Source organism: Schistocerca nitens, chromosome 7, assembly GCF_023898315.1.
Source record: "Schistocerca nitens isolate TAMUIC-IGC-003100 chromosome 7, iqSchNite1.1, whole genome shotgun sequence".
Taxonomy (NCBI): domain Eukaryota; kingdom Metazoa; phylum Arthropoda; class Insecta; order Orthoptera; family Acrididae; genus Schistocerca; species Schistocerca nitens.
Genome location: NC_064620.1, coordinates 358,221,534 through 358,697,643, shown reverse-complemented (window position 1 = coordinate 358,697,643; position 476,110 = coordinate 358,221,534). Strand labels below are relative to the sequence as shown.

Sequence of the window (476,110 nt, the reverse complement as noted above, 5' to 3'; positions counted from 1 at the left end):
TAGTATTTCACTATGCCAAATAGTAGAAATTACACACTGAGGTGACAAAAGTCACGGGATATCTCTTAACATCGTGTCAGATCTCTTCTTACCCGGTGTAGTGCAGCAGCATGGACTCAACAAGATGTTGGATGTCCCCTGCACAAATAGTGAGCCGTGCTGCCTCTATAGCCGTTCTTAATTGAAAAAGTGTTGCCGGTGCAGGATTTTGTTCACGAATTGACCTCTCTATTATGTCGATTGGATTCATGTCGGGCTATGTGGATGGCCAGATCATTCCCTCCAATCGTCCACAATGTTCTTCAGAGCAGTCGCGAACCGTTGTGGCCTGGTGACATGGCCCATTGTCGTCCATAAAAATTCCATCATTGTTTGGGAACTGAAGTCCATGAATGGCTGCAAATGATCTTCAAGCAGCCCTTTCCAGTCAATGATCGGTTAGTTGGGCCAGAAGACTCATTCCATTCCATGTTATGGAGTCACCACCCCGTTATGGAGTCACCACCAGCTTGTAATGTGCCTTGTTGATAGCTGGGGTGCGTGGCTTCGTGGAGTCTGCACCACGCACGAACCCTACCGTCAGCTCTTACCAACTGATATCGGGGCTCGTCTGAACAGGACACAGTTTTCCAGTTGTCTGGCGTCCAGCCGATATGGTCAGGAGCCCAGAAGAGGCACTGAATGTGGTGCTGCTCGCAAAGGCACACGCGCCGGTCGTCTGCTGCCATAGCCCATTAACGCCAGATTTCGCCGTACTGTCTTAAAAGATGCGTTCGTCGCACGTCAAACTTAGATTTCTGCAGTTATTTCACGCAGTGTTGCTTGTTTGTTAGCACTGACAACTCTAAGCAAACGCCCCTGCTCTCGGCCGTTAAGTGAAGGCCGTCGGCCTCTGCGTTGTACATGGTGAGAAGTGATGCCTGAAATTTGGTATTCTCGACACTCTCTTGTTACTGTGGAGCTCGGAATACTGAATTCCCTAACGATTTCCGAAATGATATGTCCCTTGTGTCTAGCTTCAGCTTTCATTCCGCGTTCAAAGTCTGCTACAGCCTGTAGTGCGGCCATGATCAGGTCGGAATCGTTTTCACATGAATTCCTGAGTACAAATGACAGCTCCACCAATTCACTGCTCTTTTATGCATTGTGCACGTGATACTACCGCCATGTGTATATGTGCATATCGCTATCCCACGACTTCTGTCACCTCAGATGGTTCAAATGGCTCTGAGCATTAAGGGACTTAACAGCTGAGGTCATCAGTCCCCTAGAACTTAGAACTACTTAAACCTAACTAACCTAAGGACAGCACACGCATCCATGCCCGAGGCAGGATTCGAACCTGCGACCGTAGCGGTCGCGCGGTTCCAGACTGAATCGCCTAGAACCGCTCGGTCACACCGGCCGGCCTGTCACCTCAGTGTAAGCTTCCAATTTTGTCTAGATAACCTATTAATCATACACGAAGAAGTGCTTATTAAAAATACCACTTTTAATAGTGCAATAAAATTTTCGTTCAGTCTACTTTTAGAATTAACTTTATGAAGCTACTTAGATAATTGTACGTCATATTAGGTCACGATCCCCACTGTATATGAAACACTGATAACCTCTGAAGCATCATTAAATGCAAGGTTCTGTAAATGTTGCCCATTCCTGCGTCGCCTGCGTCCCAATATACGCCTGGCCTATCGTTCTTCAAGGGGAGACCATGACCATATTTTAGCTGAAATCATTCAGGAATATCTGGAGGTCACAGTGTTGTGAGGAGTCGTGAGGTTTCAGTGTTGTGCGAGACAATAGTGTCTACTGTTGTTCACTCCATTTCCTCATACAGACGACTGACAAAAGATACATGAAAATGCTGTAATATCATGTGAGCTGGAAATCGCTTAATGGGACAACACTGCATAAACTGGCGAGCCAGCACTTTATGACTGCTGCCCACCAGGAGATTAAACGTCGTCTGATGGCGTTGCGGGCTGATGAGGCAGTGATGAAAACTTACAAGCAGAGTAGAAACCAATTCGGAATCATTAAAGCGACGATACAGGTTGAAAATGAGGAAATTCACTGACAAAAGCACATTGTTGTGGCCCAGCTTCTGGGAGTGAGCATCTCGCACTCCGCGAAGTTGATCAGCTGTTTGCGTGCTGCTGTCGTGAGCATCTATGGAAAAAGAAGTGGATGAAGGACAGCGAAACGATGAGAGCCGACAAGGTTTTGCACGTCCACACCTCATTGCAAAGCGCGGAGGTTGGAGGCTTGGACGCTGTGTAAAACAAATCATGTCGACAGTCGTGTCCGGATAAGCCGTCATCTAGGCGAACGGCTAGTAATCGAAGGTACCATGACACCTGTGAACACTTTTGCCAGCCAACTACATCCCTTCGTGCTTCATGCCTTCCCCGGTGACAATGGCATCTTTCAACAAGATAACTGTTTGTATCACAAGGCGGGAATCTGCAACAGTGGTTTGAGAAACACTATAGAGCACTCTTGTTGATGTCTAGACTACCAAATTCGTTTGATTTGGACTTGAACACATCTGGGAAGCTATCGGGTACCAGCTTCATGCCCAGAAAGCAACATCTACTTTATGGGAGTTAGCCTATTCTACTTCATGTTCACTTCGTGCGCAAAGTTTAGTGGTTGACAGCTAAGTAGATTTTTGGTTCGCAGGATATTTCTCTATGGAACACTATTGACCAGATTTTTCAGTGTGATACTGAACGACTTCCGTTATGGAAGTGTCTTTGTGGCTTTGGTCCGTGCCTTTGTCACAGTGCTCCCAGTATTTTCCTGCCCACAGATCATATGACGACTATTCTAAACTTCTCATGATTAAAACTGCAACACCATGAAGGCGGTGTGCAACAAACGTCAAAGTCGCGTATAATGTATGACCTGCCCGAAAATGCACCTGCACCAACTAGGCACGAGTAACGACACATGGTTTCTGTATACAAGGAAAGATTACGTGGCCGTTTCGTCTTTCAGTAAATGCATTGGATAGTTGGTTATTTGTGAGAGTCGTGTTATACTTGGTGTAAGAAGGAGGAACAGCAACCAGCACTTGTCCGAATTCGACAGTGGCAGTGTCAGGGCTCATTGACACTGCAGTTTATCGTTCCGCAGTATTGCTACGTAGGCAGGATATCAACGGGCACAAGTGAGTAGCGCCCGAGAGGACAAACATAAACCTCAGTCAGGCAATATTTGTACAGCTCGTCACGTCGTGTACCTCGGCTCAGGAAATGGAATTGTATCCAGCAAGACGAGTATCTACATGAAGAGTGACAATGCCTGGATCACCACAGACAGTCAGAACAGAGACCACTGCTGCAGATTCCCTTGATGCGGCAGCAGAAAGAGACGTGCAGACAGTGGTACGCCGAACAACTACACTGGACACAGCAGCGACATCACGTTGCCTTTTGAAATGAGTCCCAGTTGTATGTATCCATGCGTCGATGCACCAAATAGAACGAACGTTGCCACATTCCATTTGTCATCGTCATACGATTCCAGCACCTGCTGTGATGGTATGGGTTGCCATTGCGTACACAACACGGTCATCTCCGGTTCGCGTAGCCGGTAATTTTTACAGCAACCGTTATTACCTCTGACATGATAAAACCCTATGATCTATCTTCGAGGTCTCAGCTGTGTTATTTTTTAACAAGATTAAGCAAGACTGCATGTTGCTCATGGCGTCCAGACCCACTTCGATACAGACGGCGTTTCACTGTTGCCCTGACCATCACATTCTTCAGATCCCTCTCCTGTAGAGAACATGGTACCCAGACCAGCAGCAGGTTGTCGCCGGGCACTACGATTGATGGACTCCGGCATAGAATTAAAGCAGCATGAAATCATGTATTCATAACTGTCATCGAAGATCAGATCGACTCGATGCCGAGCCGAATTAAAACCATTGTTGCTGCCAGAAGTGGCACTCTGTGTATTACGTTTCGTACCCCCAAATTACCAACAAATTTAATCATGTATTGTTCCTATTATACTGCGCAACACAATTACAAGATCACTTTTTGGTAACCCCTTAACTGTCTCCCCTTTGGAGGCAGAACTTTAAAATTCGGCTCAAACTTACTAACAGCTTTCCTCTGTAACGAGCTCAAACTTACTTACAGCTTTCCTCTGTAATGATGCTTGGCGCCCTGCGACGTCACCCTCGTGCTCAGCGACGCTGAAAACAGCAAGGTGTCGATGTATTTGGGAAAAAGGCCAAAGCTCAGATGTTCACGTGAGGTGTAAGGTGGGTTAATGATGTCATGTTAGCAACAAATTTCACCACGATTCTGCCCAGTGCCACAGTGGACATGTCACACGAAGGGAATATTATACACCCCCTCTCACTCACATTTCTCCACTTCTTCTATCACCCCTGCCGTCGTGGCTAGAACCACGACGCCCAGCATTGAAATCACGTATTCTAATGGATGGTGGAGGGAAACATTTCAGACACACCTCCACTCAGCATCGCACGAAAAGGCCTCAGAGGGTGACATAAAGGACGCAAATGAAGCGATTCGTTCTCTATGGGAGTTGATTCCCACAAATTTTGCGATCGAAAACGACGGTTCACAGTGAGATGAGTAATAAGACAACCTTATTGACAACCTTTCACACTGCTTGCAACCTCCGGACGACTCATCCCTTCTCTAATGACATTCGTGCTGTTGCAACCCTATTGAATGTGATCTCATCCCTTTGGAATGCAATTGGGACCGTTCAAAACCAATTTCGAGCCCTCCTGTGTCGTGCTCACGAGAGATGTGACATTGACATATGTGTGAATAAAACGGCAAAAAGTCTCTCTGAGACCCTCCCCCCCCCCCCTCCAGCTTCTAAGACACCCTCAGTGCCACCCACGTACCTTTGTTGAAGAGTTTAAAAAGGTATTGTACAGAGACAGCCAGTCACTTGCTTACTAGGCGCCGGTGCCGGTGTGTCAGGCAACCATTTCAACACCCCTGAGTTCTGAGCTGAATGGCGCTATGTCGCTGAAGTAGCGCCTGCTGTCTGCATATGAAATGGAGGGGGTGTCTAATGGAATGCACTTCAGGCTGGTGCACAGCAATCAGTGAGCGGCTGTCTCTGTACGGGTACATTTTTAAGCGCTCAACAAAGGTGCGCAGGTGGCATCGAGGGTGTTGCCAAATTGGGAGTCTTACAGGAACCCTTTGCCATTTTATTCACGCATGTGTCAATGTCGCAACCCCCACCCCTCGACCTCTCTGCAATCACAACACAGGAGGACGCAAAACAGGACGGCACAACCTTTGCTGCTTCGGACCATGTGAGCCAAGATACCAAATTTCAGAGATTACCTCTCACCACGGACAAGGCAGTGGCCGGCGACAACAGTGGTGTTTGCGTAGGCCTGTCAGAGCTAACAGACAAGAAACACTAGGTGAAATAACCACAGACATCAATGTGGGCCGCGAGGAGTAGCCGCGAGGATAGAAGCGTCATGTCATGGATTGCGCGACCCCTCCCGCCGAAGGCTCGAGTCCTCCCTCGGGCATGGGTGTGTATTATTCTTTGCTTAAGTTAGTTTAAGTAGTGTGTAAGTCTAGGGACCAATGACCTCAGCAGTTTGGTCTCTTAGGAATTCACACACATTTGAACATTTTTTAAATCAATGTGGGAAGTACGACGAAAGCATCCTTTTCGGCAGTGCGGCGGAATTTAGCGTTAATGGGCTATGGCAGCAGACGAGCGACGCGAATGCTTTTGCTACCAGCACGATATCGCATGCAGCCCTGTCCTGGGCTCGTGACCGTATCGGCTGGACGCTTGACGACTGGAAAGCCATGGCCTGGTGAGATGAGTTCGCTATTAGTTGGTAAGAACTGACGGTAGGGTTCGTGTGTGGTGCAACCCCCCCCCCCCCTCCCCCACCCAAGTTATCAACAACGCATAGATCAAGGTAGTGTAGATCCATAATGGTGTGGGCTGTGTTTACAATGGATATACTGGGTCCTCTGATCCAACTGAACCGACCATTGACTGGAAATGGTTGTGTTCGGTCACTTCGACACCGTTTGCAGCCACTGATGGACTTCCCAAACAACGATGGAATTTTTATGGATATCAAAGTGCCATGTCACCATGCCACAATTGTTCGCGATTGGTTAGAAGAAAATTTTGAACAGTTGGAGGGAATGATCTGGCCATACAGATAGCCCGACATGAATCCCATCGAACACTTGTGGAACGTAATCGTGAGGTCAGTTCGTGCACAAAATCCTGCACCGCCAACACTTTCGCAGTGTCCTTTGCTGCTTCGGACCACGTTCACATTTCCTCGAACAGTTTAGAACGGTCCCTGGTGGTACCAGCGCGTGCCAGAACACAGGGGTGTAACCACGCTCAGCGGGGTTGCTGAACCACGATGTCCGTAGAGAAGAGTTGTAGCGTCCGGAAGCGTGTCAGCACAGTCAGAAGTTGTAAAAAACGTCATCTTGTCGCTCGTCATCCTGCGAACCGTCGTTTTCAGCCACGAAATGTTTTCAGCCTGTAGAAAAGGGGTTGAGCCTTTATGCCTTTTATGCGGTCCGCTGAGGCCTTTCCATGGCGATTCTAAGCGGTGTTGTCTCCTAAATGTGTTCTTAGGCCACCATTAGGAGAAAATCGCTTGATTTGCAACGCTGGGAGTCGCGGTTATTATCTCCATTGCTCCATCGTATGACACGTCCACGGTCGCATTGGGTAGAACTGTGGTGAAACGTAATGCCAAGGTGATATCATCAAAACACCTTACACACCGCATGAACTTCTGAGGTCTAGCCTTCCTATCGCATGTGTGAACACCTTGCTGCTTGAAGTGTCGCAGAGCCCGAGAGTGACATCGCAGGGCGCAGGACGCCACGCTTTTGCACCGTTACAGAGAAAGGTTGTAAGCAGTTTTGAGCCAAATTTCAAAATTTTGCGTCGCAATGGGAGACAATTACGGGATTACGAAAAAGAGACCCTTTGATTGTGTTGTCTAGCGTATTTGACTTGCTGACACTGAATATGTCCGACCTCTCTGAGAACATATACACTCCTGGAAATGGAAAAAAGAACACATTGACACCGGTGTGTCAGACCCACCATACTTGCTCCGGACACTGCGAGAGGGCTGTACAAGCAATGATCACACGCACGGCACAGCGGACACACCAGGAACCGCGGTGTTGGCCGTCGAATGGCGCTAGCTGCGCAGCATTTGTGCACCGCCGCCGTCAGTGTCAGCCAGTTTGCCGTGGCATACGGAGCTCCATCGCAGTCTTTAACACTGGTAGCATGCCGCGACAGCGTGGACGTGAACCGTATGTGCAGTTGACGGACTTTGAGCGAGGGCGTATAGTGGGCATGCGGGAGGCCGGGTGGACGTACCGCCGAATTGCTCAACACGTGGGGCGTGAGGTCTCTACAGTACATCGATGTTGTCGCCAGTGGTCGGCGGAAGGTGCACGTGCCCGTCGACCTGGGACCGGACCGCAGCGACGCACGGATGCACGCCAAGACCGTAGGATCCTACGCAGTACCGTAGGGGACCGCACCGCCACTTCCCAGCAAATTAGGGACACTGTTGCTCCTGGGGTATCGGCGAGGACCATTCGCAACCGTCTCCATGAAGCTGGGCTACGGTCCCGCACACCGTTAGGCCGTCTTCCGCTCACGCCCCAACATCGTGCAGCCCGCCTCCAGTGGTGTCGCGACAGGCGTGAATGGAGGGACGAATGGAGACGTGTCGTCTTCAGCGATGAGAGTCGCTTCTGCTTTGGTGCCAATGATGGTCGTATGCGTGTTTGGCACCGTGCAGGTGAGCGCCACAATCAGGACTGCATACGACCGAGGCACACAGGGCCAACACCCGGCATCATGGTGTGGGGAGCGATCTCCTACATTGGCCGTACACCACTGGTGATCGTCGAGGGGACACTGAATAGTGCACGGTACATCCAAACCGTCATCGAACCCATCGTTTTACCATTCCTAGACCGGCAAGGGAACTTGCTGTTCCAACAGGACAATGCACGTCCGCATGTATCCCGTGCCACCCAACGTGCTCTAGAAGGTGTAAGTCGACTACCCTGGCCAGCAAGATCTCCGGATCTGTCCCCGATTGAGCATGTTTGGGACTGGATGAAGCGTCGTCTCACGCGGTCTGCACGTCCAGCACGAACGCTGGTCCAACTGAGGCGCCAGGTGGAAATGGCATGGCAAGCCGTTCCACAGGACTACATCCAGCATCTCTACGATCGTCTCCATGGGAGAATAGCAGCCTGCATTGCTGCGAAAGGTGGATATACACTGTACTAGTGCCGACATTGTGCATGCTCTGTTGCCTGTGTCTATGTGCCTGTGGTTCTGTCAGTGTGATCATGTGATGTATCTGACCCCAGGAATGTGTCAATAAAGTTTCCCCTTCCTGGGACAATGAATTCACGGTGTTCTTATTTCAATTTCCAGGAGTGTATAAACTTGAATCGATGATCAGGACGCGTTTTTAGCGTCTGACCATATTGCAGCTGTAGCGAATGTTGTCACTTAGGTGAGAATGGTTGCAAAGTAAGAAGAAAAGTCTTCATATTAAAGTAAATGTCCTTTCTCGAACATGAGATAAAATCATTTTATTCTAGCAGGAAAATGTAAAGGAATTGTGACTCGAGATAAGGGTGTATTAGATCAAATTATAGAAAGTATTATTTTACAGTTATCAGAATGATGTTGTAAGTGTCATACACCCGATTTGTTACAAACATTACAATGCGAACATTCTTAAGAATCTTCACCTTCTGCATATCAGGTGGATTGCAAATATTCAAACCCGAAAATAACAGCAAGAACCAAAATCTTAATAAAACTGAAACTGAAACCTTCCAATAGAACTTCACAAGGGAAATCGTAAGAATTTTGTCACCATTCAGTTGCCATGTCGCTGCAAGATGATTGGCGTAGTAAAAAGTACTAGTAGTGTTCCAAAACAGCGTTAAATGCACTAAACCATTTGCGTCTAAACTCTAATGCAATCTAAGGGTCACGTCCACCTTTGTCAGTAGTCCACTACGGATTCCTTGAGCACAAAACTGTTCTCAGTGACTGAACAAAAGTGCAAACCACTGTTACCAATTAAAAAGACAACATAACTGTTCCACTGAAAAACCTCCCTGTATCCTTTAACTTGAATATTCAGCAGAATTCTCAGCAGAAATATTTTACAGTAAAACAATGAACTAGCGGGATGCAAAATATTCTTCTGACATGGATTCGCTGAAACATCGATCATGCAGGACCCACTTCGCGCTTTTCAAACACAATATTCTAAGTGCCATAGATGGAGGTAATTGATTGGATTTGGTGTTTCTAGACAAGCCAAAACAAGTGTTTCAGTGCCACACGACGCCTACTAGCGATAATGCGTTGTATAGGATATATAGATTTGTGACTAGATTGAAAAATCTTGACTGATGTAATGCACCATTTTGACATGGACGAAAAGTCATGTGCATATATAGAAGTAATTAGTACAAGAAGGTGATCAAATGTCTTGCAACGATTGCATGGCGGCTGACGACTGTTGTTTAAAATTTGAAAAACAAAATGTTGCCCATGATGTACTGTACGTCTTTCACTTCAACGACCTGTTTATGGAATTGAACAGAATCTTACTATGCTCTGCTAAGGAATCAAGCAGCTTATTTATTTGGCTAAATAGACCCCGTTTCAAACAATGCAAATAAAATGCAGCTTTTACAAAGAAAAATTGAAGAAATACTTATTCCCCTTTTCTGTTAAACTTGTTTAATCCTTACGACTCCGTAATCTCGTTCTTGTTTTGCGTTCCGCCAGACCCACTTCCGACCATGGCTGTCAATGATAGTTGAACATATACGATGTGGCAGGGATTCCTCAAGGCACAAATCATTTCTTCAAGGCTCTATTATGGGAGAAACTTATGACAGCCAGCTTCGAAGAACGTCGGCGTACATTGCGGAAAGAGTGTCAGAGGTCAAACGGGAGAGGCATGAGCGACCCATCCCACGCCGTTTCGATGTGTGAGACTGCTGTATTTCTCATTCCGGTCGCTCTTCAGACCATTTCAGTTTTAAGGGACGTTTTCCATACCAATTAGTTTCCTCTGCTGTTATTTATCTATGGCGCTGTTAAAATGAATGGTTCAGTTAAGTGAGGGAAGTCCGAGGAATTCGCCATTTTTTGCAGTGTTCTATTTTGGTATATGAATGCTTTCCGAATATTGTTTTTTCCATTTTTGGTTCATGTACTATGCAGGTTTTTGCATTTCGTCTTACTTGTTACATAAAAACAAGTATCAGGTACACACACAGCATGCTAGAGAATTTATTAAATTAAAGTCCTGTCGACCACGCAGTAAACCCTTTACAGCTTTGTCCACTCTTTAGTGGAAACATCCGTTTCTTGGCACTTGTCTTTTTTAAATTTCTCCTGTCTGTTTACTGACAGGAAGTTAAAGAGATGACGCAACCTTTCTTTCTTCGTTTGAAATATCTCATATTAAGAGCCAAGATTCCATTAATTTTTATTTGTAACGACAGGTTTCAACAGTTGAAACTATCAAACTTTGATCTGTGAAAAAAATTTGTTTTCATTTGTGTTCCATTGTGAGTTTATCACTCTTGCCATGTCGTCATTATGGCGGAGAATATACAGCACATTACACATAGGTATGACAAAATTAAAAACATATACACATGAAAATCACCTTGCGCAATGGGCATGCTCACACACATAGCTCTCCACAGATGCTTGTTAGTCCTTAAAATGCACGCTATACAGCAAAAATGAAAATTTGTACAATTGTGAACCTATATGAACACGGCACAAGGTGCTTTCAGTATGTTAATGGTTTTACTTTTGACAAATCTGTTTGTAATTGGTTGTATAGTCTCCACCAGTATGACGACATTACATGGGTGACTCACAAGAATTTTTTCAAGCTCAGAAGATGACAGATTCAACTATCGAAATCGGTCGACAATAATGCGATCTTGGCTACAAAAAGGTTTTTTCAACTTTCTTTCTTTATCATACACTAGCATAAAAGTTCGTGAACCAAAAATCAGTTATTTAGTTTCTAATAATAACATGATTAGTAACTGAAGAATATTGCTATGTGTCTGTGTGTGTTGTGGTGGTCTTCAGTCCTGAGACTGGTTTGATGCAGCTCTCCATGCTACTCTATCCTGTGCAAGCTTCTTCATCTCCCAGTACTTACTGCAACCTACGTCCTTCTGAATCTGCTTAGTGTGTTCATCTCTTGGTCTCCCCCTACGATTTTTACCCTCCACACTGCCCTACAATGCTAAATTTGCGATCCCTTGATGCCTCAGAACATGTCCTACCAACCAGTCTCTTCTTCTTGTCAAGTTGTGCCACAAACTCCTCTACTCCCCAATTCTTTTCAATACCTCCCCATTAGTTATGTGATCTAATCTTCAGCATTCTTCTGTAGCACCACATTTCGAAAGTTTCTATTCTCTTCTTGTCTAAACTAGTTATCGTCCACGTTTCACTTCCATACATGGCTACACTCCATACAAATACTTTCATAAACGACTCCCTGACACTTACATCTATACTCGATGTTAACAAATTTCTCTTCTTCAGAAACGCTTTCCTTGAGAATGCCAGTCTACATCCTCTCTACTTGTACCATCATCAGTTATTTTGCTCCCCAAATAGCAAAACTCCTTTACTACTTTAAGTGTCTCATTTCCTAATCTAATTCTCTCAGCATCACTCGATTTAATTCGACTACATTCCATTATCCTCGTTTTGCTTTTGTTGATGTTCATCTTATATCCTCCTTTCAAGACACTGTCCATTCCATTCAACTGCTCTTCCAAGTCCTTTGCTGTCTCTGTCAGAATTACAATGTCATCGGCGAACCTCAAAGTTTTTATTTCCTCTCCATGGATTTTAATACCTACTCCGAATTTTTCTTTTGTTTCCTTTACTGCTGGCTCAATATACAGATTGAATAACATCGGAGAGAGGCTACAACCCTGTCTCACTCCCTTTCCAAGCGCTGCTTCCCTTTCATGTCCCTCGACTCTTATAACTGCCATCTGTTTTCTGTACAATTGTAAATAGCCTTTCGCCCCCTGTATTTTACCCCTGCCACCTTTAGAATTTGAAAGAGAGTATTGCAGTCAACATTGTCAAAAGCTTTCTCTAAGTCTACATATGCTAGAAACGTAGGTTTGCCTTTCCTTAATCTTTCTTCTAAGATAAGTCGTAAGGTCAGTTTTGCCTCACGTGTTCCAATATTTCTACGGAATCCAAACTGATCTTCCCCAAGGTTGGCTTCTACTAGTTTTTCCATTCGTCTGTAAAGAATTCGCGTTAGTATCTTGCAGCTGTGGCTTATTAAACTGATTGTTCGGTAATTTTCACACCTGTCAACACCTGCTTACTTTGGGATTGGAATTATTATATTCTTTTTGAAGTCTGAGGGTATTTCGCCTGTCTCATACATCTTGCTCGCCAGATGGTAGGGTTTTGTCAGGACTGGCTATACTGCTATTAAAATGCAATAGCATTATAGTTAATTAACAACTTTATGTAGTTTATTAAGAATTGGCATATTGTCTAATGGAAGATCCGACCTTATAAAAGTTTCCTAATAAATTATTACGACCAGCAAGCCTAATTGCTACGATATATGCATTAGCTTATTCGGAAATTCAATATGCGTAGGAAGCAGGACGCTCGCCCTGTATGTACTTCAGAGAGCGAGTCGCGACTGCAACATTCTGCACGTCTCAAGCTGAGAATTTACGGTGAGCGCTAGTAGCTGTACCGGCATCTTAAGGACATCCCTTAGTCAGAATTTAGTCAAAACATTGCACATCCACCAGTGTATTGGCAGACGCATTCGTTTCTCAGTCTAACAGTCAGGCAAACAGTCGCTATATTCGTTTCGTTAAAAACTCGCGTGTCATTTCAGAACATCGGTTGCGTCTATAGGGCACGTTCTTAAATCTTTCAAGTAGCTGTGGAAAGATTTGTAATATTAACTTAATATTGTCAGATACATGCGTTTCATGTTTGTGTGTTAGTCTAATAAATTAATGTCTTCATTTAAAACTTGTTTCTGTTGACACCTTCAATCTCATTTTCAATATTATACAGTTCCCCACTCTAGTATCCACAGCTATGGGTTTAATATTTCATCGTGTTAGTTAATTTGTTTGTGCACAGTAATTCAGCCTCGGTCTTAACGGTGCGTCCGTCTCCTAACTAATTTCTTGAGTCAGTTTAACAATTCGAAACACGTAAGGCGTATTGCAATTGGTCATCATTTTGTCAGAGAAATGTGTGCATAGAACTGATAGGATCTCTCCATTTTTGTCACGACTCAAAACTGTTACGGCTAGGAAGCTTAGAGCTCTACACATTTCTATGTACTAGGGCTGATAAAAAAACTGAGATTGATTTTTTTCGCAGGTGTTTGTTACTCCATTTCAATTTTTACATGACCTTTTTCAACGTTTCTGCCAGTCCTTCAACACGTGGTACAGGCCATTCTTTGTCGCGTCCTTGAGAACAGCATCACAGCTACAGAGTTCTCAAATCGAATGCCCTGAAGCTTTGCCTTTAGTGACGGGAACAAAATATCACAGGGTAGAAGATAAGGGTTTTAAGGTGGATGCGGTACGCAGGTAATGTTGAACCGACCAAAACTACATGATTTGATTAGCAACCTGAAGCCTCGCTTTGCCATGATGACGTGGCCATCCAGTCACGTTCTGGTCTTTTCTTGCTACGTGCCTCCTCAATTTAGCCAATATTGACGTGTAGTATGCTGCTGTAACAGTAACTTGAGGGGAAAATACTTGCTGGTAAATCATTCCATGACTGTCAGAAAGTGTGATCACCATTACCTTTCCTGCGGATGGAACAGCCGTCGCTGTTTTTGGTGTTGGGAAACCTGTCGATTTTCACACTATGCTGGCTCGTTTTCCTTCAGAATCATAATGATGCAGAAATAATTGCTCATCGGTGATAATCGATTCTAGAAACGCATTCCCTCCATCAGCAAAGAGACGCAGCGTCTCACAGTTGTCTCCATTCACGCAGCCTTTTGTTCGGTAGTCAACATACGGGCCACCCTACGGGCAAGAACAAGCGTCATATGAAGATTATCATGCATAATCGTAAAGACACTACCATAGGAAATTCTCAGCACTTCACTGATCTTACAGTTACCAATTCTCATGGCTGATCACAACACCTGTGTTGGTGTATACTTCAATCACAACAGAAACCACCTTGCTTAACCCAGACAAATCGGTCTTCTTTGAAGTCCTTGAACCATCTAAACATTGTTGCAAGAGGTAGTTCACCTTCACCGTATTCCTGCGGCAGTTTTTCTTAAGTTCCAATGGCTGTATGAATTTTATTATACTGTGCTGCTCCTCTGCTCCTCTTGCGCCACCTTCATTGTTTGGTAAGCAAAACCCAAAGACATCTACAAAATAGAGCATTACAACCAACATGCCAATACGAGAGTGCTGCCGCCTATGGATATGACACATAAAAATCTGCTCTTTTTGATTATTCATGGCGCAGAGAAAACTATCACGGAAGCTACAGAAACAAATCAGTCACAGTCTTTGTTGATCAGCTCTCGTAGGTTTGGTAAAGTAATACGTGATATGAAAAACATTATGTAAGTATCTCTTCTCTGAAGAATAATTTCCGATTATCTGTTGGAAGTTGCTTGTCACATATGTCACCTCTCAGCTTTTATTATTTTCCTCCTTGGCTAGCTAACATATTTTGTGTCCAGTAGTCGATGTCTGATATGAAGGCAATCTGTGCTCAGTCAAGATGGGTGCTCTGATCGGTGTTGCCGGCCGCGGTTGTCTCGCGGTTCTAGGCGCGCAGTCCGGAACCGTGCGACTGTTACGGTCGCAGGTTCGAATCCTGCCTCGGGCATGGATGTGTGTGATGTCCTTAGGTTAGTTAGTTTTAAGTAGTTCTAAGTTCTAGGGGACTGATGACCACAGCTGTTAAGTCCCATAGTGCTCAGAGCCATTTGAACCATTTTTTGATCGGTGTTCTTTGGTGAGTAGTGTCTCAGCCAACAGGAGCTCAACATGGCATCAGCTGGTATGACGTGGTCTGTGTTCGAATGAGGAGAAAATAGTCTTTATTTAATCTGGTCAGAATAAAGTAGCTGTAGTGTGTTAGTAAAAAAGAAGGCTCACTTATGATTGCTGCTTGGGACTGTATGTACAAGCTTTGTGCTGGCACACTTGTAGAAAAAGCTGATGTGAAAACTTGCAATGAGATTTCCTTCCTTTCTTTTCTTACGAGTTGCTAGATGTAATGAGATAACACATTGCACAGTTCAGTTTTGGGTAACGAATTCACATCTGTCCACATGCTCTCTCATGTACAAATCCAAAATGGCGAACTTGCGTGTCCCCACCGCCACTCCAACCCACCAGTAGATGAGTGTACTGTATATAAGAACAGCAGTCCGTTCGTCTAGCTACCTCATTTCAGAATTCTGCTGTCCAAAACTAGTTACCAAATGACCACCACTGGATTGTAACGTCATAATGTCAATATAGCATCTGAATGTACTTCGAAGCTGCAGTAGAAGTAGAGAATACCCAGTGGAACATGACGGTGCATTTCACTGAGAAGGAGCGTGATAACCTGTGCAGCAAGCTGAAATACAGTACTGATCGGATAACAACCATATGCAAGACATCGATGTCTAAATCAGCAGCAGCAGCAGTGAATTCATCATCAAAATGTATGGGATGATACAGTGAAGTTAAAATCTCAAGATCTTCCTCAACAAGACATATATTTAAAGTGTCAAAGTGTCACGAACCTGTGCGTGGTGCAGTATAGGTAGTTATGGACAAATTCAATCTGTGGTGAGAAGATGTCACAGCACTGTTCAATGATATTGTTGAATATGGGTTGGGACATAGACTTCATGAGGAGGAAAAGTTGGACAAGTGTATAAATGCATGTATACATGTTATACCTAAGTCGGCTAGTATTACTTCTATAAAAAGAAATTCCTTATAACTGGAGTTTACAGATGGCATACCTGCATCTATTAGTAATTCAGTTGACTGAATGCAATACATACTGAATTTAAAGCACATAAAAACAATTGTTTTAAAAATATTGTAGAATGATAATTAGGGTTGATGTAGAAAAAAAAGAATAGCATTGTTTTATAAATACGAGTTTTACAAGCTGCAATATATTTTATTCCTTGATACATATTTCCTGGTAGTCTTAATAGTTCAGTCTTTGGAGAGAGAGTTTTAGCAATTAATACATTTACAGTGTCAGAGCTGAGAGACTTTATAGTCCAGTTGTAGCTATGTGAAGAGACTCAGCACATTTTACATAAGATGAAATGTAACATTTCAATGAGTGCAGTGTCTGAGACAGATCTGTACAGTTCCTGCTTGTTCAGTTGTTGATGGAGTTAGCAGTTCATCATTAAAACATACAAAATGTATATGGTCATTACAGGGAATAGCAATCCATTTTTATTATGAATCCATTTGAATCAGTTGCCATCAGTTGGGTGGATTTTAATGGAGGTAACTTATTTTTTGTTTAATAATCTGTCACCTTACTGGATGAGTTGTAACCCCCACACACCTCTGTGCCCCTTTATGGGCTCGTTTTCTCTCTAAATGTAGATAGTGATGTAAGAGGAAAGCAATTACTGTACAATTACCAGCTTCAAGTCTCATTTTTGCTCATTCAGTTTGCTACATTAGTAAGTGCTCATTCACCGAAGTAATTTCCTCCGCCATACATAAAATTCTTATAGAATATGCAGAAGAAGAGTGAAAACATCGTTTGTATCATGGAGAGGAAAGGTCTTGCTCAAAAATTACAGCCTGTTGCTTTGAACCATACAAGGTGTCTGTGGAAGGCTGCCCATCGAGTAGCAATCCTGAGTCTGTGAATAAAATGGAGAGATTCTGTCAGTGCTATATACACATTTGTCTAGCTACTTGCTCGCCACTTATTGTGAGAAATCAGGAGGAACAAATCTCCTGCTCTTGTTAGTAGAATATCTGCAACATACCACTAAGTTCAGATCTCAGGAGAATATGCACAGTGTGCATCTATCTCTCACAAGAAGCTAGCTTTCATCGCATCAGCCATAGGAGTACTATGAGGTACTGAACTCACTTCTACATCCACGCATCACTATGACATGCCGTGGTCAACACAGAGATCTGCTCTGTCTGTCCCTTGGCGGCTGGTCTGCAGGTATTAGCACTTGTTTAAATAAAAAAATAAAAAAAAACATTCCTATGCTCCTACAAATACACAGGGTGTACCAAATATTGAATGATGATTCATGTAACAAAGTGTCATCACCTTACGTTTTTATAAGTGGCAACTATTGCTTTTAATTTACAAATGATTGAGACCTACTCGGGGCTATGCACAAAAACAACTGCTGAAGAAGGCTGCAATATTTACCAATAGGAACTATGGTGCCAAGGCTCTCAAAAACTTTTACGGACTGTATTTCCTGTAAGTAGCTACTAAATAATAATCAAAAATCTGATCAAAATATGAAATATAAAATCACACAACATACCCACAAAAAAAGCGAACTGAGCTAACACAATTTCAGGGAGAAATAAGGAATTTTTTTGATGAGATAATTTTTTTGATTTGGTACTTTAATTATATGTTTTTCTAACACACAAGAAAATTTTCGTAATGGGAAATGTTTACATACTACACAACATGACCAAATAAGGAGTGTAATAGGATAAAGATGAAATATCTGTATCTCTAAAATACGGTCTTTGACACCAAAATAAAATTATCTATCAAAATAACTAGTTATTTCGAGTAGAACTCACAATATGAAAAGTATAATAAGAGAACTCTGATCGCTATAGAAAATTAGAAATTTCCACCAAAATACAATTGTGTTAGTTTTCCAAATATGTAAGACGTCGAGCACAAATCATACATAGCACTACTATCATGCCTTAGCTCTACTAGTATATTAAAAAAATGTGCTTGGCTTGCATATTAGAACTACTAATGAAACCTATATATTTATTATGTTTTAATTTACACAAAAAAGAACTTACCTAAAGTAAAACGCAGGGCAAATATACATTGTTACAGCACTAGGACAAACAGCTCTATCTATACGCCCTACCACAGACTGTCAAAATCATTTAACAGTTATGAACTTATGGGCCACAAATTATTTAACAAACTTCCACAAGCTATACAAAATTTACCAGAGCAACAATACAAACAAACACTTTATGACTGGTTAGTTGTAAACCCATTCTACAACATAAAGAATTTCATGACCTGTGATATTAAACTGTAACGTTCTTAACAATTCTGTTCTTTTATAGCATGTACTGTACTGTATTGTATTATGTGTATGACTTTGTCTATTGCTGTAATGGCTTAAAGGCAATAAAATTATTATTATTATTATTATTACTATAGGTTGAGCAGCATTTGGTGTTGACCAAAATTTGATTGCAAGCACAAAGGACCTTCAAATTAAATATTTCAACATCTAAATTCTCTTTATTATTTATTAAAGCATATACAGGTTGCTGACTGGCACAACGGAAACGGGTAGGGTAGTAGATGTACCAAATATTGAATTCATCAGATTACGTAAAAATTGGTACTATAGCACGGTAAATCACAAACTGGCACTAATGCTGATGTAACTTAACACCTTAAAGTTCACTTTCTGACAAGAACAGTACAGATTCAAAAACATACAAATCGAATATACATTAAATTTACATAACAAATAAATGGCAAATAGCACATGGGATTCCAACCATGACAGAGAAATCAGGACAGACAACTGAGCTGCTTTGACCTACAAGTACTTCATGTTAACACAATAAAATTTTCGTAAAAAAATGTATTACGACATGCACAGGGGGATTTATTCCTGGCTGAGGAACCCACAGCAAATAATTGAGCCTATTTGACCCACAAGTACTTCAAATTAATTGATAATGACCAATATTAAACGTACTTAAACCTAGGAAATACATGCAGTAGTAATGCAGATAAAAGCAAATGTTCCTAGATGAGTTATTCACAAAACTTAGCTAGGTAAAATGCAAGTCCTTTCACAATTGAACCAATGGTTAACTCAGTCATCCTGACCATGGTCAAGGGGTAGCGTCTTTGACTCATAATCATTTTCGGTCCAGGGTTCGATTCCTGCTGGTGCTTAAGTTTTGATTAATAAACAGCATTGGCAGCTGAAGACTACCAGAAAAAGAAGTAACCCTGGTTCTGCCGACGGCCTTGTCAAAGAAGGCGGAGGAGCGAACAGAGGTGCAGGGCACTCTCTTGTCCTAGGGGTGGGAAATTTTCCCTTAAGGCGGAAGAAACAACAATGATCAACAGCATCAGGATGCAGAAGGAAATGGAAACCACTGCATTAAAACACATAATGTGTATCCACAGGACATGTGGCCTGTAATTGAAGAAGTGTCATCATGATCTCTCCATTGGCAAAATATTTTGGAATAGTCCCCATTTGGATCTCCAGTAGGGGACTGCCAAGGGGGAGGTTAGCATCAGAAAAAGACTGAATAATCAATGAAAGGATAACGTTCTACAAGTCGGGGCGTGGAATGTCAGAAACTTGAATGTGGTAGTGAAACTAGAAAAGCTGAAAAGGAACAACAAAGGCTCAATCTAGATATAGTACGGGTCAGTGAAGTGAAGTGGAAAGAAGACAAGGATTTCTGGTCAGATGAGTATAGAGTAATATCAACAGCAGCAACAAGTGGTATAAGGGGAGTAGGATTCATTATGAATAGGAATGTAGGGCAGAGAGTGTGTTACTGTGAACAGTTCAGCGACAAGGTTGTTCTTATCAGAATCGACAGCAAACCAACACCGACAACGATAGTTCAGGTATACATGCGGACATCGCAAACTAAAGATGAAGAGACAGAGAAAGTGTATGATGATATTGAAAAAAATGGTTCAAATGGCTCTGAGCACTATGAGATTTAACTTCTGAGGTCATCAGTCCCCTAGAATTTAGAACTACTTAAACCTAACTAACCTAAGGACATCACACACACCCATGCCCAAGGCAGGATTCGAACCTGCGACCGTAGTGGTTGTGCAGTTCCAGACTGTAGTGCCTAGAACTGCTCGGCCACCCCGGCCAGCGATGATATTGAAAGAGTAATACAGTATGTAAAGGGGCATGAAAATCTAATAGTCAACGTGGACTGGAATGCAGTTGTAGGGAAAGGTGCAGAAGAAAAAGTTACAGGAGAATATGGGCTTGGGACAAGGAATGAGAGAGGAGAAAGACTAATTGAGTTCTGTAACAAATTTCAGCTAGTAATAGCGAATACTCTGTTCAGGAATCACAAGAGGATGAGGTAACTTGGAAAAGGCCGGGTGATATAGGAAGATTTCAGTTAGATTACATCATGGTCAGACAGAGATTCCGAAATCAGATACTGGATTGTAAGGTGTACCCAGGAGCAGATATAGACTCAGGTCACAATATAGTAGTGATGAAGAGTAGGCTGAACTTTAAGACATTACTCAGGAAGAATCAATTCACAAAGAAGTGGGATATGGAAGTACTAAGGAATGACAAGATAGGGTTGAAGTTCTCTAAGGCCATAGATACATCAATAAGGAATAGCTCGGTAGGCAGTATAGTAGAAGAGGAATGGACATCTATAAAAAGGACCATCACAGAAGTTGGGAAGGAAAACATAGATACAAAGAAGGTAACAGTGAAGAAACCATGGGTAACAGATGAAATACTTCAATTGATCGATGAAAGGAGGAAGTACAAAAATGTTCTGGGAAAGCCACGAATACAGAAATACAACACGCTGAGGAATGAAATAAATAGAAAGTGCAGGGAAGCTAAGACGAAATGGCTTCAGGGAAAATGTGAAGACATCAAAAAAGAAATAAAAAAATGATTGTCGGAACAACAGACTCAGAATACAAGAATACAGGGAACTCAAAACAACCCTTGGTGACATTAAAATCAAGGGTGATAACTTTAAGAGTGTAACAGGAATTCCACTGCTAAATGCAGAGGAGAGAGGGGATAGGTGGAAAGAATACATTGAAACCCTCTATGAGGAGGAAGATTTGTCTGATGGGATAGAAGAAACAGGAGTCGATTTAGAAGAGATAGGGGATCCAGAATTAGAATCAGAATTTAAAAGAATTTGGAGGACTTAAGATCAAATGAGGCAGAAGGGATAGATAACATTCCATCAGAATTTCTAAAATCACTGGGGGAAGTGGCAACAAAACGAGGTCAAGGTCTGGGTGTACTAACAATGAGATTGGCACTACATGGTTTTTAAGTTTTAAGAATTCTGCACTACAGTCTAATGTCCATTTCCAAGTCGTTTCGTTTTTGAATAGGGCCATCATATGTGTTGCATTTAATACATTACTAGATAAAACTTTCCTGTAAAATCCTATTGTTCTAAGGAATGACTTGAGTTGCTTCTTACTTGTCAGTTTGGGGCAATGAGTTATTGCCTCTAAATGTTGAGGATCTCATTTAAACCTTTCCATACTCACTATATGACCCAAAAACTTGTGTTTGCTCCAACCAAACTGTAATTTTGAAAGTTTTATCTTTATTCCTTGTGACTGCAATCTATTGAAAAGCTGATCTGACACCTGACAATGGTAAATTCCAGTTTTCAGACATGGCTACCATATTGTCAACACCCTCCAGGGCATGTGTGTGGTGCACACAGTCCCCCAACCTATTGCCACCTTTCTTCTCTCCCAGGCTGCATTCCCTTCACATATCCACTCGTTCCCATCCTAACTCCCCTAGCCCTCCTGCCACACCCCTGCCTCTATTGATTCTGCTATTTGCTTTTGCTCTTCATGTCATGTTTGCTGTCTCCCTTTTTTTCCACTTTTCTAGTTGCCTTCAGGAATTGACCTCCCTTCCTAAACAGTTTCCGTAGTGTGAGCCACTTTGGAGAAGAACTCCCTCCCTAGTGCCACCTGCATGGGTTCCTCTTTGCCCCTTCCTTCCCCACCATAGACCCCACCCTCCCTGCTAGGGCACCAGCATGGTGGCCAGCCTGTAAGGGGGGCTGTTATGTACCCATCTGGATGAGCCTTCTGACAACACAGGGATCACACTTCTGGTACCTGAGCTGTCAGCACTTTGTGGAAGCCAAGTCGTGGTTGCTCATCTTTTTAGGACATCGGACTTCCAGCAACGACTGCCCTTGCTGCACCTGGCTGGCGCCCACAGGGTAAGCCCCTGATTGGAGCAGATGGTACCAAGTGGACACTGCACTCAAAGCTTGCTAAGCTCCACACTTCTGGCCATCTCATTAGATGGGAATGGTCCCCTGTCTCTCTCCTACTTTTGCTTCTTCAGGCTTCCCTTCCCTGGCATCACCTGGAAGGAGGGCCAAGTCTGCTCTGTTTCTCATTTGGCAAAACCTTTTCCCTGTTTCTTGGTTTGTTCCATGTCAGATGGGGAGATTTTTGCCGCTGCCAGACCACCCTTTTTTGTCAAACACATAGAAGATAAGTTTGATGAAACAGATTCCTTCAGTAAGATGCGATCTGGTTTTCTATTGATTAAAATGTCTTCTGCCAGTCAACTGGGATTTCTTTGTGCTTGCAAGCACTTATGAGTCATCACAGTGAGCATCACTCTTCACCAGTCCTTAAATATGACCAAGGACATTATATTCCATTGGATCTCCTCCTTCAGTCTCATGAGGAAATAAGAACTAATCTGCCACAGCATGGCATTCATCTTACCTGGCGAGCCCAGAGAGGCTCTGAGGACAGTCAAATTGATACCAACGCTTTCATTCTGGCTTTTTAGGGGGATACACTCCCACAAAAAGTCAAAGTTAAGGTTTACCATTGTGACACGAAGCACTATATCCCACCTCTTATAAGCTCTTACAAGCTCCATTTTGGTCACATGTCTTCCCGATGTGATGCAACTCCTATTTGTGGCACCTGTGGTGAGTCCTTGCACCCCACCACCAAAGTGCATGGACTATTCTGGCTCACACTCCCCATGCACACCAGATTGACTAATTTACAAAAAGGAAAGGAACATTCAGGAATCCAAAACTCCTGACCAGCACAAATACAACCATCACTCCCAGTATTTCTAACCACTCCTTCTCCTTGACCAGAGAAGAAACCCTTTTCTCTTGCACTCTCTGGAAATGAGGCTCCCTCCTGGAGCCCCCTCTTTACTTTCAGCCATATGTGGGACCCACACACTGTGGGCCTTGAGGCCTCTCATTGTCTCTCATATCTGGAGATTGCTACAACTTGCTCTCTTCCTGACCACATCTCCTCTCACCTCCAAAGGAGAAGAAGAAGATGCATAAGTCACAGGATGAGGTCCTCCTGACATCCCAGCAGGTGCCACCACCTCCTCCTCAATCAGGGTCCAATCTTACGTCGATGCATGTCACTCCATCCTCACCAGTGACAGACACTGACTCAGCACAATAATTGATTCTGGTCCATTCGACATCCATCCATATTCTTGTACTACTCTCCTTCAATGGAACTGTAATTGTTACTACTGTCTCCTTCTGGAATTGAAGTCTATTCCTTCTTTTTACTCTGTAGCTTGCATTGTATATCAGGAATCTGATTTCAAGCATACTCATTCACTGACTCTTCATGGTTTTCAAGCCTTTTGCTGGAACCAGGTTGGCTCTTTGCAATCCTCTGGTGGTGTCAGTACATTACTTCACAGACATCATTAGTTTCTGGTTTCTTCTTCAAACTGCACTGGAAGCAGTGGTAGTTCAAATCCATTTAGGCTCTGAGGTAACAATATACAATCTTTATTTCCCTCCAGACTGGCCTCCTACACTTCCTGCTGTTCCTTGCCCTCCTATGACCACTTTCTCCTCCCTTCCTTCTCCCTGGGGTTTTAATGCACATAATCCTCTGTGGGCTGGTACTGTGATCATTGATTGGTTGTTGGTTGGTTGGTTGTTTTTGGGGAAGGAGACCAGACAGCGAGGTCATCGGTCTCATCGGATTAGTGAAGGACAGGGAAAGAAGTCGGCCATGCCCTTTGAAAGGAACCATCCCGGCATTTGCCTGGAGCGATTTAGGGAAATCACGGAAAACCTAAATCAGGATGGCCGGACGCGGGATTGAACCGTCGTCCTCCTGAATGCGAGTCCAGTGTCTAACCACTGCGCCACCTCACTCGGTGGTTGTGATCATTGACCAAGACAGGATTGTTGAAGACATGATGACAGGGTTTGATCTCTGCCTCCTCAACACTGAACTCCCACACACTTTAGTGTGGCACATGACACTTTCTCAGCCATTGATCTCTTCATTTGTAGCCTTTATTCCTCCACTCTCTTCAATGGGGAGATCATGACGATCTGTGTAATAGTGATCATTTTCTGATTGTCTTATCTTTTATTCAGTATCACTCACGTGGATGCCCTTCCAGGTGTACCTTTATTAATGTGGACTGGAATGCCTTTTCCTTGACTGCCATCACAACCACTCCATCAAATGACAGCACTGATGAATCCATACAGAGTTTGACTGACGCCATCCTTTCAGCAGCTGCATCAGCAATTCCCTCTTAATCAGAGTGTCCCTGATGGATGACTGTCTCTTGGTGGAGCCCTGAAATTGCTGCAGCTATTAAATACAGCCATCATGCCCTCCAACACTACAAATAGCATCTGTCTCTTGACCACAATATGGCCTTCAAATGGCTTTGTGCTCAGGTCCATTATCTAATTAAAGGCCAGAAACGAATTTGTTGGGATCAATATTTTGCAGTCATAGTGCCACATACTACCCCTTCACAGCTATGGTCAAAGATCAGGCACATTTTTGGCCGATTTTTCCCTGAAAGATGTTTTCCTCACCAGCCTGAACTTAATCGCGAGCATTTTGCCCAGCCCTCATCATCTGTCCACTATCCACCTGCATTCCATCTTCTCAAACACCACATGTAAATGCCTCCCTTTATCTTTCATCCCCCATCACCTGGAGCCTTATAATGCACCATTTAGCGAGTGGGACTTCGCCAGTGCCCTTGTCATCTGTCCCAAGATAGCTTGTGATCTGGGCTGGGTGCACACCCAAGTGCTTCAACACTTATAAATGGCTAGCCAACATCATGTATTTGTCCTTTTCAACCTTCTCTGGAGCAAGGGGGAATTGCTTTCTGAATGGCGAGAAATTGTCGTTATTCCAGTTTTTAAATTGGTTAAACCACCTCTGCAGATGGACGTTTATCATCCAGTCAGTTTCACCAAAGCCCTCTGCAAGTTTCTTAAACATATGGTGAGTTGAAGACTGTATTGGATCATTAAATCCCAGGACCTTTTGACTTCAACACAGAGCAGTTTTCACCAAGGCCACTCTACTGCAGATAATTTTGTCCATCTGGAGTCTGCTGTCCAAATTCCTTTTTCCCAGCATCAACACCTTGTTGCAGTATTCTTTGACCTGCATAAAGCTTATGATATCATGTTGCTCCACCACATATGTGTCACATACGGGAATGGGACCACTATGACCTGCTCCCAACTTTTATTCAGAACTTTCTTTCATATCGCACTTTTCAGGTACAGGTCAGCACTTCCTGTAGCATCACCCACATGAAGGAGAATAGTTCTGATGAATAATACATATGAGACAAGTTAATGTTATCTGGGTTCTGTACAATCATTTTATAATGTTTCAAACTTCCTTATAACTATCAAGAACAAGTAAAACAAATAAGGAAATTTGAGATTCCCTAAGAGGCATAAGAAACAAGTCAGCAATTTGCACATTCATTACAACTTCTGTAAGGAAAGAGATCTCCCCAGTGAAACTAAAATTAGGTGAACAGAAGTAAAAAATTATTCTTTATTCATATTTGATGTCATTTGAGGTGCAGAAGTGGACAAAAGCTATCACTGTGAATCAGGACACACTGTCGCACATGGACATTTGGGGAAGTCCTTTGATGACGAGAATCTGGACAATAGAATTAACTGTGGTGTCAGTTGTGGTGGACACCACACTGACCACATATGGATAGTGTGCATCTTGGATGAGCCATGCAGAGCTGAGAAATGAGCCTAAGTCCAAATGAATGTGGTCCCTGGGGTGATGGGGGTGGGTCAGGAGGAAAAAGCCTGGGCTGAAGCAGCCTGATGTCAGTTGCAAGCAGAGCAGTTGTACGCCACAGCTTCCACATCCTTGTTCAGTCATTTTCAGGAAGTGTGTTACCTTTTGAGGACTTCATTGCGTACCATACCCCAATGCCTACAATGGTTGTTGTTGCGGTCTTCAGTCCTGAGAATGGTTTGATGCAGCTCTCCATGTTACTCTATACTGTGCAAGCTTCTTCATCTCCCAGTACCGCAGGGCTCTGATTTGAGTGTCCCTCTCTTTTTAGTGGCTATCAATGGTCTGGTGGAAACTGTGGTGTCCCCCTGTTTGTATGTTGATGGTTTTAGCCTATATTTTTGTTTGTCCATGATGGGCTGTTGAAAGCAGACTGCAGGGAGCAATATGCAGAGTGCAATCTTGGGCTGTCACTCATGGGTTCCAATTTTGGGCTGCCAAGACCTTTATCATGCATTTCTGCCATCACCGTACAATCCATCACTATCCGGATCTGTGCCTTTAAGGCCTGCCCCATAGTATGGTGAAATCTCATTGTTTTTCGCGACTGGTCATTGATGCCTGGTTGACATGGTGTCCCCATCTTTGTCAACTAAAGCAGACATATTGGTTGCAACTCAGCACTCTTCAGTGCTTCAGCAATACCAACTGGGAGGGGGAGGGGAGGCAGGCCATTCTACTCTGCTACGGCTCTAAAAAGCATTGTTCCAGTCCTGTTTAGATTACAGTAGTCTCGCATACAGCTTGGCAGCACCTACAACATTACAGATGCCACACCCCATAAACCATTGTGGAGTACAACTGATAGCTGGCGCATTTCAGGCTAGCCCTGTGATCAGCCTCCTAGCAAAGGCAGGGGTCCCACCACTGCGTGTTCTGCACCAACAATAGTTGATCACTTATGCATTACACATCTGCTACTCCCCAGAGCATGTGAATTACCATCTCCTCTTTCCAGATCAGAGACCTACCTCTCCCAATGGTGGCCCAGGTCTGGGGCTCCAATCATCACCCACATATGGTCCCTTTTCTCAGAACTCCAGTTTTCCCCTCTACCACCTCTTCTCCAAACCTGTTGACATACTCCTCTAAGGTTCATGCCCCATCCACAGCTCTGTCTTGACCTATCACAAGATCTGAAAGATTCGGCTCCACCTGAGTCCCTTCATCACCAATTCTTCTCAACTCTTCGCATATTTCAGGATTTGGAAGTAGTCTATACTGATGGTTCAATGGTTGTAGGTCACATTGGCTTTGCTTACACCCAAGTGGGATGTAATGAACTTTGCTCTTTGCTGGAAGGCTGCAGTGTTTTCAATGTGGAGATGGTAGCCATCTCTCATGCTCTTGAGCATACCTGACCCTGCACTGGTGAGTCCTTCCTTATCTGTAGCAACTGCTTGAGTGGTTTACAAGCTCTTGACCAGTGTTACCTTCTATCCAGGATTTCCTTTTTGCCCTCAAACAATGTGGATCCTTGGTGGTCTTTGTGTGGACTCCAGGTCATGTTGAGATACTGGTGAATAAACTTGCTGACAGGCTGACCAATTGGCTACCGGCAAGTTACCTCTTGAGATTGGTATTCCAGCATTGGACCTTTGAATGGTATAATGCTGCCAAGTTCTAAGGAGTTGGAATACAGAAGCGCATTTCTCTTATCAAACTACAAGTGATAAAGGAGACCAAAAATTTGTGGAGGTCCTCCATGCAGGAATTTCGTAAGGATTAAATTGTCCTTTGCCAACTCCACATCTGCCATACTTGGCTCATTCATGGTCATCTCCTCCATCACGAGGACCCACCCCACTGTTGTTGTGGTGCCCTTTTGACAGTGGTCCACATTTTGATGGACTATCCTACCTTGCCTCCCTACTATGGACTCTCTATCTTCCTGACCAGTTACCCCTGCCATTAGCAAACAATGCCTCAGGGACTGACTTGGTTTTATGGTTTATTTGTGAAGGGGGCTTTTATCACACTTTCTAAGGGAGAGTCCCTCAGCCTTGTCAGCCCATTTAGGGGTTGGCAGGATGCATTTTTGCCTCCTCCGCAATGACTGGGCAATGGCTACCCTGGCTTGATGGTTTGCCCCAGCCTTGCTCTAACCATTCTTTTGCATTTCTTCCCTTTCTCATAGGCTCTGACTGATTTGGTGTTCTTCCTCTGTTTTCCTGTGTTGCTCTCACCCTGTCCATGTCACTAGTCTTTACTCTGTATTGTTGGGTTGGATGCCTCTGTTAAGTGGCAGGGGGTACGTTGCCCATCACAGTTTTTGCCTTTGAGGGCATCTGGCTGCTCCCTGGACAGATCACCTCACCCGTCTTCCTTCCTTTCCCCCGTTTATTCTTTCTTGTTCCTTTATCTAGGCTTTGTTGAGCTTCAGTAGACCTTTGGATTTTCTTTCATCACGTTTTGTGCACTACATTTTCTTTGGCATGTAGTTTTGTTGCCTTGCCTGCTCCAGGTAAGAGGGACTTGTGTTTACTTAGTAGGGCTGTCATATATGCTTTCTCTTTTATGCCATGTCTTGAGGATTTGCCTCTCCAGTTACCTGTTTAATATAATCATATATATGGCCTTAGTCATAATTATCTAAAGTCATTTCTGATGTGTTATTTTACACTCATGTGATGTAACTGTTTCAAAAGTGAGTACCAATAATTTTGCATATTACCCTTAAGTGAATGTTATAAACCCTTCCCTGTAATCTAATACAACTCCTTCCTCAGGCAACCAGTCCATACTTAGAATTATAGGGATGTTTAATTCTAAAATAAGTAACATGGTGTATCCAAATGTATATTTATCAAGAATAAATCTCGTTGACAGTTATGATTGTATTTGTTTGCCTTTGTTTCCTGTGAATTTTATGTTCTTGACTTTTTCACATACTCAAAATGCTGGAAAATACTGCAGCACATTATTCTATTCCAGAAAGTTCTGGTCTATTATGCGCCTGTCACTACTTGAATCTAAAATATATTTACTGGTTCATTTTCTATTGTCCTTTTAGTTTTGGTTGAATATATTCCCTAATTTGTTGTTCAGTTTCCTCTAGCAAGTCTTCTGCTTTACTAACCCTATTGTGATACCATAATAGATGTGTGTTTATCTGATGTGCTCATTTGCTTCTGGGGACCTCTCTGTAGTATTGGTATTATTGTCATAAACACTATTGAATTTGTCTCTGTTGTTGCAGTCATCCCTCCACCTTTGTTGTACCCTATTACCTTGCTGTTCACTGTTATCAGTTCTGGTATTCCATGTCTGTGGTCCTGTGATTCCATTTTTGTTGTTTCTGTTCATTTTGTTGTTATGCATCACATTTAGTTTCTTTTCCACAAACCCAACTGTTAGTCTATTCTATCCACCATACCAGGGTATTTTGGTTGGTTATTTGTCTTTCCTCAGTTCTTTCCTACTAGTTTATCCCATATTTTCCATGGTAGGCTCCTTGTAATTACCTCTAACAGATGTTTCTTTCGAACTTAGCTTTGTTCAGCTTGTACTCGACAAAACCCCATTAGTCTTTTCAGTTGTTGCTGTTGTTAAGGTCTTGCTCCCAGTAACTCCAAACAAAAGTTTTTTGGACTCCCTTGCTCCAGTATGTTTATTTAAATGTGACCTCAGACTCATGGTACATTTTAAAGTTGTCCAAATTTAACATACCCCATTGTGCTGTGACTACTGTTACATGATTTATTACAAATCTAATTTTATGATGGTCAGCTCAGTTGTCTGGTAGCATACCATTAAATCCTTTTGAGAAGAAAGAGGGTGTAAATCAGCATACAGTGTTAATTTAGCAAAGTTATTATTACATCTTTGCTCAATATAGCTGTAAAGTGATTGTTTGAATTATAATGTTAATTGATTTTAGTTGACTCTTCCTCATGTCTGTCTCTTTCATTATCACGTCTGTAGTCTACATTTAGTGCAGTGTTGTTTATAGGGTTTCCCATCTATTGTTAATAAAAGAGTGCTCCATACTATTTGACATTGGCAGTCACTGCTAATGGTACTGTAGTGATGATGAAATGGGGTTAATTTCAATAAGGACTTATTATGAGATGTACCTCATTCTCCCTTAATCCTTTTTGTTTTCTAATGTATGTATTCTTGGCTCTAGATCACTGATCAGCACTGTTATTGTATTTGTATTTGAAAAATTTTGCACATGGCTGGAGCAGCAACTGTAAGATAAAATCTTCTTGTAGAAATAGTAAACAGCCAATCAGTTTAAAATGAAAGGTTCATTAAAACCCTTTTACCATGGTTTCAAAGTTTATAAAAAGGTCTTCTTCATAAGGAAATATGGACAACTGGATAACATGTTGTGGCAGAGGTACGTTAAAATATAGCCTAGCTGATGTATACTGACTGGCACCTATGGCTATATTTTAACATACTTCTTCCATAACATGCACTCCAGCTGTCAATATTTCCTTCTGAAAAAGACATTTTTGTAAATGTTGAAACCATGGCAAAGGATTTTAAAAAACTTTCCATTTTGTAACTGATTGGCTGTTTATTATTTCTACAGTGTCTACAACTTTCTCTAAACTACTTTTTTGTTTCTAATAACTCCCTTTCTAAAAATGTTAATTCTTTTAAGCAACTCATCCTGTGTTGATTTAAGAGCATGCTTATGTTCCAGTTTTCCATATAGTTTGTCTCCTACTATTCCTGGTTGAGTATCCATTCTTTACCATGCTTGAATCCCATGTCTAATCTGTATTCTAATCTATCCACCTTTCCCATGATTTGAGACATTCTTTCATCTGTCTGGTTGAATGTAGTAGCTAACTGATTGAATCTGGTTTCCATATTAGATTTTAATTGATGAAATTGTTGCACCATGTTTTCCATGAACACTTAGAATGTTAATTGATTATCCATTAGAGCCATGTTCACTGTAGATACTGTTGCTAATTAATAAACATCAAAATATCCATTTAATTTTTTATAATATCTCAAAATATGTGTATATTATTTCTCTTGTTAGTAAAGCCTGCACCAAATACAGTGAAATGTGTTACAAAGTTTGCATATCACACATCATTAATTACCGTGAAAACCTAAACATTTGTGCAACACTCTTTAAAGTGGCTAAGCTGATAAATATATATTTCATGACTGGTTTGTGCACAAGTTATATTGAACTGACTGATAGGAAATTTAATTAGTGTTCACAGCTGTTCATAGTATAACTCTCATGTAACCCACCAGATAATTGACTACGTTTGGTGGTGGCTGCTGCTACTGTGTATGGCTGCACCCTGGTTGTTGGAATAATGTGTTGTGGTGTAATGCCACGCTACAGACAGATGGCTCTTGGTGAATGCTGCCAAACATTGCTTAGGTAATTACTTGTGGTGGCAGCAGTCGGATGTAGCTGCAGTCACCTGCTCTTCTCGATAGAAGTCAATGTTGACTTGAAAATATATATTGTACTTTATAAATGATCTTGTGAAAGATATCTTGGTCTCATCAAGATAGTTATTCATAATGAAATCTTCTCAATATATCATAGTAAAGGCTTGATGTGACTCACCAAATGAAAGTGCTGGCAGGTCGACAGACACACAAACAAACACAAACATACACACAAAATTCAAGCTTTTGCAACAAACTGTTGCCTCATCAGGAAAGAGGGAAGGAGAGGGAAAGACGAAAGGATGTGGGTTTTAAGGGAGAGGGTAAGGAGTCATTCCAATCCCGGGAGTGGAAAGACTTACCTTAGGGGGAAAAAAGGACGGGTATACACTCGCACGCACACACATATCCATCCACACATGTTTCCCTCTATTATAACCATATAGTAAAGGCTTGTTTATACTTGTTTATTTGCCTGACAACCTCATGTTTATTACTGTTACCAAGCCCAATTTTTCATATTTTGTGTTATATCAATTTCAACTCATTGTTTTTGTTAATGAAGCACACTGCTATCTATTACATAGGGCTGTCTTAATTTTGAGGGTATATGTTGCACAGCTGTTAATACTGTACCACAGTTAGTGTATTTGTCCATATATCCAGATCTCCTGCTCATAGTTTCGCTTATTTTTGTCATTGCTACATGTACTGTTTCCTCACTAATATGATCGCCTTTTCAATGGCTGTCACTGTATGATTCTCTTGTGTGTTTTTCTCATATTGTTTTCATCTTGGCTTGGAACTTCATTTCTGTATTTGAAGTTTTTTCATACTTTATTTTGCAGTTTCCAAAAACATGGTCACCACTTGTGAAGATTTCTGTCTTCTTGAAGGTGCTTTTACTTTATACCAATCAGAACATCCACTTCTTAAAACTGTTCTTCCCGTAGAGCTACATTCACTATGAAGGAGAATATGCTACATATTCTGGACAGAATATGGTGTATTGGATAGACTACAGCTCAGATTCAGTTTACAACACAGATTATAACTAAGTCATTTCACAAGAACATCTCGTACGACAAATTTCTGTTGTGAGATTCTTCTCTTTTCTTCATTCTGCATTCTAAGCTCTATACTGACAAAATCCATGGAATTTCACTAGGGAGGAGCTCCAAGGTACAACACATGCCACTGCACAACACCCTGAACAACTGCTTGTGACGATTGAAACTCATAAAAAAAGGAGACCCTCATATGTAAAAATCCAACCCCAGCAAACCTTAATTGTCTCCTAACTTCAACGAACAATAAATAATGCTGCTTAAACTTAACTGAATGCCAATTATGAATGATTACTCAATTGTACTAACTGTTTGGGGTACAGGTGTTTCACAAAACCTCTGAAATATTAATCATCATTTCACAAAACCTCTGAAATATTAATCATCATATCTGTACCTTTATAATACACACCTTGTCATCGTCCTGATTGCCTTTACCCTGCAATCTCAAGTTTTGTAATTCTTCTATTGCAGGAGGTATTGAATAGAATTGGGGAGAAGAGGAGTTTGTGGCACAACTTGACTAGAAGAAGGGATCGGTTGGTAGGACATGTTCTGAGGCATCAAGGGATCACCAATTTAATATTGGAGGGCAGCATGGAGGGTAAAAATCGTAGAGGAAGACCAAGAGATGAATGAACTAAGCAGATTCAGAAAGATGTAGGTTGTAGTAGGTACTGGGAGATGAAGAAGCTTGCACAGTATAGAGTAGCATGGAGAGCTGCATCAAACCATTCTCAGGACTGAAGACCGCAACAACAACCATTGTAGGCATTGGGGTATGGTACGCAATGAAGTCCTCAAAAGGTAACACACTTCCTGAAAATGACTGAACAAGGATGTGGAAGCTGTGGCGTACAACTGCTCTGCTTGCAACTGACATCAGGCTGCTTCAGCCCAGGCTTTTTCCTCCTGACCCACCCCCATCACCCCAGGGACCACATTCATTTGGACTTAGGCTCATTTCTCAGCTCTGCATGGCTCATCCAAGATGCACACTATCCATATGTGGTCAGTGTGGTGTCCACCACAACTGACACCACAGTTAATTCTATTGTCCAGATTCTCGTCATCAAAGGACTTCCCCAAATGTCCATGTGCGACAGTGTGTCCTGATTCACAGTGATAGCTTTTGTCCACTTCTGCACCTCAAATGACATCAAATATGAATAAAGAATAATTTTTTACTTGTGTTCACCTAATTTTAGTTTCACTGGGGAGATCTCTTTCCTTACAGAAGTTGTAATGAATGTGCAAATTGCTGACTTGTTTCTTATGCCTCTTAGGGAATCTCAAATTTCCTTATTTGTTTTACTTGTTCTTGATAGTTATAAGGAAGTTTGAAACATTATAAAATGATTGTACAGAACCCAGATAACATTAACTTATCTCATATGTATTATTCATCAGAACTTTATATGATCAATTTGCTTGTCATGAACTGTTTCAATTTAACATTGCAGGTAAGTATGCAACATAGGCTATTACAAGCCTAGCAAGCATTTACAAATGGAATCACAAATAAGATATTGTCTTTAATAAAACCTCACATATTTACTCATAGATGTAGACTGAAATTACGTTATGATTATCAAATAGACCTACCAACTGACTAATATTGTGACTGTGCTAGTTGAAGATGACTGATTTACTAGGTCACCTGTTAACTAAGTGATGCAGGCTGACTGCTGCTTTGTGCATGACACCTATTTATAGATGCACTTTTTACAGAAGTTACAAAATATTAAAACATAAAGCTATTACATTTAGAATATTAACATAAGACAGAAAAACCGAAAGACATAATAGGCAGTTAAGTAAATTTGTTTAACCAAAAGCTGTATTTTTTAAGCTGGTACAAATGGTAGGTATTATTTTACGAGAGGGAAGTTATAATGTATGTTGGGATTTTGAAGCCTGCCAAGGATGTGCCAGAATGTTATAATTTCTTATTAGCATACTTTGTTACCTAACATTCTACTTTTAAAAAAGATATACACATTTTTTGAATCATAAAATTTGGGGATACAAAACTGAAAAGGTAGATTTTTGACAGGATTGCATTTTAAAACTGAAACATTATAGAGAATGAAAATTTTGAATACAAATAGCTTTTGAAATATATGGTTTTCAGAAAAATAGGAGACTGAGGGCTTTGAAATAAGCTATGTCAATTGAAAAGTAAACAGTTTTTAGCAGGATTGAATTCTGATGTACACATGGCTTATAGCTATTGTAAATTCAGAATATTTCTTCAAATAAAACATTTGTATATAAATAAGGCTATTTATGCCAATATTGGCATTACTCTGAAAATTATACTGTGAATAAATGAGTTTATTCAAATACTGCATGAATAAGAATTTAGCAATTTGAAATATTTATGATATATGCCTCATGTTTATGATATGGAGCTTTTCCACCTTGCTATGTCTCAGAGGATAAGATATGGATCAAAAAGAAAAGTCAATATAAGTAATTCTTTTAGTACAGATAGAATCTGGAACAGTACATGCTGAAAAAAATTACTGCAAGGCAACTGATGACTCTATTGTTATCCACTCCCCAAATACACAAAGAAAAGAAACTTATGAGTGTATGCATTGAGTATTGTGTATTGAACTGGGGACCTAGAAATGATGGTTGGCTTCGTGCCACCGAAGCCGTCAGTGGTTCACAACCCCACAACAGGCCACAGCAGTCCACCCACCCCACCACCACTCTATGTCAAACCCTGCGGTTCAGCCCACAGTGGATCCCCCAGGAATGTCTCATATCAGATGAGTGTTTGCATGGTAGAGTAATTATGGTGTACCTGTACGTGGAGCAGAGTTTGTACAGCAATCATTGACGTAGTGTAACTGAGGCAGAATAAAGGGAACCAGCCCACATTCACTGAGGCAGACGGAAAACTGCCTTAAAACAATCCACAGGCCAGCTGGCATACCAGATCTTCACACTAATCCGCCGGGTGGATTCGTACCGGGGACCAGCACACCTTCCTGCTTGAGAAGCAGCGCGTTAGACCGTACGGCTAGCTGGATGGGCTGTGTAAGCATACATGCACATGGTTTATTTTGCTCATGAATCCTGAGGTTGGCTTGATTCAGTTGCCAAGTCTTGTCACTTGAAAGCTATCCTCTAAATTTCTAGCACTGCAGTTATGGTTATTCCCTTCCATCATCTCTTAACTACCAGTACTGTTTGCAACAAAGACTTCAGCTAAATCCACAGTTTTCATGTTGATGCTATTTAATTAGGAATCCATTTGAAAACAAGCAACAAATCAATTATGAAGAATAGATTTTTATTTCAATTCAAAATTGTGCAAAATACATCACAGTCTCCATTAGCATTCATACAGACATTCCAAACACTAATTACTTAAAAATATTCCATGAGCATTCATTAAAAATAATAAATATGGAAGCTATTTGAAGACATTTATCAATTTTCTTAAAACAGATATCACAGGTTATTTAAGAACATTTGTGTGTTCTTTAATATCTATTCTTTTTTCAGTATCCAGTCTCATGCAGATCTGGAACATCATTATTATTACAACACCACATTCCATGGAGTGTATGTTCCTTTGTCAGGTTCCTGGAACTATAAAATAAGTTACATTAGCTAATAAGCACACAACTTTGCTCATTTGAGTTACAAAATTGTTTTTTGCATGGAATTTAACAATTTAAATACAAAGTAATAAGAAACAAAGGTGCATAATTCTGCTCAAAACTGTTTTTGTTCATAAGAACTAAAGCTGTGAAACATAATTTACTGAGATTTGTAAATTAAAAAAATAAACTTTGAGTGATACTTTTAAAGGCATTAATATAATACAAACCTTGTTCACTATTTTATCACCACAAGCCATGCGAATGCGGGCAGCTGTGGCTGGCGCATCTAACTGGAACCATTTATCCAGTCCATTGTCAGCACGAGCAGCTTGGATAGCTGTTCTTATGGCGAAAAATACTGAAGAAGCCAAGAAGAGAGGAGGTTCTCCTACTGCCTGAAATGTGCAAACAAAATACTGAATTACTCAGTTGTGTAACAACCTTGTTTATGAGTCAGTTTTATATAATGTACCCAAAATCTAAAATACTGTCGATGCATTGGAAACAGTCCCAGCTGTGCACTTTTTAAGAAATTACTCTGGTGCATAAAATCATGTTTTGTTTTGTCTTTACTGTTTTTTTTGAAATGTTACAGATTTCAAGTGTAAAGTTTTATTGAAACCAGTAATTTTAATACTTCCATAAAGGCTGCCACATCAAAGCATATAAGAGTGCTGAAATGTGTACCTTTGAGGAGTAAACAGCCCTTGGGTTTGGTGCATCCTTGAGTAATGACACATTGAAAACCGTTGGTATATCAGCAAAACCAGGTATCTTGTATGCTCCAGGTCCTCGAGAATACATTGTGCCTGTTGGAGACACTACCACTTCTTCTAGCACAAACAGACCATAACCTTGCACAAAACCTCCTTCAATTTGTCCAATGTCTATGGCTGGATTGAGACTGGAACCTAGATCCATCACAATATCTGTCCTGAGAACCTGCACAGGAAAAAGAGGAAACAGAATTTTAAATTTTTTGCATGAGCACATGCAAATTTTGCCCTTTCTGTTTAACATACTGTTTACATTTCTCCTAATGCAGGGATATTAGAGAAATCTATATAGTAAATTCTGTTTTCCTAATTGTGTACTTTGGCTTTATTTCTATTATGAATAATGGCAAATATATTTTTTTCTTCTGCCTCAAATATTGCTGCATTTCATAGTGGTAGTTTACTTAATGTACCCATAATTTTATAATTTGAAGATGTTTGGGCAACATCAGAGCAAATGTCAAAGTAGGTAATGTCTTACATTTAGGTAACTCGGCAGTTCATTGTTACCTTAGACAGCTTTAAATAATGAACAATAAAAAGATGAGAGAGAGAGAGAAAGACACATGTAACAGTTAGCTACGTTAAACAGTATATGAGACGTTCATTCTTGTCTCTGTACCTATTCAACTACGCTACAATTTTATTGCCGGCTGGAGTGGCCACGTGGTTTTAGGCACTGCAGTCTGGAAACGAGTGACCGCTACGGTCGCAGGTTCGAATCCTGCCTCAGGCATGGATGTGTGTGATGTCCTTATGTTAGTTAGGTTTAATTAGTTCTAAGTTCTAGGCGACTGATGACCTCAGAAGTTAAGTCGCATAGTGCTCAGAGCCATTTGAACCATTTTGAACAATTTTATTGTTATTACAGTGGGCATTAACAGGACAGTACTTACAAATAATGCCATTATTACTTTCTGTTCATATTAGTGCCAACTAATTTCTCTTACTCTATGCTGCAATCTTTCACTTTAATTTTTATTTCCTATCTGAGAATGTATTACTTTACTGTATCTCACCTTGTGATCTCCTGTTAGACAATCAATTTCCACTTCTGAACAGGCAGCACCAAAGGAGAAATAATTGAATGGGTTTCCAGTATTTTTGCTGAAGTCGTAGGTGATATCTGGAGTTCTTGCAAGAAAGAAGGGAAAAAATATTAGTCAATATTTTTTATTTATTGCATTGACTTTGATTATGAACATGCAGCCAAAGAATATTATCGGTATATCATCTTACTTGTAGAATCCAGTAGCAGAAAGGCTTACTCTTTCTTGATAAGCTTTTTGAATCCAATCTTCCCATGTTCCTTTAGGATTTTCATCTATTATTGGCTTCAAGCGATCCTTTATTTTCTGGCATGCGTCCTGCAGAGAAATAAATGAAAATGGTGCATCTTAACAATAATAACAAGAAGAAGAACAATAACAGTCTATCATATGATTAACTGATAGCAATTAAACTGACAAATAAAAATAACAACTGTTTTTAATTGTAAATAATTTAACTGCCAAACAAAATGCACTTGGCTGTAAACTCTTCTGAATTATACTGTATTTACTTTCTCGGCCCCTATGTGTCCCAGAGGAGAAGAAAAAGTGTGCTGATGTTCAAAGTTTCTCCCACGAAACATTAGATGTCCTGCTTGAGACTCAAGAAAAAACATTATTCTATGGCACTTACAACATTTAATGAATAATTAGGTCCTGTGAGTAGCTTAGGGTTTATTATTCTTTTGTACTACAAGCTTGTTTCAGCATAATTGCTATTTTATAGTACAACCTGCAATTGTATAATGATTGCAGGTTGTATTATAAAATGGCAATAATTCATAAGCATAGATTTTGTCAATTGGATGGTAATTTACACAGAATATGTACATAGGTACACTTGCATCAAGTTGTTCTTGCACATGTACATACTGCATCTGTGTCTGGTCACTATTTTGTTGCTGTCTTATATTATGAACAATTGTCTATTTTGCAAAGGATTTGACAGTTGGTTCAATTTTGACAGCTTATTAAGTTCATTCAGGTTTACTTACAGTAAGTTGTTATAACAGGAACTAACTATTCATTAAAATGTCATGCTATGACCTATATTACACTTTAGTCCCTACAGTGCCAAAAGCACTCACAACACATGAACATCATTTTATGTAATGGATGCACAAAAGCATGGCTTTAATGCATTTATTTTGGTGACATTCTGTTGTGAGCTAGTTAGGTAGCTTCCAGAGAAGACTTTTTGAGGAATCTGATGTCACTTAATGCCAGTGAAAAACTGGCATTTCATATTAAGGACAGTCAGGTTAGGAACAATGTCCATCACCTGTAATAGGCAGCTTCATACACTGGAAATGTCACCATTAAAATGATCCAAGTTACAGGTTTTGCAACCTGCACCATGCAAGTAACGAGCAGCCCTTAGTGGCTCACCATCACAGTTTTCTTTATCTTAAATATCTTTGTGACTAATACCCTTTTGGCATATTTATTATTTTATAAATGACATATAAGTACTGCCAGTCTTTTACGATGATTCCGTACTTACACCCTATCAAACATCTTTAGTCATAATTCTGTGACCATGTTATAGAATATAGACCATTCTTTGATTTAAATTCTGAGGAAGACACTCCTAGCAGTGTTGAAACCAGGTTAATTTGTTAAAAATAGTGACTGAGGGCTGTTTTTCTTTCAATTGTAACCACTGGAAACATTGCATAATAGTTAAGACAATATTAACAGACACCATCTGACATAACAGAATCTCTTTAAGGGATTGAGTGACAATGCTGCTGGTAGTTTGTGGGAACACTGTTTGTCCTATGCTTCTTGTGTTGATGCCTGATATTTTGTACGTGTTCTAAACATTCTTCTCCTTGATGGTACACCTACAACTGTATTCCAAAAGACCTCAAATAGCATGTTGAGGGAGGTTCACGGTGTATCAGTATCATTTTTCTTGCCTCCCATTCCTTTTGTGGATATTGCCCAGGAAGGTATGTATCCAAATTTCTCTAGTTTTTTCTCTTGTGTTCATTACGCAAAATATACAGTAGTTGAAGGAAGTAAAATTTTTTTTCAATCACATTGGGGTGTGAGCTCTCAGAGTTGTAAGAATAAAGCACTTCGTAAAGCACAACATTTTTGCTGTAGCATCCCACTTTGGATTTTGTTGAGTATTTCTGTGACTGGTTAAATGAAGGTTTTGTAAACAACCTCCTTCATGAGTGAATTAAATTTCTAAACATTTTGTCCAGTATTTCCCTATCTAGTGCCTGCCTTCCACACAGTTAGGTACATATGGTAACTCTTAGATCACTCTTGATATAAACTTCTAGAATTTGAAACACTCCAGTGATTGACCACCAAGCATGCAATCAAACTATAGCAAATGAGCATCTACACACGACTTTTGGTAGAACTAAAATTTTAAGACATGATCTATCTGATTTCCACAACACTTCACAGCCACTCTGCTGCAATGCTCACCTAACCCTCAAGCAGGCACACCAATATATAAAGTGCACCAGTCACAAATAACATTGCTTTATACAATTTCATTATTGTTTTACAGTTGGAAGCCAGTTCCTATTCCTTTATTATTGCTTCAGCTAACACCTTAATAAGTTGTGTCATCATACCTCCAAGTGAGCAGCAACAATATAAAATAAACAGCATGCCAGGTGAGAAAAAATTTATGATTCTTGCTAGAAAATGATACAGATTCTAAGCTAGCAGTATTGTGCCACAATGAGACTATTATTTACACGATAATTAGTAGTCAAATAAATAGTTGGCAGGGATATGATGCAACTATGCTGTTTAATGCTTCAAGTGGGTCATTATTGTGGGGTAACACACAGTGTGGAATGTCAGATCCCTTAATCGAGCAGGTAGGTTAGAAAATTTAAAAAGGGAAGTGGATAGGTTAAAGTTAGATATAGTGGGAATTAGTGAAGTTCAGTGGCAGAAGGAACAAGACTTCTGGTCAGGTGAATACAGGGTTATAAATACAAAACCAAATAGGAGTAATGCAGGAGTAGGTTTAATAATGAATAAAAAAATAGGAGTGCGGGTAAGCTACTACAAACAGCATAGTGAACGCGTTATTGTGGCCAAGATAGACATGAAGCCCACGCCTACTACAGTAGTACAAGTTCATATGCCAACTAGCTCTGCAGATGATGATGAAATTGATGAAATGTATGATGAGATAAAAGTAATTATTCAGATAGTGGAGGGAGATGAAAATTTAATAGTCATGGGTGACTGGAATTCGAGTGTAGGAAAAGGGAGAGAACGAAACATTGTAGGTGAATATGGATTGGGGGTAAGAAATGAAAGAGGAAGCCGTCTGTTAGAATTTTGCACAGAGCATAACTTAATCATAGCTAACACTTGGTTCAAGAATCATAAAAGAAGGTTATATACATGGAAGAACCCTGGAGATACTAAAAGGTATCAGATAGATTATATAATGGTAAGACAGAGATTTAGGAACCAGGTTTTAAATTGTAAGACATTTCCAGGGGCAGATGTGGACTCTGACCACAATCTATTGGTTATGAACTGCAGATTAAAATTGAAGAAACTGCAAAAAGGTGGGAATTTAAGGAGATGGGACCTGGATAAACTTACTAAACCAGAGGTTGTGCAGAGTTTCAGGGAGAGCATAAGGCAACAATTGACAGGAATGGGGGAAAGAAATACAGTAGAAGAAGAATGGGCAGCTTTGAGGAATGAAATAGTGAAGGCAGCAGAGGATCAAGTAGGTAAAAAGACGAGGGCTAGTAGAAATCCTTGGGTAACAGAAGAAATATTGAATTTAATTGATGAAAGGAAAAATACAAAAATGCAGTAAGTGAAGCAGACAAAAAGGAATACAAACATCTCAAAAATGAGATCAACAGGAAGTGCAAAATGGCTAAGCAGGGATGGCTAGAGGACAAATGTAAGGATGTAGAGGCTTATCTCACTAGGGGTAAGATAGATACTGCCTACAGGAAAATTAAAGAGACCTTTGGAGAGAAGAGAACCACTTGTATGAATATCAAGAGCTCAGATGGAAACCCAGTCCTAACCAAAGAAGGGAAAGCAGAAAGGTGGAAGGAGTATATAGAGGTTCCATACAAGGGCGATGTACTTGAGGACAATATTATGGAAATGGAAGAGGATGTAGATGAAGATGAAATTGGAGGTACGATACTGGGTGAAGAGTTTGACAGAGCACTGAAAGACCTGAACTGAAACAAGGCCCCGGGAGTAGACAACATTCCATTAGAACTATTGACGGCCTTGGGAGAGCCAGTCCTGACAAAACACTACCATCTGGTGAGCAAGATGTATGAGACAGGCGAAGTACCCTCAGACTTCAAGAAGAATATAATAATTCCAATCCCAAAGAAAGCAGGTGTTGACAGATGTGAAAATTACCGAACTATCAGTTTAATAAGTCACAGCTGCAAAATACTAATGCGAATTCTTTACAGACGAATGGAAAAACTGGTAGAAGCAGACCTCGGGGAAGATCAATTTGGATTCCGTAAAAATATTGGAACACATGATGCAATACTGACCTTACGACTTATCTTAGAAGAAAGGTTAAGGAAAGGCAAACCTACGTTTCTAGCATTTGTAGACTTAGAGAAAGCTTTTGGCAATGTTGACTGGAATACTCCCTTTCAAATTCTAAAGGTGGCAGGGGTAAAATACAGGGAGCGAAAGGCAATTTACAATTTGTACAGAAACCAGATGGCAGTTATAAGAGTCGAGGGGCATGAAAGGGAAGCAGTGGTTGGGAAGGGAGTGAGACAGGGTTGTAGCCTCTCCCCGATGTTATTTAATCTGTATAGTGAGCAAGCAGTAAAGGAAACAAAAGAAAAATTTGGAGTAGGTATTAAAATCTATGGAGAAGAAATAAAAACTTTGAGGTTCGCCGATGACATTGTAATTCTGTCAGAGACAGCAAAGGACTTGGAAGAGCAGTTGAATGGAATGGACAGTGTCTTGAAAGGAGGATATAAGATGAACATCAACAAAAGCAAGACAAAGGATAATGGAATGTAGTCAAATTAAGTCGGGTGATGCTGAGGGAATTAGATTAGTAAATGAGACACTTAAAGTAGTAAAGGAGTTTTGCTATTTGGGGAGCAAAATAACTGATGATGGTCAAAGTAGAGAAGATATAAAATGTAGACTGGCAATGGCAAGGAAATCGTTTCTGAAGAAGAGAAATATGTTAACATTGAGTATAGATTTAAGTGTCAGGAAGTCATTTCTGAAAGTATTTGTAGGGAGTGTAGCCATGTATGGAAGTGAAACATGGAGAATAAATAGTCTGGACAGGAAGAGAATAGAAGCTTTCAAAATGTGGTGCTACAGAAGAATGCTGAAGATTAGATGGGTAGATCACATAACTAATGAGGAGGTATTGAATAGAATTGGGGAGAAGAGGAGTTTGTGGCAGAACTTGACGAGAAGAGGAGACCGGTTGGTAGGACATATTCTGAGGCATCAAGGGATCACAAATTTAGCATTGGAGGGCAGCGTGGAGGGTAAAATTCGTAGAGGGACACCAAGAGATGAATACACTAAGCAGATTCAGAAGGATGTAGGTTGCAGTAGGTACTGGGAGATGAAGAAACTTGCACAGGATAGGGTAGCATGGAGAGCTGCATCAAACCAGTCTCAGGACTGAAGACAACAACAACAACACCACTTGTGTGCAGCAACAGAAAGATACAATGAAAGTTTTGTTCTATCGTTGTTTAATTAAATAGTGATTTTGGTCATATAATGTTAGTATATTTTTCATTGGTTAGCAAAACTAAGATTAACCTGCATTTTTGTTCATGAATGTTTACCTTGGTAACATAAAGGCAGCTATTCTTTACATCTGTGCTAAGTTTGCCACGTGCCCACTTGTGGTATGAAAAATGGCGTGCCTGCTCAGGGGTAACTAGTCTTTCCAGAAAGAAGTATATCATAGAGCAGTAGGTTAGATACAGTCTAGGTGTTACTTCCAGAATAAATCTTTCACTTATAAGTGGAGTGTGTACAGTTACGAAGTCTCCAAGCTGATTAAAACTGTGTGGTAGACTGGGGCTTGAACATGGATCCTTACTTTTCACAAGCAAAGTTCTTTATTATTGAACTATCTAGGCACAACTTGTCAACCTCTCCTCACAGCTTCAGTGCATCATGACCTCTATTCTGCTTTCCAAGCTTTACAGAAGCTCTCTAGCATACAACCTGCACTCCTTGAAGGAAGGATATAACAGAAAAACGGCTTAGTATAGTCTAAGAGTTGTTTCTAGAATTAATTGCAATAGAGTGGGTACTGTTTTGAAACTTTGGTAACATCATTGACCACAACAAAAAAAAACAAGATTTCAGGTTTCTGATTGGCACATAGGAATGTTTCCAGCTGTCACTGGTAAGAAAAGCACACACAAATGTATTATTTTATGCTGGATTATTATTTACTTTTAAATAATTTGATGATGTGTAATTCAAACATTGCACTTTTTTCTCAGTTATTATACCTTGTGGTTCCTAAGCCTTGGAATTCAAGCTGATTTGTAATAAACACATATTTCCATAGTACTTATTGTCAGCTATTCTATCCCTTCCTCAGTTTTATATCATAAAACTCCATGTTGCTGTTGTTTGCTTATAAAATGTATTAAACTTACCATCACTGCCATGCCGTTCAGGTCTGAGCTTGCGCTGGCAGCTGTAGCTGAGGTATTTGGCACTTTGTCTGTTGATGTTTCAGAAATGTGAATATATTTATCAGGAATCCCAAGAACTCTGCTTGCCACCTGCAGCAGACAAATTGATAAGAACATCAGAAAAACATAAACTTTTTAGAGAAAACTTTCAAACATATTAACTGTTTTTACAAACACATACGGTATGTATCATAAAAGTGAATGTATGCAAGTTCCACATCTCCCTCTATGCCACAGCATTGATTTCAACCAAACTTGGTACTTATATCACTTACTGTCTGGAAGCAACAGTTTAGGGTAAGAATCACCTCCTTCTCAAAGTGGTGTGTGTGGGGGTGGAAATGTATCAGAGCTCATGACGCACAAGTAGCTAAACTACATTTATCCAGTATTTGAGAATGAAACCATTTAGTTACTTGCAACAGACTTCACACATAATGTTAAACCTTTAAGAGACACTTTCTTGGTGACTGACATCCCCTCCATCAGCAAATGTGCTAGCACACTCTCACGCACAAGTGCCGCATGCACACACACACACACACACACATATATATATATATATATATATATATATATATATATATATATATATATAAAGAAGGCAACAGTTTGTTGCGAAAGCTTGAATTTTGTGTGTATATTTGTGTTTGTTTGTGTGCCTATCGACCTGCCAGCGCTTTTGTTTGGTAAGTCTCATCATCTTTCTTTTTAGATATATATTTTTTCCACGTGGAATGTTTCCCTCTGTTATATATATATATATATATATATATATATATATATATATATATATATATATATATATATATATATATATATATGACCAGCACAAGTCAGTTGTCCATTCCATTACGTACTTGGTGTTTAACTATGTGAGTACTGAAAATTTGTTTTGGTTAGATGCTTTTGCTACTTTTGGTTTTTCTGTTGCAGATGCTGTGCATCTAGTGTCAGATCAAGTGTCTTATCACAAATTACATTCTTTGTGTTCTGAGTTTTCAGATGTGTTTGCCCCAGAGTTAGGTTGTGCAAACAATTTTACTGCACCCATCATCTTCAAACCTTATGCCTACCCTTGCTTTTTCCAGGCACAGGCAGTGCCAGTAGCTTTATATGACCAGGTTAGGGCAGAGCTAGGTTGCTTAATTTCATTGGAATTGAGTAGCCCAATTTCCTCAAGTGAATGGGCTATGTCGTTGGTGATCATATCATAAAGAAGCCATCCAGCCAGCTTTAGCTCTATGGTTAATGCACAGGCAGTCATACATACTTACTCCCATCTTGTCTGGAGGAATTGCTCACAAAGTTGGCTGTGGGTCAATTTTTTTTAAAGTTGTCTTGCCCAAAGCCTGCCTTTGGATGAGACATCAAAACAGTTGCTTGTGATTTATATGCCTTTCGGCCTCTATCAGTATCAATAGCTAATGTTTGGGGTTGCTAGTGTGCCTGCCATCTGTCAATGTTTTTTAGAATAGGTTACAGTGGTTGCCCCTTATTGTGTTAACTACCTTTATATCATCATGACAGGTGCTACCATGGAAGAACATCTATGTAACCTTGTTTCTTTGTTTATTGTTCTACAGGCTGAGCCTGAAATACAATCTCACCAAGTTTCACTGTTTTCAGCCTTTCGTTGTTTATATGGGTCATGAAATTTTCTGGCAGGGTGTGTGCACTGCGAAACAACATGTCACTGCCATTACAGCTCTTCCCTGTCCTAATCTGAACACTGCAGGCATTCCTTGGTAAGGGATGTACTATAACAAGTTTATACCCAGAGCAACTACCATCACACACCCCTTGCATCTGATGCTTCAGAAAAGTGGCTCTTTTGTTTGGTCTGTAAAGTGTGAGCATGCTTTTGTGCAACACATTCTGCACTGTGTCTTGTCACGTTTCAACCCAGCAAGCATTTTTCCTGGCCACAGACATGTCCCAGTATGAAGTGGGGGCAGTACTGGCCCATTGCCATTCAGATGTCTCCAAAGAGCCTATTGCCTTTACTCTGAAAATACTCAACTCAGCTCAGCAACATATTCTCAGATGGTAAAAGAAGCTTTTGCTATTGTCTATGCCTTTAAAAATTTCATTTGTTCATGTATGGTACAAATTTCATTTAATTACCAAACATAGGCCCCTGGTTTCCCTTTTTAGCCCATCTGTGTCCTTACAAGACAAAGCTGCTCGTTGCCTTCAGTGTTGGACTCTATTCTTGTCCCCATACAATTATGAGATCCAGTTTTGTCCCATCTCACAACATGAAAATGCGGATGCTCTGTCCCAGCTCCCCACAGACACTGAACCCTTGTTCGGCCAGGAGGAAATACTTAGTTTTCAACAGGAAATGGAGGTGAGTCACACAGTGGATGGCTTCACCATCACCTGTTTCTGAATTGCCTCTGCTGTGGCAACTGATCCAGTGCACGGACAGATCATACACATGATACAACGTGGGTGGCCCTACCGTCTGCCAGGCTGGGCATCAGACCTGCTTCAGAATTTTTATGTGTTGTGGAATTGTGTTTCCCTCTTGTATAGTGTTATTCTCCTGTCGACAGAATGGTGTACTCCCCACAATGTGGTTCCAGTGGTTCTGCGGCAGGAGTTCTCCATCCTCTGTTTACTGCAACAGGGTCAATGGAGGGACCTCTCACACAAAACTTTTGGTGTGCCGCCATGTATTTTGGCTGGGCATCAATCGAGAGATGAAACACCTTATTGCGGTCTGCCACAAGCATTTGGGTCAGCAGGTGGTGGCACATATTCTTTTTTTTCCCCATGGCCTTCCCATAAATAGCCTTGGGGAAGAGTTCACATTGATTTCACTGATCCTTTCTTAGGCACTTTCTGATTATTGGCAAATGACGCATTTTCTCATTTTCCTTATGTTGTTCATTGTCTGTCTGTGACAGCAGATGTGACTTTCAAGGCCATGTTGAAGATGTTCGCCATAGAAGGCTTGCCTTGCACCCTGGTTTTGGACAATGGTCCTCAGTTCTTGGTGCAGTTTTTCAAGGACTTTCATATATACAATGGCATTTGCCACATCATGGTGCCTCACTTCCATTTGCAGTCAAAAAACCTTGTCCAAACATTTAAGATGCACACATACGTAGAAGATTTTGTGTTGTATAAAAGTGTGTTTAATAAATTCCACTGCTTCCTCTATGAGGAAGTTTGTGCATAAATTAGTGACATCTAGTGGTCACATCTGAACATCTGCCACCTATTAGGAACATGAATCTTTCATAACTCAAGTGCTATGGTGTAGCTGTTTTCTGTAGAATAGTTTTCTTCAAATATTTAGTAGCTCTTCAGAATCTCATTTATTGGGTCTTTTTTGTGTGACATCTTAAGATGGAAATGTATACTTATGAAGAACCTCAGGGTTCTTTCTTCTAGAACATACTGTAAGTAGGTTATTATTGTTTTAAAATATGTTATCCTATGCCATATTACATTAACGAGTGCCCATTATACCCTGTTTGTAGCCATTTTGGTTTCTGTATTATACAGCCAATGTATGCCAAATTCACATGACTCAGACTTTCAAACATTTTAAAATGAACTAATGAAGGATGGCTTAATTTATTTAGTGTTACAGAAACAACCTATGCCTATGTCATCAGTATTTTTGCACAAATATTTGAAAAATGCTTGCTAATAGTGTATGTGATTATTAACATACTAAATTACAAACACTAGAAAGACTTGTCTTTGGCCAAAAATCGCAGAGTTACACCTAACTCATTAATGCATTTGTTTTTCTGTTCTTTCTTGTGTTAACAATAGTAAATAACTTTTGCTCTTTGTGGACATAATAGAACATTGCAACTGATGAAACTGAAAAGATCAATAATGAATTAGCTGCAACCAGTTGCTTTTATAGTTTCATTTGTTCATGGTGACATTTCAAGAGGCCCTGCATCCCATCTTCAGATGTTTACATTTATTTATGTATTGTGAACACTGTTTCTTTTCTAACAGTTTTGCAGAATTTTTCAATGGAAGTTTTTAAGGCAGCTACTGTAAAATGCTGTAAGTAAAGAAACAACATTCATGATGTGTAAATAAATGGAAACATCTGAAGATGGGTGAACATAAAATGAACACACTCTCAAAAATGCGTGTTTTGAAGCATAATTTGTTGGTGTGGCATGTTGGGAAAGGGATGTCATTCATATCAGTGCATTACCCCATAAATATTAACATCACGGACATTGTAGTTTTGATTTCATGCTTAAGGAGCACTGGTATTGTATCATGTAACATGATGGCTTGTGAGCTTAAGTAGGTATGTGAATCAGGCAAGTGAGTCACCAAAGATAGCCCATGCATGACATACATAAACAAAGCAAGCTCAGTCTGGCATGTTACATGAAGACGGAAGTGCTAGCTTATGTTTAATTCGTTGTTCCTTATGGTATTATTTTAGGATTCAATGCAGCTGAAGAAAATACAATATTGATTCAGAATAGATCAGCAATATGAATGTTGTGTAAAGTATAAATATATAACTGCACATGCTGCAGGCACATGCTGCAGAGAGCTGTCTACAAATTTTGCAGTTCTGATCCTTTCTTTACAATATATTTACGTGCTAATAGCAGTCATCATTAATAATACAATCAATTTCAGATTAACTACAACAAACTCAACCATAATATGACAGAAAAAAGTTATTTCAATGTACACCTCAGCGTATTTCCTAAGATTCTGCATTCTAGTTCAAATATCTTTAAAAGCAACCACAACAAATTTACAGCAAGAAATATGGAAGCTCAACAGGTAAAGTAAACACCACTCATGGATTAGATCTGATACATTTTAAAAAAGTTCAAAAGAAAATTAAAACTGTACCCTATCACCCTCTTCTTAATTATCTGGTCACCCAGATTTATTCTAGTTCTCCCATGTTCATTTCAACCAATGAAGGTTTAAAAGCATCTAGAAATTTAGTAATAGTTAATTTATTAAAAATGTATATAATTTATTTCCAAAAGTGTCTATCTTTTGTAGCTCATATTGGATTCGTTCAGTCTCCCTGAAGATTTGGGACAAGATCTTTGGAACACACTTAATTAATAAATAATAAATCATGACAGAAGGAAGTCATGATAGGACTTTATGAAAGAAAAATCAAGAATACGAAGTGAGCAAGAGATGAGATTTGAAAATGTGGCAGATTTTATATCAGTAGTAGCAGTTACTGATTTGGTGGCAGCTGTAGCCTAAAGGTAGCCAACGGTCTTGCAACATTGGTAACACCAGTTCCCATCAATCACCAACGTTAAGTGCTGTTGGGCTGGGCTAGCACTTGGATGGCTGACCATCTAGTCTGCCAAGTGTTGTTGGCAAGCAGGATGCACTCAGCTCTTGTGAGGCAAACTGAGAAGCTACTTGATTGAGATGTAGCAGCTGTGGTCTTGGAAATTGACATACAGCCAGGAGAGCAGTGTGATGACCACATGCCCCTCCATATCCGCATCCAGTGATGCCTTTGGGATGATGATGACATGGCGGCAGGTTGGTACCATTGGGCCTTCACAGCCTGTTCAGAAAGAGTTAAGTTTTTTTTAGTACTCAAAAGGTAATTTGGAATTTTTTGTCTCCAGTACCAGTATCAGAACTGCACAATAAGGAAATTGTTCTATGCTCTGTGCTCACCAACCTCGCTGTATCCTGCTACTCGTAAGTGTGAGTGTGCTGAGTGTGGGACACTGCATGTATGCGCTTGAATCGGCTGCCAACTGTATCAATATGGGCCAGCCGCTGAAGGCCATCTGTGGGAGGTGTGCACATGGCACAGTCTCTGCCAAGCCATCTGCTGGCGACTCATTCATGTATATGTGTGGGGTAGCATTGACTGATGCTCTATGTTATTCTAGTTTGTATCATGCACATCAGTTGTTCTGCATCTTGTGGAGTCCTGAGAGGCTACTTCCATATTATTCAGAGCTTATGAATAAAGTAATATTTGTGTGACGTGGATCGGGTTTGTGTATTGTCTGGTGACTCATGACCTTAAACCTCAGCCATTTGCATCTCCCCTTCCGTCACCATCTCCCTATCCCCACACACTCTTTACTTTGTTTCAGCATTATTTATGTGTAAATTGTTCTCTCACTCTCTCACTTTTCCATTCTTCAGTATTCATTTTCAACTCTACTGTCATTAGACAATAAATCACAGACTACTGGCGTATTGCAATGAAACAAATGTGCACATAAGGTATAATACATTTCTTAATGAATTTATGTCTATCTTTGAAGCCACATTTCCCAAAAAAAAATAATTAGAAAACAGTCATGTAAGCACTGTCAATACGTCATGGATCACTGCAGGAATAAAAACACCTTTCAGAACAAATAGGATGCTATATGATTCCCTCAGAACTTGTAATGATCCAAAGAAATGTCAGCACTAAAAATAGGATGCTACATGTATCCTAAAGAAGGTAATAAATAAATCAAAAAATATGTGCATTAAGACTGAAATTGATAGGTCTGACAACAAAATAAAAACAATTTGAATGTAATAAAGTGGAAAACTGGCAAAAAATGGGGAACAGGACACCCATTGAAATCAAACAAGGTACCAGTATTGCAAAGAAACCTGAAATAGTTGCAGAAATCTTTAACAAGCACTTTGTGGCAGCAGCAGAGAAGATAGGCTGTAAAGGTTCTGTGGACAAATCATTGGGTTTTCTACAGAAAGCTATCAGTAATAGACCCCCACAATTATCCTTACCTCAAGTTACAGTAAAAAAGATTGAAATAATTATTACCTCATTAAAAAAAAAAAAAACGTCCGTTGGTGTGGACAATATTTCCTGTAAAATAGTGAAATATTGCTACAGATATATAAGTCCAGTCTTACGCAACATATTCAATACATCCCTGCAAGAAAGCATAGTCCTCAACTGGCTAAAACTAGCTGTAGTGATACCACTCTTTAAAAAAGGTGAGCTACAGTCGCAGGTTCGAATCCTGCCTCGAGCATGGATGTGTGTGATGTCCTTAGGTTAGTTAGGTTTAAGTAGTTCTAAGTTCTAGGGGACTGATAACCTCAGCAGTTAAGTCCCATAGTGCTCAGAGCCATTTGAAAAAAGGTGAGAAAAACGATGTTACTATCACCCAATCTCCCTCTTAACCCTCTTTTCAAAAATTCTTGAAAAATGCATGCACAGGTTGATTATTAATCATCTTAGCTTCCACAATATCCTAAACAAGAGTTAGTTTGGATTTCGTGCTGGTCTTTCTACAGAACAAGCAGTATTCTGTTTCACCAACCAAGTTCTGGAAGCCATGAACAAAAAAATGTCTCCAGTAGGTATTTTTTGTGACCTCGACTGTGTAAACTATCTAATCCTTTTGGTAAAGGCAGAATATTATGGTTTCCATAGTGAAAGGACCAAAAGCAGACTGTAATGCTGAATGGCTCATCCAGAGAACCTGCCTCATCTGAGTGGGGCTCAGTAAGTTGTGGTGTGCCACAATGCTCTGTTTTGTGTCCACTGCTATTTCTCATCTTCATTAATGATCTCTCACTTTGTTCTGATAAAAACAGTAAATTTACTCTTTTTGCAGATGACACTACAATTCTAGACAACAGTCATGAACAAACTACAAATAAAGTTTTCAATTATATTGTAAACTGGCTTTCTTCAAATGGTCTCTCACTCAATACAGATAAAACCCTTTATATGAGATTCCATACTCCACAAAGAAATCTGGAACAAATTAATATTAAGTGCAGAGATCAATAAATACAAAAATCTGAGGTTACAAAATGCCTGGGTGCTTATATAGACACCAAATGTAACTGGTCAGCACACATTCTTCATTTATAAAACACTTGGCTCAGCAATATTTACACTATTGCTTCAGTGGCTGAAGTAGACACCATTAAGGTTTCATACTTTTGGTATTTTCATTCATTAATGTCATATGCTAATATATTCTGGGGGAACTAATCTCTCACAAAGAAAATTTTCACTGCACAAAAAAAAAGTCATTAGAATAATGAGTGGTGTCCATCACAGGCACTCTTGTAGGCGTTTGTTTCAAAAGGTGGGTGTCTTTACCACCTCCTCACAATATATCTTTTCCTTGTTGACCTTTGTCTGTAAATACCCTTCTATCTACAAAGATAACAGCCAATTTCATGACTATAACACAAGAACCAGTAACAGTCTGCACATTGAACTGAAAAGCCTCACTATGGTTCAAACAGGAGCTTATTACTCCAGCATTAAGCTGTTTGATGCTCTCCCACCACACATCAAATGCCTTCACAAAAGATTGCTTGCAGTCAGACAAACTCTCAAGGAGTACCAGATAGAAAAATCTTTTTATACAGTTGATGAATATGTGAAAGAAAATTTATATAATCACTTAATTTGTAAGTGGCGTAAACTTAGTATAATTAATTTTATTTTGAGTTCTATCATAGGCATATGACAATTATTTATTGGTATTCCTGTATTTCCTTTGGAATATTTAGTTTATCTTGACTCTTGTATATATTACACATCCTTAACATGTGAAACAAAAATGTTCTGTTAACTGAATGTGCTGTTTAGCTGATATCTTATTTACATTGCATCTTTTATTTATGTAAGATATATTTCAACTGTGTACAATCTGACACATTCCATATCATAAATATATTACTCATCCTTAACATGTAAAAAACAATTTTCTGTTAATTCATTGTGCTGTTGTTTAGTTGATTTTTATTTACACTGTATTTTTTATTGTATTTATACAAGTTACATTTGAACTATGCAGAATCTGACACATTCCATATCCTTGCGATTCACTCACTACGAGGATCTACGGAACATGAAATGAAATAAATAAATAAATAAAAATAAATTGGATGATTTATCAAAGCCATCTCACATAAAGCACAGTATCTTTCAAAGTAAATTAGAATATTACAGTGTAATAGAAAATACTGCACGATAGGTTAAAACGTATCTCTCCAGCAGGAAACAAGGTATTCATTAGGAAATAGTCCTCTGAACTTTGAAGGGACACATGATTTGCACCTCCAGCTTTGTGAGAGGTGTCTCACCACCATACCACCATACGTATAAAATGTAATGACATGTACATATAAGAGGTTGACAGTGATAAATTATTGGTATTACAACTTGATAATAAATTCAGTAGGGAGCTGCACATCACAGAGTTGCTGAAATGCCTAAGGAAATCTTTACTTCCAATGCAGATATTGTCAGACATATATGATACCAAAAAAGGTAGCATACTTCACTTACTGTCATGCAATAATGTCATCTGAGATCTTTTCTGGTGTAGTTCATAAAGCCACGCTAAAGAATTTCAATTTCAAAAGTGGGTGTTAAGAATTATTTATAGTGTGATCTCAAGAATGTCTTGCAGAGGCCTGTTCAAGAATCAGGTGAGACTAACTACTGCTTCTCAGTATATTTATTCCCCAAATTTGTTGTAAATACCTCTTTTTTCCAAACCAACAGCTCAGTTTGTGGAATCAATACTAGAAATAAGAATAATCTTCATAACGATTGAATTCTACATCTACATCTACATACATACTCCGCAATTCACCATACGGTGCATGGTGGAGGGTACCTCGTACCACAATTACATCTTCTCTCCCTGTTCCACTCCCAAACAGAACGAGGGAAAAATGACTGCCTACATGTCTCTGTACGAGCCCTAATCTCTCGTATCTTTGTGGCCTTTCCGCGAAATGTAAGTTGGCGGCAGTAAAATTGTACTGCAGTCAGCCTCAAATGCTGGTTCTCTAAATTTCCTCAGTAGCGATTCACGAAAAGAACGCCTCCTTTCCTCTAGAGACTCCCACCCGAGTTCCTGAAGCATTTCCATAACACTCGTGTGATGAACAAACCTACCAGTAACAAATCTAGCAGCCCACCTCTGAATTGCTTCCTCCCTCAATCCGACCTGATAGGGATCCCAAACGCTTCAGCAGTACTCAAGAATAGGTCTTATTAGTGTTTTATAAGCGGTCCCCTTTACAGATGAACCACATCTTCCCAAAATTATACCAATGAACCAAAGACGACTATCCACCTTCCCCACAACTGCCATTACATGCTTGTCCCACTTCATATCGCTCTGCAATGTTACGCCCAAATATTTAATCGACGTGACTGTGTCAAGTGCTACACTACTAATGGAGTATTCAAACATTACAGGATTCTTTTTCCTATTCATCTGCATTAATTTACATTTATCCATATTTAGAGTTAGCTGCCATTCTTTACACCAATCACAAATCCTGTCCAAGTCACCTTGTATCCTCCTACAGTCACTCAACGACGACATCTTCCCATACACCACAGCATCATCAGCAAACATTCGCACATTGCTATCCACCCTATCCAAAAGATCATTTATGTAGATAGAAAACAACAGCGGACCTACCACATTTCCCTGGGGCAATCCAGATGATACCCTCAACTCCGATGAACACTCTCCATCGAGAACAACGTACTGGGTTCTATTACTTAAGAAGTCTTCGAGCCACTCACATACTTGGGAACCAATCCCATATGCTCGTACCTTAGTTAGGAGTCTGCAGTGGGGCACCGAGGCAAATGCTTTCCGGAAGTCAAGGAAAACGGTATCCGTCTGATACCCTTCATCCATGGTTAGCAAGATATCATGTGAAAAAAAGGGCAAGTTGCGTTTCGCAGGAGTGATGTTTTCTAAAGCCGTGCTGATGCATGGGCAGCAACTTCTCTGTCTCAAGGAAATTCATTATATTCAAACTGAGAATATGTTCAAGAATCCTGCAACAAACCGATGTTAAGGATATTGGTCTGTAATTTTGAGGATCCATCATTCTACCCTTCTTATATACAGGGGTCACCTCCGCTTTTTTCCAGTCACTTGGGACTTTACGTTGGGCAAGAGATTTGCGATAAATGCAAGCTATGTAAGGAGCCAATGCAGTAGAGTACTCTCTGTAAAACCGAATTGGAATCCCATCAGGACCTGGCGATTTATTTATTTTCAACCCATTCAGCTGCTTCACACCCCCAGGGATGTCTATCACTATGTCCTCCATATGGGAATCTGTACAAGACTCAAACAGCGGTATGTTTGTACGATCCTCCTGCGTGAAAGATTTCTCAAATGCTAAATTTAAAATTTCAGCTTCTGTTTTGCTGTCTTACATTGCCAGGCCAGACTGATCAGTGAGTGACTGGATGGAAGCCTTCGACCCATTTACCGATTTTATGTAAGACTAGAGTTTCCTTGGGTTTTCAACAAGATCTTTTGCTAAGGTATGACGGTGGTAGTGGTTGAATGCTTCGCGCATCGCTCTTTTTACAGCAGCACGAATCTCTAATAACTATTGCCTGTCCTCATTCTCCCGATCTTTCTTGTACCGCGAGTGCAACTGCCTTTGCTTCCTGAGCATTCTCCGAATTGCGCTGTTCAACCACGGTAAGTCTTTTCTGTCTGTAACCCACTTTTTCAGCACATACTTGTCCAACACGTGATTTACAATGTGTTTCAAATTTGCCCATAATTCTTCCACGTCCATCATACCGGAAGTAAATGAAGTCGATTCATTTACTATGTGGGATGCTAACAACTGCTTATCTGCTCTTTCTAGCAAGAATACTCTCCTAGCCTTCTTGACCGACTTTTTAACTTTCGTAACCATAGTTTTAATGACAACATCATGATCACTAATCCCTGTCTCAACACTGACACCGTCAATGAGGTCTGCTCTGTTCGTGGCTACCAGATCTAAAATATTTCCATTAAGCATTGGCTGTCGATTTAGCTGCTCAAGACAGTTTTCGGATGATGTGTTCAAAAGTAATTCACACGACGGCTTGTCTGTACCACCTGTAATGAATCCATAGACTAGGTAGGTTAAAGTCACCTCCGACTAATATAGCATGATCTGGGTACTTTTGCGATACAGAATGTAGACTCCCTTTGAATGATTCTAGAACTGTCACGGTGGAACCTGGTGGCCAGTAATAACACCCCACAATTAACTTTATTCCCCCTAGGTCTGTTAAACGTGTCCAGATAACTTCACAATCACACTCTACTTCGACCTCAGTAGACACAATATTTTTGTCAACTGCAATGAAGACACCACCTCCTATGGTGTCTAATCTGTCTTTCTGATACACGTTCCAACCCTCACTAAATATTTCAGAACTTCCTATCTCAGGGTTCAGCCAGGTCTCAGTCCCGAGAATAATTTGTGCACCACACACTTCCTGGAGGGCAGTAAATTCAGGAACTTTATTCTGAACACTCTGAAAACTTAGTGCTAATATCTTGATAGCTGGAGTGTCTTTACTCTGAGTGCGTCCTGATTTCCCTGCCAGCACGTTGACTGGTGAGTGTTCATCAGGACACCTCGCACTACTGCCTAGCCTAAAAAACCCCCATGTGCACACCACAAGTACTCTGTTACCTGAGTAGCCACTTCCTTTGTGTAGTGCACCCCTGACCTATGTAGGGGCATCCTACAATTCCCCACCCAATAGCGCAAGTCTAGAAATTTGCAGCCAAGGCCATCACAGAGACGACAAAGCCTCTGGTTGAGACCCTCCACTCGGCTCCAAACCAAAGGACCCCAATCCACCCTGGGAGCGATGCTGCAAATGGAGAGCTCTACTTGCACCCCGCGTGCGAGGCCAGCGGTCTTCACCAAATCCGCCAGCTGCCTGTATGAACTGAGGATCGCCTCAGAACCCAAGCAACAGGCATCATTGGTGCCAACGTGAGCAACCACTTGCAGATGACTGGACCCTGTATGCTCGATAGCCGCAGGCAAGGCTGCCTCCACATCTTGGATGAGGCCCCCCGGCAGACAAACAGAGTGCACGTTGGATTTCTTTCCAGCCCTGTACGCTATTTCCCTAAGGGGCTCCATCACCCGCCTAACGTTGGAACTCCCAATAACCAGCAAGCCTTTGCCCCCGTGTGCCTGCTCGGGCCCTGCTGAAGGAGCGGCCACCTGCCCACTGACAGGACAAATGGGCGAGGCCAGCCGGACAGCCTCCACATTGACCCTCCGCCTCAAGTGACGCGAACGCGTTGCAGTCTGCCACTCACCCTGAGGTGAGGGCGGCCCCAATGTGCCGGGTACACTAGAAGGTGTCCCGGCATCTGAATCAGCAGACGCATCAAGCAACACTTAGGGTGTCTCAAGCGACGTACCAGACCCTCCGCCATTGCTGCACCTTGAGGCAGCAGCCTGAAGGCAGCTGACCATGGCCAAAAGCACGCTCAGCTGCTCGCGAACCACGGCCAGTTCCTCCTGCGCCCGCACACAGCACGAACACACCCAATCCATCTTACTGCTAATATCTAATGACTCCACAAATTTATACTCTACGGCTATCAATAAGCAATATTACTCCTCTCAAATACAAGAATACGCAAGGATTTTATGTAATTAAATATGCAAGCGCACAAACACTCGGAAAGAAATTAAGAATCAAACAACAAAACAAATGTTGTTGTTGTTGTGGTCCTCAGTCCTGAAACTGGTTTGATGCAGCTCTCCATGCTACTCTATCCTGTGCAAGCTTCTTCATCTCCCAGTACCTACTGCAACCTACATCCTTCTGAATCTGCTTAGTGTATTGATCTCTTGGTCTCCCTCTACGATTTTTACCCTCCACGCTGCCCTCCAATGCTAAATTTGTGATCCCTTGATGCCTCAAAACATGTCCTACCAACCGATCCCTTCTTCTAGTCAAGTTGTGCCACAAACTTCTCTTCTCCCCAATCCTATTCAATACCTCCTCATTAGTTACGTGATCTACCCATCACATCTTTGGTGTGACGTCATAAGCGAGTGACTGCGTGTGAGATCGCTCTCTAAGTTTTCATATATTTTTAGGTTCCAGATACATATTTTAACGGTTTTTGTGATAATATTTACTATATAAGTGACGTATTAGTGGTTTCTTCATTCAGCTCTGCCTTTCTTCTGTTGTGACGTGATATTTGTGAGTGTTTCGTATCGAGCAACTTAACCTCTTGCCTGTGTTTACATTCCGCGCTGACCAGTTGCAGCTGTAGCGGCGCATCGAAAGCTAAGTACTAATTAATTGTTTGTGCATAGTGATTTATTTAGGAACTTTAGTAGTCTTCAACCGGTGTTCGTGGTGTTTTCTGGTGAAATAATTTCAGAAGAACCTTTTGGGAACTGTTTACAGCTCGTTACTGTGTGATTAGACGTTTGATTCTCTTTCTGTATTAGTCTTTTGTTATATTCACATTTGTTGTTTATTAATACTGTTAATAATAGTAGTTACTTCCCTTGTAGAGTAAGTTTGTGATTATTGTAGTCAGGTTTTTAGCATCTTCTTATTGTAGTAGCGGAACTTAGAAAAAGTAAAATTTTACCATGAGTGAGAAGTGTGGGCTTTGCCGTAGGTTCGTGAGTAGTGGATTGCGGTGTGACACTTGTTCGAAGTATTTTCACTGGGGGGAATGCAGTGGGGAAGCCAGTGGGCATTCTGGTGAGATCCTCTCCTGGAACTGCAGGTTATGTAGCAAGAGTAAACTGATAGAGGAGCAGGAGCGTAAGATCTGTGCCCTTCAGGTGCAGTTGAAAAACGCACAGGAGGAGCTAGATAGGATGAGGAGGGAGAAGGGGGTTGGGGAATGGGAGCTGGCTGTTGGCAAGAGATCTGCTAGGAGAAGAAGATTTTCAGATAGTTTTACTATTGGTGTTTACAATAGATATGACCAACTGTCAGAGTCTAGTGGAGAGGAATCTCTAGTAGCTGTAGATGTAGGAAGTATGCAGCAGACCTCAGTAGTTACTGTGCCTAGAACAGTTGCAAAGTCGAAGAGGAAGAAGAAGGTTCTGCTGTTAGGTAGTTCACATGGCAGAGGTGTAGGCCAGCAGTTGCAGGAAGTGCTGGGAAGTGAGTACCAGGTCACCAGCATTGTGAAGCCTAATGCAGGGTTGGCTCAGGTGACTGTTAACATAGGGGGGTTATGTAGGGATTTTACTAAAGAGGATCAGGTAGTGATTGTGGGTGGGGCTGGTAATAGTATTGGTAGGGATGGGGAGTATAACATAGATGGTGACCTGGAAAAGATAGCCACTCAGACTGGCAACACGAATGTGCATTTCGTGGAACTGTTTCAGCGTCACGATCGGCCTCATCTTAATACAGCCGTCAGGCGTAATAACATGAGACTTGGGGGTGCGCTGATGACAGAAAGCATGGGTCACATTTCAGTGGTGTCGGTGGAGTCTATCAGCAGGACGGGTTTCACTAGACATGGCCTGCACCTCAACAGGTATGGGAAGGGGAGGTTGGCAAAGCTTATAGGTGACAGCATAGGTGGGGTTGGTGGGATCACTCATGGGAAAATTCCTGCAGTAGTGTGTGTTAGAGCTGCACCTTTTTTAGATTAAAGTCAGCTGATAGGTATTCCTGCTTAAGGGAAGTCTCTCTAACAAGGGAATCACTTTTGACAAAGCTTAGGTATCCGAGTAATGAGGGAATTAGTATATTTCATCAAAATATACAAGGTATTAGGGATAAAGTTAGTGAACTGCTTATAGATGTTGACTCTGAAATTATTGGTATATCTGAACACTTCTTAAATAAGGAGATAATTCAGAGGCTTCCTTTACCAGGATACAGGTTGGCTGGCTGCTTTTCGAGGAGCTCTTTGCGGTGTGGGGGAGTAGCCATGTATGTGAAAAACGGCATCGCATTTGAGTCAATTGATGTTTCAAAGTACTGCACTGAAAAGGTGTTTGAATGTTGTGCAGGTGTGGTTAAATTTAACGGAGTTAAACTTGTAACTGTTGTTATTTATAGATCCCCAGACTCCGATTTCACAGCATTTTTGCTAAAGCTAGAGGAGGTTCTTGGTTCACTTTATAGGAAATACAAAAAGTTAGTTATATGTGGTGACTTCAATATTAATTGTATAAGTGATTGTGCAAGGAAGAGGATGCTGGTAGACCTCTTTAATTCATATAATCTTATGCAAACCGTATTCTTTCCAACGAGAGTGCAAGGGAACAGTAGAACAACCATAGACAACATTTTTGTTCATTCCTCATTACTAGAAGGGCATTCTGTTAGAAAAAAGGTGAATGGCCTTTCAGATCATGATGCGCAAATTTTAACTTTAAAAGATTTTTATGCTGCAACTCGTGTTAAATATAGTCATCAGCTTTTCAGGAAAGCTGATCCGGTTGCTGTAGAGACCTTTGTAAACCTTATAAAGGAACAAGAGTGGCAAGATGTTTATAGCGCTGAGACAGTAAACGATAAATATAATGCTTTTCTAAAGACCTTTCTCATGCTCTTTGAAAGTTGCTTTCCGTTACAACGTTTAAGACAGGGTACTAGCACAAACAGGCAGCCTGGGTGGCTGACTAGAGGGATAAGAATATCTTGTAGAACAAAGTGGCAATTATATCAAAACGTTAGAAACAGTCAAAATCTAAATGCAGCAGCCCATTACAAACAGTATTGTAAGGTGCTTAAAAATGTTATTAGGAAGGCAAAAAGTATGTGGTATGCAGATAGAATAGCTAAGTCTCAGGATAAAATTAAAACCATATGGTCAGTCGTAAAGGAAGTTGCTGGTCTGCAGAGACAGGTCGAGGATATAGAATCAGTGCGTAGTGGGAATGTCCGTGTTACTGATAAGTCGCATATATGTACAGTATTTAATAATCACTTTCTGAATATAGCAGGTGAACTAAATAGAAACCTAATTCCAACAGGGAATCATATAGCGCTCTTAGAAAAAAGTGTTCCGAGACGGTTACCTGAAATGCTCCTCCATGATACTGACAAGAGGGAGATTGAGTTAATAATTAAATCACTAAAGACCAAGAACTCTCATGGATATGACGGGGTATCTAGCAGAATACTGAAGTATTGTTCTATGTATGTTAGCCCAGTACTTAGCCATATCTGTAACTTTTCCTTTAGGAGTGGTCGGTTTCCTGATCGATTAAAATACTCGGTAGTGAAGCCACTTTATAAAAAGGGAGACATTGATAATGTTGACAATTTTAGACCTATTTCTATGCCATCGGTGTTTGCTAAAGTTATCGAGAAGGTTGTATATACAAGGTTACTGGAGCATTTAAATTCACATAATTTGCTGTCAAATGTTCAGTTTGGTTTTAGAAATGGTTTAACAACTGAAAATGCTATATTCTCTTTTCTCTGTGAGGTTTTCGACGGATTAAATAAAAGGTTGCGAACGCTAGGTGTTTTCTTTGATTTAACGAAGGCTTTTGACTGTGTTGACCACAAAATATTACTGCAGAAGTTGGACCCTTATGGAGTAAGGGGAGTAGCTTACAATTGGTTCGCCTCTTACTTTAAGAACAGAAAGCAGAGGGTAATTCTCCGCAATATTGAGAGTGGTAGTGATGTTCAGTCCCAATGGGGCACTGTTAAGTGGGGCGTTCCCCAAGGGTCGGTGCTGGGGCCACTGCTGTTTCTTATTTATATAAATGATATGCCTTCTAGTATTACAGGTGATTCAAAAATATTTCTGTTTGCTGATGACACCAGCTTGATAGTGAAGGATCTTGTGTGTAATATTGAAACAGTAACAAATAATTTAGTTCATGAAATAAGTTCGTGGCTTGTGGAAAATAATTTGATGCTAAATCACAGTAAGACTCAGTTTTTACAGTTTCTAACTCACAATTCAACAAGAACTGACATTTTAATCAGACAGAATGGGCATGTTATAAGCGAGACGGAACAGTTCAAGTTCCTAGGCGTACGGATAGATAGTAAGCTGTTGTGGAAAGCCCATGTTCAAGATCTTGTTCAGAAACTAAATGCTGCTTTATTTACCATTAGAACAGTATCTGAAATAAGTGACACTTCAACACGAAAAGTAGTCTACTTCGCATATTTTCATACGCTTATGTCGTATGGTATTATTTTTTGGGGTAATTCTTCTGATTCAAAAAGGGTATTTTTGGCTCAAAAACGGGCTGTTCGAGCTATATGTGGTGTAAGTTCGAGAACCTCTTGTCGACCCCTATTCAAAAATCTGGGAATTCTGACATTGCCCTCACAGTATATATTTTCTTTAATGTCGTTTGTTGTTAGCAATATTAGCCTATTCCCAAGAGTTAGCAGCTTTCACTCAGTTAATACTAGGCAGAAATCAAATCTGCATGTAGAATGCAGTTCCTTGACTCTTGTGCAGAAAGGAGTGCAGTATTCTGCTGCATCCATTTTCAATAAGCTACCACAAGAACTCAAAAATCTTAGCAGTAGCCCAAACTCTTTTAAGTCTAAACTGAAGAGTTTCCTCATGGCTCACTCCTTCTATTCTGTCGAGGAGCTCCTGGAAGAGCTAAAAAATTAAGCAAATTCCAGTGTTACATTGTTGATTGTTTTCATTTAAACTTATGACTTGTCACCTGAATATGTTTTTTTTCTATATTTCATTTTATCTGTTTCTAATATCGTGTTATAATTTCATGTATTGACTCGTTCCATGACCATGGAGATTTCTCCTTAATTTGGTCCCACGGAACAATAAATAAATAAATAAATAATCTTCAGCATTCTTCTGTAGCACCACATTTCGAAAGCTTCTATTCTCTTCCTGTCCAAACTGGTTATCGTCCATGATTCACTTCCATACATGGCTACACTCCATACAAATACTTTCAGAAATATGAAAGCTAAATATGCGACTCGCTACTGCACTGCTGCTGCACTGATACTTCACCAGCAGCTGCCCAAGGCTCACTGAGCTGTGTCAAAAGCGCACTGGCTGTCCAAAACAAACAACTGACTAACGACTCTGCGAATTTATACTCTACAGCTATCAATAAGCAATATTACTCCTCTCAAATATGAGAATACGCAAGGATTTTATGTGATTGAATATGCAAGCGCACAAACACTCGGAAAGAAATTAAGAATCAAACTACAAATTCATTTACTTTGGCCCAGTTAGGTGTCTGCTGGAATGTACATCTTCAATAATTTGCCAGCTGTGTGTCTCTTCATGCATCACTGACCTGAATCATCTTGGTATGCAGTCCTTGCCCCATCTCTGTTCCTCCATGTGTAAGTAATACAGAGCCATCTGTGTACACAATTACAAAGGCACCAGCTTGATTGAGAACTCGGATAGTGAACGATATTCCAAACATTGTAGGAACCACAGCAAGGCCTCTCTTTTTCCATCTGTTTTGCCTGAAATATAAAAGAAAATTTTTAGAGCAAATGTAACAGAAGAATGGAAATGAGTGTACGGCATTGTGGGCCAGGAGTCCCCCATTCGGGGAAGTTCGGCTGCTGAGGGCAAATACTTATTGCATTTGACGTCACATTGGGCGACTTGTGCATCAGAGATGGGGATGAAATTATGATGAGGACAACACAACACCCACTCCCTGAGTGGAGAAAATCTGCCCCAGCAGGGAATCGAACCCAGGTCCCTTGGCGTGGCATTCCGCCATGCTGACCACTCAGCTAACAGGGGTGGACGTAACAGAAAATAGTTTCATATGATATATGCAGTATCTCTGATGAATTTTGTAAAGACTTTTTGAAAGTTTAAATTAATGAAATATATATAATTAATTTTTCTCCTAAACATCTTATTCATACAATAACAAAGCTTACAACAGCGTAGTTTGCAGTGAGAGTCTCTGTAATTAAATGAAGCCTTATACTTATTTTTAACTTGCAATGTAATTTTGATGAGTCCTTTACTAGCATAATATTTCACAGTTGTAAATTGTTCTGCTGTACTACACTCAACAAAAATGTATGCCCCTGACTGTGTTCCGTATCCAACAGACTCCTCTTGGTGAGTGAGGCTTTTAGAATTTCTTTCATATAATGTAATATACTGTTTTGCATAACTATGTATTTCTACACACAGGTAGCTTCAGAAACTAGGTTAGGAGGTATAGATTTGAACTTACTTTTTGTAATTACACATACTTGATGCAATTAAAAATGCTAGCTGCATTACAATATTACATAACATCATTATAGAATTCAATCAATTGTTGAAACAAAATCTGCAGCTAAATAATGAAAAAGACTATAAAAACCCTTCCTCGAAGTGCACACATTGCACCTATGCAGTCCATCCACCAAACTTGTCTTACAAACCAGCCTTTAACAATATTCATAGAAACCAATAAGATATCACTCAGTGCTAGTGACTCTTTGCATTTACTCATGAGCTACACTGGAAAAAATTGTAACAGAAGCAGTTTTATTAAAATACAATACTATGTTAAAACACTATGCAGTAGCATTGTACAATGCATCTGAATCATTAAAACAACAGATGTGCAGCTCATCAATTAAACAGAACTAAGATTTCTTAATTAGTCAAATTGTGTCCACACAATCTATCCACCATTGGGGAGCACGTAAGCCAGTTCAATTATGTGCAACACAATGTAAAAATAATTGAATTTAATCAGCATATTAAGTGACCCATGTGTTGTCATAGTTAGACTAGATTAGATTAGATTAATACTAGTTCCATGGATCATGAATACGATATTTCGTAATGATGTGGAACGAGTCAAATTTTCCAATACATGACATAATTAAGTTAATTTAACAACATACTTAAGTTAATATAACAACTTTTTTATTTTTTGTGTTTTTTTAAATATTTTTTGTTTTTTTTTTCTTTTTTTCTTCATTTATATCTAAAAATTCCTCTATGGAGTAGAAGGAGTTGTCATTCAGAAATTCTTTTAATTTCTTCTTAAATACTTGTTGTTTATCTGTCAGACTTTTGATACTATTTGGTAAGTGACCAAAGACTTTAGTGCCAATATAATTCACCCCTAGTATTGTAGTTATGCACACTGCTATTACTTTTGAATTGGGTTTGGTTGTTAATAATAAATTTCATAAGAGAGTATATATACTGAGAAGCTACTGTGAATATCCCTAGATCCTTAAATAAATGTCTGCAGGATGATCTTGGGTGGACTCCAGCTATTATTCTGATTATTTTGTGCAATAAATACTTTATTCCTCAGTGATGAATTACCCCGAAATATGATGCAATATGAAAGCAATGAGTGAAAATAGGCGTAGTAAGCTAATTTACTAACATGTTTATCACCAAAATTTGCAATGACCCTTATTGCATAAGTAGCTGAAATCAAATGTTTCAGCAGATCATCAATGTGTTTCTTCCAATTTAATCTCTCACCAATGGACACACCTAAAAATTTGGAATATTCTACCTTAGCTATATGCTTCTGATGAAGGTCTATATTTATTGATGGCGTCATACCATTCACTGTACGGAACTGTATGTACTGTGTCTTATCAAAATTCAGTGAGAGTCCGTTTACAAGGAACCACTTAGTAATTTTCTGAAAGACAGTATTGACAATTTCATCAGTTAATTCTTGTTTGTCAGGTGTGATTACTATACTTGTATCATCAGAAAAGAGAACTAACTTTGCCTCTTCATGAATATAGAATGGCAAGTCATTAATATATATTAAGAACAACAAAGGACCCAAGATTGACCCTTGTGGAACCCCATTCTTGATAGTTCCCCAGTTTGAGGAATGTGCTGATCTTTGCATATTATGAGAACTACTTATTTCAACTTTCTGCACTCTTCCAGTTAGGTATGAATTAAACCATTTGTGCACTGTCCCACTCATGCCACAATACTTGAGCTTGTCTAGCAGAATTTCATGATTTACACAATCAAAAGCCTTTGAGAGATCACAAAAAATCCCAATGGGTGGTGTTCGGTTATTCAGATCATTCAAAATTTGATTGGTGAAAGCATATATGGCATTTTCTGTTGAAAAACCTTTCTGGAAACCAAACTGACATTTTGTTAGTACTTCATTTTTACAGATATGTGAAGCTACTCTTGAATACATTACTTTCTCAAAAATTTTGGATAAAGCTGTTAGAAGGGAGATTGGACGGTAATTGTTGAGATCAGATCTATCCCCCTTTTTATGCAAAGGTATAACAATAGCATATTTCAGTCTATCAGGGAAAATGCCCTGTTCCAGAGAGCTATTACACAGGTGGCTGAGAATCTTACTTATCTGTTGAAAACAAGCTTTTAGTATTTTGCTGGAAATGCCATCAATTCCATGTGAGTTTTTGCTTTTAAGCAAGTTTATTATTTTCCTAATTTCAGAGGGAGAAGTGGGTGAGATTTCAATTGTATCAAATTGCATAGGTATGGTCTCTTCCATTAACAGCCTAGCATCTTCTAATGAACACCTGGATCCTACTATATCCACAACATTTAGAAAATGATTATTAAAAATATTTTCAACTTCTTACTTTTTGTTCGTAAACTTTTCATTCAATTTGATGGTAATACTGTCTTCCTGTGCTCTTGGTTGACCTGTTTCTCTTTTAATAATATTCCAAATTGTTTTAATTTTATTATCAAAGTTGCTGATTTCAGACATGATACACATACTTCTGGATTTTTAATAACTTTTCTTAATATAACACAGTAGTTTTTATAATGTTTGATAGTTTCTGGGTCACTACTCTTTCTTACTGTCAGATACATTTCCCTTTTCCGGTTACAAGATATTTTTATACCCTTAGTAAGCCATGGTTTGTTACAAGGTTTCTTACGAGTATATTTAACTATTTTCTTGGGGAAGCAGTTTTCAAATGCATTTACAAAAATGTCATGAAATAAATTATATTTTAAATTGGCATCAGGTTCACGGTACACCTCATCCCAGTCTTTCCCTGAAATTTGCAATTGTTAAATCATTGACTGAACGTACTACTTTGGAGGGCTGTTTAGTATTGCTGAATGGAGCTATGTCATATATTGTAACTAGCTGTGCACCATGATCAGAAAGACCATTCTCAACAGGCTGAGCATTTATCTGGTTAAACTTATCTTGGTCTATAAAGAAGTTATCTATCAGTGAGCTGCTATCCTTTAACACCCAAGTAGGAAAATCAATAACGGGTGTCAAATTGAAAGAACCGAGTAATACTTCAAGGTCATTTTTCCTAATACCCTCTTTCAGAGAATCTACATTGAAGTCCCCACAACTAATAATTTGCTTCCCCCTGTCTGACAGATAGCACAACAAGGAGTCCAAATTTTTCAGAAATAGATGAAAATTTCCTGATGGGGACCTATATACAGTTACAATTATAAATGTGCCTTTATTTAATTTAAGCTCACAGGCACATGCTTCTATATGTTTCTCTACACAAAACTTTTTTGTTTCTATACTTTTTGCACAATGATAACTTTTGACATATATGGCAACTCCTCCTTTCTCCATATTTTCTCTCATTACATGTGCAAAGAGCTTATATCCACTTACATTTACCTTATCCATATCAGTAACAATGTGATGCTCAGACAGGCATAGTATATCTATTTCATCCTCAGATTCTAAATCTTCTAAACAAACCAGAAGCTCATTTATTTTATTCTTTAAACTCCCAATATTTTGATGAAATATACTTACATTATTATTAATTATACTTTTATGAGAACCTTTCCTTATTCTAATGTTTGCAGTACTCTCCTGTCTGAGTTTCTCATTGTCCTTAGGCCTAGTTCCTATACCAGTGGTCACATGGTGTTCTGAGAGGCAGATTATGTCAACTGGGTTGGGTGACTTTAATTCATCAATGCAATTACCTAGGACTGAGATACAACTTGGTGGAGATAAAATTTCTGGTGATTGGTGAAAATTTATAATTGACAGCTGTGATTGGTGATCCAATGCGCTAGAATTGTGCTGTTTAATTTCTTTCCTAAACTGAAGATTTGTTTCAATCCTGACCTCTCGTAGAACTTGACATCTTTCTGTCTTACCTATCCTAAAAAAGGTGCTGCTCCAACACCTGTAACCACTGGTATTTTACCATTCATGGCAGTGCCTCCCCCCCTTAAATTTCCTGCTATTACCCCAGCCAGTTTCCCCTTCCCTTTCCTGTTGAGATGTAGGCCGTGCCTGGTATAGTCCCACCTACTGAGAGAATCAACAGGAACCACACCAATATGAGCCCCCGCACCCGACGCAAGCAGCCGTTCCAACTCCAAATTAACTCTCCCAACAGAAGAGTTCAAATGAGGCCGGTCATGGCGTACATCTTACTAGGTTTTGACTGTTGACTTCGCATGACGCTGCACTCAATTGCACAATGTACAGACTGTACACATATTAAAATTTCACATATGGTTGGTTAGGCACAGTTTGCAACTTATATCAGACAATTTCATAGCCTCAATTTCAATTACTCATTTGTATCTGTGGCTCATACGGTTAGATGATACATAGGACATTAATACAGCCTATGTCAAGTGACATTTATTTTTGTATTGCATTGTATATTATTGTAGCCTCTCCAGGATCTTTTCATACATTTTCTCTCAAACCTCTACTCTTACTTTTGACCATTCTATGTAGTAAAAATATAGAGGGTCTATACAAGGGCGATGTACTTGAGGACAATATTATGGAAATGGAAGAGGATGTAGATGAAGATGACATGGCAGATACAATACTGTGTGAAGAGTTTGACAGAGCACTGAAAGACCTAAGTCGAAACAAGGCCCCGGGAGTAGACAACATTCCATTAGAACTACTGATGGCCTTGGGAGAGCCAGTCCTGACAAAACTCTACCATCTGGTGAGCAAGATGTATGAGACAGGCGAAATACCCACAGACTTCAAGAAGAATATAATAATTCCAATCCCAAAGAAAGCAGGTGTTGACAGATGTGAAAATTACCGAACTGTCAGTTTAATAAGTCACAGCTGCAAAATACTAACAGGAATTCTTTACAGACGAATGGAAAAACTGGTAGAAGCGGACCTTGGGGAAGATACGTTTGGATTCCGTAGAAATGTTGGAACACGTGAGGCAATACTAACCTTACGACTTATCTTAGAAGAAAGATTAAGAAAAGGCAAACCTACGTTTCTAGCATTTGTAGACTTAGAGAAAGCTTTTGACAACATTAACTGGAATACTCTCTTTCAAATTCTGAAGGTGGCAGGGGTAAAATACAAGGAGCGAAAGGCTATTTACAATTTGTACAGAAACCAGATGGCAGTTATAATAGTCGAGGGGCATGAAAGGGAAGCAGTGGTTGGGAAAGGAGTGAGACAGGGTTGTAGCCTCTCCCCGATGTTACTCAATCTGTATATTGAGCAAGCAGTAAAGGAAACAAAAGAAAAATTCGGAGTAGGTATTAAAATTCATGGAGAAGTAGTAAAAACTTTGAGGTTCGCCGATGACATTTTAATTCTGTCAGAGACAGCAAAGGACTTGGAAGGGCAGTTGAACGGAATGGACAGTGTCTTGAAAGGAGGATATAAGATGAACATCAACAAAAGCAAAACGAGGATAATGAAATGTAGTCGAATTAAATCGGGTGATGCTGAGGGAATTAGATTAGGAAATGAGACACTTAAAGTAGTAAAGGAGTTTTGCTATTTGGGGAGCAAAATAACTGATGATGGTCGAAGTAGAGAAGATATAAAATGTAGACTGGCAATGGCAAGGAAAGCGTTTCTGAAGAAGAGAAATTTGTTAACATCGAGTATAGATTTAAGTGTCAGGAAGTCGTTTCTGAAAGTATTTGTATGGAGTGTAGCCATGTACGGAAGTGAAACATGGACGATAAATAGTTTGGACAAGAAGAGAATAGAAGCTTTCGAAATGTGGTGCTTCAGAAGAATGCTGAAGATTAGATGGGTAGATCACATAACTAATGAGGAGGTATTGAATAGAATTGGGGAGAAGAGGAGTTTGTGGCACAACTTGACAAGAAGAAGGGACCGGTTGGTAGGACATGTTCTGAGGCATCAAGGAATCACAAATTTAGCATTGGAGGACAGTGTGGAGAGTAAAAATCATAGAGGGAGACCAAGAGATGAATACACTAAGCAGATTCAGAAGGATGTAGGTTGCAGTAAGTACTGGGAGATGAAGAAGCTTGCACAGGATAGAGTAGCATGGAGAGCTGCATCAAACCAGTCTCAGAACTGAAGACAACAACAACAACTACAACAACAACAACATGTAGTAATTTATTACTTCCTCTGCTATCACCCTCCACCATTCTATCCATTCTTCACTCCAGTTTCTTCTCTCCTCAACCACTGTCTTATTTGCCTCTTTCCTCTTCTTTTTATATTCTGCTCTTGCTAATCTGGTCCTTTCTTGGAATCACAGTCTGAAGGCCCTGTTCTTCCCTCCTATTACCTCATTGATTCTTTCATTCCACAATGGTGTCTTCTTCAACCATTTTCTGCCGGTTGTCCTTCTGCATACAGCTACTGCAGCTTCTACTACAGCACTTTTAAATTGTCTGCATTCCTCTTCTCCTGTTTTTGGTTCATCCTTTGGTAACCTTTCCCTTAGCCTGATCTTCTTCCTTGGTTTCTGTTTCCTTCAGTTTCTGTATTTTAATTATCCTTTAATATTTCTATGTCTTCTTCAATTCCTTCATGATTCTCATACTCATCACCAGTGGCTGGTGGCCAATATCCAATACCTCAGGTGGTAGTACTTTTATATTCACTACAGCCCTCTTCCTTTTTCAATCATAGAGCATGCAATCCACCAAAGATTTGCTGTACTACTACACTGGTTTGTGGCTCTTTCTCTTCCAAAAGCAGGAGTCACCTATCACTAAACCATTTCTCTTGTAGAATTCTAGCAATCTTTTTCGTCCTCCATTTCTACTTCCCCATCCTTCTGTTCCCAGTACATTTCCATACCCTTGTCTTTCACTCACCTGTGCATTCAAGTCTCGTACGACTATTATCCTTTGTCCATTTAACTGCTTTTGTAGTTCCTCTTGAGTTATAAAGCCCACCTAAGTGGCATACACCTGGACAACCCCCATACTTCTTCCCTTTGTCATTATCCTGTCACTTATCCTCTTTACCTGCTATTTTAAACCATCTCTAACAACAACTCCCATTTCCTTTTGTCTCCCTTCTACATTTCCACTCCAGTGCAATGTCTAACATTTCCTCAGTTTTCTACTGCCTTCTATTTTCGATCTTGGCTCTCCAATGCCTAAGACGTCCTTTCCATCAAATTCACTATCCTTTCCATCATACTCACTACCTCCTGTATCATGTTTGCTAATTATGATTTCTGATTCTGTATTTTATGTAATTTAGAGACATTGTACATCTCTGTATGTTGGTCTGCAGTTGGTCATAACTGACCAAGTTTAATTACCTGTTTAATAAACATTTTTTTGATACATTGATGGATTTATAACAAAACAATTGTATCCAGGATCACTGTGAAATCTTGTTATGTATTTGTCACAACTTGTGAAGCAAGAAAAACATTTCTGAAAAAGAGAGATTTGTTTTCACTGAATGTAAATATAAGTGATCAAAAGTCTCCTGTGAAAGTATTTGTCTGGATTGTACCATCATATGGAAATGCAATGTGGGCAGTAAACACTACAGAGAAGGGGAGAATAGAAACTTTTAAAATGTGGTGTCACAACAGAATTCTGATATTGTATAACGAACCATGAACCATGAACCATGAACCATGGACCTTGCCGTTGGTGGGGAGGCTTGCGTGCCTCAGCAATACAGATGGCCGTACCGTAGGTGCAACCACAATGGAGGGGTATCTGTTGAGAGGCCAGACAAACATGTGGTTCCTGAAGAGGGGCAGCAGCCTTTTCAGTAGTTGCAGGGGCAACAGTCTGGATGATTGACTGATCCGGCCTTGTAACATTAACCAAAATGGCCTTGCTGTGCTGGTACTGCGAACGGCTGAAAGCAAGGGGAAACTATGGCCGTAATTTTTCCCGAGGACATGCAGCTTTACTGTATGATTAAATGATGATGGCGTCCTCTTGGGTAAAATATTCCGGAGGTAAAATAGTCCCCCATTCGGATCTCCGGGCGGGGACTACTCAAGAGGACGTCGTTATCAGGAGAAAGAAAACTGGCATTCTACGGATCGGAGTGTGGTATGTCAGATCCCTTAATCAGGCAGGTAGGTTAGAAAATTTAAAAAGGGAAATGGATAGGTTAAAGTTAGATATAGTGGGAATTAGTGAAGTTCAGTGGCAGAAGGAACAAGACTTCTGGTCAGGTGAATACAGGGTTATAAATACAAAACCAAATAGGAGTAATGCAGGAGTAGGTTTAATAATGAATAAAAAAATAGGAGTGCGGGTTAGCTACTACAAACAGCATAGTGAACGCATTATTGTGGCCAAGATAGACACAAAGCCCATGCCTACTACAGTAGTACAAGTTTATATGCCAACTAGCTCTGCAAATGATGAAGAAATTGATGAAATGTATGACGAGGCAAAAGAAATTATTCAGGTAGTGAAGGGAGACGAAAATTTAATAGTCATGGGTGACTGGAATTCGTCAGTAGGAAAAGGGAGAGAAGGAAACATAGTAGGTGAATATGGATTGGGGGGGGAAGAAATGAAAGAGGAAGCCGCCTTGTAGAATTTTGCACAGAGCATAACTTAATCATAGCTAACACTTGGTTCAAGAATCATAAAAGAAGGTTGTATACCTGGAAGAATCCTGGAGATACTAAAAGGTATCAGATAGATTATACAATGGTAAGACAGAGATTTAGGAACCAGGTTTTAAATTGTAAGACATTTCCAGGGGCAGATGTGGATTCTGACCACAATCTATTGGTTATGAACTGCAGATTGAAACTAAAGAAACTGCAAAAAGGTGGGAATTTAAGGAGATGGGACCTGGATAAACTGAAAGAACCAGAGGTTGTAGAGAGTTTCAGGGAGAGCATAAGGGAACAACTGACAGGAATGGGGGAAGGAAATACAGTAGAAGAAGAATGGGTAGCTCTGAGGGATGAAGTAGTGAAGGCAGCAGACGATCAAGTAGGTAAAAAGATGAGGCCTAATAGAAATCCTTGGGTAACAGAAGAAATATTGAATTTAATTGATGAAAGGAGAAAATATAAAATTGCAGTAAATGAAGCAGGCAAAAAGGAATACAAACGTCTCAAAAATGAGATCGACAGGAAGTGCAAAATGGGTAAGCAGGGATGGCTAGAGGACAAATGTAAGGATGTAGAGGCTTGTCTCACTAGGGGTAAGATAGATACTGCCTACAGGAAAATTAAAGAGACCTTTGGAGAGAAGAGAACCACTTGTATGAATATCAAGAGCTCAGATGGCAACCCAGTTCTAAGCAAAGAAGGGAAAGCAGAAAGGTGGAAGGAGTATATAGAGGGTTTATACAAGGGCGATGTACTTGAGGACAATATTATGGAAATGGAAGAGGATGTAGATGAAGATGAAATGGGAGATAAGATACTGCGTGAAGAGTTTGACAGAGCACTGAAAGACCAGAGTCGAAACAAGGCCCCGGGAGTAGACAACATTCCATTAGAACTACTGATGGCCTTGGGAGAGCCAGTCATGACAAAACTCTACCATCTGGTGAGCAACATGTATGAGACAGGCGAAATACCCACAGACTTCAAGAAGAATATAATAATTCCAATCCCAAAGAAAGCAGGTGTTGACAGATGTGAAAATTACCGAACTGTCAGTTTAATAAGTCACAGCTGCAAAATACTAACAGGAATTCTTTACAGACGAATGGAAAAACTGGTAGAAGCGGACCTTGGGGAAGATACGTTTGGATTCCGTAGAAATGTTGGAACACGTGAGGCAATACTAACCTTACAACTTATCTTAGAAGAAAGATTAAGAAAAGGCAAACCTACGTTTCTAGCATTTGTAGACTTAGAGAAAGCTTTTGACAACATTAACTGGAATACTCTCTTTCAAATTCTGAAGGTGGCAGGGGTAAAATACAAGGAGCGAAAGGCTATTTACAATTTGTACAGAAACCAGATGGCAGTTATAATAGTCGAGGGGCATGAAAGGGAAGCAGTGGTTGGGAAAGGAGTGAGACAGGGTTGTAGCCTCTCCCCGATGTTACTCAACCTGTATATTGAGCAAGCAGTAAAGGAAACAAAAGAAAAATTCGGAGTAGGTATTAAAATTCATGGAGAAGTAGTAAAAACTTTGAGGTTCGCCGATGACATTGTAATTCTGTCAGAGACAGCAAAGGACTTGGAAGAGCAGTTGAACGGAATGGACAGTGTCTTGAAAGGAGGATATAAGATGAACATCAACAAAAGCAAAACGAGGATAATGGAATGTAGTGAAATTAAATCGGGTGATGCTGAGGGGATTAGATTAGGAAATGAGACACTTAAAGTAGTAAAGGAGTTTTGCTATTTAGGGAGTAAAATAACTGATGATGGTCAAAGTAGAGAGGATATAAAATGTAGACTGGCAATGGCAAGGAAATCGTTTCTGAAGAAGAGAAATTTGTTAACATCGTGTATAGATTTAAGTGTCAGGAAGTCCTTTCTGAAAGTATTTGTATGGAGTGTAGCCATGTATGGAAGTGAAACATGGACGATTACCAGTTTGGACAAGAAGGGAATAGAAGCTTTCAAAATGTGGTGCTACAGAAGAATGCTGAAGATAAGGTGGGTAGATCACGTAACTAATGAGGAGGTATTGAATAGGATTGGGGAGAAGAGAAGTTTGTGGCACAACTTGACTAGAAGAAGGGATCGGTTGGTAGGACATGTTTTGAGGCATCAAGGGATCACAAATTTAGCATTGGAGGGCAGCATGGATGGTAAAAATCGTAGAGGAAGACCAAGAGATCAATACACTAAGCAGATTCAGAAGGGTGTAGGTTGCAGTAGGTACTGGGAGATGAAGAAGCTTGTACAGGATAGAGTAGCATGGAGAGCTGCATCAAACCAGTCTCAGGACTGAAGACCACAACAACATAACGAATGAAGGAGCACTGCATTTTATTAGAGAGAAAAAAAGCTTTATATCATCAGTAGTTAATTTTGTAATCATGAGAGATGAAGAGCAGTAAAAACTGTAGAGGAAGACCAAGGCCAGAAAACATCAAGCAGCTTCAAGTAGACATAGTCTGTAACAGTTATGTAGAGATAAAAAGGCTTTACAGGATAGACTAGCATAGAGAGATGCATCAGATCAGTCTTCAGAGTGAGGATCACAGCAACATCATTGTATTTAATTGGTGCCTTCAGTCAAGATGTATTTTGATGCTGTATTAAACAGGTAATTAAGTTTGGTCAGCTATGATCAACTTCAGACCTAAAAAATAACATACAAAGGTAGCTTCATCTACAATGTCTCTAAATTATGCAGAATCAGAAATCATAATGAAGCTGACTAAACATTTTGAAATTTAAAGATATAAACATTTACTTTTCTCAGAGTAAATGTAAGCTTTCAGCCCACTACTGAAGTTTCTGGAAGAAAAGTCTTTTATAAATTGCAAAGGGTAGCTAATGGAACATCTGGAATGGAAGTTGGATCAGTGGCATTGTGTTTCTTCACTGATGAGTGCAGGATTTATCTGATGCCAAATGATCACTGCAGGAGGGTGTGAGGCATGCAACCATGCAAGTTGATCAGGGAGAGGCATATGCCATGTTTAGAGGCTGATATCATGTACAGATGCAGGTGCTTCTCATCAATATTGACAGTAATTTGTGGGATTTTTCAACCTAATTTTATCACCTTCAGCCACCATTTCAGTGATGGATTCATCTTTCAAAATGATAAATGTGAACTTAACTTATAAATGTTCAACAATGAGCCATATTTACAAATTAATTTGTGATGTGAGTAAAATATTCTCATTTTCAAAACATGTCAGTTTGAATAAAAGAGTTGAGCTTCTGATGGCTATCTCTGCCATTTTTGTCAGGAGTAAAAGCCTCTGACTGCCAGAGCTGTCACAGTTTTCTGCTTATACAGGGTGGAGAAAAAATTGTGTCATGAAATATTAAGTCTGGATAGTTGATGCCAGTAGGAACCAAAATTACTAATGTTGTGTAGGTTGACAACATGCCATTTTTAAACTATGGAAACTTGGTGCCACACACTCTGTTTGTTCGTAGGATTGCCCTGTTGCTGTTTGTCATTTGACGGGCAGTGCTATGGCTGTCAGTTCACACATACAAACATCCCGTGCCCCGTCACTGCCCCAACATGATACACATATGTGTCGAATAGGTCTTGCTATTTGTTTACACCTCACACCAGAGGCATTCACACGTAAGCTTTGCTTTGGAGCACACACACATCACCTGCGATTTAGTCCTACAGGAAGCATGGTGGCTCAGTACTCGTTTGAAAAAAACGAAATACAGTTTTTGTTTATGGACTAGCTGATGCTAACACGCATGAAGCTCAACAGTTGTATAAGGAATGGTACCCAGCAAGACCCCACCCACAGCTGCAAACATTTACAGTAATTCACCAGCAACTTGGCACAATAGGCTTGTTAGTGGGATATCATAGTGATGCTGGAAGACCTCAAACACGATGGGATGCTGCATTTGAAGGGACTGTTCTCAAGTGCCTTGAGGAAGCTCCTGCAACAAGTACTCAAGCAGTTGCACACACCATGGGAGTCACTCATCAGTTAGTCTGGGAGGTTTTGAGGGATGATGGCCAGCATCCATTTAGTTTCCACGCTGTCCAAGACCTAAATCCTGTGGCAGACTATGAACACAGGCTAGGGTTTTGCAGTGGTTTCTGTGACATGCTGCACAAGATCCCCACTTCCTCGCCATTGTGTTGTTTACTGATGAGGGCACCTCCCAGTGGGATGGCCTTTACAGCATTCGAAATGTTCATTACTGGGAAAGGAGAATCCTCACATCACATACATCCATGGACACCAGGAACAATTTTCGCTCAATATCTGGGCAGGCATTGTGGGTGACCATCTGATTGGGCCAGACCATCTACCTCCTCAGCTTAGCAGGACAAATTACCTTCACTTTCTGCAAGAAATTCTACCCGGCCTGCTGGAAGATGTTCCCCTGGACATATATCTATGCATGTGGTTGCAGTATGATGGGGTGCCCGCACATAACAGTTGTGCTGTGCACGGATATTTAAATGAACTCTTCAATGGCTGGGCAATTGGCAGAGGTGCTCATAGGACATGCCCCCCACAGTCACCAGACCTTATGCCACTGGCATTATTGTGAGGATTCTTCAAGGTTCTATTCACCCACCCAGATGTGAACCACCCAGAAATGAAGAGGAATTAATGGACCACATTCAACATGCAGCCAATCACATCAGGGCAATGCCAGGAATCTTTGAAAGAGTTTCGGAAAACACTGTTTGACATTGCCAAACTTGTGTCACATCAGAGGGTTGCCAGTTCGACCACCTGCTTTTAGTAAACAATGTCCTAACTACAAAAAAGGCCCTTTTCAGTGTCAACACAATTTGTAAAAGACTGTCTGTATGTGAACTAACAGCTGTTGATGAGTTTGTTCCCGGTAAGTCTTATCATGAAACTACAATGGATGTGTCGGGACCCCGGCAGATTTGCCCCCAGGGTGGAAGGCTGGCACGCTACCATCAAGCGTGCAGGCCACCTCGGATAAATCAAGATCGCCAGCAGGCAAAGCATTTGCAGTCATGCATTGTCCAGAGAATCTGGTAACAGGACAATCCCACAGCCAACTGGAGCATGTGATGCGAAGTTTCCATAGTTTAAAAATTATGCATTGTTGACCTACACAACATTAGTAATTTCGGTTCTTATTGGCATCAGCTATCCAGGGTTAAAATTTCATGACACAATTTTTCTCCACCCTGTATATGATTGCAGTCTGTGGCACCAATCAGAAAAGGCGAAAATGATGCAGCTGAGTTGGGCAGCCCATTGCAGCTCCAGCCTGCTATGGGCCTGAGTGATGTAAGGTGGCATAAGGGCTGGTGCCACATTTGAAAACTGCTGCTCCTGTCTCCCTACAAGTGTCAAGCATCCATATTTGTTTTGCAGTTTGTGCTGCAAATGAAAGAGGACTTGTTCAACCTAACTGCGATTTATTGTGAAAAATAACCCATGGAACGTGAAGCTAACCAATTAACCAAATGGAAAGATTACAGTACCTACTGGTAAGAACCAAACTGAGCATGCTTGGGCCACTCAGAATGTTACCCCGCTGCAGATTTTCATTTCACATGTGTACTCTTTCTAAAAGATTGCTTTTATTTTGGTTATTGTTTTGTTTTTATTTCAATATGGTGTTCTTTCCCCATAAGACTTATTCATTCACTGTTCCCTTCAATCTGAGCATATAGGTCCATAGATCTGTAGGTGGTGCAAAACATTTTTTGATCAACTTACTTTCTTCACTGTAAGTTAACATGTGGATGCAACAACACAATCACACCCTGGATAGCAGAAAAGTAATGGAACACAACAAGTTTTGCAAAGCTATTTAGATGAAACCAGAGAAGTTGCTTGCATGGAATATTGTTTGTTTAGTTTTGTTTAGACCATTTTATGATACAGATAATGGGTACATAAAATACATTTAAATTATGTAAACAATTTGACGATATTTATGCAAATAGAATGATCAAATCACAACTATTTTTTGCATCATCCTGTATCTAAATGCACCCACATCCATTTTAAATCCCAGATTTGTTCATATAATGACATTATGAAAAGGATAATTGCTACTCACCGTTCTGAGTTGCAGATAGGCACAAGAAAAAGACTGTCACAAAATAAGCTTTTGGCCAACAAGGCCTTTGTCAAAAATAGGTAACAGATGCATACACACACACAGACACACACACGCACACAACACACACGAGACCACAGTCACTGGCAGCTAAGGTGTATGTCACTGTTGTCTATTTCTGACAAAAGCCTTTAGCTGCCAGAGACTGCAGTCATATGTGTGTGTGTGTGTGTGTGTGTGTGTGTGTGTGTGTGTGTGCATCTGTTACCTATTTTTGACAAAGGCCTTGTTGGCCAAAAGCTTATTTTGTGACTTTTTTTAATTTTTTTATATCTGTGACTCAGCATCTCCACTACATGGTGAGTGCAACTACCATTTTCATAATATTGTTATACTCCATCCTGGATTTTCCATTTTTAGCTTTGGTCATATGTGATTTGTTTCTTTACCTAAAGTGAGAGAAACTACCTGTGTTTATGATACTGTGCACCAGAAAATATCCTGTGAACCAGTCATGATGCCTTGTCAGAGAGATCCATAGAAGCTTCACCAAGAATTTGGGGGAAGATGTGAAGGCAATTTTTTAAAAAGCAGTCTTTAACATTTTTCTAAGCTTTCAGAGGGACTCTCATATCACTCACAGAGATTCACATAAAGCTGGACAAGTAAGCTGTATTTCTTATTTTGAACTTATTATAACTATTTCAATAAACTAATGTTAAATATACCTATTAAACATCTCCACCTGTCTCTTTCTATTTGCATAATCAGCTCTCTGTACACACTCATCCCAACATCTCCTTATGGTGCAGTTCTCAATTTTCATAGAGAAGTGTGTTCGTTCTCCTTCATTATACAAATTCATGGCACATACCTGAAATTTTAAAATTGCTCAGTTATTTCCTTAATTTATACCTCAAAATAAATTGCCACATTAAATTTTCTCACACTCAAGAAGTTTCAAATAAATGTCATCAAAGTGAAAGATGACACAACATTAAAATTTTAATTTTAATTCTGGCCTTCATTTTTACCTCAAGAGGATCCTTCTTCAGAAAGTGTGCCACATGTCTAATCATAGTTTCTCCAAAAAACATTGCTTGTGGTCCTCCAAAGCCACGGAATGCTGTATTGGATGGAAGATTTGTCCTACAAACTGTGCCAGAGACACGGAGATTTGGTATCTTATAGGAATTTTCTATATGTAGCATAGCTCTTTCCATTACCTGAAACAGTGCACATTAATGCTTCATTTTTTCCCCCAATGCTGGACATCTGACATATACAAAGAAAAAAACAGAACATAAACAAAATGTTTTTTGTTTCAAATGTGTTTAATTTCCTCATGAGTAGTATGACATAAGTATATAAATGAAATGAGATATCAAAATCCTTGCTGATGTTTTCCTCCTGTCACTTTTACACTAAATTTGCTTCAAGTTCCAACAGAGACCACTGTAATGGTACTTTGACTACCACGCCTCCGCCAATACAAAGACATAATTTACGATCGCGCATGCGGAAGAGCGCTGCACCAGCAACCGATTTTTATAAATAATTTTGTTCATCTTTACTTTTGCGTAGGTGTTTGTTTTTAACAACTAATTGATTACTCTGTCTCTCTCTTGTCTTCATACGAAAGACGTGTATTTTTCGGCACTGTGTTAAATATGCTTTTAAGTGGAAATTAAAACTATATTACGAAACGAAGTTATTTCAATAGTGATTCGAGATGGTTATTGTAAATTGATCATGACAGTGACAACTTGAAGAAGTTTTCAACAGACGGAGAAAAGTGAAAGACGGGTCGTCCTACAAGAGAAATTAGGACAGCCATGAAGACTATATTGTAATTAGTACTGCATTTCTAAAAAGATTATAAGGTAAATTTCAATTAGTTTCTGATGCTATTTCCATACAGTCGCTTTTTCTAGTGTTGCCGACCCGGTCTGCCATGCACGGTCAAATTACAGCACGATCTCAATCAGTAATACGAAGTCCGCCTTATCCGTAACTTATTCCATCAAAATTCAAAACGTAATCAGATTTTCTATTTTATATTTTTTCACGGCAGAACCCCGAGGAAAGGAAACACTACACCGCCCATGAGGAAACTGACAGGTATATATAAATTTTAGAGTTCTGTTGCAGTATTATGATTTTGCTTTCATTAAAAATGCACTAGGGATCATTTTAATTCATCTTGGCTGCCAGTCTTCTACTTCATCATAATTCACAGATCCAGAGTTCTGAAAGTAGGCCCACTTGCTATTGTTGATTTTTTTCCTAGTAACTGATAAATGACAAATTTTAACTCAATTGGTAAAGAGGTAGTTTTGTTCCATGTGGAGAATTACCACTTGTTTTCCATACACACTGATAAAAATTAATGCATTTCAGGCAAAAAATTTCACAATAATGGTTAAAATACATACATACTTTAAGAGTATGATTATTTGATTTTAGTATGTGGAGAGGGCAACTTAGATAAAATATTTCTAACATATAGGTAAAACTGTCTGCAAAATTACAGCAAATAAATCAGGACATTCCTGTTGAAACATAGGTAGTGGTGATGATATAGTGATATAGTTAGAGCAAAAAAGTCTTCTTAAAGAACAAAAGTGAAAAAAGTAATAACTATAAAAAAGTGACAAAGTTGCAAAAACAACAATAGGTTACTCCAGTAATCAGTAATAGATATACAAAGAATGACCAAATAAGATTTCAATTGCAGACCAGTTTATAAGTGTTAATGAAAAAAAAACAGTTTAAAAGCTAAGCAAAATGGGACACTGCAGTAAAAAAAGAGGAGGAGAGGTAGGGAGAGGGGGGGATGGGGGGGGGGGGGGAGGTAGTGAATATCAAAAATAAAAATTCATAGAGAATCTGATAGTAATGTATTAGTATGACTACAAGGAATATACCATATGTGATCATAAAAGCAGTTTATGATACTTAGGAGCAGCACGTTCAAGTATTTAACTTGCAGATAAAAGCTCTTATCGCTGTTACTTGTGATTAAAGCAAGTCAAGTATTTATATACTATTGATTTCCTATTACTTACAGGTCCTGATAAATCTATTGTACAGCCTGCATTGCTGAATAGCTGTACATCAAGAGCTGTTATTTTCCCTTCCTTTGTAAAACCAGCTTTGTATTTTGCATAGAAAGGATGTCTCTGCCCTGAAGTAATCATGTCTTCATCTCGATCCAGCATGCATCTCACTGGTCTGTTTAATCTGTACAGATAACAATACTATATTTTATTTAGCTCATTTGTCATTAATCTACTTCTTATTTTAATTTATTCTTTTGTCACTATAATATTTCAAGAATAATGTTAATAAAATTTCTTCATCAGAAGAGGAGGTGGAGGGGGCCAGGTTGGGGGGGGGGGGGGGGTGAGATGGAATAGGAATGGCTTGATACTTGTGAGACACAATGTCTCTAAAATTTAAACAGGAACACAATCATGGTAAGCAGTGGTGTGTTTAATCCATTTCACAACCCATATTTTAGAAGTATCAACAAGTCGATACAATAATTTTCATTTACAGATTCAGAATTTTAGGATTACTGACTACTGCAAAGTTTGTGTGTTTGGAGGGGAGCAGGGGAAGGGGGGGGGGGGGGCAAGCTGCATGCACATTATTGGCACTTGCATACATTTAGATGGATGTGTCAAAATTTATGTGCTTCTAAGGACATAAGCTCAAAAGCTGAGTCATAGTGTTCAGTTTCTCATGTGTGTGTGTCTGCGCAGTAGTCAATCCTTTCCTAATTTTTTTTGGAGACTATATGCAGTTGTTAGTAATTGAATTAGACACAGTTGTGTGTTAGACAGTAAGCACTCCCATCACAACACTGAATGTAATAGATCAGCATGTCATGAGAGTGGGAGAGGGGATCCACATCTACAGATACATGATACATACATGTTCCACAGCCCATTGTACAGAGCTTTGCACAGGGTACCTTGTACCACTATTAGTAATTTCCTTTTCTGTTCCACCTTAAATGGATTGAGGGAAGAAAATCAGTCAGTTTGCCTCCATACAAGCCCCAATCCCTCTTATCATATCTTCATAGCCTTAACACGAAATGTACAGTGACAGTAGATGAATTGTTCTGCTGTCAGCTACAGTTGCCAGTTCTCTAAATTCTCTCAATATTATTTCAGAAAAAGAAGATTGTCATCCCTCCAGGGATTCCCATTTGAGATTCACAAAGCATCTCTGTAATACCTGCATGTTGACCAAACTTGCCAGTAACAAACCTGGCTGCATGCCTCTGAATTGCCTCAATATCTTCCTTTAATTCAGTCTGGTGGGTATCACAAACACTCAAACAGTACTCAAGAATGAGTTGCCCTAGAGTTCTACATGCAGTCTCCACTATAGATGAGGTACACTTTCTGAAAACTCTCTCATTTAAGCAATGTCAACCAATAGCCTTTCCTATAGTCGTCCTCATGAGCTTGTTTCAACTTCATATCACTTTGCAATGTTATGCCCAGATATTTAATCACCTCGACTAATCATGGATTTGAACATTCTCAACCGCAATAAAATATTTATTTCAATGGTTACTGGTTTTGGTCAGTATGTGACTATACTCAGATGCTTATATCATGATGGCATGATGGTAGGTGGCAGCAGTGAACAGAACAGGTGTTATGACTCCACGAATGCCAATTGTTCGCAAGATGCTCTATTCACCACCAAACCTACCATTATTGTATAAAGGTCTGAGGATGGTCATGCACTGACCAAAACTGGTTAACTACTGAAATGAATGTTTTATTGCAGCTGAGACTGTTTGTAAACCATTTTTAAAGCACTTTCAGCAAGACCACTATTTCTCCATGAGAATTGTTCTCAACAATTAACATTGCCTTTCCCTGTCTCATGGAGTTCATGCCATAATGTATTGCCACTGACACCAGAGAAATTAAATGCTACACACCATTAAATAGGTGTCTATTTCAATTACTATTGAGTAGATGAGAACCGTATTGTAATTTCCTGTGTTGAATGTGTTAAAAAAAAGTATATTATTACTCCACAACTGAGCATACGGTTTGTAGCAGAAGGTAAGTGGTGTGCTAGAAACATTACCCCCCCCCCCCTCCCCCTCACTGCTCTGTATGGGGTAGGTATGTTGAAAATATAATAGCTGGTACACACAAATCTCTCTTATTTTTACCTCATGATCATCATGTGACACATGATTTGGAGGAAGTAACAAGTTCCTTGACTTATATTAGACTATGGGGCCTCAGAATTTAGATAGCACGGCTCTCTGTAATACATTATGTCTTTCTTGTAGTACTCTCCCATTTATATGATGCTGACACCTTGGTTAAACAAACCTGTGATGAAGTATGCAACTCTACTTTGAACCACTTCTCTCTTTTCTATTAAGGCAACATGGAACAGGTCTCAGATGAAAGAACTGATTTGAATAGAGTTTGTAATTAGCCTTCTTTGAGTGTAATTACACTTCCTTAGCTTTCTACTGATAAATCCTAGTCTGACATCTGCCTTACATATTTATGTGATCAGTCAACATTAAATCACTCCAGCTAGATAATCCAAAATACTTTATTGTTTTGACTGATTCCAGTCACAGACAATAATTGACTGTATAATCATACATTTCATCCTTTACGTATATAGAACTATATTTATTTATATCAAAGATAAGCTGCCTATCTTTGCACCAAGTGCAGATGATCCAACACCAAGTCTCCCTACATTTTGTAACAATTTTCTAACAATGTGACCTAACGATGTGTGTGTCTATATTATCTGCAAAGACTTACAGAATGCTAAAAAGTTTGTCTGCTCTGGTATTTCCTATTCCAGTATTCCATAAGGACATACTGAGTCTAACCTCTGCCCAGAGACAGTGGTCATGTGTGTGTGAGTTGCATTTGGGTGAATATGTGTGTATTTTCTACTTCAGAAGGCCATTTGGCCAAAAGCTTACTTTCTTAGCCATCTTGCTGTTGCACCTGTCTGCGACTCTACATCTGCACTACATGGTGAGTAGCAATTTATTATTTCAATAATATTGTCATAAGAATGTATTTGGTTAACTAGATGACGGTGTAGAATTCTAAAAGTAAAGAAACCTGGCAACAGTTGAACTATGCTAGCTACCACCTTCACAATGGAGGGTAAGAAGAATCCAATACCAGATTTATTGCACTGCACATTTGGAATATCTAAATGATATGCACTGACATCATTTCATGTCTTTGCAACTTCACCAATTTTATTACCACTGACCCATTTGTTTCATTTCAGTACATTTAATTCATTTTGTAAGCAATGATGTTCCACCTACTCCTTCTCCCAGTGGTGTTATTTGCACATAACCTGTGAAAGAACCTTTGGTAGTAGTGTTTGGAATTCCAAGCTGGTATCATCCACAGCAATAATAATTTGAGCCAGACCTGGAGACATGCTCATATTGTTGATGTGACAGTTCACTATAAGCAGGAAATCTAAGTCTGAGTCCTATCTGGCACAAACACTCATTTGTCACTACATTTTCATTACAGCTTTCTACTTCTCCCATTCAAGTGTAAGCTGGGCACTGCATTCAGATGAGATTTCAATTCAGTCAGCAGAAGCCATCTGCACTCAGTGTTCATATGGCTCAAGCAGTGTTAACACAGGAATGGTTGTGGCACTGTAAGACCTTCACAAAATTTACATTTGTATGTGTGGTTGCTACTTCCATTTCTTCCAGGTCACCCCTAATGCGATAATTACTGTCCTTAGCCAGACTGTTTCCTGCTCCACCTACTATAATAATCTTATCCTCTATGCCAAATCTTTGAACAAATTCCCCATGTCGTCTGTCACCTGGCTAGGGCTGCCACCTGGCTTCACAATAATGCACTCAGCAGAAAAGTTAGTCTATTGATAAAGTCATTTACATGATCACTCATCAAATTTTACAAGCATTAAATAATAAAATAGTGCTGGATGTTATTTTCTCCAACCTATCTAAGGAATTTGGCTGGAAATCAAAGTTTCTGCTAGATAAATTGGAGTTTTATGGGATTTGTGGTCTGGCCAGCCAATGGTTAATGTCCTATCTAACCAAAAGAATTCAGACATACAGAAACAGAAGGAATGGTAAATAATGTTCTTAAAGGTTCCTCTGACTGGTTTCCTGCAAATGGTCCCATTATCAATTTTAAAGACAAAACATGTTCAGTTCTGCATATCTTGGGATTACACCAATGACAAGGGCAACACATGGTGAGTAAATGATAAAGAGGGTGAAAACTTCAAAAATTTTAGATGACCATATTGATAAGAAATTAAATTGGAAAAATTAACATTCTGTAACTCCAAAGTCAACTTACTTTGGCCACTTTTGCATTTAGAAACATTGCAAACCTTGGGCAGAGACAAATCAGTAAGTTGACATATTTTGCATATTTTCATTCAAAGTCATATGGAATAATGTTCTGGGGTAACTCATCTTCAAGTAAAAAAGTCTTCATAGTGCTGAAAGAATAATATGTGATGCTCATCCATGATCATCTTGTAGACATCTGTTTAATGACTTGGGATTCTGACAATCACTTCACAGTACATTTATTCCCTCATGAAGTTTGTTGTAAATAACCCACTGCAGTTCAAGAGGAATAATAATGTATGTAATTATGATACCAGAAGAAAAAATGACGTTTATTACCCCACATTAATCTTGTCTTCAGCACAATAAGGAGTGCACACTGCTGCACCTAATATCTTTGGTCGCTTCCCCTGGAGATATAAAATGTCTAACAGAGAGCAAAGTAAAATTGGAAAACAAATAGAAAAAGTTTCTCCTTGGCAACTCTTTCTGTTCCCTAGAAGGATTTTTGTTATTGTAATGTGTAAAAGGTGATGGGTAGGAAATGCTATCTCACATCTGTATAGTATTAAAAAAGAATAACTCTTTATAAATGTTCAGCATATAGACATATTTACAAATTAATTTGTGACATGAATGTCACATGACTCATACCACATCAATATAATTTATCATGAAAAATAATCCATGGAACGTGAATCTAACTAACTAACTTTCTTGGAGGAAAGAATTTGTTTTTATAAATCCTTGAATTTAGTCAAGAAGCTACATAAAATAATGAACAATGAATACAGAACAAAAATTAATTAGTCATTAGATTTAGGGCTACGAAGTCTTTCGCGACGTATTTCTTGAGTAAAAATCTCTCGGTGTACATGCCGCATCAAATCAGGATAAAACTCCAAGCTTTCGACCACTACCTCCATGGTCGTCGTCAGGCCCTGACGACGACCATGGAGGTAGTGGTCGAAAGCTTGGAGTTTTATCCTGATTTGACGCGGCATGTACACCGAGAGATTTTTACTCAGTCATTAGATTTAGTTTGTAAAACACATGTGAAAATCTACAATGTAATTGGAAGAGAAATACAAAAGAAGGACAGCTATAAAAATATGAAAAGCTATTTGTGCTCATTACTGCAAGTAGCTTAATAATCAAGGAATCTTTTGTGCACATGTTTACAAGTTCTTATTCCAAAATATTGGCAGCTTTATATTATTCCCAAACATGCGATGAAAAAAGAATTTTTGAAAATTTCTCAAGATGCTTCTACACACTTAATTCCTATGATGAGAAATATCTTTCCAATTTTGTCAAGAAGCCAGATCAGATTATTTGTGGGAACACATTTCATATCAATTAGAAGATCTATATCTATGTTCATACTAACCCCCTCCCCCCACCCCCCACAAAGAAAAGGTTGAGGTGCATAGCAGAGGATACTTTCTGTTGTACCAAATATTGGTGTTTCTTCACATTTCATTTGCATATCCTCTATGTACAGTGTCATTAGCCAAATCTTATCTTTGCTACGCTTATGGGAGTGCTGCATAGGGAGCTGTTGTATTCCTTGATTCCTCACTTATTAGTATTTCCTGAAATTTTGTTAGTTGACACCATCCTTGCAGAATCTGCAAGTCTAAGTTTTTTTTCATAGTCATTACTCCCAAGAGTCAAACAAACCTGTGGAATTCTGTGTTGTCCTTCTCTGTTTACCTTCAGTGTCTCCTGTTAGTTGGGTCTAGTATGGGCCCCACACACTTGGGTAGTAGTTTAAGATGGGTTGCACAAGTGTTTTGTAACCAACAGCAATCCACCATTGTGGACAGACTACCTTTCCCTCGGGGGAGGAAATTACAAACACTAACTTACGAAACAGTACAAATTTTCACCAAAATCATTCCCAGTCAAAGATTAAAATGAATTTCGTTATATTTAGAGGACCTAAATCACAGTATTTATACTGAAGTTGTTTGACAACACATTAATGAAAAAGTACCACCGCCAACTAGCTTTTGAATTTTAAAAAAATCAGAGGCTAAACACCTAAAATCCAGCACATAGCTAGTGTTTCAGTCATAATAGCAAAGAAGTAGAACCCTTTAATACTTACTTGTAAGCTGCAAATGCAACTGGGAGAGCTACAAGTGATGATCGGGATTCTTTTCCTCCAAAGCCTCCACCAATCCTTTTGACGCGGCACACTACACGGTTAAATGGTATGCCAAGCATCTCAGCAACCAGTTTCTAAAATTATATAAGAGAATATTTGCCATTAACACTATGTGACATAAAATGCTTCATGTTTCCTTACACTGGATAAATCAGGAATGGCATAGAACAGGACTATAAAATACTAACAAAAAATTGTGTATCTTGAGCTTTAAGTGCTTTAATACCACTTCCTTTATCAGAAGCTGGAGATAGATATAAAGTAGTAAGATGCAAAAGAAAGATATCAAGTGCTCAAAACAGGAAATGGTGACTTCAACACTCCAGTTCATGCAAGAGAAAATTGTTACACACGTCTTTCATTTGATTTTGGTACTACATGTCCTCTCATTTCTGAAAGTTTGTCTAGGTCGTTTTTCCAGTAGCTCCCTTTCAGTGCTACAATAGTTTGCCAAAGGTTGGCACCAATGTGCAATAGCATCACTGAAGCAGAGAGTTTGAACAGTCGTGTAATGTGAAAAGGCTTGTCTATGGTGAGGAGAGAAGAGTTAGTTACTTGTTGACAGAGATCGGTCTCTCTCTCTACTATGGAGGCTGAGTAGTGCTGTATGAGTTGCTGTGTTCAGTGTTCTTAAAATTAAGTTGCCCAAAGGGTACAGCCATTGTCTGAAGCATGGATTGTTGCCACTTCCTTCTGAAACACATATCCAAAATTTATTAAAGGGTCTCAGATACTCATATGGAATCAATATGCTTGCTGTGGAAGCAATTAAGAATTATTTTTGGGAAGAACAGGATGAAAACAAACACAAGATGTGCTGATTTTTGATGAAGTTAAACACCAAGGGTAGCTGCATTTCAATTACACATTGCTGAAAGTTGATGCTTTGGTCAATTTAGGAGAATTTACTCCAGTTGATTGTAAAAATAAACTTGCAAATCACACTCTGGTGTCTATGTTTGTTCCTCTGCTTAGGGACATCATCTCTCAGATATTGATTCAGGAAATTATCCATCTTGAGACAGTGAGTACAAGAATTATTGCATTCACTTCTGATGGCAGTCAACTGAATAAAAAGGTCCAACGATGTCTAAGAATTAGTGGCATACTTTGAGATGCTGTTGATATAATAAAATGTGTAAGAAATAATTTTTGTGATGAAGCTGAGGTGTTTATCAATGATGAGATCGTCAACTACAATTTTCATATAATAGCTTATGAACAAGATAATTCCCCAGAATTCGACAGATTAAAAGTTTGTCAGAAGTTAACTTTGACCTACTTGGATATGATATCATTTCAACAAATGAACATAGGATTAGCTCTGCAGTTATTCAGTAACTCAGTAGCCAATGGAATTAAATGCTTCAGGGAAATGATAGTGGCAGGATTTGAAGGCAGTTAATGAATTGAATCATTCACTAGATGTATGAACAACATAGTGTCTCTAAGAGTAACGACTGAAAGTACCTTAGGAATATATGAATACTTTTAGAAAAGAGATTTCAGCTATGAACTGACAGCAAAATTTCATCAGGGTCCACTTGAACATCATTTCAGTATCAAAAGGTCCCTGAATTGCAATGGTTATCTGTCAGTAATACACCTTCTGAGCTTGCACATGTTACAGCATATTTACATCCCTGTTAAACTTTCATTGTCTTCTGGTGGAAACTGCAAACATAGATGTGAATTTCCTTTGACCTCATATATAAGTCAGATGTGGATGTTAGCTAGAGATTTACAGCAAAAGAACAGAGATAGAATTCTGGAACCGGAAGACATAGTTCAAAATGCTGTGTGTTCCACATAACTTCACAGAGGCTCAAACTAATGCAGGACTTTTGCCAGAGTGTCTTTGAAGCTCCTCAGAAAAAGAATGTTTAGTTTATCATCTGGCAGGTTACATGGCACATCAAGCAAGAACAACCACAAAATCCCTAATGCGTTTGTGCCTTCCAAATGGGAATTCATCTGACATGCCATTCTGTTTATTGGTGTCTATTAGAGATTACAGTTCTTCTGGAGGAAAGACATTGCTCATGCACCCATCAAAAGGCATCTTCAACGTTCTTCTCCAGATGAAAAACATCATCACAGTGAAATTCTGTGAAGACAGTTTCTGGGGCAACACTTTTTATGAATATTTAAAAAAGTTCGAATCACATTAGTGTTGTAATACTGAAATCTGAATGCTGCAAAGATCATGTAATGGACATAATTCCTTATCTGATTCTTCACTGTATGAAATGCCAGTTTTTTGTGAGTGTTAACCAAATTTGTAAGGAGCTGAAGTCTTTAAAAACATACAAGGCTAGCTGGAAACTGTATAAACTAGCTGACAACTGATGTCCGTCAAGGTAAGTTAATTATATCCACATAATGTTCATTGCCTGAGATAAATTTCATGAATGAATCAGTTCATGTGTGGTTCCAGTTTTCCAGTGAACTAGGGGTATCAGCACACTTTCTCTTCTACTGGCTATGCTTTTATTTAACTATTTTGATGACTCCATGGTGGGTGGATAATTGTGGGTCTTTAAAACTAGACTGACAATCTGATATAATTCATTTAGAAGGGGATAGAGGGTGAAGTTAAAATCAGTACGTAGTTGTAAGATCTGTGCTTTGTCCATACCCACACAAAACACCAAGGTGGGGTGGTTGGAGCCTACACAAATTGATCATCATTTCCAAAAATTTTTCATTGATTATGTGGAACCTTTGCCAATATCTAAAATGAGACACCAATACATATTAATCCATATTGATGTGTTCACCAGTTTCACTTGGCACTATCCCACCAAAACAGTAACAACACAAGCTGCTGCCCATAATAAAGAAACAGTTTTTAGCATTTCTCTGCCACATAAATACATTGTAAGTGATGACGCAATATGTTTTACTTTAGATGGATTTTAAAATTTTCGCACAGACATGGGCATTAGGCACAGAACCACAATGCCTTACTATCCCAAATGTTCATATGCGGAAAGGGTTGAACCAGAATTTGAGCACAGCACTGTCAGCCTACAATAGTAAGGATCAGGAAAACTGGCATTGTATACTCTCCTGGTTGATGATTGCATTTAACATGCCAAAACATGAGAGTCATAAGTCTGCTCCTGTGCAGTTACTGCTGAGCCTTAGGATTCTCACCCCAGTGAGAAACCTCTCGTCTATTATTGACCTATTGCAAGAAAAAAATCAGTCCACAGCATCTGGCTGTTCAGTTGAAAAGGGCAAAAAGGGATGTTTGAGACCCACCACTACAACTGGGGCAATGGACGAACCCATACCAGATAGAAGATTAGGTTTTTGTAAGGAAATTTCAACATCTAATAAAAATGTTGATAAAGTTACAAATAGGTATTGCTCAGATTTGGCAAGCACATTGAGTCTCATAAATTTATAACACCAGTGATGGCACTTGTGTTGTACCTGGAAAATGGTCAGCTCACCCCTCAGGTTACACCAAGTTCCAGCCTGTATGCTTAAATTTTGATCAAAGGTCATTCATTGGCAACTGAGGATGGGAGTACATCTAAAGGGTTGGTGCCATTGTGCAATAGCATCACTGAAGCAGAGAGGTCCATCAATCATGTGATGGAAAAAGGCATGTATCTGGTGAGGAGAGAAGAGTCTGTGTAGTCAGTAGTGGCATATGAGTTGCCTATGTTCAAAAGTGTTGGTGAAAGGACAGAGCGATAATTCATCATTCAGAAAATGCATTACAGCTACACAGTCAGATAGTATGGAGGGCATGCTCGACTGTGATGGCCAGGCAGTCATTTACAGGAATCGCCAATGTTCCATAAGTGACTGTGACATGGAGTGCAAGTTCTCCTTGTGGAAGGAATGTGACAGTCACACACAATAGTGGAAGTGTTAGGCATGTTTGCCTTTGAGTAGAGCCTAGACAACATGCATCAAACATATAATCAGTGTTCAGCATTGAGTAACCAATGTGGCTCACACCAGAGAGATGCATGTCATAAGTGGACTCAATGTGACTCTGTATTTCCATGGTACATTACACATTTTAAGTATTGGTGGCATTTAATATGTGTATGTACAGCAACTGGACTGTGGATTCTCCCAGCATGGATGCTGCCTTGTTAGACTGCAATTATGATCTTTAAATGTTATTGTTTCATTGCTGTTCTGGTTCTGTTCTTGCAATGGAAGTAGTTAGTGGGCTATGATACTTGTAGAAGTAAGAAAAAATTTTTGTCTGTGGACCCCATTTCCTGTTGGTGGATACACAAGAGTAGCATATATCAACTGGTTCATCTGCCAAATCAAAGTATGAAGTTATTTGCGGCAAAAGGCAGCTATAGTGAATTGGATACTGACATGGTTTAAGTCTTTATGTAAGGTGTTTTAAAATTTTGTGATTTTTAAATTTCCTGTGGAGGGTTACTATTTAATTAAGAGGTTTAATTTAAATACTGTTGGTCAACATAATATTCTTGATCATAAATTGTACATGGCTAAGTTGACTTGTTTTGTTAGAAAGGTAATCTTGACTGCTCTGTATAAAGGTATTCTTGCTTAATGGATTAGAGTAAAGTTCAACTAAGTTTTTTTATTAATCTCTATTTTAGTGAACTGATTTTAGTAAAAGCTACTGTTAATGTTTCATGGTACATGAAAAATAGTAATTTCTCGAAGTGTTGTTGTACTCCAAGGAAAGAGCAGAAATTTTTATAGTTTTTTAAAAATAAATTGTTGGAACCTTGGTTGTGTGTGTGTGGGCATGTCACTGCGAATAGAGTTTGGTCCCAGTACCTGCACATGTACATTAGCGCACACTCTGTAACACTGCATTATATTTTCCTGTGGTTTCTGTTGTGTCTGTGTGTATGTAACCAACAAGTTTTGTATGTATCTGGTACAAAGTAAATGCTTGTTTGCATGTTGATGCTCGCATATGTTGTAGTTTTCTGGAAAGTAAGGAAGCTTCTGTTTTCATTCAAATGTTTGCCTTTTGTTCTTATTTGATGTGATTATTTTGTATGATTTTCAAAGGAATGATTGATGAAATTTAATTGTAAAAGTGTTTATCTAGTAATGGCACGCAAAAACATTGACACCAGACAGAAACATTGATTTTGTTTACATTTTTCCTAATTTGTCTTTATAATTCCTAGATCATATATAACTATGATATTAGAAGCCACAAACCTTGTGCAACTTGGCCATGCCACATACCTGAATTTCAGTTGGATGCTGGCAGCTAGTAAATATCTCCATTTCACTGTCTTCACCTTTAGGTCTGGCAAGAGTAACATGTGTTTCCAGATAAAAATGCTCTTGAGCTCCTGTTCTGGCTTCTCCTGACACCACATGATCTGCAGCAGCCATCGCAGCATCCACATCTCCATCAGTAATGGATACAGGGAATCCAGGAAAAAATGATTTCTCTCTTATTGCATCCTGAAAGGTTTCCAACAAAAGCTGCATCAGTAAATCTACCATTAATATTATGTAACTAAAAGCTCTTTTTCACAAATGGTACTGGTTACACATAGAGATCATTTTCTCCATACTATCTATGACACTCGCAGTTATCATGGAGTAATTAAACCCTCAACTTTTGAATAAAATCTTGAATACAGAGGCTCTATGAAATTGACATACTAATATATCATTCTGAATAGACTTTCATGGTGCACCCAAAAGAAAACTGTCTGAGTAAGTAGGTACGCTCCTATAAATCATTTGATAAATCTACTGAACAGTGAGTCCAGTGGTGTTTGTTGACACTTATACTGTATGACTGTTGAGGGAGTGTGGTCTGTAGATACACATCAGTATAAAAGATTGTCAAACATTCACTAAAATATCTGCATACATATTGTTTGTTAGTATGTTTAATTCAACACTATACAGATTCTACAATAAAATTTCATTGTGTGCTAATGGTCCTGATGGGACACATTGATCATTGAAGTTACACGGACTGTACATAATACTTCCACCCTCCACTTCTTCCCTCCACAGTTCACTTATTGATTCCAATAATGGTGAGCTCTCAAGATAAATGAGGTAAGCTATGAATGGAAAAATTTAAGTTTTCCTTTCTTCTATAAGTCTTCAGTATTTTCTTTGTTACTACTCCAACCAGAATGCATGTGACTGATATTGGCAATATGAGTGCACTTCTCCATTAGTTACACATTATGTAGACATTATAACTCTGTGCTCAGATTGTCATCCAGGCAACCATAAATCCGGTTCCAATGATAACTACTTGATGAAAAACAAAAATATGGTTCATAGAATTAACAAGGTTTTCCTATCATTTGTTTGTGAGTATGTGGGTGTGTGCATGGATACCGGTGGAAAGAAGGTGGATATCACACATATGTATGCATGCTTGTGCAATGCTACATGGTTTACGGTGCATGTAATATTATAAGGCTATAGAAATGAGTTAGTTTTACTTACATCTATAGTGACAACGACTGGCTTCAGATCTTCATATTCAACCTTGACCAGTTTTGCTGCTCGCTGAGCTGTCAGTTGATCATCTGCAACAATGGCCCCTATTGTCTGCCCTTGACAAACAACCTGAAAAAATCAGAAATGTACTTTTACGTCTTTTCAGTCTGATAAAACGTCTGCTAAATCTATTTTTAACTTAAAAAATTAACAGTTAAGCAAATACTGCTGTGATACAAATGATTACTTTTTTATTAAATTAAGTGATGCATTTAATACATAATTTTTATGCCTGTTGCTACACTAAATTAGTGAATACTGAATAAAACTACATTCCAGTATGAGAGATTCCAGTTCTTGTATTTGTAACTGAGTGTTTTATGCATACTGCTTTATTTCAGGTATTACATGATGATGGTCATGGATAAAAGAAAAACTTGATGGTGTGGGTCTGTGTACCATCATTAATGACTGGCATATTGGCTACAAATATTTCATTCTCTCTCTCTCTCTCTCTCTCTCTCTCTCTCTCTCTCTCTCTCTCTCTCTTCTCTCTGGCAAAAGAAACATGTGTAAGCCTCATTAATTCAAAATTTCTTGTTTGCACACACCTAGCTCAATCGTTCATGTAGTTTCAGTTATTTTTACTGTAATAATTATTACTTAAATAGATTAAAAAAAAACAAATTGAAAAAATAATTAGATTAAAAGTAATACTTAAAAGATAGTGAGTAATTATGATTATTCAAAATGAAATTTCTATTCTGCATAGCATGTGCAACACAGCCCTATGGGATTTATTACACACTCCTGTGAGATCATTTATGTAGGTTGCGAACAAAAATGGACCCAGTACAGATTCTTGTGAGACTCCATGTTATCTTCCCTTATACTGTGGTTAGTTTCATGCCTATGATGCAGTCTATCAATGAAAACTTCTATTATGAAGATGAGACTCCATGATGCAAGAGGGATGCCATTAATGCCATAACACTTTAGTTTGCCAAGAAGTACTTTGTTGTCGATACAATCAAAGGTTTTGGCAAGTTCACAAAATGCAAAAAAAAAGGAGAATTTTTCTTGTTAGCTCTGTTAAGATTTCATTCGAGAGCTCTAGTACTGTGTGTGTGGAGAGTCCCAAGTGAAAGCCATGGTGAGAGACAATTTCCTCAGTTAAATGAGTCAGTATTCTGTCATAGACAATTTCCTCAAACATTTTTAAAGGAAGCTTCCTGGAAGTTTCAAGCCTGAAAGGCAAAAGCTTCAGGTTCAAGTTGGTCGGGCACATATTTTTAATCTGCCTGGTAGTTATAAATCTGCACACTCTTCACTGCAGAATGAAAATTCATTCTGGATACAATCTGACAGGCTCTGACTAAGCCATATTTCCACAATATCCTTCCCCCCATAAGTGCTAGTCCCACAAGATATGAAGATCACAAGATAGGAGATGTGGTGCTGGCAGAAGTAAAATTGTGAGGGTGGGTTGTGAATCATGCTCGGACAGTTCCACTGGTGGAGTACTTGCTCATGAAAGGCAAAGGTCTGTGGATTGAGCCCCAGTGCAGCACACAGTTTTAATGTGCCAAGAAGTTTCAAATCAGTACACACACTGCTACAGAGTGAAAATTCATTCTGGAGACTTTTGAAAAGACTGGAGGGAATGAAACAGATCTGTAATTATAGTTGGTTTGTTTATCTCCAGCTGTATAGAGAGTTAGTGACTGATTACAAAGACTGCTAGTAATTGCAGAAATATATTATTATTTCCATGTCAACTAAAACTTGTTCGTCTTTCCCTCTCCTTCCCTCTTTCCTGATGAAGCAACCATGGGTTGAGAAAGCTTGAATTTTGTGTGTGTGTTTGTGTTTGTTAGTGTCCCTATCAACGTACCAACACTTTCGTTTGGTAAGTTACATCATATTTGTTTTTAGATATAAAACTTATAGTAGCTTTGATGAACTGAATTTTTGTGATATATTTCTTCACTGTAATAAATTATCTCCTAGATACAGAGATGATAAATAGCTACAGCAGTAAACACACTACAATTAAACTTTTATAACTATGAAATTGTTGGTGGCAGTGGCTAAACTACTAATTTCGATAATACAAGCAGCAATTCAACAACAAGATGTTCCTTAAACACAACAATTGTCCTAGAAGAACAGAAGTTGGGGAAGGATGAGAGCAGGTAGAGATTATAAGATGACAAATTAAAGAGTGCCTCATTTTAAATTTGGAGTCATAACCATAATGTTTCCTCCTCCGCCATGAAATGTGAAAATGTTATCTTTCAACAGTATTCTGGTTTTCATTCCAGAGGAACTAATAATGTGAGAGACAACAAGTCAAGTGACAATGAAATATGATTATATAGAGAAGCAAAGCTAAAGAACCGTTGGGCAATAGGAATGAATCAGGAGGAAACTAATAAAGAAATGAATACAAAATCATACAATGTCCAGTCATATTATTGTGACTACCTGTCAAGAGCCTGAATAACCAACTTTTGCAGCATGAGATGTGCATGACAAAAGTCAGTCTGGTTCTGAAAAGTATCAAGGGTGATATGGAAACATGCCAACTCTAGTGCTGTGGCCAGCTATGCTACATTTATCAGCTGAGTATCCATTGTGTGAACAGCTCGATTCTTGATTAGGTTTAAATATGGGGAGTTTGGCGGCCAGGGGCGTACAATAAACTTATCCTGGTGCTCTTCAAACTAAGCATATACACTACAAACTGTGTGATATGTTGCATTGTCCTGCTGGTAGATGCCATTGTACAGAAGGAAACAAACTGCATATTGGGGTGGATATGGTCCCCAAGGATAGATGTATGCTTATGTTGATTCACTGTGCCTTCCCCAAACCATAATGTTTCCTCCTCCACCATGGACCATTTGCTTCCAGACGTTTCACGCCGCACATTCCAATGGCCATCTGTCCACTGGAGCATAAAACATGGTTCATCTGAAAAAGCCACCTATCGCCACTCAGTGGATACCCAGTTGTGGTATTGACATGCAACTTCAAACCTTCATCACCGATGGAAGGCAGTCATCATGGCTGCATGTACCAGGTGCCTGCTGCAGAGACCCACATGCAGTAACATTTGCTAAATGGCATTGAGTAGACACTGATAGTAGGCACTTGGTTCATCTGAGTGGTCCATTCACACCTGTCATCTATGGCCCATAGCACACCACAGTGGCCTCAGTGCCGATTTTGGATAGCACCATTTTTCCATGCATGGTACACTTTAGCCATGACATCATGTGAAGTTTCACAAACTGAGCCATTTTGGAAATGCTTCCACCATTGGCTTGAAAGCCAATGATCATACTCTTTTGGATATCACATAAATTGCTCCATTGCCCCATTATGACAATGACTGCACTGTTTCTCCCTCCACTTCAAATGCTGCCGTATGCCATCTGGGAGTGGTTATTGCTTATTGAGACCAAATATAGTCAGTGATCACATCAATGTGACTGGACCATATTGTGACTGGACCATATATGTTGGAGGAAACAAAAAATATGTTAATGGAATGGAGAGTCATGACAGAACACTGAAGGGAAGTGTTGCAACAAAAGAAATTCGTCTATTTTGTGTTTGGATAATCATTTATTTGGCATATGGACAGTTTCCAGCCATGGTTGAAGGACACTGTCCAACTCTTACCCATCCCCTGTTTCAATAGGAATAACAATTTTTCATATCTATTAATAATGTGGGACTACCATTTTTATTATACTTGTAAATACAGATAAGCTAACTATAGGTAACAGAAACTATACCTTTCCTGCTGCAAATATATTTTCATCATGCACTTGAGGGCCCCACATGTTATGGTGAGATGACAGATCTTTGGCTGAGAAAAATGCATGAACTCCTTTAATTTCAAGAGCTTTACTTTCATCGATGGAAACTATTCGTGCATGAGGTCTAGTACTTAATACGAGTGCCAAGTACAGCTCTCCTTCAAGATGTGGCATATCATCACAATATACAGCCTCACCTGCAAAGTATTAAAATTATGCTTCAGTACATCTAAAGATTTGAAATGAGTTACTTATTCCTTACTGATGTAAACCTCAAAAACTTACAAATAAATAACACTTAGAAAATACTGCTTAATGAAGTTGGTGTATGGATTATTGTACTGGCACTTAGTGGTAGTTCATAAAATATTTAATAAAAATGTATGAAAAAAACAAGTCAGTAATAACTGTAATGGAACAGGAGCATTCACCTAAAAGAAAACATGATCTGCTGAATGACAGACACAAAAATTCAGAAAAACACCTAAACTAACATCAAGAATATTTGAAAATTTATTATTCAGAAGGGGAACAACAATGGAGACAAAGGGTAAAACATATGGACATCAAGAGACACACAATGTGTCTGATTCCTTTCCCATATAGTGTGCCTTCTCAATCAGTTTGAAGTAGCACTTCCTTCCTTCGTGCATGTACATCTTATCAACCTCTTTTTCTTTACTGTAATCCATTTTCTCCTGACAAAATGATTTTTAAGCATCCATTTAGATGTTTCACACTTTAGCACCATCTATTAAGAATAACAGTTCAAACAAAAGCACAACCTTCACTAAAGGAATTTGAAGAAATTCTATGTCAAATTCAGACTAGTAACAACTCAAATATGGGGACACAGTTTATGGTTTTAAATATCCTTGTTGTAGAGATATGAAGAAAGAGAACAGAAGGGGTGATGGGAAGCTGAAAAACATTGGGGAAAGTGAAATAAGTCTTGTGTAAGCTGATTCCTAGGAACACACCAGGGGCAGAATACAAAAGACATGCTGCTTGTAAAGAAATGTATTGAGACAGACTCAGTGTATTGCTTAAAGGGAACACAGTGACAACTGTGTAATGAAATTCTCTTATTATATTTATTAGCCTTGGTTCACAGAAATAGTATCATATCTGGTTGTACCTCCTAGTAAGTCATCATTAGGTCTCTGTCTGAAAAGAAAGAAAAAGTGGATATTCAAATACTATGAAACTGTATTACAAATCAAACTTACATTTATATGCACTTTAATCTGTTACATAGTAAATTGTCAACTGAACCAGCGAAGAGAGGTGTTCACAATGCAACCATATCCGCAGCCTGCTTGTTGGTACTGAAGGTTGCAGTTAATTGTGTACATTGGTGACTTTTAAAACACAAGTATAAGATTAAAAATATTCACAATATAAAAACAATTTTGAGAGAAAGCCTTCTCAAAGTTAAAACTAGTGATGCAGAAGTTAACCTCTTCAGGTGGGCATCATCTATCCTGTTTCCATTGTACATCTAGCTAATCTACACCAGTAGTTATGTAATTCTTTTCTAATTTTCACTTTGAGAACATTTTCTCTCACAATCAGTTTTACATAGCGAATATGTTTAATCTCATATTTGTGGGTTATGAGTTACCATCTTTATAGTGCTACATAGTTATCTGTAGATTTCAGTTGCAACAATCATAATGTGGATATGTTCTCACTGTGAGTGTCTCCTTTAGCATTCTGCCACAAAGGTTATGGATGGCATTGAAATAAGAAACTAACCATGTGCAACACTTGCTTACAAAAACTGATTGTAATGTGCCTGCATAATATGTACAAAATTTTTGAGATCTTATTTGTTCAAGAGATGACTGAGGAACACAAATAGCTATGCAGAAAATAATGACAGTCCAGAAGTAATTGTAGATTAGGTCTATAAAGAAATTATTAAAGCTGCCGAAAATGTTACACAAAAGGAACATGTAAAATTATATTCTGAATGTCTGCAAACAAAGGCTATTCCATAAAACTAGATCAATGCTGTAATTATTGTACTTCACAAAAAATGGGACAGAGAAGAAATGCAAAATACAGACTCCTCTGCGTAAAGCACAAGTTATTCATTAAAATTATCTATCATCTTTAACCAGGCAAATGAATATGCTGGCTTTAGAAATTGATGCAGCACCCCAAATAATTTGCAACTCTTGAAGAAATTTATGGAATGCCACTTTTATAAGGGTTCTGACTCAGTTTCAACCAAGTCTATACTAGCAGTCTTTAAGGAACAAGGTGTTGGTTCAATAAATGTTAATATGTTGGAGAATTTACATGTCACTGTTTCAGTTCCCATTATACTTCATCAGGATACTGACAAAATGCAAAATTGAAAAAGAGTTTTCATATCACCAAAACTGTTCTTAACAGTCATAGAGGACGTTTTTAGACCCTTAAATGGGCAAAACTATGGAGGATGTGTAGTAATGGAACATATCTGGGAAAAAATGTCAATTTGCTGTTGGTACTGGATTGTTTCTCTTTACAGCAGGCAAACTCCAACAAATGGAAGAGCTTAATATAGTAAGTTAGGAAGTTGGTCACAAAACCAGTTGTAATAAAATTAAAATAGTGTGTAACAAACATGTTGAAAAGAAAATACTGTACTACAAATTAACAGTAAAGACATAGAATCACATGTTGACTTTAGTATTTAGGGCAGTCGAGGATAACAGAAGGGAAGAAATGGGCTTGACTGCTTTTAACAAACTGCGTAGGTGTTTCAAAACTAACCTTCTAAGTCCGTCAAAAAGAGAGTTTACAGTTAGTGTATATTAACAGCTTTGTTAATGGCAATGGGCTATTTGCTTTTAATTTGAGGGGTGGGGGCAGGAGAACCATTTAAAAACTGATGGTTGAACAGCAAACAATGGACAATACATGTAGGGAATTATTAGAAGAAAGACAAAAACAAACAAGAAGTCAAGGAACAGACCAGGCTTACTAAACAATTTTACGACCATAATAAAAGTGAAATGGGTATGGATTGGACATAATATAGTTAACTGTATATGGATAGACAGATCAAGGAAATACTCTCTGGATTCCAAAAGATAGTAAAAGATACAGATCATGATGTAATGGAAAATGGGTAGATCACTTTTGAAAACATGCAAGAGCATCATGAATAGATGCAGCTAAATATGTAATGCATGAAAATATCATGCAGCATATGTTGAATGGCAGATGATTGTTATTTTCTTAATTTTCTATGTTATTTATTAACAGATTACTAGGAGCTACTAATGCATTTTATTATCTTCTGTATAGCCATCTTCCTGCAAATAAACTACATAGTAACAATTGTTGAGGCACATTTTTGTTCCATTTGAATTGAAAAATTGGAGCAATAAAAAGAGATGATATATAGATCACGTCATCTGCCCTAAATAGGTAAAATAAGGTGAATATCACCTCTCTGTTCTGTGCAAATCTGTACAGAGTGAAAAATGATCAGCTTTGCCCCTCAATAAGTTTTCATGCAGAAATTTATATCTCTTGACAATTGAAATTTATCTTCAAATAATTATCTCACCAGTAGCCTGTTTAAATGCAGATTTATGTGGAAGGGGCCTTCCAACAGCATCTGATGCACTCTGATCCGGTGGTACCTGAAAATGTTGAATCCAAGCGATTACTTTTTTTAGAATAGTTTTTAATTTGGCAAAATATCTATATCTGCTTGAACTTACCACTTGAAAATATTGTGAACTTCTTGGGATTTCCATTTCAAGTCCCATAATTCCACTTTTATAATTTTCTGGAACAGGTTGCGTGCAATTTTTTTTAGCAAGTTCATTGCGAATTGCCAGATATGCTTTGAAGAACAGGCTAAAATAAGAAAGCAGTGGGATAAATTTGTCACAAAACATGATGAAGGTATTGTAGTAAGACAAATCCTCAGCAAAAGCTAATTATTATTTCATTCCATTCTTGTTACAGTGTCACTGTTTTTCAAATAATTTCAAGAACATTTCTTCCTTACCTTAATGTTAAGGATCTACGATACTGAATCATTCCTCCAGGAGCGTTTGGTGACAAAGGAAGATCATTTATTAGCATTTCATAAGCATCTTCCAACATTTCATCATTCCATTCTCTGAAAAGAAAATAAACATACCTTAATTATTTGTTAGATCCCTATACAAGGTCAATATGGCATGCAAATCCTAACTATAATACAAAGTATGTAATGAGTAAAGACAAACATAAATGCACATCATTGGTTGACCTGTAGATCTGGAAGAAGATAGTACTCTCTGCATATGCATGTAACCTGTGTATTCTGAAGATAAATGCAAATTCAAGAGCTGAGTTACAACGTTCATCATTGAGTACATGAACTCCCAAATATATCTGACTTCCTCTGCATTCATGAGCAACTGAATTACAGATAGCTACCTAGTACTAAGTAAAATTTCCTTTCAGCCTGTTGATGGCAGTGATGTGTTGTGGCATTGATTCCAAAAGAGATGAATGTACTGAGGATCTATCCTGAGCCATGACCAATCAACAGGAACTCACAATTCATTAAGAGTGGTCAGAGTTGGGTCTGAGGCACACGCCTCATCCTAAATTATCCCGGGAATGCACAATACAATTAAGGTCATGTGGGTCTGAGAGCCACCGAAGTACCTAAATGTCCATTTTGACGTGATTTGGGGCTTTATCCAATAAATATGCGAGTGTAAGCAAACCATTGAGTGCACATGAGCAAACAATAAGTACCTGTATTGTTTGCTGGTGAGAGACAATGTCAGATATGTCTGGGTCCTCACTTGATTCCACATTAATATCCCCCACAAAAGAATATCTCCACCACCTGCCTTAATGGTAAACTGTCAGCAGGTGGGACACTACCTCACATAGTTGTTTATATATGTGTACTCCACCATCAATGTGTACAAAAAAAAAACACCACAATTCATCAGTCCAAGCAACCTTTCTGCTTTGAGCATCCACTGGCTGTGCTTATCTCTGTGCCCTGCAATAGTGAGCAGAAGTATGGAGATGGAGTTGTAGCTTTTGTATCCCATAGCAAGGAGGTGTTTAGAAGAGTATGTATGCTCACCATATGTCCAGCATTCAACTGGTTAGTGCTCCATTTATCTGCTGTTACAATCTGCTATAGGCAATAGTACCTTGTCATGAACACATTGTTGCCCTTAGGTAGCTGACACTGGAGGCAGTGAGTTTCTTTGAATCTAGGTACAAAGGCGCACCCTTAAAATAGTGTCACATACAAAGTCAAGAACCTGCACATGCAAAATTGTCAGTCACTCATGAGCTGAACGCATTAAAATTTTTTGCCCTGTCCATTCTGTGCTTTACGGCCACATTGATTGCTGTTACAAGTACTGACACTGTCCCACTCATATGAGACACCATTGTGACAGGTGCATTCTTCCTCCAATAAAGCATCTATCATTAATTCAGTTGCTGTTGATAGTGTATGGTGAGTAATTATATTTATCATTCCATTTTCCTAATCCTTCAAACTGTATAATGTTTCCCAAGAGATGATCACTGCCTCAGTAACACAATGAACATTACAGAACAAAAACAACAAACATGACCAAAGACAAAAATTTACAACTAGAATTGCCATGTGATAATTGGGACTCTATAAGAATTTAGTGTAACAACCTATAGAAAAGAGAAGTTTGACACTAATACCTTGGCGGTAAGAATTCACATGGGAGTGATAACAGTATCATCTAAATACTTATGGCTACAAAAAATGCAAATATGCTTCCCAGCACACATGTTTGTACATTCTACATCAGTGGTCATCAACCTGTGGGCCATGAGCCACACACAGTCCAAATCTAGTTTTCATGCAATCTGCAGTTCTCAGGCATCTTTCATAACAATATACATCTAGCAACTAATAGCAGAATCCTAAAAGTCCACTAAAGTTTATAGCTTCTAAAAAGTGTATTTTTCTCACTCATGAATGAGAAAAAATACTTATAAAAACAATGATATTTTGAGATATGCTTAATTTTAATTGATGTTGGGGAATTCGACCATGAGCTAAGCAAATTTCGTTGCTTAACTCATGGGCAGAGTTGTACATAATGGGGCCACTGCAGGATTGATTGAATCTCATGAGCATGCGCAACTAGTGCTGATTAATTGCTATGGTATAAATGTCAAACAGAAGTAACATGGATTCATGAATGTGCATTGTAGAGATGGTCGTCTTCAAATGTTGTTCATGTTTGTAGTAAGTAATACGAAATCAAATTAAGGCTGTTGTAATACAATGCAACACTTAAAAGAAAATTATATTAAAAACATTTAGTAAATATTTGCAATTATGTCTCATATTGCAGCTACTGTTATTAGTTAAAATAAGATATTAATTTATGTTTGTTACCAATTAATTATGTCTCATATTGCAGCTACTGTTATTAGTTAAAATAAGATATTAATTTATGTTTGTTACCAATTAATTGTAAGGTCAGTGAAGGAAGGCGGCAAAATGACCAGGACTGAAAAAGTGGCCATTGCATATTTTCTGACCTGAACAGCATTGTGCCTTCCAAGAAGTGGTCAAATTAGTTCTAACATATTTAGCCATTATTGTCAGGGAGATTCACAGAGGAAGCTTGTTCTGTTACATTTTAGTAAAGACATAAGGTTAGTCATTTATACAGAGTGACACAGAATAACGGGAATGTTTGAAATGAGTAGTGGCAGCCATGGGCAGGTGGCAACACTGCGGGTTTGTGACAGTTAGTGAGTAAAGAGCCCGCCATTTCAGTAATCATGGATTAGTGGAACAGACAACAGCATGCGTTAGCCATAAAAATGTTTTATAAAAACAATGATAGTTTGGAAGCGGCACAGAGGGAGTTTCAATGTTTTTATAATTTAGGACATTATGATGCCATTCGATCAAAGCATGTGATAAAATGTTGGATTAATAACTTTGAAGAGACTGGATCTGCCCTCAAGAAGAAACCAACAGAATGACCAAGAAGTGTGCATTATCCAGCGAACATTGATGTTGTACGTGAGTCTGTCTTATGGAGCACCAATGGTTGGAATGTCATGTGAGAGTGTTCGCAGAATTCTTCATCTTGATTTAAAATTTCGTCCATACAAACCACAGATGGTGCAACAATTGAAGGACAATGATTACTGGTTATGATTAGGATTCTGTCAACAAATGACAACAAAAATAAACAATGATGATGAATTTCTAAACAAATTGTGGGTGTCAGGTGAGGCACATTTTCATCTCACAGGTAATCTGTACAAACAGAACTACCATTACTGAGTAAACACAAATCCTAATGACATCCATGAGCTCCCTTTACATACTAGTAAAGTGACAGTATGGTGTGGTGTTTTATCACATGGGATTATTGGACTGTATTTTTTCACAAAGGAACAGGGAAACACAATAACTGTCAATGTCAATTGTTATGTGGAGATGTTATGAACTTGTGTTACACCTGCATTGAACAACTTTCAAAATGTTCAAGAAGTCTGGTTTCAACAGGATGGAGCAACATCACACACTGCATTGCAATCAATGGCGTAAGTGCGAGAATTGTTTGGCAACTGAGTGATCTCATGATTCGGTATCATTCCCTGGCCCCCAAGATTGACAGATTTATCCGTTTGTGATTTTTTCTTGTGGGGCTACCTCAAGAGCAAAGTCTTCATGACTCAACCAAGAACTCTGGATTAGTTAAAATAGAGAATTTGGGATGCAATTCATAGTATTTCAGCTGAGATGTTGCAGCGGTCAATGAGGAATCTCAACAGCAGATTTCACAAACATTTTCAAAAAATGATAAATGCCATCACTGTTTTGTAAATGACAAAGTTGTAAGGTTTCAATTACTATGAATGCAATTTCTTTCCTTCATCATTTCTAGTTTTATTGGATTGTGGAAATGTTTCTGTTTTTCTGTGTCCCCTTGTATTATTCTTGTTACCTCACATGTAGAATAATAACTTTTTACAACATCAATGTTTAAACATCTTTTGGCCTACAAGTGTAATTCCTCATTATTTATTTCAATTTGATAATCTCTTCTATGTACCACTGATGTAGACTTCATGTCAGGTTGGGAAAAGTGGCCAAGGTGTTCATCCCAATAAGAGTGAGTTAGTTCCAAAAAACAGGCAAAACACAACAGATAAAATTGACTTCTAGATCCTTTTACATGCAAAGCCATCATTTGCCATTCTATCCCTCTGTGAAAATTTTGAGTTAATTATGTTATTTAGTTCCAACCATCTCTGTTCTATGTTGGCTAATACAAAGGCTCAACTGAAAACGGCCAGCTGCAGCCACTTCGCATAATTTCAGATACTAGGGCATCAAGGTGCTTAGACAATATGTCCATAAATCAGAATAATCATGGAAACCTGTTGTGATGGCACTGGCCACACTACCCACTTAGATACAGAAAATTGGTCACCATTGAAGCCTACAGAAAAATGTATATAGTTCCAATATATTATTTTCTTTTTCAATTAAAAGTATCTGGCATGTTACCTTATAAAACACAGAATCCAACCCCCACACCCTGCCTCCTTCCTATGTGGCCTCAGGTGTCACCCCACAATGTGGTTCTCAAGCAGAACAGATTGGTGATCACTGTGTTTTTTTTTTTTTTTTTTTTTTTTTTTTTTTTTTTTTTTTTTTTTTTTTTGGTACTATAAGATAAACATATAATCATACATCTCTACTCAGTACCACCAACAACTCCCATAAAATGGTGGAACAACACTTATCAAATACACTGCGCAACACAGGTGCAAGGACATGATTATGGATGGGAAGTTGAGATATGGCATCTCAACTGTCAAGTTCTCAATGCAGCTCTTAAACCTATTGGGACAACATTGACATCACTTGGAGCTATCTGTTGTCATCACAGTTATGCAGTATAAATGTATAACTGAGCTGCTGTGGATTGGATAGCTTTCACCACTTAACTGAAATTGGATTTTAGGACAATTCAGGTTTTATATATATATATATATATATATATATATATATATATATATATATATATATATATATATATATAACAGAGGGAAACATTCCACGTGGAAAAATATATCTAATATATCTTTCTTTATATATATATATATATATATATAAGGAGCATACCTTTTGAGAAGACCTTTTGTTGAGATAGTATGTCTCCCTTTCTGGAATGAAGCAGCTGGCAGCTAGGCAGAATAGTGTCCACAATAAAGATCTTATTTGAATCCTTAAACAATATTTGAAATTTAAGAAACTAAAATCAACAACAGGTATATATTTCCAGAATGAAGCTGAGAGTGGGCTGTTGTGAAACCTGCTGGTAGATCAAAATTGTATGCTAGACCAGGTTCAAATCTGGGACCTTTGTCTTCTGAGAGCAAGTGCTCCACCAACTGAGCTGGTCAAGTTTGATATTTATCATGTGTATAAATAAATCCCCCTCATGAAAAGAGGACCTTGCCAAGGAGGCAGCTTCCATGCATGCCTCAGTGATAAAGGTAGTCATACTGCAGATGCAACAACAACAGGGTTATTTGTGGAGAGACAAGACAAACTTATGGAGGGGCAGCAGCTTTTTTTAGAAACAGCAGGAGCAATAGTCTGGATGATTGAATGGTACAGTCTTGTTACAGTAGCCAACAGGGCCTTACTCTGCTGGTACAGCAAATAGCTGAAAGCAAGGGCCAACTAGAGTCGTCGTGTTTCAGGAGGACATACAGTGCTACTGTATGGTTAAATAATTGTGGCATCCTCTTGCACAAAACACTCCAGAAGTAAAATAGTCCCCATTCGGATCTCTGGATGGAGGCTATTCAGGACAGTACCATCATCAAGAAAAACAAGACCGCAATTCTACAAATTTGAACATGATACATTAGATTCTTAATCTGGTAGGTACATTAGAGAATTTATGAAGGATGTGGATAGATTTAGTGGGAATTTTTGAAGTGTGATGGCAGGAAGGACAGGACTTCAGCTCAGGTGAGTACAGGATTACAAATACTAAATGAAATAAGGGTAATGCCGGAGTAGGTATATAATGAAAGAAAACAGGAATGCAGGTAAGCTACTATGAACAGTGCAGTGGACATATTATCATAACCAAAATAGACCGAAGCCAACATCCACCACAGGAGTACGAGTTGCCAACTACCTCCTTAGACGATGAATATATTGAAAGAATGAACAATGAGTTATATAAAATTATTCAGGTAATTAAGAGAGACAAAAATTTAATTGTGATGGAGGCCTGAATTTGATAGTAGAAAATGGAAGAGAAGGAAAAGTAGTTGGAGAACATGGAGTGGTTCAATTCTGCACAGAGCATAATTTAATCAACACCAACATATTGTTGAAAAATCATGTAAGAAGGAGGCATACATGGAAGAGGCAGACATCAGATAGTTGCAGATTGATTATATAATGATAAGAAAGAGGTTTCAGAATTAGATTTTAAACCATATTACATTTCCAGCAGCAGATGTGGATTCTGACCATAATTTATTGGTTATGAGCTGCAGATTAAAACTGAAGAAATTGCAAAAATGTGGGAAATGAAGGAGATGGGATGAGGATTAGGAAATAATGGAGATGAAATGTGGTTACATTGAAAGAACCATAGATTACTGAGAGTTTCAGAGGGAGTATTAGTCAGAGGGGTGGGGAGAGAGAATACAATAGAAGATGAATGGGTGGCTTTGGGAGAAATAGTGTGGGTAGCAGAGTATCACATAGTTAAAAAGACAAAGCCTAGTGGCAATCCTTGGATGACATAGGAGATATTAAATTTAATTGATGAAATGAGAAAATATAAAGTGAAGCAGATCAAAGGGAATAAAGGCATGTAAAAAAGTAGATTGACAGAAAGTACAAAAGGGCTAAATTGCAATGGCTATAGGACAAATGCAACATACATAAATAGGGGAAAGATAGATGCTGCCTGTAGGAAAATTTAAGAGAACATTGAGAAAAGAGAATCACCTTTATGTTCATCAATAGTACAGATGGCAAGACTATCACCTTTATGTTCATCAATAGTACAGATGGAAAGACCATAATAGGCCTAGAAAGCTTTTCAGGGGAAGTGAACTTGAGGACAGTATTGTAGAAAGAGAAGAGAATGTAGATGAAGATGAGATGGGAGATATGATTCCATGAGAAGAATCTGACAGAGCACCAAAAAATTCTTGAGGGAGACCAAGGGATGAATACAATAAGAAGGTTCAAATGGATGTTGGTTGCAGGTGTTATTCAAAGATGAAGAGGCTTGCATAGCAGAGTTACATTAAAGACCATAATAACAACAATATAGATTAAATAGGTAATGCATGTCAAACTAATGTGCCACAGTTGTAACTTTGCCTGTAAAGCTTATTAATTAACAAAATATAATTTAATATTGACATAAATGTGGGGCTGTTGCCTTTGAACACCCTTCAGTGAGTTCCTGCATTTAAATCAATACCATTAAAAGGATATTTGTCAATCCAAAATTTGTTTTATCACAAGCTGGTTTGTATTGAGGTGGGCTTGCTTATGTGAATGAATATATGTGTGTGTTTCAATTTACTTTTCTGACAAAGGCTGTGGCTGAAAGCATTTTTTCCTTACATTGTTGATTTCCCACCCTGGAGTTTCCATTGTTTGATTTTGTGGTTATTTCAGATGGATATTCAGAGGTTCCTTTTGCTCAATAAATTTCAAGTGAGTACATATCCTTCTCCAAGATATGATTATTTTCCACAATCTGAAGTCATGTTTTTGTAAAAAGGAATTGAGTAAATAAAGAAATACTACCAGGAAAGGAAAAAAATAGGATTTTGTATATGAAGGCTCGGTCCAGGATGATGGCAGGATGTGAGGATATTTTGGAGGTGAAGTTCTCATCTTTGGAGTCGAGAAAAACTAGTAATGTGAGTGAGGATCCAAATAGCCCATGTGGTATAGCACGCTCACAGCTCCCCTGAGTTGTTTAGCAGAGTATGATCAATAAAACAAGTACTGGGTTCCCCCAAGGTAAACTTTTCTTTTATACCCATTCATGTGCTCAGCCAGTTTAGTGATAGTCATTCTTATACAAAAAGCAATGCAGCACACACATCTCTGTTGGTAAACAACACATATTTCTTTGCCTTTGATACAGGTTTTGCTAGTGGTGGGGGGGCTGAAGTAAATGGTAGTGGGTAGATTGGGCAGGTTCTATAGTGGGAACTTTGAGCCTTGAGATAGGGATCATTGACTGAGAAACCATACCAGTGGTGTTGAACAGCCACATCTACATCAAAAAATTCAATTTTAAAGGAAAGTGAGAGAACATTATTATTATCTTGTTATGAAACAAATGTAAAATTACCATCATTATAATACATCTTTTTAATAAAATATTAGATGAAAAAAGATTGGAAAATAACCTTCAAGCCATGCTTTAAATAAAAACTTATATATGAGGTTGCTTTTAAGTGTTTCATTACCAAAGACAATAAGATATTACTATGTCAGTGGTTTCAAAAGTCTTGAAATAGTACAGCTTCACAGAAGAAGAAATTATTTGTTAAACGAATAAGGATCAGAATGCAAATATAGTGCAGAAGCACAACTTAGATTGCAAAATTTCTGAAAAAAAAGAAAAATTTAATCAAATACTGAATGCCTCAAATTTTGCTTGTTAGTATTATGTAGGAGTAATTGAATTGAATATTAATTCCTTTGCAGAAAACAAAATTTATTAGTTTCATTGCAGACAATGAAATTAATCTGCTGCCAACTTAAAATTTCTCTGCACCACTTTCTTTCTTATTCAACTTTTTATCAGAAAGCACTTAACCATTATGCCCAACATAAGCTAATATGCTGGGCAGTACAAGAAATAAAATCCTATCTCTCAAAAATGCTAGTGCTGAAGTACCATAAGGGGGCTTACTAGCTGATTTCAGTACTAGGCGAGAGATTGTTGCGTAATACTCCTAGCAAAAGTGAAAGATTTTGCTCCAAGTTTTAAGCTGTGTTAAAGGTTCAATACACCAACTTTTAGTTCACAATGTTAATTTAAAACAATATTTGGTACTACAAAATACTCTGTGTTAATGGTGCTACAAACAAAGTTTTTTTTTTGTTTCCACTGATAAAAGTTTAAAAATTACACAGTCCTTCCATGTAGGCCCTAACATAAGTAATAGTTATTTGTTTTTCAAAGACAGTCAGTTTCATTGCATCTGGAAATTACTGTTCAGGTCTCCATGCTCAGTAAAATTTGTATGACTATGTGTAGAGTGCACATACCGTCCAATAAGTTGTTGTTGTGTCTTCACAGCCATTACTGTTGTTGGGGCCATGCCACCATATGCCATTTGTAAGGATTTAATTTTGGAAGAGCCATGTTCAAATAAAACACTGAATGCAGAATTAACAATAGCGATGTCATCATCTCTTCGTCTAGCCTGTTTATAGGCTAGAAAATACTGATCCTGTGAAGAAAATATTCTTATGACAACATCATAATACATAGTCAAGTGTCCAATCATTATCTAAATTTTACCTTTTCGAAAGTTACATACACACAATACAAAACAATTAAAAGGCTTTGTATGATGCATAGATAGTGTGATGAGGCATCTACTTATAAATATTGAGCCATGCTGCATCCATACCCATCCATAATTGCAAAAGTATTGCTGTGCAGGGTTTTGCGCATGAACTGGTCAGGATTATGTTATGCAAATAACTGATGGGATTTGTGTAGGATGATCTGGATGGCCAAAACATTCACTCAAATTGTCCAAAATATTGTTCAAACTAATTGCAAAAGAATTGTGGCTCAGTGACAAGGCTCATTCTCATCTGTAAAAATTCCATTGTTGTTTGGAAACCTGAAGTCCATGAATGGCCTCAGAAGATCTAAAAGTAGCCGAATGTAACCATTTCCAGTCAATGACCAGTTCAGTTGTATCAGAGGACCCAGTCCATTCCTTGAAAACACAACACACACCATTATGGAGCCACCACCAGCTTGCACAGGGCTTAATTGACAACTCAGGTCCATGGCTTCATGAGATCTGCACCACACTCAAACCCTACCATCAGCTCTTACCAACTGAAATCAGGACTCATCTGACCAAGTCATGGTTTTCCAGTCATCTAGTGTCCTTCCAATACGGTCATGAGCACAGCACTGTCATGCTGTTAGTAAAGGCACTCGCATCAGTTGTCTGCTGCTATAGCCTTTTAATGCCAAATTTTGCCACACTGTCCTAACAGATACACTATGTGATCAAAAGTATCTGGACACATGGCTGAAAATGACATAAATTCGTGGCACTCTCCATCGGTAATGCTGGAATTCAATATGGTGTTGGCCCACCCTTGGCATTGATGACAGCTTCCACTCTCGTAGGTATATGTTCAATCAGGTGCTATAAGGTTTCTTGGGGAATGGCAGCCCATTCTTCATGGAGTGCTGCACTCAGGAGAGGTATCAATGTCAGCGGGTGAGGGCTGGCACGAAGTCAAGTTTCCACTTCACTATCACACTGGAAACACTGGACCTAAGTTATGTTTAGGAGTGAGGAAATCTCACGTAAAGACATATGACACAAGAGACACCCAATCACCTGACCACGTTGGAAGCCCTTGAGTTCCACAGAGTGCCCCATTCTGCTCTCTCATGATATCTAATGACTACTGAGGTCACTGATATGGAGTACCTGGCAGTAAGTGGCAGCACAATGCACCTAATATGAAAAATGTATGTTTTTGGGGATGTCAGGATACTTTTGAACACGTAGTATATGCTCATCATATGTCCAATTGATTTCTGCAGTTATTTTATACAGCGTTGCTTGTCTGTTGGCACTGACAACTCTACATAAATGCCGCTGCTCTTGGTCATTATGTGAAGACCATCAGTCACTGCATTTTCCATAGTGAGAGGTAATTCCTGAGATTTGATATAGGCAGTACAGTCTTGACACTGGGGATCTCAGAATACTAAATTCCCTCACAATTTCCAAAATGGAATGTCCCATGTGTCTAGCTCCAATAACCATTCTGCATTCAAAGTCTGTTAATTCCCATCGTGCAGCCACAATCATATCTGAAACTTTTCCACATGAATCACCTGAGTACAAATGACAGCTCCGACAATGCACTGGCCTTTTATACCTTGTGTATGTGATACTACTGCCATCTGTATATTATTCTTATTTTTCTAATCAAAATGTATACAGAATGGACCAGTTATTGTTTCTGATCTGTCACATCCTTTATATTGGAAAGAAACATGAAAAATAATAATTAATAAAGAAGAACAATAATATATGAAGATTTGTTTTTACATCACTTAACATCCACAGCCACAAATTACCATTAACTGTAGTAAAAAGTACTGTAAAAGGAAAAACTGGTGATAACACATCATGTATGGCTCAAGTAGACTGAGCCAGTGGCCACTATCATAGTTTGATATTGCAAAGAATGGCAGCTAACTCTACATATAGATTAATGTAAATTAATGCAGATGAATAGGAAAAAGAATCCTGTAATGTTTGAATACTCCACTAGTAGTGTAGCGCTTGACACAGTCACGTTGATTAAATATTTGGGCATAACATTGCAGAGCGATATGAAGTGGGATAAGCATGTAATGGCAGTTGTGGGGAAGGTGGATAGTCGTCTTCGGTTCATGGTAGAATTTTGGGAAGATGTGGTTCATCTGTAAAGGAAACTGCTTATAAAACACTAATACGACCTATTCTTGAGTACTGCTCGAGCATTTTGGATCACTATCAGGTCAGATTGAGGGAGGACATGGAAGCAATTCAGAGGCGGGCTGCTAGATTTGTTACTGGTATGTCTGATCATCATGCGAGTGTTACGGAAATGCTTCAGGAACTCGGGTGGGAGTCTCAGAGGAAAGGAGCCGTTTTTTTTCGTGAATCACTACTGAGGAAATTTAGAGAACCAGCATTTGAGGCTGACTGCAGTACAATTTTACTGCCGCCAACTTATATTTCACGGAAAGACCACAAAGATAAGATAAGAGAGATTAGGGCTCGTACAGAGGCATATAGGCAGTCATTTTTCCCTCATTCTGTTTGAGAGTGGAACAGGAATAGAAGATGCTAGTTGTGGTACAAGGTACCGTACCCTCCGCCACGCACCTTATGGTGGATTATTGTGGAGTATGTATGTAGATGTAGATGTAGATCTGTTGATGAAAGTAATGACCATATCAGAATTATACGTTCTTGAATATTCTGAGTCCATTTGCAGATTTTCACAGGCAGTACTAGCCTGTTTGACTTGGAAGTTCAATTTTGTTTCTAGTTCTTTCTTTTTCTGACCATTTTTCTCACATGAAATTTGCATCTTAAGGTGATAACAAATATGACAGGTGCCACAACTTGGTTTTGCAAAGCAAATATTGAAAAACTGATGCAATATTTTACAATATATGCCAAGGGTAAGAGGTTCCTTGTTGCAGTCTTTGCACTTATCTTGATAAAGACTGTACATCTTTCTAATGTTTAGATCTGCACACAGATACATCATGTTGGGATTCTTTTTCCTAGAGTAGTGATTTGACTGCGTAGAAAAACTGTTTACTCATACATGAGCCCACGCAAATTCCTGGTCCTCCTCGTTGAATTTATTTGAGCACCCCACTTATCCATCTTAAATAATATATTTAGCTTTTAATGTCATGTTACACAAATATATTATTGTGAACATATGTCTTGTTGCAGTGACCTTATAAATGTTGGTTGTCTGCCAACTACTCCTCTCTGGATCATCATTATACCTCTGCTTGACAGGTTCAGATTCACACATCCAAATACATAAGAATTTCAAATATCTTTGTTACTTAGATTTTGTAAATGTGATTTTGCCTTTTTCACTACATCTTTATAATTAATGTACCTTTACCATTGTTTCGTTTCTTCTTCTCATCTTCTTTGCACCAATTCTGTGGATTATGCTTCCTGTTTCAATAATTTCCACTGATTTTTCACACTTTCATCAACGTTTCCCATTTCTACATACTCCTTGTCCACTATTGGCATTCTGTACTGAACGTGCCAACTGAACACTTCAGATACTCTAAACTAGGTTCATAAAGTGATTAATATTACATATTACATAGGAATTACATTTCATGTTTACACTTTTATTAAATCGAATGTAATCTACCTCAGCCTCCAAACCTTTTCAAATTACAGTTAATTATCTGTTGTCTGTTTATCATATGGCACAGTATCTGCTATCCTACTACTCATTTTCTTTCTGTTGGAGGGAAGCCAGAGTGTAGTAGAACGTTAGCCTGTTTTTGACATTACATAAATCATATCCACCAAATGTAAGAAATTCTCTGCATTGTATTACATCCTAATACGATATTTAGGGGTGAGACCAATGTAATTTTGACAGTTTCTGTACCTAGTAACAGATGGCAGCACTTATCTCTAAGTTTTTATATTTGAGGGTTAGCCTAACTTTCCACACACCTCCAGATGTGCATATCACTACCCTATGACTTTTGTCACCTCAGTGCATATATATTCATATGTGTCCAGCATCTCCTACCCCATTGGATCAATTTTAACCAAATTTGGTGCACATGCTGCTTGCTACATGAGAATCAACACTGGTGACATTAGAACCTCCTAACTCCCACAGTAGATACAAGTGAAAGGTGTTTAGTAACACTGATATATAAAGTGCCCAGCATGGCAGGCATGTCATAGAGGAAACGGAAAGAGAGAGGGGGTGGAGGAGACAGACACAGAGAGGGCAGAGGTGGACAGAGAGAGGTGGAACAGGAGATGGACAGACAGAGAGGGATGAGACAATGGATAGGGAGAGAGGGTAGAGGAGATCGATAAGAGAGACGGGAGGAGATGGCCAGGGGAAAGGAGGGAAGAAGATTGACAGAGACAAGGAATGGATAGAGAGGGAGGAGGAGGAGGTAGATAGAGAGAGGGTAATGCTGACACAGAGATGGAGGAGTTAGGTGATGGACAGAGGGGTGAGGTGATGGACTAATAGAAGTTTGGAGTAAATAAATACCTGGACAATGCCGGGTTTGTCAGCTAGTATATTACAAAAGTGGATGTAAGCATGTACTACATCTCCTCCTAAGCTACCACAATGTTTTCAAACAAACATCCAACATGTATCACTTATCATCTGGAAAGAAGCACTATGGAATTAGGACTATGTATCTCCCACTGGTGTGGGGCTGAGCATGAAGACAGGATGACATAGGAGATAGACAGAGCAAGGGGGAGGATGAGATGGACAAAAAGAGAGGAAAGAGGAGGAGATGGGCAGAAAGAGAGGGGTGGAGGAGATTAACACCAAGGGGGAGGGGGAGATGGATAGCGAGAGGGAGAGTAGAAGGCTACCAAAGTGTGCAGGAGGACACAAACAGAGATATGCAGTAGGTGGAGATGGACAGATAGAGGAGGGAGAAGAAGATGGACAGAGAGGGGGGAGGAGGTCATGGACAGATGGAGGGGGGGGGGGGAAGGGGAGACGTAAGAGGTAGCTGGAGGAGAGGGGTAATGGAATAGGAAGAGAATGTGGGAAGGCAGGTGGAAGAGGGAGAAGGTGTGAGGTGGAAGAGTGAGAGGTTGTGAGGAGGCTGGTGAAAGAGGGAGAAGGTGTGTGGAAAGAGATGGAAGTGGGACACCTTGTGATGAAGCTAGTGTAAGACAGGAGACTTAAATAGAAGGAGGAAGGAAGAGTGGAGTTGAAAATTAAATCTTTCCTAATTGTTCTGATGAGACTATGTCAAAAAATTTATTATGTACAATGATTCATTTGTCACTTTGTTTCAGGAGCAAAGATCAAGCCCACAGCTGTCTACCACAGATAAATTTAACATCCTCCCTGGAGTAATATGGTGTAAAACAGCAGAGATTCAGACATTTATGTGTGCAATACATGTGACGTAGGTGTCCACAGCCAAAACTGCGGGTAAATAGCTAGTGTATTATAAAAGTGGATGTATGTATGATCCGTATTTCCTACTAAACTACTGGACTTATTTCAACCACACTTGGTTCACACACCATTTACTCTCTGAAAAGAAGCACTGTATGGGTAAGACCTACTTAACTCCTACAGGGGTGGGGGTGAGGACATAAAAGTGGTGCCATAGAAGCATAACTCTCAGGAACTATTTCAGCCAATTTTTGTATACACATGGCTCATTATTTGTATAAAAATACTGTGAGGATAATATGTCCCTATCACTCCTAGGAGTAGGGGTAAGAGCCATGATATGAAAAAAAATTACGTAACGACCCATCTTAGTATTGAATCCATAGTTTTCAGGGTCACTATAGTCATTGATGACAGTCCTGTTGACATTTGACACTTATGGATTGGAAGAGGGGGGGAGGGGGGGGGGAGGTCATAGGCAGTTACGTATCAGCATATCTACATCTACATTTACAAGTACATCTACACTCTCCAAACAATCATGAGATGCATGGCAGAGGGTATGTCCTATTATACCAGTTATTAGGGTTCCTTCCAATTCCATTCACATATGGAGTCCGGGAAGAATGAGTGTTTGAATGCCTCTGTGCGTGCAATAATTGTTCTAATCTTATCGTCATGATCCCTATGTGATTGATACACAAGCAGTTGAAGTACATACCTAGAGTAATCATCTAAAGCCAGTTCTCAAAACTTTGTTAATAGGCTTTCTCAGGACAGCTTACATCTATCTTCAGCAGTCAACCACTTTAGTTTCTTCAATATCCCTATGACACACTCCCTTGGATTAAACAAACCTGTGACTGTTCATGCTGCACATCTCTGTATACATTCAATATCCCCTGCTAGTCCTATCTGGTTCACTTGAGAAATATTCTAAAACTCGTCACATGAGTGATTTGTATGCAATTCCCTTTGTGGACTGACTGCACTTCTCCAGTATTTGATCAATAAACTGAAGCCTACCACCTACTTTACCCATAACTGAACCTACGTTATCATTCCATTTCATATCCCTACAAAGTGTAACACCCAGGTATTTGTACGAGCTGGTCAATTCCAGCACTGATTCATTGATATTATAGTCATAGGATACTACGTTTTTTCAATTTGTGAAGTGCAAAATGTTACATTTCTGAACATTCAGAGCAAGTTGTCAATCTCTGCACCATCTTATCAAGATCTGACTGAATATTTACACAGTTTCCCTCAGATAGTACTACATTACAGATAACTGCATCACCTGCAAAATGTCAGATTTTACTATTAATACTGACTGCAAGATCATTACTATACAACATGAACCGCAAGGTCCCAACATGCTTCCCTGAGGCACACCCAAAGTTACTCCTACATCTGACAAAGACTCTCCAGCCAAGTTAACATGCTGTCTCCTCCCTGCCATAAAGTCCACAATCCAGTCTCAAATTTCACATGATACCCCATATGATCATACTTTTGACAATAAACAAAGGTGCAGTACTGAGTCAAATGCTTTTCTGAAACCAAGACACATTGCATCTATCTGGTTGCCTTGATCCAAAGCAAGAAAAAGTGAGAAAAGTGTGAGGTCGGACTCACATGATCAATGTTTTCAAAATCCATGCTGTCTGACATTGAGGAGATCATTATCTTCAAGATACCTCATTATATTTGAGTTCATATGTTCTAAGATTCTACAACAAATTATCTCAAGGATACTGAATGGTAGTTTTGTGGATCAATTATACTACCCTTCTTGTAAACAGCTGTGACCTGTGCCTTTTCCCAACAACTGAGCATGGCTTTTTGTTCAAGAGATCTATGATAGATTATAGTTATAAGAGGGGCTAACTCAGCTGCAAATTCAGTATAGAATCTGACAGGAATTCCATCAGTGCCTGAAGCTTTGTTCAGTTTTAACGATTTCAGCCATTTCTCGCTGACACTTATACTTATTTCATTCCTCTTTTCAGTGGTATGAGGATTAAATTGGGGTGATTCTTCTCTTTTTTCCTTTGTAAAGGAACATTTGAAAACAGAGATAAGCATTTCAGTTTTTGCTTTGCTACCCTCAATTTCATTTCCAATCTCATTTGCTATGGACTAGACACTGACTTTGGTTCCACTAACAGCCTTTGCATATGACTAGAATTTCTTTTGGTTTTGTGAAAGATTACTAGACAATATTCTGCTGCAGTAATCATTAGAAGCATCATTCATTCTTCTCTTGACAGACATTCAGCATCTCTCTATCTACAGCCCTATGCTTTGTTTTATACCTGTTATGGAGTAATCTCCATTTCTTTAGAAGTTACTTTACAGTGACAGTATACCATGGAGGTTCCCTCCCATTATGAACTGTTCTACCAGGTACATATCTATCCAGTGCATAGTAAACTATTCTTTTAGACTTGAGACAGAGTTCCTCTAATGCTCCAGGCCTGTGCTGAAAGTTTCGAGTTCCTCATTGAGATATGACACTACTGACTTTTTTACCCATTTAACTAGAGATATACATCTTTTTGCTTGTTTCAGTTGTTCTTTGAAGTTTGGTAAACATTATTGCTACAACCACATCATGGTCACTGGTACCATTTTCGATGTGGACATCCTCAAAGTGGTCATGTCTATTTGTTGCCATTAGATCCAACATATTTCCATCATAAGTGAGGTTGCTAACTACCTGTTCTAGGTAACTTTCAGAGAATTTCACATGATGGCTTATCATGCCCACCACTAACAAAACTGTAATTTTCACAATTGATTGTTGGATGATTAAAGTCTCCACCTATGATTACAGTATTATTGGGATATGTACATACAAGCAAATTGAGGTTTTCTCTAAAATTTTTGGTTATGTCAGGAGATGAGTCTGGTGGGTGATAGAAGGATCCGATTATCATCTTATCCCCACCTCTGATTCTGAGTCTTGCACAAACAATGTCACATGCTGCTTTAATTTCTGTCTCGGTGGATTTGAGTGTATTGTCTACTGCAACAAATACACCACCTCCATTTCTCATTTGTCTATCCTTTTGATATACACTTACATTTTCCCCAAAAATCTCACTGTTATTAATGTCAGGTTTCAACCAGCTTCCTGGATCTAGTATTATGTGAGCTGCACTGCTTCCCTTGAGCGCTTCAAACTCTGGCACTTTGTTGTGAATGCTTTGGCAGTTTACCATTAGGATTTTAATATTCTCACCTGTGGGAGGCATATCTTTTGATCTTACACTGTTACTTCTGGGTTTCCTACAGCTATCATTATCTGGATTGTATGGAGAGTCACCTAATCTAAAAAAAAAAAAAAGCACCCCACATGCAGTCAGCTACCTGAGTAGCAGCCTCTGATGTGTAGTGCACACCTGACCTATTTGGGGGGACCCTACAATTCTCAACCCTATGGTGCAAGTCCAGGAAGTCACAGCCTAGATTGACACAGAACCTTTGAAGTCTTGGGTGCAGTCTTTTCACACAACTCAGAACCAAAGGGCCACAATCAGTTCTGGTGACAATGTTGCAAACTGAAAGCATTGTTGAAACTCCATGCACAAGGCTGGTCTTCTCAACCTTCTCTGCCAGTCGCTGGAATGACCCAAGAATGGCCTCTGTGCCCAGATGACAGGCATCATTGGCTCCAGTGTGCACCACAATCTACAGTTGGTTGCGGCCTGTTCTGTCAATGTCTGCCAGAATAGCCTCTTCAACATGTTGAATGAGGCCCCAGGTATACACTCTGAGTGCACCTGGTGTGCTTTCCTGTCCATTGCTGCCATTTCCCTGAGGGCTACTATCATGTGCCATACATTCCAACTGCCAATGATTAGTTGACCCCTACCCTGTTGCACTTGTCTCCTCCTCACACCAGACAAAACAGGTTTCCCCAAAATGGGTGAAGTGAGTACAACTGACTCAGTTTCAGTTTCAGTGAAAGACAGCACCTCAAATATGTTGTTCAGGGGGATCGGTACAACATCCCGAGTCCTCCCTGGTCCCCATCCTCTCTGTACAGGACACCTAGAGCTACAATTGACAAGCTGCTTGCAGTCAAGTGGACATGTAATGACAGGTCCTGTACTTTCTGCACAGGAGACAGGATCCACGAGAGAGGACAGTTAGTACTTTATGGTACTTGAAGTATGTCTGGTACAGGTATCACGAGCTCTTCCTATATACCTATTCGCAGCAGCTGCCACTCATTTGATAGTAGTCAGGGTGATTTCCAGCTGCTTATGAACATCAACCAACTCATCCTATGTTTGAGAACAGCATTTGCAGTGGGCCTGCATTTTGGCTGGTGCTATGTATTACAAGCCAGTGAGCATATTACTTCAAATTAAGCCTGCGGATTATCTTTTAATCTATTTTGCTAAAAAGTTGCTAATTCCTTATAAGAATTGAAGTAAATACACAAAACAAGATTCCTATTAAGGCAACACAAAAATCTGTGGTAAAGATTACTAGTTTCCTAAAACGTTTTTATGTTAATTATAGTTGTTAGCAAACTCACAAACAGAGTTAATTTGTGATAAATGTAGATATTATATAGGGCCACTTCTCTTTAATGGAAAACTAAATGTTAATTAAAAAATCTGCTACAGTAACTAAATCACAAAAACTGATTTGCTACAAATTGCTCATAGATTGTGCAAAGGACAATGATAACTTGTGAAAATTCTCAAAAATGCACATTTATGTGCAGTGATGTACAATGAAATTCAGTAGTGATGTATTCTTTGGCTGAACTGTGAACCACAAAAGCTAATTTGCTACAAAATATGAGACCTTAACTTTTCCCGGCGAATCGAATGTTCAAATAACTTACGGGTTTGCTGCTGGGTGGCGTAGTCGGACACCGCCAATATTTTGACAGGAGCACACCCTGCCATTCTCAAGGCACAAATTCAAGGAAGAAAAAATGTGCAAGCAAATTTAATACCTCGGTTCATAGAGGAGAAACAAGGAAGATACCACACACAGAACAAGTGTCAACACAACCAAAGATAACCAACATCAGAAATATCGATGGTTACTATTAATCAACAGGTGAGGTAGCACTAATTTTGTCCCTCTGTTTTCTGAGGAGAGACAGAGCCAGATTCCAAGCAGCTTGTAATTGTACAATCAAATTAGAGAATGATTGTTTTGAGTGAGGATAGGCTAACTGATCTCAAAAATTTTAAAAGAGCACAATTTAGTTTAAGTCCACAATGACAGTAACCGCACGAGTTTATTGTGGCACAGCTCCATCACGCCTGAAGCAATTTCTAACGAACTGGTACACATACTGATTGCTGTCTGGATAAAATTACTGTGACAGCAATACACCACTAGAGGTGTATGTAGGGGTGAAAATGGCTGACATAAAACACAATTCAAAAACACAGGGAGCAATTTTAATCATGTTTGGTATAACATGACTCATTATTTGTACAAAAATACTGTGGGAGTAAGATATTCCAACTAGCCCTAGATTTGAAGGTCGAGATAGAATGGAGTGACATGTAAAAATGTTTGAAAATGACCTGCTTGTATTTCTTTCATGAACTTTGTTGACTTGAAATAATTTAAAAGTACGAATCACTGTCTGTCTTCAGTGTATCAACCACATTGCAACAATCAGCACTGAGGAAAGGTAATAATTTTGTCACGGTATGCAGGGCCAAAACCATGTGGCTAAATTCATTAGATACATTTAACATCCTTTCTGGAGTCACAGTGTATAAAACATCATAGAATCAGATAGTCACCAGAATGAAATATATGTAATGTATGTGTATGCAGGCAAGAAGCTAGTTATTTCATGAAGATGGTTCCCAAGTTCTTGATGCAGCATTTCTCTCACATTTTGATTGGAAATCTTGTTTGTAGGTGTGTTTCCTTGCCAAACGTTTAGGGTTTTTATGTTTTCACAATGTGAACATTTTTAGACATTTTATTATAATATTGATAAGTAGCTTTCATTATCAGAATCAACAGTGAGCACATGTTTTAATCAGAAATGGGAGCATGTCAGAAAAGTCTGAAGTGTCTTCAGAACATGACTCAATGGAGTTATTGTGTTGTTCTCTATGGCTCATATGAAAAGAAGACCTTTTGAAGTTCAAAACAGTCTTGTCAGAGACAAAAGTCCAGCCAGATCTAACATTGCATCACTCAACAAAATATTGTTCTCATTCATAATGGTGGTGGTGGTGATGTTCTTGGTGGCGTCATGAACATGACTATTTCTATTCTAACAAGAGGAATAAATGTTTCACGATCAATGAAACTGTCAACTGACTGTATCAGCAGTCTTCTGATACACTGAATGATTTTGAAAACTTGATAAATAATAAATAATCCAGAACTGTCATTGGATGGAGAGAAATGCGTTTCCTTCATTTGCAGAAGTTATCCAAAAAATTTTCTTTAATTGGAATACTTATAACCGTGCATGCTTGCTGATCTATCCTTTTAATAATGTCATTGCTGTTATCAGTTTCAACAACAGTGGAAAACAGAGCAGATTACATAACCTAAACAAGAAAGGAACTGATATGCTGATGGTAAAGGAATGATCATTCACAAGAGTTGACTGACCAGTTAAGTACTCAGGAAGACTGCTAGTCCTGAGCAACTGCCTTTTTCAAGCATCCAGCACTGTTATAAAGATTTTCAAATGCCATATGTCAATTAGTATGTGAATATATGTTTGTTTGTTGTGCTACAACAATCAGCCATTTGAGCCTCCGAGGGCCTTGAGAAAGGAGAGGCATTCATTTTCAGTACTGAAGAAGCACTGGGAGCATTCATCAAATGATTAACAACAATACAGCTCAAGTCAGTTTCAAGTTGTTCATAGCATGTTGCATGGTGTTTTGAACATGTCTCTGAGTTGAAGGAAGCTTGAGTATCTCTGGCAAGTATTGTCTCAGCAGTGTCACATGCAAGCACCTTTTTGAAACTGTTGTGATTAGTGATTAAACGTCAATTTCCTTGTATGCTAGAGACAAAATGTTGGTTATCTGAGTGGAAGGAAAGTCATTTCCAAGGAAATAAAGGAGAAAATAATGTTAAACATGGTCTTTTTTATCACGAGCATTATCATTCACTGGAATTAACCCCAAAAGTTCAATCCCAGATAGTTAAATTTTGGCTAAATAACTTTCATGAATGTATCCACCATTTATGAGACAGACTCAGATGGAAATGTACATGAACAAATTGGATTTTCATGTATTACAATTCTCTTGCACACAATGAGTTACTGAGCAAAATTTACCTTGCCAAGTGTAATATCACTACACTGGAACATCTTCCACATTTGCTCAGCCTTGCACTCACTCAAATCACATTTTTATAGCAACAAAAAATGACCTTGTAGGTACTGTTTCACAGATTGTGGAGAAATAATGGAATGTGTGGTACAGTATCTGAAGGAACTTCCTGCTAACTGATTCCAACAATACTTCAGACAATTGGACAATGCCACAAAAGTATGACTGCTGGGAAGGATTTTGAAATAAATGTAGTTTAAAATGGTGTAAGAACAATCAATAACTTACAAGCAAAAGAGGCCACTCCCTGAATAGCAGAAGCATTGAGTTGTCAACAGGTACACATAAAAAAGAAATAATACTTGCTGGCTTACGGAACAACTCCTTTGTTGGGCTAGAGTGAAACACACACACACACACACACCACTGAGCTGGCTGAACACACAGTTATGTGACTGGCCAGCATAATGTAGAGGTGTGTGTGTGTGCGTGTGTGTGTGTGTTTTCGCTCGAGCTCGACACAGGATTTATTCTGAAAACTAGCAAGTTTATTAAACTGATTGTGCAAACTTTTTGATTCTACTTCACATTTATAGTTATGATTCAGATCTATTACCTCATTTGTATATGGTATTTTTATGCTGACCAAAACTTCATCCTGTTGAATGACATTTCTTCTGTATCCAGTGAAGAACTTTTCATCCATTTTTATAAATCTCTGTCCTCGTTCTAGAACAGAAAGAAATCTTAAAGTGCATCACAAAATAGCTACAAAGTGAAAAGAGTTTCTATGGATATAAAATATTCATTACAGCCAATTTTCTCTCCTTTCTTAAAATGCTAGATGGAAATCCTCAAAAAGTCATTATTCATTGACTACCATGATGTCATAGTTAAGGATATTTCTTATTGTTCCACAATACCGATACTTCTCAACTATGTAATGGCAATTCAAACATATACATTTCTGTTATTGACCTACAGAACATTTACACTGTTATCTCAATGTCTTTCCAATTTAGGCACTCTTGTTGTGATAACACACACACACACACACACACACACACACACACACACACGGAGAGAGAGAGAGAGGGAGGGAGAGAGAGAGAGAGAGAGAGAGAGAGGAGGGGGGGGGGGGGATTCACTATTTAAAGTGTACCATTCTCTTTTCCTAGTAATAGAGTGAAACTGTTTCCGTTATATTTTTAGTGATAATCATTTGCTAACACATTTGTAATAGCTACCTGCACTTTGAACTTGAAGTTCGCATCCTGCTGCCATAAATACTGGGTTCAAGTCTGATATAGGTGACCCAGTCATTATATTACCACCAACTGCCTGGAAAAAATACATCAGTTGGAAGATGTGTGAAAAACAATAAATTGATATTTTCATCTCTTAGTGAAATATACACATAGTAGAATGTCTTTATTTGTCATTAGTAAAGTCTTGTTGAACCTGTCATCTTATAATGATCATTACAAGTCAAATTTAGGACATACATACACTAACAGAATATATACACATGGCTTAATAAAAACACAGATAACAGTTAGCATGTTGTGCAAGACTGCAAATTGATCATTTTTCAAAAGTGAATGCCTGTCCAGAAATGCATAGTCTGGACACTATGGAATGTTGAAGTCTGAGAACAGTGGTTTCATACATTGTGTCTAGTAACTTCATTGACTGGGTGTAGAACACATTAGTTGTCAGTCTAATTTACACATATGGACTACATTAATAGTATTCCTCTGGAAGCAATACATCTTACCTTAGTCTTATGTACCAGTACACAAGTAATAAACTGACCAATACACTGCCTGCAAATGGATAAGTTGATGGCAATGTTAGAGTTGGTGGAAGAGTGTATGAAGATAGGTTTTCCAACAGAAATACTACACATAATTCAACATTTCAAACAATTTAGAGAAATTATGGGAGACTGGAAAGTTATAAGTAAGTACCACAGATTGGACTTGGTGTTTTCCAAACTTGTAGTATGTGCATATAGCAAGTAATATTTTCTGTTTGATACATTTTCTTGTTATATAGAGCAAAACCCCATTTTTATATTCCTGTTTCTTACTTTTTCCCCACTTTCTACATTCATTTTTATCAGTCCCAACAGAAGTCCTGCTCTCTCGATGCAGTGTTTTCTATCATTAATTATTCTGTGTTTCAACATTCCCTGCATTTTAAGTTTTCTTTGAAGTTAGATTTATGCAAAAAGTGCATCATATTCCTGCTCAATATCAGGCTTGGAACAAAGCAGAAAACACAGACTATATGCAAAGTTGTTGATCATGTAGTACAGTGTTAGCATGGTAAGCAAGATTTTCATTGTTGGCATGTTGGATTGTGGCCGCCTGTATTATTGGTTTGCAGTATTTGGAAGGGTGGGAAAGTATGCTGAGTCACTGCTTTAATGATAATCAAGATCTGACAATAGAGACTCCAGAAGCAACCTTCCTTCTGCTCACCGTGTTGTATTACAACACCATTGATTTAATTTCACAGCCATTTACACCAATAACCACCAAATTTGAAGATGGACATTTCTATAATGGGCTTATACAAATCATTGTTACTTGCACATTAATCCGTACTAGGCACACAGTCTTAGGTTGGTAAAATCTGATGACAGATGTAAACATTCCTCCTAAGATGCTCTCTAACATGACAACAACTTCTGTCATCTTCCTCACCCAGCACATCCCTGAACCAAGTGACGTCATTGTCGGCAACAAGCTGTAGATTTTGTGCCTATTTTTCTCTGTTTGCAAAGGCTGCCAACCTTAGTGTTTTAACCAACATTGTTTAACAAGTTTTATTTACCATAATTTTATAATGATTAGCAATAAAAAGTCTGACATTAGAACATGAATATCTTTTTAATGTAGTTACATAAGGGACATTAACTTCCATGTTTTATTTACACCAGTGGATATGACTGTACACGTTTCTGTGTGTCAGTACTCAGATACTGCCTTTGTGACTGATGCTTTGTATGCTGTGGAGAAACAAGTAGAGGTAATTGCTGTTAGGAGGGGGGAAAAAAAACATTATTTCAGATTTTTGTAAATAGGCAACATTTAAATGGTTTAATTTCATATTTTGAACAACATAAAGCTAATGATGGTAAGAGTAATCTACTCATTTTGGCTTTTTGTGTTTCTTATGCTTTCCTGCATTTTACACATTTGTGAGCCAGTCTGCCGAAAAGTGTAAAAATGGGGCTTTATTGTAGTTCTAATGTGTGGTTTGAGTGTTCTGAGTATTGCTTAGTTCAGAATGCTGCCTTTGAAGGAGATACACTGGAGAAATTTGAAAAGAAATCATCCACCAGTACTAAGTATCATAAGCATTTGGTACGTCTAATGTGTGAAAAGGCTTCTGTGAATAAGACCTACATCCATACCACTTGTGAAGTCCATGCAACATTACTGAAGACCACCCTGGCAAGCAGTTTGCCCAAGTTATTCGCAGCTTTGCATATATCAGTCATAATTAACAACTTTAATACTACCTATTGATGAATCCAAATTCATTTGAGGTGATACTGTAAACTTTCACAGCACCGACAGTTGGCAAAACAATAATCCATGTGTGCGAGTGTTTACAGATAAACAATACAGGATCAATGTGATCATATGGGTTGGGATAATTGGTTGGGCCATATCAAATGTCAAACAGAATGCCATGACCTAACTACCTCATTTCTCCCAGAGATATTCTTTTCACCCTACAGGATAATGAGTCATGATGATTTCATCAGGTAATATCATTACAAAATAATAGTACTCTACACACTCAAATCACTGGGTTGGCAGAGGAGGACCTGTCCCATAGTCATTGTAGTCACCAGATCTTTCACCACTTGACTACTTCTTGACTATTTTCTCTGGGGTACTATGAAAACCACGATGTATGCTTGTGTAATACACTGAAGCGCCAAAGAAATTGGCATACGAACATGTATTGAAATACAGAGATAGGTAAATAGGCAGAATATGGCATTGCAGTCGGTAGCGCCTATATAAGACAACAGTTGTTAGATCAGTTACTGCTGCTACAATGGCAGGTTATCAAGATTTAAGTGAGTTTGAACGTGCCATTATAGACAGCAAAGGACTGATGGGGCACAGCATCTTCAAGGTAGCAATGAAGTGGGGATTTTTCTGTAGGACCATTTTATGAGTGTACCATGAATATCACGAATCCAGTAACACATCAAATCTACAACATCGCTGCGGCTAGAAAATGATCCTGCAAGAATGGGATGAATGGCAACTGAGGAGAACCATTCAACAAGACAGAAGTGCAACACTTCTGGAGATTGCTACAGTATTCAATGCTGGGCCATTCAATAAAATATCATTGATATGGGCTTTTGGAGCCAAAGGTCCACTCCTGTACCCTTGATGACTGCAGAACACAAAGATTTATGCCTCGCCTGCACCCAAACACAGACATTGGACTGTTGATGACTGGAAAGATGTTGCCTGGTTGGATGAGTCTCATTTCAAATTTTATCGAGTGGATGGATATGTACAGATATGGAGACAACCTCAATGAATCCATGGACCCTGGGTGTCGGCAGGGAACTTTTCAAGCTGGTGGAGGGCTGTAATAGTGTGGGATGTGTGCAGTTGGAGTGGTATGTGACCCCTGATAAGTCTAGATACGACTCTGATAGGTGACACATATGTAAGCATCCTGTCTGATGAATCGAACCCAGGCCCCCCAGCATGACAAGCTGGTATGTTGCCCACTCAGCTATGGCGGAGGACATCCTGTCTGGTCACCTGCATCCATTCATGTCCATTGTGCATTCCGATGGACTTGAGCAATTTCTGCAGGACAATGCGACACCCCGCACATCCAAAATTGCTACAGAGTGACTCCAGGAACACTCTTCTGGGTTTAAAGACTTTTGCTGGCCACCAAACTCTCCAGACATGAAAATTATTGAGCATATCTGGGATGTCTTGCAATGTGCTGTTCAGAAGAGATCTCCACCCCCTCATACTCTTACAGATTTATGGACAGCCCTGCAGGATTCATGATGTCAGTTCCCTCCAGCACTACTTCAGACATTAGACGAATCCATGCCATGTCATGTTGTGGCATTTCTAAATGCTCGGGGGGGGGGGGGTGTCAGTGGGTGAGGGGGGGGGGGGACTACACTATATTAGGCAGATGTACCAGTTTCTTTGGCTCTTCAGTGTTTAAGAGGTGGACCTTTTTGCATGATCCATGCTGCAATAAAATACTGAGTGTATTGCCACATCTGTTTCATCTTCAGTCTCTACACTGCTAATTTACACTCTGCAATTGAGCTGGAATGCAAAATTTTGACCCCCTTTTGTAATATACAGCACATTTGACAATCTTGTTGATTTTGATAATTAAATGTGAAACATCAACCAGTCGACATAGCGACATATCCACATCATTCTTTAACTGCAACACCCTACAACACACAGATCATAAATTTGTGGACATGAGTTCTATCTTAAAAAGTGATCAGTCTGCCAATCCTGCTCAACGTATTAAGTATTCTACAGGTGCAGTATATGTGTCCTCTTTCTGCAATAGCTAATGAGTTGCAAATTAATTAGAATACCAAACACAATCTAAAGAAGCTTTGCCATCACTGTTACACTTCACTCTTACACCTCACAGAGCCAAAAGCTATGCATTCTAGACAAGGGTTCCTCTTGAGAAATGTTTGTTTCTATCCTGCACAACTAATAAACATGATTTGTGTTTTTGTGATACATCCTGCATATATGTGATAGGCACAACAATAAATAATATTTTCTGGATACTTACAGCAACATTTCTGATCTGCTTTCCAGCAAACCAATGCAGCATTTCAGTTATAGCCACGAACACTCTTGTTTTATAACCTGAGAAAGGATTGAAAAATGGAAAGAGGGTTAATCACAGCTGCTTTCTCAGTTTTCATTTGCATATTATACAGCCCACAAAACACACACAAGACATCGTAACTTAAGCATCATAACAAAACAATCACCACTCACCAAACAGTTGATAGTATTAGCACAAAAAATGAGATTGTCCACAAAATAATAATAAAGACATACACAATGCCAGAAAGTTTTAAAAAAAGATATCATATGGTGCAAAGACATGTGCAATACAACATTTATGTTCACTATTTAATGCTGTAAGAATTAGTACTTCTGAAAATCATGATACAACAAAATTAAGTCCAGTTTGTGTGAAGCATAAACTTAGTAAACAAAAGTGTGTATTAGGACAAAGGAAAGTTGCCAGTTATAACAATTCTGAATTTCAAAATACGAACACATCATCAGTTCTGATTTTCTGACACTTATCTAATTGTATGGATAGTAACATGCTGTAAGATAATTTTTTTAATATTTATGAATAAACATTTGACTGGCCTGCCATTCATTTGAGGAAAAATAATAATAACACATGCTTGAAAGTACGATAAGCCACTCAACAATCTACTGAGGAAAGCCAATTCACTACAAGGGATGAAAATATGGATAATGTTCCATGACGTTCACTTGTGAGTTATAGGCTCTTGTTGTTGATTGTTGATGAACCCTCAATTTGTTTGAAACAGAAGATGGTATTCATTATTTTTGCCAATGGAGGCCATTATTTTTAGACACAATTAAGAAGCAATGACACAAAAACAATTATAATGAATTTGTGAAAAAAACTGTAATTCTGAAATGAAACTGCACTACTCTTCAAAAACTGACAGTATGGTCAATTTAGTTCTTACAAAATATTGCATTATCAGTAAATGTTGCACACTAACAAGAAAAAATTAACACAAATTACTGTTCAAAATTTTTGGTTGTAGATTATGATGATCAAACCGAAAAATTATATTTTATTTCTTCAAAAATGACTAGGTTACTCAAATTGTAAAGAGTACAGCAATCAGTCCCACATAATGTTTATTGCATGCCCAGAGTTTGGTCACTGTATGACCATCTTCAGTGCTAGAGGACATATAAAGAATCAGTTACCATAATGTAACATTCATGCCTTATTAAATGTACAGTCAGGGCTTTGATTACCCATCATCATGCCCTCAAATGAAGGTCATCCTAGCCAAGATCTTTCCCACCCCTCCTAAAGTGGTGTTCTGTCACCCACCCAATCTTCACAACATCCTACTCCATCCCTATGCCACTGCCAATCCCAACCCCTCGCCAGAGGGATCATATCCCTGTGGAAGACCGAGGTGCAGGACCTGTCCAATCCACCCACTGGCCTTCCTACTACAATCATGTTAAAGGCTTATCCTACTCCGTCAGATGCCAGGCCACCTGTGACAGCAGCAAAGTCATATACCAGCTCTGCTACAGTCATTGCATGACTTTATATTGTTGTGAAAACCAACCACCCATCCACTAGGATGAACTGCCAAACTGTGGCCAGGGGTGAAGCAGACAATCCTCAGACACAACGTGCAGTGGAACATAACACACTTGATTTCAGTGACTGTTGCACTACCTGAGCCATCTGGATACTCCCCTCCACCACGAGCTTTTCTGAACTGCGCAGATGGGAATTATCCTTACAACACATTCTCCGCTTGTGAAATTATCCTGGCCTCAACTTAAGGTAACCCACTCTCCCCACACCTACCATCCAACAGTTTCCACCCCATCTGTCCTATCACTTTCCCCCTATTCTTGTCCACCACTGTCTTTGTGTGCTGCTCTCTACCAACACACCCACCCATCTTTTCCCTTACCCATTCCTCTGTTTTTCACTGCCCCTTCAGTCCTCCTCCTCCCAACCTTCCTGCCCAACAGCTTCCTAACACTGTGCCTGGTAGCAGTCTCGTCCCTGCACACTCCACCAGACAGTGCTCTTCTCTCCCAACCTCCTCACCCCCACCCATACCCTGCTATTCCTTCCCCTTCCCTGCCCCCTCCAGATTGCTGCTTCCATTCTACATGATAGTTGCATTCCTGTCTGAGATTCTGGAGATGGCGGTCATGTGTGCGTGAGGTGTGCTTGCTTGCATGAAGGAATATGTGCATGTGTGTGTTTTTCCTTTTCTGAAGAAGACTTTGGCCAAAAGAAAATGTGTAACTGTCTTTTCATTGTGTCTGTCTGCAACTCAACATGTTATCTTTACAGTGAGTAGCAATGTATCTTTTCCTTACATTGTTGATATTCCAAACTGGAGATCCATTGTTTAAATGTACAGCTGCATAAGCTATAAAAGCAAGTTAATCATAAATACGCACCAGAAAATTTAAGCTAAAAACATTAAAACCACTTATTTATGCATAACTTGTCTATTAATGTCAAAGGTTGAGTTCAGACAGAGGTTGCTGTTTACAGTTACAATGCAGCTGACTTCAGTGGACATTATGTCACTCTGCAATACCCTGTTTACATGCGTGATGCACTGATAGCATGTATTAACTTTATTTTACAGTTCATATGTTTTATCATTTCATTTATTATTTCATACTTTTTGAAAAGTTATTTACGAAAAACAAATAAGGTGGCTGCAACAAAAAACAGTGACCAACATTTTACTCTTATATGTGGTGGTAATTGTGTGAACTAACTGGTGGCATCAGTTATTGGTGGACACTTTGCATTTGAACATAGTTTAAAAAGTGCAAAACATCTTGTTCAAAATACCTAAGTTAATAACTTTTTTTTATGAAGACCATGTTACATACTAAGCACAGTTGAAGGAATTGGAACAGACAAGACTGATGTTATAAGTTATTGTACCCACAGTAGTATGTAAAAGAGGACCAGAAATCTTACTGCTTTAAAATTTCCCTCTCTCATAAGTTTCACATAAAAAATATGTTATAATTTACAAAGTTTAGTGTTAAAACTAATAAACTTTCAACTACAATAATGTGGAAAATGAGTGATTCAATTTAAACCTTATACAACTGTACATTTAATAAGACATGCATGTTACCTTATTGTAATTGGTTCTTGATTGGTCTGGCACTGAATTTGGCCACACAGTGACCAAGTAATGAATACGCTCTAAATATTATTTATGACTGATTGCTGTACCCTTTACTACTTGAAATAAATATAGTCACTGCTTCTCCATGGAATCAAACCTGATAAGATGAGATTGCTTCCATGTATTATAATAATAATTCCCACCTTTGGAAACATTAGTAAATTCAGATATTTTGGAGTCTTTGTTACCCTCACAAGTTTTCCTCTCTACAGTACAAATTTAGCTATTCCTAAACATGTGTGGTTCCATAGCTATAATAATAATGAAAATTCTTAAATGTAACAATGAATAAAATAATGAAAAGACGACCACTGACCCATAGGTGACAGACATATGGTGCATAGACATACATAACAGAATACAGCATTCACCACCTTTTGAGGGCTATAGCGCGCGCGCCCACACGCGCACACGCACACGCACACGCACACACACACACACACACACACACACACACACACACATACACACACACAGGCACAGGCACAGGCACGGGTACCTGTATGGACCATGCTGCAGTGACATTAATTATTGAATACTGAGAACAGTTGCCTGAGCTGATGGCTGTGGGGAGGGTTCAGGGAAGGATGCACAAGACAAGGAGGTGATAGTTAGAGAATTCAAGTCAGGAGTAGGAAAGACAGATGACTTAGCAGCTGCGCAATACAACAGAAGGAGTTCTGAGGGTGTAGAGCATATAAAAGATATGGGGATGGGAAAAAGAGAGAAGGGTAAAGACAGAGAGGACGAGAAATGGATAGATAGATGGAAAGGAGAGAGGGGGAAGAAAGAAAAAGAAAGAGAGAGAGAGAGAGAGAGAATGCCTGAATTTGGGGAGGGGAAGGATAGTGGTCAGAGAAGGCAGTACGCATCTGAATGGGGAAAGAGTGGTGTGGTCAATGACAGAAGAGAAAATATAAACTGAGGTAGTGGGGGAAAAGGTCAGTGAAGGTATAACCAGGAGGATTCAAGAATACAGGAATTGCTGGAGAGACAATTCCCATCTGTGTAGTTCAGAGAAACTTGTGCTGGATGGGAGTATCCAAATGGCACACAAAATGAAGCCACTATTTAAGTCATTTGTGTTGTGGTGCACAGCATGATTGGCAACTAGATGATCAACTTCGGGGGTTTCAACAGTTTGATGCTGTCCATTCATGTGAGTAGATAGTTGGTTAGCCATCATGGGAACATAAAATGCTGCACAGTAGCTGCAACATAGCTCTTACATAACAAGTCAGGTTTCACACACAGCTCTGTCTTTTATATGTTAGGGAATGTTAGTGACTGGACTTTTGTAGGAGGTGGTAGATGAGGGTAAGGGATGCATCTTGCACCTGCTTCCTCTACAAGGGAATGACCCATTGAGTGCCTCTACAAGGGAATGACCCATTGAGTGTAGGATTTGGAGCAGGTTTGGAACAGGAATGGACAAGGATATTCTGTACATTGGGTCTGTTTATGGATGAGCTGGGTTGGCTGTTGTCTGTCAGTAAAGGCTTTGGCAATGTTATAAGTAATTTTGGAAACTCCTGCTTTCCATTGCAGATAAGGCATCCACGGGTAGTGAGGCTGTAAGGAAGAGGCTTTTTGATATGCAATGTGTGACAGCTATCAAAGTGAAGATACTGTTGGTGGTTGATGTGCTTGATGTGAACAGACATATTTATGGAGCCTTTTGAGAGATGATCAACATCTATGAAGGTGGCTCATTGAGTTGAAAATGACCTAGTGAAACAAATTTGGGAGTAAGTGTTAGGCTATGGAGGAAAGAGCAAAGGTTGTCCTTTCCTCACTTGTTCTCTGCAGTGGAAACATTCCTTCACCACACACCCCACTGACAATGATCAACAAAAACTCCACATAGAACTTTGTTTAAAACAGTTCAAATCTCCCTCTAATTGTGATCCTCCTCCCCTTCCACCCAGTCATCTCCTGCTAATCTTTCAAGAATTCTTCACCTCTAACTTAGCCTTATCTTCCTTTCCAAAATCCCTCCCTCCAATGGAACACCTCAATGTCTGTAATCTGAAAACCAGTCCAGATCTTATCATCCTTCCTGCAGACAAATGCTACAACATTGTCATTGTGGATCACAGTAGGGTCTCTACCAACTTCCTAACACATCTGCATACAAACCTTATGACTGTGATACCATCCCAGAAATCCAGTATGAGCTCCAGCAGTTCCTCATGGCCTTAGATCTACACCAAATCATGATCTAATGAATCCATCTCCCTCCTCTCATACCCTCAACTACACTACTCCCCAAACTCTAAAAATCCAACAACACAGGTCTCCCTATTTGTCATCCCATTGTGACTGGTAACAACATTCCCATAGTATAAAATACTGCCTCTGTTGACCAACATTTCCAAATCATTGTCCATAACCTTCCATCCTGTGTCCAAGACACTGCTCACTTCCATCATTGGCTTTTCACAGTTCCTGTCCCATTACCACCAGACTCCTTCACAGACACAGTGGATGCAATGTCCTTGTATACCTTGCAGCCATGGAGCATTACCTTTCCCATTGTCCCCCCATATGAGATCCACCAGGTCCTTCCTAATTCTCCTGGCTAGCCACATCCTAATCCACAATTATTTCACTTTTAAAGGGCAAATATATAAAACAAATACATGGTCCTACCACAGGTATTCACATGGCACCATCCTACACCTATACTTATGGGCCTCCTGGAGGAACCCTTCCAATCCAGCCAAAAACTCTTTGTCTAGCTCAGATTCATTTGTGACATTTTCATGACGTTTCCTCCATAACCTCAAGTACTTACTCTCAAATCAGCTTAGCCTGGTTCTTCTCAACTCAATGGGTCACCTTCCTAGATGTCAATCTCCATGTTTCGGATAGCTCCTTAAATATGTCTGTCCATAACAAGCCCACCAACCACCAACAGCATTTCCACATTGACAGTTGTCACCTCTTCCACACTGACAAGTTTCTTTCTTACAATCTCACCACTTGCAGATGCCACATCTGGAGCGGAAAGCAGGAGTTGTCAAAATATGCTAATAACCTTAACAGAGCCTTTATTAACTGACAATATCCTATCGAGCTCGTCCACAAGCAAATCTCCCATGCCATCTCCTCCTCAACACCAGTAAACCTGCTAACCAGCAACTGATCAGCACTCCTCTGATCACCCGGTATCACCCTGGCCTTGAAAAGCTCAATCACATCCTTCCTCAGGGCTTATAGTACTTCTTGTCATGCCACAAGAGGAGGTACATCGTACCCACAATCCTACCTTCACAACCCAAGGTAGTGTTCTGCTAATCTCTCCACCTACATGTTATCCTTGTCCATCCCCATCCAAAACTGCTGCCAGTTCTGCACCCAATGGGTCATTCCCTTGAGGAAGACTCAGATGCAAGACTTGTCCCATTCGTCACCCACCACCTCCTACCAAAGTGCAGTCACAAATGTTTCTTAGCTTATAACAGGCAGAGGTATGCATCAAAGCAGCCATGTTATATATTAGCTATGCTGCAATTAGTGTGCAGCATTCTATGTGGGCATGATGGGTAACCAACTGTCTATTCACATGAACTATCACTGCTAAACTGCAGAAAATTGCAAACTTGATCATCTAGTTGCCCAACATGCTGCTCTCCTCAACACAAATTACTTAAACAGCTGCTTCACTATGCATGCTATTTAGACACTCCCTTCTGGAAAAAGTTCCTCTGAACTACACGTGAGGGAATTATCTCTCCAGCATATTCTGTATTTTCGCAGTCCCCCTTGCCTAAACCTCTGCTAACCTGCTAACCTGTTTTCTGCTGCTGTACTATATCTTTTCTATTCAGTCAATATCCACACCACTCCTTCCCCATCCAGGCTGTGTACTGCCTTCCCACACTCCCACACCACTCTTCCTCCCCATTCCCCTAGTGGCCAATCCAACACACTCTCTCTCTCTCTCTCTCTCTCTCTCTCTCTCTCTCTCTCACACACACACACACACACACACACACACACTCTCACCCACTCACCCCCCCACCCCCACCCCCACCCCCGCCTGTGTGCTGACTGAGACTTGAACTTGGGATCTTTGCCTTTTGCAGGCAAGTGCTCTACTGATTTATCTACCCAAGCATGACTCACAACCTGTCCTCACAGTTCTAATTCTGCCAGTACCTTGTCTCCTACCTTCCAAACTTCACAGAAGCTCTCCTGTGCAGGAAGTTTGGAATGTAGGAGACAAGGTACTGGCAGAATTAGAGCTGTGAAGATGGGTTGTGAGTCATGCTTGAGTAGCTCAGTAGGTAGAGCACTTGCTAGAAAAAGGCTGAGGTCCCGAGTTCAAGTCTTGATCTAGCACACAGTTTTAATTGGCCAGGAAGTTTCATACAAGTGCACACTTTGCTGCAGAATGAAAATTTCATTCTGGAAAGACCCCCTGGTTGTGGCTAAGCCATGTCTCTACAATATCCTTTCTTCCATGAGTGCTCGTTCTGCAAGGTTCATAGGAGAGCTTATGCAAAGTGTGAAAGGTAGGAGGTGAGGTGCTGGCAAAATTAGAGCTGCCAGGTTGGAACTGCCAGTACGTTTCATATCAGAGCACACTCCGCTGCATAGTGAAAATTTCATTCTGGATTCAGTCTCCTGTTTTGTATGGGCCTCACAAATTTGTGAAATATTCTAATAAGGGGTGCATAAGTGGTTGTAAGCAGTGTCCTTTGTAGACTGATTGCATTTTCCTAATATCCTGCCAAAGAATTATTGCTTGCCACCTGCCTCAGCTAATACTGCAACTATGAGATTACTCCATCTCATACACCAACAAACTGTTACACCTGGGTCTTTGTATGAGCTGACTAAGTCCAGTTGTGACTCAACTGTCCACCCCCTTTAGCTGAGTGGTCAGCACGGTGCAGTGCCACGCTAAGGGGCTCGGGTTCGATTCCCGGCTGGGGTGGGAGATTTTCTCTGCTCAAGGACTGGGTGTTGTGTTGTCCTCATCATCATTTCATCCCCATCTCCGACGCACAAGTCAGCAGACAGGAATGCAATAAGTACTTGCCCTCAGCAGCTGAACTTCCCCGAACAGGGAACTCCTGGCCCACAATGCCAAACGCTCATTTCCATTTTTTTGTGACTCTATTATACTTTAGTCATTGGATACTACTTTCCTATATATTGTGAGGTGCACACTTTACATTTCTGAATATTCAAAACAAGTTGCCGATCTTTGCACCACTTTTGTATCTTATCAAGAGCTGACTGTATATTTGTTTACTGTGGCAAACAGGCATCCATCTACTCCTTACTGTGCGATTATTGGCAGATGCATTTCCATGTTATTGTCTTGATGGTTTGTTATCCAATGACGTCAAGACTGCCTGGCAATGTTGCTCTCCTGACTTCACTGCATTCGGTGGTCCCTGACACAGCACCTGACCCAGTGACCAGTGCCGTTGTGACTCCATGACTACTTGGCCGCTGCCCTCAGTGCACTGCTTGGACCAACCACCTCCAACGACCACCACCTTTGTCGCTGCATCTTGTTTTTGGTGGCACAGCCATGGACCCCAGTGATGCCATCTTGATACCAGCTGCTTCCTGATACCAATCCTTCTGCTCCACCAGAGTCTGCCACCATCAGACTGCACCATTGCTGCCTCTTCTTTTGCATGCAGCTTGCCATATTTTTCTGGTTCTACACTGCCTAGAGATCTACTGCTACTTGTTCCTGACTTGTGCACATGGCCCAGGCTCTTCTTATTATATGCACATACTTTTTGTTTCTTTCAGTGCCTTTCAATGCCTTCTAAGTGCTTCTGCACAAGAATGTTTTATCTCACTGCTTCCACATCACAAATTTCCCTCCCTGGTGCTTTTGCACTGCACTTTTCCCTCCAAGTGGTTCCAAACATCATTTACTTCAGATGCTCATACACCACACTTTTCCCTCCCATATGCTTCAGCACTGCTCTTTTCCCTCTGATGTGGTGCAGCATGTCATGATTTTATCCTGTATGCCTGGGCATGGTAATAGTCATCCCTCATGATTTTGAATCCTTTGCATATATTTTATTCCCTTTTTCACATTGCTATGCCCTCTGTGTCAAGTTGTCACTTATGTAATATGGTTTCCTTACAGATTGGTTTTTGGCAGCTCACACATTTGCCACTATCAGTATTACAAGCCACCCCAGAGGTGCATTCCTGTCTGCTGAGTCGCAGTGCCACACATCCTGACCACTGCTGCCACAAGTGCAGGAGCCTGCCTGCCATAAAGTACTTGGCTCATCACATGCCATGTGGATGGTGGGTGCCAGTTGTCACCTGCGGACTTCACCCAGGACTCCAATTTCTTGCCCCAAATGAGGGGAGGGGGGAGGGGCGGGGGAGAACAGGGTACAGGAGGAATGCTATGATGCCATAGACATCTGGCACTGACAGCACCATGCACAACTTATTCATTTTATGGGTTGCAGCGAGCTCAGCCCCTACGGTGCAGATGACATGGAACTTTATAGCTCTGGAACTCCACAGCCAGAGTAGCAGAGGATGTCAACAGCATTCCAGCCAGGTCATGAGGTGGTGTACATTGTGATGGTAGAATTCGTTGGCAAACTGCACCTCTTCAAGCATCCACCTTGATATGTGCCTAAAACAGGCTCACGCATATCCGTTTACAAGGTAGCTATTTAGCACATCTTGCACAAGGGCTGCAGAGAGCAGTTCCATTGCAGCCACCAACCTGAAGAGCTCCACTACACCGTGCCAAGGACGGGGCCATCAACTTTTTTGAACAGCATACCATCTCCACAGTTAGGACTCTTAAGTGATCAGTGACAGTCTCATTGAGACTTGGTACAATTATACTGTTGTTCTTCTAACCAATGAGATAGTGTCAGACTGGAGATTTCTATCCTTATCAGGCTTAGATATCTCATTACAGTTGACTCTCAATACTTCTTCAGCAGAGTACCTCTTTAGCGTTGTTAAGTGTTTATTCTTCTTGACAGGAGCTAGGATTTGCATTTTGGCTTTAAACCCGACATCAGAAATTTATCTTTCCTTTTAAACCTAGAGTTATTAGGACTTCAAGACTGCTCATTAAAGAGGTATGACTACAGAAACTTAATTCATTGTTTTTAATGTTAAACTCTTAATACTTAATACTTAAACATTGTGTTCATTGAAGTGTGTGTATCTCTTTCATGTACTGTGGAACTTATTGATTTACTTTGTGATTCTGGAAGTCTAACTGGCTCCATTAATTATAAACCATCATTTATTTTGTTTCACTTCATGAAGGGGGATTAGCATCCATTTTGTTTCACTTATTGAAGAATCATCCTTTGTTTTGTTTCATTGTGAAGAATATTTTTGTGAAAATTATGTTCAATGAACTTTTGTTTGTTCCCTATACCTGGGCTGTTTATTTGTGCCTGCCAGTGATAGACACATCACAGAATACAATATGTCCCAGCCAAGATTTTTCCCTACTTCTGTTCAGTTCCAATAATCTTCTTTCTTTTCCTATTTCCTTCATTACTTCTCCATTCTGTCAGTCCACTTCACATTAAGCATTCTTCTTCATACCCACATTTCAAAACTTTCTAATTATCATTCTTCTTTCTTTTTGACAATCCACTATTCACTGCTGTACAGCACTACACTCCAGACATAATAGTAGTAAGCAATCATTAATCTGAAGATTGTTTTGAACACTGCAGTGCTTTGCTAGGCATGGTCCTGTTGGACATGGTATGCCATTGACTTCTTCTGTCCTTTGAGAGCTAACTTAACCAGTCAGTTATAGGGAACCAAAAGTTTAACAGATTCTGAACCTCAGTGTGACTTGGTATTTTTCACATCAACAAACATTGCAAGAGGTGAAGGAAGTGATAAGCAACTGATAAAAATCCCAGAACTGACCAGAGTTCAAACCTGAGAGCTTTGAATTTGTAGTGTGGCACTTTGTCGTACAGCCATTGAGACACACACTCCAGACAAAACATTTAGCAGATCTTTTCCTCAGTTCCATTTGAATTCTTATAGATGTTAGTAACTACTTCATCTTTTCAAATGCTCTCTTTCCCATAGATATCCTCTTCCTTGTTTCTTCTGCAAGCTTCCATTCTATGTCATTAAACTTCCCAGGTACAAAAAGTGTTTTACTTATTCTATCATCTTTCCACAAAAGGATATGTTAACTGGAGCTTCCTTTTTGCTTATTCTCATCACTTTTGTCTTTCCTACAACGATCTTCAGTCCATACTCCTTGTCTCTTCTTGAAACACTCTTAAACATCTGTTGTAGCTCCTCTTCCAATTCCACCAGCACTGCTTGATCTATGGCCCTTAGTCTTTCTCCTCCAATTACAATGCCTCTTGTGTCCTCTATGACCTTATCTATCAGTTGTTTTTCATACATGTTGAATACATTTGGTGACAGTGAGCATCTTCGAGACACATCCCTTCCAGTGTTCACCTCTTCCATCTCCTCATTCCCTGCTCTAACCATCACTTTCAGCTTTGTGTACATCTCCTTTATCAACTTTGTAACTTTCCAGCCTAAACCAACATCTTTTACAATTTTCAGCAGTATACTCCAGATTACTAAAGCAAATGTCTTCTCCCAGTCAATATAGCACCTCCTTATTTATTTCTAACATTCTTTCTGCAATCATCCTCAGAGAATCTGTAGCATCTCTTGCTCCTTGGCACTTTCTGGACTCAAACTGGTCTTTCCCCATATATAACACCTCCTTACTTATTTCTAACATTCTTTCTGCAATCGTCCTCAGAGAATCTGTAGCATCTCTTGTTCCTTGACACTTTCTGAACTCAAACTGGTCTTTCCCCATATTTTTTTTTTTTTCAGTTTTCTTCTCAGTTCTCCTTAGTATGATTCCCATTACAGCCTTTGTAACATGGCTGATAAAACAAATTAAGTAATAGCCTTTACTCTCTTTTGCATTGCACTTTTTAGGTAAAGGTAGTTGAACGATCTTAAGTAGATCTTGAGGCCAAATTCCTATGTCATAAATCCTGCTTACAACCTCAGTCAAGCTGGCTACCGAATTTGGACCTAAGACTTTCAATAGCCCAATGCTTCTTTTTCCTTGAGCTTCTGAATTGGCTTCTCCAATTCCCATTTCAGTATCTTAGGACATCAGTCTTCTTCATTGCATTCCCCTTCATCTTCCAAAAATGGTCTACTGTTATCGGCCTGTGTACCAACTGTTCCGTATAACCCATCCCATTTTCTTGTCCTCTTCTAAGTATACTGTCTTCTTCTCATGTTCATTTAACATTTCTTGTTTGCATATTTTCCTTACTTTTTTTCTTGTTAAGGATTTCACCATTTATGCATCCTAATTTTCCTTTCTTTTCCAATTCTTCTATTTCCTCACATTGTTTCCTCGTTCAGTCTTCTCTAGCCTGTTCAGTAGTTCCTTAGTACATTATTCAGTTTTCTGTACTATCCACTGCCTTCTACTGAATTGTTGTTTTCCATTTCCTGTGTTCATCCATTTCATCTGACATTCTTCTTGTTATCCACTCTTTCATATTTTGTATTATTTTTGCTTTTCCAAATTCTAGCTCTAATCCTTCCAACATCTGTATTTTCGATGGTATTCCATTCTTCAGTGATTTCTCCCATTTTCCTCGCATGCTTAAATTTGTCATGTTAAACAATCAGGATTCTGCCAGTTATTCATATCTTTCTTGCTCAATATTTCAACTGTGTGACTCACAGGCTCCTTCAAGTGCTGTCTGACACTGATTCTAGTGTGAGATGAGTCCAGAATTTATGCATATGTTGCGCCAGGCACTTTGTCTGGAGTCTGCATCGCATCGCGTTGCATCAGCCACTCTGTTCGTGGTACGCGTCAACCAATGATGTGACTGTAGTGCTTTCTTCAAGCTGTGGCTGTTCCAAATGATCTGAACATACTTTGTGGTTATTATCCATTGTCAGTCTTGCTGTATGAAGTTCTGAATGATGTCCAAGTCGTGCTAGAAATTTTATCTTTCAACTGTCGTCATTTAAGCCCTCCTGTGATCTAGGATGTTCTGTTACCATGGCATGCCATAACATGCATTCTGTCTGAGGTCCATGCCCACCAGGAGTGGTTGCAGCATTATTTTCAGGTCACTGGTGTTCAAATTGCTGCTCAAGATTCAGTAGAACATCCTCAGGTATTGGGTCTCTTGTCTGAGGTGCCATTTCACGTGTGTCCTTTGTTACATGTATTGATCTGTTTTCCCTTACTCTATCTTCATACTTGTGGTGTCCCCTGGGGTCTTGATGTTGCCTCCGTTGCATCTTCAGAAGATCGAGTGCTGAGTGCCAGGCAGAGCTCAGCTGGAAACTGGTGTCACAGTTAATGAGATTCTCCATGACCTTAATCTCAACAGATACTTTGATGATATTGTCCCAGTATCTCAATGTTTGTGTTACAATTTTGGCAATATTATAGCTCATAGAATGACTAAGTTCTAAGCAATGCTCAGCAATCACTGACTTGGTTGGCTGTTTCAGTCTGGTGGCCTTTGGTGTTGTTTGCATTTTGTTCAACATCCAACTGATGTATTCCAAACTTCATTTGCATGGTATGTTGTAAACATACAGTTTCTGTAAACCCGGGTCATCCTTCACGCTACCTAGCACAGCCGTATCTTGGTGGGTGAATGGAACATGCTCTTGACGTTACATTTAAGGAGAATTCTGCTACCAAAATCAGCAGAATCCTCACACATACCATCAAGAGCACATTTCACCCACCCAAGATTAAGGCTCTGATAGGAGTGTGAAGGGTGACTTGGGTCTACAGAAACTGGGCATTTACCATGTACCATGTGAATGTAGTATGGAGTACATCAGCCAGACGTCTAGGACCGTTGATATCTGGTGCAAAGAACACCAAAAGCACACCAGACTGAGACAGGCTACCAAGTCAGTGATCGCTGAGCACAATTTTAGTCATTCTATGAACTTTAATGATACCAAGATTCTAACACAAACATTGAGTTACTGGGAGACTGTCATTAAAGAATCTTTTGAGATTAAGATCACAGAGAATCTCATTAACCATGACACCTGTTTCCATCTGAGTTCTGCCTGGAAACTGGCACCCAGTCTTCTGAAGACACAAAGGAGGCAAAACCAAGAGCACAGGGGATACAAGTATGAAGACGGAATTAGAGAAAACAGCACAGTACATGTAACAAAGGACGCACATGGAATGGTATCTCAGACAACACAGCCAATACCTGAGGACATTCTACTGAGTCTCAAGCAGTAATTTGAACACAAGTGGCCTGAAAATAACACTGCAGCTGCTCCCGATGGGCACAGGTCTTGGTCAAAATGCATGACATGCCATGCCACAGTAACAGAACGTCCTAGATCACAGGAGATAAATGACGACAATCGGAAGATAAAATTTCTAGCATGACTTGGATGTCATTCAGAGCTTCACACAGCACAATTGACAATGGATCATAACCACAAAGTATGTGCACAGTGTTAGGAACAGCTGTGGCTAGCAGAAAACACTACAGTTGCTGCTATTGGTAGGCACATACCCTGGATAGCGCACCTGATGTGCCGCGGACCACAGACAAAGTGCCTAGCACAACATACGCATAAATGCCGGACTCATTCCACACTGGAATCAGTATCAGACAGCACCTGAAGAAGACTGCGAGTTACACAGTTGAAATATTGAGCAAGAAAGATGTGAATAACCAGAACAAGCCTGATTGTTTAACATGACAATGCATTGCTGGGAAAGCCTGAAGAATTACATTCTTAAAATTATTTTCGATACAATTGTTAATATTAATATGCAATATGAAAAAGTCCTCCCTGCCAAGATATCTGGAATCCATTCTTAAATTCTGTTTGATACCCAATAAGTTAATTAATTTTGGTACTGTGTCAAGTCAAATGCTTGTCAGAAGTCAAAAAAATACTACATCTAACTGTTTTATTGATCCACAGCTTTTGGGATATCATGCTAGTAAAGCTTAAGTTGGGTTTCACATGACTGATTTTTTTGGAATCCAACCTGACTGACATGTACGAGGTCATTATGTTTCAGATATCTCATTACTTTTTACCTAGCTAGTGTCAAGACACTCATGCATGACACCAGAACTGAACTTGAGGATAGCAAAGCAAATGCATAAATTCTGAACTCCATTTTCAGATGTTACTTTACAAAGGAATAAAGAAGTACTGACCTAGTTTAATTCTCAAACTGCTGAAAAGATGAGTAAAATAGGTATTAGTGTTAGCAGTGTTGATAAGCAGCTGAAGTCAATAATACTGAACAATGCCCCTATTAATTTGTTCCAAATCATAGAGATTTTTTGCAAATTTGATCCACAAAGTATGCAACAAATTGAACTAAACAGAATGGCTAGCTGACCAGCTACTTGAACATATTATGAAATGCCCCGATAATTTTTCCTGCCATGTGAAGTCTGTTTTTGTTGCACTCTATGTAACAGCCCCTCTAATTATTGTTTGCTTCACATTATCAATACTAACATAGCTATAACTGTATACCCAACTAATAAAAGCAATCAACACACACAAGTGTACAAGTTAGTGTTGTCTAACCTGGCTTGGTTTTTATTTGGTTCCTGAGGGCTTCTTCCATCTCATTCAGTGTAACAGAGGCTCCCAATCGAAGACCTTCTACTTCTTCTCTAATGGCTGTGAGCTCACTGATTTGTATAGGTTGAATAAGAACAGGATAAGAGCAGTTTTTAAACTTCACTTCAACACCTGTGAACCGAAAAGAAGAAAAGAGGCAATAATAATCACATTCTTGGATTGTACATGTCACTAAGAGCTTACCATGAGCAGTCTAGTCTATGTGAAAGAGGTAAGTATTGACCATTGCATCCACCATTGCACTCATACTGTAAGAGCTTTGTTATTTACAGATGTAACAATTAGCCATTACTCACCAACTTCTGTATTTCCAACAATAATCCTTGCTGTTGGGAATTTAGCTTTCAGCTCCAATAGTGTCTGAAGAGCAGTTGGCCGATACCATGTTGTTCTTTCCCCTCTGAACACAATATTCTGCTTCTGCAGTTCTGTATTTACCTGAAATGACAAGTCATAACAATTTTAGTACCAAACTGAATCTCATTTGCAGTGCTGTCAACAACATTTTGATATTTCTAAATAATTTAGGAATAAAGGAGACCACTCACTGAATAGCAGAAGTGTTGAGTCATTGACAGGCTCACACAAAAGAGAAAGAAAACTTGCTAGCTTTTGGAATAAATCATTTCTTGAGTACAGACACACAAAAACACACACAAACTCAGACAAGCCTGAGCCTCTCCTTGTGAGTGGTCTCCTTTACTTCTAAATTATCTACATTCTATCATAACTTTCCTACTACATTTTGATATTTTGTATATTAAATGGAATCACGAAATTGAAAACTGCCTCTGAACATGACAGTGATATAGACAGATGTCTGCGTTGATGCGAAAAATGCTACCCGCACCATGCCTGCAAGACCCTTATCAGCAACCGCAAGTTCCATATCTGATTCTGCAGACATTTGAAGGCATTCGTGACAAAAATCTCACCAGTCTTGTCAGTAAAGTCACTTTACCTTGCAAAGTTGTGTATGGGAATGGGTTTCTCGAGATGGCACAGTTCTTCATTGATGGTGGGGGCCACATACGGTGCAGTGAGTATCATAAAGCAATATTTCTCCGGAGCACTCACTGCAGCAGCTTGGAGATGATCTGGTGTGGTTGCTATGAATATAAGGTTGGCAATCATGTAAGAGGCATGGTTGACAGAGCACAAGGCTCCACTGCACTGGCCCATTTGTTCATAGTAAGCAACAATGCTCCCCAGTGTGCCTGCCCATTTAACTGTTCACAGCAACAATGCTCCATGATCTGGAACAGTCTGTTCTAGAATACTGTTACTGTTATGCATGTTACAAATTGAAGCAAGCACTTTATAGTTCATCATTATTTAGTTACATAATATTTTAGAAATCTCCTTTTGAAGTTAAATGTTCTTGTTGCAAATAATAAACATACTAAAAATGTCTTGAGAGAAGCATTTTTAAATGGTATAAGAAAGATTATTAGATTTTCCAACTTCTTTTGTCAACAAAGTCAATTAAAAAGCCTTTATATGTCTCAGATCAAATTGCTAGAACTTTGAACCACTGCTATTTACCTGGCTCAAAAATGTCTAGTTTTCCATCCCGTTAACTGTCCACATATCCTTTCAATGATTTCTGCAGGCTGTTCTTAAGGCCAGATCTTTTTTTTAAAAAAAAAGTTGTGACAGCTCAACAAGAATTGATTAACTGATGTACATCACTTTTCTTATCATTCAAATCTCCTTAAGTCATGTGCTCTAGCACAATATTGAGGATGTGCACTTTATCACTTCATGTTTAATACTTCATACAGTTCCTTTTTTTTTTTTTCTTTTTTTGAAAAAAAAAAATCTCACTCTAAAAATCTGTGGTACAGAACACTTGATCCTCAAGTTTTCCTTCTTCACTGATAATATAATGTTCAGTCACTTCCAAGGAGTTTATTTAACAATATAAGTCACTCCCTAGAGTGACTATTAGTGGCCCACCTACATATCTGAAAAAATTCCTCAACTCTCTAGAAACAGCTGCAGGCAGACAATCAGCACTTTCCTTTAAATTTCTCAGGATCTGGTAGTGGGATGAAATAGCATTTCCCTGCCATTCACTTGCACCATGCTTGGCCTCACAACAATAAGAAACTGTGCCATCTTGAGAAATCCATTTCCACACACAACTTTGAAAGGCAAAACATCTTTGCTGACAAGACTGATGAGTTTTTAATTGAAGCTACATTCAAATTTGGTGGGATTTCTGGAACTTTCATGTTTCTCAATCTTGGCAACTCACACCCCTCAGATAGCAAGTGGCCAGGGTTGTCATCCTGAACATGCTTCACAGACTGCATGAAAGATAAGGTCCTGGCAATGCATATTCACTAGGTGCAGGTCCCTTGGGTGCAGCTAAAGTGGACATAGCCAGATGGTATGGATGAAACAAATTTATGCTTTATATGGACCCAAAGACTTCAAGATTTCAGCAAACATTACAACAGATGTGTGATGCACATTCACACAATCTTGTTCACTGACCACAGGTGACATAATTTGATGTCCTTTAATTTTTAACTATAAAGGAGTTATTGTTGCAGATATTTGCAAATAACCCATGGATATCAGCAATAGCACATGCTTTTATACACAAGGTAACAATTACTGCAGATGTCTGCACCTGCTTTGACCTCTAGCTATAGACATATTTCATTAACACTTGAGAGGCTCAGCATTGTCTGTCTTAATAAATGTTTAGGTGTAACTCAATTTGTAGTTTTTAATTCGCAAGGAATAAATATGTGGGGAGCTACAATGATAACCCAGGCTGAGCTCACTCCTCAGTTTTATGATGCATCGATAAAAGCATGACCAGCAAGAATAATTTGTGTTTGCAAGAATAATTCACACAATTTTTACTAAACAAATTTCCAGGTATGTCTCTAAATTAAATTCATTTAAAATATAACAAACCTTCAGTTCTGGAGGAAAAATGGGTTCCTGTGATGGATCATATGGCACGAACTCACTTTTTGAGAACAGTACCTCCTCATCTTCTGTACTGCAATCGTTAACTCCATTTTCCATACCCTTGAACTTACAACATTTATCTCCCATGCTGCAAGTTCCATTTGAGACACCATTTGTCAGTCCATTGCTTATTCCATTGATATGTCCCTGCTCCCAGCTTTCAGTGAATGAGCGGAAACCCTCAATAATTGGACGATATCCAGTGCAGCGGCAAAGATTTCCTTTAAAGAAAAAAATATTCTGATTGAACAATCGCCCTTCAGTGAATCTTCAGCCTCCAATTAACTTCTTTCATACTATCAACAGTGTGTACAATTGATTTAGCAGCGTAAGCTTACGAGTCCACAGCTCATGGTCTAGTTGCTAGCGTTGCTGCCTCTAGATCGCAGTGTCCCAGGTTCAATTCCCAGCTGAGTCTAGAATATTCTCAGCCCGGGGACTGGATGTTTGTGTTGTCCTCAACATTTCATCTTCATTCAGGAAAGTGGCAAGACTGGACAGTGGAAAGATTGGGATTATGTATGGGCACTGCTAACCATGCAGTTGAGTGCCCCACAAACCAAGTACCATCATCATCATCATCATGTTTAGGAAGCATTCTTACATTAGTAAAGGGTTAACTTAGTCATATATATTAAAATATCTTAATATTTCTTCTGTATACTAGTAATTAAGGTATGTTATCGTGAGCTACTATATTTCCTTTCCATTGTAATAGCGCAACTGAGCCAGGTATCGTGAGATATTATTTTCAAAAAGCAGAAACAGAAAATCTGAGTATTGGGTACTTTGATCTTGTGTCTCCTGTTCTCAATTTCTTTTTTTTACAATCTTAAAATGTATAGCACAGAAATACTGCACCTTCTTTCACATACATTTCTTAATAAAATGATAGTTATCTCCGATTTCTTTGCCAAAGATGTTTACAGTCAACTGTGAATTAAATACATCATTATAGCCAAAATTTTTTTCTCAAGTATGAAGTGTGATCAAAAAGTAATTTTTTAATTTCATGGGCTTCATATGTTTGCATTTTTAGGTGTTTTAAATATTAATTTTATTGTTGACAGTCGAAAATGTTATATGTGTTTCCAAGTGCTCAGTGAATTTTGCTTTTGAAAAAGATGGATCAAAGAATTTGCATTAAATTTTGCATAAAAAATGGAAGAAAATCTGCAACACTACATTCAAAATGTTGACTGTGGCCTTTGGAGAATGCGCTATGAATAAGACAAGAGTTAGCAAGTGGTATACACATTTCACATATCTCAAACAGTGTTGAGAAAATGAGGATGGTGAGTGCCCTGGATGCCATAGCACATCAATTACTGATGACGTTGTGGAAGAAATAAAGAAAATGGAACTGGAAAATCACCGAATCACCATCAGAGAGGCTGCTGGTGATTTCAGCATATCTTTGCCTCTTGCTAAGCAATTTATTTGGGAGTTTTGGGTGTGAAACGTGTGGTGGCAAAGTTCATTCTAATATTGTTGAATTTCAACCAGAAACGTCAGATAGACATCTCTCAGGGATTCCTGAATGATATCAGCAACAATCCAGAATTGTAAAGAATGTTATAGCAGGTCACAAAACATGATTATAGGGGTATGATGTTGAAACCAAGGTCCAATTGGCCCAATGGAAACTGCCTGTAGAGGCAAGACAGAAAAATAATTGACAAGTTTAATCACATGTGAAGGTTCCTCTTACTGTTTTCTTTGATTACAATGGGATAGTGTATCTTGAATTCCTGCCTTATGGTCTTACAGTTAATAGGAGATACTATCTCCAACTTATTTGTCATTTGTGTGAAGCAATACCAAGAAACTGGTGAGAATCATGGTAGAACCACTTGTGGAAATTACATCACCATAATGCTCTTGCTCACACCTTAATGTTTGTTCACAATTTTTTTTTTATTTTTTTTTTTTTTTTTGGAAAAAACAAATCCTTAATGTTCCCTAAAATGCCATATTCACTGGACATGCCCCCTGCAAGCACTTTTTATTCCTGAGGCTGAAGAGAACAGTGAATGGATGTCATTTTGCCACCATTGATGAGATAAAAATAGAATCAATCAAGGACCTAAACATCATAACTAAAAATGAGTACCAGAAGTGCTTCCAAGATTGGAAAAAACACTGGTCCAAGTTTATTATATCTGAGGGGGATTACTATGAAGGGGACAAAGTTGATCGTGATGAATAAATAAATATTAATAAAAAAAATTCTCATTGTTTTTTGACCACACTCGCATTTCTCTGTGAGTTTAAAGATATGTAAATAACACAACAATAGAAGCAGTCTGTCACAGACAGAGTGACCTGAGTGGGGATGAGAATGAATACATGTTTGTGAAATTTTGGCTCTGAGCACTATGGGACTCAACTGCTGTGGTCATCAGTCCCCTAGAACTTAGAACTACTTAAACCTAACCAACCTAAGGACATCACACACATCCATGCCCAAGGCAGGATTTGAACCTGTGACCGTAGCAGTCGCACGGTTCCTGACTGCGCGCCTAGAACCGCGAGACCACCGCGGCCGGCCTTGTGAAATGTTTTTGCCATAAACACTGTTGCATCCTTCTTTACAGCAGAAGCTCAGACAGATGGTATTGTCACTTGGAAACAACTGCACAAAACAGGCTCTTGAGGTAAATTGCCTACATAAAAAGATGCCCCTTCCCCATTGCCTCTCTGGTGAGTAAAATGCCATTAGTGGGGTGACAACTGATGACGTACAGACAAAGTCTTCACATTATGTACCTATTCAAACAATGTATTAATGTAACAATTTCCTTCACTCACTGTTATCTTTCAGGTAATATATTGATCACTGTTTTCTGCTGATTTTTACAATTGTGTGTATACTGGAATGTCTCTCTCTATTGGATTACTGTTGGGTGACATACAGAAATTCATTCAGAAGTGTTTATTTCAGAACACACTTAAAAGTGAAAGTTACATTCTAGAACCAAGCCTCAGGTTGGACCTACACTAATTCCCATGATATCCTTCCTCTCACGTGTACTCACTCAGGAGAATGTGTGAGAGTTTCTGTGGAATTTGTACAAACAAAGGAAAGATATTAGCAGATTGAAACTTTCAGTGAGACAATAATGCATGCTCAGGTAGTTCATTTACTTGAACACTACCTACTGAACAGGAAGATCTTGACCAACTTCTAGTACAGTTCACCATTTTAATTTGTCAGTTGATTCGTTTCAATGTACACTCAGCACACAATGACAGTATTATTCCTTAAAAAGAATATTTAAAATAGTCTGAAAGCAAGTTGCAGCAGGGTTTGTAATGTGGCACTGAGTACGCTCTCATCATCAACCAGTAATGATTTCTTAAATCTCTGTGACTTTATCAGTAGGCCAGTAAAATTAGCTCCAAAAAGAGGGTTGCCGTCCAGATATTAGTGGAATTCTGGAAACTGTTTAATCTTCCAAGTAGGCCTCTGATATGAATGATCTGAGTTTACCCCAGTTTCTCAGTGGTGCTTCACACGTGATGAAACAAAAACCACCAAAAATTTGAATTTTTTTCTCTTTTTTCTTCAAAATTCTCCAAAACTAAGCACCTATTCACAAAAGTCAAGGCTATCAGAAACATTGAAGATTAAATTCTGCATCAATTGAGTACCAAAACTTTGCTATCTGATTAAATTTTCCTATAGAAAAGCTACATCATAAAATGGTAATGTTTCACACTTCTTGAAAAACACTCGTTTCATCATTTGGCAATTTATTACAAAATTTTGTAAGAGAAAAGATGTAGAGTATCTAATCATGTTTTTAAAATGTCAAAGAAAGTGACAAGAAACCTAGGCAATAAGTGAACAATGACAGTATTTTAATTATATGTAAATCATATGGTTAACAACCACCATCAGCTTTTTACTTTCCATTCAGTGAAGTTTTCAATGCTCACTTTTTTTTATTTTTATTATTGCTACATAATCCCTAGCCTATGCATTATTGAGATAATGGTTCCGAAACAAGGAAAAGCAAAATGCTATTACATAAAGGACAAAAAAAATTTTTACAGTGGTATTAGTGAAAGGAAATACGAAAAGTTTATTATTGTTGTATCAGAAATAAAGAAACTTAATTCAGTTAACAATAAATTGAGTTAAATGTTGTTATATAAAACTGAGTTAAAGTTATACAATGTAAGACATGATTTAATTTGAAATGACACCTGCTCAACATGAATATGAATTTCTCATAACTAAGGAATGGTTTACAAATCGAAGGTCAGAAAAATTTTGGGCAGGAATTTGGTCTGACATGACAACTGAACAAACTTTAATACGTAAAATGAAGAGTAGTGTTGCTTTAACACATAGTAGAGGATTAGCAGATAGTACTCTGGCCAGATGGATTGCTTCAATGCCTACAGCAGTTGACATCATTGACCAATTTCAGCATTTAGTGGTGTTTCATTTGTAATTACTGAGCAACTTGCAAGAGTACAAAAAAATTAAGAATGAAGCAGATGCCAAAAAGTTGTATGACTGGTTTTTTGTCACATGATGCTTTTCTTGTTCATGAGCATGTAATGTCTACATCTACACTCCTGGAAATTGAAATAAGAACACCGTGAATTCATTGTCCCAGGAAGGGGAAACTTTATTGACACATTCCTGGGGTCAGATACATCACATGATCACACTGACAGAACCACAGGCACATAGACACAGGCAACAGAGCATGCACAATGTTGGCACTAGTACAGTGTATATCCACCATTCGCAGCAATGCAGGCTGCTATTCTCCCATGGAGACGATCGTAGAGATGCTGGATGTAGTCCTGTGGAATGGCTTGCCATGCCATTTCCACCTGGCGCCTCAGTTGGACCAGCGTTCGTGCTGGGCGTGCAGACCGCGTGAGACGACGCTTCATCCAGTCCCAAACATGCTCAATGGGGGACAGATCCGGAGATCTTGCTGGCCAGGGTAGTTGACTTACACCTTCTAGAGCACGTTGGGTGGCACGGGATACATGCGGACGTGCATTGTCCTGTTGGAACAGCAAGTTCCCTTACCGGTCTAGGAATGGTAGAACGATGGGTTCAATGACGGTTTGGATGTACCGTGCACTACTCAGTGTCCCCTCGACGATCACCAGTGGTCTACGGCCAGTGTAGGAGATCACTCCCCACACCATGATGCCGGGTGTTGGCCCTGTGTGCCTCGGTCGTATGCAGTCCTGATTGTGGCGCTCACCTGCATGGCGCCAAACACGCATACGACCATCATTGGCACCAAGGCAGAAGCGACTCTCATCGCTGAAGATGACACATCTCCATTCGTCCCTCCATTCATGCCTGTCGTGACACCACTGGAGGCGGACTGCACGATGTTGGGGCGTGAGCGGAAGACGGCCTAACGGTGTGCGGGACCGTAGCCCAGCTTCATGGAGACGGTTGCGAATGGTCCTCGCCGATACCCCAGGAGCAACAGTGTCCCTAATTTGCTGGGAAGTGGCGGTGCGGTCCCCTACGGCACTGCGTAGGATCCTACGGTCTTGGCGTGCATCCGTGCGTCGCTGCGGTCCGGTCCCAGGTCGACGGGCACGTGCTCCTTCCGCCGACCACTGGCGACAACATCGATGTACTGTGGAGACCTCACGCCCCACGTGTTGAGCAATTCGGCGGTACGTCCACCCGGCCTCCCGCATGCCCACTATACGCCCTTGCTCAAAGTCCGTAAACTGCACATACGGTTCACGTCCACGCTGTCACGGCATGCTACCAGTGTTAAAGACTGCGATGGAGCTCCGTATGCCACGGCAAACTGGCTGACACTGACGGCGGCGGTGCACAAATGCTGCGCAGCTAGCGCCATTCAACGGCCAACACCGCGGTTCCTGGTGTGTCCGCTGTGCCGTGCGTGTGATCATTGCTTGTACAGCCCTCTCGCAGTGTCCGGAGCAAGTATGGTGTGTCTGACACACCGTTGTCAATGTGTTCTTTTTTCCATTTCCAGGAGTTTACATCTATATCTATACTCTGAAAACCACCATGAGATGCATGACAGATGGTACACCCCATTGTACCAGTTATTAGGGTTTCTTCCCGTTCCATCAAGCGTAGGAAGAATAATTGTTTGAATGCCTCTACGCATGCGTAATTATTCTAATCTTATCCTCACTATCCATAGGTGAGTGATATGTAGGAAGTTGTAGTATATTCCTAGAGTTATTATTTAAAGCCACTTCTTGAAACTTTATTAATAAACTTTCCCAGGATAGTTTACATCTATCTTCGAGTCTTCCAGTTCAGTTCCTTCAGTATTTCTATGACACTCTTTCACTGATTAAACAAACCTGTGATTATTTGTACTGCCCTTCTCTATATATGTTCAGTATCCCCTGTTAGTCCTATCTGGTATGTAAGTAATCTCCTTTGTAGGCTGATTGTACTTCCCTTGTGTTCCACCAATAAACCAAAGTCTACTACCTGCTTTATCCATGACTGTACCTATGTGATCATTCTATTTCACATCCATACAAAGTATTACACCCAGGTATTTGTATGAGCTGACTGATTCCAACAGTGACTCATTGATATTATAGTCATAGGATATTACATTTTTTCGTTTTCTAAGTGCAAAATTTTACATGTCTGAATGTTTCGGGCAAGTTGCCAATATCTGCACCATGTTGAAATCTTATCAAGAATTGACTGAATATTTATGCAGCTACTTTCAGATAGTATTTCATTATAGTTAACTGCAAAATCTGCAAAAAGCCTGATTTTATTATTAATATTGTCGGCAAGGTCATTAATATACAACATGAACAGCAAGGATCCCAACACATTTCCCTGTGGCGTTAGCATGTCCATTAGCATTGGGGTTGTAGATGATGAAAAGATCAGTTGCCACAATGCTGATAAAGTCAGTAATTTAAGCATTTCATAGAGTATTTGCAGCAACTCTGACAGCATAAAACTTCAGAAAATAAATTGAGTTCTACCTCTGAAGTGTATGATATCTAAAACCACAATGCATGACAACGTCATTCCTATCAGTGCTGAAACGATTTTTCACACCATAGTATTCTACAAAACTTAAAGAGCTTCAGCATGTTTTTGAGTACCAGCTGGCCCCATATTCTCTATCTATGTTTGACAATGTCGGTATGTGGAAAACATAAAAAGTTGTGTTTTACAAGTTGTTTAATGCCTTGAGTGACCCAACTGACTTTGAAAAACCAGAGTTCACTGGAGGATTTCTATTGCATGGAGTGTCATGGGAGGCAAAATAACTATTTTCTCACATAATTAGAAACTGTGTAGATTACATTAAGCTTTGATATGGTAGAAAGGTCACAATTGTGTTTAAAGTATACCATGATGGCAGGCCAGTGTGGCTGTGCGGTTCTAGGCGCTTAAGTCTGGAACCATGTGACCGCTACGGTCGCAGGTGCGAATCCTGCCTCAGGCATGGATGTGTGTGATGTCCTTAGGTTAGTTAGGTTTAAGTAGTTCTAAGAAACTGATGACCACAGATGTTAAGTTCCATAGTGCTCAGAGCCATTTGAACCATATACCCTGATGTTACAACTAATGTTGTTGTTGTGGTCTTCAGTCCTGAGACTGGTTTGATGCAGCTCTCCATGCTACTCTATCCTGTGCAAGCTTCTTCATCTCCCAGTACCTACTGCAACCTACATCCTTCTGAATCTGTTTAGTGTATTCATCTCTTGGTCTCCCTCTACGATTTTTACCCTCCACGCTGCCCTCCAATGCTAAATTTGTGATCCCTTGATGCCTCAAAACATGTCCTACCAACCGATCCCTTCTTCTAGTCAAGTTGTGCCACAAACTTCTCTTCTCCCCAATCCTATTCAGTACCTCCTCATTAGTTATGTGATCTACCCACCTTATCTTCAGCATTCTTCTGTAGCACCACATTTCGAAAGCTTCTATTCTCTTCTTGTCCAAACTAGTTATCGTCCATGTTTCACTTCCATACATGGCTACACTCCATACAAATACTTTCAGAAACGACTTCCTGACACTTAAATCTATACTTGATGTTAACAAATTTCTCTTCTTGAGAAACGCTTTCCTTGCCATTGCCAGTCTACATTTTATATCCTCTCTACTTTGACCATCATCGGTTATTTTACTCCCTAAATAGCAAAACTCCTTTACTACTTTAAGTGTCTCATTTCCTAACCTAATTCCCTCAGCATCACCCGACTTAATTTGACTACATTCCATTATCCTCGTCTTGCTTTTGTTGATGTTCATCTTATATCCTCCTTTCAAGACACTGTCCATTCCGTTCAACTGCTCTTCCAAGTCCTTTGCTGTCTCTGACAGAATTACAATGTCATCGGCGAACCTCAAAGTTTTTACTTCTTCTCCATGGATTTTAATACCTACTCCGAATTTTTCTTTTGTTTCCTTTACTGCTTGCTCAATATACAGATTGAATAACATCGGGGAGAGGCTACAACCCTGTCTCACACCTTTCCCAACCACTGCTTCCCTTTCATGCCCCTCGACTCTTATAACTGCCATTTGGTTTCTGTACAAATTGTAAATAGCCTTTCGCTCCCTGTATTTTACCCCTGCCACCTTCAGAATTTGAAAGAGAGTATTCCAGTTAACATTGTCAAAAGCTTTCTCTAAGTCAACAAATGCTAGAAACGTAGGTTTGCCTTTTCTTAATCTAGCTTCTAAGATAAGTCGTAAGGTCAGTATTGCCTCACGTGTTCCAACATTTCTACGGAATCCAAACTGATCTTCCCCGAGGTCGGCTTCTACCAGTTTTTCCATTCGTCTGTAAAGAATTCGCGTTAGTATTTTGCAGCTGTGACTTATTAAACTGATAGTCCGGTAATTTTCACATCTGTCAACACCTGCTTTTTTTGGGATTGGAATTATTATATTCTTCTTGAAGTCTGAGGGTATTTCGCCTGTCTCATACATCGTGCTCACCAGATGGTAAAGTTTTGTCATGACTGGCTCTCCCGAGGCCATCAGTAGTTCTAATGGAATGTTGTCTACTCCCGGGGCCTTGTTTCGACTCAGGTCTTTCAGTGCTCTGTCAAACTCCTCACGCAGTATGTTATCTCCCATTTCGTCTTCATCTACATCCTCTTCCATTTCCATAATATTGTCCTCAAGTACATCGCCCTTGTATAAACCCTCTATATACTCCTTCCACCTTTCTGCCTTCCCTTCTTTGCTTAGAACTGGGTTGCCATCTGAGCTCTTGATATTCATACAAGTGGTTCTCTTCTCTCCAAAGGTCTCTTTAATTTTCCTGTAGGCAGTATCTATCTTACCCCTAGTGAGACAAGTCTCTACATCCTTACATTTGTCCTCTAGCCATCCCTGCTTAGCCATTTTGCACTTCCTGTCGATCTCATTTTTGAGACGCTTGTATTCCTTTTTGCCTGCTTCATTTACTGCATTTTTATATTTTCTCCTTTCATCAATTAAATTCAATATTTCTTCTGTTACCCAAGGATTTCTATTAGCCCTCGTCTTTTTACCTACTTGATCGTCTGCTGCCTTCACTACTTCATCCCTCAGAGCTACCCATTCTTCTTCTACTGTATTTCTTTCCCCCATTCCTGTCAATTGTTCCCTTATGCTCTCCCTCAAACTCTCTACAACCTCTGGTTCTTTCAGTTTATCCAGGTCCCATCTCCTTAAATTACCACCTTTATGCAGTTTCTTCAGTTTCAATCTGCAGTTCATAACCAATAGATTGTGGTCAGAATCCACATCTGCCCCAGGAAATGTCTTACAATTTAAAACCTGGTTCCTAAATCTCTGTCTTACCATTATATAATCTATCTGATACCTTTTAGTATCTCCAGGATTCTTCCAGGTATACAACCTTCTTTTATGATTCTTGAACCAAGTGTTAGCTATGATTAAGTTGTGCTCTGTGCAAAATTCTACAAGGCGGCTTCCTCTTTCATTCCTTCCCCCCAATCCATATTCACCTACTATGTTTCCTTCTCTCCCTTTTCCTACTGACGAATTCCAGTCACCCATGACTATTAAATTTTCGTCTCCCTTCACTACCTGAATAATTTCTTTTATCTCGTCATACATTTCATCAATTTCTTCATCATCTGCAGAGCTAGTTGGCATATAAACTTGAACTACTGTAGTAGGCATGGGCTTTGTGTCTATCTTGGCCACAATAATGCGTTCACTATGCTGTTTGTAGTAGCTAACCCACACTCCTATTTTTTTATTCATTATTAAACCTACTCCTGCATTACCCCTATTTGATTTTGTATTTATAACCCTGTAATCACCTGACCAAAAGTCTTGTTCCTCCTGCCACCGAACTTCACTAATTCCCACTATATCTAATTTTAACCTATCCATTTCCCTTTTTAAATTTTCTAACCTACCTGCCCGATTAAGGGATCTGACATTCCACGCTCCGATCCGTAGAACGCCAGTTTTCTTTCTCCTGATAACGACGTCCTCCTGAGTAGTCCCCGCCCGGAGATCCGAATGGGGGACTGTTTTACCTCCGGAATATTTTACCCAAGAGGACGCCATCATCATTTAATCATACAGTAGAGCTGCATGTCCTCGGGAAAAATTACGGCTGTAGTTTCCCCTTGCTTTCAACCGTTCGCAGTACCAGCACAGCAAGGCCGTTTTGGTTAATGTTACAAGGCCAGATCAGTCAGTCATCCAGACTGTTGCCCTTGCAACTACTGAAAAGGCTGCTGCCCCTCTTCAGGAACCACATGTTTGTCTGGCCTCTCAACAGATACCCCTCCGTTGTGGTTGCACCTACGGTACGGCCATCTGTATCGCTGAGGCACGCAAGCCTCCCCACCAACGGCAAGGTCCATGGTTCATGGGGGGGGTTACAACTAACAGGAGCACAAATTAGCTGAGCAGCTGTGCAGGGTCACTAAAGGAACTGCACCAACTATAACATTCAATGAAACAACTTCAGTATCTCTGGCAAAATATTTGTTTCTGTCAAACAAACAAAATAAACAACACCTCTGTTCTTTACTGACTGCACAACTTGAGGGTGAGAACTTCAGTAATAAGTGAGCTGCTGAGGATGCCGATATGATAATTGTGGCTACTGCTCTTGATGTTGCTCAGCACTCTGACTGTATTGTTGTCACTGGGGAGGGCACAAACCTTTATGTGATTCTGACTGCTTCAGTTCCATTGCCCCCAACATCTTTTTGCTGAGCTAAGCTAAAACAGACAATGTGACATAGTCTACAGCCCCTAAATTTTAAGTTGTCTCAAGTACTAAAAGACAACATTCTGTTCTTACATGCCTTCAGTGGCTGTGACACAACTTCTTCATTTTGCAGCAAAGGAAAATTGAAATTCCTCAAGGCACGGGAGACAAAAACAACCTACAGAAAGCAGCAGAGATATCCAGCAACTCATATGCTACTACTGATGAGATTTGTGAGGTTGGAGAGAAGTTCATGGCAGCCCAGTACTGTGAAGGTGAAACAAAGCCATTAATTGGGTTTCACTATCAATTATTTGAAAAATATGTACCAAAGGCTTCATTCAACATCACGTGTTTGCCTCCTACAGAAGCAGCTGCTCAACAAAATTGCCTGAGGACATATTTGCAGGTTAACACACTTTTATATAATCATATGTAACTCAGTCTATTGTCAACTGAATTTAGTTTCTTTATTCCTAAAGAAACAATAACAGACCTGTCATATTTCATTGCCCTAACGCCAGTGTACAAAATTTGTTGTCCTTTGCATATTATTGTTTGCTAATTTCATAGTTTTCAGAAAATGTTATCTTAATAATGGTTTGATTAGGGATTACATACCAGTAACAAAAATAAAAAAGTGAAAAGTGAAAACTTCACTGAATGGAAAGTAGAAAGCAGACTTTGGTGGTTAACCATATGATTTACATATAGTTGAAATAATTGTGATATATACTTACCATCTAGGTTTCTTGTCACTTTCTTTGATTTTCTGAAGACACAGTTTGATGTCCTACAACTTTTCTTCTATAAATTTTTGGTCAAATTGCCCAGTTCTCAGATGCTGCATGCCTTATAGCAATGAAACAAGTGTTTTTCAAAAAGTGTGAAAAATTAATGTTTTATGACATAACTTATCTACAGGAAACTGTATGCAAATAGCAAAGTTTTGGTACTCAGTTGAGACAGAATTTAATGCCCACATTTCTAGTAACCTTTGTTTTTTTAATTAACATTCAGTTTCACAGGTATCTGGGGAAAAAATACAGAAGAAAGAGGCCTACTTGAGTGAGTAAAACAGTTTCCAGAATTCTACTACTTTTTGGAAGGCAGAATTCTAATTTCCTTGGCCTATAGAGCATTCAGTCTATTATTGGAATATCACAGCAACAAAAAGCAAAACAGTTCTTTTTTCAAAAAGAAAATCAATGGCTATCATAGCCCAAAATTCCCTCAGTCAGCAACACTGAAATCTACCAATTACAATATTTCCCTCGTTTCTAATGGACTCCACCACCAGCATTTAAAACTAGCACAGGCTGAATGGAGAAAAAGTCCGTACACAAGGAAGAATCCTGCCATCAATTGGAACAATTTGCGATAATACTGGTAAGTGTACATTATGAGACCAAAAGTCTTCAGACAACCATTCCTAGTGTTTCAAAGGTTTCAGAAATGTCAGTGTCCTTTTCCTATTACTACAACATTTAATCTCTGATTCTGAGAAACTACTGAGTGAGGTAGCGCAATGACTAACACACTGGTCTTGCATTCAGGAGGGCAATGGTTTGAATTCTCATTTGGCCCTCTTGTTTTAGGTTTTTCTGTGATGTCCTAAACCACTTAAGGCAAATGCCAGGGTAGTCCCTATGAAAGGGCAGTGGCCAATTCCCTTCACCATCGTGCCTTAATCAGAGCTTGTGCTCCGCCTCTCATGAATTGATGCCAGTGGCACATTAGACACTAATCTTGTTTCCTTTTTTTTTTTCCTGGGAAACTGAAGGTGCAATTTAATTCCCCCTTTTTTATGAATAATTTTCACCAGGTTCAGAAAAGGAAGGAGCTCATTTCAAAAGTGTTTGATCATGGTTTTAGGAGTACATGGGTGTAAATGCTGCAGATACAACAAATGTTATTGATCAGAATACAAACCGCCTCAAACATGAACTAGCCCAGGAGGAATGGAAAAGTGATTATAAGGTAAAAGGCTCAAAAAATAAATGGGATGAATTCCAAGAAACAATTTTGAGACATTGTAATCATTGTTGACAAGTTAAAGACATTAAAAGGACTGTAATACATAGAAAGAATCCAAAGCTGAAATTACCCTGTAGTCTGATAAAACTCTAACAGAATGTTCATGACCTCTTCTTAGTTTATAAATTAAAAAAGGCTATCATTCTCATAGAAAAGTATTGCAAAGCCACGAAAATGTTTGAGACTGAGCTTTCAAATTTCAAGAAAAAGGTTCATAGTAATTCAACCATTAAATCTACCAGTGTGGGCAAAGCAATTTGAAAGCTAATTAATCAATAACAGAAAGTACCATCAAACATGAATACAGAAGAAATAAGCATGCTGAATGGAGGGAAAATTAATAGAAGATCCAAGAACAATCGGTGACATTTTTAGTAAATATTTCATCATTCCATGTGGCATCCCAGCTCAAACTGTTGACCACAACAGTCAGATATAAATTTGCTTGCCCCAAGGTATAAATTTTGAATTCAGAACTTCAAGTGAACATGAATTAAGTCAAATAATCAACACATTAGAAACCAAGAACTTAGCTGGCTGGACTGAGATATCTGGTGCCCTAGCTAAGAAATGTCACAAAGAATTAGTTAAATCTGTTACCTACCTCATTAATTGCTGTATTGGGGAAAAACCTATCCAGATTCATTAAAAATGTGCTTAATTAAACCAGTATATAAGACAAAATACAAAAAAAAAAAAATAGGTTGAAAACTTTAGGCCAATTCCATTAACCCCAATATTTATTAAAATCATTAAATACGTTTTGCTTTCACAACTCAGGGCCTATTACACAAAAATAATCTACTCACTGAAACACAACAATCTCTGTATTTTTACATATTGTAAATAGTGTACAAGCTGAAGGGTATTTGGCAATAAGGACATTCCTTGATCTTACTAAAGCATTTGATTCAGTTAAACATTACCTACTAATAATGAAACTTCAGGCCTATAGCTTAAGAGATTCAGCAATACTACTAATAACCAACTACCTGTTTAACTGGAAGGAGTGCACAAAGTGCTAACCTATCAAATTAATGACCAAGTTGTAATTTCCCAGTCTTCTAGTGAAACAATGAAACAAAGAGTCTCCCAGTGGTCAATTCTTAGCCCTTTCTCTTCTTAGTCTATGTCAATGATGTCACCCAGCCACAAAACTCCAAAATAGCAAGTTATGCAGAGGACACATCTCTCTCTCTCTCTCTCTCTCTCTTTTTTTTTTTTTTTTTTTTTTTTTTTTTTTTTTTTTTTTTTTTTTTTTTTTTTTTTGCAGAAATACCTGTAAACTTACATCTTCCTAAACAGATGGAGTAATAAATATGTTTAAGTATTTTCATGAACAATACCTAAATGTAGATGTTAACAAGTCTCAATTATTATCATTTAAGATTGTTAACTCTAGCTATAACTCTATAAATAATATATGTTGAATTGAAGCAATGGGCAATAAAAGTGGCAAATTCTTAGCCCTACACATAGATGAAATCTTGTGATGGTCAAATCACATTAACTTTGTATCCAGGAAGATTAGTAGTGGATTATATCTACTCAGTCACCTAGCAAAAATAGTTGCGAACAGTACTATCAAAACTGTTTACTATGGAAAAATATATCCTTTGCTAAATTGTAGTATTGAGTCTGCCTTGATAGCTGAGTGGACAGTGCGGCCAAATGTTGTGCAAAGGGCCCGGGTTCAATTCCCAGCTGGGTTGGAGATTTTCTCTGCTCAGGGACTGGTTGTTGTGTTGTCTTCATCATCATATCATCCCCAAGTCATCAAAGTGGCATCAACTCACAAGACTTGCACCAGGCAACCAGTCTACCTGACGGGAGGCCCTAGGCACATGACATTTCATTTCATTTGTGGTATTGAATTATGGAGCTGTGCTGCAGATACACACATCAATAGATTAATGTTGGTGCAGAAGAAGGTAATTAAAGTAAAGAATGGTTTAGATCATCACGATTCTTGTGGAGACGTTTTTGTGCAACATAAGTACCTTACATTATAGTCCTTGTATTTGTATAAGGTAATTTTATTTTTTGTATGTCATCAAAAAGATTCTAGAAAACGCAATGACGTACATGACCACAATAATAGAAATAAAAATAACTACTTTAGACAAAGTACTAATCTACAAATAACACACCACAGTCCATACATCAGTGCTCAAAGCTGGTTTAACAAATTTCCAAAAGACTTATGTGTGCATGATGGAAATATCTTCAAAAGGAAGCTTAAACTATTCCTGACAAAGAAATGTTTACACTCATTTACTGAATTTTCAGTTGAAAACATGTGATCTCACAGTTTTTATTAGAAATAAGACATATTTTAATAGTATACCTACTTTTGTGGCTTGACACTCTCTTTTGTGTGATTGAAACTTCCTGGCAGATTAAAACTGTGCACGCCGACCGAGACTCGAACTCGGGACCTTTGCCTTTCGCGGGCAAGTGCTCTACCATCTGAGCTACCAAAGCACGACTCACGTCCAGCCGTCACAGCTTTACTTCTGCCAGTATCTCGTCTCCTTGTGTGATTGTATTGCAGTTTTCTTAAATTATATCACTTATCTGTTTTGTTTGTATTTTACAATAAATAATAAAAATGTTGGAAAACAATACTGACATTTGCAAAAGTCATCATCTTTGTTAACTCTATGCAAAAAGAGAAATTAATTAATTAATAAAAGAAAACAGTTCAGCAAAACATACACTTAATTTTGTTTGAGCCTTGAACCATTGTGCTTGCTTCCCAGATTGAATAATTATCATGATGATATAAAAAGGTCATTGCAAATATGTAACTGCCTTGGAAGTTTTCATATACACTTACAGACAACCCTCTTATCAATAACCAAAATTAATAGTCCAATCACTAACCAAGAAAACAAGTCCAGACCACCCAACCAACTCACAGAATTTCACTGTGGCCATAACACTCAGGTAAATATTGCAATAATAGTTTTACCAAGTTAGCTTACTCCCAGTCTGGCTGAGTGGCACCTCATGCACCATGACTCATAACTCCATAAAATTACGTCCCACTACCCCAAAAACTGATGAAATTATGATTGTACCACTCGGAACAGTGTCATGCAGTCTTTCTTGTGATTGTAACTTTTGTGCAATAGCACAGTGCCAATGAATTTTGTATCTGAACAATCTGTACACCAACATATTACTGTAGTTATTAATCTCTGGGTGTAAATTTTTCAATACATTATATTCCCAGACATTTCATATCTCACTAAAAGTTTTTAAAAGTAAAACACAAAAATAGCTAAATGAAAAGCCTTTCAGCACACTTGAAGAATTGGAAAACTGTCCAAAAGACAATCTAAATTAATAAATGATTGGTAAAACCATTTGCACCCTCATTCAAGGTATGATGTATATGTTATCGCAGAGTATTCTTTTACATATAGACACTTGTTATTTGACCATGTATATATTAGTAAATAATGTGTACTGCTATGGAATGTCAATCTCCATTGTAAAAGATGTTCTTAAATTATTCATGACAACATTAATTACATGTAAATGCTTCATGATGGATGGACAAATAAATAAAACAAAAAATTTGCTGCTACAGAAATTGTCTCAAGTAGTTCAAAACAATGTTTGATGATTAAGCATACTGGTAAGTTATGGGTTCTTATTGGTTAATTTCCTAGATCTGCTAGAGTGGTGATTCGGTTTATTGCCTCCATCTACATCTCCAAATAATAATCCTAAAATATCTTTGCTCATGCATCACATATCAGAATGGCTGCCATGAAAATGGACCCACATCTAATTCCATTAATTTGTTTGAATTACAAGTCCAAAACAAATGTACAGATGGAAAGTGTTCTTGTAGAGTAAAAAACTGGATGGAAACAAACTTCTCTTTATATTATAATCACTACATCACTGATAGCCTCTGTTTCTCATGGTGTTCAAAATGGATATTGTAAAATGTAGCACATTTTTAACAGCAGTTCAAAATATGCCCCGTACATGTGTAGTCCCCTCACTGAAAATATATGTAATTCATTTACATATTTTTAAATATGATTTAAAAGAGATTGCTGTTGCCATTCTCTCTCACAGGCACAATAACATTACTCTTCATCAGTACATAAATCAATTATAATAAGGAAAGTTGTGCCAGAACATAAGTAAGTTAGGAACAAAGGAGACAACACACCAAACTGCAGAAATGTTGAGTTGTTGAAAGGCACACAAAAAGAGACTTAAAAATTTGCTAGCTTTCAGACTTAATCCTTTGACACACACACACACGCACTGGTGTGCCTACATTGTGCCAGCATTGTGTGTCCAGCTAGCACTATATAGGGGCACAGGCAGACTGGAAATGGTCAACAGCTGTAAAGTTTTATAACTATTTACAAGTACCAGCCATTAACTATGGCAAACTAGTAGAATATCACCCAGATCACTTTTGCCAAAAGAACATGACATACATACCAAGGAGTAAAATTACATGGTAAAGTTTTCTCTAACACTCGCAGTCTGACCAGAGAGAGTGCTCATGTGTGTGCGTAAGCTGTAATTGTGTGGATGTGTGTGTGTTTTCTGCTTTGAAAGGAGACCTTCTGGCTGAAAGCTTAAATGTGTAGCAATCTTCTGGTTGTGCCTGCCTGTGACTCAATGTTTCCTCTATACGGTAGCAGCAATCTAGCCTTTTCATATAATTGTTGTAATTCCATCTTGGACTTTCCATTGTCAGAGATCCAGTAAGTTATTTACGTGGTATTGTTTGTCATTAGATTCACACTAGGTGTGAAATTTTATTACAATTCAAAGAATTATGGCAGCACTCTTTGTCAAGGAACTGGCAGAGAGAGTTTTAAAGAAACTGATCTTTCATGTGTTAAACATTCCCACCACATATGTACTTACAATAGTAATTATGATTTTATTATTAAAGGAATTGGTGAGAATGCTGAAATGTGATTCTAACGTAAGTGGGAGAACAAGTCCCACAGAGCTACTTCAAGACAACTGTGAAGTCAGATGCTTGTGAACCAGAATATGGATTCAGAATTTTCTGCATTCACCATAAAAACATACTGGTTGGTCTCCATTATCCACCTAAAACATATTGTTCTGGGGAAAAGAATTAGTCATTACTAATGACTTAACATGACTTGTAGAAACATGACAGTATGTTCTTCCCCGTTTTCATGTGTAGTAAGTTAGTGGATGTCAGGCTAACAATAATGACATAGCAAGCAGTTATATTTGTGGTGGTTTGTGCTAGAAATTAAAATCTGTTAACTTAAGAAGATGGAAACTCATCAGCTACTTCAGTGACATTGTATTTCTCTTAACTCCAATCATCACGATTAATGCTGAGTACAAAATATTGAAATACATAAAATCTTGTAACAGTATTATGTGTCTTAAATAATATAGCTATTTTTAAAAGTATTGAAAGAAAGGAGTTTGTGTCACTGAACCATACCTTGGAATGCTACTTCAAGGTCGTCCATTGTGGGACAACTTTTGTTCCGAACCAATGTGTACATTGACATAACGATTCCTGGAGTACAGAAGCCACACTGTGAACCATGTGCTTTTGCAATCCTTTCTTGCACTGGGTGTAAACGAGTCTTTGTGCTTCCAATGCCTTCCACTGTTGTGACTGCTAGACCATGCATTGCACATACTGGTGCTAGGCAGGCATTTGCTGCTAAATGACTTATTCATAGTAAAGGAATTATCTGTGAATAAAGCTATGGGAATAAAATGTGTTTTGACATACAGTGATTCTATATGCAGGAATGACTTAACAAAATTCTTTTTACTCTGTCCACAGCAGCGTTCTTCACCTCTTCTATGAAATATCCACATAGCACTCCTGCTCCAAGTCACTTGATACTTGGGAAGATCCAGGTGAAACATTTAACTCTTTTATTAACACATAACTTACTTTTCCAGCCCTTGATCAACATCTCATATAAGGCAGGGCCACTTGCGAAAGTGGCCACATCATACAACTATACCACATATGCTGCAACTACTGCACAACTATCTATACTAGAATGAACACATCCCAAATGTCCATATGACTGAATGGCCACTGTAACCAAGGATAAGATTAAAAGCCACTTACAAATCACACAGATTAGCTCAGTATGGTCAACTCCTTCTGGATCTCTTTTCTTCCTGTTTTTCATTTTTAATGTAGCATATTTTAATGTTATGGAGTGTAGCCATGTATGGAAGTGAAACATGGACGATAACCAGTTTGGACAAGAAGAGAATAGAAGCTTTTGAAACGTGGTGCTACAGAAGAATGCTGAAGATAAGGTGGGTAGATCACGTAACTAATGAGGAGGTATTGAATAGGATTGGGGAGAAGAGAAGTTTGTGGCACAACTTGACTAGAAGAAGGGATCGGTTGGTAGGACATGTTTTGAGGCATCAAGGGATCACAAATTTAGCATTGGAGGGCAGTGTGGAGGGTAAAAATCGTAGAGGGAGACCAAGAGATCAATACACTAAGCAGATTCAGAAGGATGTAGGTTGCAGTAGGTACTGGGAGATGAAGAAACTTGCACAGGATAGAGTAGCATGGAGAGCTGCATCAAACCAGTCTCAGGACTGAAGACCACAACAACAACAACATATTTTAATGTATTCTTCAGTTTCAGAGACATACACTGATTAGCCATAACATTATGATCACCAACCTACTATTGATATAAACCCATCCAGGTGATAATAGCATCACTGATGAGGAATGAGAGCTAGTCAGACACACGCACAATGTACATAGTATCAATGAGTGTGCTGTCTGTGTGCAGAACAGGGAAGGCATGCAATATATCTGTGTTTGACCAGTGGCAGAACGTGATAGGCTGGAGGCTCACCATGAGCATTTCAGAAACTGCATGACTTTTCAGGTATTTGTGAAGAACTGCAGTGAGTCTCTTCATCACATGGTGTAACCATGTCCAGATGTCATGTGATTGGGCAGCCACCCCTCGTTACAGGTGTTGGCCTTTGTAGGCTGGGCTGACTGGTAAAACAGGCCAGGTGGTGAACCATGGCAGAACTGACATCAGACTTTAATGCTGGGCATAGTACAAGTGTGTCTGAATACACACTGCATCGAACACTCCTAATGATGGGCCTCTGCAGCCGATGACTTGTGGATGTGCCAATGTTACAAACATGATGTCAGCAACTACTACTGAAATGGGCATATGACCATTGGCACTGGCCATTGGTGCAGTGGGAGAGTGTTACATGGTCTGTGGGCCCCAATACCTTCTTCATCATGCTAATGGGAGGGTGCAAATTTGTCATCTTCCACGGAAACAGCTGCTTGACTCCTGTACTGTGGAATGGAGACAAGCTAGCAGTGACTCCATTGTGCTCTGGGAAACATTCACATGGGGATCCACAGGTCCAGTGGAGCTCATGCAAGGCACCATGACAGCCAAGGAGTATTGTACACTGGTTGCAGACCACATACACCCTTTCAGGATGATCATGTTTCCCGATGGCAGTGGCATTTTTCAGCTAGATAATGCACCATCTCACAAGACCGGTAGTGTGATGGAATGGTTTGTGGAACACAGTGGTGAGTTTCAACTGATGTGCTGGCACCCCAGCTTGCCAGATCTGAACGCGATCAAACACGTCTGGGATGTGGTTGAATATGACATCAGAATTCATCTCCCACTCTCTAGAATTTACAAGACTTAAGTGACTTGCGTGAGCGGATGTGGTGCCAGCTCCCTCCAGTGACCTACCAAGGCCTCACAGCTTTCATTCCACACTGTGTCACCACTGTTATCTGAGTGAAAGGTGGACATACCAGCTATTAGGTAAGTAGTCATAATTTTCTGGCTGATCAGTGTATATTGTTTCATCAGCATACCTTAAGTTTCGTTTATTATTTGACTTCTCATTCAAATACTAGTTTCATACTGTTAGGCCTGCAGATTTCATTTTTTATCCACAAACTAAGTTAAGGAGAAATGTAGATTTAATAGAGCATTGTTGACTCCCCTCCTATTTCACAATTTTCTGTGCATCATTGTTACAGTTTACTACAGCTTCTTCACTTTTATATAGCTTTCTCATTAACTGCATCAAATGCTCTCCTATCTCCATAATTTCTAGTACTTCCAGCAAATTTTAGTAGTTTATACAGTCAAAGGTTTTGATGTAGTCCATGAAGCGTACATTCAGATCCTACAGATAATCTCCGTTCTTTTTTCCTTTAACAAACTAATTGTAGCAATTTCATTTCTGGTGCCTCTTGCCTTTCTAAAACCTGATCATTCCCTTGTGGCTCTCTATTCATGTTCACTTACCAAACGATTTTTTAATGTTACACTTCATTAAAATGGTACTTGTTCACATCTGCACTTTGTAAGCGGACTTCTCCGGTCTTCCTAAATGTATGAGCAGGAAATTCTTTGGAGTAGCAGCACTTCTACTTTACATTCTGGAAATGATAAAAAAACTTCAGCAGGGTTATGATTTTTAAATGAAGCTCACTCTATAAAATATTCTCCCCACCCTCCATCTCCCTAGAATTGCTTTTCCTATTTTCCCAACACTTTTTGATAACCTATTATCCTTTTGAACCCATTTGCTTGCACTGTGATTCTTTTCCCTATTAATACTTGTGCTGTAAGATTTTAGACTTATCTATCATTACATAAACCAGCCCTGTTACTGGCAAAATCTATGCCACCAAAGGAAGCATCACCAGTAAACTTTTCATATACCAACTTGAGTGCAGCCTTGAGCCCAGCCTTTTATAAACACAGAAAACTACAATAAAGTTGTCTATAATAATGAATGTACATGAAGTGTATATACTGACAACACACGTAGCCCACTGCAGAACACATTGTGCAACATGATACTCATGACTTTTTTTCTGTTTTACCACTTATGTTATGTACATTCTCTCTCTTTGTGTCAGTTCCTCAGAACTTTACAGATGGACTCTTATTACAAATATTCTTGGTCTTACCTGGCATACACTTGTCATAATTTTCTAGGCTTGCTCTTTTTTCTTCTTTTGGTGTCTCTTTTCAGGATCTTTACATTTCACTTAAATTATTTTTTCATCTTCTGTACCATTTATCACATACTTAATTTCTCCTTCTTTTTGGAATATTTACAAGGTTTTTCCACTCATCACTGACTTTTCTACTATCTTTTTCACCAGTTTTCAGATATTTTCTGCTAATAAGTCTACCCTGACCTGCCCAGGGTCCTGGATGACTTTGCTTTTTGCTTAAATCCTTCCACTCTCTTGTTCTCCTTTTCTTTCTTCTGCCAGAAGAAGGAGCCCACAGTTTTAAACCTAGCAGTTTTACTTGTTTCTACATGTTAGCAGATGATTGCCATTTCCTAAGTGGATTACTTCTAGTTGTCTTATAAATACATTGCATACTGAATCACATGTCCTTTCACATGAAATAATCATGCATAATCCCACAGCAGAGATTTAATTGTACTGTGTTGGTTGAATGCTCTATATATATGAGATATGCTTTAAATCCATTATGCAAACTTATGATGAACTCTGTGTGTTATGAATCTGTTGCAGATCAATATACTAGATGCATATTATTTCCTACTGATATTTTGCATGCAACATGAAGCTACTATCTACCCTAGGTGTCATTTACTCTCAAAGCTTTGTGGATCGACACGGGAAAGACTGCACTACAAACAGTTATAGCACTCAGTGGCACAGAATAGTAGTGAATGACATCAGTTACCACATTTGCAGTTACTCTTTAGATTTGGAAAAAAAAAAAAAACAACCAAAACATTATTCAGAGTGCCTCGTATCATGTCAGCTTTGCTCCTGTTATGTTGGCACTCTAAAAGGATACATTACTTTGTTGAGTTTATGATCATACTTTGAAATCATGACAGTGCATGCTCCACAGCCGCCTTCGGCACAACCAAGCTTTGTGCCACATAGCCGAACTGTTGAAGAGTTAAGGAAAACAGAAGGAAAATATAAACTGAAATAGAAGTGCATTTTACAGCTAAGATATTTGAGATTACTCTTTTCTTGCAAAAAACAGTACAATTGTAGCACAAAGAAGTGACACTATAAAAGAACATGATTTAATGAGTCTTATTTACATGACATACTGTACTGTAAGTCATTCCTTACAAATGGCCCTTGTTTAAGCCACCTAAAAGGAAAATGAGCTCCAAATCCCTCTTGTCCCTGGGTTAATTTCCAATTTAATGTTTAATTTGTCCCATTTCTGAAAGTATTTTTGTTTCCTGTTACAGACAGAGGAATTTATTTAAATCTAATAAATGTCTGTGTTCAAAAAATCAGGATCAATTATTTTGTGTGATTTATTTGTACTTAATTGGGGTTCAATGGAAGAGGCACACATGCAACAGATACATATCACAAAGTGGTGGAATTGTATGTTTGGTAACTGCTAAACTAAGTGAATCAGTGGCTGTAGACTTTCCCAGTGTATACCATTGATGAAAGGGCCTATGTTTCCAGCTGGGAGTTATGCTACCATGAAGCTTTGACAAGTTTTGAGCACGATGAGTATGACACTCCTCAAAACTTCACAGTTTATCAACATCACCAACTAACTGAAAACTTAAGAGCTTTTCATCACTGTGAATCAATAGTTTTGAGCTTTTTGAGTAAGAAATTGTGCTTTAAAAACTCCATCTCTTCCCCCTCCATAGAATTAAAATTACTTGCACAGCTCCCCCCATTCCTTGTTTGGATACTGGGTGTACTCTTGATGACTGTATCATTTATCACACATGAACATTTTCAGATTTGTGAAATTCACTCAAAAACATTTCCTAATCAATAAATTTACACCAGATTATATGAAGATGACAACAGGAAGTTTTCAATATTTAGCTACATTTTCATATGTTTGCTATGCTTTCACCTCTTCAAACTGCATGTAGTGTTACAGAAGAAGAAAACATGGAAGAGGAATATATAATTGCATATACCCATACAACATAGATACCACTGCTTCATATTACTTAGGAGACTCAACAGAGGCAAGATTCAAAGTATATAATAGTGGCTCATGCTGTGGCAGTGCCTAGGACCTATCCAGCCAGCAACCAAAAATATATCCAAGGGAAGCAGTCACATAATTGTTAGGGTCAGCCTTCCCACAGAGAGACACAATATGACCATGGACCACACAGTCACCAGACAGCATCTGTGCTGAAGCCACTCAGAGTGACCTTCCTGGGTGAGGCACCAAATGCAGTCACAGTCCACCAATCAGAAACTCATTTTGGAGCCACCACAGTGATGACACCATGTTTTGTGTCAGTGATCAGCTATTGGACTTGTCAGATTTCTTGTTTTGGTTCTACCACAGGCCTTGTGCCTACCCAGCCAACACCCAAAAATATATTCAAAGGAAGCAGTCATATAACTGCAAGGGCCAAGCCTTCCCACAGATAGACACAAAATGACCATGGTCCACATTGTCACCAGACAGTATCCCAGGTGCCAAAGAGGGCATTGTTCCCAAGGACCTATCCTCCTCCATGGGCCACGTGACTAAATGTAAAGCTTAGGGTATCCTGGTGCCTGAGCTATATTTAGGCTGCTGTTTAAGCCACTCCAAGTGGACTTCCTGGACCAGGCACCAAATGCAGTCACATTTCATCAATCAGAAACTCACTTTGGAGCCACTACAGTGATGACACCAAGTTGCACAAAAGGATACGTTTGTTACGCAGGTAATACAGCAGTGTCCATTCCGGGTCCACATTTTCATCAACCACCTGCAAAAAATGTTAACATTAATATTTTCAGTACTTACGACTCCACAAACTACATAAGCCATACTGAATCTAAAATCAAAGAAAGTGTTAACACAAAGTATGCAGAAAGCCATGTAATTAAAAAACCATAATTGCAACAAATGTGCAAGGAGATGCAGAGTAAAATAAATCAATAATTATTCCAGACCTATGCGAATAGAAGCATATGTTGGATTATGAATATCATATGGCTTGAAAATTATTATTATTTTTCACATGAACAGAATATAAGAACCTGCCAGGTTAGCCGAGGGCGCTAATGCACTGCTTCCTGGACTTGGGTAGGTGCACAAGCCTTGGATCGAATCCGCCTAGCAGATTAATGACAAGGGCCGGTGTGCTGGCCAGCCTGGATGTGGTTTTTAGGTGGTTTCCCACATCCCACCAGGTGAATACATCGGACTGGTTCCCACGCCCCACCTCAGTTACACGACTCACAGACATTTGAAAACGTTCGTACTATTTCATGACTTACACTAGATGCAGACAGCTAGGGTACACTAATTCCATCCCGGAGGGGTCGGGGGTGGCAACAGGAAGGGCATCCGGCCACCCTCTGCCACTAACATCACTACCCCACATTGACATGGGACAAAGGCCCAAAGAAAATGATGATGATGATGACACAAACAGGATATAGTAGCTTTTAATATTGTCTGAAGTGAATTTATTGAAATATTGTTTGAATTGGAATTACTGGATATATTTGCAAGTTGCTTTCAAGGACCCCTACCTACTATGGGTATTGAGAGAGCAGTGGCTTCATGCAAGCACTTAGCAGTAAGGTCACCACAACCACCCTTAAATTGCAAGATTAGCATGTCACACATGCTATGCCGCTATCTTAGATATAAACCAGCCAGCAAAGAGAGTCAGCACTTGTTCCATGCTGTATAAAGTGTTTAGTCTATCATTATTTTGCTACACCTACAACAACCTTGCTTTGTTTCTGGACTGTCTGGCTTTCATCAGTGGTATGTTTTCAGTGTGCAGCTGACAAAAACTCTTGCTCTGTCCATGGTTTACATTTTTGTGTCAGGAGTGGACAGAAAATGACATACTCACACAAGGGACATGAAGTAATTGAATCAGAAAAAGGTTCATCTTTCTTTATTGGAAAAAAAAATTGATTCGACTGGTAGGGTGTCATTCACTTACACAGACACATTTAAATAACTGTTTCAAATGTAGAATAGTTTTTGTCATAATTTGTGTATGTACTATACTCTGTTGTTACAGACATTACATTACCATGAGTTTTTAAATAAAATGTTCCGTGGACTTTTAAAAGCAAATGCTGATCTTAATAGTGTGCATACGTTTCATTCATGTAACACAACACTGAAGCATCTGTAAATTTGTAGCTGTAATTCTATATTGTTGTTGTTGTTGTTGTTGTTGTGGTCTTCAATCCTGAGACTGGTTTGATGCAGCTCTCAGTGCTACTCTATCCTGTGCAAGCTTCTTCATCTCCCAGTACTTACTGCAACCTACATCCTTCTGAATCTGCTTAGTGTATTCATCTCTTGGTCTCCCTCTACAACTTTTACCCTCCACACTGCCCTCCAATGCTAAATTTGTGATCCCTTGATGCCTCAGAACATGTCCTACCAACCGGTCCCTTCTTCTTGTCAAGTTTTGCCACAAACTCCTCTTCTCCCCAATTCTATTCCATACCTCCTCATTGGTTATGTGATCTACCATCTAATCATGAGCATTCTTCTGTAGCAACACATTTCGAAAGCTTCTATTCTCTTCTTGTCCAAACTATTTATTGTCCATATTTCACCTCCATACATGGCTACACTCCATACAAATACTTTCAGAAACAACTTCCTGACACTTAAATCTATACTCGATGTTAACAAATTTCTCTTCTTCAGAAATGCTTTCCTTGCCATTCCCAGTCAACATTTTATATCCTCTCTAATTTAACGATCATCAGTTATTTTGCTCCCCAAATAGCAAAACTCATTTACTACTTTAAGTGTCTCATTTCCTAATCTAATTCCCTTAGCATCACCTGACTTAATTCAACTACATTCCATTATCCTTGTTTTGCTTTTGTTGATGTTCATCTTATATCTTCCTTTCAAGACACTGTTCATTCTGTTCAACTGCTCTTCCAAGTCCTTTGCTGTCTCGGACAGAATTACAATGTCATCAGCGAACCTCATTTATTTCTTCTCAATGGATTTTAATACCTACTCTGAATTTTTCTTTTGTTTCCTTTACTGCTTGCTCAATATACAGATTGAATAACATTGGGGAGAGGCTACAACCCTGTCTCACTCCCTTCCCAACCACTGCTTCCCTTTCTATATTACATTGTATAAAATAGTAAGACAAAAATATGAGACAATGTAACTGATTTTGGACATAATGACATTCTTATCTTCAATATGTGGAAAATAATAATATTTTGACAAAGCTGACATGGTGTCAGTCAATTATGTAGACACATTTAAATAAGTGCTTCAAACATAGAATTGTTTTTATCATAAGGTGTGTATGTACTAACCCATGTATCTTACAAAATGTAATTTGCCTCAAGTGATAAAGGAGTGAGTGCCTAATTGGTGAAAATCTTTCTGTAGTTATGAGTGGCCTTATGATTACTTATTTGCTGGAGGATGAGGGATTCATCTTTTCTGTTATTTTTCAAACTAACTCAAAAAGATTCATGCCTTATGGTATAATAAATTTTGCAAGTGAGTGATGAAAATTCAGCACAGTTTCTTAATGATAAGGATTATCTTTTATGCAGACAATGCCACAGGCATACATATATGCAACTATCAAGGACAAAGTTCTCAAACTGTCCTAAAATCACATCCACACTATTCCAATACTTATCACAATGAAAACAGTAATAGCTCATTACTTGTTGAGATTGTAGCATAGAGAATAAAATGAAATGAATCCCTGATTGACTTGCTTGGCTATTTAAACATAGACTTGGAGATCACCATGAGAGATATGCCTTAGTCCTGGGGAGCAGCCCAGTTACATCATCTCGGCTGGAGAGCACTGTTATCTTCAAACCAGGGGTCAAGCTTAAAGTCAGCTGCTAGTCACTATTTGCACAAAAAAGTCCCCGACTTTCTGCTTGTGTGCGCTAAGAAAGAGGGTCATGCATACTGTTGCTAAGTATCTCATTAGAAAGGTTTTTGCATCTGAATTATTTAAAGAGTAATCTGAAGTGTGAGTTGTTCGAATTGTTTGGGAAGTTGCTCCGAACAACAAATTATGAGTAAGTTTAAAAAGGAAAACACTCCTCAATGTTGTGCAAAATTATATTTATTTTGGTCACACACCAGCTTTCAGCTTCTCATGCCATCTTCAAGCATAGATAAACATGATGTATGACTTACACAGATATTATTTGCACAGAAGATATAAAAATGACAGAGTGTTTAATAGGTAAACATTCTGTTTTTTGTTACATAGAAATAATTACATTAACTAAAAAGTTGGTTTTATGTGGAGATACATTTAATAACGTATGAGAAATAAGACGAATTTACAGTTTGAATCTAGTATTCGTAACAAAAACTTAATTTAACAAAGGGGAAAAAGGAAATTGAGTGTGATCATTTAATACTAGGCCGGTGTTCTGTGTCACGTGTTTGTGGATTTTCTGTAGGGTCATCTTTCTACTTATCTTAACAGAATGTAAAACTTCACATTCTGCATCATATGAATGGTTTTTGGTTTAAATATGAAAACAAGAGAAGCTGGCTATTAAGAAAGTAAGTTTCAACTTCTGCTGATCATCTTTCGGCAGAAAACCATTACTAAGATGTGGAATGTGAAGTCTTACGTTCTATGAAAAAAAGTAGAATGATGACCCTACTGAAAATCAACAAAACACAGAATTCCAGCCTAATATTAAATAATCAGATCCAACTTCCATTTTGCCCTTTGTTAGATTAAGTTTTCATTACAAATACTAGATTCAGACTGTAAATTCATCTTATTTCTCATCACCTTCGCATAAAATCATAGTTTACTCCCTTTTTTTGTTAATGCAATCATTTTTATGCAAGGAAAAGTGTAATGTTTTCCTATGTAAACATTCTGTCATTTTGTGTCTTCTGTGTGACAAGTCACTATCATGTTTATCTACATTTGTGACTCTTAGTTGTCACCTGAAGATGGCATGAGAAGCTGAAAGCTGATTTTGATCAAATAAATATAATTTTACATTACATTAGTTTTTTCCTTTTTAATCTTAATATAATGTCCTGCCAATCACTGATGAAAGATTCAGTTAAAGTTGTGAAAGTTTGTTTTGGCATTTATCATATTTTCTGTAATTAATATAAATTTATCTATAGTTAACATTATTCAGTATAAACATTATTGCATTGGGTGGAGACTAGCTTTCATGCTTGGTGATCTTATCATAATGTCAGTGTGAATGTCTTGTTTTATTTCCATACAGGGTGATTTTAATGAAATACTTTCCTGTGTGACACAAATGCTGCAATGGAGGTGGGAGAAGCTAGCAGCAGCCATATTACGCTCCTTATTCTAATATAATTTAAAACTAACATAATTTTTGAAATTTGAAATGGATAAAATAACGAGTATTCTTTATAAAATGTGATGATATAACTGGTATTCTGATGTAGATAATAATGCTACATGTAGATTATAGGTGACAAATACTGTAAACTATGAGGGTCAGCTCCTGGTAGTTGTGGTCAGTGTAGGAAGGGAGTATTGAGAATTCAGTGGTTGCAAAACTATATCTGGGTGAGAGGAAGTGAGGAAGGGGACAGTAGCCTGTTTAGTATTGGGAAGAGTATCAGTAGTATGTAGAAGTGAGAACAGGGAGGAGGGTGAGGGAGGGGGCTAGAACTATAGTTACTCAGATGGATAGATGTTGGAATAAATGATAACTAACTGACAACCTCAGCTGCCGATAGGTGTTGTTGATATACCTCGATGTGGACAGCTGAAAATGTGTGCCCCGACCGGGACTCGAACCCGGGATGTCCTGCTTACATGGCAGACGCTCTATCCATCTGAGCCACCGAGGACACAGATGAATAGCGTGACTGCAGGGACTTATCCCTTGCACGCTTCCCGTGAGACTCACATTCCCAACCGTCCACAATTCTACATATGTATTGTACCTTATAGACATTTGCCCACCCACTCATTACTCGTGCACGCTTTGGCGATTCCCATAAGAGTTTGGGCAACCTGTGCGCATTTGCACAGACAAAGGTCAGTGGCTGGGTAGCCTTTAACTATATATATGAAGACAGTAACTTGTTCTGGAATCGCCAAAGCGTGCGCGAGTAATGAGTGGGTGGGCAAATGTCTATAAGGTACAATACATATGTAGAATTGTGGATGGTTGGGAATGTGAGTCTCACGGGAAGCGTGCAAGTGATAAGTCCCTGCAGTCACGCTATTCATCTGTGTCCTCGGTGGCTCAGATGGATAGAGCGTCTGCCATGTAAGCAGGACATCCCGGGTTCGAGTCCCGGTCGGGGCACACATTTTCAGCTGTCCACATCGAGGTATAACAACAACACCTGTCGGCAGCTGAGGTTGTCAGTTAGTTATCATTTATTCCAGGGAAACAGCTGCACGGTCATCAACAGTAACTGTTCTTTCCAGAACAAGTTACTGTCTTCATATGGATAGATATTGATAGAGATCAATGTCAATAAGGGGCAACCCATTTAGGTCTTCTTGAGTTAGGATGTGGAATGTGTAGAGGTGAACTGGGAAAGATTAAAGAGACAATGGTGTTGTGATCTTTGAGTTATGAGGCATGTGAGATTTATGAAGAAGTTCTAAGAACCTGATGAGAAGAGAGATTTAATCAGCTGATAGAGGATGCCTGAGGGAGAAGGAAGGCAGATGGAGAAGGAAGGCTAGACTGCATGGCATTTAAGGTCTAGTAAGAAACTGTATTATTTGTAGAAGAATGGAAAGGCTGACAGAAGCCAACCTTGGGGATGATCACTTTGGGTTTCAGAGAAATACAGGAACATGTCATGTCATAGTGACCTTGTGGCTTACCTTAAAAGATTGACTGCAAACCTACACCTATCACATTTATAGATTTACAGAAAGCTTTTGGCAACATTGTTTGGAATAACTCTTTGAAACTCTGAAGACAGCAGGGGTAAAATACAGAGAACAAAAATCTATCTGCAAACTGTACTTGCAATGTCTTTTCAAATAATTTTGGAACATTCATAATTTCACGTCAATGGTGTGTTGAAGGAAAATGTAGTTGTCATCCCTGCACACACTTGTGTTTAATGATTAACTGCCAGAAGTTTCATTTATGTATGTCCGTTAGTTATTGTTCAGTGCTATATTGATTAGAATGTTGTATCACACAGTTTGTGAATTTCAAGATGGCACAGTTAGAGGAAGTATGCATCTTTATTAGATTTTGTGTGAAACTCAAGAAAACTTTTACAGAGACACACCAAATGATGCAGGAAGCCTACAGTGATGAGTGCAGATGACTCTTGTTGAGGATGCCCTTCAACTTCTGCCAACGATGCTCATGTGAGGAACATCAATGAAGTTGTGCATGCCAGTCAAACACTGACTTTCTGAGAGATTGCAGAAGAATACAGCCCTTCAGTTGGATCATGTCATGAAATCCTGACACAGTATCTTGGAATGCATCATGTTGCCACCAAGTCCATCCCACATCTCATGAGCCAAGATTAGAAAGACCTTCACCTCACAATCTGTGAAGAGCTTTAGGATCACACAAATGAGAATGAGATGTTCCTTAAGAGAATCATAGCTATTGATGAGATATGGGTCTTTGATTATGATGTTGAGACCAAGGTTCAATCTTCACAATGTGTAGGAAAAGGTTCTCCAAGACCAAAGAAAGCTCGTCAGGTCATGTCAAATGTCAAAGCCATGCTGACAGTTTTCTTTGAATTTGAAGAATTAGTTCATCATGAAATTGTGCCACAGGAACAAGCTGTTAATGGACGGTACTATCAAGACATGTGATGCCTGGGAGAAAATGTGGTAAAGAAATGGCCTGAAATGAGGCAGAACAATTCATAGCTGTTGCATCACAATAATGCACCCGCACATTCATCCCTGTTGGTGCAAGACTATTGCACAAAAAGTGAAATCACTGTGCTCCCTCATCCTCTGTACTCTCCAGACCTGGCCTCTTGGACTTTTTTATTTCCAAAGTTGAAACCCATGTTGAAATGACAAGGATCTGAAATGACAGACGATCCAGTAAGAGGTGTACAAGACTGCTTCCACAAGTGGAAATGGCATTCGGAGAGTGGTGTGTCAATTGTGGAATAGAGTATTTCTAAGAAGATCACACGCAATAAATAAAAGGTAAGTGTAGAAAAATGGACAAAGTTCCAGAATTTTTTGAACGGACCTTGTAAATCAGACTGCAGTTATAAGAGTCAATGGATATGAAAGGGGAGCCATAGTTGAGAAGGGAGTGAGACAGGATTGTAGCCTATTCCTGATGTTATTCAGTCTGCACACTGAGCAAGCAGTGAAGGAAACCAAGGATAAATTAGGAAAGAGACAGAAAATAAAAACTTTGAGGTTGCTGATGATACTGTAATTCTGTCAGGGGCAACAAAGGACTTGATTTGGAACAGTAGTGAATGGAGTGGACAGTGCCTTCAAAAAAGATTATCAGACAAATAGTAATAAAAGTAATACAAGGATAATGGAAAGCAGTCCAATTAAATCAGGTGATGCTGATATTATTAGATTATGAAATGAGACATTAAAGGTAGTCAATGAGTTTCATTTTTTGTGTAGCAAAATAATTGATGATGGCTGTAGAAGAGAGAAAGAGAGAATGTAAAATGCAGACTATCAACAGCCAAAAAAAAAGCATGTCTGAAAAAGAACAATTTTAATTTATATGTAAGTGTTAAGAAGTCTTTTCTGGAGATATTTTAATGGAGTGTAGCCTTGTGTGGAAGTGAAACATGGATGATAAGTGGTTCAGACAAGAGGAGAGTAGAAGATTTTGAAATGTTGGTGCTACTAAAGAACTACAGAAGAAATCAGATGGGTGTATTTAATAACTATTGAGGCAGTACTGAGCTAAATTGTGGAAAAATAAATTTTAAAATGCAGCTTGACGAAAAGCAGTGTTTAATAGGGCTCATCCTGAGGCATCAAAGAATCATCAGTTTGGTAACACAAGGAAGAGAGAGAGAGAGGGAGAGAGAGGCAGGGAGAGTGGGGAGGGGGGAGGGAGAGAGGGGAGGGGGGAGGGAGAGAGAGAGAGAGAGAGAGAGAGAGAGAGAGAGAGTATGTCTGTCAGTGTGCCCACATGCATTTTCACTGATACAAATCACTGTCAGTGGAGAAGAACCAGTATGTACAGAATTTTATTTGTCCACAATAACAGATATAAATGAAATGGTGAGATTGTAAGTAGGTAGTAGTCAATTTCTAATAAACTGAAAGACCATTAAATTTGGTGTTCACAAAGAATCCAGTGTAATGGTAAAAATTATATGCTCCACAATAGCCAATCACAGAACTCCTTTGACTCAGTTACTACATCTGACACAGCTGTGGGGTGCCTAGGCTGTGGGGTGCCTAAGATCTGGAAGATGAAGTTCTCATTGATGTCAAAATGACATGTCCTATCATGTTGAAAAATGTTAACAGGCAACAAGAGCACTATCTTGAGTACTCATGAAGTGCATAAAGAATCTGAATCTTGAGAAATATTCTGTATACTAAAAATGCCAGGTCTCACCTACCCAACCCTGCTCTTCACCAAACATGATATTTTTTGTGACTCCAGGCTTTCTGTAGCATCCTGCGGTCAGCAGGAAAAAGAACCAACAGTGAATTAGAACACACGTTATTATAATTAAAGAAAAAATGCCTTCTTGGCACACACTAAGTTGTAAATGCAAGAGCAACAAGAAAACCCACAACTCTTGTGGTGACAAACCAAAGAAGGATACAAGACAATGAAAGAAAAATACTGACCAAAATCTACTCTATACAATACAAAATAAAATGTGCTACTACAACATTACAGCGAGTGAATACAATGCTAGGGCTAGTGTAAGTATTGGTGAGAGCTGTTCCTAGCACTTGGTAAACACAGATGGTCTGGCAATCTAGGCATGCATGCTTACAAAGCCAGATCGGTGGAGTGCTATATCAGTCATATGAGTTCCAACTGGTGGAACACTGTCACATGTTGTCTGGCGAAGTAGTTCCATGTTTATTTGGAAAGTCTGTTATTGTTTCTGGCCGCTGGCAATGTTTCTCTCCATGCTCCTGAAAAGGGGGTCAGCAACCCATCTTGGATGTCAGTTCTGCAGGCCCTCTAACAGTAAGGGGCCAATACGACACTTTCCTGCAGATATGATGTAAACCACAAGGAGAAAAATCAAGATTTTTTCAATAACAGACACATCACAACATTGGTCTAGTATAGTCTTTTAGCGAGTGACGTCTAGCCACACTATTATTAAGCATAATGTACAGCGGACACACAGGACAGCTACTCTGTGATATTTGGCAGAGGGCATTTAAGTATGGCACTATCTATCTGTAAATCATTGTGCATGCATGATTTCTGTGCCTGGAAATTCTCTGAGTGCATGTTCTATATGTTAGGGTGTCAACATCTGGGTACTGTCAGTCGTACCTAGCCACTAGCAAGATTCAACCACCTGAAGGTGTCAGACAGTTGCTCCAAGGAAACATTGTGGAATTTGCACATCATCCAGTGGCACCCCCGTGAAGACTATTTAAAAGATATTTGTTCTTAATATTTACTATTTTAGAAGAAGTTATAATGGAATCAAAAGATAATATAATAAAATTAGTTATGAACAATGCAGGAAAAGATAATTTTCTACTTGCCGTAAAGATAATGTGCTAAGTTGCAGACAGCGCACAATTAAAAGACACTTATATATAACCTTACAGCCAGTCTTCATTGGAGAAAGATAAACATACACCATTCATCCACACAAGCAAGCACACCTTATGCACACATGACTGCCATCTCCAGCAACTCCAGATTCTGGTTCGAGCTGCCAGAGTTGGTGTTCATGTGTGTGTGAACGAACAGTGTGTGTTTCTCTTTTTCTAACAATGGTTGTGGCCGAAAGCTTATGTGTAAGTGTCATAATTTTGCCTGTCTGCAACTTATCATGTTATCTTTACGGTTAGTAGCAATCTAAATTTTCCAACATTGTTGACATTCCTACCCAGAGTTTCTATTGTTTAAAATTACTTATGGTAATACAAATGCCTGGATGTAACACTTAGTACAGATGATATGGAACGACCACACAGGCTGCGTCATGGATAAAGCAGATAGCAGATTGCAATTTATTGATAGAATACTGGTGAACTGCAAGTCTACAAAGGAGATTGCTTGCAAATCACTCACGTGACCCATCCTAGAATATTGCGCAAGTCTGTGGAACCCATGCCAAAAAGGACTAGCAGACAATAATGAACTTCCTGCACAAGGTTCTAGAGTAGAATAGCTCACCCTTAGTCCTTGAAAACATGTATCACTGATAATAACCTGGGACATCTTGTGTACATAATTTGGTTTTCATGCCAAACATGGCATTTTAAATTTGTTAACCTTGATAGTGGAGTACATCTTGACAGGGTGAGGCTACAGGAGCAAAGTTTAGGTCAAATATTACTAGAGATTGAGATAGCATTCTGCCATGTCTGTCATAATGGATTAATAAACAAATTCCTTCACTATGTCATCTGAGGACATTTTATTGAGCTGTGCCACCACTAAAGGCTAGCAGCTCTCAGCCCTCAGAAGCACTTAGAAATGGGAGTGCCAGAGGGACCAGTCCTTAGTATTCTGTTACTTGTAAATATAAATCCTCCTGGTAACATGATCCAGTGTACTGAATTGTAATCAATAACTGAGCTTTCTCATACATGTACTTTATTAATAGCATTGATAAAATATTATCTCGAATTTACAGATTATGGAGACATGTAATAAAGATTTGGACAAATTGTATCTGCTATACACTTTCCTTGAGAGACATGGGTTGAATTTACACATAAAAGTTCTCATATACAAGATGATGTACTCCATGCTGTAATCGAGGCATCAGAAGAGAGAGTGGAGTTGATGAACCTCAAAAGTTCAAATCATCCTGAACGAAACACTACAAACAATTACAGGATGACCTTGGTTCATGCTGCACATGCTCTTTCCTTACACTGTGTTCCCTACATTAGTAAAATTATAAAAGTGCATTCACAAATATTCTTTGATGAAATGAAAACTTTGTCCCACCAACTCATAAAAACACTTGTTTAAACCTACAGAAACCCACTACTTCTAGAACATTTCATTTCGAATCTAATCCCTATGATCATTCACTGACATAAAACATTTGAAGCATCTCCTCCTGAGTGTAGCAAGGTCATTTCCTTTTTTAAAGGATCAAGGCTAAGCTTACATCTGCATACAACAGACAGAGTGCTATCAACAGTACTATATGCCCCCATTCAATCAAATATTGTGGGAAGGGGTCAAATTTCCCTCAGTACCTATGAAGCAGCTTCTCCCAAGTCAAAGGAAGCTCACTGCATGAGCACGGTTTATCCAAGAGGGTGAAGTCTATATTCATAAATGCTGTTTACCCAATAATATTTAAAAAGATAAAAATGTGTGGACTGTCATACATTAAATTACCTGGCGATATTATATTTAAGAAATCATGACATGTGAAATTTACTTTGCAAGTACTAAGTCCACTTATCAAATTACACTTAGTCACTATTTTCTGGAATGTAGCCATTATTTGTATACTTATTCAGACATGATTTGACATTGTTGTTTGTACCAGACATTATTACAAACATTCAAACCTTTGTTAATCTTTGGTATCCTCAAACATTTTGCGTCAACTGCCTTTTATCTGCATATTGCTGCCTTGACACACAATCCAGTCACATTAATGTGAGTACTGCCTGTGTTCAACATCAACGTGCAGTAACCACCACAGTTGACAACACAAGCAGTAGAGGGTATAGAAAACATGTCTGGAGGACACTGAGAACGGTATAGTCATAGTCATAATGCAAACAATGGAGTGATTTATCTGACATCCAAAAGGGCATGATCATTGGCTTTTGGGCCGTGGGTGGAAGCATTTCCAAAATGGCTAAGTTTCTAATCTGTTCGCTTACTGCCAAAATTTGGTGTATACTGTACATGCCAAAATGATGCTATCCAAAACTAGTGCCAAGGCAACCGTGGTGCACTGCAAGCCATATATGACAGGAGTGAACGACAGTTGCGGAGATGTTTACAGATGAATAGACGTGCAACTGTTGGGCAGCTGACTGTCCAGATAAACAAAGAGGCTACCAACAGTGTCCCCTCAATGACAGTTCAGAAAACATTGCTGCAAATGGGCCTCTGCAACAGGTGACTGCTGTTCATCAGCAACAAAGGCTGGAATCTGCATGCCTGCACCACAACTGGTTGTCCACTGAGAGGCGACAGATGGCCGTTTCAGATGAATCATGTTTTATGCTCCATCAGACTGAAAGCAAACACCCTTCAACAATTGTCGGAATGTTTCAGGCTGGAGTAGGGAGCATTATGGTCTAGGGAACATTTTCATGGCATTCTCGAGGTGATCTCGTCATTCCAATTCTAGTATGTGTCTATTCTTGGGGACTATGTTCACCCCTACAAGTAGTTTCTTTTTCCTCAGCACGAAGGCATACAATAGCATGACAATGCCCTGTGTCACACAGCTTTCAGTGTGTGTGCAGGGTTTTAAGAGCAACAGAATGAGTTTACCGTACTCCTCTGACCACTGAAGTCTCCTGATTTAAACCCAATTGAGAATCTGTGGTACAACGTCGATCAGGCTGTTTGCACTGTGGATCCTTAACCGAGAGATCTAGTGCAGCTGGCCAAGGCACTGGAGTCGGCATGGCTCCAAATCCCTGTCAGTACCTTCCAGAACCTCACTGACTCTTTTCCCATTATCAGATAGTAACTCCATCATAGACAGTTCAAGTGGCCACTATCTGTACTAGACCTAACTGTAACATCAATAGGGATGAAATCAATGAAGATGAAGTGATACTACTGTGAATCATTAAGATACACTTAACTTGGAATGTAATGAATATTTTGTGATGAACCCCGTCAAGTTATTCACTTCACTTCGCTGTTTTTGACTAACTTTGTAATGGTAACATCATCGCAGACACCAATACAGCATTTCTTGAGAATACATGAACAAGGTAGAAAATCTTTCATGGTCTTTCAAAAGGCACTTACGTGTAGGGAACCATGAAAAATTTAAACCCATATGGCGATAGGAGATTTGGACGCTGTGCCCCCAGAATGTGAATCAAATGTTGTAAGTAGAATGAGATTTTCACTCTGCAGCGGAGTGTGTGCCGATATGAAACTTCCTGGCAGATTAAAACTGTGTGCCGGACCGAGACTCGAACTCTGGACCTTGACTTTCACGAGCAAGTGCTCTACCAATTGAGCTACCCAAGCACGACTCACGCCCCGTCCTCACAGCTTTACTTCTGCCAGTACCTCGTCTGGCAAAGGTCCCGAGTTCGAGTCTCGGTCCGGCACACAGTTTTAATCTGCCAGGAAGTTTCAAATGTTGTACGTGTTTCACAATCTCAGTTGATGGGGGAGTATAAGACTGAATACTGGAATGAGATAACCCGGATGATAACCCGGATTAACCAGCTGCAAGCTGAAACCAGGAAACATACGTACAAGGGTCAACCTGAAAATGTTGCAAAAAACTGCGACCTTACTTTCTTTGCTTTTTCTTTTTGAGTCTTCTTCTGATAGTCCGCTGACCACAGAAAGGATAAGACTCTCAGTTTTATTTCTTTGCACTATGATACCATTGGCCTTTGAAAGGTTTGAGAAGGACGCAAGAAATGGTGATTTTCTGAGGGAAGGAGCTGTGATATTGCCATTTATTCGCACAATCCGTTGTGTGCGTTAGTGTTCTTGTAGATTCTTACCGAAGAATATTTGTAGTCCTTTATGGTTTTTCGGCGGTATTTGAGGAACGGAAGAAAGCCACATTTTTCATCCGATCGTTGTGATTTCCCTGTACTCCAACTGAGTTTGCTGTATGAATATGAAGAACGATCCATTCGTCTCAAGTGACGTAAGAAAACCACAGAAAAACTAAAACATGAACGCCTCGGCTGGTATTTGATCGCTGCCCTTCGCGGATATAAATCGCATATACGGAGCTTAAAAGATACCTACAGAATTCCATTCACAAAGTTAGAGTGGCCATGCAACTCCAAGGCCGAAAAACATGCGATCTGGTGTTGATTACGCAACAAGACCAGTTCTCTAATTTCTTCCAGAAGTCAAGGTAGTAAGAAGCGCCAGCAGAGGAATGCACAATGGGTATGAATGACAGGAGAGTTACCGTGTACTCGATGTTTGGATAAAAGCCTCTGGAGAGACTGCTGTATTCGTCAATGAGAAACCCCACGGAACATTACATAATCGTCACCTCGTTCTTGCATTTTACTATCCTATTTTTAATTTCATCAGCTATGTGAGAAAAATTAACTTTTTGTGCTATGATATGCTTTTTTTTCTAAGTGCATCTAACACCGTAGTTATGCTAGGCCGGACGTGTTCATTCACATATCATTACTGTATTGCTTCTGTTAACTTCCAACTGCTTCAGAGAATGATCGCCATCTTTGGGTCACACGCATAAATTGCTTCAAATTAACTGCTTTCTGACACGTCATTTTTTTATTTTTTCACGAAAATGAATATATTAATTTCGTTCCGATAAATAAGGAATTTTTATATGTTGTGTAGAAGCTGTCATTAGGCGTTTATATTTACTCTTTGGACGATTGTGTTATTGTCTAGCAAATGTCTAAATAAACTTTTTATTCAATCATTGCAGCTGAAACTATATGCCAAACCAAGACCCGAATGTGGACCCTGCCTTTCACTGACTGTACTCTTCAGTTTAACCATCCACGGACGCTTTATAGACTTACAAAACGTTTGTTTGTAGCACCTCTTTATTCCACCCTTGGAAGAATTTTAACGCCCCATAGATCCGGCACAACCCTGAAGACGGGGGCGCTGGCTCAATTGCTAAAAGATATGGAAGGAAATTGATTGTGGGATTGTTGAAGGAACCATCTCAGCATTCGTCTGAACTGATTTTGGAAAACCTAACTCAGGACTGCCGGACAGTAACACACCTTTGTTTCTCCCGAGTATGTGTCATTTAGTTTCCCTGCCTCAGTTCTTAGAAGTAGCCATGGTATGTTGAAATACTGAGTGAGGTTGTGAGGCTAGATGGAGTGGCTGAAGGGTAGAGCACTGACAAACAAAAAAGAATACTGTTTAACGCATTAGACCATTATTTAAAATAATTCGCACCACCTGGGTCGCTTCTCTCTTCTCGTGTATTATAAGAACGCTACCTAGATAATATTCAACATCAAAAATCGGTATAATCCTAAACGGACATACTGCATTTTGTTGACAATTTAAAACAATTTAAAATAAGAAAGTCTATATTCTTAATCCGATTTCTCATCATCTAGTTCACCTGCCTGAAGCGGGTCAATTCTGGTTATTGCTGTGGCTGGCCTTCATGCAAGTGAAAAATCATTGATGGATAGGCGGGATAAATGGAAGCTAGTCCAGAAGACCTGTATTTAGGAAGCTTAATCCTTGGAGACTGGTTGGGCAGAGGTGACATGATGACATTCGTGGGAGTTTTGTCTTTTCTGGTGGTATGTGAGAAATTCATATACAAGTGCACATGTATCTCTTTGGTACCAACTGTTTCGTGACATCGTGTAACTAGTTTTCACTCTGTTCAACAGGGAGCAGCGAAGAATGGGATTTCACTTTTATGCCTTTTCCACTACGATTTTACATGCTTTACCGTGCTCTGGATGCATTTATCTCATTTTTCTGGGAACTGTCACTACGCCTTTGCTTCGGACGCTCTCAGTTTCAAATCTATGACTTCTCCTCGCATACAGAGGCGTTTTGGAGGAATGGTGATGAGGCAGTGACGAGCTGAGCCTTGAGTTCGTCTATCAAGAGCGATCGGCAGGCAAAACGAGAAAGCACAACCCACAAAAGTCATTGGTTGAAGTTTGAGTTCCGTTATGGCGCAAATTGAGTGCTTACGTCACTGCTCCCCTGATTAAAAGCGTATTTTTTGTATTTTTACATTACAAGTGATTCAGTACCTATTTGTAATACGAGGGGGTACCCAAGTAAAAAACCGGAATAGCAATGCCGTTGCGGAGCCTGTGTAGTACGCATTTCCGCCGCTAGGCGTATACAGCGCAATTCATTGCCTGTTCACTGCCGCCTGTGTTGTCGATCTGTTCATTTGTAGTGATAGTTTTTGGTAGTACTGTTTTGTTCTTGTTTCGTTTTTTATTATGACAAGTTTCAGTGAAAACGGGCAGCTGTGAAAATTTTTTTACTCGGTAAAATTGCTGCTGAAACTGTTTTAATGTTGAAAACAGCTTATAAAGATTACACGTTAGGAAAAACTCAAGTGTACAAGTGGATTGCTCGATTTAAAAATGGCTTCATGTAGATTGATGACAAACCTCGTTTTGGACATCCATCAACTGTCTGAATGGAAGAAAAAATTCGAGACCTTGTACTCAGAGACTGTCGGACTGTCAGAGATTAGTGAATTATCTTGGAGCTCGATTCAGCGGATTTTAACGGAAGATTTCTTCCACCACAACAATGCACCTGCACACACAGCCATCTCTGTTTGACAGTTTTTAGCTGAAAATTGCCTCACGCACCTTACTCGCTTGACCTAGCTCCATGCAACGTTTCTTATTTCCACGGATGAAAATGGGCATGAAAGGACACAAATTTGACAACATTGAAGAAGTCAAGAAAAAACCAAGGAAGGAGCTGTCGGCCATTTCTAAAGGAGCTACAAAAATGCTTCGATCAGTGGAATAGTATTTTCAAGGGTATTAGGTTGTTTTGCAAATAATTTAAAAATATATAGCTTTTAAAAAATAATTCCGGTTTTTTTGGGTACCCCTCTCCCTCGTATGTTCTCTGCAAATGGCAATACATTAACCAACATTGATAGATGGAGTCGTAACCAGTGTGTCATAAGAAACAGAGACGGATATCGAAATCACTGCCAAAATTACATTGCGGTAATTTAGGAAAACATGCTAAAATCAGTTTTGAATCCAATGTTTTACGAGCAGATGAAAAATTATCTGCCTTAGAACTGTTCAGTACCGTAAAAGGTAATTCCGATTCTGAAACAGAAATGAGAAAAGAAATGTTTATATTAATGGCTGTATTAAAAATATCAAAAGTAAGATATATGTTACGCAAAGAGAGTGTTAATTCTAAATTTTTTTCCCTCATGGACGAAGTAATTTTACGGTAGCTCCAAAATTGGAGGGGAAAAAAAAAAGAGTTCACTAGATCGTCTCAAGAACAATGAAATTATGTTATCTCATAGAATGGTACATATCTCCGGATTCAAGCACTCTCCCAATTTAAAAGGCTTCTCGCGAATTGTGATACACACAAATCTAATTTCGCTAATGAAGTCACATCAAAAGCGATGGACTTCTTTTTCGAAGGAAAAAAATATTCAATTTATGGGATGCGACAGAAACAAAAGGAAATAAAGAGAAGCGGTTCCCACGGTGACGGAACGGTGGGGTCCTTGGAAAAGAATTTCAGCCATCTACGCGTCTCGGAGGCCAACAGCGGTTACGAAACAAGCGGATGGTGAAAATAACGTGTCAGCTGCAATGACGCACTCTGATCCAGAGATAATTGTTACTCCCTTAATGGGCCGGGTCTGTGCTCTGCCTTCCTCCCCCCCCCCCCCCTCCAAAAAAAAAACTATGTATGTGAAACTATGTAAGACGCGAAGTTAGATTATAGCGTTAGCTGTTATAGGTCCTGACCTATACTGTCCCTCGAGGACGACAAACAAGACGTAGAACAAACATTGAGAAAGAACGATCTCGAAGAACAGATAGTACACTAAACTAATATCATCTGTGTCTGTAATCGACACCGAAAATTTTTCCCAGAAAAGAACGATGGATCCTCTAGACATATACAAGGGTCATCCAAGGAGTGAAGAACGATTGCGTGCAACGTCCAGCTCCGATCCCCCACCTCCGCGACCGCAAGCGTGCCCGTTATCTCCCTCCTCAGTGTGAGCCGATTTTTGTTGCCGAGTGGTCACAACTCTTCGTTCTGTAACATTTCGAAATAGTGGCGCCCATTCAAAATCTCGCCAAATGTGAAGTGCGTAGTCATTCGTTTTCTGAGTGCACAAAATGTTAAGCGTATCGAAATTAATAGGCAAATAAAAGAATGCTTGTCGTGATAGTGCAATAAACAAGTTTTCAGTGACGCGGAATGCTGTCGGCAAAAGTGTTTTTGATTCACTTCAACGTCTTAAGTGCTAAATTTTTGGGTATTCTCCTTACAGCCTTGACTTGGCACCACGTGATTTTCACTTATTCCCGAAACTAAAGGGATTTTTGGATGGAAAACAGATCACAAACGATGAAGACCTCGAACAAGCAGTGACATTCTGAATCAGATCTTCTGTGGTAAGAGGAGTACAACAAGGGAATTGAAAAACTGATCCCATCTCACAATAAGTACCTATAAAGTTATGGCGACTACACTGAAAATTAGATTGAGGTAATGTAATTTGTGATGTCTTTCGTTTCTGTTTCGTTTGGCCAAAACGTTTCTTTCTGGACAACCTTCGCACATAATCATGTGTATAAATGGAGAGTAGATGGAGGAATTTAATTTAAAATACTATCGGCTGAACCTTATAAGAGAAATGAGAAACACTTGAAATTTTATAAAACACTGTCACTACAATCTGTAATCGGAAAAGAAACATGGATAACAACAATAAGTATGCACCAATAACTGAAATCTAAATCTCCATGGATACTCTGCAAATCACATTTAAGTGCCTGGCAGAGGGTTCATCGAACCACCTTCACAATTCTCTATTATTCCAATCTCGTATAGCGCGCGGAAACAATGAACACCTATATCTTTCCGTACGAGCTCTGGTTTCTCTTATTTTATCGTGGTGGTCGTTCCTCCCTGTGTAGGTCGGTGTCAACAAAATATTTTCGAATTCGGAGGAGAAAGTTGGTGATTGGAATTTCGTGAGAAGATTCCGTCGCAACGAAAAACGCCTATCTTTTAATGATGTCCAGCCCAACTCCTGTATCATTTCTGTGACACTCTCTCCCATATTTCGCGATAATACAAAACGTGCTGCCTTTCTTTGAACTTTTTCGATGTACTCCGTCAGTCCTATCTTTTAAGGACCCCACACCGCACAGCAGTATTCTAAAAGAGGACGGACAAGCGTATTGTAGGCAGTCCCCTTAGAAGTGCAGGAGATTTCTCAGAGATGTAGCAAGACACAAGACAAGATCGAACGCAAAATAAAGAAAAGAATTAGCATTGACCCTAACTGAAAGGGGGAAAAAACAGAAAATTAGTGTGGAAATGGAAAGAGCACATCAGTAGGTTGGAGGATGAAAGACTGCCAAGAATACTACATCAATACAAACCAAAAGGACAAAGATTCATACGGAGCTGCAAAACCACATGGAAGGACAGACTTAACTCTATAGAGAGGTGTAACAGGCAAAGTCTAATAGATACAGAATTTGATGATGATAAACAATTCAAATTAAAATATTAAATTTGATCCTATTATTCGCATGTCTAGCTATTTCGTCGTTGTTGGTGATAGTCTTAATCAGAAAAGCGCCAGTTTTGGTCTGTTGTTGATAAAAAATACAAAATGGCTATTAACAACAAACATATGATGGAATTTATGATTACACGGAATGTTACTAAATAAGTTTCTAATGGCATTTAGGTTTATAATGGCACGATAATGTAGATATTTGAAATCCACCTCGCTAGAAGGAAAAGCTATTCTACAAGGTGTACACATTCTCTACCTTCAGAAGAACGGAGAAAGACGAAACGAAGGACTATTTTTTGCAGAGATCTATCTAAAAGTTGTTGCCTGTTCTCCGATCTGTACATGTGGGTCAGTTCATCTACATCTACATTTATACTCCGCAAGCCACCCAACGGTGTGTGACGGCGGGCACTTTACGTGCCACTGTCATTACCTCCCTTTCCTGTTCCAGTCGCGTATGGTTCGCGGGAAGAACGACCGTCTGAAAGCCTCCGTGCGCGCTCGAATCTCTCTAATTTTACATTTGTGATCTCCTCGGGAGGTATAAGTTGGGGGAAGCAATATATTCGACACCTCATCCAGAAACGCACCCTCTCGAAACCTGTACACCAAGCTACACCGCAATGCAGAGCGCCTCTCTTGCAGAGTCTGCCACTTGAGTTTGCTAAACATCTCCGTAACGCTATCACGCTTACCAAATAACCCTGTGACGAAACGTGCCGCTCTTCTTTGGATCTTCTCTATCTCCTCTGTCAACCCGACCTGGTATGGATCCCACACTGATGAGCAATACTCAAGTATAGGTCGAACGAGTGTTTTGTAAGCCACCTCCTTTGTTGATGGACTACATTTTCTAAGGACTCTCCCAATGAATCTCAACCTGGCACCCGCCTTACCAACAATTAATTTTATATGATCATTCCACTTCAAATCGTTCCGCACGCATACTTCCAGATATTTTACAGAAGTAACTGCTACCAGTGTTTGTTCCGCTACCATATAATCATACAATAAAGGATCCTTTTTTCTATGTATTCGTAATACATTACATTTGTCTATGTTAAGGGTCAGTTGCAGTTATAGAACTGTATAGCGTGGCCGCGCGTGAAGGTTCTTATTTGTTGTAATAGATGAAAAAACGGAAGACACAGACTGAACCCGTTATCACAAGATTATTATTCCTCTACAGATGTAGCACTTAGCCGCAGGTCTCGCAGGTTGTCACAAGATTGGCTGCTCTATAACAAGGATATCTTTCACCCTCGCATTATAAGACGTGCAAATTCTTAGAATTCAGATGAGGGCGCAGACACAACATGGAGGTGAAGAACTGTACGCTGACATTTCTCCTTTCTCTATCAACAGAATTTTGGTAATCTACAGGAAATGAACCGCTAATATTGAAATCAGCGCTAATGTCAATTTATCACCTTTTAAAAGAGGCGATTGTAGTAACAGATAGGGCGCGCTCTACCTCAGTGCCAAAAGTTGTGTTGTATCGTGAGCTAGTTTTACAATGCGGAAGAATCGATCTGCTCCTACTTTTTTGAAATGTGTCGTAGGTGTAACAACACAGATTTTAACCGAAGAAACAGCGTGTCATTAGACAGTACAGTGGAAAGAATAGAGATGAGAATGAAACCAGATCCAATTCGCTCTTTGGTGCGAGACTTCTCCGATTCCGACTTACATCAGTCTTTGAACCTACAATTTGCGTCGTGAAGATTGCGGCGCCCCAGTTGGAAGGACTAACCGTAAAAACAAGTGTCTCGAAAATAATAGCTCCAGAAATATGTCAGCAACCTTGGCGGAACAGTATCAAAACCGGTTGACGAAGAAAATGGTACGTGCTTCACCACGTACAAAGAAAAACCCGTGCAACAGAACAGACGTCATGCAGATGACACGGAATAACATGTAAACAAGCAGTCTACGTACTAGTAATTTTCGATAGAAATTTCCGTCAACTGACAGTAAATTCATTTATTCCACACAATCATTATTTCCGCTTTATAGCCATTCTCAAGTGCAAGATGAACTGTCACAAAATTAACCTGCCTGACATTTTGTGACAGTTCAACTTTCACCTGCGTTTGGTTGTAAAGACGAAATCATGATTGTGTGAAATAAATGGATGGTAATTTTCAGTCAAATGGCGGCAATTTGTTTCAAAAAAGTTCTACGATATCCTGGCTCCCACGAAGAAAAAGCCATATTTACTTGTACTATATTTTGTTAATACATATATGATGTTAGAAACCCTAAAAACCTAATTAAGTTCAACAATGATTACTTTTGTATATGCCAGCACAAGGTGTCACGCTATGTTACTCATCATATGAGTTACTCCACATCAAACACGCACTAGTACTTTTACGAGAGTACTTTTTTGCCACAAGCATTCAAGAGCTAAAGGACCGTAGCAGTATATATTTTACAAATATTTCCTGGACGTATGATTGTATGACAATTTTCTCTGAAATTAAAATTACGGCTTGGGTCACTGAACATGTGCACAGTAAGTTCGGCAGCCTGCACAGTGGATATACAACTTAACGATCAGATAGTATGAGCCATCCAGTTCCTGACAAACTCAAATGAACTCCCGGACTACGTGACATGTATCCACCTCTCTATGGACCAATAAATGAATTCAGGAAATTACGCAAAGTTGTGTGTTTGTAACAGAAGCCAAGTCTATTAAAAAAATTAAAAAAAAAAACAAGCATAAGGTTGGATATGAAAGAAGATATCAATTAATTTGGTAACAAAATCTTATGTAATAAGTTTGCTCTCATTTCCCGATATATTTAAAAATCCTAAAGTTGAGACCCTATGTAAAAGAAGTAAATGGATCTAAGTCACTCATCTAGTCGTTCATGGATCATACTAGCACCGAAATAGATGATAACGAAGACTGAGAAAAAAATTGGGCTTCGCCGAAAGAGACTCAAAAAAGTCAGTCTCGGTACGGGAATAAATACCTGCGGAATTTAAAAGAAATTAAAGTCGCTCGATAGGAAAAGACACAGTCTTTCCAGTTTTTAAGGCGAATAAGAAGGTACAAATGTTCAAATGTGTGTGAACTGCAGAGGTCATCGGTCCCTCGATTTACACAATACTTAAACTAACTTATGCTAACAACAAAACACACACACACATGCCCGAGGGAGGTCCCGAACCTCCGGCGGGATGGGCCACGCAGTCCGTGACACGACGCCTCAAACCGCGCGGCAAGAAGGTAGAAACACAGGTCTGCAGACATATATACGAGGGTCACTCCATGCACACTATTTTTGTGAAAATACAGTTTTCATTCTGCATGTGTGAAAGTTTTATCGTGTGTAGATACATCCTTCCCGCTTGTTTTCAAACTTAGTTCAACCTGTTCCCATGAGTGGCGCCGTCACAGCATGTCTTCAAGATAGCTGTTACACTTGACGTTCGTCAGAAGCAACGTGCTGTCATAGAATTCCTGTGCTGTGAAAACTAGACAGTGGGAAACATCCACAACAGGTTGAAAAAGGTGTATGGAGATGCTGCTGTCGATCGCAGTACAGTTAGACGGTGGGCCAGCAGGTTACGTGATGAAAGCGGGCACGGAAATATTGAGGATTGTCCTCGCAGCGGCAGGCCTCGTACTGCACACACTCCAGACAATGTGCAGAGAGTTAACGAATTGGTGACTGCTGACAGAAGCATCACAGTGAACGAAATGTCACGCTACGTTGGGATAGGGGAAGGAAGCGTTTGCAGAATGCTGAAAGTGTTGGCGTTAAAAAAGGTTTGTGCCAGGTGGGTTCCCAGGACGTTGGCAGTGGCTCACAAAGAAACAAGGAAAAAGGTATGCAGCGAACTTTTGGAACGATATGAGAATGGTGGAGATGAATTTCTTGGAAGAATTGTGACAGGTGATGAAACATGGCTCCATCATTTTTTACCAGAGACGAAGAGGCAATCAATGGAGTGGCATCATGCAAATTCACCCAAGAAAAAAAATTCAAAACCACACCTTCTGCTGGAAAAGTTATGGCTTCAGTGTTTTTCGATTCCGAAGGACTCTTGCTTGTGGACATCATGCCAAGTGGAACCACCATAAATTCTGATGCAAATGTGACGACACTGAAGAAACTTCAAACTCGACTGAGTCGTGTTCGACCACATCGGCAAAAGCAGGATGTTTTGCTGTTGCACGACAACGCAAGGCCACATGTCAGTCAAAAAACCATGGAAGAGATCACAAAACTCGGACGGACAACACTGAAACACCCGCCTTACAGTCCTGACCTGGCTCCATGTGACAATCATCTCTTTGGGAAACTGAGAGACTCTCTTCATGGAACAAGGTTTGAAGATGATGACACCCTTGTGCACGCTGCCAAACAGTGGCTCCAACAGGTTGGTCAGAATTTTACCGTGCAGGTATACAGGCGCTGGTTCCAAGATGGCGTAAGGCAGTTGAGAAGGATGGAAATTATGTGGAGAAATGAAATTATTGTTCCTAAAGGATGTATCTACACACTGTAAAACTTTCAAACGTGTAGAATAAAAGACGGAATTTAAAAAAAATTGTGAGCATTTCTTTTGGAGTGACCCTCGTAAGTGACTTTAGTTTGTCTTAGAAATATGGAACACGAACGGCGGTCGCGTGTGGAGAATTTTTGGTGATGGGGCAAGTACTGTGTACAAATTAACATGGATTCCGCAAGCAACGATAGTGTGACACCTAACTAGACCTTTTCGTTAATGAATCTCTGAAGACTGTAGAAACTTCAGTTTTAAGCATCTCTGAAGGCTGTAGAATTCAGTTTTAAGCGTGTTCTTTGACCTTCCGAAAGCCGTCGATGCTCTTCTCCACTACCACATTGTATAGAAAATATATCAGATAATACATCTGAAGTCAATGAATATTTCTTAGCAGATAAAACTTAACAATTCTGCAACCAGTAAATAGTTCCTGTAGCAAGCAATGAAAGCGAGACACTGACCTTCGGTAATCAAACCAAGAGTTGCCTGTTGGAGATTAATGTGTTGGGGATAACGAAGGAGGACGATGATTAATAAATAGGTAAGAAAAATAATAGCTGTTTAAAAAAACTAAACTCCTCCCGCACAAGCTATGAAGGCCCAAAGGTACCGACTGGCCGCCGTGTCGCCCTCAGCCCACAGCGTCACTGGACGCGGATTTGGAGGGGAATGTGGTCAGCACATCGCTCTTCCGGCCGTAGGTCAGTTTCCGAGACGGGAGCCGCTACTTCTCAATCAAGTAGCTCCTCAGTTTGCATCACAAGGGCTGAGTACACGCCACTTGCCAACAGCGCTCGGCAGACCGGATGGTCACCCATCCAAGTGCTAGCCCAGCCCGCCAGCGCTTAACTTCGGTGATCTGACGGGAACCGGTGTTACCACTGCGGCAAGGCCGTTGACTAATACATGTTTGTGTTGCTGCAATGACTGTTGCGATATCAGAACGTAGGTTGGGCGGTCAGACAGTGCCATATTAGTGACAGGTAAGTGGACAATTTGGAGAGACAAATAATACGAATTTGGATGTGCAAATCTGAAGATTGTATAATAATATGTGGAGGAGTCTGGATCTAGCAGTGGAAGAAAAGCATAAACTGTATGTCGCTTGAATTAAAATTATGAAAAGAAATCTCTTAAAGCGCGTTTTATGTTCATCACAGATCTTAATATCGATCTATGACAGATAAACTGGCATTACGAAAAATATTACTATAGATGTCCGTGCGAACTTTCTGATAAGCAGCAAAATGAATGTTAGCCTTTCTAGCGTCACTTTTAGTTGCTGAACTTCGTTTTCAGAGTTCCAGAATAATCTTAAGTCTTCAAAACGACATTGTTGTTCCTCGCGCAACACTGAACGTTTTATTTTTTGTCAGCGCGTTACGACACTTTTCTCTTACTCATCCCTCACCGGTTATGTTTCACCCGGATTAAATGGCATTTTCCTTTTCGTTGCTTCACTATTTTCATATACAGAGTGACCCACACAAAACCGATACGCCTCAAGTACCGGTTAACCATGTCTAGTCGAATTGCTTGTGAAGTGCCCATGGCCAGCACTTCCAGCGTCTCTTATAAACAGGTAACTACATGTCCTTAACATTACTATTATCTATTCTTTTTTAGTTAGTTCATTGTAACTTGAATTTCGGGCTTGTGGTGTACCGGTTTTGTGTGGTACTCATTGTATGTTTCTACCCGTAAACATGAAATGGCACCTTTATTTCTGGAACATCACTTCCATCACATCGGATCTATTTGTCTATAGAATCTATCTGAAAAGCTTACAAAAATGAAAAAGATAGATTGTCTTATAACGCCCCGTCTGCTGACGACTTCATTCGAGAAGTTGTACACGTTCAGACTGTACAGTGGTGGGGAAAGAAATTGGCCGTGTCCTTTTTAAAGGAATCAAATTGGTATTCACTTTAATCAATTTAGGAAAATCACGGAAAAACTACGCCTGGAGGTCTAGACGGATATCAGAAGATCACTCTTCACGAATGCATGTCTATATTCTTAAACAGTGCTCCTTTTTCATCCGTTAAGGATTAAGACATTCACATTAAGAAAATGGACGCTTTCGATGGGTTGCAAAGGACCACATTTCCTATTGCAATAACTCAAAACTAGATAAGTAAGTTTTAATGCTTCCTTCTCCGACTACAAGAATTATTACCAAACAACCTATAAAAGTCATGAGTTAAAAATTTTTAGTATGATCTTTAATTGTGATTTTGGACCCTTACACTGCCAAGGATTAAGGGGCTCCGGAACGCCCTATACTTGCAATGTTAAAATAACGCTTATAAATTACATCTTTCCTCACAAAGTATTTGAGGTAGGAAGTTGAACTTTTTACAGATTATTTATTGGAATATGGGCTACAACTTAACAGAGGGATTTTACAAAATTTTAGTTCAGTTATTAAAGAAGATTTTTTTTCAATTGTAATGAAAATTCACAACATTTTTTTGCAATTTTTTATTTATATATTCAAAAATATACAGTTTTTTTGGAAAAAGGCTGTGTTAAATTATGCAGAAGGTACTGTGTAACATTTACTGAAAGTTTGAAACAAATATGTTTGGAAGATCCTTAGAAAACATGTAATTAGTATGAGAAAATAAAAGTTTTGGGAATCGAGCGACAAAGATTGGATTAACTTTTTAGTGCATTCCAGGTCCATAGGATGGATTATCTTCATCCTCTGCAAACTCCTCCTCCAGCTTCCTCTTGTTCCTCCTCCTGTTTACTCTTGCTTGTATTTCTAGACTCTTTACAGCCCTGTCTGCAGCCCGAAGGCGTTCCTTGTCTAAAGCAAGCATCGCTCGTACCATGTTAGAACCTATCTTCATTCCCATATTTCTAAATACCTTGCACCTTACAATGTTGCCATCATTGAAAGTCGCAACAGCATCATACACACCAAAGTGAAGTGTTTCTATTCCAACAAATACAGTCTTGGGGATTCTCGACCATATAACACTATTTACACTTTCATTGGGGTTTTGAGTTTTTCCGTGAATACACTTTTTCAACAGTTCAGGTGCTGCTAAGTCTCTGAAAATAGGTTTTATCACCTCCATTATTGCATGAGGCAGACTATGCTTACGAGTGTACACTTCACCAGTTAGCAATCCTTTGTTATATTTACACCAACTGTCTTCTTCTTTGGGACACAAGCTATGTTGGTGATTTTCATCGTTTGAAGAAGTATGAAAAAAAAAGAGCCCAAACAGCCTTCTTCATTTCGTCGACACTTTGTGTATTTTGCCTAATAGTCATTCCATAATAGTTCTGTATTTTGTCAATTACACTGTCAGTTAACCTTCCCTTCCCATCCAACCCTTTAACATCACTGAGTTTTTGTTTTTTGTACGAAGCTTTCAGTCGCCGAAGTCTTGTTCCCATTCGCTTCTGTACGTGTCCAATACACTCAAATTTCTGCACTACAACATCATCACCATAGGGCTTCAGTCCTTGAACATGTTTGAAACTTTTAGAATCACCGTCACCAAGGTAATTAACATATCGCACTTTATCACACGCCTCAGAACGCTGGAATATACTGGCAACACCAGCCACTTCCATTCCTCCACTACTGCCACTATAGTTAGCTTTGCAATTATTTTCATGTGTACCTTTATATTTTTGTGGACATCTACAATACTTTGATATTACTGCTACATCTAAAACTTTCCCTGTATACATACTGGTGGCAGATACTATACCATGAAGAGATGTGTGTCCCCGTTTATGCCAGGTACCATCGAACGCTGCAGTCAAATCTCTGTTACCATTATTTTCCATTACTGCCTCTTCCACAGCGTTCTTCATAGATTCTATACAGACATCTTCTACTTTAGACCCTATTAATTTATTATAGGTCGTAAACTTGGTTGGGGGATTTGGAAGATTCATGATGCCACAGAATATTGCACCTGCAGTAGCACCCTTACCAACTGAACGCAAGGAATAAACAAATCTAATGTTGTGTTCGTAGATTTTGCCACCATTTTCTTCAGTTGCAGTTACTGCAACACTGTTCCAAAAGGTGGTCATGTATGAACACTTATCACATTTCAGTTGTATTTCACTAGCAAGTCCTACGTGCTTTATTATGGAGACCAACTTCACTACAATGAATACATCTTACACAGTTTGAAAAAATTCCTTTGAGAACCGACATATCAAATATTTCATTCACATCCGATTCGCCCATAAAACATTCATAGTTTTCACTCATTGAACCAAGCTTCTTCTGTGAAGTATTTTCTTTCCCACTTTGACTGCTATGGGCAGGTGTACTTATCGTCTTTATTGTTTACAGTAATAACACATACCTTTGGCTTTCCAACATTTCTCCTTTTCTTAAAAGCCTTCAGAGGATTTCTAATAACTTTACTTTTACTCATTATTATACGTCAACAAAACAGAGACTCAATAAACAGAATTAATTACGAATATTTTCGAGATAACGACAGAGTAAATAAACATGAAACAATCGACAATCACACCAGAGATATATATTGAACCATCACAGGTTAGCCACAACACATACTTTATCTCACATCACTAAAATGTACCTGATGAACACGGACGTTAATAATAACACCATTTGACAGCAGTTTAACAGCGCCACAGTGGGTCACACACATATAGAACACATTTCAAAAAAAATTAAAAAATAGTTGTAGTCTTCGGAATTGAATAAATTATACATCTATTAAAAGGTAATAGTCTGCAGATTCAGAAAACGCAAAAAAGTAAAAATTGAACTTTTCATGATTTTGAGCCTTTCCGGAGCCCCTTAAAGCAATTTTTGTTTACATTAGTGTGCCACGCAAGGTGCAACGGATTCCTGTGTAAACATTATCATCACTGCAGTTGATAACGATGAGCCAAAAACTAAAAAGGAAATTCTGATAACAATTTAACTATGAACAGAGCAGAAGAAGAAGAAGAAGATACAAAAGTACTTCTTGTAAACAAAGCCTAAAATACTGAATCATCTGTCGAACAGTTAGAAACAGCTTACAGCAAATTACGTTCACATAAAAATCCGGCTTATATAACACTCTGTTCTATACTCACAGCTTTGACTAATAACGACGAGCATTTTTTACACAGAATATCAACAGGTCGGTTAAAAATAACGAAGATCGCAGACAATATCACGGGAGTACTGAAATTTGCATACGTTTAAAAGGAATAATAGTGTTATTAAAAAGTCTCATTGGTCACGATGACGCTTGTTTTCGGTGAATGACTGTATCAATATATGGACGCAAATAGTTTAAGGTCAAGGCGTACGTAAAACCGGTTTAAGACGGCTACAGTACTCTACCGTAATTGCAGAGTGGAGGAGGTAATGGCGCAATAGAACAGAACAAGATCAGCGTTGATATGCCTACGACTATTCATTATTTTGTGTAATTTGTATCAGGGACGTGGCGACACCCAGGATTGTGAGCGGGAAACTTCCAGAATAAGCACATGCGGTTTGCTGCTCCGTCGGTATCCGCTTTGCTGTCAAGGTGCGGAACATTCCGAAGTCGAAGTGTGTTCTCACATTAAATTAGCTGCATTCCATGTATCCCAATGGAGAGAGGTCAATAGATTGTGAAAATAGGTCGGAAATGTTCATATTTCATTCTAATTCAATAGAATCAAATTGCTTATCACTACGAAAGATCTATTACACTGCTAATATTAATTATAAAAAATAAAACATTAATCTTAGGTGTTTCTATGACGATACTGTCAATGAAAATATTTTTAATTGGGTCTTTAACTCCATCAAAATTACCTGCGGTCCAGTTAATTGTTCAACATGTATCAAACTTCGAATCTAGCTCCTTTCTGTACTGTAGTTGACACTCTGAATTCTACGTAGATGGTGTTTTTGGTTCTTTGCGCTGCTGTGTCTACTAATCTATAATGTTTTAACTTTCGTACTTTTGAAACGATGAAGATTTGTGAAGATAGCTGCTGCTTTGAGTGGAGATATGTTGCACAGTTTTCTCTCCAAGATCTAATACATATACATATTCGCCTTCTTAAAGTAACTTTTGCAGTGCAGGACATCATCATGATCATCAGCGCCCAAGTATCAGCGGGATCGTTCACCTTCCGAGCGCAAAACACCAGCACTTCGGTATAGCACACATTCTCCATATCCTTCGCTCGTGGACATCGGAATATTGTACCAGGTACCCACACACGGGATCACACCTCCCATGAGTGTCCCCGAATGAATGGCCAATATTCATGGATATGATAGCAACGCTCATTTGTAGCAAAAATTCTCTTATCGACATATGCTCTATTCCGAATGGTTTCCGAGATAGAACACATGTGTACATTTGTTTGTCCGCGTATGTTTCTTACCCACCCAACCTCTTTGATGTTTTATTTTAGGCCTTCCTACTTCTTTGCTTTCAGCATCTTTGCTCGGGATTTCTTTCTGCCATTAAACTAGTCCGTTGAACGCGCAGCTGTTCATGTGTTACGAGTGAAGTAGTGCGAACAACTGAGATTGTATCAGAGAGGAGCATCCGTTACCCGTGTTTGTACAGGTGCTGGCTAAAATGCCACACATCTGCACTAATCAAGAATATGCAGATATTGTGTATGTTTACGGCTTCTCCAAGGGCAGTTCATCTGCGCTGTCGAAGAATATCGTCGGCGCTTTCCGACACTTCGAATTCCTGATCGCAGAGTGTTTACCAGAGTTTTCAGCACATTACGTGAAACAGACATTCTTTCAAGTTCTCATTTTTCTTCCGAACATGTAGTTCAACAACGTGCGCAGGAACAGCAACACATAGTTGGAACTAGTATAGGGTAGTTCTACTATCAGCACAAGGCGTCTTTCTGTATCTCACGATCACGTGTGTGGTGAACATAAGGCCTACATGCGGAAAAATTGTACCCGTTTCACATACAGCGTCTCTGCAATATTCACACTGTCAACAATGCCACACGAATTTTCTCACTAGTTAAATGGCATTAGTTATTTGCTTTCATTAGTACTATTCGCTGATGAAGCCACGTGTGAGGGAACACCTCGGCCGCATTTACCTTAATCGCTGGACTGCTCGAAGTATGCAGTACAATTAACTGGCCACCAAGATCGCCAGATCTTAACGCCATTAGATTTATATTATGGGGTTGGACGAAGTCTGATATGTGCAAACGAAAGGTAAATAAACTTAATGAACTGCTTGGTCGCATCATGGACGCTGCTGCCCTCAATTGATACATTATAAAATGCATGTTGTAATGTATACTAACTGTTGTACATGTGCAAACCTGATAATGTACTTAATAATACGGAAAATAAATAATAGAGTACATTAGATGTGTTCTACCTCGGAAACCATTCAGTGTAGGAGATATGTTAATATGAAGTTTTCAAATGATTGTTCCTGTCATATAACTGAATATTGACTATTCCTCTTTGGACACCCTCTAAATTATGAGGCTGCGCTTCGCGAGCTCGAAGCTAATTCCCTATAACACCGTAAATATTCGAAACTGTTAATTCAGGGCTCAGAAAACCACATATAATCCTAACATATACTTCAAATTACTCTGGCGTGATTCGTAGCTGCCCTTAAAGACTGTATGACTGGTGGAAAAGATACCAGCCTTTAAGTCGCCGGCAGTGGACCTGGCGCTAGTAACATTCCCACGGCATAATTTTTTTTTTTTAATTACCGCTACCAGTCACAAACTTTGTCAACTATTGTATTACTTATTTATTTGAAACTTCCTGGCAGATTCTTTATTTAGCGACATGTTTCGAGGATTAAACCTCATCTTCAGGCTAAATGGCATTACAAAAACAACTTTACAATAAGGTCATACCGATATTACATAGTATTTTCGTAAATGCTGTGGTAATCTTTGTTCTTCTGGCGTGGCAGTCTCGTTATGATGTGTTGTGGTGTATCCATTTCCGTGGCTCTCTTGGTCACTGTTTACAAATTGTCACTAGCATAGCAGTAACTTGGAAACACGATGTAATGCCATTTAGCCTGAAGATGAGGTTTAACCCTCGAAACATGTCACTAAATAAATACGTAATACAATAGTTGACAATGTTTGTGACTGGTAGCGGTAATTTATGAAAACCTTTACATATTTCTTGAGACAGTCACGGTCGAAAAATAGTCAAAATGGCTTCAAATTTCCACGGTAACTTCTTTAACAAAGGTCCGAGAATAGAGGAAGGTTAGAGGTTGACCTCTTTCTAGTCGACATCTAGAGCTAAAAGTCAGATCACATGGACAAGACTGGATACGAAAATTTGCCGTGGCCTGTTCAAAGGAGACATCTTATCATTCGTCTGATGGTATTTGACAAAATCACGGCAAAGCAAAATCAGGATGGACATGGATTTGAACCCTGCCCATACCGGATAAGAGTCCAGTGTCTTAATTGCTGCGCTAATTCGCTTCGTGTAAATTCTAGAACAACGACATTCTATCATGATATGATGCAAGACGAGAGCTGTGCTTTAGATTTCACTATATGTTGCAGAATTTCTCTACCCGTTTTAGAGTTAACATTTAGGAACAGATGCGTTCTTTGTAAACTTCTCTGACACAGGTGGCACATCACAAGATGTCACTTGCACCACACCGTCTCGTGAATATGTGTTATTCATAATGGCGGTTCACTCTTTCTTGATCTACAACGGGGCCTACATATGCTCGTGGAAATATCCACTGCGCCAATAAATGAGATGAAAGGCTGGAAAAATACACAAAATACCAATGAACACCAGTTCTGATAACAATAATAACAACTACTTCAGTCGCAAAATTTACAGATTAACGCGACCGCCAGAAAGAGGGCAATTCAGAGGAGCGGAATCGTGTTGTTTACGTGGTGACCTTCTTGCGTTATAACCCGTGGAACCAGTTCGTATAACCTTATTCGATCATCTTTCTCTCTTTCTTAATTTAATGAACTACACAATTCGCGCATCACCATAGTCAAAAACAAAATCCCTAACTATTTGCTTATGAACAGATGTTTCTTTTCTTTCGGAGGAAATATGAAGCTTTCCAAAAGAAGAAAACTGGCGACCCCATTTGTTACGTAATAACGAGTGGTTTATATAACGTCAGACCCGAATATTATGCGTCACAGGGGAGTGCCACCACAAGCATGAAGTTCTACACTTTTTCTCTGTTATTGGCACTTATCTTCGCAATTTGCCGAAAATGGACTACTAAGGTTTCCACAAAAAATATTTCGACAGGCATTTACAATTCAGAACGTATCCCCTGCTCCTGTTCTGGTGATATCCAATACAATCAACCATTTTTTCCTTCGTTTTTTATTGCGCAGGTAATTGGTAAGGTATATTTCTTTAGTGCCTCTCACCTCGAGATTAGCACCAGCGCAAGAGTATTCTTTAATTAATTTTCCATGATAACAAGAGCAAGGATTGGACCCAATAGTATAAAGAAGCACCAGAAGTGGTATGGGGCCACGTTTGGATTCCAGACAATATACGCCACTCCTAGGTATCTATGCGTATAAATCGCGAATTGTGATCAACGTGATTTGGTAACAATCTTCTCTTTAATAGGTCGTGGAGAAATATGTCAGCCCCTTAATCGTTTATCCAACACAGACCGTAGTCATACCATGTAGGCTTTGCCGGCCGGTGTTGTCTTCAGTTGAAACTTCCACATTGTGGTTTCGAACTTCAGTTTCTTATTAGTGACGGAGGGAGGAACCGAAAAGGTAGTGCAGTGAGTGAATAAAACCAAACACTGAAGTGTGAGCAGTCAAAGTGATACAGTGACTGTATATAAATCTAAAATGAAGTGTGTAAATTCTACGTAGTGCATTTTTTAATAAAATGTTGGTTTGATTTGCATTTTAGACAGTGAAAATGAATGTATTTGAACCAAACATAGTACACATATGCCTTAACGTCAGGTGGCAATCACTGTAGGGGTATGAGGGTAAGAGCCACCTACGTATGAAAGGAGAGGGAGGTGGGGGGCGGGGGGGGGTGAAAAAGAAGCGCAGCCTTACAAAATTATGAAAGGAAAAATGTTCATCACTTACTGGATTTCGGCTGTTCATGCAGTAAAAGTGCCGCATGAGCCATGGCGTTAAAATATATTAATTCTTTACCAGTAACTGCAAGCACGATACATTTTACAGACAGTATATACATATACCACTGAGTGTAAGTGCAAAATTATATCATTATAATACACGTAGTTTAGGAGATGTCATAAACAATGAGATCCCTGAGAAATTGCTGCATCATGCATGACGATTAAATTTATTACTTCTTTGTTACTAACATTTTTCGCAATAAATTTTGCAGACAGTATCCACATATGCCACTGAATGTTCCTGTAAAATTATATCATTGCACAATACAGGAGGTACGACATCATAAACATCACGGACATGTCCAGACGATGCGTGATAAGGGCGTGGATGCACAGTCGTAAATAGATTCCCGGGCAGCGGCGGGTTTCTCCGCTAGTTTCTCATAGTTTACAGTCCTTCCGAGCATCACTAAGTTGTTTACGACAGTTGGCTGTCTGCCGAGTTGTTAAGCTTTTCTCCGCTAAAGCCCTTACTTTTCTTTGCTGCGGTTAACTACGCTTCTCGATACTAACCAGAATCCGATTTGCACTGCGACAACACAGTAGACGCAGGATTCCTCATATGGCCAGGAATGACGTTACGAGCCTAAGAGGCAACGGCCAAGCATGCAGGGACGCATTTGATGGGGCACAAACGATATTATCGAAACGATACACTGACGTGACAAAAGTCATGGGACACCTCCCAAAATTGTGATGACCTCCTTTTGCAAAAAATGGTTCAAGTGGCTCTGAGCACTATGGGACTTAACTTCTGAGGTCATCAGTCCCCTAGAACTCAGAACTACTTAAACCTAACTAACCTAAGGACATCACACATATCCATGCCCGAGGCAGGATTCGAACCTGCGACCGTAGCGGTCGCGCGGTTCCAGACTGTAGCGCCTACAACCGCTCGGCCACCCCGGCCGGCCCTCCTTTTGCCCGACGTAGTGTAACAACACGACGTAGTGTGGACTCAACAAGTTACTGGAAGTCCAACAAGTCTCTCGAAGTCCTCTACAGTAATACTGTCCCTACAGCCATCCATAATTGCGAAAGTGTTGCGAGCGCAGGATTTTGTGCACAAACTGACCTCTCGATTTAGCTTCACAAATATTCGATTCGATCCACGCCGGACGAGTGACCAAATCAGTCGCTCGAACTGTCCAGAATGCTCTTCAAACCAGTCGCAAACAATTGTGTCCCGGTGAATTTCAGTTCAGTTCCAGTTATGTCATGTTCCGTAGATCATTTTCACGATTATTTTATCGATATGACGTGGAACAAGTCAGATTACAAGATACATATACACACATGAATAGTGCTAATATTAATATTACTGAAAGTTTTAGTTACACATTCAACTACATTTAGAGGTACACATTTTTTTTTACCAGTTGTGAAACAGAAACTCGTCCATGGAATAGAAGGAGTTGTCCAAAAGAAATGATTTTAAGATGATTTAAAACTTGATCTGCTACCTGCCAGACACTAAGTTGTTGGGCAAATGATCAAAGATTTTTGTTGCTGAAAAATGTACTCCTTTTTGAGCAACTGACAGCTTCAATAACGGATAGGAAAGGTCATTTTTCCCTCTAGTGTTGTACGTATGAACATCACTGCTCTTCGCGAATTGAGATGGATTATTTATAACGAATTTCATTAGCGAATATATGTGCTCTGATGGTGCAGTTAAAATACCTAACTCCTTCAAAGGTGCCTACATGACGTCCTTGGGCGAACACCACTAATTATTCTCACTGCTCTCTTTTGTGCAATCAATACTTTAAGTGGTGAGTTACCCCAGAAAACTATTCCATAAGACATTATTGAGTGGAAATATGAAAAGTACGTCAGGAGGCTGATCTGGTTATTACCAAGACTAGCAATTATACGAAAAACGAAAGAAGCTGAATTGTTTGAGGAGCTCAAAAATATGCTTCTTCCTATTCAAGTTGTCATCAATGTGAACACCCAAAAATTTGGAGAAATCTACCCTGTTAACTGAGCCCTGTTCATATTCTACATCAATTGTAGGTATAGCCGCGCGGGATTAGCCGAGCGGTCTTTGCGCTGCCGTCAAGGACTGTGCGGCTGGTCCCGGCGGAGGTTCGAGTCCTCCCACGGGCACGGGTGTGTGTGTTTGTCCTTAGGATAATTTGGGTTAAGTAGTGTGTAAGCTTAGGGACTGATGATCTTAGCAGTTAAGTCCCATAAGATTTCACACACATTTGAACAATTGTCGGTATGACTCTATTCAGTGTACAGGACTGGATATACTGAGTTTTTTTCAAAATTAAGGGAGAGTCCATTTCCTTAGAACCACTTAATAATTCTTTGAAAGACATCCTTAACATCATCTTCAGCTGCTTTTTCTGGAATTGTATTTATTATAAAACTCGTGTCATCTGCAAAAAGTACTAGTTCCGCTTGCTGAACGTTAAGTGAGAGGTCATTCACATGATTAAGGAACAGCGGAGGACACAAATTTGAACTCTGTGGGACTCCCTTTGTGATGATTCCCCAACATTATTTGTGCTACTCAGCACAACTTTTTACTTTCTGTTCGTTAAGTATGATTCAAACCAGCTGTGTGTATAGCCTTCAATTCCATAAAACCTGAGTTTTTCTAAGAGTGTGACATGATCCACACAGTCAAATGCCTTGGAGAGGTCACAAAAAAATAACAACTGGCGATGATTTGTTCTTTAGGGCTTGTACTATTTTATGGGTAAATGTGTAGATAGCATTCTCAGTTGAGTAACCCTACCGGAATCCGAACTGTGACATGGTGAGTAAATTATTTTCACTTAAATTTGAGACTACTCTTGAATACATAACTTGCTCGAATATTTTAGAAAATGAAGTCAGCAGTGAGACTGGTCTATAATTTCTGAAGTCACTCTTTTCCCCTTTCTTATGAAGAGGTTTGACAATTCCGTATTTCAATCTGTTTGGAAAAGTTCCCTGTACCAGTGAAGCATTACATACACTACTGGCCATTAAAATAACTACACCAAGAAGAAATGCAGATGATAAACGGGTATTCATTGGACAAATATATTGTACTAGAACTGACATGTGATTACATTTTCACGCAATTTGGATGCATACATCCTGAGAAATCAGTACCCAGAGCAACCACCTCTGGCCGTAATAGCGGCCTTGATACGCCTGGGCATTGAGTGCAACAGAGGTTGGATGGCGTGTACAGGTACAGCTGCCCATGCAGCTTCAACAGGATACCATAGTACATCAAGAGTAGTGACGCGTACTGTGATGAGCCAGTTGCTCGGCCACCATTGACCAGACGTATTCAATTGGTGAGAGATCTGGAGAATGTGCTGGCCAGGGCAGCAGTCGAACATTTTCTGTATCCAGAAAGGCCCGTACAGGACGTGCAACATGCGGTCGTGCATTATCCTGCTGAAATGTAGGGTTTCGCAGGGATCGAATGAAGGGTAGAGCCACGGGTCGTAAAACATCTGAAATGTAACGCCCACTGTTCAAAGTGCCGTCAATACGAACAAGAGGTGACCGAGACGTGTAACCAATAGCACCCCATACCAACACGCCGGGTGATACGCCAGTATGGCGACGACGAATACACGCTTCCAATGTGCACCAGTAGGTACGAGGATCACTCCAAAAGAAATGCACAATATTTTTCTTAAAATCCATCTTTTATTCTACATGTCTGAAAGTTTAACAGTGTGTAGATACAATCTTTAGGAACAATATTTTCATTTCTCCACATAATTTGCATCCCTTTCAATTGCCTTACGCCATCTTGGAACCAGCGCCTGTATACCCGCACGGTAAAATTCTGGACCAACCTGTTGGAGCCACTGTTTGGCAGAGTGCACAAGGGAGTCCTCATCTTCAAACCTTGTTCCACGAAAAGAGTCTTTCAGTTTCCCAAAGAGATGATAGTCACATGGAGCCAGGTCAGGACTGTAAGGCAGGTGTTTCAGTGTTGTCCATCCGAGTTTTGTGATCGCTTCCACGGTTTTTTGACTGACATGTGGCCGTGCATTGTCATGCAATAGCAAAACATCCTGCTTTTGCCGATGTGGTCGAACACGACTCAATCGAGCTTGAAGTTTCTTCAGTGTCGTCACATATGCATCAGAATTTATGGTGGTTCCACTTGGCATGATGTCCACAAGCAAGAGTCCTTCAGAATCGAAAAACACCGTAGCCATAACTTTTCCAGCAGAAGGTGTGGTTTTGAATTTTTTTCCTTGGGTGAATTTGCATGATGCCACTCCATTGATTGCCTCTTTGTCTCTGGTAAAAAATGATGGAGCCATGTTTCATTACCTGTCACAGTTCTTCCAAGAAATTCATCTCCACAATTCTTGTTCCAAAAGTTCGCTGCATACCGTTTTTCTTGTTTCTTTGTGAGCCACTGTCAACATCTTGGGAACCCACCTGGCACAAATCTTTTTTAACGCCAACACTTTCAGTATTCTGCAAACATTTCCTTCCCCTATCCCAACGTAGCGTGATAATTCGTTCACTGTGATGCTTCTGTCAGCAGTCACCAATTTGTTAACTCTCAGCCCATTGTCTGGAGTGTGTGCAGTACAAGGCCTGCCGCTGCGAGAACAATCCTCAATATTGCCGTGCCCGCTTACATCACGCAACCTGCTTGCCCACTGACTGACTTTACTGAAATCAACAGCAGCATCACCATACACCTTTGTCAACCTCTTGTGGATGTTTCCCACTGTCTCGTTTTCACAGCACAGGAATTCTATGACAGCACGTTGCTTCTGACGACGTCAAGTGTAGCAGCCATCTTGAAGACATGCTGTGACGGCGCCACTCACGGGAAAAGGTTGAACTAAGTTCGAAAACAAGCAAGAAGGATGTATCTACACACTGTAAAACTTTCACACATGCAGAATAAAAACTGTATTTTTACAAAAATAGTGTGCTTTTCTTTTGTAGTGACCCTCGTATTTCGTGTATACGTGCAGTTATTCGTTGTCAAAGCAGCTTGTTCCTTTCGGTAATGCTTGGCTTTTGCTTTGGTAAAAATAGAACGAACTAAGTAACGTACAGCCAGTCTTAACGGCTAAGAAACAGGCAAATATCTGTACTTTCAAATACTTTACAAATTTCAGTTTTGACACACAATATTGTCTTCACCAAGCGACCAAATGATTTCCTTCGTGGCAACCAACAAAGATTCCGAAAACGTCCATCCTCAGGCTCTCAACTCCCATTATGTTGTTGTTATTGCCTTCACAATGAAGGCTCGTGTGATGCAGCCGTCCATGCTACTCCATCATATGCAAGTCTCTTCATTCCTAATAACTACTGCAACCTGCATCCATTTAGGCCTGCTTGCCGTAATCATTCCTTGTTTCCTCATTTTTACCCGCCACACCCCCACCCCACTCCCCTTTACCAAAGTGACGATTCCTTCATTCATTCCCATTCGGTCCCATATTTTACTCAGGTGGCTCGTGTGAAACGCAGCCTGCCCTTTCTGCAAACCATGAATGAAGAGCAACAGGCGTATTCCATACTTTTAGATTTCCGTAAAGCCCCGACACAGTGCCCATTGCAGACTGCAATCGAAGGTCAGAGCATATGCGAGTGGTTTGAAGACCTCTTAAGTAATACAGGGTATCCCAAAAAGAATGACCAATTTTAAATAGAATTATTTATTAGGAAAAAGGGCTTAACACCAACAAATTGCATACTAAATTACTCAGAAAAGATAGATGTTTATAAAAATCCATCATAAATGGTGAATATGTCCTCCATTGGCTGCACGGACGACATCTAGCCGATAGCCGAATTCGTCCCAAACTGAGCGTAGGGTGTCTTCTGTCACTGAAGCTACAGCAGCTGATATTCTGGTTTTTGGTTCGTCAATATCACGAGGTAAGGGAGGAACGTTTAGCAAGAAATCGAATATGAAACGCACCCTGAACTACGATCACTGATTGACTAAATTCAGTAACACAATACGCCTTCTGTTGCGCGGACGCCATATTGAGCGAGACTGGCTGCACGCTCCAGGTCAGCGCTCGTAGCAAAATCTAGCGAATTTTTTCTGAAACTCTAGACCATGCTGATTACAAAATGGTTCAAATGGCTCTGAGCACTATGGGACTCAACTGCTGAGGTCATAAGTCCCCTAGAACTTAGAACTACTTAAACCTAACTAACCTAAGGACAACACACACATCCATGCCCGAGGCAGGATTCGAACCTGCGACCGTAGCGGTCGCGCGGTTCCAGACTGTAGCGCCAGAACCGCTCGGCCACCAGCGGCCGGCCTGCTGATTACATTTAGCGCTGTTTCAGTTACCTAGTGACATTTGTCTCAATATTATTACAAGTTAAAATCGGGTCATTCTTTTTGGGACACCCTGTACATCCCAGTACATTATCCTCGACGGCGAACGTTCCGAAACAAGAGTATCGTCAGGAGTGTCCCAAGTAAGTGTGATAGGACAGCTCTGGTTCTATATACACATAAATAATCTGACGGATGGCATGAGCAGCCTTCCGCAACTGTTTGTTGATGGCGCTATCGTATATGGGAAAGTATCGCCATTGAATGACTGTAGAAGGACACAGGATGTCTTAGACAGAATTTCTGTTTTATAGACGAATGAGAGGTCATTCTAAATGTAGAAAAATGTAAATTAATACAAATGAGTAGGAAAAATAATCCTATAATGTTAGAATAGAGTGTCAAAGGTGAGCTGGTTGACAGTCACGTCTATTAAACATCTAGGCATAAGGTTGCAACGGGATATAAAGTGGGACAAGTACGGGAGAACGATATCAGGGAAGGTGAATGATCGGCTTCGGTGTATTGGAAGACTTTTGGGAAAGTGTAGCTCATGCACAAAGGAGACCGCGTGTAGAATGCTCGTGTGACCCATTCTTGAGTAGTGCTCGAGTGTTTGCGATTCCCACCAATTCGGATTAAACGAAGACAGTGAAGCAATTCAGAAGCGTGCTTCTAGTTTTGTTACCGGTAGGTCCGATAAACACACGAGAGTCACGGAGATGCTTCTTGAAATGGAAAGTCCTGGGGGGGGGGGGGGGGGGGAGGACAGGAGGAACACGACCTTGTTTTTGCGAAACAATGTTGAGAAAATTTAGAAAACAGGCATTTGCAGCTGACCGCATAACGATTCTACTGCGGCCAATGTTCATTCGCCTATAGACCGCGAAGACAAGATACGAGACGTTAGGGCTTGTACGGAGCCGAATACAGGGTAGTCTATTGATCGTGAACGGGCCAAATATCTCACGAAATAAGCGTCAAACGAAAAAACTACAAAGAACGAAACTTGTCTAGCTTGAAGGGGGAAACCAGATGGCGCTGCCATAGGTTAAACGGATATCAACTGCGTTCTTTTAAATAGGAACCCCCAATTTTTATTACATATTCGTGCAGCACGTAAGGAAATATGAATGTTTTAGTAGGACCACTTTTTTCGCTTTGTGATAGATGGCGCTGTAATAGTCACAAACAGCAAAATGCTACGTTACTATATTTTCATAAAGAAATTTTCGAACACTGAGAACTTCGACTATTGTATCTTAAAAATAAAGTTGTAATAATTCCGTTTCTGTAAGTAAAGTCTTTTGTCGAATTGCTCTAGTTTTCGTTGGATTTTTCAAAATTTACCATTGCATGTGATGCTGTAGAAGGCTGAATAGTAAAAATACTGATTTCACTCAAAACTCGAAAACCATTCTAGTTTAAAACAGTCAGCAGAGCGTTGGTTAAAGAGTGTGCGCGCGCGATAAATATCTGGTTACTCGGAGCTAAGCTCTCCGGCTTGTATCGCTTTTCCGCTAGCGGAGTTCGACCTTGAGAGTAAAAACTTTCTCCGTCACGAAAGATCCACTAATCTCCTCAGAGAGACACCTTGCTGTCCTTTTATCAGTAGTTCTATTAAGATTAAAGCCTTCATTATCAGTAACACTGATAAAACGACTTCACGGCTTGTTTTCATTTGTAGGATGCAACGTAAGATATAAACAGAGGCAAGCTATGTAGCGAAATGTTATAGTCTTTTTCACGACGTTATTGCAAGTGAGTCTCTCCAGTTCTACCGCTATCGTTGCATCTTCCGATAAAAACTTCACATTATGTGCACCACGCCGTAATTGGTTCAAATGGCTCTGAGCACTATGGGACTTAACATCTGTGGTCATCATTCCCCTAGAACTTAGAACGACTTAAACCTAACTAACCTAAGGACATCACACACATCCATGCCCGAGGCAGGATTCGAACCTGCGACCGTAGCGGTCACGCGTTTCCAGACTGAAGCGCCTAGAACCGCACGGCCACACCGGCCGGCCATACCGTAATTGCGCCGACGAAATACATACTCTACATAAGATTTTAATTTTATCAATATTTCGCAGCTTCAAACGTGTCTGTATTCAATGATGTTAAGTTATGAATTTCGTAAGTCAAACTCTGAAAATATGTGGGAAATAGTGGAAAAGATGGTGTAAACTTACCACATAATCCAAGAAAAGCATTTTTATCACTTTAGCACCAGCATACAAACGATGGAGGAAAGAATGTATGCTGGTGCTTAAGTTATAAAAACAATTTTCTTGGATTATGTGGTAAGTTTACACTGTTCATCTTTTCTGCTACTCCGCACATATTTTCCGCGTTTGACTTACGAAATTCATAACCTAACACCAAACTTTTTCATGGCAGGAATATACATTTCACCTCATTCAAGGTGAAAAATGAAGCATGTGTTAAGACAAGTTACACCTAATGGTCGACCCACAGGGTCCGAAATGCATCATGTACTTAATGAAACACGAAAAGTTGTGAACTGAAGTCGTTTGTTAATTCATGCTTCCAATATGCTACATTACTACGTTTTGTTGATCCCCTGTACTGAGCCGCACTGTGGGAAGAAACGTATTTTAGACATAATACAAGAATAGCGTAATACGCTCAGAGATAACACCTTCCTCACACAACGCTTAAAGAGCGTCCATAGTTGCGACACACAGCCGAGAAACAGTTATCGGTTATTCTTCGAAGCTGGTGGATTCCTGAGATTATCACGTAGTAGGATGCCCCCAATGAAGTAATCCATTTCCACGAAATCAATAAGGAAAGATATCGCAATTTCGATCTCCTGAGACGGCAGAGCGTTGAATAGGGCTGTTCCGAGATATCAACAATATATGCTGGCGGATGATTTGCACCGTGATTGCGGGTGTATATGTTATTTCGATGACCGATTAGCTGGGCTACATACAGTAGTGACAAATACTTGACAGTGTCTCTCGTGGACCACGCCAAAGGATCGTGGAAAAGTGAAACATGGTTCGTATAGTTACAAGTCACGGTATGCACCAACGTGTTCCAATGCGCAGGGCTTATAGAAAGAGAGATGCAGAGTATTAGGGGCTCTCACAAGTATATTCGTGAATCAAATTGCACTACAAGGTATTGTGGTATAGAGTTAGAATAAAATCACTGTCGTTTATTTGTTGCTAGCAATCAAAGATTGGTTCGACAATGAGCACTGTCTATATAAATCTGACTTAGTAGTGATGTGGTTCAACAACAAAAAAATGTTACTGTTTACCGTCTTGTCTCAGAGTCTTCATTTGAACCACGCCGTTTACGAGGCCTTACAGGGTGTGGGTTTTGATCTAGGTTCCCGGGTTCGATTCCCGGCGGGGTCAGGGATTTTCTCTGCCTCGTGATGACTGGGTGTTGTGTGATGTCCTTAGGTTAGTTAGGTTTAAGTAGTTCTAAGTTCTAGGGGACTGATGACCACAGGTGTTAAGTCCCATAGTGCTCAGAGCCATTTGAACCAATTACGGCGTGGTGCACATAATGTGAAGTTTTCATCGGAAGATGCAACTCGTGTAGAAATAACACACGAACACACAAGAAAACATGTTTTATCTTTATACTTGCCTGGTCATTGGTTTAACCCGCAGGTTGTGACGCATTTTCACGAATGTCCTTTGAACATACTAAAATATTGTGGTATAAACTTTCTTTTTTCCCCCTAGGTACAGTGTGCCAATGACATGTGTCTATCGATTACGCAGGGACTCTCAACGTATGCATTTGCAATATAGCGTTGTTTTGCTGTGATTTATTACGTAAAAAAGAGAAAACTAAAAGTGAAGCCCGGTGCAGGTGTAGTACCTACTTCTTTCGAATAGCATTATAAGTTCCGACGAGCTTAATGTCCCCATTCGGCGGAAGAATCATCATCAATAGAGTCACAACCGTCATTCCTTGAGAAACAGAGGGGGAATCTGCAAGTTAACGCAGAACATTGCACACAAATTGGTGATAAGGAACAGTACGTCACCAGCGCTGCTTCCCTTTCCAGATGACGAAAATATGTGACACCTCCATGATCTAACCTACCTCATGATCGAGTAGATTGCACTACCGTCCGTTAGTGATATGTATCACAGAGGTTGAGGAATCTAAAAAGCACTTCAAAAGTTAACATGAGTCTCTTGCTGTCACATGGAAACTAAGTAACAGGACAGATATTTATGACTTCGTTGTTGTGTGAGTGTAAATCAGTACTGTTAGCCAGAATTCTGGATCTCATTAGTAGCAAAGTCATAAAAGCAGAGTGAGGCACGAATATCATTTTTGGTCCGACTGGAATGCGAGCTATAGTTGGAATGTGAGCAGCTTCTGTTTCAATGGTGTATTCTGTCCGATGATAGGAGTTCTCCATTAATAATGCCAGGAGAAGCTAGTATTTTAATGGGACATGGGTGCAGTTATAGGCTGTGATAACTGAGTTATAATGATTAGCCATCAAGGCAAAAATACTCACAATAAATCTCTGGAGAACTTACTTCTGATCGAGGTCCGTTACAAAAGTAAAAGTTTTTAAGATGTTAATTAAAAAGTTGTTAAGAGGTCACGCTCTGGACGGTTAATAAATGCACGACATGCAGAACATTCATATAGTCAATAGAGAATTATTTTTACAGCTGATACCCTCGTAGTTGTCAACAAACTACACAAATCTATCAAATCCAAATTACGTAATTTGTCACTCATGCAGACAATTTAAAAACTGAGGTATGATAATTTACGAATAAAGTAACACATAGGGAAGTGCATTCGACACTGCACACAAACGATTCTTTTCTTCTACAATGAGCCTAATTCATCTCCTCGACAATAACAACCACCCACAGCCGTTAAATATTGTTCAGTGAAATCCTGTCGTCAGAAAGTTGTGTTTCGGAGAAACCCGATGGCAGAGTTGGGAGACTTCAAGGAAGAGTAACATAGCTCACACAAAAAGAACCTTTTCGCAGTTTCCTCATGCTCGGTTCTTCACATAATCAGCAGTTTGGCGACACTACTAGATAACTTCCCAGAAAACAAAAGATTACGAGATAACGGCGTAGCAACGACCCTGAAGACGTCACACTGCGACACAAATAAGTCTTGCATTTACTCGGATCACGTGGAATTAAAACGATGGGCATTCTCGAGAAAGATGTAACTTCCAAATATCTTGAGTTCCATCTGGCGTTAGAATCTGAAAATGGTCTGCCGCGGCAAAATACTTTCAAGTTGGACCGCCGTAAACTGGTCCAGATTACAGCTTTCACTAGCTGTCTAGTTTCTCTAGCACGACGTCGTTCTTAAGTCGTCCTACATTTCAACAAAGAATGAATTTGAGCGCATACGTGAGCCATCCAAAAATATTACAACAGCATCGGAATACACGGTACTTACGCAAAATACTGCATCATCCAGTGTATGTATGAATATGTCTCAATAAGAGACACCGACATGCAGGCAATATCAGTCATTAGTAACTAGAAAATAATGACACTTGAAAAACACATAAATTCGTTACAAGAGGTTTCTATTCAACTGATTTATTTTTTTCCAACTTATTCATGGTCTGTATGTATATTCTCAGCACTAAGGCTTTGGATATAACGTATGCCATGCAAGTGTGATAAATTCCGGTGCTGTTGAAATATTTTATATATCCTTCGCATATGCGTTCACACTCTTTTTCAAATGTAGGTAGACTTCAGAATGGCATCCAGCGCCATTAAACGCTAATCTGCCTTTCTCTTCTCATTAATTTCGGGTAACGTTATTGTGCATCTTGGAAAGTGGGGGTCAGTCACCTTTTATAAATTTTTCAAAATATCAGACAATGTTTCGATCAACTGATATAAGGTAAAAAAATGGGGTTGCACGTCCCCCTTGATCCAAAACACTTTTGTTTTATTTTCTTCCCCACACTATAGTTTCAGCGTAAATATCGCCATCAACAATGGGTTTTTCTTTATTCTAGCACATAGAAAACTAGCATCGTTACAAACAATACAAAACATTCCTATACATGTACTACCTGGTTCCAGATACTGTATTGTAGGCGTAGTTTTATAAACCTTTTTTTACTTTTAAGTCACAGCAGGGTTTCTGCGTTTGTTGCCATTTGACATATTTTCTGCGTTTTGCTGCCGTTTTTGGGCATACAGCATACCATCTGCAACTGTATGAGCAGCCGTTATTAACAAATATGAAAATGTGAACTTATATACATCAGTGTAGTAGTATTATTAGGAGTTGCAGTAGTGTTATGAATACAGTTTTGGTGGACGCTATGTTGTTACGCAATATGTCACATGTTCACATTTGTAAGTCGGCTTGCCGTTGCTTTAAAAACAGAGAAACACAAGTTTTACACCTTCGGCGTAGTTGAAAACATTAGGCCATCTCGTTGTCGTCATGTGTAGCGAGATGAATCGCTTATCGTATATCCCGCGACACACGCGAACAAGACGGCGTAATGTCTTAAACTACGCCCAAGCTGCAAAGGTTTGTGTTTCTTTGTGTTTTAAAGCAGCTGAAAGCAGAACAACGAACGTGAATGTATGGCAGATTACGTTATGTTTCGAAACGTTTGTAATGATAGTAGGAAAATTGCGTCTACTCAAGCTCTTTTTTAAATGGAACGGTGCAGCATCACAAGCAATGATCGAGAAGTGTGATAAAGAGAAATATAGTAATATAACACTTCTTGGTGTTTACATTGAAACCTTTCTCTAAGTGTTAACGCCAAATGCGCTAATATGAATGGTAACCCAACCAGCTCTGCATAGTTTCACATTCATTTACATCTACGCACCGCAAAGTAGGGTAATCAAGGTATAAACTGGGAAGAATTAAAAGGAGTGCCACACCTTTCTTGACCGTCGGGTATGTATGCCAGTGCCCTGCACTAGATCGCTACAAAGTGTCTGCTGGGAAACAGCATGTCACGCCGTTGGCGGTGATTCGTCTGCCAGTATGGACGTCAAGTTCGGGGGCCTCCTTCGTTTCTTTACCGAGCGAGGTGGCGCATTGGTTAGTACACTGGACTCGTATATGGCAGGGCATCTGTTCAGATCCTCGACCACCGATCCAGATATACATTTTCAGTGGTTCGCCTAAGTCGCTTAAGGCAAATACTCGATGGTTCCTTTCCACACTCCAAGCTCCGTGGTCCGACTGTAACAACCTCGCCGGTGACGCGGGCGTTAAACCCTAATCTTTCTTCCATTCTTCCTTGACGCTTTCCTCATGGATAAGTATGCTGCCATACGTTTTCATACGTTCCCTTTCTTACATTTTCGTAGTCATCGACAAAAGAACGCTGCACTACACAGCTATACACTGACGTGACAAAAGTGATGGGATACCTCCTAAAAACCTGTCTGACCTCCGTTTGCCTGACGCAGTGCGGCAAATCAACGTTGTATGGACTCAACTGGTCGTTCGAAGTCCCTTGCAGAAATACTGAGCCATGCTGCCTCCATAGCCGTCCATAATTGCAAAACTGTTGCCTGTGCAGGATTTTGTGCACGATCTGACGCAAATGTTCGACGGGATCCACGTCGAGCGATCTGAGTGACCAATTCATTCACTCGAATTGGCCATAATCTTTTTCAAACCAATCGCGAACAGTTACGACTTGCTGACAGGGGCCGGCCGAAGTGGCCATGCGGTTCTAGGCGCTGCAGTCTGGAGCCGCGAGACCGCTACGGTCGCAGGTTCGAATCCTGCCTCGGGCATGGATGTGCGTGATGTCCTTAGGTTAGTTAGGTTTAACTAGTTCTAAGTTCTAGGGGACTAATGACCTCAGAAGTTGAGTCCCATAGTGCTCAGAGCCATTTGAACCATTTTTGCTGACAGGGCGCACTTTCATCCATAAAAATTCCATCGTCGTTTGGGATCAACATCCGAGGACCTTGTCCATTCCATGTAAACATAGACCACATCTCTTTTGAGCCACCAACAGCTTACCCTCTGCCTTGTTGTCAAATGGGGCTCCATGGCTTTGTGGGGTCTGCGTCGCACTTGAACCCTACCATCAGCTCTTACCAACCGAAATCGGGACACATCTGACCAGCACACGGTTTTCCCGTCGAGTAGGGTCCAACCGATATGGTCACGAGCCCAAGAGTGGCGCTGCGGGCGATGTCTTGCTAAAGCAAAGGCACTTCCGTAGGTCGTGTGCTGCCGTAGCCCATTAACGCCGAATTTCACCGCACTGTCCCAACAGATACATTCGTCATAAGTCCCACCTTGATTTCTGTGACTATTTCACGCAGTGTCGCTTGTCTGTTAGCACTGACAACTCCACGAAAACACGGCTGCTCTTGGTCGCTAAGTGAAGGCCGTCGGTCACTGCGTTACCCGTGGTGGGGAGTAATGCTAGATATTTGGTGTTCTCGGCACACTCTCAACACTGCGAATCTCGAAATACGGAAACGCATCACTCACTGTTCTCAGGAAGGCAGTGATTACACAAACCCTCCCAAGAGAACAAATAAAAGAACCAGAAGCTTGATTAAGAGTTTTATGTAACGTAAACGATGATCTCAGCAGTGGAGATCTAAGAGAGCAGTATGATACGTTGCACATTTTCGGACGGTAAGAGCAGAAGGATTCAATAGTCATACTGAGTAGTGACGATTTTATATAAGGTACTGCGTCCCACAAACAGAAGAAGGGAGCACAAATACTGGCAGCACAGAAAACACCCAATGGTTGGTTGTCAGCGATAAACGACAACAGTACTTTGTCACACATATAGCATGTTTAAAACAGTGTAGGAAAACTAGAAGACATGTTCCTATAATGATATGTCCGGAAAGCAATACCTGTTGAAAGGTGGGACAATCTGCCTTCTCATTCGCATCTGTTATGTAGAAGTAGACACTATAGGCAGCGCTACAGGTAGGTACCACACATCAAGACACATGCTACAGCCCATCTTCGTATTGAACCACGCTCTCTTCCAAATACACCTGGCTCCACACGTCTGCATATTGTCGGTGCGCTGGGAAAATATCAATGCATTTAAATGTCCCTATTGTCAGAATTCCAAATACACCTGGCTCCAATTGGATGGCATTACATGCATTGGTCACATGTTCCACGGACGTCTGCATATTGTCGGTGCGCCAGGCAAATACCAATGTCTTTAAATGTTCCTGTTGCCAGAAATCCAACGGATTCAGGACCGGTGAACGATGAGTCCATGCTATTGGACCTCCTAGAGCAGTCCATTGCCCGCAAAGCATTGCGGTGAGGTACTGTCGCATGATGCGTGGAAATTGGGGCAGCGCCCCGAGGTGGATAACCAGTTGCCGTTGTGTCTGTGCGAAGGTATCGTTCTCCAACAGCTCTGGTAATTCGTGGAGCACAAACGGGTGATACACAGCACCTGTTAATACATTTGGTAAAGCCCATGAGTCTGCCACCGACAACTCCTGCCTTTACGTTGATACTGAAGTGATCCCGACGCCACACCTCCATGATTGCGCGAAAATTTGTGTCTGGCCACACGTTCGTATTATACTAATTGAAAGGTGGGACAATCTGCCTTCTCATTCGCATCTGTTATGTAGAAGTAGGCACTATAGGCAGCGCTACAGGTAGGTACCACACATCAAGACACATGCTACAGCCCATCTTCGTACTGAACCACGCTCTCTTCCAAATACACCTGGCTCCACACGACTGCATTGGTCACATGCTCCACGGACGTCTGCATATTGTCGGTGTGCCAGGCAAATACCAATGTCTTTAAATGTTCCTGTTGCCAGAAATTCTGCCTCATCTGTAAAATGAAGACTGTGAGCTGTGGGTCTTCAACAACCCATATCTCAACAGATATTGGTTTCCAGACATATCACTAAGGGAACTTTTCTTCTAGTTTTAACCAATGATACCTCCTATAAGAATATGTGACATTTTTTAAACCTTCTATATACACTACTGGCCATTAAAATTGCTACACCAAGAAGAAATGCAGATGATAAACGGGTATTCATTGGACAAATATATTATACTAGAACTGACGTGATTACATTTTCACGCAATTTGGGTGTATACATCCTGAGAAATCAGTACCCAGAGCAACCACCTCTGGCCGTAATAACGGCCTTGATACGCCTGGGCATTGAGTCAAACAGAACTTGGATGGCGTGTATAGGTGCAGCTGCCCATGCAGCTTCAACACGACACCACAGTTCATCAAGATTAGTGACTGGCGTATTGTGACGAGCCAGTTGCTCGGCCACCATTGACCAGACGTTTTCAATTGGTGAGAGATCTGGAGAATGTGCTGGCCCGGGCAGCAGTCGAACATTTTCTGTATCCCGAAAGGCCCGTACAGGACGTGCAACATGCGGTCGTGCATTATCCTGCTAAAATGTAGGGGATCGCAGGGATCGAATGAAGAGTAGAGCCACGGGTCGTAACACATCTGAAATGTAACGTCCACTGTTCAAAGTGCCGTCAACTCGAACAAGAGGTGACCGAGGCGTGTAACCAGTGGCACCCCATACCATCACTCCGGGTGATACGCCAGTATGGCGATGACGAATACACGCTTCCAATGTGCGTCCACCACGATAACGCCAAACACGGATGCGACCATCATGATGCTGTAAACAGAACCTGGATTCATCCGAAAAAATGACGTTTTGCCATTCGTGCACCCAGGTTCGTCGTTGAGTACACCATCTCAGGCGCTCCTGTCTGTGATGCAGCGTTAAGGGTAACCGCAGCCATTGTCTCCGAGCTGATAGTCCATGCTACAGCAAACGTCGTCGAACTGTTCGTGCAGATGGTTGTTGTCTTGCAAACGTCCCCATCTGTTGATTCAGGGATCGAGACGTGGCTGCACGATCTGTTACAGCCATGCGGATAAGATGTCTGTCATCTCGACTGCTAGTGATACGAGGCCGTTGGGATCCAGCACGGTAGTCCGTATTACCCTCCTGAACCTACCGATTCCATATTCTGCTAACAGTCACTGGGTCTCGACGAACGCGAGCAGCAATGTCGCGATACGATAAACCACAATCGCGGTAGGCTACAATCTGACCTTTATCAAAGTCGGAAACGTGATGGTACGCATTTCTCCTCCTTACACGAGGCATCACAACAACGTTTCACCAGGCAACGCCGGTCAACTGCTGTTTGTGTATGAGAAATAGGTTGCAAGCTTTCCTCATGTCAGCACGTTGTAGGTGTAGCCACCGGCGCCAACCTTGTGTGAATGTTCTGAAAAGCTAATCATTTGCATATCACAGTATCTTCTTCCTGTCGGTTAAATTTCGCGTCTGTAGCACGTCGTCTTTTTGGTGTAGCAATTTTAATGGCCAGTAATGTAAGTCTCAGTTCCTCTGCTTTTCATCAAGGAGACAAGTGTTGGTTTGGTCAGATGAAAACAGAACTTGTACGGTATACGGAGGCCGGATTTACAGATGGTAGCGCCCTAGGCCAGAGACTTTTCGGCCTGCACCCGCCCCTTCCCACCATTTTTTCTCTGTGTTTTTAAATGATGTTAAAATTTCAACGTGACTGTTAATTTTACTACTAACAATCGCAGCCGTTCTAATTTGCATTTTTACGCTTGGAAAAATATTTGCTAAGTATTTTAGTTTGGAAGGCATCTAACTTTCTTTCAATCAGTACTTGGTTGCCTATTTTGTGCTCCACTTAGTTTCTTCAAGCCACTCATAGTGTTGGACAACAGCTTTTTCAATAGAATAATAACAGTTAACTTGCGCAATGATGACAATTGACAACCATACAATGCCAACTTGTTCGGGCTGTTCAAGTAATGCCGTCCGCGGTGGTCTAGCGGTTCTGGCGCTGCAGTCCGGAACCGCGGGACTGCTACGGTCGCAGGTTCGAATCCTGCCTCGGGCATGGGTGTGTGTGGTGTCCTTAGGTTAGTTAGGTTTAAGTAGTTCTAAGTTCTAGGGGACTTATGACCTAAGATGTTGAGTCCCATAGTGCTCAGAGCCATTTTTTTTGTTCAAGTAATGACCCAAAATAGTCAGATTTTACGACCAAACACAAGGTGAGCTGCCGAGCCGAGCCGAGCGGTTCTAGGCGCTTCAGTCTGGAACCGGGCGACCGCTACGGTCGCAGGTTCGAATCCTGCCTCGGACGTGGATGTGTGTGATGTCCTTAGGTTAGTTAGGTTTAAGTAGTTCTAAGTTCTAGGGGACTGATGACCTCAGATGTTAAGTCCCATAGTGCTCAGAACCATTTTTGAACAAGGTGAGCTGGTTGTTGAGCAGAAGGAGTCCAGATTGGGAATATTTGGGAGGAGATTTCCAGCTGCGGTATTTGCCTTGCAAACAGAGGAGAAACTAATCGATGCTGAACATCTGCACAGCAGTTACCACCAGCGGCACTAAAAATTATCCTTAACAACGAAGCAAAATCTAGGCTAGCTAAGGTATTGCTAGACAGCCTTTCATGTTTCCAAATTACACTCATTTCTCTCTTTGACGTGTGAGCACGCCTACAGAAAATACAAGAGCCGATCTTAATTCTTCGCCGTCCTCTATCCTCCGGCGCCTGTGCCTAAATATGGCCCTGAATACAGAAGTGGCTACGTGACATGAACGCCAGCGTGGCGACACCCACAACGCAAAAGTAATACCCTAAGAAGAGGCGAATTAGCAAAGAGACTGTTAAAACACACTCTAAGAGATAAAAAACGACGCACCGCGATGGAATTATCCGAATGTGACGGGAATCGGTAGACGCGATGTTCGTGTGCAGACAAATAAATGCTTATGATTTCAGAAAAATTCAATGATTTATTCAAGAGAAAAAGCTTGCAAACTGAGCAAGACTTCGATCGTCACCGGGGCTCTGCTCGAAGTGGAACTCATCACTGAAGACTGTTCTACTTCAGTCAAAGAGATTCCAGGCCAAAGACGTGAATGGAGCCGCACCGGAAAGCGGTGGAATACCAACCCGACCGTCGCCCGCCATTGGCCCGACAATCAGGAGTGATATATACTTATATGGATGTGTGGCTCAGATGGATAGAGCGTCTGCCATTTAAGCAAGAGATCCCGGGTTCGAGTCCCGGTCGGGGCACACATTTCACCTGTCCCCGTTGATATATATCAACGCCCGTCAGCAGCTGAAGGTATTAAATTAATTCTAATCAGGAGTGATGGTCTGGTGTGCCATTCTTTTCATAGCAATAGCACTTTGGCTGCCATCCGTGGCGCCCTTACAGCACAGCTGTACTTCGACGATATTCTACGCCCCGTTTTGTTGCCCTTTATGGCAAGCCAACGTGGACTTAGACTTCAGCAAGATAATGCCCGCCCACATGGTGAGAGTTTCTACTGCTTGTTTTCGTGCTTGCCAAACCGTGCCTTGGCCAGCAAGGTCACCGGATCTCTCCCCAACTGAGAACATCTGGAGCGTTATGAGCGGAGCCCTCTAACCATCTCGGGATTTTGACTATCTAAAGCGCCAATTGGACAGAATTTAGCACGATATCCCTCAAGAGAACATCCAACAACTCTGTCAAAAAATGGTTCAAATGGCTCTGAGCACTATGGGACTTAACTTCTAAGGTCATCAGTCCCCTAGAACTTAGACCTAGTTAAACCTAACTAACCTAATGACATCACACACATCCATACCTGAGACCGTAGCGGTCGCGCGGTTCCAGACTGTAGCGCCTAGAACCGCTCGGCCACTCCGGCCGGCAACTCTGTCAATGGTGAAGCTCTTTTATCTTTTATAAATCATCCAATTTTTTTGTAATTGTAATCATTTGTTCGTCTGTACACGTACGTCACATACCTATTTCCGTCCTATTCGGATAATTCCTTCGTGGTGCATCGCCCCCTTTTTTTTATTTTTTGTCTCAGTATTTCTGACACAGGCTCGATGGGAGAATAATCGACATCCTGCCGTCAGCGCACTTATGTAGCTGTCGTGTGCAGTCTCATTTCTTTTTTTCTTTTTTTTTTATCAGCATTTAGTGACGCCCACTGACGTAGAATACATATCGCGAGTAGACCCAATTCTCTCGGAATAAAAACTAACGCAGCTTCCTCTCCATGCACTGATACTTGTGTATCTAAATATTACAGTAATAACAAACAGCGGCACCGTGACGTAACTACGGCCCCCAGTGGAGTGTGCAGAGGTCATCGGGATATTTCCACAGCAGAGGGCAGGTCGGTGCCTCGCATGTTTATCAGAGACAGCGCCACAGCAGAGACGACAAGTTTACTCTGTCAGTAGTAGCACAGTGCACTAAGCTATCGTACGCATTTGGAAATGCATCTGATTTTGCAATCGAAATTTAAGTTACATCCAAACGAGGCCTTTTTCTATGTGCACAATCGCAGTCGCGCAGGAATCTACATCTACATCTACATGGATACTATGCAAATCTCTTTAAGTATCTGGCAGAGGGTTCATCGAATCACCTTCACAATTCTCTATTATTCCAATCTCGTAGAGCGCGCGGAAAGAACGAACACCTATATCTTTCCGTACGAGCTCTGATTTCCCTATTTTATCGTAGTGATCGTTTCTCCCGATGTAGGTCGGCGTCACAAAATATTTTCGCATTCGGAGGAGAAAGTTGGTGATTGGAATTTCGTGAGAAGATTCCGTCACAGCGAAAAACGCCTATCTTTTAATGATGTCCAGCCCAAATCCTGTATCATTTTAGTCACACTCTCTCCCATATTTCGCGATAATACAAAACGTGCTGCCCTTCTTTGAACTTTTTCGATGTACTCCGTCAATCCTATCTGGTAAGGATCCCACACCGCGCAGCAGTATTCTAATAGAGGACGGACAAGCGTAGTGTAGGCAGTCTCCTTAGTAGATCTGTTACATTTTTGTCGTGCCATAAAATGCAGTCTTTGGTTAGCCTTCCCCACAACATTTTCTGTGTGTTTCTTCCAATTTAAGTTGTTCGTAATTGTAATTCCTAGGTATTTAGTTGAATTTTTGAACTTTAGATTTGACTGATTTATCATGTAACCGAAGTTTAACAGATTCCTTTTAGCACTCATGTGGATGACCTCAGACTTTTCGTTATTTAGGGTCAACTGCCAATTTTCGCACAATTCAGATATCTGCAAACTACCTAAGACGGCTGCTCAGATTGTCTCCCAAATCGTTTATTTAGATAAGGAACAGCAAAGGGCCTATAACACTACCTTGGGGAACGCCAGAAATCACTTCTGTTTTACTCGATGACTTTCCGTCAATTACTACGAACTCTGACCTCTTTGAGAGGAAATCACAAATCCAGTCACATAATTTAGACGATATTCCGTAAGCACGAAATTTCACTACAAGCCGCTTGTGTGGAACAGTATCGAAAGCCTTCGGGAAATCCAGAATCAATCTGAAATCCCTCGTCAATAGCACTCAACACTTCATGCGAATAAAGAGCTAGTTGTGTTTCACAAGATTGATGTTTTCTAAATCCATGTTGACTGTGTGTCAATAGACCGTTTTCTTCGAGGTAATTCATAATGTTCGAACACAACATATGTTTCAAAATCCTGCTGCACATCGACGTTAACGATACGGGCCTGTAATTTAGTTGATTACTCCTACTACCTTTCTTGAATATTGGTGTGACCTGTGCAACATCCCAGTCTTTGGGTACGGATCTTTCGTCTAGCGAACGGTTGTATATGATTGTTAACTATGGAGCTAATGCATCAGCATACTGTGAAAGGAACCTAACTGGTACACATTCTGGACCAGAAGACTTGCTTTTATTAAGTGATTTAAGCTGCTTCATTACTCCGAGGATATTTACTTCTACGTTACTCTTGTTGGCACCTGTTCTTGGTTTGAGTTCTGGAATATTTACTTCGTCTTCTTTTGTGAAGGTATTTCGGAAGGCTGTGTTTAGTAACTCTGCTTTGGCAGTACTGTCATCGACATTATCTCCATTGCTATCGCGCAGAGAAGGCATTGATTGTTTCTTGCTGCTAACATACTTCACATACGACCAGAATCTCTTTGGATTTTCTGCCAGGTTTGGAGACAAAGTTTCGTTGTGAAAACTGTTATAAGCATCTCGCATTAAAACCCGCGTTAAATTTCGAGCTTCTGTAAAAGATCGCCAATCTTGGGGATTTTGCGTCTGTTTAAATTTGGCATGTTTGTTTCGTTGTTTCTGCAACAGTGTTCTAACCCCAGAATGAGATCTTCACTCTGCAGCGGAGTGTGCGCTGATATGAAACTTCCTGGCAGATAAAACTGTGTGCCGGACCGATACTCGAACTCGGGACCTTTGCCTTTCGTGGGCAAGTGCTCTGCCGTCTGAGCTACCCAAGCACGAGTCACGCCCCGTCCTCACAGCTTTACTTCTGCCAGTACCTCGTCTCCTATCTTCCAAACTTTACAGAAGCTCTCCTGCAAACCTTGCAGAACTAGCACTCCTGAAAGAAAGGATATTGCGGAGACATGGCTTAGCCACAGCCTTGGGGGATGTTTCCAGAATGAGATTTTCATTCTGCAGCGGAGTGTGCGCTGATAGGAAACTTCCTGGCAGATTAAAACTGTGTCCCGAGTTCGAGTCTCGGTCGGGCACACAATTTTAATCTGCCAGGAAGTTTCAGTGTTCTAACCCGTTTTGTGTACCAAGGAGGATCAGTTCCGTCTTTTGTTAATTTATTTGGTACAAATCTCTCAATTGCTCCCGATACTATTTCTTTGAATTCAAGCCATATCGGTCTATACTTATATTAATTTGGAAGGAGTAGAGATTGTGTCTCAGGAAGGCGTCAAGTGAATTTTTATCTTCTTTTTTGAATAGGTACATTTTTCGTTTATTTTTGGAGGATTTGGGGGTTATAATATTCAATCTCGCTACGACAACCCAGTGCTCACTAATCCCTGTATCCGTTCTGATGCTCGCTATTAACCCAGGATTTTGCTGCTAAGAGGTCACAATCGTTTACTATTCGCGTGGGCTCGTGAACTAACTGCTCGAAATAATTTTCAGATAATTCGTTTAGCACAATTTCGGATGATGTTTTATGCGTACCTCCGGAATTCGACATGTATTTTCGCCAGCATATCGAGAGAAATTAAAGTCACCACCAACTATAATCATATGAGTCGGGTACGTGTTTGAAATCAAACTCAAGTTTTCTTTGAACCTTTCAGCAACTGTATTATCTGAACTGGGAGGTCGGTAAAAGGATCCAATTATTATTTTATTCCTGTTGCCAACAATGACCTCTGCCCATACTAACTTACAGGAACTATCTACTTCAATTTCACGACAAGATAAACTACTTCTAACAGCAACAAACACGCCACCACCAACCGTGTTTAGCCTATCCTTTCGGAACACCGTTAGGTTCTTCGCAAACATTTCGGCTGAGCTTATATCAGGTAAAGCCTTTCAGTGCCTATAACGATTTGGGCATCAGTGCTTTCTAATAGCGCTTGGAGTTCTGGTACTTTCCCAACACAGCTATGACAATTTACAACTGTTATACCGATGGTTCCTGTATCTACATTCTTCCTGTGTTCGGCTTGCACCCTTTGTAACTGAAGCCCTTCTTGTGTTTTCCCGAGACCCTCTAACCTAAAAAACCGCCCAGTCCACGCCACACAGCCCCTAATAGCCGTATAGCCGCCTCCTGCGTGTAGTGGACTCCTGACCTATCCAGCGGAACCCGAAACCCAACCACTCTTTGGCACAAATCGAGGAATCTGCGGCCTACACGGTCGCAGAACCGTCTGAGCCTCTGATTCAGACCCTCCACTCGGCTCTGTACCAGAGGTCCGCAATCGGTCCTGTCGACTATGCTGCAAATGGTCAGCTCTGCTTTCATCTTACAAGCAAGACTGGCAGCCTTTTCCACTTCTGTTAGCCGCTCGAAACGAGAGACAATCTCATCTGATCCAAAGTGACACACATCATTGGAACCGACGTGAGCAGCCACCTGCAGTTGGCTGCATCCTGTGCTCTTCATGGCATCCGGGTGGATCCGTTCCACGTCTGGAATGACTCCACTCGGTATGCACACGGAGTACACATTGGTTTTTTTTCCCTTCTTGGCGGTCATATCCCTAAGGGGCCCCACAACGCGCCTAACGTTGGAGCTCCCATCTATCAATAATCCCGCCCTCTGTGAATGTCCGGATCTTGCAGGCTGAGACGTTTCCTGTAAAACAGGACAGGCCGTCGCCTGTCCTAGGAATGTGGCTCAGCGACATCGTCAGCCACAGACAGCACCTGGAACCTGTTTGTCAGACAAACCGGGGAGGCCTCGAGTGCAGCCGCCTGGGAAGTCTTTCGCCGCCTGCTACGCCCCGGGGCGACCTCCCACTCGACCACAGGTGAGGGGCAGCCTCAGTGCGAGCAGTAACTGGGCTGGCCACCGGTGAGGCCGATCGGAGGAGTCGGACGTGCAGGACGTCCATTGGTCCCCACGGCCGGCCCACAACAATGGTGCCCATCCACTGCAGCCTCAAGCTGTGTGACCGAGGCTATCACAGACTGGGGCTGAGATGGCTCGCATCCGCACACAACAATCGCAGGCCCTGTCTATACTAAGACCGTGGAAAACTAAACTATGCAGATAAACGGACTATCGGCACGTGCTGCGCAACTCTAATGCAGACACTGACGAAAACGCAGGTATTGCGTCTAATAAATTAGATTAACACGCAGAGTTTCAAAAACCTAACTGCTGAAGCACTCAGGTGAAACTAAATAATTCGCCCCTGATTAGGAACTTGTAATATGTGACGAAATCGGTTTACTTTCCGACGCAGAAAGAGCATGCACAAAAACTAGTGGAAAGAACGCGCATATGAAATCGCGACCTCGTGTCCACACCTTGCTCATTGCACAAGCAACCTGCTATGCCTCTCCTAGTTTACTTGGAAATTTGTGCTGCGTATCTTGTGATAAAAAGGCGACAGAAAAGCAAATACAAATGCGATTATGGACAAAAATAAATCCAAATAACAGAAGTACGAGAAACGCAAAGTCACAGGGACGTTTTGATTGCATATTTCAGGAGGTCACAGCGAGATTTTAGATCTTCTACTTAGCAAACTGCAGCTGGCATGCCTTAAGAGCTATCAGCACTTTGTTCATCTTTGCTACTGTGAAACTCATCTCTTCTGCTGAACAGGTGCTCATAGCTCGTAAGGTATGCATATAAGGGCCCATGTTTCTTAGAGAACTTTTTCTCCTTTTGATCCATACTACCTCCTCCCAAAATATGGAAAGCAAAGAGCTTGCAGTAGAAGACGTTCACTGTCAGAGGTATCTGTACGATTTTCGTTTACACTCGTCACTTTCCACTCGGTCGTTTCCGGACCGGGGTCCCTTACAAGTTGGCACATTTACCCTTCTCAATCATTGCTGAAAGTCTGTAATATCATCACACTACATATTTCAAATGAAAGGCGCATACTAATTTCCGAGAATACATAGGAAAATTTCAGTTCCTTTCATTTTTCCATTCTAAATGACCTGCGTCAACAACATTCGCATTTCCTCGACAAATCTTCTTTTAAACGAAGTTATGTCTTATTTTAAAATTAAAGAGCCATTCCTCACTTGAGGCGAATCCTTCAGTGCCCATACTAAAAGCGAATGACGTAGGCTTTTTCAAAGCGTATAACCCGTGATAGCTATAGTCTGTCCTGTACAAGAGACGGAAACTCACTCTCGCCGGCTCTGCTTCCTCGTCTCCTTATGATACTTTTCGGCAACATTATCCTTCTGATTCAGGATTGTGGCAACGTGAACGACGGAGTCCAGAAACCTTTCATTACAACCTTTTTTTTTCCATTCCACAATTCACATGCTCAAAAATCCACTTCTTCTCTGCGATAGTCGAATACTTGTATTTCTTTAAAGCCATTTTCCTCACAGATTTATGGACTTCGGTAAGTTATGCATTGTCGAGAAAACAAAGGAGTGTTCCCCGAGTTGAACGACGAAACAATTATCAGAACGACCGACCAGACAATTCGAATTACTGTGTTAGCCAGCCGCTGACTTCGAATTATAGATATTTTGCAGTGCGGTCCGTCATCACAGTCACTTCGATTTATTGAATGTACCAAATACTTAAGATTTTTCGGTTTATCGAGGCTTTTTCAAGCGACTTGACAAGATAAGCAATTTATCAACGTTTAAATTAGCAGCAGTCGAATGTATATATGTGAATTAACGTTTACTGAAATTTTACTTCAGCAATAAGCACTAACAGTTAGCACGCAGATTGATTTTTGAGGCAAGGCAACAAACATTCGCCATCACATTTTGCCTACCCGTCTCAGCTAACTTCCTTTAGCTTCTTTCACATTGCAGGGAAAAACCTGTGTGCAGTCGACTCGAAAATTAAATATCATCTTGTGTTTTGTGTTCCTTTGCAATAAGAAAAATGCTAGCCCTCCGATGTGGCTACGCAGTAACCAAACACATGCCAGGATTATTAGATAGTGTATGCGAGTGGTGTCTCGACTGCAGCTCGGACGGTGGTTAGGTGGGCTGGCTGGATAAGCTTTTTCGCCTGTTACGCTCTACACAAATACTCTGGTGTGCAAAAGTTACGGGCGAAAGTAACACGCATATAATGTCACTGGAAAGTAACATAGTTCGACGAAACTTGGACCATATCCGGAAAGAACTGCTACAGTACAGGGTTTACCTAAATGATTCATCGAGTTTCAAAGCACTGATTATTAACAAGTATACGATGTATATTCGAGGTGATATTGGATATATGAAAAGATAGATACACTCACCAAGTGTCTGGTACATTCTACAAAATGTTTAATGTATGCGCCCTTGTTTACCCGGCACAGATACACACCGTAATCTAGATCCGTCTATGCCTCCACTACCATGTTCCCGTCAATGTCCATCACAGCAACAGTGATGCGTTCCAGCAATTCTTGCAGCATTGTTGGCATTTGGGGTATATTAACGTTGTCCGTTACATAATCCCTTAGGAAGAAATCACATGACGTAAAATCTGGCGACCTGTGGGCTCATGGAAACAGAGGAACATCACCTAAACCAGCGCGCCCTATCCAGCAATGTGGGCAGTTCTTTGTTAAGAAAGACGCGGACAATCATTGTGCTCCAGTGGAGGTGGTGTCCGTTCTCTTGAAAAGATGGAAGTCGATTATTTAGCAGTTAGTTGTGGCAATAACTGCACCGTATCAAGGTACTCAGACCCTGTCACCGTCTGCCTAATGAAGAAAATGGGGCCATACTCCTGTTTCTTGCTGTTTCTTGATTATGGCAATGAAGACGTTCACTTTTGGCGAATCCCTTTTCAACTCCACGCGAACATGCAGAAATTCAGTACCCCACACTTTCACACTGTAACGATTCACATTTTCCCGCAGAAAGGAAGTCGCCTCAACATTGACTATTAATGTCCTCGCAAAGTTATCATCATTTTCCACGGCTTGCTGACTTCGGATACAAAACTCCAATCACGGGCCATAATCACTGGAGCCCTCTGTTGTACCAGTTTCAAACGGTAGAGTTTGAAACGCAAACGCCGCCGCAAAATATTCCACACTCTTTTCTGCAGTGTGTCCACTTCGCGGCTTGCACGAACGGTTGATGTTTGTGGACTGCGAACAATGCTCTGTCTCACGCGCTCTACGATGTCCTCTGAGACACGCGGTTTCACAGTGCTTTACTATTTACACAGAAAACCAATACCAGGAAACCAGAGAAACCTACGCAAAATGTTCTCGTGACACGGTGAACATTTTCTGTATTTGCGTACGAATGCACAATGAACGCTCTTAACCGTAGAACACCTCGCATATTCTAACGTACAAAACTCGTCTCCTGCATTGCTTCCATCTTGTTGAGTGACGTCAAAGGCCGAACATCCTGCGTGCACCGCGAGCCACAAGGCGGGTTTTTTGGACTTGGTGAGCGTGTCTATCTTTTCATGTATCACCGGTCTTTGCATGCCGTGTTCTTGTCAATAAATAGTGCTTTGAAAGCCGATGATTCATTTAGACTAACCCTATATGGTACAGAAAGTAACTTAAAGAAATACTCAATGATACGAACATGAATGGCACTTTTGTTCTAAGATAATAATTACACAGAAGTCATCGCGTTTCCTGGACATCACAAAAGGTACTTTGAGCCGTGCACGGCTCGTGTTCATGCCATTTATTGTTTGTCATTTTCTATTAGCGTACTGCCGCCTTGTTTTCTTGTTCCACTTACTGGCGTCACTAACTTCCTGCCTCACTTACCCGTGAGCGGCAGCAGCAGCGCGTATCGATAAGTGCACTGTCGTACCATCTCTGGAGCGACCGATAGTATTTCCGGGTCGTCGTGTGTCTGGCAGTCAGTTGGAGACGGACCAGCAGTGCAGTCTGAACTCAGCAGCAGTGAAGTCGGGGACGGAGCGCCGGTGAGGTGCGGACAGCCAGTGCTGCCGACCGCTGGCGACACACATGAACTGTCCGACGGAGGGAGATTGGAGCGGCACGACCGTTGGTTGGTCGTTCGGTTGGTCGGAGTGTGAGGGGCTGTTCCCATTGCTACGAGATTCGTGGCTCACCGATCCCGGATACGAAAGTTGAGTGTTTACTTAATCTACCAGCCAGACCCAACTGTTGACATTGTGTCGTTTGAATTTTGTTGTGGACTGTTGGGGCATTACCGGGAGCAACAACGTGTGTTTTCAAGTTAGCGCAATTCTAGCTGCCCTCCTGCGGAGTTTAACTTAACTTGATTATTTTGAATTGAAGTGCACCAGCGGAATCTTCTGTCTTGTGGCCGTTAATGTTCTGGTTACCAGCCCTGGCCGTTGACGTAAATTCAGGCAGTGTATTTCCCTTGTCGTGTTGTGGCTGTCCAGCACAGTGTGTAGTTTGACAGCCGAGTGTGTAATTCGTTGTGGGCGCCGATACCTTCTGCGTTGTCCCATTGAACTCCCTGTTGTGTGCTGGTCGGGTGGAGCGGAAGTTATCCTGTCGCTTGGTCCGTTGACTTTCTGTCGGTTGGGTTGCCGTCGGATTGAGAATTGTTGGGCCGACTGCCTGTCTCACCTAAGCGAGTGTTAGTGTTTGAATTCCAGGCGGACCCTTGGAAACTTCTGAGCGCCATTTGATGTGCTGCCTTTTCTTATCTGTCCTTGTTTTTTTTTATGTATGGCTTCTAGCCGATTTTAAATTAAAGTTGTTTTGCCCTTAAGGCGTGAGATTGTTTGGGCCTTCAGCCTAATTTAGAGAAATGTTTTAAGATGAGGCCTTCTGCCTTTTAAAATTCAAATTATTGTTTTTGAGTCTTAAGTGATTGGCCTTCAGCCGGTTTAAAATTAAATTTGTTTTGCCCTTGAGGCGACAGATTGAATGGCGCATTTAGCAGGGAATTAAGTTCGAAAATTAATGTTTGGCTTGCTCTGTTTTTAATGTTTCTTTACTCTTGTAAAGTTTACCAAATGAATAAAGTAGTATGTTCGAGTGCAATGACAGCCACTCATTTTGGTCCCTTTCCACAAATTAAACTACCTGTCCTGTCCTGCGGGTATAGCAGGGGATCTCATGGTTGTTAATAGGCAATGTATTCTCTGCAACAATCTCCCATGCTGGCTAAAAGGGTGTTAAGGAGTTCTTGGGTTACGGCGTTTCAACGTGGTTGTCAACTGCTACGTAGTCGTTGGTACCTGTGACCACACTGCAGTACATCTCCCCAAAGCATTCCATACGTGCTCGATGGGATTTAAGCCCATTAGCCGAATATCCTCTCGCTCCAAGAGCTCTTTCAACTGAACTGTTCGATGCGGTCGCGCATTCTCTTTCATAAAGATGGAGTAGAATGCAGCCCCGAAAAGATGCACATCAGGACGGACTACAGCGTCACATAACATTGACCAGTGAGTCCACTGTTTTCAAGTCAGTACTCTCACGCAACATTCTGCTTTCCCACACCATAACTCCTGGACCACCAAACCGTTCATGTTCGACAATGTTCCTCGATGCAATACGTATTCCCACGTCTCACGATGTGAGGGTACGTCCTGAGTCACTACTCAGACTGAATCTGCTCCCATCAGAGAGGAGCACGCGACCCCACTTCTCGTCGGTCCTGTCCCTAAGCCCTCGGCACCACCGGAAACGGTACCGCCGTGTACAGTTATCACAAGAACACAAAGTACTGGGCAAACAGACATCCCCCACGGAGTCACCATACCATTGTGGAATACGATATTGCATTCCTTGCAAAGCTATTAAATTCGTTGCAATTGCACCTGCTGTTAGAAGTGGGTCTCTTCTAGTCTGGTGCACAAAGTAGAGGTCGTCTGCTGCTGAAATCGACAGTGGTCGATCACCTCTTCTCCTTCGGGCAGCAGTGCCTGTTGTTCGGGATACTTCCTATGCAAATGAAACAATGCTGTGAGCAATAACAAACTCATGGGCTAGATTCGTCCGTCTTACTTCGAGAGCGTGTGGAATGCATTTGGAATAAGTATTGCAGCACGTCCTTGTGGACCAACGACCATCCAAAAGCTGGCAATAGCACTAGTGAAGGAATTCAATGCCCTACAAGAAATCTTTATCAATCTTGTGTCCAGCATGAGATCACGTTACAGAGCATGCATTGCCGTCAAGATGATCTCACACCCTTTAATAAAATGATTGTTTTTGAATAAGCGAGTCATTTCTGTTCGTCTCATTGCGTACAAGGGATGGTCGAAAAGTTTCTAACCCGAGATAGTTACCACCTACAACACCACCTACTTTTATAGTGACCCTTTGTGGGTATGCAAATCAAATTTCCCGGCTCCAGATTCGTTAGTTTTGCCATTAGGATGCATTGTATACAGTAGTGTAACCAAAATGACGAATATCGAGAGAATCAAGAACCTTCCTGTCATTGAATATCTTCATTTAAAAGGAATGATCCCAAGGAAATTGCAGAGGACATGCGGAATACACTTAAGGTCAGTGTCCCGTCAGTGAAAAACTGGGTATTCCTCTACAGACGTGGAAGAACGAGTGTGGAAGATGGGCCAGGGAGCGGAAGGCCTGTCACAGTTGCCACTGATGAAACAGTGATTGCAATTCTCGATACGAATTTGCAGGATCGGCGAACAACATTGCAGCACATTGAAACCACATTTGCCATCTCCCATGGGCGTGGCTATAACATTGTTGTGCATATTTTGGGAATGCGGAATGTTTCATCTCGGTGGGTCCCGAAAGACTTGAATGCAGATCAGAGACGGGTGCATGTGCAGTGTTGTGAAAAAATCGACCCCCAATTTGAAGCCGATGAAGACGGCTTTCTTGCAAGGTATGTGACAATGGACGAAACGTGGGTTCACCATTTTGATCCTGTGACAAAACAATAGCCACAAAAATGAAAACATCCTTCATCCCCTACCCCAAAAAAAATTCCGGGTGCGGTAAGGTGATGGCATCGGTCTTCTGGGCTGCAGAAGCGGTAATTATGGTGGATTACTTGAAAATGGGCGTAACTATCGATGCTTCGTACCATTACAGCCTCTTTCGTCGTTTGAGAGACGATATAAATAAAAAAAAAAGGCGCGGAAAATTGGCGCGCTGAGTTCTTTTGCATCAGGACAACACACCGGCGCCCAAAGCCCTCGCAACATTGGAAACTGCGTGACTGTGTGTTCGAATTGTTACGTCATCCGCCATATTCTCCAGAATTGGCTCCAAAAGAGTTTCTTTTCCCAAAATTTAAAAAAAAAAAAAGACCTCAAAGGGCGACGATTTGGCAATGATGATGCAGTGATTGATGCTGTCAACGGTTGGTTGGATTCGAAATGGAAGACCTTTTATTTCAATGGTTTGCATAAGTTATCTGGGGGTACCCGCAAGTGCATTAGTGTGCATGGGTGTTATATTGAAAATAAATTGGTATTATGAAATTTATATCATTCTTTATTTGTTAGGCTAGAAACTTTTCCACCCCCTCGTATTTCTTTCCGTTACGTTACTGTAGCAGTTCTTTCTGTGTATGGTCTACGTTTCATCTTAAGTTTTGCACATCAGGGTATATCGTGAAAAATAATGGTTCTGAACACTCCATAGGGGTATGCCCAAAGTTACTTTTCAATCCAGTCACATAGCTGGGCTGATATTCCGTACGATCGCATTTGTTTATTAGGTGAAAGTGTGGCACTGCATCGAACGCCTTCTGGAAATCAAGGAGCACGCCATCAAGCTAGGTGTCCCATGTCTACTGTTTTATGGGCACATGGACAAAGAGACTGAGTCACACCATCGCTGTTTACGGAATTGATTGGTTGGTTTGTTGGTTTATTTGGGGGATGGGACCAAACAGCCAGATCATCGGACCCATCAGTTTTTTTTTTTTTTTAATTTTATGGGACTTAACTGCTAAGGTCATCAGTCCCTAAGCTTACACACTACTTAACCTAAATTATCCTAAGGACAAACACACATACCCATGCCCGAAGGAAGACTCGAACCTCCGCCGGGATCAGCCGCACAGTCCATGACTGCAGCGCCTAGACCGCGGACCCATCGGCTTAGGGAAGGATGGGGAAGGAAGTCGGCTGTCCCCTTTCACAGGAACCATCCCGGCATTTACCTGAAGCGATTTAGGAAAATCACGGGAAACCTAAATCAGGATGGCCAGACATGGGTTTCACCCATTGTCCTCTCGAATGCGAGTCCAGCGTGCTAACCACTGCGCCACCTCGCTCGGTTGTTTGCGTAATTCATGTCGCTTCTTACAGATGGGATTGTCGGTTTCAGAAATGTCATAATAATCGATTAAACGTGTTCCAGCATTCTGCAACATATCGACATCAGCAGTAGTAGTTATGTGCTTCTACTCGACGATCCTTCTTGGAAACGAGAATGATCTGCGCTTTCTTTTTTTTTTTTTTTTTCAGACACTGGGAGCGCTTCGCTCCGGCAGAGACCTACGGTACTGTCATAACCTACAATCGCTTTGTTATCTACAGAGGCAAGTGAAAGTTCAGCGTGAGAGACTCATTTGAAAGAGAAAAGTACCACACACACTGTATAGCTGAATGTGAGGACCCTGAAAATACAGCCTTGCTTTACTTCGGTTCCGTACAGTGACTAAAGCGGCCGACTGTGTTCGTTTACTTACGCTTTCTTGACGTTGTTGACTATCCCTACTTTATAGTTGAAATCGTGGATGAATGACGACTTGTGGAGCAAAATGCTACAGGGAATTGTGCTTTACGTAACGGAGGACCAGCGAAAAGCTGTGACCGTAGAGGTGGGGGGAGGGCGGAGGGGGGAAGAAAGGACGCTGGACAGGTCTGTGGGAGCGAAGAAATGGTGTGTCTACCTGGAGTGGATGACCTCGGCTTACGTAACGCACACTCCAGGTGCTCGCCCGGGCGACTTTGAACTGGCTGAATTCTGTGGTCCTGTCACGTTCAAGTCGCTACGTTTCCATACCGGTGGACTGTGGACCGAGCCTTGAGACGAACAAGAAACTAAGCCGTTAAACAAGTGGACGCTGAAAGGCAAGCATGAAATTTTGTTTGTCTGAGATAGCCTCGATACGAAAATGCCTGACTCATATTGGGTTGTTGCATAAGTTCGTAGCGATTTGTTCCATAAGTTACATAAACACAACACACGAACAGAGAGTTTAATCATCAATAACATATTCTCCTTCACTATTTACAACAGTTTACAAACGCTGGGGTAACTTTGCGATTCCGTGACAGTAGAAATCACGTGCTTTTGAGACGAAGAACTCGTCGAGCCATGTTCGGAGGGCATTTTCATCCGGAAAGGAAGTTCCTTGGAGGTTATTGGATAGAGAGCGAAAACGTGAAAATGTGAGGGCGCAAGATCAGCTGAATAAGGTGGGTAAGAAATGCGGACGGATTTTCTCGTGGAGTAGCATCACTCCACGCAGTCTTCCTGGTCGCCGTTCTTGGATAGCGTCTGCAAGATATCTCAGTTGCTGACAATGAATGTCAGCAGTGATGGTTACACCTCGGGGAAGCAATTCGTAGCACACCACACCGTCGCTGTTCCACCAGATGCATAACATTATCCTTTGTGGATGGACACAGGTCTTTGTATGGGGAGTTGCTGCTCTGTGTGGGCTCAACCATTCTTTTCTTTTTTGCTAAAAAGACACCATTTCTCTCGCCAGTAACGATATAGGATAGAAATGGTCGGTGTTGTTCAAGAGCAAATTAATGACGAGCAAGCAGAGCTTCACACATGGCCAGCCGTCCATTTTTATGATTTTGGCTTACAGTATGCCGTACCAATGTTTGGACCTTCCCCATTGGATGCAAATGTCGCACGATGGTGGAATGATCACAGTTCATCATATCTGCCAGTTCTCGGGTACACTGACGTGGATCACTGTGGATTAATGCGTTTAAACGATCTTCATCAAATCCGGAAATTCTTTCTGAACGTGTAGGGTCACCAATGTCAAAACGATCCTCCTTAAAACGAGAAAATCATTTTCTCTTGCCTTGCTCTGTATAATGGCATTATCCCCAAACAGGGCGCAAATGTTTCTGGCTGCCTCGGCTGCTGTTACCTCTCCATTGAACCTAAACAGGAGCAAACGTCGGAATGATCCAATTTCTTCACTTGGCACTCCATTTTCTAACGTGCACAGCTGCACTCACTATCTCCAGATGACAATATGTAAACTCAAATAACACCAGTGAACTACAAATAAAAAGGAGAATCGATAAATACACCCACATAGCAACCGGATACCAAAACGCAAAATAAAAACACTACGAACTTTGGCAACAACCTAATATTTTATATGGATAGCAAATCGTCGTATAGACCACTTCACTGACGTTAAGGGAAGACAGTGCACCACTTACCACTACCATTATTGCACTTCACTTGTAATCAGTTTACAACTGCGATTCCTCTTCTTTCGTTGTACAGTCGAATTCCATCAATATTCTTACAACTTCTCCTAACACCGTCTTACATCCGTATGTCTCTGTATGTATTATTTTTTCTGCTTCTCTGTTCTTCAGAACTTGGTAACTGCAGAGTGGACCAGGATTCCGTTCGGGAGGAAGGGGGGGGGGGGGGGGGGAGGGCGGGGCGGAGGTAACAATTAGTTATCGTTCCGCTTTATTCACCCACTCTCACCCTGCCTCATCAAATACAGCTTGCCTTTACTCCCTTTTCCATTTCTAGAGTGTCATCAATAATAATGGCGTGTGACGAGGGCCTTCCGTCGGGTAGACCGCTCACCTGGTGTAAGTCTTTCGATTTGACGCCACTTCGGCGACTTGCGCGTCGATGGGGATGAAATGATGATGATTAGGACAACACAACACCCAGTCCCTGAGCGGAGAAAATCTCCGACCCAGCCGGGAATCGAACCCGGGCCCTTAGGATTGACAGTCCGTCGCGCTGACCACTCAGCGGACAGTGTCGTCAATGCCTAGGCATTTAGTAATAATAACAACAAATGTATATAAAATATCTGAATATAATAATGCAAATTTGTTTACATTAGTGCTTATTACATCGCTGCAGCATAACATCCACGAAATTGCAAATCAGAGAAATGCATAATTTGAAAGGCATTTGTCCAAAAAATTGACAAGTACATTCGTCACGCAACTGATTCAAGAGCTATATGAATAGCTGAAAACTTGATATATTTTGACTACGTCATAATTTACCCGATATAAAATCATTGTGTGCTCTCAACATTATCCTCTTTCACTTAAGGTGCCTTTAAACCTATGTGTCTGCTGCCAAATCTTGCGGCTGTGTTTGCCTCACACGCAAGAAGTGACGTGCGTGTGAGCGGAGCCTCTTCCGGGGCATGTGCTCACTCGTGATCCATTCACTCCTAGACATATCCACACACGCTGTTCCAATGATCGAGATGTCCGCTTTGTTGGCAGTAACTGCAGACGTGGCAGGTGTGTTCTGAGTCAAATGCGAAATCGTAGTATGTAGCCCAAGCAGTGAAATAATGAATACCTGTTGCCTGATGCATGTGTAAGCGTGGTGGAAGATATGAAGACGACAAGGAGTATGTATTCCTGACTTCAAAGTCGCAATTGTTGGGCCATTTAATGACGAAGAAAAATACAAAAGATAGAAACGTTATATCGGTGGCGACGAGGTCAACTCCGTCACTTCGAATTCTTGTTACCGGGGTCGATCACTCCAGTTTGATGTTACAGTTCAAAGTAGCTGCTCCTTCTAAATCTAACACCATATTAGAAGTTTTCCTGGCTTTCGTGAAATCCATAGAAAATTATATTAAGTAAGGTTGATGACCAATGAACGTTTCTTTCTCTGGAAAATACAATACTTATTTTACGCTTAACGTTTAGAGTCAATAGACCAAGAATGTGTGACTGCGTATTTATTTACGAGTGTGCAAGACTGTAGAGGTATAGCGAAATGAAGCGCTCTACCGATAACACATTTCCGTTTACGAAGGATCTTCAGAAAGTAAATTACACATTATCAAGGCAGACCAAGCAACTTTTATTAAATGCTGCACTAAACTTCAAAATGACGGAGATACGTCACACTGTTTTTTTCAAAATAGTCAAGTCTATGCGAACAACGGTTGGTACGACCTACCGTACAGTTCGTCGACGACAGAAATTCACTCATTCGTCATGGAGCCATTCTACAACCGCTGTGTGAGCGTCTTAGCGCTGAAAAATCTTTTCATTCCTCCCCCCCCCCCTCTCCCCAAAATGTTCAAATGTGTGTGAAATCTTATGGGACTTAACTGCTAAGATCATCAGTCCCTAAGCTTACACACTACTTAACCTAAATTATCATAAGGACAAACACACACACCCCTGCCCGAGGGAGGACTCGAACCTCCGCCCCGCACAGTCCCCCCTCCCCCTTTACCTGCTACGCCGCACAGTCCCCCCTCCCCCTTTACCTGCTACCCCAGATGTTCTCTCAGCTTGCAGAAAAGTCGAAAATCGTATGGTGCAAGATCTGGACTTGCCGGACAGCATCGCTCACGTCCTTGTGGCCTTGATCAAACTGTTGACAAAATGTAATTGCGGCTAGCCTCAACATCACATTCGGTCCTTATCCCGCGAGACTTTCACGCTAAAACTGCGTACAATTTAGACGTTTAGCCCACAAGAATAGTACTGACTAGCGTACTCATACTTCAACTTTTGTGTACGTTTCCAGTACCCCGCGCCATTTCACTCGCACAGTCCGGCTGCTTAGCTGTAGCCGGCGCGGTAGCTCAGCATATGCGGCCAGAGTGTTAGCTGCCCTCTGTAATAAAAAACTGAGTAAATAGATCAACGACGAACTTGAATGGTTGTCATGGGACGTCCTCACCGAACAAATGCAACGAACAAAATGTTGTTGTTGTTGCTGTTGTGGTCTTCAGGCCTGAGACTGGTTTGATGCAGCTCTCCATGCCACTCTATCCTGTGCAAGCTTCTTCATCTCCCAGTACCTACTGCAGCCTACATCCTTCTGAATCTGCTAAGTGTATTCATCTCTTGGTCTCCCTCTACGATTTTTACCCTCCACGCTGCCCTCCAATGCTATATTTGTGATCCCTTGGTGCCTCGGAACATGTCCTACCAACCAGTCTCTTCTTTTTGTCAAGTTGTGCCACAAACTTCTCTTCTCCCCAATCCTGTTCAATACCTCCTCATTAGTTACGTGATCTACCCATCTAATCTTCAGCATTCTTCTGTAGCACCACATTTCAAAAGCTTCTATTCTCTTCTTGTCCAAACTGTTTATCGTCCATGTTTCACTTCCATACATGGCTACACTCCAAATACTTTCAGAAACGACTTCCTGACACTTAAATCACTACTCGATGTTAACATATTTCTCTTCTTCAGAAACGCTTTCCTTGCCATTGCCAGTCTACGTTTTATATCCTCTCTACTTGTACCATCATCAGTTACTTTCCTCCCCAAGTAGCAAAACTCATTTAACACCCTTAAGCGTCTCATTTCCTAATCTAATTCCCTCAGCATCATCCGACTTAATTCGACTACATTCCATTATCCTCGTTTTGCTTTTGTTGATGTTCATCTTATATCCTCCTTTCAAGACACTGTCCATTCCGTTCAACTGCTCTTCCAAGTCCTTTGCTGTCTCTGACAGAATTACAATGTCATCGGCAAACCTCAAAGTTTTTATTTCTTCTCCATGGATTTTAATACCTTTTCTTTTGTTTCCTTTACTGCTTGTAAGATTTGAAAAATAAAAGTGGTAGCGTGCTTGCCTCCCATGGAGCGGGCCCGGGTTCGATTCCGAGCCGGGTTGGAGATTTTCCCCGATTGTGTACGGGGTGTTGTGCTGTCCTCATCACCGACACACAAGTCGCCCAAAGTGACATTGACTGAAATAAGACTTGCACTCGTCGGCCGAACGTCCCCGGATGGGGCCTCCCGGCCAACAACGCCACAGGATCGTATATTTTTTCTTTTTTTTTTCACTCGCACAGTCTGAAGCAAGTGTTACCGCAGTGTGCCACAGCAGAAATGTGTCTGCAGGTCACCCTGCACATGTATTCTCTTAACGCTCACCCTTGTTCCGTAATGATGTTAGCATGGGTGGACTTGTATAACTAACGTTCTGAAGTCCCTACGTACAGATATAGCAGTCAAGTCCCATCAGCGTTAACAGTGAAGCAGTTATTTCAATTACACGTGCAATTTCAGTATTCTTTTATTTGTTCTCGTCAACGCAAACTATTCATGAATCCTCATAAAGGAACCAGGACGGATTCGACGCAGCGGGGTCCTCAGAGTCACTCTCCTTCAACATGTTTTCGTCGGAAGTACGAACGCAACTTTTGATTTTGTTCAGGTTTACCTTTATTGTTCCCAGGTCGTTCTCAGTTGAGAGGAATTGTAGGCAGTCACTTTGTTTTACTCTGTGTTCATAATACGAGCAATTAACCAACCACAAACAAGGAATTGCACTTTAATTCTCTTCAAATTCCATGTGGTCCTCGTTAGATCACTTGGCCAAAGAGCTAATTTAAAGAAAAAATTGAAGGCGAGTGAAAAACTGAATTTTGAAATAGTGAGAAACTGTAAAAGAAAACACAAAACAAATGGAACCGTGGACAGGTGTAGAACTATTGCAATCGTCTCCCGGCCTGGGACGGCAAGAGTCCAGCGATATTATTCGGTATTTGTTTGGTTTCGGTTATAACATGTATTTTTTTTATTTTTTACTAATAACCGAGTAAAAACCCTGAATTATCAATTAGTCATTGCAGAAATGCTAAAATTTTTAGTTTTCAAATAAACCTTTTTTTTAAAAAAAATATTATTTTTGCTCATAAAATATGCATGGATTTGAAATAAAATGTTATTATAGAGAATGAAGTAAGTGTTCAGTGCTATTTCAATAACAGTGCCGACAGAAACGACAGGAGAGAGATGGCATATGAACTGGTACAGCACGGATGACACAATAATGTTCCTGTTGCCGTGTGTCGTGGCTTAAGGTACGCGTGTGTGCACAGTGTACAAGACCTGCTTCCACCTGGTCTACGTGGTAGTCTCTTCATTCACATTATGCAATAAGAACTGAAAGTAGCTCATCTGCTGCCTGTATCTACATAACACGCATTTATCTGCTTGTAGCACTTGAAAACAGACTAATTAACACGAGAAACAGACCTCATCAGCTTCAGTTATCATCCTTTAGCAATGACTATTCGTAGTGCCCAAATAGTGGTATGATCCCCGATTGCAAAAAAATTACAATCAATAGGAGAAAACTCGTGAGTTTTTGTAGTATTCAACCACTTATCACTTTTCGAGAAAATCAGCGGACGGTGGACGGACTAAGTTTACATTTATTTGCGTATTTAATTTAATATTTTCATTCTATCTATCTTGAAACTGAGAAAATCACAATTTTTCATTCTTTGTTCGATTTCTAGAAAATAGAAACCTAAAATCACACATTTCAGAAACCGGTTATTCTGAGCAGTTTTAACAGTCAGGCATGGAAAAAAATTATATGTCCGAGAAGCGGTTGTTTCAGCGATAACCGCCATTCCTAGTTTCTATTGTGTAGGGGCTGTACATACTAGACTGGCAACCCTTCTAATAGCAAACGTGTAGCAGCTGCCTACCCTGAAGGGGTTACATCAGCAGGCGCCAGAGTTTGAATAACGCAGGCTGCCTAGGCCAGCAGCTGGCAGAGGGAACGCCATCAGAGGTCGCTGGTCTCACAGACCTGTTTGCCTCCGCGGGCCACGATCACAAATAGTTCCTCCAGAACCTCTCCGAGTCCTGGGTAAAAGTCGCTCCGAGGCAACTATCATCGAGCTGTGTGCCAGGCGCTGACGGCGCCCGCGATTCTTCAAGAGTCTCTTTCGGAACCTCCGCTGCGTATGACACGTGCCGCACCAGCCACCGTCGACTGAGGGAGTCACCAGTGTTATAACATGAATTAACACGTAGGCTACGTTTAAAAGTGTGCAGTGCAATATATTTATTGATTTGAAGAACATAACGCTAAGTGTAGGTAACTTTCGTCTCACAACCCTTCCCACAAACGTGACATCAAACGCAATGTAGTCGACCTCATGATCGGCTTTGGCTTAGTGACAAGGGAGAATATGTTAATGCTCCTCGTTTCATTTGCACCAATTTAACCTGACCTCTTAGGTACCTCCATAACGACACACTCGGAAGTCGCTCACTATTTATTTCATCCTTCGTTCTCAAATAAGATGGAATGTAAATAACATCGTTTACTGGAGAACGTACTTGTATTACATTCGTAAGAAAGTCCCAGGTCCTCTTGACAACGCTACCATGGAAAAAAAATTGGCATATGGCAGGAAGCGAACCCACAACTTGCGACTCAAGTAACCACCGAGTTACCCATTACGCTACCACATAATCATGTAATGTTTGTCTCCTGTCGTAGTTTCATATTCCCTGTTGAAGGTTTATGGGGTTGATGTGTTATTAAGTGACATTTAATGATAATGGTGCCGGGTTTGTGATAGATTTTCAATCCTCCGTTAGCTTGAAACGGCATACTGAAAATATAAAACTAGCGTGTTTCATGCTTAATTTGTACATTATAGGCGATAACAACTCACTACTGCCAGAGCACATTACATGGACGCATTAACCGTCGATAAATCATTATGTGACTTTTTTATAGTAACTGTAATAAATCATTCCAAGAATGACGTGTGTTTTTGTAAATACCCGGCAATCTTGTGACAGACGCGTTTCCAACGTTAACTAAAGTCGATAGCCGATCATGCAGTCGTCGATATTGCGTGTGACGTCAAAATGACGTCACGTTTGCGGCAAGCAGTGTAAAACGAGCGTTACCCGAGAAATGAATTACTCTCAGAAAAAAACTATTTACTCTTTGACTTTCGAATTGCTTAGTATTTGTAAAAAATGCTTTTATTGTTTAATATGCCCTACATAATGCGATTCAACGTAATGAATGTAAAGGTTGTGCTTTTTTTTTCTTTATTGATTTTCAATTCCCCCCGAAGGGAGCGGGCTGGCAGCAGCTTAGTACGCTGCTCTACAGCCGACAGACTTTTATTTTAAAGAACGGAAGAAGAAAAGAAACAAGAAAAACAGGCGATAAAACGGTGACGTCAAGTGTAAAATGGCGGAAAAATGCGGAAAGTTAAAACAGAAAGCAAAAGGGGTTGGCAACGTTAATAAAAGACACAGGAATCAGACAAGTAACATAGAACACACACAATTAAAGAACATGGCGAAAGTCTGGTTTCTGTTCGCAAGAGATAAAAACGCACACCCAGCGACAGTATGATGGCCATTCGCAACACATCCCAAAAACACAACACGGAACACTCACTGTAAAACACACACTGTAGAACACTCACTGGAGAACACTGCACGAAAGTGGCGGCACAAAGATGACACTCCCGAGCCAAAGGCAGATGGGGCGGGGATGGGGGGGGGGACCTGGAGGAGGGGGAAGAACAAGGAGGGAGGAAGGAAGGAAAAAAACGAAAAAAGGGGGGGGGGAACCAAGGAGCTAATAAAGGGGGAGAGGGGCAGACGCGAGAGGGAATGAGAGGAGGCAGAGGAGGGAAATATAAAAGGACTCGGGGGAGAGAAGGGGGCAAAGAGAGGGGAGGTGGGGAAGAAAGAGGAGGGAAGGGGGGGAGAGGGAGCCCGGGAAAAGGACAGAGGAAAGGAGGGGGAGTGAGGATCAGAGTTGATAGGAGGGATAAATGGAGGGAGAGAGGGCATCATCCGGGAGGGGGAGTTGATGGAAGCCACCTTGGGAAAGGAGATGTAGGGTGTAGAGATGGAGGGTAGGGGGGACACAACAGTGAAGACGTGGCACAGGGCAGGGATGGGAGAGGAGAGGAGCAACCATGGGGTGAGGGGGTTCAAGGCAGCAGGAGGTGTAGAGGATGCGGATATGTTCGAGGAATAGGAGCAGATGGGGGAAAGGAATGAGATCATAGAGGATCCGTGTGGGGGACGGAAGGCATATACGGAAGGCAAGGCGGAGTGCATGATCTCAAGGATCTGGAGGGACTTATTGAATTTGGGGGGGGGGGGGGGGCAGATATCCAGGCAGGACTAGCATAACAGAGGATGGGACGGATTAAGGATTTGTAGGTGTGGAGGATGGTAGAGGGGTGCAACCCCCATGTCTGGCCCGAGAGGAGTTTGAGGAGTCGCAGGCAGTTGTGGGCTTTGGATTGGATGGAGCGGAGATGAGGGATCCAGGTGAGGTGACGGTCAATGGTGAGGCCAAGGTAAGTGAGGGTGGGGGTGAGGCGGACAGGACGGGTGCAGACAGTAAGGGAGAAATCCAGGAGCCAGAAGGAGCGTGTGGTACGAACTACGATGATTGCCTGGGTCTTGGAAGGATTGATTTTCAGGAGCCACTGGTTACACCATGCAGCAAAAAGGTCAAGGTGATTCTGGAGAAGGCGTTGGGACCGTTGGAGGGTAGGAGCGAGAGCGAGGAATGCGATGTCATCAGCATATTGCAAGAGGTGTACTTGAGGGGGGGGGGGGGTTGGGGCATATCTTGCCGTGTACAGGAGATAGAGGAGAGGGGAGAGGACAGAGCCCTGGGGCACACCTGCAGAGGGGTAGAAGGTGTGGGAATTGGCATTATGGATGGTAACATACGAGGGGCGGTGCGAGAGGAAGGAGGCCATCAGACGGATGTAGTTGATAGGAAGAGCGTAGGTTTGGAGTTTAAACAGGAGACCGGGATGCCAGACACGGTCATAGGCCTTTTCGAGGTCAAGGGAGACAAAAATGGCGGAGCGACGGGAGTTAAGCTGGAGGGAGAGGAGATGAGTGAGGCGGAGGAGCTGGTCATCAGCAGAGAAGGAAGGTCGGAAGCCACATTGGGTGTTGGGGAGGAGGTGGTTTTGGCGGAGGTGGTGATGGATGCGCCAGGAAAGGATGGATTCCAAGAGCTTGCTGAACACTGATGTGAGACAGATAGGACGATAGGAAGAGGCATCAAATGGAAGATTGTTGGGTTTGGAGAACATCAGGATAAGGGAGGTTAACATTACCGGATAGTGAGTCTATATGGAACGTGGCTTTAGCTCTCACCAGAGTATAGACAGTGGTGATTTTTTTTACCTATCACTCTAGTGGTTCTGTAGAGAATGTTTGTACCGTTATTCCATACCGGTAACGCTGAGTAGATTTGATTATCATTTTAATGCTCCTGATCAGCACTGTGGCAATGTGTTCATTTGGGTATTCAGTGATTTTTTAACTGTCATTTGAAAACGGCGTCTGGTGGAACCAAGTAACAATTTTATTGATTACAATGGCTCAAATGGTTCAAATGGCTCTGAGCACTATGGGACTTAACAGCTGTGGTCATCAGTCCCCTAGAACTTAGAACCACTTAAACCTAGCTAACCTAAGGACATCACACACATCCATGCCCGAGGCAGGATTCGAACCTGCGACCGTAGCAGTCGCGCGGTTCCGGACTGCGCGCCTAGAACCGCGAGACCACCGCGGCCGGCTATTAATTACAATGGAGTCAGGTGTACCGTTATCGTGTCCTGCTTGTAAATTATGTGGTTCCTGCTTTAGAAGACGCAACTGTGTGGCAACTACATCATGTCGCTTGCCCGGTGAAAGATTTGCTCAATCCAACCTTCCGCGAACGTGTTATCCCAGAGATGGCCTACAAGATCATCTGACCTGAATCCAAGTGACTTTTGGCTCTGGTGATATCCGAAAGAACGAGTTTACCAGGGACAAACTCGCTCTCTATCTGATCTGAAGGCCAGTATACAGGGACACGTTGCTCACATTCTACCGGAACTGCTCTGAGAAATTATTGGTCACGTAGTGTTACGGATACAGCGTCTCGTCGAAGTCTCCAGTCTTCATACTGAACAAAACATATAACCGGTGGTTAATAATAAAATCAACGTGGGTAATATTACAAGGTGACACAATGTGACTACAATTTTTACAAAACTAAGACAACACTAAAAAAAAAAAAATACTGACTGTTTCAAGCAGTGATCAAATGCTTTTTGCACAGTATGAGAAGATATTTTTACAAACATATCCACACTTTTCGTCCTGCAGCACACTGACAAACACAAAAAATCAAATAAAGATGCTTCACAGTTGTTTCTTCTAAGACAATACAAAAGATGTTACATTATTATTTATACACAGGTATCATTTGAAAACAAATTATTTTTGTAGGTATCAGATATGACCTTATGATATAAAACAGTTCAACTATTAAATATTTGTTTCTCTAGGAAATAATACACTTTTAAAACTGCTGGAAAAGCTGTGGCTGTTAAACGCTGTTCCTTAATTTAAGTGGTTCTCGGATTTTTTTTCGGTGTGTAACATTATTTATAATTGTTCTAGCAGATCAATTATCTACCATTATTTTCTGTGTGGAGTACCGTTAGGCTGTTGTGGTTATCAATTAGTCTGTGTCCGTTAAGATACTTACTGTTAGCTATTTATCAAAGTGGTTGAGTCGGAAAGCATCAGTGTGTTCTTTATAACGTGTATGGAAATTGTATCCTGATTTGCCTTGTACAATGTAGGGCAACTCTTACACTGTACTTTATACATTTCATTGTGCTCTGTTATTGAAGTGTTTATGTTTAGTGTGCGTTGCAAGTGATATCCAAGTTGCCGTTTGTGGAAAAACATAGTTTTATTTTGGTTTTTCTAAATAAGTTACTTAATTTGTGCGATGCTGTGCCTCAATATAGAATGCATGTGAAGATTTGTGTTGTGCGTCAGTTGTTTTTCTCGTAGCGCTTCCATTACAGCTTGTATTTTATTGGATACTTTGACAACTGATTTTACTGAATACCTATTATTTATTGCAACTGCCTTGATGGTATCTATTTCTTGCGTTAATGTTTAGCTGCTGTGGAAATTGATGTCTTTTCTGATCCTAAAACATTTTTTTTGTCAACTGGTTTTCACATAGTCTGTAACGACGAGACATGTGTTCGTTACTTGTCACATTCTACTGCATTTTGTCGGTATTTGACTCACTCTTTCCTTTACAACGTTTGTTTTTTAAGCATGCACGTACACAAACATGAAAACGCTATGGTCTAAAGCGCTGTAATTATTGTGCTCAAATTGATTGTTTTTGGAGATGTTGTTATAAAATTCTTATTTTAGCCCTGTGATCCTCCGTTTTATTCTCGACCATACCGTTTAACTCACGATCACAGACGCTGACCACCATGAGTTGTCTTAAGAGATGGCTTCCACCTCCTGTTGCTGGTTCGAAAAGAGATAAGACCTTCAGCAAACACAAACAACTGAACCTCCTCCCATCATTAAACGCGGTACGGTAAATAAAATAAAAATGACTGGACAAGTAGAGAACTGCATGCGCTGTCAATAACAAAAATAAACATACAATTAAATTTTATTGGAAAAACATATTCTCCAAGAGGTGGAGGGAGGGATTTCGAAGGCAGTTCTACATTACACACCTTCATCAAAAGGTCTGTAGAAAGATCGAGGGCAAACCGCTCATCACATCTTAAATTTCGGAAGGCAGATGAAATAGAAAGGAACTCAGTTTTCAAGAAATAATTCGTGAAGTCCAGATCGCCAGAAATTACTATAAACATTAATATTACCAGTTTCGGCATATTAACTGCCATCTTCAAATGTACCAATAATGTAATTATTTCATCTGAAGATGGTGTTAATCTGCCGAAGCTGGTAATGCGAGTGTTTACACTAATTTATGACGATCCTGACATCATAAATCATTACCTGAACATTGAAAGGTCCCATATTTCCATTTGACAATACATCAATTCTTAAAGAACTTGGTTTTGTTCTTCTGCGTACTTACATACAATACAGAGATGAATGAATTCTTCAACGTACTAATAAAACTCGAAATGTTACGCAGACAGTCTAAGGTTCTACGCCAACAAAGCTTGATAGTACCGCGAAGAAATTAGCATTTATATCGTATGCAAGTAATGCAGGTTTGAATAACTTATTGCAATTAAAGACTAATATCGGCCCAGATTATTATTTTATAATGTTGGTGTAATGCGCAGTAAAAGACTTGTATACTTGTATGCCGTGTAATAGGAAACAGGCATTTGACAGAAAAACAGATTCCATTCTGATCCATAGTTCTGTGGTACTGATGGCCATAACATCTGACAACGGAGACAATTGATGATGCAGTCATTTCACTGTCTAAAGCAGCATACATGGGTAGCACAATCGTCTCTTCCCCTCTTTATCAATGACCTCTTTATTTATTCCTCCGCCTGTGTCAAGTTCTGAATAGTAAGCACAGAATACTTTGTGTAACGCGATAAAAATGCTGACGTGGTTCTACCGTTTGTCGAATTACCGGAACGACAAAGCAGTCCATCAGCTTTAATTCAGCTGCGGGCACTGCTTGTCCCGTCTGCGCAGCAAGCATCACGCACCCTTCTCCTATTACCGTGGCAATGACTTGTGGAGGCCGTAACTGTTAAGTCACATCACTCTGCTTGCGACATCTCTTTTAAGAGGGACAGTTAATCTGTTAGGAGATGAAGAGATTGTTTACTCGCTATGAGCTACCAGATAGTTCGAAACGCCACGGTTTCTCTCCATTTTATAACGTGATTTATATATTTATATGAAAAAGCTGGACACTTACGAGTACAGTAAATGTGATGCTCCAATTACAAAAGACGTACTTGTGTAAAAAAAAAAAAAAAAAAAAAACCAGACCTTCTGGCTCATTCTCCATTTGCGTGCTTTTTAGTGCATTGTATACGACTTTCACAATGCAAAATACAAATAAAGAAAAGAGCTAATTAAAAAAACGTTTCTGGATTTCTAAATAACTCCAGTACTATTTATGAACATCCCACATTGCTGGCCTCTCACTAGCCGTAAACAAGATGGTACGTACAGAAAGATATTTCAAACCGCAGCGGAATGTACGCGATTGTGAAACTGCCTGACAGGTTAAAGGCGTCCGCTGTATGGAGACTTGAATCCCGAAGTGTGTCTTCCATGGGCAGTGCTCGTATCGATTGATGGAGAAAGATACGTCGAGATATGTCTCGATAGTTCAGAGGGAACGATGGCTGTAAACGAAAGAAAAAGGTTCGGCTTCAACTCAGCTGAACGCGCAGTTTTAGCCCCTCACTCCCACCCCCCCCCCCCCTCCCCTTCCCCCCGAAGATGAATTATTCGGTTCTGGTTTCCTAATGAGGCGTTAGTGTCGAAGCGTGCTCTAGGAGTAGCCTCTTTACCTAGTAAAAAGCGTGCTGGGACCCGGTTTCGAACGCAGCCACAGTTTAAATTTTGAACACAAATTATGAGCAATGGCGTCTGAAGGCTCCCGGTGTAAGGAGTAACTCCCGTTCGCCAACGGCCTCGTCAGTGAGAGCAGAGGAGTGGACAGAGGTTCAGGGCACCCTCTTGGCTTGGACATGGGAAACTGCTCCTAAAAGAGGACAGAACCGGCAAAGATCACTGGCACAAAGGGCAGAAGGCAATGGAAACCACTGAATCAAAGATTCGTAATGTGTATCCAGAGGAAATGAGGCCTGTAATTGAAAAAGTGTCATGGTGAGCTTCCCATAGGCAACAGATTCCGGATCAGTCCCCCTTTCGGATCTCCTGCAGGGAGGGGAGGTGCCAATCAGAAAAAGATTGAATAACCAATGGAAAGATGTCACCCTTCGTGTCGGAGTGCGGAATGTCAGAGGTCTAAATGTGGTGGGAAGTTAGAAACTCTGAAACGCGAAATGCAAATGCTCAGTCTAGATATACCGGGTTCAGTGAAGTGAAATGGAAACAAGACAAGGATTTCAGGCGAGAGAAGTATGTCATGCCAACAAAAGCAGCTAATGGTGGAACGGGACTAGGGTTCGACATGAATAGGATGGAAGGACAGGGAATGTAAACTATTCAGTGACAGGATTCTTCTTATCAGAACCGACAGCAAACCGGTGTCAACAACAATAGTTCAGGTATACATGTCGATATCATAAGCAGAAGATGAAAAGATGGTGAAAGGGTGTGAGGACACTGAACGGGTAAAGCAGCAAGCAAAGGGAGACAAAAATTTAATAATGATTGGGGACTGGAACGCTGTGCTAGGGAAAGAAATAGAATAAAGAATTACAGGAGAAAATGGGCTCGGTAATAGGGGTGAGAGAGAAAAAAGAATAATCGAGTTCTCTTTGACCTACAAATATTCTTTTTTTAACCTAATTTAAAAAAGAATATTTGTAGGTCAAAGACAAAGTAGTGGAAAGGTCATGTTGGCAACACTACAAAAAGCAAACATCAACACATACTTTAAGTACGAAAACGAACAGAATACAGTGGTGTGCATAAAAGTGTGTTGCGAGAAATGCATAGTGCTGCAGAACATCTAAAAAGTAAACGAAAATTATCAGTGTCTAACAGAGAAAAACAACGATGTGCTAGCAGACGGCATTTCCCGATGTAAGCGAGAAAGCAGCCGAAAAATCAGCGTAAGTACAAACCGACCTATTCTTAACGAACTGTTGTTCGATCTAAAAAGCAAATCAAAATGTAAATAAGCTTAATTACAGACCACTGAAGATGCTTCACCTCAATAAAGCGAAACGCGTCTGGCGAAAAAATCACGCATTTTTGTAGTTGCAATGACGGATCAAAAATACCCTCATGAATGACAAAGAACAAAGGTTCGGATTAAAAAGAATGTAAGATAGGGATGCGCTCTTTCTCCCCTAATATACAAGCCACACATCGAAGAAGGAATGATGAAAAGGAAAGAAAATTCAGGTCTGAAATTAAAAATTAGGGTGAAAAGATATAAATGGTAAGATCCACTGATAACATTGGCTATCCTCAGTGAAAGTGAAGGGCACTTACAGGACATGCTGAATGGAATGAATTAGTCTAATGAGCAGATAATATGGATTAAGGGTAAGTCGAAGAAAGATGACAGTAATGAGTAGTAGCAGAAATGAGATAGTCGAAAAGCTTAACGTCGAAACTGGCGATCAAGAAATACGTGAAATGGAGGAATTCTGCTACCTTGGAAGCAAAATAACATATGACTGATGAATCAAGGAGGACATGAAAAGAAAACGTCACAGGCAAAAAGGACATTACTGACCAAGAGAAGTCTGCCACTATCAAACATCGTCTTGATCTGAGAAAGAAACGTCTCAGAAGACACGTTTGGAGCACAGCATTGTAAATTGTGTGGATGCGGATCATCGACCGCAAGGAAATCAGAAAAGAAGAGAACCGAAGCGTTTGAATTCTCCTGTTATAGATGGACGCTGAAAATTAGATGGACTGAAAAGATCAAGAATGTGGAGGTTCCAAGCAGGATCGCTGTGGAAAGGAACATAAGGAGAACACTGACAAGAAGGTGGGACGGTATGACAGGACATGTGTTGAGACAACAGTGAAAAGCTCTCCATGGTTCCAGAGGGCTGCTGTATACGATAAAAAACTGTAAGGGAGACAGAGATTGAAATATGTGCAACAAATAATTGAAGACGTTGAGCGCAATTGCTGCTCTGAGATGAAGAGTTTGACACAGGAGACGAATTAATGGTGGGTCGCATCAAACCAGTCAGAAGACTGATGATACCCCCAAACAAGTAACTAACTTTTATCTTTAGTTGAAAAACACATAGTATTTTACTATCAAAGTCGACGAGTTTTGCTATGGGCAGCAAAATAACTGACAATGGGCGCAGTAGAGAGGATACCAAGTGCAAACTGACCAACAGCAAGAAAAGCAATCCTGAAAAAGAGAAATTTCCAGAATGAGATTTTCACTTTGCAGCGGAGTGTGCGCTGATATGAAACTTCCTGGCAGATTAAAACTGCGTGCCGAACTCGGGACCTTTGCCTTTCGCGGGCAAGTCCTCTACCAACAGAGCTACCCAAGCAAGACTCACGCTCCGTCCTCACAGCCTTACTTCTGCCAGTACCTCGTCTCCTACCTTCCAAACTTTACAGAAACTCTCCTGCAAGGTTCGTAGAAGTAACGCTGTGATGACGGGGCGTGAGTCGTGCTTGGGTAGCTCAGTTGGTAGAGCACTTGCCCGCGAATCGCAAAGGTCCCGAGTTCGAGTCTAGGTCCGGCACGCAGTTTTAATCTGCCAGGAAGTTTCATATCAGCGCACACTCCGCTGCATTCTGGAAACATTCCCCAGGCTCTGGCTAAGCCATGTCTCCGCAATATTCTTTCTTTCAGGAGTGCTAGTTCTGCAAGGTTCGTAGGAGAGCTTCTGTAAAGTTTGGAAGGTAGGAGACGAGGTACTGGCAGAAGTAAATCTGTGAGGAGCGGGCGTGAGTCGGGCTTCGGTAGCTCAGCTGGTAGAGCACTTGCCCGCGAAAGGCAAAGGTCCCGAGTTCGAGTCTCGGTCCGGCACGCAGTTTTAATCTGCCAGGAAGTTTCAAGAGAAATTTGTTAACACTGAATATTAATTTTAAGCGTTAGGTTTTTTTTTAAATACAGCCTTATACGGAAAAGAACCGTGGACGATTAACTGTTAAGAGAAGAAAAAATAGAACCTTCTGAAATATGGTGCTGCAGAAGAAAACTGAAGATTAGATGAGTAGATCGAGTAACAATGTGGATGTACTAAATCGAATTATGCCAAAAAAGTTTATGGCACAACTAGACCAAAAGGAGGAATCGGTTAATAGGACACATCCTAAGGCATTAAGCGTTGGTCCACCTCTGGCTTTACGCAATAAGTTATTCGACTTGTCATTGATTGACAGAGTTACTGAATGTACTTCTGAGGTATATCGTGCCAAATTCTGTCCAATTGGCGCTTTAGATCGTCAAAATCCTGAGCTGGTTGGAGGGCCCTGCCCATAATACTGGAAACAGTTGGGGAGAGATCCGGTGACCTCTCTGACCAAGGCAGGGTTTCGCAAGCACTAAGAAAAGCTGTAGAAACTCTCGCTGGGTGCGTGCGGACATTACCTTGCTGAAATGTAAGCCCATGATGGCTTACCGTAAAGGGCAACAAAACAGGGCGCCTCCTGCTATAAAAAGAAATTGCGGCTTTGACCATCACCCCTGATTGTCGAGCCGTATGGCGGGTGGCAATCAAGTTGCTGTTCCACCGCTGTTAAGGGCGTCTCCAGACACTTTTTCGTCTGGAATCTCATTGTCTGAAATTGAACTGTTTTCAGTGATTGATCCCACTTAGGACTGAGCCCCGATAACCAGCGAAGACTTGTCTGCAACGCCCCAGGCAGCGGTAGGATATCAATCAGCCATACTGTCCTACAAAAAGGAGTGATGGACTGGAGTGCCACTTATTTTCTTAGCAAGACCCCTTTGGTTGTCACCCACGGCATCCTTACAGCACAGCGATACTTCGACGATATTCTACGGCCCGTTCTGTCGCTCTCCAGTGCAAGTAATCCAGGCTTACATTTCAACAGCCAGTCAAGAAACGAGAACAGCATCAATTGGGCAGAATTTGGCACTGTACCCCTCAGGACATGCAACAACTCTGTCAATGTGAAGCCGAATAAATGCTTGCCTAAGGGCCAGAAGTGGACCTATGCTTTTTGAATTGCTCTTGAATAAATCATCCAATTTTTTCCTGAAATTGTAATCATTCCTTTGTCTGTTTATTTATATCACATCTACCGGATAATACCTTCGTGGTGCCTCTTTTTTCTTGTCTTAGAGTGTATAGCCTCACTATTAGTGGTACCACCTGCTGTCTGTGAGTGGTTATTAGTGGTTGGGAAGGGAGTGAGACACGGTTGATGTTATTCAATCTGTATATTGAGCAAGCAGTAAAGGAAACAAAAGAAACATTCGGAGTAGGTATTAAAATCTATGGAGCAGAAATAAAAACTTTGAGGTTTGCCGATGACATTGTAATTCTGTCAGAGACAGCAAAGGACTTGGAAGAGCAGTTGAACGGAATGGACAGTGTCTTGAAAGGAGGATACAAGATGAACACCAACAAAAGCAAAACGAGGATAATGGAATGTAGTCTAATTAAGTCGGGTGATGCTGAGGGAATTAGATTAGGAAATGAGACGCTTAAGGGTGTTAAATGAGTTTTGCTACTTGGGGAGGAAAGTAACTGATGATGGTACAAGTAGAGAGGATATAAAACGTAGACTGGCAATGGCAAGGAAAGCGTTTCTGAAGAAGAGAAATATGTTAACATCGAGTAGTGATTTAAGTGTCAGGAAGTCGTTTCTGAAAGTATTTGGAGTGTAGCCATGTATGGAAGTGAAACATGGACGATAAACAGTTTGGACAAGAAGAGAATAGAAGCTTTTGAAATGTGGTGCTACAGAAGAATGCTGAAGATTAGATGGTAGATCACATAACTAATGAGAAGGTATTGAATAGCATTGGGGAGAAGAGGATTTTGTGGCACAACTTGACAAGAAGAAGGGACCGGTTGGTAGGACATGTTCTGATGCATCAAGGCATCACAAATTTAGCATTGGAGGGCAGAGTGAAGGGTAAAAATCGTAGAGGGAGACCAAGAGATGAATACACTAAGCAGATTCAGAAGGATGTAGGTTGCAGTAAGTACTGGGAGATGAAGAAGCTTGCACAGGATAGAGTAGCATGGAGAGCTGCATCAAACCAGTCTCAGGACTGAAGACCACAACAACAACAACAACAACAACAACATAAAGTCCAATAAACCATTCCCTGTGTTCTGCCTTTAAATACACCGTGTAGAACAAAACATCTACAACCACTGTGCACCCATATTTTTCATAGTTTAGTACCGATCTATCGCTATTTTGGCTAATGTCAGCCCTAACACTGCACAGACTCTACATAGTGGGCAGTAACCTGCCAAGGACAAAATGCCAGCTGGTCAGCCCGACGTCTAACAGCTTGGACGCCTCGATGAATCGGCCTTCGCCCGCCCAGGGATGGCTAGAATTCCAAAACAGGCTTGCTCAAACGTGCTGTTCCGCAGACTGCTACACGTACAGCACGTGCTGCGTCTGTGTCCAGGACGGTACCAGCTCTCCTCTAGTCCCATTCTTTATGCACTGATCATGTCTCTATAAGCACTCCAGTGCTGTGAGGAACTTCCTCCATTAGTTGGGCACGGGCCGTGTTTCGGCTAAAATACGCCTATATTAACCCCTGTCCTGCAGGAAGATTCCTCACTGTATCTGGTGATAGGGGCTGGATGGTGGAACGGATATCTGTTGAGGTGCTCCTTTCTCTTCCATGAATGGACCTGGAGTAGTTTTGCTTCTCAGTTAAATAAATATAAACTGACACTACTGACGGAAAAACGCCTTAGTTCAAAACAGAGTATCTCCATGTTTACTAAGGAAGCAGATTTAACAACTGGATGTGGCTTCGTTTTGGCTTTTGGTATTGCAAAAGCAACGAAAACTTATAGAAAGGCGGAGCTCAGAAAGAGGGATATTGCACAGTTTATTTCTATTTTAGTCCTAGATATTAAGAAACCGCAAAAAAAAAGAACTTAAACAAATATTCGCCACTAGACATAAAACAGACGGCAGTTTCTGTTATCAGCAGCCATGTTGCAAGGAGACTATAAAAAATGTGAGTGTTCAGGAGTAACTATGGCTTTGGATGAGTATACAGGGGGGTCGATTGATAGTGACCGGGCCAAATATCTCACGAAATAAGCATCAAACGAAAAAAACTATAAAGAACGAAACTCGTCTAGCTTGAAGGGGGAAACCAGATGGCGCTATGGTTGGCCCGCTAGATGGCGCTGCCATAGATCAAACGGATATCAACTGCGTTTTTTTTAAATAGGAACCCCCATTTTTTATTACATATTCGTGTAGTACGTAAAGAAATATCAATGTTTTAGTTGGACCACTTTTTTCGCTTTGTGATAGATGGCGCTGTAATAGTCACAAACGTATTAGTACGTGGTATCACGTAACATTCCGCCAGTGCGGACGGTATTTGCTTCGTGATACATTACCCGCGTTAAAATGGACCGTTTACCAACTGCGGAAAAGGTCGATATGGTGTTGCTGTATGGCTATTGTGATCAAAATGCCCAACGTGCGTGTGCTATGTATGCTGCTCGATATCCTGGACGAGATCATCTTAGTGTCCGGACCGTTCGCCGGATAGTTCCGTTATTTAAGGAAACTGGAAGCGTTCAGCCACATGTGAAACGTCAACGACGACCTACAACAAATGATGATGCCCAAGTAGGTGTTTTAGCTGCTGTCGCGGCTAATCCGCACATCAGAAGCAGACAAATTGCGCGAGAATCGGGAATCTCAAAAACGTCGGTGTTGAGAATGCTATGTCAACATCGATTGCATCCGTACCATATTTCTATGCACCAGGAATTGCATGGCGACGGCTTTGAACGTCGTGTACAGTTCTGCCACTGGGCACAAGAGAAATTACGGGACGATGGCAGATTTTATGCATGCGTTCTATTTAACGACGAAGCGTCATTCACCAACAGCTGTAACGTAAACCTGCATAATATGCACTATTGGGCAACGGAAAATCCCGGCTGCGACAAGTGGAACATCAGCGACCTTGGCGGGTTAATGTATGGTGCGGCATTATCGGAGGAAGGATAATTGGCCCCCATTTTATCGATGGCAATCTAAATGGTGCAATGTATGCTGATTTCCTACGTAATGTTCTACCGATATTACCACAAGATGTTTCACTGCATGACAGAATGGCGATGTACTTCCAACATGATGGATGTCCGGCAAATAGCTCGCGTGCGCTTGAAGCGGTATTGAGTAGCATATTTCATGACAGGTGGATTGGTCGTCGAAGCACCATACCATGGCCCGCATGTTCACCGGATCTGACGTCCCCGCCGGCCGGAGTGGCCGAGCGGTTAAAGGCGCTACAATCTGGAACCGCACGACCACTACGGTCGCAGGTTCGAATCCTGCCTCGGGCATGGATGTGTGTGATGTCCTTAGGTTAGTTAGGTTTAAGTAGTTCTAAGTTCTAGGGGACTTATGACCACAGCAGTTGAGTCCCATAGTGCTCAGAGCCATTTGAACCATTTTTTTGACGTCCCCGACAACGCCTGACAACATGCGTCAGTGCATTGTCAATGCATGTGCGAACATTACGGAAGGCGAACTACTCGCTGTTGAGAGGAATGTCGTTACACGTATTGCCAAATGCATTGAGGTTGACGGACATCATTTTGAGCATTTATTGCATTAATGTGATATTTACAGGTAATCACGCTGTAACAGCATGCGTTCTCAGAAATGATAAGTTCACAAAGGTACATGAAAAAAAACGTACCTACGTTCTGTATTTTAATTTAAAAAACCTACCTATTACCAACTGTTCGTCTAAAATTGTGAGCCATATGTTTGTGTCTATTACAGCGCCATCTATCACAAAGCGAAAAAAGTGGTCCAACTAAAACATTGATATTTCTTTACGTACTACACGAATATGCAATAAAAATGGAGGTTCCTGTTTAAAAATGCAGTTGATATCCGTTTGACTTATGGCAGCGCCATCTAGCGGGCCAACCATAGCGCCATCTGGTTTTCCCCTTCAAGCTAGACAAGTTTCGTTCTTTGTAGTTTTTTCGTTTGACGCTTATTTCGTGAGATATTTGGCCCAGTCACGACAATGGACCACCCTGTACACATATCAAAGATCAATCGCAGCTTGCCATAATTGTAAGATACGTATCAAATGACGTTGAGATGAGAGATGAGCTCTTAGACCTGTTTGTATTGGACGATGCTTATAGAGCAGGTGACATTAAGGAAGCCGTGGATGTTGCTTAAATGAAAAATTTAGTGCCTATGGGTTAGTATGTCAGTATTGGTACCGAAGATGCACTGCTTATGGCAGGTAACGAACATGGGTTTGTGGGACTTTTAAATGTTTACACATCATGTCCTAATTTGAAACCTGTCCAATGTATTAGCTACAGAGAACGTTCACTGCAAAAATATCTTTAATATCCACATGCTATTCACGCAGTTCTAAAAACTGTGAAATGCTGTCAAACAGTTCAAATCCTTCACGGAGAGACTGAACGATGACTAGCTTCCTGATGTGCCGCCGGTGAGTCACTGTAGGTGGGACTGGCATGTCTTGAATGGAGTTCCTACTTTGTATGATGAGTGGCAGCTTGCTCTAAATCTGCGAAAATGTAAATTAATGCTAGTGAATAGGAAGAACATTCCTGTAATCTTCGAATATGATATTAGTGATGTGCTGCTGACACAGTCATATCGATAACAATATCTGGACGGAGCGTTGCAAAGCGACATGAAATTGAAGGAGCACGTAAGGTCAGTTGTAGGAAACGCGAATGGTCGGCTTGTTCACCTGTAAAGGCGACCGCGACCCGTTCTTGACTACTGCTCTAGTGTTAGCGATCCCCACCAACCTAGATTAAAGAAAAATAGCGAAGCCAATCAGGAGAGTGCTGCTACATTTATTACCGTTAGGTCGATCAACATGCGAGTATTAAGGAAATGCTCCACGAATTCGAATGGGAATCACTGGAGGGAAGAAGACGTTCTTTTCGCGACACACTATTCAGGAAGATCAGAGAAACGGTGTTTGCAACAGACTGCAGAATGATCCTACTGCCACCAATGTATATCTCGCGAAGGCAAGATAAATCAGAGCTCGTACAGAAGCATTTAGACAGTCTTGTTTCCCTCGATCCATTTGCGAGTGGAGCAGGAAAGAGATGAATTAGCAAAGCTAACACAACGGTGTCTGTCGTAATTACATCGGTGCGTGAGAAACAGTGTGGCTCCGGCGACAAAGTCATACATTCTACAGCGACTGTATCAAAAAACTGATCTCTCGTTGGGAGAAAAGTGTTCGTCGTCAGAGTGACTATGTTGAAAAATAAATATATAGATATGAAGAATAAATATGCAGCATGTTAATGATGCTAGTTTTATTTAGAGAGTTTTGATAGTTTTCAGATAACATATTCGTAGGCATTACTTTTCAGCACGCCTTCGTATTAGTCATTAAACAATGCGCTCTCTTCGAATCCGTTCCGCAAGTTTGCGATTCGCAAGAGTAAGGTTAGTGGCAACCCCTTTCAGAGATGGAATGGACGTAGGTGTGGAAGTAAATCGTGCGGGTCTTATTTAACGAATCATTCCAGTATGCCCCTCAAGTGATCTGAGACAATGGAAAACATAAACCAGGGTGGCTAGGTGTAGATAGATCATAACGTCTCACGGATCCGTGCCTAGTGTCTAATTACTGCGTCACTTCGCTAGCTGCTTTATGTGGTCTCTCAGCCAGATCGAGGATAATAAAGCGGGATCATAAAGTGAGGAAGGAAGAAGTGAGGACCAAAGAGCGGCGAAGAGTTGCCACCACCAAATTACCATGTTGGTAGTCTGGCCACAGCCGAAAAATCGGGTGCTCACAGAGCGCCGTGTATCGTGTTGTTGTCAGCGTCATTGTTTAAGAAGTTCCATTGCTTTACGTGTAACACTGCGGTCCTTATGGCTGCCAACACAGAAAATGGACCTGACCTTTCAAATGCGGTGCTTCAGTTTAAGACTGCCTGGAAGTAGGGGAGGGGCTGACCTAAATTAAGGATTAGCAAAAGCAAAGAGAAACATGGCAGTTAGTAGTGGATACAAAACGACAACAGAAACATTGCGTTACGTCTGAGACTAGCGCTGCCTGATTTTTCTGGCGTAATTACACAGTTTGGTAATTTATATTCCCTTGGTGTTAGAAGAATTATAGACACCAGAGCATTTAATGGAAGGAGGCAACGTGCTGTAAACAACGAAAAGTCAAGTGTAAGGAAGTTGCTGGTGAATCTTCCGGGTTGTCTGGTCGTCAGCATTTTCGTTCGTAACGTTTCGTCCAGAGTAGCGTTGCACACCTTCAGAGGCGCTCCGGGTTCCTCTGAGCTGCCGACTCAGCACCTCTTTAGTTGTCCAACGCAGCTCTGGACGAAACGTCACGAACGAAACAGTTTCGTGGACCCAAAAGACTCACCAGCAACTAAGACAACGGTTGTGAAAGCTTTCAGTGTGTGGCAGGTGTTACGTCTCTACATAATCTAAGCGTCACATGCGACGAAAACAGTTTACAACCTTAAAGTACCACCTAGCAACTTTTAATATAATGCAACACACTGGTTTACGCGTCGTTTAGGCATCGTACCTATTTATTTTGCAGAGTTAAGTTAAATTACACCCAAAGACAAAAAAGACAAAAAAAGGCACGTCACGAAGGCATTATCAGAATGGGACGAAAGTCGGTAGATGTGACATACATGTACAGACAAATTATTATAATTTCAGAAAAAACTGAATGATTTATTCAAGAGGAAGAGCTTCACAAACTGAGTACGCCAATAACGCGTTTGTCCCTCACTGGCTCTTTTGCAAACACTTATTCGGCTTGACATTCATCGACACAGTTGTTAGGTGTCCTCCTGAGGGATATCGTACCAAATTCTGCCCAATCGGTGTGTTAGATCGCCAAAATTCCGAGCTGGTTGGAGGACCCTGTTCATAATCCTCCAAACGTTCTCAATTGGTGAGAGTTCCGCCGACCTTGCTGACAAAGGTAGGGTTTGGCAAGCACTAAGACAAGCTGTAGAAACTCTTGCCGTATGTGGAAGGGCATTATCTTGCTGAAATGTAAGCCCAAGATGGCTTGCCAAGAAGGGCAACAAAACGAGGTGTGGAGTGTCGTCGACGCACCACTGTGCTGTAAGAACGCCGTGGATGACAACCAAAGGGGTCGTACTATGAAATGGCGCCCCACACTACCATTTGTGGTTGTCGGGCCATATGGTGGGCTTAGTTCGAAGCGAGACTCATCATTCTACTCCAGTCAATGAGATTTCAGGCCGAAGACGTGCCTGCAGATCCCCCGGACAGCGGTGGGCACACTTGTGCACAGCGGTACTTCGCCTTGTTTTGTTTCCCTTTATGGCAAGCCATCCTGAGCTTACATTTCAGCAAGATAATTCTCGCCCGTCTTGTCAGTGCTCCACAGTGCTAGACGGCTTTGTACTTTGTTTGACGAGCATCTATAAGGGGCAGTCAAATGAAAGCCGAACGCATTTACATCTGGTAGCCACGAACAGACCAGACCTCATCGACGGTGTCATTGTTGAGACAGGGATTAGTGATCATGATGTTGTCATTACGACTATGGTTACGAAAGTTAAAAAGTCGGTCAAGAAGTCTAGGAGAGTATTCTTACTAGAAAGAGCAGATAAGCAGTTGTTAGCATCCCACTTAGTAAATGAATCGACTTCATTTACTTCCGGTACGATGGACGTGGAAGAATTGTGGGCAAATTTTAAACACATTGTAAATCACACATTGGACAAGTATGTGCCGAAAAAGTGGGTTACGGACGGAAAAGATCCACTGTGGTTTATCAGCGCTATTCGGAGAATGCTCAGGAAGCAAAGGCAGTTGCACTCGCAGTACAAGAAAGATCGGGAGAATGAGGACAGGCAAAAGTTAGTAGAGATTCGTGCTGCTGTAAAAAGAGCGATTCGTGAAGCATTCAACCACTACCACCGTCATACCTTAGCAAAAGATCTTGCTGAAAACCCAAGGAAATTCTGGTCTTACGTAAAATCGGTAAGCGGGTCGAAGGCTTCCATCCAGTCACTCACTGATCAGTTTGGCCTGGCAACGGAAGACAGCAAAACGAAAGCTGAAATTTTAAATTTAGCAATTGAGAAATCTTTCACGCAAGAGGATCGTACAAACATACCGCCTTTTGAGTATCGTACAGATGCCCGTATGGAGGACATAGTGATAGACATCCCTGGGGTTGTGAAGCAGCTGAATGGGTTGAAAATAAATAAATCGCCAATTCGGTTTTACTGAGAGGACTCTACTGCATTGGCTCCTTACTTAGCTTGCATTTATCGCGAATCTCTTGCCCAACGTAAAGTCCCGAGCGACTGGAAAAAAGCGCAGGTGACACCTGTATATAAGAAGGGTAGAAGGACGGATCCTCAATATTACAGACCAATATTCTTAACATCGGTTTGCTGCAGGATTCTCGAACATATTCTCAGCTCGAATATAATGAATTTCCTTGAGACAGAGGAGTTGCTGTCCATGCTTTAGAAAGCATCGCCCCTGCGAAACGCAACTCGCCCTTTTTTCACATGATATCTTGCGAACCATGGATGAAGGGTATCAGACGGATGCCATATTTCTTGACTTCCGGAAAGCGTTTGACTCGGTGCCCCACTGCAAACTCCTAACTAAGGTACGAGCATATTGGTTTGGTTCCCAAGTATGTGAGTGGCTCGAAGACTTCTTAAGTAATAGAACCCAGTACGTTGTCCTCGATGGTGAGTGTTCATCGAAGGTGAGGGTATCATCTGGAGTGCCCCAGGGAAGTCTGGTAGGTTCGCTGTTGTTTTCTATCTACATAAACGATCTTTTGGATGGGGTGGATAGCAATGTGCGGCTGTTTGCTGATGATGCTGTGGTGTACGGAAAAGTGTCGTCGTTGAGTGACTATAGGAGGATACAAGATGACTTGGACAGGATTTGTGATTGGTGTAAAGAATGGCAGCTAACTCTAAATATAGATAAATGTAAATTAATGCAGATGAATAGGAAAAAGAACCCTGTAATGTTTGAATACTCCACTACTAGAGTAACGCTTGACACAGTGACGTCGATTAAATATTTGGGCGTAACATTGCAGAGCGACATGAAGTGGGAGAAGCATGTAATGGCAGTTGTAGGGAAGGCGGATAGTCGTCTTCGGTTCATTGGTAGAATTTTGGGAAGATTTGGTTCATCTGCAAAGGAGACCGCTTATAAAACATTAATACGACCTATTCTTGAGTACTGCTCTAGCGTTTGGCATCCCTATCAGGTCGGATTGAGGGAGGACATAGACGCAATTCAGAGGCGGGCTGCTAGATTTGTTACTGGTAGGTTTGATCATCACGCGTGTGTTACGGAAATGCTTCAGGAACTCGGGTGGGAGTCTCTAGAGGAAAGGAGGCGTTCTTTTCGTGAATCGCTACTGAGGAAATTTAGAGAACCAGCAGTTGAGACTGACTGCAGTACAATTTTACTGCCGCCAACTTACATTTCGCGGAAAGAGCACCAAGATAAGATAAGAGAGATTAGGGCTCGTACAGAGGCATATAGGCGGTCATTTTTCCCTCGTTCTGTTTGGGAGTGGAACAGGGTGAGAAGATGCTAATTGTGGTACGAGGGACCCTCCGCCACGCACCGTATGGTGGATTGCGGAGTATGTATGTAGATGTAGACCTGTTCCACTCGAAAGTAATCAGTACATGCCTTAAAACATTTATCCCACAGGGAGACAAGACGATCCCTGTTTCGTAGACCGCGATCGGCCGCTGGCGGATCCACAACCGCCCCCACTCTTGCACGTCCTCGTCCGACTGAAACCGGTGTCCACTCGACGGACAGAGGGCTCGCGCAGTCGAGATCATCATGACCTTACCGGAACTTATGTGAACAGCTTTGGATTTCTTTGGTGGGAATTATCCTGTTGCACTACAACGCCAGCCCCCACACTGACAATCGGACGAAGGCTACGCTTCAGAGATTTGGGTGGGAAACACTGCAACATCCTCCGTACAGCCCGGATCTTACAACGTGTGATTTTCACGTCTTTGGCGAACTGAAGAGGGACATGCGTGGGCGTCGGTTTCAGTCGGACAAGGAAGTGAAAGAGCGGGTGCGGTTGTGGCTCCGACAGCGACCGACCGCATTCTACGAAACAAGAACTGATAGTCTCGTCTCCCATTGGGATAAATGTCTTAACGCGTGTGGTGGTTGCTTCTGAATGAAACCGTTACATGGTCCCATTGTGGAGGGTGTTCGGTTTCCATATCACTGCCCCTGATAAAATGAGGACGACACAACCGCGTCCGGCCTGCCGTTTGGGTCGCGTTACGTTCGTTGCTACCTGTGTGCTGCGCTCTTTGTTATCTCGACCGTCGAATTCTGCGAAAGCGTTGTTAAGGATCCGATCGCAGCTTAATATTTATGACAAACTGGAATGGAAAATGGAAATGAGCGTTTGGTGTCATTCGCCGGGAGGCCCCTTGCGGGGCAGGTCCGGCCGCCTTGGTGCAGGTCTTATTACATTCGACGCTACATTGGGCGACCTGCGCGCCGGATGATGATGAAGGCAGCACAACACCCAGACCCTGAGCGGAGAAAATCCCCGACCCAGCCAGGAATCGAACCCGTCACGCTGACCACTCAGCTATCGGGGCGGACACAAGCTGGAATATAACGTCACTGCTGCTCATTTCACTCGCAGCTATTTAAGCTGTAATATTACGTTCCTACTTAACCACACCCTCGGAAATCGCGACGTATTATGAAAAAGCGGACAAATATTTGTGACAAGAAAGAATATAAACGTCATTGCAGATTGCTTCACTCGTGGCAATTTCATCTTTCGTTTTGTAATCGGGCTAAAGTCACAAAATCGAAGAAAATCTTTCCTGAGAGAGCACGCTCTTATATGTAAGTAACATCAGATGTTGCAGAATATACTTCTATATTGTGAATAAGACATGTACTAGGACACGAACCCACTTGCGTCAGCTCTGTTACTGTACATATCTAATGACGAAATCACAGCCGTCGCATACAACTCTGAGCATTGTTACTGTTCATTTTATGGTTCAAATGGCTCTGGGCGCTATGGGACTTAACAGTCCGCAGCTCGTGGTCGTGCGGTAGCGTTCTCGCTTCCCGCGCCCGGGTTCGATTCCCGGCGGGATCAGGGATTTTCTCTGCCTCGTGATGACTGGGTGTTGTGTGATGTCCTTAGGTTAGTTAGGTTGAAGTAGTTCTAAGTTCTAGGGGACTGATGACCATAGATGTTAAGTCCCATAGTGCTCAGAGCCATTTGAACTGACTGAGGTCATCAGTCCCCTAGAACTTAGAACTACTTAAACCTAACTAACCTAAGGACATCACACACATTCATGCCGGAGGCAGGATTCGAACCTGCGACCGTAGTGGTCGCGTGGTTCCAGACTGTAGCGCCTAGAACCATATTCTGCTAACAGTCATTGGATCTCGACCAACGCGAGCAGCAATGTCGCGATACGATAAACCGCAATCGCGTGAGGCTACAATCCGACCTTTATCAAAGTCGGAAACGTGATGGTACGCATTTCTCCTCCTTACACGAGGCATCACAACAACGTTTCGCGAGGCAACGCCGGTCAATTGCTGTTTGTGTATGAGAAATCGGTTGGAAACTTTCCTCGTGTCAGCACGTTGTATGTGTTGCCACCGGCGCCAACCTTGTGTGAATGCTCTGAAAAGCTAATCATTTGCATAACACAGCATCTTCTTCCAGTCGGTTAAATTTCGCGTCTGTAGCACATCATCTTCGTGGTGTAGCAATTTTAATGGCCAGTAGTGTAGTTCCTTTTACGGGTGTTAGCAAATACAGTCGTTGTTTCTCGGTAACACAAAATTATTGCATAATCTACAAGCAAAATACGCATGATCCAACAGTTTGCGGGTACCTTGTAGTGGAAGAAGTTAATGACAGCCCGCATCTCGTGGTCGTGCGGTAGCGTTCTCGCTTCCCACGCCCGGGTTCCCGGGTTCGATTCCCGGCGGGGTCAGGGATTTTCTCTGCCTCGTGATGGCTGGGTGTTGTGTGCTGTCCTTAGGTTAGTTAGGTTTAAGTAGTTCTAAGTTCTAGGGGACTTATGACCACAGCAGTTGAGTCCCATAGTGCTCAGAGCCATTTGAACCATTTTTGAGTTAATGACAACGCACAATACAGAAGAGACGTGGTACAGGTGCCGATAGTCAAATCCAGGTCGTTAGTCAGAGTAGTCAGGTAGGAGAGCTTAAAACAAGAAAAAAAGTTGTTGACAGAGGTAGATACTTGCCAAACGAGTTTCTCAACGAAATAAAAAAAAAAAAAATGATCCGCTACAGAAGCAGACTTGCCCAGCCTCCCAAACGCGCGGCACAGCAGCGAACAACCTGGTTCAAGGCGAAAGCTTGTTTATGTAACACATATCGCTGCACACCGGCCAAGGTACAGTTGCAGACAGACCGAGTCCCAATTTTAACAAAATTCAGTAGAGTAATTTCTAATCCGACACATACAGAACGTATAAATGACACCCACGCACATCTTTGTACGTTGTGAGTGCCTGTTTCATTACTTCCCATTTGAATTATATAACAGTTCTTCTTCTTTGCCAAATTACTTTTGAGAAATGCTCTTTGGCGCTTCTGTGTATAAGGATGAAAGTGGCGGCTCATTTTCCGCTTGTCGGACCAACTAATAACCAAAATATTTCTCATTCTTTTAAATATAAAAGAATGAGAAACATTTTGGTTATTAATTGGTCCGACAAGCGGAAAATGAGCCACCACTTTCATCCTTATACACAGAAGCGCCAAAGAAACTGGTATAGACATGCGTTTTCAAATACGGATATTTGAACAGGCAGAATATGGTGCTGTGGTCGGCAACGGCTATGTGAGACAACAAGCGTCTGGCGCAGTTGTTGGATCGGTTACTGCTACTACAATGGCAGGTTATCAAGATTTGAGTGAATTTGAACGAGGTGCTATAGTCAGCGCACGAGCGATGGGACATGCCACCGCCGAGGAAGCGCTGAAGTGGGGATTGTTCCGTACGACCATTTCACGAGTGTACCGTGAATATCAGGTATCAAGTAAAGCAGCAATTTCCGACATCGCTGCGGCCGGAAAAAGATCCTGCAAGAACAGTACCAACGACGACCGGAGAGAATCGTTCACCGTGACAGAAATGCAACCCTTCTGCAACTTGTTGAAGATTTCAATGCTGGACCATCAGCAAGTGTCAGCGTGCGAACCATTCAACGAAACATCATCGGTATGGGTTTTCGGAGCCGAAGGCCAACTCGTGTACCGTTGATGACTGCACGACACAAAGCTTTACGCCTCGCCTGGGTCCATCAATACTGACAGTGGACTCTTGATGACTGGAAACATGTTGCCTGGTCGGACAAATCTCGTTTCAAATTGTATCGAGCGGATGGACGTGTACGGGTATGGAGATAACCTCGTGAATCCATGGACCCTGCGTGTCTGCAGGGAACTGTTAAAGCTGGTGGATGCTCTGTAATGGTGACGGGCATGTGTAGTTTCAGTGATATGTGTCCCTTGATACGTCTTCTGACAGGTGACACGAACTTGAGCATTCTGTCTTATCACTTGCATCCATTCATGTCCATTGTGCATTGCAACGGACTTGGGCAATTCCAGCAGGACAATGCGACACCACACACAAGAATTGCTACAGAGTGGCTCCAGGAACACACTTCTGAGTTTAAACACTTCCGCTGCCCAACAAACTTCTCAGACATGAACATTATTGAGCATATCTGGGATGCCTTGCAACGTGCTGTTCAGAAATCTCCACCCCCTCATACTCTTACGGATTTATAGACAGCCCTGCAGGATTCATGGCGTCAGTTCCCTCCAGCACTATCTCAAACTTTAGTCAAGTCCATTCAACGTCGTTTTGCGGCACTTCTGCGTACTCGCGGGGCCCTGCATATTATTATGCAGGTTTACCAATTTCTTTGGCTCTTCATTGTGTAAGTACTTCGGAAAACCTGTTTCCTCAATAATCAAATTATACATCTGCTGCTTTAGAACGATGATAATGGGCAAAGGTGGCGAGAAGTAAAAAAAAACCTCAATAGCGTCATCTAAAGAATTATCAGTTTGCCACATCAGCATTTATTTTTAAGGAAAATTGGGGGCTCTATGAGCAAGACGCATTATACAGCTCAGCACAATTAAATGTCATGTCTAAATGATGGAGAACCCATGAGGAATTGAAAGAGGAACGCCAGGAGTCACACGAGAGAAAAAGATGTTCATTTTTTCTAGATGCTGAGGAAAACCCTAAGGTGAACGCTCTTTACCTGACTTTGGTCTGCGAAACATCAGCTATCCCTCTGGTATTCACAAAGTGCTGTACCGACATACGAGGGACTAATTACCCATAAAAGACGCTATGTGAGGAAGAGAAATAGTGCGCAAATACTGCAGCAACAAGGCAGTATTTTCCGACAACACAAAATAATGTGATGAAACCAAACGAAGGTTTCGGGAAGGCTGGTATGGAGAATGGCTAATAAAAACAATGAAGTGTGGTACACCTTGTCACAGTGGATCATTAAGGCGGTCGGCAATGAACTGGATAGGTGTGTGACGTCACACCTGGAATATTTACTTTATTGATGATTTTATGATTAAACAAATCTGCTACATCAGTGTCGTGTAAACTTGCGCATGCCAACAATTAACATGACCCAGTATGACACTGACCCGAAAAAGGCTGAAATTGACAATTAATGGTTGATATAAAACAACATAAATTACCACTTACACTCATCTGATCTAAATTCGATAGGACACCTGTAAACAAGGTTGAAGAGGTGAACGCCAATGACACAAGGAATACTTGAAGGGAGAAGCATATAAAGGGAGAGAAACGACCGCATGCTCATTCAGTGAATCCAACAAAGATCCCAGGTATCGTAACAAACGATACTTCCTGTGCTGTTGTCTAATACCGTTTATTTTATTTAACGACTGACACAGGAAACTAGATCCTGCTTAATACAGATTTCGAAGATCTTCAGTTTTATATGAGAAACTCTCAAAATTAACTTGTAGCTACTTCTCTCTCCCTGTAGGCTAAATTAACGATCGCCAAAGATAAAGTTGTCGTTTAATGTATCTTCTCGCGTTTCTTAAGGCAAAAACATTATAAACGTTTATAAGTTGTAGATTAAAACATCTAATGTTGCAAATTCACACTATTATTTATTTCTCGTTGTTGTGCAATTCAATTCTATCGTGCCATGCGTGTGAGGGGAACGTATTGCATAAAACATATTTAACAGCTAGGAGAAATCGTGTAATATAATTTCTTCGCCATTCCCGCGTCAGCTTATTAGAAAACCGATAGGAACTCTATAGTGATTACATTTGTACTCATTTAAGTAATGTGGACAACGGTGACTAAAGGTAAGCCTTCTTCACGTGCAAACGTAGCACCATTTCGTTTTCTGAAACGTATTTCTCCCCTAACAAGCGCGCGGTTCAAATGACAAATGGAAATCATTTGTCCGGAAATAAGGTATCTCACTTTTCGGACTGCAATTCCTGGCACGTTTCGTCACCACATGAAAGCGTTTCCACACGTTCTCATCGAACGCTGGTAGTCTTGTTCCAGTACTTACGCACTGGAAAAGTGAACTGCGCCAGGAGCGAAAATTTCAGAATAATAGCAAAAACGGACAAGACAGCAGAATAATTTAGTTCATACAAGAAAATAAAACAGACGAAGATGTAGATACTGCCATGATACTGAAGTGAAACAAACTGGTTTTCAGCGGGTTACCGTCTTCCCATTAGGTAATGCTGTTACGTCATCGAAGTCCATCGTCAGCTGCAGCTATAGCGGACTAGGGTTTTGGTACATACACCATTTCTGTTCTTTGGTTTCATGTTTCACTACATCAGGAGTGGGGGTTGAATCTATGCAGCTGCAGTTCCTTCACATCTCCGTCTATACTCTGCTAGCCACCTTATAGCGTGTGGCAGAGGTTACTTTGTACACAACTACCAATTTTCCCCTTTTCTTGTTTCAGTCTTGAAAGGTGCGCGAGAAGAACGATTGTAAGTAAGCTTCCGTATGGCGCGAATGTCTCTAATTATACCTTCATAGACTTTTCGCGAGATGTACGTAGGAAAAAGCAATATCCTCGACGACTTTTACATGAACGAACATTCTCGTTATTTTAACAGTAAACTATATCTTGATACACAACGCCGCTCTTGTAGCACCACTATCAATCCTCTCTGCTAAAGGTCCCAGTCTGCCGAACAACGCTCAAGCATCGGACGCAAGACGAGTTTCCAAGCTACCTCTTCTGTGAGTGAATTACATTTTTCAACGTATCTCAGAGTGGCTTGTGCCTTGATTATGATTGTTTTTATGTGATCGTCCCAGTTTCAGTAGCGCCGTATGTATGCTCGCAGATACGATGATTGTCCAGAAAGTAAGTTCCGATCGGTCGTTAAATGGAAACCACAGTGAAAATCAGAAACATTTTATTTGTAAGAGTTAGCTACACTTTCCAATGCTTCTCTACATAGTCCCCGCTCCGACTTAGACATTTGTCGGAGCGTTATACCACATTTCCAACACCATCGTCATAGAAGGCAGCTGCCTGTGCTTTCCGATAATTCTTTACGCTGGTCTATAGTGCGTAGATTGCACCCAAGTGTTGTCTTCGTGTCCAGCGTTTCATGTGAACAAAGATTATACTCAGGACAAGCCAATTAGGGCTGTGTTGTGGGTGATCGAACACATCCCATCGAAAAGGCTGCAGGAGCGTCTTCACTACCCCTGCAGAGTGCGGCTTAGAATTGCCATGAAGAAGGAAGTGCGTGGCATTTGTGTAAGGTGGGCTGCATTCATTAAGGCGAAGCCTCTCAGCAGGCCCTCCTACTTGGCGGGAGACATCGTTGTTCTAGGCACCTTTACTCGCTCACAGTGCGCTCACAACTGAAAAGAGTGTCTTGATGCGATCAACGGTCATACTAGAGACACTACCCAACACTCTGTGCAAAGCTTCATCGGGTTTTCACTGTGGTGTCCATTTCGCGACCGATCGGAACTTACTTTCTGGACAACCCTCGTATTTAATGGTTGCGTCTGTTTCCAGTGATTGTTCGGAAATCGTGCAATCAAACAATAACGGCTTTTTCTGCCTATATATGCGCAAAACGTTGCGTTTACTTACAGTGAGGGTCAGCTGCCAGATCATCCACCAAGCTCTGATCCTCTGCAGACTTTCTTGCGTCTCGCTGCAATTTACTAGAGCTTGCGACTTCTCTACGAACAACAGAATCTTCCGCGAACAGCTTCATGTGGCTTTGGACGTTATCCGCTATGCCACATATACGCTGATGAGCCAAAACACTATAACCACTGCCTACTGCGAGGTTGTAGGCCGCCTGGTGGCGCCAAGGGCACGTGACGTGGCAAGAGACGAAGGGGGAATCATTCTAGCGATATTAAGTGGCGCAATTGCGAAAAATCAGCCAACCTCAGCGACTTTGGCAAAAGCCGTATTGTTCTCGTCAGTGCCTGGGAGCGAGCATCTCGGAGACACTGAAGCTGTTGGCGCGCTCCCGTCGTGAGCATCGACGGAAAGCGGTTGAATGTTGAAACCACGATAGGCGTCAAGAAGTTGGACGTCCACACCTTATCAAAGCACAGGGATCGGAGGACTGTCCGTTCTCTGAGCAGGATAGGCGGTGAGCTGTGGTAGATCTGACGTCAGAGTACAGAGATGGCGCAGGCACAAATGCTTGTCTTCTTTGCGAGTGGAACAAGAAAGGAAATGATTAGTAATGGTACGGGTACTCTCCACCACGCACCGTACGGTGGCTTGCTGAGTAGATGTAGATGAATCTCCTACAAGAGTCTTCTCTCCTTTGCAAATGTACTTGTTTTTCCAATAAATCGATATCGTTCATCTAACCTCTTGGGAACCTGGAATACCAAATACTGTTGTTGATCGTTGCACCCTAAAGAGGCAAGAAGTGTTACACACCTATTGCGCATTGCCACTTCTATTTATCGGCATTTAAGTTAAGCTGCTATTTATTACAACTAGCAGTCCTTTGCCCTTAGTCACTGAATGATTAAACTTTCCAATAGATACTTGCGTTTCGGTAAAAAAATCTCTCTTTCCAAAAAGTTGCGGTAGGTCCTTTATGTCCTCTATGAAAATGAGCGATCGTAACACTCTTCCTTAGGATAATTCGTAAGTTACCCTTCTCCCTGATGAACCCTCGTCGTCCAAACTAACGTATCAAGTTCTCCATCGGGCAAACATTCTTAGCGTCTATCATACACTACTGGCCATTAAAATTGCTACACTACGAATAAATGCAAATGCTAAACGGGCATTCATTGGACAAATATATTATACTACAACTGACATGTGATTACATTTTCACGCAGTTTGGTTGCATAGATCCTGAGAAATCAGTACTCAGAACAACCACCTCTGGCCGTAATAACAGCCTTGATACGCCTGGACATTGAGTCAAACAGAGCTTGGATGGCGTGTACAGGTACAGCTGCCCATTCAGCTTCAACACGATACCACAGTTCATCACGAGTAGTGGCTGGCGTATTGTGACGAGCCAGTTGCTCGGCCACCATTGACCAGACGTTTTCAGTTGGTGAGAGATCTGGAGAATGTGCTGGCCAGGTCAGCAGTCGAACATTTTCTGTATCCAGAAAGGCCCATACAGAACCTGCAACATGCGGTCGTGCATTATCCTGCTGAAATGTAGGGTTTCGCAGGGATCAAATAAAGGGAAGAGCCACGGGCCGTAACACATCTGAAATGTAACGTCCACTGTTCAAAGTGCCGTCATTGCGAACAAGAGGTGACCGAAACGTGTAACCAATGGCACCCCATACCATCACGCCGGGTGATACGCCAGTATGGCGATGACGAATACACGCGTCCAATGTGCGTTCACCGCGATGTCGCCAAACACGGATGCGACCATCATGATGCTGTACACAGAACCTGGATTCATCCGAAAAAATTACGTTTTGCCATTCGTGCACCCAGGTTCGTCGTTGAGTACACCATCGCAGGCGCTCCTGTCTGTGATGCAGCGTCAAGGGTAACCACAGTCGTGGTCTCCGAGCTGATAGTTCATGCTGCTGCAAACGTGATCGAACTGTTCGTGCAGATGGTTGTTGTCTTGCAAACGTCCCCATTTGTTGACTCAGGGATCGAGACGTGGCTGCACAATCCGTTACAGCCATGCGGATAAGATGCCTGTGATCTCGACTGCTAGTGATACGAGGCCGTTGGGATCCAGCACGGCGTTCCGTATTACCCTCCTGAACCCACCGATTCCATATTCTGCTAACAGTCTTTGGATCTCGGCCAACGCGAGCAACAGTGTCGCGATACGATAAACCGCAATCGCGATAGGCTACAATCCGACCTTTATCAAAGTCGGAACCGTGATGGTACGCATTTCTCCTCCTTACACGAGGCATCACAACAACGTTTCACCAGGCAACGCCGGTGAACTGCTGTTTGTGTATGAGAAATCGGTTGGAAACTTTCCTCATGTCAGCACGCTGTAGGTATCGCCACCGGCGCCAACCTTGTGTGAATGCTCTGAAAAGCTAATAATTTGCATATCACAGCATCTTCTTCCTGTCGGTTAAATTGCGCGTCTGTGGCACGTCATCTTCGTGGTGTAGCAATTTTAATGGCCAGTAGTGTATATGTGCGACAAAATATCGTATGCTCGAAAGACTGTGATTTCCACAAGCAGCGTAGGTTTTTTGTATATGCCATTCAGTCACTATGTTAAAGGCCATGCCATGACATATATTTTTTCAGTATTAAAGCATCTACAACAAGGATGGCGCTAGCAAAATTTGCACCAGTTACACTAAAAGAATTAGTCGTATCGCATCTAACATTCATACTCAAAGCAGACTCGCATAGGTAAACAGGCATTAAAACGACAGTATTTGTCAGTATAAATGGAAAAGTTTTGTTTCTGTGTAAGCTATAGTTCTTTAGTAATAGTCATCGAGCAATACATGTTCATAATCACTAATACCTTTCTCCTTATTCATAGTTAGGCACACGGTCACAAAACTACAGCAGTTCGTAAGCTATAAAGTGTTACAAAAGTCGATCGAAGTTGCGTCGTTTGCAAAACAGAATGTATTGCTAGTACATACGAGGATGGCTTGACAGGTCTAGTAAAAAAGCGAGAAAATGTTTGTTTTGTAAACAATTCACCTTATTTCTCGACAGTCTCCTTTCAGCGATGTACACTTGCCCCAAGGATCCTCCTGGTTTTTCATCCCATCGGAAAAAACAGATTCTGTCAAACTCTACGGAACAGTCGTTGACTGCCACTATCACTTCCTCACTTGATCAACATTTCTTCCCAGAAAGCCAAAGTTTCAAGCCAGGGAATAGGAAGAAGCTTGGGGCTAAGTCTGGTGAACAATTGAAAGTCCAGTTCATGCACTTTCGCCATAGTTATCGCTGATGTGTGAGATGATGCATTATCCTGGAGAAAGAGCATTTTTTTGCGTGCCAACCTTGGTCTTTTTCCAGCCAACGCAGGTTCCAGACGATCCAACAACGAAGCATAATAGGGTCCATATATGGTTCTGCCTTTTTCCAAGTAATCTATGATGATTATTCCTTAGAAATCTCAAAAATCAGTGGCCATCACCCTACCAGCTGAAAAAATTATCTTTGCCTTCTTCGGTGCACTTTCAGCAGCCTTTGCCCATTGTTTTGACTCTGGTGTGTAATGATGGATCATGGATCATCAACAGTCACAAATCGGCGTAAAAAATTTTGCGGTTTGCGATTTAACTTAGACATTGTCTGAAGTGTTATGCTGGATGCGCTTGTGGTCGACTGTGAGCAATCGCGGCACCCACTTCGCATACGACTTCTTCACAGCCAACTCCCCGTGCAGGATATTATGCACTCGCTCAGCTGAGAGGCCTACAATCTCAGCAGTTTTTATTCGGCAGTCTGTCATTACCATATCATGAACTCTGTCAGTGGTTTTTTTCATGGGGACCTTCACTACACGACCGGAGCGCGCTTCGTTTTCGGTGCTTCTCCCACCACGTTTAAATTCATTAATCCAAAAGTGAACGGTCTTCAATGATGGTGCAGAGCAGGCGTTAACTTCGTCCAATTCTGTTTTGATTTGTTCAGCAGTCCAACACTTCAAATGAAAATGTTTAAAAACAACACTGCACACGGTTTTCTCCATTTTAAATAGCAATCGACACTATGACCAATTAAGACGGTTGTCAGCAATGAACTGTGCGCTGTACATTTTGGAATTCTTTCCACGATCATTGGAATAACGAAGCTTACCAACCATGAAGGCGCAACATAAAAGTTCCATTCTTTCCTGGAAATTTATCAGACTTATTAGACCACCCTCGTAAACAGTAGGCTGTCAGCTTGAGCAATAGTTTCACCTACATTGCAGGAATCGAATTAATAACAACTTGGCTGCTTTATCTGTTAACGCTGTGGAGTAAATGAACTCAGCCAGATAAGGAGGCAGCTGAAAATATGAAGTGTAATGTTGTTTGTGAGTTGCGGCAGGAAGAAAAAGTATTTTTGCGAAGGCAGCAATCTAGATCGATATCTTCTTCAGTTATCTGTGTCTTTCTCCGTCAACGCTGAAATCAAATGCACCAAACTGGTCGAACTCGGATAAGCAGTCGTGTACCAGGAGAATTGGGGCTGTGGCTACCACTTTAGGAAGGAGCAGGGTTCATACCTCATTCCGACAACATAGACTTAGATTTCCCATGGTATCCCAAAACCGGTTAAGGTGAACGCGGACTCGGGCGAATTTCTTTCCCATCATCCCGGTAATCGAGCTTGTGCTTCTTTTTAGAATACTTAGTCGTCGATGGGACTTCATACCGTAAAGTTACTAGTTTTGTGAAATGATTTGTCTACAATTAAAACGTACCTCATTTGCAGTATTCGACTTCGAGCATCATTCAAAGGCGGGTCAAATGTTTCTCTAATCTGTTTTATTTCTTACTTTCAGATACATCATTTTACAAAACACTTTACCGTCAATTTTTAATTTATTTTCATGTTTTGTTCAGAAAACATGATCTTACTGTCACCTCATTTGCTTTCCTAGCGTCCTCTGTTCTCGATATATCCTGAATTTCGTTTTTGATTAGAAGGAAACCATTTTGACGTTTATGTATCACATGAATACAAATTTTTATCTCAGTATGACTAGGCCTTGAAGTGATGAACTTTTGACACTTTATCTACATTTTCAATTTTACCTCAAATCACTAATTAAGTTTCTATTGCCTATCCGGATTACTTTCAAGGAATAAAAAATTAGATCTCTCGCTGGTCCAATTTGACACACCTTTCGGACGCTTCCCACTCTTCGTCTTGCAATGAAAATTCGTACAAAGACGCGTTCTGTAATTTATAGGAAGCCTTGTTTTCCCTGTTGTGACATTCGAACCAGGTACCCCAGATAATGTGTCCGGTATAATCGATAGTTTTGGATCTCGATGCTCTACAAGCAGAGGTGTTTGCAGAACAAGTTATAGGATTCGGTTCTGCCGGACGTTTGCTAGAACACTAACGATAAGAATTCGCTGAAATACAATTCCACTCTCCATCTTGGCACTATTACGGCCACAGACATTTATTTCATACGATCATCTCACTACGGCAATGAACCATTTCCAAGTGCTTCCTCACATGCTTGCAGTTTCACAGTCACCCTGTATGAGTAGTATACAGTATATGATTGTTATTTAAATACTCGTATACACACCCGAAGGTGACCAATTTTCCATACGCGTCAACGTTATGTTCAATGTGAGTTTTTTGTGCATTAAACCCTCGCTAATACGGCCATGAGTAGCCTGTCCTCTCAGTAATCTGGCCCACATCCAGCCTCTTGTCGTTCAAGCAGAAATGACTCGCACGACAATGAATTATGTTCCGCAGCAATGTTATTAATTAATTACAATGTTAAACCATGCTATACACGCAGGGTGGGGCAAATAAAAGTGGTCCGGAAAACAGAGACTTTTGGCCCTGGTCAGCAAACTTGTGAAGGGGGTCGAATCTGGACCGCTGGAACTGTTGCAGTCTCATCCGAAATATTCTGCTGCAGTTCTTGAAGACTATGAGGGCTGTAGCTACGCACCTTAAACTTGAGGGCTCCCCACACAAAGTACTCACACTCTGTCAGATGAGGTGACCTGGGTGGCCAGTTACGTCCGCGACCAGACTGACCTCTGCTAGCGCTTAGGCAGGCGCGACGATTCTGTAAATGCGCTCCAAGGTTCGGCTGTCTGTTTGGGCAATTGCTCCATCCTATTGGAAGTCACTGTAGGTCTTTTCGTCCTCCGTTAATGCTGCCACAAACGGTTTCAAAATGTTGGCAATGTGACGAGCCGAAGTCAGCATATAATGAAAGAAGATGGGACCAGTAACGCGGTGTGAAGGCACTGCACACCAAAGTCCAACCTCCTGATCATGCAGTGGTGTTTCGTGGAAGTTATGTGGATTCTTCGCTGCGAAGAACCTGTGATTCTGTGAGTTGACATAACCACTGAGGTGAAACTAGGCTTCATCGGACATAAAGAACAGATCTACGTCCACGCCATTCATTATTATCTCAGTGAATAGCCAGTCACAAAACTGGAGGCCCTGGGGAGCATTTGCTGGCTTTAGTGCATGAACAACAGACACTTGGTAGTGATGCATATGCAGGCTCAGGTGGAGTATTCGTCAGCATGATCGACCTGATTTGCCGGTCTCTTGCGACAGGCGTCAGATTGATTTGGTAGGACTGAAGCATTTTCTGGTAAACTGCAGCCACATTTTCTGGTGTGCAGGTGCGTTTCGGAATGCCTTTTTTTTTTTTTCTGGCTCACACTATTAAACTTCTTAGGAAACAACTGACCACACCGTTTCATGACTTTGTTGTCACGTTACTTTCCACAACTAACATCTGCGAGTACCATCATCCCCTTGCACTGCTCCACTCACACTGACACAGCCCGCACTGCGCTCTGAACTGTTGTGAATCACGTGGTGGGCGTATACGTGGTGTTCGCGTCGTGGGGTGAGCTTATATCCATTCATTCACGTCCAATTGTATCCACTCGCGTCCTGGGCGCTTTTATTTGCCCCCACCCTGTATTTGAAATTGTGGTTTGCTTTACAGTTCAGTATCATAGCTTCTAAAAGGAAACACATTATGGTAGAGCTCAAGCAGAAACTCGAAATTTCAGATAAGTTGAACCGAGAGTTTTCGCAGAAATCCATTACTACTGAGTACAAATGTTCGTCGAGCATCTGTTTATGACATCAAAAAGAAAGACGTTATTCGACAGTATGCGACCCAAATGAAGAGTCAGTTAGGAAAATAGAGGGTTTTGCGAAAGAGTGAGAATGAAGAGCCGGCCGAAGTGGCCGTGCGGTTAACGACGCTGCAGTCTGGAACCGCAAGACCGCTACGGTAGCAGGTTCGAATCCTGCCTCGGGCATGGATGTTTGTGATGTCCTTAGGTTAGTTAGGTTTAACTAGTTCTAAGTTCTAGGGGACTAATAACCTCAGCAGTTGAGTCCCATAGTGCTCAGAGCCATTTGAACCATTTTTTGAGAATGAAGAACTAGACTTAGATGTTTATATTAGGTTCATACAATAACGCAGTAAAGGAATTCTATAGTCAGTGGCTCTATAATAACGGAAAAACTAGTTGCCTTCAACAAACAGCTTGGCGGCAGTGACCTGTTTGCAGCAAGTGAGGGTTTGATGTAATCTGAAAAAGAAAAACGAAATGGTATGCAGCAGCTGACAGTAACAAGGGATAATCGCTCAGCTACAGAAAAAGACGCAGAAGAGTTTGTAAATATGATACAGAAGATAAATGAGGAACAAGATTTAACCGCTAATGCATTGAACAATGCTTAAGAAGCTGGCCTCTCTTACGAGATGCTTCCTGCAAAAACATTAGCTGCGAAGAACGAGAAGGGAGCTCGAGGATACAAACAACAAAAGAAGCGCGTAACGTTAATGGTGTGTTATAAGTGGGAGTCATAAACTAAAATTTGTGGGGATTGGGAAATCCCAACAACATCCACATTTCTTTCGACACAAAAAACATTCACATTTCTTTCAACACAGCGGCAGAAATACACTGTCAGTGGAATATTGTGCTCAGAAGAAACCATGAATGGACAGAGACGTTTTCTTTCGATGGTTCCACACAACATTTGTACAAAGTGTGAGAAGAAAAAGCCGTTGAAAGCTATCCTTGTAACCGAGAACGCTCCTAGTCATCCTTCCGAAGTTTCTCTAAAGTCCGATGGTATACAAGTACTCTTTCTGTTTCCGGTGTGACAGTCAAGATCCAGTTCATGGACGAAGGAATTTTGAAATCGATTAAACGTCATTAGCGACCTGCAATTCTTGTCTCCTTGCTGAAGGAATTTGAAAACGAGTCTACCGAGCCTGTGTTGGGGTGTGGAGGGCAATTAACTTACATGATGTTGTTTTTCAAACAGCAGAAGCAAGGGATAAGCTAGAGAATGCTACCATAACGAACAACTGGAGAAAAGTGAACCATCCGTGGATGCAGAGTTTAAGGCAGTACTGAGAGTCAGCGATGAGCCAGTGAATTCGGACTCATCAGTAGCTGACGCTCTGAACATTGACATGTTCCACAAGCTTCTGGGGAGAGGAGAAATTGATGAAGAAGATGTTGCTAAGTGGCTGAATGAGGAAAACGGTGAGATAGATGAAACTGTAACAGAGGAATAAATAGCCAAAAGCGCGAAGAAAATTAATTATGGAAGCGATGAACATGAGGACATAGGAGGAGAAATGCAGTGTACAGTGACAGACTAAGCCTGAACTAAGTTTCACACGTAGAAACTACTGTTACATTTGTTCACTGACTTAATAATGTTCATTGTCTGGCTACCTAAGTTCATTTATAGTAGCTTGTCGTACCCACTGCTAGTGCGGAAGCTGCGGAATCCTTCCTAGGGAACATTATGCAACAACCATGCACAAGCAGTACCAATGTCATCCTTGTAAAACAGTTGCGTGATAAAGCATGCCACGGTCCCGTATATCATTTCAAATGGTTCAAATGGCTCTGAGCACTATGGGACTTAACGTCTTAGGTCATCAGTCCCCTAGAACTTAGAACTACTTAAACCTAACTAACCTAAGGACATCACACACATCCATGCCCGAGGCAGGATTCGAACCTGCGACCGTAGCAGTCCCGCGGTTCCGGACTGCAGCGCTAGAACCGCACGACCACCGCGGCCGGCCCGTATATCATTGCAACAGCTAAAAATCTGGGACATATTTCAAGTGAATGATACTACCCACTCAAGGACTAACTTTTCTATAAGGAGAATGTATCTTTGAATTTAATAAAGCATTGTTCCTACGAGTTTAAATTTTAGGCACTCTCAATAATACGGCACTTACGCTAATCTGGCACCCATCTGCTCAAGAAAGCCGGATAAGCGAGACTCTAGAGTATATACATTCATATCGTTGACGGGTATGGAACGTTGTTCTAGTTAGAGTCTGTTACACAAGCAGTTATATATTTGAGTGACTGACGTCCATACTACACTCCTGGAAATGGAAAAAAGAACATATTGACACCGGTGTGTCAGACCCACCATACTTGCTCCGGACACTGCGAGAGGGCTGTACAAGCAATGATCACACGCACGGCACAGCGGACACACCAGAAACCGCGGTGTTGGCCGTCGAATGGCGCTAGCTGCGCAGCATTTGTGCACCGCCGCCGTCAGTGTCAGCCAGTTTGCCGTGGCATACGGAGCTCCATCGCAGTCTTTAACACTGGTAGCATGCCGCGACAGCGTGGACGTGAACCGTATGTGCAGTTGACGGACTTTGAGCGAGGGCGTATAGTGGGCATGCGGGAGGCCGGGTGGACGTACCGCCGAATTGCTCAACACGTGGGGCGTGAGGTCTCCACAGTACATCGATGTTTTCGCCAGTGGTCGGCGGAAGGTGCACGTGCCCGTCGACCTGGGACCGGACCGCAGCGACGCACGGATGCACGCCAAGACCGTAGGATCCTACGCAGTGCCGTAGGGGACCGCACCGCCACTTCCCAGCAAATTAGGGTCACTGTTGCTCCTGGGGTATCGGCGAGGACCATTCGCAACCGTCTCCATGAAGCTGGGCTACGGTCCCGCACACCGTTAGGCCGTCTTCCGCTCACGCCCCAACATCGTGCAGCCCGCCTCCAGTGGTGTCGCGACAGGCGTGAATGGAGGGACGAATGGAGACGTGTCGTCTTCAGCGATGAGAGTCGCTTCTGCCTTGGTGCCAATGATGGTCGTATGCGTGTTTGGCGCCGTGCAGGTGAGCGCCACAATCAGGACTGCATACGACCGAGGCACACAGGGCCAACACCCGGCATCATGGTGTGGGGAGCGATCTCCTACACCGGTCGTACACCACTGGTGATCGTCGAGGGGACACTGAATAGTGCACGGTACATCCAAACCGTCATCGAACCCATCGTTCTACCATTCCTAGACCGGCAAGGGAACTTGCTGTTCCAACAGGACAATGCACGTCCGCATGTATCCCGTGCCACCCAACGTGCTCTAGAAGGTGTAAGTCAACTACCCTGGCCAGCAAGATCTCCGGATCTGTCCCCCATTGAGCATGTTTGGGACTGGATGAAGCGTCGTCTCACGCGGTCTGTACGTCCAGCACGAACGCTGGTCCAACTGAGGCGCCAGGTGGAAATGGCATGGCAAGCCGTTCCACAGGACTACATCCAGCATATCTACGATCGTCTCCATGGGAGAACAGCAGCCTGCATTGCTGCGAAAGGTGGATATACACTGTACTAGTGCCGACATTGTGCATGCTCTGTTGCCTGTGTCTATGTGCCTGTGGTTCTGTCAGTGTGATCATGTGATGTATCTGACCCCAGGAATGTGTCAATAAAGTTTCCCCTTCCTGGGACAATGAATTCACGGTGTTCTTATTTCAATTTCCAGGAGTGTATATACACACGCTGGAGGACGGGGCTCTTCACATATCGCTGAAATCAACCGAACGTGTGAAATAAAAGACTATGACGGTAATACAGCACAGGTGGAAAATGTAATTGTCTTCTAATAGCTTTGTGATTGTGTGCATCCGATAAGAAAAAACTTTAGAATTTGTCTTAAAAAAAAAAAAAAAAAAAAGAATGAACCTATTTCCAATAAATAATGCAATACATTTTTTTATGAAAGTAGATTGGTTTTATTCAGGATTCCACCATACTATTGGCTACAAAACCCTATTTTTCAGTATAATCTCCTATTTACTATCAAAAACAGTCTTGATCACAATTTATTTATTCCAGTGACCGGTTTCGACCGCTACTGTGATCATCTTCAGACCTACAAGTCATATACAAAGCTTTAATTAGAGGGCTACAAAGCTATAAAACGATGAATTACCAATGAGTAAGAACCACCTTCTGGTGGTAAATCAATACTGGAGAAACCAGTGCACGTCTTATTATATATGGCTCTGAGCACTATGGGACTTAACTTCTGAGGTCATCAGTCCCCTAGAACTTAGCACTACTTAAACCTAACTAATCTAAGGACATCACACACATCCATGCCCGAGGCAGGATTCGAACCTGCGACCGTAGCAGTCGCGCGGTCCCGGACTGAAGCGCCTAGAACCACTTGGCCACAACCGCCGGCTTACTATATATACTGGAGGCTCCGCCCACTTCTGACAGAATGATGTTATTGCTAACCAATGGGTTATAAGTCGAATAACAACGTAAAATTTCTTAGTTGAAAGAACATTGACAAAAAAGGAAATAAACACACATAAAACTTAGCTTGTTCAACAGCTATTGTTAAGTAAGAAGCGTTAAAAATATTTAAACATGTAGGATAAATGAACTTCGTTTTGACAGTACATGGGTTGCCCTCTCAAGGCCTGTTAGTGAACCATTTGAAACCACTGGTTTCCATGGTGAAGTTGGACGCCGTTCCAAAGATGTGGCAGCAGGCTTCTTTCCACTGAAGTTGTAAAGTCGATAGGCAAACTAGTGGTTGCGATGGTGAGGAAGGACGCCATTCCAAAGATGTGGCAGCAGGCTTCTTTCTAACGAAGTTGTTGCGAAAGTGGAATGGCAAAGACTGCCACGTCAGACGATGTACTATTGAGCAGCAACATGTCTTTATTGAAACGATAGACGCTCTATCAGGGCGCTTTTCAATGAGAAGGCTGCAATAATCGTTAACTGACATGTGTAGTACATGCTGTACAGATACGATTTACTGGTGTAATAAGAGACTTCCATTTACATAGATTACTCGATACAGAATAATTGTTACAGATCAATACTAAGAAGGAAAAAAAAGGACTGTTTTTGATAGTAAATATTTGTAACAACATTGGTCACTGTTCATTCACACAATGTATTCAAAAGTATAATCTCCGTTCAATGTGACGGCCATACGCCACCTTACTGGGGGAGCCTATATGATCGCATGGTACCACTCTATTGCTCGACGTCGGGACCATTGTCTTGCTGCATCAATAACTTCTCCGTCATCCACGTACTGCTTCCCGCAGAGTACATCCTTCATTGCGCCAAACAGAGAAATCGGAAGGTGATCTGGGATGTAGGGTGGATGGGGAGTAACACAGTCCAATGAAGTTTCGTGAGCTCCTCTCAGGTGCGCACACTTGGGTGAGGCCTTGCATTGTCGCGGGGAAAGAGAAATTCGTTTGCATTTTTTGTGGCGACGAACACTCTGAAGTCGTTTCTTTAACTTGCTGAGGGTACAGTTGATCGTCGCACCATGAGGAAGGTTCCTGGTGGATGGGAACGAGACATGGTGGCCAAGCTTCGGGTTGTGACACCTGCCCACTTTGCCCCCACCTCTCCCTTTGGGCGCGGGGAAGGTTCCTTTAAAAAGAAAAACCCCTTCTGAGTATCACAAGAAAGTCGCCATGACATTATCGGCTGAGGGTGCGACTTTGAACCTTTTCTTTGGAGGAGGGGTGGTATGGCGCCACACCATGGATTGACGTTTTGTTTCCGTTTCGAAGTGATGAACCCATGTATCATAGCCTGTGACGATGTTCGACCAAAAATTGTCAAGATCAGCCTCGTAACTGTAAGGCCGGACCGTGCATCCGAACGTTGAGCGTGCCGAGTTTCTGACGTCATACCGTGGAATAGCACGTTCGGGGGTCTTTCCGAACGTGCAGAGCAATATCTGGCATGTCAGATATTGTGAGCGTGCGTCTGAGAGTTGACCAATGAGATGGCACAACGCCACCTACGTCACACGCACGCCATCTCCCTTCAGTACAGAGTTGTGAGGCGCCATATTGGCATTCATTTCAAGCCTATATGTATATATGCCGTTTCTGAGAACCGGCAAATTAAGAATCACTGGAAAACCCGTTGTTAACTGCGTTATTCGTTCCAATAAAATAATGAGAAACATCATATTCGTGGCAAAAGAATTGTTGTAACTTGTGTATTATGAGAGTAGGCTATTTGAAGGCAGCAACACACTGAAGATCCACCCAAAACGCATTGTTCTTGGTACAATTTGTTATAATTAAATTTCAATTAGTAAGATGGCTACGATTAAGGTTTTCAGCATGGGGTAACATAATGTGATTAGAGACACTAGATGTGTAGTTGGTTTAGCGTAATGAGTAGGGTCACTCTCCCCTCCCCAACAAGAATTTTATTGACGGCGGTAGTTCGCTGCCTGACACCCCATTTTTTTCTTAAGATTCACGTTTTTATTAAGTTCTGACACTTTATTATTAGTTTAATATAAGTATATACTACAATATTTGATGCTATGTAAATATAAGTTCCTTTTTTTTTTTTGAAGGTGACTTTATTCGATTGGCTTAATCTACAGGACAGCTTGCGCTACTTGTATAAATATATTTTGCTCCTTTTTCTTTTACGCTTCGTAATTCACATGTTGCAAAGATTCTGCTACTGTGTAGGAACAGTTATCAAGTAAGACTGACCTTGTGATTTTACTAAAATGTGGGAATGTTGAAATAATGTTCATCTTATGCGGAGAAGCATTCCAAAGTTGTAGCGCACTGTTTGTAATGGAACTTTTATAAGCCTGCGTCCTTATTGATTGGACACGGTACTTTCCTTTTCGTGGACGAAGGAGGAAATGAGCGTTTTAATAGAGCTAACATGGGATTTTTACACTCGCCCGTTGAGTAATCAATGTGATTTACGAACTAGAAACATCCCTCAACTGCCGCTGGAGTGCGTTGCGATTGCGTTTACCACGTTGTGGCCCACTTACCGTATGCACAAGTCGCATCGCTCCTGAGCGTTCAGCAGCACTTTGAACTTGGCACGCTCAATGTTAACGTTCGACAGCACGGTCCGTGTGCCGACGGCTTTAGGCAATTCGCACAGATGGCCGTTCGTTGCTCCTACGGTTTTCTGTTAGTCTGCGAGGAACCCAACTGGTGGACGAGTGTGTCAGCACTACCAACAGAGGTGTCCAGTTGAGCAGCGAGGTGTCTGATTGTGATCCGTGCAACGTTCCAGCATTGCAGTGGTCACAGCTCCGGCACGCGGGCGATAGGACAGGTTTGCGGGACCTTGTTACGATTGTGACACATGCCTCGTCCAACGACACACTTTGCTTTTGTTAACAGTCAGGTCTCCGTAGACGTTTTGCAAGAGCCTACGTATATCTGCAATGATCTGGTTTTTCGCCAAAAGAAATTCAACGACAGCTCTCTGCTTGGAACGCAGCTCCATTACACACACCATTTTGAAGGCTACGTATAATGCCACAACCAGAAGGGGGAGTATTCCACCACGTACCACAACAAATTCCGCAGTTTTTCAGCTGAAACTGGACGAGATAAAAAAGTGTTCCATTATATGGTGAGGCAAAATTTGCGAACTCGGACTTCGCAGCGCAATTCCCAATACAAAAATGTCTGTCATAAAATTTCGTCCTGCGTACACTTCGGGCAGTGAATGGACGGAAGGGATTGGCAACACCGTAATAACGTGTACATTAACTACCTATGTCAAGATACAGCAGTAGTGTAGTGTAGCTGGTGCAAAGGATAGCGTTATGGATCAGCATGCAGGAGGTCGGGGGTTCGATTATGAGTTGCGGCTTATTTTTTTTATCATTATTATTATTTGCTAAAAGTCGTCTGCGTGGTACGGTATCAGGCATCTTAATCACCATACAGTGAATGCAGTGGGTCTTCCACAAAACATTTGCAGCTACATACTACGAACACAGAAATGGAAATACTATCGTTTTCATTGGTCAGCTTTTAAAGAAACCGTTTGTACGTCGTAGACGCGAATTGTTTCGCACCACTGCATCTACTAAATTCCGAACTTGTTTTGTGTGTACCCTTCCCCAATGGTCCCATCGATTAATACTAACCATTATTCTTGCCACGTTCTTGCCATTACGTTTCGCTAGGGCCGTACGTCACAAGTAGGGCTAACAATGCTCTCTGTAAATATTTTCGATGGGACCGTTGGGGGAGGGCACACACAAAACAGTTTTGAAATCTAGTAGATGCAGTGGTGCGAAACAATTTGCGCCCACGACGTGCAAAAGACTTCTTTAAACGCTGATCAATGAAAACGATTGTGCTACTGTGTTAGTAGCACGTAACTGCAAACGTTTTGTAGAAGAGCCACTCTACTCTCTCTATGACGATTAAGTCGCCAGAAACGGTACCATGCAGTCTACGTTTAGCAAATAAAAACAAATATGCCTTCGCCCTGTATCTAACCCTCCATCTTCTGCTTGCAAACCCAAAACGCTATACATTGGACCAACTGCACAACACTACATGATGTGCTAACAGAGGTAGTTATCGTACATGTGATTACAGATGTTCCAGATTCCCAGTCTTTAACGTTCATTTACCCTCGAAAAGTGCCCAGGACGAAATTTTGTGAGAGACATTTTCCTATTGACAGTTTGCGAGGAATAGCGCTGCGAAGTCTGAGAGATCGAATTTTTCTTCAACCTGTATATAATATCAGATCTTCACATTTTGCTTACTAAGAACATACGGCATCTGCACGATTAGCAGGCTGTATGAACCCCCCCCCCCCCACCTCCAAAAAAGAAAAAAAAAAAGTTATAAAAGCGTTCAGGTGATTTCTTGGTTGTCAGTAGCAGCTGTATTGCAAATAATTGGTGCCCATTGCATGTCCGACATTTGCCAAGCATGTACAAAATATGGGACTGTGTAACCAACCACCTCACTGACTGCATCAACGAAACGTTAAACATAAACTCTTTTCTTTCAAAGTCAAATAAAATCTCGCAAATACATACGAAAGAAAAACATCAACTTAATCGCAGGATATATTAATCGCTAAAATTTTTTGAATTTTTCTAAGTTTTACGTCTCTGTCATTCTTGGAAATTTCTCTTTAAATGTAAATTTCTGACAGTTTGGAATCTGTTACCGTTTCTGGCGAACCAGAATGCATCATCTATCTTTGGTTAAATGACATTGGTCGTAACTAGTCTGACTACCACATATTGCACATAATAAAGGTATTATGTAGACGGCTTGGAATATCAAAAATGAAAGGTGCAGTCGCACAGTGAGATGTCAATACAGTAAAAGATATTGTTCCATTTGCCCAACAAAGGTGGCAGTAACATTTTTTTCACAATATTTTGATGGGAGTGGATATCGCATCGAAATGTTGCGCATAAAAGTGGAACTACAGAAGTGGTGCTACAGAAGAATGCTGAAGATTAGATGGGTAGATCACATAACTAATGAGGAGGTATTGAATAGAATTAGGGAGAAGAGAAATTTGTGGCACAAATTGACTAGAAGAAGGGATCGGTTGGTAGGACAAGTTCTGAGGCATCAAGGGATCACCAATTTAGTATTGGAGGGCAGCGTGGAGAGTAAAAATCGTAGAGGGAGACCAAAGAGATGAATACACTAAGCAGATTCAGACGGATATAGGTTGCAGTAGGTACTGGGAAATGAAGAAGCTTGCACAGGATAGAGTAGCATGGAAAGCTGCATCAAACAAGTCTCTAGACTGAAGACCACCACAACAACAACAACAACAACAACAAAAGTGGAACCATCAACTTGGCTGGACACTCGGATATAAATTACCATCAGATACAGCTAGTAACACTCAGAAATCACATCAATAAATTAGCTCTCCATTTTTAGATTATTCTCACAAATTAAAGTGAAGAATTGTTGTCCCGATCGAACGAGTACGTTTAGGAACCATTCGGAAGTAACAGAATATTCCCGACAATGTCACTTTGATTTTGTGACGGGCTATGTGGAAGTACTGGAGCAGTTACTGGAACATACCGGATGTTTCTCGCAATTTCTTCTGGATAAACTACAGAAGTAATAATTTAGTCGTTTTCAGTGCAAATGGAAATCAGACATCTGAGTTTGTTTCAAGCAGAAGCTGCTCGCAGAAAATACTGATTCTTATTATTTGGATGCACGCAGTTCAACGAATGACGAGTTCCACTTCTGCAGCAAATCAACGGGTCTCTGCATGAACCAAAGAATCATTTATTTTGTACGTGAGTTTTTGAGTTTCTAAGAGACTGCTGTTCAAGGTACACCTATTTATTTCAAGCAACACAGCAAGTGTTATTCGCACGTTGGTGTATTTAATTGCGTGAAAAGAAGCAGGTATTTTGCCCCATGCTGGTGCCTGAAAGAAATGGAAGTATGCCATATACTACCAGCTTGAATCGTGTTGTACCGACAGAGGCACTCGATACATTCTGCAGCATTCTGTTATCGAGATACTAAAGGAGAACCTACAATCTACAGGTGGTCTTGCGCTGTATTTGGGGCTCTCTTATAATTAGTGAAGTTGTCCACAGTTGGATAGAGAGAATCCACATCTTTTTTAGTTCCACCAAACATGAGTACAAGTTTGCTTCCTTTCACTTCATGACGCCATATAACTTAATGAACGCGGTACTATTCTTTACGCTTTTATTTCTCGTTTATTCTCCTGTAGCTTCGACGCTTACTATCAAGCAAACTACTAGAAATTTCGGGAAATATGCGCATAATATGACTGTATGAAGCAATCTTTCAGGTTTCCTTATTACTCCAAACTTAGTAGTAATCACACACTACGTAAGGTATGAGAAAACTTGAACTGTATACTCCGCTTAATTTCAAATTCGACAAAACCGTCAACATGTATAGCTAAACGTGTGTCGCGCTTATATGTTCAGTTATTTTCGATAGTGTCATGCTGTCGCAGATCTACGATTGTCACGAAATAATAATAAAACAGCGCAAGCGCTAACGCAGCTGTAGACGACAGTGTAGATATATCACAGCAGTGTCATTAATATTAGATCGCTCTTCTGCTGTTACGTAATTACCGAGCGAAATTCAGATTCTGCAAGAAGAAAACTCTTGTCTGTTGTAGGCGAACGCAGAACACAGTGGAGCAGCGCACATCTGAATCTCGCACAGACTGTTCAGAAGAATCTGTACTAATATTTTTTGACCTTGGTATCACTTCTTTGTGTATATAGTGTTAGAACGACACACTCACACGTTGTGATGACAACAATAGAGCTGCCTACCTTTCTGCCGTTGACGAAGAACACAAGCGTTGACGTCTCGTTATCCATCTTCTCTGCAACACGCCAGGGGCGTAAGTGTCGGTAGAATGTAATGCCTTCCGTGCTTTAGTTGCCGCTACTGAACCATAGTTACGCAGAGTGTCGACAGAGCGCGCCACGTACTGTCAGTGTCAGTTGCGATTGGTCTACGCCAGGACAAACCGAACGCCATCTGCTGGTGCTGCAACTAACCATTTATCGGAAGCGAGCGTTACGAGACGTAGGAACATCCGTAGTTTAGTTTGAGCAGTTCTGCTGAGGCGGACGAAAGAAAATATTATAAACGACAGCTTATATCTTCGTAGCAGCTGGAGAGCGTCAGCTATGCCAAATTTTGAACATCACATCATTCGTCACTCTTTCCCAAAGGACCAAAACGATGGCTATGAAACTGTGCCATTTGCGCCTAGAGCTTTTGCCTAAGAAAGGCCAGCAAGCTATTTGTTCAGGACAGTTCGTTTATTCACGAAGGGCCAATGTTTTCTTGTGGTCCCATCTGATATGGATCCCATATAAATATGGAATGTTAGGGAAGGGCCGCAAAACCGTGTTATGACACACTCTCTTTCGTAGACAGAACCTACTTTCTCATTATCTTAACATGAGCCTGTGCCTGTCATTTGCTGAATTACACGTAGTGAAAGCGATGATTCTACTTCATATTCCCACATATTGTTGCTCCCGATTATTTGTCGACACTACCGACTCCAATTATAACTTTCATTCTGTAGTCAAGCGCTTCTACATCTTTATGTTTCGTGAAGTGCTCAATCTCACATTTCACCCCGTTAATTCGTTTATTAACCAATTTAGTACCAGGTGTATGTCGTTCGCCAATAGTGGCTGGTAGAAGGCGTCAAGTTTACTCATTACATACTAAGGTTAAGAACTAGATTACAATACTTCACAATGGTAATATAACTATAAAATCAATACTAGAACATAGAGTAATAAAGCAGCAGAGTCGATGCTGTTATAGCGCTGACTTGCAGTTCAGGTAGACACTGTTCAATCAACAGAGAAGTATTCTTCAGTACTATACAAAGGCTACTCTTTTAATTTACACAAAATTTAAGTTCTAAATTGCTCCACTGCCAATGATTGAATATCCTTAGGTGAATCATTAAATTAAAAAAAATGGTTCAAATGGCTCTGAGCACTATGGGACTTATCAGGTCATCAGTCCCCTAGAACTTAGAACTACTTAAACCTAACTAACCTAAGGACATCACACACATCCATGCCCGAGGCAGGATTCGAACCTGCGACCGTAGCGGTTCGCGGTTTCAGACTGTAGCGCCTAGAACCGTTCGGCCACACCGGCCGGCTGAATCATTAAATAATATTAGGGCAGCCATTGAGAAGCTGTTTTGTGTCTTTCTTAATGGACGTCTTGTACCTGTCTATACTGTCTTTATTGTAAGTGCTGTGTTGATTGTCTTTCTTAAGAACACATGTTTTTTGTTTCTATGAAGGAGGCAGTTGAAAATGCATTGGCTGAAAACAGTCAGAACACCTAATTTGAAAAAAAAAACGGTTTACAATAATAAGTTTTTTTGCTTGAGGTAATGATCATCATTATTTTCCTTAGCAATAAAAGCATATTCTCGCAGCCTGCAGAATGGCTCCAGGATAACAACCCACAGCTGATGTGACTGGGAACACCGCATAGCACACTGTTAGTAGATACGGTACGGTTCTGGTATTATACTTTTTAGTTTCCTCAAGGGGTGTAAGATACGAGTAGCGCACCGTTGCCGGGTTAATTCGGTATCAGTGAAAATGCCCACAAACTTAACAGCTGCTTTCTCACCCAGTGCTCCAGTATCATTGAGACTGCATATCATCCTCTGCGTTTTGTCTTCATAACTTTTACTCGTGATACAGCAGACCCTGGTCTCATGCAATAGGGCTTCCGCTTGTTGAACAACCCGAACTGCATTCTCCCCTTTTGAGAACAAAGTTGTATTTTCTGCGAACTGTAAGGTGCGCCCATTGGAACCTATGGCATTAACGAAAATTAGGAACAACAACGGACGTATTACGGATCCCTGTGGCACGCGTTATTGTAACTTCTTTTCACCTGAGTCTGCTCCTTGCATTGATACAATTTGTCGTCTGTTATTCAAGTAAGATTAGAGAGTTCGTAGAACATCTTCCCCAATACCATATGATTTTAGCTTACTGAGCAAGGCCATAACTACATCCGTACTCTGCAAACCACCGTGAGATGTATGACAGAGGATACAATCGAGTACGTTATACAGGTCACAAAGTGCTAATGCTATAGACTCTTGTCTTCCAACCACTTACTTATACTTGTAACTAAGTCATGTACTGCTGATGTTGATCTTCACTTCCAAAAGCTGTACTGTCTGGAATAAAAGAGGTTATTTACTTCAAAGTAACTTAATAATTGATCTTTCATTATGGAATCCAGCACTGGTATTATACAATGAAGTGACAGAAGTCATGGGGTAGCGATATGCACAACACGGATGGCGATAGTACCGCGTACGCAAGGTATAAAAAGGCAGTGCATTGGCGGGGCTCACATTTGTACTCAGGTGATTTATGTGTAAAGGTTTCCTACGTGATTGTGGCCGCAGGACGGGAAGTAACAGACTTTGAACAGGGAACGTTATTTGGAACTAGGTACATGTGACATTTCGGAAGTCGTTAGGGAGTTCAACAATCCGAGAATCACAGCGTCAAGAGTGTGCAGACAATACCAAAGGTCAGGCATAACCTCTCACCACGGACAACGCAGTGGCCGAAGGCTTTCACCTAACGACCGAGAGCAGCTGGTTTTGCATAGAGTTGTCAGCGCTAACGGACGAGCAAGACTGTGTGAAATAACCACTGAAATCACTCTGGGACGTAAGACGAAAGTATCCATTAGGATAGCGCGGCAACATCTGGCGTTAATGGGCTATGGCAGCAGATGACCGACGCTAGTGCCTTTCGTCACGATATCGCCTGCAGCGCCTCTCCTAGACTCGTGACCATATTGGTTGTACACTAGACGACTGGAAAACCGCGACCTGATGAAATGAGTTCCGATTGCGGTTGGTAAGAGCTGATCGTAGGCCCGTTTCACACTGGGACACTGGCGACGGTCGGCAGTGATGGTCACCGCTGACTGTGGTGAACACTCTCGGATAACTGGTGTCCAACACCGCATCTATTGCCAACTAATTAGTTAGTAAAATGGACTCGTACAGGGGTAGCAACTGAATTTCGCTAGCCTTTAACGGTTCGAAATACGAGGTGTGGCTAGAAAAAAACCGGACTAGTACTGGTGAAACAATAAAACGAATGCAATAAGGCTGAAAGTCGCGTGGCCTGTCACGTGACTCTCGCTCCGCCTACTGCTCGAGTTTCATCTGCCTCCTGCACTCAGTCTGCCCTTGGCATCTGTTTTAAGTAGTTGACGTTTTGTCTGTGCGTCGGAAAATGTTGAGTGTACAGAAAGAACAGCGTGTTAACATCAAATTTTGTTTCAAACTAGGAAAATCTGCAAGTGAAACGTTTGTAATGTTACAACAAGTGTACGGCGATGATTGTTTATCGCGAACACAAGTGTTTGAGTGGTTTAAACGATTTAAAGATGGCCGCGAAGACACCAGTGATGACACTCGCACTGGCAGACCATTGTCAGCAAAAACTGATGCAAACATTGAAAAAATCGGTAAACTTATTCGACACTTTCCTTGTCAACTCCTGTTAACACAGACACTGCTCTGATTGTTAAACGGCGATCTTGTCGAACAAGTTTACCGATTTTTTCAATGTTTGCATCAGTTTTTGCTGACAATGGTCTGCCAGTGCGAGTGTCATCACTGGTGTCTTCGCGGCCATCTTTAAATCGTTTAAACCACTCAAACACTTGTGTTCGCGATAAACAATCATCGCCGTACACTTGTTGTAACATTACAAACGTTTCACTTGCAGATTTTCCTAGTTTGAAACAAAATTTGATGTTAACACGCTGTTCTTTCTGTACACTCAACATTTTCCGACGCACAGACAAAACGTCAACTACTTAAAACAGACGCCAAGGGCAGACTGAGTGCAGGAGGCAGATGAAACTCGAGCAGTAGGCGGAGCGAGAGTCACGTGACAGGCCACGCGACTTTCAGCCTTATTGCATTCGTTTTATTGTTTCACCAGTACTAGTCCGGTTTTTTTCTAGCCACACCTCGTATAAGGTATTAAAATTGAAAAAGAACATACAACTTACCAATTCTGTTTTTCTTACCCATATTCTCATTGAAATCAGGCACAAACTTCGTTATAATTTCTTGCCACGCACTCATTTTCATAAGTTTGTTGCTATAGTCATCGCCTTTCACATCCCAAATAGCAGGACGGCTTTCTACTTTACTTACAAAATCTTCCGTGTTAATCAAATCTAAACTCATGAGTACAGTGTGTACAGAATAATGTAAAATGAATATTTCGCGTCACTGTCTCAGAAATGACTGCCTGTCGGTTAGCAAATCTGCAGCGCTGTGTCTGTGATCAGTGTTCCAGTGTGAACACTCCAGTTCAAACTAATGCATGTACGGCGGTGACTGCCGTGAACACAGTGTCCGTGTCCGTCATATGTGGCGAGGGTGAGTCACTGCTGGGTCACAAATGGCTCGGTGAGGCGGTGTAGTGCCCCGGTGTGAACGCTCCGGTTCAAACGAATGCATCTCTGTCGGTGACCGACGCTAGTAACCGTCATCAGTGTCCCAGTGTGAAACGGGTCGTAGGGTTCAAGTGTGGTGTAAATCCCATGAAACCGTGGACCCAAGTTGTCAACAAGGGCCGGCTGAAGTGGCCGTGCGGTTAAAGGCGCTGCAGTCTGGAACCGCAAGACCGCTACGGTCGCAGGTTCGAATCCTGCCTCCGGCATGGAAGTTTTCGATGTCCTTAGGTTAGTTAGGTTTAACTAGTTCTAAGTTCTAGGGGACTAATGACCTCAGAAGTTGAGTCCCATAGTGCTCAGAGCCATTTGAACCATTTTTGTCAACAAGGCACTGTGCAAGCTGGTGGTGGCTCCATAATAGGGTGGGCTCTATTTACACGGAATGGACGGAGTCCTGGTTATATTCGGCTACTTTGAGACTATTTGCAACCATTGATGGACTTCTGTTCCCGAACAAAGATGGAATTATTATAGATGACAATGCGCCAAGTCACTGGGCCTCAATTTTTTGCGAATGGTTTTAAAGAACATTCCGGACAATTCGAGCGAATGATTTGGCCACCCAGATACCCTACATGAATCCCATCCAACATTTATGGGGCCTAATGGAGGGGTCACTTCGTGCACAGAGTCCTGCACTGGCAACACCTTTGCAATTATGGACGGCTATAGAGGCAGCATGGCTCAACATTTGTGCCGGGGACTTCCATCGATATGTTGAGTCCATGCCACGTCGAGTTGCTGCACTACGTCGGCCAAAGGGGGTCCTACACGATAATAGCAGATATTCCATAACTTTGGTCACCTCAGTGTAGATATGAGCCTGCAGCTTGATACTTAATTTGGACTTTTTTTTGTAAACTGGTACTGTGCACGCTACTTTCAGGATATCTGGAAATTACACAGCATGGAGGCATTTATTTATTACTACTGTCAGCGGTTGAGCAGTTTCAAATGGTTCAAATGGCTCGAAGCACTACGGGACTTAACATCTGACGTTATCAGTCACCTAGACTTAGAACTACTTAAACCTAACTAACCTAGGGACATCACGCAATCCATGCCCGAGGCACGATTCGAACCTGCGACCGTAGCAGCAGCGCGGTTCCGGACTGAAGTGCCTAGAACCGCTCGGCCACATCGGCCGGCGCAGTTTCACAGATTATAGTTTTTAACATAGTACAGGACTTGTCATAAATTTCGGGACTCCCTGAGTGTCTGTAGTTTTTGTCTTGCTATTTTTATTGTGTCTTTTGGACTCTCACATTACCATGCTGCATTTATTTTCCAAATTTCACTTCAACTGCAGAATCTGTTCCAAAGTCACAAAGTTCACCGACTGTTCTTTCTACTACCTAGATAAAATATTCATTAATTTCATCTGGACTGCAGTAATTAGAGCAAGAAGTGGGCTTCTGCAGTATTCATTAGCCAGATCTCATGCTGCCTTGCAAAGATTGTGAGCTTCCTCTGTAAATCTGGCATTTCTTTCCTTCTTTGCTTTTTCTCCTTCTTTTCTGTACATCCTTTTGCTCTGCAAATATTTATACGACAATTTATTAATAACGTCAATATCTTGTATTGTTTTAACTTTATTATTTAGTAGTACAGGGTCTCTGCATGAGCCACTTCATGCTTTTGCCATACCACACAGCTTCATTTGTTTGTCTGTGGCACCTCAATTGTTGGTGCAAATGGTCTGTTACCCTAGATGTAAAGAAGAAAAGGGAAAATACTGAGCAGCTGAGTGTGTTTGTGGTAGCCACAGTATACTATCCATATTCCGTTTTAACATTTCATTAGGTTATTGGTACTTGTCGGAGCCTCACACGCATGTACATTTAAGTGCCATATTTCAATGCATCTTGTTATTCCTCTTCTTGTCCGATAAGTTTAATGTATGAATGAGAGTGTGCAAGGATTTCAGTGTGTAGATCCGTAGGAGTGTAGTAGTCTGCCACTGCGTCAGAACAGCCATCTGTAGGAAACACGTACCAGGTAGCAAAGAGGTTTCTGTTTGCCTTGGATGAACCTTTTGTATAGGTTGGCACCACAACAGGGGTTCCTCTGGCGACTTCCGTAGGTACGGAGAGCGGTTTTGGTTGGAGAGCGAATGTTCAGATGCTCGGAGGGGGGGGGGGGGGGTTGTTCCGCGGGACGCGAGACGAGTGCGACCTACTCGGGGTAAGTGTGCCTTTTCGATGAGAAGCTTTATGTAAATTTTTCAAAGCTAGTTAAAGTAAATAATTCCTTTCATCGTTCATAGTTTATTTTCGTGTGTGATAAATTTTACTTACTAATTCGCGAGTGTTATATGCGGTAAATTCCAGGGCCGCTGTAGGCTATTGTTCGGTTGAACTGTTAATGAAACACGTGGAGCCGTGTTGAGTTTATTGTGATTCAATTCATTTTGTTTAGTATCCCTTTCGCGAGAGCATGTATATTGCGTATGATTTACGTGATTTTATGACTGAATTTTGTACAATTCGTCTCACTTGATAACTTTCTTTGTATACACTTTTGTTTGTGAGGGCCACGTGGTCGTGATCTAATAATAAAGTTTATAGTGCCAAGGCCATAGTGATCTTCCGCTGTAGAATATCTGAATTAATTATGATTCTTAATTATGCTTAATTTTCATAGCAGTTCACTTCAAACAGAAATTTTATTCATTTATACCGCATGTTAAAATCAAGGGAACATGTCCTCTTGCTGCCCACGTGCGCTGTGGTGAAGGTTTTTAGTTCTTTACCTTTCTGTTAGCCTCTCAAGTGCGTGTGAATGTAAGTTTTCGTGATTAAACCATCCTTTGATCATTCCCCTTCCATAGATCATAGACCTTGCAGGAGACTCCGAAGAAAAGTTCTATGGTTAATTAATATGTGACGTAATAGATTGCAGGCAAGAGCAACCAAAATATCACTTACGATAAACGTTCATGTGTGCAATTAAATTTACATATCTAATAAATGTTCTTTTTCCAGAATTTTTGTGTATGCTCTGCTAAAATTCCACTCCATGCTTCATCCAGCTCTGATGTACTGCACATCCTACGGCATTCCGTTTGCGTGACAGTAGTATTGAGGCCACACTTTACCCCCATATTCAGATTAATTGTGAAGATACCCCTTAATTGTAAATATATCTCTCAGTAGTTCTACAATGCATTTTATTTTAGCTAGTCTAGGGGTATATCGTCTCCATACTTTTTTTACAGTTTTCTCTGTGTACTTTGATTTGGCAGTTGGATATCTCTTGGGTTCTCATGGAAAATTTCCACCAAATTTGACCTTAAGAGTCTAGAACATAGAACTGAAAGCTTCATCTGGTGTCAGTTCTTCAAACATTCGGTGTCATTCTATAGAAGACGCGGTAGTTTTAAAAGAAACTAACTTTTCTTGGTAATAATTCCGTTTCTGAACACGGGATTTGAATGCCAACTGGTAATTAGTTATGTACTGATTTTTTCATATCTTCATGATTACCATAATGTGGTGTACAAGCACAAGGTCAACCACACTTGCTTTGCAGTCCCAGCTAGTTAGGTTTGTCACAGTTGTATCGAGACAGACATTTCCTCATATTGGTAAATGATGCGTCACAAGCAGTCCATAGTTGCTTACTAAGTTCATAAAAGCTTTCTTGCCAGCCTCTGGATGAAACTGAAAGTATTTGTACATACGACTGAATATTATTCCATTCTTACATTTCCTGATAGATAACTGTGCCAGCCTCAGAAGGCCCATTATTGGAAGTCATACTGTACGCCAAGCCCATAAGGTGAACATAAATTAGCGCTGGTTCTCGACTTCTGGATTCCTGCATGCCATCAATATTTCACCACTCCTTTAAATAATGACTGAGTCCTTTTAATATTATGTTCCTAATCTATCAGACTTCAACGGACCGTGCCTTTCATTGTTTTACATTAGTGACAGAGAAAATAATACAAGGTGGCCTTAAATTCTTTGTACAGTTATCAGTATTTATTTTACAAAAATTATAGAATCTACAAATTTATGGATTGTGAGAAATGAAACAATAAATCACCAAGTTTGATTGCCTATGTTTGTTGCAGATAGAAGTGAGTAGGAAGCAACACACTCGCCCTGGTTGTAAAATGGCGTCATGCGAGGAGAAGGCGTAGTGTGTTTTGTGGTATCACGAGACAAAATCTCTGGTTACTGTGCAGCGAGATGTTCGAAGGCAGTACGGAAGAGAAATACCTCATAGAACAAGTGCTGTTGCATAGTACTTAACTTCTAACAGACCGGCAGTGTTTTGGATCTTCTGCGACGAGGACGGCCTTCGGTCCGTGAAGGAAGTCGGAGATGTGCGTTCTTACGAAGCCCTTCCAAACGCACTCGACGCACATCTTGTGAATCAGGGATTCCTATGACTACACGCATAAAACCAGAACTTGTCGAGCAGCTTTTGCGACTGAGATGTTGGCACGAATCGACACCAGCAATGATTGTCTCCAACGAATTTGTTTTTCAGACGAGAATGCTTTCTACACATTAGGTAAAGTTAAAAAGCACAACGTGGGATACAGGTGCGGAAAGGCCATGTGTTGCCTTAGGTCACGTCAGGGATTCCCGTAAACTGACTATGGGGTGCGGTTCTTTCTTCGTTGTCGAATCTAACATCTATCTGGATTAGCTAGAATAATTTGGAGATTGCATGATATAAACTTCCTTAATGAAGTATTTCCTGGCAGTTGGATTGGGCGTGTATTTCCACTGTCTGACCTGCGAGGTCAGACGCCTACAGATATCTTTTTGTGGGGCTACGTAAAGGACAAGCTTTACGCTACACAAGTATCTGATCTGGATACCTTAAGAAGAAGGATAGCAGATGCTGTTACTGGTGTTACATAAGGAATGTTGTCAAACGTATGGCGTGAAATCGAATATCGATTAAACATTCTTCGAGCAACAGATGGCGCAATGTTGAAGTTTACTGACACCATAACAAAAAATTGGTGATTTATTCTTTCATTTGTCAAAAAACACCAATTTGTAAGTTCTATATCTCTTGTAAAATAAACACTGATAATTTTACAAAGACTTTTGGCCCACCTCGTAATTTTAGCATCTTTGTATGGTACATGATCTACAGACGATACTTGTAATCTGCAGTCAAAAATAAACAGAAGATACAACTGCAACGTAACTTGGTAAAATACAATATTGCAGTGCCTTGGTTGTTAAGAAGAACTACAACGACATTTCGAAAAGTAAAGGTATAATGGTTCACAGTCCTTAAATAGAACATTTATTTGGAAAACGTCAGTTACATCTTATTAACTGGATTATTTGTTATTTTTCGACATAATCACCCCCGTTATCCAAACATTTGTTAAGTCGGTGCACAAGCTTTTGTATCCCACAGTCATAGAAGGTTGCAGCCTGTTGTCGGAACCACATTTCAACTTCATCTTTGATCTCTTCATCGTCGTGATGTGACTTCAGGTAACGGAAGACATGGAAGTCGGTGGGCGCAAGGTCCGGGCTGTATGGCGGATGGTCCGATATGTCCCATTTGAATTGTTTGAGTAGTGCTTTGGTTACAAGCGCTGTGTGAGGCCGAGCGTTGTCATGAAGCAAGCGGACTCCACTTGTCAGCATTCCCCTGCGTTCGTTTCGAATTGCCCTTCGAAGACGTTTCAAAGTCTGGCAATATGCAGCAGCATTCTAACAGAAGAATGCCTTGACTGTTCCAAAAAACAGAAGCCACTATTTTATTCGCTGAAATCGACGTTTTGCATTTCTTGGCTTTTGGTGAATTCGAATGGCGCCATTGCATTGATTGTTGCTTGGATTTAGGTGTATGGTGTCAAACCCACGTCTCGTAACCTGTCACAATGTGATCAAGGAACTCATCACCTGCTTCAGCATAGCGTGTGAGGAAGTCGAGTGCAAAGCCCATCCTTTTCTTTTTGTGTTCTTCCGTTAACGGTTTTGGAACCCAGAGCGCACACAATTTCCTGTACCCTAACTTGACAGTCACAACGTCATAAAGAGTTGTAATTGACACGCCCGGTATGATCTGATGCAATTCTTTCAATGTGAGACGTCTATTCACACGAATTGCTTCCTCCGTTCTCCAAAGAAGGGCATCAGAGATCACAGATGGCCGACCTGTTCTTTGTTCGTCATGATCATCGGTCCTACCTTCAGAGAAATGACACTATTTCGTTACATTTTGTCGATTCATAATGTTCCCATAAACAGAAACAATTTCTTTGTGAATATCCGCTGGTCACTGACCTTTTGCATGAAGAAAACGTATGACGGAGCGCACTTCGCATTTGGCGGGATTCTGAATCGGCGCAGCCATTTTAAACGCGACCTACTCCAACCACAAGCATCGTTCAACTGCCGAACGACCGCGAGAAGAAAGCTAACGGTTCAAGGTTAACACCAGTGTTGCCAACTTGCTCGCGAAAACTCTTCTGTTCCTTTGGCGTACGGTGTATCTTTACTTTCCGAAATACCCTCGTATGTTGTTCCTCGAAAGAACAGGTGCTGCGGCGATTACAGTCGTCATGAAAAACATGAAATGTATTCACAATTGCTAATACGGGCAACCATCAGCTGTATAACGGAATGACGACAGTAAAAATTTGTGCCGGAGTGGGACCGAGATTGCCCGCTTTATGCAAGCGCTCGTCTTAACCACTTTTTTTTTTTTTTCGGAAGGATCAGGTAACGGGCTGGCGGAGGCAGGGCGGGCAGGGGTAGCAAGCCGAGGCCTGGCCACCATCTCTCCATCCTCCTTTCCTGGGAATGTGGACCAAGGTATGAAAGGGATTTATTTGAGGTGTTTTTTGGTGTCTATTGATTTTTTATTGTCTTTCATAGGTGCTAAACACAATATACAGAAACTAAAGATGCCATTCAACACATCCAAACGTAAAAAAAACGGCCTAACGCCGTCTAGATTTAAATAGTTCACTAGAAAAAGAAAGAAAAGGAAACAGGACCCTGCACTGGCCCTGTTGACATGTATCCATGTATAACGAACCCAAGTAATTGGAAAAACATTTTCTATATTTCATGTGTCGCCGCAAGATATCATGTTGCTCTTGCAGTACCTACCAGAAGTCTATGACGTTCTTGTCATCGGTGCAATACAAGTAACACGTCGGTCGCCATCGCCTTTATCCAGTTTACGGCGTTTGTCCTACCGGTGGGAAAGTATACCTTGTCCGGGAACAGTAGGTCGTCAGCTTTGATTGCCGTGTGCGCCGTACGCATTAAAAGGGCCAGCATTTTCCTTGTTAGAAGCCAACAGTCGATTGCCATGCAACAAACCAAATGGTACTCGTCAGAGTCGACGACCGCGCATTGGGAGGATATCGACCTGTCGACCATATGAATAGAGTGCAGTCGTTGACGGTTCGGAAATTTGCCGTTCACCACTACATACCACAATGTGCATACCTTTGTAGGGAGAGAGGGAAGATGGACCGTTCTCCATATTCTCTGCCACTGTATCGCCGGGTCCTTCTGTTTGGCCACATTGTGAGACTGTTGCTGAAGGAAGCTTCCATATATGTCTTTCGTTGTGGGCCGCCTGGTCTCTGGCAAACTGTCCTGAACGTAACTGTAATAGACGAAGACGGCCCGAAGATGTGCGAGCGGTGCAATGATATGGCCTACATGGTGGACAGAGTGAATGGGGAGCCACTTCGTTGATCACAGCGCCCATAAAGGTGACGTGCTCGGTTTTCCAACAGCGTTGCATCGTACTAAGAAATAGCACGCGCGCTCTGTTCTTCACTTTACGAGTCTGATACCTCCTCCTCTCGGTGGAAGCGTCAAGGTATCATAGCGGATTTTTAAGATGAGGTCAGCACTTACGAAATGTCCGAAGGCCGACTGTAGTCTTGACGCGATCGTGGTGGGCAACGGTAATACGTGTGCCAAGTGACTTATTTTCGGCGCCAAGTAGACGTTGACATAATGTGCGCGCTGGAACATATCCACGGCGCGCAGTGCATGTTGACGTACCAATGCGCGTCGATAATTATCCGCCGCTGTACGTCGTATGTTTCCATGGAATACCACTCCCAAACACTTGAGTGTGGGGGTCTTGGTGATGGGCACTGCTGTCCCTGGAGGCAGCCCTCTGCCCACTTCCATACATCGGGTCTTTCGTAGGTTGATGACACTACCCGCTACCGCTCCATACTGCTGTATCCATTCCAGCGCCGCCTGGATTTCGTCTCCTGACTTGACCAAAAGAACGACGTCCATGACCCCTCGGAGGAACACATGGTCCATTCGGTCGAAAGCATGATCGAAATCCACTGCCACGAGGGCTCCTCGTAATCGACATGCCGACATCAATGCTATTACATCCCTAGACATGTTTGATCTAAATGTATTTTGTCCTTTATCGCCGCTTGAAGGCGAGCACGGAGGATACGTGCAAAGATTTTTTAGCCTCCACTCAATAATGTCAAAGGCCATTAGTCTTATGGTCGACGACCACCCCTTGGTTTTGGAACGGGTATCATGATACCGTCTGTGAACTCGGTAGGGACACGTAAGGTAGGTGTTAAGAGTTCAATTGTACATCTATACCCACGTCGGTCCCATCAGAGGAGCAAAGGTGCAGTAAAACTCAAGAGGGAGTCCATCTGGTCAAGGGGATTTGTTTAACGCACCACACTTTACGGCAGTGTCCAGATCATCTACCGTTATTTCCGCCATAAGGCCACCCACTTCAGTGGGATGCTCGTCCGATGGCATTTCGCGAAGCACATCTGTCAGTCCTGCTCTGTCCAGCTGGTCCTCCTCATAGAAACTGCGGTAGTGGTGAGCAAAAGCACGTGCAATATCCTTCTGTAACGTGGCCTGCGATCCATCAGCCATTTCAACATCCCGTATAAGTGTACGTCGCCGCTGCGTTCTTTCCCTCAGTATGTAGTGGAATGACGACGGTTCGTTGCGTAATCCGTCGAGCATCCTCGCACGTACTTTAACTCCTTCCATCTTCACTGCCGTTAGACGCAGCAGTTGTGCTTTGACACGTTGGACAGCCTGCTGACAGTCGGCAGACCGTGGTTGTTTCGCAAACTCACGTAGGGCTGTGAAATAAAATTCGGAAGTCGCCCGTTGCCAATGTGACTTATCTTGGCCATATCGTGTGAACGTTCTGCGTAAAGCCCGTTTGACGCAGCAGAGCCACCATTTAAGCGTTGAATCGTACGAACGTTGACGCCGTTGACGCCATGTGACTTCCTCGTAAACAGTTTTCATCCTGCACGTGGGTAACGTTGAGCTTCCATGGGCCCCTACTGCGGAATGTCTTCTGTCGTGGCAGAGCGATGGTGCAGTGTTGGTGTGTAAAGGCCGTAGGCCACACCTCTGCGTGAATCGTCGCCTTGCGTAGCTCACATGACACATACACCCTGTCGAGTCGAATAACTGAGTGACTTGTAAAGTACGTATATCCGCGGCTGTCGCTATGCGTCGTTTCCCAGGTGTCATACAGTGCAAGATCCCAGACCAGCGTCTGCAACGCCGGGCAAGGAACAAAGTGTGGTCGTTGGCCCTCGGACCGCAGAACGCCGTTGAGGTCGCCGCTGACAATATTATTCTTCTGACGTCCTCGAAATAGCGGCAACACTTCCTATGTGTATAAGGTCGTGCGTTCCTGTCTCTTGGTCGAACCAGACGGTGCTTAAACATTCACCAAACGTACATCCCCTACAGTCAGGGCAACACCACGGGTCGATAGTAAGTATTCCTCATCTTTCGCCAATATTCCTTCTCGCAACAGTATGGCTGTGCCACCGCTACCGTCGTAACCTGTTAAACGATAGACGTCATAATCGTAAAGCCGGCCGATGTGGCCGAGAGGTTCTAGGCGCTTCAGTCCGGAGCCGCGCTGCTGCTACAGTCGCAGGTTCGAATTCTGCCTCGGGCATGGATGTGTGTGATGTCCTTAGGTTAGTTAGGTTTAAGCAGTTCTAAGTCTAGGGGACTGATGACCTCAGATGTTAAGTCCCATAGTGCTCAGAGCCATTTGAACCATAACCGTAAAACTGGGGCATCGTTTTGTACCTCCTGCAGAAAAACTATGGCGACGTCCGCTGCCCGCAGCATATCTTGCAGCATTTGTATCTTCACTGAGGTGCTAATACCATTGGTGTTAACTATGCCAATACAGTAGACGTGTGAGATCTTATCGGTTGTGCGCTGCTGGGAATTCACGGATCTACTGATCGGCCGTCGAAGGAGGGTTCTTCCTGAACCGGAACCACGACACGGCCTCATTGGCCGCCATGGGCTCCCTCCAGGCTCGTTGTCGGTGGGAGCCAACGATTGAACGTCGTCCTCCTGCAACTCATCAGTTTGTTCCGTTTCTTGTGCCAAATCTCCTAATGCGTTGGTGAGGACTCTCGGCGCCGGCTGATGTGGCCGAAGCGGTTCTAGGCGCTTCAGTCCGCAACCGTGCTGCTGCTACTGTCGCAGGTTTGAATCCTGCTTCGGGCATGGATGTGTGTGATGTCTTTAGGTTAGTTAGGTTTAAGTAGTTCTAAGTCTAGGAGACTGATGACCTCAGATGTTAAGTCCCATAGTGCTTAGAGCCATTTGAACCATTTGAGGACTCTCGCTCTTTACGGGCGTTCATCTGCAAGTGGGACCTCATCCTGTTGCATATATGTATCCATCGGGTCCCGTTGATGTGGCGGCTTCTCTACGGTTTATAGCACCGACGCTGTGGATGTGACGTCGTCCTGGCCTGGCGGAGGAAACAAATCTTAATCATTTACATTGTCTTGTTCGTCACCACGGTTGTGTTGCTCATCTTCTGTGGACAGCCGTCTCTTCTTTCGTTTCTTCGACCGCTGTTTTCGTGGTGGAGCTTCCACGTCTGCTGAGGGATGCTGTTCAGTGCGATCTTCTTGCGGATCCGCTTGCATATCTGATGATGGGTTCGACTGGAGCGTGGTAGGACCATGGCTGCGCAGCTAAGTTCGCCGGACTTGGATGCGATGTAACGTCATTATGACGTATACACGCTACATCGAAAACAATAGAAACCGTATATCGACTATTCGACCTTTGTGAACTTTCGAGAGATTGTGACAGGGTAGCGTTGTGATCTGCGCCATTCGTTTAAATGTGTTTTGCGTTCCTTGCGTTTAAATCGTGTATTGTACTGTGTTTGTGTCCTGTGCGTTGTTTTTCGTTTGCTCGTCTCTAATTATGTGTTCAGCATTAGAGAGACTAATGAGAGGAAAACTTACCACCATGGAATGCTTTGACACTATCATACCACCATGGAATGCTTTGACACTGCATTCAATCATTTCATACGTCAATCAGTACTAGACACTAACCTTTGGTTAAGATTACATTGAGAAATCCAGTTCCCCTCGTATTTCATCTCCGGTCGACGATTTTTCTTCAACAATGCCTCATATTTTTCTTTTTAAGTTCGAAATTCAATCATTCTACACATCAGTCATTACTGGACACTAAGGTACCTGTCTCTGCGGTCCGAGTGTAAAATTACTTGGAATTATGGTTGATAAAAGACTATCTTGGGATGGACATATAAATTACTTAGCTAACAAACTTGCACGAGTTCTCTTTCAGCTATATAAATTAAGAAAAAAAAAGTCAGTAAGAGTATGCTGCTACAATCTAATATGTACTGACAAGACCAATTGTATGAAACCATACTAAAATGTTGATAATAAATAAATATTATTTTCGGCGTAAGCATTCAATACAACAATCACACAATCTAATCTGGTCGGGACATAAGAAGACTTCACTTTTTACGTGGTGTTTTCAAGGCCACGGTCAGGAATATTTCTATTAGTATCCAGCTCTTTTATTTTGGCGAAATACATATACGCTGCCACACTGAGCTGTTTTCAGAATCGCACGTGTCAAAACAAACCACTAGCTGACGACAGTTTACAATCTCGAACGTTCGTAAAAGTCGATAGGTGTGTTAATCGACTAAAGCGTATATACGTCATAATGACGTCACGTCATATCCAGGTTGGGTGAACTTAGCATCCTCCGTTGTGGGGCGTCTAGCTGTTGGTGTGACAAGGCCATTTGCGCCGTCAGTGACGGCTTGTCATGCGCGTCGCCCACGTCGTTCCGTGGCGCTTCCACGTACGTAATAGGCAGCGACGTCATCTGCTGTGGCGGTTGTTGGGTGTCCCGAGATAGCTGTACTAGACGTCGTTGAAGACAGTCAGTTCGGACATTGCCTTCCTGCCCGCAGCCAGAACAGGTTTTCGGTTGAACATCGTATACAGGGTGTTACAAAAAGCTACGGACAAACTTTCAGGAAACATTCCTCACACACAAATAAAGAAAAGATGTTATTTGAACATGTGTCCAGAAACGCTTAATTTCCATGTTAGAGCTCATTTTAGTTTCGTCTGTATGTACTGTACTTCCTCGATTCACCGCCAGTTGGCCCAATTGAAGGAAGGTAATGTTGACTTCGGTGCTTGTGTTGGCATGCGACTCATTGCTCTACAGTACTAGCATCAAGCGCATCAGTACGTAGCATCAACAGGTTAGTGTTCATCACGAACGTGGTTTTGCAGTCAGTGCAATGTTTACAAATGCGGAGTTGGCAGATGCCCATTTGATGTATGGATTGGCATGGGGCAATAGCCGTGGCGCGGTACGTTTGTATCGAGACAGATTTCCAGAACGAAGGTGTCCCGACAGGAAGACTTCGAAGCAATTGATCGGCGTCTTAGGGAGCACGGAACATTCCAGCCTATGACTCGCGACTGGGGAAGACCTAGAACGACGAGGACACCTGCAGTGGACGAGGCAATTCTTCGTGCAGTTGACGATAACCCTAATGTCAGCGTCAGATAAGTTGCTGCTGTACAAGGTAACGTTGACCTCGTCACTGTATGGATAGTGCTACGGGAGAACCAGTCTTTTCCGTACCGTGTACAGCGTGTGCAGGCACTATCAGCAGCTGATTGGCCTCCACGGGTACACTTCTGCGAATGGTTCGACCAACAATGTGTCAATCCTCATTTCAGTGCAAATGCTCTCTTTACGGAAGAGGCTTCATTCCAACGTGATCAAATTGTAAATTTTCACAATCAACATGTGTGGGCTGACGAGAGTCCGCACGCAATTGTGCAATCACGTCGTCAACACAGATTTTCTGTGAACGTTTGGGCAGGCATTGTTGGTGATGTCTTGATTGGGCCCCATGTTCTTCCACCTACGCTCAATGGAGCACGTTATCATGATTTCATACGGAATACTCTACCTGTGCTGCTAGAACATGTGCCTTTACAAGTACGACACAATATGTGGTTCATGCACGATGGAGCTCCTGCACATTTCAGTCGAAGTAATCGTACGCTTCTCAACAACAGATTCGGTGACCGATGGATTGGTAGAGGCGGACCAATTCCATGGCCTCCACGCTCTCCTGACCTCAACCCTCTTGACTTTCATTTATGGGGGCATTTGAAAGCTCTTGTCTACGCAACCCCGGTACCAAATGTAGAGACTCTTCGTGCTCGTATTGTGGACGGCTGTGATACAATACGCCATTCTCCAGGTCTGCATCAGCGCATCAGGGATTCCATGCGACGGAGGGTGGATGCATGTATCCTCGCTAACGGAGGACATTTTGAACATTTCCTGTAACAAAGTGTTTGATGTCACGCTGGTACGTTCTGTTGCTGTGTGTTTCCATTCCATGATTAATGTGATTTGAAGAGAAGTAATAAAATGGGCTCTAACATGGAAAGTAAGCGTTTCCGGACACATGTCCACATAACATATTTTCTTTCTTTGTGTGTGAGAAATGTTTCCTGAAAGTTTGGCCGTACCTTTTTGTAACACCCTGTATAACGATGGCTCGGCAGCCACCTATTGTCACATAAGACGGTATGGCTTCTGGAGTTCAAATCCTATTAGGCGCACTCCGTTGAGTATGGGATACGCCTCGAAGCTGGTCCATTTCTCCGCAATATGATTAAGAACCGTGCCGTAAGGGCGAAGTGCTGCGATAACCATGTCCGCAGGAAATTCGAACGGAAGTTCGAATACGCGTACCGTTCTCACACCGAGACCTTCACGATCAACAGAAACCACACCCACGTTCCCGTCGACGTGGCAATTGCGGTAACCTTCGGTGGATTAACGGATAAGTCTGTCGCACGCTGCCTCGTCTGTGAGTTTTACGTATACGATGCTGGACATTATTGATAGGTGAATTCCTATCAGCTCCCGGGGATCTACACTACTGGCCATTAAAATTGATACACCACGAAGATGACGTGCTACAGACACGAAATTTAAGCGACAAGAAGAAGATGCTGTGATATGCAAATGATTAGCTTTTCAGAGCATTCACTCAAGGTTGGCGCCGGTGGCGACACCTACAACGTGCTGACATGAGGAAAGTTTCTAACCGATTGTGTATGAGAACAGCAGTTGACCGGCGTTGCCTGGTGGAACGTTGTTGTGATGCCTCGTGTAAGAAGGAGAAATGCGTACCATCACGTTTCCCACTTTGATAAAGGTCGGATTGTAGCCTATCGCGATTGCGGTTTATCGTATCGCGACATTGCTGCTCGCGTTGGTCGAGATCCAATGACTGTTAGCAGAATATGGAATTGGTGGGTTCAGGAGGGTAATCCGGAACGCCGTGCTGGATCCCAACGGCCTCGTATCACTAGCAGTCGAGATCACAGTCATCTTATCCGCATGGCTGTAACGGATCGTGCGGCCACGTCTCGATCCCTGAGTCAACAGATGGGGACGTTTGCAAGACAACAACCATCTGCGCGAACAGTTCGACGACGTTTGCAGCAGCATGGACTACCAGCTCGGAGACCATGGCTGCGGCTACCCTTGACCCTGCATCACAGACAGGAGAGCCTGCGATGGTGTACTCAACGACGAACCTGGGTGCACGAATGGGAAAACGTAATTTTTTTCTAATGAATCCTAGTTCTGTTTACAGCATCATGATGGTCGCATCCGTGTTTGGCGACATCGCGGTGAACGCACATTGGAAGCATGTATTCGTCATCGCCATACTGGCCTATCACCCAGCGTGATGGTATGGGGTGCCATTTGTTACACGTCTCGGTGACCTCTTGTTCGTATTGACGGCACTTTGAACAGTGGACGTTACATTTCAGATGTGTTACAACCCGTGGATCTACCCTTCATTCGATCCCTGCGAAACCCTACATTGCAGAAGGATAATGCACGACCGCATGCTGCAGGTCCTGTACGGGCCTTTCTGGTTACAGAAAATATTTGACTGCTGACCTGGCCAGCACATTCTCCAGATCTCTCACCAATTGAAAACGTCTGGTCAATGGTGGCCGAGCAACTGGCTCGTCACAATACGCCAGTCACTACTCTTGATGAACTGTGGTATATTGTTGAAGCTGCATGGGCAGCTGTAGCTGTACACGCCATCCAAGCTCTGTTTGACTCAATGCCCAGGCGTATCAACGCCGTTATTACGGCCAGAGATGGTTGTTCTGGGTACTGATTTCTCAGGATCTATGCACCCAAACTGTGTGAAAATGTAATCACATGTCAGTTGTAGTATAATATATTTGTCCAATGAATGCCCGTTTATCATCTGCACTTCTTCTTGGTGTAGCAATTTTAATGGCCAGTAGTGCAGTTTTACCACTTCGTGCATGAAACGTTCGATATTGTGTGCTTTTGGTCTTGTGTATTGTGTGTCGAACGTGGATAGTCGCCTTCTGGTAACAAAGAGCCATCGTGATCTGTAGTAATCAATACACCGCTATGCGGAGCCTCACGGATGTAAACAAAGCTTGCGCTAAACGGGGTGCGGCCGCTGCGCTAGGCATGTCCGAGCCTCTGCAACGCCGAAGGCGGACTGCGTTTGGTTATTCGGGCACGACTCAGGGCCACGCCCAGATTCCCATATGTCGTCGTTCCCACGTCACAACTTGTACTCATATACTCATTGTGTAATATCCGCACAAGGGAGGACATTTCTTAATTGAAAGTCGCTGACCCATTGCATCGTTCTTCTTAACAACACAGTCACTGCAATAGCGTGTGTATTAGGACTGTTGATGTTTTTAAAAATCTCGGGAATCCGATATACTGATATTTAAAAAAGTAGCATTATCTGCCTTCGATATATAGAAAAAAATTATCGATATTTCGAAGAAGAAATATCGACGTAGCGGCCAAAAAAGTATCGGTCGCATATTGTAAATATACTGCCAGTTTTAGAGCCGTATATTTGAGTATTGATTTATTAGTAGATATTTTGTACATCAACAAGGTAACAGCCTGCTTAGAACAAGAGAGGAAAACGATGCACTTTCACGCTTGGCAATAATCACTTTGCTAATGCTCGGTTTACACTAGCAAGTTGTTGCAGCAATTTACTTGTGCGGAGGAACTTGCCGCGCGATTTGCGAGTGTAAACATATCGCCAAGTCGACTTGCGACCGTAGCAATTTATTGCGGAAGTGACTTGCTGCACGTTTTCCGCTTCCAGTGTGAACACCACGCAAGAAGTATCTGCAAGTAACTTGCAGCTTTTAGGATTTATCTCTATTTCCTGCAAGTAGCAAGCGCAAGTTGTAGTAAGTATGTCGTCTCCATATTACTCATATTTAACATTTTACTTAATGTGGTGACTTAATTTTATGCAACCATCTTACATATTATATGCAAACAAATTTCAGAAATGGAGAAGAAACGGGAATGGATGAAGCAGGATACAGAACATTTTATTGAAGCCGTGGAGAGCTACCCCGAAATACGGAACGTGCATAACCGAGACTTTAAGGATAGAGTGAAGAAGATGAGCGCATTAAATGAAATCTCGTCGATATTCGACACACCTATAAAAGAAGTACATAGAAAGTAGCATAACTTGAAGACACAACCCCTTTGCCACCTGCATCCACTCGCTTGTTGTTTTAGGAGTCTATAAAAAGACGATGTGTAACTATTACATGTTCTATTTACTTAGCTTGTCACTTTCCATTTTATGAGCTTTAGAAAAAAAAACATTTTTATAAGCATACCATTCTGTAAAATGCAGTTTATTTCAATAAAAATTTAATTTCATTGTTGTGTTTCACATACCTTCAAATAATTTTCCCTTTTCAGGACGTTAAAAATGGCTCTACATGCATCGGGTACGATCAGAGACATCGTGCTGACGGGAATATGAAACAGGTACATTAGGGACTTGTATGAGTCTCCTACAAAGAAAAGATTTCAAAATTCACTTCTTTTGGTTGTAGGTTTCACATAAATAAATGAAATGCCTATTTTATTCGTAGCTCACCGGTAGCTATAAATCATAGAGTGACTAGCAAACGTTCCTTTGCTGAAATAGCAGTACCGAAGTTTGTGTCTCTTTTTGATATGACGGGCGCTATTAACATCAACAAATACTCCAGATCATTTGAGAGCATTCTGCAAAAGTTTTCAAAAGTATCCATGCTCTCGATACTAATTTCTTGCAAAAGGTTATTACAGGCACCATTTTGCGATCTTCTCATTATCTACTCTGTAACCCAAATACTTCTCTTTTTCTTTTTCACGTTTTGCATTACAATTACAAGAGCTGCAGCATATCTCACCCGCCTACTTGTCATTTTACACTTCGGCTGACACTCGTAGTGGTACTGAAAGCATGTGTAAACAGTCCAGCAAGTTGTTGACGCAAGTTTGTTGCCAAAGAACTTGCGGAAGAATCTTGCTTAATTCTTGCGCTGTTGTGTAAACACAGCTGCAAGCGGCTAGCAAGAACTTGCAGCAATAACTTCTGCAAGCGACTTGCTAGTGTAAACCCAGCTTAACAATGGTGACGTCAGGTAAGTGGCACAATAAAAGGTGTCCGAGGGTCCGTCGTTCGGTTTCGTAACATATCGGATTTGTCTGGATCACTGCATGTCGACTTATCTGTTTTTTCATTTCTGCAAACGTCAGCGATCTGGCAGTTGTAGTGTAAAAACTGCGTGGTGAAGTTACACGTTGCAGTTTCTGTTCGTAGCTCCAAGCGCCGATTACGTCTGCATTTCCGCTCACACGTCTCCGCCTACCACAGTGACAAATCTTGCCATTTAGTCTAGAACCGCGCGACCGCTACGGACGCAGGTTCGCATCCTCCCTCGGGCATGGATGTGTGTGATGTCCTTAGGTAGTTAGTTTTCCTGCATACAAAATCCTTCGAAACCAGATCGTTGTGCAGCAGTTTTCGACGTTTATTGCCAATGAAAATTCATTCATTAGTGGTGAAGTTTTATAAGGCGTTTACTGCTGCATTGTAAAGACTTAACGTTTGGGCAACTGAATATAAATGTGGTCGCACTTAAAAATGGAGGAGTCTTTGAAAAGGCAACGGATGTTTTCCGTTCGTTTCCTACGGACATTGTATTCCGTCTCTAATGACCTGGTAATCAACGAGACGTTAATCACTTATTTTCCTCTTGACATAACGGTTTTTTTTGTAATTGTAGTCCATTCTATGGACAAAAATTGCAAAATGTGCTTCATCGAACCAACCTTTGGCTGCATTTACTAAAACAGAATTTCCTTCAAAATCAGAAGCTCTTATATTGATCTTTGCTTTCTTTTTCGGAGAAGTCGTCCGTGACCATGTTGATAAACATGGTTCTGTCTACTAAGGTACTACTACCAGAAATGCTCAAAGGAGGTTTACGTAGTTTTAGAAAGATGCAATGTGCCGACTCATTTCTGGTATATTTCTCCTGACATATAGACTTCACTACTCCTGATCTCAAAGAAGAAAGCGGAATGGGTCCCACACAAATTTTTTAGCAGCTGAAATCAAATTCCATTTTCTACTGGTAAAATTTTTAATCTTTAAGAGTTTCAAAAATAATATAGTGCTCAAGTTGTTGATCTACTTTTTAACTTCCTAATAACAAAATTCTGAATTTGACGCTATATTCTTTTGAGATGTCACTTGCGGCCCACAACATTCAGCAATTGCGTTATTCAGATCTCAGCCTTGAATGAGATTTCTCACATCATTTGAAATCCTTTCCCCCATGTACACTGAGCAAGACGAAGTCGACGTGTGACATTGAACTCTCCCACTGGTGGAATTCTTGTCTGACATCTTTATTTAGATATTCTTGCTGTCCTTTGATCACTGTAGGCGAATACCTCGATAGCTCATTCGAAAATGCTCTCTTCTCTGTTTACCTCGACACTGACAAAACGCTAAACCCTAGTTGTTTTTTATGACTTCTCTTTCAGTCCATAAATTTTATTTTCACACTTCGCAGTGATGAACGCTACAGTTTTCAATAGTTCAAGCTAAGGGGAATATATCTAAAAACGAAAATAAACTGACGGATATGTAAAGTATTACACTAAGAATGCCTTGGTTGAACGCCACCGAATTGACACTTCAACCTGTGCGGCTGGTCCCGGCGGAGGTTCGAGTCCTCCCTCGGGCATGGTTGTGTGTGTTTGTCCTTAGAATAATTTAGGTTAACGAGTGTGTAAGCTTAGGGGCTGATGACCTTAGTGTAAGCTTAGGGACTGATGACCTTAGCAGTTAAGCCCCTTAAGATTTCACACACATTTGAACATTTTTTTGACACTTCACTGTTTCCGTTCCTATGGGATAAGTTGGTTAAAATTTTGTCCTTGCACAAGCTTATCTTCATTACATAAGAAAGCTGTTTCTACAGACGAAAAATATCGGGTGTACATGATGGCTGTATGGCGTATCTAATCTCACTGGAACTTTTCCACTGGAGATCGAAAAACAGCGGCCACAGGATACACGTGTGCGACTTATCTTCATAGTTCGGACTTCGAGAAAGGTCGAATCAGTGGAATGGGGGACAAGGGAGCATCATACCGACAAATCGCACAGACTGTTGGCTATAGGGTGGATGACAGCAGGACAAACTGTCGTGAGATGGTCTCGGGATAATAGTGTGGCAAGAAGAACAGCCGCTATTCCTACAAGAAAGATTATATCATCCCAAGATAGTAAGCTTGTTCGATTGGCTCTGCTGAATTGATGGATCATAACAGCTGAAATCTGGGTGGAGGTTACATGCAGAGTGTGAACATGAACCGCCGCTTACAGATTACTGGAACTTGTGTTGACAGGGCGAGTTGCCATGCGTCGTTTACCGCTGACACCGTACTACAGATAGCAGAGACTTGCAAGGTTTAGGACCAGACACAAGTGGGATATTAAGTGGCTTTCTGCGTGCTCGGCGATTAGTCTCAGTTCTGTTTATGGCTGTCAGATTGACGTGTCTGTGGATGTCTTGGTAAAAGCTCACAGAAAGCAGCGTGACCCATACTTCTCCAACGCCTTGAACCATGGTGTGGATTTCTGTTGGATATGACAACAGGACAGATTTGTTATAGTTGAATGGAAGGCTGAATGTTCGCCAGTATGTGGCAAGAAAGGTAAGCCATGTTGTTATACTCTTTGTGAACAGGATAACAATGGATTCCACAGTACAGTTCACACTACAAATGCCTACAGGAATGTAAGGATCCTTAACTGGTTTGCCCAGTTCCCAGACATGGCACATATAGAGTACGTCTGGGAGGCGAAGTGATATCTTACATAGTAGCTCCCTGGCAGCAACATTCACGAACTGACGCAGCATGTATTTCAGACACAGCATGAGATTCTTCAAGATGACATTTGGAGGTTTTTTGCTTCCATGCCACAACAAATACAAGCGTGTATTCTTGCATGCGGGGGTCAAACCTCATACTGACGTTGATAGCGGATATCACTTGCGGATGGAATGAAAGTTTAACCGTTTAGTCACCATTATGCGATTAACATCTCCACAAAGTTTGATAAACATCGGATTGTTGCAATATCTTGTAACAGTGTCCATTTCTGTAGTTTAGGAGAAAATTGAAAATGGTGTATTTCACCATAATTTCGAATTTAATTCTGTCTCTCTTCTAATCTGCTATGTTTACGTCAGTAGAAACCATGATATTGTGATATTTGTACTCAGTTTACTACAAATCAGATTAAAACTTCCAACATGTGTTAGACATTATAGGCAACAATATCATCATTTCCTCATTTAGAGAGCAATTAGAAAACAAAAGGAGGAGGGAGTACAGAACCAAAGACTATTGAAAGTGAGGAAAATAATCCAGTTCACAGTATGGGACAGAATTAAAGTAATGTTCCTCCAGTTTATACAGCCTTTTTCTCACATGGCGCCGGCCGATGTGGCCGAGCGGTTCTAGGCCCTTCAGTCTGGAACCGCGCGACCGCTACGATCGCATGTTCGAATCCTGCCTCGGGCATGGATGTGTATGATGTCCTTAGGTTAGTTAGGTTTAAGTAGTTCTAAGTTCTATGGGACTGATGACCTCAGCAGTTAAGTCCCATAGTGTTCAGAGCCATTTGAACCATCTTATCACATGACATCAAAGTCAACAGCCGTTAGTCCAGCACAAATTACAGTTAACACAGTTACGTCAATTACGAAATATCACATATGACAGAGATAGGATAGTTCATTTATGTAAATACATCATAAAGTCTTGGTGCACATACAACCCCTTAATCTTATTGCTTTCAGGATATGCCAGGAGATAACTTCCTTCAAGAGGAATACTATCAATCTTATGAGGACCTGTACACAAAAGTTACCATTTGCAGTTTTTCTTTGAAATAAATGAAGATCTCGGGTGAGTTTCCACCTGTCTTTTTTCTCAGGCATACTTCCTCAGTGAGCGAGACTAAAACTTTTCTTACCTTTTCTGCCCAGGAACATGTGGCTTTGCACATATGGAGAACAGGATTCATCCACTCATTTTTGTCCTTGGCACTATTTATAAGTTCAGCTAGTGTAGTTTGTGTGTTATACATTGCCAGATTTTTCGCTACCTGTTCAAACGTTGTAAATACTCTGTCCATGTGGTTGGTTACTGTGTCCTCATGAATCAGTTGAACTCTTGGAAGATAATGGTCGCTCAGATTTGCTTGTGGGTGGAAGCCTGATATTAGTATTTGTTTAACACTATTTTCCTGTAGAAATGCTTTCGATGTGTGACAAGTGATATCTGAAGCCATTATCTGACAGAAAGTTGGTAGGTTTGAAAATTGTTGATATATAACTATTTACTATCTTTTGATCATGGTACTGTAACGCTCCCGCCCCACTCGGACGTACGTTAGCTGTATAAAGCCTGTACTGTAATAAGTTCACGGGCTTCACCTTATAAACAAGGATTTTAGTACATAAGTTGACCGCGTGTACCTAATAGAAGCAAGATCGGACTTATACTCAGTCAATAACTATAGTGATGCATCAAGCAAATGTAATGTATAATTGCTCGTTCGCATGGACAAGAAGTATACACAGTAGATGCTACCTATAATTAATAACTCGGTCGCCAGCCTACTTAGGCAATGAGTGAGTTTTTCCTTGTACAAGTGGGTGCATGTACAAGCATAGTAACACGTAGTAATGATGCGTTATATGGCAAAGGTTGGAACCAGAAAAATCCACTGAACTAAAGCTTTCTCTTTTTGTACTAATTTGGACGAGATAAATTTACACAACACCACACAGCAATGATTACTACGAACTGCATTTTGTATATTGATCAGACTGAAATCGGGCATAGATTGTCCTAGAATGAGCAGTTTTAAAAGCACACATACAATGTCACTATTAAAATTGGAAAACAACACTAACACCCTTAGGATTAATATAGAACTTAGCTTTACTGGACTAATCTAATCAGTACACTTCAAGGTTTGAAAGAATGGACAAGAGAAGGGGGGGGGGGGCCTGAAACTGTTATGGTCGTTATACTGAAACTGTTAAGTACTAAAAGGCAAATTACCACTCAAAATTATCTATCTATGGATAACTACTCTTTTGTCTTACTTCTGAATAATTTAACTGTCATTAGTTCTGTCTCAAATTAATTAAATAACATCGCTAACTCAATTCAAAAAACTCTCTTATTTATTTATTTATTTATTTATTTATTGTTCCGTGGGACCAAATTAAGGAGAAATCTCCATGGTCATGGAACGAGTCAATACATGAAATTATAACACGATATTAGAAACAGATAAAATGAAATATAGAGAAAAAAAACATATTCAGGTGACAAGTCATAAGTTTAAATGAAGACAATCAACAATGTAACACTGGAATTTGCTTAATTTTTTAGCTCTTCCAGGAGCTCCTCGACAGAATAGAAGGAGTGAGCCATGAGGAAACTCTTCAGTTTAGACTTAAAAGAGTTTGGGCTACTGCTAAGATTTTTGAGTTCTTGTGGTAGCTTATTGAAAATGGATGGAAATTAGTCATACTTTTGTTCTTTACCAACATTTGCAATAACACACAGAACTTTTAAACTTCTTTATAGCATAGATTGATTTACTGATAATTCTTATCAATACTAATTTTTAAACTTTCAGTTCAGGATACTCGGATTGCACAATACGAGGTAAGGATCCTGTCTAGGTCAGTGATCAGGATTAGTCATGGCTAAAGCAATTCTGGTAAAGTCACATTATTATTGAACAGTTAGAAACATTTTCGACACTGGTCCACACAGATACACTTCTAAAGATGAAATAAATGTTTGACCTGTGCAAGTCGGTGCGGCGGTTGGCGGGCAGCGAGATAGCGGGCAGCACGGCACACATACAAGCACGGCTAAGGCTCACACTACATCGGCACTTTCCATCTTCTTAGCGTCGTAATCTTTCCAACTTTGTGCCTCAGAATATAGCCATGCCAAGTAGTCGTCGGAATCGGTGCATCCGAGGCTCAATGGAATCCACTTTTCCTGGGTAGCCGCCTCGGTACAGTACGTGTTCCTCTGACCGATTCACAACTCCGACTGTTGCTCGCCTCCGACTGTTATACTGAGCCCGTTGTGCCGAACCGCGCCAGTGTGCGTCTTCCCGCACTCGCCTGCCTCCACCTTTTTTCGCTCCCCTACAGGTAGGGTATTCACCACAGGTTTTCTACTACACATATCCTAATGCATTACCTACGTATGGACCAAGTGTATAAATTACAATTTTCACATCTTACAATAGTTTTAACATTAAGTACACTTCCTTTTGATTATCACATTATTTGAAATCTAACATAAATAATAATATTCATTTCAAAAGTTGCTCACAGTCTCTTTAACATAACGATACGGACCGAAAAAGAAGTTCAAAACATTGCTTACATTAATTTATCTAAATTCATAAAGAAAAAAATTATTATATGTACAGTTGTCGTTACAGTACCTGCTGCAGTAAACTTTGTAGCACAGAATTTAACATATTTGGTGCGAAGTATCATATAGTGCTACCACATACTTACACTCGAATAGGCGCACTGTTTTTCATAACGTAAGTGGGCATGTGGCAAACTTTGTAAACATGTAATGAATAGCTTTCTTTATGTTACCAAGGTAAACATGTACGACCAAACCACAGTTTAATCTTAGTTTAATGCAACAGCGACACAATAAACTTACATTACATGAGACTGTCAATCCTAAGGGCCCGGGTTCGATTCCCGGCTGGGTCGGAGATTTTCTCCGCCCAGGGAATGGGTGTTGTGTTGTCCTAATCATCATCATTTCATCCCCATCGACGCGCAGGTCGCCGAAGTGGCGTCAACTCAAAAGACCTGCTCCAGGCGAACGGTCTGCCCGACGGGCTGGCTCTGAGCACTATGGGACTCAACTGCTGTGGTCATAAGTCCCTTGAACTTAGAACTACTTAAACCTAACTAACCTAAGGACAGCACACAACACCCAGCCATCACGAGGCAGAGAAAATCCCTGACCCCGCCGGGAATCGAACCCGGGAACCCGTGCGTGGGAAGCGAGAACGCTACCGCACGACCACGAGATGCGGGCTACCCGACGGGAGGCCCTAGCCACACGACATTTCATTTCACATGAGATAAAGCATTTTTTAACTAAACAGTAATCAATAAACTTTCATTATATCACTGTTGCCGTGTACAAGCATTACCCCATAGTAACGGCCCACTCCAAGCATTAAATAGCGCAATTGCATCATATTCCAGCCAACTGCTTATTCAATAACTGTCATACATACCTGCCTCATTATGGGATTGTGCTGCTAGGTCTTAATCGGGGTCTTTTTCTTGCATGGATCGTAATTTTTTTCCTCACGTAGATCCGTAATTATTTAATATTAAAGCTGCTCACTTGGACTCATGACAACACACCTTATCACTGTGTTAGCTGCAGCAATAATGGAAGAGTAGATATGGGCTCATAATTGTGAAACAACAATGGAATTAAGAAGACCGTGCCATTTGTGGCTTGCATACTTTATACATAGGCTCGACCACTTGAGGGTTAACTCCAGCTCTAGCTGAGGGCAGAGGTCCTGCAAGATCATTTGAAATGAATTTCAATGGTTTTGCTTGTGATGTATGGTGAACTCTTTATGAAAGCATTTTGTTTGTGGGATTTTCTTGTGGTCACAGACGACATGTTCTTAAGAGCTGCTGAATGCGTCCTCTCATATTAGGAAACAGCATTATAAGCTTATCTTACTAACAAACTTGGATGTGCCATAGCGACCCAGGCATTATGTGTACCAAATTAAGGCACTCAACATGTAGTTGGGATACAGACGCACCATATGTCACACTGCTGATCATGCCTGTAAAATAGACCATCATTCCGCAATTGGTAATGTTGTTTTAGTTTATCTGTTGGATTCAGTGTAAGTAGGGTCTTAATTTTGAACGAATGTGACACAGCATTCTGCAAATCTGCCATGTTTTTGCACATAGCTAACTAATATTGGCAGTAATTGTTGTCCTTAAGGAAGAAAACATGGTAGCCATCTGATTGTTCAATAAGCTCTGTGTGTTCTGGTCACTCCTGTGGTAGTCGTAATAGAGCGTCTGCTACAATGTTTACCTGTTATGTGAATGACCTCATAATTGTATTCTTGTAGAAACACAAATTAGTGTAGATGAAGTAAGTTGCAATACAACAGAAGACTCAGCGCTTGATGATTATAGTAATACTTAACTTTGTTTCCATAAAGGGAATAATTAAATTTTTTAAACATCCACACTACTACCAATTTTTCTGGCACTGTGGGTAAGAATATACTTTCACTTTCCAATAATGTTTGACTTGCAAACCAATAACAAAAATATTCTGGTTTCCACCTTCTTTACTCTACTGAAATCGATGGGCTCCTAGACCAAAAATGATGTCTGAATGACAAGGCAAAAATCCCTGTTCATGTCAGGATAGTGTAAAATGTTTTAGTTAACTAACACATAATTAATTACATCAGAATCGCTTTTGCATACGTTGGTCGAAGTCTGTGGTGCAATTTTCTTCAACAGACTTAAAAGAGCAGTACTGTTCAAGAGCTGATGGGCATGAATCTTCGACAAGTGATCATGAACCAAAAATGCTTTAAGCTGATTTTTTGTGCTTGGGTGAGGAAAATGCTTTATTGCACTGATTTTGTCAGGGTCAGGAACTTAATTTTATTTCTCACAAACTTCGACTATTTTAAGTTTGCAGTTATCCCTGCTACTGAAAATTCCTCCAGTGTCTTTTCAAGCAAATCTACATGTTCTCTCCAAGCTATTAATATATCGACAGCACATAACGTAACCCTAACAAATAGTTCAGGCCCAAATGCAGTATCTAGAGCGGTTATGAACATGCCTGAATCCTCATTTAGACCAAATGGAAGTACACAACATCGGTAGCTGCTCACTCTGAAGAAAAAGCTGTATACTTTCTGGATTCTTTAGTAAGACTCACCTACCAGTATGAAATTCTTAAATTGATGCTAGTAAGATATTTCACAATAAGGTGACATGGAAGGTTCGGCTATACTCCATTCAAGTGTCTGTTCGATTTCATTAGTGATGACTGCCCTTTCAGCCCAAGGAATGTAATGTGTATTATGACAATAGATCTCGAGTGGATGGACTTCCATATTTAACTGGTGTGTTTCAATAACACCAGGCTTACTTCCAAACAGATGTATGTACTTCAGTAATAAATCTCTCAGTTCTGCTTGCTACAGTGTACCTATAGTAATGGATTCAGCAGTCTTATCTTTCACCAAATTTTCAATATCTGTAACCAGACTACAATGAGTAGGTATGCTTCTGGTGCATTGTACCTGTGTCTTAAGTTGTCTTACCCCCAGAGCCTGGCAATATTTACTACGCTCCAACCGCATTTTTATTAAATCTACAACAACCAGCTGGCTATCGATATTAAAAAAACATGTCCCTGCAGAGAAGGCAATTATTGAATCCTTCTCTCATAGGGGAGCAATACCTAAAATGCATTTGACGACTAATCCTCTCGTAATTAGCAGTGGGCAATTTATTACTCTGTTTCTTGTTTTCACATCCACTTGAGTATGCAGCTTGACGTTATGTGATTTCACAGAAAAAGCTCTGGTAATTCTACAGTTCTGTACTGGATATGTTGGTACTATGCTGACCTCACTAATTTCATTGAATAAATTAGAAAATAAAACACTCACCACAGCCCCCACATTTGATACACTACAGGCGGTATTCTGCCCACTACTGCACATATTGTTGCCTGTAAAATATCTTTGTTTTGATCATGGCACTTAAAATGATCATTGGTTTGTTCCACAGAGATATCCACTTCATCATTATAATGTAACAAGTTTATTTCGTGCCTTGATTGCCTCCATCCCATCCCTTGGCCAACATTTGAGGGCACAACGTAGCCAGACTTAGTTTGTTGGCCGCGTATTGTCAGGTCGCGGCTCTTCCGCTACCCTGATGATGTTTACAGTAGGGTGTGATGTCCACCAATCAGCTTCAATTGTGCGTTTCTGTATGCATGTTATTGTTATTGTTATTTTGCAGGGGTGGTTGGTTATGATTTCCCATATAGGAATCTCACCTACTGTTGCGGTGATGTGTACTACAGTTTTGTCAATGTCCATTAGCATTACAAAAATGTCCAGGATGATGTCGTTTATTATTACATTTCTATCTATTCGGATTCTGCGGACCGCCATGAGTCTGTTCTGCACTGCGCCCAGGAGGTAGTCCCACCTCTGTGATGTAACACACTCAATGCTCTCTTGTCCCACCATGGTTACGCCACTGGGCATGCATCAGAGAGGATTCCGCAGTATGGTTATTGTTATTACTGTTCGATTTAAAATCTTCTTGTATCAGGTTCGCAGAGTACAGACATATTTTTTTCAAGATCTTTCTCAGATACATGAGTCAATTTGTCTCTGAGATTAAGTGGCAGTTTTGTCTTTAATATTCTGAGAACATCTCGATTATGTATGGCTCGTCCCAGTATCTCGTTTTATTTAGGTATTTTCCAAAATGCTTGCGGAGGCTAACCTGTTTGCTGCTGAAACCAAACCGGAATTTTTCCTGAACGCACTCAGACCAGTAGTTTGCTAAAATTCTCTCTCGAATTACTCATAATCTTGGAAATTCTATGCTTTTTCTGTGGCCGAAAGGACAGCCTCACCTTGCATGAAGTAAATGTGCTGTTTATCAGTCCATAACCTAAGAAGTACACCGTTGAAACACTTTATAAAAGTAACTGGCTGTAGACTTTTCTTGGTCTGGTGTGATCACCTGAAATTGCCTGTATTTTAGTAGACTTTTGTCTGACAGAACAGAGTATAAAGGCGGTGCTACTCCCACACCACACAGTACGGGGTTAGATGACATGTCTGTGCTATTGAAACTATTACCATACCTTTCATCAAAGATGGTGGGACTAATGTGATTACCTTTTACCCTAACAGGAGAAGTTGAGGATTCAGTGATCTCCTTGAGCATCCTCAGTTCCTGCTAAATACTACCAATCTCTAAAGCGACGTTTTCTCGCCATTTTGGTAGGTCTTTGTCTATGGCTTTTTAATTTGATTTAGTTGCGAGATCTTTACAGAAGTTCCTCCTTGTGACAAGATTTCCCTCACTGTTTGCTGTACAACGAATAGACCTGCATTTAACCTTTCATTTATGTGTGTTTCCCTGTTTGAAATCCACTGATGATAATCTTTCTTGAATCATTCTCTTTGTGGGTCAAATTGATGTTTAACTTTAATCTTATGTTCTGCTGTAAAGTTTAGATCTAGCTTGCAAAGGGTCTCGTTCAAATGTAATTGTTCCGCAGAGAGTTGTTTCATTGTGTACTAGTGTGCCCTTATATGCATCTTTCAAAGTAAAGGCTTCAGTTGTTATGTACCGTATTTTGAAGACAAATAGCGTTTTACTGTAAAGTAAAATTTTAGATGCAGTTGTCAAATTTTTTATCTGAAAAGAAAACTCAGTACATACTCATTATGCATGGTAGATATTTCATTTCATGAAGTTGTTGTTCCATCTTTTGTACACATTTTTGTCGACATTTCTTTCATGATCTCCATTAAAATATACAGCATTAACGTATTTTGAACTGGTACATGACTAGTTGTGGGACTAACAATAGGATTAACTGTTTCGTTTTTAGTACATGATACTTACTCTCATCTGTAAATTCTACCTCCATAAACTATGTCAATCAGATTAATGTCAGAACACAACTTATTTAATGTGGTGAACAAAAATGTTCTAAAATACAACATTAATAAGTACAACATGTGAGTAACGATAAGCCATTAAGCACAATCACAACTTGGTTTCAGCTATCTTGTACAACTAAGCTACTGATTATTGTTAAGACTACCTAATACTATAAAACTGAAACAAAAGCGAAATTTTGTTACTATCACACTTCGTAAAAGAGGAGCATTCTATACTCTAGAAGGGGAGAAAAACCAGGTCGTCCTTGCACATTATTTTACAGTGTAGTCTAGATATCAGATTCTCAGTCATTATGTAATTATCCGATCTTCTCGTTTTTTTATACAGCTGTACTCTTTAATATTCTTGCTTTCTTCTGTTATTTCTTGTTTCATACTGTGCACAATTTCCATGAAAAAAGAATGGTTATAGTAATAAGACAAAGTTTTTTACAAACCAATAAAATTGATCCTGCTGAGGTATAGCGATTGAATGTGTCACAATCAGAAGGGAAAGGTTGTTTGAATTTGAACTGAAATGCTGATGCTGCGTTATTCTAAAGTCTAATTGCTCAGAAGCCAGGACACATCATACAATCGCCACAGGAACAGAACATGGAAAGCGTAATTAAAAGTAATAGCATCAAGAAAAAATTACCTCTACTGCAGTTGTACAATTTAATTACCTGCGTTGATATCATCAGGCTCAGAACTTTTGTTGGTGTTCAGGTAAGTCTGGTGATGCCAAACTGTGTTTGTATGAAATATAATACAACAAAATAATTACGCTAGATAACTTGAGTCAGACCTTGTTAAAGAAATGTAGATTGCAAGGTTCAACAGTTGCTATATTGTGCAAATCTGAATATAATAGCACATGGATGATGTGCAAATTATTGCAGCACCAAATTGATCTGCTCCCAGCGTTAATAGCTGAAACATAACAAAACTCTATATGTCATTAGTAAAGGAAGTAGCATCAATTCTGAAAAATAAAAGCTGGACTAAATCAGAATTTTTTTATTATTTCAAGTATACTGTAAACAAAAAACAAGAGGTGCTTAAATTCTGAAAATCAGAAGAAGACACACAGCAGATAGGAAGCAATTTATGCCTCTGTTATTTTGCAAGATGGACATCGAAAAATACAACAATGATTACCTGCAGAAATGGTAGTGGTACTGTACAATTTTATATTTGCAGTGTGAAATAATTAATTATAGGTCGTGCCATATTTGCTAATATGATGCTAAAAGAAACTCTAATGAGCCATTGTCAATTCCAAGCCTTTATTCCAGACAAGAAAATGTGTACCCAGTCATGTTAATAAAGGACTTTTGTGGCCTATGCCACATACGTGGACAGATGCACAGAAGATTGCCTTTGTGTCATGCTTTATACAAGATGATGGAGCAACAGATTTTCCTGAGTATTGCACAAGCTATGGTGATTTCCAAGCTGCATTCATGTCCAAATACCAGCAATCATACAGGAAAGGCTATGCAAGAAAATTTTTAAACCTGAGCCTTTCCAAGAATGTCATGGAAACTTGAGGAAATATTTTGAAAAATACTTGAATAAAATAATATATTGGGGTGATCCAGTTTCACATTGTTTAGGGAAAAGTTAGTTAACATATCTGAACCTAACATTGAAGAATCCATGTCTATATTAGATTTAATCTATTTGGTTAAAGAAGATGCAAAGGCGTATTATCAAAACAGAAAAAATGACACTAATTCACTTTATAATCATGAATGGCACAGAAACTGTACTAATAAACCAGAATTTTAATGGTGAACCCCTAACAACAGTAATAACATTTCAAATAATGACCAAAACCAACTTAGAAGCAAAGTTATAGATTCTATCCTGGATATGCAAACAGGAACAGTATTCCACACAGGCAGCATCAGCGACTCAGTTATCCCAAAAAAAATGGTTCAAATGGCTCTGAGCACTATGGGACTTTAATTATGTGGTCATCAGTCCCCTAGAACTTAGAACTATTTAAACCTAACTAACCTAAGGACATCACACACATCCATGCCCGAGGCAGGATTCGAACCTGCGACTGTAGCGGTCACGCGGTTCCAGACTGTAGCGCCTAGAACCGCTCGGCCACTCCACCCCTCAGTTATCCCACAAACACTAACTGGGTGAATTATTACATTTTAACTTTCGTTTTTTTAGTGTAGTTCTCTGTGGATACTTTCATACTACCTTATTTATTGCACATTATAACATGTTTTTAAGAGTTTTTGTCACTGTTTGCGCCATATTTTGTGTAGTTTTTCTGTTGCTGTTTTTCTCAGCACACATCATGTCATATGAAACTATATGAGTAGCTGTTAGTAAACAATTACTAGCAGGTGAAGTTACGTATTTCAGCATTAAGCACTTGCAGTTCTGGTAGTGTTGTAAATACAGTTTTGGTATTTACTAGGCTTACTTAATTCGTAGTGTACTCACGTTCATTGGACGGCATGCTGCTAATTTTATACACAGAAAAGCAAAACTTTCGCACTTTGTTTATGATCCAAAACATTACGCCATCTTGCTGTTCGCGGTTGTCGCGAGAAATGTATCTCACGTTGCGAGAAGGCTATGAAAACTTTAGCGGGAGTTCTGACGATTTCTATTCCTAATTCGTGTCTCTGTGTGTGATGGTGAAGTGGTTCTTTTGCGTGTGTGTGCTTTCTGTTCTGTGTCCTGGGTCAATTCTCTCATAGCGGTATTGAGGGTGTTGTTACAAATTGCTGTGTTTTCAGTTATTAAGTTTCTCCCTTACACTATAGCCTTTTATTTGTAGTAATTTTCTTCTATTTTTAGTTGTCGGTATAGACTGTTACTGTGTTTCAGAGGGTGTAGATCGCTTTCAATGTTAGTGTGGTTATGCGTTTTGTTCATTAGGTGTTATGCGAAAGTCGAGTGTGTGATGTCACTCTTTAGAGCTGTCATGTGTTCTGTGCACTTCATTCGGATATTTCTGCTTGTTTGTCCTATGTATTGGGCCTCACAGAAGCTACATGTGAGTCGATATATTCCAGCATTGCTGAATTTGTCTGATGGTCTTCTGTCATGTATTAGCCTTTTTTGAACTCTGTTGTTTGTTCTGAATGTTATTGGGATCCCGTGCTTTTTCAAGATGTTTCCAATTCTGTGTGAAATTTTGTTATTGTATGTCAGTGTGTACCATCTGCGTCTTTTGTATGATGTAGTGGTGTCTACGTGTTGTCTATGTGTTCTGCCTCTGGATTTTCAGATCCTTTGGTTGGGCTCTTGAGAAGGTGGCCACTATCTTTATATTTCATTTTTACTTGTTGAGTTTGTTTATGATGGCTGTTTTGCAGTCGTTTCCAACAGCAATTGGTTTGATTATAGTTAGTTCCTGCATGTAGTTTCTTCGTTTAAGAGGTTTTCAGTTTATCCTGTGGAGCATGTGTGTGAAACTGGCATATTTATGCACTGTCAGGTGGATGGATGAGCAATGGATAAAAGTGCTTGTGGAGGTGGGTTTTTTGTAGATGGAGAATTCAATTTGGTGGTTGCTTCTTGTGATTGTAAGATCCAATAAATTTAATTTTTTTTCTGTTTGCATTGTGAAGTGGATTAAAAGGATTGAAGAACTACATAGTAATACCAACACCCTACACCCACAAATCCAAGCAGGTCAAAGAAAATAAGGTTTTGATGCTAGGATGCAAAGGTATATAGCAGGAGAGAAAGTATTCCTTCAAACCCATCTTAGGTCATCCACAATGACTAAACACAACAAGAAGTGGCATACAGTGCACCTAGTCCCATGCACTATAAGTGATACACCATGTGATGGTGAATAGCTCCCCTCTTATTCACGTACACAAATGATACTGAAAGAGATTTGAAAAAAAAATTATGGCTGATAAGCTTCACAGGAAGCAGTAATAGTATCAAAAATGTATAAATATCTTTGTATAAATGTAAATGTAAAAGTAGGTACAGAGTTAAGTCTTTCATTAACAATTTTATGTGTTTATAACACAATATTGGTGTGTAGCTGAAGATACGTATTAAGTTTTGTTCCAACTCATGGCATGATTATGGAATCAAACTTACCACAAAAAAGGGAAAAAGTGAATGATTATTTTCAAAAAGAGAACTAGAAGACCTCCCAGGTGCAGTGAATTTCTGTGAAAGTTATTTGGACTTTTAAATTCGTATTTCATGTAAAGAACTAATAATAGGATAATATTTGTTGCTGTCTGTATGTATTCCAAAATGAGAACGAATGATTTGCGTATGTAGATATGTATATGCTATTTGCAGAGAAAGAAAATTTGTCTTTGTGTTCAAGTCAAGTATGAAACAAAAACACTACTGTTATCATGAAAAGAAATTTGCAGAAGCAACAATAGATATCCCCTATAACAGTATAAAACCATTTAGATATCTTAAGTCAAAAGAAAGAATGCAATAATGAATGGAAGTAACATGGCTCGATCCTTGGCTACTTGATAATAATCCGAGTCTCTCGTCATTGGGGGCGAATGTAGTATAAACATGTAACAGTATGGTTTAAAATTTATTTAAAATACGTTTTTAGTGAGCACTTTGCGCAGCAGCAATACTTTGTCTTGAGCGGCTCTCATCCAGAGAAATTATACTCATATTACTTTATCGGTGCTACTTTTACATCCACTCACTGACTTCTTTATTACTGAAATGATTCATAAAGAAAAATGATATTAACTTACTTACTCCGCTGACAGTTTATGATGAGATTACAAGCCTCATAAGGTATGGATTAAGAAATAAATAGAATCAGTCATTCAATCAATTTCCTGTTTATGAGTGCTTAATACAAGACCTTTTCCAAACAGATTTATCTAGTGAGCCTTCAACTCTATTGTTGTCACTATTTATAGATTGTTGCATGTCTCATTTTTATATGGTGTGTATTTCCATCGAATAAGAGAATAAATGTTCATTATTTTGTAACAGATTTTAGAACCTGCTTTTTAAATAATGAAGTACAACAGCCTTCATTATCCATACTGTTGTAAACTAGTCGATAAATTCAAAAGGATTACCACCAGATAGGACAACTATGGTACATAATATCTATTTTATTTCGTAATTATGCATCTGTGAAATATTGCAGGACAGTATAATAGGCATTAAATAAGCAGCTGGCATGTCATGAACCACAGCCTAAGGGAGGACTCACGAAATTCATAGGATTAAGAAGGAAACTCTTATTCGGTACGTCAAACGAGGAGGACACCAAGTACAATGAGACCACAGAGAAGCAAGTCGAAGAGGAACAGAAACAGCTATTGCGCCTAAAGAAGGAGGAATTAACAACAGCAAAATCAACAATAACTGACTTTGGCAATACAGAAGAGAAACGGCAAAGGTGCACCAATATCCTGCAAACCAGCACGGAGACACTTAAGTACACGTTTCTAAATTCTGGAAAGCAACAGACCACAGGATGTGGATGTAGATAGATTTGACAGTGTCTAGCAAGAAAATTAGGATTGTGTCAGTATATTCGCATTGTGAAGGACAGATCAAGATAAGATGGATAGTTTTTATGATGCACTCAGTGATTTAGTTGTTAGAGTAAAGGACAAGGACAGTGTTCTGCTCATGGGTGATTTTAATGCCAGGATTGAAAATCGAACAGAAGGGTATGAAAACGTTATGGGTAAATTTGGAGAGGATATGGAGGCCAACAGGAACGGGAAACAACTCTTGGATTTCTGTGCCAGTATGAGCTTAGTAATCACAAACTCCTTTTTTAAACATAAGAACATTCACCGGTATACTTGGGAAGGCAGGGGAACCAGATCTGTCATTGACTACATATTAACAGATCAGGAATTCAGGAAGGCTGTGAGGGACACACGTGTATTCAGTGGATTCTTTGATGACACTGATCATTATTTAATCTGCAGTGAAATTGGGATTGTGAGGCCGAAAGTGCAGGAGGTCAGGGCCATATGTAGGAGGATAAGAGTGGAGAAACTTCAGGATAAGGAAATCAGGCACAAGTACATAACAGTGATCTCAGAAAGGTACCAGTTAGTTGAATGTAGTCAATTACAGTCATTGGAAAAGGAATGGACAAGGTACAGGTACACAGTAATAGAAGTGGCTAAAGAATGTCTTGGAACAGTAGTGTGTAAAGGTAGGATGAAGCAAACAGCTTGGTGGAATGACACAGTCAAGGCAGCCTGTAAAAGGAAAAAGAAGGCATATCAAAAATGGCTACATACTAGAACTCAGGTAGACAGAGAAAGTTATGTTGAAGAAAGAAACAAAGCCAAACAGCATCCAAGAAGAAATCTTGGGAAGACTTTGGAAACAGGTTGGAGACTTTGGGTCAAGCAGCTGGAAAACCATTCTAGAGTGTAATTAGTAGTCTTCGAAAGGGAGGTAAGAAGGAAATGACAAGTATTTTGGACAGTTCAGGAAAACTGCTGGTGAATCCTGTGGATGCCTTGGGCAGATGGAGGGAATATTTTGAAGAGTTGCTCAATGTAGGTGAAAATACGATCAGTAATGTTTCAGATTTCGATGTACAATGGGATAGGAATGATGATGGAAATAGGATCACATTTGAGGAAGTGGAGAAAATGTTCAATAGATTGCAGTGCAATAAAGCAGCTGGGGTGGATGAAATTAAGTCTGAACTCATCAAATACAGTGGAATGTCAGGTCTTAAATGGCTACACAGGATAATTGAAATGGCCTGGGAGTCGGGACAGGTTCCATCAGACTGGACAAAAGCAGTAATCACACCAATCTTTAAACATGGAAACAGAAAAAATTGTAACAACTACAGAGGTATCTCCTTAATCAGTGTTGTGGTTAAAATCTTCTCAGGTATTGTTGAAAGGAAAATGCGAGTATTAGTTGAGGACCAATTGGATGACAATCAGTGTGGGTTTAGGCCTCTTAGAGGTTGTCAGGACCAGATCTTTAGCTTACAGAAAATAATGGAGAAGTGTTATGAGTGGAACAGGGAATTGTATCTATGCTTTATAGATCTAGAAAAGGCATATACCGGGTTCCTAGGAGGAAGTTATCGTCTGTTCTAAGAGATTATGGAATAGGAGGCAAACATTTGCAAGCAATTAAAGATCTTTACATGGATAGTCAGGAAGCAGTTAGAGTTGACAGTAAATTGAGTTCATGGTTCAGAGTAGTTTCAGGGGTAAGACAAGGCTGCAACATGTCTCCACTGTTGTTCATATTATTTATGGATCATATGTTGAAAACAATAGACTGGCTTGGTGGGATTATATATGTGAACACAAAATAAGCAGTCTTGCATATACCGATGATTTAGTTGTGATGGCAGATTCGATTGAAAGTTTCAGAGCTAGATCAGAAATGTAAGGACTATGGTATGAAGATTAGCATCTCCAAAACGAAAGTAATGTCAGTGGGAAAGAGATATAAACGGATTGAGTGCCAAATAGGAGGAACAAAGTTAGAACAGGTGGACGGTTTCAAGTACTTAGGATGCATATTCTCATAGGATGGCAACATAGTGAAAGAACTGGAAGCGAGGTGTACCAAAGCTACTGCAGTGAGCGCTCAGCTGCGATCTACTCTCTTCTGCAAGAAGGAAGTCAGTACCAAGACTAAGTTATCTGTGCACCATTCAATCTTTCGACCAACTTTGATGTATGGGAGCGAAAGCTGGGTGGATCCAGGTTACTTTATCAACAAGGTTGAGGTTACGGATATGAAAGTAGCTAGGATGATTGCAGGTACTAGTAGATGGGAACAATGGCAGGAGGGTGTCCACAATGAGGAAATCAAAGAAAAACTGGGAATGAACTCTATAGATGTAGCAGTCAGGACGAACAGGCTTAGATGGTGGGGTCATGTTACACGCATGGGAGAAGCAAGGTTACCCAAGAGACTCATGGGTTCAGCAGTAGAGGGTAGGAGGAGTCAATGCAGACCAAGGAGAAGGTACCTGGATTCGGTTAAGAATGATTTTGAAGTAATAGGCTTAACATCAGAAGAGGCACCAATGTTAGCACTGAATAGGGGATCATGGAGGAATTTTATAAGGGGGACTATTCCAGACTGAACGCTGAAAGGCATAGTCAGTCTTAAATGATGATGATGAACAGACCACAGGCTGCAGTGGTTAACCTCAGAGTCGGTATTTAACGAGCAGGTGATGCAACTGATAGTAATATTCCAATATTTAAGAGGAGGAGTGAGTAACTATTGGCAGCCATCGTTAATGTATGAAGGGGATGTTAGCACCACATGTCATTAACTCCAGGCAGATGATAGGGTCCTTCTGGTTAATCACAAAACGACATTGCCAACAAGAAGTGCACATTAGAGCTCAAACAAGAGAATGGATATAGATTCCTTTTAATAATGTAGAATGGTGTGTTCCTAACTGATGCATACGTAATGTATGCATTGATACTTGCCCCAATAGAGAGTCAAGTTTTCAGTTTATACAGGGTACTGACACTATCTGTGAGAAGAGAGAGGAAATTTATATATATTTGCCTCCAGAAATGGGCTATCTGTTAACAGACGAGGCAAAGCAACAACATGCAGCGTCCAGCGCAAGTAGTTGTCAAAAGAGAAGTATTATGACTACGTGCGTGTGAATTCTGATCTGGCTCATGAGAAAAACTCTGAAGAAACGCATCCCCTAACTGAAATTCTTCCTAGCACCACTGCTTCATCACCAGATACACAGAATCACAGGTGAAGGTCCGAACACATTTTACATTTGTGTTTCAAAGCTGTATTAATGATATTAATGAGAAATTCTTGGAAGTTACGAGAAAGCAGCAAAGTTCGACCCCAACAGAGCCTTGGATGATCAACAGCTTACAGCAAAATCTATCTGAGGTGAGTCAGTTAATCTTGTACACAAAAAGGACGTGTAAAACTTGGCTGTATGTAGCTGTATCTGTTTTTCTCTTCCACTGTGACGTGAAAGTGAATCTAAGCATTCAATTTGAGTGATAGGAACTGGCTTCTTTTTATGATTCATAGTCTGAAATACGATATTTAGATGCAACTGCGTGCAAACTGTACCTAATAGAGTGTCCAACTGATGTAGACACTTGCCCTAACAATTGGTTAACAATATTGTGAGTTACAAGCCTCATGTGTATTATCACATTCATGAAGTATGTCTTAGGTCTGAAGTGACAACCCAGTGTGTCTGCTCTTTGGCATATTCGTGTAAACGCATAAAATAGCATTAAAACGAAACAAACACCAACCCAGGGTCTTGCATAGAGCCACTCGAGTGCCTTAGCTGGATGACCTCGAATCCCACTTCATGTTCATCCTGATTGTGAGATTCAAAATAGGTATGTTGCGACCATTGTCGGGTACAACAAGCTAAAGCAGAAAGGAGTAAGAAAAAGAAGAAGAAGAGAATCGGTGGAAACGCCTAGGGTTCTACCAATACCAAAGAGATCTCTTGGAATTATCTCATTTCTAATTCCTCTACTGGTGGGTCGTTCGCCAATCGAATCTTTAGCCAGAGGAGCTACCACACACAATGAAAAATTCTAAAAGTACCCAGGTGCAGCCTGAGAAGGCGAAAAGACACAATAGGTTGATGGAATTTGTGGCTATCGAAAAAGGACCATATTTAAAGCCACACAAGACTATTTTTTAAAAAAAGTGCCCTATCTATACTACCCAAAATATCACTTATAAATATCAATATGCTTAAATACGTCAAAAAATTCGGCATTCCAAGATTTTGTCGAGTTTTATGTGAAATTCATTGCTGAAGACTATGCAGAAATCTAATGAATGTGCGACTGTAAATTTAGATGTTGTGGGAGGACTTGGAAATCACTGGGTGGCGAATGTTAACAGAAACGCAAATGCCATATATCGACTAACTTGACTTCTTCAGCAACTTTCACCTGCTAGAGGAACTGCACAATTACCTTACCAACAACCATGTGTCCTAAAGTTTTCGATGTTATCAAAACTACATACATACTTGTGTGGTCATAAACGCCTCATATTCCTGCAGACGTCTACAAAGAAGAATGCATAAGAACAGTGATCCCACATCCATTCATTAGTTGAAGTTTAGCTGTGATGTCATAAACTGTGATTTTAAAAGAACGATCATCAGTTTTAAACAAGAGCTACTTTCCACCAGTCTATTTAAGCAAGGGGAATTGTAGTATCGCTTTGATTGGTCTGGAGACGTACAACATCATTCCTAATATTATTGGGGCAAACGATAAACTATATCTGGTAGCGGATGGCGGAGGAGAAGATGTTGAGGAAATACAGCCCGTCGCAATTGATACTGATGATTTAAAACATTTTTAAAACTGTCTGGAAAACGGATTGAGTTACATGCAAGTGTCAGCATGTTTAAATCGGGAATAAGGACATCAATGGTACAATAGACTTCAGCCAGGAATGTTCAATAATGCTGCTATTAGCTTTCTCGAAAACTCAAATTTTGAAGAAGAAGTCCAATAAATTTTATGAGTCAAATCGGCCAGTAGACGCACAGCCAGTCAGTAAATACCAGTTAGTAAAAGTCATGTTGTGTGTAGTACCGTAACGAACGTGTATCTAAACAACGAACTGAGCCATACATTCTATGGATTCTTCCCTGCAATTCGACCAGGACATAAGATTGTTGAGAGACCTGCCGACGCCCTATACCTTCCAGTGACCACACAGAAATTAGACAATCTCGAGCTGCATATTGTGGACCAAGACGCGCACATAGCAGACTTTTGTGGTGACGAAATCGTGATATACCTGCACTCGAAACAGTATGATATCTTAAGGCACAAAACCAGTGCATGCTGCCATCACTGTACCCCTTTGCAGGGAGACACGCTGAAGAACTGTCAGTTCCTTAAATCACTGGGCTTGAAACCTACTAATGATGTCTCTCGGTATAACATCCCCATAGAATATGAAGAGCAAATTATACATCAGGAATACTTTTCACGCAAGGCACATGCTCCAACAACGTTTAACAAAAACAATGAGGTCAGGACTTTGTAAAGGAACATATTAAAGGCTTTACTTTAATGAAGTATGCGATCCCTTCCAAATTCAACCAGTTTAACGAGTATTTATGATTATAGAAAAGTTATTGTGTATGTTAACAAGGATTGCACAACATGTCTCCATAAACAGTCAACCCATTAAATTATACTGAGTAACTGACCCATACAAAAGTTAATATCACTTGATCACTGATACAGCAAATGTCATCATGTAAAAACACTAAGTTCATCTTAAATAATTAATATGAAGTACGAAAAATAGTGGCCAACTTAGGTATTTTGGATCTCCTTAAATAAAAATCACCCAGTGAAACCTATTTGTTCACTAGGAGCGTTTTCACTCAGTATTCACGTAATCAATCCTATTTTAGACGAAAACCAATGTAATTCTTCATAATTCACGTTACTTACTTATTTATGCAAATTAGAGAAGTCAATTGACAAACTTCTAAAAAACGACCTTTTTGTAACAAAGAATTATTCTGTCAAGTCAACAAATCTGTCTGTCATTTTAATAACATGTTAAATTATGTCACTCGATGCAAATTAACAACTTTTCTGCACAAATTATGATAACAGATGTACATGTGACTTATAAACTATATCTCTTTTTAGTAGTTCTTTGACAATGTTATAAATACAAGCAGCGAGGAGGGTCGAGAGAGCAGTCGGAGGCAGTAGGGCAGTCGGAATGTCACTTTGGTGAAGTGTGTTTCTGTGTTATTGTTTGGCAAAACAAGTCAAAGAACATGTAAAGGAAGTACTACTTTGTGTTGTGTTATGGTCTTTGGTGGACAGTGGAATTAATATGGCCACTAAAGGAATAAATGTTTGATGTTTACATATGTGTTGGTTTCGCTCGTTCTTTATCATCAAAAGCACATGAAAAACACGGAACCTCATGTGTTTACCCTAGACAACACAAATTTAGAGCCAGCATCAGCAACGAGACACCGCAGCGATCCAGCAAGCAGCAGCGATTACTACAATACAATATTTTGTAATGGCGCCAACCTAACATCAAGTGCTAACAAGCTCCGTAAATGGGAGTGAAATAGTGCGATTACAGCAATTAGCAAAAGATATCTACGACGACTTTTGGCGGTCCATTTACAAAAGTGGGGGCTCAGCCGGGATTTTTAAGTGCATCGATGATAATAGTGCAGCGATAAATTTCGTAAGTGCTTAGCACTCCAAAAAAGTTTATTTGTGCAGTGTGGCAACAGTGAAAATATGTCTAAAATAAATAAATAAAGTGTGTTTGTGCGACTACGAAAAAGTATCATCACACCGCTCGGAAGATTAACGTCTGGATTATGTCAATGGAGTTCATCAATCAAGACTTCAGCTTCGATACAACCGAATAGACGTGAAGAAAGCCAACAAGAACACCGATCACGACATCATAGCATAAAGCAAGGTATTTTGTTGTTGTCATTTAAAATAATAAATAGTGAACATGTCTCTACCTGAGAGTGATGATATCGTAGGAAATGTAAAAATTGAACCAGGGGATGGTGAACAATTAAACTTAACAGAGTGGCTAGCAGGGTTTGCAACTCAAATAAGCTCGCAACTCAAACAATCAAGTGAAGAAAATACAGATAGACTGAATAAGTTAAGTTTGGATTTCAAACAATCAAATGAACAAGTAAGTTTGAAACTTAAAGAAAACACAGATAGACTGGACAATTTAAGTTTGGATTCTAAACAATCAAGTGAACAAGTACGTTTGGAACTTAAAGAAAACACAGATAGACTGGATAAGTTAAGCTTGGATTTTGATCTCTTAAGTACTCATCTCAATGAGAAGTGTGAGGAAATTAAAACTACCCTCAGCAAGAACACTAGCGAACAGTTGATACACCTCAGAAAAGAATTTCAAGTTAAAGTTGAAAGTTTAAATGAAAACATACAAGCGAACACAGACAGCATTGCTGTCATCTACAACAGAGTAGATACTGAAACTAAAAGATTAGATCAGAGAATAGACAAAACATCAGAAAACCTTAAACAGGAATACAACCTGTACACCACTAATGTAGATACAAAAGTAGAAAATATGCACACTAAATATTCACAATTGGAAGATGCAGTAATGTCCAAACAAACGATTTACAATCAAAATACAATGTATGGGCACATCCAAGTGAAATGCTTTCCTGGTGAAAATCTGCACCCCATTGACTTTATTCACCAATGTAAGGATATGTTTGTTGTAGGAATGTCAGACAACATAAAAATTAAGTTAGTAAAACGGTTTCTAGAAGGGGAGGCCCTATCCTGGGCAAATGAGAATAATGATTCTTGGAATACGTTTGAAGAGTTTGAAGCCAAATTTATTTGTAAATTTTGGTCACAGTCCATACAAGCCAGATTAAAGTCAGAATTTCTAAATGGACCAGTGTATAGAGGGAAAGTTGGGGGAATGCAAAAATTTTGCAGAGATCAATTGAAAAAACTTGCTCACTTAAATAATTCTTTTGATATTATGACACAAATTGATGTTTTAAAAAGAAGATTACCAGAGAGACTGCAGTGGGAATTGGTCCATGGACCAGACGATTCAATGGAAGAGTTCCTGAAATTTGTAGATAGATTAGATAGGGCCTTGGAAAGAGAAAGTAACCAAAGTTTTGGCTCTGGCAACAACCAGTATGGGGGGTGGAACAGGAATGTAAATAGAGATTATTATTGGAGGAGAGACTTTGAAAATTCTGGAAATAATGCTCCAAATAGGGGAGATAGGAGATATGAAAATGATTTCAGAAACAATACGCAGGAGGGAGGATGGAGGAGAGATAACAGGAATGATAGAAATAGGTATTGGGGAAGAGAACAAGATAGAAGGGGGTTTGTTGAAACTAGTGAACAAAACGACAGCTACAAACGGACAGACCGAGGAAACCAGCCGGGAAACGGTGGACAGTCCCACTAGATGTCCGTAGTTTTGGGGCTAGACAATATTATGACAGGACAACACATAACCGAAACTGGAAAAGGGGAGGATACAATGTAAAGAGTAATTACCATGAAAATACTGAAGTTGTTAGAATGAATAAATTAGAATTTAATAAAAGGTTTTGGGATACTATGAGTAAAAGTGATACAGTTAATAAAAACTGTGTTCAAGCACAGGTAGTTAGTGAAAGTGCAGAAGTTGAAGGTATTGCAGAGTTCCATAGTTGGGCTGAAAAGGATACTGGTGTGAATAACAAGTCAGACACACCACAAGTAGAATCTATTTTGGGGGGTTTATTTGATAAGAAGGGGGATGACGATGTGTTTAATGGAGCCAAAGACTCAATTGCTGAGATTCAGATACATAGGGGGGAAACTGAAGATGGGGTTGTTGTGGAGGAGGAGGAAGAAGTAATAGAGGGACATTTAAATAATGATCCTAAATCAAGTGATGTTATTGATGAGAGTGTGGAGGAAGAAATAAAAGTATTTGTAGAATTGAAAAGTGATGTGGTAAAGGTAAGTGATGTGACAAACATGGGAAATAATGAGGTTAATTTAAGTGAAATGCAGACTAGGGAATGTGTATCTGAGGACAAGCTATTGCCTATTGGGAACTATGAAACATTAAACTATGAGAATGGTACTAATAAGAATAATATTAAAGAAAATATAAAGGGATTGAATGTAAATGGGTGTTTTCAAGAAAAAGGGGAAAAGTTTTTAGAAGTTTTGTGGAACAACTATGGAAACTGTATAAACAAAGATGCCTTTTGGAAAGAATTAGCAAAGGTAAGTGCAACCTTGTATCCTACCTGGTGGACAAGAATCCGTAGTGGACTTTATAAAAAATGGGGTGAAAACAGTAGTTTGTTAAGTGACAACACAGTGTTAAGAGGAACAGATGAAAACAAAGGTTTATGTTTAAATGTCAATGCGTTACAAACAGAGAGGGATGTGTCTAAGTGTAGGAAAGAGACATTAGACTTAGGGACTAAAGAAATTGAAAATGATCTATTGTTTGAAAATACTGAAATAGACAAAGATGTTGAGCTAGGTTGTCCATATGTTAAAGTAAACATTGACGAGTGGGAAGGGAGAGTGTTAGTAGACACAGGAAGTCCTGTTTCTGCCATCACTTCTAGACTTAGAGATAAGCTCAGGAATTCTCAACATTTTCCCGAGATGCCAGTTGTTGGATTAAAAGTGAAAGGAGCTACAGGCAGAGCCAGCAAGGTAGTTAAGAAACAAGTGTTACTTACTTTTAAAATCGATAACCTAAATTTTGAACATGGATGCTTAGTAGTAGATGACCTGAATGAAAATTTCATTTTAGGTATGGATTGGATATTAAAAGTGAATGCAGAGTTTAATTTTACAGCAAAACAAATGTGTATTATAGAACCTGTTACACAACAAAGCTGTGTAGTCAATTTGTTAATTTTAAACTGTGGTGACAGCTGTAATCACATTCAATCAGTGTATCATGAAAAGGAGGATGTTTATTACCTGGATGAGAACTTAGAGGAAGATGCAGAGGGTCAAGAGTTTGAGAAGTTAGTAGAGAAAAAACTGGGGGAAGCTGAAAGCCTAAATATTACACAGAAGGAAAAATTAAAAGAGTTATTATGGGAATTCCAAGATGTGTTTGATGATAGACCTGGTAGAGTGAAATATTATCAATGTAAATTACAGTTGAAACCGCATGAGCCTTTCTTTATAAAACCATATGGAATACCATTTGCAAAAAGAGACGCTGTGGAAAAAGAAATACAAAAAATGGAAAATTGGGAAGTTATAGAAAGAAGTTGCAGTGCCTACAACAACCCGTTGGTCATTGTAAAAAAGGGAGACAATAGCGTTAGGATTGTATTAGACTCCAGACATCTGAACAAGTATCTGATCAGAGAGAATGACCACCCAGAAAGTATAGATGAGCTGTTAGGTAAATTTGAGTGTGTCAAACATATGACAAGCCTAGATCTCACCGCTGGTTTTCATCAAGTTGAACTTAGTCCTGATTCGAGAAAATATACAGCCTTTTTATATAATGGTAAATGTTATCAGTATACAGTCGTACCATTTGGTCTCAATGTATCAGTTGCGGAATTCATCAGAGCATTAGATTTTGTACTTGGTCATGAAACTAGTTCAAAATTAACCATTTATGTAGATGACATTTTAATCACTGGGAAAACTTGGGAAGAACACCTTGAACTATTAAGGGAAGTATTTATGAAACTCAGAAAGGGAGGAATGACATTAAAATTAGAAAAATGTAAATTTGGGCTAGAGGAGTTAAAATTTTTGGGACACATAATTACAGAACAAGGGATTTTGCCAGACAAAGACAAAATAAAAGCCATAGAAAATTTTCCAACACCTAGAAACAAGAAACAACTCAAATCATTTTTCGGCTTCACAGGGTTTTACAGAAAATTCATCAGTAATCAAGCATTAAATGCAGTTTGTTTGTACAACTTACTTAAGAAAAACGTAGTGTGGGATTGGACACCAGAATGTGAAGATGCTTTTAACAAAATCAAATCTCAGCTATGTAACAGCCAACTTCTACATAGACCAGACATGTCAAGTCCTTTCTGGCTAGCTACTGACAGCAGCGATGCAGGGTTAGGAGTACATTTATTTCAAGAAAAGGAAGTAAATGGAAAAATGGAACACCGAACAATCGCATTTGCCAGCAGAATTCTTCAAAAACATGAAAAACACTACACAGTGACAGAAAAGGAATTACTAGCTATACATTGGGGTTTTACAAAATTTAGAAATTACCTCTTGGGACATAAAGTAATAGTACAGACAGACCACAAAGCATTAAGCTATCTCCAAGAGTGCAGGTTATACTATAACAGACTCACCAGATGGGCCATGTTTCTCCAGCAGTTTGATTACGAAGTGAGGTACATTCAGGGAAAACAAAATGTGGTAGCAGACGCTTTATCAAGACTACCTTTGGGAAGTGATTTGGAGGGAAGTAGTGGGGAAGATGAGAGAATTTTCAAAATTATGTATCTAAAGGGCATTAAAGAGGAAAAGGAAATACAAAAAATCTGTAACGACATTAGGAGGTTTCAGAACCACGATGAGAACTGGAAACTAGTCAAAAGTTACATAGGAAAAACTGGAGGAGAAAAGGTAGAAGCATATTATAAAGTACACAAGGGGATACTATTCAGAAGACCTAAACCGGATTTAGACTATTGGAAACTATGTTGGCCTGAGCAACAAATTGATACGCTCATTACTTATGTACATGAAAGCTTTGGCCACTGTGGCACCACTAAGTGTATTCAGAAAATACAGGAGAACATTTATTTTTACAACATTAGCAGAAGAGTAAAGAAAAGGTTATCAACATGTGACAGATGTCAGAGGGTAAAAGTGACTAACCAAACAACCAGGGGAATAATGCAGAACATATTACCCACAAATAAACTCGATCTCGTTGCAACTGACATCTACGGACAATTACCCAAGACAAGGGGGGGTTACAGTTATATTTATGTCATGGTAGACATCTTCTCCAAATTTATAAAGCTTTATCCCTTGAGGAAAGCTACCAGCAAACAGATAGTTTCAAAAATTACAAGTAATTATTTCAACACTGTGGGAAAACCTAAGGCAATACTTTCAGACAATGGGTCTCAGTTCACATCTAAATACTGGAAAACTTTTATTGAAGACACGGGAATTAAACACATTTTAATATCTGCTTACCACCCGTCAAGCAACCCGGCTGAGAGATACATGAGAGAAATTGGAAGACTGTGCAGAACCTACTGTAGCCAGAACCACACTAATTGGTTAGAGTACATAAATAGTTTTGAAGAAATAATGAACAGCTTACAGCACTCTTCCACTGGATTTTCCCCACACGAAATAATGTACAACCAATACCCCGCTAGTTTCTTCACTGAAAACATAGAGTATCCACCTTGCAAAATTATGTCACCCCAAGAAAGAGAAGACTGTGTACGGGAAACCATGAAAAAACAAGGGGAATTGAGAAAAAGGCGACATGCAGCCAAAGGAAAAGCTACGCAGTTCAAACCTGGGGACCTTGTACTCGTCAAGACACAAGAGAAATCAAAATTATTGTCCGCTGAACTTAAAAAGTTTTTTGATATTTACATTGGTCCATTTGAAATAAAAGAAAGCCCACATCCTAATGCGTATAGACTTATCTTCCCCAGATCAAGAAGGTTATTTGGATTAAGAAACATCACCGAATTGAAATCATATAAACATGATTAAGCACATTTCCCTGTTTGAATACAGTTACTTACCCATTTTCCATAAAGCATGTGATCAGCAAAGATCTTTACTGGATGTGTCAAATAGCAACTACCACTACAGACCCTGGAAAAGTTCCAGATGTCTGAGACAATGTTTTTATATTTTTATTGTCACTGTTGAATATTAAATATTGTGATATCCTCTTTACTTGCAATGGGCAAGAAGGTGACCAACATTTATTACTTTCTTTTGTATTGTTGAATATGGGACATGATTGCACCAAATAAAAGACAATGAAAAAATTGTTGTGCAAGACCCATCATTGTGTTACTATTGTTTTCTTAGGCATAAGATTTGTGGACAATTTTCTACAGCTAATCAGATGTTCACCAAGTTTGATGTTTGTGTTATGTTGTGACCAATTTAAGTGTCCAATTTTGGTATTCATATGTTCTTGTACTATCTTGACTATGTGTCTCAATGGGAGACAAGTTTTTTAAATATTTCATTTTCTTTTTTTTTAAATGCATATTATATTCATACATGTGACTTCTCTAGTGTTTATGTTTATATATCATGTCCATACTTATAATTATGTTCTTTGTTTTCATTTCCTTTATGTGGCTCAAAACGAGCAGACAGTTGCATTGTTTTTCCTATGGACATCTGACCTGTCCATCTATGTAATATATTTATGTTCCTTCTATTATCTTGATTATTCTGTGACTCAATGAGAGCTGACTTTGAAATAATTTACATATATTTTTTTATATCTTAAGATCGCATGTGATATATTTGTGTCTGTTTTTGATCATTTTCCATGTGGCTCACTGGGAGCAAAGATTAACATTTTTTTTTTACTTTCATGTATTACTAAATATTTTTATTATGCTGTCATACTGATTGACATAACACAAAGTGCATTTGAAACAACACAACTAAAATATTTTCAGGAAAAAGTCATTTTGAAACGGTGTAACGGTTGTTGTATACATACACATTATGCATAGTAATTGACACATTTGTCCTAGTCGGCTAATATCATTAACATTCTGTAAATGATATTACCCGAGGGGGTATTGTAACGGAACATATTAAAGGCTTTACTTTAATGAAGTATGCGATCCCTTCCAAATTCAACCAGTTTAACGAGTATTTATGATTATAGAAAAGTTATTGTGTATGTTAACAAGGATTGCACAACATGTCTCCATAAACAGTCAACCCATTAAATTATACTGAGTAACTGACCCATACAAAAGTTAATATCACTTGATCACTGATACAGCAAATGTCATCATGTAAAAACACTAAGTTCATCTTAAATAATTAATATGAAGTACGAAAAATAGTGGCCAACTTAGGTATTTTGGATCTCCTTAAATAAAAATCACCCAGTGAAACCTATTTGTTCACTAGGAGCGTTTTCACTCAGTATTCACGTAATCAATCCTATTTTAGACGAAAACCAATGTAATTCTTCATAATTCACGTTACTTACTTATTTATGCAAATTAGAGAAGTCAATTGACAAACTTCTAAAAAACGACCTTTTTGTAACAAAGAATTATTCTGTCAAGTCAACAAATCTGTCTGTCATTTTAATAACATGTTAAATTATGTCACTCGATGCAAATTAACAACTTTTCTGCACAAATTATGATAACAGATGTACATGTGACTTATAAACTATATCTCTTTTTAGTAGTTCTTTGACAATGTTATAAATACAAGCAGCGAGGAGGGTCGAGAGAGCAGTCGGAGGCAGTAGGGCAGTCGGAATGTCACTTTGGTGAAGTGTGTTTCTGTGTTATTGTTTGGCAAAACAAGTCAAAGAACATGTAAAGGAAGTACTACTTTGTGTTGTGTTATGGTCTTTGGTGGACAGTGGAATTAATATGGCCACTAAAGGAATAAATGTTTGATGTTTACATATGTGTTGGTTTCGCTCGTTCTTTATCATCAAAAGCACATGAAAAACACGGAACCTCATGTGTTTACCCTAGACAACACAAATTTAGAGCCAGCATCAGCAACGAGACACCGCAGCGATCCAGCAAGCAGCAGCGATTACTACAATACAATATTTTGTAATGGCGCCAACCTAACATCAAGTGCTAACAAGCTCCGTAAATGGGAGTGAAATAGTGCGATTACAGCAATTAGCAAAAGATATCTACGACGACTTTTGGCGGTCCATTTACAACTTCCATCCAGCACTCTGCCTTGCAAGAGTTTACTATACCTGGACAAGAAATTTCAGCTAAAGGCCGGTGACATCGAAGCTCACACGTAATCAGTTACCATTACTGTTTCAGGAAATAAGATACGAACTGAACAGAACTGAGACTAATCACACACTCAATGTAGGCATAACATTCACCCTTAAAACATACATTTCCACACTGGTCTCAGACTTGAACGCTTTGAAAAAACAGGATGATTCATTGCTGAACTGGAGGGCAGAAAAGCAGCAGAGTACAGACGATTTAGTACATGTATACCTCTCGAGATGCTGATGGATTACTTTGAAGACAGTGACAAATTATTAAGAATGTGAAGCAAGAACTTATTTTGGTAAGAAATGCAATGGATAATAACTCACATACTCAAGGAAACACTGAAGAGAACGAGAGTATGGTCAAGAAAATAAAATAGAAATTACCTCACATCTTTGTAAGAGGCGGGAACTGCTTGGAACTTTTGCAGGTTCTGAATGCAGATACTCATCTACCACTAACTTTCTGTTGATAGGAGCTTTTTGAATAACCTCTGCTACCTACAGCATCTAAGGGAATGTAGCTTATTAAAACATCAGTTCAGTTAAAAACACACTCTACTAGCATTCCAGACTGATAGTAAGGGAAACCTAGGAAATGATTCGAGCATACTCGACAATTGTAAATTAACTAATTTACTCGATCTAACCTGCCAATTGGACAGAAGTTGGCACGATATCCCTCAGGAGGATATCCAACAACTCTATCAGTCAATATCACGCTGAATAACTGCTTGAATAACGGCCAGAGTTGGACTAATGCGTGATGGATCTGCTCAATTTGTGAATCTCTTTCTCTTGAATAAATCATCCTTTTTTCTGAAATTGCAATCATTTGTTTGACTGTACATGTGTATCATATCTACTGTTTTCAGTCCCAGTCTGATAATTCGTTTGTGTTGTGTCCTTTTTTAGTCCTAGAGTATATATTACCCAATATGAGCACTTCAGGAAGGCATGCCTAGGATACATCGTAAATTGTTATTAACGACGAAATAAATTTCACGTTTTAAATACATCATGTACTGACATGTTCTTCCTATTATAACGAATGTGGGAAAGCATACCTAGTATATACTGTCACAATAAGAACTCCATATTTCTTTCTGCATCCAGATATCTTCTGCTCCACCTGTTTGGATAGGTCCAGGCTTGCCGACCAGCCACCGTCCTTAGTCTCGTTCAGCAAATAAACTGACTCAGTTGATCTCATACCTGTGTTAGTCTGACAACCAGAACTACTAGAACTATACAGCTCTGAAGAACGAATCTTGTGTCTTGTGAACAGTGCCATGAGATTGGTGATGAGGGGATTAAACACACACACACACACACACACACACACACACACACACACACACACACACACACACACACACACACATATATATATATATATATATATATATATATATATATATATAAAATGTGTGTGTGTGTGTGTGTGTGTGTGTGTGTGTGTGTGTGTGCTTATGTGCTTGTGTGAGTGAGTATTTATGCTTGTTACTTACATGTCATTACCATTATCAGAAATATTGAGCCAATCTTCAAGCACACATTAAGGCTTGGGGTATTATGAGAGTCAATACATCAAAACCAGCCAGATCCTATCCTCTGATGATGATGATGCAACAGGTTTATGGCACAATATGGGTGAGTGGGTATAGGATATGCTAAATGACCTGACCACATACGATGATGATAATGTGATGAACTCCCAATGGACTGTTCCTGACACCAATAATGCCTTACATATTTACCAGGAAAAATTTTTTTCTACCTACACAAAGGGATCAAATGTATCTGTACAACCACAAAAACATACTTTTTCATATTAGGTGCATTGTACTGCGTAATAAAAATGAATATGAATAAAGAATAGGCATATGGTTGCATTGTTGTCTGCACCTTACCGCACATTCATAATTAACGTCTTTGCCAACCCTCTGGTTACTCAGTGTTTCAATTTTTGTTTTTTTAATAAATCTTAATTTTACGGTTTCCTGGGGACCTTTCATCATGTACTTATACAGCTGCCACCTACTGCCACGTACTCCATATCAGTGACCTCAGTAGTCATTAGACATTGTGAGAGAGCAGAATGGGGCACTCTGCGGAACTCACGGACTTCAAACGTAGTCAGGTGATTGGTTGTCACTTGTGTCATACGTCTTTACGTGAGATTTCCACGCTCCTAAACATCCCCAGGTATACTGTTTCCGATGTGATAGTGAAGTACAAACGTGAGGGGACACGTACAGCATAAAAGTGTACAGGCCGACCTCATCTGTTGACTGACAGACTGCCACAGTTAAAGAGGGTCGTAATGTGTAATAGGCAGACATCTATCCAGACCATCAAACAGGAATTCTAAACTGCATCACGATCACTGCAAGTACTGTGACAGGCGGGAGGTGAGAAAACATAGATTTCATGGTCGAGCGGCTGCTCATAGGCCACACATCACGCCGGCAAATGCCAAACGACGCCTCGCTTGGCGTAAGGAGCGTAAACATTGGACGATTGAACAGTGGAAAAACGTTGTGTAGAATGAAGAATCACGGTATACAATGTGGCGATCCGATGGCCGGGTTTGGGTATGGCGAATGCCCTGTGAACGTGATCTACCAACGTGTGTAGTGCCTACATTAAAATTCGGAGGCGGTGGTGTTATGGGGTGGTCGTGTTTTTCATGGAGGGGGCTTGCAACCCTTGTTGTTTTGCGTGGCACTATCACAGCACAGGCCTACACTGATGTTTTAAGCGAATTCTTGCTTCCCACTGTTGAAGAGCAATTTTGGGATGGCGATTGCATCTTTCAACACGATTGAGCACCTGTTCATAATGCACGTCCTGTGGCAGAGAGCTTACACGAGAATAACATCCCTTTAATGGACTGGCCTGCACAGAGTCCTGACCTGAATCCTGCAGAACACCGTTGGGATGTTTTGGAACGGCAGCTTCGCGCTAGTCCTCACCGACCGACATCGATACCTCTCCTCAGTGCAGCGCTTCGTGAAGTATGGGGTGTCATTCCGCAAGAAACCTTCCAGCACCTTATTGAACGTATGCCTGCGAGGGTGGAAACTTTCATCAAGGCTAAGAGTGGACCAACACCATACTGAATTCCAGCATTACAGATGGAGGGCGCCACGAACTTGTAACTCATTTTCAGCCAGGTGTCCCTATACTTTCGATCACATAGTGTACATATATCCATCATGTTCTTTTGGAATGGAACACACATAAATTTTGACATTTTTCCTAAATAGGAATGTCTGAACTGTCCAGATGGTGCCTTCCATTTGCAATCACTCCAGTCTAGTGCATCATGCTTCCTATGCCCGATGTGTGCACTGCACATTTGCACTACCCTGGACCATTGTGATCGCCATGGTATCGGCCATCTCATTCACCATACAAGTGCTGAGGACCAACAATCTCACTCCAGTCATCAACCTTCACTGTTGGTTATAACAATACTCCAGTTAGCAGCAGATCTGTTCTAATAATGCAGACACTCACCATTTTAGTTGCATACTAGCTTTACATTACTCATTGATTCAGGTGCTTTTGAGGACAGGATCTTGTATTCCTGTATAGACAATAGTACATTCAGGTATCAAGATCTGATGAGTTTTCCGAATGTCTGTCAACCCACTCTGGAAAGAGAGCTCCCCAAAATCGTTAACGATCTTTGGTATTCTGCCCATTAAATGTGGTAAAGCACTTTTCTGCCCATGTACACCACATAACAAGCCGTTGATGTTGAGGAGAAAAGCATTGTCTGTATTTTAGGAGAAAGTAGTATGATATCACAGAGCTCTTTACTTGCTCAGTAGTTCCGAACTCTTACCTTGAACGTCACATAGAGCCATTTTCCTGATATGCAGAAAAGAGGGTCTGGTAAAACACTCACTGGAATACTACACCTAGACATCCATTCACATGTTTTTGATCCATTAAATTGCGGGAGAAGAGGTGGCGCAGCTAAATGTAACTTGACTATATAGCGAACAATAAGGCCATTATTAAAGTCCAAAATCTTAAAGATGACAATTGATTTAAATGGTCAGTTAGTGCTTGTGGAAGAAAGACACATCATGAGCATTCAGCGTGATACAACATGGGTGATAATATTCGTGGGTATAATAACTCTGATGGTATCGATTTCCCTGTTAAACTTTATGACATTAATTTGAAAGACAGAATTGTGATATACCAGTTCAGGTAAAGCAAGGCAGAAAATGGTGATGTTACAAACAAATTCGTTGGACCCCTTCTTTTCTCCGATTTTGCAGGTAACAATAGTCAGCATGTAGACCTGCAGCTATTCTCCAAGGTAGAAAATAAACACCGTTACTGGATCAAGAACATGTTCAAACTTTTTTCGTCTCAGTTCTGTAAAGATGGTCACAAATGACTTTTTTCCCCTAGATGCCCCAACTTTTACTTTAAGTGAGCGATTAGCAAAGCATTGCATAGATTGCTCTTCACAGGAATCAGTCATGTTGAAATGCCTGCTGAGAAGACTCAAGTTCTTAAAATTTACGAATATCAGTCACCAGGGGCATGTCCTCTTTGTAGTGTGCACTGACTCTGAGTACCTCCTTGCTCCTTTGACATGATGTGTGGGTGATCCCATTGTCGCCCATACCATGGCCGCAGAACAGTGTATACCATATGCAGAAACGTTTCAAGTTTTGTGCTCATATGAATGTATTATTAATCGTTTTGATTCAAATGTCAAGGATAATCCTTATCTTATCTTACTTTACCTTACCTTACCTTACCTTACGTTACCTTGCCAAACCCTACCTTACCTTACAAGCTTGCTGCTCTGAGCATGAACAACTTGCAAAGAGTATTGATGAGATTTATCACACCAGCATTCCTATCGTCTAATTGCAGTAAAATAACGCCTTATATGCAAAAAAGTTCACTGTCATATGTTTGAGCTGCCATTATACAAAGAAGTGGAAACTCCACGTGGAGATCATTGTCATCTAATGGAGAAGTTCCGTGTTGCAGAACGCAATGGATACAAGTTGAACTACCAGCTACAACGACACATACCTTTCTTTTTACATAATCTGAGTGGGTACATAGCTCACTCCATCGTTGAGCACTTGGCTGATTTTGATTTACCCAATGATCATTTCAGTGTCATGCCTGAGGACATTAAAAATGATTTTCATTTTCCCAAAAAAAACACCAATGACATTATGAAATTTTCACTCTGGAGTGGAGTGTGCACTGATTCACCAATGACATCATCTCTACTTCCTTGACTCATTGTTTTTGATACATGTGCCACTTCAGAAACTTGCTGATACCACATGTCAGGAGAACATGGATGTCACTAGAGCTGCACATCCCAATGATACTAAGCTTCAGCTTGTGTGAAGAAGGGTGTTTTTGTATACAAATATATGGATTTGGTGGAGAAACTCTATGAAACTACACTGACTGGCATAACTGCATTTTCTGGAAATCTTAAAGGCAATGCCATAACAGATGCCGAGCGTAGGTATGTGGTGAACGTTTGGCATGATTTCAACATCTCTAATTTAGAGAGTTATAAAAGCTTTGCATGGATATGGACATGGACATGTGGTTAATTGCAGACATTTTCGAGAAATTCTGGAGTGTATGCATCACCACATACACTTTCGATCCTGCCTTCTATTACGCCTCACCAGGACTTTCGTGGAAATCAATATTGAAAATGACTATTGTCATCATCGGCATTTTAATCGATCTTGACATACTGCTCTTCTTCAAACGTAGGGTCTGTGGAGGACTTTGCCAATATCCCCGTATCCACACCAAGGAAAATAATGTAGAGATTGATAGAAGTTCAACGCATCCAACAATTCGAGTTACATCCTTTAGCTGGCTGCAAACAATTTATATGGATAACCATGTACCAATCTGTGCCAACTAGAGGATTTAGATGACTGTCCAATCCACAAATTGTCAGATTAGGCAAATTCAAAGATGTGGCTGCAGGTTCTTTGTGTAAGATATGTCATGGAGGCAGAACTGGCATATCCTAATAGTTTGTATGATGTGCACATCAATTTTCCACTATGTACAGAAAATCTAGTTCAGTGTTGGCAAAACAATGGTGAATCTGGAAACCACCACGAAATGTACATATGTATGAGCAAAAAGAGATGCCATTATGGACTATATTGTCTGACCAAATTTTAAATGAATCACACTCTTCAACAGAGATTTCATCGCCCTGGAGATTCCAAGTTTTTGATTGCCTTCATGAAGCCTGATTTGTTGGTACCTACTCACACTCCACATGTACTAATTTCATTACAGGTTTTTGTTAACTCGTTTTGCCAACTCAGAGTTACCTTCTACGGAAATGGATAGCTTCATCTGTCAGGTGAAGGGTTGTGATCCATTTGATGTAATAACATGCCACCCCAATCCATTTGACAAGTCAGAATATGTATCCAAAAATCCTTATGACACAACACTTACAAAAAATAAGTTTATTAGCCTTATGTAAGAAGAGGCGAATGTTGTGCAGTTTGAAGAATTTGCGAATCTGCACTCGAAAATGCCATGCAGAGACAGGTGCCACCCAAAGGTGGGAAAGCGTTGTGTGTTGTTTTGCATCAATAGGAAGGTCGCAGTTCGTAGTAATAGACGGCAAATCATCGAGTAAAAGTGAAGTGATATCAGGTGTTCCCCAGGGAAGCGTCCTGGGACCTCTGCTGTTCCCAATCTATATAAATGACCCCGGTGACAATCTGAGCAGTTCTCTTAGGTTTTTCGCAGATGATGCTGTAATTTACCATCTAGTAAGGTCATCCGAAGACCAGTATCAGTTGCAAAGCGATTTAGAAAAGATGGCTGTATGGTGTGGCAGGTGGCAGTTGACGCTAAATAACGAAAAGTGTGAGGTGATCCACATGAATTCCAAAAGAAATCCGTTGGAATTCGATTACTCGATAAATAGTACAATTCTCAAGGCTGTCAATTCAACTAAGTACCTGAGTGTAAAAATTACGAACAACTTCAGTTGGAAAGACCACATAGATAATATTGTGGGGAAGGCGAGCCAAAGGTTGCGTTTCATTGGCAGGACACTTAGAAGATGCAACAAGTCCACTAAAGAGGACAGCTTACACTACACTCGTTCGTCCTCTGTTAGAATATTGCTGCGCGGTGTGGGATCCTTACCAGATGGGATTGACGGAGGACATCGAAAGGGTGCAAAAAAGGAAAGCTCGTTTTGTATTATCACGTAGTAGGGGAGAGGGTGTGGCAGATATGATGCGCGAGTTGGGATGGAAGTCATTAAAGCAAAGACATTTTTCGTCGCGGCGAGATCTATTTACGAAGTTTCAGTCACCAACTTTCTCTTCCGAATGCGAAAATATTTTGTTGAGCCCACATAGGTAGGAATGATCATCAAAATAAAATAAGAGAAATCAGAGCTCGAACAGAAAGGTTTAGGTGTTCGTTTTTCCCGCGCGCTGTTCGGGAGTGAAATGGTAGGGAGATAGTATGATTGTGGTTCAATGAACCCTCTGCCAAGCACTTAAATGTGAATTGCAGAGTAATCATGTAGATTTAGATGTAGATGGAGATCAATAGTTCTTGAGCTCAAAGACTACTTGGAGTGCCTGCTCATGGTGTTGGTGGTGCTACACCTCCCCCTCTGCACGTGGTGTCCTTCAATATAGCATTCACTCATGAGACCATTCAGTGCACATTGTATCATGCTGAAAATTGGCCTGTCGTGCAGTAATATATCATAGTATGTCACTTGTGAGATTAGAATCAAGATGCTTTCATACTCACACTACTCACTCAAGTGACAGAGTGAGGGAGAACGTAGTTATTTGTAAATAGTGAGTGTGTGCACGTATGCATGTAGAATAGTGTGACCTGCTTATCGTAATGTCAACAGTTGTGGCTACACAGGATGTCCCATTTATGTTGACCACCCTAAATAGCTGTTTTTCCAGATGCAAATTACAGAATGTTTCAAGCAAATGTTCTTTAGCCATCAAGGGGACATCAATCAGCATGATTGCCTTCGTTGTAGCTTTGTATGACTTTTTTAAATGGCACCCTGTATTTTTTATCTGGTAATTCATTTCTTCTCCTAAAGACATATTAAAAACGTATCACAGTGTACCATTCACTGAAACACAACGTTATTAATTACATAACACAACACTGACGTTGACGCTATCAATGCTTAGTGCAGGTACTCAGGGTAATGGAACACATCCAAGTGTTGATGTTGACAGAGGACAAACCTCAACATGAGTAAAATCCACAGCCGTCATTCCATCAACCATCGTCAGTTGAAGAGTTGTGTGAGTAGAATGTACACCAATGAAAGAGAAGGTAGAAATGCTATTCATCTATGGGGAATGTAAGTTAGAAGAACAGTAATTGCAATACTATTTTCTTATGTATGGGTACATCTAGTACAGTAGTTCAGCCCTTTTAAATACAAGGGCCACTCCAAAAGAAATGCACGCTATTTTTGTAAAAATACAGTTTTCATTGTGCATGTCTGAAAGTTTTACAGTGTGTAGATACTTCCTTCCCTCTTGTTTTCAAACTTAGTTCAATCTGTTCCCGTGAGTGGCTCCATCATAACACGTCTTCAAGATGACTGCTACACTTGACGTTCATCAGAAGCAACGTGCTATCATAGAATTCCTGTGCTGTGAAAACGAGACAGTTGGAAACATCCACAAGAGGTTGAAAAAGGTGAATGGTGATGCTGCTGTCGATGGCAGTACAGTTAGTCGGTGGGCAAGCAGGTTGTGTGATGAAAGTGGGCACGACAATATTGAGGATTGTCCCCACAGCGGCAGGCCTCGTACTACACACACTCCAGACAATGTGCAGAGAGTTAACGAATTTGTGACTGCTGACAGACGCATCACAGTGAACGAATTGTCACGCTACGTTGGGACAGGGAAAGGAAGTGTTTGCAGAATACTGGAACTGTTGGTGTTAAAAAAGGTTTGTGCCAGGTGGGTTCCCGAGATGTTGACAGTGGCTCACAAAGAAACAAGAAAAACGGTATGCAGCGAACTTTTGGAACAAGAATTGTGGAGATGAATTTCTTGGAAGAACTGTGACAGGTAATGAAACATGGCTCCATCATTTTTCACCAGAGATGAAGAGGCAATTAATGGAGTGGCATCATGCAAATTCACCCAAGGAAAAAAATTCAAAACCACACCTTCTGCTGGAAAAGTTATGGCTACGGAGTTTTTCGATTCTGAAGGACTCTTGCATGTGGACATCATAACAAGTGGAACCACCATAAATTCTGATGCATATGTGACGACACTGAAGAAACTTCAAGCTCGACTGAGTCGTGTTCGACCACATAGGCAAAAGCAAGATGTTTTGCTGTTGCACGACAATACACGGCCACATCTCAGTCAAAATAACATGGAAGCGATCACAAAACTCGGATGGATAACACTGAAACACTCGCCTTACAGTCCTGACCTGGCTCCATGTGACTATCATCTCTTTGGGAAACTGAAAGACTCTCTTCGTGGAATAAGGTTTGAAGATGATGACTTCCTTGTGCACGATGCCAAACAGTGGCTCCAACAGGTTGGTCCAGAATTTTACCGTGTGGGTATACAGGCGCTGGTTCCAAGATGGCGTAAGGCAGTTGAGAGGAATGGAAATTATGTGGAGAAATGAAAATATTGTTCCTAAAGGATGTATCTACACACTGTAAAACTTTCAAACATGTAGAATAAAAGATGGATTTAAAAAAAATAGTGCGCATTTCTTTTGGAGTGACCCTTTTTACTTTTGTGTGGAGTTTAGGCATACAGTAAAGGCTGTCCTTCCTACAAACTGCATTGTCATAACGTTTCTTTTATTGTTGTTGAAGGTTGGCGAAATACTACACAGGCAGCGGAACTGTACAGAGAGCGATATCCTGACAAGTACCCACCTTCCCGACGGATGGTTTCTCGTCTTGTTGAGACACTTCAGGAAAGGGCAAGTTTCAACCCACGACAACACAATCGTCATAGCACTCGAACAGGCGAAGCTGATGAAGTTACTGATCTCGCTTCCGGTGCTATGAGTCCACATGTGAGCACACGACCGCTTGAACACGAGATTGGCATTCCTAAAACCACTGTACATCGTATTCTTACACGTCACCGGTTCCATCCTTACCATGTACACCTACATCAAGAATAGCATGGGAATGATTTCCAAAATCGTGTACAGTTCTGTCAGTGGGCCCAACAGCAAATCCTCGCCGACCCGAACTTCTTCTCTGATGTTCTATTTACTGATGGATGTTCCTTGTCAAACAAATGTCAGGTAAATATAAGGAACACGCCTTATTGGTCCAGCAACAACCCACGATGGCTTAGACAGGTGGAACATCAGCATCAGTGGAGGGCTAACGCCTGGTGTGGGATGCTTGGTACTACAATTATTGGCCCTTATTTCATCAATGTTAGTCTAAACGGCACAGCGTACGCCAACTTCCTCAGACAAATTCTTCCTCCTCTTCTGGATGAAGTGCCACTATGATCCAGAATGCTTATGTGGTATTGACACGATGGATGTCCAGCACATAATGCCTTGTGTGCGCATCATGTTCTGACCTGAAGGTATCCTACCAGTCGGATTGGTCGAGGAGGAACAATTACTTGGGCTGCTAGGTCTTCTGATTTAAAATCCTGTTGACTTTTTCCTTTGGGGGTGCGTCTATCGCGATATTCCAACGACTTCAGAGGACATGCAGGAACGTATCATGCTTGCTTGTAATTCTGTTCAGCAGGCGACACTGGAAGAAGTAAATAATTCTTTCATTCAACGTAGGCACCAGCGTATCGGTGTCCAGGGTCACTACTTTGAGCACCTTTGAATGTTCTAATCCTGGGCAATGATACAGGAGAGTCATGGTCAATTTTGTGTTATGTTTTTACTTGGTTTTCATTTGTTTTCTGACAACTCCAGCAAGTGGACGAGTTTGTGACCCTGCGCTCAAAGTCAGTGTTGTGTTATGTAATTAATAACATTGTGTTTCAGTGAATGGCACACTGTAATACATTTTTGAACAGGTCTTGAGGAAAGGAAATGAATTACCGAATAAAAAAATACAGGATGCCATTTTTAAAAGTCATACTGCTATTCATATCTTTGTAAAAAACAAAGCTACAACATTTGAATGAAACATTTTGTAATTTGCATCAGGGCAAACAGTTATTTAGGGTGGTCAAAATAAATGGGACACCCTGTACTTGTGTATATGACCTGAGTTAGTTGCACACTGTGTGTGTGTGTGTGTGTGTGTGTGTGTGTGTGTGTGTGTGTGTGTGTGTGTAAACTGCATTTGTGTAGTACAAAAATGTGTACTGTTATAGTAGTATGCATGTATATAGGAAAGAAAATATGTGTACTATGTAGCTGAATATGAGGCTGTTTATATATTTTATAGTTGTATTTAATTTTTTCACCTGATGCTAGTCATCAAGGTCTCTAGTTTTGCCGAGTCTCTCTTTTTAACAATAAAAAGGAATATAAAATGACATTGCAATAGTTGAACTCTAAAATTTTCTCACTGCAATAATTGGAAAAGAATGATAAAACTTTTTTCAAATGGCATTGCAGTAGCTGAATTGCGAAATTTTTCAATTACAACAACTGAAAAGAATGACTACTGTAAAGACCTTCATGTGGAACATACTGAAACATGCAGTAAATTTTGTTATATTAGATTTTCATGCTTCTGGTCATAGTTAGTGTAAAAAAATATCTCTGTACAAAAAGTATTATACATTGTGAAAAACATTCATCGAATGCATGTTCTAGACATTGTTATTAATGAAATAAGGTACTCCTGGACAAAAAATTTGCTGCGAAAGAAAATATTATATATATGTTTAAGACAATTTGTGTGTAGCCATTTTTAAAGAACTCAGGCTACCAGCAGTCTACATACAAAAAATGCAGCCAAAGAAAATATTGCATGTATCACAAGAAAATTTGAGTGTAATCACTTAAAGTAGATACTGCACAAAAAAATTCTGTCAAAGAAAATACCCTGAATAAGGGAAGAAAAGTTGTTACCCTGTCTCCTTGTCATTATTTACAAAATCTTACCCAGTCTTAAAGATTCAACTACATTGACAGTCCCAGTGCACACAAATGTAAAAACGACAATTCTCTTACACATAAATGAATTAAAAAATACATGTCAGGAGTGTGTATAAGAGAGATGACTCAGTTCACAAAATATTTATTTAAAAGATAGTTCTGCTGCATAGAAATGTATTAAAGATGTCAGCCTTATGTTCGTATGTGTAGATAGGAAATGTGATATAATGTATGAAGTCCCTGCTCCACATCTGGTGAAAACATTTAGTGTCCTGCTTTATTATCCTGGGGGACACTGAACTGTTGAAAATAAAACTGTAAGCTATGGTGTATAGAGCATGAATGCCTGATGGCTACTAAGGCCAGAGGGTAAGTGACCGAAGTGCCATCAAGCAAAATCCTTGGCAGACTTATACCACAACACAAGGTGGAGCCATTCTGCAGCTTTTTCTTCTGCCATATTTCATAGATACATCACAATTCTGCCAACCTGGATTCGCCATCTTGGATAAATCTGCCTACAACACAGGCTGTTTCAGCTTTTCCTGCCGCCATCTTGGATAAATCTGGCAACAATGTAGATTGCCACAACTTTGTTACAGTCCCACTACTGTGGCGATTATAAAGCTTTAAATGCTATAACAGTACAATAGCACTGTCCTATACCTCATTTACAAGATTTGAACTGCTAATACTTCAAAATAAAGGTATTCTCCAATACTGAACTCACCAGCGTTTATGACCACATTGCCATTGCACAAGAAGATGTACTTAAAATGGGTGTTCTATTCATAGTAACTTGAATGATTTGCCTTTTGTGTATTATAATATTATGACTCATAAGAAGAAATTAATGTTTTTAAGCTATAATATTTAACTCATTGTTATTGAACTAGTATGTATACTGTCTCTGTTTGTATGTCTGTGAAGGACAATATCAATTTCCAGAGCGGCATCGACTAACCCACAGCGAACATAATTTCGCAGATGTAGACAAGTTACTCTTGTGGTGTATAAGCAGCTGCTGACTCTGACGGTCGCCCATAAAATTCTTGAAATATAAGAGAAAGAAAAGTTCTATAGGATCTTCTCTGGGATACTGCCATTCGCATTTGGTCATTCGATGATTGTCTGCGAGTGAAATGAGGTCTTTTAGCAGGGAAAACTTTCTTTATGCTTTTGACCGTATTATTGAAGCAGGTTCTACAGCAAACATGGACCACCAAATGTTCGACGTCCTATACAAGCTTGTCGTACATTACAGTTCATCACAGAATCTTTTGATCAAAAATAAATACGCAGAATTACCTTTGAAATGCACCAGACTGTTATGACTGTTACTAAACTCAACATTAACGTTACATATCGCTCGTAAATCTAAAAAAAAACACATATTATACAATATGGCGGCTAACAATGACTGTTGCATTGCAAACACTTCATACACGTCCTCTCGTTATCCTGTCTCGCCTCAGTTCCATCACAAACCGATTTTCTTACATTTCTTCCTCGCTTGCCATGGAGCAATGCTAAGTCAAGGAATAAATATTTCTCTCGCGAAGGCGAAACGCACCGCTTCGCGATATATATTATCTTTGAACAAATAACAATAGGGAGGTCGTTTAACCGATCAGCTGACCGATTCACGACTCCCAAACAGTAGTACGGGCCAAGGAATATTATAGTATTCCGATTAAGATGATTTTCTCGTTGCTCCAGCACCAGATGAAGAACATAATGCGTCTGCAGCAGCTTCTTGGATGACTGGATAAATATCACCCTAAGCTTACAATGGGAAAAAAATGGTTCTGAGCACTATGGGACGCAACATCTGACGTCATCAGTCCCCTAAAACTTAGAACTACTTAAACCTAACTAACCTAAGGACACCACACACATCCATGCCTGAGTCACGATTCGAACCTGCGACCATAGCAGTCGCGCGGTTCTGGACTGAAGTGCCTAGAACCACTCGGCCACCGCAACATGGGAAAAGGCATTTTTGCAGAGAAAGAGATATCATTCTTGCATTATGTGTTGTCAGATCAAGGAATTTTAGCATTATAACAAAGAAATTTCAGTCCTCCAGAAATTTCAATCCTCAGATTGTGAAAATATGTTTTTGGTGCCCACCTAGAAAGGGAGAAACGAACATCATAATAAAATAAGAGACATCAGAGCTCATGCAAAAAGATTTAAGTATTCGTTTTTCCTGCACGCCATTCGAGTGTGGAATGGCAGAGAAGTAGCTTAAAGGTGGTTTGATGAACTCTCTGCCAGGCACTTAACAGTGAATTGCAGAGTAATCATGTAGATGTAGGTATAGAAGAAAAAGTGAAAATAATCAAGGACTTCCATCATCCTAAAACACCAGTAGAACTATACCATTTCTAAGACTGCTTAATTTCAAAGATGTATGTTACCATATCCTGCAGAAATCCAACAACCTTAGTTTAACTTCAACAAGAGTAAAAATAATTGCTCTGTTATATGGACCAGCGAAAAAGAAGCTCACAGTACTCAGCATGCTCATCCCTCAACAGATCTTCCCTTAATTTTGATGGTTGATGCTTTGACTCTGCCAAAGGAGGCAATTGCGAGGAGAAACAACTGAACCACTTGCGTTTTTCTACAGTACTCGCACTGACACACAGCATAACTGTAGTACCGACAACTATTAGTTGTTGGCAGTGAAACACTTTGATTATCTTCTGGAATGCAGAGAATTTACAATATTCGCCTACCACATAGCAATTAACATTTGCCTTAAACAGTGCCCCAAAAAAGTAACACCCGAACAACTGTGCCATCTGGAATTTCTCAGTCAGTTCACCACAAATATTCGATACCTACCTGGGAGAGAGAATATTCATGCTGATACATATTGCAGAGTTGAGACATCATGTTGCCAGCCAGTATTTCATATGAAGACATTGCAAAGGCTCAAAGCAATGACCCAGACCTAGTCAAAGTGAAGAATTCAAACTCCTGTTCCTTAGCATTTTTAACAATATTGTTATCTCAGGGATCAAACCTACTTCGTCATAATTCTACAGGTAAACTCTGGCTGTATGTTCATCCCAAAAATCACCATCACCAACAGTGGATGGCAGTTTGAGTGTCAACTGTTCACTCGCCTCACAAAGGCCCTACATATACACCACATCAAAACCCATCAAAACCACTGTTTATCATTCAACATCGAATGGAAAAGTTGAACAACGACTACACAACATCAAAACAGCATTAAGAGCCTAACTTTCAAGTGACTAGATCGGTCAGTTACCAGCAATTTAATGGGTCTCCAAATTTATGTGATCCCAGATTCTAACACCACCGCTACAAAAATGACTTATGGCGTGAGAGCAAGACTTTCAGCCTATTTCTCTTATCCTACACAAGTAGAGTGTGACAGTCCAACTTTCATGTTCAACTTGAAACTGCATATAGTACTGCCTAACCAACATATGTTCGACATCATGCTACAATGTCTGCCTGCATCTGTACTGAACTTGAGACCTCTTGTCATGTTAAAATGTCTGGCTTCATCTATACTGAACTCTTTTCATGTATTCATAAGACAACGTCTACAACCTTTCTACAATGGACTATGCCTGTCACATTCATACCATAAAAAACACTTTGTCATTGCAACACCTCATGATCAGGAGACCATTTCCAACAGACTTAAGCCTGCCTTCCTGATGAAGAATGTGGATCCAGGATTATCCATGTGATCTTTACATAAACAACCAGCTCAAATCATCAAAACTCTGGAGTGTTATTAGCCAACCCAATGAGTTACATGATCTTGATAGATTGTGCACTTCCTAAAGAAACAGGTCAACTTTATCACTGGGGAGGGAGTAACATGTGACTGTAATGGACATAGTGAAAAATGAACTGTGTAAAAATTACAGGTACACATTGGAATAATTGATCTTTTGGTTTCAGTTATTTAGCATTTCCGTTGCATCTAATATTAAAAGATATATGTGTGCATTCATGGTAGCTTCCTTTGTGTAAGAGTAAATAAATGATTATTGTCAATGTGACCCACTGTGTAAAATTTTTGTGATCTTTACAGAAGCAACATGTTGTGAGTTCTCTCTCAAAGATGATTCTTGAAATTTTGTAAGTCCGATTTCACTGGATAATTTTTGTGTGTGTCTTTAAGCCTGTGCCAGTTCTATTTGTGTCAGCACCTTCATAACTGTGTCCCAAGGGTCAAACAAACATGTGACTGTTCCTAGTCCCCTTCTTAGTATATGCACCATATTCCCTGTTGGTCTATTTCAACACATATTGCTTGTTCCCTTCATCGATTTGTTTACCTTTCTGCATCTAAAGTGAAACTTTATTTTGTACTCAACACAAGTAGCATCACACTCGCACTTTTTACCAATGCACCTACTAGAACTTTTATTATCATAAGCCTAAGTATCTTTCAACCTCTCACTAGTCCTATTTGCTTTTTGTTCTCACTGAAAAGCTGTTTCGAATTAGTTGCGCTCAGCATATTTGATTCTTATAACATGAATCTCTTCCAACAGCACTACGATAATGGTTTTGTCTTTGCTGTTCATTATAATAAGCTTTTTGTCAAAATTGTCTTTCTAACAGCTCATACCTTCCTTTGGAACTGACACACATGAATAATGACGTTGAGTTTTACAGATTAAATATACTATACCTTTACCTTCTTGTGAGAATATGAAGCAGCTGAGTTTGCCATTTCCCGCAACTAATAAAACGAAGTAGCTGGTCGATTTTGTGACTTTTTTCTTTCACTTGCTTTGGTGAAAAAATAATATGACATGCATCTTTTATCACAACACATATAAAGACTGGTGCACCTTGAGCACTTTTCCTCATTCTTTTTACATTTACTCACAGAACAAACGTATTCGCACTGTATACTTGGTGCCATCTTGAAACCTCTTAAAGTAGAAAAATACGAAGTCGAAGACTTTACAAAACAAAAAAATATAGTGTTATTTGAACTCAGAATTTATGAATCACAACTGAACTTAGCATGTTACACAAATGTATTGGGACGAAAATGTAAGAAAAAACAAAATGAAGTGATTAGATAACTTCTGTCTACATCTACATATATACTCCGCTAGCCACCAAGCTGTGTGTGGTGGAGGGCACAATTCACGCCAATGTCATATTTACCTTACTCTGTTCCACTCGTGGATCACGCGAGGGAAAAACTATTGTCTGAACGCCTCAGCACGAGCTCTAATTTCCTTTATCTTTGAATGGTGATCATTGCGCGATTTGAAAGTCGGTGGTAATAATATATGCTCTACATCCGCGGCGAAGATCGGATTTCGAAATTTAGTGAGCAGCCCTTTCCGTTTAGCGCGTCTTCTATCTGCAAGTGTGTCCCATTTCAAACTTTCTATGAAATCTGTAACGCTCTCGCGATGGCAGATAGCAGAATACTAAGTATATGCAAAGGGTCCAGGTAAAATTGGGTTGCTGTAGTGCCCATCACCTCAAGGTCATCTCACGATCCTACATTATTTCCAACTGATAATAAAAAAAAAATTAGACATCTCTATTTTTAGTTGAGAAAATAACGGTGTACTTTCCAAAAGAAAATTCTTGCCAGCTCCTACGAAAACAATGAAAACTAATGTTACGAGAAATTTTGAAGCAAAATAATTTTTTACTTCAACGTGCTGAAGAAACAGAACCACTCACATATTTGACTGGAAAAATATGAGAGCAGTCTAAAAATTTAGAGATGCATATGCTGTATATTTTATCGTGAAAACGCGAAAGTAATCCGAGATAAAAGAAAATAAAATACCTTAGGGAGTGTGAAATCGTTCCGCCTATGAAACGAAAAATTCGTCGCTGATGAGTTCGCATTCTGTTGGGCCTTGTAGAAACATTCAGTGGGAAAATTGTGAAGGAAACTAAAATTTAATTTTGGTAACATCTGAGACATGATTGTTGTATTGTCACCTATGAAAGCATTTCATTTGCAAGGAACTTTGTGCACTATCGTGTACGAATACTTACATGTCGCCGCCAGGATTTTAGTTCTAACAGTTCACCTTAAACGACTGAGAAAATTCTCTACTTCCTTGAAAATTTTTATTTTTAACTCTTACTAACCCTTCGTCACTGCACCCTACACCCAAATTGCCGATGTACGACATACAAAAGTAACTGTAGGTACTTTGAGGCCAATATTTCCATTGAAGTCGAGTAAAATACACTCCTGGAAATGGAAAAAAGAACACATTGACACCGGTGTGTCAGACCCACCATACTTGCTCCGGACACTGCGAGAGGGCTGTACAAGCAATGATCACACGCACGGCACAGCGGACACACCAGGAACCGCGGTGTTGGCCGTCGAATGGCGCTAGCTGCGCAGCATTTGTGCACCGCCGCCGTCAGTGTCAGCCAGTTTGCCGTGGCATACGGAGCTCCATCGCAGTCTTTAACACTGGTAGCATGCCGCGACAGCGTGGACGTGAACCGTATGTGCAGTTGACGGACTTTGAGCGAGGGCGTATAGTGGGCATGCGGGAGGCCGGGTGGACGTACCGCCGAATTGCTCAACACGTGGGGCGTGAGGTCTCCACAGTACATCGATGTTGTCGCCAGTGGTCGGCGGAAGGTGCACGTGCCCGTCGACCTGGGACTGGACCGCAGCGACGCACGGATGCACACCAAGACCGTAGGATCCTACGCAGTGCCGTAGGGGACCGCAACCGCCACTTCCCAGCAAATTAGGGACACTGTTGCTCCTGGGGTATCGGCGAGGACCATTCGCAACCGTCTCCATGAAGCTGGGCTACGGTCCCGCACACCGTTAGGCCGTCTTCCGCTCACGCCCCAACATCGTGCAGCCCGCCTCCAGTGGTGTCGCGACAGGCGTGAATGGAGGGACGAATGGAGACGTGTCGTCTTCAGCGATGAGAGTCGCTTCTGCCTTGGTGCCAATGATGGTCGTATGCGTGTTTGGCGCCGTGCAGGTGAGCGCCACAATCAGGACTGCATACGACCGAGGCACACAGGGCCAACACCCGGCATCATGGTGTGGGGAGCGATCTCCTACACTGGCCGTACACCACTGGTGATCGTCGAGGGGACACTGAATAGTGCACGGTACATCCAAACCGTCATCGAACCCATCGTTCTACCATTCCTAGACCGGCAAGGGAACTTGCTGTTCCAACAGGGCAATGCACGTCCGCATGTATCCCGTGCCACCCAACGTGCTCTAGAAGGTGTAAGTCAACTACCCTGGCCAGCAAGATCTCCGGATCTGTCCCCCATTGAGCATATTTGGGACTGGATGAAGCGTCGTCTCACGCGGTCTGCACGTCCAGCACGAACGCTGGTCCAACTGAGACGCCAGGTGGAAATGGCATGGCAAGCCGTTCCACAGGACTACATCCAGCATCTCTACGATCGTCTCCATGGGAGAATAGCAGCCTGCATTGCTGCGAAAGGTGGATATACACTGTACTAGTGCCGACATTGTGCATGCTCTGTTGCCTGTGTCTATGTGCCTGTGGTTCTGTCAGTGTGATCATGTGATGTATCTGACCCCAGGAATGTGTCAATAAAGTTTCCCCTTCCTGGGACAATGAATTCACGGTGTTCTTATTTCAATTTCCAGGAGTGTATGTTGGTGTGTATGGCTTAGTGAAACACAAGTTTTATCGACATATATTAAAAGTTTATTGTTCTCAGCATGCAAAAAGTGCACTGAACACAAAACTTTGTTCTTGCTACTGCAATGCCACTGCATTCCATTAAAAATTTTCATCGATCATTACACCTCCTAAATCGAAGCACAGGTGAGCAGAGAAGGTGAAGAACAGAGGTCTCAGAATACTTAATTTTTTCACTGAGTGCAGCCTGTATTTTTCTAGCTGGCGGATACACTCTTCTGTTGAAGTACCTAAATACAGTTCTATGGACTAACTTTTCGTCAAAATCGTCATTTTATCTACATTTCCGTTTTTATTTCCATTCCTTTCTTAGAGAATCAAAACACACAGACACAGATACAGATTCTGCGAAAGTTACTGCGTTGTTAATAAGGAATACATTCGATTCCGAAACACGACAAGGTTCTTTTGTCGTTTTATGAATGTGTGCAAAATTATATTATTCTTGGTATCCTCACTATCAGTCAGATCAGTAAAAAATTTCAGTGCATCCCACATGACAATTTTTGATTATTTTCTAATCTCTTTTCCCTTTTTACACACGCTAACTGGAGTAGCACTACACATAAGCCCTTGATCCTGCATTTTGCTTACTAACAAACACACGTCAATGCATCGTTCTGCAGAAAACGGAAACCACATGTGAACACATGATACCACACAGAAACACTAAACATTCAGCTGACTGCACTCTTAACAATGTATATGTGCTACAAGGCTATGAGGCGTATGAATTGCAGCACTTACTGCTTGAAGATTGTAGGAGCAGATATGACATTGGGATGTCTAATTTCATGATGGCCACTCTAGTGATAGTCGAGAATGATCAAAGAACGACATCCCTCGTCATGACAGTTTTGATTGTCTTTTGGAAGAGAACTAGTTATTTAATTTCATGTCCCTGAGACCACTTGCATAATAAATTGTAATGATGTGGAACAAGCCACTTTATACTAATATCACAAATTATGGTGTAATCATGCCTACATGCTGATCTTTTACAATTTTTTACTATACTTTAAAACTTATTTACCCCTTTCTAAATAGGGAATTTATAAACAATAACTACAAATAAAGATTAAAAGAAACAAAAGTACAAATTCCACTGCCGTAACACGAGTAATGAGAAAAAATAGGTTGACTTCCAATGTTAGCAGATGACGAGACCGTCCAAAAACTTTCTTGCCGAGAAATCTTGATCTTACAACATGTGACATGACGATTCGCTGTGTGAATATGTCATTTGAAATGCATTACTGAATGTTTTTACATGATGTCATGGCCAAAGTGATTTTTTTTTAAATCTCAGAGTTCCACTTACACTATATGCCCTCAATTAGTTGTTGGATGTACTCAAATACATGTGCACTCTATCCACCAATCCGTTCTCTCCTCTTAATGTTTTTGATTTCAACGAAGGTTGTTTTGACTTTTTTATTTGTTGAAGCAGTCCTTGCGACGATAATTTCTTTTTCGATTTCTTCACATTTTTCCTGTAGCCTTTTCTCTTTGAGTGCCGTGCACTTTCTGTTTATCTCATTCCTAAGGAACTTAAATTGCTGTGTTCCCGTCTTTCCTAGAACATTTTTCTACTTCCTTCTTTTGTCGATCAACTGAAATATTTCTTCTGTTGCCCAAGGTTTCTTCGCAGTTTGCTTTCTACACCTATTAGCATTATAACATTTGAAATTGCGATAACAGACCGCACTATTTTCATATTTATTCATCCTCTTTTATACATCTACGTGTGACGTCAGGAAGAGCTTCAAGTGTTCGTGCAGAGCTTTTCTCTGTCGTCTGGTGAACAGTTTTGGCAGTAGAATCAAAGTGTTTACTGAGAGGATGAGATGCATTTCCAAAGCTGGGTAAGGCACGAAAATACTGAAAATCCATTATCTTTGAGCTGCAGTTGTTTGCTTGACTCGTAGTTCTGGATGTTTCGTTACCTGTGAGAATCGAGTGTTGAGTGTTGTGCAAGTGAAATGGATAAGGTAATTTTTATTTAATAATTAGTTAGGAAAATGTGAATTGGTGAAGAAAGGGAGAAAAACAGTTTGACGTAAGGGTGCTTTTTTTTTTCATGTTAAGCGTAGCAACAGTGCATCATGTGTAGCTGCGTGTCCGGGTGGCGACTGTTGTTTAATTACTTGTTACACTTACTGTATTTACCATCGTTATTTGTAAACTATAGAAAATCGTTTTTGTGTAGGTTAATGCATTGAAGGACAAAGGAAATGCCGCCCTACAAGCGGGCAAGCTCGACGAAGCGATTAAATGTTATACCGATGCAATAGCGCTGGACAAAAACAATCACGTTTTATACAGTAACCGTTCAGCAGCGTATGCAAAAGCAGGAAAGTACTCTCAGGCACTGGAAGATGCGGAAAAAACTGTGGAATTGAAACCTGATTGGGCTAAGGTGAGTCATTATCATAAATACTATTTCTTCGGTTCAAAACTCGTTATTGCTTCGAGTCTTACTTAAAGGTTTAGTCGTTGAAACTAGAAATAGATACTTTAAATAAGAACTGACGCACAAGGTAGTCATTGGTGTGAGAATCTGATGGTGAGAAAAAGATATTACGCTGAACCGATAGCCACCAGATTCTGTTGTAAGCAAGTTAGTGCTATGTCCACAATGATTTAGACATCGACGAGACTTGAACATCAACTCTCCTTTCTTGAGTAATTTAACGTACCGTATGAACGTATGCACATATGACTATGGACGTTCGTGGAAATAACCACTATGATATTGTGAAAACACCACACGCTATGTAGTATTCCTTGCAGGCAGATATAAGTTTAATTTATTATAATCTCTTGTCCTAATGGGTGGAATCAAGTATTCGATAAGTATGATACTATGAAATTAACTCAAAATCGCATCTGTACATTGTACTAAAGCTTCATATCTTGGAGAAAGAACAAACCTCTCAACTGGAGGCAAATACTCCAGTCTTATCACCCATTGAATGCCAAGTCCGCTTATTGAACTTTTTTCTTGGTGTTTTTGTAGTATACTGTACAACTGCCTTCTTTAATGAGAAAATGTAGTCCTACCTCCAGCATTCATAGCAAATAGGTCAGTTTTTAAATGTGGATGTTCACATGTGGTGTGTTTGAAAAAATGTTAATGCCTGACATAGTCAATTTAAATAGGTGCCTTCTAACGCAGGTTTCAGATAAGCCAATGGCTTAGTGTAAGTGTAGAAATGTTAACATTTGAATACTTCCACATTGGCAGTCACTAGCCCCAGTCTTGATTTAGCGTGTGGTTCCCATATCCCTTCCTCCCTTGATTGAGCCGATGGTGCATAGATTAGATTGGAAGGTGTTAGATTGTGAATTGGCTTCGCCAACAAATGTAAATATGGTAATCATCCAATCTGTAGTGTAGCCTGAGGTTTGTTTATTCTACATGTAACATACCTTTCATTGTACATAATTACAACTGGAAGGTTAATTTAGGAAATCTGTATTAGGCCTATGTAATTAATCTCCTTTTATTTTGGTGATATTATGTATATACAAAATATTATACAAAAAATATGAACAATGTCGTGGTGGGGGGGGGGGGGCAACACTGTAACTTTTATTGCCCAACCTCCATTAATAAATCTGAATACTACTTTCCAGAACACACCAATAAGAGATAGGGCATCCCTGCACATGGCAAACAACTTTCTAAATCTATAAGGAGTATTATTATTTGATTGGTTGGAGAGTAGAGGGACTAAACTGCAGGGTCATCAGTCTCAAGCAGTATTATGATTTGCCCCGTGTAATAGTGTAATTTCGTGCCATGGCCCTTTCATTCAGTATTAATTAACTGTATCACATTTGGCTCCTGCAGAAGCTATAAGAGCATCAATCATGCTCTAACAACTTTGGAATACTGTGTACTCACTGACTATGCAGACAACAGTACAAGCAAACTCAGCTCTAATTGTGTTTAAAAATATTAAATAGATTTTAAGTGACATAACAAGCAAGTAATAGAATATTATCTTGTGTTAGTGATCAGTTTCTTGTACAATTACAGCCTGTGGAAAAGTTATTTTTCCCATACAGTAGTGGCAAGGTGTGTCAGAATATGCATTTGCTGATCAAAATGCCAATTAGTTAGCAATTACAAGGCAAGTAGCAAACTAAAGTTTGATGTAGTGTCCCTTGTATTCTCACATGAGTGGCCAGAAACTAGTGATGACTAGTGTCCATTATAAGGAAAGAAAGTAAAGGAGAGGGGTCACATTTAAACTATGGGCACCTTTCAGCAGTTAGAATTGCCCACCACTGATATCGATGTTAATGGCCATACAGTAAACAATCAAGTTCCACAACAGGACAATAGATTCCAGTCCATTGCTGTCCTAAGAGGAATGCTGTTTAATTAATACTTCAAGGTGTGAAAAGCAAAAGCTCAGTTCTATTTTCTACATCTACATTTATACTCCGCAAGCCACCCAACGGTGTGTGGCGGAGGGCAGGCAGGCAATTTTCTGTTAATGTTAATGGAGGTAAATTATATTTACTCAATTAATTAATTGTATGCATCTAACTATTCCATAAACCACCTGAAAAACTTTTTTTAGTAACAGGTTTAACATTGTCTGCGCATAGGACAGATTTTTAATATACCCTTGGGGATAGATTTCAATGTTGTTGAGGGAATATAGCCTACCTACAGCCCATCTAGGCTAAATAATTTATTTAGCTGTATTGTATTACGTTATGGAATAATACATACAAGACTTGGATAATATCTAGTGAATGTGAGCAAAGAAGAGTGTCAAATTGGAGGAAGTGAGGGGGAAAAATTGCAAAGGCCTTGAAAGAAATGAAACATATCATGTCTCGTAGACGTGCTGCAGATCTAGTTAGGGTGTACTATTGTGCTTTGGCAGGTTAAGAAATGTAAGCCAGTGGGTATTAAACTGAGCAAGGTGGCGCAGTGGTTAGCACACTGGACTTGCATATGGGAGGACGACGGTTCAATCCCGCGTCCGGCCATCCTGATTTAGGTTTTCTGTGATTTCCCTAAATCGCTCCAGGCAAATGCCGGGATGGTTCCTTTGAAAGGGCTCGGCCGACTTCCTTCCCCATCCTTCCCTAATCCGATGAGACCGATGACCTCGCTGTCTGGTCTCCTCCCCCAAACAGCCCAACCCCCAGTGGGTATTAAGCTTAGTGACAGTAATCACCCTAATACCACCATAGCGTTATCATTGTGTATAAGTAAAGTTATCACCAAGGTGAAATGTAAGCTTTGATTACATTATTAAAAATTATGAACTGACTTACAAAGATGACAACTTACACACATACACAAATAGCTGGACGTAAACGTACAGAGTACTTGATGTAAATAAAGTAGCTGGAATTAACTAGGTTGACGATTTCATGAGCTGGTATCAGCAGCTCGCATCATGAAAACCCAAAAACACTGGAAAATAAAGAGCAACAGCTTTTAATCAAGCAAATGCCGCTGAATTATTTACTGGGACATTAGGGAAGTCTCTGATTCCACCCATCTTTGACACATGATGTCATCAATATGGTGGAAAGCCTACTTCCAAAATGGAGACAATATTGTCACTACATACACGTGCCAACTAATGTGAACAGAAATAAAAATGACACAAGAACATCCAACTCCAACAATAGAATGAAACTAAAGGGGCAACTGCGGCAAATAGGAGGCTTAGGGCAGGGAAAAGCTAAATATATAACAATACAAAACATCACACCAATAAAAATTAGACTCAGTTTAATACAATGCTACAGCCACAAAACCAGCAGGAATTGTGTACACTTAACTCAACCTATATAGTTCAAACTGAGCCCACAATACCAAAAAGCCATCTGCAATTCTGTAAAGTGGATTGGATATTTCCCTTGACCTTTACTGATCAAACAAAGCCCTCAACATCAAAAAGCCAACACCTAGAACTACGAAAAGTGAAATTTGTTATTTTACTATATAGCTCAAACACAGCTGTTGATACCTACTGGCAAACCACAAATAAAAAAATCACAACCCCATACTTTACACACCTACATAACTCACAAAACACCGCTGAAACCAAACCTCAACAATTTGAAAATCCAAAAAACTCCATATTCAGTAGATCAATTAAACCACAACTGAAATACCATAAATATAACAGACAAAACATCAGATTTACTATTGAATAAAACCAAAGCTAGAGTTACTTACCAACAAAAGTCTCCAACAAAATCACGTAGTTTTGCTACAATACCCCCCTCCCCCCCTTACACACACCAACTAATTACACCTAACAAAAATGCCACACTCACATAAACAAAAGGGGGGAAAAAATAACTCACTGAAAACAAAGCAAGCACTTCCAAAATCACGTTACAGCACTGATTACTCAGGCTCAAATAAACTCAAATTACCACAGTGATAACAAAGACTCAAATGAACCCAATACCACATGTCAACAGTCACCACCAGATGGTGCCATTAAATACAGCACCACGATGTCTACAAGCACGAACCAACTCAAGAACACGGCACTGTAGCGACATCACACACACCACCACCATTGTGTCACGGGTCAAAGCAGATGAGTGAAATCAGACACTTCCAAAGTGGAAGATACCAATCCATGACACAAAACCAGAGCAAATCAAACCATCACTGCCCAGTGACAATATCCTGCCACTCCAGCCAGGTTAAGGGTTGCTGCCATTAGAAAAATACTAACAGGCTCATTTATATGTCCCACCCCCCTCCCCTCCCAAATCAGACCATCACTCCCAAATACTCATGATAAAGAGACGGAGACAACTTGCAGCACAACAATAGCACAATGGTCTGCCATCAATGGTATCTGTTGCCAGTGGCCACATGTTGTCACCTGAAATGAAATCTGCATGCAGTCAACTTTTTGACTCCGCTCTGCTGGGCAGTGTGTTGGACGATTACCTTTTGTTATCAGCCATTTTCCTGGTGGGCCACAAGTTCAAGCCTGAGCTGGCTTGCTGTACTGTTGCTGTCCCCAACCTGTACAGGCGTACATTGTTGCTGACAACTGCCCGGGTCGTGCACATCCACCATCATCTTCAATTATGCTGGACATCATGGCTTAAACACCATATATCCTGGAGTGTTGTAGATGCGGCCACAGATCAGCCGAGCCATGCACAGTGGCCACAGTCGTCCAGCACCAATAGAGCAGGGCTTGCATCATGCTTCCCCAGTTGCTTGAATGCCAACAACAAGCATTACCAGCCGGACAGGCAAAAGGCTGACACGCCATGCTTTCGCAACCATCTTTGTCGCCATCTTCAATAACCTGCTCTCAGACTACAGCCCCATCCCTTTAATTGGCATGAGTAAAGAACTAATATAACAGGGGTTGTTTTACTGACAGATCACCAAATTGTTCCACCCCCACATTCAGGCAGCACTCCGCCCTGATTTGGTATCAGCCAGTTCAGCCATCACTGAAGGGGTCACATCCCAACCCCTACACAACTAAATGTGTTCTATTGATGTAATAATTGTATGTTGTTGTTGTTGTGGTCTTCAGTCCTGAGACTGGTTTGATGCAGCTCTCCATACAGTAAAGCTGCATGTCCTCGGGAAAAATTACGGCTGTAGTTTCCCCTTGCTTTCAGCCGTTCGCAGTACCAGCACAGCAAAGCCGTTTTGGTTGATGTTACAAGGCCAGATCAGTCAATCATCCAGACTGTTGGCCCTGCAACTACTGAAAAGGCTGCTGCCCCTCTTCAGGAACCACATGTTTGTCTGGCCTCTCAACAGATACCCCTCCGTTGTGGTTGTACCTACGGTACGGCCATCTGTATCGCTGAGGCACGCAAGCCTCCCCACCAACGGCAAGGTCCATGGTATCTGTTGCCAGTGGCCACAGGTTGTCACCTGAAATGAAATCTGCATGCAGTCAACTTTTTGATTCCGCTCCGCTGGGCAATGTGTTGGACGATTACCTTTTGTTATCAGCCATTTTCCTGGTGGGCCACAAGTTCAAGCCTGAGCTGGCTTGCTGTACTGTTGCTGTCCCCAACCTGTACATATGTGTCATCTAATGACACATATGAAGAAAATTACAGGTGAAGCTGGGAAAAAGAAAAGCAACACACGCAGAAATTGAATGGTGGCATTAATTTTACTTTCTAATGTAAGTTTCTTTTTTCTTCGACTAGTGTTACAAATAGACTCCCTTCCATCCTGCAAACTCCACAGCTTCTCAAACATTTGTTTATAGTCCTTAAACCACCATCATGTAACTCCGTATTTTTACTGCCAGGTTTATGTCAGAAAAGAGCTTTGGAAGATCGATCTGATATAATGGTAACTTTTCTAGAAGCCTCAGTTAATTTTAGTTCTTTTTTCTGATTTCATTTATTTTGTATCAGTTCTCCAGTTTTTCCACTCTTTTAAAGGATTCCTGTTTCTTTTCTTCTTTTGAGTATTGTTGATGATTTCCCTCTTTTGTCACCTATTTTCATTTTTTGTTGCTGCCTTTGGGAAAAGGTCAGACATCGTCACATTCAGGTGGTGCCTTCCTCTTGTACTTACTTAAAGCTCTTTTCTTTTTCTATTCTGGGCCTAGGACTACAGCTCAAAATGCTGGATTTTCTTTGCTTGTGCTAGGTTAATGATCTGTTGTGCAGTTCACTTCAACATGCAAAGAATCAACTACAATATCCAGTTTGTGAATTCAGTTGTACATGAAATCATTGGAATAAATAGCTTGTGCAGCTGTTTATTAAAAAAAAAAAAACTTCTGTTGTTTGACCACTGAAAGGTAACCCATCCCTTTTGAAATGTACTCCGCAGTAGTTGCACGTCATCAAAAACATTTTTGAACTTAAATGTAAAATTTTACCTACTATTTACTACAGTAACAAATAGTGCTAATTACAACAACAAAAATGTCATGTTTCATAGGAACAAATTAATAGCTAACATCTCTTGAAGTACATCCCTCTTTCCTAAATCATCGGCTACTTGTTCACTTAAGAAGTCAAATTTTTCTTCGTAATGTGGTGCTTGATAGTCCTAGTACTGAAAATATGCAAGGAACTGTAGGCATAATCTGTATCACTTCACGCAGGGGGGCTACCTTCAATCTCGGATGTTATTGAATTTAGCATATGTAAAATTCAGGATTAAGTAAGACACGTGCCCCCCCCCCCCCCCCCCCCCCAAAAAAATCCTGTCCCGAGATACAGGCCTCCAAAAGATGACACTGTGAACACCATTTTGAAGATGCGAATTTCGGAAACATTTTTAAAATGCTCTAGCTCTGTAATAGTTCTAGATATTTCGTGAGAGAGTTTTCTTATTTGGAACATAACTGATTTATGATTACAATGGTATCCTCAGTTTGGACATATCTGTCAAAGTTCTTTTACTGTCACTTTTTGAATTTTCTTTTATATTTTACAGAAAAAAAATATTTTCAATAATGCTAATCCAGAAAACTTAGATTTTTCCTGTTGATTAGTATCATGTAAAGAAGAGGTACCACATTTGAGTTGGATAGGAATTTTTTGTAATGTATGGCTTCACTGAAGTTGTTTCTTGCTAATTTGTTTGTTACAATGTGTGTTTCTATTGTCATTGTTGCAAATATTGCTTAAACTTTGTTGTCTGTTTCTTTGTTGTGGTTGTACATTGCAGGTTTCTGTTCTGTAGTTGTTCAGTGCTAATTTGTTCACTGAAAAGGCTTCTAAGAGATCTGAGATCATTCAGTGAGTTCTGTACTTTCATGAGGAATTTGCCAGTTGACACAGTTGCAGTGTGTTTTTTGAAAAGGACTGTTTGAAATGTCTTGTAATTGGGGTTGCAGGAGAGTGAAGTGTGCTTGACTACACATGACATAAAAAAAGACTTTGCTCAGGTTCGGAATAAGTGTTCTCATTTGAAGACTCTGTTTCAAAGTGAGGCTGTTTCCAGTGATGACTTTTTGTGTTCTAAATATTTTGACAGAATCAGAATAACAACAATGATGGTATAACAACAAGGTGAAGCCTCCCATGGTGCAGATAATGCAGATTTTGCATCAATAGAGGAAGAATTAAATACCTGGAATCAGTCAGTTACAGAGATCGGTGTTAGTCCTGTTACGAAACCGTGGCCAGTGAATTCAAGTCATAAACTCTATGCATCAAGAAAGCATAGAAAAATTACTAAAGGTATTGATGAATACACCACATCAAAACTGACCACACTCTTCAAAGTAGAAATTCCATCTTCAGAAGAAAATGAACCAAAGCACTCTTTAACCTCTTGCCAGGAATTTTTCAGAAATATCAATTCAGCTGTTGAATATTGTGAATCCTACAGTGAAAAGGTGAAAGTTTTAACTATTATTCCACAGACATTTTCAAAGAAAAAGGAGTCTTTGGAAGACCAGATCCCTATTATGGTCATCCTGTAGAAGCACTTTTAAGTTCAAATAGTGCAGCCATTTTATCTGGAAGATAAATGGAACTGTTCTCACCAGAGTGCCAACAAAAAAGACACTATAACTGTAAAAGTTGAAGGTCAAAAAGTTGTGAAAGTGAAGAGGTACATGACTCGCAGTATTAAAAGAAACTTTTGCAATTTAGAAGAGCAACTGTACAACTTCACATATTGGAAGATCAACGTTTTATGCACTACGACCTAAGTGGGTAGTTCCACAGATGTATGTTTATGTGTGTACTGCACGAATTTTGAGCTTTGTGTGCAAGCTTAGAACAACTTACTGGAGCATGTGACATGTGACACCTTGGTTGGGCATGTCAAGTCATTAGCAGTCTGTGACGTAAAGCGAGAGGCTTGCTTGTTTTATGAATGTGGTGACTGCCCTGGAAAGGGAGGACTGTCTTTAGACACTTGGCCTGGAAGACATAGCAGATAACTCTACAGAAATTACATATGCGACATGGGAGGAAAATAAACTAATTAAGAAAACTGTTGCCTTTGACAGTTTCATTGATGAACTTGGTAAATGATCTGTGAAAGCAGTAACACACCAGACTCTGAAGAAATTGCCACAACACAAATTGCAGAAGTGGAAAGGTGTTTACAGACTGAAGACCTATTTTTAGTGCTTCACTGTGATTTTGCTGAGAACTGGACTGTAATTCTTCCACAAAAAGTACAAGGATGTCTTGTAGTAATGACCAGGATTCAATTTTTACAGTGGTGACATATTTTCAAAACAAGACCACAACTGTTGCAGTTATAAGTGATGACACAGGATGTGACTCAGCACATGCTTTGCTAGTAATGTGCAAAATTCTTCAACCACAAAAGGGGCAGAGATGATCATCATTATTTCTTATGGTGCTCCTAGTCATTTTAAAAATCGTTGCCAGCTGTTTTGAAGTGAGTGAGTTGCTTGTGCCAACTGACTAGGGTACACAGTGCTACTGTTGTGGGAAGGGCCTTGTGATGGTGTAGGAGGCCTACTGAAGCACCATGCTACAAAACATAATCTTTCCAGGCAAATTCCGCTGTGATTCAGAATGCTGAGGATTTTACGTGATAGGTGAAATGTTACACATGCACAGCCCTCATTCATTTGTCCAAAGAGGAAATCGAAAAATTCTTTGAGCAGATAAAAGAAGAATGGTCCAAACAAACTACTACTGTGACAGAAATTCAGAAGACACGTTTTTGGACTCAGTGACGGGGGAGCTCATAGTAAGTCTTTGGAGCTTTCACATACATTTTGGAACCATTTAAAATGCTTGAAAAATGTGTCTCTTACTCATCTTTCAAATCTAAAATTGTGTTAAATAAGGCTAGGTTTTGATTTTTATGATCCTGTTACGTGATAATGTGGTAAAAACTTCAGCTTGTAAAACCTGTTCAACCTAAAAGTGGAAGCTCTCCTTTTCAGGGAATGCAGAACTATATGGTGCTAATCAACAGAAAAAAAGATCAAAATTTTATGGATTGAATTTTTGGAAAAAAAATTCCATAAATTATAAAAAAAGAGTTCAGAAAGCTGTAGTAAAAGAACTTTGACAGATAAGTCCAAATGGAGGATTTCTTTGTAATCATAAAGCAATAGTCTTTTAAATTAAAATAAATAAATAAATATCTAGAACTGTTCCAGAGATACAGCATTTTAAAATTTTTTCCAAAATTCACATCTTCAAAATGGTATACGCAGTGTCATCTTTGGAGGGCTGTATCTTGGAGCAGAAATTTTTTGGAAAAAACAAAAAATACTTGTTTCTTACTTAGTCCTTCATTTTAACATTTATATAAACTACAATTGTAATAGAATTAAAAAATGTATGGTACTCCACTAACTGTTATTTTTTTGTTCAGATTTCTCCTCAGGGGCTTAGGAATGTTTTGCTGGGAATGGGCTTGGTGACCGCGGGGTTCCTGAGCTGGGGACTGGTAAGCACCGCCAGCCCCCGGTCACGGTAAGCTCTGGGCATGCTTCAGTGACCACCGTGCGGCAGTGGACCATTGTGTGTCAAAGGGAACGGGGATCTTGGCTTGACGGCACATCGCCCCTTTTCCCCCCTCATCCTTGAAGGGACAAGGCTTCAGTGAAAGCCTCACAACATTCAGGTCAAAAGTTGTCCCGAGCACCGTCAGACTGATCTGACTGATGAGGAGAATATCGAGGAATTAGAGGCCTTGGTTCCAGGCAGCTCCTCCACTTCCCCTCATTCATCAAGTGCTTCTCCTCCCCAGTGCAAGAATAGGGGTAAATTAAAACCACACCGATGACATGGCTTCCATACTACAGTGGAACATGAACGGGTTCAGGACTCATGTGGAGGAACTGAAACTCGTAGCACAGGCATGTCCCTTGTGCTTTTGGCTCTGAGCACTATGGGACTTAACATCTATGGTCATCAGTCCCTTGTGCTTTTGTTTACAAGAAACACATTTTAAAGATACAGGTGTCTCTGTGCTACAGGGATATATGCTATGTACTGCAATGATGATCTATCAGGGGAAAGGGCCAAGTGAGGTGTCGCAGTGTTTGTCACTAATACGCACCACTCCTCTGTTCTCCCATTGGCTACTGACCTGCAACCAGGTGCAGTTCAAATTCGTGTGTGTCGAAGGATCACTGTTTGCTCACTGTATGTACCTCCAGAAGATGCGCTAGACTCAGAGGCTCTCATGGATCTTACCGCACAACTTCCGCGACCATTCCTCCTCCTGGGAGACTTCAATGCCCATCATGTCCTGTGGGGTTTGACCAATACTTGCTCTCGGGGACAGGTTTTGGAGGGTCTCATGACATCTCACAAGCTGTGCGTCCTCAACACAGGTACCCGCACACATTTCTCTACTGCTGCTGGGTCATCATCAGCCATCGACCCCCCCCCCCCCCCCCCCGGTCTCTCTCTCTCTCTCTCTCTCTCTCTCTCTCTCCCTCCAACCATCCCTCCCTCCCCCTCTCCCCCTCCCACCCTCGCAGACTCTGTTCAGTGGGAGGTCATTGATGACCTTCCTTCCAGTGAACACCTCCCAAACTGCCTTCACTTACTAAATGGCCCACCACCTGACATTAAGCCCCCAAAATGGATGGTCAGCAGGGCTAACTGGATGAGTTTCAGCCAGCTGGCTGTGTTCGAACACTGCAATAGCATCCAAGGATGGGTGGACCACATCACACAAGTGATCCTTCGTGCTGCTGACTCCTCCATCCCGCAGTCCGTAGCTCATCTTAGGAAATGGCCAGGACCTCAGTGGACAGATGGGTGTCATTTCGCGATCTGGAAAAGGCGTGCGGCTCTTCCAAATATTAAATGCTGAACGACAGCAGATAACCTTAGGACCTTTAGAGTCACGAGGGCCAAGGCTCAACACATCGTTAGGGAGAGTAAGAAAAGATTATGGCAAGCTTTCCTGGACTCCATCAATCTTTCCACTTCTTGTATAAAAGTATGGGAAGCCATCTGGAGGGTTACTGGTAAATACTGCCCATTTACCGATAGCAGCAGTGCTGGAACACGTGCCTCCAAGCAACACCCAGAGACATTTCTCAGATGCTGGTCAAACATTTTGCACAAACTACTGCCAATACAAGCCAGGATCTGGTTGTTTCTTCGCTGTTGTGCGACTATAGAGAGGGAAAAGTTGGACTTCAGGCCCAACAGTTCTGAGGCATAAAACTCCCCATTCTCCATGTGGGAGCACGAATTGGCAGTGACTGAGATTCGTGACACTGCCCCTGGTCACAACCAAATCCGGTACTGCATGCTTCGACATTTGCCAGTGGCATCAAAGGGAACCCTCCTCGAATGTTTTAATCTAATATGGCAGATAGGCAACTTCCCCTACTTGTGGAGGGAGGCATTTCTGATCCCTCTCCTCAAACCTGGAAAGGATTGCACATGTCCCAGTAGTTAACGGAGTATTGCTTTAACAAGCTTTGTAGGAAAGACCCTGGAGGAAATGGTTAACTATCTTCTGGTCTGGTTGTTAGAGACCAGGCAACTCCTTAGCCGCTCTCAGTGTGGATTTCGAAGATTTCGGTTCACTGTCGACACACTGCCCCTCCTAGAGGCGGCTATTCAGCAGGCTTTCCTCTGTAAGCATCACTGTATTGGCATCAGGTGGGGCTTTCGTGACCACCTCATCATCTTCATACAGTCTTTTGTGTCTCAGCGGTTTTGTAGGACCTGAGTTGATAGCACGCTGTCTGATCTATTTGCGCAGGAGAACGGTGTTCCTCAGGGCTGTGTTTTGTGTTACCCTCTTTGCCAGAGTCGTCAACAGTATCACATCTCCGGTAAGAAGTTCTGTACAGTGCTTCATATTTATAGACGATTTTGCTGTTTTCTGTTCTTCCACCAGTGTTGCAGCGGCGGGCCATCAGTTGCATTTCACAGTGCAGCAGTTAGAGTGAGCTGCAAATGTGGATTTTCAGTTTTCTGCAGATAAGTGTGCATGTGTTCTTTTTAATTGTTCTTGTCGTCTTCTTAATTTGCCTTCCTTGAATATGGGAGACGCAATCCTACAATTTAGGGAGACAGTGCAGTTTCTGGGCTTCATCTTTGCCTCCCGATTGTCGTGGTTACCACACCTGCGAGATCTGAAAGCCAGAGACCTGAAGCCACTGAACATCATCAAGTGCCTTAGCCACAGGTCTTGGAGTGGACAGGGTGCGTGTCCTTCAGTTTTATTGGGCTTTTGTGTGTTTGCGACTGGACTATAGTTGCACGGTGTATGGGTCAACGAGGCCATCTTACTTGCAGATCATTGACACTGTCCACCCACGAGGGGATTCGGTTGGCCACGGGTGCTTATCAGACCAGTCTCATATCTAGTATCTGTGCTGAGGTGGAGGAACTGCCACTTACCATCTGGCACCAGCTCCTCATGGTGTGTTACACATGTAAGTTCCTTGCAGCTCCAACTTCACCCGCACACCATACTGTTGCTTGTCTACCTCTGTAATGCCTTTTTTCCAACTGTCCACGAGCCACGATGCCATGTGGGATCCGTGTGCAGTGTTTGCTGGAGTCACTCGGTGTGGAACCAGTACGACCCCAAATCCAGGGTTTTAACCGCCTGCTGTCCTGGTTACTGGAGAGGCCCAGAGTGATTTTAGCTTTGGTGCAGTACGAGAGAGAGAGCACTCCTGCTTCCATTTGTAATGTGATATTCTGATATTTTATCTGAGTACCACAACCATGTAACTGTTTTTACAGATGGGTCTAAGCAGGGGGACTCTGTTGGTTGCTCTCTCGTTTTCCCGGGTCATATCGTCAAGGTCAGACTGCCTCCAGAATTTACCATCTTCAATGTAGTATTGTGTGCTATCTTGGAGCAGATGAGACGTTCTCCCAGTGTTAGGTTTCTCATCTGCTCAGGTTCTCTGAGCACCCTTTAATCTCTCGAACGTTTGTACCCAGCAGATACAGTAACCCAGAATATCCAGCATGCCCTCCTACAACTACGACGACTGGGGAAGGAGGTGTCTTTCTGCTGGGTACCTGGGCACTTTGGAACTGCAGGGAATGAAAGGTTGGATCGAGCAACCAAGGAGGCGCTTTGCGATCCCCTGGTATTTGGGTGTGCTATCCCCCTGCATGCTATCAGCTCGCTGTTGAGGTACAAAGTCATATGTCGATGGGAAGACAAGTGGCTGGCAGTGACTGATACCAAGCTCTGTGTCATAAAGCTCACAACTCGGCCGTGGAGTACTTCTTTCCAGCCACATTGGCGCGGCGAGGCTCTTCTTACTCCTCCTCACATGGGTCACAGCCCTATGACACACGATTCTTACTCTGGTGAGAGGACCCTCCAATGTGTGGTGCTTGTGGCATGCAGATCACGGTGCAACACATTTTAATGGTTTGCATTTTATATGCTGACGAGCAGATTGTGCCGGATTTGCCAGCGAATCTGCTTTCTATTTTATGAATGTGGTTAGGATTTTAAAGTTTTGTGAATTGTCCAATGTTTTTAACAAGATTTCTTGGAGATGTTCTTAATGTGTCAAAGGGTGGCTGGCTTATCGTAGATTTTTGTAAGTATTTAGCCAGTCACATTTCCCTGTGCTTTTCTTTTAGTTCTTCGGTGTTTTGTTGTCTCTGTGTTTTAATTTCTTGATTAGCTCTCTTCCCTCGTAATTGGTTCTAGTTATGTGCGAGTGCATGTGATACGGGAGTGACTGTGTGGTCATTTTGAGTGCATGCGTGTATGACACTCAGTTCATCTCCACATTTGTTTGTTTTTATAAGTGTAAGGATGCTGATGACCTCACCGTTGGGCACCTGTCATATCCACATACACATACATATTCAGATTTATGTATAACTAATTTGAAGCACAGTGTTGAGTGTTTCTTCGTGTGGCTGAGTGTACAACAGACCATAAAGGTAAATATATGAAATGTATCAATGTGGACTTTTCACAACCCTTTCTGTTTTACAACTTGATGACAATTCACAATGTGAACACAGGTTCAAAACTAGTAACCAACAAATTTGAATTTGACATGACAAGGAGATTAAAAAAACATAGGATGTAATAATAATAGCAGCATAAATGCCAGTTTGTACAACACAGTAAACAAAAAGTATGAGTCTTAAAAGTTTTGCCTCCAGTGCTCTCCATCACATCGTCATCTGTCACATGCAACTCTTCCCCAACTTCTACTACAGTGGAACTTGGAACTACCAGTGCCACACTCATATCCCCTTCCTTTGCTGCCTCTTTTCTGTCTCTCAACCAACTTCCCCACCCACATTCTGTGTTATATACCACTTGTGGAGAGTGGGGGGGGGGGGGGGGGGGGGGGGCAGGCTGAGAGACAAAGAGCACTTAACGGATGTATACAGAACTTTGAGCAGACTTGTATCTTTGCCCTTGGATGTGAAATTCAGAGATGTGGTTTGTGTGTTTTCCATTGATGATCTCTATTTTGAGGAGCTTTTGTATGAGGAATGTGTGTCTGCGGTGAAAATTTCTTTGTTTAACAAGCTACAAATTTTGGTAATAACGTTCTTTTCCACTTCACATTTTGACTAATTTGTTTGTAACAATGCCTGTGCGCATTTTTCTGACTACACTACTTCTTTCCCATTCTTTTTCCTCATACTGTATCACAATCAGAATCAGTTGATGTGCTGAACTGCCCATTTGCGGAAAAAATGAAGTCAGTTATCATTACGCTGTGAGTGGAATGTGTGGCAAACATTACAGTACTTCTGTAAATTTTTGTATATAATCTAATAGTGATTCTGAATCTGAAACAAATTTTTGAACAGTATGTGCTAGTAATGGAAATCTAGTAATATTTCGGGTGGAATACAAATTGTGGAATGAGAGGAAAGGTAAATATTCACTATACATTCACACACACACACACACACACACACACACACACACACACACACACACCTCTGTCTCTCTCTCTTTCTCTCTCACCCCCCTTCTCCCTCCCTCCCTCCCTCCCTCCCTCCATTCTGTTGATTTAATACCACCAGCATCTTTCTTATATTTAGTTGGACATCTCACTTCTGTGCACATGGGCTGATTAGGCAGATTGGAACCTAATATTCAATGGTTGAGAAGACAAGATTGTGAACAGAAGAACGTAGGGTGCATGCCGATGTTCCCCACCTTGTACCATATAGTTCATAGTTGAATTGCGTGCTTATTTTTAAATTACCAACATCCTTTATATTCTATTACTGGGTATGAATTATCAGTATATTGGTTGGACCGTGCTGTAACCAAAATTATTTTAAAACTGAAAAATGAAGTAGTATCTCTGACTGTTTGGAATACAGTACACAAAATGCTTAAAAATGTGTTGCCTTATATGCACAAACATCTTTCAGTAAAGAAATATATAAAGGTCGTGTTCATGGAGCAGTGTGTATCAGATAAAATTTGTTATAGGCTTCATTCACAGTTTTTTTTATGGCCCTTTCACCACATTGCGCAACCTGTAGCAGGGGTGAAAGTTTCATTCTGGAATCTGCAGTTAACAAAGTTCCCTACTTTGAGAGAGAGAGAGAATAAATGTTGAACAATGAACATGTTCTACACTGTGCGAGTTTAATATCAGGAACATTCAGTTAATTACATGGAATAAAGACTTTGCTACATGTTTTTAAAAAGATGAATGTTGCAGTTTTGTTTTGTTGTTGTTTTCAGTCTAAAGACTGGTTTGATGCCGCTCTCCTCACTACTCTATCCTCTGCAAGTCTCTTCATCTGTTAATAACTACTGCAACCTGCTTACTGTGCCGAGCACTTCTCTCTCTCTCTCTCTCTCTCTCTCTCTCTCTCTCTCTCTCTCTCTCTCTCTCTCTCTGTACACTTTTTACCCCCAAACTTCCTTGAGATACCAAATTAATAATATCTTCATGCCTCAGGATGTGTTTTACTAGCTGACCCCTTCTTTTAATCAAGTTGTGCCATTATTTTTTTTATGCAATTCAGTTCAGCACTCCTTCATTAGTTATTCAATCTATCCGTCTAATTTTTGGCCTTCATATTTCAAAAGCTTGTATTCTCTTATTGTGTGAAGTGGTTATTGTCCATGTTTCACTTCTGTATAATGTTACATCCCAGACAAATACCTTCAGAAAATACTTTCTAACTTTTTTTAGGGGCATTAGGCCATAGTCAAAGTCATACTTTTCTGCCCAATGTTTTGTCTTCCAATTCTGGAAACATCATCAGAGGCTGTAACAATCCAGAAAGGAGTCACAATCTCAAATAAGTTCTGCATGCGAAACAGTTCCAACTCATTATAGCTGCTGACATTGGAAGACGAAACATTAGGCATAGTGGTAGGCCTTGGACAATAGCCTAATGCCCATAAAACAAAAATCACCAAGGGTACTAATACCGAATGGGAATGTCTGCATTGTATGACAATACTTCACTTTATGATAGACCAGCGACTTGCCCAACTAATTATCTATGGCTGGATGACTTACCTGGCATAGCAATAATAAATTATAGTCCAAAACATCCTCGTGAGTCAAACAGTTTGTTAGTGAAAACTACAGCAAAATCTCTACACTAGTTCATGAGATTTGCTTTTACATACGGACAGAAAAATGCAGAATGGGGCTTCTAATGCATACCATTTATAGAAATTCTCCTATTTTAGAAATACTATTTTCCTGTATGTGTCAGCAATTTATACTAGGTCTACTTCAGCCGTGTAAGTTAGTTTGCTGTCCAAATAGCAAAACTCGTATATTGCTTTTAGTGTCTCATTTTATACTCAGATTCCTTCAGAATCATGCAATTTTCTTTCAGTTACACTCCATTACTCTTGTTTTATTTTTATTGATGTTCACCTTTCAATATCTTCCCAAGACACTATCCATTCCATTCAACTGCTCTTCCAAGTCCTTTGCTACCTCCGGCAGAATTTCAGTGTCATTGGCAAACCTTGAAACTTTTATTTCTTCTCCATGAACATTTATTCTGTATCCAAATTTCTCCTTGGCTTCCTTTACTATCGCATCTTACAAACTATAAGACACACTTTTTTTTTCGAAAAATTGCCTGCAATATGCAGGTGTGTCTTTCACTAAAAATTAATACATAAATGGCCAGTGTTTGATTTAAAATTCCCACGGTCTGAAAAATGACCACAGATTCAATGCCGCAGAAAATGTCTCTATCTGCCAACATTGGATTCAGCTGGCAACAGCAGTGTGCCAGTGCTATGAATATGAGTTGCGGGGATTCACAAGCTTGCTAACATTGTCTCCCTCTCACCCTGCCACATCACAAATCCAGAACACTGTCCAGCCTATACTGCATCATTGCAGTCTACAGTGCCAGTCAACTTGAATTGAAAGTTTGTGTTATTAGTAACAGTACAATATTTTTGTTAGCAGCTAGTTTTGTAATGGAAAAAAAAAGGTAATCATATGATGTGGACTATAAATTGAAAGCAATAGTATATGCAGAACAACATGGAAACAGATTAGCTGAGTGGCATTTCGTTCCTCCACCAACAGAAGAAAAAAGGAAAGAAGAAAAACATTTGCGATTGGCAGTCTAGTAAAGAAGAAAATGAAAACAATGAAGTCTAAATATGCAGATAGTGTATTGGATGCAAAATGGCCAAAACTAGAATGTGATGAATTGAAATGGACTCAAGGACACCGTCAAAATGGCATTTGAATTAATACAAAAATCAAACAAATACATGTTCGTAAGCTAGCACTACAGTGGAATTTAACAGACTTAAAGGGCGGAGTTGGTTGGTGCTGCAAGTGTATGAAGAATCATGGATTTAGCTTGTGAACCAAAACCAAAATATCTCAGAAAATTTCACAAGAGTCTGAAGAGAAAGTATTACCTTACCATTGCCTTATCATTCAAGACTGAAAGAAAACCAATGTGGAACTAAGCCAAATAATGAATACATGCGAAATGCCTCTGACATTTTGATGTAACAGAACTGTTGTCATGAAAAGTGCTGAAACTGCAACTATTAAAACAAGTGGACTTGAAAAAATGCACTATACTGTTGTCCTTTCATGAATGTGCTGATTATATTAAACTTAATCCAATGATCGTTTTCAAACACAAAAATATGCCAAAACTTTCTGAAATACTGTCAAGTGGTGTTGATCACTTACATGACAAGGGTTGAATGGATGAGGCTGGTATGAAATTATGGATGAGTAGCGGAGTGTGAGAAAGAAGGAAAGGTACTTCAGTGAAGAAGAGTTCTCTTCTTGTGCTAGATCAGTTTAGCAGTCATTTCAAAAATTTTGTGGAAGGGAAATTGAGATATGGAAGTATAGAGCTTGCTTTTATTCTGGGAGGGCTTACTTCACAATTGCAATCTCTTGATGTCTTGGATAAATAAACCATATGTGAAAGAGGAATGGAAAAAATGGATGTTGGGTGAAACCCAACATGAATTTACACTAAAGGGAGCTTTAAAATGACCTGCAATCAAACAAGTGTGTCATGGGATAAAATAGTTGTGCTCTAGAGTGAGAGAAAATGTTATTGTTAACTCTTTCAAGGAGTGCAGCATAAGTAAAGCTCTCGATGGCTGTCAAAACCATCTTATATATGAAGAGGACAACAAAGAGGAGGAGGAGGAGGAGGAGGAAGGAGGTTCAGATGAACATTTTCAGGGATTTTAAAGATCAATTCGGTTTTATAAACTGAGAATTTTTTTAGTGTTGCTTTGCAATCTGCTAATAAAAATCGTAAAAATGTTATTTTTTATAAAAATTGTGTGGAAATTAAGACGTGTCTTACAGTCGGTAGTGTTTTATAGTCTGTAGAATATGGTACTTGCTCATTGTCATTCTCAGCTACTGCGTTTTTCCCATGGCCTTTGACTCTTTATAACCGAAATTCGGTTTCTGTAAAAGTTGTAGATATGTGAATAATATTTTGCTCTCTTATCACCATCATAATTTCATAGTTTATTCAGATCAGCATTGTCAAAAGCCTTAACTGAATTTAAATATGTTATAAATGTAGATTGCCTTTCTTCAGTCTGTTTGTGAAGATAAGTCATTTGGTCAGTATCGCCTCTCATGGTTTTGCATTTCTCTGGAATGCAAACTGATCTTTAGCAGGGTCGACTTTTATATCAGATTTTACATTCTCCCGTGAATAATTTGTGTCAGTATTTTGCACCATGACTTATTAATCTGTTAGTTTGGTAATATGCAACTAGTTAGCAGCTGCCTTTTTGTAACTGGAATTATTACATTCTTTTTGAAGTCTGGGGGTATTTCATCTGTCTCACATATCTTGCATACCAGGTATAGTAGTTTTGTCATAGCCAGCTCACCGAAGGATCTCAGTAGTTCTGAAGGAATGTCACCTATTAAAGACCTTTTTGGTTTTAAGTATTTGAATGCTCTGTCAAATTCTTATCACATTCTCATTTCTCACTTCTCATTTTAATCTACCTAGCCTTCCTTGTCTATAATACTGACCTAAGCTGCACTGCATGCAATGTGGAGTGATGATTATTGTCATTGGATAGTGTGTTGCAGATCTCACCAATTAGTGATGCTAACTGTTACTGCACATTGCACAGCTCATGGTGTTGCTTCCTCTCCTGGAGAAACTGCAACCCTCTGTTTCAGAAGTTCATATGGGAGCTGACTATATCATCCTAGATGTATATCTTGTCAGTTGTCTTCCATATGACAGTGTTGGAGCATTGTTACGTTAGGATCATATTGTCATGTCCTCATCACTATGATGAACAATAAAGGCAGCCACTCACATCAACACCGAGCGAGGTGGCGCAGCGGTTAGATACTGGACTCGCATTCGGGAGGACGACAGTTCAATCCCGCGCCTGGCCATCCTGATTTAGGTTTTCCGTGTTTTCCCTAAATCGCTCCAGGCAAATGCCGGGATGGTTCCTTTCAAAGGGCACGGCCGACGTCCTTCCCTAATCCGATGAGACCGATGACCTCGCTGTCTGGTCTCCTTCCCGAAAACAAACCAACCAACCAACCAACCAACCAACTGACATCGACGCTTTGGGATCGTCAAGTGGGCCCTCAGTTTTCTGTGATTTATCAAGTGTGGGATCTTTCTAGGTGTAACAAAATCTCGTGACCATTTATTTCATTCATCCTCAATTCTTTGGTTATCGCGAGTGAATTTTGGATGCTCCTTATACCAGTTATTCAACCACCATTTTCCCTTCCGCTTGAAAGTAAGTAGAGCAAGTGCCACAGCAGCAGCATTTTGACTGTCTAAAATTTCAAATGAAGCTAAGTGTTGCACATTTTTATTGAGAAATAGTGTTGCATATTTTTATTGAGTAGTCTAGGGAGAACTTCTACGGTTTTGCACAAAATTACTGTTTAATAGTACTTGGAGGGCCTGTTAGCAGTCTATATTTTCTGCTCCCATTTTGGATGACTGCCCCTAGACAGAAGTTTTTGTTGTTCCTAATTTGCATTTTTCTTAAGCACTTGACACTCAGTTAGTCACAACAGCACTTTTTCCTCCTCCTCCTCTTTAACAGTCCCAGAAGAACTCGTCTCTATAAAGAATAGTGATCACCATGAAAACATTATGTTGCTGAAATTATCTGTTAAATCATACACATGGGCAAAATTTTGTGAGGTGACTGCCTAAGCTCATACCCCAAAGAGCATTGGGAATGAGTGCTTTGAATTATCGTAGGAGTTAAGATAGCAAAGTGTAGCTGATTTTGAGTATCTTCTTATACATTGATAATGTTTTTGTGGGATCATGGAAAATAGTACTAGTTTTTAGTGTTACGACAATATTGATCAGTGGAAGTTAGCATGCAAGGAAACGTTGTTGATGTATAGTATGTAATTTACTGTGATAAATAGGAAATCAATTAAAATAGGTCATAGTTATCTTTATCAAATGTAAATCTTTTAGCTTTAGGAAAGATAAATCTGTTATCTTTAGCAAACATTTTTCAGCTTGTGTACCCATAACATTCACACAAAATCATTGCCTTAGGCAACACTGCAGAATATCTTTATTGCCACAACCAAGATTTTCGTACTCACATTCATTAGTTGTGCCAAATGAAAGCCAGACTGCAAATTTCTAAACTAATGTAGACCTAGAGCTGCCTTACTGATTTGTCTGTTGCCACAACTAAGAATGTATATCTCAGGTAAAATCATCAATAACTATTTCAACATAATGAATGGGTGAAAAAGTATTGTACATATTGATAACAAAGCCATCAGTATCAGGCACACACAGAAAGTGAAGGAAGGGCTGTCTCTTCGTATTTTCCAACCTATGCCTATAGGCCTCATGAGGTGAAGAGCCTATTATTGGCATCGCCATACCAATCTCTCATAGGTAGCCTCCAATCTGGACATGACACAATCATCTGCTTCATACTGGGCACAAGCCCTGTGTGCATAGTCCTTTGTAAATTATTATTTATTTTTTATTTATTTATTTTTTACCGTTTTTCGGATGCATGCTTGTTACATGATGATTTGGTAATGCTTTCTCGCTTGGAAATGGAAGAAATTTACTCTGTAAATTGTCAGTAACATGAAGACATGACACTTATCAAAACACAAGTATCTTCTATTTACTGAATAATTGTAAAGGGCTGTACGAAAGGGCCCAATGAGAAAAAATGTATTTTTGTCCATTTGCCTGATCTGCGATAATTTTAACTTTAATTCTGGCAGATAAGCCAGCAATGTCAAATACACTCCAGAAATTCAATTACCTTCAGTAAAGTTTCAATTATCAGATTTATATTGGTGGTGAATTTTTGCGATAAAATCTAATCTTTTGTTTCAGGGTTACAGCAGGAAAGGATCTGCTTTAGCATATCTGGGCCGTCTAGCTGAGTCTGTTAAAGCATATGAAGAGGGTCTGAAGAAAGAACCTGACAATGCCCAGTTAAAGAAAGACTTGGAAGATGTAAAAGCTCAACAGTTTGCTGAGAAGGGGATGGCAAACCCATTTAGAATGCCAGATTTATTTATTAAATTGAGAAGTGATCCTCGTACTCGAGCGTATTTGGAAGATCCTGATTATGTGAAATTGATAAATGAACTGCAGAATAATCCAAATAGCCTAGGGTGAGACATTGTGCTATATGTGCTATTTACATTTTGCCGAATCCAGATTGTGGAAGTAATTGTATTGTTTTTTCCAGGACCCATTTACATGATACCCGAATTTTAACAACACTAAGTGTTTTACTTGGATTAAACATTGATCCTCATGGAGATGAAGAAATGGAAACTGAACCTATACCCCCTAAACCCGAAACACCAAAACACCACTCACAATCGAATACAAAACCGAAAGAAGAGAAGACAAATGACAATCTCTCTGGAAGTCAAATAAAAGTAAGTTTTTTCTGTACATTATGGTTTGCATTGTAAAATATTTTAAAAACTTCAGTTTTGGTAAACATTTTTGGAAAGCAGTGATGATGGTTTTATAGAAAGAACCGAAACTGGTTACCTGTATCATTGAAACATACATGACGTGATCAAGACTGAACTTTAGTCAAAATATTAAAAACTTCAGCTGTGATTAATCATACATTCAGTGTTTTTTCTGTTCATATGTGTTTATATTTTTGCCATGTGCCTTGAATGTACTGCTTTAGGAGTAAAATTAATTGTCAATTGAAAAACTAATAATGTTACATTGACTGGAGCATTAGTATGAATTATTTTGTGTCTATTTTTATTTGTGAAATGCTTGTGATTGTGCCTGATGTCATCCAACTTTGTTGCAGAACTTCTGATTCCCTGTGCTTCGCTATTTGTTGTCTACTTGTTCCTCATACCTCTCAATCAGAATTTTCTTCAGAAACATAACTAATGCTCATTTTTTTCATTCAGAATAATGTCATTTTGGGAGGGGGGCTGTCTTTAGTGATTGAGTTCGTTAGGCAAACCCACATTTCCTGATACAAAGCCAATCAGTGCCACAGTCCTCTATAATTGTAACTTCTGAGAATTCTTCAACAGTCATCATTAAGCAAACAGATTGAATGTTGTATGTCAGGGAGAATGGGGTTGGTTGGTTAACTGCTTGCATTTAACAGCTAAATATCTGCACAGGCAGTGTGGTTAGTTTTAGCAGCAAGCAAGCAACCTGTGGAGCACAAGCTTCAACTGTTTGATTGAGCTTATTTAGGTATGCACCTTTGCTAATATCATTTGTGTTGTTAACTTAAAACACTGGAAGTGGGACGGTTGTATTACCTGTGAGCATCAACATCCAACCAAATAATCTTCAGGTTAAAGCCCCTCATGAACAACAGCATTGAAGAATAGCTGATGTACTGTGCCATATGCTTCCTTTGATTAAAACCAAAAGAACAGTCTGTTGATAATGTCCCAACTTTCTATATGTACAATTATTTGCAGTATATGAACCGTTGAGTCAGTAACACGTAGGGAAATATCAAGCTTCAGAAGACAGCAAGTGTCACACCTACTGTCAAAACTGCACTGAAACACGTTTCTCAACTGTACTAAACTGCTCTCGAAATCATACTCATGCCTCAGTGTTAATTGAAGAAAACATTGTATGGAGTTTGAAGTTTTCTAAAAGAAACATCAAACTCCTCAGTTGTTGTAATCTCTCCAACTCTGTGGAAGATGAGACAAACGGAGAAGCCTCAATGCTTAATTGGGTCCCATGCAGAAGTAGAATGTTAATGGGCTAAGTGCTGTAAGCCATAGCACAGGAAAGACTTGTGTGTTTCTGTTCGCTAGAGCTTAGTTTTGAAGAATCTAATATCTTTGATCTAATGGATTATAGCCTCCACAAATTTGACCTCAGTGGGAAGAGAGTTAAAGGTTGAATTATCTTTAGAAATGCTACATAGAACAACTAGATTCTTCTCTTCGACACTAACTTAGAATAACTTTTATTTATCTTGATTGTGTCTTCATAAAATATTACTGGTTTTGATTGTGCCAGCAATCATCTTCAGATGTAGAATAGACAGGAAATATATTGTTCGTAAAAAGTTCTATCTACTTAAAATAACTAACACAATCAAACCGGTAATATCGTTTGATAAATACACAGTCTAGACAAATAAAAGTTATGGTAAGTTAGTGTCAAAGAAAAGAGATGGACTGCATTTGAGCCGGTAGGTTGTGCTGCAAGACACATGTGCAGCTCTGTAGCATATCAGTAAAATGAGTGTCTTATGTGCAACCAGTGCTATCCAATTAGAAATCTAGTTCATAGTTGACTTTGCTTTTTGTGTTGGTAGTGTTTAATCACCTCTGTTTTATTTGAAACCATGTCCATTGCGAAGAGTGGTGCAACCCCAACACAGAAGTGTAATGGAGGAAGAAAAGTGTGCAAAGTTGTGTGTTTGTTGATGGGCTGCATTGAGAAAGAAAGAAAAATTTGTGACCTTATTTCCTGTTTGTCGGGTTGTTAAAGAGGACTGCAACAGTTCTGAAACTATGCAAAAAATACTGTTTTAACAGTATGGAGAGAACAGTACAATATAGATTGTGATGAGAGTAGCACAGCAAAGCTGCAGACATCAGGCAAAAAGCTGCTGAGTAAGAAGTGAGTGACAGCTTTCGGCGATTTCCAAAAAGACACTGTTCGTCGTCATGTATACACTATTATAAAAGAGAAGGGAACAGCCCACACCATCTAAATTGGTGGCGTCACTTCAAAAAGATCTAAAAGGCAGCATAGTCGTGTTGTGTACTGTACGCAGACATAAGATTGAGCTATTCACTATTTAAAGGAAGTAAAATATTAATGGAAATGACGGATGGTGTTGTATAGTGGTGCAGATTTCAGTGTAGGATAGTGGATTTGACATTTGAAAGTGTAGTGTGGCTAGATGAAAGTTGTATTAATACCAGCCATTCATTACGTAGAGGCTGGAGTGCTAGAATGCCCAAGGGGACAGTGACATCTGCTGGAAATATCTACGCTTCAGGTACATCTGATGGTTTTGTGCCAAACTCCCCCTTTTTTTTCCAAGGGGAAAGGGGACATGTAGTTTTTCAGAAGTGGTTTGAGGTATCGCTTGTGACATATTTGATAGAGCTGTGAGTGATTGTTATATCTGCATCATTCTAGTGTTCATAAGAAGACATAACTTCAGCAACAAAAAAAAAAGATTACATTATTCAGTGATTGAATAGATGAAATGTGGATCTCAGAGAAGATTTGAAAAAGACTGCCTTAAATGATATTGTGGCACAAAAGAAACAAAAATTTCCAAAAATCATAATTGACGAGATTACTAAAAGGCACAGTCATGAAATTGTTAATCTTCCTCCATATTATTGTCATTTCAGTGACGTTAAAGGGGTACGGGTGCAAATAAAAAATTATGTTGCTGCAAACAACAAAAAATTCGTCATCTATCAAGTTCAGAATCTCCTTGTTGAAGCTGTCATCAAGCAACAAGTGAGATCTGTGAACAGTATTTCAAGTGTCATTAGAGAAGCACCCAAAAATGAAGATGTTGTGGAAGAATGTGTTGAAAACTGAATTATATGTCTGGGAGGGACCTGTGATAGTTCGAGCAGTACAGAAAAAAGTGAATGAGATTCTGATGGTGGTGTCAGTGGTGTTTTCCCTTTAGTGTGACTGCAACACACTTAGAAATTTAAGAAGGTAACATGCATTGAACTATCATCATATTGTACTTTCTTCAGATTATAACTGTTAACATACTGACAAGTTATTTGTCTCTCATTGTACAACTATTTGATAATGCAAATATGTGACAATGAAAACAAAAATGCAAATGTTGGATGGTATTGTAAACATAGTTTTCACTCGTGTGTGAAGTTTAAAAAGCAACTTAATGTGCTGTCAGTACATTAGGTTCTACATAGTTCTTTTCGATTTCTCATGTTAATATACTACATGTAACACCTGTTTCTGCCGCTAGAGAATGCGAGTAGTAGTGACTGTGTGTGGGGCCTGTAAGTATTTTCTCCTGAACTTATCAATATCAGTCATTTGTCACATAAATTACAGCCACTTCTTGGTCTATGCAAAGAGGTTTTTTATTTTTGTAGGACAATGTTGTTAATGGGTTTTGCTGTTATTATTATTTTACACCAAGGTTGATCCAAATTACATCCTTGGTCTCTTAGAAAAAAAGCTTCCCTTATGTCTTTTTTAGATACTTGTTTCGTAATATTTTTATGAATATCACATTAACATTGGGTATATAGACAGATCAAAACTGGGGAACTCCCTTCGCTATTCAATTGTTTTCTTTGACTGCCTTTAGGATTCACCTGTCAAATTTCTTTACAGCGTACAGTGATTAGTTGCACTGTGAAGGCACTAGACAAAGGAAGGTTTTAAATGAGGTAATCACTCTGGTTCCCGTATCACATTTCGTTCTCATCAGTAAACAGTAGTCAGGAATGTACAGAACTCTTTTATTTACTCTAGCACAGCAGAAGAATGAAGCCGTATTCTGTTGTGTACCAGGGCACATGGAAGCAGTGGCAGTCGAACATACAGGCTACCTACTTCATCATGGCTGTGCAGGCACAGTAACGCCGTTTTCTGGCGCTCTCTGATAACTGTGGAAATGAGTTCTAACAGGTCGCGAGAAAATATTGCAATTGGTCATGTGAAAAGCATTACTTTCAAAGTACATTTCATTTTACACAATATGAGTTGCATTAAATGTGTGAACAAGATTAGAATTTCTTAATTTGCAATGCGTTTGATTTTTCATTTAAAGCTTAACACTTTGAGAGCCAGCCACTTAGAAGAATTAAGAGCTCAGTAGACTAGATATTTACATCATTACTTAAAATTTTACCAGCACATTTGTGTGAGGTATCGAAGTGTAACACACAAAAAAGACAGATATTATGGGTGAAACCTTAGATCTTCTTGTAGCTACACCATGTAATTAATTTTCCTATTTGTGTATTCGTGCTAATTAAGTGATGTTACTATAGGCTGACTACATCACTTGTCCTATGCTCTGAATCACTACTTTTACATGTGACACATCTTCCAAAAGACGAAAACTGAATTTTGGAAACCATTTTTTTGCTGTCGCATTTACATTTGGAGGTCTGAAGTGGATTTGCTAGCACAGTTAACTACGGCACCTGGAAAACAGCAGATGTAATTTATGATTTAGTCAACACAATCGCAATTTCTCTTCAGTTAGATGAGGTGAAAACAGCTTCAGTCTAATATTTCTACTTATCCTTCACTGTACAAAAAGCCACTCCATCAATACTTGCCGAAATTTTTAAAAACAAAATGAAACATGACAGCCACAGCATGTTTCAATACCGGCTGCATTTACGTACAGCGAAAATCAATTGCATAACTTGAAAACTGGTAACCAGAAGCATATTTCCAGAGTTGATTTTGAAGTGTTTACGTGACCACTCAGAAGCGGTATTGGGAGATGGGCTTAAGAAATCTGCTTTTGGGAGCCCCATGTAAACACGATGAATATCTGCTATCTTTGGCTCACGATATCACTTTTAAAATGCTAACCATTGAAGAATGTGTGTTTTTAGTCAAACAAGTGTTCAAAGCTGACAGTAAATACAGTTTTGGTTCGTCAGACATTTAATTCAGTTTTCCTGGAGACAACACTCCCAGATCGCGATACTGTGCAAGATTTGATTAACAAATTTCGAAGTACAGGTTCAGTGACAGATGCACCAAGAAGTGGTTGTCCTAGCGTTTTGTCTGAGGATAAGCTACTCGATTTTTCCGATAAAATGACCATGAGTCCGAACAAGTCGTAAGAAAACTCGCCCATGAAATCAATGTTTGTGTCAGAGTGGCCCACACTGATGTAAGGAAAAAATTAGAACTTTTCCCATACAAAGTGACAGTTGTGCAAGAACTGAAAAATACTGATCATGGCAAGAGACTGCATTATTGTAAATGGTTCAAAAATTTCGTTCAACGAAATGGAAGGGATATTCTTAATGAAACAGTTTTTCATTGATGTGGCGTGGTTTCATTTATCCGGGTACATGAACTCGCAAAATTCTCGTATGTGGAGCACTGCAAATCCATAATGTATTGAGCAGGAACCACTTCATTCTGTGAAAATAGGAGTTTGGATTGCAATTTCTAGACGTTGGATTGTGGGTCCCGTATTTTTTTCAACGAAGCAATATACGCATGACAATACTGCAGCGATATTCTGTACCCATTCATAGGAGAACTTGTGAAATACTGAACGATTATTTTGAGCAAGATGGTGTAGCTGCTCGTGTTTCAATGTCACTGCTTGCTGATGTTTTTGGTGATCGCATAATGTCACAGGGACTTTGGCCTCCACAATCACCTGACCTAACACCACCTCTTTTTCTTCTGGGTGCAGCGCTGCTCTGACAATATCCTGTTGTTTTTCAAAGACTGATTATCTATTAAGCCAATAAAGTACAGAATAAAAAAAAGTTGCCATGTGGGACTGTCATTGTGAAAGCAACAGTCTATAAAAACTGTCCAAAATCCATCGATGAATGGAAAACTGCAATATCCACTTTCACTGCTTCTGTTACAGAAGAAATGTCACAGCTTGTGTTTGTAAACATGATTAGACAAATTGAATTGTGTATTCAACAACATTTAATATGAAAATTTGTAAGTAAAAATGAATATTCAGTAAATTAATAACATGTATTTAACTGAGTTTCACTTCAATATATTCACTGCGGCATACGGCACGCGCGGCTAACAATCGTGCAGCACTGCAGAGAGACTTTTTGAATACCCCGTACGTTGTATTCTTGTATATGCACGAAGTTCCAAGACACAACCAGTATGACAGCGTTCTTTTTCTAAAAAGAGGTTTGGGGATACTGTCACACGAAATATAATGCAGTGACAACTACTAAAGTTTCCAGTACTTTTTATTTAACTATAAAACCACATTGTAAATAACGTTACCTAGCATTATAACAGTTTTTAAATACCCTAGCTCACACATTTTCCAAAGTGTTCTCTTTAGCACATAGTAGTATTTGAGCAGCAGCTTGACGACTGGAATTTACTTTGTTTAAATTTTTTTTCCCTCAAAGAAACCATTTCTTATTTTCTTGATTCAACTGAAGATACACATACAGCAGCCCAAGGTTGTCCATTGTTCATGCCTTGTTTATTTGAGGCTATGCACAAATTTTCTACTTCTCTGCAAATTACGCAAAATAAGATTTTTGTTTGAAATGAGTAACCAGTTATTTTTCTCATTTCTTGGACCAAATTGCAACATTCTGGACGATCATCTGACTTGCAAATCATACCCATGTTACTGTATTTTCACACTTGTTCAGGTTTACATTCTCACTCTTACCATCCACCAACAACATCAAAATTTCTGTATTTACAGTCACACAAGAGCTACACTTAAGTTTTAGTGTTTTGGATTCAAGAGAACAAATAAAATAGCTTGTTATTTTTGTTTCTCATTGCTGTCAATAATGGCTGTGATCCTTGACAGCAATAGTTTGAATCGGACTGATTTCAGAATTGAGATTTTAAGAAGAGAGTTGGGTAGAGGTGGCTCTATGAATAGCTGAATGAAAAAAGGCCATATTATGAGAGTGCGGGTGTACTGAAGTGAATGGTATAATTTAATCAGAACTGGTTTCTTTATGGAAGATGTTGAAGCTAATTTTGTCATCTACTGTCGTAAGAGTGGGATTTAGAAAGTTTTAATTGCCAGAACTCATTGAACATATTAAAAAGTCTATTAATAGTCATTAGGCCCTTTGTAAATGATCAAAATGTCATTGACATACCTAGCACATGAAAGAATGCCTACAGTTGAAGCTGAAAAATGAATATAATTAGTAAATGCGCAGTTGCTGGACCTCAGCCAATAAAAATGTTTAAAATTACAAGATAAACTATGTTGTATAACTTTGATTTCTTGGTTGACTGTCTTACACTGGTTCTCATACAATCAGTCACTGAATTGTCTGTACAGCGTTTGTAGTATTTTGCTAGGTGCACACTAATTGTCTCACTGCGAGTCTTCCATACTCTGGTAGTGGAGCTCGGTCTGCGGCGTCTTAAAAAGATGCACTGACAGGTTTTGTGCAGTCAGTAGAAGCAAAGACAGTGTCCTCTGTGGATGTGTATATTGCCACCTGTAACTTGATGTTGAGCCCTGCAGAGAGCATGGCGTGCTGGCAGCCTATTTGTGTGTGTCTTCTTCCGCTGAGGTGTGAGTGGTGCGCCATGTGCGGTCGACATACGCTGTCAATATTGCAGATTGTACTGCCCTCTTGAATCCATCTCTCATTGTGGCCTTCTACCATGCTTTCATGTAGTGTTTGTTAAAAACATTGTTAAAATGTGTGCAGTACATCTCTCTTTTCAATATATTATTCCTAAGTACAACTTCATTTTCTTACATCTTCTGTGCTTTCCTCTTCCCTAGTACAAAGTAGACAGCAGTTGTGGACACTTATTTATAATGGCAATGAAATTGCAATCGTGGATATTATTTTCTGTTCGATATATAAATATACCTTTTCTTGCAGGCACGGAAAGAAAAAGATCTTGGAAATGAAGCGTACAAGAAGAAAAAGTTTGAAGAGGCTTTGAATCATTATAACAAAGCAGTTGAACTGGATCCGACTGATATGACCTTTCTTAATAACATAGCAGGTATGAATTACTATTATATGATATACTTCTGAAGAGAGTCTACCTATGTTGACTGATGAGTTTGCTACAGTTTAGATAGCTGTACGGAACGTCATCAGTTATTTGCATTTGATTGTGGTAACCTACTATGTTGCACATAATTTTTCTTTTTCTATATTATAGTGGTAGCCCAACCTTCGCTGTTTACTAAATACTTAAATAATGCTAATTTTTGTCAGTGTAGCGAAACACACTACTGACACTAATGCTGTTACATCTGTCGTCTGTAGTTAACTACACAGTTAGTTTTTATTTTTTAGCATTGTTAAATATATTTGAGGCTACTCATACGTATGGACCCGTTTGTGGATTATGATGTGGTTTTCTTGGCAAGCTAAATTTGTCCTGCTTCAACAGCTTATTAAGTCACCAGCCTGACCTTTGAAGAATGTATGGGACAAGGTGAAATAAATTGAGAGGCTGGGTACATAATTACGGGTGCTAAAGGCCAGGAGATAATAAAAGAGAATTTCAATTAGAGGTACTACAAAGAAACCATGGGTAACAGAAGAAAAACTTTATCACTTAGGAATGAAAGAAATAGGAAGTGCAGGGGAGCTAAGGTGAATTTGCTGCATAAAAATTTGAAGAAATTGAAAAGAAATGATTGACAGGAAGGCTGGCTCAGTGTTTAGAGAAGTCAAAACAATCTTCATTGAAATTAAAAGCAAGGGTGATAACATTAAGAGTGCAGTGGAAATTCTACTGTTAAAAACAGAGGAGAGAGGTGACAGGTGGGAAGAGCACATTGTGGAGGCCTCCATGAGGGGGAAAGACTTCTCTGATGACATGATACAAGAAGAAACAGTAGTGGACAGGGAAGAGATAGAGGATCCAGTATTAGAATCAGAATTTAAATGAGCTTTGGAAGATTTAAGGTAAAAGAAGGCAGAGGGGTTAGATAAAATTCCATGAGAATTTCTAAAATCATTGGGGGAAGTGGCAACAAAGTGATTATTCATGTTATGTAGAATGTATGAGTCTGTAGATATACCATCTGACATATGGAAAAACATCCACACAATTCCAAAGATTGAGAGAGCTGACAAATGCAAGAAGTATCATATGATTAGCTTAACAGCTCATGCATCCAAGTTGCCAACAAGAATAATGTATGGGAGAATTAAAAAGAAAATTTAGGCTTTGTTAGACGATTATCAGTTTAGCTTTAGGAAAGGTAAAGACACCGCAGAGGCAGTTCTGATGTTGCAGTTGATAATAGAAGCAATACTGAAGAAAAATCAAGACATGTTCATTTGTTGACTCGGAAAAAGCATTGGACAATGTCAAATGCTGCAAAATATATGAAATTCGAGGAAAATAGGATTAAGTTGTAGAGAAAGATGGATAATATGCAGTATGTACAAAAGCCAAGAGGGAACAGTAAGAGTGGAAGACCAAGAATGAAGTGTTCAGATTAAAGAGGGTATAAGACAGGGATTTAATCTTTCACCTGTAATGTCCACCCTGTACATTGAAGAAGCAATGCCAGAAATGAAAGAAAGGTTCAAGAATGGAGTTAAAATTGAAGGTGAAAGAATATCAGTGATAAAATTTTCTGGTGACATTGGGGTCCTTAGTGAAAGTGAAGAATTACAGGATCTCCTGAATATGATTAATAGTCTAATAAGTACAGAATATACTTCTCTTTTCCTTCAGCATTTGTCCCGCGTGCCTGCGGGGTCCATTGCATGGGTCCGTTGTCTCCATCCTTTATCACGGGCTGCATCTGGGTGGATGTTCTTGCATTTAAGGTCTTTATGAATTGTATCAGCCCACCGTTGCTTAGGTCGTCCTTTGTGTCTATGGCTGACTACTTCAAGTGTGTAACCCGCCTTGGCAATAGTCATCACCGGCCCATAAAACATGCCCAGACCATCAATGACTGCTCTCACACATCTTGTCTTGGATTGGTGCAACACCAAACTGTCATTAAAAACGTGATCTAACTTAGTGAGGCTCGCTGTCCACCTTATCATCTTCGTTTCCATTATACTTAAGCGGTGTTGTGTCTCAACTGTAGTTGGCCAGCGCTCACAACCATACAAGGCGACTGGTCAGATGACAATGTGATAAATTTTTTATTTTAAATTGGCTTTCATCTTGCGGTCATAAGTGACTCCGGTTGTTGTTCGCCACTTCATCCAGGCCGCCTGAGTTCTGATGTTGACCTTTTCGGTGAGTTTGCCGTCAACGGTGATTGTGGAACCTAGGTACTTAAACTTTCTCACACGAGTCAGATCTTCACCATTAATTGTGATTGTTCCAATTTCATGTCTGTCTGATGTCATGTCTTCGGGTGTTTTTTTCCAGATTAATGTGCAAACCGTGTTGCGCCAACCGGTCACTCCATTCTTGAGTTAGGCTCTGCAGATCACGCTTGTTTTCTGCTGCCAGCATCAAGTCGTCAGCATAAAGTAGGGTCCATGGTAACGGCCGGTGCAGATCAACTGTCACGGCATCCATTACAAGAATGAACAGAAGTGGTGATAATGCAGAAACTTGATGGATGCCAACTGTGATGGGGAAGTCCTTGGGTAGTCCTGAGGTTGTACAGACTTAATTTCTCAGCTGTGCATAAAATAACTGCACCCAGTTAATAAGCTGCTCCGGCACATCTTGTTGTCGAAGTGCTAGCCAGATGAGACTGTGTGCCACCCGATCAAAGGCCTTTTCGAGATCCAGGAATGCCTGATGCAGTGGCTTGGCTTTCTCATGATGTTTATCGACTAACAGTCTTGCAGCATGAATCGCATCAGTTGTGCAGCAGTTCTTCACAAATCCAGCCTGGTTTCTGGAAATCCGTGTGATCTCACGGATCCTTTGGTCCAGAACACGCTCAGAGGTTTTCATGGCATGGCAGAGAAGTCAAATTGGATGGAAGTTGGTGCACTCAGCGGGATTCCCCTTCTTAAAGATGGGCACGGTGATGCTCTGCTGCCGATCAGTTGGTTTTTGTTCCTCATCAGTGATCTTATTGAAGAGTTCCATTAACCATTTGGCTGCCTTCCAATGATGCGAACACCATAACTCTGCTGGAAGGTCATCTGGGCCAGTGGCTTTCCCAGGCTTCATTTTCCTCAAAGCAGTCTTGACCTCTTAGACTGCAATTTCTCTTACGGGCCCTTAAACAACATGGCAGTTGGGTATTGGTGGATGGGAGAACTCTTCTGTTGAGATCTTCTTGAAGTAGCTGCACCATCATTCTCTGGCCTTCTTCCAGTCAACTAGCAGATTACCGGTCTCACCATTGACTCCGTAGAACCGATGAACATTGTCTGACTTGCAATGTCTTGCTTTAGCGATTAGATTTAAGTCCTGTTCTCCTTCACGTGTGTTAAGTTTTGCATATAGATCAGCATAACGTGAGCATTTGGTTGCTGCTGTAGCCTGTTTTGCATCTCTTCGGTCTGTTCTGTACACATTCCATTGCTCTGGTGTTTATCGGCAAGAAACTCAAGATACAGAATATACATTGAGAGTAAATTGAAGAAAGATGAAGAGATGTTGCAGAAATGAGAACAGTGAGAAACTTAACACCAGGATTCGTGATCACGAAGTAGATGAAGTTAAGGAATTCTGCTATGTAGGCAGCAAAATAGGCCATAATGGATGGAACAGGGAGGACATAAAAGCAGATTAGCACTGGTAAAAAGGAACATTCCTGGTGAAGAGAAGTCTACTAGTATCAAACATAGGCCTTAATTTGAGGAAGCAGTTTATGAGAATTTACATTTGGAGCACAGTACAATTGTAGTGAAATATGGACTTGGGAAAACCTGAGCAGAAGAAAATCGAAGCTTTTGAGATGCGGTGCTACAGATGTAGGTTGAAAATTAAATGCACTGATAAGATACGGAACAAGAAGGTTCTCTGGAGAATTGGTGAGGAAAGGAACATATGGGAAACATTGACAATAGGGGCCAGGATGGTAGGAAATCTGTTAAGACATCAGGGGATAACTTCCCTGGTACTATAGGGAGCCAACAGACGTGCCGCAGTGATAACATCAGTTCCCGTCAGATCACCGAAGTTAAGCACTGTCGGGCTGGGCTAGCATTGGGATGGGTAACCATACGGTCTGCCGTAAGTTGGATGCACTCAGCCCTTGTGAAGCAAAATGAGGAGCTGCTTAACTGAGAAGTAGTGGCTCTGGTATCGTAAACTGACATACGATTGGGGCAGTGGCTTGCTGACCACATGCTCCTCCATTTCTGCGTCCAGTTACACCTGTGGGCTGAGGATGACATGGTGGCCGGTCAGTACCATTGGGCCTTCAAGGCCTGTTTGGGCAGGGTTTAGTTTAGAGGGAGCTGTCAAGAGTAAAAACTCTAGTGGCAGACAGAAATTGGCATGCATCCAGCAAATAACAAAAAGAAGGGCAGTCACCCTGTGGGGTTATGCGTTTTGGAGACATTAATGATAAATAGGTCCTGTTCTGCATACCTGATGTGATCATTGCTGGATTGCATGGGTGATTTAGCTCACACTTATAGGTCTGGGCCAAATACCAGATTACGAAACCATTCCATTTCAGAACTGTAATACATACTACAAAAAGGCTACGGAACTAAAACCATTGTGGTACAAAATGTCACTGACCTGGTGGTCTTGATCTCCATGCCCTAGGCTAAGGCGGCCTGAGCTTGTTTACAATGCATTTTACATAAATTTTGGTAGTGAAGGGTATAAAAAAGTGCAAGATTTGAAGAAATATTTGGTTGTTGTAACTTTTTTATTAAAAGAAAAATGATTTAAGTGTGCACCTCTGTAGATGATTGAGAAAACACCCAAAACTGGTAACAACGAAATTTGATTCCTAGCAATTTCTAGGACTTTTTTTTTTTTGTCGCATTTTACATCATTCATATCCGGTAATGTTCCTTAATGTGCAAAATCTGAGCTGTACTGTGATTTAGAGATCACATTAAACTCTAGGTCCCCTTATGACTGATCAGAGGAAGGCAAGGGCATACCATCCTCAGTAGGACCCATGCCCCAATAGAGCACTGTGGTGTTTAAACCACAAGACTCTTTTTTTCCGAGAGTAGCATGGACAAAATAATATTGCTTTAGTTCCTATGTGTTTATTTAGATTCAACAAGTCCAAACAGTTGTTTATGTTTTTAGAACTATGTGATAAATTACGTAATAAAGCTTGTTACAGTTCTTCAAATTACGCCTTTCTTGATATGTCATAGATCTGGTGGTCACTATTTTATGTTTGTTGCAGCTGTCTATTTTGAACAAAAGGAGTATAAAAAGTGCATTGAACAGTGTGAAAAGGCTATTGAAATTGGGAGAGAAAATAGGGCTGATTTTAAATTGATTGCCAAAGCCTTTACCAGAATTGGGAATGCCCACAAAAAACTTGGGGTAAGTGATTTTCTGTAAAAAGGTAACTTTAGAATTTGCTTTGTATGTTGAGTGATTGCATAGTGGCAGTTTGTGCTGCAATACTGTCATATTTATCGTGTATCAAGAAAAAAGGGTAACACGGTTATCTCTTAATGTATCAGTTGCTGTATTGATTTACTAATTAGGCAGAAAGTAGGTTAGCGCATACGGAAGGTAACCTTCCAATAATGACTTTTTGAATTTTTGTGTATTGAATGGCCCATTATGGTTGCAGATGGATTACTAACCACACATCATAGTTGAGAAAGCTGGTTGTCAGGACCATGGATTTGTCATGTTTTATCTGAATGCACTGGGTTTAACGATAAATTTCCATCAAGCTCCATGGTCTTGCCTAACAAAAGAGATGTGCATTTATGTATTTTCAGTCAGTTGATCACAGTTTAGGTAGTGTGAAAATATATGAATCTTTTCGTGTACTAGAAAACATTTAGGAGTTCAACTTTGACTGCAACTGGTGTTAAGTATGGCCTTTCATTTAAGATGATCGATAAAATAATTAAGAAATGCGTAAATTTCGAGCATTGTAGAACTTCTGTAAATTGTTGCTAAAATAGACAAGATGTCTCATCACATAAGAGACACTAAATCACAAACAGTTAGAAAGAAAGAGTGAAAAGATAAAATATTCAAGCTCCAAGTAATGTGTTGTTTCCAGTGCAGTTTAACATATTGATGGAAGAAATAAAGAAAAATATCTTTACTATTACAGGATTTGTAATAGTATGTCCTTGTTCTTACTTTGCTACTGGCAGTTGTGTGCTGCTGTTCCACAGAAAGTCCAATTCCTGGATTTACAGTAACAATACTTATTTTTGTTGTCACATTCATCAACTGTGAACTAATGCTGGAATTAATACTGCTTGCTTTGCATGTACTAGTCAATTTGTAAATACACAAAATGTAACAATTTTTTCACTTCTTTGTCTCGTGATATCATTTTCAGGACCTGTACAGTGCAAAAACTGCATTTGAGAAATCCATGTCGGAGTTCAGGAACCCTGAGGTGAAGGCTTTGCTTTCAAATGTGGAGAGAGAGATAAAGGAATTAGAGCGAAAGGCATACATTGATCCAGCTAAAGCTGAAGAAGAGAAGGAGAAAGGAAATGAACTCTTCAAAAATGGTATGTTATAAAGTTACATTATTATTGAAGGAGATGTTTATCTCTATTAATGTTAATACAGAATGACTTATAGAGGTACATTAGTTATTATGGCAGCAGTCGCATGCTTTTGATTGTGAATTTTTAAACCCTTATCAACAAGTTTTTCACAGATTATCTTCCAAAATATTAATCAGTTTTATTTGAATATCCCTCATAAAGATTGCAACTAAAACCATGAATATATTCATGTATAGCAAAACTCAAAAGTTTGAGAAAATTAATTGTTCTCGTAGTTCCAACATAGATTGGAAACTAACCCACAGATTTGACAAAAACTGAAGTGTTTACTCCGTGTGGTATGCACAAAAGCAAAGAATAACAAGAGCTTTATAACAACTAGGGATTGGTGCTGCCTTTGCAATATTTTGGAATTATCTCCTCAATACTTACAATGTGGAACTCAAATAAATTCTTCGTACTATGTTTAATATTGTTGAGGAAAAATACATTTTAAATAAAGTTCACATTTTGGAACTGTTTCTCCCCCCCCCCCCCCCCCCAGGTGCTCACCTTGTCAACTCTGTCCATTCTGTTTTTCTACACTGCAGCTGGTTTTGATTTTGTCACCACTCCATGTTTTGTGCTCTGTCAGTTCCTGAAGTTTGTAAATAGTAATCAAAATATAAAAGTCTCTCATATTTCTATGGAATTGCTGTTATTTTCCATCTCTGAAAGGCAGCAGTTCAGCTCTTCTAAAGCTTTGTTACAAAATGGAAATATGTCTTCCGAGATGGCCTTGAGTTCAGTATATCTCCTGCAAGAAACAAGTCGGGCAGTCCATTGGGGTGAAGAAGTGTAGTATTTAGGTCAATTTTATGCTGGTCATCATGTAACTGGATGTCAAAACATTCCACAGTGCATTTAAAATGGCGCTATTCACACAGCCGACCAATGTAACGAAATAGAATGTGACAGATAGAATTACAAAGAGTTTTGGGAAGAAAGTATTGGTGTTGGTATTAGTGGGGAGACAGTGAGTTGTCTGTCTGTTTTGGAAATTAACCTATTCTCACTGTTTTCACTCAGATTATGGTACTAGATTTTATGCTTTTATCCTAATAATTTCTATTTTATAGTTTGCTCTCTTATCTTCTTTTACACACATTGCAACGGTTGCATAAAATGTTGGATATTTTTCCTGTGAGTGTTCCCTCCCCCCCCCCCCCCCCCAAAAAAAAAATGATGTTAAATACCAGGAATAGAAAAAAATATTTTAATTTTAAAATACCTGTTAAATCCAACCGATAAAGTTACTTTTTAATGATACACTGTGGAAAATTCTTCAGAATAAAGCATCGCCATAACTTCGAAGCTAGCTTCCGAGATATTATGCTGCTGATTCATCAACACTTAGCTATAGTGTAAAAGTAGGTTCTCTGAGTATATCAGAACATCAGACTGTCTATGAGGTGCGACAATAAAGTAATGAGACTGATGTGGGAAAAAAAAATGTTGCTTACCGTTTTAGTAAAGTTTAGTGTTGTCTCCTTCAAAGTATTTCCCTTCTGATTGCATACACTTTTTCCAGCGCTTCTGCCATTGATGGTAACATTTCTGGAACTCATCTTCTGTAATATCCTCCAAGACCCTCGTCACAGCTTTTTGGACGTCTTGTGTTGTTTGAAAATGGTGTCCCTTGACCGCCGTTTTGACTCTTGGAAATAGAAAAAAGTCACATGGAGCGATATCTGGTGAATAAGGTGGCTGTGGTAGTACTGAAATTTGTTTTGAGCTTAAAAATTGCTGTACTGACAGCAGTATGGGATAGCGCATTATCGTGATGCACAATCTTCAGTTATTATTAGACGAACCATTTCTTGATTGATGTTCAGTTCTTCTGCAATCATTTTCACGGATGATCTTCGATCAGATCATAAGAGTTCACGCATCCCGGCCAAGTTGACATCCGTCTGTGAGGTTGGTGGTCATCCACTGCGGTCTTCATCTTCAACATTCATTCTGCCTTCACTAAACATTTTATGCCAACGAAAAACTTGAGCCCTTGACATAATCTCCTCTCCAAAAGCCTTCTGAAGCTTACCGTAAGTTGTCGCATTTTCACCCAATTTAACGCAAAAAGAAATTGCATGCCGTTGCGCAATATTATGTGGTTTCATTTCTGTGACGAGAGACACAAATACATATTAACTTATTACAGCACAACTCACGACTGATTAGTTGCATCAATGTGCTGCTTGGACTAGAAGCAGCTTATAGACCAAGGTCAAAGATATTGTGCCTACGCAAGCCTGCAGAGTTGCCACATCTTGCAAAGAAAATTAGTCTCATTACTTATTGTTGCACCTCGTGTACAGTAATCATTGATAAGAGATCATCTTAGGGTTGAACCAAGAACTCATTTTGATATTCCAGTGCATGTGTGGCCGAAGAAACGGTTGACAGACTTAAAGTTGTAAACACAGTCTACATGGACTGGTAGTGTGTCATTCAAAAGCTTCACCAAAAATTACTTTTTCAAAAATAATGATGTTATCTTCGAGCTTGTTTAACATGGAATAGAATTAATTGAAAATAGGTTATTTTAAAAACTCTAATGTCCCAGGAGGAGCGGTCCATATTCAGAGATATGAAAGGAGTGATCATTTGAAGCAAGAAAGTCAAGTTAACATGGGCGCTAAAAGCATAGTGGAAAAGCTATGAGTATGTGTTCAGTAGAAGAGATGTTTCACAGTGGCAAAGATGAAAAGCGCTCGTAGGGTCATTCCATGCCAAGTGGTGTAGAGGTTCCCACGTGAGCATCACTGAGTTTGATAAAATTTTGTGTAACACTCACATCTGCGTGTGCATCCGCGCATACATGTGCATAGCTCAAACGTGTTGTTGTTGTTGTGCAAAGGAAACTGTTTGCAGAGAATGCAGGTCTTTCTGCTACAGTTTCTTACTGTACGTGGGTAAGACAAAAAATGTTGTCAATAGTTTTATTTATTACACATCTTAAAGTGGTGTTGTGTGTTTGTTCGGGTAAAATGAGATGTTGTGCAACATAACACACTCTTTTTGGATGATTTTATGGCAATAAAAATTCATTTCAAGTTGATTAATGTATAAAGGGAGTATAAGCCTTAATTTATAACAGTTACAGAATAGATGACTAAATTCAAAACAGGCTGTATTACTCACATAAGTTTAACCATGTATGTGTCCAAAAACTGGAAACACAATTACAGCTGGAAAGTACGTGATAGAGTACTCCAAAATTGACAATTATGGTATACATTATAACTGACATTGTAGCCATGACATGAGTAATTCATTATGGCTTTTTGCTATAGTTTGATAAGTCTAGTAAAAGCAAGAAAAAATGATTGTTCCGTAAACAGCTCACTTACACCCCGACAGTCTTGTTTGTGTCTTGCACAGTTATCCTTCAGCGTTTTCATCTCACTGGAAAAAAAAGTTTCTGTCGAACTCTACAAAATAATTGTTGACTGCAAATATCACTTCCTCTTTTGATGAAAATTTCTTCCCAACAAGCCAAAGTTGTAAGAAAGGGAACAGGCAGAAGTCATTTGGGGCAAAGTCTGCTGAATAGGATTGATTAGGTACCAATTCAAAAGCTAGTTCCTGCACTTTTGGCATTGTTATTGCTGATGGTGAAAGAGCACTTTCTTGCATTCCAAGCTTGGTCTTTTTACAGCCAATGCAAGTTTCAGACAATCTATCAACAGATCACAATAGGGTCCAGTTATGAAATGAAATGCCCTGTGGCTAGGGCCTCCCGTGGGGTAGACCATTTGCCTGGTGCAAGTCTTTTGAATCAACGCTACTTTGGCGACTTGTGTGTCGAATAGGGTCAAATTATGATTCTGCCTTTTTCTAAGTAATTCATGATCATCATTTCTTGAGAATCCCAAAGAAACACTCGATCACCTGAATAGCTGACAAAATGCTCTTTGCCTTCTTTCATGCATTTTCACCAATCTTTGTCCACTGTTTTGACTGCTGTTTTGAATTTGATGTTTAATCTTGGATGCCAGTTTCATCAACAGTCACAAATCGGTGCCAAAAAATTGTACAGTTTGTGATTAAATATATCCAGACATTGTATTGAAATATTGTACCGAATATGCTTTTGGTCGACTGAGCAGGTGTGGACCCACCTTGCAAAAAGCTTCTTCATGACCAATTATCCATGCAGGACAATATGCACTCACTCAGTTGAGGTGCCTACAGCCTCAGCAAATTCATAAATTTTTATTCAACGGTCTTGCATTACCACGTCATGGATTTTGTCTGTAGTTCCTTTGAGGTAATCTCAGCTGGCTGGCTGGAGCACGCTTCACCTTCTGTGCTTGTACAACTGTATTTAAAATACATTAACACAAAAATTGTGATGCAGAATCCACATGAACTTCATCCAATTCAGTTTTGATTTGTTTGCCACTCCAAACCTTCAAATGAAAATGTTTAATAACACAATGAACTGTACACTGTATTATTCAAGCTCTGTGTACAATTGTTAGAATAGTCAACCATGAAGGCACAACATAAATGTTCCGTTCTTTCATGGAAATTTACCAGGTTTACCAAACCACATTTGTAAGCTTTGTGTGCCATGGATGAAAGTAAAACTGAATTTCTCATTGATATTGTAACTGAAGAACATAATAATTTATCTCAAAGCCCTGCCAATACAATTTCTTTATTGGGCAAAACAGTTCCATTAACATTAAGAATAGAGGCAATACTCAACAAGATATGTTCTTAATATATGCTGCAGTACAAAGTAGATCCTGAGGATTGGGCAGGATCAGTTGCAATACCATTTATACAGGAAAGACAACAGAAAAGATTGTCACATATAGGGGCACAAAGCTATAAACAGCACCTTATACAACCACTGTTAAAATTATTATGGGGTGCATGATCACAACTAACAAGTCCCTTTCAGCAGATGAGCAGCTTAGTTTCAGGAAAGGACATTTTTGTAGTGACTTTGTATTCACAGTACCGTCCTAACGGTCGGGAGTGCGGTGTGCTGACCACACGCCCCTCCTTATCCGCATCCTCCTCGGAAGATGACACGGCGGCCGGACGGTCCCGGAAGGGCCACTTGTGGCCTAAAGACGGAGCTTTTTTTTTTTTTTTTTTTTTTTGTATTCACAGTGAATAATTGGTTCAGAAGAAATTGCTGTTCACTTTAGAAATCTGTATTTTATTCAGTGATGTAGAAAAGCATTTGACAAAAGTTGTGCCCAAGCCTTGAAAGTTATGAAAGAGAAAGCCTATCCATTTGGTGTAACAGAAGTCATAAGGGCCTTGTGTATGGAAACTTAACATCTGCGTTGGAGTTGGGGGTGGTGATCCACTGATGCATTGTAGATCATGGGTTTAGACTACAGTACCGCTATCGGACATACAGTTGGCTGTGTATCTACTCTTCAGCTCACTTTGAAATTGGAACTGGAGATATCCATCAATAAACTAAGATAATAGCATTCAGAGAGGAATATCCAGTCAATTCAAATATTGTAATTGGCGTGAACATAATTGAGCAGGTTAGCAAATTTAACTACTTGGCATGCTTGATTTCCTGTGTCCAAGATCTGAGAAATAGTTTAAGAAATCCCAACTGATGTGTAACAGTATAATCAGAAGTCATGAATGAGATTTTACATAGCGATTATAATGATTGCAACGTTAATGGTTTCGCTGGTTGAACTTTGGAAAGGAAGGAGAAGAGAGCTATTGAAACGGGAAATGACATTTCTGAGAAAAGTATTGGGGTGGAGAGGGAAGGGGTAATAATTCAGACACAAAATAAGAAAATTGCACATCAAACAGGAATTAAAGATATTTTATATAAGTTAAGAGGTCGAATAATAAGTACACTACTGGTACGAGGACCTCTGCCAAAGGGGAGGCCTGCAGAAAAGGCTTTGCTGTTCAAATTGCCTGCTCAGAGACATATTGGACATACGTGGTAGAGATGGATGACATTGGTATTTTATTAGATTTTTAAAAGAGGTAAAGAAGTAATTACCCTAATTAACTTTGTAAATAGATTAGCAATAGTTTAAATAAGTTGTTCATAACCTTAAAAGAAATCGTGCAGTGGATGAAAGTGTTGATTCATTGAACAATATTACATGTCCCTGAAGAAAAAACTGCAAACAGCCACACTTTTTTAGTGAATAATTTATTCCTTTGTAACTATAGTCGGATTTAAAAAGTAGTCTGCACCTGACATTTGAGCCGGCCGCTGTGGCCGAGCGGTTCTAGGCGCTTCAGTCTGGAACCGTGCGACCGCTACAGTTGCAGGTTCAAATCCTGCCTTGGTATGGGTGTGTGTGATGTCCTTAGGTTAGTAAGGTTTAAGTAGTTCTAAGTTCTAGGGGACTGATGACCCCAGGCGTTAAGTCCCTTAGTGCTCAGAGCCATTTGACATTTGAGGTTCAAAGGAGTGGCACCGTCTTGTCAAGTATTGTCTGCAGGCTGCAGCCAAAACTCAGGTAAAAAAAAAATTAAGATTCACGTACAATATAAATCATTTTATAGTTTCTGAGCGTGTCAAAAATCTGTTCATAATTTTAATTCTGTTCAAAGTTAAGTAATTTTTTTAAACAAAACTTCCTCATTTGTAAACAGCTTCAGGCTTATCATGTCCTATCTCAAAAGCTATTGAACTAATTCGTAAACATTTTTCGTTGGAAACAACTCTTTCTGAAGGTGGGTATTGTATTGCATTTACTGTATGGAAGATTCTAAAAATGGCATTTTTATGTAACTGTTTCAACATTTAACTTCTAGCAAATGTGAAGTTTAAAAGTCTTCATTTCTCCACAAAAATCACATAAAAATTCTGAAATTCAGTCAAGTTATTGAACTCAGTAGTACCTCAAAGCATTTCAATAATATTTTCAAACAATTGAAACTCCAGGTCATGCTATCTACAACAGAGGAAAAGAGTAGATTGTTACTCACTGTGAAGTGAGTTGCAGACAAGCACAAAAAAGTGTTACATGTTTAGGTTTTGGCCAAAGCCTTCTTCAGAAAAGAAAAGGAAACACACACACACACCATTCATTCATTCATTCAAACAAGCAAAGACACCTCAAGGAGTATACAGGGTCTGTGAGGCATGGCAAGATGGCCACCAGGGGCTGCATCAGAAGACTGTGGGACAGGGAGTCAGACGTGGGAGGGGGGGAGTGGAAAAAGAGAGGAGCAGGGAAGGGGAAAGACGGGCAAGTGTGTTGGCAGAGGGCGGTACACAAGGAGGGTATGGGATGTGAATAGGGAGGTGGTGAAAGGACAGAGGGAGCAGAAACTATTGGGTAGATGGTGTGGGGACAGTAGGTTACAACAGGTTGGAATCACTATAATTTTACAAGCAATGAATGTGTTGTAAGGATAGCTCCCATCTGCGCAATTCGGAAAAGCTGGTAGTGGATGGGAGGACCAGATGGCCCAGGTTGTGAAGCAGCCATTGAAGTCAAGCATGTTATGTTAAGCTGCCTGGTGTGCCACAGGGTGGTATATTTTGCTGTTGGCCACAGTTGGGTGGCAGCTTTATATCCTAGTGGACTGCTGGTTGGTAGTCACACAAATATAAAAAGCTTGCAGTGATGCTAGTATATGACATGGCTGATTACACAGGTGGGATAGGATAAGCCTGTGACAAGAATCGAATAGTAAGTACTGGGTGGGTGGATTGGCAAATCTTGCACTTGGGTCTTCCCTGTGGCAAGGGGTTGGGATTGGAAGAGGTATAGGGATGGACTAGGATGTTGCGAAGGTTGAATGGATGATGGTACATCACTTTAGAAGGAGTGAAAAGAAGCTTTGGTAGTATCTCCTTAGTTTTAGTGCATTATGATAGATAGTTAATCAAACCCCTGTGGTTCAGTTGTTCTAGTCTGGTGTGATATTGGGTGACGAAGGGGGCACTTGTTTGTAGCTTGTTCTTGGGTGGGTGGGGTTGCCTGTGCTGGAGGGTTTGTGAAAGGGGTGTTGTCATGAGAGATTGTTTTAGGACTAGTCCTAGGGGATGGTGCCTGTCTGTGAAGGCCTAGATGAGACTTTCAACATACTGGGCAAGGGACTGCCTGGAATGCCCCTTCAGATGATGGAGAGCAAGGGACTCAGTTTCAGAGATGTATTGTATGTAGCAGGGATTCGACACTAGCAGTATCTTTCAGAGGAAGCAGAGGTGATTCTGGGATGCCTGTGCCTTGGAGACGCGTTTTTGCAATACGAGGTTTGTGAGGGCCAGGTACTGGCTAAATCTGAAAACTTGAAGGTTATTGTGAAAGGAGGGGTGGGATCCATAGAAATGAAGTTTTATGGTTAGGACGTTGGGGGGACTCCCATGGTTTAAGCATCATTTAAGGAACAAGATGTCAAACTGGATTTTAGCCAGGGAAATTGATACATTTCTGATCTGGTGCTGACAGACGGATCTAAAGGCCCACTGTGGTAGGGATGGCAAAGGAGAAACAGCAGTGATGCAGAAATGGACAAATGAAGGTATTATATGCTTGTGATAACTAGTTTAAATTGGACTAGTTTTGGCTTGAGCCCACCAACAGGCAGTAGCGAGGATTTCTTATGTAAATTTCACATATCAAATTTCATGGCAAAATAAATAATTCATTTAATAAGTGTGGCTGGTTTCAGGATGTTAACCAACCCCCCACCCCACCCCACCCTGCCAGATGGTTATGAAAACAGATATAGCATTCTCAAACTATCGTGGCTAAAATAAAATGTAACTATATTGTGGAACTGATTAGCTTAGCTGTACTATCTACCACATTGTTCACATAAGATACAAAAACAATAATCTGACGGCATATGTTCACTATTTTTAGCCTGTGCAGGTCTGTCTGTCTTTCTTTCTTTCTTTCTTTCTTTCTTTTGTTTTTCCCATAGAGGAATTTGCCATGCACAGATAATTCTGGTGAATCCAAGTTATTAGTTTAATCGATATTGTTTTGATGTACAGAAGAGTTTTGGTAAACATGGGTGTTCATTAGTAGTGTACCTTGAGGGAAGCATATTGCAGGCAGAAATGGATCACAAACATTCTTAGCAAACTGAAAACACAAATAGTCATTGTTGTGTTGCTTGAGGCTTTCCTGACAGAGTAGTTGTAGAAATGGTTCTCGGGTGATATACCAGATGTGTTGGGAAGGTGGCAGCTGCGTCGATGAATGAAATACTGTATTTCATGATATCTGACATCACATCCAAGAACCATTTCTACAATTGTCATTTTTGTCAGAAGTTGGTTTTGTTGTAATGTAAAGCTATAATCATTACACACTTAATGACATATTGAAGCTGAGTTTTTGGAAAGATTGTTTTATCTTCTGTATACTATTGACATATTTATACACAAAATGAAAAATTTCCACAGGCAATTATGCAGAAGCTGTCAAACACTACACAGAGGCAATAAAGCGGAATCCTGATGATCCAAAACTATACAGCAACCGTGCTGCATGTTACACAAAACTTGCTGCATTTGACTTGGGACTAAAAGACTGTGAGAAATGTCTTGAATTGGATCCAAAGTTCAGTAAGTATTGGATGCTGGTTTTAAGATTTTTCAAATTTTTCATACTGCTCATAGTTTTAAGTTGATAGTGTTTTTAGAGACACTCTTGAAATTATCATCATTAATAATAATGTCCTAATTTCTTACTTCTTGATAGCTCGAGGTTGGATAAGAAAAGGTAAAATCCTGCAGGGAATGCAGCAATCTGGCAAAGCCATCTCAGCATACCAAAAAGCATTGGAACTAGATCCATCAAATGCTGTAAGTTAACCATAGCTGCTTTAATGTTATCTTAATAAGTGTATCATTAGTTAGCTTGTTTTTCTCTGTCCTCGAACCAAATGGTAGGAAGTTCCCTGCCTGCCTAACTAGCTGCATCATTTCTTCAGTGTGTGGTGCAATTATGTGCTAAATAAATCTCAGAAGTTGCAGCAGTCAGGCTTGGCTCATTTAAGTAATGAGTGATGTAACACAGTCAAATAAAATTTTCTTCTACTTCCTAGAGGGCAATTTCTTTCAAGAAATGTGACACAGTGAATTTATCGTTGAATCAGTTAGAAATGAATCTCAAGAAAAAGTATTGTGCTTAATTGATATTGATGTGAACCTGTGGTGTTATAATTAACTCCTTGAATGATGCCATCCTGATCACTTATAAATGATATTAGGTAAGATTTACTTGGTTACACAATTGCAACTAATTCCAGAAAATTGAATATGTAAAAACAGGTATTTAAAGTAGGCATAAGTTTCAGAAGGAATGTAAGTGCAAAAGTGAAAGAAAACATTTAATTGAAGCATATCACCATTGCCGTGCAATACGTCATCCAATGTATTAGATGCCTGCTAAAAATGATTCATTTTGTTTTGCGTAGAGGCTTACAGTGATAGTACATAGGAAGGTCAATTGATACAGTACTAACAAAATGAGTAGTCTGCCCACGTCCAGCCGTCCTGATTTAGGTTTTCTGTGACTTCCCCGAATTGCCTCAGGCAAATGCTGGGATGGTTCCTTTGAAAGGGTGCAGCCAGCTTCCTTCCCCATCATTCCCTAATCTGATGGGAGCAATGACATCACTGTTTGGCCCTCTCCCCAAAATCAACCAACTAACCGAAAACTCTGAAGACATTATTTCATTGAGAGGTGTTTTTAGAAACCTCCATAAACCCCTCCAAAGTCAGATAGATATCAAAATAAAGGAAAAACCAATGTTCTAGAACAAAGACTGGTAGGTGGCACCATCATTAATGTGAATGACACTAGTCTTGTTCTTCATTGTTAAAGAAAAAAGAATGTTTCCAGGAGATGTCAGTTACTGAAGCACAGTTGATGTAGTTGGGTGTACTACAAATTTCTAGTGTGTGAAGTGTAAAAAGCAAAACTTTTATGGGTGTTGATGATGTACAGGAGTTCCGGCGTTACGTTAAACAGTTATGTAGGAAACACAAATATTGCAGAACGAAAGAGGATTTTCACAAGAAACAAAAAATAATAGTGTGCAACATACTGCTTTCACCCAAGCCAGCTGTATGTGTTAGCTTAATACAAATGATACTGTTTGGACCATTAAAAAAAGACACATGATCTTACACCTTGCCCAGCAAAAGATAGTGTTTTGGTATCTCTGGTGACCAAACTAACTCACTCACCGGAGTATCCTTTTATTTATCGTGATATGTGATATACAGTGTCATGCTATTTTATTAATCTTACTATTCTCAAATCATGAGTTCAAAATTCCTGAGAGATTCAAATTGTGTACAGAACCAGTACCCAGATCCAGAAGCAGACCTTTTGCAGCCAGTGCACTTACGAGCTTAACATCCACGCGCGACTAAAGACTCAGTCTCACAGCTTTACTTTTGCCAGTACATCTTCTACCTCCCAAACTTCATAGAAGCTCCACTGCATATCTTTCTGGGCTAAGGCTCCTGGAAGAAGAGAGATTGCAGAGCAGAGGATTACGAGTGAAACATTCATTCTTGAAGCAATGCCCCTAGGCTGTTACTAAGCCATTTCTCTGCAATACCTTTCCTTCCAGAAGTGCTAGTCTAGCTAGATATGGAGCTTCTGTGAAGTTTGGTAGGGTAAATGAGAGGTCGTGAGTCATTCCTGAACAAGTTAGTCAGAGCGTTATCCATGATATGCAAGGTTCTGGGTTCTATCCTTGTCTTCAATCAGCCAGGGAGTTACAGAAACACACCATCTGCTGCAGGGTGAGAGATTCAGTCATAAATAATGGGTTATATAATGAGATTATGTTCATATTTTAAATACCAAAGTATGGTACAGATGGTATTCCAGTTGTACATGGTGAGCACTGTTTACACGTGTAGTTTGAACAATGTGCTAACAAACTTGCTGCCACACTGTCTTGCCTCAACAACAAAATTGAGGATCCCTTTTTGGCTAGAGAATAGAAAATCGAGTGCAGAATAAAACAATTCACGAATTACGCATAAGCTATACAATGTTTTGCGTCTGTCAAGCTAAAAGAATCTAGTTCCCATTGTCAGTTTCCGCGTCTTTCTTACTTTTCAAATAACCCGTTTGTGATAATCCGATGGGGTGTACCTTCCTCTCATTCCTTACACCCCATGCTCCCCTCATCCCCCTCCATCACCCCCACTCCCATCTACTCTCCCTCCATCACCCCCACACCCATCTACTCTCCCTCCATCACACCCACACCCATCTACTCTCCCTCCATCACACCCACCCCCATCTACTCCTTCATGCCCCCTAACACCTTGCTCCCTCCTCCTTGCCCTGCCCCCCTTCTCCTCGTCCCCGCACCCTCCTCTTCGCCCCTGCCTTCTCTCTTTTTTCTGTTTAATGAAGCAGTTTAACCAAACAAAATATGTCAAGTGCGTGAATACAGCAGTAGATTTATCCAGTCAGAAGTAAAATTGGGAACCTCTGCAAGAATAACAGTAAACTAACTAATGAGAATATTGAGTCAAAAATTTAAATAATTTGGCTAAAACATGTAACTAGTAATGTTTGAGGCTTGGCTAAGGTTTTTATTTTGTTTGCATAGTTTTGCATTTTAGTGCCGAGTAGACAAATGTGAAGTACAGTTTTGCTTTTCATTTTTACTGTTACTGATGAAATTAACCTGCTCAATAGGAAGCTATTGATGGCTACAGAACCTGTACAATGGCAGTAAACTCAAATCCAGAAGAAGTTCGCAAGAGGGCAATGGCTGATCCTGAAATACAAGCTATTATGCGAGATCCAGCCATGAGAGTTATTTTAGAGCAAATGCAGAATGATCCGAAAGCTCTTGCAGAGTAAGTGTACACAATTTCATATGGTTACATTTTTCAAAGTTGTTGTGAAATATTACAGCAGGATTCTTAATATTTTATTTACAAGTGATTGTTTTTTTTTTTTCCAGGCATTTGCAAAATCCTGAAATTGCCTCAAAGATTCAGAAGCTGTTGGAATCAGGATTGATTGCTATTCGTTGATGTAATGAGAGAGACTAATTTGCTCTGACTCATCCGTTTGATCTGCACAGGTGTTGTAACATCACCAGCGCTCAGTCATCTTCGCCTGAATTTTGTGCATTTATTGGCAAATAATGTAATTCTTGTATTGTCTATGTTTCATTGTATTTTTATATTCAGGATGTGTTATTTAGACGACTGATGAATGTTTAGAAAGCCATTTGACTATTTGTTTTACTGCCAGGTGCACAGATAATTTGTTACGAGCTAACAGAAGACAATGATAGTGTTTAATGACACTAGGAGAAGTTTTTTGATTTGTTAGTGAAACAGAGATGTTATGTGAACTTTAATTCCTACTGACACCATAAATTATTGGCATTATTATGTGACTGTTGAAAGTGCTAATTACTGTATTCTTTCAGAATACAAAATAAAATTTATAGGGGCATATGTTCCATGAAGGAGATAAGCCCTATACCTTTACATTATCTGTAGTAAGTTTTTATCAAATTTTTGTAATGCGAATGAGTTCATTGCTTCCTATGACCATCAGTTCAGTATTGGAGACAAGTAACAATGGTCTTAGTCTCATGGCACACCATTTATGACAATTTATTAAATAAATTACTGTTTATGATAAGAAGTTATTTATTTCATTAGCTATTACATTAGGCTGACAATGTCACCGTACACACAAATAATTATCGGAACAATTGTCTGCCTCTTATAACAGCAACAGCTCTCTCTCATTTCCTTTTTGTAGAAATTCTAATGTTTTGATATTCAGATGTTGTCTGTAAGGCTCTTTAAGTTACTTTAAATTACATCATGCTGTGAAAATACAGCAGAAAGTGTTCATATTCAGAATGTCTGTGATTAATACAACAGTTCTACAAGAGTAAAATATCAATAGCCAGTTATTAATTTTTAAAATTATAAGTGGCATTCTTAACTCTTCATATGTGTCACACATGCCGCCCCCCTCTTTATACGATGTTTTGTCTGTTGTATCTGGTCAATATATTTCAAGGTGAAGTAGGAGTGGAAAATGACCTCGACAATTAACTACTGCTGAAAACAGCTTTATCAATTTGGACAATAGGTTGTTCATGGTTATGGAAAGCCAGTGACTAAACCATATTGTTTAGAGACTGTTGTGGTCACCAATACAGCATTTAAAATAAAAGTAAGAAAAATGGACAATAATTAGTAAATACCTCTCCAAAGCATCATTTATGGAAGTGCCCAAAGATGACTCATCTAACATTATTATATAAACACTGGATACTACTTCTACAGCAGAAGTTCTTATATGACTGTTTGTGATATATGAAGAACATAGACGGTTTACAAAATTAAGTTTAGTCATTCTACGCACTCTGATTCTAGCCATACAGCAAATTAAATGCAGGCAGTTTTTCCTTCCATTATTTCATAACGAGAAGCCCTCTTCACTTACTCCCTTTGTTCCTTACTTTAAATCAGAGGAAATCGTTCTGCCATTAGCTGGATAGTACAGCATTTTGATGTTTTTTTTTTTTTCCTACAAAATAGTCTATTATAAATAATCCTGTGACTGTATAGCTATGAGCTCTGTCCTATGAAATTTGGGTTCTTTAGCCATAAGGCATAGTTGTATTTTTAACTGTGTAAATTTGTTCCGCTCTAGGATTACTCAAGTGGACAGGTAATAGACTGGCTCTACCACATTCTGGGCAGTACATTTTGGCAATTACAGAGACGTTTTTGTGAATTTAGCTATAGTTACACATACATTCTCATAACACTAGTTTGATGTTATAAGAAAAGAAACGACAACCTTGAAACATTTGGTTCCATTAAAAATACTTTACTCTTTTGGCCTAAAAGGTTAATATGGGTTAATATGTCCTAGAAGTTTCACTTTATCCTCATCCTTCATAGTGGAGTGACATTTTCAGCATTGGATGGTGAACTGAATTTCAGATTAAATTTCCATTAAGTGATGTCTTTGCATGAAGAATAGGATGAGAAATAGATTATGCATAGCAAACCCAAAGCAATGCTGAAATTGATGAAGATAAGTTTTAGAATTTTGTGCGACTATTATCTACACTATTCCAGATGTCATTGGGGGGGGGGGGGGGGGGGCTATAAGTATATTGTGACTTAGTCTGCTATAAAGAGGAAAGGGCATAGAAGTTTCATAGAAGCATTCCGTACAAGAAATTGACTTACATTTTGGTAGACTGCAAGTGCCTGCACTTACGAGGAACTGAAGTTCAGTACAACTATTTCACTTCAGGGTTTTGGAGCAGATAATTTCTGATGCCCTTTTTATGATTCTGCATTGTCTAAAAGGCTACATTATGGCTGAGGTATACCAAAATATTTTTTACAGTGACATACCAACTATAGTTTAATTTTACAAAATTTATTTGGTGTCATTTTTGCTATCTGACATTACAGTTACTTGTACCAATGGAAGTATGAAATGCTGCCTTAGCTATTTCTTCATATGTAGTTCAGGAGTTGATAGAGCAGCAATTGTGTGCTCAGTAACTTAATGGTAGAGGAGATGTTAAACACTTCTGTCTCTATATCAGTTTCTCTGTGACATATTCAACAAAACATCGTTATGGTAAGTTTTGTTTTTCAGCTGATGGTTGGGGATGAAGATGTGTCCCTTTTGTTTGAATATAGTTTCCTACTATTCAGTCTGTTTTCAGCCTTTGGTTGTCTGTGTTCACATGACCATCAAATGAGTTAATGGAGAAACAGTGAGAATGAGTACTTTTTTAACATAATGTGTACTTTTGAGGGGGGGGGGGGGTGCTGTACAAATAAGCATAGTCTCCTGTATTCACTGTTCATTGTCCATGTCTTCCAATTGTGTGAAGCTGTTCTCTCTGCAGTACTAGAAGCCACTAATAATATGCTAAGCTTTGCACCAGTAGCTTGAGAATTAGAGATTATGAACTATTTAGTTACATCTAACAAGTTGTGTTTAATGTCATGTGCTGGCCGGAGTGGCTGAGCGGTTCTAGGCGCTACAGTCTGGAACCGCGCAACCGCTATGGTCACAGGTTCGAATCCTGCCTTGGGCATGGATGTGTGTGTTGTCCTTACGTTAGTTAGGTTAAAGTAGAACTAAGTTCTAGGGGACTGATGACCTCAGAAGTTAAGTCTCATAGTGCTCCGAGCCATTTGAACTATTTTTAATGTCGTGTGTTGCTATTGCAGATTCATCATGAACATTTACTCATAGAGGTACCGTGATACCTCTGTAATATCTGAGAAAGTGTGGACATACAATCTAATGGACACTTGATTTCTTGCATTTTATCCGGACTCTTGCAAATGCGAGGAAAGATGTTTTATTGTACTGTTCATGAAGACTACCATTTTTGTGCCAAGTCTTTAAACACTGGTAACCATTTTTAGGACCCTTTTCTAGTAAGCGAACATTAAAATATTTTTTGTGGATGGTTCTGTCTGTTCCACTACTAGTCTTTCCATTGCACAAAACATTAACTAGAAACATAGAAGCATCATAAATACAACAATGAGTATACCCTAGGCTCAAAAATTAATCTATGTATCTTAATGCAAAGAATAAACTACACGAAAGTGAAATTACAAGCTTTTTTGGAACAGACAGAAAACATAATGTTTCTGTTTTCCTTTCATGATACACACCCTTCCCTAAATTACAAAAGGATTAAAAAGATGTTGCATAAAAATGAGTTACTTCACAAACAAATAAAATGTCTGTCCTAGTAGTAGCAACAAACGGAATAAATGAAAGCAACCAGATCTTATAAAGTACATACATCCAGACTGTGCCTGCTTTAACAGAGACATCATGGTAGCTCCTACAATTCAATGTACACCATAATGTACCATGCAATGGTAGCAAATTACGAGACAGTACTAATCAGCTTAAGCCTGTAACATCCAACCTACAGCCACGAAACTACGCATATTACCTGGGGACCAAGGTGGAACTTTCACACTTTTATAGTTTTAAATAATGCGTTATTTAGAATAAGAGTAGTCGCTGGGATAAGGGGAGTTGTGGGAATGAAGAGCTAACATCTTGCAAAGTGAACCGAATGATGCAAATGTAAACACAAAATAAAATAAGTAAAGAAATGTGATTTAATGCTCACAATAATAGCTGACTCTCCTAATTTATTTGTAATTTCTAACTTTTACATTTGCCTGTTTCAGAAGAGAAGTTTAATGAAAAATTTTTTTAAATTTAATTTGGCCAGCTATGGAATGCATACAACTTGAAGACTTATCCTGTCTCTTTCTTTCGTTCTTCCCAGTACTTCATTTTCTCGCCAACTGCTTGTCTCTGCTCATCTGTACACACTCTTGGGGCGAGGTTTTGGCTCATCTACTTCATAGTTTGCGTTTTTATCAGTAGCCTGAAGTGATTCATGTCACATATTATTTCTTCTGTAACACCTATTTTGTTGGCATCTTTCTTTACTGCTTCTATCCATCCTACAGTTTTTTCAGCTTTCTAACATAATTAAAAATGTTCTTTGTAATCCGTGTTTCTTCTATTATTTTTAAATGTCCATAAAATTTTAGCCGTCTCTTTCTCATTGTATCTGTGATCTTTTCTGTATTTTTGTATAAGTCTTCATTTCTCCTTTTAATCCACCTATTTTCCTTGTTTTTCTCAGGACCTAGAATTTTTTAGTATTTCTCTCTCTTTTTTTTTTTTTTTTCCTAGTTCTCTTAATTCGCCTTTCTTATTCAATGTTAGGCACATTGATCCATACGTTGCTTGTGTCCTAATAACTGTATTATAATGTCTAATCTTTGCTTGTATGGATATTGATTTCTTATTGTAGTTTTGTGTTAATTTATATGCAAATTCTAACTTTTTTATTCTTTCTTTATATGTTGTGTTATCCAGCCCATTGGCTTGGATCCATTCCCCCAGGTATTCGAATCTATACACTCTTAATTTTTCCATACTTTGTTTTCATAGACTTTTCTGTATTATGTTTGTGTTCTATGTACTCGGTCTTTTCATAGAATATTTTTAGCCTAGTCTTTTCAGCAGTCTCGTGTTAACAGATCAAGTGTAACTGTTGCGTCTGTTCAGTTTTCAGTTATCAATGCCATATCATCTGCAAATGCTAAACATTTCTTTTCAAATTTGTTCTTTCCTTGGCCCATGCTTATACCCTTTGTGCCTCTGTTGTTTAATGTGCTTTCCCATGTTTTTACTATTTTATCTAAAACCAAGTTAAAGAGAATTGGGGACAGTCTATTTCCTTGTCAAACTCCTGTTTTGATTTTGAATGGTTCAGAAATTTCGCCTTGAAACTTAATTCTTGATGTCGCATCTGTGAGCGTTTGTTCAACAAGTCTTCTGGTGTTTTCGTCTATCCCTGATTCATAAAGTATCTGGAATAGTGTTTGTCTGTCAACTAAGTCGTAGGCCTTTTTGAAGTCTACGAAATTAAATACTGTATTTTTATTTTGTATCACTCTTACTCTCAAAATTGTTTTTAAATTAAGAATCTGTTCTGCACATGCTCTACCTATTCTAAATCCTGCTTGATTATCTCCTATATTAGGTCCTGCTTGTTCCTTTATTGTATTTAAAAGTGCTTTAGAAAGCATTTTGTATGTCACTGGTAACAAGGATACGCCCCTGTAGTTGTTGGTGTTGTGTTTCATCTCTTTTTTTTTTTATGGAGAGGATGGAGCAATGCTTGTTTCCAGACACTGGGTATGATTCCTTTTGTCCAAATGTCTTTAATTACTTTGTGAATTTTCTGCCATACGGATAAGCCCCTAGTTTCCACATTTCTGCTACTATCCCATCCTCTCCTGGTGCTTTGTTATTCTTCAGTGCTTTGATAATCTTTTCTATTTCTTCTACTGTAGGTGGTTCCGATGGTGGATTTTCATGTTGTGGTTTTTTAAATTGCAGTCTTTCATTGGGCTCTTCACAATTTAATAGATTTTCAAAGTATTCAGCTAAAATTTGGCAGTTCTCTTTATTGCTTAAAATCATTTTTCCATTTTTATCTTTAAAATGTAAACTTGGTGACTGGAATCCTGTTAAATTTCTCTGAAAGTCTTATAGAAGTCTCTAGTGTTGTTCCTTTTAAAGTCTGAATCCATTTCTTCTAATCTGTCTTTGTCATATTTTCTTTTCACTGATCTGATGATTTTTGCTGTCTTTTTCCTTTCTTCTTTAAACTCTTACCAGTATTCATGTTTCTTATTACTGTTCCATTTTTCCATGCCTTTAGTCAATTGTCAATTGCTCCATCACACAGCTCGTTCCACCATCTGTGTCTGGGTAATCTTCGTGGTTGTCCCATTTCTTTAACTGACTCTAGCAGTGTTTCTTTAATTTCTTCCCAATCATCCATTTTTCTTGTGTTTAATATATCATAGAATTTGTCCTGATTTTGCATGAGAAATTTGCTGTTTACTCTTGGAAATCTTATTGGTTTTGGTTTAGGTTTGTTTGGTTGGAACATGGTCTTTATTTCAGTCAGATAATAGTCTGAGTCTGTTTAGGCCCTTCCTCACTCTGACGTCCAAGATTTCCTTGAAGTTGCGAGACGTTATTGCCACATGGTCCAGTTGATATTCACCTTGATTTGGATTAGGTGATACCCACATTTTTTTTCTTTCTTGCAAGTTTACTGTAAAATGTCGACATTAGTTATAGATTAAATTGTTTACAAAAATCTGAGAGTCTTTCCCCATTTCTGTTGGTTCTTGCATGTGCTGGATTATCTCCAACTACTGATTTAAATTTTATTTCTTTGCCAACTTGTGCATTAAAGTCACCCACTAAAATTTTTATATGTTCTCTTGGTAATATGGATGTTTTGTGCTAGCATTTCCCAAAAATCTTCCACTTTGTCAACATTTGTTCTGTTATGTTGGTGGATAGGTGCATATGCATTTATAATAGTGTAACATTTATTGCCTGACTTGAATGTCAGAATGAAATTCGTTCTGATGGGGAGCTAAAATTAGTTATTGATTCCGTAAGTTGCTGTTTGGCCATAAATGCTGTCCCTAATATAGTCGTAATACTGGAATTTTTAATGGCTGGCTTTCCTTTGTAGATCCTGTATCCACCTGACTCAAATGCATTTTCATCCACATACCGTGTTTCTTGAAGTGCTAATATAAGTATTTTGTGTTGATAGAGTGTGTGTGTTAGGTGTTTTAGTTTTCCAACTTTCATAGGTGTGTTGATGTTCAGAATCCTCAGTAGGTGTTTTTTCTTGGGTCTTATCTTTGAAGAAGTACTAGGAAGCTCCGACTCTTCCTTACGTGATGTTCTAGGCTCTCCAGAATCCAAAGGCCTAGTTGCACCGCCATGAATAGCGATGGAAGATTGGTTACTTCGTGGAGTAGTTTTCCTTTCGAAATTTACCATCATGTCTTAGGTTAAAGTTTGGTTTGGGGAAAGGTAGTTGAACCTTTCCATGATAAAAATTCAAGCATTTACCTTAGAATTATAAGTGAGGCCGCCACTAACATGTGGGACAGACGCCTTTTGTAGCCGCCCATTGTAGGAACAGACGCTAGAGTCTGGTGGTTTTATACAAAAGCCTGCCTCTTCCGCCGTTCTGATGATCTTCATTGCCGCCTTCACTGCCATTGAGGTCTTCACCGTTTCACTATTTAATGAGAAATATTAATACAAAATACAAAGAAGTAAAGAAATGGAAAAATGTATAGGTCAGAATGTAGTGTTTGCTTCTTACCCGGTAGATCACAAAGGCCACAATAAACTCTTTATCTGTATTTAGAGATGATAATTGCAATTCGTACTTTATTTAAACACATTAGGCCGTAGTAGCAACAGGTAAATCGCAATTCAAGGTGACAATGACAAGTTTGTCATTTTGGAAAGCATGTGTGTTGAGAAAAGTAGGAGGAGATAAAGAACTACTACAGTGCTCACAGTTATTATTTATGACAGTGCAGTGTGCAAATTACCCAGTTAATAAGCACTTTACAACGAATAAAATGGTATTTGTAATAAGATGATATGCAAAAGGGAATCTAGTATCCGTGACTAATAAGCTAGCTTCATAAAATATAGGTATACAGCTGGGTATCCATGATGCCCTTTTGCCTGTGATAGGACAACAGTCCCAGACATTAATTATGAACAAATGGAAGGTGAATGGAACAGACAATCATCTATTTCAGCAGTAACTGCATCTTCGTACATCAATCACACAGTAATAATTGGCAAAAATAATGAAAAACAGCAGTGACTGTATCTTCATACATCTATCCCACAATTATAATTGGTACACAATGACTGCAGGTGAAGTCAAGTAGGATAACACTTTCACTCACTTAAAAATTGCTTGACTGTTCTATCCTGTATAAACTTAACATCTTTCATTTGCTGGAAGAAGTCATTTCAAGGACTGCAATGACTGAAAGGGATTTTGCTCGGAAATGGCACACACACGGTGAGGTCAGTGTATAACCTAGGTCCATTTGAGGTAGTCACCTGGCACACATGCAGGCTAAACCTTGGCGCTTGGCGCAGCTGATTTTGAACCTGCCAAAAAATCCAACTGGATCGGTCAAGCCATGCAAGTCTGACTCTCCCCACAAACGGTAAGGTTGCTCTATGTCATTTGGACTTATGGTTTGTTCCGATGTGGTAACATTTAGACAGCAGTCCTGATCTGAATGTTGTCAACTCTGCCCGCAGCTTGTGGATAACTGTTGGATCCAGATCAAATTTGCTCATCTAACTTGATGGTTGCCCGTATGAGTCTGCACAAGTGTCCTCAGATCCGTATTTTGCTGCTCAAACCATTCTGACACAGTTCAAGGAGAGGGGGTGATACATTGACTTGTTGAAGATAGAGTTGGTTTGCAGAGTGCTGCAGTTTAATTAACAGCATCACAGTCTGACATCAGGTTCCTGTATCATTAACCAATGGCAGACTAGCTGATGCATAAAGTCGCCTCACTTGACGCATGTGGGAATAGCTCCTCCACATGGTTTGGAACAGTGTCCCATTGGCAAGTGGAATGCTCCACCTCCATGTAGTTTTCAACTTTACACACTGCCGTGACAGAGAAAAGTGGGCATGACTGGATTGCTGGGTCGCTCACTGATTATTTTTAGTTAGCACTCAATTACTAGATGATTTTTGTACTGTGACCAGTCTTCGCTATCATTTGCAGTAGTCAACAGTAAAACCTGCCATCAATATATTGTTACTTGCAGTAGTTCTTTTTTGTGATAGTTTACCCTGAATTAATGTAATTCATAAGATGACAAGTGAAAAGCTGTCTCTGCACTATCCTAGTGTGTCACATGTATAGAGCAACCACAATTTTTCTGTGATAAAATCGACAGAAATCATGCGTGTTCCCCATCTTCTATTGAGCTGTCACAAAGGTAGGCAGTGAATGATCTCACAACACCCACCTAGTCTCATGACATTTCAAACTATTCCATTTCCCCTGGTTCTCTCTCTCCCTCCCTCCCTCCCTCCCCTCTCACTGCCTCCCCACTAATTTGGAATAAGCTGTGAACCACCATTTGGAGGGTTATCAATTTACAGTTTAACTATTAACCAGTAAAAAAGATGTAAATTATATACATATAATATTTAGGAATGATTAGAAATTTTTGGCATTGTTTCATGACAGATTACCCTGTAATTAAGTTTACTGACTCATGGTTATATGGGACAATCAGGGTGTCCTTTCATTTTCAATCTTGAGTACAAGATCTTCACGTGATTCTATTGATTGATTTTTCCATATGTTTCAGCCTTCCGACATGTGCTTTAGGTCATGTCACATGGGTAACAAGTTTTCTCACTGAATGTAACTGCCAGATAGTTATAATTAGTCTGTAATCATATGTTATATAACTGTAAAAATGATTTCAATTAAAGTGCATATTTAAGTATCTGATGATGCCAAAACATTCTTGACATTTATTTGTGGTCACAGACTATTGGCAGAGGGTTTGTTACTTCTTTTCTTCCACAAGACTGGTGTGGTATTCTGTGGCTGTGTAAATACTGTAGCATCTTGGGAATAGGATGATAGAGTGGGTAGTGTATCAATGTCGTTTAGATCAGGATGAGGCCGACGGTTGACTGCCTGAGACATGTGGGCGCACAGACTTTAAGGATATATGCATGTCTGACACTCGAAGCTGTTATTAAAACAGTATTAAGATATTAAATATTTATTGTCCACAAAATACAGCAGTTGATACTTCAGCGTTTTGGTTGCCAGCACGGGCCGGGCTGGTGATATTGTACTGCCATGGGGTGACTGGTCAGCAGTCAGCGGTGTGCTGGCTCAGCAGCAGCAATGCCATGAAACCAGTCATCTCACCTGTGTTAAATTTCGGCTGCATCTGCTCCAAGTGAGGCTGCACACAGCTTCTGAGAGAGAATGTCCAGGACACCCGTGACCTCACCGTAGACTGCACACAGGGAAGGCCTCTACCAGCTCTGCTCATAGTATGTGTAGTGCAGAGAAGTGCTGCCAGGGCTTTCTGTCAGGAGAGAGACTGGCACTGTTGAAGTCTGTCCCATTAACTTAGACAAGTGGCAATAGTGGCTCAGTCACACAAATACAGATGATGGTCTGCTCCCAGGACCTGCTGAAGGCCTGCCAGATGCTAACAGCCACAGCTCCCATCAGTCTGGACTCGGTAGTTCGCATTGCAGTGCACAGTGACCAAGTCTGTCTGGACAGGACTTATTGCTCCATAGTAGATCGAAGGCAACTAGACGAGCAGATTGACAAACATAGGCCTCCCCTTTCGACAGGATGGCTGCAAACTGAATAGAACTCTACCAGAGTAGTAGTAGTATGCAGGACCATCTCATGTGCAGTGACATCATTCATCCTGGTTTTCTCATTTGGTCAGCTCTACATCTACATATGAGGGTCAGAACATTAATAGTGGCAGCTATTTATTTACAGCTCATACAAAATAGATACATGTTTCAAAGTTTTACTGACCTTCAAAGTATTCACCAGCATTGTGTATAACCTATTGCCAGCGATGTGGAAGTCGTAGGATATTCTTAGCAGTGCCAGTTGTGTTGACAGTTCGAGTGGCGTGGTCTATTGCCTGATGAATTTGTAGCAGTTCTGAAGCGAATACCGTGAAGTGTTTTCTTCAGGTTAGAAATCGAGTTGAACTCACGAGGGCTTGTGTCAGGGGAGTGCAGTAGGTGGTATAGCACTTAGCCGCCCCATTAGTCAAACAAATCGGTAACAGGTTGCACTGTACATGCTTGAGCATTGACCTGCAAAATGATGGTCAGGTCCTGCAGAAAGTGTCATCACTTCTGTCTCTATGCTATTCATCTTTGGAACACAACCTTCAACCAGTTTAGAGTTAGAAGTGACGACACTTTCTGCAGGACCTGACCATTTTGCAGGACAATGCTCAAGCATGTACAGTGCATGCGGTTACTGATTTGTTTGACTGATGGGGCTGCTAAGTGCTATACCACCTACTGCACTCCCCTGACTTAAGCCCTCGTGAGTTCAACTTGATTTCTAAACTGAAGGAAACACTTCATGGCGTTCACTTCAGAAGTGCTAAAAATTCTTCAGGCGATAGACCGCTTCGCTCGAACTGTCAACACAACTGGCACTGCTAATATTATCCTACGACTTTCACATGACTGGCAACAGATTATACACAATGCTGGTGACTATTTTGAATGTCAGTAAAACTTTGAAACACGTATCTATTTTGTATGAACTGTAAATAAATAGTTGCCACTATTAAAGTTTCAACCCTCATAGATGCTCCGCAAGCCACTGTACAGTGTGTAGTCAAGGGTACCCCGTACCAGTGCTAGTCATTTCCTTTCCTGACCCACTTTCAAACAGAGTGAGGAAAAACATTTGGCTATAATGCCTCAATATGAGCCCTAATATCTCATAACTTATCTTCGTGGTCTTTACGCACAATGTACGTTTGCAGCAGTCGAATCATGTGGCAGTCAGCTTCAAATGTCAGTTCCTAAATTTCCTTTGCAAAAAAAAATGCCGCCTTCCCTCCAGGGGTTCCCATTTGAGTTCCCGAAGCATCTCTGTAACACTTATGTGTTTTTTTTTTTTTTTTTTTAACCTAACAGCAACAAATCTAGCAGCCTGTCTTTGAATGGTTCAATGTATTTCCTTCAAGCCATCCTAGTATGACATGGACGATAACCAGTTTGGACAAGAAGAGAATAGAAGCTTTCGAAATCTGGTGCTACAGAAGAATGCTGAAGATAAGGTGGGTAGATCACGTAACTAATGAGGAGGTATTGAATAGGATTGGGGAGAAGAGAAGTTTGTGGCACAACTTGACTAGAAGAAGGGATCGGTTGGTAGGACATATTTTGAGGCATCAAGGGATCACAAATTTAGCATTGGAGGGCAGCGTGGAGGGTAAAAATTGTAGAGGGAGACCAAGAGATCAATACACTAAGCAGATTCAGAAGGATGTAGGTTGCAGTAGGTACTGGGAGGTGAAGAAGCTTGCACAGGATAGAGTAGCATGGAGAGCTGCATCAAACCAGTCTCAGGACTGAAGACCACAACAACAACAATCCTAGTATGGCTCCCAAACATGCAAGCAGTACTCAAGAATAGGTCACACCAGTGTCCTGTATATGTGGTCTCCTTTACGGGTGGTTCTCAGATGCTCGTTCTGTTTCATATTCCTTTGCAATATTATGCCCAGATATTTAAAAGACTTGAATGTGTCAAGCAAGTCATTTTTTATCCGAACATTACAGAGTTGATCATAATCGTCCACATTAACTTACGTTTTTCGATATTTAGAGCTAGCTCCCATTCATCACACCAACTGGAAATTTTGTCTAAGTTGTCTTGTATCTTCTTACTGTCACTCAACTTTGGCACCTTACTGTACTTCATAGCATCATCAGTGAGCCACTCATGTATCTCTGAACTTGTTCCATATGCTCACATCTTTAACAGCCTGCAATGGGGCACTGTGTCAAATGCTTTTCAGAGCTCTAGAAATATGGAATTTGCCTGTTGCACTTCATCCATAGTTCACAGTATATCATGTGAGAAGTGAGCAAGCTGAGTTTCGGATGAGCTATACTTTCTAAAAACCATGCTGATTTGTGGACATAAGCTTCTCAATCTCAAGAAAATGTATATGTTTGAACTGAGATTATGCTCAAAAGTTCTGCACGAAACTGAAGTTAGGATTATTGGTCTGTGATTTTGGGGGTCCAGGCTTTTACCTTTTTTTTTTTTTACATGGTAGTCACCAACCCTTTTTTCCAGTCACTCAGGGTTTTGAGCTGGGTGAGTGATTCAGGTTAGGGAAGGAGCCAGTGCTGTGGAGTATTCTTTGTAAAACCTAATTGGCATTTCATCCAGATCTGGTGTTTATTTGCTTTCAAATCCTTCAGTTGTTTCTCTACTCCAGGCGTGCTTATTACTATGTTGTCCATATGGGAGTCTGTTTGGTGATCAAGTGACGGTATGTTTGCACAATTGTCTGTGTGAACAATTTCTTGAATCTGAAATATAAAACATCGGCTTTCGTTGTACAATCCTTAACTGCCAGACCAGACTTCACTGCTTCAGGTTTTCATAACTTTGGCTTTCAGATGCTTTTTATTAGGTGTCAGTAAACTGAATAGTTACTTCTGCATCTGACTTGAACTTTCTTGTGACATTGTACAGGCTCCATTTCGAAGGTATCCCTCTGTCACCATGCTGTAATTTGCTATTTTAGTTGCCCAAGCACTCATCCTGTTCATGGTTTTGTAATAACTCTTGTATTCACTGCTGCTCCATTAACAGTCCTTTCTTGCTGACATTCTGCCTCGCTATTGACCTTTGCTGCTCTATCTCTGGAATTAACAGGGAAAAACTTTGAAATTTTTCTGACTGCACCAAGTATACTACTCTTGTGCAGCATTACATTACATTTGTCTTTCCACTTTACCACAGCATTATGTCAGCAATGGTCTTCTGCTCCCTTATTATCTTTCAAATTTCACATTATTCAACTCATTGGGTAAATTTGTTCTATTAATCTTCTGAATTCCAGTGTAATGTGTGTTAGTTTTCTCGCCATGTGAAAACTACTGGAATAAACAAATTTCTAGATTTACTTGGAAATTTGTCAGACCGGTAATCAGACTAAGATTTCCCACTTACCGCAGTAACCAGAGTTATAGTGTTTGGAAATTATAAGTAGAAGTGTCAGTGAAACAAATTTTTAGTTAGGCCTTGAGCCAAGCTCACATAACCTAATGGTTAAGATGAAAGCTTGTGGATTTGAGACACAGTCTTGCACAAACTTTCAGTTGTCAATAAAGGTAATTCCTTGATTAAAAAAAAAATCAGAACACCTTACTTTTGTGTCACAAATTATTCATTATTTAACTGGAGTTGTGTGCTTGACTTAACCTACATCAGGAATGTTATCTCATCAAAGTTGGTATGAGTATACTGCCTTGTAATTGTTGGTATTACTTTCTGCCAATGGAAAAATTTGAAAGATATGATTATATAAGTACATGGTAGACTGTTGAGATCATGAAGCAGAATCAACTGTTCAGGTTAGCAATGAAACTGTAGGACTTTGGGACCAACTGAGTGAAAGAATGTGCAAATGATATGGATTTGCAAAATGATGTGGACAATTGACTTGCCCTGAAAGACAACAAAATTGGTAAATTTGAAGTATGTATCCCACTCTTTTTGCAAAAATTGACACACTCCAACTTCCAACTTTTCCTACATCGAAGAAAATATATGGCAAAATCAAACAGTGAAAAGTCCTCGTTGAAATATAAGCAATTATGAAAGCATAGATTTCTACTCACTGTAAAGATGACACGTTGAATTGAAGACAGCCATAGTGAAAAGTGTGTTACACAGTGAGCTATCTGCTAAAGCGTTCTACAGAAAAGCAAGAAACACACATTCACTCAAGGAGGGATACCTCACACACACACACACACACACACACACACACACACACACACACACACAACTACTGTCTCAGATGAGATTGGAGCTGTTGTATTGAACAAAAGCAGCACTCTGGAGTGGTGTAGGGAAGGGGAAGGAATAGCAGGGTGCAGGAGGCAGAAGAAAAATTGTCTGGCAGAGCATACAGAGCCTAGGCAGGATAAGGGCTACCAGATGAAGCATCAGGAGGAGGGGGGAGCAGAAGAGGAGAGGAGCAGAGAAGGGGAAAGTTCATTGGCAGAGAGCGGCACACAATGAGAGTGAGGGGACATTAAACAGGAGGCGCTGATAGAACAGAGGGCCCAGAAACCGTTGGGTGGAGGGTGAGAGGGTGGTACATAGAGGTCTGTCGGGCTTGGCTGGAGCCTAACAGCAGTTCTGCACTGGCTGAGCACATGCGGACAGGGTTTGCCATGTAGCTAATGCATGCGTAGACTGCATGTAACAGGGCCACCTGGTAGGTAACCTTTACTAGCTTCCACCTGCCTGTGAAGAAGCTGATGAGCATCCAACAGTGCCCGTGACTCATGGGGTAACAGTGGAACAGCCTGTTCTAGAGACTAACATTGTTCTTGAGACAATAATACTTTAACAGTACCTTCTATTCTTCCAGAAAGTTGGCAAAGAGTTTCTTGATTTTTCAATATACTAGCCAATGTTCATTTGTTTTGTGATGCTGAAAGATTGACTCATCAGAGAAGGTTATCTGCCATCAATTAGCAACAATCTCCCCCCCCCCCCCCCCCACACGCACACACACTACTCACTGAATTATTAAGTTGTTTCTTGGTTTATTTCAGTGCTGGTTTGCCTTCACATTCCCTTGTAGTCTACATTTGCCTTGAAAATCAATGCAACACAGGCTGACCCAAATCTTCAGATCAATGTAGATATGTTATTTAAGTATGCCAGTCCTCAGCCTGAAGTTTGGCTCGAATGTGGCTGCACTTTAGTAGACACATGTCTTTTGTATATTTGCACCCACTACCTTCATCCATAATATGAACCATCTCAACCTTACAGTTATTAATTGATGTTCAGTTTAATGAATCTAGACAACAATACAACTTGGCATTTTCTAAAAATGAAGCATTGCCGGAATTGAAACTTACTAATACATTTGGATTTGTACTTAAACTCATTCTCACAGAGTTGCCATGTCACACTTCTGAGTTATCATAGTACAACCAATTTTGAACTCATTACTTGAGAGAACCCCCTCAGTAAATACATACAAGATTCCCCAATTGTCTCACTCTACACTTTGTAGTTGCAGCAAGCCATAAGTTTTGCGCTTCAGTGTTCTGTGTCTTCTTAGGAAAACTTCCATCTTGGAGACTTTTTTATCCTCTGTATTGTATCTTGATGTCGGGACCCACCACAGAAGCTGAAAACGGCAAATCACCCAACAACAATACTGTTGCTGCAGAGGGAATGAGTACCAGCTGGGAGAATGAAAGGAAGGATACATGCACATGCCTTTGGTACTCACAAGAAACATAAGTCCACTCCCTGACTCAGAGAGCTACCACTGAGCCACCAGAGGACATTCCCAGAGCGGCCCATCTGAAGGAACTATTCCACATGGTATAAGATCTCATCAAGGACATGTCCGGCAAAAAAGCTGCAATTATGATAGCCATTCAGGCAATTTCGTCGTAACTGCCATCTGCTTCACATCTGTGCAGCAAGCTATGTAAATTTAAGTATCAACTGTGTTTTTCTTACTTGTCACTTCTTTTTCCGTGTGTTTTTGCTTTTAGGAAGCTTTAATTTTCGAGTACTAGTAGTAGTGTTCCATAGATTTTGTGTTTGTTTTGAATACAGTCTAGAGACAGTTAGTGCTTATTTTCATTGTTTCCAACAAGAAGTGTCTAGTAACCACAGTTTAGACAGCTATCAGCCACCTTTAGTGAATTAGCAGTCTAGTTAAAAGTTGATTACTTAACTCTCTACAGTAAATTGTTGATTTATTAGTATGGATAGGATGTGTGATTGCTGTGTACGGACGCAGGAGGAGCTTGCCACTGTTCACTATCAGCTGAACGTGCTGACGGTCATGGTCAGCCGTCTTCAGGCTGCTGCCTCGGAGTGTGGCGGCAGTGGGGGGGGAGTCTGGTGCGTCGCATGGTATACCCCAGGTGTTACACGCTTCACCCATGGTCCATGCTGTCAAGACATCTTCAGGGGTACCGGGCGCGGCTGGGCCACCCTCTCCCCAAGGGGAGTGAAGAGTTCAACGGCGTTCGCATTGCACGAGGCAGAGGGTCAATGTGGAGTCTGGCCGTGTGGCACTGCCCGCTCTGCCTGTGAGTGGACATGTGGCCGCTCATTCAGCAAGGTCCAAGCAGGCACACAGGGGGAGGGGTTTATTAGTGATTGGGAGCTCCAATGTTAGGCGGGTGATGGAACCCCTTAGGGAAATAGTGGAAAGGTCAGGGAAGAAGGCCAGTGTTCACTCTGTCTGCTTGCCGGGAGGGGAGGGGGGGGGGGGGTTTCATCCGAGATGTGGAGGCGGCCCTGCCGGCAGTGATAGAGAGCACTGGGTGCACCCAACTGCAAATTGTTGCTAATGTCGGCACCAATGACTCCTGCCGTCTGGGTTCAGAAGTCGTCCTCAGTTCATACAGACGGTTGGCGGAGTTGGTGAAGGCGGAAAGCCTCACTCGCCAGGTGGAATCTGAGCTATCTATTTGTAGTGCCATTCCTAGAAACAGTCACAGTCCTCCGGTTTGGACCCGCGTGGAAGGCTTAAACCAGAGGCTCAGACTATTCTGCGGAGATCTGGGGTGCAAATTTCTCGACCTCCGCTATCGGGTGGAGAGATGTAGGGTCCCCCTGAATAGGTGAGGCGTGCACTACATGCAGGAAGCAGCTACACGGGTAGTGGAGTACGTGTGGAGTGCACACGTGGGTTTTTTAGATTAGAGAATTCCCTCCCTAGGCCCGAAAAGACCCTTCCTGAGACGCGACAATGTAGCAGTAGGCAAAACGCAACAGGGTATGATAATATTAATGTGGTATTAGTAAACTGCAGGAGCATCTATAGAAAGGTCCCAGAACTGCTCTTATTAATAAACGGCCACAATGCCCACATATCACTAGGGGCGGAAAGTTGGCTGAAACCAGATGTAAACAATAATGACATTCTAAACTCAGATTGGAATGTGTACTGCAGAGACAGGCTGGATAGTGAAGGGGGAGGTGTGTTTATAGCGTCAAAAGTGCAATAGTATCGAAGGAAATTGATGGAGATCCGAAATGTGAAATAATTTGGGTGAAGGTCACGGTTAAAGCAGGATCAAACATGGTAACTGGATGTCTCTATAGGCCCCCTGGCTCAGCAGCTGTTGTGGCTGAACACCTGAAGGAAAATTCGGAAAATAGTTTGAGTAGATTTTCCTACCATGTTATAGTTTTGGGTGGAGATTTTAATTTATCAGATATAGACTGGGAGACTCAAACATTTATAACTGGTGGTAGGGACAAAGAATCCAGTGAAATTTTTTTAAGTGCGTTATCTGAAAACTACCTTGAGCAGTTAAACAGAGAACTGACTTGATAACATATTAGACCTTCTGGTGACAAACAGACCCAAACTGTTTGAAACAGTTAACGCAGAACAGGGAATCAGCAATCATAAAGCGGTTACAGCATCGATGATTTCAGCCATAAATAGACATATTAAAAAAGGTAGGAAGATTTTTCTGTTTAGCAAAAGTGACAAAAAGCAGATTGCAGTGTACTTGACGGCTCAACACAGAAGTATTATCTCAATTAGAAATAGTCTTGAGGATCAATGGACAAAGTTCAAAACCATCGTACAATATGCATTAGATGAGTATGTGCCAAGCAAGATCGTAAGAGATGGAAAAGAGCCACCATGGTACAACAACTGAGTTAGAAAACTGCTACGGAAGCAAAGGGAACTTCAAAGCAAACATAAACATAGCCAAAGCCTTGCAGACAAACAAAAATTACACAAAGCGAAATGTAGTGTGAGGAGGGCTATGTGAAAGGCGTTCAACGAATTCGAGAGTAAAGTTCTAGGTACTGACTTGGCAGAAAATCCTAAGAAATTTTGGTCTTATGTCAAAGCGGTAGGTGGATCAAAACAAAATGTCCAGACACTCTGTGACCAAAATGGTACTGAAACAGAGGATGACAAACTATAGGCCGAAATACTAAATGTCTTTTTCCAAAGCTGTTTCACAGAGGAAGACTGCACTGTAGTTCCTTCTCTAGATTGTCGCACAGATGACAAAATGGTAGATATCGAAATAGATAACAGAGGGATAGAAAAACAATTAAAATCACTCAAAAGAGGAAAGGCCGCTGGACCTGATGGGATACCAGTTCGATTTTACACAGAGTACGCAAAGTAACTTGCCCCCTTCTTGCAGTGGTGTACCGTAGGTCTCTATAAGAGCGTAGCATTCCAAAAGATTGGAAAAGGGCACACGTCATCCCCGTTTCCAAGAAGGGACATCGAACACATGTGCAGAACCGTAGACCTATATCTCTAACATAAATCAGTTGTAGAATTTTGGAACATGTATTATGTTAAAGTATAATGACTTTTCTGGAGACAAGAAACCTACTCTGTAGGAATCAGCATGGGTTTTGAAAAAGATGATTGTGTGAAACCCAGCTCGCGCTATTCGTCCATGAGACTGAGTGCCATAGAATTGGGTTCCCAGGTAGATGTCGCGTTTCTTTCCTTCTGCAAGGCATTTGATACAGTTCCCCACAGTCGTTCAATGAACAAAGTAAGAGCATATGGACTATCAGACCAATTGTGTGATTGGATTGAAGAGTTCCTAGATAACAGAATGCAGCGTGTCATTCTCAGTGGAGAGAAGTCTTCTGAAGTAAGAGTGATTTCAGGTGTGCCGCAGGGGAGTGTCGTAGGACCATTGCTATTCACAATATATATAAATGACCTTGTGTTGCAGATGATGCTGTAGTACATCGAGAGGTTGTAACAATGGAAAATTGTACTGAAATGCAGGAGGATCTGCGACGAATTGGCGCATGGTGCAGGGAATGGCAATTGAATCTCAATGTAGACAAGTGTAATGTGCTGCAAATACATAGGAAGAAAGATCCTGTATCATTTAGCTACAATACACACTACTGGCCATTGAAATTGCTACACCAAGAAGAAATGAAGATGATAAACGGGTATTCATTGGACAAATATATTGTACTAGAACTGACATGTGATTGCATTTTCATGCAATTTGGGTGCATAGATCCTGCGAAATCAGTATCCAGAACAACCACCTCACGCCATAATAACGGCCTTGATACGCCTGGGCATTGAGTCAAACAGAGCTTGGATGGCGTGTACAGGTACAGCTGCCCATGCACCTTCAACACGATACCACAGTTCATCAAGAGTAGTGACGTGTATTGTGACGAGCCAGTTGCTCGGCCACCACTGACCAGATGTTTTCAATTGGTGAGAGATCTGGAGAATGCGCTGGCCAGGGCAGCAGTTAAACATTTTCTGTATCCAGAAAGGCCCATACAGGACCTGCAACATGCGGTCGTGCATTATCCTGCTGAAATGTACGGTTTTGCAGGGATCGAATGAAGGGTAGAGCCACGGGTCGTAATACATCTGAAATGTAACGTACACTGTTCAAAGTGCCGTCAATGCGAACAAGAGGTGACCGAGACGTGTAAACAATGGCACTCCACACCATCACGCCGGGTGATACACCAGCATGGCAATGACGAATACACACTTCCAATGTGTGTTCACCGCGATGTTGCCAAACATGGGTAGGCGCTCCTGTCTGTGATGCGGCATCAAGGGTAACCGCAGCCATGGTCTCCGAGCTGATAGTCCATGCTGCTGCAAGTCATCAAACTGTTGGGGCAGATGGTTGTTGTCTTGCAAACGTCCCCATCTGTTGACTCAGGGATCGAGATGTGACTGCATGTTCCGTTACAGCCATGCGGGTAAGATGCCTGTCATCTCGACTGCTAGTGATACGAGGCCATTGGGATCCAGCACGGCATTCTGTATTACGCTCCTGAACCCACCGATTCCATATTCTGCTAACAGCCATTGGATCTCGACCAATGCGATCAGCAATGTCGTGATACAATATACCGCAATCGCGATAGGCTACAGTTCGAGCTTTATCAAAGTCGGAAACGTGATGGTACGCATTTCTCCTCCTTACACGAGGCATTACCACGTTTCACCAGGCAACGCCAGTCAACTGCTGTTTGTGTATTAGAAATCGGTTGGAAGCTTTCCTCATGTCAGCATGTTGTAGGTGTCACCACCGGTGCCAACCTTGTGTGAATGCTCTGAAAAGCTAATCATTTGCATATCACAGCACCTTCCTCCTGTCTGTAGCACGTCATCTTCGTGGTGTAGCAATTTTAATGGCCAGTAGTGTAGTAGGTCAGCAACTGGAAGGAGTTAATTCCATAAATTATCTGGGAGTAGGCATTAGGAGTGATTTAAAATGGAATGACCATGTAAAATTTATCGTCTGTAAAGCAGATGCCAGACTGAGATTCATTGGAAGAACCCTAAGGAAATGCAGTCCAAAAACAAAGGAAGTAGGTTACAGTACACTTGTTCACCCACTGCTTGAATTCTGCTCACCGGTGTGGGATCCGTACCAGATAGGGTTGATGGAAGAGATAGAGAAGGTCCAATGGAGAGCAGCACGCTTCATTACAGGATCATTTAGTAATCGCGAAAGCGTTACGAAGATGATAGATAAACTCCAGTGGAAGACTCTGCAAGAGAGACACTCAGTAGCTCGGTATGGGCTTTTGTTGAAGTTTTGAGAACATACCTTCACCGAGGAGTCAAGCAGTATATTGCTCCCTCCTACGCATGTCTCGTGAAGAGACCATGAGGATAAAATCAGAGAGATTAGAGCCCACACGGAGGCATGCCAACAATCTTTCTTTCCACGAACAATACAAGACTGAAACAGAAGGGAGAACCGATAGAGGTACTCAAGGTACCATCTGCCACACACCGTCAGGTGGCTTGCGGAGTATGGATGTAGATGTACAGACCAGCACCAGACAGTCATGGCCCATAGTCATCGAGGCATCACAGTATGTTTGTGGAATGCCCATTGGATTTACATACAAAATGCAAAATTCCAGAAGTTTTTCAGAGATGAGGCTGTTTATGTCTGTTTAGTGTCCAAAACACACTAAAAACCCAGTGCAAGTGTACACACTGCGAACTGTGCTTGCAATCAAACTGGTAGGCCAATCTTAGGACCGTGATTTATGTACACATGTTGCTTGCATGTCGTTTGACCCTATTGCTGCCACTGCAAGGAATGCTGCAGTTGCCATCAAGACTACAGATAGATGTATCACATTTGTGTCGCCTACTGCCTGTCGAAAGGTGCACTTGAGCCAGCTAATGTCATGGCAGTGTTGTTGCCTCTGGCAATGTTTTATTTAATGTCAAACATGCAGGTTGGCACTCTCGTCAGGTATGTAACGATGGACAGGGGCTTCTTCGAGCAACAGAACAGCAAGGTGCAGTTGTTATTGGACCTTGTGAACCAGGGATGAATCACACCAGACAGCAGGATGTTTTCGATATCCTGGTTTAAGTACTGCACATCATCATTGCAAGTTCACACGTTGCCTTATCACCCGACTGTCTACCAACAACAAAAGAAATACCCACAATACCAACTGGAAGCATTATGGGACTAAACTGGACGACGCATTTCAATCTGTGCCTGCAGCTGACACCATCAGTGGCGATTAGAATAATCACCACACTGCCAAATAGGAATCATCCACCTGACTGGTCCAGGTAGATTCTATCACATCTCATGGAAACAATCACATAAAGGAACTGAATTTTCCAACACTGGCAAATGAGAAGAAAAGGTGTCACCAAGAGGACATTAAACAGGATACGGTGAGAAATTAAAGTTGCTGTTGATGAAAATTTCCAACAGGACTAGACAAACCGGACAGCAACTCTTCACGTTGATGATGGATCAGCCTCAATGGAGAAAGCCAGTGTCATTGCTGATATTTTTGAAGGCAATTTCACTCCAGCTGATGAACCAATACACCCAGAGCATGTCCAACTCACTGAGCAGTGCCTACCAGCATTCCTGATTGCTGATGAAGAAGACGATGACATTGGAGAAGTGACTGGTGAAGAGGTTGACAAGAAAACTTCATTATCTCAACAAATGAAAGGCAGGAGGCCCTGACCTGCTCACAAATGAACTGCAACGTCACCTGCAACATAACATATCTCAATGATTCAACAAATTCCTCTGCTCAAGGAGGTGCCCAGAAGAGTGAAAACATGCAGAAATCACCCTGACACACAAACCTGGGAAAGAGCCAAGGCTGCTGATAAGTTATTTCCCAATAACTGCACTTCCAGCATTGAGGACGGTATTTGAGTGCATGTATCCACACGTCTTGTACAATGCACACATGCTGAAGACTGAAACAACATGGTTGTTAACAAGGACATGCAACAATGCAACAACTTCTCCAGCTCATGGAAGAAGCACGTGATGCTCTTGAATGTCGGAAATATCATATTTTAAGGGCTATACAACACAATTTTTTCTTCAAAAAATTGACACCAAAATTTAGGTGAATCTTATACTCAAAATTAATGTAAAAAGTCCAGTGTTTAAGTTGAAATTCCTGCCAGTCTTAAAATGGTCATATATTTGGGGCTATAGGAAACCCATCTGTATCTGGCAACACTGGATTCAACTGGCAGTGGCGGCAGCAGCAGCAGCACTGCATTCATGAATACAAGTTGTGAGTATTTACAGGCTTGCTAACACTGTCCCTTCCCACCCCACCATCACAGACCCAGGACAGTCTCTAGCCTATGATGTGTCATTGCAGTCGAGGGTGCCAGTGAACTGGAATTGAAAGTGATTTGTGTTCTCGGTTACAGTACAATACTTTTGTTAATAGCTAATTTTTTTATGGGAAAAATAAAATATACTCATATGTTGTGGGCTATAAATTGAAAGTTATAGTATTAGCAAAAGAATATGGAAACACAGCAGCTGAGCAGTATTTCGACCGTCTGCCAACAGAAAAAAACCATTCACTATTGGTGGGACAGTAAAGAATAACTGAAAAAAAGAAAAGAAAAAAAGAGGAAGACTAAATGTGCAAATAGAGGACTGGATGCAAAATTGCCAAAACTGGAAGATGACGAATTGAAATGGATTCAAGGACACTGTCAAAATGGCACTGAAATTAATATAAGAATGATTCAAATACACACTCGTAAGCTAGCACTATAGTGGAACTTAATAGAGTTTTAGGGGTGAATTTTGTTGGTGCTACAGGTGTATGAAGCATCATGGACTTAGCATGCAAATCAGAGCCAAAACATCTCAGAAAATGCCACAAGAGTCTGAAGAGAAAATATTATTTTTTCGTCGCTTTATTATTCAACAATGAAAGAAAACCAATGTGGAACTAAGCCAAATAGCGAATATGAATGAAATGCCTTTTGTGCTGAGTAACACAACTGTTGCCATGAAAGGTGCTGAAACTGTACCTACAAAAACAAGTGGACATGAAAAAATGCACTACTCTGTTCTTCTTTCATGTTGTGCTGATCATTTTTAAGTGAAAACAATAACAAAACCTTCTGAAATATTGCCAGGTATTGTTGTTCATGTACATGACAACGGCTGGATAGATGAGTCTGGTATGAAATTATGGATTAACAGGGTGTGGGAGAGAAGGCAAGGTGCTTTATTGAAGAGAAGAGTTATCTTCCTGTGCTTGATCAGTTTAGTAGTCATTTGGAAAAATTCTGTGAAAGAGAAATTGAGATGGAAATACAGAGCTTGCTGTTATTCTAGGAGGATTTACTTCACAATTGCAACCTCTTGATGTCTTGATAAATAAACCACTTAAATTGTATATGAGAGAGGAATGGAACAAATGGATGAGGGATGAAACCCAACATGAATTCACATCAAAGCAAGCCATAAAATGACCTACAATCAAACAAGTGTGTTGGTGAATAAAACAGTTGTGGTCTAGAGTGAGACGAGACATTACTGTTAAATCTTTCAATGAATGCAGTATAAGTAACATTCTCAATGCCATTTAAGACCATCTTATATATGAAGAGGACAACAAATAGGAAGAAGAAAAAGTTCAGATGGCAATTTTGGGAGGTTTTCAAGGTCACTTTGGTTTTATAAACTAAGAATTTTTTTAGTCTGTCTTTGCAATTTAATAATAAAAAAGGTAAAAATGTCATTTTTAAAAACAAAATTATTTAAAAATAAAGATGCATCTTGTAGTCCATAGCGTCTTACAGTTCAGAAAATATAGTACTTTGGGCCGGTATTCTAGGCCATTTCAGAAGCTTTTGATTCAGCGTGGTATGAGACACTCATATATAAGCTCCTAGATATGAAAGTGCTCTTGTCTCGTGTACGTCTCCTGAAATCATTCGTTGAAGGGAGAAGCTTCTACATCAGGACAGAATGACTACCTGTAAACCATAAGCACATGGGAGTGAGTGTCTTAGAGTTCTGTTCTTAGCCCACTGTTGTACACCCTTTACACGGTGAACATGTCAAGGATAGACCAGGTGCAGTTAGCCTTATATTCAGACATTACACACTTTCTGAGGAGCATGAACACTGAGCATCTTCAACATTGACTCCAAGGAGCATACAACATTCTCAGTGGGCAACAAAGTGGTGCCTCTGCTTCAATGATGCCAAAACGCAAACCATTTTTATTGCTAGACAACCTCTACCAACAGGACTCAGTCGATGTCATGACAGCAGCTGTTGCTTAGGTCAACACTGTTAAATACCTCAGGGCTACACTAGATATAAGGCTTACCTGGAAGCAATGTGTGGACACTATTTTCAAGAAACCAAGAAGTCGACTGATGTAGTTTTACTCATTTCTCAGCCTAGAGTCAAAAATGCCACCACACTCAGGGTTGCTCCATACCTCACTCTGCTACTGCCGCACTTCAGGTATGCACTGGTGGTCTTGTGTAATGCAGCGGAGCTGTACATCAGCTGACTACAGCACCTCCAAAAGAGGACTCATCATCTCGTGATGAAATTTTCCTTCAGCTGACCTATGCAGGCTTGCAGAAGTTTCACCAGACCGCACAGCTGTTCTACCAGCAAACAGTGCAGTTGGCCATCAGACACCTCCGTGCTCTGGGAAGAAGAGTGCAACAGCTAAACACCCCAAGGTGTCCACATCTGCTTTGTGATATGTGAGTTCCAGCAAGAAAATATCAAAAGAAAATTCAGACAAGAAACGACGACAACACCACCACCACAAAAATAACTGAAATGTTTAAACTCCACAGGCAGTCGAGTATTCACTTTTCTCCTGCATTTACAACAGCGGCAGCATGTTTCTAATTCAGAAGCAACGTTCACATTCTGATGGTTTGTCAACGATTCTGTTATGAGTCATATAACAAGAATATGGTATACCAATGCATGGCAGGATTTGACAGTGGTAGGATTGTGGCCTATCAAGACTGTGGTTTATCATTTTGTAATATGGCTGCTTGCCTTGGTTAGAATCTTACTACTATTACACAAATATGGAATAGATGGGTTCAGCAGGGCCATATCTCAACTGCTTCATGTGATTATGCCCAGGAGGACAAACACATTGTTCATTCAGCCATTTGGGATCATACAGCCACATCACATTCCTTGATTCAGACACTGATAAGAAAGAACTTTGCCAAATTGTATTTGTCATTGTCGTGGGGGCCCAGTACAAGGATTGTGGATTGATGGAACAGCATGCCATGGGTCACCACATGATCAGTTGTGATTCACATGACTGATAATGGACAGAAACCCTTAAACTTTTGATGTGTTAGGGCCAATGGTGGTGGCATGTCTTTGAGATCTGATTTACCTTTCAGCAAGAACACTGGGAGCATGTTTTCCAGATTTCTCACCTACTGAAAACATCTGGTCATGGACTGCTGAGATAGGATGAGCCACCACCTGCCAGCCACTACAACTGATGAACACTGGAATAGAGTTGAAGTGGCATGGAATGATACACTCAAATATACCACTGTAAATTTGGTATGTTATTCTTACTACAATGTATACCCACAGTAATTAAAATTTTATTTGCTTTCCTTCCTAATGCTGCAGTTTTAGTGTCAGGTGAGAAATTTACTTCATGTATTTGCTCTATTGTCTCCAGCTGTTATCATTTTCAACTTCTATTTTGTGTCCACCTTTGCTCACATCATTACCACAGTGTCCTCCTTAGCATAAAAAATAAATAGTAGTAAGATGGAATCAAACTACCATTTTCCCAATGGGAATGAATTATATTGAAAATGGAATATTAGCAATTATCAAAAACTGAAGCGTGCATAAGCATGGAAAACCTTAGGGATGAATCAAAAGGATGTGAAATATGGCATAACAGGAAATAAAATCTGTTGTAGAGGACATTTAGTTCCTTGCCTTTGATCATAAGAAAGGGTATATGAAACTACAAAAGCCAGCAAATTAAACGAATTATTTTTTATCATAGCAAAAACTTCTGCACCAAATGTAATAAAGAAATTAGATTTGATTTACTGTGACAGATACTGCAGGTACCTCGTCACCAGTGTAAAATTTACCATGCTGATAAACCCTCAGAGAGAACCAGTAACACATTTGGATTTGAATTTTCTGATCCCCTATGCTGACTTGATTGAACCCATTCTATAATGTAGCCTTCCAAAACTCCTTTACCAAAGAAGATGAAGCAAAAATTCCAAAATTCAAATCAGGAACAGCTGCCAACATGAAAACTTAAAGGTAGATACCTTCAGAGTAGTGAAGCAACTTAAATGACTTATCAAAAGCAAGTCTTCCGGTCCAGACTGCATACCTGTTAGATTCCCTTCATAGTATGCTGATACAATAGCCACATACTTAACAATCACATACAACCATTCGCTTGACAAAAGATCCGTACACAAAGACTGGAAAGTTGCACAGGTCACACCAACATTCAAGAAAGGTAGTAGGAGTAATCCACTAAATTACAGGCTGATATCATTAATGTCGATATGCAGCAGAATTTTGGAACATATATGGTGTTTGAACATTATGAATTACCTAGAAGAAAACGGTCAATTGACACACGGTCAACATGGATCGTTATTGTGAAACACAATTAGCTCTTTACACACATGAAGTGTTGAGTGCTATTGACAGGAGATCACAAATTGATTCTGTATTTCTAGATTTCCAGAAAGTTTTTGACACTGTACCGCACAGAAGGCTTGTAGTGAAATTGTGTGCTTATGGAACACAGTTTCATTAATGAAATTAGATTCATAATTTCCTGCCAGGGAGGTCATAGATCGTAATTCACGTGAAGTCATCAAGTGAAACAGAAGTGATTTCTGCTGTTCCCCAAGGTAGTGTTATAGGCTCTTTGTTGTTCTTTATCTACATAAATGATTTAGGAGACAATCTGAGCAGCCATCTTAGGTTGTTTGCAGATGATGCTCTCATTTACATCTACATCTATGTGATTACTCAGCTATTCACAATAAAGTGCCTGGCAGAGGGTTCAATGAACCATCTTCATGCTGTCTCTCTACCGTTCCACTCTCAAATGGCACGCGGGAAAAAGCGATCACTTAAATCTTTCCGTGCAAGCCCTGATTTCTCTAATTTTATAGTGATGATCATTTCTCCCTATGTAGGCGGGTGCCAACAGAATGTTTTCGCAATCGGAGGAGAAAACCGGTGATTGAAATTTCATGAGAAGATCCCGCCTTTGTTAAAAATGATTGCCACTCCAATTCAAGTATCATGTCTGTGACACTATCTCCCCTATTTTGCGATAATACAAAACAAGCTGCCCTTCTTTGTACTTTTTCGATGTCATTTGTCAGTCCCACCTGATGCAGATCCCACACCGCACAGCAGTACTCCAGAATAGGGCGGACAAGTGTAGTGTAAGTAGTCTCTTTGGTAGACCTGTTGCACCTTCTAATTGTTCTGCCAATGAATCGCAGTCTTTGGTTTGCTCTACCCTCAATATTATCTATGTGATCATTCCAATTTAGGTTATTTGTAATTGTAATCTCTAAGTTTTTAGTTGAATTTACAGCCCTCAGATTTGTGTGACTTATCGCATAATCGAAATTTAGCTGATTTCTTTTAGTACTCATGTGAATAACTTTGCACATTTCTTTATTCAGGGTCAATGGTCACTTTTTGCACCATACAGATATCTTATCTAAATCATTTTGCAACTATTTTTGATCATGTGATGACTTTACAAGACAGTAAATGACAGCATCATCTGCAAACAATGTAGGACGGCTACTCAGATTGTCTCCTATGTCGATAATACAGATCAGGAACAATAGAGGGCCTATAACACTTCCTTGGGGAAGGTCAGATATTACTTCTGTTTTACTCGATGACTTTCCATCTATTACTACGAACTGTGACCTTTCTGACAGGAAATCACAAATCCCGTTGCACAACTGAGGCGATACTCCGTAGGCATGCAGTTTGATTAGAAGACACTTGTGAGGAACGGTGTCGAAAGCCTTCTGGAACTTTAAAAATATGGAATCAATTTGACATCCCCTGTTGATAGCACTTATTACTTCATGCGTATAAAGAGCTAGTTGTGTTTCACAAGAATGATATTTTCTGAATCCGTGCTGAATATATGTCAATAAATCGTTTTCTTTGAGGTACTTCAAAATGTTCGAATACAGTATATGTTCTAAAACCCTACTGCAAATCGACGTTAGTGATATAGGCCTGTAATTCGGTGGATTACTCCTACTTCCCTTTTTGGGTATTCATGTGACTTGAGCAATTTTCCAGTCTTTAGGTACGTATCTTTCTGTGAGCAAGTGGGTGTATATAATTGCTAAATATGGAGCTATTTTATCAGCATACTCTGAGAAGAACCTGACTGGTATACAATCTGGACTGGAGGCCTTGCCTTTATTAAGTGATTTAAGGTGCTTTTTTACACCAAGGATATCTACTTCTATGTTTCTCATATTGGCAGTTGTTCTTTATTGGAATTCAGGAATATTTACTTCATCTTCTTTGGTGAAGGAGTTTCAGAAAACCATGTTTAATAACTCTGCTTTAGTGGCACTGTCATCAGTGACTTCACCTTTGTTATTGATTGTGTCTTGCCACTGGTGTGCTTTATATATGACCAGAATCTCTTTGGGTTTTCTACGAGATTTCGTTGTGGAAATTATTAAAAGCATCTCGCATTGAAGTACGCACCATATTTCAAACTTCTGTTAAACTTTACCAATCTTGGGGATTTTGCATTCTTTTAAATTTGGCATGCTTTTTTCATTGCTTCTGCAACAACAATCTGACCCGCTTTGTGTACCATGGGGGATATGTACCCTCACTTATTAATTTATGTGGTATATATCTCTCAATTGCTGTTGATACTATCTCTTTGAAAACATTCCACAACTTTTCTACACTTGCATGATCAGATCGGAAGGAGTGAAGATTGTCTCTTGAAAAGGCATTAAGAGCATTTTTATCAGCTTTTTTAAATAGATATACTTTGCGTTTCTTTTTGATGGTTGTAGGTGTTACAGTATTCAGCCTAGCAGCAACTGCCATGTGGTCGCTAATCCCTGTATTCGTCACAACACTCTCTATTTGTCCAGGATTATTTGTTGCTAAAGGGTCAAGTATGCTTTCGCTTATGCTTTGAGTGGGCTCATGAACTAATTGTTCAAAATAATTTTCCGAGAAAGCATTCAGTACAATTTCGGATGATGTTTTATGGCTGCTGCCGGCTTTAAACGTATAATTTTTCCAGCATATCAAGGGTAGATTGAAGTCACCACCGACTATATACCTATTTGAAATGAGACTAAAGTTTTCTTTGAACTGTTCAGCAACTATGTCTTCTGAGTCAGGGGGTCGGTAAAACGATCCAATTAATAGTTTAGTCCGATTGTCAGGTATAACCTCTACACATACTATTTCGTATGAACTATCTACTTCAATTTCGCTACAAAGCAAACTTCCTCTGACAGCAATAAATACTCCACCACCAACTGAATTTAATCTATCCTTTCTGAACACTGTAGATTGTATGAAAAAATTTTGGCTGAACTTATTTTCGGCTTTAGCCAGCTCTCTGTACCTACAACTATTTGAGTTTCAGTGCTTTCTATTAGAGCTTGGAACTCTGGTTCTTTCCCAACACAGCTACGACAATTTACAACTACAATACCATTCATTTCTACAACTACCTTACTGTATTTTACCTGCCAGCTTTCTGATGGAAGCCCCTTCTGTGGATCCCTGAGACCCTCTAAACTAAAAAACCGCCCAGTCCTTTCCACACAGCCCTCGCTAACCATGTAGCCACCTCCTGTGTGTAGTGGACTCCTGATCTATTAAGTGGAACCCGGAAAACCACCACCCGATGGCGCAAGTCAAGGAATCTGCAGCCTACACGGTCACAGAACCGCCTGAGCCTCTGATTCACACCCTCCACTTGGCTCTGCACCAAAGGACCACAGTCGGTTCTATCAACGATGCTGCAGATGGTGAGCTCAGCCTTAACCTTGGAAGCAAGACTGGCAGTCTTTACCATTTCCGCTAGCTGCCCGAAACCAGACAGAATCTGCTCCGATCCAAAGCAACACATGTCATTGGTACCAACATGAGCCACCACCTGCAGTTGGCTGCACCCTGTACTCTTCATGGCATCCGGAAGCACCCTTTCCACATCCGGAATGACTCCACCCCGGAATGCACGTAGAGTGCACACTGGCTCCCTTCCCCTCCTTGGTAGCCATGTTCCTAAGGGGCCCCAATATGTGCCTAACGTTGGAGCTCCCAACTACCAGCAAACCCACCCTCTGTGAATGCCCAGACCTTGCGGGCCGATAAGCTTCCTCTGGAACAGGGTGGACGACTGCATCCGGTTCAGAGACATCGTCAGCCACAGATAACGCCCGAAACCTGTTTGTCAAACGAACCGGGGAGGCCTTACGATCAGCCCCACGGAAAGTTTTTCGCTGCCTGCCAGTCTTTGGAATGGTTTCCCACTCAACCATGGGTGAGGGGTCAACCTCAGTGCAGGCAGTACTCAGGGAGATCACAGCAGTGCACCGATTGGGGGACACGTGGGACGTGCTTGACGTCCCTCGCATCCCCGCGTCCGATGCCCCACAGTGACGCCCCTTGCAGCAGCCTCAAGCTGTGTGACTAGTTAAGTCATCAGACGATCAAAACAAATTCCAAAACAATGTACAAAAATATCTGTAGGGTGCAAAAATAGCAAATGACCCTAAACAACAAAAAGTATGAGACCATTCACATTAGTGCTAAAAGGAATCCTTTAAACTTCAGGTACAGAATAAATCAGACAAATCTAAAGTCTGTAAATTCAGTTAAGTACCTAGGAAATGCAATTACAAACAACTTAAATTGGAAAGAACAAACATAAAATGTTGAGGGGTAGGCAAATGAAAGACTGTGTTTTATTGGCAGGACACATAGAATATGTAACAGATCTACTAAAGAGAATGCCTACACTATGCTTGTCCTTCCTCTTTGGAGTACTGCTGTGCGGTCTGGGATCCTTACCAGATAGGATTGACGGAGTAAATTGAGGAAGTTCAAAGAAAGGCAGCATGTTCTGTATTATCACGAAATAGGAGAGAGAGTGTCACTGAAATGATACAGGACTTGGGGTTGGGCATAATTAAAACAAAAGCATTTTTCATTGCAGTGGAAACTTCTCACAAAATTTCAGTCACCAACTTTCTCCTCAAATGTAAAAATATTTTGTTGATGTCAATCTTCATATGGAGAAATGATCATCATAATAGAATACGGGAAATCAGAGCTCACACAGAAAGATATAGGTGTTCATTTTTTCTGCACGCTGTTAGAGATTGGAATAGAGAATTATTGTGAAGGTGGTTTGATGAAACCTCTGCCAGGCACTTAAATGTGATTTTCAGAGTATCCATGTAAATGTAGATACATTTGCCAGTGCCCCTATGTGTATTTCCTGAAAGAATGAAATCTACAGTAGAGGTACTTACTTAACAGAAATTAGGCAAATGAGAAATATCATTATAAAAGTCAGTTAACTACTCCCAGTATTTTTATCTTGTATTTTTGAAAATGGTGTAGCCCACAATATGCTCCTTACTTTCACATCCATAACTTGCTGCTGATATTTCAGTTTGAAGTATATAACTGACACTCTCCAATGAAGCTTTGACACAGTTCAACAAGAAAACAACACTTGTGTATCCAGTGGTCCTGGAAAGGCTTTTGTGTAGAACACACAATCTTCCCTTGAGGGAACACAAAAATCATGTTATCAGTGATATTCCCTTTTTTCCCATTGGGGGGGGGGGGGGGGGGGGGGGGGTGGAGGGGAAACATAAGTTATGTTACCAGTGACATTCCCTTTACATAGATGAAATTGTGCCAGACAACAAAACACTAGTAAGTTGTACAAAATGAGTAAAACTTATCTCAAGTGTTTCTGAGCTAAATAAATGGCAAATTCATTAAGAGATTAGTGTTTAGTTTTAACATGATTGCAGTTATTTTTATCCACATGCTTGCCCCCTCCCCCCACCCTTGCCCCCACAAGCCAGTTAAATGCCCTTGTTCTCAATGGGATATTCATTTCAGACCTTGCCTTACATTAACTAAAAGGAACAAACACAGTCACATATTGTGCATAAAAGACTTCTAATTAGTTCACAGCTAACTCTGACAAAGAGTCATATTGTCATGTCGTAATCACATTCGAGTCCAATTCCAAAAGCAAGGTCGTCATTGAAATACAAGACATAACACTGAAAGCACTTTCATTATGAACACCAACACACAGCCAGACATAACTCACATCCGAACAGTGTGTGCAGCTATTTATACAAACATTGATAACATTCCAGAATATACAAACACATATCAAGAACCTTCCACAAATGATAAATACTAAATAACAAATAACTACTGGTGGTCAGGTTTGAACTGGCAACCAACAGTGTGCCAGCCAGTGATGCTAACCACTACATCACACTGCATGCACCACAGCTGATGGCATTGCTCCCTCTCCTGGAGATCGCTGTTTCACATGTTCTAACTGGAGCTGAATACAGCACCCTGGCTGTAGATCTTGTCAATGGTCCTGTGTATGGCAGTGCTGGCAGATCAAGCTCTGGTCGTGTCACACCCTCTTCACTATGATGAACTTTGAAGCTAGTCCCTCCTGTCAAAGCTTCACAATGATTGAGTGGGTCTTCATTTCCTTGAACCCCCCATTGTTGATCTGCAACTTTGGATTGTAGCAGGCCTTCATAAGGAGGACACGTACAACACCTCTAAGCTTTCACCTTCCTGATGAAGGGTTATAATCCTCAACTTCACATGTGATGTCCGACAACAGGTGAAGGATATGATACGACCCAAAGTAGCACTTCAAGAATTTTTCTGATAATCCCACTTTAACAACGTTCTTAAAAACCCATACCATCTATCACTGGCTGTATCTCACTGGCCAGTACTTGGCATTACAGGACTCTCAGTCTCTTTCTTGGATGTCCAGATCTGTATGTGAGCCAGCTGCCTTGCTTCTTTGGTCTTGGTGATAAAATGTTTCATGTAATCATTCTGGATATTGTCTGGTTGCAACAAGAACGTGATCTTGGAGCAGAAAGAACTGTGTGAAGCCTGTAGCGTCTTGCTTCACTGTGTTACATGCGAATGTCACATTGGACAGTATTGTATCCCAGTCTCTCTCTTTGACATCAACATACATCGAGTGCATGTACTGTGAGCCCATTCATTTGTGGATGGCAGACATTTGACTTTGGGTGTGTGATCTCATGGCCATTGATATTTGCATCTGATTCTGTCTAAAGTCGCCATGAATTCCAGGTGAACAGATATTGCAGAGATGTGAAAATACTTATGGACAGCTGGCCGTAGTTGTACTGGGATGATTATCAACAATTTCTGCCCCATTTGGTTATAGCCCCTTTTACACAATGCTGTGTTCATTAATTAGAATTCTTCTTTGGTCATTTCCTCCTCCTTCAAGGCTTCTGTTGTTTTCAGCAGTACTCGATATTCCCTCTGTTCAACAGCAATTTCATTTAATGCAGTGATAACTGAGATTTCGTCCATGCTGCTGTATTTTGTCAAAGGGTTTCTTGAAAGGAAGGCAGCTTCCTGGTGTTTGTATTCTGGATCATTCAGGCTGCTCATAGACATGATGGTCTTTCACATCTGTGAATGGTTTTCCAAATAAACAGGGCTGGAACTTGTTGATGGCATGAACAACCGCAAGCCGCATTTTCTTGGGCGTAGAGTAGTTCATCTTGAACTTGGAGAGTACTCTAGAAGCATGAGCCATCATTTTCTCAGCGCCTTTCTGAATTTGTGCTAGAACTGCACCTACACTGTAACCGCTAGCATTGGTTTGAAGTTCTGTCTTGGCGTTCTCCTCATACACTGGAGATGATGTCAGCACCTCTTTAGGGACAAGAAAAGCTCTTTCTTCCACGTCATTCTACGAAAATTTGGTATGTCCTAGCCACTAGGTACCCCCAGATTTTTATTTTTTAGACATTGAAGAACACTTCCTTGGATTCAGGCAGAGGCATGTAGTCTGAACACATTTCAACAGAGTTGTCAGGCAGCTTTGGATGTCTTTGAAAAAATGACAATGTCATCCAAATAACAAATATATGTCATTCATTTAAGGTGTTGAAGCAGTATCGTACATTTGAAGATGGCTGGAGCGTTACACAATCCAAACAGCATAACATTAAAATCATAAAGACCATCATGAGTTATGAAGGGAATCTTTTCCTGATCAGCCTAGATTTGCCTGAGCGTGTTTGCATGTCCATAGCATGCTTTCCTCTTTTCAAGCAAAGTAGGATGTCATCAATGCAAGGCATCTTTCATCATGATATTATTCATTTGTAGGTAGCTGACACAGAAATGCAATGTGTTGTCATTCTTCTTCCCAAGGACCACAGGAGAGGACTGAGGACTCTCAGAAGGTTCAGTGATATCATCTTGCAGCATCTTCTCCACTTCCAAATTATTCGCCATTAGGTCAGCAACACTCTCTATGATTGTTGGAAGACTGGTGGATGATTTCCAGTGTTGATAGAGTGCTTTATCATGGGCTGTTTGGTCTGTCTTTGGTCTGTTCCAGATTTGAAAACATCTGAAAATTAACAAAGAATGGCTATCACTTGCTGATATTGTTCATTGGTCAGGCTAGATCTTTTTGGCAGTTCTGTAGTAGCTTCCTCCGCTGCATTGTCTGTAGTGGTAGTGAGCACGGTTCTTCAGCCATGACACTAAGCTGCATTTTATGGACTGGTTCAGCTATCCCTATGCACATACCTTTAGGGATTAATGTGGCTGGTCATGAAAATTCTCATTGACCACCGACAATGCTTATGATCGTCACTGGCATGTAGATGACTTTTTTTTTTTTTTTTTTTTTTTTATCGCGAGTAGCTTTTAGTGATTGACAAAAGATTCAAAATTTGACTGAGCATCTCAATTGATGAACAGAACTTGTCTTGTTGATGATGACGGATAGCATTATCTTCAGTGGCAAACAACTGCCCTGAGTAATCTTTGTTATGTGTGCTTGTTGGAATAGCTTTGTCAATTTGGAGCTCCCATCTTCCACAGTCTGACTGATTGTGATGTCTGTGAGAAGTCCAATTGAGAATAACATTAAGACTGCATTCTGTTAAAACAACTAATTTGATGGGCTGTGTTCTGTCATTGATAGTCATTCTCGCAATTTATGTTCCTGTCAGCTGGACATATTTCTTTAGCTGGTGGCAGTAGGTTTCCGACATCACAGAAAAGAAGGGCCCTGATACAAGTAATGTCCGAACAGGTTGTTCATCAGTGAGGTTTACTGACATCTTGGCGACTGTTCTCCATGGAGTATTTGCATCTGTGGCAGCCTCATCTCCATAGATAGTCACCTCACTTAGTTTTCCTGAAGATGGTGGCTAGTGCAGTTATTTATACAAACTTTGAATATTCCAGAAAGTTGGCATTTATACCAACACTGAATATTCTAGAATATGCAAACATTACAAACTTATGACATTTCAAGAAACTTCCAGAAATAATAAATATTAAATAACAACTAACTGCTGATGGTTGGGTTTGAGTTGGAAACCCAAAGCACGACAGCAAGTAACACAAACTTCTGCATCCCTTTTCATGTACTACAGTTACAGGAAATGTTTATTCAAAGATAAAACAATGATGTACACTGTTTGTAAACAACTAAATAAAACTTCATGTACAAAATTCCTCTTTGATCAGATGGACAAGAAGTTACATTGTATCCACATGATCTGAGTTCAGGATACTTCACAGTTACAAAGAAAAATGCCAGCTGATTGGGAATACATTCACCCCCTGCTATCTTGCAGCATAATTTTTGGGACAATGCATATATGTATGGTATGAGAGGCTGGCTGTAGAGAGCAATAACTATAGGGGTTACAACTATGAGGGTCACTCCAAAAGATATGCTCACTATTGTTTTTTTAATCCATCTTTTATATGTTTGAAAGTTTTATAGTGTGTAGGTACATCTTTTAGGAACAATATTTTCATTTCTCTGCATAATTTCCATCCCTCTCAACTGCCTTACGCCATCTTGGAACCAGCACCTGTATACCCGCACAGTAAAATTCTGGACCAACCTGTTGGAGCCACTGTTTGGCAGTGTGCACAAGGGAGTCCTCATCTCCGAACCTTGTTCCCGAAGAGAGTCTTTCAGTTTCTCAAAGAGATGATAGTCACATGGAGCCAGGTCTGGACTGTAAGGCGGGTGTTTCAGTGTTGTCCATCTGAGTTTTGTGATTGTTTTCATGGATTTTTGACTGACATGTGGCCGTACATTGTCGTGCAACAGCAAAACATCCTGCTTTTGCCGATGTGGTCGAACACGACTCAGTCAAGCTTGAAGTTTCTTCAGTGTCGTCACATATGCATCGGAATTTATGGTGGTTCCACTTGGCATGATGTCCACAAGCTAGAGTCCTTCAGAATCGAAAAACACAGTAGCCATAACTTTTCCAGCAGAAGGTGTGGATTTGAATTTTTTTTCTTGGGTGAATTTGCATTATGCCACTCCATTGATTGCCTCTTCGTCTCTGGTGAAAAATGATGGAGCCATGTTTCATCACCTATCACAATTCTTCCAAGAAATTCATCTCCACCATTCTCGTACTGTTCCAAAAGTTCGCTGCATACCGCTTTTCTTGTTTCTTTGTGAGCCACTGTCAACATCCTGGGAACCCACCTGGCACAAACCTTTTTTAACGCCAACACTTTCAGTATTCTGCAAACACTTCGTTCCCCTATCCCAACGTAGTGTGATAATTTGTTCACTGTGATGCTTCTGTCAGCAGTCACCAAATTGTTAACTCTCAGCCCATTGTCTGGAGTGTGTGCAGTACAAGGCCTGTCGCTGTGAGGACAATCCTCATTATTGCCGTGCCTGCTTTCATCACGCAACCTGCTTGCCACTGACTAACTTTACTGAAATCAACCTTTTTCAACCTCTTGTGGATGTTTCCAACTGTCTCGTTTTCATGGCACAGGAATTCTATGACAGCATGTTGCTTCTGATGAATGTCAAGTGTAGCAGCCATCTTGAAGACATGCTGTGACGGTGCCACTCATGGGAACAGTTTGAACTATGTTTGAAAACAAGCGGGAAGGATGTATCTCCACATTGTAAAACTTTCACGCATGCAGAATGAAAATTGTATTTTTACAAAAATAGTGTGTATTTCTTTTGGAGTGACCCTCGTATATACAACAAATAAATTAGGATGTTGGGTGCAGGTGCTCCCTAAAGTGATGAGATTGGCGCAGTAGAGGAATTGGTGGTGGGCAGCATCAGACTACTCAGATGACTGATAACCCTCTCCACACTCTACCAGAAAAGACAGGCTACTACAAAAAAGTTGTTGTTATTTCTGAGATAAGATTTTAAATACTGAGCAGGTAGAGTACAGTCTAGAGAATAAATCAATTCAATATTTTCCTTACAGTTTGTGTTCCAAGTACATTAGGAAAAAATATCAAAATAATTTCACATGACAATTTCTGAATATAGCTGTCACCATTTCTCAGGTTAGCATTTAAATGTATAATTTTAGTACATATGTTTTAAGGCTGAACAAATAGTATAACATGATTAAAGCTTATCATTTTTTTTTAATATTATGAGGGTAATCCCAAAAGTAAGGCCTCCTATTTTTTTATAAGTACATAGACCTGATTATTTCTACAATGGTGTACATCAGTTTACAGCTTGAACATTTAGCTATTTTTTGACATAATCACCATTTCTGTCGATACATTTTTTTAGACGCTGTGGCAGTTTTTGTATGCCCATGTCATACCAGCTCGCCGCCATGCTGTTCAGAAAGTTATGAACCTCTTCTTTCACCTCGTCGTTGGAGCTGAATCGCTTTCTGGCCAAATGTTCTTTTAACCTAGGGGACAGTTGATAGTCACTGGACACCAAGTCAGAACTATAGGGTGGGTGGGTGATTTTGTTCCACTGAAACTGTTGCAGAACAGCAACGGTTTGTCGAGCGATACCTGGGCGAGCGTTGTCATGGAGAATGTGTAAGTCCTTGCTCAATATTCTTCTTCTCCAGTTCTGAATTGCCCGTTTGAGTTTTTTCAGAGTCTCACAGTACCTGTCAGCATTAATTGTGGTCACAGCGATTCAGCTCTGACGACGAGGTGAAAGAAGAGGTTCATAACTTTCTGAACAGCATGGCGGCGAGCTGGTATGACATGGGCATACAAAAACTGCCACAGCATCTACAAAAATGCATCAACAGAAATGGTGATTATGTCAAAACATAGCTAAATGTTCAAGCTGTAAACTGATGTAAACCGGTGTAGAAATAAACACGTATATATAAAAAATAGGAGACCTTACTTTTGGGATTACCATCATACTAACGTTAAAAATTATGAAGAACCTGTAGTGTGCTGTCCCTTCTCCTTCTCCATCTCCTCAAGATGGTTGCTTCCAATCAATCCGACAGTTGCATTCCGGCCTGAGTCACTAGAGATGGTAGTTTCATGTGTGCATGAGGTGTGTTTGTTTGTGTGAATGAATGTGTGTGTGTTTCCTTTATTGAAGAAGGCTTTGGCTGAAAGCTAAATTGCAACAATCTTTTCGTTCTGCCGGTCTGCAAGTTACCAAAAATGGCTCAAATGGCTCTGAGCACTATGGGACTCAACAGCTGTGGTCATAAGTCCCCTAGAACTTAGAACTTCTTAAACCTAACTAACCTAAGGACATCACACACATCTATGCCCGAGGCAGGATTCGAACCTGCGACCGTAGCAGTCGCGCGGTTCCTGACTGAGCGCCTAGAACCGCTAGACCGCCGCGGCCGGCTGCAAGTTACCATGCCATCTTTGTGGTGAGTAGCAATCTATTCTTTTCCATAATTGTGAGGAAAGGTATATTAGAGATAAGCTGAAATAAACCTACGTACTGATGGTAAAGTTTTCTTTTTACCCAACTGGAAATAATTTTGGAGAGCTCCATTTCCTTTCATTGCAATGTGTTGGACACAGAAATCTGCATCAGCCCTTCTCTACCCCTAGAACCTTCAAAAATATCATTTACTACAGATATCTCAATATTTGAGTTTAAATGCTGTATGTGCTAAGTCTATATTTCTTCATAATAAACCAGAGAAAGTATTGTGGAACTTAAAGCATTTTACAAGACGTTCTACGTATGACAGTGGTATCGCCAGAATGTCTGTATACAGGTGAATTATCCATATTACTAAATGACCATCCCGGAACCCGATACCAGTTGCATGTTGCCTATCTAACAACTTCAAAGCATGAAACAAATTTTATTTTTAATATTTCACGTAATTATTGCCCAGATTTAAAATGCTGTCATAATATATTCACTAAGAGTTAAAAACTTATGTCAAAAGTTTAACATAATAAGACAAATATTTAAATTAGAAACCATGCATTTATCTTGAGGCAATGTACCTGATGTCGCACAAATACCCAGACTCTATTCATCCATTATTTGAGAATAAGAGCACTTAGTGACTTCCAGAAAACTTTAAACTTGATTTAAAACCTTAAAAAAACTTTTTCTCAGTGACACCTTCCCCAAAACGATGAAAGGAAAAAAGTTTATAGCTTACAATGTTTTTGCTGTTTGTACAGTAAAACTTCAGCATCAGACATGGCATTTTAATTTATTTTTTCTGTTCTACCAACTCTGTTTGCAATACAGTTTGCAGACAGTATCGTCATACACCACTGAATGTGCCTGAAAAATTACATCATCGCACAACAAACAGTTCAGAAGATATGACATTATAAACTTTGTGATGCATGAAAAACTTGCCTTTGCTTAAAATGGAACATGAATTACTCAGACTATATTCTTTCATGGTGTCACAATGAGAGCACTTAGCGACTTCCAACAAACTTAAAGCGTAATTTTATATCTTTTCTTAACTTTTGCTTGCTTACATGCTTAACATCAAATATTTAACACACTAACTCATTTGTAAAGTGATCAGATGTTTGAAGCTGTTTTATGTGTGGGTGTTAAGATTCTTTAAAGAACTGGAGGTCCTGCACAGACTGGAGGTATTGGAAAGATGGATCAACAGGAAAAAATGGGTGCTACAAAGAGAAAAGAGAGAGTAGGTTGACAAACCAACTATATTTCTGGAGAAAGAAGTCAATAACAGCCTGCATCATAAAGAAATAAACAACAGTGAAAATTGGAAACATTAGAGACAAACACTTTTAGAACTTAGATTCTCATTTTATAAGACTACCACAACAAGAACAATACAGATAGAAGAAAGAAAAGTCACAATGTGACAACCTGAAGAAGTACTGGGTGATCATAATTAAACCGACAATGTTCAGAGTGATGCAGTGCTGTATACATCACAAAACACTGAAACATCATAGGTGTGTTCATTAATTGGTGCGCTCATGAAATATGCTGAAAAGAATAATAGTTCCACTTTCTACCACTAAGTGAAAATATGGCAGTGTAAGCAGTTAGATTGTGAGACGATTCCTGTTTTGACATGAGTACGCTGTTTGTCACTTGGCAGCGAGGGTTGATTTCTCATGTGAAGTGACTGCTGGTGTAAAGGGTTAAGAATGATGATTTTTTCCACATGAAATGCAAGCAATAGCAGTGCTGCTCTGTGAGAGTATTGCTGACAGAAACAGATGTGAAGGAATATGACCAAGAAATGTGAAGAAGCAGCTGAATTAGGTGGTACAGCAGGGAGAGGGAGGCAACCTAGTCCCATGGCAGTTGTCAAAGAAGTTGTTGTAGCTGTAGCTATATCTGACTGTGCAGTACTTGCCTCAAATTCTGCAGCCAGTACTTGAACTGGGTCACAAGAACTGTCTTTTGCCTGGTCAACAGTTCAAAAAATTTTGTAGTGCATTTTACACTGGTAACCCTATGAGGTTCAGAATGTGCCCAACTGAAGCCCCAGGACAGGCTAGAACACCATGACTGCTAGAACACTGTGACTCCGCACTTTATGGCACTTACAGAAATGGATGACATGGGGCCGGGGAATATTCTTTGGACAGATGAGGCACATTTTACTCTGCACGGTGCCTTGAATGCACAGAACGATCGCAAATGGGGTTCTACTCCACCACATGTTGTGCAGGAACATCCATTGCACTCAACTTACATGAGTATGTGGTGTTGTTTCACAAGCTCCTTCATTCTCGGTCCATTTTCTTCAAGGAGATGACACCTCGTGGGCCTGTTAGGTGTACAGTGACATCTACACATTATAAAGACCTCACTGTGCAACATAAGATATCAGCTTTGCAAGAATAGAACTGTGTCCACAACAATATTTTTATGCAAGATAGGGTGACCCCAAATGTCACTTGCCTGGTGAAAGATTTGCTTTGACAAACCTTCAGTAACAACTGCATCATCTCTAGGCAATTTCAAGATGTGTGACATTCCCGATCCCTTGACCTAAATCCATGTGACTTCTGGTTGTGGGGATATCTGTAAGATCATGACTACAAGGGATGTATCTGGAATTTTCCTGATCTGAAGGATAACATACGACGACATATCATTCTGATTACACTGGATGTGCTCCAAGCAACGTGCCAGGTTATAGATGCAGCATGTTGCTGTGTTGGGAGACCATAAAGAAACAGATCATGTCTACAAGGGATGTATCTGGACTCTTTCTGATCTGAAGGATAGCATATGATGACATATCCCTCTGACCACATCCTAATAACAGTGCCAGAACCAGCATTATAATGTGTTCCATTGTTCCTTCCCTTTCCCTGCACCCACGCCTTATTCTGACTGTTTATAGTGCTTTATTTTCACTTAGTCCAAAAATGGTCCAAATGGCTCTGAGCACTATGGGACTTAACATCTATGGTCATTAGTCCCCTAGAACTTAGAACTACTTAAACCTAACTAACCTAAGGACATCACACAACACCCAGTCATCACGAGGCAGAGAAAATCCCTGACCCCGCCGGGAATCGAACCCGGGCGTGGGAAGTGAGAACGCTACCTCGCGACCACGAGCTGCGGACTTTCACCTAGTGTCAGAAAGTGGAACTATTATTGTTATCATCGTCATCATCATCATTATATTATTTTTCCAGCATACTCTGTGAGCACCAAGTAATGAACATACCTATGATGTTTCAGCATCCTGTGATGTATACAGGCTGCACTGCAGCATTTGGAACATTGTCAATTTAATTATAACCATCTGGTATATGAAGAAAATGCAACACTCAAGGAAATTACAGGAATGTAAGTTTTTATGTGATGAAAGACTTAAATAATGTATAAAAACCTCACTGAAAAGAAAATAATATAAATTAACAAAGAAGTCATAGGATCAGTAGACAAGTTTTTGTTGTCAGTTTTTCTGACTGGAGCCACTGCTTCTCAGTCAAGTAGCTCCTCAATTGGCCTCACAAGGGCTGAGTGCACCCCACTTGCCAACAGCACTTGGCAGACCTGGTGATCAGCCATCTAAGGGCTAGCTAAGCCCAAAAGTGCTTAACTTCAGCGATCTGGCAGGAATCGGCGTTACCACTGCAGCAAGCCATTGGCAAAATAAAATACACAGAAGAATAAAAATACCATGGAGTGCTTTTTGTGAACTAGAGTTTTCAAACTGAAGCTTCCTAGTCAGTGAGTACAACAATTTGAACCATTGTGTTCGTTAGGTCTTGTTAAGAAAGAACATTTCTGGGATATGGAATATGTTGAGGTATACAGTAAAAAGAAAGACAAGCTAATCATAAAAAATTAATATGTACCTTGTTTTAACAATAAATTTTTCCTTTACTGCTTAATGCTATCTAGGAGTATGCCAACCAAATGTAACACAGTAAATTGGAAAGGAAAGTGCTACTTTGAAAAAAAGCTGCTGCTTCCTCGCTCATATGAAATAGCTGCTTTTTATATACTCTTATTGTTGTTGTTGTTGTTGTTGTCATCAGTCCGAAGACTGGTCTGATGCAGTACTCCATGCTCCCAACCCTTCTTTTAGTCAAGCTGTTCCACAAATTTCTTGTCTCTCCAATTCTATTCAGTATCTCTTCATTAGTTACACCATCTAATCTTCACCATTTTTCTGTAGCACTGCATTTCAGAAGCCCCTATTCTCTTCTTGTCTACCTTCAGGAGAGACTTCCTAAGCTTAATATTTTTTAACATTGGTACACTGGTATTTCACAATTTCATTACTACTTCTCTTGCAGTTTTATGATGAACAACACTACTTTCCTTTTAGCTAACAGAACTTTTCAATCCTTGATATTCAGATAATTCATAGAAAGAGTGAAACATATGATATGTTGTTGATTTCTTTTTGAATTGGTAGGGATTTCCAATTTCTTACTTTATATTAAATGGGAGCTTGTTGAATACCTTTGTACCATAGTACGGAGCTCCAATCTGAATACCAGACAAGGAGGCAATGTCTGTATGAAAATAATTGTTGTCTTGTATTGTGATTGTATAGACTGCATTTCAGCTGAAACAGATTTTTGTTTCCAGTGACAAAAACCATTGATAAGTCACTGTACTGGGAAATTCTAAGAACCCTTATAAAGTCTCTGCAAAAATATTCAGTTATTATCTTTACATAATATTCTTCCTGCTCACTTTAGCTGAAAAATACTTCATTTACTTTAGGTGCATTGTCATATAAATGCCCACACAGGGGCTTCTTATGCCCCTGGCAGAACATCTGCGACCAGTGTGTAGTCTGCTCCACATGCTCCAGAAGTGGAGACAGTCACAAATTGAGCATCACCTGTATGCTGTGTGTTATGGAAACGTTACTGCAGACAAATGATAACACACCTACTGACATGCCAATCTCTAGCAGGCACTACCAGGGGTACCGGCCTCCCTCTCAAACAGTGTGACCATAGGCGATGGTGGCACTGCCATTGCATGGACTATGTTGCATTCACATGCATGCATCACATGCACGCTGAGCATCATACGACATCCTTCCCTCCCACTGCTTATAAAGCTGCAGCTCAACCACACCCAAGGAGCAGTATACCAGCTAACACTTCTGTTCATGCCCTGGAATTAACAGTGGTCTCATGTCGTAGCATTCAGAGCTCACATCATCTGCATAACACTAATCCGTCAATTGTCACATACAATGCTGCCCTTCTCGAACTCAATTCCTCAGCAGCCATCACAGTTACCATCATGTCCCATGTCACAATGGATTAATATCATCACCCAGGACATGACAGGCTCTTGGCTATCCCACGTAAACAGATCAGGAGGATCCCTTTCAGTTGTATCATTCAGAAGTCACATTATGTAAGACTTTGTTCTTTCTGTATTGTGACAATAAAGTGTCACGTTCATGCTATTGGAAAGTCACCATTTATTGTGTGCAGCCTACCACTCAGGACACTAAAGTTTGTGAAGAGGATCAAGTTACATCGCTGTAACATCCAGTCTCATCTGCCATCTGGCTGCGGCCATCCTCCATCCGTGCCTGATGCTGCTTCTGTTACTCTGTATGGTACAGCCATGAGTGGCCCTCTTCTCAAAGGCAGCACTGTCCCAGCATAAAGCTGCTGACAGTAATAAAGTCTATATGTTGCAGCAACAAGAGTCATCTGGTGCTGATGTTCTTGCCGGGTACAGCCCTACCTCCAGCTGTGCCTGATGCTGCCCTTCCATTTCACACCTTCGCCAGAAGATACAGCCATGGCTGGCCTTCCTCACGAGAGCCCAGGACGCAATCTCACTGCACTGGACCTCGGTTGCCACCCAGCTGCCACTCCCCCCCCCCCCCCCCCACCTTTCCCAAGAAGATGCAGCCATAGATGGCCTGTCTCATGAAGGTAGCAAACCACATCAGTTGGCATTGAGGTTCCAGTATATGTTCCCTCCTGCCAACCCTGACACTGTTTGCATGCTCTGCATCTTCACATAGAATATGGTGTCATGCTCGGCCACCTCACAGAACAAGAGGACTCATCTGCCACCTTGTTGCTGTCCTCCCCTGGCCATGCCAGACACTGTTCCACACCTATGCCATGAAGATGCAGCTATGGCCAGCCTCCCTTACAAGAATGGTGCACAACATTGGTTGGCTACAAGCATACCCTCAGCATTTCCCATCACAGTAACTCGACCCACCCTTCCTTGCCATGCTCAACGCTACACATCGTTCTTTCACTAAGAAAATGTAGCCATGACCATTGTTCCTAATGAGGGTCATGCAGCACCTTTGTGCCCTCATTACATCTGTGTTCCACATGATGTTGCGCCAGCTCTGTCGCTTCCTCTGATGCTAACACCGCTCCTCTCTTCCATATCTTTCCCAGTGGCATCGGCATGCAATTGATGTCTCTTTTCCACGTCAAGAGGGTGGCGTAGTACTTCATGCCCTCATCATCACAACCGTAATTCTGCATTTTTGTTCTAATTTCAGGCCTCTTCACAGCCATGCCTGGATTGTGCACTCCATCTGCAACAGCTGCTTCACAACTTCAGGTCCAGGGGTCCGGGGACAGCCTCACAGTCCTCACAAGCTATAGACACCCTTGGACGTTCCACATTGCCTGAAGTAGGTACTGCTTCCTGTGGATGCCTTTTGGCATCGTTCTCCTTCATCAGCTCCACTGTCTCCCCTCCTCCCCACCCACACGCAGGGGAAGGACTGAAGGGTCCGCAACCGATGTCAAGAGGCTTTGCCATCTTTTTCCTCAGAGTCAAAGGGATATCATATACCTGGCCACAAACTGGCCTCTGCCTTGTGCTGCTGCCTATAAAGATTTCCTGTGACAGCAAGCAGGCAAAAGTATATTAACTCTAACTTCATCTCACACGTCACACTTAATGGCAGCTTCGCAGCCCATCAGTTGAAGCTCACAATAGCTGTGCCATGTCAATCTGCCAATTGTCACTTTTGGAGCCTTTGTCTGTCTGATGCTGGCCTTCCCCGAACGTTGTACCTCACAGTCATCACAGTTACCATCGCAACCTAGGTCACGATGGGCTGTCATGACCTACGTCACAACAGACTTTTGGCTGTGCCACATTACCAAACCAGGAGAATCCATTTGAGTTGCATCATTCAGAAACTACATTATGTTCACTTTTGTTCTTTCTGTGCTCTGTTAATAAAGTGTCTCTTTCATGCTACTTGAGAACTCATAATTTATTGCCTGCATCCTGCCGATCAGGACATTAAAAGGCACTACCCCATAAGGTTACCACATAAGACAACATGGAGCAACAATGTGCAAAATAAGTCAAATAAGTCAGTTCTCTTGTTTTTAGGTCAACGGCAAAATATGTTGCCCTAAGCTTGTTTACTTTACTTATGTGTTGTGTCCATTTTAACTTCTTATCCAACCGGAGCCCAAGGAATTTTATATATAGTATTCCATTTAGTGTGTGGCCATTAATATCTACTTCTGGTGCTACCAGTGCAATTTTGTTTGTTTGCAACTGCTTAATATGAGTTTTTGTGAGATTAAGACTTAAACTGTTAGCTGTGAACCACTTATAACCACTAGTATAATCTGAATTGTATCTGGTAACATGAGCTGGACTGTTGATTAGTATGCTTGTGTTACCAGCAAACACCTACAGCTTTTGAACCATTCTTTAAGGTCACTGGAAGATCTTTCATGTTCATTAAGAACAAAAGTGAGCCCAGTACTCTCTTGTTGGTCCCCACATGGCATGTTTCCCTAGTCTAGTCAACATTCTGGTCTGAGCTGGCAGAGATGGGAGTCGTGTGTGTGTGTTTTCTTTTCTGAAGAAGGCTTTGGCTGAAGGTAAATGTGCCTGCCTGTAATTCAACATTCATCTCTTTGCTGAGAAGCAATCTCTCCTTTTCCAATAGTGATGATATTCCAACCTGGAGTTTCCATTGTTTGATTCCCCCAGTCTAGGTTAGTTTCAAGCCTGTCAATGTCATGCTTGTTGTCTGTTATGAAGACAAAGACTGCTAAAAGGAAACCATTAATGCCATGACACTCAAGTTTGTCAATTAGAATTTTGTGATCCACACACTTACAGGCTTTGGCAAAGTTGCGACAGGATATTTTTTCTTGTTTCACTCTGCCAGCACTTCATTTGTGAGGTTCAGTGTTGCTCTCTCTCTGTGAACAATCCTTTATGAAAGCCAAACTGTGATGCAGATAACAAGTTCTACTCAGATATGTGTGGCTATACTATCACGGGATCCTTTCTTTTTTTATGAAAAATTTTGAAGACTGGCAAAAGTGAAATAAATGTACAGTTAGAGATGGTTTGCTTATCTCCAGTGTTGTCAGTGGGTGTGCAAAAAACATTAAGAAAACTTACAGTTATTTAGTAACCATTCGCAACAAGCATATTGCAAATTACTAGAGAGAGACAAAAATAGAAAAATTCAGAACATGTTAGAAGCTGAAGTGTAGGCATGGTGAGAAAAAGACCATGAAGACAATGCAATCGAAAGTTGGGAGATGCTATTAACAACTTGGCTGCATGTAGCTGAAATTCATTATGTTTGTAAAAGTCTGTATCAGGTCATTATCCAATACTGGATGTCAATGGTAGCTGACTCCCAACACTAGTAACAGTTCCAACCAAAATTGTGGTCTTCTTGAATTATGCCTCTTCTGCAACTCCAGAATCAAAACCAGCAGACAATTATTCAAATAGCCCCACCATAATCTTGTCACAATTATCTGCGCCACTCTGGTAGCAGTGTTACTATACATCCATTATCCAACAATGTCACTGATCCAGCTGAGAATTATGTTGGTCAACTATACCATTTAATTTTCTCAGTAGAGCTACTGCATGAATCTAAGGCGCTATTCCGTCATCAAATTCACTAACTCTTCTTCAAACTTACTGCGTTTTAATCAGTCTTAAGCTCTAAAAACTAAGCTCTCATGTGCTTACAATAAATATTTGTATTTTTTAACGTCAATTATCATCTGTTCAGGCTTTATAAAGCTTAAGAGGCTGGTATGGTCCTCATCTTAGCCCCCTCTCACCCGGCCATCTCTCCTTTGTGTTAGAAAGTTACAATTATACTGACACTGCATGTCACGAAACAATTCGCTTGCGTCTAAATTATTAATATACCCTAATAATTCGCTTGCGACCGACATTCACAGTCCAGAAAATTTATTACTGTATAGTAAAGCGATCTGTATTACTTTTCAAGCAACATTAATGTACACTCTTAAGTTCTGCTTCTTATATTTGTATTTATGTAAGGACACTTCTCCGCATAAACGATCTGAGTTCTCCAAGAATCATTCGTTGGACTCGAAATCGCTCCATAGCTACTGGTACCAGCACAGGAATACTGGAAGCAGGATAACTGTACATCGTACTTATACCCTGCATCATGGAGTTTATCAAGACAAGATGCGTCACTCATATTCTACAA

General features: G+C 40.5%; 2 protein-coding genes and 1 pseudogene across 3 annotated transcripts; 1 reads left to right on the top strand and 2 right to left on the bottom strand.

Moving 5' to 3' along the window:
- Window positions 1-35,983: 35,983 nt before the first annotated feature.
- On the bottom strand, window positions 35,984-298,153 carry LOC126194690 (xanthine dehydrogenase). The gene is made up of 28 exons (XM_049932909.1): window positions 298,048-298,153; window positions 175,275-175,332; window positions 173,418-173,514; window positions 169,007-169,242; window positions 150,221-150,498; window positions 147,583-147,724; window positions 147,230-147,397; window positions 131,419-131,495; window positions 126,825-126,918; window positions 126,194-126,306; window positions 112,613-112,797; window positions 103,301-103,414; window positions 103,008-103,146; window positions 102,851-102,926; window positions 99,259-99,479; window positions 95,459-95,581; window positions 94,220-94,444; window positions 88,946-89,079; window positions 82,517-82,691; window positions 80,483-80,674; window positions 80,177-80,322; window positions 63,890-64,067; window positions 44,795-44,923; window positions 38,332-38,459; window positions 38,112-38,226; window positions 37,004-37,258; window positions 36,544-36,711; window positions 35,984-36,302 (listed from the first exon to the last, which is right to left on the bottom strand). The coding sequence occupies exons 1-28, from the start codon at window positions 298,093-298,095 to the stop codon at window positions 36,252-36,254; spliced, it is 4,065 nt and encodes a 1,354-aa protein (XP_049788866.1). The 5' UTR covers window positions 298,096-298,153; the 3' UTR covers window positions 35,984-36,251.
- On the bottom strand, window positions 200,480-200,597 carry LOC126195847 (5S ribosomal RNA; annotated as a pseudogene).
- Window positions 298,154-374,530: 76,377 nt separating the features above from the next.
- LOC126194986 (stress-induced-phosphoprotein 1) lies at window positions 374,531-426,634 on the top strand. Of its 2 annotated transcripts, none has more exons than XM_049933402.1 (11): window positions 374,531-374,645; window positions 374,990-375,199; window positions 397,549-397,832; window positions 397,910-398,105; window positions 406,263-406,389; window positions 411,662-411,804; window positions 412,793-412,970; window positions 422,395-422,556; window positions 422,693-422,796; window positions 425,666-425,829; window positions 425,937-426,634. In XM_049933402.1, the coding sequence occupies exons 1-11, from the start codon at window positions 374,628-374,630 to the stop codon at window positions 426,007-426,009; spliced, it is 1,659 nt and encodes a 552-aa protein (XP_049789359.1). In that variant the 5' UTR covers window positions 374,531-374,627; the 3' UTR covers window positions 426,010-426,634. The 2 variants fall into 2 exon arrangements, with proteins under 2 accessions (XP_049789359.1, XP_049789360.1); XM_049933403.1 differs by having other exon boundaries at window positions 374,637-374,771.
- The last annotated feature ends 49,476 nt before the right edge of the window (window positions 426,635-476,110 follow it).

What these genes read in the sequence shown, in the direction of transcription:
- LOC126194986 (XM_049933402.1), top strand. An exon ending in TGAAACCTGATTGGGCTAAG is followed by an intron (nt 375,200 to 397,548) that starts GTGAGTCATTAT and finishes CTTTTGTTTCAG; the next exon opens with GGTTACAGCAGGAAAGGATC. An exon ending in TGAATTGGATCCAAAGTTCA is followed by an intron (nt 422,557 to 422,692) that starts GTAAGTATTGGA and finishes ACTTCTTGATAG; the next exon opens with CTCGAGGTTGGATAAGAAAA.
- LOC126194690 (XM_049932909.1), bottom strand. Translation starts at nt 298,095, where the DNA reads ATGGATAACGAGACGTCAACGCTTGTGTTCTTCGTCAACGGCAGAAAG. An exon ending in TCTTCGTCAACGGCAGAAAG is followed by an intron (nt 175,333 to 298,047) that starts GTAGGCAGCTCT and finishes CATTTTTTGCAG; the next exon opens with GTGGTTGATGAAAATGTGGA. An exon ending in TGTTGGAAATACAGAAGTTG is followed by an intron (nt 147,398 to 147,582) that starts GTGAGTAATGGC and finishes TTCGGTTCACAG; the next exon opens with GTGTTGAAGTGAAGTTTAAA.